Source organism: Girardinichthys multiradiatus, chromosome 6 (genome assembly GCF_021462225.1).
Source record: "Girardinichthys multiradiatus isolate DD_20200921_A chromosome 6, DD_fGirMul_XY1, whole genome shotgun sequence".
In the NCBI taxonomy this organism is placed as follows: Eukaryota; Metazoa; Chordata; class Actinopteri; order Cyprinodontiformes; family Goodeidae; genus Girardinichthys; species Girardinichthys multiradiatus.
In genome coordinates, this window is record NC_061799.1 from 12455786 (window position 1) to 13032501 (window position 576716).

General features: G+C 40.2%; 12 protein-coding genes across 23 annotated transcripts in view; 7 read left to right on the forward strand and 5 right to left on the reverse strand.

Moving 5' to 3' along the window:
• Positions 1 to 7273: 7273 nt before the first annotated feature.
• Positions 7274 to 13865, forward strand: dhrs1 (dehydrogenase/reductase (SDR family) member 1). The gene is made up of 9 exons (XM_047367261.1): positions 7274 to 7411; positions 10307 to 10456; positions 10583 to 10726; positions 10882 to 10961; positions 11152 to 11284; positions 11394 to 11537; positions 11610 to 11679; positions 12694 to 12774; positions 13010 to 13865. Exons 2-9 carry the CDS (start codon positions 10313 to 10315, stop codon positions 13144 to 13146), a joined length of 933 nt encoding a protein of 310 aa, XP_047223217.1. The 5' UTR covers positions 7274 to 7411; positions 10307 to 10312; the 3' UTR covers positions 13147 to 13865.
• Positions 13866 to 16132: 2267 nt separating this feature from the next.
• On the forward strand, positions 16133 to 21055 carry homeza (homeobox and leucine zipper encoding a). Of its 4 annotated transcripts, none has more exons than XM_047368930.1 (3): positions 16133 to 16412; positions 17350 to 17440; positions 17785 to 21055. In XM_047368930.1, the coding sequence occupies exon 3, from the start codon at positions 17785 to 17787 to the stop codon at positions 19774 to 19776; it is 1992 nt and encodes a 663-aa protein (XP_047224886.1). In that variant the 5' UTR covers positions 16133 to 16412; positions 17350 to 17440; the 3' UTR covers positions 19777 to 21055. The 4 variants fall into 4 exon arrangements, with proteins under 4 accessions (XP_047224886.1, XP_047224884.1, XP_047224887.1 ...); XM_047368927.1 differs by having other exon boundaries at positions 16134 to 16641; XM_047368928.1 differs by lacking the exon at positions 17350 to 17440 and having other exon boundaries at positions 16133 to 16641.
• On the reverse strand, positions 20669 to 31491 carry LOC124870317 (RING finger protein 212B-like). The gene is made up of 13 exons (XM_047368932.1): positions 31361 to 31491; positions 26965 to 27094; positions 26788 to 26840; positions 26626 to 26700; positions 26380 to 26486; positions 26142 to 26286; positions 26037 to 26065; positions 25916 to 25956; positions 25813 to 25837; positions 21793 to 21850; positions 21648 to 21699; positions 21508 to 21538; positions 20669 to 21395 (listed from the first exon to the last, which is right to left on the reverse strand). Exons 1-13 carry the CDS (start codon positions 31463 to 31465, stop codon positions 21329 to 21331), a joined length of 918 nt encoding a protein of 305 aa, XP_047224888.1. The 5' UTR covers positions 31466 to 31491; the 3' UTR covers positions 20669 to 21328.
• Positions 31492 to 32682: 1191 nt separating this feature from the next.
• LOC124869594 (zona pellucida sperm-binding protein 3-like) lies at positions 32683 to 34405 on the reverse strand. The gene is made up of 9 exons (XM_047367544.1): positions 34246 to 34405; positions 33998 to 34164; positions 33821 to 33924; positions 33657 to 33745; positions 33393 to 33573; positions 33208 to 33313; positions 33036 to 33121; positions 32866 to 32957; positions 32683 to 32805 (listed from the first exon to the last, which is right to left on the reverse strand). Exons 1-9 carry the CDS (start codon positions 34307 to 34309, stop codon positions 32744 to 32746), a joined length of 951 nt encoding a protein of 316 aa, XP_047223500.1. The 5' UTR covers positions 34310 to 34405; the 3' UTR covers positions 32683 to 32743.
• A 4266-nt stretch (positions 34406 to 38671) lies between these two features.
• zp3f.2 (zona pellucida glycoprotein 3f, tandem duplicate 2) lies at positions 38672 to 40678 on the reverse strand. The gene is made up of 10 exons (XM_047367543.1): positions 40520 to 40678; positions 40241 to 40425; positions 40062 to 40165; positions 39898 to 39989; positions 39636 to 39816; positions 39464 to 39569; positions 39317 to 39399; positions 39127 to 39218; positions 38905 to 39014; positions 38672 to 38825 (listed from the first exon to the last, which is right to left on the reverse strand). Exons 1-10 carry the CDS (start codon positions 40584 to 40586, stop codon positions 38805 to 38807), a joined length of 1041 nt encoding a protein of 346 aa, XP_047223499.1. The 5' UTR covers positions 40587 to 40678; the 3' UTR covers positions 38672 to 38804.
• A 769-nt stretch (positions 40679 to 41447) lies between these two features.
• nedd8l (NEDD8 ubiquitin like modifier, like) lies at positions 41448 to 43055 on the forward strand. The gene is made up of 4 exons (XM_047368375.1): positions 41448 to 41605; positions 42344 to 42391; positions 42509 to 42591; positions 42686 to 43055. Exons 1-4 carry the CDS (start codon positions 41588 to 41590, stop codon positions 42807 to 42809), a joined length of 273 nt encoding a protein of 90 aa, XP_047224331.1. The 5' UTR covers positions 41448 to 41587; the 3' UTR covers positions 42810 to 43055.
• Positions 43056 to 44368: 1313 nt separating this feature from the next.
• On the reverse strand, positions 44369 to 69963 carry ap1g2 (adaptor related protein complex 1 subunit gamma 2). Its single transcript, XM_047368373.1, has 22 exons — positions 69824 to 69963; positions 69108 to 69310; positions 67323 to 67447; positions 65754 to 65895; positions 63198 to 63294; positions 63026 to 63102; positions 62590 to 62685; positions 61715 to 61795; positions 61417 to 61515; positions 61267 to 61322; positions 60607 to 60720; positions 58153 to 58293; positions 57677 to 57731; positions 56531 to 56653; positions 56157 to 56246; positions 55700 to 55827; positions 55420 to 55524; positions 50090 to 50231; positions 49630 to 49792; positions 49240 to 49391; positions 46822 to 46920; positions 44369 to 44688 (listed from the first exon to the last, which is right to left on the reverse strand). Exons 2-22 carry the CDS (start codon positions 69306 to 69308, stop codon positions 44581 to 44583), a joined length of 2394 nt encoding a protein of 797 aa, XP_047224329.1. The 5' UTR covers positions 69309 to 69310; positions 69824 to 69963; the 3' UTR covers positions 44369 to 44580.
• Positions 69964 to 76453: 6490 nt separating this feature from the next.
• On the reverse strand, positions 76454 to 88806 carry prmt5 (protein arginine methyltransferase 5). 3 transcript variants are annotated; one of them, XM_047369463.1, is made up of 17 exons: positions 88659 to 88725; positions 88161 to 88238; positions 85488 to 85606; positions 84101 to 84186; positions 83821 to 83955; positions 83606 to 83718; positions 83458 to 83507; positions 83198 to 83361; positions 82953 to 83114; positions 82752 to 82829; positions 82245 to 82303; positions 78521 to 78643; positions 78267 to 78442; positions 77935 to 78138; positions 77460 to 77570; positions 77322 to 77386; positions 76454 to 77241 (listed from the first exon to the last, which is right to left on the reverse strand). In XM_047369463.1, the coding sequence occupies exons 3-17, from the start codon at positions 85588 to 85590 to the stop codon at positions 77089 to 77091; spliced, it is 1782 nt and encodes a 593-aa protein (XP_047225419.1). In that variant the 5' UTR covers positions 85591 to 85606; positions 88161 to 88238; positions 88659 to 88725; the 3' UTR covers positions 76454 to 77088. The 3 variants fall into 3 exon arrangements, with proteins under 3 accessions (XP_047225419.1, XP_047225418.1, XP_047225417.1); XM_047369462.1 differs by lacking the exon at positions 88161 to 88238 and having other exon boundaries at positions 88659 to 88806; XM_047369461.1 differs by lacking the exons at positions 88161 to 88238; positions 88659 to 88725 and adding an exon at positions 85910 to 86070.
• On the forward strand, positions 85975 to 88407 carry psmb11a (proteasome 20S subunit beta 11a). The gene is made up of 2 exons (XM_047369464.1): positions 85975 to 86102; positions 86607 to 88407. The coding sequence occupies exon 2, from the start codon at positions 87303 to 87305 to the stop codon at positions 88323 to 88325; it is 1023 nt and encodes a 340-aa protein (XP_047225420.1). The 5' UTR covers positions 85975 to 86102; positions 86607 to 87302; the 3' UTR covers positions 88326 to 88407.
• A 978-nt stretch (positions 88807 to 89784) lies between the features above and the next one.
• On the forward strand, positions 89785 to 96668 carry psmb5 (proteasome 20S subunit beta 5). Its single transcript, XM_047367228.1, has 3 exons — positions 89785 to 90084; positions 92113 to 92419; positions 96052 to 96668. The coding sequence occupies exons 1-3, from the start codon at positions 89800 to 89802 to the stop codon at positions 96345 to 96347; spliced, it is 888 nt and encodes a 295-aa protein (XP_047223184.1). The 5' UTR covers positions 89785 to 89799; the 3' UTR covers positions 96348 to 96668.
• Positions 96669 to 207618: 110950 nt separating this feature from the next.
• LOC124870076 lies at positions 207619 to 467939 on the forward strand. 3 transcript variants are annotated; one of them, XM_047368529.1, is made up of 16 exons: positions 207619 to 207918; positions 234909 to 234980; positions 237111 to 237162; positions 297849 to 299670; positions 349262 to 349556; positions 364505 to 364624; positions 373943 to 374110; positions 407801 to 407982; positions 433745 to 434001; positions 436483 to 436619; positions 440389 to 440510; positions 449186 to 449303; positions 454828 to 455148; positions 458841 to 459048; positions 460257 to 460746; positions 463526 to 467939. In XM_047368529.1, exons 4-16 carry the CDS (start codon positions 298156 to 298158, stop codon positions 464522 to 464524), a joined length of 4932 nt encoding a protein of 1643 aa, XP_047224485.1. In that variant the 5' UTR covers positions 207619 to 207918; positions 234909 to 234980; positions 237111 to 237162; positions 297849 to 298155; the 3' UTR covers positions 464525 to 467939. The 3 variants fall into 3 exon arrangements, with proteins under 3 accessions (XP_047224485.1, XP_047224484.1, XP_047224486.1); XM_047368528.1 differs by lacking the exon at positions 237111 to 237162; XM_047368530.1 differs by lacking the exon at positions 237111 to 237162 and having other exon boundaries at positions 458844 to 459048.
• A 46539-nt stretch (positions 467940 to 514478) lies between these two features.
• carmil3 (capping protein regulator and myosin 1 linker 3) overlaps positions 514479 to 576716 on the forward strand; it is a 150951-nt gene continuing 88713 nt past the window's right edge. For 2 of the 5 annotated variants that reach the window (XM_047368545.1, XM_047368546.1), the window contains exons 1-12: positions 514480 to 514788; positions 521207 to 521301; positions 540002 to 540052; positions 544674 to 544733; positions 544822 to 544943; positions 549637 to 549731; positions 550120 to 550190; positions 551356 to 551429; positions 560937 to 561012; positions 563123 to 563211; positions 566475 to 566569; positions 569678 to 569764. In XM_047368545.1, the coding sequence (XP_047224501.1) occupies positions 514731 to 514788; positions 521207 to 521301; positions 540002 to 540052; positions 544674 to 544733; positions 544822 to 544943; positions 549637 to 549731; positions 550120 to 550190; positions 551356 to 551429; positions 560937 to 561012; positions 563123 to 563211; positions 566475 to 566569; positions 569678 to 569764 (973 nt within the window). In that variant the 5' untranslated portion in view covers positions 514480 to 514730. Of the gene's footprint in view, positions 514789 to 521206; positions 521302 to 540001; positions 540053 to 544673; positions 544734 to 544821; positions 544944 to 549636; positions 549732 to 550119; positions 550191 to 551355; positions 551430 to 560936; positions 561013 to 563122; positions 563212 to 566474; positions 566570 to 569677; positions 569765 to 576716 lie in introns of all 5 variants that reach the window. The other 3 variants (XM_047368544.1, XM_047368547.1, XM_047368548.1) reach the window with 2 other exon arrangements.

Below are 576716 nucleotides of genomic sequence, written 5' to 3' on the forward strand. Positions count from 1 at the left end.
TTCTGGTAAGTCCATGCAAATGAGATGCAGTTTCATCACTGGGATGTTTACAGTCATGGCTGCAATGTTTGTTTCAAGCCAACATTGCAGTCATATCAGACATCAAATCAATTATGGTCAAAGTATGTGAAAGTAATTGCACATAGAAAGCAGTAAACACGTCACAATCTTCATTGGGACAATGTACAATAAGACATGTTTCTGTTTATGCTGCCATATCAGAGTCAATTAATTATTTATTTCAAGTCTTTACATGGAAGAAAGCTAAAAGAGTCACAAACTAAAATGAAGGACAGAACTGAGCTGCTCAATGATATATAAAAAAAAATCCTATCCACTATTATTCTGACTGAACAAAAAATGATTTATTAAATAGCAATATTTCATTAACTAGTCTACAATTGTTTAGGACATCGAAAATGTCCTAGACAATCTCACATGTCAACTTTTACAATGCACATTAAATGAAAGAGAATAGTTTGTCCATATATCAGCAGTACATACACCATATTGCCAAAAGTATTTGTCTATCTACTTTAACATATGCTATATTGACATTCTATTCTTATTCCATAAGGTCGAATTTGTTGATGGACCCACCATTGCCAGCAATACCAACTTTAACTATTCTTTAAACATCCTCCACAAGGTTTAGGAGTGTGTTCATAGTCAGATGAGAAAACTAGGATTGCAGCCTCCACTCTAATTCATCCCAAAGGTGTTCAAGAAGGTTGAGGTCAGGATTCTGTGCAGACCAGTGAAGTTTCTCCACACCAAACTTTATACATCTGCAGCCATGGAAATGATTGGAACAGAATTCATTGATTTGGTGGTGTGACCCAATATTTTTGGCAATAGAATTAGAAGGCATTAAAAGGGTTTTATGTGGCATGTAGTCAGAAAACTTCCCAGAATTGCAGAAGGACTGTCAACAAGGAGTGCATAAACAAACACGTGCCTGGAAAATAAAGATCCTAATCCATTAAATGTTTATTAAAAATAAAAACATGATGGTACACAAGAAAACAGCAAAGTGTTTTTTTAGCATGAGTACGATGGCTAATAGGATTTTTAAAGTAATCGAGTAAGCCTGCTCTTGCATAACTCAAAGGGCAAAAAGTCACTTACACTCATTATTTGCTGTGTTTGCGGTCATGATGGTTTGGCTGCCTAGGTGTAGCATTCTAGCTAAGCCATGTTGCTCAATGCAAGCAACCAGAAAAATAATGTTTTTGAAATTCATTAAGCAATGAAAGACTATAAAAAACAGAATGCACAGTTATTGTAAAAAGTAAAAAAAAACGTTATTGCTATTGCTGTCAGGATTTGTGGGTGTTTTGGGGTTCTTCTTATTCTTGATAGGTTTTGAATCATGCTTCTGATTATTATTTTCCTGGTCATGCTTTAGTTTTTGTCTTCTACATCATGTTCTGTCAAGTTAGGTTTTTGGATCTGGTTATGCTTTAATTTCATAGTTTACTAGTTGTATTTCTATTAGTTTGTATTCAAGTCTGTTCTTCTCCAGCCACGTTTTGTTCTCTCCTGTCTGTTTTCAATCATCTTCATTTGGTTCACCTGCACCTAGCATTCAGACTCTTCGTTTCACCTGGTTCTTGCTTCATATATACACAACTGTTCTGTTCATTCCTCGCGGAAACATTTTGGATCATACATCTCTATTCATGTCATGTCCTTTACTCATGCCAACCCTGTCTTGCCAGCCTGCCCATGTCTGTTTTGCCACTGAAGTAAGTTTTGTTTATTAAACCTTTACTGACCGTCATGCAGCCTGGTTGTCTGCCTTCTGGGGTCCTCCGCCATACCAGCCGTAACAATTGCTTGAATATATAGCTAGGCAAGTACAAAGTACAAGTACAAATTGAGTAAGATTACTCAATTTCATTACTTATTTAACAAAAATAAGCCAAGGTCTCAACTGCCTCAGTTTGAGGGTTAGAGAGCAAAGGTCTGACAAGACAACTTGAAATAGGCGCAAACAGTCGTCTGTCTTCAATCTAAAAGAATGTGGCTGCTCTTTTATTTTTTAAGTGTTTAATTTGAAATGGAAACAAAACGTCTGCAGTAATGTACTCCTTACAGATGTGGCAATAAAATGTAGCACTATGTTGAGTGAACACGTACACAATATATCTGAATAAACACCTTACTCCAACTGTCAAGCATGGGGGAAGAGCGCTAATGATTTGGGCTCAGGTGTATCTCAATTCAGCGACTGCATCCTTTGAAGAGCACATGACTCAATGGTTCAGAATCAGAATCAGAAAAGCTTTATTGCCAAGTACGTTTTTGGGCATACAAGGAATTTGTTTTGGCATAGTCGGTGCAATACAATACAAATTAAACAGTATAAACATATCTACAATATAATATAAATATATGTGCACAGTTTTAAGTGAGTGAGAGTAAATATAGAGCATTATTGGATGTCAGAGCAATACAACAGTGCAGGTGATCATTGTGCAAGTATGGCAGTGCAAGTAAAGCAAGAGTTCGAAGATATTACTGCCCCTGTCCCTGCACAGAGGCAGTAATATGTGTGAGTATGCTTTCAAATGTAAATATTTAGTTTAATAAAGTACCAAGGGATCTTAGCACTCAAGTCTGATAAAATAAATAACATTTGTTTTTATGAAAATAAAACAATTATAATAGTTATGTGATGTCACAGAGTTGATCTACTGTTTGCACTGCAGGTCAGTTACCAGCACACATATAAATTACATTAAATTCCAAAAAACGTTATTAATCCCGAAGGGAAATTAAATGTTGTTGTAGCTCATATCATGCAAGTTTCTTCAAAGAGCTGTTGTAGATGCGGATTGCTGTGGGCAGGAAGGATCCTGTAGTGGTCCGTCCCACAGCAGATCTGAAGAAGCCGTTGACTGAAGACACTCTGTCTTTGTACAACGTTTCATAAGGAGGATGCTCAGGGGTCTCCATAATGTTCATTTTATGAAGCATCCTTCTTTGCACAATGATCTCCAGAGGTTCAAGAGGAGTCCCCAGAACAGAGCCAGCCTTCCTTATTAGCTTGTTGAGCTTTTTTAAGTCCCTGGCTCTGATGCTGCTTCCCCAGCAGATGAAGGCAGAGGAGATCAAACTCTTCACAACAGGCTTATTGAAGATATGCAGCATCTTGCTGCAAACACTGAAGGACCTAAGCTTCCTCAAGAAGTACAGTCTGCTCTGTCCCTTCTTGTTGACTTCAAAGTTGCAAAGAGGTGTAAAGAGTGAAAGGGAATGGTGAGAGTACAGTCCCCTGTGGTGCTCCTGTGCTGCTGACTACCTGGTTAGACTCACAACCCTTCAGTCTCACAAACTGTGGTCTGTTTGTCAAGTAGTCTTTGATCCAGGAGATTGTTGAGGCCTCCACCTGAGTCTTCTGGAGTTTCTGACAAAGCAAATCAGGTTGGATTGTATTAAATGCACTGGAGAAATCAAAGACCACGATCCTCACAGTGCTGCTGGCTTTGTCCAGATGACAGTGAGTTTTTTGAAGCAGGATAAAATGAAGCATTAAAAGTCAAAACTATGGCCTTGGAGTTGCGATACATTTAAAAATAAATGTTTTGTTTTAAAAAGCTACTGTTGATATCATAAGCATAAATACAAAAATATTGTAGAAAAAAACATTTTCAGATATTTTATTAAATTGTATTGTCTATAAAGGTTCCTGTTTTGCTATGAACAGTATAAACTGTTTAAAAATCTTTATTTGTCTGATGTTTCTGTTTTTTTAGGGGGAAAAAATGACTGACTGCATAATATATACATTTGAGATGTAAAAATGTCATTGCCTTTGAATGTATAATTATATAACATTCAGTGGCTGGATTGTTTTCTTTTTTTATTATCATGTCTGTGTAAAGTTAGGCCAATACAATGTGAAAAAGGTCATGACTATTTGCAGAAACTTAGGAAGCTGCATCTGAACCTCGTTTCTAGTAAATGGTCTGGGAATGAAGCCAAGCCAACACTGAACTATGAACTAACAAAGGTCAGAGAAGAATGATAGTTGTGACAGCAGTAACATCAAAACTGTTGCAGGAGTGTACAGTATTGCCTGGACATGAAAGCAGACGTTAGGAGAAACTGCACGAAGAGTCAAATTTTTATCCTGGCAGAGTAGGTGAAAGTGTTAGAGAACCTACACATACTTGGATGTTCAGATGAAAAACCGACTGAGGATGAAATATTATAGCTGCAGAAAAAAAGAAAGAGCGGACATCAACAGAAACGTTGTCTTATAGCTGCAGAGATATTCTGCATTTCATTTAGGATTCTGTTGTAAAGATGCAAGTTTTCTTTGCAGCCCTAAACTTGGCCGGCCACCATCCTCTCTCTCCCTGGATGACCTTCACTTCCTCTGAAGTCCAACAGTGCAGCTGAGGTCTTGACTTTTCACAACTTCCCTACTTCTTCTTTGAGTCACTGGTATGTCTCAAGCTTCTGCTGCTCCTTCTTCTTGTTTTTTGCAAATGGTTGTTATTGCTACACGTATCAGTGCAAGCTCTTTAGCTACCAATACCGAATGTTTTTACAGCTTCCCATGTACGCTTTGTTTTCCTGCATTATAGATCCTTCTGTTATGTGGTATATATACAGTGGGGAGAACAAGCACTTGATCATACCTACTTTACAACTGTGAGTGACACAATCCAAAACAAAATCTAGAAAATCACATTGTATGATTTTTAAGTAATTAATTTGCATTTTAATGCATGATATAAGTATTTGATCACCTAACAACCAGTAAGAATCCCAGCCCTCACAGGCCTGTTAGTTAATCTTTAAGAAGCACTCCTGTTCTCCACTCATTACCTGTATTAACTGCACTTGTTTGAACTTGTTATCTGTATAAAAGACACCTGTCCACACACTCAATCAAACAAACTCCAACCTCTCCACCATTAGGAACAGATGATGCCACCATGGATTAAAATCCTGCAGTGCACGCAAGGTCCCCCTGCTAAAGCCAGCATATGTCCAGGCCCGTCTGAAGTTTGCCAATGACCATCTGGATGATCCAGAGGAGGAATGGGAGAAGGTCATGTGGTCTGATGAGACAAAAATAGAGCTTTTTGGTCTAAACTTCACTTGTTGTGTTTTGAGGAATAAGGAGGATGAGTACAACCCCAAGAACACCATCGCTACTGTGAAGGATGGAGGTGGAAACATCATTCTTTGGGGACGCTTTTCTGCAAAGGGGACAGGATGACTGCACCAAATTGAGGGGAGGATGGATGGATGGGGCCATGTATCGGGAGGTATTAGCCAACAGCCTCCTTCACTCAGTAAGGGCATTGGCTGTGTCTTCCAGCATGACAACGACCCGAAGCACACAGCCAGGGCAACTAAGGAGTGGCTCCTTGAGAAGCATCTGATGGTCCTGAAGTGGCCTAGCCAGTCTCCAGACCTGAACCCAATCAAAAATCTTTGGTTAATAAAGTGGGTAGACAGTTTAGAATAATAATAAAAAAAACAACTATAAATTTCTCCCCACCAGATCAGTTGTATACCAGTTTTACAGTTAATAGCTCTTTTGTTATCAATTTAGTTGCTCTAAATCAATATTAGTAAGTCTGAGCGTTTCTTAGTTGAAAAGTGGTTTATCAAAGACATTTATCTAAAAAAACTGCCTACAACCAAAAAAACAATAATTCATTTTAATTATTATCTAAATTTTATCCAACAAAAAAATTAATACATTCCACTGTTTACGTTTTCTGCCCAACACGGCCACAAAAATACTAACATATCCCACTGTCAATCCAGAGCGGTCAGAAAAAGTAAAGCGGTCAGACCGCTTTGTGGCATGGTGTGGAAACAATCATCTCATTTTGAACGTGACTAAAACAAAGGAGATGATTGTAGATTTTAAGAGAAACAGGAATAAGTCAAAAACTATTTATATCATGGGAGAAGAAGTGGAGGTGGTGGAGGAGTATAAATACCTCAGTGTTCACCTGGACAACAGACTAGAGTGGAGATGTAACTGTGAAGCCATCTACAAGAAGGGACAGAGCAGACTGTACTTCTTAAAGAAGCTTAGGTCCTTTGGTGTTTGCAGCAAGATGCTGCATATCTTCTATAAGTCTGTTGTGGAGAGTGTAATCTCTTCTACCATCATCTCCTGGGGAAGCAGCATCAGAGCCAGGGACTTAAAAAAGCTCAACAAGCTGATAAAAAAGGCTGGCTCTGTTCTGGGGACTCCTCTGGAACCTCTGGAGATCATTGTGGAAAGACGGATTCTTCATAAAATGAAGAACATTATGGAGAACCCTGAGCATCCTCTTCATGAGACTGTCCTACAACAACAGAGTGTCTTCAGTCAGAGGCTTCTTCAGATCTGCTGTAAGACGGAGCGCTACAGGAGATCCTTCCTGCCCACAGCCATCAGCATCTACAACGGCTCTTTGAAGAAACCTTCATAATGAGCTACAACAACATTTAATTTCCCTTTGGGATTAATAAAGTATTTTTGAATTGAATTGAATTTAATTTAATTGAAAAACCGGGCGTTTCGCTCCCTTCTCCATCACCTAGCAACAACGAACCTTCTTAAAGCTACAAGCTCTTGTTTTTACTTAGCCATTCAACATGAAATAAATGAAATAACATGACTGTGCAAATAATAACATTGCAAACACGAATCAGACTATAATTATGCAGAACATATAAATGCAATTAAATCATGAAAATGTTAATCACGTTTTATTAACTGAACTAAAATTACCATCAGTTACACAGCCTATCTTACAACACCTACACTAATATTAACAATAATATGATTAAACATAGCTAACTGAATTGTTTTCTGAAATAGTTACAATATTTATTTAATAGATCCCACCCTATGCTCGGATTTCGGTTGCTTACATTTGTTAAAAAAAACAGCACGCCAACTTTTGGTGTTGTTTCGAAAGTTACATCCATTCCGAACATTTAAAATATTTCACTTTTATTTAAAAGTTAATTATCTTAGTGAACTTTTTGTGAAAACCACAGCCCCTTGTACTTGGAAATAATATTAAATAAATGTTAAAATGCAGGTTAAAGAAGAATAATAAGACGCCAGACATGTCTGCTTTACGGTGTCATTCAAAATGAGCAAATGTTTGCCCAGCGTTATTATAAACTATGATTATCTATTAAATATAATACAAAAACACGTAAAAATAAACACGAAGTAAACAATTCCCGGTGCGTCTACATGATCTCGCGATATGTTCATGTTATTCAACCTTTCCTCGCGATATTTACAACAGTTGACTGTTTGGTAATCGCGTGCGGTGGAGCTTTGAACAAACTTGTTTAGGTTCTTCCTTTGGAGAGGCTGTTTAGGCCAACAGGGACTAGACAAACCAGATCCACCGCTCTGTCCCTCAAGGTAAGCCTTTGTTTTAATGCTAGTGAAACACAACAGCTTATTTAATATTTATTTTATATATGGTATACACGGGACTTGGCTATAAATATTATTTGCCTGTCAGCATAGTGAATTATATCGAAAATCACATTATGTCTATTAGATTTTAGTGTGCTGCAAAGTGAGCTGACTAGAGCGCCTGTCTACAACTAACATGGTTTATGTATGCGTTTTATAATCACTGTTAATAACCGTTTATCCCCAGCAGGAAAGTTATAAGGATCAAAATAAGTTAGTATCACAAAACTGTACACTGACTGTGGATTTCACTATGGGGAGAAAAACAGTTACCTAAAAATAAAACTGTATGATGATGGTCAAGAATTAAATGAGATAAAACAAATCCAAAATATAAAGTTTATTAAGTATACATTTCTTACATATTCACCACTACACTCCCCTTGACCTTGTTTACATGTGTCCTTATAATTAAAAATTGCTGACCTAATGGTGACTTGACATAAAGTTGTTTTGTAAGGCAGAAAACCACCTGTGCAGAATTCCAGTGAACTCTGGACAGTAAGCAGCAACAGGGAAATGTGGCTCTTATGCAACCATTTTCAGCTGCTTTCTATCCCTATCTGAACCCATTGGACCTTTATCTCATCTAATTTAACTTACAGCTTATTGTCACGGTTCTCAAACTGTCTTCAGTTGTAGAAAAAAAAGCATCAAGCTGAGTTGTAAGATAGAGCAAATGTGCACAAACAGCCTAAAACGTGATTTTTTTAAGCAGCTTGATCTTTGCTTAAATGAAAAACTACTAAGGTGGATAACTGAACCAGGAACCGGTGGGGTGTAACCCTACAGGTGCATCACAATAAATCTGAATATCGGAACTGAATTCATAAATGTATTTCTTACACACAATGGTACATTTCATGTTTTCTTCTGTTTGATTTGATGAATATGACTATTTAAAACCTAAATTCAGTCTCTTAGAAAATTACAATCTTAAATCAGACCAATAAAAAAAATGATTTTTAATACAGAAATCTCATGTTATGACCATCTTACAGTTATCCAGAGAAAGTCAATCAGTGTGAACCACGGAAGATCATTTCCAAACAAGCTGGCTTTTCATTGAGCGTATTAATGGAACGGTGAAGTGGAAGGAAAAGTCTTTTATACCTGGTCTAAGGAGAAAGGGGATTGAGCTGTTCTCCAGAGGTCCAATGTCCTCTTTTCTGAGGAGAGTAAACTTTGCATTTCATTTGGAAATCAATGTCCCAAACAATGGAGGAAGAGTGAAGAGGGACAGAAGCTTCTTGGGGTCCTGTGTGAACTTTCCATATCAGTGATGATTAGGGAAGCCATGTCATTTTCTGCTGTCCATCCACTCTGCGGTTTATACAGTCAACGCAGCCATCTACCAGGAAATCATAGAGCTCCTCATGCTTTATGGAGATGCTGATTTCATTTTTCCACAGGACTTGGCACCTGCCTACACTCCCAAATGTACCAGTACCTGCTTCAATGACCATGGCTATACTGTACTTGACCTGGCCTAAGTACATAGAGTATCTATGGGGTATAATCAAAAGGAACATGAGAGACAGCAGAGTCAACAATGTAGACAAGCTGAAGGTCGGTATTTAAGCAAACTGGGCTTCCTGAACACCTCAGCAGAGCAACATTTAAATTCCTTTGGGATTAATAAAGTATTTTTGAATTGAATTGAACAGACTGATAGCCTCCATGTCAAGTGGCATTGATACAGAAATTCATGCAAAAATGGCTCCCAGCAAGGATTGAGTGCAGATACTGTACAGTACATGGGCATACTTCTCAATAAGCTGACATTTCTGTATTGGTTGTATGTCATATTGTAATTTTGGGGTTTCACAAGCTATAAGCCATAATCAGTAAAATAAACAAAAATAAATACATGAAACATATCAATCTGGGTGAAATGAATCTATATATAGATTTCACTTTGAACGGAATTAATACAATTATTTATTTTTCACATTTTTTAAAATTGACAAAGAAATATAGTGGAAAGAGGTGGGAGGAATGCACTTAAAGTCAAAGGGCCAGGATTCAAACACGCGACAGCCTGTGCCGAGAACTAAGGCCTCCATACGTGGGTCGTGTGCTATACCCATGTGTCCCTAAAGACCTTTTAACCACACTCTTGTTTACCCTACACCCTATTTACATTTAACTTGGTTCGGATGCCTGTTTAAGCCAGATGGCTCTTATAATCTAAGAGTAATTAGGATCAAAATAACTCTAGGATACCTCCTGATAGTAAATATTCTCCTTAAAGTGGGCTACGGCTATATTATAAAACATTAATTAATTGTCTACCTCCTCAAAGGAGGTAGAAAACCGTCTATGAATTGGAACATGGCTGGTACGAAATCTTCTGTGGCAACAGCTCAATTTTAAACCCCTAATAGTCTGGTACTAAACGGCCAAAAGTGCAAAGGGATGAAATGCCCTGCACACTGTGTTACTCAGTGTTCAGGAAAACCACTATTAGCACTACAAACTTGTAACAATGTATTTTCCTGCATGTTATAAATCTAAATACTTTAGCAACGAGTTGATTATCACACAGGCTGGATCATAATGTGGCTGATTTCATGGAAACAAACTGATGGACGTGTATCGGCTATCACTATATGTTGGAAACAAGCAGCTGCCATGTTGGATTTTGAGGCTTAAAGCAAACATAAAGTGGCAAAGAATAGAAGTTTTTCTTTCTTTGGTTCTGAAAAAGTCCAAGTCATGTTGTACTGTTATTTTGAAATGCCCGTTACCACAGTGGTACCTTGTATTCACTGAGGTGGTACATGTCAGACAAGGTTTGAGAACCACTGGCTTATGATGTTGACCTACCTCCTTCAGGCCAAGATGTCCCTCTCCAGCTGGGTGTGTGTTGTTACTGGTGCCTCCAGGGGCATCGGCAGGGGAATAGCGCTCCAGCTGTCTGAGGCCGGAGCTACCGTTTACATCACAGGACGGCAGGAGAAGACCCTCAAACAAACTGCTGCAGAGGTGATATTTCAAGCCTTCTTTCTCTTAAATGAAATCAGAAGATAATTTAGCAAACCATGCTTTTGCACAAAACTTGATCTTTCAGTTTTGTCATGTCCTTGTCTGACGCCTTTATTTCCAATGTAGGTGACTGAGAGAGGTGGGAAGTGTGTTCCAGTGATCTGTGATTCCACGAAAGATGAAGACATTAAGACCCTTTTTGAAAGGATCAAACAAGAACAGGATGGCAGACTGGACATCTTGGTGAACAATGCCTACGCTGGAGTACAGGTTTGTATCAATAAAACACTCTATTCAAACAATTCTTGGTATATTACTGATTTGAAATGGTAAGTTATTTTAGTGTGCTTAATTAGAAGAAAAAACTCAGCATATAAAAAGAAACAGAGATTCAATTATGTCTTGACCTTAAATTGTCATTGCAGGATATCTTTGACAACATTGGCACGAAGTTCTGGGAAATGGATCCATCCATCTGGGATTCTATCAACAACGCAGGCCTGAGGTAATGTTAGCTTTTGAACTCTAAATCGTACTTTCCCAGAGTCTTGCAGCGCCTGATAACTATTTCGTTCTGATCATCGGTAACTTTAGTTGTTTTTGTTCATTTTGAGTCCACTTCCCCAGCCACCATGTGTTAATAAATATTACATCAATTAACAAAATGCACATGTATTATCGTTCTGTTTCTTTAGGGGGCACTACTTTTTCTCAGTTTATGGGTCCCGCTTGATGGTTGCCCAAGGCCGTGGGTTAATAGTGACCATTTCATCTATGGGCGGGCTGCATTACCTCTTCAGTGTTCCGTATGGTGTTGGTAAAGCTGCTGTACGTTGTTCCTCTCACTTTGGCATCCAGTTTGATATCAGTATCCGCAGTTGGTCTTATATCTTGTCAGTGTCATAGAAAAGCCTGTTTTGGCTTTTTGTGTTTCCAGTGTGACAGGCTAGCAGCCGACATGGCGGTTGAGCTGAAAAGCAGAGGAGTCACCTCCGTCAGCCTGTGGCCAGGACCGGTACAAACAGAACTTATATCGCAATTATTGATACAGAATGATGCATCACAGGGTTTCACTTCCAAGGTAAGCTACTTTTAAACAGCAAGTCTATCAATGCTAAATAGTATCCTAACTGCTGACTTTGTGTTTCCTCAGCATAAAGAAATATTTTCCAATGGGGAAACCACAGAACTAAGTGGGAAGTGCATTGTCAGCCTGGCTAATGGTAAATCATGCAGTTAGTGATGATGTGAACAATGTATTCACATTTTCTTTATCTATAAAAGTTGTTAACTCTATGGAAACTTAATTCTACAGAACCTGTAAACATTGGGAGTGTTTGCTACCCACAGTGGCTGTCAAATATTTTTACACTTAGCAGACTGTGATAAATCTTTTCCACCTTTTAATCTGAGATATATCCCGCACAGTTCAGCTGAAAACCTGCTAGAGTGAAATATGAAAAATAGTGAAGTTGCGGTTGCAGACGTGTACACAACATAACTAAAACAGTATGCATATTACAGGAGAAAATACCGGAGAACAGTGGCAGAATGTGTAATGGTCAGAAAGAACCAAACTGCAACTTTTTGGCCACGTTTCTAAAAAGTATGTTTGGCACAAAAATAGAACATCAATAAAAAAGAACACTTAGAAACATGGTGGTGGCAGTATTATGCTCTGTAGTCACCTTTCCTCAGATGGAACAGGTTTTTGGAGGAGATGGATACATCCATATCAACAGAAGAACGGCTTCTCTAGAAGAAAGGTAAATGTTTTGGAAAGGCCTAACCAAAGTCAAGAACTACACCTCGCCTGGAGGAGGCTGAGGGCAAGAGAGGTTCTCATAATCTGGTAGATTTTAAGAATTTTGCAACACAGACAGGGCAAATAATGCTAAGTTAGGTGTGATGCTGATACCCTCTTACCAAAACAGACTGGATGCTGCAATGAAATCAAAAGGTGTTTTAACAAGGTATTAGTTTAGGTGTGTTCACACTTAAGCAACCAGGTTACTCCCAGTTTTTATATATTCGACAAAACAGATTTCTTTCAATTGTACAGGACATATGTTACATTCAAGTTGGAAGAAAAGGTTGGAAATTATTTATCATGATCCAATTTTTAAGTCTTAAAATCTGAAATTTTACCAGGGGATTGTACCATCAGTAGATGAATATCTTAGAAAGATTAGTTTTTAAGCCTTTTATAACTTTAGTTTCTCCTTTTTGACTGATAGATAAAAATCTGATGTCATTGACTGGAAAGGTGCTCATGACCTGTGACCTGGCCAGACGCTATGGCATTACAGATGTTGATGGTAATACAGGGTTTCTTCTTCTTATTAACTCAGTAAAAATAAACAGATAAGCCATTCAGCCATAACTACCAGCCTAGAATTATACAGGTTGTTTTTTCAGGTTACATTAAAGATTACAGACAATATCTTGTAGATTAGATGCCATAAACCCAGATTGCAGGTCACATTGTTATTTCTCATCGTAGTCTGCAATAGTTAAAACAAAAATATTATGTTGTCTTTATTTTTTTTTCAGGGCGGGTTGTAACAGATTTCACTTCCCTAAAATTCCTCGTGACCCAGGTCCCGTACCTCTCCTGGCTTTCAGTAGTCGTCCCCTCATTTCTTCGCCTGCCTCGCTTCGTGCTCACGCTGGCTAACGGTCGCTTCTAATGATTTCCCACATCACTCAGAACAGTGCAATACTCTACAGTTATAAAATCTGTGTTTTGAGAAAGCAACCCTGACCAAAGAACATAAATTTGCTTTCTATTTTATACTTTCTATTTTTTGAAAAAAGTGGTCCTTATCCAATCAGATCACATATAAGGATAGTATTTAATGTTGCAGATGTGCTAGAGTTGCATCAAGGAAGGTCGACGTGAAGAATGTTTAAAATAAGCACTAATATTTGCCAAAAGTGAACTCTCACAATGTGTTTTTAACAAAAGTAAGCTGTTTTCTATGCTTCTGTACCCAACCCGCAGCTGAAAAACAGAAAGATTTTAGATTGATTATAAAGTTTTAGTGTGTTTTGTTTAGCTGGCACTGATCCATTTTTTCTGCTCTTATTGTTAAACCTTTTGTTTTTTCTTGGATGTGCATGCCATTGTTGCCAGTGATTGAGGTCCTGTTTTTCTGGCAGAATTTCCTTCATTTAATCAGCAATATTACCCCCTTAGAGGACCCTTCAGGTGGATCTCCAGCTGTAGATCAGCCAATAGGAACAGCCTCTCCCATTAAAGGTGACGGAGTGCCATCTTATGGCCTTTATGTCTTATAGGTTAAAAATGGGACCACCAGAAGAAACCAGTTAACATTCTGAAATTTCAGCTTGTTTTTGCTAATGTATTTGTCCAACAAAAAAATTCAATAAAAGATTGTCTGTTGCAGTTTACCTGTCCTAGTTATTTTTGCAAAGAACATATAGAGTTCATAAAGTGTAGTCCAGACTTTCAAGCTATAGATACTAACTAAAGCTAGTTGAATGTATAACAAATTCAGGACAAGAGGTTGGGATCGCTTACCGACACTAACAAAGCCTTTGAAACTAGAGACTGGTGTCAGAGACCTTGCTTTTTGTTAACTTAATTTGATAGACTGGTGCCATTCGATTTGCCACTGACCCGAATGGTACCCAGTTCACAGCTTTCGTTAATGGTACTGTGTTTTCTGCTGTGAAAACACCAATGGAATTTTCCACATCCACATATTAAATGTAAGATATTGGGAGTTAATTAATTTGGGGATTTAATCCCAGAAAAACTGGAATTTCAAGTAGGCCCAAAACAATCCAATTAATTGTGACTAATGAATTGTTCAAAACAATTGTCAACTATAATCATAACTGGAGTATAGAGATTCTAAAACATGCCATTTGCTGAAAGAACAACCCACTCAGAGCAGTAATTAAGCCTAAACTGTGCCAAAAATATATACATTTTGCATTTAAGATGAAAACCCTTTTTTATCTGTAAATATGCTCTATCCAGAACTCCTCAAGTGGCATAGTTTTAGCTTCACCTGGTTGAAATTCTGTAGAAAAAAAAACAAACATATGAAGCACCTTTTGTGCTCCAATTCTTTATCACCTGATCAATAGTGAAATAGTGAAAAGATTAGCAAAATAATGGTTAGTTGCAGCTCTAGGTGTATAAAGTTTGGTTAGGAGAACCTTGACTGACCTGCACAGACTCCTGACCTCAACCTTCTTGAACACCTTTGGGTTGAATTAGAGCGGAGGCTGCAGTTCTGGTTTTCTACCCAACTATGAACACACTCCTAAACCTTGTGGAGGATGTTTACAGAATAGTTAAAGTTGCTGCTGCTGTGGGTCCATCAACAAATTAGACCTCATAGATTGAGAATAGGATGTCATCAAAGTTCATGTAAAGGTAGACCAATACTTTTGGTAATATAGTGCAACTCTAAACCAGCTTATATGCAATGAAAGGAAACTATAAATTATAAATTGTTCAAATTACTATGATGTAACTAATAAAATATTGATGAATTCGCTAGCATTATACTTCTGTGTTTAGTAGAACCTAATGATGTAATTATAATAACTCCCCTTTCAAGCTATCTGTAAGTTATTTAAACATAAAGAAGCTGTGAGCTTAGATGAAACATTGTGTTTAGATTTGTAAGTCAAGACAAATATTAACAATGCTGTGCATACCAGGCAGAAACATGTGGAAGAACTGATGAGAAATTAAAGTAGCCATGTTCTCAAAGTAACCCTTAAAAGATGTACCAAAAACAAGGGTAGGCTGGGGAAGATCAGAGCCATTATGAACAATGCCTCTCGTCCCCTTTACACCACAGTAGATGGCCTACGGAGAAGCCACAGCCAAAGATTACTGCAGTCCCGATGTGTGAAGGAGTGCTACAATGCATCTTTTCTTCCTGAGGCAGCCACTTTTTGACCTACATGTAGCCTCCAGAACTGTGCGTCCTAGATAACTGCAATTTTATTTCTTTTATTGAGTGATGTGTGTTTCTCCTAGACTTTTATTAGTTTATATTGTTGTATTTTATGCTAGGACAAATGAATTGCAATAAAGTCAAAGTCAAGTTCTACAAATGTTAGTACTGACCAAAAAAACTAAAAAGATAAATATCACAGCTGAATCTATAAGTGTAGCCTGTTCTTTAAGGACATACACTAAAATATGTAGTTGACTATAAATAATCTTTACTACTACAGTAGAGACTAAAAAGCCCACTGACAACAGAAATTTCTCAAACTTTGCCTGTTTAAAATGTTAAAAATTGTTGATGTTTTAATATTGTACTACTGCACTTTATTTGCTAAATCACTCACACTTTTCCATATTTTTATTGTTTGTCTTGTTGTTGTTGTCTGCTTTGCGTTCCCTAATGTAGTGTTTGATATTTTTAAATCTGAATCACGTAACAAAAAGGCAAAGAAATGTGTAAGGAGAGGGGGTTCGGGGATTTACATCTCATAGCTCTGTTCAAGTCTGATTCAACCGCTAGGAGAGCTCTCCTAATAAATTTCAACACTGACTCGGAAAGAACGTGTTCAGTTCAAAAGACGACTCTTCGTGTCAGTCTGTCTCTTTGGTGCCACCATAGGGTGCAGCTGGGTAGTTAGCAATGGATTTGTGAAACGGATACATTAAACTGGCCTTCCCTCTCTCCAATCCACGGCCTGCTCACCCAGACTGACACACCCATCCAACCATCAGTGAGGGGAGAGTCATGTGGGCCTTCCGGGCTTCCTGGTCCTCAGCTCCGCCTCGCGTCGGTTTGGCCGGACAGGGGGAAACACTTCACAGTTAAAGAACAAAAGCAGCAACGGACAGACTGAGGGGGAGGAACAAACAGCGGCTCACATACAACCTTTTAATCTCACGAGTTGGATATTTGTGTTCCTGGCGAGAATAAACCAGCGATTGAACTCCTACGAATGGGTACAAACTTGGTTACGTCGTATCTTTGAATCCTGACCGTAATCCGTCGAGGTGCTTGGTAAAAATAAGACAAGGGTCAACTAAATAGATGGACCGCATTGTTTCCTCGCTCGGTGCCTTCAACTTCGGTTATATATATCTGAGTAGTACTGAAGAGTAGGCTGCGTTTCTCTGGTCTACGTGTCGTCAGAACGGACTCCGGGGATTAAGGGTTATTACGGCAATTTCGGTAAGTTTATTTTTATGTTTCACTGAAGCGTGTCTGACGACGAAGTGCGCCTGTGCGGTGTAAAGCGTTTTGTTAGTACGCCACAAAGAGGGGGAGGTGGGGGAGCAGACTGGACCGCTATTGTTACTGACCCAGTGGTCAACTTTCACAGCTATTTATCGAACCAAGTAAAACAAAGCATGAATTAACTCTATAAGTGTGTCACGGAAAGGAGTCGAAACTGAGGGGGGAACCCATGTCCTCACCCTGTAGGGTTTGAGTGTGTCACCAATGACTAACACGATGATTTGTGACCTAATGTTTGTCTCAATCAAAAACATTTCAGCCCAGTTTCCAGCTACTTCTGGTCAGTCGTGGCGCAACATTCTCACTAAATGTGCAATACTGTTATTTGTTCCGAATAATAAAACAAAAACTCAGATTAAATTAAAACTTAAGAGAAGTATTTCTGATCAACTTTTAATGTTAAACACCAGATTTATATATTTTCACTGACTATAGCGGTGCAAATTTATAAAATGCTGATTTAAAACTTTTATTTAACTAGGTCCTCCTAACAGTCACTGAAGTATGACCTAACACCTGTTGCTTGATGACAAAAAATGGATGCACACATTTTGTTCATACTAATTCTTGGATTCTATGAGTTTAAGCATCTGATGTACCCAGGCATAGGCATGAGTCTCACTAATCCTCCTCCTCCTGCAGGTTTCTGTTGCCATATCTTTCCCGTTGAGGAGGCCTCTCCCATCTCTCAGGACTGAGAACTTGGAAGTGAAACAAAGCCTGACCAGTCAGGGTGAGAAAGCAGACAGTGATAGATTCTTTGTAGGTTTTCATTCCCTGTGCTCCCACCCCTTTAGGAACAAACCCTCTCGGTTCACGCAAAACAAAAGTCATTCACCATGCTTTGGGGGGAGGGGAGAGTGTGCATGGACACGGTATACGACTAGTTTTATTGAGAGTTTAGAATAAGTAGGGAAAAGGGGGTGGTGTCAGATAATCGAAGTTGAGAATGAATGAAGAACAGTCTGTTTTCTTCAACAGGTTGTCCTTCTCTGCACTGTGATCTTATCTTTGCTTTTACAAGCTGTCATTTCAGAGAAAAAAACTAACTTCATCATCGTTTGTTTTCCTTTCTAGATGGCGGAGCATATTTTGATTGCCGACGTGACGTCATACGCTAAACATAACGGCAGAGATGGACCGCTTGTGGACCCAAATGAGCCTTTTGAAGTAGCTATAATGGAGTCAGACAGTAAAGAAAAGGCAGACACAAAACGCTCTTCAAAGAAATTGCGGCATTCTCCCAGCGCAGCAGAAAACAATGCCAGCAGCGTGCCTAGTTTCACCACCAACCATAACTCTGTTGTGTGCCTGCCTCTGGTCTCAGAGGGGCTCAAACTGGTATGGACCCAGTCTAATCAGACGCGAGAATTGGACTCGATCCCAGAACTTGTCCATGCCTTTAATTTATTTCCATACCCATCCTCCAAAGAGGTTAGCACACTGGCTCGGGTATGTGTATTACCACTGGACAAAGTTAAAGTGTGGTTCATGGTTCAGAGGATTAAATATGGTATTAGCTGGTCTTCAGAAGAAATTGAGGAGACAAGGAGGAAGTTGGCTGTGCCTGAGCTTTGTGAGGACTCAGCTGAAACAAATGAAGCTAATTTGAAAAGCAAGAGCAAAGAGCTAGATGAATTGGTAACTGAGGATAAGGACAGCGATGAGGAGTGTGATCTCATCAGTTTTATACCTGAAATAAAGAAGGCAAAGTGTGAGTCTCCAGATTCACATAAATCTACTGCTCCCTGTTTCAGATCCAGTCTCCCACCGCCTCAGGATTCATATTTCTACCGCTCACCAGCACACACCCCAGCGACCACAACAGCTGATGTCTCCCCTGACCCCTCGGAGTCCTCTTCTCAACAGTACCGACACGGGCGTTACAAAAAGTCAAAAGCTCAGCTTGCTGCCCTGCGCAAAAGCTTTCTGAGAGAGAACTGGCCTGCAGAGCCTGAGCTCAAGCGTTTGCAGGAAGAAACGGGTCTGAGCCGCAATGACATTCGCAAATGGTTCAGTGACAGTCGTTATCAATTAAGAGTTGGTCGGGGAAGCCTGGCAGCAGCCCAGACTTCTTCTCACCAAGCTGCTGTTGGGACTAAACATGAACCACAATCTCAAACTCAGCCTCTCCCACTCACCAATCAAAAATCTCGTCAGGTAAACGGGGTGAAAAGCCTTGAGGGAAGCCGAAACAACGGGATCCGAAATTCCCATTTCTTTCAGACTTTTTTGTCAAACAGCCTAGAAGCATTTGGTGAAAAGCTTAATGAGACACAAGCACATGATGTTATAGAAGAGCTTTCTGGGGATGGGGACACTTTCAAAGAGGAGGAACAAACTGAAGAAGAACCATTACAGTTGACCAAGACCTGCAAGACTGAGCCAGATGTTGTCATAGAGTTAAAATCTTCCCCTTGTCCTTCCCCCCCTCGCTCTCCACCACTTACCACCTCCTCTAATAAAACGTCTTCACACAGAATCCGCACATCAAAGAAGTCGGTGCATTCAACTAAAGCCAGTCCCTCCCAGACACCCACATGCTTCTCGGGCGCCTCCACATCTACACCCCCTGCACTCACTCCTGCAGGACGTCCTAGAAAGACGAAGGAGCAGTTGGATGTGTTAAAGCAGCACTTTTTGAAGTGCCAATGGCCCACGAGTGAGGAATACACTGAACTCGTCAAACTCACAGGTTTACCCAGGGCAGATGTTATTCAGTGGTTTGGCGACACACGCTATGCCGTCAAAAATGGCCAGTTGCGATGGGTGAAGGGTGTCCGCGAGCAGTTCTTGGCAGAACTTGCTACTCAGCAAAGCGGCAGTGGTTTGTCGAATGGAACTGGAGCCTCCACTCGTGGTGGGGGAGGGCGCAAACGAAAACTAAGCAGAGCAAGTACAGATTCTCCTGATATCCAGCCCCTGGTATCATATTACCTAACAACAGGGACACTAAATGAAAAAGACCTTGACCTACTATGCAAGAAATCAAGAATGAGCTACCAGCAAGTGCGAGACTGGTTTTCGGCTCAGGAGGTGGGAGAGACTGACGAACTTATTGTGGCTTAGGACCTTTTGTGAAACTTGATGTGTTCCTCCACACATCTTTAACACAACAGGTGTGATTACTGCTCTGGTGAGTGTTGCTTTAATTAAGGCAGGTTTGTCAAATCCAGTCTTCCCTGAACAAGCCCAATGTGAGGTTTGAGTATTTTTTTTTTTTATATAGATATGCTGCATTCCCTGGTTATTCTAATATATTTAGATCTGAATTATATTTCTACTGGCTCTGTTGCTGTAAATAGAACAGTAACCTGTACACTGGTTTGCTATATTTGTAAGCTCCTTTTTGGTTAGATACCACTACAATTGTATTTTTTTTATGTATTCTATTTGTAGCAGCATAACAAGGTTACTAGATGTAGATCCAGAAAAAATCTCTACACTGACAAACCTATTGACTGATCATTATAATCATTCTTTTTTTTTGCCATTTTGTTTTCATGAAAAGTACACTGGACTTGCTACTTTTAACGTCTTGCATTTTGGTTTTCCAACTTGCTGCCCCCATGTTAATGAAGTCCTAATATTTCACGATCTATACTCCTTATTACAGTGTCATGTTTTGCTCTTTGTTGTAGAACCTACCATGATTAAAATAACAACATAGTACATCACGTATGTAAAATGTAGTTCTGAAACACATTTCCTTAATTGCTCTTGTCACTCTGTTGAAATGTTTTGAATGCTCTGCTTGTCGTTTGCATTCCACAGCATCTTTCCAACAGTAAAGGTTGAGCCTAGTTGTAACAACTACATCATAATATAGACACCAGAATTAATAGGGCCTTAGTAGGCATAGGGTGTAATCTTACCATCTAAAATGTAGTCAGACTTCATGGGCAGAATGTGGGTGTTTGAAAGTTGTAAAAGCAAAAATGAACCAAAATCCAATGAATGGTAAGATTTTACCATCTTCATACAGAATGACAGAACAATTTAATTGAGTCATAAGTTCACTTACAGATGAATAAAAGTACTTCTGGTGGACTTTAGAAATTGATGTCAGCTTTAAACGGAGTTTAGCTCTCTGGAAATGTCCGACCAAAGGTCGAGCAATCGGAAACATGACGAAGCGGCGTGTACGACTGTTTTTCCTGTTGCTCATGAAAAGGTAATGCAGATATAAATCTATACATGTACAGTCTTCAGTTTTGTTTTCTGGTTTAAAGAGAAAATCCCGTTTGCACAATTGTCACTGGAAACTAGTAAATGTTTTGCCATTATAATCAAGTGTACACAGATTTATTTTTGTGTGTTATGAATACAGACACCTGTGTTAAGTTTTCTTCTGTGTAAATTTTATTCTGAAATTCTATAAAATGATTTTTATCATTAACTGATTTTAATATGCTTCAAGGAAACTACCATAAATCTAGGCAAGGCTTATATAGAGGTGTTCTGCCTGTGAACAATAAGGCATGGCCTTTCAACAAAGGAAAAAAAAACATTTTCTTTACAAATAGTGTTTTTCTGCGTAATCTATTGTTCTGGCTCAGATGAATAAATCACTAACTAATGGTGTCATGCACATCAAAGACGTTCCCAGTGGTGAATTTCATCATTGTCTGGGCGACTGAAGCGAGATTCCATTCATAAATGGGAACTGGAAAACAGGGGTCTGGGTTCTGGGGATGACAGAAATGCACGGACTCATTTCTATGTTGGAAAAATAATCAGTGATAATCACTTGTGATATGAGGCTTAAAGCCCAGAAGACCCAAAGTAGTTATTACTCACCTTGTAGGAGTGGCAAAAGATGGTGGCGTTCCTTAACAGGAGAAGATGGATAAGTACATTTTTTTTTTTAAATTAGCATTTATATTATCAAACCTGATTTAGCGGTCTTTGACAGATTAACTGTTTTCAGTCACACTCACTGAGTTCATGCAGGGAGCTATGACTGGACATAGAGGCTATGGATCCAGGAGTCTGATAAAAGGGAAACAGAACCAAAACCTTCCTTTATGCAGCAAAGATTACAATTTGAAGTCAAAGTAAACCTGTAAATAAATCCACACTTACTGTGAGAGAAATACCTCTATCTCTGACCCACCTCTGAGATTCTGCTGAGCCTACATGACTGAGGCAAATTGCATTTTAAAGTGTTATACAGGTGCATCTCAGGAAATCACAATATCAGGGAAAGTTTAGCTTCATTAAATAAAGCATCAAGATTAGATTTCTGACACATAGTTTTGGATTTTTCTTGTGAATGATTGTGGCTTACAGCTATACCTCAAATTCAGTTTTTCAGGCAATTTGAACATTAAATGCCCGCCTATTAAAATGTATTTTCATGTAACTGTCAAGTATAGTTGGTCTGGGCTCCTTTTGCATCAATGCAGTGTGGCATTGAGCTGACAAGCCTGTGGTTCTACTGAGGGGTTAGGAAAGCCCAGTTTACTTTAATAACAACCTTTAGCTCATTTGCATTGTTGGTTCTGGTTTTCTGGTTCTGGATTTTATGTTTCTCTACTCTTACTGCAGACTTTGGAACCCTGATTTTCTAAATGAAATGTAAAATGTACTTTAATCTCAAAAAAGGTCTTTGGACCACTGAGCAACAGTTCAATACTTTTTACCTAAGATTTTTCAGCTTGTCTGTGGTTTAACACAAGGACTGCCACAGTTCTAGCCCATGTCCTGTACACATCTGTATACGGTGGCTCTTAAAGCGCTGACTCTGGCCACAGTCCACATCTAGCGAGTCTCCTCCCTAAACTCTTGACTGGGGTTTGCTTCACAGTCCTCTCAAGGCTGCAGCAATCCCATTTGCTTGGTAAGGCACACTTTTTTACCACCCTTTTTCCTTCCACTCAACTTTTCATTAATACACTCGCATACAGCACTGCATGGGAAGCCAGTTTCTTTAGTAACAAGCTTTTATGGATTTCCTTCATTGTGAATGGTGTCAATGACTGTCTGGTGGACAACTGTCAAGGCAGCAGTCTTCCACATGAGTGTGAAGCCATAACATGATATTTCTGTTAGAAATTCTCTATTTGTCTACAAAATATTCTAATTTTCTGAGCAACTGAATTAGGTTTTTTTTCTCTGAAAGCCATAATCATCAAAATTATTTGAAATAAATATTTAAATTGTATTCAATTTAAATATACTTTATTAATCCCAAAGGGAAATTAATTGAATTACTCATATAAATTAAATTTTCTGTGATATTATGATCTATTGATATGAGGCTGTATGAAATTGAGAGTATAGGTACATCTCAAAATATTGGAACATCTTGAAAAAGGTCAATTTTTTGTCACTCATTTCAGAAAGTAAAACTCATACTTAGATTACATACATAGAGTGAAACAGTCAATCACAATATCCTTTTTAAAATGCTTAAACATGCTGTAGGGATCAAGGGAACAGCATTAAGCTGGTTTAAGTCTTATCTGTCTGACAGGTTCCAGATTGTTAATGTTAATGATTAATCCTTTCGACACTCCATGGTTACTTGTGGAGTACCACAGGGTTCAATGCTTGGGCCCGTTTTATGCTTCCTATTGGTAAAATTATCAGGCAGCATGGGATATGCTTCCACTGTTATGCTGATGATACTCAGCTTTACTTATCCATAAATCCTGATGAGCCCAACCAGTTAGATAGACAACATGCATGTCTTGAAGACATAAAAACCTGGATGACTTTAGATTTTCTGCTTCTAACTTCAAACAAGAGTCTCTGAAAAAGAAACTGCTTTGTCAAACACTAATCTGGACAGCATTAAATTGGTAATAGTAAATAAACTTGGTGTTATTTTTGACCAGGACATGTCATTTAAATCACATACTAAAAGGGTTTCTAGGATTTTCTTTTGTCACCTCTGGGAATTATTACAAAATTAGAAATATCCTGTTCAGGACTGATGCTTAAAAACTAGTCAAAACTAGAGTATGTGTTACTTCAAGGATGGACTATTGTAATTGTTTACTATCAGGATGTCCACAAAATGCAGTTAAAAGCCTTCAGCGGATTCAAAATGCTGCAGCAAGAGTTCTGATGAAAATTAAAAAAGAGAAATCCCATTTCTCCTATTTAAGCTTCCCTTGCACGGCTACCCCTTAAATCCAGAATAAAATTTTTTAATTCTCCTCACATATAAAGCCCTTAATGATTTAGCTCCATCATACATCAGATATCTGATTGGTCCATATGTTCCTAACAGAGCACTTCGTTCTCAGACTGCAGGTTTACTGGTGGTTCCTAGAGTCTGTAGAAGTACAATGGGAGGCAGATCCTTTAGTTATCAGGCTCCTCTCTTGTGGAACCAGCTCCCAGTTTTAGTCAGTGAGGCAGACACCCTGTCTACTTTTAAGGCTAGGCATAAAACTTTCCTTTTTGATAAACTTTATAGTTAGAGTGGCTTAGGTTATCCTGAGGTATCACTGTAGATCTGCTGCTAGAGGCTTAATGACCACTTTTCCTCTCTCAGCTACATTTTCCTAGTACTCTCCAATTTTGCATTAATGCAGTTTTATTAGGTTTTAACCTCATGTTCTCTTCCTGTTTTTTTTCTCTTCCTAGAAGCTAAACCTGGCATGGCTCTGTTCAGCTGTGACACCTTCCAGGATGGGGGCATCAGCTGAGCTTCTGCTGCCAACAACTTAATGTTGTTTTTCTTCAGATGATACACTTGCCCCTGTCTCTCCTAGAGAGCTATTGGCAGAGCATTTGGTGCAAATAACTGCATGTGCTCTCTTCATCCTATATACTTGAATTACCTGCTTAGGTGTGTTTCTCTCCTAGATGAAGCCACTAAAGGATTTACTACTACCATTCACTTTTTAATTTTCTTTCACATAGAAAGTACACTTGGATCAGTGATTCTGTGTTATTTTGGGTGTGCTTGGTCTCGTCAAATCCCCAGTCGGTCATGGCAGATGGCCGTTCAGACTGAGCATAGATCTGCTGGAGGTTTCTTCCTGTTAAAGGGGAGTTTTCCTTTCCACTGTTGTTACATGCATGCTCACTATGAGGGATTGCTGCGAAGTCAATGACACAATGCAAGCGACTGTCAACTGTCTACATGCTCATCCAGGAGAAGTGAATGCTGCAAGTCAGTGACTTTATGCAATCTGTTGGATTTCCATAGACAGAAAACGTTTTAACCAATTTGAATAATACACTCAATTTGACTAACAAGTATTGTGTGGCATGTATGTAATTAATTTGGAATCTGCATGATTTGGTTGAATTAACTTTTCTGTAAGTGATTTGAGACATGTTTTGTGAATTGGCCCTGTGTAAATAAACTGAATTGAATTTCTTCTAACTGATTATTATGGCTTACAGATAAAGAAAACCCATGATTGAGTGTCTCATAAAATTAGAATATTACATAAGATCAATAAAAATTGTATTTTAAACAGATATGTCAGCCTTCTGTAAAGCATGTTATTTATATGTACTCAATACTTGGTTGGTTTTCCTTTTGAGGAGGAACTGTTTGCTTTTTTGCATCTGTGCATTTTTGTGTATTTTTATTTCATTAGAGGTTTTGTTGTAAGTCTACATGTTTCTAGATTCCAGCTTTCTTTGGGGATGAAGAAAGTAAAAGAGAAATTTGGATCACTGAGCAAAAGTCCAGTTTTTTTCCTCAGCCCAGCAAAGACGCTTATAGCCCATGTGTAGGATTCGTCTGTGCATAGTGGCTGTTGATGCGCTGACTGCAGCCACAGTGCACAGCTTGTGACGTCTTTTTTGACATTTTTGAATCAATTTTGCTCGACAATCGGCTTTTCGTGTTGCTGGTGCACCCTATCCTACCATACTTTTTTCTTCCACTCAACTTTCTATGAATAGGCTTGGATGTAGCACCCTATAAACAACCAGCTCTTAAGAACCAAAAATTGCTCTTGAGAAATCTCTGTTTATTGTTGACCCTCTCCCCGACTCTTTGTAATAAATCTATAATATACAAGTTAACGTTTTTGAATTGAGTGATAAAATATACTGACCTTTTTCAGGAAGTTGTAGTTTTTTTGAGATGTACTTGTAAAATGAACAAGAATAAGATTTTACGAAGCCTACCTCACTGTTCTTGAACGAGGGGTAACTGTTAAAACAAACATCCGCCCATTTGAGCCATTTATCCTGAAACTGACAACAACACTAAAAAGGTCAGTGGGGTTACCTGGTGAGGTAACAGCAACAGGGAGGGAAACCCTCTGGGTTCTGTGGTTCAAAAAATATTACAGAATGAGTTGACGTCCGATGTTGTACAGTTTGTGATTGTAGATGAAAGAGACTTTTACCCATTAGTCTGAAACTGTCCGGGAGAAACCTGCAGCACAATAGGACTAAACATTGAATTCTGCATTAATATGTGAAAAAAAGTTTTCTGTTTGTTTTGAACTTGCCCTCCTTTGAGAGAGTGGCTTTTTCAGTTCTGCAGTTTCTCTTTGCAGCACCAACAGCTGCTTTTTCAACTCGCCGTTGTCTCTCTTCAGCTCCGACAGCTGCTTCTTCAACTCAGCGTTCTCTCTTTTCAGCTCTGACAGTTGCCTTGTGATAAGAAGGGTGGGATGGAGGTAACAGTCACACTCTCAGCTCTTTCTATTTTGCACAGTTGCTGCATAATAACAATATTAATATCACCTGTAACCCTGCTCAGAAACTTCCTTCAGACGCCTCTCCAGTTCAGAGGATTTGTTTTTAAAGTGGACTGTGACTCTCTCCATCTGCTTCTGCTGGAAAACGGCAATCTGTGGAGTGTGAAAACATTTCAGTGATAATGAAAGTGTCTCAAAAACATCAGATAATTGAAAGGTCATTTGGAAAATTTAAAACAAAGAAGTATATTTTATTTTTACAATAAGGAACAGAGGCACAGATGAAACAGACCTGGGATATGTTTGTCATCCTTGACTGAATGAGTTTCACAGGGTCCGTGAAAAACACCTTTTCCTGCGACTTCATCTGGAAAAAAGAAAAGAAAGTATCTTCTTGTGTGGGATGAGTGGGTGTCCAACTGTAACTCGCAATGAATTTGTCAAACACACCAACCTCATCAGTGATGGGCAGGTAACTGCAGCTTGCCCCACATACACTGCACTGCTCTGTGGGAAGGAAGAGCAAACACAGGGGACATCAAACCTCATGCAGTCCATCTGTTGAAACCTCTGGTTACCGGGTGGAAGAATTGACTTCAGATAGCAAAATAACTCAGTAAAACTGCCTCACTTGATTTAATGCAAGCGTCGCAGCAGATGTGGCCACAGCTCGACACAGCAAACTTCGACCCGCTTTTCTTGAAGCACTGGTTACAGTGGAACCAGTCCATCTTTAATTTTTGCAGTTTCCTGTCAGCGTCCTTTTGTAATAAATCAAGAACAGATATTATCGCCAGTCTAAAAAGTGCCTTCCAAATGTATTCCTACCCCTTTGAACTCGTTCACATTTTGTGACGTTAAAAACCATAAATTTCATTGTAATCTATTGGGTTTTATGTAATAAACATAACGTAGTGCGTAACTTTAAAGTAGAGGAAAGAGGGTACATCACTTTTCTTTTTTTTTCTGAAATGCAAAATTTTGTTGAACCACCTTTTGCTGCAACAAATCTTTTATTGTAGGTCTCTACTAGCTTTACACATCTACAGACAGAAATTGTTGTCCACTATTCTTTGCTAAATAAATCAAGCGCAGTCAGATTAGATGGAGCATGTCTGTGAACATTAGTTTTCAAGTCTTGCCACGATTTCTTAGTTGGATTCACATATGGAGTTTGGGCCATTGTAACGCATGAACATCAAAACCTACAGAGATCTACTTGCATGTTTAGGGTTATGTTGCTGGAAGGTTGACCTTTCGCCCCAAGTCTCAAGTTTGTTTGTAGCAACAGGTTTTCCTTCAGGACCGCCGTGTATTTGGCTTCCCATCAAACCTTACCAGCTTCCCTTAAAATCATGCTCATAGCATGAAGCTGCCACCATAATGTTTCACTGTGGGAGTGGTGCATTTATGAAGATGCCCAGTGTTTAATTTTCTACCAAGAAGACTGGAACACTTTCTTTTGTGTGTTCGCAGTTACCCCTACAAGGTTTTTTGCTTTATTTCAACAATGACTTTCTTCTTGCCACTCTTCCATAAAAGGACAGATTTGTGGGGGGCAGGAGAAATACAGGTCCTTCTCAAAATATTAGGATATTCTGATAAAGTTCATTATTTTCCATAATGTCATGATGAAAATTTAACATTCATATATTTTAGATTCATTGCACACTAACTGAAATATTTCAGGTCTTTTATTGTCTTAATACGGATGATTTTGGCATACAGCTCATGAAAACCCAAAATTCCTATCTCACAAAATTAGCATATTTCATCCGACCAATAAATGAAAAGTGTTTTTAATACAAAAAACGTCAACCTTCAAATAATCATGTACAGTTATGCACTCAATACTTGGTCGGGAATCCTTTTGCAGAAATGACTGCTTCAATGCGGCGTGGCATGGAGGCAATCAGCCTGTGGCACTGCTGAGGTCTTATGGAGGCCCAGGATGCTTCGATAGCGGCCTTTAGCTCATCCAGAGTGTTGGGTCTTGAGTCTCTCAACGTTCTCTTCACAATATCCCACAGATTCTCTATGGGGTTCAGGTCAGGAGAGTTGGCAGGCCAATTGAGCACAGTGATACCATGGTCAGTAAACCATTTACCAGTGGTTTTGGCACTGTGAGCAGGTGCCAGGTCGTGCTGAAAAATGAAATCTTCATCTCCATAAAGCTTTTCAGCAGATGGAAGCATGAAGTGCTCCAAAATCTCCTGATAGCTAGCTGCATTGACCCTGCCCTTGATAAAACACAGTGGACCAACACCAGCAGCTGACACGGCACCCCAGACCGTCACTGACTGTGGGTACTTGACACTGGACTTCTGGCATTTTGGCATTTCCTTCTACCCAGTCTTCCTCCAGACTCTGGCACCTTGATTTCTGAATGACATGCAGAATTTGCTTTCATCCGAAAAAAGTACTTTGGACCACTGAGCAACAGTCCAGTGCTGCTTCTCTGTAGCCCAGGTCAGGCGCTTCTGCCGCTGTTTCTGGTTCAAAAGTGGCTTGACCTGGGGAATGCGGCACCTGTAGCCCATTTCCTGCACACGCCTGTGCACGGTGGCTCTGGATGTTTCTACTCCAGACTCAGTCCACTGCTTTCGCAGGTCCCCCAAGGTCTAGAATCGGCCCTTCTCCACAATCTTCCTCAGGGTCCGGTCACCTCTTCTCGTTGTGCAGCGTTTTCTGCCACACTTTTTCCTTCCCACAGACTTCCCACTGAGGTGCCTTGATACAGCACTCTGGGAACAGCCTATTCGTTCAGAAATTTCTTTCTGTGTCTTACCCTCTTGCTTGAGGGTGTCAATAGTGGCTTCTGGACAGCAGTCAGGTCGGCAGTCTTACCCATGATTGGGGTTTTGAGTGATGAACCAGGCTGGGAGTTTTAAAGGCCTCAGGAATCTTTTGCAGGTGTTTAGAGTTAACTCGTTGATTCAGATGATTAGGTTCATAGCTCGTTTAGAGACCCTTTTAATGATATGCTAATTTTGTGAGATAGGAATTTTGGGTTTTCATGAGCTGTATGCCAAAATCATCCGTATTAAGACAATAAAAGACCTGAAATATTTCAGTTAGTGTGCAATGAATCTAAAATATATGAATGTTAAATTTTCATCATGACATTATGGAAAATAATTAACTTTATCACAATATGCTAATATTTTGAGAAGGACCTGTATGTGCTCTCTTTCAGACTAACCTTGAAAACTGGCTCAGAGTTTATCTGTTCTTTCTTTCTTGGTGAAATGACTAAAGGAGCTACATCCATTAACATTTACTTTTCCTTCCCATAGAAAGTACTCCTGGATCAGTGCTTCTTTGTTCTCTTTGTATCTCTGCTCTGTTCTCTCAAACCCCCAGTCGGTCGTGGCAGATGGCTGCTCACACTGAGCCTGGTTCTGCTGGAGGTTTCTTCCTGTTAAAAGGGAGTTTTTCCTCTCCATTGTCGCTACATGCATGCTCAGTATGAGGGATTTCTGCAAAGTCAACGCCAGTGACTGTCCACTGTCTCTACATGCTCATCCAGGAGGAGGGAATGCTGCAAGTCACTGATTGGATGCAATCTGCTGGGTTTTGTAGAGATATATTATGTGTGTGCATTATTATTATTATGTTCATAACCAGTGTGGGAAATAAAATGTATAACCTGTGTTAGTATAAGACATTGTGGCCTGCAGAATTGTTATTGCACAAACTTGGCCTTGAGTGTGATGAAGCAGAAAAATACTGAGAGCTGAAGGAGTGTGTGAAAAAGTAGAGACTGACTTACTCCCTGCTTATATCAGTAGATACGAGTGCAGGTGCTGGGAGACAGGAACATGTCCTAATATGGTAGGCAGGAAAAGTTTGTACGTGACTATATGTGAGAAAAAACTGTAAACAGGGCGCTGCCCATTTTCATGTGTGTTTTAATAAAAGCAATGAGCCCAGTGAGAAGCTCTGAAGTCGTCTCGGTGTGTGTCCTGATCACATGAGAGCTTCCCTGGTCCAGGTACTTTGAATAACATACAGCTGTCTCCGTGTGATTTATTCTAATGTGTGTAAATTCCTCCAGGTTATGGTGAATAAACGAACGCACAGAAGGCCTCTTTAAAGAGGTTCTTCAACAGTTTCCTTAGAAAAACATTTTATCCAGTTTGAATAAATAACTGACTGTGACTGCACTGTTCAATAGTTAGGATTAATTGGAATGTACAATATGTACCTGACTTTGTGAAGTGCCTTGAGATGAAATGTGTTGTGAATTGGTGCTATATAAATAAACTGAATTGAATATACCACTTGAGCTAAAGCAGATTTTTCTAAGCCACTAAACCCAACAAAGCAAGTCTGAAACAAATGTCAATTAAAAAGATTAGTAACGTGTTAAGAGCTGGTCTGTGGTATAGCCTACATTCTAAAAGCAACTTTAATTACCTTGTGGCTATACATTACTGGCCACCATTTCAGAGTTGTCTGAGTTTTCACATTTGTAAAAATGTGTTATTGCACCTCCATCTTCTGCCATCCATTACCTATACCATGGGCTGGGGGCTACCATGGCAACAAGTGGAGAGGCCCCAAGTTTTTTTTTTGTTTTTTTTTTAAGTAGAGAATTTTATATGATGAATACTTGGAAGTTTAAGTGACGTTTATAAATGTTTAGGATTATTCTGTATATAATCAGTACAAGTGTTTGAAATGTGGCCCCTCTGCACAAGCATATTCAGCCAGCCATTCCATACCCAGTTAAACATTTTGGAAGACAGGCACGCAAAGATTTCCCATGAATCTGTTTTAAATGTTAATTTGCACGAGTAAGCCGCCAGCTGAAAACATTCAAAACCGTCAGCCTAATTCAGAGGCGTGCTATTCCCGCATTACAGCGATTAGGTAGCTCAACCTGAGGACGTTACCAACCCCTAATAGGTAGTAAGCTAGTTAGCGTAAACGTGCCACGTTTTTAGAGGGGAAACTTATGGAGCACGACAACCGACTTAAGACAGCAGGTTCTGGTAGTTCAAGTATTTTACTTCCTACATTACCTGTTGTCTTGGAGAACGTTTCCCCTCAAAAAAAAAGAAAAAATTCAATTTTAAGAGTCCGCCTCGCAGATCCGGATCTGCGCTGTGATTGGTCAAGTGACGCATTACGTCGAGTTTACCCGAATGTAGGCATTGACCTGTAAACTTTTCATATTTATTGCTTTGAGTTTCTACTTATATAGTGTTAGGAATAACCTTTATTAATATGATCATAGCTGTTTCCCCCCCCCCCCCCCATCTATACTATAGTGAAAAAATATAAGTTTTGTTTCCCTTTTGTTACAATAGGATAAGAATATAAGAATAAGAATGCTCATAAACATACAAGGATAAATGGCCCAAGGATTGTCATAAATGACCTGAAGCTGGGGCACTGGGTTTGATAGTGGAGCAGCTGGTATAACTGGTTTGATTAGAAAGCTACAGCACACTTAGATTAAGGATGGACACCCACTACTACACAACCTAACAGATAGACACCACAATGGTGACACATAGTCTACTGATAATCACTGAGGGAGGGAACATCCATTGCATTGGAGTGCCAGATATAAAACTACATGTGACCTTCTATCGAGGCTCTTCGTCATCCTCTAACAGATTGCAACAGTCCGAGACGGGAGCCTCAGTGCTGATCTCTGTAATCATTCCTCTGCCTTAATTTAGATTAAAAGAGCTAAAAGTTAGAAACTGGTTGAGAGTCGTTCAAGAGTCAGTGTTAGATAAAGTGTGTGATTGCTTCTGGGGACCAAGTCCCAGAGGAGCTCCGAGGCGTCTGACCGCCAACAGGGTGCGGTAGCTTTGGACAATAGACTATTCAATTACACGGCTATAATGCACCAAATTTTACAGTAAGTTGAAAATGTAGCATTTTTGGGAAGAAATTTTTTGTTTATGCCATTCACGTCATGATTAGCACATAATTTTATGTTTTTCTAATTTTTTTTTTTTAGAGTAACCATCTACAAGATGTTGCTTCATGCATGAAGAAGCACATTTCCCCACCTCAATTGAGGCCAGATCATGGAAAATAAAAATCCAGGTTCCCCAATTGAGACGGTTCATTTCAACAGGAACCATGGCAAATTCTGTTGACCCCCCACCCAAAAGCTAGAGTTTAAGATTAAATTGTCATCCATTAAAGTGTTTAAATCAAATTGAAAGACAGTGTAATACCATTTTTCCTACTTACAGCCATAGTCTGACAAGAAGGTCTTCCCTTAGACTTTCCTCTTAAGGTTGCATTGCCTTAAACTGAACTCAAACTTTACACGTTCGTGTGGCACATAATTTCTTTGCAAAAAGACTGCAAGGACAAAGGCTTCCAGGTTAATCATTTTATTGATAAGGACTCTCCAGATGATCCAGTTCCATCCCAACATCTTAAGAAGCCAAATCAATAATGGTAAGTGGCCCAATAACTGCCTTCTGAACCAAACCATTCCCTAAAGAAACAGGGTCATTAGTACAAGAAAGTTACAGTTTCAAGGGTGTAAAGTTCATACCTGCTCCTGGACTTCTTGCTTTTCTGGCCTTGCAGGTAGAGTCACAGCAGTCACATAAACTGCTATACACAGGATTGTCCAGCAATTCCCAACTAAAACAAGCAGAATATTAGACCCGAGTGTCAAGTTATTTACAGATATTAAAAGGGGAATCTTTTTTTTTTTTTTACCCATGATCTTTCACATAATGGCAGGCCTTCTTAGTGTTGTCAAGACTATTAGGATCCCAAGCAGCCATGGTGCAGTGAATATATACCTTTTAAAAAAAAACCAAACAAAAAAAAACACATTTACAGTTAAGCCTTCCATTTTTCTTTATCAAACAAAATCCAGACACTTAACCTCTTGTGAAAGCCCAAATCTAAAGGCCTGCAGCAATAGCCGGAGCTCTGATACATTCTGCCTCTCTTCAAATTTTGAGCGGGAACTTTCACTGTCAACAAGACACCTATTGAGTAAGAACAGTTGTTAGACTCCTACAGTGGGGGGGCCAAAAATGCATATACACACACTGCTAACTGAAGTACCCCTTATTGGTGATTATGGTATACATGTCAGCAGCAATCTGGAGGTCTGGCGTGGTGGTAGCAACACATTCTTCAAGCAGCACCAGCAGGGGTTGATGGGTCACTTGCTCCACACTAGCCATGATAGGAATCATGGAACCCAGCGGAAAGGTGGTAGACTCAGCAGGCCCTGAGAAGTCATCTTTAAAAAACAACAAAAGGTGTTCTTTAGTTACAACCATGGAGAGTCCCTCGCAGTCATTACAGTGATAATTAGACACCTACCATTCATTAGGTTAATGTGGAATACCAATTCCTCTACCCCATATGTAGAGAACACCGGATCAGATCTCATTGGGTACCAGTTTTTGGGCCTAAATAAAGTTTAATTTAGCAAGTTTAGTACTAAAATACATTTAAGTCTAGCAATCTATTCACCTAACCCTTACCTTTGATATGAACAGACCACTGGCAGAGTGAAGGGAAGCACATAAGAGTCAGGAGACGAAGTGTAGAGCAGATCATTTGTGTAGTTCAACTCATTCCCAGAAACCTGTATGAGAAGTGAATGGAAGACAACTAAGAGGCTTAAATGTACTGCCTTTGGCCAGGTCTCTCCCACTCACCAGTCTCCTGAAGTTGCAGTCATCAAGTTCCACATTGAAAACCACATCTCTTGGCGTAAAGCTGGTGGGGAAGCAGCTACCAAGACGGAACAGCGACGGGTCAGCCTGGGATCTGCTGTCTGTCCAAACCAGAGTCATGTAGCCTGGCCCACAGTCCAGTTTCATATCTGAAAAATAATAAGACACTAGTCTAAACAAGCTGAAGAAAAAAAAAAAGTTTCCAAAAAAAACCAATGTGGAACCCTTACCTGCAGCAGCAAACCCAACTGCCACCAACCAGAAAAGGAGCACACAAGGCCAAAAGAAAGCCATCCTGACTGAATACTGAACAGTTGTCTCAGCAGGGGTTTTATTTTCTCTGACTGGTGAGGTTCAATCAAGGCAACGAGTTTCACCTGATGGCTGTCAGCAACAGTCACACGTCAGACCTTAATTGGTTTGATTGCAGCAAGGCTCCAATTCAAATCTCCCAAAAGATGTTTCATTTAATTATATAAATAGTAGTTTTATTATATAAAATAACTTTATAGTTCTACCCACCCCCTCAAATATGTACCTAACTATGCTGTGTTCACCATTGTTTTTATAACATATTCAATAAATCAAACTTGAAGCACACCAATGTCTTTTGTGTTGTTGCACAGTCATGTATGATATTATGACCTTCATAGATGCCTACTGTTGTTGCTGTAACCATTCTGCCGACACTAAAAGTCCAGTTTCAATGATATGAAGTCTCAAGTTTGACTAACTTCATACACCAAGTTTCTGTTTTATTTTGCTATTTTTATTGAGGAGATGAAAAATTGCCCACATGGTCATTTAGAAAACACACATGCCTAAAAAAATGGACAACTGGACTGGAAAATGTAACGGTCCAGGATTCTAAGAATCATTTTGACCACTTGGGATTTTTCGGAATGTGATTCCACTTGATCGAGCTCTTGTCCAAAAAACCTGAAACATGAACCGGAGGTGGAACAGTTGTTAATAGCCTATTGTTGCCTCACAGTTGGAAGGTCAGTATGGAGTTTTGCAACTTCTCTCCATGCATGCGTGGCTTCCTCCCACAGTCCGAAAACATAACCGTTAGGTCAACCGACCTCTCTAAATAGCTGTTAGGCGTGTGTATGTGTGTGGTTGTACCCTGCACTTGATTTTATTTTTCTAGAAAGTTAAACATATACGTCAGATTGCTCACACAAAGTAGCATCTCTTTAAATTGGATTTCTAACTATATTAAAATAGTATATCATGCTTCATTAAAACAAAAAAAATAAAGAGATCTAATTTGTTGAGGGAGCAACAATACATAATAAGTTGAAGTCTAGACATGGGCCTACCTTTGTTAAAAATAAAAGAGATTCTTGTTTGATTAGAGGCGGTAGTTTGGGAAGGAAGAGAGTTGCTGAATATTTGTCATTTTTGGTGGTTCAGCACTGCAGGTGTAAAATTACTGAACATCAGGGACGTGCACAGATAGACACGAGGTTATGCTAGAGCACCTGCCCTTTTATCCTATGGACAAAAAAGTGCCCTCCTGAAATCTTTTTATTTTTATTTACAGTGTATAGTGTGGGGCCCAAGGGAAAATTTCTGAATTTAAAGGCCTATAATACCAGTGCCCCACGTTTTGAAATGTTGATCGACAACATCAGATTGAGCCCTGTCCTGCCGACAGGCCGGCTAACCATCCAGGAAACAAACCAAACGAATATACTTGCTTCCTAAAGTTCAGATGAAAAAGTTAAAACTTCACCTGCCACCATTTTATCTAAACAGAACAGGCCAATCAATTTTAGACCTTTACCCGCTATGTCTTCTATGGCCGCCACCAGGCGCCGGGTGAATGTCTACGATTTAACTCTTAGATTACATTAGAATAAATAAATTAAAATCTATCTCATAGATGTCAGTATTACATTTGCTATAATGGTCCATGATGACTTCTGTTTGACTCATGTTTTTTTTTTCTTTATTGCAAATACGGCCAAATGAGCTGGTTAACATTACAATTCATACACTACTAAAATACCTTTAATAAAGTTCAGTAAATGTGGGGCATGTAGGCTAAGTTGTATTTTCTACTTCTGTGTGTGTAAAAATGATGATGTGATCAGAATATTTTATTTTCTAAATAACAGACATCTTATCAGTTCTCAGGACTTGTAATCTCATTCATTTTTATTCTCGAAGAATAATTTCTGTCATATATCACACTGGCTACATGCAGAAGTATAGATGATTCTTCTTATGATTATATTCTCTGCTGTTGGTTTCATTTTGACTATAAAGATTTTATAACTCATTTTCTGGATATAGTTGATTTACACTGTACAATGGTCACTGGTTACTCACATTTCTGAAGATAACTCATTTAGTGTGACCTACCTGGTAAATTTGGCAGTGTAACCTGCTTTGCTACAACATAAGGTTATTTGGTGCAGAAGACATTTTGTGATAAAAGTACAGAATGATATAGTCAAGACAAACACGTTGTGCTCAGTGTGTAAAAAGACAAAAAATGAAGCATAACGTAAGTTTCAAATTTGACTCAGGAAGTTCAGGTTGTGAATCAGTAATCTAACTTTAAATCAGTCTATAATAATTTTGTTGCCTTATTAATCTTAAGAATTTTGTCAAATGCATTCTTGTTTTGACTTTTTTTCCTGGGTGGTTACTTCCCTTCAACCCACAGGACAGTTTGTTTTGTGGGTGCTTAGTAATACATATAAATTATGTTCATGTTGTGCCTGTAATAAATCTCACACTACAAAGGCAACCGACAGCTCCATGTGCCGCACAAGGTGCCCTTTTTTTCCACTTGAGCACCTGCCCCCCAAAATGTATGTGCACGCCACTGCTGAACATCATTATCTAAACTAATGGGGAACCAGACTGCTTTGTTCCAAATGGAACCTCATTTAGTACAACAAATCAGTTTATTTAAACAATAACTGAATCCTCTGCATTAGCATTACTGCACAATTTAAAAATCACTTTTTTAATCTGCAAAAGTCTGACTTAGACTTTACAAGAGGAAACTACAGAGAATGTTTTATTGCTGAAATCTTAGCCCAATATTGGACTCCAAACATTCTACTAAAATCAAAGTTACACACTATGAGATGGACATTTTAGGCTTTAGGACATTAAACATTTTTGATAGTTGTTTTGAGACAGATTTTAATTGTGCTGCACAGCATCCGCTGTAAAGGCACCAGCATCCAGGTTCAGAGATGAACAACTCTTACGGCTTGTTTATTCAAACATGACAAATCATTATCTTCACCTCTTCAGACCAGCTTTTCTGCAGATAAAAAAATAAATAAATAAAAAAATCAATTTTTCCTTAAGCTTAAATATGTAAATTTTCTGAATTCATGTTTTTGTGTACCTTAATGGACACCATAATTTAACATAAAATGTAATGATCAATTAAGTAAAAACTAAATCCCATTTTTAAAGATAGGAGTCATGTTAATTCAGGCATGACCTAAACATCTGGAACTAGATATCCTTACACTCCAGCATCTGTTTCAAGTCAATTTTGCACAATTGAGCAAATTATTTCTACCAATGTGCGTCAGGATTGACGGCTTGGCAAAAACCAAACTCAAGATTCCTCCGACCCTAGATGATTAATTGAAACGGAGCAGTTCATATGCTTCCATGAACATATTTAAGATGGCTACTTACTCCTCCCCTGTGCAATTTTTAGTGGCCAGTGATTATTTTCAACTATAAATTCATGGCTCCCTTACCTCACCCAGTGCACCATTGTGTCCTGATGTCCATGGTCAATACAGAAGCAGTTCACATCACTTAGAACTTTGACATATACATCTCAAAAGCTTTAATTGTGAAAAAATTCAACTTGTCACTCATTTTAGATTAGAGTAAAATATTTTAGGCCCCTTTGAATTTTGATGGTTTAAAGTTAATAAAAACCCAAAAATTCAGTGTCTCAAAACTGGATTAGAGATCAATAAAGGACATTTCAAACAAATGTCAGGCTTCTGACATGTTAATTTCTCTGCACAAAACTTGGTTGGGCCTTCTTTTGCATGAATTACTACATCAAGGCATGGAGGTGATCACGATTTGGTTCTCCAGGTGTAATGGAAGACCAGGTTGCTTTGGTAGCTTTCAAGTCATCTGCATCATTTGGTCTGGCATCTTTTCTTCCTACAATACTCCATTATAATGGATATTGAGTTTACTGCATCAACTGGGCTTCAGAAAACAGCAGACCAACACCAGCAGATGTCATGACACCAACTGGAAACATTACACTTTAATCTGTTTGTCTCCACTCTTCCAGACTCAGACCTTGTTTTCAGATAAAATGCAAATAGTTCAATCTAATAACTTTGGCCCAGTGAGTAATAGTCCAGTTTTTTTCCTTAGCCCAGGAAAGATGCTTGTAACCCACGTGTAGGATCCATCTGTGCATTCTGGATGTTGATGCACCAACTCTAGTCCCAGTCCACTCCTTGACACCCACAAAGTTTTTTTTAATTTGCTTGGCAATCCTCAAGGCTCATCCCTGTTGCACCTTTTCCTTCAATGCAATTCAAGGATATACTTTGATGTAGCACAACAATTATGCCTATTGGTGCAACTCAGGTTTTAATTACATCTATTGAGCCATAGCCAACTCCAAAACAAATATTAGAATAAACTGGGTTTATTTAATATTGCACAAATATCCCACAAACATTCCTTTCCAAGTTCAGTCATGTCTACCAATAGCAGGTTCTGGTGTCCAAAGCCTTGTAAATCATGAGTGCCACAGGCTGTAGCTTCAAATTAGATCAACCCTTTTCTGCAAAAGGTAAAGACAAAGTTAGTTTAGCCACATGTATTGGTGCAATGATTAGACAAAAACTTGAGGCAGGCATCACCTTTGACTGAGCTGCACCAGTGTCCAGCAATGAGGCATTTGCCATAGAATCTGGCTGGTCCACTATGATGATGGGTCCCAACATAGAGTTGAAATGGCTGCTTAAAGACTCTTCAGAAGGAGAGAGCGATAAGATATATATATATAAAAAAATAAAAATAAAAAAAATCAGGAAAGTAAACTATGTAGTCCATGAAGGGGGACGAGAAATAAGTAGGAATACCCCAGTCAACTGCTCTTTTGGTGCGAGGATTGCAGGAGGTTTCACAGCAGTTGCAGAGGGAGTGTCGCATAGGGTCATCAAGTAGTTCCCATCTTACAAGCAGAACATTTTGTCACATCACACTCGGCTTTTTGTTGAGATTTGGCAGTTTTAAGTACTTAACATGAGATTTAGCTTAAAGCCAAGTTACCTCCCATCTTTCACATGGCAAGCCTTCCTGCGTTGATCAAGATAATCTCCATCCCATACAATCAGATTACAATGAATGTACACCTAACAAGCACATAGTTAGTTCACCACAAAGAAAAACAAAAGGTCACTTTAACTCCAGACCTACCTCTCCTCCCATCCCGAACTTGAATGACTGCAGGTAGAGAATTATGGCAGACGAGTGGTACCGAGGAAGGAACAGCGAGCTTCCCCTTTTACTTTCCAGAAGACACCTAGTAGTACCATACTCAAGTCAACAACAAGTCAAGGAACTAAATTTAACTGGATCTGACCCCTACCCATTATTGCCAACAATGGGATAAACTTGGCTCCCAGGGTGCAGCTCTGGTGTGGAGGCTGCTACACACTCATCCATTAGCAACACCAGCGGCTGATGGGACTTCTGCTCCACTGCCGCCCATATTGGCATGAATGAGCCGAGGGGAATCACATTTGTCTTTGAGACGCCTGTTAATTGCTCTTTGAGGAGAAAAGAAAAATGTAATAAGTCAGTTGTCCCAGAATCTATCCATTATTTTACCTGGCAGAACAAGAACTTACCATTAAGAAGTTCCATGTGGAAGACCAGCTTACTGTGTCCCTCAGAAACGCCAGATCCAGGATTCAGGAACTGGGGAACTTTTTCTTCAGCTCTGAAACAAAGTAAAACATTAGCAATATAGCTTGCATTTTAGCATAGTGAAATTAAAAACGTTCACCATTACAGTTTCTGGACACATTGGATGGGATAGGTGAAGATGGCTGACTTTGGTTTTGATTGCGGCCTAAAGGACAGCTGGTTCTGATAAATAATGTGTTTCCCTTTTAACTGCAGAGAAAGAACAGGTTAGTGGAGAACGTAAGGGACTGATTGACATATTGCATCACATTACAAGAACCTTACCTGTTTGGTAAACCTGCAATCAAAGAACTTATAGTTAAAACTTGCTTCTCCCTCTCCAGTTGGGAGGACTTTCCACGTCGACGGCATGCAGTTCCCAAGAAAGAATCGAGCTGCATAAGGCACAAACTGGGGAGCTACCCTCCATGTGACTCTCACAGAATCTTTTGCACAGACCACTTTGATATCTGCAGACATATTTCCATGATTATTTTAATGAACGCACAAGTTCTCAAAAGGACATCAAACAGCCAATTATCTTCACAGGTATGTGAGAAATACCTGGATCAGCAACAGCTGTGGCCAAGATAGCCAAAAGCACAACACCTAGACAGAAATGAGTTACCATGACTAAAGAATGTCAACGTAACCAAGCTGATGTTCTTTATACACCATTCAGTTAATCAGCTGAATGAACAACATCTGTGCGAAGGCAGGGCTTTGATCTGAGAGGTGCTGCGTTCACAGGCCCCAGGAAGAACTGAATATCGAATGAATGTGGAATGAATAAATAAATAATTTAGTAGACTATGTGCCCTGCGATGGACTGGCGACCTGTCTAGAGTGTACCCCGGCTCCTGCCCATAGACTGCTGGAGATAGTGGGTTGCAGGCACCAGCTTCCCCGCGACCCACTGTGGAAGAAGCTGTAGAAAATGACTGACTGACTAAATAAATAAATAAATGACATCAAGGATTTTTTTTTTTTTCATTTTTTGTAGCAACAAAAATGTGTTTGGAGGTTTGTTTTTACAGTTGTACTTTTCTAGACATGGACAATAATACATGTAAACTATTACTTTCAACTTATTATTACTATTTTAAACTTATTTACAAGCAAAGATTATATTGAAACAAAATATGATTATGGATTGTTTTACAAAGAGCTGTGAAAAGAGCTGATTTTATACTGAACACTGACGTAACCTTGAACCTTTATTCATTGACAAATAACTGCCACTCGACTCAATAAAGACATACCTAAAAAAATACACTTGAGCTGCATTTACAGTCCTCGTATTGGACTTAAAAATAAACAAATAGTCAAATAAATGAACTATCAAAGTTTACAAAAAAATGGATAAAAGCAACAAAAAATATTTGGCAATAACTTCCTTTGGTATTTTTATCTGAAATTCTTATTATTATTAGTAGTAGTGCTACAGTTCAAGCAGCGGAACTATTCCGCTGGTGTTTTGTGATAAGCCGTCCCAGTCAGGATGTTGGTCTGCTACACAGGAAGTAAGGTCAGGCTAGCTTGACGAGCACGTTGTAAGGCGTTAATTTTGCAATTGTTTTGTTCTGTTTAAGGTTAATTCTCTTTCCAGTAAACTTATAGAGTTCATTCATCATGCTGATCAAAGTTAAGGTAAAAAATGTTTTATTGAGGCTTAACTTCATTGCTGTTCGCTAACTGGTCCCGGTTTGTTATTTCTACTCAGGGAATGTGAACAATTCATTACTCGTGATTTTCTTTAGGGCGCCTCCCCAGAATAATGTTAAAGTATCTAGTAATAAGGTTATTACATCATTTTTAGTTAGGTAATTAACTGCTTCCGAACTTTTTCTTGCAATATAAATTGAACGCAGAAGGAAAACAAGTTGGCTTCGGAGTTCCTCTACAACCCATACTACATATTCATGGGTGTACATGTTAAACCCTACCAAATTTATGCTAAATGATTAAACGTACCGCACATTGATGGGATAGGCGACTTACAGACATGTGAAACAACTCCTGGGTGTTTATTATTTTTTGTAGACTTTTCCTACCTAAGGGTTTTGTATGAATTAATTATAGCAGTCTTGCTAAATGGATTCACACATGGACATTTTCACAGGGGTGTGAATACTTTACCAACGCCTTGTGTAGCAATCAGAAAATCACAAAACTACCGCTAAAGTTAAAATCTTGTCTGCATTTTTTTCAAATTTCATTCTAACTCTGGTTTATCTGTTAAGCCTTAAGAAAATCACAGGTGTAATATAGTTAGAAATCTCACCTTGATGTGGGTTTGAACAGCTTTCAGATGCCTTGTGATTAATGAGAAGCTTGTTTGTTAGAGATGTTAAATCTCACCCATGCTGTTAACGTTTTCATTTCTAGACCCTGACTGGAAAGGAAATAGAGATCGACATCGAGCCCACTGACAAGGTGACACTCTGAAATAAAGACTGTTTTGGGAATAAGATTAAGAAGCAGACTAGTTATTAAACCACTCATTCCGCCAGCTTCTAAGTGTTCTTGTTCTTTGTGTGCTCCTACATCAAGGTGGAGCGAATTAAGGAAAGGGTTGAGGAGAAGGAAGGGATCCCTCCGCAGCAACAGAGGCTCATCTACAGCGGAAAACAAATGTGAGCCATCTCACTTCATAGTCCTTTTCTGATCAGTCCTCAAGTGTTCTTTTTAAAACCACAGCTCCCCGTCCTCATGTCTTCCTGTCTTTAGGAATGATGAGAAGACGGCTGCAGACTACAAGATCCAGGGCGGCTCAGTGCTCCATCTTGTGTTGGCGTTAAGAGGAGGATCAGAACCCCACAATTGCAGCATACGCCTCTCCTCCTCATCATGAGGTGCTGACGTGAAGCCTGCTGAGTGCCAACACCACAGCATTCAAAACTATGTTGGAACTAATTAGGCAGATGAAAATAATTATAATAAAAAAACAGTAACCCTCCAAAAAAACAAACATGGACGCTCTAATACATGTGTAGATTGTTTTTCGTGTTAACCTAAGTTGTTTTATTTGAGTTTGTGCAGTCAAAGCACCGCAGTTTGAAGATTGCGATCTTTGCTTGTGAATAAAGGTGAAAGTTGACATCTAGTGTCGTCCTTCAATGAAGACAAAAAGCGTCAGACAACAGATGAAGTCACTCCTGAGAATTTATTTTATTAGAAAACAGCATAAGACTGAATATTCAAAGACAATATTCTCTCTGCCCTTTACAGCGGAATCATGTGTGATCTGATATCTAGAATGTTTTTCTGAAAGCAGAAAACATGAAATGAGTCGTTGTGCTTGAACATTATTATCCAAAATATACCTCTGGTAGGCAGCAATGTACGTAAATTTTATTCTTATTTTATTGTACATAGGCTTCGCAAATAAATCTGAACCATCTGTAAACAATAGTTTATAATATCCAGGAGAGGTGCTGCTTGTATGTAAAGTCTAACAAACTAAATCGTCTTGGTCTCTGAAGGAAATGTTTGAAAAACAAAGTGATAAAAGGCACAGGGGGATGGTCAGGAGTTAAAACACCTGGATAATTTAAGAACTCTCAGAGGTAAGTAAAGGCAACTCATATGGTGGGTTTAAAAGATACCCTTATTTTGCAAATGTTACTAAAATAAATAAAAACTGCAGTAGTGGTTTAATGCTCATCTGTTACTGTTTGCCTACTTGAAACAGTGCAAAGAGGACAAAAACAAAGATCTTCACATGTAGCAAAGACAAATAGTTGCCATAAAAAAGCCAGAATCTGTGGAGTGAAACACTGAATGCAGCAGCAGCCTTTCAATAAAAACCTGAGCTGGTTTAGTGGCTCTTTAAGGTTTGTGAACCCTCACATATGAGTCCTTAAATTAAATGTGAGGTTTTTACTAAAGTTCCAGAGGCAGATAAAGATGCCAGTTAAATAAAATTATATTTACCTTTTTATATTTCGTTTTTAAAACAGGTCCTTGTGGTTGGTCCTTTTGAACCAGATGCATCAAAACTGGCCCAAAGACATGATCTTGAGTACTAAATATTAAAATATGTTATTGGCCTAAATGACTTAATAAACAGCCAGATTCGTTTGTTTTAGTCAGGCTCTTATGGCTGCAGTGAAAAAGGAAAAGAAATGTTTTTTTGTATCATTTGTACAGAAATCTAGAAATATGATCTAAAGGGTTCACAAACGCTCAAATCTACAAGAGTGTTAGGGTCACTAATTTCTTTCTGCATTGATTTCAGTTCAACAATGAAGTCAAATTTTTGTTCAAGAATAAATCAAAAATGTTTAAGAAAAAAAGTTAAAATAATATCTTTACCAAACTATTTTGATTTAACTTTAGTTTCCCAACATTTCACCCTTTTCTCCGCATTCTCCAAGTGATCCGAACACTCTGCACAAACATTTATAGTGATAATTTCCTTTTAAATACCCCACCTTTTTACATAACACCTGCATCTCTGTAAGTATTCACCATTGTGATCTTATTTATCTGACAAGCAGCAAAAAAGTGACTCCTTCGGTGAGGCTGTGAATTCCTGTGAAATATCAGCGCTTCTCATGCATAAAAACCACCTAAACAGATTCAGAGACACGTCCTGATTCTGTTGGGCTGCCAGGCTGTGTTCAGAGTCCAGCTGCACTGAGTCCTGGGAAGGAGTCCACCTGAACTGTGTCCTGAATGACAGAGCCTTGGCTGGTGTAGGAGACACGGATCCTCATTTTCAGATTTACCTGAAATGTAAAGAAGCGATTTATCACACATTTTATTCTTCTTCTCTGATCATAGCAGACGAATACAATGCGGCTCCTGGGGCAATTCACTACTATGCACCCCCCAGTTCTAGGCTACGCACTTCAACCGCTGCTTATCAGTTAACTTATGGTAGTTTGAAGTATTTTCATGACTTCTAGAAAGGAACGATCATAAAAATGAACTACTCTTTATATAGATTAATGCAGACGTACATATTATTTCTTTAGGCTTTCTTTTTTAAACCATATTTCTGATGACTGTAGTTCAGATCAGTATTGACCAGCTGACTCCTGACTGGTTCAAAAACAACTCTGACTCTCAATTATGGAACTTAAAAAAAACAAATTTTCATACAGTAGACTACGATTAAATGAAAGAAAATTACTTGAAATTATTGGCAATACGAAACGCACCTTTGGGGGCGGATATGAAGTGTGAGCCTGTTTATGCCCAGTAGAAATCAGATAACAGCTTTATCAGACCTAATGTGTTTATATGCACTACAGAAATGTGATATTCAAGAAAAAAAAATCCTTGTCTACATGTTCCAGTCTGCTGTGGCATTTCATTACGAATGTAATGACATAAGGTGCGCACTTCCTGTTGTTTTCAAAACATGCGGTCATCCTGTGCTATTCTGGCAGGTTATTTTCCTGCATAACGTCTTCCTCGACGACTGGCTCTTTGACAGCGAGCACATGCCTTCAAGCCAAGACCGCGTAACCTCTGTTTCCTTTATCTTTGGACATGGGCAGAGATGAAACCAAAAGGAAATCTGAAAACGACATTTACGTGCAGAAGAAAATCACAGTACTGGGGAGAAATCTAGCTGTGATGATGCGATTTTGGGAAATCGTTCTCTGCTTATCATATTTTGCTGCGTACATGATCACTTGAGAAATCAGACAACCCCAGAAATTGGAGGACAATGGAATTTGTGTTCATGTAAACGGGCTGAAATGTCTAATGTAAGACGGCTCCTTTTTGGACCAGAAAACGTTGGGTATGAAACGACCAAAACTGCTAAAGTACAAAGTGAAAAGACCAGCATGATATTTACATACCATATAAAACACACAAACTTTTATTTTCACTGTCAGACACTAAAATCTGAATAAACCTGTTCTGTTTTAGGTCAGTTAGGAGTATTACATTTATTTCTATTTACTAAACACCAGAAAATGAGAGGGATTTTTTTACTGCTTTAACAATCTGGGAAAGCCCAGATGATGACGTCATAGCTTTGTCAACTTCTGATTCAAAACATCCAAGTTAAATGGAGACACACCTATAGATGTATTTTAAAGCCACCAAACTCGAACACCTTGCTTCATTGTTTGACACCATGGGAAAAATCAAAAGAAATCAGCCAAGATATCAGAAGAGAAAAGTCGGAAAAGTGGGTCAACCTTTCTAGATGCCTGGAGGTGCCATGTTCATCTCTTCAAGCATCGTAAAAAGACGGATTACAATTTGCAAATACAGTCAGGGAAAATTATCTTAATTATGGAGACATGTCCTGTGGTCTGATGAAACTAAATTCAAAGTGTTTGACCCTAATGACAATCATTACATTTTGAAGGAAAAAGAGGGAAGCCTGCAAGTTAGGGAATCCCATCTCCACTGTGAAGTACAGGGGTGGCAACATCACGTCGTATAAGTGTTTTGCTGTAGAAGGGACTAGTGAACCCGACTGTTGCACCAGTCCTGCTAGGATAAATGGGCCAACAGTCCAGCAAGCTATTGGTGTGGAATGACACCAAAACATGTGACCTGAATAATACAGTTTCCAGTATCTAAATACTAGGGAAATGTATGTAAACTTCTGAATTTAAAGAATCATTTTGGCAATTAAAACATTTTGCTAAACCATGCTAACTGACCTGAAACATAAAAATGTCTAGTATCATTTAATGTCAGTCAGTGAGAACAAGGGTTTTCTTTTCAAACAGTGAATGTAAAAATCTGATTTCAGCTGCAAATGTTGCTTTCATTTTGTCTAAAAACAACACCCTTAGAAACTCCCAAACACAGGAAGAACCTCTACCATGAATGGGAGAACCAGCTTGTCCATTATATTTTGCTTGTGTCTTTGCATTTTGCAGACCCACCTTGTTTGGGTTGTTGAGGACCACCAGCTGGGTCAGTTTAGCTGCACCCCTTGCAGGAAGAGAGTCCCTGCTGGGGGACCTCATTTGTAACTGCACACTCTGGAGGAAAGAAAACAAAGCTGTTACAGTTGAAGATTACAATACGCATGCTGTTTAGTTTCATTTGCTGCGCTAATGTCTACTAACAAGACCATGATGGACTCTGAATTTCACATCACCCGCAGACAGGACTGTGGTTAGTATTTTAGAAATGTGTTACCATGAAGCTGAGGCAGTATATTTTACATGTTGAAACGAGGATGTTATTGGTTCTATGTCTTTAACAGAGATAACATAAGGGTTGCTACCGGATTTCAGTAGTTGGTTTCACAACTCTGTAAACAGAAAAAAAACTGCAATGTTTTAGTATTTGTTTTCTTAAAGCTGCATCAAGCTTGATTTTTCTTTCCAAACGTCATTGAACTTGATGTTCAGCTGTGTGTGATTGAAACTTGGATCGAGGCATGAAGTCACATTTGAGTTGAGCGTGTTCTTGCTGAAAGTCAGAAATTCGGTGGAATATGTTCGTTGTTACGATAAGGCACCAGGCTTACAGTTCTGTTAGCACTCCAGGCCAACAATAATGTATATCTCTGCATTTTGAACACTAACTGACCATACTCACAAATACAGCTGGTACAGTAAGATTCAAACCTTCAGAAACCTTTTAGTTTCATTGTGTTTTCTAGGTGTGGAAGTCATTTTTAATATGGGGCTTCTTTTTACTGAAATATGAAAGTAATATTACCAAACAATTAAACTGAAGAAAAGCTATTTTAAAGTTTCCCAAATGGAGCATTTAAACAACTGCCAACATGCCCAGGTCTGCCCGTCCAAACAATTTCACATTGAAGGCAGACCGCAAGATGCTAAAAGAAGTCTAAGAAAAATATACAAATAGGGATGCCCAGCTCCAGTCCTGAAGAGCCACTGTCCTGCAACCTTTAGATGCCTCCCTCCTCAAACAGGTCTGAAACAAATCCCTGAATTCCCTTATCAGCATTCAGTCATTCCTCTCTGCAGAAGCCTGGTACGGAGCTATTCATTTCATTTAGGTGTGTTGGAAAAGGGATGCATCTAAAGGCTGCAGGACAGTAGCTTTGAGGATGAGTCTGGCACCCCTGTTTCTGAAATGTCATTGCATGACCTATAGCAGGCTGTTGCTACTGTTGATGTGACTGTGCATGGCTGCACAACCAGAAAGAGGCTGCTTAAGTTTCATTTTCGTAGTAGGTGTGTAACGGATAACAGAGGAAATGTTTGGCATTAACCAAATCCAGCATTTCAGGAAAAGAAACTCATACCAACTCAACTGTAAAGCATGGAGGTGGAAGTATAATGGTTTGGGAATGCTTTGCTGCAGAATGACCTGGCTAGCTCACCATCATATAATCCCCCATGAATTCTATTGTATAACAGAGGGGGCTTAAGGAAAAATGTGAGGCCATCTGTAAAAAAAAAAATCTTAAAGCTGAAACATATTTGGACCCTGAAATATGAAAAGGTCCCAAACCAATTAACAAAGGACAGGATTATTGTTTAGTCCTGGGCTGAGTCAAAGCCCACATCCTGATCACATTGGGATGCTGCTGGGTGACTTGAAAGAGGCTGAAAGCAACAACTGGAACTGGTGGGGGAATCCTTCCTCAGACTGATATCAGAAGGAGGTAGATGGCTAAAGGTAGCGTCTTGCTAAAGTTATTTTTACAAAAAAGTGGGTAACACTTGCTATTAGGGAGTAGGGTGTCCTAGCGTTTTCCTCAGGCAGAAAACACATTTTTGTTGACATTTTTTGGTTAATTTATAAAACAAGGTTAATTTTTGTTGCTTAACTGCAAATAAATCACCTTTTTCAAGAATGAATATAAAAAATTGGGGTTAGACATCAATATTGTTTATTTTTTTTTTGTTTCTAAGATTTGTTTGGCACTATTGGTCTTTATTCAACAGTAGTTTGAAAGAAAAGAGGATGGAAAAAGAATAGGAAGACATGCTGCAAATGTCGCAAGACTGGGAATCAGACCCAGGACAACCCCATAGACTCTTCACATGGTGTGCCTGCCAACAGATCCACCCAGCACACCAATATGTGGACATTTCTAAATGAAAACTTGAATATTTAATGGGGCATCGTACATTTTATCGCTTCATGTATTGTCCATTGTCACATGAAAACCAGTTCCACCCTGTCTCCAGTGTTATTCACTGGGATGTGGCAAATAAACATTTTCCTTAGGAATGCGATTGAGTTAGTCCCTCAATGTTCCGTTTACATAACTAAAAACCTACCGTTTGCTGTAGCTATATTCCTCACTTTATCATTCGATTATGCATCTATCACTAAAAGCAACGTTATCAGAACAAATGTTTGTTGCGAACCTTGGGCACTGCAGCTTGCAGGGTGAAGCCGCTGATGTCTGAGTCAGTGGAGTTGGAGGCTGTGAGCGTGATAGTCAGGCCTGAGTCTGACTGTTGTTCACAGCTTAGCGTCAAAGTCACACCATTTTTCTCATACACCGTCACAGTGGGAGCTGAGGCAAGTAGAGCATATAAAACGTGGTATTAATTCAGAAATTACATGAAGCAAAACAGCTTATCAGAACACAATCCACATGCCTTATCGTATTTACATGCACAGACATAATTATATTTTTATATTATATATATATTTATATATTATATATAATAATATTTTTTATAGCCAAAAATCCTACAGTTGTTGTGTTTTTGTCTCATCTGGAGAGCTGACTCTGCATGTGAATGACTGACCTGGTGTCAGCGGAGTGGGCTCCAGCCCACCCAATAGATCCAGGAGGTCTCCTCCAGCACTGGTGAGGGCAGTGGTGGGCTGAGTTAGTGCTGGGTCACCTAGTAATGAGCTGGGCTGCAAAAGTTCCTGAGAGCCACCCAGCAAGTCCAAGAGATCACAAACCTGAGGAAAAACAGAAAGAAAGAAAGCAGCAACAATTTCCCTCATTTCTGAAGCATCCATATGGAAAATAGCACAAAACCAAAATCTCCAAAAAGGCCTTGTGTAAAATAGGAATAAAATAAAATAAAATAGTTTTCCTTATATTTAAAAAATGTCATGTCTGTGAGAAAATTCAAGGCTGAACATGACTATGAATTATATCTCCACCATACACCTGGTGTCCATCAAAATAAAAACTGGAACACAATAAATAGAACTGCGAAATATTTTGGGAAGAACTGTTTATACGTATAATACCTGGCCAGCTGGTTGTTGTGGTGTCTCAACCTGTCTGACTTTGGCTAATTGGGGCTCCTTGATCGTCTCCTCGCTTACCTCTCCGTTGATTTGACCCAGAGAGTTTTTCTGAATCACAGGCATCCTCTCCAGCACAGCTGCTCTGTGGAAACAAGCATTAAGGCTCAGTCAAATTGAGCTAATAAATAACAACTGCCATCACGGTATATGGGAGGAAAAGTAAGGGATCTTTGCTTCACCAGCTTTATTTTTTTTTTATAAAAAGAGAAGTGCAAGGCAGACAGTGAACCAAGAAGCCAAAACCCAGAGTACTGGTGTGTTCCATTCACCTCTGAACGTAGGACTTCGATTTGGGTTTGACTATGTTCCAAGTTCAAAAACCAGCGTGATTAGCTAATTACCCAGGCTAACTCTTATTAGCAATACAACCTAGTATTATGTTACTCTGCATTTTCTACTTTATAACACTCAGACCACTAGACATAGTGCCTGTATCAAGGTATACAAAGGTTACCATTTCAAAACCAGTACATTTTTCCATTGTACTTGTAAAGGTGCTGGAAAGCATCTCCCCCACCTAGGTGAAGCATACACTGACGCGGGCTGACAGGAAGTTTGTTTGCAAGATTCATTGAGTGCACACATGATGACAACCTAATGACTTCACCTGGAGGGAATTCCTAATCATCCACCTCACTGGGGCAGAACATTTGGGCTAAAGATGAGGCTGGATATGGACTGAAGCTTCAGTTTGATTTAACTCAGTTTGATTTGTATATTATTCATTCGGTATTAGTTAGCAATCAGATGTATGGTGCATATATAAAGCAACTTTAGTAGCATATCGTATATCCTTATTTGTAAATGGCCTTTTCAGGAGAACCACCCTAAATTTGATCAGTGGTATTGTCTGTTAAACGTCTTCTGGAAAATTAATAGGAAAAACATTCAGAGCTCTAAAAACCAAACCTCAAAAGATGGATGTGGTGGAGGACTGTCTGCAAGAGGGTGCAGTTGGAGGAGTGGCCCCTGATCATAAAGCCTAGGGAGGAGCAGCTGCAGCCAGTGGCCACAGATTTGGATTCTGTTACTGGCTTTTGGCTACACTTCCAGTGTGACATGAGTGGAGAAAGAAACAGTAAGGCAAGATCCAACTCCAAATGAATAACCTAAGAGATGATTTGGAGCAGCAACTAAAGGCCAGAGATTTACCACCTCTGCAAAAACTGAAAGAGGAGATGGTGATCCGGCCTGTTGTTCAGAGTTGGCAGGGGCTGAGCGAAAGCAGTGGTTCCCAATCTGGAAGAAGGTGATGACATCAAGCAATACCTGATAACGTTTGAGAGGCTGGCAGTGTTATATCAGTGGCCTGAAGCTGATATGCCATATGTGGGTGGTGATGCTGATTCCATACCTGTCAGGAAGAGCTCCAGCAAACTATGTGGCCATGGCAGCAGAGGACACTGGGGACTATAAGAAAGTCAAGTAGGCCATTTTGGCCAAGTATGACATCAATGAAGAGGTCTACTGACAGCGGTTCCTGAAGCCTGACATCCACCCCAGTGAAAGCCCAAAAGAAGTGCCTGAAGGACTTGTACAGCAAATGGTTCCAACTAGAGAAAACAACCAAAGAGCAGGTTGGAGAAGAAATTATCCATCAGCAGTTGTATTGGTCTTTGACTCCAGAACTCCTAGTGTGGGTAAAAGAAAGGGGTCCAAAGTCAGCACAAGAAGCTGTTTAGCTAGGGGAAAAATTCCAAGCATTGAGGCGAGGATTCAGAAGCTACCCGTTTGAGCCTTCAAGGAAACCCTGCATGCAGTAAGCCATCTGGGGTTGGGGGTGGTCCTAGGGAGCTAGAATCATCAAAATCAGCGGAAAATATCTGTAAAGACAAACTGCTTGCTTCTGTTGTGCACAGAAAGGTCACATTAAGCCAGAGTGTCCAGTCAGAAAGGCTAAAGCAGCTTATGTCTGTACTCTTCCTAGGCCCTGCGAGGGTAAAACCTGGAAAAGGAAGAAACAAACTACTACAGTTAAGATAATTGGTAAAAACCCCAAGCTCTTCTAGACACAGGTAGAGTGCAATCACTAATACACTCATCTCTAGTCCAGAAAGACTTGCCTCTAGAAAAGCCTGTTCTAGATATTTTATGTGTATATGGTGACTGTAAGGCTTATCCAGTGACAGTAGTTTATCTAGAAGTTTCTGGGCAGATGTACCTTATCTCAGTTGGAGTAGCGGAAAGCTTGTCATATCCAGTAATCTTAGGGCAAGATGTTCCATTTCAGCAGGAGTTGATACAAACCTGTAAATATTGTTACAAGGTCACAGATGCAGAACCAAAGACTGGATGCGAATAAGGTCAGTGAACAGGTATCAGAAGCGGAAAGTGGTTGAAGTGAAGTTTTAAAACTAAATACTAAATAGTGTCTTACGTCTTCCGTGATGGAAGATGCTATTGAAGAGCATTTTGATGTTTTCTCCGAACTGCCATTTGATGGTGGAAGTTCTTCCAGAAAATACATTCAAAGCTAGGAAAAGTAAAAGGCAGAGAAGACAAGAGAAAATGGAAGGTACAGTCAGAAATACTGCTGAGCTCACGGTGCCAGAAATCTGTGAAACTGACCCAGGTGACTATTCACAGCTTCAGAAACAGGATTCGAAACCAAAACACTGTTTCGGAGGAGCCTGAGTACCTGGGTTACGTAATTGGAAGTGGGGTTTTTAAAGCCTGTCGGGAACAAGTGGAGGCAATCTGGATGAGGGCCACCCAAGACACAAGCAGGTAAAATCTTTCTTTGGCCAAGTGAGCCGGTATTGTCACTTTATTCTAAGCTTCTAGGACGGCCTCACCGTTGTGGGGGTATTATCAGCAAAACAAAAATGAAAGTGATGTGGGGAGAAGAGCAGGAGAAGGCATTCAAGACCTAAAGACCTTATGTTGTGAACTAGTGCTCAAGAGTCCCAACTTCGACTTCCCTTTCACCATTCAACTGATGCTTCTTGACGAGGGACAAACACAGTCCTTTTACAAGGAGAGGGAGATGACCAGAAACCAGTTGCATTTATTAGCAGAAAACGGTTTCAAAGGGAGAACCAGTATTCAGCGGTGGAGTTGGATTGTTTGGCTTTGAAGTGGGCCATTGATGCTCAGCAATATTATCTGCTCGAAAGAGACTGGGAACAAATCATAAGGCGCTGCAGTGGTTGGAGCAAATGAATATCTAATACAGACCTGGCAGGCAAAACAAAGTGGCTCACTTTCTTTCTCGCAATGTTGTTGGCAAAAGGAGAAATGTGAGGCTGCTGGAAAGCATCTCCCTCACTAAGGTGAAGCAAACACTGACACGGGCTGACGGGAAGTTTGTTTCTGTTTTGTAATGCTTTTATTTTGAAGAGCACTAACCTCTCTCTTTAAGGTCAACTTCCCAAAGACAAGAGTCATGAGTTCACACATGATGACAGCCTAATGACTTCACCTGGTGGGAATTCCCTAATCATCCACCTCACTGGGGCAGAGCAATGGGCTAAAGATGAGGCTGGAAGTAGAATAAAGCTCCAGTTTGATTTAACTCAGATGTATGTTGTGTGTATATAAAGTAACTTTAGCAGCATATTGTATATCTTTATTTGTAAATGTTGTGTTTTTTTTTATTGCTGCATTCCTGCCTAAATGCTGATGCTGTGACCTTGGTGCCAGAAACTGCAACTGGTGAGACCTGTTAAACATTTTCTGGAACATTAAAAGGAAAAGCATTCAGAAAAAAAAAAACTGCTGCAGCGCACTGTTGGTCTTCTTCATGACTGCAGGTTTTCATCCAGTTTGAGGGTTCAACAACAACCCTCTAAAGTACTGTTTGGATGAGTTTTCTCCAGCTGCACAGTGCAAAGAATAGCACAGTGATTCCCGTCCCCCAGGTATAGCTGTGCATTACCAGTCAGCTGGCTGAAAGAGGGCTCCCACACTTTTTTTGCCTCACTTACAGCAAAGACTGAAAAAATGTTACATCACAAAACACCCAGGCGTTCATGTCTACAGTAACGTAGGAAAATAAAAGGAACGCTACCCGTCACTGTTTTAAAACAAACATCTGGCTAGAAATGAGCAACATGTCTGTTCAGCAGCCGCCTGCAGGCTGGTGGGTGACACAAGCATAGCCTGACTAACAAACTAGTTAATATCAGTTTGTTAGACTCGTAGTGTTTTTAAAAAGAACAGAATGGCAATTAAAAATGTTCTATATTTTGTTTGAAACGTTTGTGGTAATACTGTAAAACTCAATAGTGTCATACTGGCTCATACCTAGTAGCAAGATGTTCACGGAGGTTGTCTATACTGTTAGGAAAAGATTCATAGGAATAAAAATATTTAAAAATACAGATAATCTGTTTATACTGTGTCTATCACTAACTTTAGTAATGGAGGCAGCCATATATACATCTGACCTTGGTTGAACTTTGGAAGGAAGACTTTCTGTTATTTTTTTGCTGTTAAAACCAAGAAATATCATCTACCAAGTAAATAAATGCCTAATTTAACTGTATTATTCGACCAACCAAGCAGTGCCCATGTATAATGCTTTTTCATCTCTTTTCCTCTTCTTTGGTTTCAGGACATGAAGGGTTCCGACACATTTTCTATGTCAAAGTTTCACACTTTCCATACTGCAGAATTCCCATGCCTTCTTAGTGCATTTTAAGAAGAAACACAAATGTTCACAATGACTTTCTGCCACATATTTCTACAGTGGTCAGACTTTAAATGGCAAACTGACCATTGGGAGAATGGACTGATGGATGGACAAACCAAAAAATGTATGGATGAATTGATGAACAGTTTGTTAAACCAACCAGTAGAGGGATTGATTGGCTGGGTTGTCTAATTTATGGATGGATGGGTAAATGAATAGATAGATGCAGGGATCCCACACATTCGTTCATGTCAAACTTTCACACATTTTCAGAGTTCTTAGTTTCTTTGTAGCTAATATATGAATTCTAAACATAAAAGTTTACCATGAATTTCTAACACTTTCGACAGTGATCAGGCTTTAATTATTATTTAAAATTAGCAAATTAAAATGTGCAAAAATGTAGGGATGGATGGAAGCACAATAATTTTTCCATAATCTATTTCCGTTTTCCATACTTCCAGACCTGGAAGATACTTAATTCAAATTCCATACTTGTCCAGACTGCTTAGGAAGTCTGAATGAAGTCCAAGCCTTAGAAAACAATATGTAAGGTGAAGGTACATGATCACCGCTGCCCTAGAACTTAAAACATAAATAAAGAAGAAAAATATGATGCTGATGTTTCCTTGCCTACCTCATGTGGTCGTATTTTTTGAAGAGTGCGTTGTATTCAACTGCCCTCTGCTGGAGCTCCACATCTATGCAGCTGCCGTAGATGCTGACGAGGCTTCTGATCCGACTGCAGCAGAAGAACGCATTCATGAGGAGAAAGAAAGAGAAGCGGTTGGCTTTGGCAGCTGAGAAATTACACCAGCTGTTTACAACCGGTGTTCTGTGCAGGTTGGTCTGTTAGTGCACTTTACATGACACTGTTCACGGTGCACCGTCAGGAACAAAAAGGTGGCTTTTCTTACTCCACATTGTCTGTGATGCGTGTGCTCAGTTTCATGGTGGCGGTGAGAGCGAAGCCTCTGGTCGTTGGAGTAGACATGTGCGACTGTAAAGCTATCTCTAAAACGTCCAGGACGTCATCCTCTGTTACCTGATGAAGAGGTGTGCAAAACAGAGTTTGAACAATGTTATTAACAACTTTTCTGTGATAATAAACATACAAAATGTGGTTTTAAATTCAGTTTTGAGCAAAAAAAAAAAAGGCTTTTTCATCGTTGTGTTTCTTTTAACATATGTGGAGTTAAGAACTGATTCTATGGATGAATCTACCTGACAATCTTTCAGTTGTTCCTAATTAGCTTTTAATAGGACTAAATATTTAAAATACATGACATTCAACTGTTTTTCAACAGATGCAAATACATAAGTGTCCTAATATCATGATCCCACAGTGAGTCCCATCATTTATCAGTAGATTACCTGCACAGCTTCTGTCTCCTGACACTCGCCTTTCAGCAGCAGGTCTCCATACTCTCCTATACACCAGCAAGCCACCTGGACCAGAGGTGGCTGGGCACACAAATGTTCCATTTATTTCCTGTACTTGCATATTAAACTTAGAAATACAGAGCAAAAGGCTGTTTGAAGCAACAATTCTTCCAAAATTCACTGAACGTTACTGTGGTAGAAGGACCTGATCCACTCTGCTGATCAACGCATGGCAGATCGTCTCACTGTTTTTCAAAAAGGATTCTGTTTCTATCTGACCGTTTCAAACTTAAATCTACAGTGAAACCAGACCAGCTTGATTTGGTTCAGAACTCTTGCAGAATAATATTATCTGACCCACAGACCTGAGAGATGTCAGTGAGCAGCGCCCGGTAGAGCTTGTGGACGGTGTAACAGTGCAGCTCTGAGGTGTTGGTGATAAGCTGAATTAGGTTAGGCACGGTCTCATCTCTGACATCGCCCCCAGCCTGTGAGGGTAGAAATTACACACATACGCTCACACAAATGCAGACACACCAGTAGATCCTTTGGCAATGCAACTGGTCAAGTGTTCAGGTCATCACACGTGGTTCTTCCAGACAAGAGGACGTCACATCAAACCATTAAGGGTATTTAGCAAAATGAATCAATCTTTATGTGGTGTTACATCCCCAAAATTAGTTTTTAGCCATTGTCATTTTTAAAATGCAAGACATGATGAATAGAAATAATTTAGTTAAACGGCTACTCTAAAACATGTTTATAACCCTAAACATTTTTATTAGATTTTGTTACATCACAACCGCAAACTTCAATAACTGTTCAATTCATCACTCGAAAACGAACAGAGTTTGGCAAACAAACCAAAACATGACCGCCCCACCTAAACTGACAAGTCAGAGCAAGGGACAGCGTCAACCAGGGAAGCAGCCAAGAGGCCCATAGTAACTTTGGAGGACCTGCAGAGATCTACAGCTCAGTGGGGTAACAATTAGTCATACACTCCACATATTTGTCCTTCCTGTTTAACAAACCCTGCCACAAACAATCCTGAATTGAAACAATTCCTAAAACAGGCAACACAAACCCAGTTAAACAAGATAGTTTGAAGAGACTGAAACATTAGTTTTAGACAGATGAATTCCAAGCATTAGTAAAACAGAAAACTAACACATCACCCTGATTACAGTACACAATCCTCACAGTGAAACACAGCAGTGGCAACATAATACTGTGGGAATGCCTTTCTTCTGCAGGGCCAGAGAAGCTAGCCGGTTAGAGGCTGAGACTAAGGTGGAGGGGGGAGAATGAGCTGTTGATGCATCCTGTACAATCCTAATTCAGTGAAGTTTGTGGTTGGAAAGTGACAACATCTCAGAAGGTTCAAGAGATATGAATTCTTTTTCAAGGCTCTGTAAGGTTTTTTTTTGGGATCCTACATCCAATTCTCCAATACAACCAGAGGAAACCTTATGAGACGCAGCAGGGAAATTAATGCAGTCTGCACTTACCGTGGTGAGAACATGCAGGATGGTGTCAATGTGCCAACGTTGGGAGGGTGCATACCTGACAGAGACACACACAGCCAACTGAGCAGTGCTCTGTGGTGAGACACACACTGAAGCTGTTTCTACATTGTGTATATGTCAACAAGCGTTGTGCAGTAAAGACACAGAAGGCCTTCACTGTTACAGTGTCCATCAGAGAGGAATATCACTGAGTGGATACAGAGCCGGGTTGAGCAGCGCGGACAGGCAGAGTATAAAGAAAGCACAGAGACCTTATTGTAACTACCTCGGCACAATAACTCTCACACTTTGTTCAAAAGACCACCTTGGAAAACAACACATTCAGTCTAATCACATGCATGATGTAACGTATCTGTGCTTGCGTGCATACAATATGTTAGCAAGAAATTAGTCATTTCAGAGCTCGCTTTATATTCACAATGGAATCTACTGTACATTCTTTGAGAATGGTCACCTACCTTTCAGCAGCGTTGAATATGCCACCGGCAGCTTGAGCCCTGAGTTCTGGGGGGCAGGAGGAGAGGAAGATGAGCAGTTCCTTCATCATGGAGCGGATGTTGGAGGCTGATACCAAAGCCAAGGATAGCTCCAAAGCCCGCCTACACGGATGGGAGAGTAGGATCAAAGGTACTAATTAATCCAGCTTTGCTGTGTTGACAGGGGTTCACAGCAGTCCCTGAAATAGAAGGAACATCTCTGAATATTTACATTAAAGGTTTATCTTCGAATGAGAACATTTCAGGACATCCTTTACAGGATTAAATTCTAATTCTATGAAAAAAACCTTTGGTATGAATGCAGTACCTTTCCCATTAGGTACCCAGTTTTTTTTGCTAGTGACATGACAGATGGACTCACAATATGTTTTTGCTGCCGTTTCTTCTTATAAATTTTCAATTCTCTGGGAGTGTCCGCTTGGGGTCAAAAAAGTATTAGCTGAATTAATCAAAAAGTAGGTCAAGATATACCACTCCAAGCTTTCAGCATGCCTAGGGGACTGAATCTTCCTCTTTGCGGACAGAGTGTCTGCATAGTGTAGCACGTGATTTAGAAAGCGTAGTGTTAAGTCTTTAATATTAGCCTCCATTACTTCTAGATTGGTCTACTGCAATTCTCTATATATTGGCTTTGAACAGTCATCACCTGCATTTATCCAATTTGTTGCAGCACGTCTTTTGAAAGGTATAAAAAGGCATAACCATATAACCCTAGTTTTTGCAGATTTGAACTGCCTGCCTGTGTGTTTTTGCATAAATTCAAAGATTTTTTTACCTACTTTTAAAATTTTTGTTGTCTACTTTTGTTGTCATGAGACTGTCCTACAACAACAGAGTGTCTTCAGTCAGAGGCTTCTTCAGATGTGCTGTAAGACAGACCGCTAAAGGTGATCCTTCCTGCCCACAGCCATCAGCATCTAAAACGGCTCTTTGAAAAAACGTACATAATGAGCTACAACAACATTTAATTTCCCTTTGGGATTAATAACGTTTTTTTTTTTTTTATTGAATTTGAATTGAAAATGTTAAAAGGGTTAGGCATCCAGTTACGTTACTAAACTGATCCGCCTACACAACCCCAGAAGAGCCCCGAAGTCATCCAGCCAAGTGTAAAAGGGAAGCAGTGGAACCTCCAAGATCCTGGAATAACCTGACCCTCTTATATCCATACTGAAGAGTCTTCTTTACAAGCAGGCTAAAAATAGTGAAATTGAAAGCAATCGTAGGCCACATAAATTAGATTTTTAAAATTCTAATAGTAATAGTATCTGGATGTTTGTTGTCCCATTAACGATTACATTAAAATGAAAGGCAAACATATGGTTATTTAAAGACAAGGACTTAGTGTTGTTCCAAACACTTTCTATCTTAAGAGGATTTAAATTTTACAGAGAAAATTTTGCTCTAAAAACTTGTAAAAAGTGCCGATCAGATCAACAGCTTGATCTTAGGGATCGTATTTGTGCCACCAGCAGCCACACAAAATCATTCAAAGGGCCTCAAATGACCCTCGGGCAACACTTTGGACACCTCTGGTCATTTGAATCCTGATTTAAAACTCACTTTTTTACATTGGCTTTGAATCTTTAAGTAATGGCGTCTCCTTGTTTTAGCCCGTTTATGTATGGGATTGTATTTTTTTGATTTTTTGTTTTTCTGCGTTTTATTTTATTGTACTTTATGTTCTTTTTTGCATGTTAATCTTGTAAAGCACTCAGGTAAACTTGATTGTTCCTAACTGTGCTGTAGACATAAAACTAACATGCACATTGACATTTGAGTAGCATTTGCATAACGTCCATAGCAGTGGTGCATAAGCATGTCTCAGATGTGCAGCCCTCATGCCATGGACGTTTTCATCATGTACAAAACAAAATTAACCTAAAACATATTTTACTATTTTACCTATTCCATTCACAAGGCATTCACAAATTGAATGTGTGCATACAGGTTTTTAATATGATTTCAAATACATGCAGCCTCTATTTGCAAGGGATGAGTTTGAAGCAGATATAAAACATAAATGAGGCTAACGAAGACAATATCTGACAACATTTGCATCCCACTTCTACCATGCACGTTAGATCAGCCTGAAGTAATGTTAGATTTATTTATACATAAAATCAAATGAAGTGATCAGAACAATTCCTGAGACATGGATTTATGAAGTAAAAAAAAATCAAATCACACAAAAGAAACTGACATTGTAAAATCATTGTTAAAAACCTGCCAAACATGCCTGTGTAGATTTAATCGGAGGCAACCGGTTTTCCTCAAGAAAAAAACAGCACATGGAGGAAAACAGCAGCTCCCAAGATTCAAAGTCCGGTTGCCTCTGGTTAAAGCCCGTTGTACCTGCCAAACATCTTTGCATTAACAGCTCAGCCCCACAAAACCCAAGGAGGTAAAGGTTACCGCTTGACAGATGCATCCTGGTCTTTTAAGCAATCTACTATAGTCCCACGGTGCCGCTGAACTGCATTATGGTCTGTCACAACGATCTTCTGAAGGGAGGTCATGGCGATATATCTGCATATTCACACAGGAGGGCCAAAAGTGAAAATCTGGCAAGTTTTACGCTTGATACCACATTCTGATTCAAAGAGATCTACTGCAATGTCAGCACATCAAGTGTTTATGTGTGGACATTAGTAAAACTGGTCTGACAGGAATCAAGCATTCCCATCACTGCCACCCAGCCACAGAGAGTCAGTGGTTTGGCTGGAGCAAACCAGACAGACCAGTTCGACCACAAGGCCTATGGGGAAAACACTAACATGCCCACAATAAAACAAAACCTCTAGGAGCCTTTTACAAGGTGTCCACATTCACGAAGCGATCTTAAACTGAGTGATCAGACTGAAGAGACAGAGAGAGGGCTCCTAGTGTGGCTCTAAAGGAGTCACAGAGGGAAACCAATTATTCAGCTCAGATGATAACACCCTGTTGGAGGAGAACAGTCAGTATGGCCTCTTGAAATAGAGAAGGCAAAAGGCTCCAGTGAGATCAAAGGAAATAGATGGTGAGAAGAGGCAATAGGAAAGAGAGAGAGAGCGATAATTAATTAGCACTGACCGAATGTTTCTGTCATTATTCAGGAGAAATCTTCCCAGGATGTTAACAGCCAAAACCTAAGGAGCAAATGAAGTTAAGCACATGAGTGTTTGATCACTAAATAAAGGTTCCTGGTGTAATAATGCAGTAAAATGTTTGAGTTTATCTCACTCTGAGGCCACTCTCTGACTTTATGTCTAATACAGTGAGAACCGTCTCGTAGAGCACGGCGTTGCCCACAGTCTTGGTACTGTCTGTGTTGGTCGCCACCTAGAACACAAATCACACCTCAGTGAACTGACATTGCTGGCAACAGACTGAAAGATCTGAGAGATCTTTTAGACTTAAAAACAATTTAGCATCCGCTATCAGACATGATTCAGTCTGTTACAGACTGTTCCCTGGAATAGAGCGAACCTTCCCTCATGATTCCCGTACTGGTGACTGGTTAGAAAAATGTGGGTAAAACCTGAGCTAGGAGGTCGTTCATGGCGTCACTAGCTGCTTCGTTGTTCCGGCCGAGGATTCTCAGCAACCTCAGGATGCGTACCTGAAGCAAAAGACGACAGAGAAACAACCTTGAGTCAGTAGTAACAAAAACACCGGAGAGAAGATACACCTGTGTATACTTACTTTAAGATATTCAGTGCCTTGCAAAAGTATTTACACCCCTTGATAGTTTTAACATTTTGTTACGTTGCATTACAGTGAAAGGTAGTGCATAATTGTAAAAGGGAAAGAAAATGACAGCAGCTTCTCAAAGTCTCTTACCAATAAATATCTGATGCGTAGCTAACCCCCTTAACTCTGATACCCCGTAATAAAATCCAGGGCCACCAACTGCATTGAGAAGTCACTTTATTATAAAATAGAGGCCACCTTTGTGTAATTTCATCTGAGTATAAATGCAGCTGTTCTGTGAAGACCTCAGAGGTTTGTCAGAGAGCATAACAGACGGGTCAGGGAGAAAGTTGTGGAGGTGTTTAAAGCATAGGTTATAAACCAATACCAATATGATATATTTTTGGACAGTGTGAAAAACCTGGAGAACCTGAGGAGCACCCATGCAGAAAGGCCCCCAGTCACATAAACTACACTGAAGTTTGTGATTGTAACGTGACATAAAGAGGAACAATGAAAGAGGTATGAAAAGTTTTGCAAAGCGCTGTGGCTTGTTCTAACATTTAACAACTAATGTCGGCGTGGATTTACAAAGTATGACAGAACACCAAGCCGGGTCTGCGTGCACATTTTCAGCGCAATGTCAAGAAAATAAGCAGTGAAATTAAACAGAATAATTGGACATCAACTACAAACTAAAGGTCATAAAAATGGATGGCTGACCTGTAGGAACGGATCACTGACTCCTGCCACATCGTGGTCCGGAGAATATCCTGAAATCACCAGGCCTTTCATGATCTGAACTAGATCTGGGACGGTCTGGAAGGTGTAACAAACATACCCGTTACAACACACAGTCATATTCAATAAGTTAGAATACGCGTTATGATAAGACTCGTTTGTCAAATTAAAGGTACCTTTTGGAAATAACAACCTTTAAGCAGGTATTAAACATACCTTTCATTAAGCTAAATAGATACCATAAAGGTAAATGTTTTTTATTGCTCAGATGTAATAATATTCTAATCTTAAATGTCAAGTTTTTTTATTAGCTGTAAGCAGAAAATCATCACAATTCATCTTCAATAATAATCAAATTTATATTTATATTTAATATGGCTGTATTACTGCAGAACCATCAGATCAGGACACCCCATACCTTCCTGAACCGTTCCAGAGCTTCTGGGCTCCGCTCACAAAGCTCAGTGATGAGCACAACAGTTCCATGCAACACACCTGCAGATAAAAGATAAACAAAAGTCATACATGAAGTGACTGGAAACAACGATTAGGAGATAGAGATGGTAGATGCGTGACTAAAATCTACTGACCGTGGTTCTTCTCAGAGAGGAGGGAGTGAGCAGAAGGGACAAATAGTTCTCCTAGATCCTGGACTTTCCTCACAATGTGAACGGCACACAAAGCAGCCTACAGGAGCAGTAAATCACACTCATACCAACGGTAGTAAAATTTACACAGAGGATGTATACACAACTCATAATTCAAAAGATAATTTTAGCCGTTATCTCCAGCAAAATATAGTTAAGTTAGGCTGTTACATCACCAATCTATTGTTGAACATTATGCTAAAGTCTGGTAATAATGAGACCACCAACTAAGTTATAACTAGGGTAAAGCAGAAGTTTGTTTTCTTCCAATGTGGGGTTATGTGAAGTACTGATTAGTAGTTATGGTGTTATAGCTTGGAGATTTAGTTAGAACTCCTTTCTTAACGAGAGCAAAAAGACTAAACAATATCCGACAATATACAGTTACAGAAACAATAAAAATCAATGACAAGTAGAGGAAACACTAAATCATAGGTTTTACACACCTCTTCTGCCTCAAAAACTTAGGTGTGTATTGCAAAATGTAAATCCTGCTACACAAAGACACAGCAAGCAGCGCATCGCGTTGCAACATGGACATTTTATGGCTGAGAAATCAAAGCAGTCACAATCTGAATCTGCTGTGAATCAGTAAAAACAATTAACAAAAAAACTACACTAGGAATAGATATGAACTTGGCCTCCTAATCAAGGTCATCGCTATCGGAGTCCCTGAGGAAACCAACCCTTGATATGTCATGCTGTGGGTTTGTGGTAGGACCAACGTGCAGTGCAAGGAGGCAGGAACCAGAGGAATGAAGGTAAGACGAGTCTTTAATTGTTCTCGTACGCAGACCAGGCAGGAAAACCAGAATCGGGCCGAAACAGATCCAGACCAGTACATGGAGTGACCAGACATGATGAGGGTAAGAGCAACATAAACATCACAAGGATCCAGCAGGGAACTAAGGCCACTAACGAACTTAAATACAAATAGGAAATGCAGTGAGAACCAATGAACAACAAGGTAATCAAGGAAAACACAGAACAGGTGTGGGTGACACTACTGGGAGACAGAGGGAGTGAAACCAATGAGCAAGACACAGAACTACGGGTAAACAGAGATCCAGACCGGGTAAAAAAAACAAAAACACAGTCACTGGCTGGGTATGACATGATATCTTTTGGTGTCCTGTCTGTGATTTTATCAGCTCCCTCCCCAGGATGATTTCTCCGAATCACAGCTTATTTTCAAGGGCACAGCTTGCAAAACTGCATTATGGGCCTAACATGTAATTTTGTTGATGTAACAAATCTGGCATTTCCTCAACAATCTCGATGATTTCACTCTCTACAGTGCTGTTCACAGTTAAAGAGAGATCTCTGTGGTGTCACTGTTCTGTAAGTTGCGCTCAGATATTCTTGGCAAGCTAAATGACTAAAAAGTCATATCAAAACATCGAGGAAACATGCTAGCGTTAGCTTATCACTTGGGCTCCTGCTCCGCACAACGACACAGCAGGAGTTTATTGAAGACTGTAGCTGAATGTGCTGAGTCAGATTTATGTTGCTATTGGGACAAAATATCTGTTTCTGCCAAGAACAACTGATAAGAGAGACAGCAGAGTCCTGAATGTCACTGGTGTGCAATTTAAATGCTACACAATCACAATAGTGTTTTAGATAATGTCGAGTGCTGACTATAGTGGTTAAAATACTGCACTCTACTGCATACTGGTTTAAATTTTTTGTTTGATTTGATTCACTTTTGCGATTAATGAAGTATTTTTTAAATGAATGTGGTATCAGCAGGCCAGCTGAGAGCCTCGCCTGGGCCCAGGACAAAATCACATCAGATGATTAGCCCCCACCCATGGACATTCTGTAACCAGTAACTAATTAATATTTATATTTAAAGACATGATGGGTACAGCATTCTGTCTACTTCTTTCTCCTTGCATCTCGTCTCTCTCCCTCCTATCTGCTCCATGGAACAGGTTCTACATGACGTTCCTGCTGTAGAAGCTAACACTGACACACATTTACGAAATGGGTGGGTCAGTTTATGTAAGTGTTTATCTCCACAGGCCTTTTTCTTGCAAAAGAAACTATATATATATATATATATTCCTGACCATATTTTGATGGTTGACGGGCCCTGTTCTGACCCCCCCTAATGTATACCACTCCAACAGTCCCTGATTTAAGGTGATTTAATCGCCTCCCTTTGGCTTTCTCCACTCTTCTAGATGTCTAGAGGTCATGTGTTGCCTCGCTTGTAAGGAGATAAACTACTGCCTTTTCAACAGAGATTACAGAGAGTTTTTCTTCTAAACTCTAGTTTAAAGTAAAGCACATGGTGATCTCTCTACCATACTTTCCTCAATATTTAAGCCCTGTTCCAAAGAGGTTCTTTCTGACATCCCAACCAAACTTTGTGGATTGATTACTTTTATATATTTACTGTAATACCAAAACGAATTTTACAAATACCTAAATTAGTACAGCCAGGTGCACTGGATGAATTAAAAATATATATATATCTATGCATGCTGTTACCTTTTTCTTTATGTAAGAGTTGGAGGAGCGCAGCAATCTGTTGATCTCTGGGGCCAGATCCCTGCACATCTCAGCTGAACCCATGCAGGCCAGTGTGCACAGAGCCAAAGATTGGACGTGCTGGTTGCTATGAGACAGGTCACTGAACAACACAAAGAAAAATGCATAAATCACATGACAGATTTTTGGTTACTGTAAAAGAATAACGTGACATATTGTTATTCTAATTGTATGCAAACCTTCATATTTTGTAACTTTTCTGATAACCTATTTTTTTCTACTAAGGTTTGTCTCTTCTTGAAAACATATTTTTGTCACACTTTAACGTTTCAGATCATAACAAATTTTTATACAAGGCAAAATTAATCTGAGAAAATACGAAATGCATTAAAATGATGTTTTAAGTTAAGGGAAAAAAAACTATGTAGAGAGTAGAGGCCCTCTTCTTTTTGGTTACATTTTATTAGCCATACCCAAACCTAATTACTAGCTAACCTGTAAATTCAATAACTAACCTAAAAAGAACCTGTTTGACATCATGGAGTTGGCAAAAAGATCTCCAAAAGCAACACCTCATGCCCTGATCTAAAGAAATTCAAGAACAGTTAAGAAACCAGGTCACTGAGATCTTTCAGTCTGGAAAGGGTCCCACACATTGGTGAACCTCCCCAGCTTCCAAGAGCACATCCACCACTCATCCAGGAGGTCACAAAAGAACAAAAACAAGACAGAAGTGGAACTTTTTGCAAGGTGAGAAAATCTTGTTATGTCTGGTATAAATTAAAACAGGATTTTACAAAAAAAAACATGAATCATGGTGGTGGTGGTGTGATGGTCTGAGGCTGCTTTTTTTATGACTTGCCGTAATTGATGGAATCAAGATTTCTCTAGCAGACAATCCTGAAGGAACATGTCCAATTGGGTTATGCAGCAGGACAATGTTCCCAAGCACACCAGAAATCCTACAACTCAATGGCTCAAAATGAAAATGAAAGTTTTGGAGTGGCCTGGTCAAAGTCAGGACTTTATTTCAATTGAAATGTTGTAGTGTGACTTTAAACAGGCCATTCATGCTTGAAAACCATCCAATCCTGAAAATCCTCGGTGATGTAAAAGACTGATTACACTTGAAGTAAGTCATCACTGGCGTGACGCGACAAGTTATCAGGTCTAGGACTCAATTACATTTCCACATAGGACCAGGTTGGTTTGGAAAGCTTTTTTTCCAGAAGAAATGAAATTGTCATTTGAAAACTGCATCTTGTATTTGCTCAGTTTATCTTTGAGCTTAAAATTAGTTGCAAAATTAGACCAAAAAGCAAAAAACAGACATAATGAGATAGCAAATACTCTCATACAGCACTATATGTGATTATGATTTTGTTGTTACAAGTATAACAAACACATTTATCGATATTTAGCAAAGAGGAAATACACTAACACAACAAGTATTTTTCTCCCAGGACCAATTTCAACACATCATGCATTTATAAGCTGTTTAGGAACACTTACATGCATACAAACACAATTCCTATTATAAATAATACAGTTATTAACAGTTGTCCTTACTTCTTTATGGAGTTGGTGATGAGCAAGCTCGCATCCTGCTTCTCATCCAGGAGCATCATTGCTCCCAGGTATCCCACGCGCTTCTCGCTGTAGCGCGAGCTGCCGATCATCCGGACACACTCCATCTACAGAAGAAAAAGGCAACAACTCTGTGAAATGTGGAGCTACTTGAAATACTGACACTTGCTGATGCCCAAAGGCAAAGTCTCTGCTCTTTCACCACTCTGAGCAGAGAAGACAGAGTCAGTGGCCTACTTACAGGAGATTGTTTTTTAGACAGGCTTTGCTTGCGGGAATTAAAGACAATTCACATTGTTCGGATAACAGGAAGGATATAAAAAGACAAAGACCTACCAATTTACGCAGTGTCTTTTGAAAGTCTTCAAAACTTTTTCACTCTTTTTTCATATTATTCGGATTTTATGTGACAGACCAACACAAAGTAGTGCATAAAGGTGAAATGCAAGAAAAGTTTTTCTAAACTTTTACAAAGAAAAGCAAAATGCCTTCAAAAGTCCACTTGTGTGAAGTTAAATCACTTGTATTATAAATCCAGCTGATCTGTGAAGGCATCAGAGGTTTATTAGAGAACATTAGTGAAAAAAGAGCAATGACCATGGGACACAGCAGACAGGTCAGGGGTAAAGTTTGAAGAATAAAGCAGTTTTCGGTAATAAAGTAATATCCCAGCCGTGTACAAATCCTGCCTTAATGGAAGCGTGGCAAGGAAATAGAAAACTATAAGATGTCCTGTTTAGAGCAACTTTTGCAACCTTTCGATGCAGCTCCGCTCCAACACGCCTGAATCAAATTTCTAATGTCATCAGTGTTCAATCATTCACCTCTGCAGAGGTCTAGTAACAGTCAGTCAGTCAGTCATTTTCTACCGCTTATTCCAAAGTGGGTCACGGGGAAGCTGGTGCCTATCTCCAGCAGTCTATGGGCGAGAGGCAGGGTACACCCTGGACACGTCGCCAGTCCATCACAGGGCAACACACATACAACCATGCACACACTCATTCATACACCTAAGGGCAATTTAGAGTTACCAATTAACATAACAGGCATGTCTTTGGACTTTGGGAGGAAGCCAGAGTACCTGGTGAGAACCCACACATGCACGGGGAGAACATGCAAACTCCATGCAGAAAGACCCTTGGCCAGGAATCAAACCCAGGACCTTCTTGCTGCAAGGCAACAGTGCTACCAACTGCGCCACCATGCAGCCCAGGTCTAGTAACAATCCATTCATTTTATTCAGTTGTGCTGGAAAAGGGACGCATCCAGAACCTGCCGGATAGTAGCTCTTATGGAATTACTGCTGATGTCCAGGACCTACCTTCAACCAATCTGACAGAGCGGGAGATATTTAGTAAAACTGGTACAGACACTTGTCAACAAACCTCCACCTGCAATTGCAGCAGAAAGTGGTTCTGCAAAGTGTCAACTCAGAGTGACACAGTTTTATTTGTAAAGGAACATTTACAGAAAACCCACATTCTTTTTTTTTCCCCCACATATAAAATCCCAAGAAAACCCATTGAAGTTTATGGTTGTATCATGACAACATGGTGAAGGGGCCTGAATACTTGTGCGAGGCACCCATTTCTCGTAAGCTTTTATCACACTTTATCACTCAAGCTTTTTCTAGACCTTTTCATAACACAAATCATGTCAGTCAGGGCTCACTTCTCTGGATGTATGAAGTGAAACCAGACACTTGATGGTCTCCCACACTCCAGCCAAGCCAAACCCATGACAGGAATTAGCCAAATCTCCACTCACCTGACCAAAGTGAGCAGGGTAGCCCAACATGTGCACGTAGAGCAGCTTGGCGAGGTTGTGCGACCGCCCCCCGTTGTCGGTTTGTCTGAACTGGGCCCGGATGGCGGCGCACTCCCTCTGGATGACCCCTCGTTCCTCACACTGAGTCCGGGCTGACCTGATGGCTCGGATCATCTCCTGCAGGGGGACTGATGGAGACATGGCTGTGGGTGTGCATGGATGATGTTTGGCAGAGAAAGAGAGACGCAGAGACAAAAATGGGTTATTGCGTCGTGTTTAGCTCCAGTTGGTGTTGCACTTCCTGTTTCAACACATCCAGCTTTGTGTAACCTTATGGCAGAGTTACTACAAAGTAATAAATTAAGCGTATATTGTAACACCAAGAGCAATAAAAATAAACATAACGCAAAAACATTTCAGCCCTCTTTAACGTCAGACATGTATTACATCCGGTGACACACAGAGTTAATAATACCGGCTGTTCCTTCCATTTTATCACGTTGACGTCAAACATTGACAAGTTAACAATTTATCCAAAACGCTAATTATCGCCACACTACCTCAGTCGATGCGGCAGCTTAGTAAACAGAGCCAGAGACTGACTGGACCGAGCTAACCTGCTGCTGGATGCTGACAAGGCTTTTAGGAGACAGCTGGGCTGAATAACAAGCTAACCCGCTGCGACATGATGTTCAAGTGACAAAACGATGACCTACCTCGATAAAAATGTCTGTAGTTTAAAAAAGTAAACCGTTTAACCGACCCCCTCCAGCACACGGCCGCATTCAGTTGGCTGGAAACCCAAATACTGTCTATCCATGCAGGGAACGTCAGAACAAACCCAGCATCACCCAACTTCCGGTGTCATTCTTCAAAATAAAACATTTTTATGTATTTTTGTTGGAAGTTCTAAAGCTACCATTTCTGTAAAATCAATCAATCTCTCTTTAAATATACTTTGTCACTTACAGACCCGGTCAGAGATCGATTTTCTATTAAAAAAAATATTTTTTCAAAATATCCTCAAGCTTGTGGGGGGCATCTCAAAAGGCTTAAGGCAACTTTAATTTGTATTTTAAATGTTGTTATTTTTTTCCTCTTTATTCCTTTATTTTTATTCAAATTCATCCTACGCGTGTGTTTACTTGTATTTTGAATGTCAGAACATGACATTTAATTCAGGAAAACAGTAAAACAGATTAAACCGGTGTGTGACAAGGATCAGGGCAGACTGAAAGGACCAGATTTTTTTTCAATTCATAATAAGCCTAATACTACCAGTCAGGCCAGAAAACGTGCACCTGCAGTACAACTGGTATTATTTCCTTCAACATAATTTGCATCCAGTGTAGGCATAGAGACACGGGGCCATGTTCGTACCTCCTGATATTGTTATGTTTAATGATATAAAACCATAAGGTGTGTGGTAAATATCCCCAAACACTGCTCTTTTTTAAGCTGACTGATAAACTCTGGACCATTTTATTTCTTTTTACTATACACTTATTAAAAACAGCATACCCAGATTAAAAAAAATGTGCAACTGAATAAGATGATTTCCAAAATGTACAAAACATGCATGTACATTTGTGCATACAAAACAACACATTATTTACAAGAAATAAAAAATAAAAACCTGTGCAAATAGCTGCAGGGATGTAAACACTTATTGAGTTTGTTTGGAGCAGTGTTGGTTGTAAAATCCAACAGTTACTGGGAGGAAGGACCAGCGATAACTCTCCTTTGTGAACCTAGGATGCAGCAGTCTGTTACAGAAGGAGCTCTCCAGTTCTGCATGTCTCTGGTGGGAGACATTGACCAAGATTGATGTTATTTTTGCTAGAGTCATTCTGTTTCCCACTATCTGTGCTGGGTCGAGGGGCCATCCTAGGACACCGCTGGCCTTCCGGATGAGCTTATCTAACCACCTCTTCTCAGCTGCTGCTCCAACATAAAACACCATAGAAGATGGCTGACGCCACCACAGAGTCAAAAAAGTTCTCTGGAGTGCCCTTGTCCTACAGAAGATCTCAGTCTCCTTAGCAAGTAGAGCCTGTTGTGACAAATCCTGTAAAATGATGTGACTCCAGTCCAGTTTATTGTTCAGGTAAACACCAAGAGGCTTATAAGTCTCCACTATCTCAATTTGAATTCCCTGGATGTTCACCAGTGTCGGCATGGAGGGTTTGCGCCTGTGGAAATCTGCCATCAGCTCTGTGTCCCCACATACTGCAGGCGGCCAGTGAGGCAGTCCACTATCCAATGGGACAGGTTGGTAGTCCACTCCTGACAGCTCCAGGTTTTTCCTCAGAAGTCCCAGCTGGATGGTATTAAAAGCGGTGGAGAAATCAAAGAACGTGATCCTGACCGTGTTTTCAGGCTTCTACAGGCAGGTCAGAGCTCGGTGCAGGAGGTAGATCATCCACCCCGATGACGGGTTGGTAGTCAAATCCAGTCGTTTTTAAACTAGTACTCTTTATGTAGGGCATGCTGCAAGTCTATTTGTTATTGGAAACAAACAAACAAAAAAAATACTATAGACCACTGACCATCATTCCAGTCAACACAAGATAGAAAAAGTAGGGAAAAAAAACTCCCATTCCTCAGCAGTCAGAAAGAGAGAAGTTGTTCAGGGTGGTTAAAGTTCAGACTACAGAAATTCCTCTGTACAGGCATTTAAGGTGATACAGGCAGAATGAGACATTTATTAATTTTATGAATGGTGAATATGCACAGAAACCAATCATACAGAAAGATTTGAACAAGTAATGGTTCAAAGGCTGACCATTGTCATTATCACTGTTTAATTCACCTTTTGCCCTTCTCAACAGTATTCAATAATGTATGTTATCTTGGGGTCATAAATAAAATTCAACCCATTTCAAAATTCTCAAATTTTGAAATGGTATGCAGCCTCATATCTGAACCATTTGAATACAAATCTATGTATACAACTAGTCTTTTAGGTTGTCAGTGGAGTAAAACAATGTGCATTAAAATATAAAATGCTACAAAATATTAACTAAGGAGGCAGTCGGTGCTTTGATCATTATACATTTCTTGTTATCTTGAACTTACAAAAAATGTTTGAAATTTAAGACACCTTCTTGAACAACAATAAGAAAAAGATATCAGAGTTATGGTGCTTCAGGTGTTTCTCATACAACAAAGCTTACATTAAAATGTGCAACTCCACAATGCATAAGCATTTGTTGTGAGGTTACAAAAAGGCAACAATGACTTTTGAAGATTAAAGATTTGGTAAAATGTTCAATATTGCACACATAATTAAATAAAGACTCATTTTATAAATTGTAAGATGTATTGAACATCTGTGTTACAAACCTTCGCCCCCTTCAGATTATGTGGATATATGGTTTTATGAGCTGTGATGCTGGATCAGGTAGGGATGACAGATCCCTATTTTTACAGATATACCCAACCATAAGCTGTAAAATTATTTCTGTTTTATATAATTCTGTAACACTTCTGTAATGACGAGTCCCAATATGCAGGCTTTTATTTTGAAGGTAAAAGCCATAGCTCTATTTTCTTGATAACAGCCGTCTTGACCCACCTCAGCTTATCATACCTGTGCACGACTTTCGCAATTTGATCACTTATTGTGGTCGAGTTCCACCCTCTGCTGCTCTGGCTCTGCAAACGGTTGATAAATCATTGAAGAGAGCAATGAGGGAGCCCAATTCCGGTTTTACTCAACTGCATGCAGGACAACACACAGACGCTTCATGAAGAAACCAGGGCAATCCACTCTAGTGGGGATGTTAACATATCAGAACTCAGGTAAATGACAATATGAAATACTAATCAGGCAGAAAATATTGAGGCGTAAGCATAACATTAGGTAGTTCATGTAGAGATTTTAGTGTTACTACTGGCACCATAAAAGGCATTTCTGATCATTTTTTTACATTTGCTTTTCAATATCGAGCTCACATTTGTTGTATTTGTTTGCATGTCTGCAATCAAATTATAAAAGTGTATAGATAGATAGATAGATAGATAGATAGATAGATAGATAGATAGATAGATAGATAGATAGATAGATAGATAGATAGATAGATAGATAGATAGATAGATAGATAGATAGATAGATATGAAGGAGCGGGTTATTCTCTTTGTGTGCACAGTGTATGGAGTGACTGAAGCAGAGCTCAGCTGGTGTGCTCACTAAATGTGTGCATTTCTGACTTAAATACATTATTTTTTACCTCCGTTTATCAATTTTCCACAACATGTTGGATTCATGTTAAAGTGTGTTTAGAGATAACTTTGACTTAAAAAGTCTAATTAATCAAAAATCTCACGACCTCCCTGCAGTATCTCCACGGACCCACTAGGAGTCGCAACCCCATTGTTGAAGACCTCTGCTCTGGACAAATATGTCAACATAATATTTCATATTCAGGAGCCATGCAGTGATTTTGCAAGTCTCACTTTTCTCCACATAACCAGTCTGTGTTTTTCTTGTGTGTTGAACCTATATTATAGCTACGTAGTTGTCATTGCATGGTCATTCTGCTCTGATGGGACTGCACAGGTAGGTACTTTGACCAGAAACAAGTTAACATGTTTTATTCTCAGTACGTGTTTCATACAGTAACATCATTGGTGGTGAACCACCTCCTACCGCTTTTTCCAGTGTTAATAATCGTTGGATCGTTCTGGAAATAACTGTCCAGTGCCAACGGGACAGTGGTTTAAAGGTTCATAAAGTATTAGTAATATTAGTAGTAGTAGTAGTTGTATAAACTGCTATCACCATGTATTTGGAACTGAGGTGGTTTTAAGTCAGTCTGCCTCAGTCATGTCCCCTGTTGGACTAATAGTTCCATGTCTAATCTCAATTTAAACAAAATGAAGGGTTAGGGTTAACACCAAAAGAGTAATATACTACAGGCAGAATATTTACTACTTGTAACCTAGAAATAGAAAATTAGGATTCTCTGAACATGAGGGAAAAATAGGTGCGAAGGTACAGAACAGCAGGTGGAGCGCTGGCAGTACTGGACTCTTCTGAAATATGAAAAACATTATTAACATCATACATGTCAACACAGTTCTGCAACTTAACGTTTAGTAGAAACATGCAAAGTTGTAAAACTAAAAACAGGTCCATTGTATCAGAAAATCATGTTTTTAAAGTATCACTCATTTCTCATGGAAAACAACCTATTAATCATGTTTTATTGCAAAAACACTGTTAAAGCAAAGTTACGTCTGCATGTTTATTTTTATTATTTAATACATTTTCTGATTTTGTTTCATTCTTGGCAAAAACTGCCTAAAGAGACCAACATTGTTTCTTTGGAACACACAGGATAGCAACACCACACAAATAAAGAGAAGCTGATTTTTTCAGACTGGTGTGCAATGTGCGACATGAATCACAGCCAAGCAGATGTGGTGTACTGTAAAAACAGCGCGAGAGGCAGCACCAAAAGCTTTTAAATAATGAGAGCGGAGCCAGATGGTGCTTGTGTTTTGAGTCCACTTAGCGTGGGGAAAGCACAAATACAAACAGCTGATTTGAACCTGAACCGAACTGAAACCCCTTTAACAAGACAAATGGATGTTAAATACACAAGGGTATATATTATACCCAGTCCTCTTCAAATGATTCTGCTGAAATCACGAGTATTTATGAGTTTTTGTGCCAATTAGTAATGATGTAACACCCAAAGGGCACGACTAATTTACAGTAGGTGACTCTGATCGGAGCCTTGAAACAGATCCCAAATTGAACATTGAGGTCCAGAAATTGATGGAGGCTGCCAAGCAGTGTATGAAGGGAGACTCAAAGAATTCAGTTTCTCTTTTTTCAAGCAGCTGAATCTGCAGTTTTAATTTCATACCTTTGAAAAGCCAAAATACAGGACATTTTGAATGCAATATGCAAGGTCTATTGCAAATGTAGTGTTGTAGCATACAACCATTTATGTTTTTGTCAGCAGTGGTTTTACCTGTTTCAATTCTTATGTGCAGCTCCTTCAGCACGGTGCTGCATTTCACATTTTTATCCTACGATCCTAAAGACAGAGGAGTTATTTTTTTGTTTTGACCTACCAGTTGTTGCATTCACTGCATAGGTTCATCATGATCGAGTGTCCTGATTGGTTAAGAGTTTAGACAATCATACTCCAAATAATTACTTCATCTCTCACTACTGTGTGTGGTTCAGGCATGAGTGGAAATGTGCAACTCCTCTGTAGCTGATGTAAATTTCAGAAAAATAAATACTTCCAAAAATCAAGGACAGAATTGCTTTGATATAAAATAAATAAGCCTAAAAATACATTAGTAAAGGTAACACATAAAGATTGATAGTCCCTTACACAAGGGGCGCATGGGAATCTAGTCTGGGCATCCATCTAATTCAGAAAGCTCTCAAAAAGAGGTATTTGCACCTCATATTGTGCTCCTAAATAAAAGTGTGTAAGTTTATGCAGTTTGAACACATTTAAGTGAGATATTGGGCTTGCATTTTTGGGGAAAAGCTGTTCATATTTATACAAAATTATGTATGTATTATGTATTAAAGCTAAGGTAAAAAGGGTCAATTTTTCAAAGACTGGTGCTCTTTGACACACACATTTAGTATAAAATATTTTGTATTAATTTTGATGCAGTAAAAGAAAAAACCATTCAGCAGTGTGTTTTTCAAAAAGAGGGCAGGAATGTCATAGCCACTACAGTTCATCCTCTCTTCCATTGATGCACATCTAAACTTTTTTACATGGGATTTCTGTAACCAACATGGCATTTACAAACTCTCCAGGTATTAAGGGTACACCAGAACAGCCCTAAGTGGAGGCAAATATAAAAAACAAGCAGTCATCATATTTTAATAAAATTTAATCATCAAAGCGTTTTTCTTTATAACACCAGGTTGCAACATTAGCCAAACAGAAATGGGTTTATAAGTTCCCCAGGCAAAGTTTTTTTTATATAACTCTCGACTGCTCAAGTTTCAATTTTACAAACGCCTTCAAGGTATTCCAGCTGCTGATCTGAAGACAGTTTTAATAGGAAAGATATAGCTAGCATGGGTCAGAGGTCATCAGCAACTCCAAAAATTGCAGAGGGTGGACATGTTTGCCGTTAGAGCGCCCTCTGTAGCTTGTACACGACCATCGTCACTATACTGGTTCATACATTTTCAAATTATTTTTCCAGACTTACCGAGTTCTTCACGTTCATTAAAAAATGTCACATACTACAGTTCACTGTGAAATCGGGCAGGTATTTCTACAGTAGTCAGGATTTAAATATGGCAACAAGAAAAACTGGTAGGTAGGAAAGAAAGATGCAGGGACACAACGAAGGAAGGAAGGATTAAGTAAAGCTTTATTCAACTCGAAATGGTATAAGGGAAGTAGGAAAAAGGGAACCAGGGAAAATAAAGTAGGACCCAAGAAATGAGGAAAGGAAGGTGTTCCCTTCTCATCTGCAGTGAAACAGGGACATATTTCTTTATCCACCATCAGTGTGAGCAGCAGTCTATATATAACCTTAGTGACAATACTTGACTTTAATAAAGAAAACCATCACACATACATTTATGTGCCGTACTGAAATAACCGCAAACTGAGAACATTACTATGTTTTATTGAAAATGTTCCAACAGGTTGTGTATGCCAAACATGACCTAAAAACAGTAGCTTTCCTCTGACACTAAAGGATGTATTGACGTTATGGATCATGTGGAATGTGTTTGATAAGGCATAGGTCCAGTCGGACTGAATGTAGATATCCACAGTAACTGTATGGAAGATAACCTCAACGGGTCAAACTAAAGAGGAGTGCTGATCTGAATGAGCAACAGGTTGTGTTTACAGCTCGACGACTCATTTCTCCTCAGCCAGACTTTAGGTTTTAACCCTGGATATATAAGCTCAAACAGCCAGCGTCTTTCTAAAAATACACATGAATGTCTGACAGGTGTGCCGATTCTTCATGTTTATAGGCCGATGGTGTAAGACCGGCCAGCTGGATTGTGGATGGCAGAGCAGGAGGGCTCAGTCACCGCCCATTCGTACCAAACCTTCTTCCCATTGTTGCAGCGCCAGAATCGCACGGTCACGTCATCGTCCCGAGATATGGAGATGGGTTGCTGTCAGAAAACAAACTATGTTTACTTTTTACATCATTTTATTTGTTATTATTTCAGCCTGTACAGAACTCTTGACTTACTTTGAGGGGGAACAGAATGGGAAACCAGGAGAACATTCCAGGTGAATGTGTATCTGGTTTTATACCTGCAACAAACAAGTTCATGAATTAATTCTTATGCATTACTTATTACTTCCTCTACACTCAGCCAAAACTTACTAAGTGTGACATCTTTGTACAGAGTGGTCTCAAAGTAGCCTGCAAAGCCATGGAGCACCGAGTTACAATCCACAGAGAACCGAAGACACTGGTACCGGTTATTGTTCATGTCTGAAAGAAGGAAAGGTGGTCAATACACGAACTTCATGTACAAGTGTATATGTTCATAGCTGGCCAGCGTGATTTGGTAGCACCACATAGTACAGCGTGTGCTTTCCCACAACTTGGACGTTACTTCCTGTAACTTACCAGCCAATTTGAAGAAGCTCCAAAAAGTAACCAGCAAGTTAGGGGTGGGCGATATGAAGATGTTTGATTGTGAGGGATTAGAAAATGTTGACAAACTGCCAAAGCAGAAAGACTATGAAATTGACTATAAAGGCACAAAATAAAGCAGCCTGCAAGTTAACCTCTTAGCTACTCTAAGAACCGGCTATATTATGTAGTGCCACCATGATGTTTCTTGAGTGTCTACCTTTTGTGGGGTGCGTAAAAGTGAAGCAGGGTTTAGGCTCAGCCAGCTGATGGAAGTTATGGAGTCGCACAACATATGGCGTCTCAAAATGGCACTCTGGGTCCTTGTCCCGTTCCCGGCACCCTCGAACTTCATTGTACAGCTTGGAGGAGGAGAGAGGAGCCAGGTAGGACGTGTAGGAACAGGGGATGCTGACTCCATCATCTGTATTGAAATGAAAAGAAAAAATGATACGTGATACAAGCAAGCGTTGAAGGTAATGGAGTAGAATAAATGCTTCTTGTATGTCCTGGTGAGACATGGAGCTTTGATGGAAGCTACAGTGTTCGTACCTTTGAGAAAGTGCTGCGCTCCGTCTAAGCACTCTGGGGAGAGCTCATTGTCCCCAAATGATCCAAGTAGCTCGCTGACAATGATATCAGCTTTCTCTGGTGCTTTCCACTCCCGCATGTCACATGACACCACTGTCACCTGGTCACCCCACTCCTCAAAGCGCCAGTTCTCTAATCTGAACAACAGAAGGCCCTAAATCAAACATTTATTTCCTTTATAGGCACGCTTACAGAAATTAAGAAGCTCTACTCACGTGATTACAGCATTGGGATTTTTCTCAACAGCATATACTCTCAGCTTCCGGTCTGCCTGTCTGGCAGCACGCAGAGATGCATTAACCAGAGGTCCCCTTCCTGCTCCCAACACCATTAACACCCTAAAACAACAAAATAAGACAAAAAAAGATCAAACACTATTGCTATGTGTGCTTTTTTAATAAGGGCCTTGCAAAAGTATTCAAACTTTTTTGAAAAGTCTGGAATGCATTTGTATAAACTGCTTTCATTGCCCTTACAGCTACGCGTCTTTAGGAGTACGTCTCCAGCTATGCAAATTTATAGACTGAAATATTTACCTCAAGCTCAGCCTGAACGCATGGAAAGCGTTAGTGAAAATTTCACTTACAAGAGCTGCCAGAGATTCTAAATTTGATTTAGGTCTGGACTTCCACAAATATGCTTAAAATCATTCCAATCTAGCTCTGCCTGGGTGTTGGTGGTCATTCTCCAGCTAGAAGGTCAACACCAGCCTGAATTAGTTTTCTTCCAGGACAGTCCTGTATTTAACACCATCTTGCCACCTACTCCGACCCTGATGAAAGAAAAATACCCCCAAAGCGTAATGCTGCCACCACGCCTCACGGTGGTTTGCAGTGGCATACTCAAAGATTACGGAGCTGTAACTGCAGCTGAACGTGGCTCTACAAAGTAGGACTCTCTAGGGGTGTAAACGTACAAAAAAAAAAAAAAAAACCAAACAGCTCAGTATGTATTCAGGTTTTACAGTCAAGGTTTGGTAAAAATAAAAAAACATATTGGATTTTTTTTCTTCAGTAAGCAGTAAAAGAATCTTTCAACTTCTGAAATTATATTTGATCATGTCTTAAAACTTGATAAGCGGAAAGTACAGAATTGAATGCAGAGCTGGTTTAAGTTTTTTTCAATGAATAATGCAGTATAAGCAGGCAGAGCCAAAGTCTGAATAGACAGATTGTACAACAATATAACCACTTGAAAACGGTCATCGTTGATCTTTTTAATGATGCTGTGCCCATCTTTCAGGATAAAACATGTTGTAAACCACTTTGGAAGGCTGAGGCGGAGGGCAAATGTGCGACCCATGTGCCTTAGTTCTCCATGCAGGCTGTCGAGGGTTCAGGTCCTGGCCTGTTGACGTTTACAGACAGGGCTGTACTGGATATTTTCAGTAAGGATACATGTGCCATTACACCCCTACTACTTTCTGTTAGGTGATGACATAAAATGTGAATTTAAAATGTCCTCCTCCTTTCTTTTAAACCAGAGGTATGATGGAAAATGATGGCGCCAGTGTACGCTGCCTGCCATCTTTGTGACCTCTGCTCATGTTTGTTGCCTGTATTCTACTTTTAACCATGAAAGTCAACTCTTTAATCGTGTATGATCGCCAAACGTTACTGGATCTTCTGCGAGTCATGACTTCACAAGATTTTGGCATGGTGGACCAAAAACACCTCCCCCAGTCCTGGATGTGATACCTCCCTGGGTTCCGACAGGCTCTGATTGTACCTGTACAGCGCAAACGTCACCATTGCTGTGGGAGACGTGACGGCATCCTGATGAAAACCAAGGCCAGGCTGTCCCATTTGACTGCGGTTTCTCGCAGTCTTAAACAGTCGTTCGTTCGTCGTCTTCCGCTTTATCCAGGACCGGGTCGCGGGGGCAGCAGACTCAGCAGAGACGCCCAGACGTCCCTCTCTCCAGACACCTCCTCCAGTTCCTCCAGGGGGAGCCCAAGGCGTTCCCAGGCCAGCCGAGAGACATAGTCCCTCCAGCGTGTCCTGGGTCGTCCCCTGGGCCTCCTCCCGGTGGGACGTGCCTGGAACACCTCCCGAGGAAGGCGTCCAGGAGGCATCCGGTATAGATGCCCGAGCCACCTCAACTGGCTCCTCTCGATGTGGAGGAGCAGCGGCTCTACTCCGAGCTCCTCACCCTATCTCTAAGGGAGTGCTCGGCCACCCTACAGAGGAAGCTCATTTCAGCCGCTTGTATCCGGGATCTCGTTCTTTCGGTCATGACCCAAAGTTCATGGCCATGGGTGAGGGTAGGAACGTACACAGACCAGTAAATTGAGAGCTTTGCTTTTCGGCTCAGCTCTCTCTTCACCACAACGGACCGGCACTGCGCCCCCATTACTGCAGCAGCCGCACCGATCCGTCTGTCGATCTCCTGCTCCATTCTTCCCTCACTCGTGAACAAGACCCCGAGATACTTAAACTCCTCCACTTGAAGCAGGAACTCCCCTCCAACCTGAAGAGGACAAGCCACCCTTTTCCGGTCGAGTACCATGGCCTCGGACTTGGAGGAGCTGATCCTCATCCCAGCCGCTTCACACTCGGCTGCGAACCGCCACAGCGCATGCTGTAGGTCTTGGCTAGAGGGGGCCAGCAGGACCACGTCATCTACAAAAAGAAGAGACGAAATCCACTGGTCCCCAAACCAGACCTCCTCTGGCCCTTGGCTGCGCCCAGAAATCCTGTCCATAAAAGTTATGAACAGGACCGGCGACAAAGGGCAGCCCTGCCAGAGTCCAATATGCACCGGGAACAGGTCCGACTTAGTGCGGACCAAACTCCTGCTCCGCTCGTACAGGGACCGGATGGCCCCTAATAAAGGGCCCCCGATTTCATACTCATGGAGCACCCCCCACAGGGCATCACGAGGGACACAGTCAAATGCCTTCTCCAGGTCCACAAAACACATGTGAACCGGTTGGGCAAACTCCCATGAACCCTCGAGCACCCTGTAGAGGGTATAGAGCTGGTCCAGTGTTCCACGCCTGGGACGAAAACCACACTGCTGCTCCTGAAGCCGAGGTTCGACTATCGGTCGGACTCTCCTCTCCAATACCCGGGCATAGGCCTTACCAGGGAGGCTGAGGAGTGTGATCCCCCTGTAGTTGGAACACACCCTCCGGTCCCCCTTCTTATAAAGGGGGACCACCACCCCAGTCTGCCAGTCCAGAGGCACTGTCCCCGACCGCCACGCAATGTTGAAGAGGTGTGTCAACCATGACAGCCCTAGAACATCCAGAGACTTGAGGTACTCAGGTTGGATCTCATCCACCCCTGAAGCCTTGCCACCGCGGAGCTTTTTAACCACCTCGGTGACTTCAGCCTGGGTGATGAAAGAGTCCAACCCCGAGTCCCCAGCCTCTGTTTCCACCACGGAATGCGTGATGGCAGGATTGAGGAGATCCTCGAAGTACTCCTTCCACCGCCCGATAATGTCCTCAGTCGAGGTCAGCAGTCTCCCGCCCCCACTATAAACAGTGTTGGCGAAGCACTGCTTCCCCCTCCTTAAACAGTCTTGCTTCTCCATACCCTTCTCAGCTGCTGCAGGCTTACACACCCTCCTGTTCTCTCAGATCTGCTTATCAGCTGATTCTGAATACCCCAGAACCAAGTTTATGCTCAGAGGAGATTGGGCTTTTGCTGTGTTGAGGCCCAAGTTATGGAATGACCTCCCATTACCTAGCAGACATGGTTTTCTGCATCTTTATTTTAATGGTTTGTTTTAATTGTTTATATTATTATATTTATGAGTGTTACTCCTATTTGAACTGTACAGACTTTTGTTCCCTTTGAGGGCTTTATAAATAAAACTGGATTTGATAATGAAGGGAGGGAGGATTATTGACTCTTCAACTACAAATCATTCCCCAGATCATTTCAAAGTCTTAATTGTAATTTTATACAAATATAAAAACATCTCACTTACTGAACATTAGTGTCTTTCTGCTCCTCTGGTACTCTGTCCAAAAGACATTTATATACAGCCTGAAAGAAAAGCGATGAGACCATTACGGACAAATTTGTTTTTTGTGCAAAAACGAAGCATTTAGATGTGAATTTATCCTATTCTTCATTAAATTACTGTCTGGACATCACAGAAATACTGGGCATGTGAGCAAAGCAGAGCAAAACACTAAAGTTATTTTCCATTCAGCTTTTAGGAGATTAGAAAAGCTCCTCCTAAAGCTGATGCCTACAAACATCCAGGAGAATTAATTTAGTTGCAAAACCTTCAAAAATGGAACACAAAGACCTTAGCGGCCTACACAAACTATCTATTCTCAAGGAGAAAATTCTAAAAAACTATAACTAACTTTATAACTTGATTACTGCTTTTTAGTAAAGCTGATATTTTTTGCTATTGGACGAAATCTGTTTGCCCCAATCCTCTGGGAAATATGACATCCACGTCCACCTGTGTCCCTGGCCTCACCTGTTGGTACTGAGAATATTTAATGGGATCCTTCTCGAACACTTCATATGTCTGAGACTCCAAGTTGTCCATGAGGGGCTAAATGAGGGACAGAGTAAAATAAATTCCCTCAGCAACTAATCAGAAAGTTGATGAACAAAAAAGAAAAAGAAAAGAAAAACAAACAGAAATGCGAGCAGTTATTAAATGTGAGTTATTGACCTGTAGAGGTGACTGCAGGTAGTCTTCATATCCTTTGGCAAAGAGCTCATAGGCATTAGGCGCAGGTCTGTTCTGGTTGAGGTATTCCAGGTATTGCAGGTAGGATCTGAAGTCCTTCTCAGTGTGTCGACTGGTGCCTGTGAAGATAAACTGAGCCTCCAACTGGAGGGACAAATTTGTTTTGTTAAAAGGACACTTTGAAATTAGGCTGCTCAACCAAACAACTGGCAGTTATCTTGTCAAACCTTGAAAAGCCGGAAGATTATCTTCTGATGGGCTTTAGACAAAACAGGGAATCCTTTCTTATTAGTTAGGAAGATGCTTGTGGGAAGTACCGCTGCTTTGATTGGCTCTCCGAGCCACTTATCAATCACAGCGTCTGATGGCATGTCTGCTCCCACTTCAATAGCTTCGGGAATAAAAAAAATGAGCACATTCTCAGTAGAAGGAAGGATCTGTATTACTTCCAGTGCTTTAATTTGCTGTTCACAGTATGTTTGCTCACCAAGACAGATCCTCTTGTTGTAATCACAGAGGGTTCTGAATGAGTGCCACCTAAAAAACAAAGATTGATAAAGAAAATGAGCTCCATTTTCCATGTGATTCAGAACGCAGTCTGCACTCAGCTGCTGAGGAAGTAGCAGAAAACAAACCAGCTCCAGGTTTTCTCATCTACACTCGTCTCATCAACACAAGTGGTCGGTTCATTCTCAATCAGATCTTCCCGCATGTCCTCCGGGGCCATCAACGGGACACGTATCCAGAACTAATGAACACAAAGATCAGCTGGGGTTACATCAGCACTGCAGCACAGATCCGTCAAATCCAATTACAGCTGTCCGCCGGCTTCACTGATGCTGTGTCTTACATTTGAGGTGTGGTGTCCAGTGTGGATGTGGTTCAGCAGCATTCGGGCTAGATTGGCATTATTGGGGCCCTTCAAAGGGATCATGAAGACAGGCAGACCCAGGTAGGCTGAAAAGTTCAGCTCCTGTGCAAGAGCCTAGTGAGAAACACCGAAAAAAACAACAACAAAAAGATGAAAGCCTGAAGTAAAGACCAGTAAAAGCTGTATGAGAAAAGAATAGTCGGCATCAGAGCTGCAAAGGAAGTGATTTTAAAGAACCCGTTCAGACTCAGGAACTTACATCTTCTGAGTTCCTGCGTTCTGTCTCGATTTCTGAATCTGCATCAATCCACTGGGAAAGCTTCCCAACAATGAGAGTATTCCAGTCTAAAAAGAGAACGACCATTGTTAAAAAAAAAAACAAAGCCATCTCTCCCACTTGCAATTCCCTTTAATCTCTAGATAAAAAGTGAAATAATGCCATTCCCTGTGATTTACTTCCCCATTAGACCAGTGCTTTTCAATCCTGGTCCTCAGGACCCAGTGTCCTTCATGTTTTAGATGTGTCCCGGCTCCAGCACGCCTGAATCAAACCACTGCATAACCTCAGCAGCCATCCAGTGCTGCAAAGGCCTGATAATCACCCATTTATTTAAGTCAGGTGTGTGAAGGCAGGGAAACACCTAAAAACATGCAGAACTGTGGGTCCTTGCATTAGACTGTAAAACATGTGAACTCTTATGAATTTGGCTTAAATTCATACATTCATGATGAACGCGATTACATGCTGTAAAGTTCGGAGCCAGATTATTCCAATTGTATCAGCTTTACCTCTTGTGTTTGTTCTCTGTTCAAACCATCGGTGGAGAACTCTCTGACACAATAAGTCAAGCTTTAGTGTCACCAACTGTGTCAAGGTGAAAGCACATAAAGGTAGCAAAGCAGCGCATATTATTTGCACCTTTAATTTGCACCACTGAAAACATGAGTGTTTATTTTTGACGTGAGTCTGACCCTTCGGATTTGGCCTTCATGATCAGTCGAAACACTGAAAAGTTCTGCATCCCCAATGTTGTGATTTTTCCCGTAACAACTTTCTGCTTTACGATCACATCAGTACTTACCAGCAGTAGTGCTTTTAGGTCTAAAGATCAGTGGAAAGGGATTCTTCCACAAAGTTATCTTCCATTAATTTGGATTATGGTCTGTTTCATATTAAAACTATTGAAGTGAAATTGAAAGCCATGCCAGTTCAATTAGTTGTGATTAGACAGCTCTTTACATTATCCTATTCATGTAAATATCCCAATTATTAACTTGATCAGCCAGTCAGGAACTAAAATATCAAAGCTCTTTTCCAATCAGTGACTGCACTAAATGTAAGCACTCATCATGAAAGTTGTTACTGCGTGACGACTCAACATTAGCCATTTCAGTCTTAGTGAGGGGTTTAAAAGTTTAAAACATAACTGCATTCCCCTCACTGCAATAAATTTGTATTGTAATGAACGAGATTGGACATTACTCAACTGGTAATTTGTATAAACCATGTGAGGTATTTCCAATGGTATTAAAATGACCAATAAGGTCACTAACTTTAATTTAGGAAAGAACAGTTTTTTTTATTTTTAGCTTTTGCTCCGAGTGGATATAGGAAAGGATGACCAGAAGTGGGTAGAAAGACTAACCTCTTCCACAAAGTAGCAGATCTGAACGGGTCTGGGCTCCAGGTCTGGATTTAGCGGGCTCCACCTCAGACTCTCTCCTGAACCTCGGGTGGAAAAGGGGCATGCACAGGAAATCAAACCTGCACACCAGAGGAGGAAAATGCACTTTAATAACACTGATGTGTTTAAAATACAAACCTGGAGCAAAACCCAATCGCATTTGCTCTATTATGTTTTAAACGGCCGAGGAAATATTAAACAGAACAAGCCGCATTGTTGTAATAAAACACTTCAGACGAAAATCAAGCATCGTTGTGATGAGGGCACGTGCTGAAAACTCGCCGGCTAGCTTAGCCAGCATCACGCGCTGACACAAAAACGAACAACCGCAAACTGACTTATTACATCTAAAATTGACACGCAGAGGCAAACAGTCTCCTCACCCGAGTTTGGCGACAGCGGCTAAAGTGTCAGCTATCTCTGGCACACAATTCAAATCTCTCCCGCAGGACACCCTACTTCCAGTACTAGCGGACGCCATGGCTTCTGTCCGACTAAACTAGGGCACCATCTTGCTCTGGCTTTCGAGGAAACTGACGCCATCTTGGATCCAAAAGGACGTGGGCCTAGTACTGCGTAAGCAGGCATTCAGAGCCAAAATGGCTTCACCAGGACGCTAGTCGCACATCTCGTAAACTACCGCGATAATTATCAATTGAGACAGTTGAAGAAATTTTCCTCTATACAATTCAGTGGCATAAATAACACATATGAAAAACCTTTACAAATGGAAAGGATAAAATATCCTAATAAATAACTAAATCCTATTATATAGGATGTGAATGTAAGAGCTAGTCTAAATACTATGTACAATAGTATTATAATAAAATGGCTTCATGGTCTATAGAAAATCCTTTCTGCCCATTGCCACAACCATAAATAAAGAGTTACAACAACATCTAATTTCCCTTTAGGATTAATAAAGTATTATTACATTTAATTGATGGATTGAGGGTTATTTACTGTGGTGAAAAAAGAGATGAGCCAAAAAAATGTAAGCTTTGATATTCTGATTGTTCCAACCCTCATCTATGGTCAGGCATCTAATCAGAATGACTCCAAGGTGTTTCCCTTCAAAAGTTTCTCCAGGCAGGTCAGACTTGGTGGGGACCCCAGAGCCAGAACAATTGGAGGGACTGTATAACCCTTTTGGCTTAGCCATGCCTTGGGATGCCCCAGACCGAGCTGGAGAGTGGCATCAGGAGCAGGAAAATTTGGGTTTCCCTGCAGGACCTATTTCCCCAAAGAAAGGATTTCAGGTAAGCACAAGACCATCCATGCATATTTCTATGCATGGATGGCTGAACTTAATTAAATTGAAATGTTCAGATGTTTAGAATCTGGTATAGCAAGCAAATGAAAGCAACATAAAAAAGTCTCTCTCACATCTATCAATGTAACCCACCCACCACACACTTTTACATACTCACACACTCTACTTAGAATGAAAGCTTTGCAGAAAGAGGCTTCACTGCATATCTAATTCACAGCATGAGTAAAATATCGCTTACAGATATGTTTGTGCATGCATGCATTTGTGCAAGCTTTCAGATATGTTAGAGCTATAAAAGGTAAAGGACACACTTAGGAACAGATGAGAAAGTAGACTTTGCAAGAATTATTTTTCATCAGAAACGTAGCTGTGGTTGGGAAATGTTTGACTTTGTCTGATTTTTGCCTCCTCTCAGTCTGTTTGTGGACCATCTTCTTTTTTAATTGAAAGGATCTACTGATTGTGTGATCAACCCAGCTATTTATAGCTTTATCAACAGTAATATGGCTCTGGAAGATATTTGTTGCTTCAAAGACAAGCCTGTGCAACAGTTGTTTCCTTTGTCAGCTTTGGAGACAGATAATCATGACGTTGAATTGAAAAGAGTGAAGACATCTCAGAGAAACTGTGGGATTCCACAGCACATTTTCATGCCACCGTTCCCTTGGGCCAACACGTTTATCAGCACTACTTGTTTTGGACTGCCAAACCATTCACCGACTGTGCAAAGGCCTTTCCCTCTGTCTCATGGAACAACAACCCTGGGTTTCGTTTTCCAAGGTGGGGTAATTGCAGCGGCAGACACACGTGCCAGCGCTGGGGGGCTTGTTGCTTGTCCAGCTGTTCACAAGATTACCCCAATTCACTCTCATTTAGTGGTCACCTCCTCAGGCAGCGGCGCCGACTGCATGCTTTGGGAACGAATTCTGATCAGAGAGATCAGACTGTACGAACTGCGACACAAGCGCCGACTCTCCATAAGAGGTTCTGCCAAACTTCTTTCCTTTATGTTGCATCCATTTAAAGGAACGGAAGTATGTGTGGCTCTCACTCTGTGTGGTTGGAATAAAGAAGGAGGGAGCACTGGCCTGAATCACAACTTGGACGATTCATCTTTTGTGACTGATGTAAGCTCTTCATGTGCTGTCAGGAACATTTCAGCAAAAGATCCGGTGTCTCCAAGTAGTGGCCCACAAGTAATCTATGTGTGCAGCGATGGTGCCCGACTGCAAGGAGATATCATCTCTGTTGGATCAGGGTCTCCTTATGCTTACGGAATCCTGGATGGGGGTCTGAGTTGGAGTTTGAGTAAAGAAGAAGCCATCTCCTTGGCAAGAGAAGCAGTATTCAGAGCCACTCACAGGGATGCCTACTCTGGAAACAATGTGGACCTTTTTCATATCACAGCCCAGGGATGGATCCAAAGACCAAGGGAGGATCTGAAAGAAGAATATTACAGAGACATGGAGAGGAGGTCCAACCATAGAAGGAAACAGACACAACGACATACAACAGAACGCAGTTAGATAAAAAAAATGTAACGGTCTTGGACTTTGAAGATGGAAAAAAGTAGCTTAAAAGATTGTTTAAGAATAATTTGAAATCGGGCTATACCTCATCTAGTTTAAAAGGTTACTTGATGAAATCTGTAGATAATATTTATGCAACTTTCATGGAATATTCCCTAAAATTAAATTCTCTAAATGTTACATGTCAGCTGACATTCAAGGAATTTTTATTGATCCCATTCCGAGGGTTTTCAATAGATAACATAATCAAATTTGTATATAACATCCCAGAAAGCTTTATACAACCTTCCCTGAAGATTTTTTTAGATGTTAATGGAAGTTCTATACCACCTTTAGTTGACTTTTGGGGATCGTTTCCTAAACATTCTCTAGCAGGGGAGTCAAACTCCAGTCCTCAAGGACTGGTGTTCTCAAACTTTTAGATGTGTCCCTGGTCCAACACACCTGAATCAAATGGCTGAATTACATCCTCAGTATGCAGTCAAATTCTCCAGAGTCCTGCTAATGACCTAATTATTAGATTCAGGTGTGTTAGAGCAGAGGGACATCTAAAGGTTACAGGACACTGACCCTCAAGGACTGGAGTTTGACACCTGTGTTCTACAGGGAACATTGTGAAAGTTGTATGTAACTTTAATGGAACCTTTAGGGACATTTCCCTAAAGAGCCTCTAAAGGTTACATAACTGTTCTATTTAATCTTTAGGGAAACAACATAAAGGTTGTGGATAACTTTCTTTGAACCTTTACAGAACTGTCTGTCAATTCCAAAAACATCACTGCCCCCACTTCTGGGGACATCCAGGTTCTCTAAAGACTAAAAAAATCTATAACCTTCTGGTTAACGAAGCCCAGAAACCACCCTGACACTCCCCCTTTCACCCACACCCCCCTTTTTTGCTGACAGGACACCTGTAACCTGTAACTCTATGCGTTACATTAACGTTCAGCATGGACTCCTGCTTTACTTGCACAATGATCACCTGCACTGTTGTATTGCTCTTGCATCTTATACTGCTCTACTTTTACTCTCACTCACTTAAAACTGTGCACATATATTTATATTATATTGTAGATATGTTTATACTGTTTAATTTGTATTGTATTGCACCGACTACGCCAAAACAAATTCCTTGTATGTCCAAAAACGTATTTGGCAATAAAGCTTTTCTGATTCTGATTCTGATTCTGATTCTGATTCAGGATGTTCCTTGAAGCTCCCTAAAGATTCAGTAACCTTCAAAAAAGTTTTAGGGAACCTTTCCCAAAAAGTTAGAACTTTTCAGGAACCTTGCCTGACAGTTCTGGTAAGGTTAGTGTTTGTTAAGTACTCACTACTTCATCCCATTAAATTCTTACAAAGTTAGTCTACATACAATAATGTTTATGGCCTAAATTCTTTTTAACGCATAAAATCTGATTGACTTTACCAGTCACTCACCACACGGAGGCGCTGTGTAACTTTTGCAACCATGAAGGATAAGTCTTCCTGCTCTAGGCGGAAGCTGCTTGCTCATTGCACTCTTTCAAAGATGGCTCTTGCTAGTGTGTTAAGCAGTGATTGTGCGGACTTTTCTTCTGATTACCGGCAGCCATTCGCTTTCGGCTGCGGTTCCGGACAAAACGAAGTAGAACACGAGGCCATACCGGAGGCCAACCTCAGTTTCTGTGTTAAAAACTCGCTGCTCGCTGGGGATGAAGATGGCGTTGAGAGGAAAATAGAGTTTCTGCACGGAACAACCACATTAGCGTTTAAGGTACGTTCAGTAAACCCTTGTTGTAGCTAGGCGTCTTCAGAAGAGTCATACTAATTGCAAATGTTTCCCACAAAACAATTATATTGTTTTTAAATCATATAGTTTACATCACACAATGAGCCAAACGTTAGCTTGCTACCGCTAGCTCGGCTAAAAACTGCTTTCTCATGGCTGAGAAACTCGCAGAGGGTTTACTGCTGTGAATTAAAAACATTAGACCGTTATTTATATGCATAGCTTTAACAGCTTTATTTTGTATGAAGTCTTTAATTTGTATCTAAACAGCACATTCTTGTTTTAAACTGCCCAGTTACTGTTTATGCCCGACAGTCTGTTTTCGAGCTCTACTGTAGCTAAAAATAACTGTAGCTAAAAATAACAAAAACAACCAAAAGCTAAATTATTTATTTTAGTAGTCATTTATTTAGACCATATAACTAACGTCCTACTCCTTTTAATATATCTAGAAATGAAATTAGCCAAATGTTTCCACTGGACGTTTTAGATGTGTCTAAGGTTTTCATTAATAAAGGCTGAGTTACAGATGCATTGGCTATATCAGTCTAGGATGCTTGATTTTCCCTGGGTTAAGTTACAATAATGTTATCAAATAAAGACAATAGTCTGTGTACCCTTTCATTCACACATTTTTAATATACTTACATTGCATCTTCAACTAAACCGGGGCTTTTAAAATATCACCGTTTGGTCCTGGGAACTGTTGTCATTTCTGGGAAGAAAAATCAGACATTGCCTGCCTCGGACCTTTAAACCAGTGTGTTTTTTATTTTTTACTTTATGATGATGATATGTTTTTTTTCTTCTTACCAAGTAATTGTATCACATGATGTACCGTCATGATAATTCTATATGAATGATCAAAAGGACCACGATCCAAATGATAAGTAACAGTTAATATGGATAAAAATAATATGCAATTAAAATTGTAATAGGTACAAAAAAAGTTAAATAAGGACACGTCAAAATAATTTGTTAAAATCACATAATTTTAATATTTTTTGCCTGGTCACATCAGTTTAAATGAAGAGTCAATACTGGGCTGACCTTTAAAGCCAAAACATAACATGAATTACCTCCTTGGGGAGATTTCTTCTAATTAAAAATATGAAAGAAATTGTGCTTTCCACTTTTTTTTTGGCATTTGTACCATGAAAGTACACAATGAATAACAATATATGTTGTAATTTTTTTCCCTGCTCCCTGAAAAGTAGAGATTAGCACTAACACAACTCTGAAAGATTTGACTAAAAACTACAGAAAAAAGACCATATTTTACATTCACCTAACAGATTGTCTTCATGATACCTGTCTAGACAATAATAACATGGCTATATTTGACTAGGGACTCTTGGGTTAGGGCAAAAACTAAGACATTTCTCACTACGAAGATCTATTCTGGTTTCTGTATTACAATACTTGATAAGTTAACAGATGGAGGCTTTTAGATGGAAGAGCAGAAATTTCACAAGTTATCTGGTAATTTTTTGTTGTTGGAGCTGTTAACCAATTTGGTTCAAGTCCGATTTATGCTACAGTGTTGATATTGGACAGTTCATGTTGGTGCATTTAATGACTTTTACTCATGGAGGAAACATATATAAACTATACTGAAACAAAAGCTGCATATATACTATAATATTGTATTTTTCTAATTTAAATAATGTTTTGTGTTTTAGCTACACACACTCATTGAAATTAAGCTAAATTAGTCATCAGAAGTTTTTTTTATTTTTTATTTTTTTTACACACATCAAGTCAGTCGACTTGAAATTTATGCAAAAGCTCAATATGTTGTAAATCCCCTGTGTAGGTCCACACAGAAGAGACCATACACTACATTTATATATTGAGCATGATTAAAATCACCGGAATACTTCAGCCCATGAATAAATAGTTTTCTTTATCTAATGCATTGATTTACCACGACGAAGGTTTAAATGTGTATATTAGTTTTTACTATAGCTACACTGACGTCTCGTACATATCTTTTTCCCTTTTGTCTTTCAGTTCCAGCATGGAGTTATTGTTGCGGTGGACTCACGCGCCACGGCGGGCTCCTACATCGCCTCGCAGACGGTGAAGAAGGTGATCGAGATCAACCCTTACCTCCTGGGTACCATGGCCGGAGGCGCTGCAGACTGCAGCTTCTGGGAGCGCCTGCTGGCCCGCCAGTGCCGCATCTACGAGCTGCGCAACAAAGAGCGCATCTCGGTGGCCGCCGCCTCTAAGCTGCTGGCCAACATGGTGTACCAGTACAAAGGCATGGGACTCAGCATGGGCACCATGGTGTGTGGCTGGGACAAGAGAGGCCCCGGTAAATGAAACGGTTGCATTCTTTATTCATATGGTCATCGAAAGATGTTAATGCAGTTTAGCAAAAGGAAGCAGAAGTGTTCAAATCTTTTTACACGTTACTCCCTCAAACTATATAAAACATATTTTATTGGATTTTATGTAATAAAACATAAAGGTGCTAATAATTATGAAGAGGAAGGGAAATATTACTTTTTCTTTTAGTATAAATCTGAAAAGTGTGTCATGTATATGTGTTTAGCCCCCTTTACCCCACTAAGTAAAGTTCTGCAGTTTAAAGCAATGTAAGGTTATAAAGAAAAAGGCCAAAGTTTGGAACATTTCATAGAGCACACTTCAATCTGAGAATTAAGATTATGGCGTAACTTCTAATTTAATAAAAGAAGAAGCCACGAGGCTCCTGCTTGATCTGGTGGAGCTGCAGTTATCCACAGCTCAGTTGGGACAATCTGTTTACAGGACCGTTATCAGGGCTATGGTCAGGTGAGACCAAAACTGAGCTGTTTGACCTTTTATATAAAATGCAATGTAGGACCAAAAACTAACACGCCATACCTCCCCGAAGACACCATCTCACCAAAGAAAAATGGGACGGGCTGCATCATCTTGTGTGGCTGTTTTTCTTCAGCAGTGACGGGTAAGCTGATGGGAAGATGATAGAGGGCATAAGATCCTGCTAAAGATTTTAGACTGGGCCAGATTTTCAACTTTCCAATTGAGAATTACAATGAACGCCCCCTACCAGCCTGACTGAGCTGGAGCTACGCTCCAAGATTGGGTAAAATTTCCAGAGTCACGGCCTGCAAAGTTTGGAAGAGACATTCCCCAAAATACTTGCAGTTGCAGAAAAAGCTGGTTTGGTGTAATATTGTTTTAGGAAGCTAAATACAAATGCACTTTTTAGTTTTTTATTTGTAAAATATTTAGAAAACTGCATCATTTCCTTTAGACTTCATAATTATACATTATTTTGTGTTGGCTCATCACAGATGATACTAAATTAATGTTTAGAATTTGTGGTTGTGACATTACAATGGTGAAAAAGTGCAAGGTGAATAATATCTTTGGCACGACGCAGTATGAAAACATATGAAGAGAATTTTATTTTTTATTACATTTTCTGAAAAGTGGGGTTTAATATTTTGTGTAGTTCCTTTAGTTAACCAGTAGATGGTACTGCAGCCTCTCTTTGTTTCACCTTGTTTATATGCCAAGCTGTACAGTTTGAATGCCACACAGTGTAAGGCTTTACATCAGAAGGTGTGTTTAAAGAGGCTGCCACGGTGACACAGTAATGGGAAATCAATGATCCTGGGACTGTGGGCTAGGGAAAGTGCAGCTGGATGATGGGCGGTGGGTCTCGACCCGGACAATTGGGCCACGTGTATAAATGCCATGGCGTCAAGCTGCAATCAATGCCAGCTTTATCTTGCAAGGTTAGAGGCCGGCGTCAGCAGCTTGCCGACAAATATGCGTGACATGCGCTAAATCTCTAGCAATCAATTGAGGAAATAATGATCTTGTTATGAGTTCAATAGGTCATGTAATGTAAATATGCCAATATTTCCCTGGCTCTCACCATGTTGGTGACTGAGTGGAGAGGTAAATGTCATGGAAATGAAATCAATCACTATAAGGCAGAAAGCTCATTAAGCCAACTATAACCATGTCAAGAGTACTTATTCCCCAGATGAAGTGTCTTAAGCTGCATGCAAAATAAATGGAATAAAAGCCACGATAAGGAGCCTGACAAATGTGGCTCCATGTAACAACATTACATATTATGACACTTGTAATCAGTGTACAGCTAATAGCTTTTATTTCAGCTGAGAAAAGTGACGACAGCGTAATGTTCAGACTCCTTTCAAGGGCAGGACAGGCTTGTAATAGGGTTGCATATGAATAATCAGGCCTCATTAGAGAAAAGAAGGGTGCTGTGCGATCTGAAGCCTCGTCAGAAGACCCATGTGGCAGATAGATTTACTGCCACTCCCAAGGGGGTGATGTAATGGCTTCTTTTTTTTTTTTCATTACAACCACTGCTCTTTTCTCACTTTAAAGCTGGTTGTGAATTCTAATGAGGGGCAGGGGGGACAGACAGACCGACCCACTTGATGGCAGCCATCCATGCACCACGCTGCGCTCTTCACCTATATCTGAATACTGTTATTCCAGCCAGCTGCACACACTACTGCTGTTTAAAGGAACTCCTTAAGCACCTGTCAGCTGATTGATGAAGGAGAGAAGAAGTCTCTGTCGGCCGGCCAGCTCTGCCGTCAGCTTCACCACCCGGACACAGATGCAGGTCTAATGTTGTCACTCATTAAAAGATGCATGCTCCTTCGTGATCACGCATGTCCGCCGCATCAGAGTTGGAGTGACATGAAGGCTCATGAAGCAAAGTCACACTGGCTCCACAAAGACCCCAGGTGTGCTCTCGTCTATTGCTTCTATACTTGGACCTCTTAAAGAGTCCTCAACTACCTCCGTCAACCACGCCACTCGACAAAAAGAGGGCCGTCTTTACAGCTCCCTCTCCCTCCCTATTATGTTTTTAACGAGTCCCTCACAGTTTCCAAGTGGAACAGGCAGGTCATGGAATGGCAAATTACCCCCATGCGTATGCAGGATGATTATCATGGCAAGCTAACGACAGGCTCAGGAAGCTGCAATTTGCCAGCTGAAACCAATACTAAGTATTTATTTTTTTTCTAACGCCCTGAAAGGCAAGTGGCTCTCGAGCTTTAATAGACTGTCACTAGTTAAGCTGGGAATCAGCGAGCGAGCGATGGAGCAGTTTGAGCTGCATGTGTTCCCGAATCGTTTTCACAGGTTTCTGCTTTGTGAAAATGTTCTGGGGGAAAAAAAACCCATGCCTTTTCGCTGGCTGGCTTCTTTTCACCGTCTGTGGGCGAGCTCGCAGGCTGGTGCTCGTCACTCTGGAGCCGGGCCTGTGGGAGCGTGTGTCACGGCTCAGAACAAAATGTTGTGCACGTGTCCGTGACGTGTGGTGTAGAGCAAACTGTCCCTCACATGTCCATCAGAGCATTGTAGGGTTGCGCCACTCACAAGGTTATGTTAGGGCGGCTTGACGACCGGAGTGAGCTCATGTTTGTGTGAACATGTAGAATTAAACTCTGTAGTGTGGCTGTGTTGCCGGGTACGAATGTGCTTGCGTGATATCCACAGGATGTGAGCACGCTGTAGTATTATTTTTATTTTCCCTTCCTCCCTGGTGGGTGTGAGGTGCAGTTACCTGTGCAGCTCAGGTTATGGGTCGATAGTTCATTTTTGGCCTGTTTGCAGGGAATCAATAAGATCCAGAGAGGGACCTCTGGGCGCGTGGCGATATGGCCTGCGCCTCGTCAGCAGGTTCCGTGGCTGGCTTCGTTTTACTTGAAGAGGATGCGTCTGTTCACATCTGCCAGCCCTTGCTTCACTTGGAGGGGTTGCAGCTGCTCCTATTTTCTCTCTGGAGAGAGTGTGTGTTTATGTGTGTGCGTGTGCTTTTACAGACTTTGTAGTACATCATTGCAGCCTTCCTGGCAGAGCTTCAAACCTGAATCAGGAAAAGTAACTCCTTCGACACTTTCCCGTCACCTTCTTAACCTACCTTTTGTCCTCTCTCTTTAGGGCTGTACTACGTTGACTCAGAGGGTAACCGGGTGTGTGGCGACCTGTTTGCGGTAGGCTCAGGCTCCATGTATGCCTACGGCGTGATGGACAGCGGCTTGCGGCATGACCTGACCGTGGAGGAGGCCTGCGAGCTGGGCCGTCGCGCCATCTACCAGGCGACATACCGTGACGCTTACAGTGGAGGGCAGGTCAACTTGTACCACGTCCACGACGAAGGCTGGACAAGGATCTCCCAGGATGACGTGCTGATGCTACACCAGCAGTACAAAGCAGGCGTAGCTGACGCGAGTTAGAGAGAAAAGTCCAATTTTTAAAATATTTGAAAGGTTAACACATAATGAAGGGGACTCATGTGCCCATCACCTTCCAGTTGCATCACTTCTGTTACTTGTTACTAGTTTAAAGCCTTATATCCTACGTGTTAACAATGCCAGTAAGCTCCATTCACCTTGTACAGAGTATAATCTGAGGGGCTGCATAGAGGCCACCGATGAATCATACTTGCTGAATGCATTGTGAGAGTAGGCTGGTGGTCACCCTGCGTACCATTTATTTCATATACTACCCTTGAAAGCTACAATATATTCTACAATAAAACCTGTGTTCTTTCTCAAGAGTGTTGCGTCGCTGTTTATGTTCAACCTTTGGGTGACGGTGTACAGTTTGGGAAAAAAAACTGAACTGTGTAGATCAGTGTTTTGGTACAATTTCTATTTAATTATTTAATGCTCAAAGCCCATTATGGAGGAACTCTCATCGACAAAATTTATTTAAATCACAAAGATTATTGATTTAAAAAACTGAGCCAGAGGACTCCATGTCTGTTGCAGAATATTCCAGTTGTGAAATGCATGGCAGCAAAAGGCAGATCTCCGCATGACTTTCTGGAGCTTGTAAGGTGAGCCATGATTGGAAACTGTTAAAACCACTACTCCAGGAATGCATCTGTGATTAATATAATGACAGGTTAAATAAGTGTTAATCTTTTATGCACAGAGCAGGTGAGCCAAAGTTGTTAATGTATATAGTGATATGTTTTTAGCTGTCTACAGTAATGAATTTAAGTTATATTCCTGCATGGCAAATTACTAGTAGATGCATTAGAAACCAACAGAACAAACAGTCACTGCATGCATGCTGCTGATTCTGTGTAATTAAATCATTAATTGAAAGGGGTGGGTTTGAAATATTAGCAGTGTGGAGCTCAATCAGTGAGGCCATTCATCCTGTGAATAAAACCGGTGTCAAACAGGTAGCTTTTATTTAAATATGAATGCAGTCACTATTATACATGCATGCTATAGCTGGTTCCCATCTGAAACTGAGTAGAATGGGTGGTTTGTAGAACAGCGCTCTTTCATTAAAGCTGATTGGACGGGGAAACATGCAGAAGTGCAGAAACTAATAGTCTGCTTTGCTTAAATCATTTCAGATGCCTTAACTTGGAGATCAAAACCAGAACAAAGCATGCCACAAACTACCATTTGAATTGATCGAGGATAAGCAAAAATGACTCCAGCCAATGATCAGCTCCAGGTTAATCAAAGAAGGTGTTTAGTTACCTGCCTGTGAGTAAGCTCACAAATAAATGAGATCAATGTCCAGACTTCAGATCAGTCCAAAGGCCAGGCTTTCAGCACGAAGTGCCACCAAAGTCCCACTGTAAAAATTCCCAAAATGGGCTGAAGACATTACAGTTTTTCAAAGAGCACATTGACTGACACTGACTTTGTCAGAAGGTCCACCATACACTAAAGTGAAGCCACGGGTACACCGTGAAGCGTGGCGGCACAGGTATCATGCTATGTGTGTGTTTCTCAATCCCTGGACCTTTATTCAGAAGCAGGATGATGTCAAACCTGCTGCTTCAGAGAAAAAAACCTAGAAATGCAGAGAAGCTGTTGAATGTAGTCCAGTGGTTCTGGGCTGGAAATCCCGTTCACAGGTTATGGACAAGTGGTTATACAAGTACATATTAGTCCAGTGATTCACAGGACACCTACAGTACACCTTTAAGAATTAACCTGTTCATTCATTAAAAGTTTGGGTTTGTCCAAATACTGCAGATACTGCTACTTTTATAAACAACCTAATACTCCCTTTTCCCTGCTTTCTGTAGAAAGACAACGAAATTGATATTCTATTGAAATTTTCCTCGAATACTGTGCAGTGTTCCCAGTTTTTAGTTTGAAAATAAAAGCTATCATGGATCAAGGTACTGATCTGAGTACTTTGCTGTATTTTGTAGAGGTGAAAAAATGCATGACAACACAGCAAAGTATCGCTATTTTTGTTTCAGCTTGGAAAATAAAAACATCTCAATGTCCCTGCGACCTTGCAAAGATAAGCAGGTACAGATGGTGGATAGATGGATCCTAATGTCAACACATCTTCTTTGTATAGCTTTGTGTACATGAATGCTGGGTTAGGTCTGAACCTCAACTAAAAGGATGTGGTGTCAGCACATTTGGATCTATAAGAATTTTCCTCCCTTTTATTAAACACTGCAATTTTAATACAGCTGTATGTTGAATTTGGGATGTTTTACCCTTCATGTACCTGGATAAAATCCTCACACCTAGCATAGGCATGAATGTCATTTTAATTTGGGGCTTATAATAATGCATTTGTCCAACTTTCAACCCATCCTGCTGCTGATATGAGGTGAAGTTGAAGAATTTGGGCTTAGTCCTCCTCTGTCATCATTGGTCTGAGTTGTTTAATACACAAGTATTACTGGCTGCTCTACGGCTCAAAAGCATGATACTGCCACCACCATGCTTAATACCTGATACAATAGTTGTAGGTTGAAAAGCCCCATCTTGACCTCTCCGCACATGGTTCTTTTCAGTGAGGCCAATCAGCTCACTTTTATCTTGTTTGACCATAAACGTTTTCTCCAGAAGTCATTTGGGATCCCGGTGTTGGATTAGTTTGGGCCAGATGCTTGAAACTTCAACACAACTGGATACTCCAACAGTAGCAAACACACATCAAAATTGGTTTTGAAATGGACAAAGCGGATTAACATTAAACATTATGGTTGACATGAATCTGACCTATAACATATAGAAAATTTAAGTACAATGCTCAAAAGCCAGATCTGTGCCAGCAAACCAGCCAATCCGACTGATTTCTATCAATTCTACAAAGAAAAGTGATCAAATGTCCACCTGGAATTACGCCGGAAGCTCATTGATGTGTCGTTGCTCTGAAAACCATCATCTATATGAGGTTTCATGTATTACTCTGTTCATGGGTGAGTTAGAGAAACACCAAAAAAAAAATGTTAAACTTCTGTTGTAGTTTTGGAAATTTATTGAAGTTGTTGTATACTCTTTCCGCCTTGGAATAAGAACGGTTCAAATTCATCTTTAAATACCCAAAGGTGATAGAAAACCCATAATCATTGTGTAGGTAAACGTTTCATCAGCATTGTGTTTGGTGCCCGTGCCTCCATCTTCCTTTTAATGAAGTTGTTTTTTTTTTAAACCATTTGTGTTTACATTTCCGTCATCTGTTCCCCCAGCTGTTGGGATTTGGAGGTACAGCCAAAGCCTGTTTTGTGTCCTGTATATGTTCTGCATGTATTAACAGGGAGTAGCTCTGTCTAAATAGCTGTATTTAATTGCACACCACCAGCCCAAGCAATTGTGCCTCCTGAGTTGTAACAATCTTTTCTTCCCTTCATTGATAACGTTTCCTGCCTCTGCTCACGTACCACAAATACGTCTTTTAATTGGAGGGGAGAGGGAATTTATTCTTTATTTCCCCCCTGACATACTTTAGCCCCCCCACGCACCCACGCAATGTTCTGCGCCACCCTGTCATGGTGTTTACAATAAAACGACCGGCACTCCAAGTGGGTGCCCCTCTGCTGGTTTTTATGCTTTGTAGTAAACACTAATAAAGGGAATTGGGTGGAGGGCTGAAGCAAGTGCACTTTGAAACCACTGTTATAAACTAGTTTCACAGGTGACTAGTTGGCAGATGGAAAAGAAATAGGATTCCGATAGATGGAAATGAGGAAGTCTCGTATAGGATTCTGCTCCAAGTAAATGAAGTGATGGGAGCTGCAGCATCAAGAGAAGCACATGCTGATGTTGACGTTGGGCCCCTGGGGGAAATGCTAAACAGCTGCAGTGTTGTATTTGAGCTTTTCAGGGATGCTTGTCCCTTAAATGTCGTCTATATTCATCCTAACAAGGTAAGACATGGGTTGAATATGATTCCACATCAACGTCACAAAATTTGCCAGCCCCATTCGATTTCCTGCCTGCGTGGATTTAAAAACAAGAGTCAGATTTGAGAGGTCCCAATTTAGCTTGAGTCACCAATTATACAGTATACAAGTATCTGGCTGATTACTAGCAAATAGCTTAGGTAAGTCCAAAACTGATATTTTGAAAATTGTTGAACCTCTTTTCCCAAAGTTACGTTTCTTTAAGTTGCAATAACAGTGCAGTCAGGAACTCATCCCAAGAATTTTGTGCATTTTTGAAAATCTTTAAGATACAGAAAAATGACCCGAATAACAGTTGATCAGTTGCAAACATTTATCATTTACACTCACTCACCCCCCCATTAGTTACACCTTCGTAGAACAGGATTGGATCCCATTCAGAACTGCATCATATCTTCCTGGCATACATTTAACAAGGTGTCAAAAACAATCCTGAGAGTTTTTGGTCCATATTCACATGATGGAATCACACAATTACCGGAAGATTTGTTGGCTGCAGATCCATGATGTAAATCTCTTGTTCTGCCACATCCCAAAGTTGCTTTATTGGATTGAGATCTGGTGGCTGTGGAGGCCATTTGAGTACAATCAATTCAATTCAAAGATACTTTATTGATCCCCGAGGGGAAATTAGAATTCCATTACAACCCATCCAAACATACATCATGACACAAGACAATGGGGGGACGGGTCACCGAGGCTTTGCTGCCCACTCACAGGTGCTGCCCTTGTTAGATGAGAAAAGAGGCCACATTAGGTAAGTAGAGGAAAAAAAAATCATATTTCACACTTTATCCTTAGCAGGATACAGTTTGAGATTGCAAAAAACCTCAGCACAAAGAAGCAACAAGTTTACAAAACAACATCATGCCGGGAACGGTGAAGGTGGTGTGAGGGGGTGCATATGTTTATCTTGAGCATATGTGTGTGTGCGAGTGAGTCTGTGCAAGTGAGTCCATGAAGCACTGTCACAGAGGCCATTGTCCTTGATGGTACGTTGGAATGTTCATCAACCGGCCACAAAGTTCTGAGCAGGTCCACAGATGTCCTCAGGGAAGGGAGGGGGCAGAGCGTCATGTTTACATAACTTCAAGGAGAAGTTGAAGATAGCCAGCCATCAAGGCCGTGCAGGGGAGCCAGATTCAGAAAAACAATAATTATTTGGGTTAGGCTGAATCTTAATATTCTGTCAGCCTTGAGAGTCTTGCTGGTACTTCTAAATGGTGAATCCAAACAGCCAAATTCCTGGTCTTTCGCCAGATCCGAGCGAACAACTTTCTCCAAGATTTATCCCATTTCACCCCTGAGTCCAGGAACCGCAATCTGCCTGCGATCCTGTGTAAGGATCCTGTGTAAGGAATGAACTCTTGGTCATGCTCAGAAATCAGTTTGAGATGATTTGAGTTTTTTCGACATGCTGCTTTATCCATTAGAGGATGGGTGCCCTGGGGTCATAAAAGGAATGGATGGGTGGTTAGTAGAGAATGACTACTTGTCTATCAGCTTTAGTTGGCCCACCTAAACCTCTTACAGAGTAAAAAGGTCAGTTTTTGCATCTGTTTGGACCCTGGACAGGTGGCCTTTTCATCATAGCAGTGCACATCCATGGACGCAAATGCCCAGACCAATCATAATTTAGAGAGGCCAGTCTGCCTAACATGCATGTTTCTAGACCATGGTGGGAAACCACACATGCATGGGGCAAAAATGATAACAACTTTTTTACTTTGCTGCCCTGGTTTGTTGGATGATTTGAAAGTGTGACCACAAGCATAAACAGAAGGAATGTGTAAGAGGATGAATACATTTCCAGAACAAGGTGGCATCAGATTAACTGGAGAGAGTCCGTGAACATAAAATTTCTAGCCTTGCAACCAATCCTCTATTGGTTTTAATTCTGGTCTTTGACTGGGCCATTATAACAACCAAATAATCTTTGGTTTAAAGCATTCCAAACCTCTGTCTGTATGTTTGGGGTCATTGTTCTGCTAGAAGGTGAGCCACCATCCTAGTCTAAGCCTTTTGCTGAGTTTTCTACCTGTATTTTCTGTATTTAGGTCCATCAGTCTTCCCATTAACTCTGATTAGCTTCCCTGTTGAACAAAAGCATACCCACAGCTTAATGCTATCACCACCATTTATTACTGATAGGGATGGTTAAAGGCAGTTAGGTTTCAGCCACATATATTAATTTGTATGTTGGCCAAAAAGTTCAGTTTTGGTCTCATCAGAGCACCTTCTTCTTCTGTTTGCTGTGCTTGATACATGACTTGTAAATGTCTTTAAACAGGACTTCTGATGGCGTTCATTTGTCACAGGTTCTCTTCTTGTCAGTCCTCAAGATTTGTGGAGTGCATGACATATAGTTGTCATGTCAATAAATTCTCCTACCTAAGCCATGGAATTCTGCAGCTCCTCTAGAGTCACCATGAGTCTCTTGGCTGCATCTCTGATGCTCTGTTTGCCCGGCCATTGTAGGCTGATGGTTACATATTGGTAGGTTTGTAATAGGTTTGCCATATTAATTTGCATTTTGAATGAGTCTGTTTTTGTAACTATCGTCACAAAAACACAATTTATTACAATTTCTAAAGATGAAAAACACAAAAGAAAGCAGTTTAACTTACATAAAATTGTATTTTTACAGAAACAATGTGCTTCTCAATGAGCTATTAGCTGGAAACTTTGCAGTAGATGATCAACTAAAGGATAAAGCAACCTTTAGGTCCTGGTTCAGTCTTTTATGGATTTGTTTTCCCGGTTCTTAAGGGAATGACTGTCAGATGCTGTTCAACTGGTGAAGACAGTTTTTTTGCCCTCAGGGTTTTCCATTTTTTCACTGATTCATCACTTTCTTCATTTTTGAAGTTCACACATCAGATCAGTTCAAGGGGAGAAACTGAATGGAAAAGCCAAAGTCCATAGGAAAGACAGCCAGGGTTAGAAAGTATTTCAGACAGGGTATTCAAAAGAAAACGGGGTGTTTTAAAACCTTTGAACAGTCCTGTTTCTTGCCTGAGTGTATGATCATGTTAACTAAAACATCATGAAAACAACCTATCTAAAATGCAGTTCTGTGTGCCCCATATTTATGTGAGTCACTGAGTCTGTCCATCTTTATAACAGTAAGCATTTTAACTTGTCTTTAAGTGAGGGATATGAAAGTGTCACCACATATGGCTCAGGTCCCTTAAAGTGTCCATAATCGCCAACCAGACTTTCATTTTTGCACCTTTGGTTCACAAACCTGTTAGTGTTGGAGTGCATGTTCTTGCCTGCCCTTTTGGCCTATCCTGTTGCGCATCAGGGAAACATTTCTCACCTGTACTTTTTGTCTCTGTGTTTGGACTTAGCCAGCCTTTCTGTGTTTATGTCTGACCTTGGCACCCGACCAGCAGACGCCTGTGCAGTGCCAGTGTAGGCACTGGACTGTGTCTGGCAGGTCTGTCGCCAGGTATTTTCAGAGCGGCTGCTGTTATCTGTGCCGGCTTTCAGAATAACCTGACACTTCAAGTCGGGGTAAGATGGTGATATGCTGGAGAGGCATGACAAAAATGAAGAAATCAGACACTTTTTTTAGCCCAAATTTGACTGAACGCAATGAAAAAGACCAGCTGGCGACATTAAAAGGTGCCAAGACTATGATTTTTCACACAGTCAGAAAATAACCCCTGCGCCCACATTATGCCATCTGTCAGGTGGTCATATACAATTTCACTCCAGAGCAACTAAACAAATGCGAACAGTCATGATGAAGCTCCGACACCCTCTTTTTGGATTCAGGGACACCTTGACTATGAGGTGTTATTTGCCATGATTTGATGCTTGGACTTTATAATTGGATCTTGAAAAGGAAAAGAAAAACAAATAGACCCACAGCAGGAGTGCGCGCGTCTGGTGATTGAAAACCTTACAGCTATTGTTTATTCCTGTTGATGCTTTATCCCCTCGGAAAAAAACAAACAAATGAGAAGTCTATTTGGCTTGGGTAATGACTCCCGGCTGGTGGCCCCTTGTCCAGACTGAGGGCTCTCCGGGTGTCATATAATCAGCACCCCCAAATCCTTAAATACGTGCCAATTTTGACAAAAAGCGAAGCTGGCATGAGGATAATTGTGTTTGTGGTCTCTATGCATCCCCTTCCTCAAAAGGCAGCTGCTGCCTCGCCTCGTTTGAGAGGTGCTGTTTTTTATCCTCATGATGACAGGCTCACTCTTGTCATTCCCCCTGCATGCCTGCCTTGGCGTTCTTTGCTCCAGACCCTGCTTTCTTCCCTTGCCTCCTCCTTCTGCAACAATGTTTCTGGTAACTGCTTTTTTTTTCATGTTTTTGACTTGATTAATTCAGTGACATGGAAGAATACCGGCCAGCAAAGTAAACATTGGAGCCCTTGACTTCTGTCCAAACTGAATCGGAGCTTGTCTGTTTCCCAGCAGGCACTTAAGAGCTTCTGCCAGCACCTCTATTGCTGCTCTTGATGATTATGATCATGAGGGAGATGGTGAGGATGAGGTGAGGATTACAGCCTCAAGGGGCCTGAAGCAGTCGGCTGTTTATCCCTTGTCATGACACCTGACGGTATAAATGGGGCCTGTCTGTTTGTTTTATTGTCAACGGTACCAGGCCTTGGCTCCCAGGCAAACAGAGACAGGGTCAGGGAGACTACAGCTAAAGACATGGCAGTAAGAGCAATGGTGGCTGCCATGGTGACTCCACTTTCTCCCATGTGGCTCTTGGCTTTTTATTATTCTTTCTTCTGTAGTGTAGTTCGTCCTTTAAAACACCAGGGACAAATCCCCCGGGGCAATAAAAAGTGAATTGCGGATTGTGTTATTTTCTGTGTATCAACAAGTTTTCCCCACAACTTCTTGCTGTTTTACTGGCAGTTCAGTTCTAATGATGGGAACACAAACATTTGTGTTGATGACTAGCATTGTATCCCAGTAAATTGTTCACATATTTACATGAGCAAATTTTATTTGTGAAAAAGATCCTTTTGTGTTTGAAAGCATACAAGGCAGAAACATGGATTCTCGTTAGCTTGTATTGCTAATAGTAATTTTGCTGGTCACTGAGAGAAACAACTGACGAATCCTGCTGGCAATGTGAAGTTTGATATTAAATGGAGAAAGTCCCCACATATGATATCCTCAGTATTTTATTGACAATGTTTAAAACTATAGAGTCAACATAATACTGTTAAGATCCAAGTGTGCAGGGATTTTTCCATTCAAAAGCCTGTTAACGCCCTACACCTAATCTTTTAATGTCTGCAAAAGTTTATGACATTATCAAATAGCTTTTATTACACACAAAAAATCAACAATTATTCCTACTCCTATGGAAAAAGTAACACTGGTTAGTACAGGGATAATGTTACCTGTAATATCAATAGTTGTTTAAATTTTCATACATAGAAATCAAAAATACAGAATAAAAACTAGTTTTCCAAAAACTTAAGCCCCTTTTCCATGGGCTCTACTTTAGTCGGCTCTACTCCACTCAGCCCGTTTTGCGACCGTTGCCATTACTGGTTTTTCCAGCCCAGTATTGGCTTTTTTGGTACCTGCCTGGCAGGGGCTGAGCAGGGCCGAAAAGTGACGTAACCAATTGCTATTCACTGATTGGCCATGCCCATGGTCAACCGTATGGGTCTCACTGCAATATTCAGCGGCAGCTCCATGGGGAGAAGAGAAATGCGAAGGTGTTCACCGAGGTATCGGAGAGTATTAAAAATATTAAGAACCACAATGGCTGGAGCGGGTCCAAGCGAAAGCCGTGGCGGTGGTATGAAATCATGGATGCCATTTAAGGCCATTGTCCTGTGAGTTGTGGGAAGGAGGGCGGACTGGACTCTGCAAACTCACTGTTGCAAGACATGATGTGTGACAGTGAATGCTTATTTTCCTTTGGACAGCACAACAAAAAGGTGACCATCAATGGAAACACAACAGGTTTTGTGCTGAGTAGAATGAGGTCCAGCAGATTGGAGCCGTACAAGCTGATATTAACTGGTTCATTAGTTGGGCTATTTGCTCAGTAAGCTACTTAACAGACAAGTTGGTAGTTTTAAAACAGCGTTACCTTCCATGAGTGAAGGGTGGAGTTCCTGTTTTTTCTGCATCATGATTGTCTTAGTTTTTCAGGTCTGGAAAGATTGCCAGACAGGTGTCTTTCTTGTACGCTAGGCAAGCCATCAAAGCTAGCTAAATGAAAGGCTACTTCTAACCAGCAGAGCAGAGAAACAGGTAGGAAGGGCAGCGGTTTCATACCCAATGTTCCATACCACCGGTAAAATCTCCAGTCACTCTTCAGGACATTGTCTTGCATTTTGTAAGGACCTAAAATAGTGGGGATGGTATGGCACTGAAATTTGGCAGAGTTTTGAAACTGCAACTTTGTAAAACCTTGGTATATCTTCAGTTTCTACTGCGGAGGTTCTTCACTGTACCTCCTTGTTAAGTAGTAACTGTTTGATGCAAGAATCAAGCTACGTAAACTACTTATTATTGAGCTCATTACCTTTACATTGTAAATAATTCACTTTATATTATCTTCTAAATAGTTATCAACAACATTTTTCTGAGTATTTCTAAAGATCGCCCGAGTACAACCAGTGGCAATAGACTTAACCACGCTTTGAATCTTAATAGTTAAACTTGAATAGTAATTTTTATTAATTACCAACCAATTGACAATCCCAGATAACTTTCATTCACAATCTCAAGGCAGCTTTACAAGGAAGAGGTCAAAAAAATGAAACAGTCCCCATCTCCCCTTCACTTTTCTCCTACTCTCCTTCACTTCTATGTTCACCATTCCCTATTTTCTATGCTACATCATGACTTCTGGGGCTTCCAGCCTCCAGCCTGCTTCCCTCAGGCCTGCTCCTGCTATAATCAGTGCCACCTTCGTTCTTTCAAATCAACATCAAAGGGGGGAAATAAAGGAATTAATTACCCACCCCAGAGCTCGTTACTCTGGCTCAGCCCTTTCAGCTTCCTGGCTCTCCATTGACTGCAATTGTAACTCAGCCTGGGGGCCTGGACATGAAGGTAATAACAGAGAGTGCCCGTCCAAAACGAAAGAGTGCCTACTGATGAATGATTTTGCTGGGACCGGATGTGACGAAACTTAAGTGAAGTGGCCTCTGACAGGCTTTGATGTGACTGATGCACAGCTTTGGCGGCTACGGAGAGATGTTTCATTCAAAATAAATAAATACTGCTATTGATAAATTATCAATAAATATTCCATGAAATAGATAGGCACCAGCTTCCCCGCCACCCACTATGGAATAAGCGGTAGAAAATGACTGACTGACTGACTGACTGACTATTCCATGAAATAAATAAATATCCCCATGAAATAAAACAAATATAAGTATGTTAAAATAAATTTTCATCTTGTTTTATTTAATTCATTTCAAGATTTATTTAATTTACTTAAAGATTTATTTATTTATTTCATAACGCAGTTTTATTTTGTGACACTTTTATTTTGTAAAGCTACTTTACGTATTTCAGTGACTTTTACTTTTTAACCCTGTTTTTCATTTTAAGCTCTTTTTATTTCATGCTCTTATATTCAAATGAGGGGGCGGAGTCAGCAGGGCCGAGCTCTATTCGTGGCTGTGGCTGGCAGCAGAGGCGGAGCTAGGGAGGGGGCCAGGGGGGCACTGGACCCCCCTGAAATCGGATTGGCCCCCCAGGTATCCCCCCAGATGATTCACATGTCACGACACCAGGTCATTCCTCTACAGTAGTAAGTGCCAAGTAACTTAACCCCATTTTCACTGTGTAACGAGGGGAAGGACCAGCTGGTGGCGGCAAGAGCCACGTTAAAGAAGATGAGACCTGCGAGGAGGAGATGCAGAGGATCACAGCGTAGAGGAACACTGTACAACCCATTTGACTCCAAGATTACAAACCAGATAAACAACATCCAAAGTATGTGTAACGATGGTTTCCTGATAAGGCAATGTTTAAAATAACTTCTTTGTTCACATAGGAGATAATTTTTGGTAGTTCAGCAACAACTACAAGTTGCGAACATCAAACTGACGTTACCCGTCGCTACAGACAACCGCTCCACATTTATGTCTTCATTTAATACGGGTTGTCACACATAAATGTGTTTCTCTAATGATTTAAGAGCAATAAAATTAGCAGACAATCAGCCTGAAAGTGAATTGTTGCTCTGATGGTTAGGTGAAATGTAACAGGATTATGCTACCCTGTCAAGAAACTGAAAGTTTTGTTCAAAGGCTCAAAACTTTCTAGGTATTCCATGCAAATAAACTTTACTTACTAACAGTTTGAGTACTCAATTTACAGCTATAATCTGTTTGCCATGACTTTTTGAGGTAATAAGAGGGGAATTGATAACATTGTGTTAGTAGTATTTGGAGTGATATGACTGATATGATTGATAATAAAAAGACAGGGAAACAGGATACATAACTTCTTATTTAAAAAGAAGCAAATCAGGCACAAATCAAATAGAGTTCTGCTCTGGTATCAGCAGCCCTGATGGCTCCCATCCTGGGACCAGTCAGGAGAGGGAATGTCAGACACAAGCCAGACCGTCACTTTGATGTTGGATTATCATCTATTTGAAAGCTGTTCAATAAATGGGAGCACCCCACAACTTATTTTCCAGTCTGGACATTGTTTGTAAGCACGTAGGAACCTGGATCCGCCCAAACCCAGACGCAACCAAAGAGATGGAACCTGATGGTTGCTACAAAATATATATATTGACCAATTAGGTTAATATGTTACAACTTATATATTTTCTTTCGATATTATTGATATCTTTACAAATAATATATTATACATTCTATTTACATACAAGCAACAATATTTCTACCAATAAAAGCAGGAACATCAACATTAATATTAACAATTACTGTAGTTTTAAGTGTGATATCAATTTCTAATCCTCCTTTTATACTTTTTAATGCTTGGACATTGCTTGAACTCCACATCTGGAATATTCCAAAGTTTCATCACAATGGTGTCAGTGTTGTAAAGTTGATGCCAAGTGTTGTTTTACATTTTGTTTATTTTTGCGTTACATTGTTAAACTGCAAATTATGTACACAAATTTCATCTCCTGTGTACTTAGTATGTATTTAAATATAGGTAACAGTTAGAAACTAATTGTTAGAGAGAATAATTCATTCTCATAGTCTGTGGACCCCCTGAGATAGCCCTATCCCCCCTCTGGGCCCCCCCAATGATAAAAGTCTAGTTCCGCCCCTGGCCGACAGAAGCATGCCACTGCCTGCCAGAAGACAGCATGCCGGAGGGAGCCAGCGGATTCTGCGAGGATGCCAGAAGGTGCCAGACCAGCTGTAGAAACCCGCCACGGTGGTTGCCGCTGTTTTTGTGGAAGCTGTTTGTGCAATAAGTCTTCGTCATCCTTTCAGCACGTCATACACACACATAGTGCTATTTATTTTCCATGTCAAGTAAATACAGCCACCTTATGTTATGGGTCTAACGCTGTTTATTAAATAATAACCAATAAAGACATCATCATTTGAAAGTAATTACTGACTAACAGGCAATAGTAACAATAATGACATCCCATCCGATAATCAGCATTGGCTTTCACAAAAACAGCGGGGTCTGCTGTGGCAGCACGTTAAAGGCTTTTACAGCCGGTCTGGCACCCCATGGCATGCACCCTGTGGCAGCCTTGTGGCCAGGGACTTCCACAGAGTGCCAGCGTGTTTATAAGCATTTATTTATAATTGTCTGTGAGTGACAATTCAGAATAGCTGCTCGTGCTCTATAATAAACCGACTGTTTGTTTGTTATTGTGTCTTTGTCATCCTCTCAGCACGTCATACACACAGATAGTGCTGTTTATTTCCCATCTCAAGTAAATACTGCCGCCTTATGTTATGGATCTAACGCTGTTTATTAAATAAAAATCAATAAAGACATCATCATTTAAAAGTAACAGGCTATTACAATAATGACATCCCGTTTTACGATAATCACCATTGGTTTCCACAAAAACAGCGGCAACCACTGTGGCTGGCTTCTACGGCCGGTGTGGCACCTTCTGGCATCATCGCAGAATCCCCAGGGTCCCTCCGGCATGCTGTCTTCTAGCAGGCAGCGGCATGCTTCTGCCGGCCTCAGCCACAAATTAAGCTCGGTCCTGCTGTCCCAGCGCCGCCCCACAGATAAAACCCTGCCCCCTCATTTGAATATAAAAACATGAAATAAAAAAAGCTTAAAATGAAAAACGGGGTTAAAAAGTAAAAGTCACTGAAATACGTAAAGTAGCTTTACAAAATAAAAGTGTCACAAAATAAAACTGCATTATGAAATAAATAAATAAATATATCTTTAAGTAAATTAAGTAAATCTTTAAGCAAATCAAATAAGTTTTGAAATGAATTAAAAAAAATAAGATGAAAATTTATTTTAACATAATTATTTTGTTTTATTTCATGGGGATATTTATTTATTTCATGGAATATTTATTAATAATTTATCAATAGCAGTATTTATTTATTTCATTTTGAATGAAACGACTCTCCATAGGTGGCGAGATTATTTGAAAGATAAATAATTTTATTATATTTTCTTCCTGAGCTTAGATTAATGCTAGAAATAAGTAAAGAACTCTAGAGGTTTCAGCTTCCCTGCTTGCAAACAATAGGCCAGGTTGTCACCGCTGTGAATATGACAGAATTGATGGCATAATGAGTCTGAGAAGCTAATGAAGTTAAAACACAGAAATTTAACTGAATATCAGGGCCCAACTTTGAACAACATTGTAACATTAAAGATGTCGTCTCTGGACAATGTGGCTCTCATGTGGCATACTGAAAAATTGAAGCTATTTTTAAACATAACTGCTCCTCACTCTCAATCCCCCACTGTCTTGTATTTCCTTCCTCACACTTCTCTTTTGTGCAGTAGTTTTTCTTTCGAGGCTAAGTGTTGAGCGCCCAGCAGTTGTCCCCCTTTTGTGATACTCTGCTCTCCTCTGATGTTCTTCTAAGGCAATGCCATGAAAAAATGCAAACATTTTTATTTACTCTGTCACACTCTTTTTATGCATCACCATTCTTTGCCATAACCCTAAACCCAATCACTCTCTTTGCCTCTATCAGTGATTTCTCCTTATCCTCTTATACCATTTCTTGCACCCTGCTTCCCTGCCATTTTCTTTTTTTCTGCCCCACTGCGTTCCACTATCCGCCCTCCCTCTTTCTCATTCTTTCTCAACTATCCCTGTCTCTTTTTTTTCTCCCACTTCCCCCTCCTAGGCGTTTTTGTTCACGATCATTCTGCTCTCATTACATTGATGGCCCTGATGATTCACTTGAATGGTGCACTTTCTCCTTCTGTGCCTCTCCAAGGCCCTTTTCTAGAAGCTCTCTCAGACAGAAGTGTTTTCTTTGTGGGCAACATGACTGTATGGCACCTGCTACTGGGTTGCGTGACTCGTCTATATCATATATAGGCCAGAGCAAGATACCCATACTGAAGTGTTCTTTATTTAACCTGGATTTCCCGGGAGTAAATGTTCCTGCTGTAACAAGTTTCAAATTATTGGTGTGTGAATGAGTTAAATACACACGTTTGACTATGTGGAAGAGACTAAAGTAAAATTTGTTTTATGTTGCTCAGTTTTGAGACTTACCTTTGATCTTTGAACCTGGCGCTGAGTACAAGCACAGGACTTCACCTGAACCACCATCCTCCTCATAGTGCAAATTTCCCACTTTGAGAATTACCTGCAGAGCAGCTGACTCCGGTTTAACTCCACTCCCACTCATCTGTTAGTCTCAGTTGTGCCAAAGTGCAAAGAGTGTGGGCTCAAATGTGTATTCAGAGGAATGTAATGTTTCCATTGACAAAAATAATGCTGACCATTTACCTTTCAGTTTCCCTCATGCAATTTCATGACTGCATTATTTCAACACTTAACCCAAACAGTTGTTTAAACTCCCGTTGAGTTGACCAACGTAGTGTACTCATACATAAAGCTTTTAAACATGTTCTACAGTTGGAAAACTTTATTAATATGCAGTAATTTCAGCCTGCAGTAATATATTTTTTTAATCCCGAAACCTTGCACTTACAGGTCCTTCTCAAAATATTAGCATATTGTGATAAAGTTCATTATTTTCCATAATGTCATGATGAAAATTTAACATTTATATATTTTAGATTCATTGCACACTAACTGAAATATTTCAGGTCTTTTATTGTCTTAATACGGATGATTTTGGCATACAGCTCATGAAAACCCAAAATTCCTATCTCACAAAATTAGCATATCATTAAAAGGGTCTCTAAACGAGCTATGAACCTAATCATCTGAATCAACGAGTTAACTCTAAACACCTGCAAAAGATTCCTGAGGCCTTTAAAACTCCCAGCCTGGTTCATCACTCAAAACCCCAATCATGGGTAAGACTGCCGACCTGACTGCTGTCCAGAAGGCCACTATTGACACCCTCAAGCAAGAGGGTAAGACACAGAAAGAAATTTCTGAACGAATAGGCTGTTCCCAGAGTGCTGTATCAAGGCACCTCAGTGGGAAGTCTGTGGGAAGGAAAAAGTGTGGCAGAAAATGCTGTACAACGAGAAGAGGTGACCGGACCCTGAGGAAGATTGTGGAGAAGGGCCAATTCCAGACCTTGGGGGACCTGCGGAAGCAGTGGACTGAGTCTGGAGTAGAAACATCCAGAGCCACCGTGCACAGGCGTGTGCAGGAAATGGGCTACAGGTGCCGCATTCCCCAGGTCAAGCCACTTTTGAACCAGAAACAGCGGCAGAAGCGCCTGACCTGGGCTACAAAGAAGCAGCACTGGACTGTTGCTCAGTGGTCCAAAGTACTTTTTTCGGATGAAAGCAAACTCTGCATGTCATTCGGAAATCAAGGTGCCAGAGTCTGGAGGAAGACTGGGGAGAAGGAAATGCCAAAATGCCAGAAGTCCAGTGTCAAGTACCCACAGTCAGTGATGGTCTGGGGTGCCGTGTCAGCTGCTGGTGTTGGTCCACTGTGTTTTATCAAGGGCAGGGTCAATGCAGCTAGCTATCAGGAGACTTTGGAGCACTTTATGCTTCCATCTGCTGAAAAGCTTATGGAGATGAAGATTTCATTTTTCAGCACGACCTGGCACCTGCTTACAGTGCCAAAACCACTGGTAAATGGTTTACTGACCATGGTATCATTGTGCTCAATTGGCCTGCCAACTCTCCTGACCTGGACCCCATAGAGAATCTGTGGGATATTGTGAAGAGAACGTTGAGAGACTCAAGACCCAACACTCTGGATGAGCTAAAGGCCGCTATCGAAGCATCCTGGGCCTCCATAAGACCTCAGCAGTGCCACAGGCTGATTGCCTCCATGCCACGCCGCATTGAAGCAGTCATTTCTGCCAAAGGATTCCCGACCAAGTATTGAGTGCATAACTGTACATGATTATTTGAAGGTTGACGTTTTTTGTATTAAAAAAACTTTTCTTTTATTGGTCAGATGAAATATGCTAATTTTGTGAGATAGGAATTTGGGGTTTTCTTGAGCTGTATGCCAAAATCATCTGTATTAAGACAATAAAAGACCTGAAATATTTCAGTTAGTGTGGAATGAATCTAAAATATATGAATGTTAAATTTTCATCATGACATTATGGAAAATAATGAACTTTATCACAATATGCTAATATTTTGAGCAGGACCTGTACATTACCCGAAGGACAGATTGACCATGAAGAGTTCAGTTATAGAGGAGCTGCCAGAGGACTCAGGCCTGAGTCAAAGACTTTAAAATCAATAAAAAAAAAACCAAAATAACAAAATAAAATAAAATGATGAAGAAAACTGGCAACTCAGTTTGGATTTCTTTTACTATTTAATTGAGACTTCATTGGGACATTAATCTTTTAATGTGAAGTACTGGTCAGAAAACTCACACGTCCTTTTGAAAAGTGCCAGAAGTGGGTTAATTAGCTGAGTTGATTTAATTCCTTTGATATTTTCCTTAAATTCTTTGCAGTCATAACATTCATGACAGCTAAAGCCCAATGATAAATTGTAAAGGTCAGGTGATAGGATTACTCTGTTGCTTGCCTATATCAAAATACGGCAAGATTTAAAAAAGTTACTATACGTATACCATTGCTATGGCTTAACATCCTTTTAACAAGACACCAGAGAAAGTGTCAGTGTGTGTTAGTTAGCTTAAAGAAGGCTATATTATATTTTTACGTTGCTTGCAAAAATGGCAAATTCAGCTGTTGGGCTTACATCCCGTCACTAAAAACATGTCTGGTCTTTCATTCATTCATTCATTTATTCATTCATCTATCTGTGTGTACATATTGTTTGTATGTTGTTTGCTGGTTTGTCTGGTTTTGTGGTGTCATCCACCCGACCTCCTTCTTCTCTCCCTTTTCTGGTATTTCATTTTTTCCCTCTAGTCATCCCAACATTACCACCTGGTTGCCTTAATAAGATGTGGGTTATTGTCATTTTATTTGAATAAAGTCAGTTGTGCAACAGGGGAAATATTCCTCTACCCTCCTCTTGTAGAGCAAATCTGACCTGACACGGTACAGGGAACCAGACCCACCTTTATGCCGGGGAACATAAAGGAAAAAAAATACATTGAATCATGTGTAAATGTGGTCTAAGGGTAGCCCCAACATAGAACAGCAAAAGACAGAATGTCCAGTGTAGATGCACATTTTAAATGTCACTTTGGCAACACTTGCTTTGGGTCAACGCATTTTGATCTTCTAGGATGAGATATAATCACATCACCAAACCTTCAAAGCCACCTATGATACTCGTAATACCCTTTGGTAAACAACAAGGTTTAAAATTTCATTATAATTAGTACTTGCCTCAAAGTTACTTACTGAGAACTTTCCAGTCTTGAAGGGCTTTCTTTTCAGTTGTGAGAGAGCTTCACCTGGCAGCTCCACACTGACAAAGAGCTTTGCAGCATCAAACCAGGTTGTTATACTTCTCACTCATGTTGCACCTTAAACATAACCCAGCTCATGAAAAGGTCAAAATACTGCCAATAATGCAACTCAGGCAACTGTCAAACACATTACTGTCTGAATATATAATGACATTGTTCAAATTAATAGGGTTTTGGTAACACACCATACCACTGTATAATTGTAACGCAGACTACGGCACGTAATGCAGCCTTTATGCATGTGTTGCACGACAGTGGGATAAGATAAGCGGTCCCAAGGTGGACTTGAAGATGTTGGCTGATAAAAAGAGGAGTTCTTTAGTCTCCATCAACCGTGACTTTCTTTGAGTGACATTGCTTGAGACTTGAAAGGCCCTTATTAAACTTGACATGGCTCCCTCTAGGGTTATAAAGAGCTTTAAAGAACTTCAATAGTGTTCTCAAACACCTCCTGAAACACATTGATATGCAGCATAGCCTGTTAGGTTAAAAATATAAACCCCTTTCATATCTGGCTCTAATTGATAGTACTTATATTTCTCAAATTTCCCTTTTTTGCTTATTTTCTGGGTATTGAAAAACAATATTACTTCAAAACCGATAACCTATTTTATGTAAGTGTAACCCACTCTATCCCTCTGTGCGTCCGTGGCTTGTGGAAGACACCCCGTGAACTCTGCGTTGTGTTTTGGATGTAGGTGAGGTGTGTTCCATGCGGAAACAGAGGCACCAGACACAGGATTCTGCATTGTGGCGAGACCTTGGAGCATTTATTCCATCCAGTTGCTCTTCTTACACCTTACAGGCAGTAAAAGCAAACTGTGTTCACATTCAGTGGTTTAGAACATAATAAAACAATAAAATAATGTAATTGTCTTCTTCAGTTCATCAGCATACAACAGACAATAGTATGCGCCCACATTGCACTATCTGTACTTTATAACAGTGGTTCTTCTAGCGACATCTTCACCATGTCAAATATAAAGCATAAACATTGCTCTAATATGCCTGTGTGATAACTTAAATCTTGTCAATACCACAGTAGTTTGGTAAACATACATTAACTCAGTTATTTAACACTTCTAACATGCTAAATAATTAGCTGCATGAACAATATTAGGCACCCATTGGTGTATATTGTATTGTAGTACACCGCAGATGCAGCTTACCTTATGGTGCGTTCACACCGAACGCAGATTCTGCGATAGGAGTGGCCGATTTACATGTTATCCCTATGTAGAGGCGCGTTCAGAAGCGGAGTGGCGTGAGGCGGTGCGAAGGAAACAAAGGACGCGGTGCGAAAGGCGTGCCGAGCGAAGCGAGAGTGGTGGACGAGTTAAAAAATCTGAACTTTTTTCTAAATTCGCGTTGCGTCAACCAATCAGGGACTGGATGTGGCTGTGACATACGGTGAAGGACCACAGCGGAGAAGAAGCGGTTGTCAGTGATGATGGAGGACCAGATCAAGCCTGAGTTGTATGACTCAACTAATTATTTTTACCGAGACAAGTACAGAAAGGACCGAGCTTGGAGAAGAGTCAGTGAGGAGACTGGAGTAGCAGGTAAAACTTTAAAATGGTGCCATTGTACTACTGTCTTATGTCTAATTTATATCGGCATGTCACTTGCTATATACAGGTCCTTCTCAAAATATTAGCATATTGTGATAAAGTTCATTATTTTCCATAATGTCATGATGAAAATTTAACATTCATATATTTTAGATTCATTGCACACTAACTGAAATATTTCAGGTCTTTTATTGTCTTAATACGGATGATTTTGGCATACAGCTCATGAAAACCCAAAATTCCTATCTCACAAAATTAGCATATTTCATCTGACCAATAAAAGAAAAGTGTTTTTAATACGAAAAACATCAACCTTCAAATAATCATGTACAGTTATGCACTCAATACTTGGTCGGGAATCCTTTGGCAGAAATGACTGCTTCAATGCGGCGTGGCATGGAGGCAATCAGCCTGTGGCACTGCTGAGGTCTTATGGAGGCCCAGGATGCTTCGATAGCGGCCTTTAGCTCATCCAGAGTGTTGGGTTTTGAGCCTCTCAACGTTCTCTTCACAATATCCCACAGATTAACTATGGGGTTCAGGTCAGGAGAGTTGGCAGGCCAATTGAGCACAGTGATACCATGGTCAGTAAACCATTTACCAGTGGTTTGCGCACTGTGAGCAGGTGCCAGGTCGTGCTGAAAAATGAAATCTTCATCTCCATAAAGCTTTTCAGCAGATGGAAGCATGAAGTGCTCCAAAATATCCTGATAGCTAGCTGCATTGACCCTGCCCTTGATAAAACACAGTGGACCAACACCAGCAGCTGACACGGCACCCCAGACCATCACTGACAGTGGGTACTTGACACTGGACTTCTGGCATTTTGGCATTTCCTTCTCCCCAGTCTTCCTCTAGACTCTGGCACCTTGATTTCCGAATGACATGCAGAATTTGCTTTCATCCGAAAAAAGTACTTTGGACCACTGAGCAACAGTCCAGTGCTGCTTCTCTGTAGCCCAGGTCAGGCGCTTCTGCCGCTGTTTCTGGTTCAAAAGTGGCTTGACCTGGGGAATGCGGCACCTGTAGCCCATTTCCTGCACACGCCTGTGCACAGTGGCTCTGGATATTTCTACTCCAGACTCAGTCCACTGCTTCCGCAGATCCCCCAAGGTCTGGAATTGGCCCTTCTCCACAATCTTCCTCAGGGTCCGGTCACCTCTTCTCGTTGTGCAGCGTTTTCTGCCACACTTTTTCCTTCCCACAGACTTCCCACTGAGGTGCCTTGATACAGCACTCTGGGAACAGCCTATTCGTTCAGAAATTTCTTTCTGTGTCTTACCCTCTTGCTTGAGGGTGTCAATAGTGGCCTTCTGGACAGCAGTCAGGTCGGCAGTCTTACCCATGATTGGGGTTTTGAGTGATGAACCAGGCTGGGAGTTTTAAAGGCCTCAGGAATCTTTTGCAGGTGTTTAGAGTTAACTCGTTGATTCAGATGATTAGGCTCATAGCTCGTTTAGAGACCCTTTTAATGATATGCTAATTTTGTGAGATAGGAATTTTGGGTTTTCATGAGCTGTATGCCAAAATCATCCGTATTAAGACAATAAAAGACCTGAAATATTTCAGTTAGTGTGCAATGAATCTAAAATATATGAATGTTAAATTTTCATCATGACATTATGGAAAATTAAGGAACTTTATCACAATATGCTAATATTTTGAGGACCTGTATATCTTATATTTAGGAGATGTGGACATTAAAAATCGGCTGTTTTTTTATTGAGTTGAGATTTATTTACTCACCGAAGACAGATGGACAGGTGTTTAGCAGCGGGGATACAGCGCCGGTAGTTGGTGTCCCGGAGGCCGATTCGTCTCCCAACGCGGGACAGCAGATCTTCGAACTGGGTCCTGGGTAGACGGAAGTACCGCTGAAATTGACCGTCATTCAGACACAGCTCCTGGAGTAGGCGGTGGTAATCTCCGAACTGTTCCATCCCTGAAGAATCTCATGAACCCAGGAACTGATAGAAGCTCCTCCAATTCGTCGCGTCATCAAATAGGAGGAGCTTCCATCTGCTGCTTGCTGGTTTCATCTGAACATGGCGGACATGGATTTCACTGACCTAATTTACGGTGTTTTACCTGTGGAGAGCCAAAAAACGCTGCTGATGTCCCTTGGTTCACCAGATTCTTCAGGGACGGGAACAGTTCGGAGAGTACCACCACCTACTTCAGGAGCTGCGTCTGGATGACGGTCGATTTCAGCGGTACTTCCATCTATCCAGGACCCACTGACAACCGCTTCTTCTCTGCTGTGGTCCTTCACCCTACGTCACAGCCACATCCAGTCCCTGATTGGTTGACGCGACGCGAATTTAGGAAAAAGTTCAGATTTTTCAACTCATCCATCGCTCCCCTCCTGCTTTGCTTGTTGCGCCTTCCGCACCGCGTCCTTCGTCTCCTTCGCACCGCCTTGCGCCGCTCCGCTCCTGAACCCGCCTCTACATAGGGATAACATGTAAATTGGCCGCTCCTATCGCAGAATCCGCATTCAGTGTGAACGCACCATTACAGGCAGTAAAAGCAAACTGTGTGGGATATGGCAGCTTTCGCAGCAAAACCTCAGAGCTACAGTGTCCCTATTAGGACAAATATCCCAGAACTGCTGCATTTCCAAAGAACACCCACCGAACAACAGCACCATCTGTTGGCATATTTATGTCACTATCTTACTTAAGCATTATATCAAAGAGTTTCTACTCATACCACATCATTGCCCAAAGCCTTATTGACAGCCAGAAAACCTTAATCTTATTTGTTATTAACCTGCTGCATATTGAAATATTCCCCACCAAAGACACACAACCGATTATCAGGTCTGCTATTTCTCCTGGTCAGCTTGGATAGAATATGGACCTCATTTCAGTTCTGAGAAGAGTCGTATAGGTTAAAAAGGCCTTTGTTTGAAAAGATTGTTCTTTGAGGAGAATCTTCTCTTCTCTTTTTTGCAGATTCTAGATCACCTTAAAGCCTGATTTTCTATCCCTCTGTTTGTTGTGGATTTTTGATTGACATTTTTATTTGAGTACATCTAATCCATTGCCCACTGCTTGTCATTCAGGCTTGTCATGTTATGAAAAAGACATAAATTTGATATGATTTGACACAGAGGAGGACAATCATTGATTGGTATGCCATTCTTATGTCAAGTACAATGTCAGGGTTTCCTAAGTTTTAAAATGCAGCTACTGCTAGAAATTTAGGGCCATTTTGAAAATTGCGGTGCCATGATAGTGGGTTAATTTACTCTGGCAAGTCCCAGTTTAATAGGTTCATTTAATTAATGAGTCATCTGAAAACTGTTGTTGAAAGGAACTGACACGGGAAAACGTGAACTTTGAAGATATTGTAATCAAGGTCAATGCTACTTCCACTATGACACAGCGCCCTTTTTAAATCTAATACACAAAAACACACAACTGATTCTACAATAGCATTCATAGAAACAAGATAAAGCCAAATAAAAGAGCTGTGTGTTAAATCTACACCTTATCATCACCGGCCACTTTATTAGGTACACCTGTCCAACTGCTCGTTGACGCAAATTTCTAATCAGTTAATCACATAGCAGCAACTCAATGCATTTAGGCATGTAGACATGGTCAAGACGATCTGCTGCAGTTCAAAATGAGCATCAGAATGGGGAAGAACGTAACTTTGAACGTGGCATGGTTGTTGGTGCCAGACGGGCTGGTCTGAATATTTCAGAAACTGCTGATCTACTGGGATTTTCACGCACTACCATCTCTAGGGTTTACAGAGAATGGTCCGATAAAGAGAAAATATCCAGTTCTGTGGGCGCAAATGCCTTGTTGATGCCAGAAGTCAGAGGAGAATGGCCAGACTGGTTCAAGTTGATAGAAAGGCAACAGTAAGTCAAATAACCACTCGTTACAACTAAGGCATGCAGAAGAGCATCTCTGAATGCACAACATGTCGAACCTTGAGGCGGATGGGCTACAACAGCAGAAGACCACACCGGGTGCCACTCCTGTCAGCTAAGAACAGGAAACTGAGGCTACAATTTGCACAGGCTCACCAAAATTGGACAATAGAAGATTGGAAAAACGTTGCCTGGTATGATAAGTCTCGATTTCTGCTGCGACATTCGGATGTAGGGTCAGAATTTGGTGTCAACAACATGAAAGCATGGATCCATCCTGCCTTGTATCAACGGTTCAGGCTGGTTTTGGTGCTGTAATGGTGTGGGGAATATTTTGTTGGCACACTTTGGGGCCCTTAGTACCAACTGAGCATCGTGTCAATGCCACAGCCTACCTGAGTATTGTTGCTGACCATGTCCATCCCTTTATGACCACAGTGTACCCATCTTCTGATGGTTTCTTCCAGCAGGATAACGCACCATGTCATAAAGCACAAATCATCTCAGAATGGTTTCTTGAACATGACAATGAGTTCAGTGCACTCAAATGGCCTCCACAGTCACCAGATCTCAATCCAATAGAGCACCTTTGAGATGTGGTGGAATGGGAGATTCGCATCATGGATGAACAGCCCACAAATCTGCTGCAATATGGACCAAACTCTGAGGAATGTTTCCAGTACCTTATTGAATCTATGCCACGAAGGACTAAGGCAGTTTTGAAGCCAAAAGGGGGTCCAACCCGGTACTAGCGAGGCGTATCTAATAAAGTGGCCGGTGAGTGTATAATTCAGCAGCTCGTGGAACAACTTTTGAAAGGAATAATTAGAAGTAGATTTTCTCCTGCAAAAGCATTTCAGTCAGGTTAAGGTCTGGACATTGACTTGGGTATTGGAACACCCTACATGTTTTCTTTTTCAGCAATTCTGTTGTAGAATAGTTGGGGTGGTTAGAGTTACTGTCTAGTATGTGATGTCAATTTAACTCTAGATTAATTTGGTATACAGAGGAGTTTATTATTGATTGAATGACTGCAAGGTCCACAGGTTCTGGGGCTGGAAAGCAAGCCTAAATCGTAACAATCCACTACTGCACTTGACAGTCGAGGCATTTGTGTTGATATACTACGCTTGGTCTTCACCAAACATTATGCAGTGTTCTGGTTAGGGCTGCAAAATATTAGGAAAAGCTTTAATTGTGATACTATAGTTGAATATTCCCATTGTGCTATTGAAGGGACGTTTTCCCAGTCATTTCTTTTGTTCATGTCAAATTTGTCACTATTCTATTCAAGCTTAAGGATCACAGAGACTAAAAACATCAAGTTTGGGAATCAAGAACAGTTACAATATGTTCAACTGGCCAACTCTGCCATCGGGATCCCCAGTTTGCCTACATCAAACATTAAAAATGTAACATCCTACCAACTTTTGCATGTCAACAGTCATTTGCAATTGCAATATTTTAAAAATGAAAATAAGTCGATTAGATATATTATGCCGCTCAAGTCAAATGTTTTTATTTTGGTTTTGTCAAAAAACATTGTGCCAGGAGTCTTGTCGGCCTATAGATGTATCTTACACATACTGTAGTCTGATCTTGTGGAAGTTAACTGGGAAGCTCACTGTGGAAGGAGATTGTCAACTTCCTTAAGAGTTTTCCAGTTGTGAAAAATCTTTTTAGCTGCACAATGATGGAGTTCAAATGGTGTGGAAATTACCTATAACCCCTCCAAGATTGACTGGATAGCAACACTTGCTTCTTTGTGGTCAATGCTATTGTCTTTCCTCTCTGGAATTGATAACGGACACATGTATATTGTAAACTAAGAAACTGCCCAAAGTCCTGCTTTAATAGTGGTGGTCACACTTGCTGATAAACCTATAAAGTGCATTTAATTAGCAGAATCTTGCTGCTCCTTCCCCTCCTAAATTCAATGGAAAGGTGTGTTAAGTTGCATGTAACAAATGTGCATGTGTGTATGGGGAAAAGGGGCAGGTGGGACAGTGAGGGACCTTCTTGTGGAGGGCTGTAAGCGGGTAGTTCTGGTTAATGGCGACGATTAAAAAGCTGAGTCTATCATCACCGGTTTGTTTATTGAGTTAACATTGGTAGCAGAGGATGGCCGCTGCTGGGAATTACAAAGTTCCTCCACTTTTTGATGAGAAGATGTCTTATGAAAGCTGGAAAAATGAGTTTGAAATCTGGAGACTCCTTACCGATTTGGACAAAAAGAAGCAGGCTCTGGCGGTTACTTTATCACTATCAGGAAGAGCGAGGGAAAGCGCGCTGGAAATCACCGCGGAGGACCACAACACCGATACGGGGATGGCCATCCTTTTGACCAAACTGGACTTGGGGTTTTTAAAAGAAGAAAAGGATTGACAGTACGAAGCTTACACTGACTTCGATTGGATCAGCAAACGGTGTGGTATGTCCATGACAGATTACATTATCGAATTTGAAAGACGATACAAGTTACGCAAGTTCAAAATGGAACTACCAGATGCAGTGTTGGCATTCAAGCTACTAGACACTGCGGGCTAAATGTTAAAGACAAACAGCTAGCACTTACCGCCTGTTCAGCCGTTTGTTTTGATAACACGAAATCAGCCTTGAAAATAATTTTTGGTGATAACGTCCATCCACCACAAGAGGGTGACTCTACGGTGGCCCAGAGGTGTCAGGTCAAATACAAAAGCCGCAACACAAATACAAGAGCCATAACACAAATACAAGAGCCACAACACAAATACAAGAGCCGCAACACAAATACAAGAGCCGCAACACAAATACAAGAGCCATAACACAAATACAAGAGCCACAACACAAATACAAGAGCCGCAACACAAATACAAGAGCCGCAACACAAATACAAAAGCCACAACACAAATACAAAAGCCACAACGGAAGTCACGCAACCTGCAACAGAAAAAACAGTGCCTGTTGAATGAAACAATGGGAAGAGAAGCTTTGCTTGCTAACAGCAGACAAATCTTGCCCGTTTAATAAGTGAAACGCTTTTGTTTGATAATCAGTCACACTGATTGGAACTATGAGTCTACAATGAGCTTTGACTTTGTTGCGTAAGTTAACTTACGCAGTTACAACTGCGGTCAAGTGAGCCAACAGTCAGAAATACGCGGTCACGCCAGCCGACACTAGCTCCCTCTTAAAGATTAGCTTTGCGCATACAAGGTGCATTACGGTAATGGAGCAGAAAGGACCTGATCCTGGCAACGGTTAAGAAAATAAGAGGAAAACAGGAAAGTAACCTTCAGAACATTTATATTAATGACATTTTTACAACTTTCACATAAATGTTTTATGTAAAAAAATAAATATTTAATAATTTTACTGTACATTTTTGGAGAAATAACGGTCAAAGTATTTACTAATGCTAAACCAGTAAATGCTTTTGTCGCTTTTAATTGTGGTTATAGTATAGATGACCCTTTACTATAATCTGAAGAGATTGTGTTGTCACCTTTCATGGTTTTGGAGAAATAAAATTCTGAAAGTAGGACAAAAGCAAAAGCATATACTGGTTGAGCATTAGTACATACCTTGACCGGTTATTTCTCCAAAGATGTACAGTAAAATTATTAAATATGAATTTTTACATAAAACATTTATGTGAAAGTTGTAAACATGTCATTAATATAAATGTTCTGAAGGTTACTTTCCTGTTTTCCTCTCATTTTCTTAACCGTTGCCAGGATCGGGTCCTTTCTGCTCCATTACCGTAATGCACCTTGTATGTGCGAAGCTAATGTTTAAGAGGGAGCTAGTGTCGGCTGGCGTGACCGCGTATTTCTGACTGTTGGCTCACTTGACCGCAGTGCAGTAACATATCTATAGGTTAACGCCATCTGTTCTCGGTTTTTGAAACAGAAAATCCAGTTTCTTATGCTTAAGATTTACCAAGTTTCCCTCATCCCACTTTCTGCTTACGCTTACTGGTAAGTCCATTGGTAAAATGGCAGAGTACACAGTGTATAAGAAGAAAATAAGGACACTAAATAATACTGCTGTTGAATGACTTCCGTAGTGGTTTTATATTTCCGTTGTGTCTTTTGTATTTGTGTTGTGGCTCTTGTATTTGTGTTGTGGCTTTTGTATTTGTGTTGCGGCTTTTGTATTTGACCTGACACCTCTGGGCCACCGTACGACTCTGCCTACTTTACCAAGTACACAGGCAAACATGAACGGAGTTCAGAGCAACCTCAAAGAATGGCTGCAGGGACTAATCCACTCGACAGATACGGCAGAAGAACGAAATGTGCAATATGCCAAAGCACTTACCACTGGGCAAAGGACTGTCGTATCAAAAGAGAACATGTAAAGCTAACTAATGTTGAGGGATCGAAAGATAATGTTGAACAATGTAATATTACTCGGTTGTCAAATGAATCTCCCTCTGATATGCAAATTTTTATGATGGAAGCTTTAGGATCTGCTGTGATCGACACCGCCTGTACAAGAACAGTATGTGGTGAGAAATGGCCTGCAGATTATGTTAGAGGGCTACCTCAGAGAGAGTTGCTAAAAATGAGAGATGAAAAGAGGGCAAAGCCTCTCCGTTTTGGTGATGGAAAAATTGTTCAGTCCACAAGAAAATGTATTATTCCGGCAAAAATGAAACAAGATGCAAAATAGAAACAGAAGTGGTTTCAGCAGATATACCGATGCTGTTGTGTCAAATGGCAGAACTGCTTAAAACTGTTAGTTTAATTATTCTAGATCCATTTTATTTACCTGGTTCAGACAGCAGGGGGCTGCACATGTGGCTTATGGCACTGATTGGGTTTTAAAAGCAGGGGTACATCCTTTGTTTGAATCAATGCTGGAGAGAAGTGTAGACATGCACCGGTGAGTAAGAACCTCAGTTCTAGCAAAGTAAATTTATTAAACTGCTTAGAACTTTGGTGTAGTTCTTTAAATTTAAGTTGGGTTTATGATCAGAGGTGTTTGTAGTGCACAATAGGCTGTGTGTAAGTTGTTTGTTTGGTTCATTCTAATAGTGATTTTGTTTCAATATATGGGTTAAATGGGTTAAAGCATTATTTTGCTGTATAAAATGTTAATGGGAGATTTAGCCGGCAGATAGTTCAGGTTTTGGTTTCATTGATTGTGATTACTATTTCTTCATTGAGATTAAATGTAGAACAAATTTTGCTTTGTTTGCTTGCAAAGTTTTCAACCTGCTGATGCTGCTGCTTATAAATCTGCTGTTGCATACCTCATCTTGAATTAAAGTAATAAAGGATGATAAGAAGAGTTGAACCCTGTCTACTTCCTTCTCGATCCCCTCAAGTCGGATCAGCATTGGTTTAAAAAGACTTGACAGATGCTTTTAAGCAAAACTTCACTGAAGAGAGCAAATGCAGTTTTGGACATTGCTCAAGACAAGGCAACAATGTTTGACCAACCTGTCAAACTCGAACAGACATCTTCTGGACATTATTGTGTAATCTGAGAGATGAAAGGAACTTAAAAAGAAAGCCAGCTAAAAGAAGGGGAGACACCAGATGATGAAGGTGAAATACTCATTGTGACAGAAAACATGATGGCAAAGGGAAAAAAGGCAGTCCTATTGAAGCTACATAAACAATTTGGGCATGCCACAGTTGAAAAACAGCAAAAACGTCTTTCTTGCTCAGGTAACAATGATAACGAGAGCATTGCAATCCTAAAGGATATTGTAAAAGACTGTGAAGCATGCATCCGTTACAGTAAACCGAAACATAAACCTGCAGTGGGTTTACCAATGGCTTCAACATATAATGAAACTGTTGCTGTGGACCTGCATGAGCTTGAGCCAGGACTGTGGTATCTACAGGGGTCGGACAATGAAACTGAAACACCTGTCATTTTAGTGTGGGAGGTTTCATGGCTAAATTGGACCAGCCTGGTAGCCAGTCTTCATTGATTGCACATTGCACCAGTAAGAGCAGACTGTGAAGGTTCAATTAGCAGGGTAAGAGCACAGTTTTGCTCAAAATATTGAAATGCACACAACATTATGGGTGACATACCAGAGTTCAAAAGAGGACAAATTGTTGGTGCACGTCTTGCTGGCGCATCTGTGACCAAGACAGCAAGTCTTTGTGATGTATCAAGAGCCACGGTATCCAGGGTAATATCAGCATACCACCAAGAAGGACGAACCACATCCAACAGGATTAACTGTGGACGCAAGAGGAAGCTGTCTGAAAGGGATGTTCGGGTGCTAACCCGGATTGTATCCAAAAAACATAAAACCAAGGTTGCCCAAATCACGGCAGAATTAAATGTGCACCTCAACTCTCCTGTTTCCACCAGAACTGTCCGTCAGGAGCTCCACAGGGTCGATATACACGGCCGGGCTGCTATAGCCAAACCTTTGGTCACTCATGCCAATGCCAAACGTCGGTTTCAGTGGTGCAAGGAGCACAAATCTTGGGCTGTGGACAATGTGAAACATGTATTGTTCTCTGATGAGTCCACCTTTACTGTTTTCCCCACATCCGGGAGAGTTACGGTGTGGAGAAGTCCCAAAGAAGCGTACCACCCAGACTGTTGCATGCCCAGAGTGAAGCATGGGGGTGGATCAGTGATGGTTTGGGCTGCCATATCATGGCATTCCCTTGGCCCAATACTTGTGCTAGATGGGCGTGTCACTGCCAAGGACTACCAAACCATTCTTGAGGACCATGCGCATCCAATGGTTCAAACATTGTATCCGGAAGGTGGTGCCGTGTATCAGGATGACAATGCACCAATACACACAGCAAGACTGGTGAAAGATTGGTTTGATGAACATGAAAGTGAAGTTGAACATCTCCCATGGCCTGCACAGTCACCAGATCTAAATATTATTGAGCCACTTTGGGGTGTTTTGGAGGAGCGAGTCAGGAAACGTTTTCCTCCACCAGTATCACGTAGTGACCTGGCCACTATCCTACAAGAAGAATAGCTTAAAATCCCTCTGACCACTGTGCAGGACTTGTATATGTCATTCTCAAGACGAATCGACGCTGTATTGGCCGCAAAAGGAGGCCCTACACCATACTAATAAATTATTGTGGTCTAAAACCAGGTGTTTCAGTTTCATTGTCCAACCCCTGTACATGTCACTGACCATTTCACAAGGTTTAGTGCAGGGAGTCTTATTACCACAAAAAGACCAAAAGAGATAGTGAAGCATTTTATCCACTGCTGGATAAGCATTCATTGTCTGGCACGCAGATTATTCTGTGATAATGGAGGTGAATTTATCAATGAAGAAATAAGAGACATGGCTGAACATTTTCACATCGAGGTCAAACCTACCACAGAATACAGTCCATGGAGCAATAGCCTTTTAGAAAGACACAATCAAATCTTCACTGAAATGTTACTTAAAGTAAAGCGAGACAACAAATGTGACTGGAAAATGGCTCTGGACTAGGCTTTGATGGCAAAGAAACACCTGGCAAAGAATTGCATGCACAATGTACAGTCCCTACCAACTTGTTTTTGGACAAAAGCCAAATCTGCCATCGACCCTCACTGACAGACAGTCAGTACATGGATTACTGAGCAAACGGCAACATTACATGACATGAGAAAAGCTTTTACTGAGGCTCGATGCTCTGAAAGGACCCGAAGAGCCCTTCATAAACAGTTGTGGCCAACTGATGACAAATATGAAACAGGAGACAAAGTCTATAATAAAAGAACTGATTGTCATGAGTGGAAAGGTCCAGGTGTGGTCATTGGCCAAGATGGTGTAATAATATTTGTCAGGTATGGAGGAACCTACGTCAGAGTGCACCAGTCTAGGCTAAGAAAAGTGAATTAACCACAAGAGAAAGTGGAAGAAATGGAAAAAGAAAATCCGATTGAAACAGATGAAAATCTTTTCAAGACTCCAGCAGCAACATTTGATGAGGAAGATGAGGAAAGGGTATCAACAAGTCATGAACCAGCTGTTGCTGCAGAAAACAGTGAGTCCTCCTGGGATTCTGTTCATCCTGAAGAGGATGATCTCTCCCTGGTACACTCAACAAGAGGCAGCGAAGAATCTGAAACTGAAACCTGGACAAATAGTTAAGTACACGGATAAAGAAACAGGTCAGAAATATACTGGAAAAATAACCAGCCGAGCAGGAAAGGCCAGTGGGAAACACAGAAACTGGTGCAACTTAGAATATCGTGAGCCAGAGGAAATGGCTGGATCCACAGGATCAGCTGATATGGGACAGGTAACCAACCTTGAAGTGACACCATCTGAAAATGATAAGTCATACGCTGACAACAACAGAGATGAAATAGTGGTGGAGGAGGACATTTTCTCACAAGCTAAACAAACAGAACTTGATAACTGGAAAAGAAACGATGTATTTGAAGAGGAGAAAGATGAAGGTCAGAAATGCATATCAACAAGGTGGGTGTGCACACTTAAGAAAACACAGATGGGCAGTGTGCTAGACTTGTTGCAAGAGGCTTTGAAGAAATGAACACTCAAGAACTTCCTAAAGACTCACCCACATGTTCTTCTGAATCCCTGAAGATGGTCATTCCAATCATGTCAAAATAAATGGGAAATGAACTCTATGGACATTAAAGCAGCATTTTTGCATGGAAAAAATGTAACCCAAGATGTATATATTCGTCCACCTCAAGAGGCAGTGAGTGAAGGAATTGTATGGAAATTAAAGAAATGTGTTTACGGCTTGGCAGATGCCTCATTGTTCTGGTACAAGGTGAAAGAAACTATGCAGAACTTGGGAGGCACAATGTCAAAGGTTGATCCAGCTGTCTTCTATTGGCTCGATGATCTCTCTAAGGTGACAAGAGTCCTTGCTTGCCATGTAGATGACTTTGTATGGGGTGGTTCAGAACAGTTCTCCTCAGCTGTTATCCCCAAACTGAAAGCTTTTCAAGTTGGACGAGAAGAACACAGCAGCTTCAACTACAGGGATGGAGGTTCACTCTCTGCAGAATGAAATAAAAGTACAACATCGTGCATACATAAAAAACCTACTGCCCATTTCAATAGATCCCAATAGAGCACCACAACGTGAAGCACATCTAACCGACAAAGAGATGGACATGTTAAAATCCTAGATTGGACAGATACTATGGGTAGCAAGACAAAGCAGACCTCATATCATGTGTGACGTATCAATCTTGGCATCTAACACAAAAAATGCCACAATCCAAACCTTGCACTGTGCAAACAAGCTGATCAGAAAACTTAAATCAGAGGACGTTACCTTGAGGTTTCAACACTTGGGAGACAAGCAACTCAAATTAGAGGTGTTCAGTGATTCCTCAATGGGAAACTTCTCAGATGGAGGCACACAAGGTGGACATTTATCATGCTAACAGGAGAAGGTGGAACATTGTCACCCATTTGTTGGCAGTCAAAACGAATCAGGAGAGTGGTGCGGAGTACGCTAGCTGGAGAGACATTGGCACTTGCAGATGGGATTGATAGTGCTGTTTTTCTAGCGACACTATTCAGAGCTCACCACTGGTGATGCACACAACATCCTGCCCGTTATCTGTGTAACAGACAACCATTCCCTTATCGATGCTGTCAAGTCCACAAAATCTGTAACTGAAAAAGGGCTTCGGCTGGAGATCAGCATCATCAAAGAACTGATGAACTCAGGGACTATTCAAGAAATTATATGGACATCTACCAATGAGCAGCTTGCCAACTGCTTAACCAAAGTGGGGAAATCAGCACTTGGACTGTTGAGAGCCCTTGGTGAAGGTGAATGGCAACTGAAAGTCTAAGTACAAAAAGGACATTAGTTCAATGTTCCTAACATGATGCTAAGTTGAAAAGTTGTTACAGATTGTTCTAATCTGTTTGGTGTTCTTTAAAGAAAGAGGGGAGATTGTTAAGTTGCATGTAACCAACTGCGCATATGTGTATGGGGAAAAGTGGCAGGCGGGACAGGAAGTGAGGGACCGTCTTGTGGAGGGCTGTAAGGGGGTAATTCTGGTTAATGGCGAGGATTAAAAAGCAGAGTCCATCATCACTGGTGTGATTATTGAGTTAACAAGGTGTACTTAGTTAATGAGACTTAGCTTTCCCATTTTGGCTAAATCTTGGTTTAATAAATAATGATATTGTGAAATATGTTGTGTGTTTTGGACACTTGATCTTGGATAACCATTTTTAGAACCTCATTAGGACCAGATCATTTTGAATGTATTATATGCATAGTGTAGTATAAAGAGGTCTCCAGTTCATTGTGGAAAAATGATCTAATAGTACATCATTACAATGAGAAATATTTCTAATGAAAGCAAGATTCTTATTTCTGGATGTATTATAAAAAGAATGGGAATTCAGAAACTACTGTGCTTGGTAAAGGTTGGACAGATGAACAAAAAAATTAGAGTGCAAGCTGCCCCATAAGGAACAAAAGCAACATCTTCAGTGTTTCTTTGGTAAGATGAAGATCTTATACTGAATAACAAAATCTCCCAGTAGCATAGCTGCAGCTAAGACAGAGTCTCATCTTTGGTCAGTCTCAAGCATGCAGCCTAATAGGAGCAACATTTTGTGCTGTGTTTTAAGTGAGAGACTGATGAATTTGGCACATGAATAAAGCTCCAATACAATAGTTTGAAACCTGGACTCACCCCTCATTTTATTAGACTTTTGCAAGCAGCCAGACTTTTTTATAATCTCAAAGTGGTCTGCTGCTGTTCACTAGGCTTTATCAGGGTCATCCTCTTTCAACTTTAGCTGCTTTTTTACTGTTTTAGTGCTTGTGTCTAACCACTTCAACAGTAATGTTTTTGATAAATCAAGCCGGTTTACACATTACAGATAACAAAGACTTTGGTTCTGCTTAAAAGAGTCTTATAAAATATTAATTATAACAGTTTCACAGTTTTAATTAGGCTGCAAGAGGTAGAGCAACACTTGAAGCAAATAAGAAGACTGAAAAAAGTGCCAAATAGTTAGTCAGCGTTGTTCTTTTTGAGCTTTCAGCCTCTGTCTGTAGTGAAAACATGATGATTTGGAAACACTGACAGGCTTTTTTGGAAATCCCAATTTTTCTTCTTAAAGATTCTGTTTGAGCCACGAGTGGCCTTTATTTTTGTTAGCTTCTTCAAAACTAAGCAGACAGGAAGAGAGAGGGAAGATATGCAGCCCAGTTTTTAGTGGGCAGGACTCGAACCCGCGACAGCTGTGTTGAGGAATGAAGCCTCCGTATATGGGTGTCTGCTGCTACGCTACGCGCCTTGTCTTGCCCGAGGAGATCTCAGAGTTAACGTAAGGATCTACATTCTCCTAAAAACAGACTGCTGTTTTTACTAATGTTAGCCATGCTTACAGTCGATGTGATGTTGCCTCTGCTGCTGAGATACAGTGTAAAAAAAAAAAAAAAAATTTGCAGCCTCCTTAAAGACTGTTTTCAGTGTTCATTATTCAACAATGAGAAAGAGCCTGGTCAAAAATGGCATTTATTGGAAGTGTACAAGATGAAAACCACTGCTGAACAAAAGAAAAAAACATAAGCCCATCTCACATTAATCTAAGGAATCTTGACGGTCCCCAAGAGTTTTGCAAAAATACTAGTTTAGTTCGATAATCTGAAATATTCACAGAAAAGCTAAATTCTATTGAGTGAAAGCATAATTCTTATCCTAATTAGTCCCCTAAACTCCGTCAAGTGCTGGTAATGTTTTCTAACAGGTCTGTATCTTGACTTTCACTCACAGTTTTGACTGAATGCCAGATGGTCTGGTAACACCAATCAGGTGTTACCTCCAGGTGACCTGTTCTAGTGGTAGCTCCATCCAAATCCAATCACTTACAAGCCCATCATTGGCCAAATTAGGTCCAAATCCAACCATTCTTTCTACGAGCTCAGTTAAGTGCTTAATTTTTTTTATCATTATGTGTTTGTGTTATAATTTGAAATGATTAAGAGTGATGATGTTTAAGAAAGATGGGTTCATAGTAAGCATAAAAAACAGGTAGGAGTGAAGTGAGGCAGGATTGATCAGCAAATTACAGAAATCATAAAAACTATTTTGTTTTCAATGAATTAATTTGACAGTACCATCTGTAGTTGTGTGCCACAGTCCGTAATCTCTGTGAAAATAAAATTCAGAAAAATAAAAGCAAGTGCTGTTAAATCTTCATCTGCTTCATGCTTTAGCCATTGTTTTTACTGTCATGGAGTGCTGCTTGTGCAGGTGGCCAAATAATACCCACTTACCAGTTTGTAGATGGGGCCACTCCAAACCGGAGTGTTTTGGAGATGAAGAAACAAATACGGGACAAAACATACAACAGAAGGATGCCACACAGTGAAACACACAATTAGCCAACCATACCAAAACGGAATAAAACCTAACATGCTGTTGCTTCCCATGCGATACAGGCCTGCTCACTGCTTTTGCAGCAGAACAGAAAAAAAACCAGACTGCTGCAATGATGGCTTGGAATGGGGCCATTTTTGCTGAATAATGTTAAACCTAATCATAGCTCAGGACAGATTGTTGTATTGCTAAACTTGAAATGCTGAAAAAAAAAAAATAAAATCCAGACAGATTAAATGCTAATTTAAAATATCTCCAAAAATATTCTAACCTTGTTCAAAGTTGCCAGGCAAACAAGTAATTTTTCAGTTACTCTTTATTTAAAAACTTTTTCTAGGAAAAAATTTAAAACAGTAGTTTTGACTCAGTTGTTTTGTGCTCTCTGCTGTGGGGCTTTCCCTAATTTTCTATCAGCCCAACTCCTTTAGAAGAATTTCTCCCTGATTCTGCAAACTGAAAGAAATTACTATGACTTCTGTCTACTACAGGTAGTACTCTATGTCAATGAAGAATGAAGAATCAAACATACAATATGATTGGCAGGATGCCTGTTAGAATCCATAACTTTATTTCACATAACTAAAACTTTTATATGAATCTTACCATGAAGAAATGAAGCACATTTCATGAAACATTAGGTCATTTTACGTGGCTAAATAATTATTAGCGATGATATTCAGAAAATAGGTTAAACTGCTCTCCTGTTGTACCCACTTTAGGTTTTTTCCTTGCGGAGGTGAGTCAATCTTCATCAGGTCAGACAGAGCGTCAACAAAAAGTAGCATGTGACATTTAAGTAGCACTCCCATAAGTTCTATATCCGTGGCACATATATGTGGTATCTGTGAAGTCACTAAGTTGCAATGGTAATGTCATGACATTTTTTTACATAAAAGGCCTAAAGGGCAGCACACATTGCCGTGTCAGAAAAGCGCATAATCAACACGCCCTTAATATTTTCCGTCCACCGACCCACACCGGCTGCCTTGATGCAGCACTCATTGATCCTTTTCAAACCTATTCTATTCAAAAGTGTTGATGCTTTAGGTAAAACTATCAGTACAGTAATTTGTTCTGTCTTGTGGCACTGCAGCATGAGGCGCCCAATGTGTGTCAAAGGTGTCATTTGATAGGAAAATTAGCCAACCAGGACAAACCATACCTGTGTTCCTATTAACTTAGCTGGCAATCACTATTACACAGACTGTTACATATATTACATAGAGATGGGATGCCTAAACGTTATTTACTTAAAGTTGCAGATCTTTGAACACCAAATACAGCAGCAAACACACTGGACTGTAACTGTAACTTGTGGACGCTGTTTAAAGTTTTTACACTGGCGGAGGTATTTTTAAAACTCTGCTAAGGTGTTCTTGAACAAATGAGGACAAAAGGAAATGTTTTTGTTGGAACTGAATCTGAAAGCAGACTGTTTGGTCACCAGAGACAAAAAGAGGTTTGCAAGCGTTAATATACAGGTCCTTCTCAAAATATTAGCATATTGTGATAAAGTTCATTATTTTCCATAATGTCATGATGAAAATGTAACATTCATATATTTTAGATTCATTGCACACTAACTGAAATATTTCAGGTCTTTTATTGTCTTAATACAGATGATTTTGGCATACAGCTCATGAAAACCCAAAATTCCTATCTCACAAAATTAGCATATCATTAAAAGGGTCTCTAAACGAGCTATGAACCTAATCATCTGAATCAACGAGTTAACTCTAAACACCTGCAAAAGATTCCTGAGGCCTTTAAAACTCCCAGCCTGGTTCATCACTCAAAACCCCAATCATGGGTAAGACTGCCGACCTGACTGCTGTCCAGAAGGCCACTATTGACACCCTCAAGCAAGAGGGTAAGACACAGAAAGAAATTTCTGAACGAATAGGCTGTTCCCAGAGTGCTGTATCAAGGCACCTCAGTGGGAAGTCTGTGGGAAGGAAAAAGTGTGGCAGAAAACGCCAGAAGGGCCAATTCCAGACCTTGGGGGACCTGCGGAAGCAGTGGACTGAGTCTGGAGTAGAAACATCCAGAGCCACCGTGCACAGGCGTGTGCAGGAAATGGGCTACAGGTGCCGCATTCCCCAGGTCAAGCCACTTTTGAACCAGAAACAGCGGCAGAAGCGCCTGACCTGGGCTACAGAGAAGCAGCACTGGACTGTTGCTCAGTGGTCCAAAGTACTTTTTTCGGATGAAAGCAAATTCTGCATGTCATTCGGAAATCAAGGTGCCAGAGTCTGGAGGAAGACTGGGGAGAAGGAAATGCCAAAATGCCAGAAGTCCAGTGTCAAGTACCCACAGTCAGTGATGGTCTGGGGTGCCGTGTCAGCTGCTGGTGTTGGTCCACTGTGTTTTATCAAGGGCAGGGTCAATGCAGCTAGCTATCAGGAGATTTTGGAGCACTTCATGCTTCCATCTGCTGAAAAGCTTTATGGAGATGAAGATTTCATTTTTCAGCACGACCTGGCACCTGCTCACAGTGCCAAAACCACTGGTAAATGGTTTACTGACCATGGTATCACTGTGCTCAATTGGCCTGCCAACTCTCCTGACCTGAACCCCATAGAGAATCTGTGGGATATTGTGAAGAGAACGTTGAGAGACTCAAGACCCAACACTCTGGATGAGCTAAATGCCGCTATCGAAGCATCCTGGGCCTCCATAAGACCTCAGCAGTGCCACAGGCTGATTGCCTCCATGCCACGCCGCATTGAAGCAGTCATTTCTGCCAAAGGATTCCCGACCAAGTATTGTACTGTAACTGTACATGATTATTTGAAGGTTGACGTTTTTTGTATTAAAAACACTTTTCTTTTTTTGGTCGGATGAAATATGCTAATTATGTGAGATAGGAATTTTGGGTTTTCATGAGCTGTATGCCAAAATCATCCGTATTAAGACAATAAAAGACCTGAAATATTTCAGTTAGTGTGCAATAAATCTAAAATATATGAATGTTAAATTTTCATCATTACATTATGGAAAATAATGAACTTTATTACAATATGCTAATATTTTGAGAAGGATCTGTATACCCTTTTGTAATCTTATGGCATAACTGATTCTTTCCATCTTAATAATATCATAAATGATGAACCATTCCTCCACTAAAGGTCTTTCTCGTTTCAACCATTTCCTCATTATGGCTTTCTTATAGGCAGCACTTAAAATCTGGAATAAATATTTATTACTGGAAGAGACATTTCTTGATGGTAGAGCTCCTAGATATAAAGATACAAATTCAAAATAAACACCCGTTTGGAATACGTTTTGCAGAATCTTGCAGACCTCTTTCCAGAAAGGGAGTAATATTGGACAAGACCAGAATATGTGAAAATGATTTGCCTTAAGACATCCACACTGTCTCCAACATATCGATGAACTGGTGTAGTGACCCTTTTGGCTGGATGAAATATCTAATTAGGGTTTTCCAACAAAACTCTCTCCATACTGTCGAGTTTGATGTTTTTCATTGAATCTCGCAAAGATCTTTCCAGTCTTTTAATACTAGATTTCCTTCCTTCTCCCATTTCTGTTTTACCTGCGTAGAACTCCCTTTCATTAGTTGAAAACCTCTACATTGCCTTGCAAAAAAACTTTTTCCTGGATTTGAAGCGTATGCATCCATAAATATTTTCAATATATCACTCCAAGTGTTCTTGTTTAATCTCTTTCCTGATCTGCTCGATATGGTAACGAACCTGTAAGAATGTATAGAAATCAGCATTAATTAAACCAAACTGTCCCTCAAGGCTTTGAAAACTGTTCCCTGACCCTGTGCACAAAAAAGTACAATATGCTGTTAAACTACAAGTTTTGCATCTTTTAAATCTTGCATCCATATTTTTAGGCATAATGTCTGGATCAAATAAGCACCATCTCAATAATTTTATCGCCTTTGTCAAATGATTTGTATTTATTACCCTTTTCCATGTCTTAATTGATAGACCAATCCATGGGTTCCCCAGACAAGTTAACTCATACATCATTCCCTTATCTCCTAATGCTGCTTGAATTGGAAACTCTGCCATTATGGCGCCCTCTATCTCCATCCATCTAGCCCTATACTCTGGATTGCACCAACACATTAATGGTCTGAGCTGTGCAACTGTACAGGTCCTTCTCAAAATATTAGCATATTGTGATAAAGTTCATTATTTTCCATAATGTCATGATGAAAATTTAACATTCATATATTGTAGAGTCATTGCACACTAACTGAAATATTTCAGGACTTTTATTGTCTTAATACAGATGATTTTGGCATACAGCTCATGAAAACCCAAAATTCCTATCTCACAAAATTAGCATATTTCATCCGACCAATAAAAGAAAAGTGTTTTTAATACAAAAAACGTCAACCTTCAAATAATCATGTACAGTTATGCACTCAATAGTTGGTCGGGAATCCTTTTGAAGAAATGACTGCTTCAATGCGGCGTGGCATGGAGGCAATCAGCCTGTGGCACTGCTGAGGTCTTATGGAGGCCCAGGATGCTTCAATAGCGGCCTTTAGCTCATCCAGAGTGTTGGGTCTTGAGTCTCTCAACGTTCTCTTCACAATATCCCACAGATTCTCTATGGGGTTCAGGTCAGGAGAGTTGGCAGGCCAATTGAGCACAGTGATACCATGGTCAGCAAACCATTTACCAGTGGTTTTGGCACTATGAGCAGGTGCCAGGTCGTGCTGAAAAATGAAATCTTCATCTCCATAAAGCTTTTCAGCAGATGGAAGCATGAAGTGCTCCAAAATCCCCTGATAGCTAGCTGCATTGACCCTGCCCTTGATAAAACACAGTGGACCAACACCAGCAGCTGACATGGCACCCCAGACCATCATTGACTGTGGGTACTTGACACTGGACTTCTGGCATTTTGGCATTTCCTTCTCCCCAGTCTTCCTCCAGACTCTGGCACCTTGATTTCCGAATGACATGCAGAGTTTGCTTTCATCCGAAAAAAGTACTTTGGACCACTGAGCAACAGTCCAGTGCTGCTTCTCTGTAGCCCAGGTCAGGCGCTTCTGCCGCTGTTTCTGGTTCAAAAGTGGCTTGACCTGGGGAATGCGGCACCTGTAGCCCATTTCCTGCACACGCCTGTGCACGGTGGCTCTGGATGTTTCTACTCCAGACTCAGTCCACTGCTTCTGCAGGTCCCCCAAGATCTGGAATTGGCCCTTCTCCACAATCTTCCTCAGGGTCCGGTCACCTCTTCTCATTGTGCAGCGTTTTCTGCCACACTTTTTCCTTCCCACAGACTTCCCACTGAGGTGCCTTGATACAGCACTCTGGGAACAGCCTATTCGTTCAGAAATGTCTTTCTGTGTCTTACCCTCTTGCTTGAGGGTGTCAATAGTGGCCTTCTGGACAGCAGTCAGGTCGGCAGTCTTACCCATGATTGGGGTTTTGAGTGATGAACCAGGCTGGGAGTTTTAAAGGCCTCAGGAATCTTTTTCAGGTGTTTAGAGTTAACTCGTTGATTCAGATGATTAGGTTCATAGCTCGTTTAGAGACCCTTTTAATGATATGCTAATTTTGTGAGATAGGAATTTTGGGTTTTCATGAGCTGTATGCCAAAATCATCTGTATTAAGACAATAAAAGACCTGAAATATTTCAGTTAATGTGCAATGAATCTAAAATATGTGAATGTTAAATTTTCATCATGACATTATGGAAAATAATGAACTTTATCACAATATGCTAATATTTTGAGAAGGACCTGTACAAGTCAGTATTTTGCCCAGTGCTGTTGTGTATGTTAATGCACATAGTCACAGATAAAGTTAATAATGATAGTCGGCACACATGCCTTTCTTTTCCATTGGCTGTCGGCAACACGCATTTGCAGCTGGGTCACTGATCAGTTCACACAACCCGACTGTGTCCAGATTCGCTTCAAAAAAATTCAAACATGTTTGTTTGAGTGTGACTGTTCAAATGAATAGGGTCAGTTCCCTTCTCGCACTTGCAGACTCTAGTCTTCCCCCCCGTGTCACACTAACAGAGAGTGGGCTGGCGCAGAGCTTCTTGATCGCCCTGGAATTGAACATGGCTTTTTGATCTATTGGAATTGTATGGAATGAATTGGAATTTTTATTCCCATAACTGTGGTTTTGGTTTAAATTTCAAAACATTTTTCTGCACTTCTTTATACATTTCCCTTCTCCAATTAACATTTTAGTCAAAGTACATCAAGAACATCATGAATAATCTTGCTGACTGAACTTCACAGTGCTATTATTTTGAACATGCCCCTTTCGATTAATGATGCAGAGGTACTGTGTGTAGCTGGTTCAGATCTTATTTGGCAGGTTGGGATTAGTTGGTGTAATTTGGTAATTATACCTCGGAACAAACAAAAATTGTATGTGGAGTTCCTCAAGGCTCTGATGTCGCTTCACTTACAGTTAAATGATCCCCCTAGCTCAGATTATGCAGTACTACTACATCTCTCACAGAATTCCTGTGTCACCACTCCACCATAGTCCACTACAGTTACTGAGTCAGCACGTTCAAAGTGGATGGGTCAGGATTTCCTCCACCATAAATTTGACACTCCTTTTTTCCCCATAATTAATAAACTCACTGATTGAAATCCTCACCGCCATTTTGATAACTCTATTACATCTGCCGCTAAATTATTTGCCATGTAGAAATATAATATCTACCAAAAACAGTGACTGATCTGGTTAGTGGACTGTTTTTTTTATCACAGCTGCAAGTATTGAGACCCAGAGATACCAATTACTCTACAATAATTGGGCTCAAAAGAGTAAAAATACAACCATACAGCAGGAAAGTATCTGAGTTTTAACTGCTTCTTTTGGTGTTTCTTGAAAACAAAACCCTTCACTTTTGAAACACTTCATTAATATGGATTATTCCCTAACACTACTTTTCAACTATATCTCTGAATTTCTAATGTAAGTCTGAAGAAAGTAAAGCCTTTTCCACATCTTATAATTTCTGCTGTGTCTGTCCACTGTTTCCTCTGCTTTCTTTCTTGTTCTTTCAAGGTAGCTCTGTTATTTATTCCCTCAATTTTTTCCTCATGTGAAAACATATCAGAGCAAGCTTTGCCTTTGCCTGTAATCCCATCAGAGCTTGTAAGTACAAGACCCGTCATCTAACTATTCACTTGTGCGGCTTGTTATTGCTTTGGAAGGGTTTTCCAGGGCCGCTGCTTGTTGTGGATATTTACCACCGCGCACTGCTTCTGTTGCGTATTGTTGTTCCACAAGACAACCTTGTAAAACTGTTCAGGTATATTTATATGGTGTATTCTCCACAGTCAGATGTGCTGCTGTTGTCCCAGACCATAAAACATTGAGGTGTTATTCTCACCTCTGGCAACATTACTTTTTGTAGACTGTCTTTTCTCTTCATAAATACATTTTTACAAGACTGACCTATTACCTGCTGCTATTTTCTTTTATAATCTCATTATTCACATAAAGCTTTTGCCAATTGCTGTATCTGTCCAATTCCTGGAGATGGATCTAAGCTCTTTATGGAGCTAAAGTAAGGAAATTATGGTAAACATTTGCACTATTACTCATTTTGTGACCCTCCTCTCCATATATAGCTTGTGAGTGAAACTTGTTTGCATGTGATGCTTCTCACCTGAGTCTCTCCTCTCCACCAGCAAGCTTGCGGCCTCGCTCCAGTGCATGCTTTCATCTTGCCTAATTGCTTCTGATGACCTATGGAGGGAATTTCAGCCGGAGAGAGGTTCAAAACTCCCTGAGAAGGAAATAATGAAGGGTTAAGCAGCCATCAAGAGAAGAGGGCAGGAGGTCTGGACTGCCGTTTGAAGCTACATAACTCAAGTGCCCCCTTTCTTTTCTTCTTTCTCCTCTTTCCCGCCATTGCCAAAACCCCAGGTGGCAGGCAAAACAAAGAGGTGTCGGTGGCAACTGCGGGGTGCTTTGTAAAACGGTACGATGCTTATTAACATGTGGGACGCATGCTGCTCACTTGTCTTCGCCTGTGATCAAATTTATTTGTATCTAGTCAATGTTGTGTGAATGTTTGTGCAGGGCAGCATCTGTGCATGCCGCTTCCATCCAAGTGGACAGCTTCATGGTTATTGTTTTCTTTCCATGTCGTTTCAGCTTGTCTGTCAGGGGACATGACACAGGTTGCAATGCACTTCTGCTCGAGTTAAAATGGCCTAGTATGCGTGGCCACCCTTGTGACGAAGTTAGGTTTTGGGTTACAGCACCTTAGAAGTATTTGTACCCCTTGAACTGTTTCATTTTTGTTAATATTTGATCGACCAACACAAAGTACATGGTTAACAAAAACATTTTAGAAAATAAAGGTGTAAAAGTGTAGCGTACATTTGTATTCAGCCCCCTATTCTCTGATACCCCTAAATAAAACCCAGTGCAGTAAATTACTTAATTGTCTAATTAGTAAATAGAATCCATCTGTCTATAATTAATTCTTAGTATAAATCCAGATGTTCTGTGAAGACTTCAGAGATGTGTTAGAGAACATCAGTTAATACAGCATCATGAGGACCAAATAACAGCAGACAGGTTTCGGAGAAAGTTAGAGGAAAGTTTGAAGTAGTCTTATGTTAAAAGAAATATCCCAAGCTCTGAACAACTCATCTAAAAATTGAACAAGTAAAGAACAGAGCTAGGAGGGAATGATTTATGTTAGAATTGCTCAATCAAAGTTCAGATCTAAATGCAATTGTTAATTATTGGTAAAGCTTGTAAAATGATGTTTATAGACATTCTCCATCCATCTCACTGAGCTTAAGCTATACTGACAAACATACTGGGGAAAAAAATCAGTCTCTAGAGGCAGGCCAGTAGAAATAAACCCCTATTTTTTACCACCAATGAAAAACCAAAAATAAGGTGACTCAATTAATTGAATGTCCACGATTTAACTAGAATTTTATATGCTTTCTTTAATTAGCAATGCTTATGCAGGGGTCAGTAACAGCTTCAATTCGGCAACACGTAATAATTTCAATAATAGAAATAAATCAATAAATTCAACCTGTCTTACCCTGATGCTGAAACTAGAGAGGCTTTGAAGACAGAGGCTCATCCATGCACCTGATGGAGATGTTTCTTCTGGTAACAACGAGTGGTTTCTTGAAGGGAATACGACTTAATCTTCAGTTTTCTTCCTTTAAGTGGCAGGTATTGATGCTCCAGGCTTCGATAGTTAAACAGGAACTTTGTTGTCATATGTCTCCGAAGACAGTAGTTTCCAGAGGCTGAAGAGTTGAAGGAAACCCGGAGACATAAATGAGGTTGATTCAGGACTTCCAGAAGCCTGAAACTTAGAGCAATCAGCTGTTCACCGATCAAGTTCACTTCTGTTGTCTGGATAAAAAGGCTTTAGATGAAATCAGATTCTTAATCTTGAGGCACAGTCCTTCTAAGGCAAACGGGTTTATCCTCTTTTTAATGCAGTCGATCAGCTGGGCTGTGTCTCTGGTCCTCTGATTCATCTGTAGCGTCTCTCCGATCTTGTTCGCTGATCTTCTGTGAGGAAACAACCAACTAGTTCCTCTATTCATGCCCATTTTATAGAGCATTTCCACCAAACTCTTTGTGCTCATTGGCCAGTGGTTGTTGCCATGGCTGTCCCATTTGTCATAAGGTGATCTTCTTTTTCTGGAATTTCCCGAGTCGTGTCCATATCAGACATGCCATCATCACCTCAGTCCTGAGCTGTCTGCTGGCCTCTTCTTTGACCTGTGCCCCCGCCTCAGTCATCAGCCTTGTGCTGTAAGCTGCAGCTCTCACTTCCCCAATTCCTGAACATCTGCTCTATTCCTGTCTCACTCAACATTACACTTCCTTTTAGTTACAGCGTTCACTTCATTTACAATTTAAAACCATTACTTAAACTTCATCCTTTTTATTCATGCTTCACAAATGATTAACGTTATATCTCTTTCATATATAGCTGACTGAGAATTTCTAAACCTTAATGATTTTTATTTTAATTATCAGTTCTCAATCATATTTCAATCATATATGTTTTAACTTGAAAATTAAAGATTATTTGTTTCATTTAATACTTGTTTAACTTGATAATCAAAGATTACTAATTTCATTTAATACTTGTAGAAAATGGAAAATCATCATACATTATTCCTTTGGTTACACTTCTTGGTTATACTTCTGCAAAAGATAAGACAGTTAATATGTGACGACACACAGGCCTCTCCAGTCTCTCAGTTCTAGAATATGAGAATATGCTTGTTTCACTCTCTACTGCTTCAACTATGTATTTTAATAAATGTTGCATGGATTACATGGAAAACTCTCACCTTATTTTGACAGATCCTATGGACATTTTTTTTCCATATGTGTGAATTACAATATATTTATAGTTAAATACACATTGGCATCATGGTGTTTTGGGCTTTTCTACATGTAAATGGACTTTTCCAAAATAATTCGAATTTGTCATTTATAAAATGTCTGTCGTAAACACTTTGGAAATGCCTTCAAACCATAAAAACACAGAAAATGACCAAAATTGTTATAGCAACTATGCCAGGTCTGTTTGTGATAATGAGTGGCTCTAGTGCACAGAATTATGATGGCGATAAGACTTTGTCCAGCTGTGGTTGGTGTCTGTCTGTTGATGGGGGTTAAATTGTGTGAAGGCTGTGGGCCTGGTGGGCAGCGGTTTCCCCCTTTGATGCGTGCTGTCTCTCAGGCCTGCATCCGTCCTGTGGTGCTGCGGTTATTCTCTGCATCAGACACTTTTAATATATGGCAGTTGTAAAACATCCATTCATAAAAATGGAAAATCCCTATTTATGGGGTCCACACAACCTTGCCGCTCTGGTCTACTATCCTGGTAATCCCTTGTTAAGCTCCAGGCCAACTTGTGACCCCTATCCCCCCATGTCCCTCTGTCCCCCTATCTTTTTTTGTCTTATCTTACAACACCTGAGGTCTCAGAGGCATGCTACTGCTGCCAGGTGTGTCCCTAATACCAACGGAGGCACACATTAATAAATAGCCTGCAAACCATGCTTACTCCACACAAATTCACGAGTCTTGAGTGTTTTCCTGTTCTTCAGCGCACATTGTTTTCTTCCCGTTATTTAATATTTCAACAAGCAGATCTGAGAGGGTGTCCTGTCACTGCAGTCTCTATTCCCACTGCTATCCATCAAACGGCTGTGATTCCATTTGTGACATAACTCCTCTATCTCCAAACCACATATCACTTTCTTCACATCTAAAGCAAACACACGTGCTGCTGAAGGTTATGTGGGTGTATGTGAAGTTTTCTTTCCTTTTAAAATGTCAAAATCCTGTTTGTTTTTCATTTTCAAGCCTTTCCGGCGCCTGTGCCTAAATATTTATATCAGGGCAAAGCTGCAGGGGCATCCAAAGCAAACATTAGTCAGTCTGCCTGTCATTTGCCCATCTGTGCTGCATCTGTGTGACAGTCACAGAACAGTCACACCACCCCCCCCACACACACATCATCTTTTAGTCTTCTTGTTGACTCTTGTCACATGTGTCATAAGTAATTAGTCACCTGCTCAGTTTTATACCATTATCTTGGTTTGTGCCTGATTCCACAGCTTCTCCGTGTGTGTGCTTCTGTGCTCTAAATGGTGGCAGAAAATCTGAGACTCATGGGGTTGAGATCAGGGCTTGTTGGGGGGTCGGGACTGCTCCGTCCTGGGGCGGCTTCGGTTGGCGGGTTGCTTTGGGTCATATGGACCCCTCTTTTGTACATAGCCCCCTCTCCGGAGGTGGATGGGGGTTGTTGGGGACTGGGTTCGGGGCAGGGGGGCGGGACCTGGGCCGGGGTCACCCGGGTCTGGGCAGTACCGGCGCTGTCTGCCTGCCTTTGCCCCAGGAGGGAAGGGGACTACCTCCTGGGTCCGGGGGCTGGTTGCCCTGAGGGGGTACAGGCGCCTGGACCTGGGAGTATAGAGTATGCATGGGGAGTGTGAGTGAGTGTACGTCCATTGTTGTTATCCTTATGTTGGGTGTGAGTGATTTTATGTGTATGCATGAGGGTGGAAGTGGGTGATTGTGACTGTGTGCCTGTTTTTTTTTTTTTTTTTTGCGACAGGTTGGGTCTTGAACTGCTCCCTCTCCTGGATCAGCTTCCTCCCCGCCACACCGCCTGCTGGTGGTTGGAGTCTCTGCCCACTGGTGTACTTGTGGTTCTCGGTGTCCGCGGCTGGGTGCTTTGGTGTGGGCTGGCTCACTCCCGGTGGCTGCTTGCCGGGGCCTAGCCCCCTGGGCTCTGTCGGGCCTCGGCTTGGGGGAGGTGTGTCCCGGGGTCTTGGGCCTTTGGGTCCATGGCTGGATCTGCTCGGGCGTGGACGGCTGCCGGCGGGGCCTGTGGACTCGTCGCTGCAGCTCCCTGGGGCTTCTGCACTGTCGCTGCTGGGTGGTTCCCCTGGGACTCTTCACTGCTCTTCTCTGGGGGGGTTGCGGTAGTCCCGGCGGTGGTTCTCCTGGGGTTCTTGTGCTTTGGGGGGCCTTTAGATGTCTGTGACTCAGTTCTCCTCAGTGTCCGTCCAGGGACCATGGGGCAGGCCTGTGGGTCCTCACACTCGCTATTGCATATTTTTGTGGAGAAACCTTGTATACAAAAGCACGTCCACACTCATACTCACAGGTGTTAAGCTTCAGGTGTTGACAGATACACAGATGTTCTATATTGGGCTGCACCTCTCACTAAGTACATTTTACATTCAGAATTACCATGTACTATTTTGTAAAAAAAAAAAAAAAAACAGCTCTAGGTGTATAAGCAAGCAGGGTGTAATCTTGTATTCTCTTTATCCTTCTTTCTCTCCTCCACTCTTTCCTCCTTTTCTCCCCTTTTTTCCCATCTCTCTCTTTTTTGAGCTTCATTTTTCCTTTTCATTTCAGTCTCCGTGTACGTAACAATTGAAATATTCCCAAAGAAGTTTATAATAAAGTTTCTTCTATAAATATCAAGCAGAGCTTTAAAGCATTAGCTGTGATGCTCTGCTTGTGAAAGTAAATCTGTTGGGCAATTTCTTGGCACTCAGACAACAATTCTGAGCGATACTCTGGACACGGTAAAAAAAAAAAAAAAGAAAATCTGTGTTTCGGCATGTTTACGCGTCAGTCTCGGTAGTGTTTGTGTAAGGCCTCCACGTACTCACCTGTCAGTCAATCTGCAGAGCGGTTTCTATCGGTTCAGACAAGGTCATGGTGACTCAGACAACGCGAGCAGGTAGAACTACTACAAAACCCTCAAGTCTGTAGAACAATCCTTTTTATTACTTATTCTCACAGAGGAATATTTAATAGGCAGCACAAGCAGTATGAAACTGGTTTGGAGCAAGCTTATACATTTGCTAAATGTATTTAAAAGGAAAAGAGGCCCACACTTCGAGCCCCTACAGTGTGTGTTGCAAGCATCCGTCTCGGTTCTCTGAAAAGCCCCTCTGACAGTGTTGTTTTTATATTTGTGTCCTTGCTTTTCCCCATATAGCAAAAGATTGCACCTGACATTTTGGCCACACTCATTTTTAGTTACCTGCACACGGGGTGGCTGAGTTGTTGGCTTAATCACACCTGCCAGACAGATGTAAACTGTGAACTTTGTGAGGACGGCTGTAATTGATGAAAAAACTGCAAAAACATTTTTGTACGGTTGAACAGACTTTCCCTTGCTACCCCGGAAACATTATCCCCTTTTGCAGTAGACCTGAATTCAATGTCAAGGCTTGAAGTAAGCCTCATTTGGCCATGAGTCAATGTTAAACTTATTCGTAAACTAGATTTAGATATAGATATTTTGACAGCGTTTAGACAACGTTCTGACTGAGCGGTTTGCCATTATATGTTTATTTATACATAGTGTATGTATTTTACCCAGCATGCTTTTGAACCAACACGCTGGAGTTAGTCATAACATATGGTTCTATGCTTCTGCATTATCGGTCATACATATCTATTCACCGCAGGGAATTCTTTTACTGAAACTGATTTTACTCGGCATGATGTCCCAACACAAACCATCAGGAAGAGCAATGTTAAACTTTCAGTTGCCGCAAGTTTCAGTGATGCTTTAAATAATACTTCATCATGCATCATACCTACTACTTGGGATTTTATTGTTAAGGATTTTAACAGTAAACTGAGGATGACTCTGGATTTAGTGACTTATTTAAAAGTAAAAAGGCCAAAACCACCATGGATAAATAATGAAATAAATATTTTGACACTGTAGAACAGCCAAGAGAAAATGAAGAAAGAAAAAATTTACCATAAATTATCAGATCTTTAAAGATCAACTACACTTTTACAACACGGCAATAAAACAGGCAATAAAACATTAATTCTTAAAACTCATAAATGATAACCATAATAAATATAAATACGGACCAATTTTAGGCTAGACATCTATGGACCGTCTTGATATTATTTGGATGGATTTTCAACAAGAAATACTCACTGGGTAGGTCTCCCCACAGAGTGCTTTTAATTTTTAGGTGCTGGTTTGTTAGGTGTCCATGGTCTCACATCACATTTCCTGACTTTTCCAGCTCTCACTGGTAAAAATAACCATGTAAATGCTCATCATTTGAGCTCACATTCCAACTGGACACAAAAAAGGAAGAAATTGATTGACACTCCTGGAATATGCACTTTCAGACAAGCAGTTTAGATTTTTTAGAAGTCACTGCGCGTCCACAGAGTCAAGCATGTCTCTGACTAAGTGGGAGCTTAAACACTACAAAGATGCAATCGCATGTACCCACTTTGACCACAAAATGTCAGTAAAAAGATTCCAATACAAATTTTTGTATGTGTAAAATATACATCAACAAGCATCTTGGCTGAATTAAAAAAGCAAAATACCCTACCTATCTATCAATCATACCTTGAGGTACATGTGCAGACTGAAGTCACATTACTTTGTGTGTCTGCTCATCAAACTGTCCTATCTGTGGAAGTTTGCTTTTTTCAAGAAGTGGTTTGATGCAAATTCATGACAATAGTCTATAATGTGTTAAGGTAAAGGACTATTAATAGGGTTATTCAGAAAAGGTAATGCACTGGATTGACCTATATGATCAGGAAAACACTATGCCTCGATGTTTCGGTCCATGCAAACTTTACAAACAATTTACAGAAAATGTGTTAATACTGCTGCATCTGGAATTGTTACCCCTGTAACGGAGAACATTAAGGGGTTGCCTGCTACTAGAGTGCCAACATAACGTTTGGTCAAATTCTATGATTTGACAGATTTCTTTGAGACTAAGTAGGTGTCAGAATTAGTCCTGTTTCCAGTTTTGGTGGTAAGCTAAGCTCTGCATCACAACTTGTTGCAAAAGTTGCATTTAAAAAAGTTACAATTCTCTCAGTATTCTATGTAGATGTAATTTCTTCTTTTTTTTTTTTCTTTTTTTTCTTTAAAACCTGCCTTTGAAGAAACGGTAAGTGCAGGCTATTTACCGTTTACCATTGTATGTGTTGTTTTTTCTTTAGTTATTTCAGTGATGATTAGCATGGAGGTATGTGCTTAAATTAATGTATCAATGTAGGGTGATATTTGATCCACAAAAAAAAAAAACATGTGGATACAAACACTTTGATGAAAAAAAAACCTACAAAGGCTGGGCGCTGCCAACAAGAAGCTCAAGTTCAAAAAGTAAAGTAATGAATTTTGCTCCTTTCTTTAACCCAAGCCTTGACAGCCAATAGGCAATTTGTTCATGATACAAATGTTGCTCTAAACGTGGTTACCACCTTGACATGCCACTAGCACAGGAAAAAGTTGCAACCTTTTAGCTTATTTAGGAATTGCCTCTTAAACTGTTCCTCAGGCAGATTGTCCCCCTTTTATTTGCTTGTATCAGCAACAACATGCTTTGGGGGTTTGTACAGTATCAAAATAGTTGCATACATCAGCAACGAAGACCCCAGATTGGATCATCAGATCTTACTTTTCCTTATTGCCAGTCCAGGTGAAATTGGGGCTAAATCTTAACCTTTAATAAGAATCTTTATTTTTACATCAGAGAAAAGAAATGCTCACTTTAAAACTAGATTGGAACATCTTTTTACTTACTTTAATCCTTTACCCAGTAGTTAACATGCATGCAGAGATCAACTAAAGGTGATTACTATCACATGCACAATTTGCACTGAAGCAAACCACTATTTAGTCTATAATCAGACCAACACCCTCTGAATGCAGATTTACTGTAGCAGATGGTGGATGTGCTGCATACACACACAAATTGACATGATTTGGCTACCTAAGCAGATGTGCGTGCTACAAAAAAAAAAGAAAACACACACACAAACAACTATAAGTCTGAAGAAGAACCATCGTCACAGATAACTTCAAAACGTGGGCACACACGCACAGAGACTGGCAAGCAAGCAGATGCTCGCAAACACATGCAATGATTGCAAGAGGGGAGCTAGTCACCCATGTGAGCACACGGCGTCGGATGGAGCTCAGGGTCCTGGGCGTACAGAACTTGGATCTCCACCACATCAAGCATGGAGTGCTTGGGGAGAAGAGGAGAGCGACGGAGGTGGAGAGTAAGGGAAAGGGAGCAGATGGGTCAGCCATCTGGTGGATGGAGCAAAAGTAAGGGAGATAAAAAGAAGAGGGAGTATGCACTGGAGAGGGAGCAGAAAAGATATGTGTGTCTGTGTGTTTTGGGGGGGGGTGAGGGGCATACATCCAAAATATATAAATGAGTGTGTGAATGAAGTGGGTGTATGTGTGTTAGGTTTGTGTGGGAAAGTGTGTGTGCAGCAGGGCTGTTCAGCTGAGGCTCAGGTGCCGTCGGACAATCCAGTTTAGTTACTTTAGCAGGCTGTTAAAAACATTCTCTTACCCCACAGACTCACACACATGTAGTGTAGTATGTTATTAAATTACATTAATTTTGTGGATGCTTTAAAACTGTAACAAATCGTTGATTTAATAAAGGATGCAGTACGTTCTACACTCTTCTTTTGTACCCAAGTCTGTTCAGAGAGGGGAGGACAAATCTGTGTAGGAACATCCTATACATGTGAGGTTGGACGCAGCATACAGTGATCACACCTTGATATATCCTTTGGAGGGTACCACTAACAAAATGTGTCTGTGTCACTGGCGGCTCCAGAGAAGTGGTGGGGGTGGAAATGTTGTGATAAGGACAAAAATTATGCGTTCAATCGGAACATTATTTATTGCTTTTTTTGGCAACTTGCATACTCCATATTGAGAGCTCCTTCATAAAACTATTTTGGCTATGCAGTGACTGATGAACTCAACAGTACCACCAACAGGACATGAGCTCAATTCAAATCAATAATACTTTATTAATCCCAGAAATTGATTACTCTCAAATACCAATAGACAACAAGAGCTGCTGCTTTATTGTTCTTAAAAAAGAAGTAAACATGTGACTTAAAACCACAATAATGCATCCACAGTTCTTACTTGTAAACAAGTTAAACAGTAATAGAACTAATTATCTGCTCATATTTATACTTATGTTTAATTGCATTTCAAACCAATTACGTTTCACAAGAAACTGTAAACTGCAACTATTTTTACACAAAGGCTATTTTTTCCTAATCATTTTAAGGGTTAACTGTAACTTTGTAAACTTACAGATCTTTATAAAAATAAACATACCAGAAATAGACATATGGCCTAAAAAACAACATCTGACTGAAAAAATAAAATAACCAAGAAAACGTTTTAACTTGTGCTTTGACCAGTCGCAGTTCCTATCTGATCTGCAGTTGAAGCGTAAAGACTAACAACATTGTCTGATATTATAAAAAGAGACAACAAGCTTATCTAATAATACACAAAAATAATGCTAAGAAAACATGGGACACTGCACATCTTTACATAGAAGTGAAACACATTCGTCGAGCAATCATCTTACGTGACCAATGAGCAACATGTGTAATTTAAACTATCTCTCTTGTACTGGAATTTTGCCCGTTTCTCTTTCCAAGCAGCAAAGCGATTACTGGCCTTCTTATTAAAGCCACAGGTGTTCTTGACTAGCTCCCTTTCTATTGAAAGTATGGCCAGTGAATTGAGAGGCTCCTGATTATGCATTTTGTCGGACTGTCTTGATTTTTTTAAGGTGAAGAAGCACCTCTCAGCTTCAGCTGTTGTCATAGAAGTGGTAAGGATGTTTAATAGAGTCACAGTCTCAGAAAATGTCTCCTGGAAATTGTATCCCTGGAGAACGATTCTCATAAATGAGGGACAGTTCTGTCTTGAGCTTAGTCTTCTTTAACACTGGATAAGCTCTCACAGTGGCATTTAGAGCCTCACCTGGAACTGTGTGTAAATGCTGTTTAAACAGGTCTGCTTAAAGAAGTGTGGCACTCATGATTGTATCAGTAAATGAAAACCTCTCTCTGGCTTTATTTATTTGGATTTATTTATGTTGCTGGTTACATATTTCAAACCCTTAGTGCTCAGTGAAAACCATGTACCCCCAAAATAATTATTTATGCTAATATGTGTGATAAACTGAAAGAATCTTCCTTTGAGGGTGACTTCTTAAGCCAAAACTCTTAAAAAAATAATCTTGGGCTGGCTGGAAAAAGCATCATGACAAGGCTGAAAAGAGGCTGCATGTCACAGGAAAGACTAGTGACGCTACAAATATATAACAACTGCTTAAACTGCTCAAAAGTAAATAAATTCATTTTAAATTAGCTCAACCTTAAACATATACAGCAGTAAATGATAACATGCATAAATGGAATGTTAATACAGAGCTCTAACACTGACAGGGATCATTTTAATACAGAGTGAGTAGTTGTCAATAACTTCCTTAAGTTATATAGTTCCTATTGTTTTGAACGCATGACTTAACACATTAAGGAGAGAAAACACCTGCCAAAATTATCTGTAAAACCTTTGGGTGATTTTAGAAAGAACCCCCAAAACCTGAAGTTTTCCTGGAAATTCAACATGAAAAAAAAAAAAACACCTAAATGATTGATTTCTCGTCTCTGTAGTAAATACAAACAAAATTCGAAGCTTACTCCAAAATGACCCGTACGTTTCCCATCTTCAATGGGATGAGAAATACTTGTCAATATAGAGGGAAAAATCTCCCATTCGACAGTTTCAATACTCACTAGTTGTTCATCTCCACACAACCGACCCTCTCCAACAGGTGTCGACGTCATCATTGCGCTTGCTGTTGCTGCTGCTAGCCAGCTCCGCAGTGAAGAAGGTACCTTTGGTAACTTTGAGAGGAATTTTCTGATTCTTCTCTTCTCTTCTCTTCTCTTCTCTTCTCTTCTCTTCTCTTCTCTTCTCTTCTCTTCTCTTCTCTTCTCTTCTCTTCTCTTCTCTTCTCTTCTCGCCATTTATTTTCATATGTTTTGCTGCTGTCTTCCTGTATCCTTTCTGTACATGCGCAGTAAGATGGATTGATCCAATGTAGTGGAGACTTTGGGGTCCCGAGACACGCATAATACAATAATCTTTTTGATAGGATTTTAGCGAAAGGATTTTAATTCAATTCAGTTTATTTATATAGCGCCAATTCACAACACATGTTGTCTCAAGGCACTTCACAACAGTCAGGCACATACACTCCAACCAATACCAACAACTGAACAGTGCAGTTGGAGTCAGGTTTTTATTCAAATTGGATAAAAAGTTTTTCTATCTAAGGAAACCCAGCAGATTTAATCCAGTCAGTGACTTGCAGCATTCCCTCCTCCCGGATGAGCATGTAGCGACAGTGGAGAGGAAAAACTCCCTTTTAACAGGAGAAACCTCCAGCAGAACCAAGCTCAGTGTGAGCTGCCATCTGCCACGACCGACTGGGGGTTTGAGAGAACAGAGCAGAGACACAAAAAGAACAAAGAAGTACTGATCCAGGAGTACTTTCTATGGGAAGGAAAAGTAAATGTTAATGGATGTAGCTCCTTTAGTCGTTTCACCTAGAAAGAAAGAACAGCTAAACTCTGAGCCAGTTTTCAAGGTTAGAGTCTGAAAGAGAGCACATAGAGTTTGTTACAGTTAAGCTCAGTCAATCCCCATGTCTAGGAGAGAGAAAGGGTTAAACACTAAAAGACAGGGCTATGTGGATCATTGGTAGAGGGTGAGCATTAAGTTGTTGCCAGCAGATGTTTGGACGATTCCCCTCTCCAGAAAGGTGTCACAGGTAGACACAGAGCCAGGCCAGGTGTAGCTTCTAGGAAGAGAATAGAGAGAACAAAGTTAAAAGCTGAAATAACAGCAAATAATGCAAAATTGGAGAGTAGTGTGAGAATGTAGCGAAGAGGGTGAAAGTGGTCATTATGTCCTCCAGCAGCCTAAGCCTATAGCAGAATAACTACACAGATAGTTTCAGTTCAGATTATTTAGTTAAACGGCGCTTATTTACAACAATGTCGTCCAAGGAACCCCACAAAGGGTCCCACTGATGGTCATTGTTATACTAAAAACCACAAGGATTGGGATACCTCCCTCTGTCAGACTGATCACAACCATCGAAAAAGAGAAGGGGTCATACAGGTAGCAGAAATGGAGGGTGTGTTTGCACCTCAACCATGACTGAGCCAGTTTACGCTAAACCTGACTCCCCTTACTCCATCCAACAGGGAGGGAGGAAGGTTCCCTCCCTGATAAACTAAGCCACTCTAACTATAAGCTTTATCAAAAAGGAAAGTTTTAAGCCTAGCCTTAAAAGTAGACAGGGTGTCTGCCTCACGGACTAAATCTGGGAGCTGGTTCCACAGGAGAGGAGCCTGATAACTAAAGGATCTGCCTCCCATTCTACTTCTAGAGACTCTAGGAACCACCAGTAAACCTGCAGTCTGAGAATGAAGTGCTCTGTTAGGAACATATGGAACAATCAGATCTCTAATGTATGATGGAGCTAGATCATTAAGGGCTTTATGTGTGAGGAGGAGAATTTTAAATTATATTCTAAATTTAACAGGGAGCCAATGAAGGGAAGCTAAAATAGGAGAAATATGATCTCTCTTTTTTATTTTCATCAGAACTCTTGCTGCAGCATTTTGAATCAGCTGAAGGCTTTTAACTGCATTTTGTGGACATCCTGATAGTAACAAATTACAATAGTCCAACCTTGAAGTAACAAATGCATGGACTAGCCTCCTATTAATGATTACCTTCTTTTTCAAGGGGGCTGCATTGTCTAATGCAACACGCAATGATGAAGAAACACTATGAACAAAATAATCAATTTGTGAAGGGGCAGAAACAGAATTGTTGCCCTCCATTGTGCTTTTCAGTGATAATGAGGACATTAAAAGTGGAACAGATTATTTAAAGGTTGTTACAGCATCGCCTGATAATGATCTACTATAATGACATTTTCTTTCAGGTGTGGAGTACTTGGTTAAATTAAACTCAAAGGTTATTAAGAAATGGTCAGACAGGACAGGGTTATGAGAGAATATTGTTATGTCTTTACACTCAATGCCATATGTCAGCACAAGGTCCAGAGAATGAAGACAAAGGTGAGTAGGTTTGTTAATGTTTTGAGCAAAGCCAATTGAGTCTAAGATAGCATTAATGGCTATATTTAGGCTATCACTTTCAGCATCAACATGAATGTTAAAATCCCCCACTATAATAACTTTATCTGTATTTAACACTAAATCAGATAAAAGGTCTGAAAACTGATCTACAAATTGAGAGTAAGGGCCTGGTGGACAGTACAAAACAACAAACAGAAGAGGTTTTAGTGCTTTGCAATTTGGATGAGGAAAACTAAGGATTAAATATTCAAAAGAGTTGTAGCTATCGATTGGTCTGGGACTAATCAATAAATCCGACTGAAAGATGGTTGCTACTCCTCCTCCTCGCCCAGTAATTCGAGGAATGTGAAAATGTAAATATTTAGTAGGAGTTGAGTCATTTATAGTAACATAATCCTCTTGCTGCAGCCAGGATTCTGTGAGGCAAAATAAATCAATCTGATTGTCACAAATCAGGTCAGTAACTAGCAATGTCTTTGAAGAGAGAGATCTTATGTTCAGTCACATTTAATTGTTTTATTTTTCTTTTCGGTCTGAGTTGTGTTTATTTTTATGAGATTTTCCTGATTTCCTCCTTTTAGATTATTTTTTAATCTATTCAATTTTGGCTGTGGGCGAGACACTGTCTTAATAGGGTAATGGCTGGGTAGCAATACAGAAGCTGCAGAGAGGAGTATTAATCTACGACCCTGCTTCCTGGTCTGAACCCTGGGTTGTCAGAGGTTTGGAGTGCTATGAATCAGAAAAAGGCACACCCAAGATTCAGCCAGACACAGTACTGAAAGTTTAAAAGGTTTATTCAGCCACAGGAAAACGTCACACAGGTAACACTCCTCACAGCTTCCAGGAATCACTGAGGCAGAAAGAGGGATTAGTGACTTGTAGTCTCTCCAGATTTTGCAGGGATCAGAAAAGTCACTAACCTGCTTTTGTCTTGAGTGGAACTTGAAACCCAGAGGGTGGGCGGCAGACGGTGATCTCCACAGCACAGGTAAGAAGTGAATCCAGACTGAATAATCCGAGGGCTAGGCTGGCTCAATAATCCAAGGACAGAAACAGGGTCAACGATCGGAACAAGAGGCGTCAGGCAAGGGGCGGGCAGAGGCATAGACCAGATGCAGGAAACAAGGTCGACAACCAAAATCCAAATAGTCCGACAGGGAGCAGGCAGAGGCATAAATCCAAAAGGCAAGGCAAGGTCAAGAACAATGATCAGACAGGAAGGAACGCTGGATATCTACTCACACGAATGGCTTTCAAAAATCTGGCACCGTCTGCTTGTCAGAGTCGGTATATATCAGGGAAGACACAGGTGCTTGGCATTCCACAGATTGCACTGCACTGCAGCAGCCACCAGGTGCATCTAATCTGCTGATTGCAGCCAGGGAGACAGGGTAGAGCAGACGTGCCAGAATCATAACATGGAGAACTAATAAATTCGGCCAGATTCCTAGAAAGAAGAGCTGCTCCATCCAAAGTGGGATGGGTGCCGTCTCTCTGGATCAGACCAGGTTTTCCCCAAAATGTTCGCCAGTTATCAATGTAACCCACATCGGTTTCTGGACACCACCTAGACAGCCAGCGGTTGAATGACAGCATGCGGCTAAACATGTCGTCACTGGTCAGATCAGGGAGGGGACCAGAGAAAATTACGGAGTCCGACATTGTTTTGGCAAATTTACACACCGAAGCAACTCTAACTTTGGTGACCTCCGATTGACGTAACCGGGTGTCATTACGGCCAGCGTGAATAACAATCTTACTGTATTTACGCTTATCCTTGGCCAGCAGTTTCAGGTAGGATTTGATGTCGCCCGTTCTGGCCCCTGGCAGACATTTGACTATGGTCGCTGGTGTCTCTAGTGCCACGTTTCTGACTCTGGAGCTGCCAATTACCAGAGTTGGCTTCTCAGCGGGTGTGTCACTGAGCGGGGAAAATCTGTTAGAAACGCGGACGGGTTGGTGGTGACCTGTGGGCTGGGATCTAGGACTATGTTTTCTACGTGCTGTCACCCAGCCGGCCTGAGGCCCCGGCTGCGCGGGCTCTGCTGGAGGACTGCTACGGGGAGCTACCCTCGGTGGCTCCGCGTTGGCTAAGGGGACTCGGCTATCTGCTGGTCAAAAACATAACTAATGTGTGCAAATAAGTAATGACTGTACTAACCATACGTGTATGAGGAGTTTTATGGGGCCCTCAGGAACTTGGGGCCCTAGGCAACAGGCTAGTTTTGCCTCATGGTAAGTCAGCCCCTGACTTTGAACACATATTTTAGGTTACCCCTGAACAAGAATTTAAAGTTAGGGCTCAATCTTTTAAATCAACACTTTGTTTTTTATTTTGCTTTTCCAATGATTTGCAGCAAACTTATTACATTTCTCGTGATAATTCTTTATACTCTGCCTTTCTCCCTCAGCTCAAAACCATCAGTCCTATTTGCACCTCTTTGGTTGCTGTCAAACGCCATTAAACCCTCTCTGTATGCCGTCCAAAAACAATTAAAATCACTTCAAAGAGGCACACTGTTGCATCTGGCAGTGTGCTCTTCACCTCCATAGCCATTTCACTTGTTGTGAGCCAACCCTGCATGCATCCTACTGTACTGCAGCCAGGAGCGATCACTGAGTGTGTATTCATACCTGAGAGACTGAAGCTCCCTCTGTATGCATTATTTACTTATGTTCATATGTTTACATTTTGGCTGCAAACAAAACCACAGATATTAAAAAGCCACCCACATAAGACCATGTTATGAGAAAGAAACAAAAGCTGTCTTTTCTTTCAAGCGTTTAGGTAGTCAGGCAATTATTCATAAAACTGGTAACTGCATTTGCAATTGTTTAATGTGGCTTTTTCCTAAGGAGGCTGTTTACATCAATGTTCACATTTGTCATAATGTTGAAATTAAGTGTTGATTATTACCAGAACTGAACCTGCAGCATGTTTGAGATATTGAGATGCAGCCAGGAGGATCGGACAACATGTCACTATCTTGTGAGCTTAATAACTTTGTCAATCCTTGTCATAGCCTAAAGTTGGTTGTTCTAAATTATTGGGACTCTTTTAGTTAGAATATTTTTATGCACAGCATATTTTTGCATGTTAATATCATTGAAATAATACACCTGAGCAAAAATAACTGTAAAGGCTTATGTTGTTGGATTGCTAGAACCCTTCTGATCAATTGAAATGAGTATTTCAGCACATGATGACTTGAATGAGATGAATTCAACAATGATTTGCATTAAAAAGGTTGAGATCTTTGCCTTTGTTTTTACCACTGGTGAAGACAAGATAACTTTCTAAGAGCATAATAAATTATAATAAGAAAACAATTCCAACAGCTACAAAACAGTAACCCAATTCTGACAGTTTGCAATGTTATTGTGAATTTTCTGTCTTTTAACAGTCTTTGGATATCTTCTGTAGCTTGGTAAAAAGGAAACCACTACTGTTTAAGAGTACTGCATCAGATGTACTGACCTTTATAAAGCTTTACTGCAATTATTTCAGATGAGTATGGATAATAATGTGAAAGGAAAGTAGCTTTCAAGAGCTTTTGATATCTGGAAACTTATTTAAGTACAGTGCCAATGATTCATTTAAACCGTTTTTTTTCAGGGTGGAATGATTATACAACATACAATAAAAAATAAGAAAAGGAATTATGGTCATGAGTTGGAATTTATTGTATATTTTCTGTAATTCACCCAAAATTACACTAAGAAGATTAATACCTAGAGCCCAACTAATATTTCATTATATTTACCCTAGCAAGTTGCAGAGAATGTACACACAATTTCCTGGTATTGTTGAAACTGGATGTTTGGTCAGAAATTGTGTAGTTTATTAAAACCGGTTGGTAGATCAATTTTAATAAACCCCCAATGTTTGGGGTTTATTCTATTTTAATTTACATGGCCCAAGTTGACAGCTTGTTGATGTAGCTCTCTTATGATGTATAGTTCCCTCTGGTATTGGATGCTATGCAGCTTGAACAATTTTTGCTGAAACCTTTCTACTTTTGGAGGTTTGTTATGATGCACAACCATAGCAACAAGGTGTTTTTTTAACAATTGGGAGCAGCTTATTAACATCTCAAAAGCTCAAATAACACCTCAACTACAACCCCAATGAGTCCCAGATGAGTTGAAAAGGAGGCACCATGAATGCAGAGCAGGAGAAAAGAGGAGAGAGAAGGCAGAGGCTTTTACCGATCTGCTGTTAGACAGACGGCTACAGGAGATCCTTCCTGCCCACAGCCATTAGCATAATTAAAGTCAGTTGAGGTCAAGACCAAACTGGACTTTATTCATTACAAAACCAGTTCTGATGTGTTTTTGAGACCATTTTTCCTGGTGGAACGCCTAGCTCTGTCCACCCAGGAACCTTATTATAAACTGGTAGATCCTAGAACACCAGTGTCTCTGTCCACATTCAATCAAGTTGAACCTCATCATGGGCTGAGAGCATGCCAAGCAAGCCCAACCAAGACCTTTAAAGGTTGATGTGAGTTTGTTGCTGCCTATGTGAACAAGCCAACTGATGCCTGGAAATTCTGGAGGTTTTACTGTCACAAAGCTCAAGATTTGGCCACAATGACAAGAAAAATGTTAGGAGTCAAAAGAAGGCTTACACACCTAACAACACTGTTCCAACTGTCGGGCAAAAGTACTGGTAGGATCATTCTGTGGGGCCGTTTCACAGCTATCATTACTGCTTCATTGCAAGTTAACTTAATAATAATGAAAGAAGGGCTACTTCCAAATTCTTGCCAATTTAAATAATCATAACTATTTCCAAAAAGAAAAGTGTTAAAACTTCCGGATTATGCCAACGCCTTCTTGAAAGCAATAAAAAATGTAGTTTAACTGTAGCTTGATGATATGAATCCAAATTCTTAACTGTGCACCCAATTTCTGTTTTATAAAATTCATATAAATCATTTGTTGTTTAAATAAATGCCACCAGTTCATTGTTAAAAGTCCAAATTTAATATTAAATTCATGGACATGGTAAGTGTATGTAAATGCTATGACCAGCACTGTATATTCTGAAAGCATTCCATGTTTTTGAGTCATGAAGCTGGTTGGGAGACTGTCAAGAGCACATAGACCTATATGGATATTTTTAGCCTGTAGAAAACTGTCAAGAGAACTGCAAAACAACCTGAATGCATACACTGGTGAATCCAAACATTTGACTGGTGCTGGATGTGAGAATAAATAAAAAAAAACAGCTCCTGTAAAGGCTTTTTTTCTTCTAATTACCACAAATAAAATCCATGTTTAAAGAAGCACAAGCCAACAAAAATATAACAAAAACATGGTCCTACTTAAGAAACACACAGAAATACATAGTGTTTTGTAAAAGATAGTTTTTTTTAATTTATTTTATAAATATAATAAAACTGCAAAGACAACCCCCTCCACCTTCCACAAATCATACTCTGGAGCCTGCCACATTGCATTACAATGCACACTTGCATAACTTGCTGCCTGGCTTTGCAAAACCAGGCAGCGAGTCACAGCAACATTGTTGGATAAGATTCAGTACCGCTTGCCAACCTCTCCCCTACTTCACACCTACTCACCAACTTAGCTCTGTAATTTCCTCCTTCAGCTTGTCACAGGCAGAACACCTGTAGGTCTACTTCATTTCTACCACACCTACTTGTTTTCAACCTGGTTACAACAAGTAAAGACTGCCATAACTGAAATGCCCAAATACAATGTCAAACATGACATATGGTAAGTTTGTGTAATAGTCACAATTTTTAGTAGTATCATACATTTTTCGCTAACCCATGTAGGGTAGACACTGACAAATATTATAAACCTGTTTTTCACTAAAAATGTTGTTAGCTCTATAGTAATCCCTAGAAACTTAAATAAGAAATATATTATTGAATACTGTGGTCATGTGTGCTAGGAAATCTAAAATAGCATTCAAATGGGTCTAAATGTGAAGAAATGAAACACATATTGTAAAACATTAAGTCCTGTCTCATCTCTAAACTAAATGTGTCATTTATGATTTGTTCCTATTTTCTACCTTAAGTGTGTGTTGATACAAAAGGTGTAACATTTAGTCTTCTACTGAGTCAGGACGAGGCGCCTTGCAATGAAGTCAGTGTCTTGTTTTATTTTTATAGTCGCCTTACCATCTGAAAGTTTAATGCTCCATAGACAGCCTAAGTGCGCTTAAGTGATCAAATAATTATTACTTGAATTAATCAGATAATGCATCAGTCAGCCCTAGTGTTGGAGCCACTTCAATCATTCTGTTTGAAGCAGGCATCCTGGACATGCCCTCGTTTGGCCATTCCACACATAACTATTTCCTTAAGGGCCATTCTGCAAAGAAACAACAACCAGAAATTATGTAACTTATTAGAAACATTTAGAACTAAATAAGGCTGTTTGGATATTAATGGCTCAAGACAGAGATGGAGAGCTATAAATTTCAACAATATTGACCAGTCTATTGTCATGGTTTGTGGAACTGGAACAAAGTCCAAACACGAGAAAGGCAGTCTTATGTTGGCTAGAATAATTGTTGAATGAAGACTTATAAAAATTGATTGAGAGAATCTGGAGAACATCTGACAGGAAACATAAAAACAACATTGACAGGACAGGCAATTGCAAAGGCACACAACTTACAATGGAAGGATCTGACAAGGAGGTAAAGAAACTGACTAGCTCCTGACTGCTGGGGAGGTGAGCAAGTGACATTAGAACCAGGCGAGACTAATCGATGTAATGCAGTGCAGCTTGGGGCGCCCCTGATCAGGGGAAATGAACTGAACAACTGAAGTTCAATTCAACTGAACACACAAATGAATACAGGGGGATTGGATTTAAAAGGACACAAAAGGATCTAACTAAACTAAAAACTAACACTACACTAAGAATCTAAACCAATACACAAAGAACAGAATGTCACGGAGTGACATTTTGGACTTTGTTTTATGGTTTTCTGTGATGGTTTATTTTGTCTAGATGTTTCTATTAAGTTTATTAGTTTGTTTTGCTCCCTCTACTGCCTCCAGGTGTTTTGTTGTTCTCCCTCATTAAGTTCTTTTATGGTTGTTTTCTTATTACTTGGTATGGTTTATTATTATTATTATTATTGTAATTATTATAGTTCTTGGTCTTCCCTGGATTCTCTAGTTTTATTTCTCTTTAGTATCTTTGTGTTTAATTGTGTTTTATTATTTGTTCCTTTGCACTCTTCTTGTTTACCAGTTTATTTTCTGTTTCCTTTCCAGTTAATTCAGTCAGTGTGGTTAGGTTTGTTTACTTCTGTATTCAGGTTTTCTTTATGGGTTCTTTGTTCTTAGGTTGTTATTGTTGTTCCTATGTTCCCTCTAGTTTCTCTGTTTACTTTAGTCATGATTATTCTAGTTTTCTTATTCCACATTTGATTATTTATCTTTGTCTATAGGTTTGCTTGGTCTGTGTTTGTGTTTATTGTTTAAGTTACTTTGCCCATCCTCAACCTTTGTATTTGTTTCACCTGTTCCTTCTGCTTCCCTGCCTCCTTGTCACACTTGTTCCCTGATCCGTTGATTATCTGCCTTTGTTATCTGTCAGTATATAAGTTGGTTTTGTGTCTTTGTTCGTGGATGGTTCCTTGTGTTCGTCACACCTCGTTCTCGTCCATGATTATACTTTGTTTTTTTGCCACGCCTTGCCTTGGGAAACCTGCAGTAATTTTGCTACGTTTTTGACCTTGTAAATAAATCTTTGAATTACAAAGATGATCCTGCCGAGCTCTTGTCTGCACTTTGGTCCGATTCAAAACCACATCATGACACAGAACACAGGAAAGAACTAAGAATCACAAAAAAGAGAAAAACAGGAAAGAATTAAAAATGTGATTTTATTTGCTGTCACAAAATAATAAAGGTCTCCTAATTGTGATTTAACAAATAGTTGTTTAATGTAGAATACTGTAGTTAAAGTTTAAAGAGTCTAAATATGTAAGATTCAGAAATAGACATGGTCAAAAGTGGTCAAGGTGAGAGAATCTTCATCAGTTCCGATGGAGTGTCTGCATAGTGCAGCATGAGGTTAAGCAACGCTAATGTCAGGTCGGTGCTGCAACATTTGAGTAGAACCTGTGTAAGATACTCTGCTGTGGTGTCTGTGTTGAAGAACATATTGCATCTTGGAATATAATAGATTGGAACAGAACACATTAGAATGGAATATTTGTTTTTTACCATAGTGGAAAATTGTCTTCAGCTCACCAACAAAGAAGACAAGGTAGATACACGATAGTGCGACAAGGGTTTTTCTGTCCTAAATATCAGAATTAGTTCACTCATCACTGCTAAAGTAAATAAAGTACAAATTAAATGAATAATAAAATAAACGACTTTGATTCAAACAGCTCTTTGCTTTTCGTTAGTTTATAAGTACAAGACATTGGTGTATTTAAAACTCCAATAGGTTTATACAGTCATCAGGAAACAAACGAGTAGTGAGTTTAATCCTTGATTACATTTTCCAAGATCTGGCTGATTCTGCATTATTTCATCCATGTATGTTCAGAAGAGCCAACCATCTGTAAAAACAGATTTGTGTGTTCCTTTATATTCTTATTTATATTTAGAAAATCTTTTGCAGTCTGAGTTACACACATATCTTAGAAAGTACACAGATATTTTAGTGTTTACTAAGATGCAGAAAAAGGCTTGACATTATATGTTATAGTTAATAAAAGCTGCACAGACAAAGAGTAAAAAGATGAAAGAACTGGATAAAAAAACAAACAATAAAGAAAATGTAACTGACAGACTCAGGGAAGAAAATAAGGGAGGCGGATGGCTCAGAAAACGAAAGACAGGACAAGAAGAAGTAAAGAAGGAAGCATACAAAGGAAGGACGTAAAATGGAATACCAGAACATTTCCTGTCAGGCTGAAAGGATCAAAGAAATCGTCAGCTTCCAAAAGCCTTGATGTTGGAGAATAGAGACCAATTTATTCTGGATGGCAGAAAGCCTGGCTTCACCTGTAAATTACACTCTGTCAGCCGGAGCAGAGCAGAAACAAAACCAGGTCTAATGAAAGGGAAAGTGAACATGATGGAAAATTACTTAACGTGTTGAAGCGACAAAGATTCAGGAATGGGCTTTGTATTTCGCTCACAATGTCCACTACAATCGGTGTATGTATAACATACACCAATAGTATGTATCGGTGTATATACACTACTATCAGTGTATATTTATGTATAAATATGCTTGTGCCAAATGACTCTGTTGAACTGTTAAAGTTTGTTAGATTGCTGACCAGTCACACTGGTTTCTTGGGCAAGTCCTCTAGCTGCTTTGAGTGTACTAATCCCTTCCCAAGTGCTGTTTAATCTCTAAACGTATGAAGGATGATTCAACTCCATAGATATTTCCTATTAAAGAAACCCAATACTGTTTTTTTGACATATATTTTTGACATATATTTTGAGATCATCAGACACATTTAAAAAAAAGAAAAAACAGAGCTGAGGAAATACAGTAATCAGTTTTTAGATGATGACTTTATTTATTCAGGATAAAAAAGCCATTCAAACCTACCATGTCCTATGTAGAAAAAGTAGTCAACCCAGATTATTGAGTTTAGTTTCACTAACTCTAACTAGGCCTACTTACCGCCAGACCTAAAGAATAAAGCAATCACTTTAATCAGACTTGTCCAACAACATGAAGTAGGCTTAACGCTCTCAATAAGCAGTACTCCCAATCTAAAGAGATTCAAGCAGAGATGAGAAACAAAGTCACTGAAAGATCTCTGGTAAGGGTTACAAAGTCATTTCTAAGATTTTTGGACTTTAGCAAACCACAGTGAAAGCCATTATCCACAGAATGAGACAACATGGAACATTGGTGACATTCTTTAAACTACTTTAGCGAAGCAACAATGACTGATCCTGGAGTACTTTGTAAAAATGGCATCCAAGAGTTGCAAGGTAAAAGCCTCAGGGGACCAAAAATAACACGTCCCATCTCACATTTTCCGAAAGTCTTCAGGAATTTTTTTTACTTTGGGAAAATATTCTGTGGACTGACAAGACAAAAATAGAGCTTTTTGGAAGAAGAAAGAAAAATAACATCATACCAACACAAACATGGTGGTAGTATGATAGTCTGGGGCTTCTACAATGCTTCAGCTCCAACAACTACAATGACGAAACTCCTGGCTAGCTATCAATTTTTGACCTTAAGATCAAGTTGACTTGTGTTACCCAACATGACAATGGGCCAAGGCACACCAGTAAGTCCACCTCTGAAACAACTCTAAAACTAAGGTTTTAGAGTACCTTGGTCAAAGTCTGGACTGAAATCCAATTGAGATGCTGTAGCATGAACTTAAGAAGGCTGTGAAGAAGAGTAGGACACATTTCCTCCTAAGAGATGTGAAAGCCATGTTTGAGTGATCAAAAATGCTTGATGGTAATTGTTGCAACCAGATTATTTAGAGCAAATAAGTGTAATCTACTATCATTAAGTAGTTGGTGACTAATAAGGATTTCAGAATTGCGTATTAAAGGGGCATGCACTGAAGGTTTTGTTCTTCCAAACAAGGTCAAGTCATGTGAAGAACATCAGAGAATCATTGTCCAGTGTAATTGCATACCCATGTAAACTAAAAAAGGAAAAAACAATATCTCCTTTGTTTAATTTTGTAAAAAGCTTCAAGGACTCTAGGAAAATATCAACACATAAAGACCAATGTCGGAGACCGCTTATGGGATGTGCCCTTAAAGTCCTTAGGTGCCACTACATGACAAGCCATGTCACTGTAATCAAAACACTCACAGTGTCACGATAGCTGATCGGAGTTGAACCCAGAATGCAGATGGACAGGCAGTGTAACGGTACGTAAAAAGGCTTTATTTTAAGCCAAAAAACAAAACTCACTCTCAGGAGGAGGCAGGAACAAACAAACAGGCAAAACAGGAACAGATGACAGGAGAGAAGTGGTAATGTTTCTGTGATGAGTGAACAGAATGATGGAGTATATATGGAGCATGGTGCAGGTGAAACGAGAAGACGGATTGCATAATGCAGGTGGACCGAATGAAGCTGATTACAGGTTGACAGAGACAGGGAGAACAAAATATGACTAAGCAAAACAGAAATCCAATAATACAAACTAATTGGGAAGACATAACATATAGAACATGAACTAGAAAACAATAATAAGAAACTAAAGCACAGCCAGGATAATAATAAACAGAAACAAGATCTAAAACGTAAACTGGAAATAAGAATACCTAAAACCCAATCAAAACCCCAAAAACACCGTCAAATCATGACACACAGAAGCTGAGAATCATCTTGGAAAACCAATGTTGAGCACCACTTTCTGATGGATCAGTAAATATGACCTGAGGGTGTACGATACAAAGAGGAAGACATGTCTTGCCTTGTGCAACGTTATCAGTTAAGTTCTTCAACTAATTAAGGCACAAAGTAATCTCAGACAGACAGCGGACATGTGTTCTGAGATCAGATGACTTCATGTTTCTTCTTTGTTTTAGGGAAAACCAAGAACAACAAAGTGCATGCGTTTCCATCCATCTAAAAATGAAAATAACATCCAGACTGCTGTCAACCAAAACTGCAACAGCGAGCATCTTAACAATGTATGCACAAGTACATTTGAAAATAATTAGTACAACCCTATCGGTTTAGTACACACATGTACCAAACAAATACAGGGTTGTTTTATACCTGAACACATGCAGAAAGTTTGTGTGTGTTACTAAGTGTGTAATGCAGTGCTTTGTTAAAAACGTTTAAAAAGTGACACCAAAACAAACCAAAATGACTCCTAGCTATCCCTAAGCTCTGCTGTTCTATTAAGGTTTCTTATGCAGCTACAGTGGAGAATGAAAGGTGCACCTAACCAGAACTTTTTGTCAGCTGATGCATTTTTCAACAGCAGTATGTATCTCGCTCTGCACTTAACTGAATTACTCACCTTAAGCATCATCAAGCTGGATGTAAACAGCACTGTTACTGGAGACAAATCAGCTGAAGTCCATATTTAGTAGCATTCAACCGGTCCAAAACACTGTGCAGGATATGAGAAACAAAAACACACTGGTTCTGTTATGATAATCCATCAGACCAGAGGGGATTGCACTACAGCCAAATATCACAACAACTACAGTATGATTTAAACCTTTTTTACTATCAAATGCTTGCACAGTATTATTTAAAAAATCCTATTTAAGTGGTTTTATTGTTGCATAATCCGTCCATCCAGTCAGTTCTATAGTGGCCACTTTTTATTTCTCTTAATTAAAGCAAACTGCAAACGTACCGAACCTTGACTTTGAAACTGAAGAATGTACTTAACTGTGATTTTTGTGTATCGTTATATCCCTAATGACCAATGATGAAGCATCTTTTCCTGGAAAACCATTATGACTTAATAGACACACAGTCTGTGTTCCTGTCTGCTTTTAGTCCAAATATGGCTTCTTTTAAAACACTCATAACCACACAACACATTTATTCTTCAAAGTCTCACTATCCTAATTTTCAAATCTTTTAACAAGGGAAAATTACAGTGCCTGACAAAAAATGTGGAGCTACTACACTTGGACAGTGTTTAGTCAGTTGTATCAAAAAAACAAAACACTGACAAAACAATTTCACTCAACAGCTGAATATTCTTGCTTTGGAAAACATTCCTCAAAAAACTAAATGTTTATCTATTTCAGAATCTTATGGAATCATCCTGTGATGTTACAGTTCTAAAACAAATACGTCCACAAATCAAATTATACAAATCAGCTTGCAGAAAATATAATCTTACTGCAGACTGACAGGAAATATGGCCCAACGAGGTAGAGTGAAAACTGGAAAGAAATCTAAAAATTCTTGAAAGTGAGTTGACATGGATTGCATGACAAGTTGTTGGTTGTTTCAAGTCCGCTGTGTCTAAAATTTGAAGACAGTGCAAAGAAAATGAGAATGTTGTAAAAGAAAGAAAATCCATGTCGACCAGCCATCTGCCAGTCCGTCCATCCGTCCACCATTCATCCATCCATCCATCCATCCATCCATCCATCCATCCATCCATCCAATTAATTAGTTAATATCAGGAACTACAGGGGTTGGACAATGAAACTGAAACACCTGTCATTTTAGTGTGGGAGGTTTCATGGCTAAATTGGACCAGCCTGGTAGCCAGTCTTCATTGATTGCACATTGCACCAGTAAGAGCAGAGTGTGAAGGTTCAATTAGCAGGGTAAGAGTAGATTTTTATGTGAGTCTGGTGGAACAGATAGGCTACATGTGCCAATCAGAGAGGCAATTGTATGAAACAGCATTTGGAGACAAAAATGAGGCTGCCATGGTGCGTGGTGTATGTTTACAGCATGAGCACCATTTACATGATTCCTTGAAATGTTCAGACTTTCCTGAGCCAGGAATTAGCCCACTACAAAGACTTATGTTTAAGGTGGAGGCAACGGATATTACAATCAAATCTGCTGTTGTCTTTAAAAAGGATAGCTCAGTTTAACCTGGGCTTTATGAACCCAGATCAGGTTTTATGAAACTAAATGAAAGTTACTGGACAGTTTAACACAAAAACAGAAAGAAGATGGAAGAGCTTTTGAGTGCATTATCTGCACAATCTGCTGAAAGATTTAACTTAGTGCTTGTACCTGCATTGATAAAATAAATATAACATGTATCAGCAATCTTATGTTTTCCTTTAAGTTCAACTGGACTTTTCTTTAAAACCTGAGATAAAGTAAAACGTGTTACTGTGCCTGTTAAGATTTAACCATCTTCCAGAATTTGTAGTCATTTACACTTTGATTTATTAAGTTAAGATAAGATTTGCTTTTTTGTGACATGATAAGAAAGAAACGAATGGAATACATGGATTAGTGGGTAAAAACCACATGGGTGAGGTATGCAGGACCATGTTTAGCAATACAGTAATAACAGCAGCACAAGCTACATAGTCATGTGAAAGACTCATGCCATTTCTGAGGTGAATATTTATTTTCTCTATGACAATGGAAGTCCAGCCTTCAGGTCTTGTCATCAGCCCTGTCCTCTACAAAGTCTTCACTTACTCACTGTGCCACCACATATTTATAAAACATCATCATGGAATATGCAGACACTACTAAAGTCCCTGGAATTGATGTCAAAGACTCAGCATTCAGGACTTTTACGTCCAACTATTGTTTTTATCTTATTGTTTCCTAAAGTAGTTTTTACTATTTTCATGGTGCTTCAGCATAAGTGAAAGCATGACTAAAGCAAATGTAGATCTAATTCAATTCAAGACAATTCAGGTTATTTATATAGTACCAATTCACAATATATGTAGGCACTTTACAAATAAATTATCTTACCGATTCCAAATCAAGTACATACATTCCAATTAATTCTGGTTGTAAAACAATGTACTCAAATTTAAAATCTTCAGAAACCCAGCAGATTACACAGCATTGCGTCGCTGACTTTGCAGCAATCCCTCATATTGAGCATGCATGTGGCGACAGCGGAAAGGAAAAATCCCCTTTAAGGAGAAGGAACCTCCAGCTGAACCAGAACCTAGCTCAGTGTAAGCGTCAATCATCCACAACCAACTGAGGGTTTGAGAAGACAGAGCATACAAAATAACACAAGCACTGATCCAGTTTCTATGGTAAAGAAAAGTAAAATGTTATTGGCAGTACTAGTTTCTTCAGTGGCTTCATCTATGAGAGCTGATAACACAGCTGATAAGCCCTTAGTCAGTTTTCAAGTCTATAGGCTATGACCAGAAGAGAGACAGGATTAAAACCCTGAAAGACAGCGCCTAGTGTATTATCAATAGAAGGAGAACATTAAGTTGTTGGCAGTAGTAGCTCTCCCTCCAGGAAGGTGTCACAGCTGAACAGAATGCCAGGCCAGATGTAACTTTTATGAAGAGAAAAAGCACAGAAAAAACATAAAGTAAAAAAAAAGGAGAGCAGTAGGAGAATGCAGCAGAGTGAGGAAAAGTGGCCATTATGTCTTCCAGCAGCCTAAGCCTATAGCAGCCTAACTGCAGAAATGTAGCTCTGGATAACCTGAGCCACTCTGACAAAAAGCTTTACCAAAAAGGAAGGTTTTAAGCCTAGACTTAAAAGTAGACAGGGTGTCTGCCTCACAGACTAAAAGTATGTAGGCAACTGGGAGTTGGTTCCATAGGAGAGGAGCCTGATAACTAAAAGATCTGCCTCACATTCTACTTTTAGAGACTCTAGGAACCACCAGCAAACCTGAGAGCAAAGTGCTTTGTTAGAAACATATGAAACAATTACATCTCTGATGTATGATGGAGCTTGATTATTAAGTGCTTTATATGTGAGAAGGAGAATTTAAAATCCTAATCTGGATTTAACAGGGAGCCAAGGAAGGGACGCTAAAATAGGAGAAATATGATTTGTCATTTTTAGTCAGAACTTTTGCTGTAGTGTTTTGGATCAGCTGAATGCTTTTAACTGGATTTTGTAGACTTCCTGATAGTAAATAATTACAACACTCCATCCTTGAAGTAACAAATGCATGGACTAAGATATTTCTAATTTTGGCAAAATTCTAGAGGAGAAAAAAGGAAATCCTAGAAACCTGTTTAATATGGGATTTTAATTACATATCCTGGTCAAAAATAACACCAAGGCTCTTTACTTTATTACTGGAGACCTATTGCCTACCATCCAGAAGTGACTGACTGAGTAGTTTCTTTTTCAAAGACTCCAAACCGACCACTTCAATTTACAAGCAGGCAAATTTAAGGTCTTTTGGTTTGTATGTCTTCGCGACATGCCTTTAGTCTGCTGATGTGATTAATCAGAATTTATGGATACATTAAGCTGAGTTTTATCAGCATAACACAGGAAATTTATCCCTTGTTGTATTTTAATTTTACCTATTGGAAGCATTTATAAAGTAAAGAGAATTGGCCCAATCACAGAGACACTTAAGTGCTGTTCCCCTGATCCCTACAACACGTTCTAGCCTTTCTGAGAAAATATTGTGATCGATTGTATGAAATGCAGCACTGAGATCTAATAGGACAAGTACAGACATGAGCTCATTATCTGAAGCCAGAGAAATATCATTAGTGACTTTCACGGGTGCTTTGTCAGTGCAACGATGAGCTCTGAATCCTGACTGAAACTCTTCATACAGCTCATTTCTTAATTAAAGGTTTAATTACAGAAACGTTAAAAGCCTGTGGTTTGTATTTTTTTACTAAGGATAGATTAATCATATCTACAATGGAGGCAGTTATCAAAGGGAACACATCCCTAACAAATTTGGTTGAAATTGGGTCTAACATACAAGTTGAAGATTTAGATTAAGGTAATAATTATGATAACTTTGAAAGCTGAATTGGATCAAAAACAGTCAAAACACTATATTCCTAACAATCTATAAACTTCCATGCATCTATAGGTGAGGGTTCTACACCTTTCCTATTAGTGCGAGATTTTAGTGAGAACACCATCAGTGATTTGATCAGTTTAGAAGACTAGGCACCTGAAAGGGTTACACAGTGCCACACAACTGTGCACAGCAGCAACAGTGCCAGAAGCATTATAATAAATTACTTGAAGTGCAACCAGCCAGGTCTGGACATGGTTTGGTTGGCATGAGGGCCTTCACACCCGACTACTGAGCTACTGTGAGAATAAGCACCAGCCGCTTGTGTGCAAATTAAGCATGGCTTACATTGCAGGATACTAATGAAGTGTCTTTTAATATTTTATAGCAAATGATGTTTAAAGTTAGATAAATAAGACAAAATTTCTTACATGTAAGAAGGTATAAAGCAACTCAAAGTAAAAAGAATATAGCTCATTATTTCATTTTCTATCAAATTTGTGACTGTGTCTCCTCAGGCTTTTAGACTCTTTGGAAAAGTAAACTTTATCTATTGTTTGGGTAGAAGTGTTCCCAGAGGTCTAAAGTTTATCTCACCATATAAATTGGTTTAAAGTTAGCAAGAAGCAAGGCACTAGAAGCTGCTGTAGCTGTCTGGACAGTTGCACAGATACTGGTCTGGAGCTTCTGGATGAAGCAGGACAGGAGGCCTTGGCAGCTGAGAAATGATGCTAGCTTCAGGCTTCAGTTAAGAACTGACAAAAGAGAACAGGTCCACAAGTATGTTTTTAGTCTCTGAGAATTCTGACATCATAATCCATGGAATACAAATATTTGTTTCAAGGGATAGAATCATTTCTTTTAAACCTTTTTAAACATATTGGCTGAAATTGAAGATCATATTGAATTCAACTAGGAGCTGACTGAAGAAAATATGGCAAAAGTGTCATTTCTTGAATTGTTTCACATTTTTTTCATGTTACAGCCACAAACCCAAATTTATTTTGGAGAGATTTTATGCAACCAATCAACACAGAGTGAATTTTAAAGTAAAAGAAAAATGATTCAAACTTTTTAATTTATTTTTTACAAAGATAAAATGGAAAAGTGTAGGCTGCAAATTTTCCGCCCTTTACCCTGGTACCCTAAAATAAAATAAAATGCTTTAAAAATCCCTCAGAAGTCATCTAATTACTAATAATATTACTAATTAATTAATTGACTATGTAACACATACAGGTCAAGGATACAGTTTAAAGCAGGTTATGATATCCTTTGAATGGAGCACTGTTTAATCAATTATCTAAAAATGTAAAGAGTCCGGCACAACTGCAAACCTACCCGGACATGATCTCACACCTAAATGAACAGGCGAGGCAAAAATAGCCAAGAAACCTATAACTCTGGAGGAGCTCCAGAGATCCTAAGCTCAGGTGAGAGTATCTATTGACTGGACAACTATTACTAAAATTACTAACTTGGCCTTTATGGAAGAGTGGCAATAACAAACCCATTGTTGAAAGAAAGCAAGAAGGGGTCCCTTTTTAAGCTTCACCACAAGCCATCTAGGGAACACTGCAAAGGCGTAAGAAGGTACATCTAATCTCATTGACCTTGAATTATTTTTCTAAATTAGAATGGGCAAATATTTCAGTCTTTAAATGTAGAAAGCTAGAACATATACCCCAAAAGACCTGCAGCTGTGATTGCAGTGAAACATTGTTGTTCAGGATGGCTAAATACAAAATCAAGGCCCACTTCTTGTAGAATATTATTTGTAAATATTTTTGAATACCATGTACAGGGGTTGGACAATGAAACTGAAACACCTGGTTTTAGACCACAATAATTTATTAGTATGGTGTAGGGCCTCCTTTTGCGGCCAATACAGTGTCAATTCGTCTTGAGAATGACATATACATGTCCTGCACAGTGGTCAGAGGGATTTTAAAACAATGTTTTTTGCAGAATAGTGGCCAGGTCACTACGTGATACTGGTGGAGGAAAACGTTTCCTGACTCGCTCCTCCAAAACACCCCAAAGTGGCTCATTAATATTTAGATCTGGTGACTGTGCAGGCCATGGGAGATGTTCAACTTCACTTTCATGTTCATCAAACCAATCTTTCACCAGTCTTGCTGTGTGTATTGGTGCATTGTCATCCTGATACACGGCACCGCCTTCAGGATACAATGTTTGAACCATTGGATGCACATGGTCCTCAAGAATAGTTTGGTAGTCCTTGGCAGTGATGTGCCCATCTAGCACAAGTATTGGGCCAAGGGAATGCCATGATATGGTAGCCCAAACCATCACTGATCCACCCCCATGCTTCACTCTGGGCATGCTACAGTCTGGGTGGTACGCTTCTTTGGGGCTTCTCCACACCGTAACTCTCCCGGATGTGGGGAAAACAGTAAAGGTGGACTCATCAGAGAACAATACATGTTTCACATTGTCCACAGCCCAAGATTTGCGCTCCTTGTACCATTGAAACCGACGTTTGGCATTGGCATGAGTGACCAAAGGTTTGGCTATAGCAGCCCGGCCGTGTAAATTGACCCCGTGGAGCTCCCGACGGACAGTTCTGGTGGAAACAGGAGAGTTGAGGTGCACATTTAATTCTGCCGTGATTTGGGCAGCCGTGGTTTTATGTTTTTTGGATACAATCCGGGTTAGCACCGAACATCCCTTTCAGACAGCTTCCTCTTGCGTCCACAGTTAATCCTGTTGGATGTGGTTTGTCCTTCTTGGTGGTATGCTGACATTACCTTGGATACCGTGGCTCTTGATACATCACAAAGACTTGCTGTCTTGGTCACAAATGCGCCAGCAAGACGTGCACCAACAATTTGTCCTCTTTTGAGCTCTGATATGTCACCCATAATGTTGTGTGCATTTCAATATTTTGAGAAAAACTGTGCTCTTACCCTGCTAATTGAACCTTCACACTCTGCTCTTACTGGTGCAATGTGCAATCAATGAAGACTGGCTACCAGGCTGGTCCAATTTAGCCATGAAACCTCCCACACTAAAATGACAGGTGTTTCAGTTTCATTGTCCAACCCCTGTATGTCTACTTTGAAAGGCATGGTACCTCCTGTCTTTAATTGTAATTAAAAGGTATGGCAATGCGATTGATTTCCTGAGATAAAAATTATTAGACATATTAATAGTTTAATAGTTTTGCAGTTGGGGAGGTCTTGCTCAAGTAATTATGATCTTTTTGCTGTTCGGTTCTGCCATACCACATACACTAATGCAAATAACACATTGGTCCTGGATGTAAATCTGGCTAAAATTTCATTACTAAATCAATTAATTTATTTTATTTTAAACCCTGTAACATGGCCAATAAAACAGCCTCATAATTACATGTTTGGTTGTTTTTGGGGCTCCATCTGTACTGTTGTTGCTGATGCTTGATCCTCTGCTGGTACTTGGATTTTTTTTGGTTATTTAGTAGCTTTCCAACTAGCGAACATCTGGGCACATGAGCAGATTTGCTCTCCAGCGTGCTCTTTGCAATTTAATATGCTCGCTGACATGGCTAATATTCATCATATTATTATAAGTGGAATACACTGGCCATGAAGCCAATTGTTGCCTCGCTTTAACATGCACCTAATCTTTAAAATAAAGCCACATATGTTTAATTATACTGCTGCTGACTCGGTAAAAGTTTGTTTCAGTGTCTGTGTGTGAGAGTGTGTGTGAGAGTGTTCTTTTATTTGAGGAGTACTATAATGTTCTGCAGTACAGGTTGGAGCTTAAAAGCAATAATTGCGAGGCATTATCATGATGGGGTGGAAAACTTTCTCATCATACTACACAATAATTGGCCCGCCTTCATGTAAGAAAATATAAGGTCAATTTATCTTCCCACAGGTTCCTACATAGCATCTAATACTGACATTTAATTACAATATTCTTCATCTTGGTATTTTACCATCAGCAGTACCGCTTCATTGTAAACTTAAAAAAGGGGACCAGTTGAATGGTTCTAAGAGATAAAAGAACTGAAATTTCCCTTCTTGTTGTAGTTTATTCATGACCTCCTTTTTATGCATGGAAATGGTCGACCCCTGCACTTTCTGTAAAGTGATTGTACTGCAGGATTTTTGGGATTTCACCTTTGTGTTCTAAGCTACCACGATCCAGTCCAATCAAGCTCTTGCTTATCCGATACATAAAATAATATCCCAGAACATTCAAAAATAAGTCGTTTTTTTTAATATATATTTTTGTGTGATAAAGTGCCTTGCAAAAGTATTCGCACCCCTTTCCCTTTTCTCACATGTTTTTGTGATGTTGCAACCATGACCATCAATATATTTTTAGGATTTTATGTCATAGAACAATACAAAGTAGTGCACACTTGTGAAGCAGAAGGAGAATGAAAGATGGTTTTCATTTGTTTTTTTTTCTTTATAAATAAAAATCTGAAAAGTGTGGTGTGCATGTCTATGCAACCCACTTCACTATGATCCACAAATAAATATCAAGGGCAACCAACAGCCCTTAAAAGTTATTTAATTATAAAATAGAGTCCATCTTGTGTTTAATTCAATCTCAGTAATAATCATCTCTTCTGTGACATCCTCAGATGTTTGTTAGAGAACATTAGAGAAAAAACAGCAAACAAACATCATGAAGACAGAGGATCAAACTTCACAGGTCAGGGATAAGGATGTGGAGAAGGTCAAAGCAGGGTTAGATTATAAAACATTACGCCAAGCTGAGGACATCCTACAGAGCACTTCAATCCATAATCTGCAAATAGAAATGGTATGGCACAACTGCAAATTTACCAAAAAATGGGAGTCCTTCTAAATTGACAGGCCTGGATAAGAGAGCATTAATCAGGGCCACAATCAAGAGGCACATGGTAACGCTGGAGGAGCTGCAGTGAATCCCACCTCAGGTGGGAGAATCTGTTGACAGGACAATAACTATTCGTACACTCCCCAAATCTGTGATTTGCCTAAAAAATACCATTGCTACAAGAAAATCAAGGGAAGTTTGCTGTTTTGGTATACAGCAAATGTTTGGACCAAGGTGCTCTGGTTAGATGAGACTGAAACATACGTTTTTGGCTTATATGCTAAATGCCCTGTTTGGAGAAAACACCCCGTATCACCCTGAACTCCCCATCTCAGAAGTGGAACTTGATGATGGCAGCAACATGCTGTGGAGAGTCCTTTTTTCATCAGTCAGGGAAACTAGTTAGATAGCAAGATGGGTGAAACTAAATAAATGGCAATAACGGAATAAAACATGTTTGAAGCTTCGAAAGACTGGAGCAGAGGTGCCCCTTAGAGAAGGACAACAGCCCTGAAGACAGCCAGAGCTATAACGACAATAACATGCTCTCTTTGCAGTTCCTACTATCTGTGTGTGGACAAAACTTGCCCACAGTGCTGTTTCCCTGCTACATAAACTCAGTGTTTCACATTGTAAATATTAATGAGTGGTGATATTATGGGCTGCGGTCAGGTCTTTCCCACGCGGGTGTCAGTCTGAAGGAGAGGGGACGCTCGGCTATGATGCAGGCAAGACACACTCCCTTTAACTGTTATTTTCAGTGTAAGGGTGCAATTATATGACATTTAGATATTGTTGGATGAAATGTACAAATAATCAAAATTCTACTGTATTCTAAATGTCAGATTCTCTGATTCCATTGGATATTCTTCCCTCTGGTCTGTGTTCAGAGTTACTTGCCATTGCCATTTGGTCCAGATCCAGACCAAATGGCAAGTAACTCTGAACCCAGACCAAATGGCCATTTGGTCTGGATCTGGACCAGATCCCACTATGACAAAGGGTTTTCTAGATGTACAAAGCTAGTAGAGACATGCCCCAACTGACTTGCTGCTGTATGTGCATTTGTGGTTTTACAATCTATTGACCCAATGGAGCTGATAACAGATTTGTTTACTTAGGCAAAACATATTTAAAAAATTATGTTTTTTCCTGCACTTTACACTTAGGCACCACTTTGTTCTGGTTTGTCACAAATAATCCCAATAAAATACTTTTGCAAGGCAGCGAATGATTGCACTGTTAGCATGCCAGTTCTAGACTACAGACTTAGCTTTACTGTACGATTTTAAGTCACCACTTTGCTAAATAAATGTACTTATAGTAGCCTACACATACACAAATTAGCATAAAACAATGACCCCAAAACAGAACCCTTTTAAATGAAGTTTCAAAAAGTTGAAGTGCTACTTACCAGCCGTTGGCTTTGTGGGTGGAGGATTGTTAGTGCAAGCATAACAACATAACAACAGCATATTACACCATAACAACAAATTCAACATTCCTACTGCACCAAGATTATTTTAAAAGCAACTTGTTTTATAGAGCACATTAAACTCTGTTGAGTGAATAGGTAGGAAGTGAAAGCAACATCTTAGAGGTGGAGTGCAAACACAAAGTATCACACCCCAACAAACTCTACAAAGAGGCATATTAGAGTAAAAATTTAAATAAAAGAACATAAATAGCAACGGGAGATCTAGCAGATTTCAAACATGTGAAGAAAAGATAATTTTTTATCATTCATGTAATTAATTTTTCTATACCCGCTTAATATTTATAGGGTTACGGCAGTCTACTGATGTACTTAACATGCTTGTTTGAAGACTGGTCTGAAGCTGCGGTATCAGTAGAAATTCTAAGCCAGCATAGGGAGCACATGCAACATACTGAGAGGCAACAGCACCAATTAAAACAAAACCTGTATCATGTCTGTATGGAAATAAACAGACAGGCTTGAATCAGAGTTTTCTATGTAGTAATTCAGAAAATCTGCCAGCTGTTTCTTGTTATTATGTTAGTGATGGTTGTAATAATCCAACTAAAAACTACATTTTTACTATACAGTACAGACCAAAGGTTTGGACACACCTTCTCATTCAAAGAGTTTTCTTTATTTTCATGGCTATGAATATTGTAGCTTCACACTGAAGGCATCAAAACTATGAATTAACACATGTGGAATTATATACTGAACAAAAAAGTGTGAAACAACTGAAAATATGTCTTATATTCTAGGTTCTTCAAAGTAGCCACCTTTTGCTTTGATTTCTGCTCCACACACTCTTGGCATTCTGTTCATGAGCTTCAAGAGGTAGTTACCTGAAATGGTTTTCCAACAGTCTTGAAGGAGATGCTTAGCACTTGTTGGTCCATTTTGCCTTCACTCTGCGGTCCAGCTCACCCCAAATCATCTCGATTGGGTTCAGGTCCGGTGACTGTGGAGGCCAGGTCATCTGGCGCAGCACCCCATCACTCTCCTTCTTGGTTAAATAGCCCTTACACAGCCTGGAGGTGTGTTTGGGGTCATTGTCCTGTTGAAAAATAAATGATGGTCCAACTAAACGCAAACCGGATGGAATAGCATGCCGCTGCAAGATGCTGTGGTAGCCATGCTGGTTCAGTATGCCTTAAATTTTGAATAAATCCCCAACAGTGTCACCAGCAAAGCACCCCCACACCATCACACCTCCTCCTCCATGCTTCACGGTGGGAACCAGGCATATAGAGTCCATCCGTTCACCTCTTCTGCGCCGCACAAAGACACGGTGGTTGGAACCAAAGATCTCAAACTTGGACTCATCAGACCAAAGCACAGATTTCCACTGGTCTAATGTCCATTCCTTGTGTTCTTTAGCCCAAACAAGTCTCTTCTGCTTGTTGCCTGTCCTCAGCAGTGGTTTCCTAGCAGCTATTTTACCATGAAGGCCTGATTCACACAGTCTCCTCTTAACAGTTGTTCTAGAGATGTGTCTGCTGCTAGGACTCTGTGTGGCATTGACCTGTTCTCTAATCTGAGCTGCTGTTAACCTGCGATTTCTGGGGCTGGTGACTCGGATGAACTTATCGTCCGCAGCAGAGGTGACTCTTGGTCTTCCTTTCCTGGGGCGGTCCTCATGTGAGCCAGTTTCTTTGTAGCGCTTGATGGTTTTTGCGACTGCACTTGGGGACACTTTCAAAGTTTTCCCAATTGTTCGGACTGACTGACCTTCATTTCTTAAAGTAATGATGGCCCCTCGTTTTTCTTTACTTAGCTGCTTTCTTCTAGCCATAATAAAAATTCTAACAGTCTCTTCAGTAGGACTATCAGCTGTGTACTATATCCACCTCCTGCACAACACAACTGATGGTCCCAACCCCATTTATAAGGCTTGAAATCCCACTTATTAAACCTGTCAGGGTACACCTGTAAAGTGAAAACCATTTCAGGTGACTACCTCTTGAAGCTCATCAACAGAATACCAAGAGTGTGTGGAGCAGTAATCAAAGCAAAAGGTGGCTACTTTGAAGAACCTAGAATATAAGACATATTTTCAGTTGTTTCACACTTTTTTGTTCAGTATATAATTCCACATGTGTTAATTCATAGCTTTGATGTCTTCAGTGTGAAGCTACAATATTGATAGTCATGACAATAAAGACAACTCTTTGAATGAGAAGGTGTGTCCAAACCTTTGGTCTGTACGGTATAAACAAATCTGTTCCATTTGGATTATTTAATTAGGACTACAAATGTACTCTCAAGAGCAACAGCTCCAGTTCATAGCCAGAAATATTGAATAAAATCAACCTAATTCAGTTCATTTATACAAACAGATTCAAGCTCCTTTACATGTATTCCAGTTATTTCTATATGCAGCTGCAACAGCTTTCAGTGTTCTAAGAAGGCTTTTCCACAGGAAAGGCTTTCCATTCTAATTCATCCTGCAGGTATTCTACTGTGTTGAGGTCAGGACTCTGTGCAGGTCAGTGAAGTTCTTGGACCACAAACTACTCACTCCTTTTGAAGGAGCACTTTTGAAAGTCCAGGGCGCATTTGGATAAGAATTTGCCTGTGTAATTTAACTTTGTTGGAGCTTTACTTTCACAGGTAAAAGGTCCTGGTCTGAGGAAGGACCTTGTTAAAGAGGCTGTGTTGTGTGAATCGGTTGCATTGGACTACTCAGCTGTAATGTACATTGTGAGAATTATATTTAAATATTTGTTTTAAATTGTTATTTATATATTGTTATATATGTTCGTACATTCCACCAAAATTTAGGAATCTTTCCTTAAATTATAACCCCCTTCTCTTTCACTGAATATGTTTTGATATTTTTCTGATTAAAAGCTGTTTTTTGTTCCTTAAAAAAGATTTTTGCTGTCCTTAATTTAATGGGATATTTAAGTTTTAATATAATTTCTGTTACCTCTATAACCTGCCTTGTGGTTGATTCTGGTTGCTTTATTTTGCACAATAAACAGTGCATAAATAATAAAGATGTAATTATTTCCCCTCACTTATGCACAGTAGCTTAAACTGGAAGAACAATAAATGATGTGTAACAATTTCTGATCTCATGCCTGCTTTCAAATTATTTGAAGTAAAGCAGGTACTCCTGTTAAAAACTATTATTTCCTAATATGTGATTTTCTTTTGCGCCTCAACAAAATTACTCAACTTAAAAGGTGAGTAAAAGTAAAAACGTCCAATGTCAGATTATGCTACTGGAACAAAAGTTACATTTTGAGTCTTTTTTCTTATCTTTACTGGGGTACCAATACATTTGTGCAGGTCTGCATATTTCAAACAGTTCAGGAGCATTGTCTATCCTGGAAGAGAAAACCTGTCTTTGATATGGACTTTGGGCTTTCTGAAACATTTAACAAGCACAGAGAGACTATATAAAATACTGCAGAGAATGGAAAATCCTACAAAAACATAATGGCCCCCTTTAAGATCTAGTAAAGACTGAAAGTGGACAAATAGACATTAACTCCACTCCTGGCTCATCATACAGAGGTCTGCCATTGTATACAATCTTGCATATGGCCCAGTCATTAGGATACACTGTATGAATATGAAACTTGCACTTCCCTCCACAATTTACATGATGCTCTGCCAAGCAGCACTGGCAGTCAGGGTAACAGAAAATACAGCTCTTGGAAAATATGCTGTTGTCGGAAATCAAGTGTTCATATGTTGCCATCCTTTCTGCAAAATAACACAGCATTTTTATAAAACTGAAAATGTTTTACATTGTCGGCTCGACCTATCACTGGAAGCTCCACAGTGTCTTGCACACTAAGTGTTTCATATAGAGGCATATATATATGTAGAGGCAACATTATCTCGCTTTCCTGAATCTATTGTGCTATTGCTGTCGCTGGATGAAATGGCTATTGTCTGCTGTGAGAGATCATGTCAGCTCTACTAAGTACAATTCTATATTTTCATGCATTCAAACACAATATTTTCTGGCATGTGAATTTTTGGCTCCATGCGGAGAAACACAATTACCAACTACAAATAGCAGGCCATTACCAGCTGCAACGCTAAAACCTGGTGAGAAGTTTACATACACTGATTATGAGTGTCATGATAATTTGGGACTTTTTACATTTTGGAATGATTATATTGGAATGACTACATCCAAATTCTTCAACTTCACTTCAAACCAATACTCTATTACACTGCTCGATTACACTAATGTTCTATTTTTCTGTCTGTATTTGTTTTCAGTAGGTCTTCACGAATCTGGATGTTGAGATTTTTATTTAAACAAAGCCGCCTCCTCTTCCTTTTTTTTTCCTCAACCCATATCTCTCTGTTCCTGACTGTCAGCCATTCACAGGCTGAAATAACATGTGGAAGGACTGAAGAGATGAATGACAGAAGAAATAAATGGGGAGACGAAAGCTAAATAACAATGCATTCATTTTCAGCCATTAGCATTCAAACAATCGTTCAGCCACAATCTGGCACAAAGCCCCTGTCACATTCTCACCTGGACACTTGCCACAAACAAACTCGCTGCTATACAGTCATCGCTGTACTTTCTGTCTGTAGCTTTATTTTGAGGACGTCGGCACTTAAATGCCACTCAGAAAAGGAATGGGAAAGGAGAGGGATGGAGGGGAGGATTGTGACAGAGCCTGAGGGAACAAACATCACCACCTGTCTGGCTCTCTGACAGCAAGGAGCAGAAAGGTGGAGAAAGGAGGACGACAAGCAGAGCACACAGTGTGTGTGTGTGTGTGTGGGTGTGTGTGTGTCTGTGTGTGTGTAGAGCTGAAGCATCTTTCCTGCTGAGAGATTGGCATCTGTCTCGATTTGATTCAGACTACACCGTGCAGCCTCTGTCCGTGACTGTCTGTGCACCGTGCTATTAGACGCTATACCTGGCCAGTTTCTCTGGAATACCTACATGCATCTGTCTGTCCGTCTGTTATCCTCATGCTGGCTGTCAATCTGCCTTCACTCATGTCCATCTCTGTAGCAAAGCTGCATGTTCTTATTGCGGCGGGAACACTTTGCATCTGTCTGCTCACCTCGGATTGCCTGTCACTCTACCGATTTCCATACACACTGTACAAACACCAGCATGTTTCTCTGTCTTTGTTCCCAAAGGAACCCATAAACTGATAGATGACTGGAATATATATACTGGGATCAAAGCTCTGCAGCTGCCACAGAACACAGCCTCCCCTCTCTCCATCCTCAAACTTCCTCCTGACAGTGGCCTTCAAAACATGCTCAAGCTGGCAGCTTCCTCACATAGCCGATAGAACACACAGTCGCTGTTTAAGTAAGGTGTGTGAAAGCTGTCATATAATTTAATGTGCACCTGATAAATCAAGTTCCCCTGTGCGTTTGAATGTCAGGAAAGGTGAAGGTCTGTCTGATTTTCACAGTTGATGCCAATGGGTTAAAGAGAAGCCTAGCATTAATCATTTGATGGAGAAATAAACGGCATATTACACCAGAGAAATGTTAATGTACCAGCCTATTTAATAGGCTGTGATTTAGAATTAAAATCACAAAACAATTACTTTTGACCCTGACACTTTATTACTCTATTAATGACAAACATCCCAGAGATTTGCCAAACTTGGTTTTAGAAGGTAGTTTTCCAAAAAACCTTAAGTATGATGAAGGAAGAGGAATGAAGGAACTCAGATCTAGTCACAATTAGATGGATGGATGGATGGATGGATGTATGGATGGATGTATGGATGGATGGACGAACAGATGAATGGATGATGGACGGACGGACTGATGGATGGATGGATGGATGGATGTATGGATGGATGGACGAACAGATGAATGGATGATGGACGGACTGATGGATGGATGGATGGATGTGTGGGTGGGTGGATGGTTCAATGTACGGTTGGATGGATGGATGGACGGACGGATTGGATGGATGGAAGGATGGATGGAAGGATGGATGGATGGATGGATGGATGGAAGGATGGATGGATGGATGGATGGATGGATGGTTGGATGGATGGACGGATTGGATGGATGGATGGATGGATGGACTGACTGTAAGGATTATGATTATTGATTAATTAATATTAATCAAGAATTATAATTTAAAATCATAATTTGAACAAAATTGAATTTCTTAACCAAAAATCGTTACTTACGAATAGAAATCAGAGATGTCCTCTGGTGTTGTGATTATGGGCTCAAAGCTCTTTAATAATTACAAATTATTAACCAAACCACAAACTGTCACTGTTTATTCAACCACTTCAACGAAGGTGGGGGAACTTCGACCTTGTTTTGACAGATAAATCACTCTTGCACAAAATAAACACAAACGCTTCTCTTAATTATATATACGAAGATTTATTGAAGCCGAATAATCCCGATATACCATTATTCTGGTCCAAAACCATCACCTAACTAACAAGCACCATTCTACACAAAGGGAATAAAAATGACTATTTAACAATAATAATAAAAGACCGCAGTTGCTTTGAATGAAAAACTTTTAAAAGTCCAACTTCTAACTCCTGGCTGATTTGAGATCAGCCGGACAAAACATTAACCGCGCACAATTCAGCAGCGCTTGCGCACCAAATCAAGACACCACTCAGTATAACATAATTCAATCAGTATTGCATGCAACAAGTTAATACCTGTGATTAACTACTGGTGATTCTAAATCACCTTAACTGCCTTATCCTGCCCAGACCTCCAAATGCACCTATCCGGTTTAATATGAAAAGAACGAAATTACTTTGAAGTTGATTTCTGCTCTCCAACGGTTGAGGAGGGATCAGGTCTAAAGAAAAAGGAGGGGAGGAGGATCACGCGTCCATGATCAAATTAAAGAAAAAAAAACCCGGTAATTTCTCATCCATCCAGGAGGGGAAAAGATGAACCGTTAGTCGACTGCATTACACAAGGAGGAAAACTCATCTCCTTGGACATAGAACCTCTGTGGGTTTCCACCTGCGCCGGGTGTGGGCGTGGTCTTCGATCGGTAAATAAATCTCCTGATCTTCTCGTATCAGACAGATTTCCAGCTTTCAAGCTCTTCCGGGAATGGCCGTGTGGAGCAAAAATTCGTCTGCGAGCTCTTGTCTCTCCAGATATGCGCCTCCATTGCGCTGTCCTTTGAGACAGGCGGAAAATGGCAACAAAACTTCATCTCCTCTGGGTTTTACACTCTTGGTGACGTCAGAGCTGCGACGTCTGTTCAGCTGCGTGTGTCGAAATGTGCGACCAAAATGGATGGCCCCAACATCTCCCCTAGGTTCGAAGGGTGTGATTAATCACAGTCTTTGAAGCTACCGGGTCCATCCATCATAGGAGTTGAAACTCAATGATCTATGATCCATGAAGAAGCAAAAATAAAAAACAAAAATACTGTCCCTGTGTTCCTCTTGGCAGGAACATGAGTTCACAGTTCAGTTTGTTTCTCAAAGGTCTATGACTGGGCAGGACAAGGTTAGCCTGGGCAGGACTAAACTCTGACTAACTCATACTTGTCTATGTCATTCAATGAGAAAAATGCAAAAACAATACATTCACATTATCATCACATTCTTTTGGTCATCAGCTCTGGTAACCCTGAGACAAAGTAAAAACAACAATAAAAAGAAAGAGAAAAAACAAGATAACCACATAATGGGGTCATAGCTTAGTCGTCCAATTCCAGTCAGGCACAGGTGTCAGCCTGTGGCATTGGCAAAGGTAGCGCTATGAACCATGGGTCAATAAATGTGAAGGAATCAATCCTGGTTTGTAACCAACTATGCAGTGTGCTATCTTAACAGAATCCAATGTTTACCATGGGTTTAGGTTTAAACAAATTAGCTCGTTCAAATGATGATGGGATCTAACATAACTCCTGTTTCTGAGACATTTTAGATCAGAAAAAGGAGAGGAAAGAAAAGTAATATAATAATAATGGAACTGCACTACTTAGGCTATCAGCCAGGTGTGTTTGTGGAGGTTGCAAGGTGTCTGCTGTGGTGGACTTTAGGATTTTCTCTACTAAATCCAGCAGAACTTGGGAACTAGGTATCCGTGCCTCGGTGAGACCGCCTACAGATGAACCAACCTCTCTTAATAAGACTTTGCATGAAATCTCTGGCAGCTTGTGTGTCCATTAGATAATTCTTAATCATTTCTGTGAGTGTCTTCAGTGCATGCAGAGGGTTAATGGAAAAATAGCGTGCAACTTGCAGTTTAACACTGTGTATACCTGACAGGTAGTTATATTTTTTAACAGTTCCTGTTGAAGAAAGTTGTTAGTGGTTAGTACATGTTAGTGTGAGTTTAGGAAACATGCACCTATTTAAACTGGTCCTATGCACTGGTCTCTCCTTTCCATGGAGACAAGCTCTGTTCTTGGGGAGGAGAGTTCAATGTAGAATTTCATCTGGTTCAGCAAAAGAGCAGCAGCTGGGATGATGGTGTCATTTGGTACTGACTTAATGAAGATGCATGTCTCAGTTATGAGGAATTTGTTACCTCCTGCTAATTTTGGAGCTGGTTCGACCCAGTTGGTCTGAAGGTGGAACCAAAGTAATGTAACCCCCCTTCGCTGAAGCGGGATGGTTGAAACTGGCAGCAGGTTAAGCATCCTTGGATGTAGACCTGAGTCTCGTGAGATGTTGGAGGCCAGTGCGCCATCTGTTGGAGGGTATGGAGTGTGGCTTTGCAGCTCCTATGACCCCCTACAGGAGAATAATGGGCATAGGCTAATGTGACCCCACTTTGGTCGGTTGCAGCCATGCTGAAAGCATGGGAGAGCTGTTTGATGCCAATCTGCACACTGGAGGTGCACACTCTGGCTGTCTTAAGGAGAGGGCAGAGACTGTCTGCTAAGAGGAGTGTGTGGCTGTGTTGTGCCTCAGTTAAAAGGAGATCTTCTTGGCACACGCGGTCATACAGCTCTCTACCAGTTGATAATTTCTCTAGCCAGAAAGCTAGAAGCACTTCTGGTACGAACATGGTTTCCAGGTGTACATCTTCCACCACTTTGAGGTTGTGAGGTTTCACACCTGGGTTCTTTAAAGAGTGAAGAAATGATGCATGACTGCATTTGGGAGGAGTTTTCTGGGTGGCTGGGTGCAGCTGTGTCCCAGAGGTGCCCATGACTGGCACTGACAAGGGCCTGAGAGGTTCTTTGGGCTCCTCAAAGCTGGCAACCTGGTTTGTCACCAAGGATGGTTTGCTGCTTGCACCCAGTGGTTTTTGCACCTCCGCCTGGACCCACAGTTGGTCCTAGTGGCAGTCAATGAGTGGGGCCAGCCTGTCCAGCAGGTCCTGGCCACCAAGGAAAAGCTCTGTGTTCAATGTGCACATATAGACGGGGTGCACCGGAGTCATGTCTTTGAGTGTGATGTCCTGTTCCACCCAACTAGTGATGCACGATTGGTCTTGGGTGTGGCTGGTGATGCTTACATCACAAGCTTCGGCCTGAAATGGTTTACTGAGAGAGAGCATGGCTCTACTCACCTCCTCGGACAAGACTGAGCTTGTCAGGTTGATATCTGATCCTGTTTTAAAATGGAAACTTAGTTTGACATGTCCTCCTATACTGGTGAGATAGTATAGGTAACCAGTATGTTCATTTTGGTTCGGTTTACTTAAGAACCGTGGAAAAGGGGTTTGTTGTGTTTCTCCTGGAGAGGTCCAAAGGGGTTCTTGGAGATTCCCAGGATTGTCTCCCCATCCGTGCAGGTATACTCCGTTGGCTGTGGAGACTGGGTCCACGCCTAGTTGTGCTGGCGGGTGTTTTGGATCCGGTTTCACCGGATGGTCAGCTGCCTCTAATGATGGTGGAGGTTGGGCGCATGCCTGGCGCACTGCTTCTGTCAGAATCTTGCGAAAGGCAACCTCCATCTCTCTCCTCGGGTTCTATCCTGCATGTTGACTCCAACCTTTACCATCAGGCTTACCTTTGGGCCTCACGTGATGGTCAGGTTGTCTATTCGACCGGAAGTGGTCCGGCAATTTTGACTGCGGCTGGTACTCAGTACCAGCCCCCCCGGTCCAGCTGACCAAACATACGTTGGTCCCTTAACCTGTTCTTAACATGGGTTCTGTTTGAAGGTGTTTCTCGGCCTTCTAACGCAAGACTGTCTTCTTCTGTGTGCACCTGTAAAACTCTAGCCTCACCTTCTGATCCATTAGTAGGGCTTGCATGTGTTTCCCACGCCATCTGAGCGTATTTACGGATCTCCTGCACGGTGAGGGTTTTTGTTTTACAGTACATAGTAACGTCGTATCGTACAGTTTTATGAAGGTTGTGGAGGAATAATGATTTAAAAGCATGTTCCTCCTCTATGCTGGGAGCAGTACCACCTTGGAAGTAAGCGGCTCTCAGGCGCTGGTAATACTCTCTGGGTGCTTCGTTTTTATTTTGCTGGATAGCCAAAGCACCAAGTATTGTGGAGGCCCGGTCCGTGTACACAGAATATTCTTCCCTTAAAGCTTCGCAGAGGGTTGAATAATGGTCTCGGACTGCAGGGGGGCAGGCTCTCCATGAAAAATATGGATTCTCCTGGATGTTGTCTTCCAGACGAGGTTCAGTTTTTCCTGTGCTGATGGGCCGCACAGGTCACAAAGGCAGCGTTCGACTTCCCTAAGATAATCATCAATGTTTGATTCCTCATTATTAGGGTCAAAACGCTCTATGCCTTGGGCAAGAGACTCAAGTTGGTGTGTGCATGATCCACTCTCAGGGATTGGTGCTGGCCCATCTGAGTCATCATCTGAAGGTTCACTCCCACTGCATCCCTTGTGTGTCAGGGCATCACGCTTCACCCTTGGGGGAGGCACTGGAGGCTGCTCATAGTACAATGGTGGGCCCTGTGCTCCCTGGACTCGAGTCCTGGGCAGCGGTTGAGGGCAATATGAGCCAACTGAGTCCCAGAGGCGGCTCTCCTGTCGCCTTGACGGAGATGAGGGATTGTAGAGCAGGGTCCTGCAAGTCAAGTGTGAAGGCTGCTCGCCCCTAAAACTTGAACCATTTACTTCTAGTGGGTCCACCGCCAGGTATTGTTCATGGCTGTCTACTCCAGTGGGGTGGGACACCGCACCACTGAATCTAATCTGCCTACTCATACCTGTTCTGGACTCTGTGGATGTGTGGGCAAAACCACAAGTTGGGAAGGCTGTCTGGAGAACAGCTTCTACGTTTTCCAGCTCTGAGTAGAAGGTTCTCTCAGGGTGTTGCACGTGTGGCTCAGCTTCAGAGGTTTCAACCTGTGAGACAGGATTTATCTCCACGCACCAGTCCTCTGGGGATGGGGGTGTGTCCTGGCTACGCTCAGCTACCTCCAACCTTCTGGCTGCTTCCAACCTATCTTCCACTTCTAACAGTTCACACCTAGTTGCCTCTGCTGTCTGCAAAGTATTATTCAGCATAAACTGTGGTTTAAAACGCTGGTCAACTTCCAACCTGACCCTTCAATGATATAAAAGAGTGAGCTGTCCTAACACATCGGCCACCTGTGTGTCTTTTAGTGGGTTCTTAATAACCTGGAGCAATTCCTGAATCCTTGCTTCACATTCCTCAATGCTATAATCATTAAGAGCTTTACGCTCCTCTGATGACAATAAAATCAAAGCTCCAATTGCTTCCTGTGCCTGCATTTCTGTGGGGCCCTTCTGACTCACATCTCCAGCTGCAGTCTCGGACGTTTTCTCCATCTTTGTCCAAAATGCACAACAACAAACAAAGCTGTTCAGCTATGAATGACCACTAAAATTACCAGTAGTAACAATTAGCAGTAACACGAACAGACTAAGCTGTTTAGTTTTGAATGATCGCTAAAATCAATTAGCAGCATCACAAACAGACTAAGCACTCAGCTAGCTGTGTGATTCATATATATCTTACAGGTGTATAGGTTTGCTTAAAATGGGCACACGGGTTTGATCGTTCAAACTATGGCTTATCCAATTCTATGCTTTAATGGAAATAAAAAGCAAAACACACAAAAAATGTTGTGAAACAAAACCCAAATTTTAAAATAAAATTTTAAAAGTAGGATAAATAAAACTAAAACATTCAACGCTATTCTTAATTTCAAATTAATATTAGTGATTCATACTATGGGTTATTTACTTTCTTGTAGGGCCAACCAAGTTAGACAACTAAAGTTAATTATGTGAGTCCGGTTAAAACATGCTTCACACACACAAGAAAACCCAGCAAAAATGCATAAATTCCAGGGCAGAAAGGGCAATGAATAATCAACAAAACTTGATTTTAGCTCAAGCTATGTCCTTTGATCATCGGTGATGGGATTATCTGCCTGTGTTAATAAAACTAATCAAATTAGTTAAATTCTGTGGCAGCAACTGGAATTCTCACTAGTGACCACAAGGTGGCACTAAACGCCTGTCTGCAACTGCAATTCACTCAATGGCCATCAGTACGGTGGCCGGGGGGTGCAAAACACTTTTACAAGTACCGAAACAAATTTACATTTCAGAAAACAAATTTACATTTCAGAAAACAAATTTACATTTCAGAAAACACTTTTACATTTCAGAAAACAAATTTACATTTCAGAAAACAATTTAACAAGATGCAAAACAAATTTACATTTCAGAAAACAAATTTACATTTCAGAAAACACTTTTACATTTCAGAAAACAAATTTACATTTCAGAAAACACTTTTACATTTCAGAAAACAAATTTACATTTCAGAAAACACTTTTACATTTCAGAAAACAAATTTACATTTCAGAAAACACTTTTACATTTCAGAAAATCAACCGGAAAGGGAATGTACCAACGCCGAGGCTGACCCGGAAGTCAGCCTCAGGGCTGCATCCTTCGAAGGCCGTATTCGTTGGCCGCTTACGTTACAGCGCGGCGACGAAGGCTGTCCCAATTCATGAATCATTCCGAGCAAATGCTACCGACAAATGTGTCCTTATTTTGCCCGATTTGAAGGATGCGTTGTGAGTATCCTTCGCGGCCCATCATTTCCCATCATTCATTGCGGGTCGAAGCGGATTGGTCAAGCAGGGGAAGCCATGGCGGACCATAGCAACAAAAGCTGTGAGTAAATTGTGGAAAATTACACTTTCTGTGACACAAATTAACTTCTACAATGTTTTTAGTGCGGGAATATAACTATGTAGACGTGGAATATCTGCTTGATTTATCTAGAAATCGCTTAATTTCAAATGTGCTCCGACATGTTCGGAGTTTTCCGTTCCCGGTGTAGTAACCGGCTCGCCTCGCCAGTCCTACCGGCGGTGAGGTGAGCTAGCCCGGTAGACATCTGACCGGACTATCGGCACTAAGCTCCCGCTGGCAGTCATCACAGTGAACGTTTAACACAAGTGATTTCTAACAGTTTATGCTATTATTTTAATTGTTACTGAAAATCGATTTAACATTTCAGGTGATATTAAGGTTAACCAGAATAAATGGACAGTTTTATGTAATCCAACTGTGTCGCTGGAGAGTGTGATTGAGAATAAATAAGCTTTTCAATATTAAGTTTTTAATGAAGAAATGTGCTATATGTTTTAAAAGTTTATTTATAATTCAGTTAGCATTATAATTTCTGATTCCAGGTAAACCCGACGAGGAATACACCTCCAAATGTAAGTGAATCTCAGTAAAGAAGTGAAAAGTTTGAAAGAGCTTGTTTTAGACATTTGCATAGAAATATTTTCTTCAAATTAAGACAAATGTGAAATTAAAAAAGGCTTTATTTTTGCTCTGATATTAAGCAAGATGTTTTTTTTTTTTTGGTATTTTCATATATTTTTTTTTAGGTACAAAGGAGCAGACGGGCCAGTTTATTAAGCTCAGGGGTGAGAACCACCACCTTTTTACTGGAGCTAAAAACTCAGCCACCGTGGCTTGGAGGTACAACAACAACATTCTTTGCAGTCAGTTTCTGTCCAGTTTTAATAACTCCTATCTTTCTAACTTTCATAAATATCCATCCAGTGATTAACAAACTTCTTTCGGTTTAGGACAATTCTGGAGAAGATGGACCAACAGGGGAAGGTCACCCCCTTTGCAGGCCAAAACAATGTGGGAGAATTTGAAAAAAAAAAAGAATTTAGATTATGTTCAGAAGTTCTCATGTCACACACAAATAAAAAAATATTTCTAAGAGTCTTGTTGGTTTCTCTGTTTAGTCAACTCTTTTTTTTTTCTTCCTTCTAACTTTAGGATTGTAAGTATCCAGGGTCAGGAGAGGGAGTCAGTGAAAAGCCCACTGCTGCTACTTGGCCCTGGTTTGTCCTTATGGATGAGGTGTTGGGACAGAGGTCTTCCACAACACCTTCTGTCCTAATTGCCTCCATCCCTGAGGACACTCCAGGGCCAAGCGGAGCGGTGGTCAACCAGATGGAGAAGGAAGACAGTGAGCCAGCAGGAAGGGGTCAGAAAAGAAAGAGGGACAGAGTTGATGGAGTTGATCAGGGAGGAGAAGAAGGCACAGAGAATGGACAGACTGTTTTCGAAAGAATGGCACCAAAATAAGGTGCTATAAAAGAAATAAGTAAATGTGTTTTGTTCAGATTGTTTCTTAAAGTTTTAAGGTGTTCTAATAAATTTCAAAATTGTTTTTGTCACTAGTTATTTCCATTTGATCTAACAATACATCAACTTCATTTAAAGTTATAAACAGAATTTATTATGAAAAATACAAACAGCACTTTAAACAGAATGGGGGAAGAAAACATTCAAACAGATCAAGATTACAAGACAAAAGGCAAAAAATAAAACTATGTACAAGTATTCACAACGGCGACAACAGGATCACCCTGAGTGACCGGTTCCTGGAAAAACTTCTTCAACAGAACAAAGAGGCAGATGTCTTTCTGAACAGAAAGTCTGGTGGTGTGGCTAAATCTTTCACAAGGTCAGAGACTTGGATGGGATGCTGCAACTGAGATCTGTGGTTTGTCTTTCTGGATGGTGAGCGAAGCATCACACAGGTGGTCTGCAGATGTTTGTGATGCTTCTCTCCGCCGTCCACGTCATCGTCCATCAAGTGGGTTTAAAGGGCTGGCTGAATTGACGGCTGCCACATCACTAAGAGGTAATCGGAAAAATGCAGAATTAGAAGATGGTGCTCACAAAATATTACAATTAGTTATACCCCTCAAAAATTAATCACATCTATAATATTATACTTGGCTGCACACAGTAGTCATGTTCTGGTGGTACCTCCTCCAGGGCGGACACTTCAGCTGAAAGCTGGTCCTGCCAGAGAGCAACGCTGACTGCCTCAGTCCCGACCTCACCCTCATCCTCTTCTACAGCCTCCTCTGGGTCATCCTCTGGGGCCATGACATCCCCAGCACCAAGGCAGATGTTGTGGAGGATGGCGCATGCTGTTATGACCTGAAAACAATTTAAAAGAGGGTGCATATGTGTGTATATATTATGTATAATGTATATATAAAATGGATCTAGGTCAAGACTTACGTGAGGTACAAAGGTGTCATGCACCTCCAGCGTTGCAGGAAGATGGCCCTGAATCTGGTTTTCATCATTCCAAAAACACGCTCTATTATAGAGCGTGTTTTTGGAATGATGGCTGTTAAAGCGCTGGGCTCCCACATCTTGTCTTGTCCTCTTGTAGGGAGTGATGAGGGGGAGTGGATATTGGAGGCATGGGTACCCTCCATCAGCAAGGATAAAATGCCCTGGAGGAGGATAAACTGTACAGTGGGCTGTGGCGGAGCACCCTAGAGTCATGCACTGACCCAGGCCAGCCCACATACGTGTCAATAAAATGGCTCTCAGAAACTGCCAGCAGGATTATGGAAGGGAAGAGTTTCCTGTTCCTGTAGCACTGACCAAGGCTGCTTGGACACCTGAAGTGGATATGGCAGCCGTCAATTGCACCCACAGCTTTAAGAAAAACTCTGGCGTGCCAGCCCTGCAAACTCACGGGACACTGCCTTAAGTCCTCAGGGGTCTTTAGAAGGTAGATGACCTGGTGACGAATAGCCACGATCTCCTCTGTAACTCTGTGGACGATGCGATGGACAGTAGAGCGAGGCATCCCAAACACTCTGCAGACCACTCTGTAGGATGTGCCATTTGCCACCAAGAAAAGAAAAACCAAGGTCTCAATAGTAGCACCCATCCATGTCACCTATCCTGGTGCAAAAGATTAAGCAGCACTGCCAGAGACTCCCTGCTCAGCTGAAAATCAGGCCTGGTGTCCTCCTGGTTGAAGAAGCGTTTCAGGACTGGGACACTCAGGTTGATCCTGCAGTAAAGGGGTCTGGTCTAGAAAAGGGAAGAATGGAGATGGAAAAACACATTATTTTTAAGGCATGCTTCTGGATATTTTAAGTGATCAAAGCAAGTAGATACTAATACACCAAAAACACTGCATTATTATATAATTATCTAAGAACAGCCAGAGGGGATCAAATACTTTATAATTCCCATCTATCTTAAAATTTAAAGTTGTTGTTTATAATATATATATATATATATAAAATATGTCAACATACATTAGCCATAAAGTTGCTATCTCTTTGTTTATTGGCTAGTTAAATCAAACATCTTTTTTACCTGAACATGATTGTCTCTGGATTGTACCTGGAATCAGAAATTATAATGCTAACTGAATTATAAATAAACTTTTAAAACATATAGCACATTTCTTCATTAAAAATTCATATTGTAAAGCTTATTTATTCTCAATCACACTCTCCAGCGATACAGTTGGATTACATAAAACTGTCCATTTATTCTGGTTAACCTTAATATCACCTGAAATGTTAAATCGATTTTCAGTAACAGTTAAAATAATAACATAAACTGTTAGAAATCACTTGTGTTAAACGTTCACTGTGATGACTGCCAGCGGGAGCTTAGTGCCGATAGTCCGGTCAGATGTCTACCGGGCTAGCTCACCTCACCGCCGGTAGGACTGGCGAGGCGAGCCGGTTACTACACCGGGAACGGAAAACTCCGAACACGTCGGAGCACATTTGAAATTAAGCGATGTCTAGATAAATCAAGCAGATATTTCACGTCTACATAGTTATATTACCGCATTAAAACATTGTAGAAGTTAATTTGTGTCACAGAAAGTGTAATTTTCCACAATTTACTCACAGCTTTTGTTGCTATGGTCCGCCATGGCTTCCCCTGCTTGACCAATCCGCATCGACCCGCAATGAATGATGGGAAATGATGGGCCGCGAAGGATACTCACAACCCATCCTTCAAATCGGGCAAAATAAGGACACATTTGTCGGCAGCATTTGCTCGGAATGATTCATGAATTGGGACAGCCTTCGTCGCCGCGCTGTAACGTAATCGGCCAACGAATACGGCCTTCGAAGGATGCAGCCCTGAGGCTGACTTCCGGGTCAGCCTCGGCGTTGGTACATTCCCTTTCCGGTTGATTTTCTGAAATTTAAGTGTTTTCTGAAATGTAAATTTGTTTTCTGAAATGTAAAAGTGTTTTCTGAAATGTAAAAGTGTTTTCTGAAATGTAAATTTGTTTCGGTACTTGTAAAAGTGTTTTGCACCCCACGGCCACCGTACATCAGACCGTAGTGTTGCTTCCTCCCTGACTGGGAGAGGATGCCTCCTACTGTGCCAGGAATTTTTGGTTGCTCTGGCAACAAGCTGACTGCGCTACAGCTCTAAGCCAGCAGGGGTTGCTTTGACAAGCTGGCAATTTACGTTGAATTTCACCATAAACTACACAAAACGTCCACCTTGCATCCATAAAAGCACCTTAGAAAAACTATTATTACTATTAGGAGTATATTATTAATTCTCTGCAGTAGAATCGAGCCAACATTAGTCAAGATACATCCTCCAGCTTACAACTACAAAATTTTAGCAAATCTCACAACAGAGCTTTCAGGATATCACAATTGTGTTACTTCATGCAATAGTGGTATCTGTCATTTCATGCCCACCCAGGGCCGCCATTTATGTAAGGATTATGATTATTGATTAATTAATATTAATCAGGAATTATAATTTAAAATCATAATTTGAAAAAATTTTAATTTCTTAACCAAAAATCATTACTTACGAATAGAAATCAGAGATGTCCTCTGGTGTTGTGATTATGGGCTCAAAGCTCTTTAATAATTACAAATTATTAACCAAACCACAAACTGTCACTGTTTATTCAACCACTTCAACGAAGGTGGGGGAACTTCGACCTTGTTTTGACAGATAAATCACTCTTGCACAAAATAAACACAAACGCTTCTCTTAATTATATATATGAAGATTTATTGAAGCCGAATAATCCTGATATACCATTATTCTGGTCCAAAACCATCACCTAACTAACAAGCACCATTCTACACAAAGGGAATAAAAATTACTACTTAACAATAATAATAAAAGACCGCAGTTGCTTTGAATGAAAATCTTTTAAAAGTCCAACTTCTAACTGCTGGCTGATTTGAGATCAGCCGGACAAAACATTAACCGCGCACAATTCAGCAGTGCTTGCACACCAAATCAAGACACCACTCACATAGAACCTCTGTGGGTTTCCACCTGCGCCGGGTGTGGGCGTGGTCTTCGATCGGTAAATAAATCTCCTGATCTTCTCATATCAGACAGATTTCCAGCTTTCAAGCTCTTCCGGGAATGGCCGTGTGGAGCAAAGGTTTGCCTGAGAGCTCTTGTCTCTCCAGATATGCGCCTCCATTGCGCTGTCCTTTGAGACAAGCGTGAAATGGCAACAAAACTTAATCTCCTCTGGGTTTTACACTCTTGGTGACGTCAGAGATGCAACATCTGTTCAGCTGCGTGTGTCGAAATGTGCGACTAAAATGGATGGCACCAACACTGACGGACAGACAGACAAGTGGGTGGTTGAATGGATGGATGGATGGATGGATGGACGGACAGACAGACGGACAGGTGGATGGATGGATAGGGATACATCTTAGCTATATCAAAAATAAATGTTTGACCTAAATGCAATTTAGATACATGGGGAAATTTACATTGACTCAATGTGTTATGGCCCACTACCAAAGAATCAAACCGAGCCCATGACAACCAAACGTCTATCTTTGTCGGTCTAAAAATAAGAAAACTTAAGTTTGCACCTTAGATGTCTACAATATTTATGTACCATTGGTGCAGCCTTCAGTGTTGCTCATTGACCATTTTAGGAGTGGATGAAAACCCCAGCAGCTTATCTCAACCATACCATTGTGTACCATTTGTTCCCAAGATCCTCTCAATTTAAAAATGTAAAATATTTAGTCCGGCCTGAACTGGACTCTTTTACACTGAACATACAGGGGTTGGACAATGAAACTGAAACATCTGGCTTTAGACCACAATAATTTATTAGTATGGTGTAGAGCCTCCTTTTGCGGCCAATACAGCGTCAATTCGTCTTGGGGATGACATATACAAGTCCTGCACAGTGGTCAGAGGGATTTTAAGCCATTCTTCTTGCAGGATAGGGGCCAGGTCACACCAGTCTTGCTGTGTGCATTGGTGCATTGTCATCCTGATACACGGCACCGTCTTCAGGATACAATGTTTAAACCATTGGATGCACATGGTCCTCAAGAATGGTTCGGTAGTCCTTGGCAGTGACGCTCCCATCTAGCACAAGTATTGGGCCAAGGGATGGCCATGATATGGTAGCCCAAACCATCACTGATCCACCCCCATGCTTCACTCTGGGCATGCAACAGTCTGGGTGGTACGCTTCTTTGGGGCTTCTCCACACCGTAACTCTCCTGGATGTGGGGAAAATAGTAAAGGTGGACTTATCAGAGAACAATACATGTTTCACATTGTCCACAGCCCAATATTTGCGCTCCTTGCACCATTGAAACCGACGTTTGGCATTGGCATGAGTGACCAAAGGTTTGGCTATAGCAGCCCGGCCGTGTATATTGACCCTGTGGAGCTCCTGACGGACAGTTCTGGTGGAAACAGGAGAGTTGAGGTGCACATTTAATTCTGAAGGAATTTCATCCCTTTCAGACAGCTTCCTCTTGCGTCCACAGTTAATCCTGTTGGATGTGGTTCGTCCTTCTTGGTGGTATGCTGACATTACCCTGGATACCGTGGCTCTTGATACATCACAAAAACTTGCGGTCTTGGTCACAGATGCGCCAGCAAGACGTGCACCAACAATTTGTCCTCTTTTGAACTCTGGTATGTCACCCATAATGCTGTGTGCATTTCAGTATTTTGAGCAAAACTGTGCTCTTACCCTGCTAATTGAACCTTCACACTCTGCTCTTACTGGTGCAATGTGCAATCAATGAAGACTGGCTACCAGGCTGGTCCAATTTATCCATGAAACCTCCCACACTAAAATGACAGGTGTTTCAGTTTCATTGTCCAACCCCTATATATTGGAGGTGTGTGGGTTTAGAAGGAGGGGCTCGCCCAGGGTGCCAGCCTTACTAAAACCATCTCTTCTCTCCTGGTCATATTGAATAATCATAATTAGTTAACAGTCCTGACATCTCTCAGGCTGTGACATTAAATATTTTATTTTTACATAGGTGGTATGACAGGGTGTCGCTAATGCTCACTTTGCCTTGCAAATGGGTGTTAATTGATATTAGTTGGGTGAGCATTGTGGGATGAAACTGATCCGTGAAAACTGCTAAAGCAGCTAATCTGCTCTTTACCAAAGCTCATAACAATGACCACTTACAATAAAAATGTACATGTTGGGGATAATTGGGGTTTGCTTTTTTTGTCCGAGGGCAGCAGTCCAGCTCAGAAATACGCTGAAAAGTGACAGAGGCTCCATTGGGACAATTGTTCCTTGGAAAACATTCTTTTTTAGAGATAAAAGATTGGCAGCGAGTGCGTAGAGGTGAAATGGTTACAGTACTTCCTTTCTTTAATTTATTTGATCCTCCTCAGCTGAGAACTATTTTGACTTGCAAGCTGAATTTGTTGCATCTGAATTTCAGATGAAGTACACCCACCGGTATTTTGTTGTGCAGGTTGTGTTTTTTGATTCTGGGAACAATCTATTCAGTCTGCTTCTGCGGCTCATCCAACTCATAGTGCTTGCCAAACACATGCATGGAAAAACTGGCTCTCCAAGCTGCAGAAAATCCAGGCAGATGTTTTCCTTGGCCTGAATGGGGAAGAATAAGATGCATTCAAAACCCTCACAAATAAACACAAATGCATATTTTTAATTCAATATCGTACTTCCCCACTCCATTTTCTTTCAATAATAGAGAGCAAAAAAAAAAAAAAAAAGGCAAGTACATGCAGATCTCTTCCTCTCTCTTTTGACAAACACACACAGACAGAATCTCTCTCCGGTGGATAAAACAGTCCTTTCATGCTCTGTCGTTTGGCTGGCCCTGTTATTCTCTGCTCCTATAACACAGCCAGAGCACTCTCTCTCTTTTACTTTTCTAACAGTCACACATGCGTCTCTTCCTGACCCCTCCGTTCTTCAAAGAACTTCTGCAAGAGTCAACCTACAAGTACAGCATCGACTGAAAATGTGGGATTTACATCATGTGTATTGACTGAGGAGGATGGATATGCTAAAAGAAATGTGTGTGCTCACAAGAGAGAGTTTGTGTGTAAAGACGACAAGGTTTAATTTGTTCCGTGGTGATAAAAAAGGAGATAATGACTCTCTGAAATAAAACCTTGACGGCGTTACAGATGGTGTGATTACCATAAATACAGAAGTGTTATTACTGGATTGTCAAATGATGATTACATTGGTCTGACTAATAAAGATTTTCTTAAAGGTAGAAGGTTTCTGCAATAGATCTCTGCAACTCCTCCAGAGTTACCATGAACCTCTTCACTGCTTCTCTCATTAGCCCTCAATTTACACAGCAGCCATCTACGCTCCCCTCCATGATGGTACGAACTCCACAGTAATTATGCACACGCAAAATAAGGGCAGTAACACTGCCTCCGCAGGGGAGGGTGGCGGTGTGCCCATGGCAAACTTTGACCCGATTCTATTGTTGCCAGATGCCGCAATCTACATATATATATATATATATGGGCTATACACATTAACTTAGGTAATCAACATTAAATGCACTCAAATAAGCAAAAAGATAACTTCGCTACTTAGTGTACTCACCCATTGCAGAACAAAACTTTTAATATATGGATGCAAAAAAGCAGTTTTAACTGTTTTAACTTCAACAGAATGAGTTGTTTTGGTCTGACTTACGCATTTCCGCACAGTGGAGTGGAACACTTCCTATGTAAAACAGGAGTGGAACGTATGGTGGAGAAGGGTGGAGCAGGATGCTGTGTAAATCCATGGTAATGCCCTCCTTACCCAGCCTGTCAGTTTAGGTGGACAGCCATGTCTTTGTAGGTTTGCAGTACTCCATTTACAGATATTGGATTGAACGGTGCTTTCTAAAATGTTCAAATATGTTGTTTTATAACTTAACTTTAATCTTCTCCACAACTTTCTCCCTGACCTGTCTGGTGCTTTCTATGATCTTCGTTGCTGTTTCTTCACTAATTTTGTCTCTGAGGCCAGAAGAGCTGGATTTATTCTGAGATTAAAATACACTGAGGTGGACTCAGTTTACGAACAGGATAACTTCTGAAGGCAACCGGTTGCTCTGGATTTTTTTCATGGGTTTCAGAGTTAAGGGGGCAGATTACAAATGCATGCCACACCTTTCAGATTTGTATTTCTAAAAACAATTGAAAACCGTGTTTTTTTTTCCTCACTTTAAAATCATCTGCTACTGTGTCTTGTGTTGGTGTGCCACATAATATCCCAATGAAATATGTTAATGTTTGTGGTCATAATGTAACGACATATAACTTTCCAAGATTCTTTGTTAGTTTCTGTTTGGATTCTCCACTTATCACATGACTGACATCACAGTTGTTATCACAGCAACAAAATGCACGGGTTAAAACGTCTGATCTGATCCCTTTCAGAACTGTCTTCACATATGTGTTGATAAGCAGCAGTTTTGGGCAATGAAGTGAACCACCCAGCCCAGCTCCAGCTGCTTTATATCTTCCGAGATGGTGATGCAACTTTAAGTTAAATCAAAAATATTCAAAGACATTTTTCTTAGAAACCCTTGAAGCACATTTTACTGTGTGAGAGCAGGCTGTGTTAGAGTTCACTTCACCAGATATCAAACGGAGAGAAAAACATTTTTTCATGTATGTAATTATTTTCTCTATTTTTCCTGATGTCGACAGTCGGTACTGACCCAGTTTTTTCTGAACACTTGCAGTCAATCAAATATTAAGTCTCCTCCACTGCATACAGACTCCATAAACCCATGTTTCATTGTTGATCCAGTATTTTACATTTTTGTTTAAGATTTTAGAAGCTGAAAGTAATAACTGCAGCTAAAATCCCTCCAATCTAATATTTTTTGTAAAAGACAACTTTGCCTTCAACTGAAACAACTTGAAGTTATGGTTAGAAAGTGAAGATATCTACTTGAAGGAATCTATTGACATCAGGATGTAGTTGAAAAATTGTTTATTAAATGGACTGCAGATGTCTTTTAGGCTAGATTTGGACAGGTTATACACTGGATCCTAAAAGGTGTATCCTGTATGATGCAACTGAAAAACAAGCAAATCTGTTGGAGGGGAAAATATTAGGACTAAAAAAAGCTGCATCTAATAGTAGTACTAATATTTAATACCTGTTGATAAATATGTCACATTATAATGTTTACAGGTCCTTCTCAAAATATTAGCATATTGTGATAAAGTTCATTATTTTCCATAATGTCATGATGAAAATTTAACATTCATATATTTTAGATTCATTGCACACTAACTGAAATATTTCAGGTGTTTTATTGTCTTAATACGGATGATTTTGGCATACAGCTCATGAAAACCCAATATTCCTATCTCACAAAATTAGCATATCATTAAAAGGGTCTCTAAACGAGCTATGAACCTAATCATCTGAATCAACGAGTTAACTCTAAACACCTGCAAAAGATTCCTGAGGCCTTTAAAACTCCCAGCCTGGTTCATCACTCAAAACCCCAATCATGGGTAAGACTGCCGACCTGACTGCTGTCCAGAAGGCCACTATTGACACCCTCAAGCAAGAGGGTAAGACACAGAAAGAAATTTCTGAACAAATAGGCTGTTCCCAGAGTGCTGTATCAAGGCACCTCAGTGGGAAGTCTGTGGGAAGGAAAAAGTGTGGCAGAAAACGCTGCACAGCGAGAAGAGGTGACCGGACCCTGAGGAAGATTGTGGAGAAGGGCCGATTCCAGACCTTGGGGGACCTGCGGAAGCAGTGGACTGAGTCTGGAGTAGAAACATCCAGAGCCACCGTGCACAGGCGTGTGCAGGAAATGGGCTACAGGTGCCGCATTCCCCAGACCTGGGCTACAGAGAAGCAGCGCTGGACTGTTGCTCAGTGGTCCAAAGTATTTTTTTCGGATGAAAGCAAATTCTGCATGTCATTCGGAAATCAAGGTGCCAGAGTCTGGAGGAAGACTGGGGAGAAGGAAATGCCAAAATGCCAGAAGTCCAGTGTCAAGTACCCACAGTCAGTGATGGTCTGGGGTGCCGTGTCAGCTGCTGGTGTTGGTCCACTGTGTTTTATCAAGGGCAGGGTCAATGCAGCTAGCTATCAGGAGATTTTGGAGCACTTCATGCTTCCATCTGCTGAAAAGCTTTATGGAGATGAAGATTTCATTTTTCAGCACGACCTGGCACCTGCTCACAGTGCCAGAACCACTGGTAAATGGTTTACTGACCATGGTATCACTGTGCTCAATTGGCCTGCCCAACTCTCCTGACCTGAACCCCATAGAGAATTTGTGGGATATTGTGAAGAGAACGTTGAGAGACTCAAGACCCAACACTCTGGATGAGCTAAAGGCTGCTATCGAAGCATCCTGGGCCTCCATAAGACCTCAGCAGTGCCACAGGCTGATTGCCTCCATGCCACGCCACATTGAAGCAGTCATTTCTGCAAAAGGATTCCCGACCAAGTATTGAGTGCATAACTGTACATGATTATTTGAAGGTTGACGTTTTTTGTATTAAAAACACTTTTCATTTATTGGTCGGATGAAATATGCTAATTTTGTGAGATAGGAATTTTGGGTTTTCATGAGCTGTATGCCAAAATCATCCGTATTAAGACAATAAAAGACCTGAAATATTTCAGTTAGTGTGCAATGAATCTAAAATATATGAATGTTAAATTTTCATCATGACATTATGGAAAATAATGAACTTTATCACAATATGCTAATATTTTGAGAAGGACCTGTATATACAATATACACATATACAAGATGGAATTGTGACATCTGTATGCTGTTGTTTTGTACTCTATTGAATGTTCAACAGAGAAACAGCCTGGGGGAAGAAACTGTCTCTGTGGCGGCTGGTTTTAGTGAACAGTGCTCTGTAGCTGCGGCCTGAAGGTAAAACTCTGAACAGTTTATGTGCAGGGTGTGTGGGGTCTCAAGAGATTTTAGCAGCTCTTTTTCTGACACTAGACTTGTATAAGTCCTGGATGGAGGGAAGGTCAGCCCTGATTATTCTCTCTGCAGTCCTGATTATTTGTTGCAGTCTGGACCTGTCCTGTTTTGTGGATGACCAAAACCACACTGAGATGGATGAAGACAGGACAGATTGAAAGATGGCAGTGTAGAAGATGACCAGCAGCTCCTGTGGAAAGTTGAACTTCTTTAGTTGCCTCAGGAAGTACAGTCTCTTCTGGGCCTTCTTCTGAACAGTGTCTATGTGTGAAGACCATCTCAGGTTCTCAGAGATGGTGGTTCCTAGGAACTTGAAGTGGTCCACAGCTGACACGGTGTTGTTGAGGATGGTGAGGGGGGGGTATGGGGGTGGTGTTCTCCGAACGTCAACCACCATTTCCACAGTCTTGAGTGGGTTGAGTTCCAGGTAGTTCTGACAACACCAGTGTACCAGCCGATCCACCTCCTGTCTGTATGCAGACTCATCACCGTCTTGGATCAGTCCAATGACAGTGGTGTTGTCTGCAAACTTCAGGAGTTTCACGGACAAGTCCGATGAGGTGCAGTCATTTGTGTACAGGGAAAATAGGGGTGGGGACAGAACACCCCCCTGGGGGGCACCAGTACTTATTGATCTGCTGTGGGAGAAGATGCTCCCCAGTCTCACCTGCTGCTGTAATTCTGTTTGTACCCATCTGCTGACTGATACCTTTGTACAATGAGATCATTTTGATCCTCTGCAAACATTGGCTTTAGCTAAAGGCTGCTAGGACAGCTGGATTTTATTTAAATTAATCAGATTTACTATGATTATGTTTGTCATCTACAGAAAAATAAAGGCTGAAATTTAATTAAAAGATCCAACAAAGTATAAGCTTAAGGGTGTGCACACCAGGTTATAAAAGCTTTGGTGTTTTTTGTTTTTTCACCTATTTTCATCTGAATTTGACAGTACATATGTGAGATTAAAAATGAAAAAAAAAGCTTTTAAATTATTTATCATGCTGGAATTTTTAGGTTACAAAAAACGTGGCTGACCTAAAATAGTTATAAAAAGATGTAAGCGGTTGTGCAGTGTTTCGACGGTTTATTCATAAAGTTTTAATTTTAATAGTGGGTTGCACTGAATTTTGTTTGACCCTTGGCTGTGCAGTCCTCTCTATTTCAATGTTTCTACCTAAGCATGTGTGGGTTTCTCCTGCCATTTTTCTGCCACAGTAGAAAACCATCCATGTAGGTTAATTGGTCATTGTAATTGGAGATTCTGGTTCTGTGCAAGTTTGTCCTGGAAGATTTGCACATGGACTGCAGGGATAGGCTCACCCTGTAACCATGAACAGGTCAAAGGAGGTGCAGAAAATTCCTGAATATGTTTTTTTATAATTTGTGCTTCAATGTTCGTTAATGGATGAGGAAGTTACAAATGACATCCATACTTCAAACTAGGGTGTGTTGGGGTTCTAGTCAGAATTTAAATTCTTTGGCAAATTAAAAGGAAAAATCGCTAATGAGACTTTGTTCTTATTACAAAAGCCCAAAGCAAGAGCTGGAGCTTTAAACTTCCTGTTGAAAGCAGCATAATTTTAAGATGAAGTAAATGAGCTGAGCCTGTGACATAACATTGCCTTTCAAATCTGAACGGCTCACTGACTGAGATATTTTCAAATGCAGGCAGCAGCCCCAAACAAACAACAGGATTGTGTAATATAAAAGTGTTTGTTTCACAGCCCCCCTAACAAATGCTCTGAAGCAATGAAAAGTGATTATATGTCATACATCTCCTCTAATCTCAAATTTCCTGAAACGGCAGGGAAAGGTCAGAGCAAGGGCAAGTGGCAATGACTTGCACTTTAGCACCAATAAATTTCCGAGACACTTTAAAAGAATTAGAACAGCCTTGACAGCTAACTCTTTCTAAAAGCCTTACACCAAATGTGAAACTGTATTAGTTTGTATTGAAGCTGCGTTGGAGGCTGTTCATCTGTTTTGCCATTAGCTAAATTGCACAAAATCAAATTAATGCACAATGTAAACTATGCGCAAGCTGAGTGTAAGTACCTCTTGTAAATCCCTTTGTCAGAACAGTGAGTGTTCTTAGTGCTCTGAAAATGAAGTGTCGTGCTTTAAATTGCCACATTGTTTATCAGTCATTGATCAAATAAGTAAGAACATTGGAAGCATAGGTTATTGGCTGGTGCATTTATGCTGCATTTCCAAATTAAGTTTAAATAAGGACTAATTGGTGCATTGAAGCTTAAATGCCCTCATGTGGAATCCTTGGAACAGTAAGTAGCATCATAAATATAACTGCACTTCAAACCCCACAAGAAAAGACCATGAAGTGACATACAGTGACTTGCTAAATTAATTAGGCCTTGACCTTTTTCACATTCGGTCAAATTACAACCATAAACATCAATGTAGACACATAAATAGACACAGTGAAAGACCAAAATCTGGATTTTCACAGACACTCTTAACCCAATCTGACTTTATTTTAAAAGAAGAATGGACAAAAAGTTTTAGTCCCTAGACGTGTAAACCTGGTAGATACACATGCCCTAAAACACCTTTAACTGCATTGAAGGTGGTGGGTATCCAATTCTGATTCCTTGTTTCAATTCTGGTTCCTATAGATTTTCGATTCTGAATCTTTAAAGAGACAGTAAATTAGCTTAGCCCTATTGCTGTTATTACTTAGCTAACCTAAATGTTATTGAGTCCATATCTGAAAAGGGATGCAACCTTGCTGTATATGCTGTAACCTTTCTGTGGCACTCTTCAATTTGTTGTACCGGCATCTTTCCCTTGGGCGGAGTACAGAGTAACACATTGCAGAGTCTGGTCAACTACATTAGCAATTTCTGGTAGTTTGTCTGTATGAAAAAATACACAGGTTTATGTTAGCTAGGCATTTGCATTTGAGTGTACCTACTGTTTAGGCTGAGTATAACTTGTAAGCTGCAACAGTGTTGGTATAAAATGTATTTTATTGTTTTACTTACCTGATTCTGACTGCACAACACTCTGTAAATGGTTGCGCACACACTTCCCGCGGATTCTTCTTCATTGTCGTTTGGAGGTTTCTTCTTCCGGTCGGCGGACAGGGTATTGAAACTAGGAATCGAGCGTTTTGAACAATCCCAGGAGAATCAGAATATGAATAGTTTTTAGAGACTCGATGCCCAACCCTGATGGTGGAGTGGGGGTTTTAGATGTTGAAAACCATGTGTCCTTAGCCCCTTTTCCATCAAAATCCCCTGGATTTAAAGCTTCAGGATTTGTTTACCCAGGCAATCATTCTTATTCCATTGCCATGTACCATTTATTTAAATCAGCCTAATGACGTATGGGGAAGTTGGAAGAAAATTGCACTACACCTTCATTCCAGCAATCATTATTTTACATTTAATTTTTACCTGCCTGCATCAGGCCAGAGCTGCTGCTCTGCAACTACCTGATTTATTTACAATCACTACTACACACTGACTAACACACTTATTTTTTCTTTTTTCATCAGATGAACTCATATAGATAACTACATAAAATGTTCTTAGTAAACATTTTATTTATTAGAATAAAATAACCAATAATCAGTTCTGAAGTACAGGGAATGGATAACTTGACTGTCTAATCATAAACAAATATTTGTATAATGTAGAAGATGCGTAGACATGACTCTTCATGTAAACAGGACATGAAGAGATTCACTGAGCTTCTGGGAAACTGCATCCAAACCTGGAACTGTGGTCTCTCTTCCTGTAGAGCTGTCTGCATAAAACTATGTAAAATACAAAATATTAGCTAAATAAATATATATAAGAGTGTAATAAATATAAGAGTTCATACTCCACTAATTTAGTTTTACATTAAAAGACTATCATATGTAGATGGAAAATTTAAAGTGCTCATTTAAACATTTGTCTTACAGAAGTGTGGTGAAACAGTTTATAAAATATTTTGTTTTCTGGTACCAGCGGTTATTCACCACATACCTACTAAAGGCTTTATACTCACTTTCAGCCGCCTTAAATGAATAACAGGTAGCGGGGAAATCACAGAGTGCAGCAGCCTGGTTAGCTCAGCAGCTAACTCTGCTCTGCTGCTCTGAAAACTCTGAAAAAACATTTCAAAGTAGGCTCATTCTTGATGAACTGACTGCACTGGTAAAGTTTTGATGTATACTTTCTAGTTTAAAACCATCTTAAAACTACTTGCTGTGACAAATTAATGGTATATAAAGGATTAATTTGTATACCAATCTCCCCATTACTGCAGCACAACCCTGCCCCTTTAACAATGCCGGGGAAATCTGTAAAGACCTACTTCAGGGTTGGAGCATTTACCTGTGAAAGTAAAGCCCCGGGAAACTTAAATTAGGGTAAATTTGTATCAAAACATGACCTGGGCTTTAAAAAGCCTGGGGCTTTCTACAAGCAATGGAAAAAAGGCTCTTTTCCCTCCACTTTACAGTATGGTACTTTATTCTAGATATGTTTGTATTTGTATTGTACGTAGGCATTGTTATATACTGCATTGTGAAGACCAGGACTTGGAGTGGACTTGTTAAGTAAGAACATGATTGAGACTCATTGAGCAACAAACGTTTCATAGGAGAAATTAAGGAACTACTCATTAGATTAAGGACTAATTATGGTTTGAAAATGCTTAAATGCACTGAAACAACTAACAGAGACAGAGGGAGGTTTTTCACAAAAAACATAGCCACATGGGATATAATTCAGCTTCAGAAACTACGCTGGTATTTGAATGATGATCCTATTGATCATCACGATGGTCACTGTACCATTTGTGGTAATGAGTCATGATGAACATAATAGGGCATCAGTGTTAATCACTTCCGAGAGGGAGATGAGACGGAGAGCTCAAAAGAGGACCAGGATACTAAATCGTGAAAAGCAGAGGTAGGCGCTCAGGAAAGGAGAAAAAAAAGAGGGGGGCTGGGATATTTTTTAGGCGTCCCGTCATTATTGGTAAGGCAGAGTTAGAGTCAGAGTGTGTGCGTGTGTGTGAGAGAGAGAGAAAGGGAGAGAAAGAGAGAGAGACGGCCGATGATGACAGCGGTCGTCCTTCTCTCGGACTCAGCTTTGTGACCGACTGACGGACAGCACCAGCAGCCGAAGAAGAAACTTAAGATACTCACAACGAGATTCGAGACGTGAAGGTAATTTCGATCTCTTTTATTCTAAACCATTATGAACATGCCTGCTTTATATTTGCACCTCGGTCAGGCTGAGTGGAGATGAGACCCAGTTTCTCCCACCATCGCTCGGGTATTTGGGAAGCCTCTCTCCCTGCCTCCTCTTTGCCAGCTGCTTGACACTCACTGGAAATCACGTTTAAATTCTACTTTTTTTATTCTTTCAAGTATGCTGTGGATCCGTGGATATTGTTTTATGTAAATTGAAGCTTTAATGGACCTACTCCGTGCGCATTTACGAGACGTGCCAGCCAGCCTTTATTGCAATAAAAGGAGAAAAATAATAATCGAATTTAACTGTTACATAATTGTATATTCCGGTTTTGCAAAATATGTAAGCGGTGCCAATTCTGCAATGGAAAATGATTGAAATAGGCAGGAGCCCCGTTTGGAAGTCCTTGCTCCAAGACTGTCAACCTGTCCCCTGACGCACACCAACACGCGTTTTGATGTGGGGGAATTTAACCGCCATGATTAGAAAAAAAATGTCCCAGTTGTACAGCGGACAACGATTATTGATCCGTTCGTCGTTTCCACCTGATTTGTACCCCGTTTAGGTTTTGCCCTCGACCACAAGGTGAAGGAGATGGCACTTTTTTCTCTCCCGAGCAAACTAGACAAGCACGATGTTTTTTACGCGTTCCTAGCAGACAGGCGCAAACAGCCCGGGGCGCAAAAATTTTACCTTCGCGCCGTTCGTTTATGCACAAATCTGTCTGCGGTCTACTTAATAACTCCGTGATAACAAATATGTCTCGTCATTAACCAGGTGCGCCTTCAGGTAGTCAGAAGTTGCAATGGCCTTCCCTTGCCAGACTGTCTCATAGCATAATATTTGTATGCATAAATTTAAGGTGCAAGCTTTGATGATTCGACAGTTCCATAGTATGATGCTTTTCATGCATTCATTTAAGATAGTAAAGGACATGTTTTGCTGAGTTGCAATGTTTATTTATTATTAATAGGCACATTTTTCCTCTTTTAAACATCTGTCTCTCATTCATGTCAAAATGTGGGAGAAAATTAGGCAAACCAAATGTTTTTTTGGGGGGGATGGTCAAAAAGACCAGATATATATCTAACATGTTAAATCAACTGATTAGCCTTTGGTATAAGTGTAACTGAAAACAGAAACATACAAGTGAAGCTCCATAAAGTTTCTGAAATTCTGCTTTGGTGGTCGGTTTCGGTGTGTCACCACAAGGTTATAAGAGCTCCACACCATCTGGCCATCCCTTTTACAAAATTTTCTTAAGGCCACTCTGCTAATTGCTTCCATTCATAACACAACCTTATATGTTAGTGATAAGTCTTTGGATTTATAACCACTTGTGCTGGCAATGTGCTTGTGTCTTTGCAGAAATTGTCTTTTTTCCCTGTGCACAAATGTAATAATGTGTGTGTGAGACTTTAAGCATTCACTGCCCCTCCTGAGAAATACATTTGCTTGGATTTATGACCTGCCTTCTCAGGTTATATCGATTATTACAGCCTGCTGTGTACCAGCTATATTTTTGTAAGAGAGAGAAAAGTGGGTCTACCATATCTATATATAAATTCTGGATGTTGTAGGTAGCATAGCAAGCGTTTGAAACAGTCATCTCTGCAGCTGAGGTCAATTCTCCAGTGAAACATCTTTGCTCTTATAGCCCCTTGTTGAACACATTAGGACTGATGTTATACATGAATGGCTTCTACACACACTCACATACACACTTATAATGGGCTTTAAGCAAGTATAATGGCTCCGATTGGTGTGAGAACTGCTTATGTATGTGGAAAGCTCATACAGTAAACATCCCTGGGTGAATACCACAGTTGCATTTGTTTCTGTATATAAGTGCATAATTTGCTTTTGAATGTGATGATCTATGCCTGTCAGTTTCTTTGATTGCATAAGCGCTTGTCTATAATCTTTTGCTTGACCAACCGGGACATTGCGGGAATTCAATTGGTACGAAATATAGAGAGGGAAGAATCTTATTTTTCCTTTCGAGAGTATATGTGCCAATCTGCATGTTAGAATTTATTATTACCTAGATGGGGCATGGAGAGCAAAACAGGTGATGCACAGAAAAGATGAGAAGGTAAAAAATGTGTTAAGGTATAGGAGGAATATTTTGAAAAAGGGAAGATGATTCAATGAAAGCTGGACAGGGGTAAGGTTAAAGAGATAAGAAGAAAGAAAAATGAGTAAAGAATGTGAGGAGGAAGAGGAATAGCAGGTGGATGCGGAAACAGGTTGGAGTCTCTGACTGATTTTGATGATGAAACTGCCCAAGGATTAGAAACTGGAAGGAAAGATGGAGCTGTTGTAGCATGGGAAAGACACACTTGGAATAGATTTTGCAGATCTTAAGGATGGACAGCAGGGTTGGGAAAGGATGACAGATGAAGCAACATAGAAAGAAGAATATGCCAAGAATGGACATACTGTATTAAATGTAATGTGAGTTCAGGGTCAAAAGGTTCTTTAACAAAACTATTCAAGCTGGAAATCCCTGTGGATTTTCTGGAGTAACCGAGATTGCAAAGAGGGTTGATGTCAACTCTAACCCAAACCACTGTTATGCCTGTTAGCTGACAAACAAAATAATCACATAGTCAAGCTTTATAACAGCTTACTGTTTTGCGGGTTGATGGAATGATGTAGCCATGACAGATGGTTTGTCTGACCCGCAGCGACAAATTCACGAAGTGCGCCAAGATGGAACGAACCACTGGACGTTACCCAAGAGAAGTTCTTTCAGTAGCATTGACACTAAAAAACAAAACTGATAAAGCATCATACTCCATCAATGTGAATGGAAGTTGTCTGACACTTTTTGTGTAGCACTCTATATAAACCCTGCTGAGTTCAACTACACACCTCCCTTGTTACCGCAATGCTGATTCCATTATTGAAAGCTCACATGTATGCGGGACATGGCTCACTTGACTGGCGAGGAAGAATGGTTAGAATCAGGTAAGAAAGGAGCTTGTCCTTATGATGGAACGATTTGGGCCAGTAAAGCTTACCATGTTTTTAGAAACTTACTGTCCCAGAACCATTAGCTCCATCATGCCACTTGCATGGTTTAAAGTCCTTTTGACAAGATGATAGAGAAAATGCCAGAGTGGCCAGAGTTTTCTCTGTTTGCTTGAAGCATAGGTCAGTTCAGTGCCACTTCCATGCCTGTAGCTGCACACTGCCAATTAGCTGGCACAATAAGTATGATAGAAGGCTCCTACATTTTTTCCTCACTTTCAAGAAAAACAAATTCAGCTGTTTGGAAATGTTTTCATACAAAACACAGACAGTCATAGTGTGTAATCACCACCAAATGGAATTAACTTGTAAATGAACTAAATTAACTCGAAAAACTGTAGTATTTTCACTCGAGATGATTTCACCATGAGAACCTCATGCGTACAGAAATGCTTTGTGAAAAAGACCAAAGACTGATAGGAAAACAAAATCTAAATATCTCAAACATGTTTCTTTCATTTTTAGCATTTTCTCCAATTCACTTATACACAAGCTTGTTGCTTCTCTTGCCTAAGGTAACGTGTGTTGCTTTGCCAGAGTGACAGATCACTTACTAATACTGTTGCAGAGACTACATTTGCTCTCTTTCCCTTATTGACTCCATCACAGTCTGTCAATGATCTTACAGATGTGGCCCAGCATGGTGATCTCTATTTTGTGAAGGCAAATGTAACATCATGCACATCCACACAGGGGACACGGTAAATTATTAGTAAGTCCCCTATTTCCTTTTGATTCCCTCCTAATGAGAATGAGAGAACCCCTGTGATGATCCCCCTTGGGGCTTTTCTCTTTAGTGGCAATGCTTGTGTGTGTGTTGTAGTCAACAGCAGCGTACCAGTCATTAGCTGTCAATTCAGTGAAATGAATCAGACAATATGGGCTCCCAGGGATCTGTGTGGAGAACAAGGAAATGGCTGCTTATTGCTCAACACATGAACATTCTCTTGGTCTCTCATGCACAGAGATAATGCGGTGGCTCAATTCCCTTTCCAAGCCTTACTAACAGAGAAGGAAATAGGAAGTTTCTGCTATCTAACGTCCCTTCAGATCCTTCTTGTGCTCGCCTCTGTGTGCTTTCCAGAGATGAGGAACACGGAGTGAGCTGTGCAGAGCTCTTTTCCCTCTGGTGTCGGACTTTGGAAACAAGAGCAATAAGGCCTGTGACTGTACAGTGACTTTGCTCAGAGCTGGATCTCAACTATATCAGCTCAAATTACCTACTCAAGGCAAGTGACTGATGAGCCATTTCTCACCCACGCGAGATGCTCCTTTTATACACCAGATAGATGTGTGTGTGTGTGTGTGTAGGGGTAATGTTCTATTCCTTCTTCTCAGTGCCCTTTCATGGTGATCTTGCATTAAAGAAGGGGAAGGCATATGATTGCTGATGCAGACTTTTCAAGAACGGGACATTTGCCAGCAGTTTCACAGCAGGCTTCTCTCAGGAGAAGTGTTGGAATTAGCCTGAACATCCTTCATGCCTTTTTCCCCCCCAACATTTCTCGAATATTGGGCTCTGCCTCCAGCATCCCCAGATGAAATTTAGGGCAACATACCATGTCTCAACATTGCTATGTTGAGACATGAGGCCACCATCTCCCTGGTGGTGAGGGGTCATTTAGAGAAAGTGGTTATGTCTGGTGGGTGCTGCAGTGTTCTTTTTTTTTCTGTGGAAGCCTGCGGGATTGTGTTTCAGACGATGTCACAGTCTGATTGTCACAGACTGAAAGCGTTGTTTACGTGCAGTCGTGCAGCAGTGCAGGTATGTGTGGCCTGCAAATATTCATGCACATACTCAATTGGAAGCTTTCAAACAAGCAAAATGCATTTGCACATACTTTCACATATGCTATTCCTCAGTTTTACTCCCCTTCCACCAGAACTGTAAATGCAAAGACACATTATCTTTCTGCAAACAGCAGGGCACTGTATTACTGCCTGGTTGGACTAGATCTTCTGAACTAGATTGGTGAACGCAAGTCCGAGCTCGATGGTGGATGGCTGTCAGGATGGGCAGAATAAAAGAGGACTCCAGTGAGAAAAACAATTGCACAAAATCTCGCTCCACTGGAGACAAAATACAGAAAAACAGGAGGCTGCCCCAGGCTGCGTGTGTTGGCATTTGTGTGTACATGGATGTTCTATGTATTAACATTTATACCCCACTGTGTAGAAATAAGATGGAAAGAGGGCCAGGGAGACACTGACAGAACGAGAACGAATATAACTGTTGACTGTGCGTGTAGATTTGTAGGTCCCTTGCTTTGCTCCCATCGGCTGTAGTATTAGAGCAGTGAGCTAAAAAGACCCTGTCTCTTACTAGTTTGGATAGAAAGAGTTTACGGCAGGAAATCCCTTTAAAAAGTGAGGCAGAATGTTTTCCTATAGTAGTTACAAAACACCATTGGAAAAATGCAAGTGTTTACTCACATTATTCCTGAGGACAGGACAGTGTTGTTGAGGTTCATCAGTCTGCGCAGGACAGACTTACATTGTTTGGCAGTGTAGTGATTATCTTTCTCTATAATGTTGAAGTGTTACAGTTACTTATTCAGGCAGCGCTCCATTACTGTGGCAGCTTGTCCCATGATAATAAGGCAGGTTCATATGTAATGAATGGATGGCTGAATATAATTTGTGATTGAATACACTTTAGGGCTGTCCTTTTTGTTTTAGTTTTCTTACATGAACTTTATTTACATATAAACATGAACTATAAAGTGATCCATTACCGTGGCACCAGGTTACAGATCTATGCACAGACCTGGCAATAACTTGCATCCTTGCTCATTCAGTTACCAGATTCATCCACCAAAATGGTTTGAGGGTAAAACCAGAGCTGAGGCCAAAGCATGTTCTTGTTGATTCTACAAAACAAACTAAGTAACTAATTAGGTTTTCTACAGCCAGAGAACCTTTCTTGGTCCCAAGTCCCTAAGTCTCTGAAAACATCTAGTTTAGTAAATGTTGGATCCTCCCTCTGTGGTATTCTGAATTTCTTTAAAGGAAGACAAATCACATCATCATTATTAGTATCCCTCCTAAAATATGTCTTAGGATTGCCCTTTTAATTTACAAATGCAGTTATAAACAATTAGAGTTTATGAATGTACCCCCTATCCACATTTCTGATCTCTGATCAGTAATTACATGCAAAACTAAAACTGAGAATTTATTACCACCAAATGGGGATTCTAAATGGCAGTGTTCATAAACATAGTCAGAAGCCCCTTTCAGATCAAAGTATTATTCTGTGATTTGCACACGTTTACTATGGCTTTACTTCTCTCTTCTGGTTCAGCAAAGAATTGATGCTGAGATAGACAGTTTAATGTATTCCATCACCAAACAATGTGGACAACTTTAAACATGGTTATTCACAAATGGCATTGACATAAAGCCTAAATGATCAGATCTCACTTACCCTTGCTATATGCAAATAAACATGTATCCATATCACGAAGTGGGCTGAGAGCTGAGCAACAAACCGGACTCTTGTTTCTTTCAAATTTCTCTGATGGTGGTCTGAGTGAAGTCCCTCTCCATCCATCTTGTTCAGACTTGTATGTGTTGCTGTCCACATGTGATCAAATCATACAGGACAGAGTATTAGGTCTGAACAGCGCCATACTCAATAAAATTTTACAAGCAAGTGGGCTCTGTGCTATGATAAATACATTAAATTGGCTAATGAAACTAAAAAGTAATTGCTGTAATTTCAGGATTGTCTAATATAAAAGTTGGAGCTTCAGCCCTTTAATGCCTTTGCATATTTTTATCACTGCTGGAGAGTAAGTTAAAATTTTGGGATTCAAGCTGCTTCTTCTTTTTTACCAGCACTGAGCAACAAATATATTCACACACTTATCTAATCACCACACAAATTAATCATAATGAAACTAAATTTGACCTTTTTCTTAAATCAAATTAAAAAGCACTAATGAAGACACCTATTAGCTGAAAACAAGTTTTCTCCTTGCAGATACAAAAACTAGTCAGAGACACGTTGATTTGCACTACTGCAGGGAGTGTGGAAGATATGTCGAAATGAGAACGAAGCGTATGGCCATAGCGTGATGTCAAACTTCACCATGCCGCCAAGACCACACCCTCCAGCAAAAAGTGTCTGTGTTTGAAACCAAGTAAGACCACTAGTTATATGTCTTCTGACACATTGTAGTGGATTGGGTCAACAGGGTCAGAGAGGGACCTTTCCAATTAAAAAAAGTGACTTCCTGTTCTCAGGGGTGGGGCATTGATTATGTCAGCGTATGACCACACAGGATCGTCGGGCACCCAATATGGATCACAGTGACTTTGCTATAATTAATTTCTGGCAAAAAGTCCAAGTTTGAGGCCTGGCCCCTTGACATGCTCAAAAAATTGCGATCTTGATAACTTTTAATTCCCCATGCCTTAAGGGGATACTGACCAAATTTGAAGCTGATTGCTCAAAATCCCAATGGGGAATTCGTCAAAGTTCGACATGTATAAAATGTGAAAAATGCAAAACAATTTCCCTTTGACCCAAAATGGCTGACTTCCTGTTAGTTTTAGGACATACCTGTAAGAGACCATTGTTCTTGTTTTGAGGAGTTCTACCTGTGTACCAGATTTCCCTTCTCTACGTTTTACTGGTTGGCATGTTTCAGTTTAGGGGCACTGTACAGTAGTTTGCCCACAAATACAAACATTTTACTAGGGGGACAATTTTTGGCCAAGATTTGGTGATTTCACTTCAGAAAGTGGCTTCATTTTGGAGAAGACTAATAAGAAACGGATGAATTCCAATAGGCCTTCGCAGTGCTTTCCCTGTTTGGCCTAATTAGAAAAACTCACATCAAAAATGTTTATAGCTGTATTGGCAGTAATTTCACTTGGGGCAAGTAAACCTCTCAGAATCATTGTTGTGAATTTAATTTCTTCTCCTTAAGCAGCAAATAAATACTCTTCCACAAGGGAAGCCCGTTTATTTGAAAGATGGAGCCTCTTAAAAGGTTTGCTTTGGAAGAGGCCAAAACACAACCCCCAACATTCCTATAAATCATGAGTCATTGTGGTGGAAGGACAAAGCTGTACAAGTGAGAAACAGACAAAAGAACAGGCATATCAGTCACTCTGCCCAGCTTACATTACTTCCATGTACAGAGATAATGAGGACAGAATCCATGAGGAGGGTCAAATCTCACTGAACGGCACAGAAATCAAGCAAGCTACAATTAAGACTTCAGCAGGTGGACCCTGGTATCATAACAATGAATAGATTAATCTAAAATAGATTCCTTCTGCTCAGACTCCACAATGGAAAAGCAGTTTTCAGTTTTATAGCTTCCTTTGTATTTTATTATATTTGTTCTTGAGCACATATGAAATTGGAGGGAGCAAGTGGAGCTACTATAATAATTTCCATATAGGCTTACACAGTTTACTGCTTTGCAACAAAAAGGTGCCTCTGACTGTGACCAAAACTAAGGAATTAACTTTATCATATTAAAAAAATTTGCTACTTTTCTCAACAATTAATTTTGAAAGCCACAGTGGCTTTTACACGGAATAACCCATTTTTAGGTGCTAAGGCCCTCAAACCATGGTACCACTGGCAGCTCAAGTACCACTGTTGTAGCCCAAATAAATAAGAAACACTATTTTCTATCAAATACTCAATCCTCTACCTGATCATCTATATGGTATATGGTATAAAACCATCTCGCTCAGACACACCCCAGTGGCGGGTAAAGAGTTGGAATTGTAAACATTGAGAGCGCCTTAAACTAGTGGTTCCAACTGTTGAGGCTGAACTCTGCTGGGCTCCACAATGCCTCCGTTGACCTCCAGTTACGAGGGGGGTGAAAAATCTTCCTCCTCAAAAGAGTGATCCATGGTGAAACTACCCTTGTCCTCCTGACCACAGCCCACATTAACCCCCTCCACTCATCCCCACATTGGCCATGCCCCTCTGTGTCTCTTGGTACTGCTCACTTTAGTGACACTTCATTATTTGTCAGGGGGCGGGGCTTTGGTCACATTTTTGTAATAACTGAGTTTAGTTTCGCTTGCCATATCCAGGCCTAGAATCAAGAATTCACTTCAGGAATTCACTAGAAACATTTCATAGAAAATGAAAAGACCTTGAAAAAAGCAACACATTATGCCCCTATCTAAAGATACACAAGAACAGATGAAAATTTAAGTGACCGACATCTATCAGTTTGGAAAAGGTTAAAAAGCAAATTCTAAGTGTTTGTGACATCTTGAGGGCTCATAGACTCTGAGAAAAATATTGTGTGGACTGAAGATAGAAGTTAAAGTTTTTGGAAGGTATTTGTCCTTTGATATCTAAAGTAAAACCAACATTTTAGAAAGAAATCATCTTATCAACAGTCAAACATGACTTGCCATAGTTGATGGAATCATTGATTCTGCTCTCCATCAGAAAACCCTGAAGGACGATGTCCGCCCATCAGTTCTTGACCTTAAGCCCTTGGCACTAGGGCTGAACAGCAGTAACCACAGTAGCAAAACTATGTATGAGCTATTTTCTCATTATTTCATACTTTCGAAAGCAACATATTTACAAAAAACGTTTTATAGTGGGGTGTACAAGAAATACGTATTCAGAAAGAAATAAGTTGTTTTTCTTTTACTATGTCTACTGCTTAGTTCTTTTTTTACTTAAGGCAGCCATATTGGATTTTTAGGCTGACTTTGAAATTCCAACTTCTAAGTATCTTTCTGTAAATTTTTTTAAATTTAGAAATGTCTTCCGAGTAAAAATGAAACACATATTAAAACTGCATTCTTTGATAAATCATGCAGCACGAGTAAATACCAATGTTTTTTTTCAATCTTACTGACAAAACATGTCCATGTCCTGTTACACATTTCAATAGTCTGTCCAGATGGTGTTTTTGAGAAACCCTGGGGTTTACCAGGAGAAAACAAATGTTTTCCCCTGTTTTAATGTTTTATTCAGTCAGTTTCTGTTTTACAGGCTAGAGTAAGTGTTTAGGTGTTTGCTGTGAGTTATAGCTCAGCCACAGATGTGTGGCTGTGGTTGTGGTGGGGGGCCTTGATGGAAGAATACCTACAGCATAAGCTGCCACCCCTGACACAGGAGTCCTCCAGGAATTTTGTAAATCCTATTGTAAATTTGCCTTCTGCATGAAGATAATTGGCTTATTCCTATGTTAAATAGCCAGTCCTGAAGGAAACTGACTGGGTTTAGCATACTCCATGTAGACAATGTTCTATTCCTCTGTGTCTGAGGGACTTACAGGCATATTACATTCTGACTTACTGGAAGAAAATGCAAAACTGAGAGCAGTGGTGCTCAGCATGGAGCTTCCTTGCTGAGGACTGACCTACTGAGGTGTCTCCAGGGGTATGGGTTTGATTCCCACTGGGGGCTCTCCTTTGAAACAAGCCAAAATGGCTCCCTCTGTTTGATGGTAGAGCAGTGGCAACACAGACAGGCTAGTTTAAGAACAATCTGCACTTCCAAGACTTCGGAGCTGCATTTTTCATGGCCACTAATGCCCTCGATTTCTGTTTTTATTTTCATGCTTGAGTCTACACCATAGTGAGGTTTCTATGTAGCATGAATGTGGAGAAAGTGTTGCCCCACCTAAACTATTACCCACACATCAAACACAATCTGGGTCTCTCTTAGAAGAACCCTTTCCTCAGCAGTCTTGCACCTGCAGGAGACACAACATGAAAAATGTGTGCGAACGCATGTGTGTGTGCCTATATACAGATGGACTTGCATGTGGTTGTTTTTACGCATATTTTAACCCCAAAGTAGCAACAGTGACAGCACTTACAGTGGATGGCTCTGTTTCTTGGCCTCTAGGCAACTGTTTAGTGATGAACCAGACATCAGCTGATCCAACAGCTTAGAGACAGAAAAAATCAACGCAACGCTCAAGCTAGAAAATGAGAGGGTTCGGAGATGGATGAATTGCCAGCGGATGTGCAGCTGTTCCTTTCCTCTTCGAGCCTATGTTAGAAGCCAGAAAGTTATCATGCACAATTCTGGGACATGACCGAAAACTGTCTAGTTAGAGAGCATCAGGAAATGGATGAAAGGGAGAAATCCCCACACGTGGAGGGAGGAATGAGACAGAGCTCGAAAAACACTTCTGTGTGTGTCCTGATGGCTGCTAAGTTGAACAAAGACAACAGAGAGACAGTTGCTGTGATGTAGTTTCAAACTGAGTGCTCTGTCAATGTGAAAACATGCTGGACCTACTGTGAAGTGAAATGGTTGAAAGCATCTTTTCAAAGCTTGACTGATGATATTGAGCAGATAAAATGGCAGCACCTCAGGGAGGGTTTTTGGAGCTAAAAATACAGAGACAAAAGTACTCATAATGCCAAATTACATTGATGAATAACATGTTTTTTTCACTTAATGTAATCTGTTTTGTCACGTGTCATGTTGGAGATGGGATCCTTTTTGAGACTTTGTAACAGATGTCACTGCTGCATGTGTTCAGGTGTGTGTGTGTGTTTTCCAGGCTTCCCTCTAATCACAAGGGGCAAGCCACAGAGCAGGAGGTTCATCACCAGTGTAATTAATGTAGTGTAGTTCAGCTGTCATGCATGATATTTCATGGGTGCGATTTACTTGAAAAGGCTTTTTGATGAATGGCCAATTAGAGGCAGACTCCTCATGCCTGGTGGCTGACTGATCTCTTTTTAATGGCACTCCTGTTTCTTTGATAAAACACAAAATGAATCATCAATACCCTGGCCTGGGGGGAGCGTTAAGCTCTGAATTTAATTGTAATTGGGTTTGCATCAGCAGCAGTAGTTGGGGGTCAGTAGCGGCAGTTTTGGGCTGTGGTTCTGTGGTGATGGTGGCCACCCTCAGTTGTACCCTGATTCACACGGCTGCCTCTCTGAAGTCAGTCAGTCAGTCATTTTCTACCGCTTATTCCATAGTGGGTCACGGGCAGTGTTGAGCATGTTACTTAAAAAACGTAATTAGTTAAAGTTACTAGTTACTTCTCCTAAGAAGTAACTGAGTTAGTAACTGAGTTACTCCACTAAAAACGTAGCTAGTTAACAGGGGAAGTAACTATTGCTAAAAAACTACAATGTTTTTTAAGTTTAAATATGTCTACAAATTTAGATTTTTTTCTAAGGTTTCACAAGCCAGTTGCATGAAGTGGAATTACATACATAAGCAGCCTACTGACACTGAACCTTAAATATTGACTTCACATGTACGTTCTTGCCTTTTACCTCAAGAAGAATTAAGTAGCGTCTGTACTTCCACTTTCAATACGTAATCTTTCCCTTCAGACCCGCCATTGTTGCAGCTTATATCTGCTAGTGTGCCTGAGCAGGGCTGCTGTGTGCGTTTGTGGTTTGTGTGTAAATTGAACATTGCCTCTGATTGGCTTACAATGAAAGCTTACTTTACCTTAGCCAATCATTATCACTTATGCGATTGTCTCGCTCCTCGCTACTCCCTTCACCAATGAAAAAAAGCTTAGCTCCTGTGACTGTGAGCCACGACAGATGACAAGAGCTTCAATGAGTAGCTTTAGTTTATAACACTTAATTGTTGGTAATGGCGTGGTAACGCTGAAAAAGTAATTCGTTTGATTACCCATTACTAAAAAAGTAATGAGTACACCGTTATTCGCAACACTGGTCGCGGGGGAGCTGGTGTCTATCACTAGCAGTCTATGGTACAGAGGCAGTGTACACCCTGGACAGGTCACCTGTCCATCCTGGAGCAACAGACAGGACAAACAACCATGCACACACCTGTTCACACCTAGGGGTTATTTAGAGAGACCTGTAACCTAACAGTCATGTTTTTGGACTGTGGGAGGAAGGCGGGGGGACCCGGAGAGAACCCACGAATGTATGGAGAGAACATGCAAACTCCATGGAGAAAGACCCCCTGCGGCGAGTTGAACCCAGGACCTTCTCGCTCCAAGGCAACAGTTCTACCAACTCCACCATCATGCAGCCCACAATTCAATTCAATGAAGTTTATTTATATAATACTAATTCACAAAAAGCACTTTACATGAAACAGATTGGAAGCATCTAGAAATACATTTTCAAATCTGTCTAATTTAGTCCAGTCTTCCAGACAGGTTTGACTTCAATTACATACATTCCAATTTGGTCCTAGGGTATAATACAGTGCAGTCAAATCCAGGTTAGTAATTAGCAGAATGTTAACATTGACTTTGCAGCAGCCCTTCCTCCTGAGCAAGCATGTGGTGACTGTAGAAATGAAAAGGAAATCTCTAGCAAAACCTGGCTTAGTATGAGCGGTCATCTACAGCAAATGACAGGGTTTTAGAGCACAGAATTACTCGTCTAGGACTATTTTCTAAGTTACAGAAAAAGTACACAGAGTTTATGACAGCAGTGGCCTTGTTAGATGATTCGTCTTGGAGAGAAACACAGCTGAACAGGTAGGTGCTGAGCCAGTCGCACCATTTATGTAACACACAGTGCACATTGTCACTGCACTGGATCCATTTCTAAAAGGATTGATATTAAAATTCTGCTATTGGTCTATAAAGCACTGACCGGTCTTTGCACTTATTATGAGTTGCTTGTCAAGTATGAACTGTGTAGACCTCTCAGGTCATCAGACACATAAACACTGTTTTACGTGGTATTTTATGCACCCAAACACCATTGAAACATCAAATTTTATAAATACTGAAAAGTAGTATGCGTACGACTGATTTCATTTTGCACAAAAAAATACACAGCTGCTAAAAAAAGTCACAGTAAGAAGGTTTTAATCTCTTAATGCAAGTAGCAGCCATCTTTGAATGGCAGTTTCCAACTAATTCCGACTTTGAGTGGCGTTCCAGTTTAAAGTTCCTACTCGGAAGTCGGAGTGTCCGACATTCCTCACATGTTGTAGCCATGTTGGATGCTAATCTTGTGGCTCCTTGGTGAGTTTCCGCATTCTGAGTGGGGGATTGGGGCTATGGGGGGTTTATTGTTGACATTCTGAGTAGGAATTTGGAAAATTTGACTTCCAAAGAGAAGAGCGAGAATGGGCCATCACACTGATGTTCACTGGAGATTTAACAAAAAAGGGAAAGATGTTATGTCTAAATTGGAGTCACTGATAGGTGGGACAAGTGTTAGAGCACTGATACTTGTGTGATATTTAAAGAACTGTGCTAATAGTTTTTTCTTGACACTTGACTTTTTGTTCTTTGTTCAAACCGTTCCTACTTAAACACAAACTTACATTTCTGAGCATATTTATTTCCCTTGGTAGTCAAAGCAAACATTAACAGGCCAACTTGGCTTGACTCTAGCTCTAGCTCCTAATGTTTTCCCTTTTTGCACAGTTATTTTAGATTCTTCAGTGTTTGGTAGATGTAAAAAAACGTTTTTTGATATAGATGAAGGATGTTCCCCTTGAAGTTTGATTGCAATGTATTGTTTTTTAATGTGTAATTCAGAAAGAATTTCTTTTTATATATGATTAATACAGATAAAAACAGCAGAGAGAAGAGGCGCTACTAAGGGTACAAAACTTTGCGAAATGTCTCATTTTCTCCATTATTTACCACTCCTCCTCTGGAGATGGCTAATACGTGTTTCCCTTTCCTCTAAAGAGATTGTTATGACAGAGGAGTTGAAGCTGTGAATCCACACTTTGTGATAATTTGAGCAAGCAGCCCACCAGGTGCTTTTGGCCCACCCAATGGGCAGTAACACCTTTTATTTTTGCATCAGTGTTCTGTAGCGGGCCTGCAGCCACTGGAGATTTCATTGCTTTCCTGAGCAGACAGAAGAGACTGAGATGGAGGCGATTAATGCTGTCAAAATGTCACTGCATCCACCTGCTGGCGTTGTAGGAGCTGGATGGTAATCTTATAATTCATCACTTTAGCCTGGAGGAGTGTGTCTCTTGTATGTGTCTGGCTGTAAATGGCACAGGAGTTTATGTATATGTCTCCCTGCCTCCCCTTCCTCCGCTCTGGCTCACAATGTGACACATCTCCCGTGCGGAAATTGCAGAACGGACCTTTCACATTTGGTCACAACAGAAGGAGGCTCGACAGGTGGGCTCTTGGGGAGGTACAGAGGGAATCTCTTGTTGTGGATTTCTACTTTATAAACATCATCATCTTCCCTTGATATGGGGTTGCTCCGCTGCTCAGTGTACACCTCAATATTTGTTTCCTACATGGGAACCTTGAATTGTGTGTGGTTTCTCGAGTGGAATTGGCAATTAAATCAACAAAAGACCGTTTCTTTTTTTTTTTTTCTCAGAGTTGAGTGTGAGGCGTGACTGCATGTGCATCTTCGTGCATGTGCTGACTCAGTAATCTTTTGCGCCTGGAACCGTCAGCATCTTTCCTCCAAATAAAGTTTCCCGACTGCCTCTGCCAGATTTGAACTGTGTAGAACATTAGTGTAACAGCCCACGCTCCTAGAACACAGATTTGTTCTTGAGTGCACGCCAAAAGGCCTCTATATTTTATGAGCCCTCTCTCTACCAACATAACATCTTGAGACTAATTATCATGGTCGCACTCAGACACAGAGCTCGTTTATTATTGCATTGACATCACATTTGTTTTGGCCTGGCCTACATGGCAGGGATTTCACAGCGCTCAGGAGCTGGAGCCACGCTTTGAACTTGACAGAGCACGATTCAAATGTAGAATTTGCTCTATTTGTTCTATGGTGTTATAGGCTAAAAGGTTGTTTTTTTTAAAAGAGTTGGTCATTTATCTCTTTTCAAGTGGACTTTAGGCTTTTATTTTTCCATCTTTTCCATGTGTCAGCTGCTCACTCGGGAGCCATGCTCAGTTCTCGAGAAGCAGTTTTCCTCATCGGTCCTGCCCTAGAAATGCCTTCATACTTTTTTTTTATCATACTACTTCCCCCCCTACCTTATTGTATCTGTTCTCTGATTTTAACTATTTTTTATACATGGTGCAAGACTATTTTTAAGAGCCTGAGAAATGTTGGTCTCATAAAATGGAAATGGAAATGCAGACAGGGTGACGGTGGCTCAGATGATAGGGGTTTGCTCTATGAATCCCTGCTCCGTCCGTCTCAGTCGTGTCCTTGGGCAAGACACTTCACCCGCCTTGCCTGCTGATGGTGGTCAGAGGGCTCGGTGGCCAATTGCATGGCAGCCCCACTTCTGCTAGTCTGCCCAATAGCAGCTGTGGCTACGGTGTAGCTTACCATTGTCACTGTGTGAATGTGTGTATGAATGGGTGGATGACTGATTGTTGTGTGAAGCGCTTTGGGTCCTCAGACTTGATAAAGTGCTATACAAGTGCAGGCCATTTACCATTTAGAACCAGTCACTGATTTATAAGAAGAGATCTACATTTTAATTCAGAAAATCTTTATCCAGGATTATATGAGCAATTGTTACATTGATTTATTAGGTTTTTGTGTCCTGGAAGGCTGGAAAGCAGGAGCTGTGGCACATACATGGACATATTGCAAGTTAATCAGAAGCTCCAATCATTTAACAATTAATTTTTTTTCCTGAACACCTTAGAAAAGTATTCACACTTCTTAAAATTTTTTATTACATTATCTTATATCTTATTGGGACTTTATGTGACAGACTATAACAAAGAAGCACATAATTGCAAAGTGGTGGGAAAATTATATGTTCCACATATGAGAAGTAGGCCGTATATTTCCAATAACCCCTGTCACAAATGTTAGTTTGGACCACATCATTTCCAGTCTAGTTCTTCATCCCCTTACAGCTACCAAAACTGAAAACAATTGCGTTGGAAACTAAAACCCGTGATTGAAACTATTCCTGGACGTGTCTCTGTCCGTGGAAGAAATATAATATTTTGTCTTATCTTACTTCTGTTTTAGAAGCAATTACAGCTTTTCTCTCACATCACTCAGCATTCCCCTGGCTCCTCTCTGTTTACCACAATGAATGGCACATAATTTAAAAGCTGTCACCTAACATAAATTCAAGTACGACATTGCGGGGAGACTGTTCCTTCAGCCGTTCCTTCTTATCCAGGAGTAAATAAAACAGAATTTTCAAACATGACTATTACATACTATAATGTGCCTGCAGATGTGCTTTCTGGTAGATTGAGAATGTTTTTTTTTTTTTTTTTTTACTTTTGGTGTAGTAGCATTTTCAAGTTTTTCTTTTCTCTGGACACATGCCGTGACGATGACTGCACTGTCGATGTTCAGCTCACTCCCACGATCTGACTCATAAATTTTAAGGCTATTTATGTTTAAAGCCTTTCAGTCTGAAATGTTTTTGTTCTTGGTTGGGCAGCTGAAATGCCTCGGAACACCTAATTAGAATTTCTCGGCCTGATATGACTGACGCCCCCCACATTTGATTCTGTCGAACTATTTCAGCTTGCCTCGTCTACCTCTAAACTGCGCTTTGTACTGCGAGGGTGTCAGGATCCTCTCAGAGGTTTGTCTCAACAACATATATACTAATATATTCTGCTTCACTTTTGTCACAATCCTTTTTGTATGCACACACACCAAATATGCTGTGACATGAAATACGATAAATGTCACCAGACACAAGGAGGAAAGGCGGGTGATCAGATATTCCTCTGATCCGTAGGTGCAAACACATATAGAATCAATCAGATGTCTGTAAGTGACGCTCTTTCTCTTTTTCTGCAATTACATGAGGTACAGCTGTAGATGAACCCAAAGCGTGTGGGTGTTATGACATGACACATCGGGGTAATTTGACGTGAGGAGGTCCTGATAGATTTGGGGTGAGCGGGAACTTGTTTCTGTTTTGCTCCATCAGGCGGAGGCTCCTTCCACTTGTCTGCCTGACGCTCCTGATAACTGTTACCTACCCTGTGCCTTCGTACCCACTCTACTACACTGTCTCTTTCTGCACTTCTCTCTGTTCCTGCACTATATTTCTACACTGCCACCTCTGACAGAACCTGACTAGTGGTCTTCCTTCTAAGTAGTTTATTGTTAGCTTTGACATGAACTCCATGGCTATATCCTTATTTATAAGTTCCTTTGGATGTATGCGTCTGCCGGATGCCTAAACATAAACTAAGACTTGGTTTTTAAGCAAAATTAATGCATTTTTAATGTGGCTGAGGTTCTAGTCGTTTGTTGTTGGCCTATTTCATCCTTTCCTAAACCAGTTTTGATGTGCAATTGGGATAATTGTTTTACAGGAGCACAAAACCGTGTCCAGGTTTAAAGAATCTATCTGCTAATCTACAGTGAAGTTAGAGAAATGTCCATCCACTTTTTGCAATGTCAGTGAAACAGATTCTCAGCATAATGCTGCTATCACCATGCTTCATAGTCAGTACAGTGTGCTTAGGCCTGAAAGCCTCATCATGACTCTTCAAAACACATCACTGTGTGGTGAAACTGTTCAACGTTTCTTTGGTCTGAACATGCGACTTTTCTCCAGAAGTCATTTAGCTTGTCTGTGTGGACAGCTGTAACTTTCAGTTGAGCTCGAATGTGTTGATATTAGAACAGATACTTCTTTCTTAGTCAGCACCCTCTCTGTACAATTTAATGTTAAACTTTCAGCTATTGACAGGAAAATTAATAAATCCAAAACATATTTCCAGAGCCCCAAATTAAGATGAGAATCATGTACATGATAAATGCATTTAAACTGATCGCCACTGCATGCATGCATGCAGACATGTGTTTCTCCACAGGCAGTGGGTCAAAATTCGAGGCATGAGTGCAGAGTGTACTCTGAACGTGTATGTGTGTGACAGGATTTGTGAATACGGTGAAAATGGAGGGTGTGAGATTAAAAGCACACAACACAAGGACGCGAGAAAAGACCTTCCTAACACCTTAGCATGTAAAATGGCAAAAAAGCCCTCAGTTGATGAATGAAAGCGTCAGTGGCAAAAATGCAGTATGACCATGAAGATGACAGTAAGAGAGTCATTGAGCCCAAACAATTTCCATTTTCTGTTGAATTTCATTTCTCTGTTTCTTTGGCCACGCCATGTTTCAAGGTCAGCTGCTAGGTAATGCTGCAGGTATGTGGTGTGTGGTGAAATCTGGGATGTTTAGTGCTTGTATAAGTGTGTGTGTGTGTGTGTGTGTGTGTGTGTGCGTATGTGGAGTAGTGGGGTGTTCCAGTGGGAATTGTATTTAGGTTGTTCGAGCCGACAAATAACAGCCCACCATGCTCGCCACATCAATTATTGAGGGGACGGAAAATTGATCGGCCCTAACAGTGAATGTTATCCTGTCTTGCTAGATTCCTCAGTTCCTGCTTCTCCTTCAACAAGCGGAGTGCCCCCTGCTTTATACATACTCCAGCCATCTCTTCTTTCTGTCAGACTCACCATTGCCTCTGTTTTCAGTCTTCCTATTTAGTTTCTCACCCTCTGTGCCTGCCCCACTTCCTCAAAAACTTTCTCTTCTATTTGAATGTTCAGTTTTTTTGTGTCCTCTTTGGTTGGTTTCTCTTGATATTTGTCTATATCCTACAGTTATGCTCCAGGATATAGACAACTATTCTGACTCAGTTTCTCAGTTACCCATGTAATTCAACTTATGGTTTTCTGGCAAACTCTGCTCTGTTGTGTGTCAACACACCCGGTTCTTGTTCTCTTGCAGTCTGTACAAGCCCTTTTCACCCTGCTTCATCCCTGCACCCTCTCCTCACTAGCTAAACATCTTTGATCCATCTCCCTTGGAGCTCTTGCTCACACACAGTCAAGTGTTTGGTCTTTGTTGGGTTGACAAAGCCACTCAGAGCCACGTGCTGCTAGCCAATGCAGATGTTTGCGTACCCGAGCACGCAGCACTGAAAAAAGAAGAAGGCCTAATTTGAGTTCAGTTCATCATAGCGAGATTGCCCCGCTTTTATTGATAATTGCTTTTTTCCGTTTAAAGGGATGGGCGCTTAAACCGTCAGCCGTGTAAACATGAGAGATGCAGCTGTTGCCGCAATTAGCGTCTCACTTTCCCCTAATGAAAGGATTAATCCGCCAGCAAATCTCTCGGCTTCTTTTCAAATGCCAAGCCCTCCATTCAGCTCGCTGCCAGTGGAAGAAAGGCGGCCCGTGTCGAACAAAATGGGACTATCTATAACCGGAGCCAAAAGTCGCATTCATCGGCTCAGCCTGGTGTCACATCATCTGGGTCCCTTTGCTCACTGCGGAACAAGAGAGACCCTTAACCAACTGCTGTTTGATGATTTCCTGAGTGCTGCCTTTGCAATCCTCTGTTCTCACAGCATGGCTCATCTGCAGAGCCACCTCCGTCACCACGCCTCCTCTCTTTCCCTCGACTGTCTTTTCTTCCTCAACCCATAGAAAGCTCAGATCTTTATGCTCCGGTTCTAAAAACACAACATTGCCTCTTGTCAAAATCCTTCGTAACGGAGTACTTTGCTTTCCACAGACAGCTGAGCGTCACTAAGTGAATAGCTGTCTCCTGCTGGAACCAGATGTGTCTGACCAACCAGCAGTGAATGACAGCCAATAAAGAATAGAGCAGAATTTAGGCTAGACCTTTGAAGCCATTGACTGGACACATTGATTGGTTTTCTTTCTCTGCAACATAGAGACAAAAGGCACAGGTGTGGAGATGACCGGCAAGATCAGCTCCATTAAGAATGCTTTTTTTTGTAAATCGTCTAGATCCATTGTTTACATCCAATCATTGGAGTCAGTCCAGTTTCAGAAGAGTCAGATTGCCTTGCAAAAGTATTCACACCTGTTCAATTTTCAAAAATTACAACAAAAAAATTCAATATATTTTGTTAGGACTTTATGGCTACGTTTCCACTGCAGATCTTAATACTCTAATCCGATTTTTTTAGGAATCGGATTTCTTTGTGTGGTATTTCCCATTACTTTGAAAATGGTGGGGCTCCAAACTCACCAGCATGCGCATAAGAACAATAAGTACGTCATAAAGCGCAGCACAACGGTAAACACAGAGAAATTGGTGTTATGGTAACACCATATAAGTGCACAACAGAAGCCATTTATATTCAGCGGCTCTGTGGGAAACACGTGAATAAAAGGAGAGTGAAACTCTTTGTTTTGTTTTAGGGAGATCTGACTGACAATTCAGCACAACAAACTGTTTGGATGCAGAGACACAGCCAGCAATGGTGGAGCAGGGATGTTAACTTTACAGAGACCCAGTTTATTCAGAATTTATCATGTCGAGGGCAACTTATAATCATATATGTCAGCGCCTCTCCTCTCAACTCCACAGGCAGAAAACTTGATGCAAACCAACATTTCAACTGCAGAAGGGGCAGACCATCCCATGCTCGATAATCTCGATAGCATTTTAAAGTCCTCTGTTTGAAGGGCTGTATACAAATTTTACAATAAATGGTAAATGGCCTGAATTTATATAGCACCTTTCCAGTCATACAGACTGCTCAAAGCACTTTACACTAGAGCCACATTCACCCAATTGCACTCACTAACACTCACACATTCATACACCAATACACAACTTGAGGTTAAGTGCCTTGCCCAGGGGCACAGCAGGAGGAAGCTGGAATCGAACCCACAACCTTCCGATTGCAAGACAACTATTCTTCCTACTGAGCCACAGTCACCTCTATAAATACAAACTATGTCCCACATCCAGATGGTTCCTATGAGCCTTTCAATTAGGCTGGAATAAAGTTTTATCTGTTTATTAATGAGCTCTAACATCTTTCTATCTCACAACTGTGCAGTACTATTCTAGCCCTCCATCTGTTTTGTAAACTGCTACCTGCTCCTGCTGGGCGTCGCAGAGTTGTGACGAATGCGATGGAAAGTGACGTTAAAGTCACAGCTAATTCAGGACCACATATAAATGTGGCTCAAATGTGACTTGAAAAAGTCAGATACGGGACAGATATGAGCGTGCCCACTTTCTTTAAACAACCTGACCTGACTTCACTTGACCCCAAAGAAATCAGATTTGGGCCACATTTTCCTGCAGCGTGAAAGGGTCCTATGTGCACAAAGTACTGCATGATTATCACCCTGAATGAAAATGAAACATAGTATTCAAATATTTCAAAAATAAAACCTAAATTTGCATTCACCCCAAAGTACTCTAAAACGCTTAAGTAAAATCTAGCAAAACTAATTACTTACAGAAGTCATCTGACTAGTAAGCACAGTCCACCAGTTTGTAATTTAGTATTATTGTAAGTCCAGCTTTACTATTAGGGCCTAATAGGTTTGTTAGAGGACATTTATAAACTAATAGGTTAGTAACTGATCATAATGAAGATCAAGGAACACAGCATATAGGTCAGGGAGAAGGTTGTGGAGAGGTTTAAAACAGTAATAGGCTCTAAAACAATATTACATGATTTAAGCATCTCACAGAGCTCTTTTCCTTCATCTGAAAATGGAAAGATAATGGCACAACTGCAAATCTAAGACATGGTGGTCACTCTAAAGTGAAGAAGAAAAAAGTCATTGTTGAAAGAATGCAGAAAACATGTGGGAGAAGATGATCTGGTCAGGTGAGACCAAAAGTTGACTTTATGGTGTTCAAGAAAAAATTTCATGCATGGTGGAAAACTAACATTGCACATTGCGCATTAACACACTATCTCCATGGTGAAACATGGTGGTGGCGGCTTCATGCTGTGGGGATTCTTTTCTTCAGTGGGGAAAAGGGAATCTCATCAGACTTGTAAAAATACAAGGGGAAAAAAACATCCAGTAGCTGCAAAAGAGTTAAGATTCGTTCCGAGGTTCAACTTATATAGAGGCAAATTATATAAAGTCCAAAAAAACTGAAACTTAGCAAATGTTGGGAAAATTGTCTAAGTTCTATGTGTTCAGGTGAACTATAGTTATGTTTATGTTTCCTGACCCCTGACCTGTTTAATAAACAAATGACCAGAATGGCAGGGGTTCAAGTGACAATAAGACACAAAGTGGCAGACCCAGTCTTCCTCTAGTCAAGCCCTTAATGTTGCATTTTGTGACAAGCCGTGAGTAATTCATTACAGGGATTGTCACTTGGGCTCAGGTCTTTCAGCCTAGCTCTTTGATTTTGTAGCCAGACTAGAGAGGCTAACACTTGGTAACTCACTCAAGTTAACACTGGATATTAATCAAGTGAGCAAACTGTCCACTCTCACAATCTTACAACAGTGCTGCACTAACAAAAAGTAAATAAAGCACAACACGGGCTAAACTGAAGTCAACAGGGATTCATGCACAAATCAGAATTTTCAAAATACTAGTAGTTGTAAAATGTTTGTCTCAATAAAAGAATAAATATTTTCACAATGTAGTCTAAACCTCTGGAATAACTGCCACGATGAGGCATAAAAAGAAAATAAAAAACATTGGACAGTGTTTCTTTTGTGGTGATGCCAGTTTTCACTATAAAGTAGTATATTAAATAAGTGGAGTGCAAGATTTAAAGGGTGAAATAAGTCATCCTATTAAGAAATTCGATGATCTATAGGTTTTACTTAATGCTATTTACCTAGGCATTCCTCCTTGAGAAAAGTGCATTTTCAAATCAGGGAAGCAAGCAGTAACAAAGGTCCAGTTAAAAGTGACACTTTGGTTTGAAACGGAATATTAAATGACATATAGGTCAATGCAAGTGGTGTAGTTTAGTCAGATTATTTTGAGGGTAACATAATTATTTTTTAATATGTCTTATTGCTTTAGCATGTAAAGGAATCATCATAATATCACTGTAATGACCAAATGTATTTATATATATTTGTTTGTTAATTGTTATGAATGTATATATATTTTCAGTTCTTGCTTTAGAGAATATTACCAGCATTGTGCATCTGCTGGATCTCAAATCAAACTTTTCTCCCAACCTGTGGATTTTAGTTTCTCTATAAAGTCTGACTGACACATGCAGGATGCATTGTTTTAGTAATAAACGTCTCCCTTCATAGCATTTATAGCAATGAAAGAAAACGGTTCTTTCTCCAGGTAAGAACTGTCTCTGGCATATCAAAACAGAGAGTAAAAATGCTAACATTAGCCTAGCGCTTCAGTAAAATGCTCTGCATGAATACATCGTCTGCAGGACCAATATTTGAGTTTATTAAATGCTGTCGTATTTTTTGGAGTCAGTTATACCTTTGGAAAGAAAAGGATGTCTTGTAGAAGCCCATGTTGGGACAAAATGTCTGTCAAAATTGAACAAAACCAACACTGCAACATCCAGGACATCACTAAGTGAATTAAGTGGGAAACAGTAACGATATATTGACCTTGTAGAGTGTTGTTCTGAAAACTACACAGTTTTCAAGCATATTAATGACATTGATTAGACTGGGACTTGGTATTGTCAAATCCAGATCAGAATTCAATATTTTTTAGATAACAATAGAATTACATGAAATTTAAATAATGTAACATAGTTTTATCTTGCAACACTACCCATCATCAAAAACAAACTGAGTACAGAATGGCCTGTTGTTTACCAGGACCCACAGGTAAATGGATCAGGGCTGTTTGTATCATATCATAAGGACTAGCTAAAACTCCCACACATTTAGCACTTTAAAAAGAGTCTGTTGTGAAAGATAGCCCTCCTGGCTCACACTAACCAAGTGCACTCATATGTGGCTGCAACCGACTCTATTTCGAACTGTACTTTGTTATTAGTCTATTGATTGTTTTGAAGAGCTCTGGATAAGCAGCCATTATTGGTCAGAATATAAAGCCCAGTTAAGCATCTGCTCTGTCTCTCTTTTTTTAAATTATTCTCTGTGTGCTGTAGGGGTTTGAGGAACGGCAGTTAATTGTATTATTTGAGGCAAAAAAGGTGTTTGTAATAACAGCCCTACAAATCAAGTTTTGTCTTTATTGCATTTATTATTTTTGGATGTATATAGGTGATAATACAACCGTTCTTAAATCAAATATATGCATCATGACAATCAGTGTTTAAAACAATCAACTGAAAAATGTCAATATTCTGAACTTTGTGGCCCCTGACTTCCACGTGTTCTAATGGCTCATCAGACTAAACATAAACTATGGAGAAATCATTATAAACATCTATCTGAACAATATTTGCACTGATTTTTCAAATGCGTATGAGGACTTGAGAATCTAATTTTCTCTTAAGAGAAATTATTCTACATTTCACAGTGAGCCATTAAAGGAAATTTTTCAGACTTAACAGTTAAGTTCTTCTCTCAGCATATAGAAGCTCTTGAGTAGGATAAATAAATTCCCAAGTAGAAGAAGCCAAAGCATACCAGCTGTACATGCTATTTACCTGTGATTTAATATTAATAGATCATTGATCCAATAATTGGAACCTGTGAGAGGCTGAACTTTATTACACACGTGAAATAAAATTACATTGCCTATTATACTCACATCAGCAAAAGGCGGTCGATAGGTGTCAGGTCAATACAAATTACATTTAAAAGAACGACAAATATTTTCTTTTTGAACTTAAAGTCAAAATAAAATAGTTTAAAAGCTTTCTGGCTAGATGTGCCAGCAAGGAGCTGGCACATCTAGAATGGGCAACAGAGGTATACATGGCAGCATCAAAAGCAAAGCAATATCACTATCAGGCACTATCAGACATCTAGCATTCAGTCAGTAAGCAAAGGCCACCACAGACCAAAGATTGCTTGTAGATATATTAGACATTAAAAGCTGCTAGCAGATGACATCCAGGATTACACGTTTGCCATTCCATGTGTTGGCTGCAAATAACATTCTTGCATATTTAAAGTGGTGATCGTAACCATGAGGAAGAGACAAATACTAAATAGCATCTGTCATGTTCACAGATTAATTTTACTTCTGTATTGCCTCAAATAACCACTGTATGTGCTTATGGCAGTCCCAAGTGCCAAACTTGTACTGCAGTGATGGGCAGTTCAGATTCTCAACAGCCAGCTGTTTCCCTGCCCCAACGATGGCTATTTGATGTGGGTTATTAGCAGGCTCCCGCAAAAGTTGGAGACAGTGTAAGGAGACAATTCAACCATTAGGGTCAGGTGTGCTGGAGCAAGGACACATCTAATACATACACAGCTCTTGCCCTCAACAACCAGAACAGCCCACCTCTATTGTAAAGAGACACAGCAAATGACTTGAGGTTACCGGTTGAAGTGATTTGGTGCCTATGTCATGGCATAACATGACACTATCATAGACATCCTGCTTGTCCCACCCTCCTGAGACATCACCCTGGAACAGTTTTTCAACAAGGCATCACATGTTGAAGTCTTTCCACGGGCAACCAGGTGATCTGATCTATCTCCACTTAAACATCTGTAGGAGCGACGCAGAAGTAAGCAAACCTAGTGGATATCCACAAAGCCCCGTTACAAAATTTGCTCGCCAACTCGACCAAGATACAGCTCCTTAACTCTGCTTTTCACTGAATTGCTGCTGGTATCTACTGTAGGTCCAAGAGGACCTACAACATGCTGCTGCAATCATAGCTCATCAGTTACATTAACCTTTCAACAGTTTAGTTTTTTTAAACCACTCCATGTGATTTTTATTCTTGATGAGTTAATGTTACCGGGGGCAGACTTTTCTTCAAGGGAACGTAGAAGAAAAAAACATAGCATATGGTTTCTTCTGATTTTCTGTATCATCAGACTCAAAAGGATGTATCTAGTCGTTCTTTAAACCAATATTATATGAAACAGGAAGCTGTTTTATTCATGGCTACCTCTACTCATATTCCCAAAAGCTGAAGAAAATAGATCCTTGAGGTTTTCTTTCCACTCATTATTTAGTTTTTCTCCTATTTCTGTTCACCTTCATTGTTGAGGTAACAACTGCACCAAATATTTTGTTTTAAGACTCTTGGTTGCATCTTCCTCACACATTTAGAATTTATTTCTCTCTTTTTGGCACAGTCTTTATGGAGGATACAATTGCTTTATCAGAGGCTATCTAACCAACTATCCTTATCTTCTGTTTTGCAGCTTTTGCCAGACTGATTGAACAGAAAACGAGAAAGGAACAAAACCACCTGGGGAAGATCTACAGACTATGAGGTAGGAATATGTGAGACTATTTGGTAGACAACAGCCAATTAGTAAAACCCAGTCTTCACCCTTGCAGATAAAGTCTATTTTGTCACATTAGCCTTTTTCCATCTGTCTGAGGGCCAAATGTTTCCACAAACTTGCCCACTTAGAACTTGCGGCTCTTTCATGTGTTTTTATTTCGTTCTACCTGAATACAGATAATTAATTATGCTTGTATAAAATCCACTTTTCCCGAAAGCTGTTATTCTACAGATCAATTAGTGAGGGTTAATGTCCAAAATAAACAATATAATATAAATATACAGAGTTTTTAAAAATTAATTATATATTTATATAATAATATATAATTTATATATATATATAAATATGTATGTATATAATTAATAAATAAAAAAACTCTGTATCATTTCCATTAAATTTCCCTGCAACATTTTTACAAACTGGATTCCAAAAAAGTTGGGACACTAAACAAATTGTGAATAAAAACTGCATGCAATAATGTGGAGGTGCCAACATCTAATATTTTATTCAGAATAGAACACAAATCACAGATCAAAAGTTTAAACTGAGAGAATGTATCATTTTAAGGGAAAAATATGTTGTTTCAAAATTACATGGCGTCAACAAATCCCAAAAAAGTTGAGACAAGGCCATTTTACCATTGTGTGGCATCCCCCTTTCTTCTTACAACACTCAACAGACGTCTGGGGACAGAGGAGACCAGTGTCTCAAGTTTAGAAATAGGAATGCTCTCCCAATCATGTCTAATACAGGCCTCTAACTGTTCAATCGTCTTGGGCCTTCTTTGTCGCACCTTCCTCTTTATGATGTGCCAAATGTTCTCTATAGGTAAAAGATCTGGACTGCAGGCTGGCCATTCCAGTACCCAGATTCTTCTCCTACATAGCCATGATGTTGTGATTGCTGCAGAATGTGGTCTGGCATTATCTTGTTGAAAAATGCAGGGTCTTCCCTGAAAGAGATGACGTCTAGATGGGATCATATGTTGTTCTAGAACCTGAACATAGTTCTCTGCATTAATGGTGCCTTTCCAGACATGCAACCTGCCCATGCCACAAGCACTCATGCAACCCCATACCATCAGTGATGCAGGCTTCTGAACGGAGCGTTGATAACAACTTGGGTTATCCTTGTCCTCTCTGGTCCGGATGACATGGCGTCCCAGTGTTCCATAAAGAACTTCAAATCGTGACTCATCTGACCACAGAACAGTCTTCCATTTTGCCACACTCCATTTTACAAGACCCCTGGCCCAGTGCAAACATCTGAGCTTGTGGAGCTTGCTTAGAAATGGCTTCCTCTTTGCACTGTAGAGTTTCAGCTGGCAACGGCGGATGGCACGGTGGATTCTGTTCACTGACAATGCTTTCTGGAAGTCTTCCTGAGCCCATTCTGTTAATTTCTTGACAGTGGCATTCCTGTTTGAGGTGCAGTGACGTTTAAGGGCCCGGAGATCACGAGCATCCAGTAGAGTTTTACGGCCTTGACCCTTACGCACAGCGATTGTTCCAGATTCTCTAAATCTTTTGATGATGTTATGCACGGTTGATGATGATAACTTGAAAGTCTTTGCTATTTTACGCTGGGTAACACCATTTTGATATTGCTGCACTATGTTTCTGCACAACAATGGTGGAATTGGTGATCCTCTTACCATCTTGGCTTCAGAGAGACACTGACACTCTGAGAAGCTCTTTTTATACCCAATCATGTTGTCAATTGACCTAATTAGTGTTCATTGATCTTCCAGCTGTTTCTTATATGCTCAATTTCCTTTTTCCAGCCACTTATTGCTACTTGTCCCAACTTTTTTGGGATTTGTTGACGCCATGTAATTTTGAAACAACATATTTTTCCCTTAAAATGATACATTCTCTCAGTTTAAACTTTTGATCTGTGATTTGTGTTCTATTCTGAATAACATATTTGATGTTGGCACCTCCACATCATTGCATTCAGTTTTTATTCACAATTTGTTTAGTGTCCCACCTTTTTTGGTATCCGGTTTGTATGTTTAGAGCTGAGATTGATTATATGCTGATTTTTAAACAAGCTTGTATTAGTTTCTTCTCAGAATTCATCATGCTTATGGTTTTCTCTGCTTAATCTAAACAGGGCATATTTGTGTGACGGACTAGACCTCAGCTGTCACACAGATACATGAACGGTAATTGTCCTGAGCCCTTGTTCGCACACATCTTTATCTCTGTCATTGTTAGTCTCATCGTAAGGCTACCTACTTCCCCACAATCCCTCCATCTATTCATCCACTGTAATTTTGAGCTTCTCCAATGACCTCGGCAGTAGCCGGCTCATCTTAAAGCCCAAGATTACACAACTGCCCTTCTCCGTATCTCTACCACTTCATCTCGTTCTCTCCGGCTCTCTCTTTGCTAATCCAAGTATATTATCTCTCAGCTTTAACTGTCTCCCAACTGTCTAATTCGCAACCCCCACCGTCTGTCCCTCCCACCCACCAAAGGAACCCCCCCCCTTCCCTTCCCTTTTTTGTCCTCCCTTCTTTCTTTGTACTTTGTTCTCATTTTTTGTATTCAGGGCTTTTAGATTGAGTTTATTGCTATGACAAGCAATCATCAGCAGAAGCTGCAGCGTTTAATGGGTGCAAGTATGCAGCCCCAACATGCACACTGTTTTGTGTAGTTCAGTGTGAAGCAGCACAGGCAGCAGGGTCAGCACACAAAAACACAGTCTCTTTCACAGCTGAGTGAGCATCCTGCTCCCTACGTGTTCCCTTTCTCCCTGGCTGTGAAGGAGCAGGGAGGGAGAAAAAAATGTCTGGCATGGACTTCAGCTGATAGTAACTAATGACTGTCTGATTAGTTCATTAGTCTGGCACTTCATTGCCTGGCTGCTGGAGTCATAGCAGTTTACTTTCTTACTGTAGAGCAACTTCATGTGCAAACGCCACCCACAATCCTCCAGCTCTTTTTCCCCTGCCTTTGTTTTTCTACATCATATGATGTTTTGTGCATAGCAAGATGATGCTGTCTTGGAGAACTTCCCAGCCTGGTTGTTAAATGTTCTCCTTTTGTGTTTACTCGTATCTCTGGTCTCAGCTGGCCAACTGCTGTGAACAGCTGAGCCTCACTTTCACTGCTCGACATTAAGACCCAGCAAGAACCAGATACGGCGAGATTCACTGTTTAGCAAGTGAAGTGAACAGGATTATCTGCTACACAGCTGGGTAAATGTTCAGATTTGAAACGCAAAAAAGGATTCACCACATTTTGGTGTCATCTACCAGTGAGGATTTTCAACCTCTTTGTCGGAGTTTGATAGAAACACTCACCTTAATCTCAGCCTCCTCTAGTTCTGTCTCTGATAACCAAGACTATTTTCTATCAAATCCTGACAATATGCCCATAAATGGAACCAAACTGTCAATAAAGTTAAAGCCAGAGTGAGAATGGGATTCTACAAGAAAACATATATATCACAAGTGAATGGGAAGCCTGAAGTCTGACATTTAAGATTTACCTCTGTCAATTATTCATTTACTGAAAGCCTTTTGATAAAAATCGTTTATCTCTTTCAGACAAAATGCACTTGCAGCCTAAATGATTATTATGAGATCATATTTTTCTGAATAAGTAAATGGTTATGCTGCAGAACAAATTGAATTACAAACATCATTATAGTATCAATGTTCTCAAATCTGTGATTGCAACGGGATGCAATAACACATCCTAGATCTGAATAAATTAAATATTCTCATTGAACTCTTTGTTCTGTATAAAGTTGAATGTGCTGACAACAAAATCACACAAAAATCATCAGTGGAAATCAAATTTATTAACCAATGGAGGCCTGGATTTGGAGTCACACACTAAATTAAAGTGGAAAAACATACTACAGGCTGATCCAACTTTGATGTAATGTCCTTAAAACAAGTCAAAATGAGGCTCAGTATTGTGTGTGACCTCCACGTGCCTGTATGACCTTCCTACAACGCCTGGGCATGCTCCTGATGAGACGGCGGATTGTCTCCTGAGGTATCTCCTCCCAGACCTGGACTAAAGCATCCGCCAACTCCCGGACAGTCTGTGGTGCAACATGACGTTGGTGGATGGAGTGAGACATGATGTCCCAGATGTGCTCAATCGGAATCAGGTCTGGGGAACGGGCGGGCCAGTCCATAGCGTCAATGTCTTCATCTTGCAGGAACTGCTGACACACTCCAGCCACATGAGGTCTAGCATTGTCCTGCATTAGGAGGAACCCAGGGCCAACAACACTAGCATATGGTCTCACAAGGGGTCTGAGGATCTCATCTCGGTACCTAATGGCAGTCATGCGGCCCTCCAAAGAAATGCCACCCCACACCATTACTGACCCACTGCCAAACCGGTCATGCTGAAGAATGTTGCAGGCAGCAGATCGCTCTCCACGGTGTCTCCAGACTCTGTCATGTCTGTCACATGTGCTCAGTGTGAACCTGCTTTCATCTGTGAAGAGCACAGGGCACCAGTGGTGAATTTGCCGATCCTGGTGTTCTCTGGCAAATGTCAAGCATCCTGCACGGTATTGGGTTGTGAGCACAACCCCCATTTGTGGACGTTGGGCCCTCATACCATCCCCATGGAGTCGGTTTCTAACTGTTTGTGCAGACACATGCAGATTTGTGGCCTGCTGGAGGTAATTTTGCAGGGCTCTGGCAGTGCTCCTCCTGTTCCTCCTTGCACAAAGGCGGAGGTAACGGTCCTGCTGCTGGGTTGTTTCCCTCCTATGGCCTCCTCCACGTCTCCTGCTGTACTGGCCTGTCTCCTGGTAGCGCCTCCAGGCTCTGGACACTACGCTGACAGACACAGCAAACCTTCTTGCCACAGATCACATTGATGTGCCATCCTGGATGAGCTGCACTACCTGAGCCACTTGTGTGGGTTGTAGAATCCGTCTCATGCTACCACGAGCGTGAAAGCACCACCAACATTCAAAAGTGACCAAAACATCAGCCAGAAAGCATAGATACTGAGAAGTGGTCTGTGGTCCCCACCTGCAGAACCACTCCTTTATTGCGTGTGTCTTGCTAATCGCCAAATATTTCCCCCTGTTGTCTATTCCATTTGCACAACATCATGTGAAATTGATTGTCAATCAGTGTTGCTTCCTAAGTGGAAAGATTGATTTCACATAAGTTTGATTTTCTTTGAGTTATATTGTGCTGTTTAGGTGTTCCCTTTATTTTTTTCAGCAGTGTATTTCTGGTGCCATCCAAAACAAATTGCCAATAATGTAATTGGCCACTTGGTGAGACTTTCACTGTTATTTATCCTCATACCTGATACAGATCTTAGTGACCAAGATCATAAAGTTACAGAAAAGACGGGTGTGGGGGGTATCGTGATGGAAAGAGTCATGCTGGACCTGGTAAACATGGGATAGTGAGGGGAGTGGGAAAGGTCATGACCTTCCTTGCCAGACATGGGCTGGCATGGGATTCTTGCCTCACCTTGAGTAAAAATAATATGGTTTCATGGTACCACAATTTTTACCAAAACAGATTAAACAAAATATATTACACAATACTATTGCTTTTATTTAAAACAGAAAAGCAAACATCAATGTCTACTGCTGTAAAATAATCTAAAATTGACTACCTTAATAATAATATTTATAGTGTTTTATGCGAAAAATTAAACAATAATGTATAATGTATAATTAACATCAACATTCATTTGCATATTATAACTTTTGTGATTCTGTACTGTATAGACTATCAATTATATAAAGTTAAAAGGAAAACTTTGTTTTGCAGTGGACCATCTGTTGGATTAGGATTATTGTTCACTTGGAGCAACATTGTTTGTCCAAGCTTTAACCTCCTGGCTGATGTCTTGAGATTTTTTTTCCACATATTGTTATGCCCTCAGGATGCCATCTGGTTTGTCAATCGCACCAGTCCACCCTGCTGCAAAACGCTCATAAAATATGATGCTGCCATCACCGTGCTTAACAGTTGGGTTGGTGTTCTCTGGTATGCAAGTTTCCCTTCTCTTGCTTAAAAATATATTAATAGTAATTACGGCCAAGCACTTCACTTTTAGTTTCTTCAGAGCATATGTCTCCAGAAATTAAGATATTTGGCCCTAAGTGCAATTGCATGCTTCTTCAATTCTGAGTGGCCTTTCAGCTGGACTCGTTTCACAGTAGATTATGATACTCTCCAACCATATTTTGCTTTCGTATTGATTCGTACAACATGTTTATCTCTTGGACACAGAATCCGTCTCCTTCATGAACATTATTAAAGCTAGTCATTGTCATGGTCTTTATACTTGGTTTGAACAGATGAACGTGGCACCTTCAGACATCTGGAAATTGTACCCAAGGATGAACCAGACATTTGGAGGGCCACGGTTCTCTTCCAGATTTCTTTGACTGATATCTATAGTTTTTTCCATGATATCATATAAGAAAGTACAGGTCCTTCTCAAAATATTAGCATATTGTGATAAAGTTCATTATTTTCCATAATGTCATGATGAAAATTTAACATTCATATATTTTAGATTCATTGCACACTAACTGAAATATTTCAGGTCTTTTATTGTCTTAATACGGATGATTTTGGCATACAGCTCATGAAAACCCAAAATTCCTATCTCACAAAATTAGCATATCATTAAAAGGGTCTCTAAACGAGCTATGAACCTAATCATCTTAATCAACGAGTTAACTCTAAACACCTACAAAAGATTCCTGAGGCCTTTAAAACTCCCAGCCTGGTTCATCACTCAAAACCCCAATCATGGGTAAGACTGCCGACCTGACTGCTGTCCAGAAGGCCACTATTGACACCCTCAAGCAAGAGGGTAAGACACAGAAAGAAATTTCTGAACAAATAGGCTGTTCCCAGAGTGCTGTATCAAGGCACCTCAGTGGGAAGTCTGTGGGAAGGAAAAAGTGTGGCAGAAAACGCTGCACAACGAGAAGAGGTGACCGGACCCTGAGGAAGATTGTGGAGAAGGACCGATTCCAGACCTTGGGGGACCTGCGGAAGCAGTGGACTGAGTCTGGAGTAGAAACATCCAGAGCCACCGTGCACAGGCGTGTGCAGGAAATGGGCTACAGGTGCCGCATTCCCCAGACCTGGGCTACAGAGAAGCAGTGCTGGACTGTTGCTCAGTGGTCCAAAGTACTTTTTTCGGATGAAAGCAAATTCTGCATGTCATTCGGAAATCAAGGTGCCAGAGTCTGGAGGAAGACTGGGGAGAAGGAAATGCCAAAATGCCAGAAGTCCAGTGTCAAGTACCCACAGTCAGTGATGGTCTGGGGTGCCGTGTCAGCTGCTGGTGTTGGTCCACTGTGTTTTATCAAGGGCAGGGTCAATGCAGCTAGCTATCAGGAGATTTTGGAGCACTTCATGCTTCCATCTGCTGAAAAGCTTTATGGAGATGAAGATTTCATTTTTCAGCACGACCTGGCACCTGCTCACAGTGCCAGAACCACTGGTAAATGGTTTACTGACCATGGTATCACTGTGCTCAATTGGCCTGCCCAACTCTCCTGACCTGAACCCCATAGAGAATTTGTGGGATATTGTGAAGAGAACGTTGAGAGACTCAAGACCCAACACTCTGGATGAGCTAAAGGCTGCTATCGAAGCATCCTGGGCCTCCATAAGACCTCAGCAGTGCCACAGGCTGATTGCCTCCATGCCACGCCGCATTGAAGCAGACATTTCTGCAAAAGGATTCCCGACCAAGTATTGAGTGCATAACTGTACATGATTATTTGAAGGTTGACGTTTTTTGTATTAAAAACACTTTTCTTTTATTGGTCGGATGAAATATGCTAATTTTGTGAGACAGGAATTTTGGGTTTTCATGAGCTGTATGCCAAAATCATCCGTATTAAGATAATAAAAGACCTGAAATATTTCAGTTAGTGTGCAATGAATCTAAAATATATGAATGTTAAATTTTCATCATTACATTATGGAAAATAATGAACTTTATCACAATATGCAAATATTTTGAGAAGGACCTGTAGATGTGTGAGGTGTTGCCTGAAAATACATCGTTTTCACTCAATGTTGTGAACGTTCAGAAGCTTACAAAGCCATAAACTTATTATTTGGGCTTCCCCTATGTGTGTAAAGGCTTAACAGTCATATTTTATGTAAACCTCTGAATTAGGAGAACACAATAAAATAGTCTCCCTAATTTTTTCAGCATATACTCGTACTTGTCGTCTTCTGCTTTATCCGGGACCGGGTCGCGGGGGCAGCAGACTCAGCAGAGACGCCCCGACGTCCCTCTCCCCAGACACCTCCTCCAGCTCCTCCGGGGGGAGCCCAAGGCGTTCCCAGGCCAGCCGAGAGACATAGTCCCTCCAGCGTGTCTTGGGCCGTGTCCTGGGCCTCCTCCCAGTGGGACGTGCCTGGAACACCTCCCGCCGCTTGTATCCGGGATCTCGTTCTTTCGGTCATGACCCAAAGTTCATGGCCATAGGTGAGGGTAGGAACGTAGACCGACCGGTAAATCGAGAGCTTCACTTTTCGGCTCAGCTCTCTCTTCACCACAACGGACCGGCACAGCGCCCCCATTACTGTGGCAGCCGCACCGATCTGTCTGTCAATCTCCCGCTCCATTCTTCACTCACTCGTGAACAAGACCCCGAGATACTTAAACTCCTCCACTTGAGGCAGGAACTCCACTCCAACCTGAAGAGGACAAGCCACCCTTTTCCGGGCAAGAACCATGGCCTCGGACTTGGAGGAGCTGATCTTCATCCCAGCCGCTTCACACTTGGCTGCGAACCGCCCCAGTGCATGCTGTAGGTCTTGTTTAGAGGGGGCCAGCAGGACCACGTCATCTGCAAAAAGAAGAGACGAAATCCTCTGGTCCCCAAACCAGACCCCCTCCGGCCCTTGGCTGTGCCTAGAAATCCTGTCCATAAAAGTTATGAACAGGACCGGTGACAAAGGGCAGCTCTGCCAGAGTCCAACATACACCGGGAACAGGTCCGACTTAGTGCCGGCAATGCGAACCAAACTCCTGCTCCGCTTGTACAGAGATCGGATGGCCCCTAGTAAAGGGCCCCCGATTCCATACTCCTGGAGCACCCCACACAGGGCATCACGAGGGACACAGTCAAATGCTTTCTCCAGGTCCACAAAACACACGTGGACCAATTGGGCAAACTCCCATGAACCCTCGAGTACCCCGTAGAGGGTATAGAGCTGGTCCAGTGTTCCACGGCCGGGACGAAAACCATACTGCTCCTCCTGAAGCCGGGGTTCGACTATCGGTCGGACTCTCCTCTCCAATACCCTGGCGTAGGCCTTACCAGGGAGGCTGAGGAGTGTGATCCCCCTGTAGTTGGAACACACCCTCCGGTCACCCTTCTTATGTAGGGGGACCACCACCCGAGTCTGCCAATCCAAAGGCACTGTCCCCATCCGCCACGCAATGTTGAAGAGGCGTGTCAACCATGACAGCCCCACAATATCCAAAGACTTGAGGTACTCAGGGCGGATCTCATCCAACCCCGAAGCCCTGCCACCACGGAGCTTTTTAACCACCTCGGTGACTTCAGCCTGGGTGATGAAAGAGTCCAACCCCGAGTCCCCAGCCTCTGTTTGCACCAGGGAATGCGTGATGGCAGGGTTGAGGAGATCCTCGAAGAATTCCTTCCACCGGCCGATAATGTCCCCTGTCGAGGTCAGCAGCTCCCCACCCCCACTGTAAACAGTGTTGGCGAAGCACTGCTTCCCCCTCCTGAGGCGCCGGACGGTTTGCCAGAATCGCTTCGGGGCCAACTGGTGGTCCTTCTCCATGGTCTCACCGAACTCCTCTCAGGTCTGAGTTTTTGCCTCTGCCACCGCCCGGGCCATGGCACGCTTGGACCCACGGTACCTGTCAGCCGCCTCGGGAGTTCCACGAGCCAACCACAGCCGATAGGACTTCTTGTGCTTGACAGCGTCCCTTACTGCCGGTGTCCACCACCGGGTTCGGGGATTGCCACCGCGACAGGCACCGCAGACCTTACGGCCGCAGCTACGGGCAGCAGCATCGAGCATCGACAATAGATGCGGAGAACATGGTCCACTCGGACTCTATGTCTCCAACATCCCTCGGAATCTGGTCAAAGCTCTCCTGGAAGTGAGAGTTGAATACATCCCTGGCCAAGGGGTCCGCCAGATGTTCCCAGCAGACACTCACTATGCGCTTGGGCCTGCCAAGTCTGTCCGGCTTTCTCCTCCCCCAGCGGATCCAACTCACCACCAGGTGGTGATCAGTGGACAGCTCAGCCCCTCTCTTCACCCGAGTGTCCAAAACATGCGGCCGAAGGTCTGATGATACGACAACAAAGTCGATCATTGACCTCCTGCCTAGGGTATCCTGGTGCCAAGTGCACTGATGGACACCCTTATGTTTGAACATGGTGTTCATTATGGACAATCCGTGACTACCACAGAAGTCCAATAACAAAACACCGCTCGGATTCAGATCGGGGAGGCCATTCCTCCCGATCACGCCTCTCCAAGTGTCACTGTCGTTTCCCACGTGGGCGTTGAAGTCCCCAGCAGAATAATGGAGTCCCCATGAGGGGCACTATCCAACACCCCTGACAGGGACGCCAAGAATGCTGGGTACTCCGCACTGCCACTCGGCCCGTAGGCTGAAATGATAGTCAGAGACATCTCCCCAACCCCAACACGAGACGGCTGAGCTGGGGGGCGACAAGCAAACCCACCCCAGCCCGCCGCCTCTCCCCGTGGGCCACTCCAGAGTAGAAGAGAGTCCAGCCCCTCTCGAGGAGATGGGTTCCAGAGCCCACGCTGTGCGTGGAGGCGAGCCCGACAATTTCTAGTCGATATCTCTCGACTTCCCGCACAAGCTCAGGCTCCTTCCCCTCCAGCGAGGTGACATTCCACGTCCCTAGAGCCAGCCTAAGCATCCGGGGATCGGGCCGCCGAGGTCTCCACCTTCGGCCGCCACCCAATCCTCTTTGCACCAGTCCCTCACGGTTCCCCCTGCAGGTGGTGGGCCCACTGGGGGATGGTCTCGCGTCTCTTGTTCGGGCTTGGCCCGGCCGGGTCCCGCGAGGAGCAACCCAGCCACCAGGCGCTCTCCGGCGAGTCCCGACCCCAGGCCTGGCTCCAGGGTAGGACCCCGGCTCTGCCGTACCGGGCGACATCACGTGCATCGATTTTGTAGTCGTCATGAGGGGTTCTTGAACCGCTCTTTGTCTGACCCGTCACCTAGAGCCTGTTTGCCATGGGAGACCCTACCAGGGGCATTTAAGCCCCAGACAACATAGCCTCTAGGATCATTCGAGCACTCAAACCCCTCCACCACATTAAGGTGGCGGTTCAAGTTGGGGGTTTTCAGCATGTAGCAAATAAAAATAAAATTGTTAACCCTAACTGACCTAAAACAGGAATTGTTTAGACTGATTTGATTCATCAGATAGATTTGATTCTACAGATAGAATCATGCGATGACACTTCTCCATGTGACCAAGGAGTTTGAAGAGTGAGCTGAAACAGAGAGTATCTGTCAAACTGCAAGGTTGGCTTGCTTTGTGCAGGAAAGCGAGCCGACTAAATGGATGTTAAAAGTCAAAGATGATTGAGAAGAGCAGTGGGAGATGAAGTGGAAGGCCTGATGAAGGATAGTGGAGAAGCGGTGGGGGAGGCTGTCCTAAATGAGAACAGTAACCTGTGGAGGGTGATAAGAGCTGGCAGATGGGTACAGCGATAAATAGGCAGATGGGTGGTTAGATAGATAAAGGGGGCTGATATGCTGAGATGGAGAGGTTGGAAGATGGGAAGATGGGGTAAAGAGATACAGCAGAAGACAAGCTAAACTTTCTTCTTGCGCAATCACTTTAGGGCTAACCGTTGTTTTTTTCTTGTTGGTTGCTCTTTCTATTCTCCCTTCTACTTTTGACCTTAGTTTCCTCCCCCTGTACTCTCCCCACATCCTCTCTCTCACTGTTTTCGCCTCAGCCATTGCTGCACTCATGGGATATTTTTAATAGAATTAGGCTGCTCTTGTTATCGGTGGAGCGGGTAGCCACAGAGTGAGGCGAGATTGAAACAGCGATTTCCAATTTGAGATTGTGTCACACACATCTACCCGTGCCCAGATATGATCAACGAATCACCGCCACCATCCCACTCCCTCTCTCTGTCCCATTTTTTGCCTCTCTCGCTTGTTCGTGCTATCACCCGGATATTTTAGCTGCGCTCGGGCCCCTTCCGCACATGCAGGGCTACAACTAAATGCAGCCGTGCTTGCTCTCTGTCGCACTGGATTCCCTGGCTCCTCTTGACAGTTTATCTCCCTGTCTCCCTCGCTCTCATCTGGGCCCCATGCAGAGCACATCCCTCTTTCATCTCCCAGGCCATCGCTCACTTAGTGCCTCCGAATACAACTTCTTCTATGTTTTTACACTTTGTGTTCATGTCTTTTCCCACTCCTCCCACACTTGCTTCCAACTCTCCATTTGCTTTTTCTCCTCTCCTGTTTTTCACCTCTCTCATCCCACACCACCTCCTCTTCTTCTGCCTTCTCTTCTTATTTCATCACATTCAATGTCGCCGTCGCCCCCCCCCATGATTATTTCCCTGCCTTTATCCTTCTTCCTCTTGCTCCCTCACCTCATCCTCTCTTCCACTCTGCCTCAAGGTGCTGGATTTCTTAGGATTGTCTTGTCAGGTCTCTGGATTTCTGTCGTATTTCTGGATATACATAATATTGCATGTTCATTGAGTTCAGTCTGAGTGAGTATGTGTAGTGTGGGTGTTTGTCAGGTCATTTACTGTTTTCTGTGGCTGGAGGGTCTTTTTTCTTCACCACAATGCCACAATTCCACCTTTTGAAATCATTCAATATAAATATTGGCAAATACGCTGTCCTTATTATAGTTTGCAGCATATCAGCATAGCAATCTGGTTGAAATTTCATCATGTAAGCTTTCCTCACAACAAATTAAATTCAGTATTCAGAATGGGATGAACTTCATGAAAGAATTTATTTAAAACTTATAAAATACAAAATACAAATGTAAATTATCCACTTTTTATTCAGATGTGATTTAGCCAAGATCTCAAAACAAAGCCTCTATCTGCTTTAAAAAAAAAAGAAACATCAACCGTAATGAACTTTGACAATTTACGCCATAAAGTGCAGCATTAAATGAACAGAATTTATTCTCCGTAAAAGTAGAGGCCCTGGACAGGCTTATTGAATTATTTGAGTTTTTAACAATGAGGTCAAAAGTTGAAAGATTAGTAGTACAAAACTAAAAGCTAACTTCCACAGGCAAACAAAAATGGAGATTAATTTTATTAGTGGAAACTGAACATCTTGCGACCCCCTTGAAGGTCTACTTAATTTTATTTTCTATATATCACCAATTTAAAAAAGAGATCATTCAAAGCAGGTTTTCTTATAGAAAATGTCTATAGCTTGTCCTTTTATTTACAAATAACCAATTAACCTAAGGTTACATATTTTATTCATGCCACATTTCTATCTCTTCATGATCGTGCCCTTACATATTTTGTCTATTCACCGTATTGCACACTGAATTCTAATACATGCATCACACTAGGTGTGGGTAGGTTAAGCAGTCTCATGGTTTAGCACCATTTTTAAAAGTTACAAAGCGACTACATTTTTCCGTTATACCATTTTTACAATTTAAAGTCTCTTAAATAACATGGCAGAGGACGTTTGGAATTAGAGCCTTCTATGTTTTGGTTTGTTTGTCTGTTTTGACATAATCTTGGTCATCCCTAGTCACTTCCCTTGTTAAAGAAAGATGCTTGGCTGCTTGGAAAGTTGTAGCCTGGAACCTAAAATAGCGCCTTCATTACTATGATTGAGGTAATGCTTTACTGACAGCACAGCTAGCCTGCAGTCTCCTTTGGTAAGCACTAGATTGCAGGCTAGCCAGCTAAACCAATAATTTGGATAGCTCACCAGCCAATATCAGCTCATTAGAGTCTTCATGTTACTCTATGCGGAGCTGAAAAACAAGAAGTGGTGATGTTATGTGCTGTAGGAATGTTTAGCTAAAAACTTCTAAATTCACAGTTTTTTTTCACATTTTGCTGCTGTCTTCTATTAATCTTTTAAAACTCCCCTCAGATTTAGCTTAAACCGACATTAAGTTGAAATGACTACTTGTGAATAAAGTGGAATTTAAAGGGCAAAAGGCTTTGAGGTCTGAGTGCCTCTGCAAGCAACTTCTAACCTAACGCTATAGAAAAATATATAATGGTTAAATGGTTGTTGCGTGCTGGGTCGGCAGGGCATGCAACATGGTGTGCTGGGAGAGGTGGGGCCATGCAGGAGCAGACTTGCTAGTTCAGGCTTGAAAACTGTTGATAACTGCACACAGTTCTAGTTTATTTTTTGTCTGTTTGAAATATCTGTTGCTCAACCAAACTGATTTGCAAATCATTGCCATGTATAGATAGAAACAGATGACTGATTTTTAAGGGTGATTGTCAACACTCACATGTTTTCTCACTTTCCGTGTGTGTCTATGTAATAAAATCAGAATACAATAAATAAATGCCAACATTTTTTTAACTGTAATAATCATCAGATTATATTTCTGTAGATGCAGCAATGCAATCTCTGTTTTTAATAAAATACATTTGTTTATGATATACAAGTTTTTTTTTTTTTTTCATTTTTAACATGATACAGTGGTTCATGTTTCCTTTGATCATAGGAATGCTCTGTCAGAAAAGAAGACTGCAGAGACAGGCGGTTGTGTGATGAAAGTAGACCTGGCTGTCCAGAACAGCGTGATTCCTTTAAGTGAAACACTGACTTTGATTTAACAAAAATCCTTAAGGCAAAACCTCTGCCTCAATGCTTTGCTTATTTCATAGAACTGCATGCTAATACTTGGTCATGTTTTTTAGGCGGTCAAGTGTTTCACATGGAGACAGTTATGGCAGTGTCACAACGTGGTTTTCTTGATATCAAGTGTAATGGAAGTAGATGGGGGATAATGAGAGAAAAATTAGAAGAAAAGACCCTGAATGTCAGAAGTTTGGCGCTTGTCAAACAAAAGAGAAGCAAACACACTCCACAGGTTAGCTGATCACAATAGTGCTACGTCAACAGTAACCTTCCAGATGGAAGCATTTTTCGTTCTTGAATAAGCACCACTCAGGGGATAATACATTTTAGCTAGTAGAGCAACAAGCAGATGTGGTGTCCTGAATCATTTTACAGAAACTGGAGAACAAATGTGAGTGGGAAAAACCAATAAAGATCGGTAATAATGCACACCACAGAAGGAACAGCCCAAACGATTGAAGTGTCTTCATACACAGAAATCACACATTTTTTAAATAAGAATCATGTGTTTGTTGACTATGTTTTTAGCTTAGATTATCTTTATAGGGTTTGTGTGCCACCAAATTGATTTGGTGTCAAATAAATATCTTCAAAAGAACACATACAAAACACTTTGGATCATCGATGAGTGTACTGTGTCGACCAGACAGGACCAACAGAGCTTTAGTTTATTCTCCTGTTGGAGACTAGCAGCTCGTGAGAATAAACAAAAATATGCTTTTGACATCCTGATAACTCATTATTAGGACAAAAAGTATTTAAGGTGAGGCTTTTTATAGAGAGATGCGGGTGCATGTGAGCAAATATTTGATAAAATACTCGATTACTAGAATATTCAATTACTGTAGCCGTGATTTCCCCTGTAGAACTTCCCAAAAAGAACTGTGTAAAAAAAAAAAAACTAATCATTTGGCTTTTTGTGCATTTTTCCGAATGAGATCACAAGAGGCACAATAATCGAGCTGAGTTGGGATTTATAAACATTATGGCAGATGAGTGATTTTTGACAGATTTTGACATGATCGATTTTTTAATCATTTAATTTGCGTTTGAGCCCTGTCCCACAAACTACTTCCATGTGTTTTATTGTTGCCAAATTATCCAGAAGAAGAATCCAAATGGAGGTGCTCAAAATAACCCATCTACTACCTTATGCCTTATGTGATGTCACCAAAGGCATGTGCATGTAGAAGGGTAGATTTTATCTTCATTTAATAAAGTCTTACAATAAAAAAGCAAAACATGTAGAAAAAATGACCATGGCATGTTTTTAATAGGTTATGAACTTCAGTATATCCGAAGACAGTTTGTATAATTTTTCAGAAAGGTCTTGCTAGTAACTTTAAAAGCACCTCAGTGTCAGTAAATGCTCCCTAAAGCTTGTCAGGGGATGAAAAGAAGTGGAAAGGGGTTTTTAAACACTGGTTTTCAAATGCCTAACTGGTAGAAGTGAATCAGAAGACTTCTAATCTTCCACTTTTTGCTTTCTAGTTTCTGATTCTACTGCTGAATTGCTTTAGCAAGAGAACAAGATGAAAAAAAATCTATTCTGTACTTAATTGCATTTGGATATCTGCTCGCTAAAGTAGCTTTTTACCCCCAGGATTGCTGGAGGCTTTTCTCAAAGTAGTGGTAGAGGCAAGAGGAGGCGCAATGAGGAGGAGTAGTGGGGGATGAAACCACAGACTGTGTGTCTTTGAAAGCTGCCCTTGTGTTTCTGACCATGTGTATGTAAAACAAGCCCTCTTTCAGACAGGAGACTTTTTCTGAAGAACTCCAATCCCTTCTTTGCATATTCAAAAATTCATTTTTTATATGACGTTAAAAGCCCAAGAGAAAGCCAGTAAGTGGAAATTATGTTTGAAAAAGAACATCTTTAGGAATGCTACTGTCAAGGACCGCTGAATATATTTACTTATTGAAGTTTTCAGTTAAATTGAACAGAAATACATTCAGGTTTAAATAAATATTTCTGATTTTAGCTGGAGTTTGCTTGAATAAACTCTTGCTTCCTATTGTCCAGTCTATATGTATAGTATATATAGCTAATTATATTGTTGTTCAGTTATAGTTACTGCAGTTAGGAGCTTTACAGTTGTATTACTGCTGTCTATAAAAATTTTTTGTTTTTGTTTTATTTCATACACAAAGCAAAAACATAGATAGCACTTGCTAAATGTAGTACTTGTTTCAAAGTTCTCATTGTACAGGAAATGACATCTCTTTGCCTTACTGCTCATTATATAGTAACACAAAGTGATATAAGCTGGTTAATTAGTCAGGCGGTCTGCTCAGGTTGAGTCTGCACTCAGCTTGTAGCCTCCCATGTGTAGTATTACAGCAGGGTTATGGGTGGGGCTCCAATATTTTTAATGTAGTAGTCTGCTTTTAGCCTGTTGACAGACGGCATGCAGCAACAGGTGGGGGGAGGGGCAACGCATTGAGTAATGCCCACATTACTCCACATGCTCCACACAGAAAGAAAAAAAAAACAACTGTGGGAGCAGTACAATGGAAATGTTTTATTGTTTTAAACCTGGAACATTTTGAAATTTTCAAAAGGATTTATGTTTTAATAAAGATAAAAAATCCCTGTCAAATACATCAGTGAATATCATACAAATAATCGTCATGGCTTCATAGACTCAATATCAATCATAGTTTAACGTTAAACATTAACTGTTTAGGGCTCCATACAATGAGCTAACATTGGCAGCAAGCAGTAATCAAACTTCTGATTGGGAAACCAACTGAGCAAATATCACACTGTTGCCTAAACTTTTTCACTTAGCTGACCAAAATTAAAACATGCTGCACTAAACAGCACAGGTTTCCTAATGCGATCAAATGCACACACACCCACACCACACTAATAACCCACAGAGTGAGCTGCTAAGCATCGAATGATGAGCTTCCGATGAGGGTGATTTGATTACATCGGCCGTTTGTCCACAGATATTTTACCCCGTACAACTCTCTTCTGTCTCTCTCGTCTTTCGCCTCCCACCATGGCAATCCATTTCCCTCTGAAAGTGACACTGTAAAGCTCTTTGGCTGAGGTTCAGGGCCTCAGATCGATGGCTGGCGGACCTCGGCGTCAAGGTGCAGCAAGGGACACAGAAGTTGTGGTGAACAGAGTAGACGGAGACTCTTCATGTTTTTTGTCACTGCACAATACTAATGCATATTGAGAAAATTGGCTGCAACATTTTAGCTTTTCTTGTCTGATGTTCTAAAAGTAAGTGAGGTTAAATGTTTTATTGGAGAAGAAGCTCCCATTGTGTGACACGTAACCATCGATGATCTACTGTGTAGATCAAAGCATTAGCATATCTTCATTTACTGAGTTATTCTTACCCTTCACACCTAAAGTTTGTCATTCCTCCTTTCTACATGCACAGGAAGTTACCATATTTGTTCACATAACCTGCGAATGTTAACTGTGCTTGGGGCTTGTACATTTGTGGGGAAAAAGTGTTCAAATATTCAGTCTCTCTTGGGAATCACCTCCAAAGTCAGCTGAATCTAAAGAAGCTCATCTAAATGACTCAACAAAATGCCCAAACATCTGGATATAAATTTTATGACAGATTATTGTGGTCATGATTTGGCCAGCCACTTATCATTGTAGTTTATGCTTATTGAACATTTGTGTTTTTTTTAATCAGTCATTGTCATGTTTGTGTTGTATTGTTATGCAGTTTTGAGCTGCTTTAATCTTAGAGATGCCAAAAATTGTTCAGTCAATAAACCCAGGGGCAAGCAGGAGGCAGGCAGGCAGGGTCCTGTAAGAAGTTATTTATTGTAAAGCCAACTTACAAAAATCTTGCCTAAACTAGCTTAAATACTGTCAGGGGTGTTTACTGGAGTAGGAACTGGTAGAAACTGATAAACTAAATATGGAACAGCTGTGTGTAAAAATAAATTGAAGGAGCTGGATGAAGAAATAACAAAATACAAAAGAATAAGAAAGGAAAGTTAACGAAATTCTGATTAGAATTTAGAGCTGTGGAAAAATAAAATGATGCTAACTGCACAGGAGAGCACTTCTGGTTAAAAAGGAAATCAAAATCCTCAAAATAACTTATTTTCAGTGAAGAAGCTCCCACCTTTCCCTAGTGTTGTTTCTTCTTGCTACAAGCATTGTCCCCTAAAACATTTGTTTGCATTCACGCGCACATCCAAGCTCCTATAATTACTCTACCTCTTCTGTTCGGCTCACTGGCTTCTGAACAGAGTGGCAGTGAAAATAGAATCCATTTTTACTTTCACAATGGGTGTCTCCATTTCGAATCCTACCGAGCCTCCCAGGGGAGGACCTTCAACCCAGATCAGCTGCTTTCCTCCCCAAAGCAGCCTTGGTGCTGCCGCTGTGTTTAGCCAGTTCGGCTCCTGGGGAGCCAGGAGCGGTGGAGTATGGATGGATAATTATTCAAGAGAAAGGCCCACCTTGAGATGCAATGTGTGGCATAGGGAGAGGGGTTGGTAGGAGGGAAAGAACAAGCTCCCGGCTGGGATGGAAAAGGGAGTGGAGCCAAAGCAGTCAGCCAAGCCTTTTTCCACACCATCTTCATGCACCCTAGGGCCTGTCACACAACCAAACTGTGGAATCAAGGACAAGAAATAGAGGAGAACCCCCACCCTCCTACACACATGTATTCCCAAAGGAAACACAATGCCCCAAGTCTGGAACTTTATCCACACATTTATATGTGAAGTATTTCAAGCGGTATAAATGGCCAAGCTGAGATCAGGCCATGCTCAAGTGTGAGCAGCATAAATATTCATCAGCAAGTGAACAGCAGTGTGTAGGAGAGATCTCAAAGGGATACTGAGATTTTCTTTTTTTACATTTGTGCTGCTGTGAATTGGACTATTACGACTATTACTGTGTCAGAACATTTGGTCCTCTGCAGTTGGAAATGTCATCCATGTAACTCAGAGTCAAATCTAAAAGCAACCATTGCCACAAGGACTCTTTGTCCTGGACATTCAAAGGCCAGATTAGCGGCTTTGTGAAGCTCTTTTTTTGTCTTGTTTCTTGCAGGCCCAGAGAGATAAAACACAGGCTTTTAGTCCACTTTCATACAGCCAGATGATACTTTGCTTCCTGCTGCTGACCCCCCATAGGCACTGGATTCTGACCCAGCATGCCGAGCCTCCGGGCCTCTCCTGTCCTCTCTAACGTCCTCAGAGCAAGCTTGTCTCATATCTCTCCATCTCCCCGAGTCCTTATCGCGAGACCACAGAGCACCATATTTTAATCATGCCCTCGAATAGAAGACACTTTTCCAATTAATGGAACTGCCGCTGCGATGCACTGTAACTCAGAAGCCGCAATGCGCAATCAGCACAATAAGCCGCCGACACCGTTTGATGTATAACTGCCTCATGAGTTTTGAATAGGAACAAGATGGTTTTTGAAACAGAATAATCTGCGGTGAATATGAAAGTGTGTTGGTGAGGCGGCAAAGTGGCGACAGTGAGAGAGTGATGCTCCACCGAAGTTGCTACTTGGCTGCCAGTGGACGTCTGTGGTCAGCTCTCCGGCATGAATATATGGAACTTTGAGAATGGGAAGAAAAAAAGAGCATGCAGACCAAGTGAAAAGCTGCCGGGGATAAATCAGAAAGGGTCAAAAGCTTTTGTGATCAAACTGTGCCAAGTAATATCAGAATCTATTGATAGGTCACACTGCAGACTGCCTACTGTTCTTCTTGGCATGCAGGAGCTCTTCTCAACAAAAAGGGATTTGAGTTCTTATGTCTAGCAACTTAAACAGCGAAAAGAGCTTCAGAAATAAATAAAAGCATTGCAGAATTTCTCCTGCTTTTACACTGGCACTTTATTTCTCGGATGCTGTGTATATCACGCTGTGCATTTATAACTCAAGTTCACTTCAGCTCAGATGGGGAACAATAACTTTTCTCCTAGGCAGAGTGGACAGAAAATACAGTGCCTTGCAAAGATTTCATACTCTGAAATTTCCCACATTGGTTTCATGTTACAACCACAATGTACATTGTTTTTTACTGGGGTTTTATGTAATAAACCAACATAAATAAGTGCATTGTTGTGAAATGGATGGAAAGTAATACATAATATTATTTTTTTAATGAATGCACTTCTGAGAGGCTTGGCATGCATTTCTATTCAGCCTCCCTATTCTGATACATCTTAATAAAATCCAGTGTACTTAATATCGTCAAAGGACAACATATTAGCAAACAGAATCTACCTGTGTCAGTATAAACCCAACTATTCTGTGAAGGCCTCAGATGTTTGTTCGAGAATATTAAAGAACAAACAGCATTATGAAAACAAAGGAACACAGCAGACAGGTCAGGGATAATGGTGTGGAGGACTTTAGAGCAAAGTTATGTAAAAAATAACAGTGTCTCACGCTTTGTATTTCTCATCGATGACCACCATCTGACAATAGAAAGAGCACTGAACATATGCAAATCTAACAGGACATGGGCGCCCAAGTCAGGCAGGGACAGGACCAATCAGAAAAGCAGTCAAGACGCTCATGATAACTGTAGAGGAGCTGCAGAGATCCACAGCTCAGGTGGAAGAATATCCTGACACAGCAATTTTATGAGGGAATTTACAAATCTGACCGTTATGGAAAGATGTCACAAGGGTCATTGTTGAAAGAAAGCCATAAGAATATCCTTTCACTGTTGTCTTGAACTCATTTAGGGGACACAGCCAACATGTGGCCAAAGGTGCTCTGGTCAGAAGAGACCAAAAATTAACTACATGCAAAACATTATCTGTAATATAAAAACGAACTACTCGCATCTCTCTAAGCACAGCATCCCCACAATAAATCATGGTGGTGGCATTCTCATGCTGTGGGAAGTCCTGTCTCAAAAGTTGATAGGGAGTTGGGTGGAGCTAAATAAAGAGCAATCCTGGAAGAATGGTTTAGATTAAAGCATATTTCTGTGTTATAATGACCCAGTCAGAGTCTATAACAAAATCCAGTTGAGAATCTGTGGTAAGATGCTTTCCATCCAATAAAACTTACCTCAAGTTGTTTTTGCAAAAATTAAAGAGCAAATATTTCAGTTTCTAAATGTGCAAAATACCCCAAAACACTTGTGTCTGGATTTGCAGCAAAAAGAATTGATTCAGGGTAGCTAAATATAAAATGGAAACCAGACTTTTTAAATTTCTGTTTGTAAAAAAAACTAGAAATCCATTCATCCATTTTTCTTCCATTTCACAATTATACAATGAATTGTGTTGGTCTATCACATAAATTCTCAAAAAGACATTTGCAGTTGTGGTTGTAACAAAATGTGGAAAATTTCAAGGGAACACTTATTCTAGCCACTGTGTATTTCACACTGTGCACTGTCTGACTTCAGCTTAGACAGGGACTAATAACTTTTCTCCTGTACGGAGGGGTGGGGAAATATAGAGTTATGTGTTTCATTATATTTTAGTGAAAAGGCATATTCTAAAAGTCGTTTGGGCTTGAATACAAATGTCTTTAGGTGCTATTGAAAATAGCGGCATTCAGTCACCTGAGTATGCACCCCTATAACACAAAAAGGTGTATTACTCCCTTCATACATGCAGCACTTTATGCAACCTGTGCACTTCACAGCGTTTGCTCCTTTGGCTCCACATATTAACTTGGCCTCCCACTTCATCAATCAGCCTGACACCAATCAGCGGGAATCTGCTGTGCGTAACATGTTTACGAAACCAAATAATTTTCCAGTGCCTCACCAGTCCCAGCAATATGTTGAGCATCGTACACCTGGCTCTCCTCTAAAGATGCACTCCTTTGAAATGAATTAGGAGGAAATTGTCTCTTCACCTGCTTTGACAGCAAAGGTTGAACAGGCGTATTAACCAGAGGTAATTGAATGTAGAAGCAACAGCGCACAGTTGAAGCGTTGGGATTAACCCCTGCACTGCTGCAATTTCAGCTGAGCTCTTGGAAACGAAACCAAGTAAGTTGTTTTTTGTCCTGGTGTGGAAGTACTTCGAATTTTGATCTTGTGAGATCATCTGAGTTCAGTACCGCTCATTGCTATTTATCATGATTGAGAGGCAGGGAGAAAAAACGTAAAAAAAAAATAACATCTTGTGTACAAGCAATGAAGCTGTCTTATTATCATAGTTAGAGAGCCAACAGTGTGCTTACTTATGTTCTTTTCTGAAAACAACACCTAAAAAAGGCAAGCAACTTATCTATTTTGTGTTTGTCACAAGTGTGGGGAGGTTTCATTCTTTTCTTAAAGGATTTGGACACAAGTGAGGCGAAAAACCTGCAGATGAAAGATTTAATTTCGACTTTTCCATGATAATCTGTTACGCTGACATTTGATGCAACAGGCTTAACTTGAGGCTTACATTTTTTTGACTGGATTTTTTTTTATAACATTGAAGGTTAAAATCCGTCAGAGGTTTAAATACACTCATGACATAGACATGAATGCTGTTGCAGTTGCATGCACCATTCAATAAAAATTTAAATATTTCATGCTTTAGGTTTTAAAAAAATAAAGATCCAGGGAATAATGATTAATCAAACCTTAAACTTTAGCTGACTTTTATTTTGTTGACTGTGACACTAGTGTTTATACTTAACTTCACCAATTGATTCTGTGGTTATCCACAAAAAGGTCGCAGAAGCCATTCTTACAGTGAGTGAGCTTGGGATGTCCTGATCTGACCCCAGATGTTGGTATAGTCAAGGCTTTTTTAAATTATTTGGATTGGAGTCACTGATGTTAGGATTACGAATCTGAGAATATTATTTAATTTTAATATTTTAATATTTTATCAAATAATATTTCGGTCTGTTAAGGGTTGTTCTGTGAATACCGACCCAGTAAGGCGATGGTATTAGGACAAAATAGAAAGGTGTGAGACGAGCTCTGACATTATTGAACAGCATAAACTCTGCACACACATGGAATGAATTCACACAATTTCTTAAAATACAAGAATTTATTAACAAAAATAAGTCAACTCAAAGTCAAACATATTTCAATCAACAAACTCTTTACTATGCTAAAACAATCCAACTAAACTACCAAGCAGAATTAAAGAATAACGAAGATTAATGGGCTATGTACAATATAAACAAGTTGATTAAAGATGGTTGAAACCATGACCAAAAGAGTGATGCAACATTACCATGCAATGTTATTTATGTTTGAGACCCAAGGATTATCTTGAAGAATCTGGAAGTGAAGTTAAGTTAGTCTTGGAACTAACTTAGACAACCATTCACAATGCAAGATCAGATAAAATATTATTTTAATAAAATAATGTTTTAAGAATGATCTGCTGAATAGAACCAACCTTCTGGATCACTAATTCTCAACGGTGTCTCATTAGCTGCCTTTATTTATTAAAACAATATTTAAAGAAATATTATTAAGAGAATGGTAAAACATTTAAGGATGTATTTTGGAAAAGAGCCAAATCTTTCTGGAGAAATGGGGCTTAATAGTGTTTACTTAGTTATCAAATTTAGTAAAATGATGTTAGGGACACATTATTTACTGGATTGAAAACTAACCTTTCTGGGTAAATATTATTTGGCAGCAAGCACATGTCCTCACCTGTTAGCAGTTGAGCTAACAAAGAAGCTGCTAGCTTAGCACCAGAATCAAACACACACCTTTAAAAATACCGTCAATAAAAGAGTTAAAATGCATAAGCGTTATGATCAATCTTCTGTTTAAAATCACACTTCAAGTAAAGTTTGTCTTAACTTTAAAAACATACAAACAAAGAACACACAACCAAACTTCATAAAATGAAAAAACGTTTAGATCATTTCAATCTAAATCACTTCTATGTTTTTCTGCCAAACACTTAACCTCATGAACTGTGGTGAGGAACGTTGTCCAAGGTTGAAGAAGTTTGAAGAAAGTTTGAAGAAACATCCATAGTCTTTAAACGGTTAGCTACAGCTAACCTTCTTAGCTGTGGGGAGTGGCGACTGTTCTGTCGGCCGGCCAAACTTCACGTTACCGTAACCACGGTGATGCGGCTCCTGTTGTCCTTCTCTCAGGCAGGGAAAACCGCTTCACTCGGCTTGTAGAGACAGCGTCTCTACTGGGGACTTCTCTGGGAGAGTTTGCTTCTAGAGGCCTCAGAGAGAAAGTAAAGCAATGCTTATACCTTAATTTACCCCTTTTTATGAATGAATACCGGATTCTTTCAACAGTAACTCATCAGTACTTAACTTGTGCATATGATCGCGGGATCGTATGACACCCTTGGATCCAGTTGAAGAGTTTATGTATTTTTGCCAGCAAAGAGACATTAGCGTGCTTGTTTTCTCCTATCCCGATGATCACCGGCGTGGAAGAGATCGGACCATTGGAAAGGGGGGTGCTTTTATACAGCCAGTGGCATCATGGGAAGTCCGCTGCTACCCCCCCTTCCTCAGTTGCTGGAATTTTTGACAGACAAACCTCTGAAATGCTGTGTGGCACCCATTTAAAAAAAGAACAAAAAATGTTTATTTCTACTACTATGTTGGGCCTCCTATTGCATGAATTAATGCGACATGGCATTCTGACCCAGACTAAAAGACTATTTAGTGGCTCAGGAAACCTTCGCATGTGTTTTGGGTTAATTAGCTGAGTATTTAATGTCCTATAAGCCATAAATATCAAAATTACAAGAAATAAAGCCTTAAAATATTTCACTTCATGTCTAATAAATCTGCCCTACGATGGACTGGTGACCTGTCCAGGGTGTACCCCGCCTCCTGCCCATAGACTGCTGGAGATAGGCACCAGCTTCCCCGAGACCCACTATGGAAGAAGCAGTATAGAAAATGACTGACTGACTGTAATAAACCTATAGAAAAAATTATCACTTTCTGAAATGAACTTTTTAACAGTAATCAGATTTTCTTAGATGTAGCTGTATGTGTCGAGTCAGAAACCTCCTCAGAAAAAATGATAAAGCTGTCTGAGTTTTAGTTCATCTGTTGTCAGAACATGTGGGCATTATTTAATGTCAAGGTTTCTTAACATAGTTAACCCTGAGCTTGAGCAGTATTTTAAAGCTGTCCTGTAGAAATTCCAATTGGGACAATGTATCTATTGCTGCAAGATGGATAAAAGAGACTGCAGCATTGGGAAAGTTTTGCTGAATGAATCAAGATCTACACAAACACAAAACTGATATGGGCCTTCTAAAACCGATTAAACAGTGTGTTAATTTTTATTGATTTTAATTATATAACAAACTCTGACTTTGAATCGGCAAAAGCTTATTCTTAAATGACCTAGATGGGGTGAAATAAATCCTTATCTGGACACCCTTTGTATACATCTGAATTCCTTGTCTCTATCAAGGTTTCTCAAATTTCCCCTTTATGGACTGTGTTAGACAGTGGTGTCAAACAAACTTTCTAAGTGTGCGCACAGAGACGCTTCTGACGTCAGGCTATCCTGAACACTAATGGAAATTCAGACTTTACAAGGTAAAAGACCAGATTACTGAAGAAATGCACGTTACCTTTTAAAAATAAATTATGTATGCTGTGGAATAAGGAAATGCTCAGAAGTTATATGACATTCATGCTCATGATGAGTTTTCTATTGTTAAATAGACGATGTGAGATCTGACATTTAACAATTGTGTAAACAGTAAGAGAGATAGGAACCAAAATAAATGAGAAGGATGGTGAATAAGAACAGAGAAAAGTACTCTAATTGTTCCAATGGGAATGTGACTTGTACACAGTATAGGTTCAGTGATACATCAGCAGGAGAAAAGAGAGGACAGAGCCAGAAAGTGGATGGAGAGTGATAGAGACAGACAAAGTCCAAGAGCCAGAGAAGCAGAGGTCCACTGTGTCTCCATTTCCACGGATACACAATCTGAGCTAGTTTCCACCAATTACATTCGTGTCAGTGTGTGTCCTGGATTCAAAATGCAACCACAGCCTCCGGGGGCCCTCAGTCTCCTTGTACCCGCTCAGCATCTCTCCCTGCCTGCCACTCTCTCTCTCTCACACACACACACACACACACACACACACACACACACACACACCATTTTTCCAACACATACTACGTTGTGAGGACCCACTGCTTCTTATGGGGCTCAAAGCCTGAGCCCCAAAAGAAGCATTGCTGTTTTTCGGTTAAGCGTTAGGTTTAGGACTAAGGTGTAAATTGAGTTTAGGTTAGGTTTAGGTTTAGGAATGTTCTGTATTGGTCAGGATTAGGAGTTAGGGTCAGGGTTAGGCCATAGAAATTAATGAAAAATGAATGGAAGTCAACGCAAAGTCCTTGTTAAGATAGAAAGACATACTTGGGGGGCCTTACACTGTAACAAATTCTAAAATACCCACCCACACATACACACACACACACACACACACCACACACACACACACACACACAACAAACACATACACATCAACCCACACATGCAAACTCTGTGTATGCATGCCTCACACTCAAGCACATACAATAATCTCATCACTCCCTCCAGCTTTGTCTGTTTTTGTCACCCACACACTCACACTCACGCATACACCTTCCAACCAGCCAAATGGTTTCTCACCCTGCATTCACAAACACTCATTTAGGCACACAAAAATCTTCTGTTGTTGCCTTCCACTGTCATTCAGTTTCTTCTTCTCACCCCCTTCTCCTGATGCTCATCATCCATCCATCTACCCATTCATCTAGCTACCCCCTAAATCGTTCATGCTCTCTCCACACACACACACACAACACGCACACACACATACACTTAAATAAACACACTCACCCAGCCTCCCCCCACCCTCGTAGATTTTTGATCGTGTCTTGATGTGTTCGTGTCCTCTTCTCCTTTCAGATGATATTTATAAGGATGTGGATTGCTGGCGATAGAGATGAGTTATGGCGGCTATTGATAATCGTGTCCGTGACATCGAGCCAGACATAGGGACCCTTTGTTATTAGCAGTAACAATAACGGCAACATTCTGGCTTTAATTGAATGAAAAAGGCTGGTGGCAGCCAGACTTGTGAGCAAGAGGTGGGTGAGAGTGTTGGGAAATAAAACAAAGATAGGACACGGGGATGGATTGATGGCAAAGTAGAGAGGCAGAAATACGATGCCTAGGAAGGAAGGGGAAAAATACAGTAAGTGAGAGAATAGAATAGAAAGGCAGAGGGAAAAAGAGCTAGATGAGGAATATAAAAGAGAGACATTAGGTGAAGTGGAAAGTGTGGCCCAGAGACTATTCTGAAAAGAGACATGATAAGGCATGTGGGAGAAGTGTGGACAATAAGGACATTTTTATTGAGTTAGTTGATGAATAAATAATTGAAATGCTACTGTTCTGGTGGGGAAGACTGGAAAAAGGTACAAGGGGCCATTTAGAAAAGGCTAAGAAGCACATAGAAAAAAATATATGGGCAAAGAGGAAATATTAACATATTTAATTATTTGATTTATTCAGATGAAACATATAAATGACTGCAGTGACTGACGTTAGGACGTTTTCTTCAAACTGCTAAGAGTAAGCTAGAAGTGAGCTTTTTATATTTTCAGGTGTTTTAGAAACTCCCACCTTAAATGTTATTATCTGATCTTTTTATGTTTATGCCCTGCAGAGGAAGTGAGTGGAGCTGAAAAGTTATTAGAGTGTTCCTACTAGGCGTGGGCTGGTATGTAATTTTCAAAGTATAATAAACTTTAAAAATCTGATGGCTTTCTTTAAGGACCTGGAATTATTAAAGTCACTCGAATCATTAAGAGATATTCCAGCAATGTTACTACAACCCTTCACAATTTTGCAGGTGATTCTTATTTTTGATGGAAAGTGACCCGTGCCAACAAATAAAAGCAACGATAAGAACTGATTCAGTAAAACAGGAATAAAACATCTTCAAAAAATTGAGCAGACATTCAAAGTACGAAGCTTACGATAAAAGTGCTGGTTTACTTTCTTTACCACACTATCTACCTGCAACCCAAAACTCATCAATGACTTCTCCTAGGTACTCATTGAGTCACACAAGTACAACAAAATGAAATTAGCTGGTTATTAAGTTATTAGGATGGGAATCAGACGTCTGTTGCAGCAGCAGTCACACTGCATGATTTTCCCAGGATATGTCCGATATGTGCTTCAAATTTGTCACGTTTTTGGTTGAGAGAGAACTAAATGGCTGTTGGTGCATAGGTAATGTTGAACATCCTCAAACTAGCAAGTCAAGCCTATGGCATGAGGTATTGTCACAATAAAAGATTTTGACTAAGACAACCTCCAATCGCATAGTGTGAATGAAATTAGAGGAATTACAATGTTGACTTAGTTCCATACATTGCATATTTTTACAACTACTGCACTCGAGAATTCATGTGTAGTAGCATTATGTTTGTCAAATCTTATGTTTATTAATTTAAAACTGGTGGAAGAAATATGCAATATTCTATTGTAGTTGTTACTGGTTAAGACCGGGTCTTTTTCACTTGTTTTTTGCAGTTGGCAAATAATTTGGTAGATTACCAAATATGGGAGGTATAAGGAGACATACAGGGTTCGGACAATGAAACTGAAACACCTGTCATTTTAGTGTGGGAGGTTTCATGGCTAAATTGGACCAGCCTGGTAGCCAGTCTTCATTGATTGCACATTGCACCAGTAAGACCAGAGTGTGAAGGTTCAATTAGCAGGGTAAGAGCACAGTTTTGCTCAAAATATTGAAATGCACACAACATTATGGGTGTCATACCAGAGTTCAAAAGAGGACAAATTGTTGGTGCACGTCTTGCTGGCGCATCTGTGACCAAGACAGCAAGTCTTTGTGATGTATCAAGAGCCACGGTATCCAGGGTAATGTCAGCATACAACCAAGAAGGACGAACCACATCCAACAGAATTAACTGTGGACGCAAGAGGAAGCTGTCTGAAAGAGATGTTCGGGTGCTAACCCGGATTGTATCCAAAAAACATAAAACCACGGCTGCCCACATCACGGCAGAATTAAATGTGCACCACAAGTCTCCTGTTTCCACCAGAACTGTCCGTCAGGAGCTCCACAGGGTCAATATACACGGCCGGGCTGCTACAGCCAAATTTTGGTCACTCATGCCAATGCCAAACGTCGGTTTCAATGGCGCAAGGAGCGCAGATCTTGGGCAGTGGACAATGTGAAACATGTATTGTTCTCTGATGAGTCCACCTTTAATGTTTTCCCCACATCCGTGAGAGTTACGGTGTGGAGAAGCCCCAAAGAAGCATACCACCCAGACTGTTGCATGCCCAGAGTGAAGCATGGGAGTGGATCAGTGATGGTTTGGGCTGCCATATCATGGCATTCCCTTGGCCCAATACTTGTGCTAGATGGGCGCGCCACTGCCAAGGACTACCGAACCATTCTTGAGGACCATGTGCATCCAATGGTTCAAACATTGTATCCTGAAGGCGGTGCCGTGTATCAGGATGACAATGCACCAATACACACAGCAAGACTGGTGAAAGATTGGTTTGATGAACATGAAAGTGAAGTTGAATATCTCCCATGGCCTGCACAGACACCAGATCTAAATATTATTGAGCCACTTTGGGGTGTTTTGAAGGAGCGAGTCAGGAAACGTTTTCCTCCACCAGTATCACGTAGTGACCTGGCCACTATCCTGCAAGAAGAATGGCTTAAAATCCCTCTGACCATTGTGCAGGACTTGTATATGTCATTTCCAAGACGAATTGACGCTGTATTGGCCGCAAAAGGAGGCCCTATACCATACTAATAACTTATTGTGGTCTAAAACCAGGTGTTTCAGTTTTATTGTCCAACCCCTGTACAAACAAAGGAGACAAGAAGACACAGGTGGAAAACATTAGGGTGTGGAAGACGGTAACAGGTGGGAAACTCAGTAAGTAAAATAAAACAGGAAGTAAAAAAAAAGCTATATGAGATTAAACTAGCCGGCTGTTAATGACAAAAACAGTGGAACGATTAATAAAGTAGGCTTTCTGGCATTTCTTTATTAAGGCCAAAAAACATCTTCACATGCCTGAGATTATGTGTCAAACAACAACAAAAATGTGTGCAATTTTTTTTTTTATCATGCAAATTACATACTGATTGTTCCAAATGCACCAAATGAAATCTGATTTTATTCATTATTTTTGCACTTTTTCAATACCCAGCCTACCCAAGTCTTTACTCTTAATAATTCACACATCAAACTGCCAACCAGTTCTAAATGTTTTCATATCAGCTCATCAAAAAGTGGTCTATATCTAAAAAATAGGAGCAAGGCTCTTGCATGATTCCTGTAAAACTCATTTGAGCCCTACTATCTTAAAAAAGGCAAAAAATATCAAGAGCTTGACTTGTATGTAGTTTACATTATGTTTTGATAAAGCAGCAAAGCAAGCAAAGCTTGTTTCCGCAAGTAGAATGTGAAAAAAGGCTAGGGTGAGGGTTAACATATCTGTCAGGGTAAGTTGTGTATGTTCCTGGATAAGTCTGCAGAAGTAAATCTGCCACTCTGTGGTAGTGATTTCTTTTTACTATGATTTTTTCTGCTGTTTCTTCTGTGTGAGTCAACATCAGAAGGCAGTCATTCTGTGCCCTGCCTTTATTGACAGCCTTGATTAAGCGGTGCAACAGCTCCACACCCAAAGCTGCTAATCAAATTGTCAAGGCGCACCACAAACATGCTAACTAAAATAGCAAGACAGGTCGAGGATCACTCTAATGACATCATCACTCATAATAAGACAGAATGATTTGCCTGATGCCCTTTCTCTCCTTTTCTGTTGCAGTAAAAAAACAATGCTCTGAAAGAGGAAAAGGATATCTGTGGAAGAAAATCAATGTCTGAATCTTCTCTTGTTTCTCACTCTTCGTGGGAAAGAAAATATATTTATAATCAGGGTCAAATCATGCTCTGGCTGGAGAAAAGGTAGTAAAATAGCTGAAAGCGAAAAGTGAAGGCATTAGATCTTTCACAGTGTAAAGATGGAAACGGACAGGAGAATAAGAAATGAGAAAAAAAGTAAAGAAAAAAAACAGGATGGCACAAAGACAGACAGGTGCATAGTGCTGCACCTGAGGTGTCTGAGGGATGCTCCTGGGTGGCGACAGCAGCAGCTGCCCTGAATTTTTTATAGCTGGCTTCACGGTGAGATGGCGAAGAGAGACACCATGATAAGTCTGAGGCGCACTCCTCTGAGAGCAGCCTTTCATTAGTCTTCTCCCGACCTGAGGTGAAGGCGGCGGGGAGACCAAGTCAGGAGGAAATAAAAGTCGAAATTGTTTTGAGAGAGAGGGCCGAAAGAAAGTTAATATAGTGAGGAAGTTGTGAGTGTATTTATGGTCCTCCGAAAAATAAAAGCATTCGGTCTCTGCTGTTGGGAGCTGTTATGATGGATTTTGGGTAATGGAGTTTTGATGGATGACCGGGGTCTGGGTGGAGAGAAAAGGTATTGCTGGCTGCACTGTACTGATATCTGACCGCAGGAAAATTACAGCATTTCTTCTCTCTGATTCTTCCAGCCTGCTTGTCTAATTTTCCTCACTAAACTGTTTTAAATATGTTAAACTGAGAATTTTCTAATGCTTTATAAAAACTGTAAGGAGACTGAAACCCCCACAGTCAAAACCACAGAGGAGCCTGTAAAATCCGCTTTTCCTGTGACCTCAAATATGCCAACTCCCTTTCAGCTGTACCTCTTTAAATGCTGCAATTACACGAGGTAAAGTGATAATGTTTTCGTCTCCAGCATCCCTTTGGTAAACATTGCCATTAGGATCAATTAACCAATGGCTAATGAGCAAAAGTGGGGGTGTGCCTCGCTATTGCACCATTGTTCATTGGCGATTTGTCATTAATGGATTTTAAAGTAAAAATTGCAAAAGTTTTAATTGTTTTTTTTTCTTTTTGTGTAGCAGTGATGGAGGGGGGTTAGGGGGGTAAGATCAGAGTGTTAATTATAAAGTAGGGGCTTTAAAGTAAGGAGGATTTAGACATTTAATTAAAGAGGAATTTGATGCGACCAACAGACTGGGTTAAATTGGCACACAATCCCCTGCCCATCATCTTCTGTCTCCTCTGTTCTGCAGCTTGCCATGTTCTGCCAGTCACCCTTGTGTGGTGTTGATGTCTGACTCGTTTCGGAGTGTTGCTATAAGAAGACGGATTAGGGATTGTGAGAGCACTGCTCTTAAAATGGTGAAGATGAGACCTGGGTCAAGATGAGCTGAAGGAGGAGGGCAATGCTAAGTTTGGGGGGAGTCGATGAAGAGGCTCAGTCACTCAGTCGGATTTAGAAGATTGAATTAAGTGAGCTTTAGACAAATCAAACTTGTTTTGGTCATATTTGTTATTGAGAAAGAGCTCATATCCAGCTCATGAAAGACGACGAGATGGGATTTTGCAATTTTTGCAAGAATACATTTGGTATTAACAAATTGTTTGAGTTTCACAAATAAAGGTTTCAAAAATCACAAAGTACTGTTTAAAAAAACATGTTTAATCTGTGTAAAATAATCTGGGTTTGAAAAGTTCAAATGTAGTGTTTTGTATTCAAGGATGGTTCTGTAGCTAAGTATGCACTGAGAGTGCTCCCTTTATGTGTGTTCATAAAAAGAATAAATGTTTTGATTTTGAAAATGTTTTTTAGTGTAGAATAATCTACTTCAGGTGTGACCAGTCCAGGTATTTCTGATTTCGAGCTAAAGGTGATCAAATGCGGCCCAGGCTCATTAAAAAACTGTAATAACTAATTGAGGCCCAAAAATAGAAGTCATTTTTAGTAAAAGTCAATGTCAACTTTTAAAAGCAATGGAATTGAACAAAGTTCTTTACAAAATTAAAGTCATTAGAGATAAAAATGTGAAATAAGATAGTATAATCAATAAAATTGAGAAAATGAAGTTAAATATCAAAAGCAGCAAATATCATTAGCGGAACGGTTAGCCAGTTGCTATATTATCACAGCTCCTACAAATGGTTGACATCTGGTTTCTCTAACACTTTTTTTAGCAAGTACCCAAAACACACTAGTGTTTTGTCCAAAAGGACGAAGACAGCAAAAATATATCTCTGGAGCAGCGTTGGTTAACCGGGTACAAGGAAGTTAGCGAGACCTGATGATGAGTCAGCTTCTTGAAGGACATTTTTCAGTGGAATTTTTCACATTTTTCAGTGGAATATTTGAACCACTATCCGAATTAAGCGTCAAGGATAGGAGGAGGGCTACAGGTTTGGGTAACCCCAGGGAATGGGTTTCAGCCTGGATGTCAAGCTTAAAGCGTTTATCTATATATCCAGGGCTTATAATTATAGCATATACTTCATCAGAAAAAGTCACATGATGTTTTATTTAAGGAGAAATATTGTAGCTTTTCACGTTTTTTTTTTTCAGCTCTCTCCACTGTTCCTTCTTCTCTTTCCACTTTCCCTCCTACAGCTTCACCTCTGCCTGTCTCAGTCTCGGCTCGTCCTCAGCTGGTCTCCCTCTACGGCGCTTGAGATTGTTTTCATAGCAATGATAAATTAGGCTGAAGTGATTAGCATGGTGTGAAACATGATTACATACTGTAGCTCTGCTGATTTGTCGAACAGATGCCCTCCACAAGCTACACTTTGGTAGGTTACGATGTTAAACTCAGTCTGGTCCACAGCTGGAGATCCCAGTAGATCTACGCAGGTTAATTGCCTTGATTAAGGATAAAGCTCCAGCATACCTTTCGGGAATTCAACTTAAGTTTCATTTGTAATTTTCCATGCAGCCAACAGCGGTGCATGGTGTTCACGCCTACTCACATGGACACGCTGGATAAGCCTGTTTGTAGTCCAGCACTTACTTCAAGTGAAGGCAGGATTGAAAAATAGTTGCAGCTGAGACGCAGCAATGACGTGTAATGTTGAGTCATGATGCTGTCAGTTGACTTCACGAATAGATGAAAAGGGTAAAATTAGAATCTAAGAACACATTTTGCCAGTCTCCAGGATTAATGGTTTGGCGGGCTAGCTTCCATCAGGAGCTGTGAAAATCTACTGCTATTTTGTAAGGAGTCACATCAACAGCGGCAGAATAACGCAGGCGGAATACCAACTAGATAAATGTTTGACCTCCTGTTGTCTTACCCCTTCCTCCCGTGTTGCAGTGATTACGCCAATCACTGTCATTAGCATTCCCTGCTATTAATGTGATTTCTCATGCTTTGTTGCATGCATGCTAATGACTTACACCCAGCTCCTTTTCTTTTTCCAGCTGCAGAAACTATCCACATCACCCTCTTGAAAACACTAAGCTGAATTACTGTGGCTCCTTGAGCTGCACTATATTAATAAGCAGCATGCAGCCCCACAAATCCACTCCTGATTAAGACAATAACCGGGCCCCTCGTTCATCTACTCTTCAATCAGACCTTATCAGTTTGAGCTCAGTGTGTTTCTCATCTCTCATCCATCCCCCACTTCGCCCTTAACTCATCTCGTTTGCCCCATTTCAAGGAGGAGCTGGGATTACCATACACCACTCTACCCCCCTGGTCCCTCTACCTTTTTAACTTTGTTGCCTCTCATCACGTGGACTCTCTCCTTATCTGTTTATCCCACTCTCACTAATCTTTTTTTTTTTTTTTTTACTCCTTTACACTTTGTTGCTCCCTGCATTAATGCCTGTTTGTTGCCTTTATGTGACTCATAGCATCTCTTATTTTCATGTGTTCCTCGGCTTTGCTTAAGGTTGCTCTTCAATTACACATTAAGCATGTTCCTTACACAACAGATCGAGTGCAGATGAGATGTATTTTGTCTTGTGGCTTGTGTAGCTTGAAGCATTAAGGTCTCTGGGGACATTTTGCTGCACAAACAGGATTTGTAATATTTATCTGAAGTAGAGGGACATGCAATAGTATTGTGAGGAGATTATTACTGTTATGTATTTGTTGAACAAACAGATTGAGTAGCCTGCTTGGCTACAGTTTAAACCTTTATGCACAGGTTGTGCATGAGACACATCAGCAGTGAAGCTCCTGCTTTGTTTGGAGTGAACCGTTCATACAGATCATGTAATCCTCATTCAGATGATAATAAATTTGCTGGCACAAATGGGTGAAGATATGTAAGAAACCGTACAATAAATTTACATTACATTACAATTATATTTTACCGTAGAGGCAAAATCTTGCTGACAAATAAAAAAAAAAACAACCTTTAATTTCAGTTATGATAAGAAATAATTGTTTGAAACAAAATTCCCTGTTGCCATATAATTGTGCCAACAGGACAGCATTTGGTATTGTCCTATAACATTTCAGAAGGATGGACCACATAAAGGGAGAGATCTATGACAATTTCTTTTCGTTCAGTCTCTCTGGATGGACGTCCTTTTTCAAATCGACATTGACATGGAAGAAAGTTGACTCTGTGTGTGGTGAAGCATGTCTGTGTTGATTTTTGTAAGGCATCATTGCCAAACAATGGGTAGGCGTATGAGTTGGTTGTGACGAAGACTTGGTGACCCCAAGATTTCCCTCTCAGCTGCAGTTCTTTAGCAGTGAGCCTCGGAGGTTTGGAGAGCTGGCCTTGCTCGGTCACAGAGTTGTTAGAGCTAAGTGCTTAAGCTGTCAGTGCTTCGTTTGGTTTGTGTGTACATGTTTTTTCTCGTCCGTGTTGTTTCTTGTGTTGTATATAACCTTTTGGATAAGCAATATCTGTAGCCACCATAGTCTCCTTAAGATGAGAGTTTGAAGGGAGTTGAGTGTTCCAACCGAGTTTCTCTGCTCATGCAAAATCCTGGTGGACATAGCAATAAGCCCTCAATCTCTGCTGTTCACCATCCGTGCGGGAAGGAGGTGAAGCTCTGAATACACGTGAAAGTAAGGCTGCAGGGCCTGCACTGCTCCCAAACATCAGATCTATTCCTAATAGGATGCATGGACCAAGACTACATATTTTAGCTTCATTCTGCTGATCAAAGAGATCAACATTTATCCATCACAGACTTTGCAACTGAACCGGCAAGCTAAACCCCACAGCCACAGGACAGGACATTAGACTCTGGCAAGAGCTAAGAAACGGGCCCCTACATGTACATCAATAAAAACTGGTGTATTAATAGTGACTGTAGACACTTGCTGCTCCCCAGACCCAAAGACTAGATGTAGGCCAATTTACCTCCAGAGACAGTTCGCTGCGGTAATCATCGTATTGCCTCAGATACTTATGCTAAATTGGTTATTGGACATTTACACGGTAGCATTAGCAGTCGACTAAGCACAAATCTTGACAATGTGCACATCATAACACATTGGCATTTCAATTTCATTATATAGGTTACAATGACAATAAGGATTGATTTGTATATATTCCTTACCGTCCTGCTGAGTGTGCATATTTGCAAGAATAAACATGGGTCCTCGTCCGACCTAATTGCCAGTGGCAGTGGAAGGGAATTAGGGCTCTGTGTCATGCCATATTTATACCCCATGAAATCAGAAAGCTAATGATAACTAATTAAATTACAATTATTTAAAACAGGTTTTTAGTGCTAACAATAACTGTTCCACCAGTGATCATTGAATTAACGAGCTCAAATTAGAGGTTGTGTTTTTCTACAATTTTCAGAGTGGATAATGCTGATACAGTAAAAGATTAATTTAGTTTAAGGCTTTTTACACACTTTTACCAGATGTTGTGTTTCATGCAGTAACATAATGACTCATCTCTACATTTTTCACCAGGTCAAACAGGCTCAAATTTATTTTGTCAACAGTGTGTTGACATTATCATCGTGAGTGCTCTCGCAGAGCCACTCCTATTTCTTTGGCATCTCGATCTAGCTGGAAAAACAAAAGCTGCCGCTTCAGCGTGGAACTCTCAGTGTAAATGTCAAAACTGTGAAGCAGGCGTTATTTTCTGCTCCTGTAGCATAGCGTTTCCAGCTTGAACCGCTGCTTTTGGTTTTTCTGAACCCAAAGGCTCACTCAGAGCAAGGTAGCGTTTATCATGATTATGCCTCCATGATAATGAGACGTGGTGGAATGAATATTCATTTGTTCCTCGCCTTCCGCTGGGACTCTAAAATGTAAATAGGTGCAGTCTGCTGTGACATGTTGGCTAATGTACAATATGTAAGTTTAATGAAATTAAAGAGAAAGTGTTTAGAGCTAATTTGGCCACTTAGTTCAGTCAAATTCAACTTTACCTTTCTTTGTTTTTGCTATTCGTCAGTTTGTTTTCCATTAGGCTTATGCTAAAACTAAAGAGTAGAATTACATAATATCTGCTAGAGCAGAGATGCTGTTCTGGGACAAAGCAAGAATGCATCCAATTTTGGATCCAGATCATTTTCTTTAAAACTGCTGGAATGATTGTTCACCTTGGCAGAGCGCTGCACTCTACCAATGACCTTCTAGGTATTTAACGTAATAGGATTGCTATCTAGAGGTCAAAAGCCTGCATTGCTGTAGAGACAACCGAGCAGTAGGGACATTTATTAAACAAGGATTTCTTTAAAGGGATGTCTTTATACTGATCCTAGTCTTAGGCGTTGGCCAATATCAGGTCACAATCTAATTCCGATCACTGCCATCTAGGCGTACTGCATTTCATCAGAATTACTTTGCTCTGCACTTACCAGAGATGTGCAGGATAAAATACCAGTGTTTCTTGACAGCAACAGATTTATTTGCATTGTCCAAACAACATTTTGTGAACAACTAAACACATAAAGCCACTTGTTATGGTAAACTCATGTGTTGTGCCTCCTGACGATGTTTCCATACAGGACAGTTTGCCAAAGGTGCGAAAGTGACATATTTTAGTTTGGTTCAATTTACAAAACTCACAAAAGTTGTTTTCCTGCATCTTAAAATTGACACATTTCTAATGTGACAATATTTAATAACTATTGCCTTGGCTGTTCTCTGCATACCTCTGCAGCGACTACTGGGTATATCTGGACATAGAGCAGAGCAGGTCACATGACAGTGACAGACACGAAGCTGGAGCAGCCAATAGTCTCTTTTATTAAAGTGAATAGCTTTGTAAATGACAAGAAAACATTGTTAAAGCTAAATAAACCCGAGATATGTTAGATTAACTAGATGTGCACTAACTATACTACAATTTTTCAAGCAACGCCCACAAAACTAGGCAAAGATTTGTTTCCCACAAACTGTGACGGCATGGCTTGCTGGGGTTTACATAAAACCACAGGCAGAATGACAACTGGTATCTGAATTTGGGATTAGTTAGAGATCCTAATGCCTATTTAAAAATATCTTGATAGGAACTCGGAGTTAATATGATGGATCTTATTAGTATCACTTATTATTCACATTCTGTTCTATGTGTCTAATTAAATGGGGGAATCAAAACATACTTTTTATGGCTCAACTTGCAGCAAAAGCAACATATGTATTTAGATTTTTAAAATGGAACCTAATTACATACCTTAGTGGTTTTCTCATATATTACATTTGGTGCTGTGCTTCTCCCAGGCTCAGCTGCTGCTTTTAACTAAAACATTCCACTGGGGATTTGAAGTTGAAAATAACATCAGGTGTGTTTTTGATGAAATGAATGTTTTCTCGCTCATGGTGCTTTGACTCAGAAAACCTGTGCATGGTGGAAAGTGAGAAAAGCATATGTAATTCTAAATGTACCATGGGTTCACAACATTCCACTTTCAGGCAAAAAGAAAAGGAAGTGGTGAAAATAAATATAGCTGGATTTTGGAAAAGATTTGCTGAAGGGGACTGTTTCTACTCCTGGCCTTTAACCTTTCAGTTTATTAATTCCTCTCTGTGGTGCTGTACTCCACATGGTTATGTGTGTTTTGATGGTTATGATATGTGCTTCCTGTGCTCTAAAGAGTTGCAGGGCAGTCTGGGTGGAATCCAGTGCACCTGGCAAAACTCATCACACTGCAGAAAGAAAGGCTGGCTTTATAAAATGCAACGGTGTAGATAAATGCATTGGATTTCTTCTGCTGATAGAATAAAGCATTTCACATAATTCCATTCATAAGTCTATACACCGCTTTTTATTCAGTTTTGTAGGTACAAAATCTGTTTGCAATCCGGTAAAATGTGTAAAAGATCATAAAAAATAAATTACTACTTAATAATTAGATTAGCAAATTTTGAAAAAATCTGTAATTTGATTTAAGCATATTTATTCAGTGTGGAAAATATTTCCACATTAGGAAACAATTATTTTCAAGAAAATCACTGGTGGTAACATTTCTAGTTTTAATTACTTTAAATTGAAACTAAATGACACATTTTATATTCATACCATTTTTTTCTAAAGCTGACCAGACTTTAAATTATGAATTTGTGACTTCCTTTTATTGCAGGGGGTGTAAATGGGACGTGACACAAAGGACCCATTTATTTCAGCCACTGGCCACTAGGCTGGACAAGGACCCAATTTAATCTTCTACCATTGCGTAGTGAGCAGGATGGTGAGGAAGCTGGAACTATAACAATTTGGTGGAGTTCAACCTAGTCTCGATGAAACAGTTCCTCATCTAAAGCCACGTGTCTCTTGGTAGTCTCCACGATGTCCATCTATTAGATACCATCTATGGTATAATTAATTGTTTGAGACGGCTCCAGATTAATATGCCCCTTCTCTAATATGTCCAATTTTTTACCTATGCATTGCCATTTTGCCTCTTCCTGTTCCCATTTTGTTCCTGAAAGGAAATATTGCACCCATCCATCCATCCATCCATTTTCTTGTATCCGTGATCTCGTTCTTTCTGTCACGATCCAAAGCTCATGACCATAGATGAGTGTAGGAACGTAGATTGACTGGAAATCGAGTGCTTCGCTTTTTGACTCAGCTCTCTCTTCACCACGACAGACAGGTACAGCGCCCTAATCACTACTGACGCAGCACCAGTCCATCTATCGATCTCCCGCTCCATTTTTCCCTCATTCGTAAACAAGACCCCAAGATACTTGACAAGCTTTGACATCGGTCATACAGGGACCTAACAGCCGTTATCAGGGGGACACGGTCGAATGCCTTCTCTAAGTCCACAAAGCACACGTAGACTGGTTGGGCAAACTCCCATGCCTCCGATGTCCACGCGATGCTGCAGAGTCGCGTTAGCCGACAGGACCCTACAACATCCAGCTTTGCATCACGGGAGATTCCGCTGGGCATTCCTAGCAGACCCTCAAGATTCGTTTAGGTCTGCCAGGTCTGACCGGCATCCTCCCCCACCATCGGAGCCAGCTCACCACCAGGTAGTGGTCAGTGGAAAGCTCCGCTCCCCTCTTCGCCCGAGTGTCCAAGACATGCGGCCGCAGATCACATGACATGACAATAAAGTTGATCATATCATAGAACTGCGGCCTAGGGTGTCCTGGTGCCAAGAGCACATATGGACACCCTTGTACTTGAACATGGTGTTAGTTATGGACAGTCCATGACGATCACAAAAGTCCAATAACAAAACACCACATGGATTCAGAACAAGAGGCCCATTCCTCTCTACCATACCCCTACAGGTCTCACTGTCATTGCCAACGTGAGCATTGAAGTCCCCCAGCAGAACAAGGAAGTCCCCCAGAGGGGCACTCACCAACACCCCCTCCAAGGACTTCAAAAAGGGTGGGTAGTCTGAACTGCTGCTTGGTGCATAAGCACAAAAAACAGACAGAACCGCCCCCCACCCGTAGGCGGAGGGAGGGTACCCTCTCGTTCACCGGGGTGAACCCCAATGTACAGGTGCCAAGATGGGTGGCAACAAGTATGCCCACCCCAGCTCGGCACCTCTCACCAGGGGCAACTCCAGAGTGCAAGAGTGTCCAACCCCTCTCAAGGAGACAGAGCCAGAGCAGTGTGTCGAGTAGAGGGTGACACGGGAGTGGATTTTCTCTCCTGTCCCATCCTGCTCCCACAGAAAAATGTCTTGTCCCATCCCAATCCCAGGCCAGCATAACGAAACAAATCCTGTCCCATCCCACTCCTGGTAAATTGACTCCCACTCCCATCCCGCTCCCATTCAGAACGACTCCCACTCCTGTGCCACTCCCATTTTTGTTTTCTTCATTTAGTCTTTTGGCAATTTCTTTGAAGGACCAGTTAGGTCCCTGTTTTTAGCTGTAGTAAAGGCCATTTAAAGTAAAAAGAATAATAATGAAGAAATAATAAAATATTAAACAAGGAAACAGACCATGCCTATCTTAGTTGAATAAACAAAATGTACATAGTTGTATTTTACTTATTTATTAAGTGACTGTTTCCTTTGAACAATGACATTACTTTTATGTTTCAAGTTGCTGAAACGAAAGAAAAATGCACCTAGCAAGAGAACTGTACTTGTTGAACAAAAGGCCAAAAAGGCATTACCTTCACAATTTAGAAACTGTACCTCAATGGTTCACAGCCCTGGTCCTCAGGGACCCCTTCTCTGCAAGTTTTAGATGTGTGTCTGATCCAGAACACCTGATTCAAATTCTGACATGACCTCCTATACAGGCATCAAGAATGGAGGGTCAAACTGGACAAAATTAATACAATAAAATCATCATTAAATAAATAAATGTTGTGAATGTCCCATAAGTGAAGTAAATGTAACATGAAAGAAATGTAACATTAAATGTGCCATTAAATTAAAGGTACCATTTATTTATTTAATACATCATTAGAAACAATAAATGTACCATTATATCATGAAATGGACTATAATGCAATTAAATATGCCACTGAATAATTAAGTATAATTTTAAAGACGACATGACGTAATTAGTGGTACACTTAATATTTAATGATGTATTAAATAAATTGTACATTTAATGGTACATTCAATTTTTTTCTATTTCACAACATATTTAATATCTTCCCTTGATGAAGCCTTTCTACGAGGTCCGCGATGGGACGTGGGGAATTTTTTCTTTTTTGTGTCCCCACGCAATAGTCTTTGCGTTATTTCGCAATACTTTGTGGGATAGTTTCCAAACCAGATAACTGCAAAATTGAAACAAACACTACACCCGTTTTGAGATTTATTGAGTTTTATTTTGAAATCAGCATTAAATAAAATTATCTTCAATCAGACTAAAAGACAGTTTTTATCCACAAGCTGTCAAACAAACTACTGAACTCTGGACCATAAAACTGCACGAAACCACATCTGTGACACTTTATTTCCTTATTACTGCTGCATGATGTGTACTTTTTTTTTGTACGCCATTAGTGTTTTTGTTTTTATCGTGATTTGAACGGTTCTTCTTATCCTAAGCATTTTATCGCATTGTTTACTGCGTGTTAACCTGCATATGACAAATAAACCATATCAATGACATATCAGTGTTTGTTTTATGAGCAGTTTATCATCTGTGCTGTTGCTCCAAAATGCCGAACGCAAAAGTATTGCGTGGAGACGCAAAAGTAATAAATTTCCCCATGTCCCCTCACGGGCTTCCATACCTTACCTCTTAAATCTTTAGAGCACATGCAGCAATTTTGTTGGTCAGATTAGACTTGACACATGTTGGTACTTTTGGTTTGATGAATAAAGAGATGCAGGGCTGATTTAATCCAGAATCTGTTTTACAAGTGTCCCTTAATCACTGGTGAACCTGATTACAACTAAATACATTTTACAAGCAGCAGACTGCGTGTTAACACCGCTACATTCAACTCTCCTGAAGTTCGGTCATATTTGCGACTTTCCTGTCAGCTCTATGAGTTTAATAGATAAGTCCTTATTTCTGACTTTACGTTACAAATCCAATTTTACCACGTCCAGTTCTCCACCTGCGTTTGTTCCCTCCATCCTGAACGCAGGTGGAAAACACCGAGCAGAAGCACTGTTGGCTTGTGGGTCGTGTAGTTCGTTTGACTCACATTATAGTATAGGCTTCTTGGAAAAAAACTACACAATGGCGGCGTCGATCCAAGTTTTTTTTTCTTAAAGTTTATAACAAAGTCTCAGTTTACATTTCCAAGGACAATTGATCCTAGTTTATTTTCCCTCCTATTAGTTAGCTCCCGCTCCCGTCTGCTCCCGTTCATTTTTTATCCTGTACCGTCCCAATCACGGGATCTTTACTGATGCTGTCTCCCGTCCCGTGGGTTTCCCGTGGGAATCCCGTGACCCGTGGGACTCCCGAAAAAATGTCAGCCTCTAGTGTCGAGGTGAGCCCGACTATTTCTAGCTGGAACCTCTCTACCTCACACACCAACTCAGGCTCTTTCCCCACCGGAGAGGTGACATTCCACGTCCCAAAAGCCAGCTTCTGCAGCCGAGGTTCAGACCGCCGAGGTCTGTGTCTTCGGCTGCCACCCATAACACATTGCACCTGACCCCTTTGGCCCCTTCAATGGGTAGTGAGCCCATCGGAAAGGGGGGCCCACGTTTCCTCTTTGGTCTGTCCCCGGCTGGGCTCCATGGATGAAAGCCCGGCCACCAGGTGCTTGCCAGCATGTCCCACCTCCAGGCCTGGCTCCAGAGTGGGGCCCCAGTGACCCGCATCGGGGCGAGGGAACACTATTTCCATTTGTGGCCATCATCATGTGGGCTGCGCTTTGTCTGATCCCTCACCTAGGACCTGCTTGCCTTGGGTGACCCTACCAGGAGCATTAAGTCCCTGACAACATAGCTCCTAGGATCATTGGGACACTCCAACCCCTCCACCACGGTAAGGTGGCAGCCCAGGGAGGGGGAAATAATATTGCACCAGTGTATTAAATTGTTGTGCATCAGTTAATTGTTCATTGTAGTTGAATAATTTCATGAGTTATAGTCATAAAAATACTCTTTATATGTAAAATCTTAAATTAAATGTATAATATTACCATAACTGTTTGAAAATTTAAATTACGCTCTGTTTATATTTATTTTGGTTAGTTTAAATAGATTATAGAAAGTTACTTTAAATCATCAGTTCTCAAAGCAGGTACAAAATGCCTGCCTGGCATGTAGTATGAACTGTCGCAGGGTTGGAATGAAGTGTCCCATGGTGGCTAGTTGGCACCACAAAAGTGGGGAGCAACTAGATCAAAACCACAAAGGTAGAAATTGGCAAAGGGGCAGAATAATTTTTTTCCCACCATTACAAACCTAAACATGTGGAGCTTACCAAGTACTTCTGGGACTTTTCCTGGTCAGATGACACTAAAAAAGAGTTTTTCGGTAACTAACACTGCAAGGGGATTTGGCATAAAGGCAGAACTCGTGTAAAAGCACCTTAAGGTCACTGTTGAGTTTAATGAAGGATCTGTGATGATGTGGGCCTGTTTCCCCTTACAAGGCCTTGGGAACCTTGAGTGCATTGGATCATAAACTCTGTACAAGAAGATTTTAATATATATGGTGGACTCTGGAAAAAAAACAGAAAATTGGTCATCAATGGGTCTGAAATAAAAAATATGGAAAAGTGGTTATCTAAACAAAAAATGAAGTGGATGGCTGAATCCAGACGTCCCGAGAGCCTATCGAAGAGGGAGTGAAAAAAATACGTCCAACGCAGAGGGTGAAAATGAAGGGAGAAGGTGATAGAGGACTGAGCAGAAATGACCTCTGCAGCTTTGTTGATGACATGAAGCAGAAGACGAGGTGGGGCGGGGGATAGAGGGGAGACTAACTGAGAAAGGAGGATTAGGAAAGCAGCTGGTGAAGATGATCCACCCAAGAGTCGGGAGGAAGGAGAGAAAGAGAGAAGAGGAAAAGAAGATGGTAGAAGAAAGTTGAAGAAGAGGAGGTGCAAGAGATTGATGAGGAAGAGTGAGAAACTAATTCTCACTTCACTCTGGGATGGAAGATTAAAGAAGATTAGAGAGATAGAGTGAGGCAGCGATAGAGTTTGGGTGATAACTTCTACCACGTGTCACAGAGAGATATCTGAATGGCTAATACTCATGGAGAGACATTGAATGACTGAGAGGGTGAGATTATGAAGCAGATTGGAAAAAAATGACATAAAGAGTGAATGATAAGAAAGGAGCAGAAAGAGTTTGAGATTAAGAGAGATAGGAGAATGAGTAGATAAGGAGGTATGTGCACAAATCAGGCTCCATGAGCATATAAATGTCCTTTAAAGCAAGGGCCATTTCTACCAGCATGCAGTAATCCTTGCCATGGGAGCGTAGATGCAAAATCCAGGTCATCTGTATATTTCTCCAGCTCTCGCTTTCTGAGACTTCCCACTGGGATTTACTCTCTTATGCTGCACAAGTCTTTGTGACGGTATCTTTTATAGTCTGTTATTTTTCACTTTGAAAAGAAGGGAGACCTATTTTTTTCTATTCCCCAACACTGACAACTATTTATTTTCCCCTTAAACTGCCCTGAAAATTTTCAGTAGATGCAGCTCTGGGCCTTTTGTACTTTTTCGGGTTGAAGGGGTGACGAAACAAATGTAAAAAGGTGAGCACAGCGGTACGAGTGCACATTATGCCAATGTATGCCAGGCCGAGTACTTTGTTTGACAAATGTATGTGTCTGCATGCTGGAGCACGCGCCTGCTGCCACAAAAGTTCCTGCCGAAATTGGAGAGGAAAGAAAAAAATGGGTGGAAAACGAGAGGGAGAGTGCTGCAGTGGCAGACTCAATCCGTCATGCAGGATTACAGTGTAAGCTTCTCCACAGCCATAGATGTGATTTTTATGAGAGAGACACAGGCTTTTCTGAAGGCAGGGGCTCATGCTATCCCAAATCCACATTAGAGACAAAAGCAAGGGGTGGACAAGGTGGGAGGGGATCCTTCCCTTGACATCTTTATCGTGATATAGTGTCTTGCAAAACTATTGATACTCTAACATTTTCACATTTTTACAATACAACGGCAGTTTTTGGTTGATTTCATTGGGATTTTATGCAACAGACACACACAAGGTGTGACATAATTGTGAAGTGGAGGGAATACACAACCCTAAAATTAGTATTCAGACACCTTTACTCTAATACCCCTAAATTACATGCAAACAGTTAATATCTCTGTATAAGTCCAGCTGTTCTGTGGAGGCCTCAGAGGTTTGTCAAACAACATTAGAGAACAGACAGCATCATGAAGACCAAGGAACTCAGCAGGCAGGTCACAGAGAAGGATGTGAAAAACTTTACAGGATTGGATTATAAAACAACACCCCAAGCTTTGAACATGTCATGTAGAACTGTTTAATCTGACATTTGAAAATGAAAAGATTGTGGCACAGCTGCAAACCTACTTTAAAATGGCCATCCACCTAAACTAGCAGGCTGGGCAAGGAGTGCATTAATCAGAGGAGCAGCCAAGAGATCCATGGTAACTCTGGAGAAGATGCAGAGATCCATAACTCAGGTGGGAGAAGTTGTTGACAGGATAAATATTCATTCTTTACTCCATAAGCTTGGCTGGTATGAAAAGGTGGCAAGAAACAAGCCACAAGCCATACAGTGTAGAGAATATCACAATATCACTATGTGTTGAGAGAAACTAAAACCGCACATCACCTTGAAAGCACGATCACAAAGATGGTGGTGGTGGCATAATACTGTGGGGATGTCTTCAGCAAGGACAGGAAAGCTGGACAGATTTGAGTTGGAGCTAAACACAAGGCAATGTTATAGGAAAACCAGTTAGAGGAAGTTGCAAAAGTCTTGAAACTACAGTTGAGGTTCACCTTCCAACAGGATAATGACCCTAAACATAGGGCGAGATCTACAATGTAAGGGTTTATATTCAAATCAAATTCATGTGTTTGAATGGCCCAGACTTGAATCCAACGGAGAATCTGTTGCAAGTCTTGAAAAAATGCTGTTTACAGATACTCTCCATCTCATCTTGAGTTATTTTACAAGATAAAAGGGAATATCTTGCTGTGCAAAACTGGTAGAGAATTGCAAATTATGAAACCCAAGTATCATTGTCCTTCCACTTTACAGTTGTCTGCTACTTTGTGTTAGCCTATCACAATAAATGCCAACAAAATACCCTGAAATTTGGAGCCGTAATTTGAAAACTGTAGAAAGGTCCATGAACGCTTTTTGAGGGACACTATTTAGCTACCTTGTCCACTTCTAAACAGAAAGACAGAAGTTCCTATGGGATGGGTTGAAGGAATAATTTGGGCTCCCAGCACCTTTGTGGTCTTATGTACTGGTAGTGGGTTCATTACTGCACCTTTGCTGATGCTGAAGTGACCTTGCAAAGTGAAAAGAACCTAAACGCTTCATTCCCGTTTGATTCCACGAGTGTTTTGAGGGAATTTTGTCAAGTGAAGTGTCTCTATGCAAATTTGTCTTTTTACCTTCTCTGAATGCATTTCCCCAGCGCTGTAGTGCAATTTGAACATCCAAAACAACCTAAAGCTTGAATGTGTCCCACAGAAAGCAAGAAGAAAGGAGGAAAAGAGAAAATCACCCTGAAAATACTGTCACAAACATTTGATTTTCTACGTCTCCTACACACACCTCAGAAGTGCAAACAAAGCTTTGGAAATTATTCCTCAGCCTTCGTGTGTTTTCTTTGAAGAAGGCTTCAGAAAAAAATAAAACTGCCACTGACATTGCCAGAAGGTTAAAAAAATTTAATACACTGACCTGCATGCTACGTGGCAGATGTTACCACATAAACTCATGATCATCCCCACTAAAAAGAAAATCTCTCCCGCATTGTTGATGTGTTACTGGATGTTGCACAACATGCATGAGGCGCTCAGTTTTAATTTCCACATCCTATATCCTATCATGAGCCAAGGTGGCCCCGCGCTGTAACCTGCCAAAGATAGCGACTTAAACTCGTTGCAATCAGCTCCGTCTCCCTGAGCCCCTGGAAAACAAACAGACCGGCAGACTGACCCAAATAGAGAGAGACAAAAGCGAAATGAATTTGAGACTCGGTCGACATCATTAGAATAACAACAATAAACTGTCTGTAACGGTGCAGGGGCAAGATAGGAGCTTGGGAGCGTGACAGTCATAAAAAGAAGGGAGGGAGATATATCCTAATAAGGCTGGGTCGAGATCAGAGGCTGTGACGGCACGAGCTTCCAGGCGGGTTCAGCAGCCAGAGAAAAGGTGTGATTCAGAAGGGTATAGGACACAACAACATCCTCAGGATAGATGATTCAGACTAAACACTGAATAAAAAGCAGCACCTTACCATTTATGCAAGGTAGGCACGGTGTTATCTGCCGATGAAGTAAAAAGGTGATTCTGATTCTTTAAACCAAGATATTTCAGAAGAAGTCCTGCGCTTATGTGTTTGTCAGTTTTTACAGCTTCTTCTGTAGTTTCAGGCAGGTGGTTTATGTGTTGTAACTTCTTTATTCGGTCACAGCCAATAAAGGTTTCAATCAAGTCTGGAGCCTACTCGGTTGTTCTCCATGTCACTTTTAGTATGACACAGTTTCAATAATGTTTTACAATGTCACAGTGTGTATTTACCAGTGTTGGATTTCAGTCTTGTGTTAACTATGGGAGAAAGATGAGTTTCAGCACATCCTAAAGTCTGCAGTGGCCTAAAGATGTGGGCTGTGTCTTGGCCAGTTGATTTGTTCAGAATAATGTCATATATTCCATTAACTGATCTTTGATTATCTGGGTCTTATCAATCCAGGCCCTGGGCAAAAAAATCGGGATCTTGCTGTTTGGTGTTTTTTATGATTAGTTTTTTTTTTCCACTTAGCTGCCACAAACAATTTAATTTGTCAGTTTACAGTTTTACCTTCCAGTTCAATAGGTGGCAAAAATTCTTCTTTATATCTGAATATGTGAAAACAAATACATTTAAGAGACTTCTTAACAGAATGGGATTGCATTCATGTCTTGTAGTTGCTTGGGTGATGAATTTTAGATGTATTCCTCAAAATACATCTAAAACAGTGAAACGGCTCTACTTGTGAACCTATTAGCTGTGTGTATCATTTCACCCCTAGCAACTATGTGTTGCAAGTCTCATAGGAAATTATTTAAACAAACTATTATCAGACAGTATTTTGGTTTTACATTCACATCTACACTAAAAACGTTGATTCTTAATGATTCCTGAGATTCTATAAAATGTAAAAAACAAATTCTGCCATATAATTCTGAATGTTACCTTGAACCCCAGAGGAGGATGCATCTAGAGAAAAATGTCAGGGCACAGTATTGGCATAATTGTATAAGAAAGCTGATCAACAGTCAACCTGCTGAACCTTCTCTGGTGTCACTCTGACCCTTCCTTGGTTGGAGATGATGGAGAAGTAAGATATCTAAAAATGTACCAAAGAGAGAATGGTGAGGGTTAAAGTAGAGTATCGATTGTCATTATTCACTCTCTTTATTGGCCAGTGGCCTTGATGGTGCTTTGAAATGTGCCATCTCGTGTCCCATTATCACAGGCAACCTTGGACACGGTGTGTTTATTCATCTCCAAAATGCATCCTGCCACCGCCCTCTCAGGCCGGGTGTCTCTTGAAAGGAACGCCCTTGAAATGTAAACAGCAGAGCAGGAGCAAAACTGAATTATATCCCAGGCAGCATGTGTGCTGTGCAGTAAAGCCCCTCTTCTTTCTTATAAAGAGTTACTCACTCAAGCTGACCTGGGGAGATTTGCGGCTCACTCAGATGACATGTAAAACTCTTGAGTTCTGCTGTCTTATAAAGTTTCTCCTTCAGCGTGTAAGAGATATTATGCCTTTTTTGTATTCACACACAAACACACATGCACACAAAACTTGAGCGAGACAAGGTCCATCTGCTATTTTGGAGGACTTCTGCTGAAATGTCAGTCAGCATGTTGAAAGGATCAGATAAGTTTTTGATGTTGCACAGTCGGTCAGGCGGAAGAGGAAGAGAGACAGTCTCGATAGGCATCAGGTGTAATTTCAGTAACTGCTTTGGCAGCTGATGACTCACAATTCAACCAGCGCGAGCTGAGCACCAACCTTGAGAGATACTGGCTTAGAGCGGACGAGCTGCCTGATATAAAAACATCCTCTGACCTTTGTGCATGAAGATCATTGAAGCTGATCAGCTCCTTCAGCTTCTCAGCAAAGAAACAGCACCAGGCCCTGAAGGTGGAGAGATGTCAGATGTTATTAAAGTTCAGACGCACAATAATAATCTGCCGTAGCCATGTGATAGAGACACAATCAGGGCTGCTCAACCTGAGGAAGGTGGTGGGTGGGCAGACAGGGTGCAAATCCATATTTGATGCAGTGTGAATTTCTGCCTTTTTATCAAATGCAAAATTAATAGCTTCAAAAGCCTTAAACTTGTAGAAATTTTCTTTGTATTTTTAGTGCGTTGGTGCTGCCACTGCTGGTATATTTTCACATCTACTACCTAGCACCTTACCCTCCGAGCAAACAAATCACATTCAGGACAACTTGAACCCATGCCAGAGCGGTAAAATATGGTCCACAAATGTTGTCCATGTTGTGACCTACTGACACGTCCCCTGGCTTTGTGATTCTCTGGACTGTCTCCTGTCAAGATTTATGTGATCTTTACAGCATCTCTCACAGTCTATATTTTGTAGTGTAAGATGAAGCAGCACATGTAGAGTTTATATTACACAGGAGACAGATGTTTGTGTATATGTTTAAATGGACAGTTTAACATTTTAAGATGAGGTTCTGTGTAAGTCAACAGGCTGACTCCTTTTGTTAAATTAATCAAACACTTTATATATGGTTTGTCACCGTAAATCTGTCTCAGAACAAGTTGCCGTGTCTTTGATGACAACACATAAGGCATTAAGGAGTTCTTTTGAGCAAATCGTCATGTATTAATCTTGGTTTTAACTCTCTATTCACATGTTTTTAGTCAAATTTGTCTTTGACTTCTACATCTTTCTATTAGATTCTGACTGGAAATGCTTTGTTCTGTTCTCAGTATGTGTTTCACACATTGCCTCCGCCCTCCATTTTTGTGAAAATAATCATTGTTTTTTCCATAAATAACCATATAATGGAAAGTGACAATGACTTAAAGCACAGGTGTCAAACAAATCAAGGGCCGGTGTCCTGCAACCTTTACACACCTCCATCACGTAACTAGGTCATTAGCAGGACTCTGTAGAACTTTAGTCCATGAGGAGTAATCAAGTCATTTGATTCAGATGTGTTGAACTTGGGACATAGCCAAAAGATGCAGGACACTGGCCCTCAAAGATTGGAGTTTGACACCCCTGAAAGGGTTATAAAATGGCACTTGAAGGAACTGCAATGATTTTTTTGAGATGGTAGTTGTTTTAGGACTCGCCTTTAGCTTCAATCTGTAGGTCCACCTAATCTGCATTTATAGTAAATGAAGACACACCGAAAGTTACCTACTGCAGATACGATACTAACTACTCAGAAGCTTTTGACATAAAACTCACTTTAAAAATTCTGAACTATTTAAGTTGATTTCAGTGTGTCAGGAGTCAGGTTAGTTTTGGATTCAGTCATATAATAGCTGTTGAAGATATGCTAAAAACAGCTATGTATGACTAAATCTATGGTGCTTTTTTGCCATATAACCGTATATATACGGTTATATATATAACAGCATTCTTTATTATTATTGCATCAGATTATGTTTTTGCACTTCATAATCAGAGCCATATCTGATTATCGACACTCCCCATCTTTGCAGCGTATCCCCTTTCCTGCACAGATGTGAAACAAAAACATTTTCCTTAGTTTGTTGTTTGGCACCAATTTGCATCTTTAAAATAATTTTTGTGATCTCAGAAAAAAAGTGCCTTGACAGAGCATTCCCAGGTTTTTAGCAACAGTGTTTCTCTTCTTTGTGAAGAAAGCAGTACAAAACTGAGAGTGATGGAGTCGAAAATCATGAAAAACAGCCCAGAAGATGCAAAACTTGACTGAGTTGGAGGGATAAATTTTATTTTATTTTTTTATTGCAAGAGGCAATAGTGGGGTAGCAAAGCTGGAAAGATATATATTTATGGGTGGATGGGTGGATTGGGGGCTGTTTTTACCTTTTACTTTATTCTTTTGTCTGATGTAAAAATAAACCTTTTTCTAGATCTACATTAGCTGAATAAGATCTTTAATTATAAATGTGTTTTTATAGTGGCTTTGGAGATGAGTACCTTCAAACTGTTAATTTCTTAGTGGAAATTTTTATATATTCATGTAATTGTTTGTTGAGGTGTAGCCATTACCAGTTTAATGAGATTTCCATTGAACAAAACGTTTCTGTCGTACCTGTTGTTGAAAATAATTTTAATAAGATGCTGGAGAAAATGGTGGAGATAAAAGAGTATATATAAGGAGTGCTGTCCCCTCCCCTACCTGTTGTTGCACACTAATTCCACTGTTTGGTAAAGATAAACGTTTCTGACATGGAAACAACAATATTTTTGTGCAATAAGCATGTTAATTTGAAAATCAAAACTGAACTTAGCAGCTGTTTATTATATATTTTGATAAAATTATTTTCTCTGTAATAATAATAATAATAATAATAATAATAATTTCTAGTAGTGGATTAATTGGTGCTTTTCTGTTTTAATGAAAAGCACTTAGATCAGACATTTGTATTTTAGTTTTGTGTTAATACCATGATGCTGTTGTATTATATATGGAATACAATTGTAAATAAATCCAGCAAAGTATCCAGAATATGCATTGCCTATCATATTCCACCCCCACTTGGTAATTCTACACTTGTAACCTAGTAGTAAGTCTTCTCAGTAGGGCATTAACTCTAAAATGCTTTTCTCTGCAAATAAAAATAATTATTTTATGTTTATCTGTCATTAGACGAGGAGGCGTTTGTGTGACGGCAGTACACTTGACCGGCCCACGAGCAATTATTGTTTCTCCATGAAGAAAACGTAACATAAGGTCGAGATAGCTAAAGAAAAAAAAAACATAGCTTGGTACAGAATAGAACTATTCAGTTTTGACAGCATATGGCATTGCCTGTACATTGCCTCACTTATTTCAGAAATTCTGTCATATTCCCATTCCCTACATGTCACCAGGGGCTGTCCCTTTTTACTCTTGCTGATGACTTACAGCACTATTCAGCTGAATCCAGCAAGAGAAATGAGGCTGATGATCGCCTTTAACATTCAATACCGAAGTGATTCAACAAAGTATAAGGTTATCATGTAATTTCAAGGTAATCTTTTTATATTGTCCCTAAAAGGACATTGTACCCAATTATTGCAGCTACAGACAGGGGGAGTAAAACTGGACTAAAATTGGATCTAAAACCTCTGCTATTTCAGTTAACCTCAGTTATACTTGCATATAAGTTGTTCAGTGGACTGTTCCTACTCCTGTACAAAGCTGTGGTGTCAAGAGTCGGCAGTTGAGATTCCTTAGCTGCTAAATGTTCCGCAGTGACCTGTTGGGCTGTGGTATCATGACACAGGGTTTAGGATTTACTCTAACTAGCCACTTGATGGTATGCCACGTAAAATCACAGAGCAGAAATGTTGATGCGCAGTTGTAGGTTGTGGCAATTCTTCCCCAGAATTAGTAGCAGACCTCCAAACTTTTAGACAATTTTAGGCTAACTTAGTTGGAACAGTTTGGAGCTGGGCCCATCCTGTTCCAACGTACCTGCTCCAGTGCACAAAGCAAGGTCCATAAAGACACAGACGAGCGAGTTTGGTGTAGGAGTACCTAACTGGTCTGCAGAGAGTCCCGACCTTAACCTGATAAAACAACTTTGGGATGAACTACAGCAAAGACTGCGAGCCAGGCGTTCTCGTCAAACATCAGTGTCTGACCTCACAAATGTGGTTCTGAACGAATTGTCATAAATTCCCACAAACACACTTATAAAACTTGTGGAAAGTCTTCATGGAAGAGTTAAAGCTTTTTGAGCTTAAGCCTATATAAAAACTGGGACATCACAGAGAAATACTATTGACAATGTAGTGTATGTCAAATGTTTAGTATGCATTCTCAGTATTCCAGTGGTCTTTAAAGTTTGTAAGTTTGCTAAACAGTTTTGGAATCTTGCGTTTTGGTTTTATTCACCCATTACTAGACCCATTACTCCAAATTGAAGAATTATGTTGACGGTTGATATTGACATGCCAAGATTTTGTGCCCATCCATCCATCCGTCCGTCCGTCCATCCAGTGGAAGTCAATATTTTTTCAGTCTAAAACCCAGCCAGCAGCAGCTTCTATCAAATGTCTTCAAAGCATGCCAAACCTTTCAGTTGACAGGTACTGCTATATATACTTTAAAACCCTGCTTTCTTAATTCAAGCTGTTTCATCATGTCATCCTTCTAGACAATGAAAAAAGCAAGATTAACATGTACGTAAATACTGATCAGCCAGCCAGATTCCCGATCTTGTTAGCTTACATCCTATAACAAAGCTGTTTTTCAGACTGTAATGCACAGAACAAATTAGACAGAAACAGCTCAGTGGAGTGGGAGATACAGTTCCTTTTCTTGTACCATCAATGAGACATTTCTGTCCATTTGGTCAAGATGAGGGTGTATTGGGTCATGTTTCCATTGTAAATGCACATCTTGTGTTTTAACAGAAGTGATGTTGCATGATATTCCCCAAGCCATGAATTTTGCTGTTTATTGTAACCCTCTGATCTATCTGGAAGCCAAGCAAATCCAAAGCCACCCTGTTGTTACAGTGGGTATTTTTTTTTAGAATTGATCTCTCCAACAGGCAAACAGCCACCTTTAAGTGAACTGAATTGTAGAGCCATCAGCATGCAAAACAGTAAATTTGGCCCACCATCTTCCACAATGCTTACCTCCTCATGTTTCCACCCATTATCCCCTGCACACCAACACTCAGTGGGGAGTCATCCAGTGTTCACTGGCTGCTGCTGTTAACCAGGAGAGGTTAGGACCTGCTGTCTGTATCTATGTGGGACAGAGAAGGAGACAGAGGTTGGACCACCAGTGAAAAAAGGCGTTTTATATATTTACTGATGAAAACCTGCTGCCACTCCTCGCCACCTGACACTGACAGGTCTGCTTTTTATCTGCCATGGTTCAAGGCGGGAATGGAACAGCTTCACGGTGCTTTGCACTTAAAACAACCAGGCTGGTCTCCCAAGGAGGACCAACCACTCATCCCCCCAACTGTTCCTCTGCGGTTCCTCTTGCAGCTGCCATCTTTTGCTGATGCACATGCTGATAAACTCAAAAAACATAGATGCATCCCCTCTTTTTTTCTAGCACTTTTTTTCTAGAACTTGTCTTTGTTCCTCCATACATAATTCTTTTGGGATGGATGTGTTTTCTTTTCCTCTGGTGTGAGAGAGTGTTGCCTTTCTTCTGTTTGACTTTCGTTACATACACAGAGTTCCCTGAGATTTCTTTATTTCTCTTACCATTGCACATTTAAGTGGCTATTCTGTGTGTGCTCAGGTTTTTGGTGCCTCTTTGACCTCATGAATGTGTTTTTCGGGAAAAAAGATGAATAAGCCTTTGTAACTCCAGGTATTTTTATGTTTGCATCTGTAAATAATTACATGTGGTTTTATGGTGAATATAATTTTCTGTGGAGCTAGAAGTCCATCAACATACAGTATGTGTGTATCTTTGAGGACAGATGCACACAGGAATGCTGTTTTGCTGTGGTGGGGCGTCTAGTGTTTGCATGATTAATGGATTGGCTATTCAAAGAGAGACAATTTAGACACCAAAGCAAAAACATGAATCGTGATTAAAATTTTCAGTCTCGTTAAGTTGTTGACAGCTCACAATCGATTGTGAGGATCTGCTTCCAATATCAACAAACCAAAGCTCAGAGCTGATGAGTTTTAGGAGGCATGGCAGAAGTAAGGGGAAAATAATTAAGTTATTCATTGCCCCAATTTATCAATTCACCGAGACATACGATGCACCCTCTTTCAATTATAAGTTTTCACATATCAGGACATAATAAAAAGTCTTCTGGCCCTCACCAGAGTCTAAAACTAGCAACACATCTTATGGCTCATTATTTAATTAATAAAACACCCCCAGAAGCAAATTAGAAAAATAAATTGGAGTTTATTATTTTAAAGTGGAAATGATTATTCACAAGTATAATACAGTCAAGTAAGTTTCTATAAATGGCCAGAGCAGTGAGTTTCAACAAGACTAGACTAGGCAATACTTAAGAAATTATGGTTGGTTCCAGAGGGTTGCTAGCAGAAAGCTTGTTTTCTCAAAACAAAACATGGCAGCATAGCTAAGGATTTTAAACAGCTGCATCTGAAGAAAACATGAAACAACATCCTTTTGAATGACTATGGTAAAAAAAAAACGTTTGATCATAGTGCATAGTGCACATTGTTTTGAAAAGACTAAACACAGTCTAGATACAAGCACTTCACACTGGTTGTCAAGCACGGTAGTGGAGGGCTTGTGATTTGGGCTTCTTCTTCATCTATAATACCTAAGTAGCTTGCATTAATTTAGTTGAATAATGTTTAATATACCAAGATACTCTAGGGTTAAATATGAGACTACCAGATAATTGAAGCTTGGCTGTACCTCAGCGGCTCTGCGAAAGATTAAAGACAGAAACAGCAAATTCCTGTCATGATCCAGACCTCGTGCTGTGACTGGACTTTAGAACAGCTGCTTTAAAGATTGGTTACAAACCTCAACTGAACCAATATAAAATGTCAAATGTCAGCTTTTTATAGTGCATGTGTTGCACAGGAATCAAACGTGTCAGAAATCTGTAGAAATAAATAAAACGGCAAAGTAAGTCAATTATTAACAAAATATGGTTATTGAGAAGAAAACTAAATAAATATAATAGTGATTTTTTTAAAAGGACCTTTAAAAAGTCATGAAACCCAACAATAAAATCTTAAAACTAATCCTGTTACTGACAGGAAGCCAGCATATGCCAAAACATAAATGAAACAAGATAGCAATGTCACAGCAAAAGTAAAGTCACATATCCTGACTAAGCCGAACACTGTGAAATCCACACCATTGATTCCGACACAAATGTGCTATTCAGAATGGGAATTCATCAAAAGTGACACACATACTACAGCTATGTAAATCAGCTTCATGTATTCACTTTTGCCCCAACATAACATGCATTTTCCAATACCCCAGCTTAAGAAGCAACAGTTCTAGAACAGTGTCTAGGTTGTGTATAACTTCTGACCTTCCAAAAAGGATGACTTCAAGGAAAGACTGATGTGGTCACACAAAAGATGGCTCACTCATGTCTGAAAATTACAAAATGTAATGCGAGGACATTCAAGGAACCAGAGGAAATTATGCCCAGCAACCAAAAAACCTTTGTATTAGAAAAGAGTGATTTTACTGTTCACTGTAACTTTACATTATGATGCATTACAGTTAGACTCATGATGGTGTACTCCCAGAAAAAAAGCTGAAACAGAATGTTTTCTAAAGCAATCATTGCCCATCGCACCACCGTATAAGCATTATTTACTCTTTAAAAAATCATTATACCTTAGTAAAGCCAAATGTGGAATCCCTGCCCCTATCCATTCTGTTTCCATAAGGACACAAACAACAGTTTCATCAAGTTATATTATAAAACTAATGAAAAAATATGACCAGCCTTTTGCTTCCAATTATGCTCTCTTGCACTGTGCAGTCTGATGCACCCAGCATAAAATCTGGCTAAAGGTGCCCAGCTCAATGTGAAACCCCACGATGTGGATCAGTACATCACAGATGTCTTGACTGTGTCCTGATTAATGTTTCTCCCAGAAATTGGTGTAAAAGACCAAAGATTCAAAGAATAAAAGGTTTATTTCTACTTTTCTTCCTTAAAGAAAAGTCACAGTCAGAACATCCCACGCAGAGATGTTAGAAATTTGTTCACTGTCGTCCCCAGCGCCATGTTGATATTCAGCCCTGCGTACGACCACCTGCCCGGGGCTTGTTAACAAGGTGCCCGTGGCAATGATTGCCTGGCCATCAAATTCCCAGCTGATAAGTTCTTTGGGGAGAGAGAGAGAGAAAGAGAGAGAGACCGAGGGAAGGAGAAAGGGAGACAGGGGATAGAGAAAGGACTCCAGTCATTGAATTCCCCGTGATCGGCAATGCTGTACATTGGAGATAACGCTTAGCAGATCCCACCCTCCTAACCTCTGTAAAAACCCCTGCCGCGTATATATATAACTTATTCTGTAAATTCTCCACAGTGATTTTCTGTGTGTCTCTTTCGCAGATCTTAGTTGTATCCTACGTTTTACTGCATGGTGTTTCAATTTATATGGACAATTATAGTGCTGTCACCTGTTGGCAATATGGTTGCCAACAAGACACCTGTCACTTCCAATGTTGCAAGGCCGGAGGACGGGTAGAGGGATGGTCGATTGATTGAGGATCGAGTGCACAGAGGGTGAGGGACATGGTGACAGGCCTGTGATTGACGCGGATGAGGGGGAAGGAAAGCGGAGGGAATCGAGCGGTGCTGAGGACAGAGAAAGCAAAACAGCAAGAGTAAGGAGAGGGGGGGGCAGAGAGAGATTTGCAAACATAGATCCAGTAGGCCAAAGAAAAAACAGGTGGTGAGTGGGAGAGGTGGGTAGTGAGAGCGCAGACAGGGGGAGGGGTGTTTTCTTCGCTGTTCCCCAAAAGACATTGCTTATACAGTGCCTGGCAAAGATCTTCAGGCTTCCTTTTTAAATTTAGTCACATCTACAAGCCTCAAGATAGCTTGCTAGATTTTAGGTGATAAATCAACACAGAAAGTGCATAATTATAAAGTGGAAGGACAGGATGCATGGATTTCAAGGGCTTTTCTAAACTCAGAATCTGAAAGGTGTGTCTCTGTGTTGCCCTGAGCAAGACTGGTGATATCTCCAGGGTGTACTCTGCTTTTTGCTCATTGACCACTGGAGATGGACATGTCAGAGGAAAGAGAACTGAATACAAATGCATGCAGCACCTTTTTTAAGATTTGTATTTATTAAAAAAAACAAATATAATTTCTTCTCCACTTTACATTCATGGCCTATTGTGGTTTGGTCAGTCATATAAAACACGTTAGTTTGTGGTTGCAACAAAACAAAATGTGAAAGACGTTGTTAGTTTGTGGTTGCAACAAAACAAAATGTGAAAGACGTTCAAGGAGCATGAATACGTTTTGCAAGGCACTGTAGAGGAAAAGGGGCTTGAAAGTAATGAAGCTGAGGAGAAAATGAGTAAAAAAAGGATAGAAAATATTCCAGGAGGGACCTTCAACTTCAGTCTTGCCCCAGTGAATGTGCTGACAGGGTCTGTCTGTGGCAAAGATGGGAGCAAGTGTCACACAGCCAGATAAAGTGAAACTGGCACTATGTAATCCATAACACTCAGGTTTTACGAACTACACAAACAATAAATTCAGTTTTACAAGCCATGCTAGCTTAAACACTGAGGATGTAGAATTTGCAGAGACACTTGTAGTCTTTAGATGACCTCTATGTTTTTAAACTTTAAAACAATTTGTATTGTGTCTATTTTGCTCCACACCAAATGAATACACATTAAAACAAGTTTTAAATGGTGGAGGCATTCCTCAGCCAGAGGAAGAGGTGTCTAATCAAAGATACTATTAAGCTGTTTTGCGGAAAAGATTTATCAGTCACTTCTGTCTCGGTTTTGACCTTTTGCTTTTAAAGGCAGGCTAATCCACAATTTTCACTTGCAGTTTGCAGATACAGCATTCAATCATGGCCCCTTCCTCCACCTCCTGAACACACACGAGTGAGGTGGAACAGTTGCAGGACTGAGCTGTAAATCAGAGCCAACAAAAGGCTAGTTATTGATTGTTTCTCAGTGCTAAAGCACAAATATAAAAACGTCCACACTTCCACACAGCTTCTGCCACATTATCAGATATTATGTGAAGCCCCTGGTTTAGTCTGAGTGCATGTCTTGGACAGATATGCACAGAGAACAGGAGAAAGGATGAAATATGAAAGAATAAACTGATTTTCGTTCCTTTTATGGTTCCATCATTGGCAAGTATTTACAGACTCTCTTTCCACAACTTGCAATATTTGTCTGCAGAAAGGTACACCAACACTCTTCTAGTGAATTATTACACAAAAAGTAGACATGTGTCAGTTACCAGCATCGATGTATACTGGTTTAAAAAAGCTGCAGTTTCAAAACTGTTCAAATTTAATGAGGTGGTCTGCATGGAAGTTTAATGACATGCAGAGAAGGTGTGATAGCGAAGAATTTCTTCAAAATGTATGAAGCAAGGAGTGATGAAGTACTCCCCTCCCTCACTTGTTGCTGCACATTGAGTATTTTAGGAAGTTTGCCCGGTTTTGAAAAACACACATAATGAATCGCTTTTTGCATCACAATATTGGCGTGTGCAATATTGTAATTGGGACTGCTTGGTTGCAATATTTGGATATAATATTTCAGGTGTTGTGTGTTCATGCTCTGCAAATCATTAACATATCTGGCCAGTTGAATGGACTGTAACTTCCCTTAGAGCCCACACCAGGTGAATTTCTTCAAGGCTAAGGCTCATGGAGGGTAGTGGGGGACATTATGCAGCCAATCATCGCAGTTTATAAAAATTGTTGTAATTTGATTGTAATTCATTATTTTGTAGCTTTACACAGGGCCACGCAGACAAATGATTCGGGTCGTTTTTGTACTAATATGTGTGTGTATGTGTAGTTTATTTAAGAGCAAAAATGCCACATCTCTTGTGAGTGCTTTACTAAATCTCTGACACTGAATTCTTATTTCTGTCCATTTCAAGTCCCAATCTGCTTCTACACATGTGGCAGCAAAGTAAAGCATATGTTAATGCAATCTGGCAAATAGTGACTATATTGGCTTGATTCTAAGTGTAGGCTGCCATTTTTGATACTTCACTGAAGGGCTGACTAGTCGTATCTGAAGACATGCACACTGACTGATATCTGACATTTTGATTCTCGTATGTGTCTGGAGTGCCTGGTGACACCCTGAAAGCATGACTGTGATAAACAAGATCCGGCAACCTTTTTGAGTCCCTTCAGGCTCTTTATGCAACAAAGTAAAGTTACATGTAGGGCTTCATCTAAATTGACATTTAACCAACGGATTAAAGGAGAGTATCCAACCAGCTAGCTAATCAGTCATCAAAGTGTTATGAACATCTCTTTCTGTCTGAGCTTGTCTCTTTTTTTGTGCTGATAGGAATTCCTGAACAGTATTACATTTTCTTAAAAGGTAATATTCTTCTTCTGTTTTACCCTAGATATAGTGCCTTGCAAAGGTTTTCATAGCCCAGTTTTCCCCACATTTTACATGTTAGAACCACAAACTTCAAAGTATTGTAATGTTGAAGAGAAACTATGCATGCTTCAAATTATTTGACAGATAAAAATCTGAAAGACATAGTGTGCTCTATAATGACCCAGCTTTAGTCAGTAAATTTACAGTCCCTGTAAGTTTAGCTGCAAATCTTTTGGGGCATTGCACATCTGCATACTGAAATTGTTGCCCATTCTTCCCATTTGTCAGAGTGGTTGGAGAGCATCTGTGAACATCAATTTTCAAGTCTTGCAACAAATTCCCTTTTTAGTTTAAGTCTGGTCTTTAACTGGGTCATTCTACGACATGATATGCTTTGACCTAAACTACTCCATTGTTGCTTTGTCTGTATATTCTGGGTCTTCCAGTGTTGTTCTGTATCTAACTCCATCAATCTTCTCATCAACTTTGTCCAGTTTTCCTATCCCTTCTCAAGTGAAGTGTCCTCTCAGCATGATTCTGCCACAACTGTTGAGGTTTCACCATGGGGATGTTGATTTGGATAACATGCAGTTTTAGCTTTCCAAGACACATAATAGTTTGCAAAGACCAGCACACCTTCTTTCACGTTTGCTGCCCTCTACATAGCTTGTGGCAGGTGTGATAATAAATTTGGGCCTCCCTAATAAAAGAAAAGAATTGTGTACATTATGAGGTTATAAATAGAAACATGTAAAGGGTTTAAAAACCCCATTATATTGGTGAAAATGTGATTGTTGCTGTGTTAAAAGGTCTCTCCCGCCTGCCTATGAATTCTCCTACCTGTCTATGTGGCTCTATTTTTAATTAACACAGGACAATGATTTAAGTTTTGGCTTAATTATCTTTATCTTTTCTCTCAGGGTGTTCAAGTCTCCATGGGAAACTGAATGAGACGCTTCACAAGGGAGGAACCAGGGGAAAAATAAAAACAGCTCAGGGAGGCTTTGTGAGATAGAGAGAGATATTGGACTCCATTGAAGAAAAAGGAGAAGGGAGTGATTGACACCTGCCCTCCAGCTCGGTGTGAAGGGCAAAGGATGGGAGAGTGAGAGGAGGGGAATGAAGTGAAAAGAAAACACAGGAGAGAATGAAGACAGCCAGAAAACAAGAGCTGCCTTATTACATTCCTTGCGCAAATTAGAACGTCTTTTGACAAGACAAGACAAGATGATTGCAAGAAATCTGCTACTGTTGGTTTTCTTGTCCCTTTGGGAGGCGCCATTGAGAGGAGCCTCAGCTAGTAAGATTGTACGCCGGAGAGGAGTGGCTGGATTACACATGGCAAGGCGAGCGGAGAGCAAATCTGTAGACCAATGGGATGAGAGCGAGGATTCAAATGCAATGCCCATGGTTACTCTGGGAAACCTGATAAGTCATGAGCAACTGAGCGACTCAGAATTCCCTTACTCCAAAGTTATGTTGAATAACAAGGAGAGGAAATCTATCAAGCCTAAGCGTGAGGTCGACTCGGTCAGTAAAAAAGAGGGAACATCAAATATGTTATCTGGTAACAAGGCAGTAAACCTGGATATGAGGAGAGTTAAAAACAATACAAAAGGTGCAGAGACTTCCAGTACGGGAAGGTTAGAGAAATCATTCATGATCCATCACAAGGTGGAACTACATTCCAATAAAACCAGGGTAAAATCCGGATCAAGGTCCAGGACCAGACCTGATTTGAGTGTTCACACTACAGGTATGCCTGGAAAAGGGTTCAGTGTAGATAGAAGCCGAAAGCTGAACCTCACTGGTAGTTATGGAGTACTAAAACTGCTGTCAAAAGAGAACTTAGTAAGGATTGTCAATTCCCAAATGCAGAAAGTTCCTGGTCTCGGCTTTCCGAGCAAGGGCAGCCGGAGCAGGAAGAGAGATTTGATTGACGTTAATCATGGACAATTAGAGACTCAGAAGGAGCAGAGACAAGATATGGCTGCCACTCAGCCTCACATTGAGTTTGATAATCAGACTGCATTTCCATATGCAAGCACAGTTACCAGCCCAGACCTTTACCTGCACCAGAACACTGCTACTCATATTAATATGCCAAGTGAGGCCAAGCCAGCTTTAAATAAAGGGCAAGATGGCTTGGGAATACAGAGCTCAGACGGTGGTGATAACAAGAGCAAACACCTCATTCGTTTCCTGTCAACACCTCGCAGCGAGGTCAGCTTTGGCCCTGAGAAAGACGCTTTGATGATGAGACAAACCGAACCACCATTTACATCGACAAAACATCTCCCTATGTATGTTCTTCCAGAAACAAATAATTCTCCTCCATCTGTGCTGACAATGCAACCCCTGGGAGCAAGAGGGGGGAACAGAGCAGCAGATTCCCGCAGAGACCCATTAACAGAGTCTGCTCACACTGCTAAAACGGATTCCGGCATGGCTAAGTTTCTTACAGATGAAGACCACAAACTTGTCAACAGCAGTCATGTCCTAAGGCTTCAACCTGCTCCCAAATGGAGCTACAGCACAAAGGAAGCTGAAATCCAAGCAGCTGACCCAGAAAATGGAAATGGCCTCGTGTTTGAAGAAGCATCGGAGTCAGACACAGAGAAGGAGGCGCGGGAGTCTTTGGAGGCGAAGCGGTCACGCTCTCGCAGCAGGAGAAGCTGGATCTGGAACCAGTTCTTTGTAATAGAAGAATATGCTGGACCAGAACCTGTGCTCATCGGACGGGTAAGTAAAATAAAGAACTTCACCCTTTTATGATACAGAAGCTTTGATTAATTTTATAAAAAATGTGTGAAATAAGGTTTCTTCAAGGATTGCCCTGTATTTAGCTTTATCTATCAGCAGCTTCGGCCAGCTTCCCTGTCCCTGCTGGAAAAAAAGAGCCCTCTACAGCATCACCATCTTGCACTGTGTAGATGTTGTTTTTAGGGTAATATACAGACCTTTTTCTTCCAGACACATAGCAGTTACATGTAGGACGCATTTGCTGTGAGCCCCACATGGCTTTTGTCCTGCTACTCTACCAAATATGCAATATTTTAATTACAGAAATTATAGTGGTTCTATCCATACATTTACCCACCTGAAAAATGAATCTCTACAGCTCTTCCAGAGTTAAAATCTTTTACTTCTCAAATTGATGCTCTGTCATTTAAGGCCTGGACTTTCTTACACATGAATATGGTTTGATCCAGACCATTCCATAGATTACTTGATCTTCATGATACGGGTCGTTGTGCGTTTGGAAGCCATACCACCACCCCAAACTTTTCCTCCTGGATTGCCCTCTCTTATCTCCATCTATTTTTCCATCAACTCTGACCCGCTTACCTGTACCTAGATCTGGCCTGGATCTCTGCAGAACCATCCAGAGTTTCCATTGGCCTGACTGTAGGTGAAGAGGCAGCACCAGTGGCACTCTTCCAGAAAGAGGAGTGGTATCTGAAACCAGCTCTTTGGCCTGAACAAGTGCTTAAGAAAAAAAAAAATCATTATTTACCTTTTATGGTTCAGATGCTGTGAACAATTTTATGAATATTTTATGAAAATTCCAGACACTCAAATATTTTACATGGCTTATTTTACCTCAGGTGATCAACTCTGTTACACATCTTATGCAAAAGGTGATTAGCATAATATAATCCCAGAGTCACGCTTCAAGTTCTCGTGCATCGCTATAACCCTGCAATTGGAATTGATTTACATTTCTCCACTGCGATGTGGTGCCTTCCAGGTAGTCGTAAAATTTTCTATGAATCAATACTACTGAGGCTCAGCAAAAGCCCCAGATCTCGTCTGCCCAAAAGGCTAGTCATGATCACTACCAATCTGCACACACCAATGGGAATTGACATATCCAGTTGAATTACTAGCTCAGCTTTTTTCTTCCACCATTGATCCTCTCTCTAAGGCAGAGAAGTTCCCTCATGTCCCTGTGGGTCAGACCTGTCAGTGCTCCTCCCTCTTGGTCTGTAAGGTTCTGCTTATAATGTTTTATTTAGATTGATTTGCACTCAGTATGACAGTATTTTACCACTGTGCTCTTCCTCTGCTCAACACGCACAGGGCCGTGGTCCTATGGCTCTGCAATTTATTACACTCATTGACCGGGCTTGTCCCACCGCTGGTCCCCAGCACACATTGTCTCCTCTTTCGAAAGAATTACGAGCTTGAGTGAGGTCACGTCGATTGGACAGAAGGTGTTTCGAAAGCCGGACACTGTAATGGCTTGGCTCCCAGTCCCAGACATGCACCAACTGTCTCAGAACCCAGCTGTGGTAGATGAGTTAATTTATAAGGCAGTGTGGCCAGTTTGCTCAGCAAATGAATAGTAATGATCCCTGTGTGGCTGCTCCAGGCTGTTGAAAGCCACAGAGAGTGAGAAGTGTGTTTGTGTAAGTGTTGGTACTCTACGTTGGGCTGCTGTTTATGAACTTTTCAGCTCAGTGGGACGTGTCTCGCACTTCATAGACAAAAAAGCACAAATTGCTCTTGTATTTTTAGGTCTTGGTTTCAAACATGGGCAAAACTTGAATTATCCAGCATCCCTGCTGTTTTGCTAACATTCAATTTGGCTTCTTTTGCACCTTGATGAATGAAGATCTGAGCTAATGGTGTAAAGACATATAGTGCCAAGAGGTCTCACAATATTAAAACAACAAAAATATTTTTCGTTATAGTAAATTCTGTGATGTGAAGTGCTTTCTCTCTGCTGTCAGTATGTGACTTTGTCAGTTTAAATAAGTCTAAGTTACTGTTAAGAGCCTTTGATATGAAGGCGTGTGCTTTAAGCTTGGCACCCTGTGTCTGTAAAAAAAGGAAGAGTTCTGGTTGGTATAACTGACAACACTTGTTTATAAAAGCGATAAACAGGGTTGAACCGCTTTTTTTTTATTCATGTAGCAACTAGGAATGTATAGATATATATTTAGCTCATGAGACGACATGATACAAAACATTATATAGGAAAAGACAAGAGTTTAGTAATATTTTGGGGACACCTAAAAAGAATCTCCAATTTCTTTGGTTTCACAAAAACAAATCACAAGCAAAGAGTATTGCAGTCCAAAGCAGTGCTCCAAGGAATGAATGACGTCCTGGGATGAGCTCTGGGAAGGGGAACACATTTTTTCTTTTCTGGCATACCGACTTAATTCTAAGGTAGTCATAATGATAGAAAATAAATAAAAAATTTCCTTTTTGTGTTTTACAAAATAGAATAAAGGCTTCATACATCTCAAACTGTGCTTTAATAGAGAAAATTCAACAAAGAATTACCTAGTTCAGCCTTAATCGAGTGTTTTAGACTTTGAGCTGCTGATGATTCAATAAATTCCAGATTGATTTAAACTGTGAAATAGAAATTTTGATTTGCACTAATTGGAAATTCAGAAGCAGATACAAAGTATGTTTTAACAGCAGTTAACGGTTGGTCAGTTGTGATACTCACAAAGTGCTTACAAATCCTTTGGCTCTTACTTGTCACACTGTCCTCCTGTATTTTTGACTGAGGACCCAAAATAGTGGCTGATAAAAGATTTAAAAACGGTGGAGGCTACTTTAATGCTTTCGTAACTGATTGATGTAGTCCAATCCCAGGTGTTAATCAATCCAAATACGTTATTATTAGCCTACTCAGTCAACACAACGCAATGTTGCACCTTTTAAAGTGTCAGGACTGCTTTCGATCAGCTATGGTCAGTCATTCAGTCTTTGACTACCGCTACTTCCATTGTGGGTCGCAGGGAAGCTCCAGCAGTCTATGGACCCTGGACAGGTCGCCAGTCCATTGCAGTGATCAGCTATGGTACAAAATCTAAAGTACTTCAACTCATCAAACCTTAACGGGAAAAAATTACATTCAACAAAGATGATTAATAACACAGTTTAAGATTAAAGAATGTTGTATTTTATTTGTGCAACACAAAAGGGGAGGATTTTAAAGTTTTTCTTTGGCAATAAGACCACCTCAGCAGAAAAACTACAATATACAGATTATTTAACCCTGGATTGGAATATTCTACACTGATTAAAGATTAACTGTGAAGCCTTGATTCGATCTGTGAAAACAAAATAATCATGACTATTCCCAAAACCATTTTTTCTCAACTCTGACCTTGTTTCATCTTCAGAACCCATCATTGCGTATTATACACTGCTAAAAAAATAAATAAATAAAGGGAACACTCATATAACACATTCTACATCTGAATGAATGAAATATTCTCATTGAATACTTTGTTCTGTACAAAGTTGAATGTGCTGACAACAAAATCACACTAAAATCACCAATGGGAATCCAATTTATTAAACCAGTGGAGGCCTGGATTTGGAGTCACACACAAAATTAAGGTGGAAAAACACACTACAGGCTGATCCAACTTTGATTTAATGTCCTTAAAACAAGTCAAAATGAGGCTCAGTATTGTGTGTGACCTCCACGTGCCTGTATGACCTCCCTACAACGCCTGGACATGCTCCTGATGAGACGGCGGATGGTCTCCTGAGGGATCTCCTCCCAGACCTGGACTAAAGCATCCGCCAACTCTTGGACAGTTTGTGGTGCAATGTGACGTTGGTGGATGGAGCGAGACATGATGTCCCAGATGTGCTCAATCAGATTCAGGTCTGGGGAACGGGCAGGCCAGTCCATAGCTTCAATGTCTTCATCTTGCAGGAACTGCTGACACACTCCAGCCACATGAGGTCTAGCATTGTCCTGCATTAGGAGGAACCCAGGGCCAACAACACCAGCATATGGTCTCACAAGGGGTCTGAGGATCTCATCTCGGTACCTAATGGCAGTCACGCTACCTCTGGTGAGAAATCCCACCCCACACCATTACTGAGCCACTGCCAAACCGGTCATGCTGAAGGATGTTGCAGGCAGCAGATCACTCTCCACTGCGTCTCCAGACTCTGTCATGTCTGTCACATGTGCTCAGCGTGAACCTGCTTTCATCTGTGAAGAGCACAGGGCGCTAGTGGCGAATTTTCCAATCCTGGTGTTCTCTGGCAAATGCCAAGCATCCTGCACGTTGTTGGGCTGTGAGCACAACCCCCATTTGTGGACGTCGGGCCTTCATACCATCCTCATGGAGTCCGTTTCTAACCGTTTGTGCAGACACATGCACATTTGTGGCTTTGGCAGTGCTCCTCCTGTTCCTCATTGTACAAAGGTGGAGGTAGCGGTCCTGCTGCTGGGTTGTTTCCCTCCTACGGCCTCCTCCACGTCTCCTGGTGTATTGGCCTGTCTCCTGGTAGCGCCTCCAGGCTCTGGACACTACGCTGACAGGCACAGCAAACCTTCTTGCCACAGCTCGCATTGATGTGCCATCCTGGATGAGCTGCACTACCTGAGCCACTTGTGTGGGTTGTAGAGTCCGTCTCATGCTACCACCAGTGTGAAAGCACCACCAACATTCAAATGTGAACAAAACATCAACCAGAAAGCATAGGTACTGAGATGTGGTCTGTGGTCCCCACCTGCAGAACCACTCCTTTATTGAGTGTGTCTTGCTAATCGCCAAATATTTCCCCCTGTTGTCTATTCCATTTGCACAACATCATGTGAAATTGATTGTCAATCAGTGTTGCTTCCTAAGTGGAAAGATTGATTTCACATAAGTTTGATTTTCTTGGAGTTATATTGTGTTGTTTAAGTGTTCCCTTTATTTTTTTGAGCAGTGTATATTATTCTTCCATTTCAACAGTAAATTGTAATGTGTGTAGCCTGAGCAAAATGCTGTGATGCAGTAGGCTTGGTGAAGACGTGGGAGCCAGCAGTCCAGCTTACAGATGGCATTGTGTGTAAAGCCATTAGTGCCAATCTGCTGTGTCAGGTATTCATGCCAGCACATTGTAGGGTACTCAAGTAGGGAACAATGCCAGGCCACACACGTGTGAGTATGATTGCGTCGACACTTGGATTGAACCCAGACCTGTTTTGTGACGATGTGTTTTTGTGCATGTTCTCAGCTAGAGATGTGCATGATTAGTACCTCGCTGTATGACACAGTGACAGCACACATAAATACATGTATAATGCTCTTATAGACCTTAATACGCTTATGAATTTTTAATCTTCAGCTCTGCTCTAGTGAAGGCTCTATAGGTAAAGAGATCAGTCCAGATAGACTGCCTTGTTTTTTTTCATTGTTGTGGCCCCTGTTGTGCTTTAATGAAGAGAGCTACAGTGATGGTATATGGATCCCAGCTAAGGTCAAAACAGCTCCACCTGGCCAGGTACAGAAACATTTTTCACCTGAAGTCAGCAGTCTGTTCTTGGACGTGCGTGGACACACAGTGTTAATTTTTTTTATTGGCATTATTCTGTTGCGTGTCTCAATCAGCCTTATTGTTTGTTTTCCAGTCTGAATAAATCTCTTCTAAAGCTGGAAACAACAGCCAAGGCTCTTATCTGTGATGTCAGGGGGAGACAAATAATCTTTTGTTAAACTGATAATGAATTATGGGTCAAATATGAGAAAAAGCAGCCTGTTAATTTTCCAGGGGTTATTTATAAGTGCGTGTTCTGTTCTACAAAAACGAGAGAAAAGAGTAAATCTAAAAAGAAACAGTCAATAAAGCAACAGAGGAACAAGCCCTTGAATTTTCTTCATTCTCTCTGAGATCTAAGTATTTTTTGTAAACGAGTTGTTAAGGATCACAGAAGTCACAAAAAAAAAAAAAACCTTTTAGCAATAAATTGTCTAACTGAGTTTTCCCCAAACTGTCAGCCCATCCCCTTTATCTCTTGCTTGCATACACACACACCGACACACACTCACACACACATGATGCTCCGCTACTATATTTTCTCATGCTGGATTGTCACTGCCCCATGATAATTGTGAATTTAATTGATGTTGTCACATGGTCTGTAATGGGGTTTAAAGTGATAGCACAGGCTCTGTAAAAGAAACAGATTTTTTGAGGAGAAAAGGCGCCTCAGCAGAGCAGGGATTAAATGAAAAAAAAGCCGACTGTTCTGATTAGCTTTTCTTCTCCCGTTACTCCCGTTCTCCTGAAATTTCAAACTCCCTAACAGCTCTTGTGGGGAGAAAACGTGACATGTAATGGTTTCTTCCTCTCATTTAGGAAACTCCATCTTGTCCTGGGTCACCTTAAAACACCTTTAGTGTATGAGCACTATGAGCAAATGTGCACATCTAATGGTAGCACAACAGGAAATAGAGTTAGGCTATTTTCATCATTAGCATATCATTACCAATGTGTATTGATAACTGAGAGTGTAATGAGTCGGCATTGTAATAACTATGACACAAAGAGGCACTGATATGAAAAAAAACTTTAGTAAAAGGTACCATGGTTTTACTGTATCGCGCTACTAACATTTTAAAATTAAAATATATAACTGTTTTGCCCTCTGTGAAATGGGTTTAATAAATAAGGTTAAAAAAGTTCATAAATAAGTAAAATATATTTCATGAGTAATTGTTTGCAATTCATAGGAAAAGTATCAGCTAAAAATGTTTGGGTACTTTCTGCATAGAAAAACCTCAGACAGGCTCCAAGAGTGTTATGCTACTTCAGAAATAGTTGAAAATGCCCTCTTCAAAAGACTAGACCCCTTCCCTCGCCTTACTAACAGAGACAATGTAAAACTCAGGGAGCTTGGTGATTTGTTTATGGAGCTGTTAATTGATAAAAGTTAGGGCTATCTTCCAGATATAGCTTACCTTGACACCCAGCATTAGGCCTATAGTTGAAGAACAGCCCCCAAGCCTACGAGAAAGGTGGGTCCATACAGGCTCAAAATACAAGCACAATTACGAAGTGACATTCCCTCCCTTCTCTTTCTTTGTAACATTTGTTCAAGAGCAGGCCAAAGCCAGAAATGACTCAAGTTTTGCCCTAACATACAGCAGCCAGTCATACAACAAAGGTGAGAGAACCCCATTCAAACAAAACAAAATGCCCATTTCTGTCCACAAGACTGACATTAACGCAACTGCCACAAGTAGCAAAGATGAAAATCTAACACGTTATTGCCCAGTTCACAAGAAAACGCACGCCTTAGCCAAATACAGAGCTTTTCGGATGAATCCACAACAAGAAAGACGTAACATTCTCAAAGAACATGAACGCTGCTTAAATGTTGCTCTCCTAATCACACTGTAAGAGACTGTCAAATAACACTGAAATGTGATGAGAGTCAAAGTGAAAAACACTGCTCTGTTGACATAGCTGACATCCTGACATAGCCCAACAACCTCAGTCACAAAACACACCTGAGCCAAAGACAGATCCACTAGACATCTCTCCTCCTGAGGTAACATCAAGGTGCACTGAGATTTGCGGTGAAGGCAGCCCTCCACGTTCCTGTTCCAAGGTATGCCTAGTCAAAGTCTTCCCCAAAGGCCAACCCAAACGCTCTGTTAAGATGTATGTGATCCTTGACGATCAGAGTAATTGCTCGTTAGCTTGCCAGGAATTCTTTGAGCTCTTTGGAATAAAAGGCAGCCTATTAGCATACAATATGAGAACGTGTGCCGGTCTAACAGAAATGCATGGCAGAAAGGCAGTGGGGTTCCAAATTGAGCCAATCAATGGAGGCTTATGTACCAACTCCTGAAGTTGCCCTCGCACATGCCCACTTAAAACATCTCGCTCCTCACATTCCCAAACATGACCCCGAAGCCCAGATAGGAGCCCTACTGGGTAGAGACATTATTCGAGTCCACAAAGTGTGGTAACAAGTCAACGGACCCCACAATGCTCCCTTTGCGCAGCGGTTAGACTTAGAGTGGGCAATCGTGGGCGAAGTGTGTCTCAATGCTCATAAGCCAACCGTCAATGTGTACAAAACTCACATGCTTCCCAATGGACGTCCGTCTCTCCTCACTCCTTGCTATAAAAGCATTAACGTCAAACAGAAACCATGCTACGGTGGGGAGCACAGGTTTAGCCTCTCTAAACACGTCTTAAAGCCTGCTAAAGCTGAAGATAAGCTTGGACACTGTCTTTGTATGTACAGAGAGCGATAACAAGTGTGGACATGTCCTTCGAGGACAAGACCTTTCTTAAAATAATGGAGAAAGAGGTCCATCAGGATGAAAACAGTAACTGGGTTGCGCCCTTGCCATTCAGGTCTCCTCCCTTGCCACTCCCAAACAACAGGGACCAAGCAGTGTCCAGACTCAGCACTCTTAGACGCAACCTAACAAAAAACCCTCAAATGCAACAACAGTTCTCAGAGTTTATGGAAAAGCTGTTCGAAAACAAGCATGCAGAAATCGCACTACCCATTAATGACAATACTGAATGCTGGTACCTGCCTATTTTCAGGGTACATCACCCACAGAAACCCAGTCAGATACGGGTCATCTTTGATTCAAGTGCTGAACAATTTGTTGTGTCCCTCAACTCAGGCTGCTAACAGGCCCAGACCTCAATAACACCTTGCTCGGCATACTCATCCTATTTAGAACCTGTCGCAGTCACTGCCGACATCAGCAAATGTTTTATGGATTCCTTGTCAGACCTGATCACAGAGACTATCTCTGGTTCTTATGACACAAAGACAATGACGTTTTCGGAAACAGCCCATCGCCAGTGGTAGCTATCTATTTCCTACGGAGAGCTATCCAGAAAAGCGAGCCAAAGTTTGGAACTGACACAAGGCACTTTGTCGAGAGACACTTCTGTGTGGAAGACGGGTTGATTTAGCTTCCCACAGAGTCTGCAGCAACAGACCTGCTCAAACGCACATGTGCATCACTTGCTGAGTCTAATGTCAAGCTCCACAAAATCGCTTCAAACAGCATTTCAGTCATGCAAGCCTTTGAGCCCAGCGATCTACCCACAGGTATCAAAGACCTAAGCCTAGACAATGACACTTTACCAGCACAAAGAAACCTAGGCCTATGCTGGGACATTAACGCGGACACTTTTACATTCAATGCAGCTGTTAGTGACAAACCCTACATGGCCACGGTGTACTCTCAGTGATCAACAGTATCTTTGACCCCTTAGGGTTAGCAGCACCAGTGACAATAAAAGGCAGACTGCTGCTACATGAACTTGCAAATGGAGTCCAAGAGTGGGACTCTCCTCTCCCAGAGGACAAAATGAATACATGGGAAACATGGAAAATGTCCAAGATCTAAGCAGTTTTAAAGTCCCACGCTGCTATGTGCCACCTTCCCTCTCAAAGTCCACTTACACCAAACTGTGTATCTTTTCCGATGCATCGAGCTGGGCCATTGCAGCAGTAGCATACTTAAGTTAACTGTCAATGAACGTGGAAACGTGAGGTCGGATTTGTACTCGGAAAAGCAAAATTGTTGCCACAACCAGAGCCCACAATACCTCGCCTCGAACTGTGTGGAGCTGTCCTAGCGGTCGAGAAGCCTGAGCTCATCCTGGATGAACTGGATCACAACCCGAAAGCTGTCAAGTTCTATTGTGATAGCAGGGTGGTCCTTGGATACATCTGCAATGACTCAAAACGCTTTTACGTGTACCTCCATAATTGTGTCCACCGTATACGTCACACCACAACCCCTGAACAGTGGCACTATGTCGTATCAGAGTAAAACCCTGCTGATCTAGCAACCAGATCTGTTCCTGCATCACAACTTATGGACAATATGTGCTTCAAAGGGCCTGACTTCCTCTACAAACCTCGAGAACCAGAGACATTTGAGCACTTTGATCTAATCCCCCCTGAAAGAGACATTGAAATTAGACAAGTCACTACTCTCGCAACAAACATTCAAAAAAGCGCATCACGTCAGAACTCTTCCACCGCTTTTCCACATGGAACTCGCTAGTATGTACTATCGCCTTCCTGATTCATCAAGCTCACTCTCACACAACTAACAACTCATCTCATCACTCGTGCAAAGGCTGGCATCAGTGTAACAAGCCACGCACACCCAAGGAACTGAAAGCAACCAAAAAGCTAATTCACCAGTCTGTTTAAAGAAATGCTTATCCTGAGGAGTACTTTGCTCTCCAAGCCAAGCAAGCCGTTCCTAGCTCAAGTACCATCTTACCTCTTGACCCCTACATGAGTGAAGGCCTCATCAGAGTCAGGGGCTGTCTTAGACACACTTCATTGGAGACAGAGGTAAAAAACCCTATTATTCTCCCAAATAAGCACCATGTAACTAAGCTTCTGGTAAAACACTATCACATAAAGGTAATACACCAAGGAAGGTAGTTCACAGAGGGAGCCATTAGGCAAGCAGGACTCTGGGCTGTAGCTGGTAAAAGGCTAGTCTCATCCATTATCCACCACTGTGTAACATCCTGAAAACTCAGGGGAAAAATACAAACTCAAAACACGGCAGATCTTCCCGCCGAGAGACTTAACACGTCCCCACCTTTCTCCTATGTCGGGCTGGACGTATTTGGCCCATGGACAGTAGTCACATAATGCACATGAGGTGGTGCAGCTGAAAGCAAAAAGTATATTTAGATTTAGATATAGATTTAACCTCCATTACCTTTGGGATTGCACTTTTATAGTTACCTTTAATGCATTATTTTGGCAGTGCTGTTTCCTGACGTATTTATTTTACTACTAGCAAACTGATTTATATTTTTTCTATTTCTATTTGTATATTTCAGTTTCAGCCACAATATCACATTGTAAGCTATCTTAAGAAGACTGTTAATAAAGGGAGCAAGACACAATGATTCTGGCTCATAAAAACGAGGTTTGGCTTGCTGTTCATCTGCGTTCACATACAGAGTATTAACACGTAGTGGTAACAGTACAATAACACAGGGGTGCAACAACATCTTGTAGGATGAGATCATTTTTTGCACCATTTTGGGTACTTTTTGCGTAGAAAAAAGAAACAATGGCAGACTAAATATGAATGATTTGTTAGCTAGCTGCTAACAACGCCAAAGGTATTCCCTGCTTCAAATCTATCTAAAACTAAAGAGGTATTTCACTGTTTTTTTTATGAGTTTGAACAGCATTTAATCATCTTCATTTAAAACATTGAAATACTTTAAGGGCAGAGCACATAGGCAAACTTATGTCAACTAAATATGCCCCTGTGGTTTACTATCAAAAGGCTCCAATCTGTTCTTTTCAGAAGCATCAAGACTTCAGAAGAAGGCTGGAGTCCAGTAATCTGACCTGTCTCTTCGCACTTTAGTGTGATGCATCTAATTTGTGTTAAAGCTGCCAGTTGATGCACATTATTGACGAGATGCACTACAGTGCTCTTTCTTGACTGGTGAAACCTGAAAAAGATAATACAACAACTATCCTTAACATGGTTTGATGTATTTTCTATTTATTACTTTTTTGAATAAGGCCTGCCTTAGAAATACGCAATCATAAAAAACATAATATATGGGCAGATCAAAGAAAGCTGTATTTATCCTCTACCATGGTTCTTTTAAAATCATTGTTTTGTGGATGCCTTAATCTATTTGCGAGTACAAAATATCTTACCACAGAATTGCTAAAATCACAACTAGTTTGTGTGAACTCCATATCATGTATTGTCTTGTTAGCTTGTTAGCATCTTGTTAGCTGCATGAATCCTCGCACCACTACTAGATGAGTGTTATAACATGATCTGATTGGATTTATTAAAAAATTAAATAGCAATAAGTATTTCTCCTGATGTTAAAATAATACAAACTAATACATACAACTAACGTTTTTGTATTATTACAAAATAGTTTGAAAAAGAAAAAATCCAATGCCACTGCATGACTTTGTTTGGCCCTGTCCAAAAAATCTCTCTGTGAAAGGAAACCAGGCCAACTGGTTGAGAATTTTCTCAATTTTCTCAATTTACCGATCCCTGGACTGGACCAGCATTGTGAATAAGGCCTATGTTCAATGGTAGTTAGCCTTCAGTCAGCTGTTTAACAGACATGCCACTTGATGCCAACTGTACTTTTGTAACACTGTTATCTTAGATTTTTGGCCATGGCTGTCTGTATTTGTGGCGACTAGAAATACAGCCAAAATGATTTGTCTTGTAAGCAATAAAATAGTGTAGCAAACCTCCTTCAAACAGGTACAGGGGGGGGGGGGGGGGGGGGGGGGGGCATCTCATCAAAAGGACTTACAATCGTAGTAATAGTGTGAAGAAAAATGTTTTTTTTAAATCTGTACCTTGATAACCCAGATAGTTATAGACTTGTAATATAATTGTAATCAGCTCATACCTAACCACAAATAAGATCCAGTAGTAATATATAGCATGTACAAACAGTTAAGGCTAATATTTACATCTGACACAAGATATGTATACCTAACCTTTGCATTATGCAAAAAATCGGCCCTACGAAAAACAGAGATTACTCCTTATGTCATGTGACATTGTGAAAACACTTGTAGAAAATCATTAGTAAGATGTAACAAGAGAGTGTTCCAGGAAGATAAAAGGTGTTGTCTGTCTAAAGCACTTTCCTTAGTGGGCAGGAACAAATGTTTAGCTACATTGTACAGCTGGACTTACTTTTTTGTGTTTGTTTTTTATGCTACCCATATGTTGGCACAAATATTTATGGCCGGCATTTATCGGCTATAGTTGTATGTATCCTTGTCTGTTTTTATGGCTTAAGTTTAACTGTAACTAATCTTACTGGATGGAAATTCCGTGTGCAAGATTAATACGAACATTCCCCTTGGCTAAAGTTTAGAGAACATACTGAAAAATATTTTGGAACCTTTATCAACATTTCTAAATGGAAATTGCCCATGTCACCTGTTGTACAGCAATTTGACACTTGACACTACTTTTTTATGCTCAGTGCAGGAAACTGAAATAATTTAAACCACTTTACATTTCATTTGGTATATTTAAAAAAAATATCTAACCAAATCTGTTTTTGCTCTACGTGGCATGTTTTATAATACATTCCATGCAGCAGGACAGTGTGTTCTGTAACAATGTTTCCCTTAGAAATGCTCGTACCCATGTGGCTGTATTGTTCACTGTGCCGTGGTCTCTCATGTATTTTCTCCTGAGGGCTGGAAGGTCACATGCATCAAACAGTAGCTTCTGCTGTTACCCTTTATACACCAATATTTCCCCTGACTCCCTGGATATTTTTATAAAACAGCTCACTGTAGATGTTAGACCTAAATTATTTGTAGTTTTCTTTTGAGAAGGTCTTTTTCATAAAGGGATGAAACTGGGCTAAGAGAGATGAATCACAATCAATCCTTTATGAAACAGTTAAGACTTTTATAGATGCTCTTTTTATATCTAATCCACCATCAGCAGACAGTCAATCTGCTCATTGTGCAATAGTTTGGAATACTAATGTAGAATATTATGTAGAACTGCACAATGTACTGAATCACAGCAATCAGAAAATAATAGTTGAGTTGGCTATAATATTTCTAAAGTTATACATTCAATTTCTGCATGCTAATAATATAGTTGAATAGTTGGATGGGCTGTCCTTTATGGCCACACCTGGTAAAGAATGTAATCGCTGAGATCGGAAAGCTCACAAAGAATAGTGGGGATCTTGTGATTATGGGAAGAAATGAGAAAATTGCTAGGTAAACCAGTATCATTTTTCCAATATTCAACAACAATATTTCAATTACATGCAGTCCTAACATCATGCAGCACTGTTTATAGTATTAAAATTTCATTTATGGGCTGAATGGTGGCGCAGTTGTTAATACTGTTGAATTGCAACAAGAAAATCCTGAGTCCCAATTATGGATACGGTCTTTCTGCATGGGGTTTCTATGTTCTCCCATGCGTGCACAGTTTATCTCTGGGTTCCCTGGCTTTTTCTCAAAGATCTAAAAAAAACATGAATATTAGGGTGCAATATACGATTGATGGGTTTTTATCTGTTGTTCCCCTTATTGGCTTAAGTTCAGATAAAATATAAAAAAAAATAATAGTAAAGTGACTCATGGAACAAACTAAACTTGCTTGATCTGGTACTTGGGTGAATTAAATAATTGCTGAAAGGACCTATCCATACATAACCTCTCTACCACTTATCCAGTATTGGGTTGCTGGGTTATCAAGTCCAGGAGAAAAGCGTAGACATCCCTCTGCTCAATGACACCCTTCAACACATTCTGTGGGATTCCAAGGCATCCTGATAGGATGCTCAGACCACCTCATCTGATGACTTTCAATGCGGAGGACCAGTAGTTCTACTTCGACGTCCCACAGATGGACCCCCAGAGATCTTTACCGTTTGATCATTATCCATGTCATAAACATAGTAATGGGCTGAACATGGGTGGACCATCAAAGTTCAGAGATTTGCTTTTTGTCCTAGCACTTCACCACAACAGTAATATACTGATTGTACACCATATTGCCAAAGGTATTGGGTCACCTGCCTTTAAAAACACATGAACTTTAATCACATTCCATTTCTAATATAGGGTGTATTCACACCTGCCACTTTAGGTCCGCTTTAAATGGATCAGAGTTCCTTTCCTCCGTTGGTCCGGACCTTTTGTGCTGGTGTGAATACACTCAAGGGAACCCTGTTCTGGACCAAACAACTGCAACAAGAAACTTTTTGAGGTAGACTCGGTCTGCTTCCAAACGGACTCCGAAGCAGTTCGCTTATGGTCTGAATATGAACCGGCCCCGATCTGAACCAACTACAGAAAAGATACGTCTCTTTGGACTTAACAAGCCACCATAGCCGGCAGTAAAGGTGTACGTTGTACTGAAATCATACCTGAAAAGCTCTATGTTGCTTAGCAACGCTACTGGCATGTTGTGGGACAGGGCACATACATCCTCCGGCGCCTTTACAAATTTAAAATTAGAACTTCGCAAAATCTGTGTTGAATGAGATGCTCTTGACTCTCACAATAATATTGCAGCTCTAATAACTGCACAAATATGCAGAACAAATTAATGATCGTCATTAATAGTGAATAGTAAAACTTCACTTGCAAAAGGTACAATGTGAAAGCAAACCACACCAAACAAAAAAACTAAAAGTCAGATTTTGGTCCGGACCAAACAAGCGGACTAAAGGACTCTCCTGGTGTGAATACACCCATAGAGACTTTAATGTGGGCCTCCTGTTTGTAGTGGCAACAGCTTCAACTCTTTGAGGTCATGCACTGATATTGATGATTCTGCACTTCATATAATAGATCTCCACAGCTCTACTGTGAAATCCAGTGGTGCTTTACACCACTGCATCCAACACCTTGAATTGCATTTGATGATGCAAGGCTTGAATGCAGCTGCTCAGTCATTGAAAACCCATTCTTTGAAACTCTGTTCATTTCTATTGTTGAGTTATGTGAAGTTTGGACATCTGTAGCTGTAACTGCTGAATGTTGGTGACTTTTGTGTACCATGTGCCTCAGCATCCGCTGACCCTACTTTGTTTTATTATCACTAACAGATGTCTGTTGAATATTTAGTGGCACAAAAATTTCACAAGTGAACACATTCCACAGGTGGTATACTGTCGGGGTACCATGCTGGAGTTGTCTGAGTTTCTGAGAACGACCTATTCTTTTATAAATGTTTGTAGAAGCAATCTACCTGCCTTTGTGATGGGTTTTATTGGAAGTGATTGGAACACCAGAATGCAATGATTTGGAGGGGTGAGTGAATTGTTTTGGAAATAAAGTGTGGAGTAGTAGTTGTGAAAGTTTTAATAAAAAAAATATTAATTCCTTTTTAATAAATATCCCTATCAAAAGTATAATTACAAATTTGGAATTTAAAATAAAAGGCTCCTCCACCTTTAGAATATTTTGTTTGTTTTTAGTGGAATTTGTGTCAAAAACATACACACATTTTGTGTTCAATTTACAATGACAATAAAAAAAAACATTTTTCTTGTTCTTTAATTATCTCTTCCTTAGACTTGTTCATTGTTTCTGCTTGTTCGAATTAATCAAAGCAGATTAAACTCCCTTTATCTTCACTAGATCTATGACCAAGCAGACGGCAGCTATGTTTCTCCTGTATTTACAGAGCCTTGCAAAATTATCCCCCCCTTAGCATTTCTCATGTTTTGTTGCTCCACAGCCTGGAATTTAAATAGATTTTTTGAGAGTTTTGCACCATTTCATTTACAGCACATACCTGCAACTTTGAAGATGTGTTTTTTATTTTATTTTTTATTGTGAAGCAAACAACAAATATGATCTTGCCACATCTTGCCACTTAGATTTTTGCCCATTCCTCAAAGCAAAACTGCTCCAGCTCCTTCATGATGGATGGTTTTTGCTTGTGAACAGTGATCTTCAAGTCTAGCCACAGATTCTCAATTGGATTAAGGCCTGGACTTTGACTAGGATATTCCAACACATTCAAATGTTTCCCCTTAAACCACTTAAGCGTTGATTTATCAGTATGCTTCGGGTCATTGCCTGGCTGAAAGGTTGAACTTCTGCCCCCGTCTCAAATCAGAGGTGGACTGACAGGTTTCGCTCAAGAATATTCCTTTGTTTAGTACCACCCACCTTTGCCTCGACTCGGACCAGTTTCTCAGTCCCTGCTGCTGGCAACAATAAGCCTTACACTCTATGGAGTGCACGTCTTATTGTAGTCTTATGGACAGATACTCCAGTCTCTGCTGTGGAACTCTGCGGCTCCTGTTGGGGTTACCTTTGGTTTCTCTGCTGCCTCTCTGATTGATGCCCTCCTTGCCAGGTCTGTCAGTTTTGGTAGGCAGGGCTCTCTTTGCAAGTTTGTTGTGGTACCAGGTGCTTTCCATTTCAACATGATGGATTTGATGGTGCTCCAGGGGAACATCAAAATTTACATATTTTGTATAACCCCTCTCTGACATGTACAGGGGTTGGACAATGAAACTGAAACACCTGTCAGTTTAGTGTGGGAGGTTTCATGGCTAAATTGGACCAGCCTGGTAACCGGTCTTCATTGATTGCACATTGCACCAGTAAGAGCAGAGTGTGAATGTTCAATTAGCAGGGTAAGGGTACAGTTTTGCTCAAAGTATTGAAATGCACACAACATTATGGGTGACATACCAGAGTTCAAAAGAGGACAAATTGTTGGTGCACGTCTTGCTTGCGCATCTGTGACCAAGACAGCAAGTCTTTGTGATGTATCAAGAGCCACGGTATCCAGGGTAATGTCAGCATACCACCAAGAAGGACGAACCACATCCAACAGGATTAACTGTGGACGCAAGAGGAAGCTGTCTGAAAGGGATGTTCGGGTGCTAACCCGGATTGTATCCAAAAAACATAAAACCACGGCTGCCCAAATCATGGCATAATTAAATGTGGACCTCAACTCTCCCGTTTCCACCAGAACGGTCCGTCGGGAGCTCGACGGGGTCAATATACATGGCCGGGCTGCTATAGCCAAACCTTTGGTCACTCATGCCAATGCCAAACGTCGGTTTCAATGGTGCAAGGAGCGCAAATCTTGGGCTGTGGACAATGTGAAACATGTATTGTTCTCTGATGAGTCCACCTTTACTGTTTTCCCCACATCCGGGAGAGTTACGGTGTGGAGAAGCCCCAAAGAAGCGTACCACCCAGACTGTTGCATGCCCAGAGTGAAGCATGGGGTGGATCAGTGATGGTTTGGGCTGCCATATCATGGCATTCCATTGGCCCAATACTTGTGCTAGATGGCGCATCACTGCCAAGGACTACCGAACCATTCCTGAGGACCATGTGCATCCAATGGTTCAAACAATGTATCCTGAAGGCGATGCCGTGTATCAGGATGACAATGCACCAATACACACAGCAAGACTGGTGAAAGATTGGTTTGATGAACATGAAAGTGAAGTTGAACATCTCCCATGGCCTGCACAGTCACCAGATCTAAATATTATTGAGCCACTTTGCGGTGGTTTGGAGGAGCGAGTCAGTAAACGTTTTCCACCACCAGTATCACGTAGTGACCTGGCCACTATCCTGCAAGAAGAATGGCTTAAAATCCCTCTGACCACTGTGCAGGACTTGTATATGTCATTCCCAAGATGAATTGACGCTGTATTGGCCGCAAAAGGAGGCCCTACACCATACTAATAAATTATTGTGGTCTAAAACCAGGTGTTTCAGTTTCATTGTCCAACCCCTGTACTTCTGAACAACTTTGTCCCTGACCTTTTTGGAGAGCTCCTTCGTTTTCATGGCGTGATGCCTCTTGCTTAGTGGTGTTGCAGCCTCGAGGGTCTTTCAGAAATTATGTGTTTAAACTGACAGATCATGTGACACTTAGATTGCACACAAGTCAGAATCAAAATTAGAATTAGCTATATTGCCAAGTTTGTACAGACAAACAAGGAATTTAACTCCACTACACATTGCTCTCAGTGAGATTTTTTTTTTTTGCATATATAACAGTGGAAAAAAAGAATATCTTTTTAAATGAACATATATACACAATTGACTTTACAATAGAATATAATATGAGATCAGTCCAAGTATGCATGGTGTTGTTCTGGACTGTCAAGGTTTCATCAGAGAAACAGGCTGGGGGTAGAAACTGTCTCTGTGGTGGCTGGGTTTAGCAGACAGCGCTCTGTAGGTAAAAGTCTAAACAATTTGTGTGCAGGGTGTGTGGGGTTTACAGAGATTTTAGCTGCCCTTTTCCTGACCCTAGACCTGTATAAATCCTGAAAAGGGGGAAGGTCAACCCTGATGATTCTCTCTGCACACCTGATTGTTCATTGGAGTCTGGACCTCTCCTGTTTTTTCAATGACCCAAACCACACTGAGATGAACGAAGAGAGGACAGACTGAATTATGGCAGTGTAGAAGATGATCAGCAGCTCCCGTTGAAGGTTGTATTTCTTGAGTTGCCTCTGGAAGTACAGTTTCTGCTGGGCCTTCTTGCAAACATTGTTTATGTGTGAAGACCATCTCAGTTTTCGAGAAATTGTGGTTCCTAGGAACCGGAAGTGGTCCCAGCAGACACAGTTTGTTGAGGATGGTGCTGGGGGTATTTGGGGGTGGTGTTCTCCGAAAGTCCACCATCATCAGTCTTGAGTGGGTTACATTCCAGGTGGTTCTGACAACACCAGTGTACCAGCCGATCCACCTCCTGTCTGTATGCAGACTCATCACTGTCCTGGATCAGATCAATGACAGTGGTGTCATCTGCAAACTTCAGGAGTTTCACAGACGGGTCCGCTGAGGTGCAGTGATTTGTGTAGAGGGAGAAGAGGAGTGGGGAGAGAACACACCCCTGTGGGGTGCCTGTGCTGATGGTTCTTGTGCGGGAGAATATACTCGCCAGCCTCACCTGCTACTGCCGCTCCTTCAGGAAGCTGGTGATTCACTGACGGGTGGAGACCGGGACTTTGAGCTGGATGAGCTTCAAGTGAAGGATGTCTGGGCTGATGGTCTTGAAGGCTGAGCTGAAGTTCACAAACAAGATCCTGGCGTACATCCCTGGGTGGTCAAGGGGTTGCAGGATGAAGGGTAGTCCCAAGCATCTGCCAGCCTGTTTGCCGCAGGGGGTCCAGCAGGGAGCCTGTGATGTCCTTCAGTCATTTAAGGATTTCATGACCACAGACGTCACGGCGACTGGCCTGTAGTTATTTAATCCTGTGATGGTGGGTTGCTGGGGTACTGGGATGTTTGTGGAGCGTTTGAAGCTGGAGGAAACCGCACACAGATCCAATGACTTATTGAAGATCTCAGTGAAGATGGGGGCCAGTTGGTTGGTGTAGGCTCTCAGGCATGATGGGGAAGGTGGAATTAATTTCACTAAATATGTAACGTTTTAAGATAATTGGTACCATCAGACCTTTTTGGGGCTTCATAGCAAACGGGTGGATACATATGTACATGCCGATTTTCAGTGTTACCTTCTTTTAAATAGATTTTTTATTTGTATTTGACTTCACCAACTTAGTCTATTTTGTACAAATCCATCACATATTTAAATTAGAGGTTGGAATGTAACAAATTGAGTAAAAAGACAATAATTTAACTAAATTTTGCTGCTAATAATTATAATAGCATTCTATGTATTTTATTGATGCTTTAAGCTAGACAAAGACTTATTAATGCTTGTGCATCTGCAAATTTCTGCTTTCCAATAACTTGAATGGAAGCTGTACTAACCATGCCAATAACTGAGTTTAAAGAACATATTTGCACCAAAAATACCAAAACACTGCACAGTGTCAAAACATAAGGGCATAAAAACACTGAAACCTTGTAAATATGGCTTCACAGTTAAAAATAACACTTTGCAGATAAAAGCTTAGCTTACGAAACTAGAAGAAAGAAAGATCTACAAAGACAAAGAATGAAAGAAAAAAGAAATCCCTGTGTGATGGTGCCGATAGGAGGGCCAAACTGACTTTAAACACACAACTCCTGATAAGCAGCTCATCAATAATAATAAAAAAGGAGAGTCGCTCTGCAAATATCTCTGTTTTCACGTGCTACTCCTCTCCTTGTAGAAAGCATTTAGCCTCTGGGTCCAAACACAGCAGGGGTGAGACAGCAGTTAGGAGCGACTGCAGCGCAGAGAGGAGGGAGGGCTGGGGGGCTGTGTTTGTAACAAGGTGGAAGGGAAACATTACTATACTGGATGAAGGAAGGATAATGGGCTGAAATAAGGTAAAATAAAAAAGAATAACAAGCTTAAAAAGACGGTGTTCTGAAAGTAGGGTTAATGATATACAATACTTTGCAAAAGTATTCATACCTCTTGAGCTCAATAAATTGTATTGGGATTTTATCTAACAGACCAAAAAACAGTATCAGAGGCAAGAGGCTAACAATTGCATAGAATCTGTGAACAACAATTTACAAATTTCATTACATTTTCTTCATTGGATTTAAATCTGGACTTTGACTGGACCATTTAAACACATGCATATGCTTTGATCCAAACCATTCCATTGTAGCTCTGGCTACAATGTCTGGCTCAGCTCTGGCTGAGTGTTTGGCATTGCTCTCCTGCTGGAAGGTGAATCTCCCGACCCCAGTCTCAAGTCCTTTGCATTTGTCTTTCAGGATTGGCCTATTAGCTCCATCCATCTTTCCATATACACTCTCTAACTTCCCAGTCTCTTTTAAAAACAAGCATACGTACAGCATGATACTGCCACCACCATGGCAATGGTGTGTTCTGTAATGTAGAGTGGACTGAGCTTTCACTGTGGCTGCCTCAAATTTGTGGAATAGCATACTTCTGCATATTAGCATTGATCGGGTCATTGAAGTATTCAAATATCTGTTAAAAACAGATCTCTTTCCTTTGGTCTGTAAATGAAACGAGTATGAGATGCTAAATGGTGTTCAGAAGTCTTACTTCTTTGCAAGGCATTTTAATTATTTTACTATATACTTATTACTGTTTTATTCAGTATTTATTTCATTGTGTGGTGAAATTGTGAAGCACTTTGGTCGGATTTTGCCATGTTAAAATAGGTCAAGTGAATCAATTTGACAATTAGGTCTAACAAACCTAAGGCCATTACCAAACAACTGTATTTAAACCAAGATTAAGTTAAACACAACCCAGAGTGCAGGGTTGGTTGGACTGGATTTTATTAGGGAGCAAAGGGTGTGAATACAAATGCATTGCAAACACATTTCTTTTGTAAAAAATGTTGAACCCAATGGATCCTTTTTGTCTCACAACAAAAACGTGCACAACATTGTGTTGAAAATCCCCAAAAATACTGGAAATAAGTTGTGACAAAAAAATGGAAAAGATTAAGGTATAAATACTTTTGAAAGACAATGTAAAGGTACAGTAAACAAAGGTGGGAGGACGAAAGAGAAGTAATAGTCATTTAAAGTATGTAAATGCTTATGTCTAACAGATGGCAGGAGGGAGGTTATTTTCTGACAGTAGGAGTCTGAATTTTCTTCAGCTGACCTCAAGGCTTGAAACAGGTTGTCAAAAAACCAACAAAGAAGAGGAAGAGCTTTGAAAAGTCCTAATGGAGAATCCAAGGCATCAACTTTGAGGCTTGAAGAGTTTGCACAGGATAAAGTACGAGCAGAATATATATAGGAAAGAGGGTGAAAGAACTGAGTAAGCAGTTAAATACCATTATACTGCAAGCCTCCATGGGGGTTTCAATATGCCTCTGTGCTGAGTAGGTGCAGAATCATGTAGAGGGAGTAATAGGCCGGATGACTTAAGGAACGAGGCTGCGTGGGTAAAGTAGGAGGAATAAAAGAGGGGCAACAGTAGAGTCTATTATAGATGGAATTCAAGGGAGACATAACATGCCATTACTCCTTTATCTCCCTTCTTTCTTTGCAGCCTGCGTTTCATCTCAGGATAATGTCAAACAAATTGGCAAAGCAGGCGCCCGTATTTAAAGGATTTTTCCGTTAGATATTAGAACGGCCGTTTTTCATCTCCGATAATGTGCATGCAGCTCAGAATACAGCTGCGCTTGTTTGAGCCTAATTTAAAAATGGATTCGTGAACAACCCCGGAAATGTAGATTGTGAAATGTAGTATGTGAAACCCTAACAAGGTGGTGTCATAATGTTACATAAAGCCCATATTGGTGTTGGAAGTGGTTCGTCGCTTCATGGTTTAACCCTTCAAGGTTAGCTGTGTCAGTGGTTGGGGAATGCACTGTTAAGTGTTTAGTCAGTTGGCAGAAATGCGACAGAGGGACCTTGTGAAGTAAGGAGACCAAGCAGGAGCTGGGTTCATGATTATGCATAGCCCTATGTGAGCTCTGTGACCGTGACCTTCAGCTAATATTTATGCTTTGGCCAGGACTGTGCGCTCCACTTCTCCCTGTGGCCCAGAAGGAGCCTGTGAGTCAGGGAGCTTTTCTGTCCACTCCCTGTCTTTCTTCAGCAAGGACAAGATGAGGGCAGAGGTGGTGGATAAAGATGAGAGGTCACAGTTAAAGTAAAAGAAATCATTAGAGATTGTAATAAGCAGCCAAAGAATCCTGAGCACTAGAACAGTATGTAATTGTATTTCACTGCAGTTGCAACCAGATATTTTTGTACACTGTGTAGAACAACATATAATTTTTTTTTTTTATTATTCTTTGTCATTAACTCAAATAAAACACTTAGGGTTCATAAAATCATTTAATTTTGCTGAATGCCAAATTTTGTTTTTTTTACAACCTTCCTCAAATTTATTAGTTTATATACATTGGCTTAGTATCTGGTAGAAATGGCTTCTCAACTGTATAATGTGGGCCAAGCGATTTGGGTGTTCTTTCTGAAACTCTTCACAGTAGTTTGCTGAAACTTTGATCCATTCCCCTCGACAGAACTGATCGCAGACACCGTTTCAGCCACACTCACAATTTATTTTTATGGACTGAGATCAGAGCTTTATTACTGAGACTGCAAAACATTGACTGTGTCAGTCATAACCTAATTTGGTGGTATGATTAGGTTCACTGTCTATGTGGAAGACCCATTTGTGTTCAAGCTCTAACCTGCGGGCTGAGGTCTTGAAATGTTGTAAAGATTCCATACAATATTCCTTCCTCATAATGCAATCTGATTACAAAGTGCGCCAGTTCCTCCTGCATCACAATACCTACACAACATGATGTTCCCAACCCTGTACTTCAGAGTTGGGACGGTCTTCATAAGTACAAAATTCTAAATGTAAGGATGTCATTATGGCCAAACAGCTCAACTGGAGTTTTATCACATGACAGGGCATGTCTCAAAATTAAGGTTTTTGCCCCTGAGTGAGTTTGCCAACTGTACTCCTGCTTTTTATGCTGCTTTTGTTGCATGGCTTATTCCTCTCTAAGTGGCCTTTCAACATGCCACTACACGACTCCTTTCACTGTGGGTAATGATACACTCTTCTTCTGTCAACATCTTTACAAGGTCCTTTGTTTTGAAAACAATTGACTTAACCCCTGATCAATGCGAAACAACTCTGCATTTCTTCCTGCGTCTAGATATTTTTAAAGGCACATGAACACATTTCCCTTATTATAGACCACAAATAAATGATGGAAAATTACTTTAAATCCTTGGTTGTAAAACCAGGCATGAAACGCCCCCCTTGCTGATAAGAATTAATGCATGGTAAGGATGAAATGTGCTGCAATGGATGACAGCAAAACTGGCATTGTACAAAATGATGAACGGGAGACATGGGCAGCACGTTTTATTTTATTGTCAAGGTTTTCATACAAGCAGCATCCGCAACACGACAACCTACTCTTTGCATAAAGTGTGCTCCGCAGATACTTGGGCACACAACAGGGAGATCAGTGTGAGCTCTGTGTAGCTGTGGAAATAAGAGAGACTGAAAGAGTTAGCCATGGAGTTCTCATCTAATCCAGCAGCAGAGTTCAGCTGCTTTTGTCTCAAAATTAAAAGGGATGGACCTTTATCCAGAAGGTCTGTGTGAAAAACAAATCCTAACTTTATGAGGTAGATGCACAAAGAAAACAGAAATAAAACTATATTGTGCTACGATTTGCAGAATTATTCACTTGACCACTCCTTCAATGCAGCAAGATGTTTTAGTAACCTTTGAAAGCAGTCTTGATCAGTAGCTTCCCAGGCTTTTTGACGGTGTTCTAACAATTTGTGTGTTATTTTAATTAGCAGCTTCAGCAGATGATCAGTATCTGGATCTCATGTCTTTAGAAATAAGGGGAAAAAAATCCAGCAGAGATCTGATGAATCACATGACAGAAACATCATCCTTTAATTGATCATTTTCTGTATGCTAGTTTTACAGCTAATGGATGTGAAGCTAAAATATTTAGTTCTGTTCATCAAAGTGTTACCTTTAATTTTTCTAAGAAGCTTATTTATTACCACAGATTTATCACTTTCTGTCTGTGTGATTCACAGGTCAGAGATACGCTTATAAAACAAACCAAACCAAAAAATAATTTATCTGAAAATGTTCAGACTAAAGAACAGTAAAACACAGCCAAACAGTCCAAGTCCAACTTTATGAAGCCTTTAGAAACTCAGTGAACTAATGATCAAGATCACTTTAAAATAAACTCCAGCCTTTACAAGGTGATTTTAAACCTTTGCAGTGGGATGTAGTTTGAAATATAATATGTACAGAGCTCAACAGACAGTAGAAGCATGACAAGGTTCACCTTTTTAACGCTAGAACAGAGGCATCGAACCCTTATCTTATTATTTTGCTTGCCCAATGGAAAATACAGATATTATACTCGTAGTCCAATAAAAACCATAAACTCCTTAACAAGTTAAACAAACCAGACTAGTGCAAAAAGCACAGACATCTTGAAAAAGCCTCTGTTGCATAGTTATAAGGTCCAAGGTGAGGCTGCATTAAACATTTGGAGCTCTTTGGTGGTTAAAATAGCTTTAGGTTTAGGTTAACCTAAAATAGCGTCAGGTTAAAATATTTTCACTTCCTCCTGCCTGTGTAAGGCACGGTGACGTGTAAGTTAGTACAGAACTATAGCTACAATGGACCAAAAAATCCTTTTCTATACAACAAACAAACTTGGAGATATATTTGAGTGACTTCACATATTAGAGCTGCCTACTTGACCATCAACTATAGTCTGTTGCTCTATGAAATCAATAACAGACTCGCTACCGTTTATAAATTGTACATTTATTGTTTTTTTTTATATTGTGTAGCTTTGCATTATCAAAGGAAATAATAGCTTGTTCACAAATCAGTAGGCTGGAAAAACTTACTGATTTCTCTTTAGTTTTTAAGAAGCTGTCACATCCATTTACCAAGAGGCACAAACCGCTGTTTTAACACATGTCAGGCGTCACACTCGATTGTTGATTCTCAAGCAAAGAAGGTTGATGTGGTATAAATGATATGTAATTAAGTTGGCATTTATCTGCTGTGTCATCTTTGCAGAACACAAGTGTGAAGCAGAGGTGGCCTTTAATAATAGGAGGTTGCCTGTATGACAGTTGGTCAAAACCCCATAGAAAGGAACAGTGGTGCTGTTGGTATGGCCTCATGTAAGATGTCCTTGATAAATCACCATTGAGTATCCATAATAAATGTCATCACTATCCAGACAGTTTTAGATATATTATCTTCCTGACTTTTAAACTAAAACATACAATATATTGCCAAAGGTATTGGGTCACACCACCAAATCAATGAATTCTGGTTTTAAATCACTTCCATGGCTCCAGGTGTATAACGTTTGGTGCAGAGAAACCTGCAGAGTCCTGACCTCAACCTTTTTGGAAACCTTTGGGATGAATAAGAGCGGAGTCTGCAATCCTGGTTTTCTAATCTAACTATGAACACACTCCTAAACTTGTGGGAGATTTACAGAATAGTTAAAGTTTCTATTGCTGAGGGTGGGTCCATTTTATGGGTCCAGATTTGACCTTATAGATTAAGAAAAGGATGTCATCAAAGTTCATGTACATGTAAAAGTACACTTTTGGCTGACATGACCCAAAAAACACAGATGAGTTATTTGGACAACCTAAAACTAAAATTGGATAGACGATACTAATAATACTAACAATTGTCTTAGAGTTCATTTTGTGTGTGCCACACTTAATGTGAGCATTGGAAACAGTGTGGAGATAAAAAAAAAGCCTGGATGCAGATGCTAGAGGGGTACATGGCTTGGGCATGTCACAAGAGAATCGCTATAACACGATGTGAAGAGCAGGGCCAGCGGAGAGGAGAGACTCCCGGTCAAAAGGTGGTGCCAGGTGGGAGGAGGTGACAGGCCTGAAGATGGAAGAGAAGGAATTTGGGAGGACAAGAGGGAACACCACTCAGGGAGAAAAGGGTATTTGACACATACAGACAGGCAGGTTAATATTCTTAAACAATCAGGGTATGGTTATATCTTCAGCATATTACTACAGCAAATGTATTTGGTAGGTTTGAAATATATTTACAGTTTTTGCCCTTTATTTTTAAAATGTTTTTAAGTAAATGTATTTTTAATAGAGATCTAATAGAGATTAGAAAGTTTAACAAAGTTACATTTAGGACTTTTTAAGACGTTTAGAGCATTAATATTTAAATTTACCAATTTACCAATGACAAGCATAAAAGTCAAGTCAAGTTTATTAATATAGCGCTTTTCAGCAACAAGGCACTCAAGGCGCTGTACACAAGGAAAAACATTACAATGATACAGAAAATCAAACAACAGAGGTAATAAAAAAAAAAAAAGTAAAATTAAAATAAAGAGAATAGAATGATGGATAAAACAAATCAAAGGAAAATTGGACTGAAAACCTAACTAATAATGTTTAGATGGCACAGTCAAAGGCAACTCTAAACAAATACGTTTTTAATCTTGATTTAAAGCAATTTATGATTTCGGCGCTTTTACAGTTTTCTGGTAGTTTTTTCCAGATTATTGGAGCATAAAAACTAAAAGCTGCTTCTCCATGTTTGGTTCTGGTTCTGGGTATGCAGAGTAGATTTGAGCCAGAAGACCTGAGAGGTCTGGGTGGTTGATACACTGACAACAAGTCTGTAATGTATTTTGGTGCTAAGACATTCAGTGATTTATAGACTAATAGAAGTATTTTAAAGTCTATTCTCTGAGCTACAGGGAGCCAGTGTAGGGACTTTAGAACCGGGGTGATGTGCTCCACTTTCTTAGTTCTAGTGAGGATGCGGGCAGCAGTGTTCTGGATCAACTGCAGCTGTCTGGTCAACTTTTTAGGCAGACCTGTGAAGACACTGTTGCAGTAATCAATTCTACTAAAGATGAACGCATGAATTAGTTTTTCAAGGTCCTGTTGAGACATTAGTCCTTTAATCTTGGAGATGTTCTTCAGGTGATAGAAGGCCGACCTTGTTACTGTCTTTATGTGCCTCTGAAGGTCCAGGTCTGAGTCCATCACTACACCCAGGTTTTGAGCCTGACTGGTGGTTTCTAGCTGTATTAACTGAAGCTGTGTGCTAACTTTTAAACGCTCTTCCTTTGGTCCAAAAATGATTAATTCAGTTTTGTTTTGATTTAGCTGAAGAAAATTTTGGCCCATCCATGCATTGATTTCTTCTAAGCATTTACCCAGCGCTAGAATGGGTTCATAGTCACCTGGTGACATCGTAACGTACAGGTGTGTGCCGTCTGCATAGTTATGACAACTTATGTTGTTGTTTATTAAAATCTGAGTTAGTTCTTTGTATGCTGAAAAGGCTCACAGACTTGCCCCCTCCCTTGCCTTTGTTGGGAGGTACTAGGTCTATGTGCTACTGGAGATTCCTTCCAGCACTACCCAGTCCCTGAATAGCCTAAGCAAGAGTTGTGTCTGGATTCTCTGCACAAATGGGAGCTTATTATCTGTGGGGGTTAACTCTCCCTGGGGTCCGCCTTGTGTATTAATGAACTGGAGAGAAGTTTGCTTTGGGAAGTTTTGTTTTGTGTTTGTCTGTTTGCAGATAATGTATTTTTTTGCAGATGATTTGGTTCTCCTGGTATCTTTAAGCCATGACCTTCAGCATAAATACGATTCACAACCATGACCGGAGCAGCTGAGATTGGAGTCCGCTCCTCCAATTCTAAGGCCATTATTCCTAAAAGGAAAAAGATGGAATAGTTGCTCCAGGTTGGGGTCACTCTCTGCCTCAAGCTGGGGAGTATGGTAGTAGATGGTTCAGAGTTCCACCTGCAGTAATGAGGGCATTGAACCAAACTGTATTAGTGAAGAAACAGCTGGCCTTAAAGCGAAGCTCTCAGTTCACCATGCCGTTTATGTTCCAAGCCTCACAGATGATCATGAGATGTGATCATTAGAGAAAGAACTAGATCCCAGGCAACTGAAATAAGCTTCCTCTGACATTTCAGTCACTAAATATTGTTATCAACCATCTCTGGGGCAGACGCCAGGCTCTGCCTTACAGATGGGTGAAGAGCTCGGTCATCCAGGGGAAGCATGGAGCCATTATCCTATAGATCAAAAACAGAAAACCTGTGTGGTTCATGCATCTGATTATAGTGCCCCATGCAAGTTCTTTTGAAAGTTTTCTAAGAAACTATATGTAGCATGAGGTTCCGGGGAAGATCCAGAAAAAAAAGAAGAAGCAAAAAGAGAAAAAAAAAAAGAAGAAAAAAAAAAATCTGAGTTAAGGGGAGAATGTAGATATTGAATAGGAGGGGCCCTAAGATGGACCCTTGGGGAACGCCACATGTGATTTTTGTGGTCTCTGATGTAAAGTTACCTACTAACACAAAAAAGTCTCTGTCCTTCAAGTAGGATTTAAACCAGTTGAGTGCTGTACCAGAAAGGCTGACCCAGTTTTCCAGGCACTCTAATAAAATGGGGTGATCAACAGTGTCGAATGCTGCACTAAGGTCCAATAATACCAGCACTGTGGTTCTTCCACAGTCTGCATTTATACAGATGTCATTGAACACCTTGACAAGAGCAATCTCTGTATTGTGGTGAGCAGGAAGCCTGACTGGAAGACATCGAAGTGGTTGGTCGTTGTTAGGAAGTTGTTTAACTGTTGAAGCACAGCTTTTTCAATAATCTTACTGATGAAGGGGAGGTTTGATATAGGCCTGTAGTTCTGTAGTAGCAGCTTGTCCAAGTTGCTCTTTTTCAATAGAGGTTTGATAATTGCTGTTTTCAGGGCCTGGGGGACACATGACAAAAGAGATGTGTTTATTATTGGTGTTAAATCAGATGTTATTACAGGCAAAGCTTTCTTAAGGAAAGCTGTGGGTAAAAGATCGAGACAGCAGGAAGAAGAGCGTTGCTGTACGATTTCTTCTAGATTTTTGTAGTTTATTTGTTGAAATTGGGACATTTTGTCAAAATCAGTTCTAGTTGGAGACAACATTGGTACTGGAGTTGATGTGGATGTGCTGACTGCCCCTCTGATCTTTTGGGTTTTTTCAGTAAAGAATTTAGCAAATTCATTGCAGGCCCTGGTAGAGTGGAGTTCAGATGCTACAATTACAGGAGGGTTTGTTAACCTGTCGACCGTGGCAAATAATGCACGAGCATTGTTAATGTTTTTGCTGATGATCTCAGAAAAGAAAGATTCCCTTGCATTTTGCAGTTGTAGGTTAGATCTGTATAGTCTCTCTTTATAGATAATATAGTGAACCTGGAGTCCAGTCTTTCGCCATCTGCGTTCAGCTTTTTGACACTCCTTTTTTTCACTTCTGACTGGTGGAGCACTTCTCCATGGAAACATTTTCTTCCCAGAAATGACTTTCACTTTAATTGGAGCAATTGAATCAATGATGTCTGAGATTTCAGAAGGAAAGTTATCAACCAGCTCACCTACAGTGTTACAGGGCAAAGTGGAGGTAGAAGAGCAAATCTGGTTAAAGGTTTCAGCAGCACCATCCTTAAAGATGCGTTTTCTTATCATGTCTATTTGGCAAACTGAACTATTGGATATGATGCTTTCAAAAATGACAGAAAAGTTGTCCGATAGGGCAACATCAGTTATAGACACCTTGGAAATGTTTAGACCCTTAGTGGTGATCAAGTCCAAAATATGTCCCTGTTTGTGCGTTTGCTGTTTAACATGTTGAGTCAAACCAACATTTCTAAGAGTGTCACATAGATCTATTGTACTTCTGTCTTCAGGATTGTCCAAGTGAATGTTGAAGTCTCCCACAATAATTAAACAGTAATAATCAACACATATCACAGATAAAAGCTCATTACAATCACTGAAAAAGTTTGTTTTGGACTTAGGAGGCCTGTAAATATTCAAGAACATGGTTTGGATCGGGCTCTTTATCCAGAGAGCCAAATATTGAAAAGAGTCAAATTTGCCCAGAAATATTTTTTTACACTTTAATGAATCTTTAAACAAAGTGGCCACCCCTCCACCTTTTCTTTGCTGTCTGCTCTCACAAAGAAAATTGTATTTCGGAGATGTTGACTCTATCAGAATGGGAGCTTCATTAAATTCATGTAACCATGTTTCTGTTAAAAACATAACATCAAGATCGTGGTCAGTAATGAAGTCATTGATTAAAAATGATTTTCCTGACACAGATCTAATGTTCAATAAAGCCAGTTTATATGACTTAGTTGCTGATATTAACTCTGTGTCTGGTTGTACCTGACAGTTTATGGCTTTTTTTGATTGTTTAATACTGTCTCTTATCCTTTTGGCTTTGTTCTTCTGTCACGTATAAGTTCAGAGATTTTACAACTTTCTCCTATTAGGGGCCCAAGTTTTTCCTGGACATGCTCATTTCTGATAGAGTTACCACTGGGGCCCAGACTGTATCACAGAGAATTGATTTGAAGGTCCTGATTAGGAGGAGATAGATTAGGAGGTGGTGGGGCTCTGCGGCATTTGGAAGATGTTAGTTTAGTAGCAGGGCCTCGGCCACGGGGGGTGTTGAATGGAGAAGATGTCAGAGCCATTTGGGTCCCGATTTTAAGAGCTCCTTTCATGTTATCAGAATCCAGTAAAGCAAAAAGCAAAAATATTCTGAGGTATCGGACACCATGTTACTGGTACCAATCATAACTTCTGTGTTTTTCTTGTTGCAGAAGTTTTTAATCCCATCCACAGCTGTGTTGCCCACTATTAGGGCTCTTGGTTCGGTGGAGCGCTTTTTCTCTGGCAATTTAGGAGAAGACTGTTTAGAATGAAGGTTGTTCTCAAACCTTTTATTGTTCTCAGAAGATGGATCATTTTCCTGGTTTTCGTTCTGTAGTGGAGCAAATCTGTTTTGGAGGGGAATTCCATTATTTCCAGCTGTCTCACTCCTATCAGTTGTTGTGACAGCAGCTCGCTGTCGAAGTCTCCTTTTCCCAGGGGAGATAGGGCCATTTCTCTGTATTTCTGGCCATTCTAGTTTATTTAATTGCTGAGATCTTCCAGTGAGTCGTCCACCTTGATTTTTTGGGCATGCGCCTAAAACATGCCAGGGGGGGTCTGCCGGTAGGTTTATTCTCAGTGTTCTGATTCCCGGCTGAGTTGTTGAGCTGACTGTCACTGTTTGGCATCACAGGCAGAGTTAAATCATCGTTGTACCCCATATTCACCTCCACATTCACTTCTAGTCGGTGGATTTTCATCTCCAAAACAGCCAATTTCTGTAAAAGTTTGTCGAAGTCCTCTGTGGTGAAGGGAGGCATTTTGTGCTGATTAGCTGCCGTCAGCTTGTCCTTCTTTCGAGTTCAATTATAAAAACATCAAAATCCTTTAGAAAAAAATAAATAAAATAAAAATAATAATAATCCTTGGAAGTTGCTGGTTAGAAGTAGTTTTAGTCCAATATTTCCGTAATTTTGGCTAAGAGATAAAAAGTTAAAAGTAAAAGAATGCAAGCAAGCAGGGAGCTTAGGAGAAAAGCGTCTGAGCAGGCAGAGAGGCAGAAAATAATTGTCCTGAGTGAGATCGCATTCAAATAACAATGGAGCCACGTCTCAGAGTGAACTGATAGTTTAGCAACATAGAGATCTATTGAGGTTTCTGTTACCTCAATACATACAGTCACCAGAACTAGATAATTTTTCGAACATCAACATGGCTAAGATTCATCTGAGTCACATTTTTATGGAGTTATGTCAGATAGAAAGTCATGTAACAGGACATTCCAACGACTGATAGATTTGTGGTTTGATGTCGAGTCACGTCATGTCGGTGTGTAGTCATTCAATGTTAACAAGGACCGACTACATTCAGACTGCCAAACTAATACAGATACAAGTGTCCAAGGCTACCTGTCAATATCGTTTGAAGAAATCCATCCTCATTGAGTCTTGTGTGTGTTTACACCTCTACTTGGATAAAATTTGTGATTTAGGATGCATCTTAGTGCCTTGGTGTGAATGTGGCCTAATGTTTCCAAAATGGTGCCAATGTCTCCAAATCCAGAAACTTCATCAAAGGCCTATAGGAGAATCGATGCAACTTACTTATGCAGAAAATCTTTACCAATTAGCATTATTAACTGAATTTGACTGCTTTGTATTTTAAATACATTGACCAGTTTGAGCTTCTGTGGCAGACTGTTCCTTTTTGAACCCAAAGAAGTTGGGTTGGAGTAAAATGACCAGCACCTTCCAGAGTCTAGATCCTTTAGTGCTAATGTATGGTGCTCCTAATGATCAGAAAAAGATCAGGGCCCGTATTCACAAAGATTCTCAGAGTCCGCTCAGAGAGCTCATATCTCAGAATAAAAAAAATCCTTGCAAGGACTTCTAGCTTAAGAAATGCTGGGAGCAACTCTGAGCAAGGAGACAACAGAGATTCCTATCTTAGTGAGGAGGTGTGGTTGACCCCGTCGGTACGTGCGGCGCTGTCTTCTAAGAGCTGTGATTGGTTATTAAAAGAAATAACAACCCAAAAAAAACAAAAACAAACAAATGCTTTCCCAATTATCAATGGAGAAATCAACCGACGATAGAATTTAGACTGGATGCTGAAATGTGTAAATTATGATGATAACACTTAGCAAGATTAAATGAATTGTCTCACAGCATCGACATGTTTGAATGTAGCTTATTTACATCCTCATCGTTTTTTTGATTTACTTATTATGTTTACCAGCCATGCTGGTTGTTTTCATACTGCATCTATTTCATATTAATTAATTTCATAATATTGTAATTCAGCATTGTACTGTGATCTCCTTCTTGTATAATAAGGTTTAGTTTGGTAAAACAACCAAAACCTAACAAAGAAGAGCAGCACTGGTACCTGCTGCGCTCAGAATCTAGAGAGGAGATAGCAGCACCTCAGAGAACTTCTCCACAGACGGGGAGCGTTGTAGATGACAATTTAGACTTAGGGTGCTGACATCATCATGTACAATACAGCAAATACATTTTCCTTCTATGTATATAGTGCTTAGATTTATTGTACTGTATCTTGTGTAAAGTTTGTATAAATTTTTCCGAATTAATTTTTTGAAAGTATTTTACAGTCTGTAAATATTTAAATAGTTTTGTAGTATATTGTTTGTAATTTTGTTAACTTTTTATTAATGGTTATTTATTATTGTTTACTAGAGCTGCACCTTTAATCTGTCCTGATGCAGAAACTCTTTAATTTCCACCTAAAGGGATAATAAAGTTAATCTAATCTGTATATTAATAATTGTATGATTGTTATAAAAATGTATGTGCTCATTTACTCTACTGTTTAGGGCGTAGATCCCTGTGCGATGAGGCCGGTAGAGTTTTATTAATTTGCTGTTATTCATTGTTTGGAGAATATCTCTTTTGTCTCTTGGTCTTTCCGCCATCTTTTCTCATTAAGACACTCTTAGGTTCACTAAAAGTCCTCCTCACTACTATTAACATTTCCTCTCTTAGCTCTCTTACGGCCTAAGGTGCTTCGTTATTAACTTTTATCTTACCGAGGGAAAAGTCTATGAAAGTTTTTCTTCAATGGCATCACTTGGAGCTGCTTTTAGTCTTAGGATTCTTTGTAAATACGGTCCAACATTTTTAAGGTTCTGACCAACCATTACAGGCTTACAAGATTCAAGATTCTTTATTGTCATTAGGTTTTTCAGGTTTTTGCAAAACTCCAAATGTAAGAAAAATTAAAATTTTCTTTTGGTGCTACACATTTTTCATCATTTACACACAAACATTCTGACTTCTGTATCCCAGTGACCAAAGATATTCCTCCCAGCAGTGGCATGCAGGGTACCATACATGTGGGCGATTTGCCCTTTAAATATACAGCAACGAGTTATGTCTCCAGTGGCCTTTTCTAAAGTTTGTCTCTCTCGGCTAAAAATATGACACAAAATAAATGCTGCTCAATTGGCGCTCTGAAGCAACAAAACCCAAACAATCATCTGACTAGCTGCCACACACATATACCGCTCATCGTACATCAGCTGATTATGATAATCAAATGGGAGATTTGCATACTCTGAGGCTAAATGCAGAATTTAGTTCTGAATAATGTATTGCGGAGGAAGAGAACAGTGGCAAGATGCAATGAACATCTTATGGCACTAAAGGAAAAGTCTAATATTAATGAATAATGAATGTTCTTTTAGGAAGTGTGAGAGTAAGAGGAAGTGCTTGAGTGCAACAGAGGATGTTTAATGAGTGAATGTGTGTGCGTTGATAGGAAGACCACGTCCTGCCCTCCAGAGACAATCTGAATTGGATCAGAACAGGCCAACATGTCCACACCAAAACTGAATTGAAGAGGGTGTTTTCGTTTTTCAAACAGCAATGCTAAATCAATGCTGGATCAATGGTAAACAATTAACTGGGGTTAAGACAAATGGACAGGAAGCAGGAGGACGGTGTTTTTAATAGTGTCTGACATGTCACCGTGAGACGACAACAAACAGAAATTTCCCCCTACATTTGTTCCAAAAATTGATTTAAAGTTCAGATGAAATTTAAAACTTACCTTTCTTCTGCAGTCACAAGTGGCCCTTATAGGCTGACAGTTTTCTGCTTCTGTGAGTATTTGATGTTTGATTGCCTCGGCAAAATTGCAAAGTGTTTTTGTTATGTGTACCCAGACTGATTAAAGAGGAGAGCAGGGCACCCTGATTAAAGCGTGCAAATTTGTTTTTGGACCGAAGTATATGTATGTGTGTATGTGTGACACACCTGGGTGACAAATATTTTTTATGGTTTTAGTTGTTTCACATTATGCTGATGACTGAGGAAGTTAAGTAAGTGGATTTTAAAATGCAAAATGCAATATAAATGCAATATCTACAGATATAGATAGAGAGATAGAGAGATAGAGAGATAGATAGATAGATAGATAGATAGATAGATAGATAGATAGATAGATAGATAGATAGATAGATAGATAGATAGATAGATAGATAGATAGATAGATAGATAGATAGATAGATAGATAGATAGATAGATAGATAGATAGATAGATAGATAGATAGATAGATAGATAGATAGATAGATAGATAGATAGATAGATAGATAGATCGATCGATCTCTGGCATCTCTGATCATGTACCAGTCTTATTTAAATTTATTCTCTTAACATCTTTGCTTGGCCAGGGCACCACTGCCTTGTCAACACACTGACAGCATCCCAGTTTTAGATGCTGTAAAGCATCCACTGAGCCGTGGCCCAACGGACACACTGGTGCCATAGACACACCTGCAGGAGTGCTGAGAGTAAGTGGAAGAAGGACAGGTCATATTTCTTTGGAGATGCTTCAAAACTTAGTATCAGGCTGCTGTTAGAAATGCTAAGGCTCATTTTATTTCTAATGTAGTGCCTCAAACCATCAGCAAGTCTTCTTTTTAATTCTCTGAACTGTCTTTTGAGTCCTTATTTTTTCCTCCTGCCCGATTTGTTACATTTTGTATTTATAAAATCCCCACTATCTGGTTTTTACCCTGACCTTTCACCCTTGACCCTGCTGTACCTTCTGTATCACCAGCTGTATCATCATTTTGAACCTATGTCCATCTTTCATATTTCAGAGATAGTCATAGGGCTGAGACCTTTATATTGTCCTGGTCTCAGTATTCCTCACAGATTGTTGAAAGAGGTTATGAGGACAATTTGCACCCTACTGTTCTCTCAAACTTTAGACTGATTTCTAAATTGCCCTTTCTTTCTAAACTTTTAGAGAAGGTGGTCTTTGATCAGCTAGAGCGGCTGCAGCTTCATGATATTCATGAGAAGTTTTAGGCCACCTTTACGTCTTGCCACAGCACTAAAACTACACTTCTCAGGGTGTGCACTGATCTTCTTTTCAGTGGCGATACTAGTGATTCAACTATTTTCATTTTTCTTGATCTTACTGCTGTATTTGACACAGTAGATCATGACATCTTACACAGAACTTTCTCAGCTGGAGCTTCTAGGCTCTGCAGAGTGTCGGCTGCTGGAAAATATTTTTGTTGGGGCTGATGTAACAATACATTTATCTACGTACTCAAATATATGAATTGGAATCAACAGTGAGACAACGAATACAATTGAACAGCATCCCTTTCATCATGCCCACACTATGCCAGTTCAAAAGCACCACAAAACTTAATACAGTCAATAGGTTTAGATAAAATATGATGATTCTTATCAACCTTTTCATTGTGCCTTCTTTTGTAAAAATATATGTTACCTTTCCCCCTCTTTTATCAGTGAGGGCGGCGCCCCAGCGCCCCCTATGGGCCGGCCACCACTGGCTCTGGAACAGTCTCCCGCTTTCTCTGAGGTCTACTGGAACTTTAAATGATTTTAAATCTGATTAAAAAACGTAAGTTTTTAAACTGGCTTTTAATTCCAGAAAGCACGAGCATTAGGGCAGTCTTTTACTGCTGATTTTATTGCTGATATTGCCAACCTGGTACTTTATTGTATATTACCTTAATTATCTTATTTATATCTTCTATCTTTTATCATATGGTATGTAAAAGCTCTTTAAAATGTATTTTCTTTTATTTAATTGTTGAAATAAAAAAAATCCAGCAATTCAAAGGCAAAATGTATTCGTCACACAGTGAAGGAGAAGCCCTGGCATCTTACTCAGTGATGTGGGAGGAGGCAGACAAATATTAGGCCTTTGGTGCATATAATGCAGTCATACATTAGTGGCAACATGACTCATTAAAACCAGCTTCATATTTAAGCCCCAGTGTTATCATGTAAGAGTGATTAGTAAACAAATACTTAGATTTGGCATTTCGTGTGCATTATTCCTTCAGACAGCACTTGCCGAGATGTGTACACAAATCCTTATGCAAGTTTAAATTATTGGGCAGGATGGCATGCTTTGCGGTGTACACAAACCCTCTTTACCTGCATGTAGAAGCACAGAGATATCTCATATTAACTTATTTCTATGCCTATTGCTAGAAAACTACCTAGTGCATCTGTGATAATCCAAAAAAAACTACTACCAAAGCCACATTAGTGTCACCATTGATTTTCAGATTTGCTACAGTGAAGGTCTGTTTGTTACTATTCTGGAGAAGCCTTAGTTTGATTTTGTTTGATGTAATAAAAGGCATACTAAATAACATGTTAAATGATGTCATCCTTTGTAGTTTCAGTGAAGCTTTCTTTAAAAAATGACCACCTCTTTAAAAGTGGAAATAATCAGCTAAAGTGGAAATAATATTTTCATTAGAATAATAATGTCAGCATAATAATGGGTAATTCTTCTAGATTTACACCTCTTGATAGTGTTAGAACAGGCACTGCATGCAAGAAAACCCTGAAGCATTATGCCAATGGGAAAACCTTCAATAAAAATGGTTCAGGAATGACGTGAAAACTTTTGAATCATGAGGAACATCCACAAAAATCAATTTAATATGAAAAAGATAATGGTAGCTTTTGGTTGTAAATTAATTATCTTGCATAGCGGGTGATTGAAAAAGTTGTTTCAGTCTCGCTTAGCTATATCAGCTTAATCTACAATCAAAGATCTGCATATTCATTGTAGTGTTTTACAATATATCTTGCACTTCTAAGACTCACATAGGTCCCATCACTTAGCTTTAACACATATACAGTCATGTGAAAAGATAAGGATAGCCCATTAAATATTAAGTGGTTTCTGAATAAATATTTTCATTCTTTATTTCTGTAAAATAAATTAATTAAACTGCATTAAACTACAAAGATTAACCATGTTTTACATGCTAAGCTAAATAATTAAAACAACAATGTGTTATCTAGGGGGGGGAAAAAGTTATGACACCCTGCCCCCTAAGTGTTACACCTTTCACTGAAATAACTTTTAATGAGGCACTTCTTGTAGCCATCTGCCAGTCTGTGACATGGATCTGAGAAATTTGGCCCGCGTCTTCCTTCAGCTGTGAGATGTTTCACCAGTTTCTTGTATGTACAGGCTTTTACTTGACCCAGTGCCCTGTCCAGTTCAGGGTCCAGTTCTAATTCAGCTCTAATTAAAAACATGGTTTTACATTCTTTACAAGCACTCTCTGATATATGGTAGAATTTGTGGTGAGCAGGCTATTTCTTGCTGCTGCAATTCCTCCATAATCCATGGCACAACCACTACCATGCTTTTGTGTTAGTATGAGGTTCTTTTCCTGAACTGCTGTATTTAGTTTATGCCAAACATGTCCTCTGGTGTGATGCCGAAATAATTCACTTTTAGTTTCATCTGTCTGAAGAGCATTATAGCAGATGTCCTGAGCTTTGTTTATACTCCTTGCTGGCAAAATGTAATCTGACCTCATGTTTTTCTTAGAGAGCGAAGCCTTCCTCTTTACACACCTCCCTTGGGTCTCTTTCTAATTGTACATGCTTGCCCTTTTACATCAACAGTAGTAAAAGCATGCTGTGGGTCATGTAATCAGATTTGTAGTGTTGTTGCAGACTTTTTTTATCATCTTGCGGTCTGCTTTCTTTGTGAATATTGTGGATGGCCTGACCCGGGGATTGTGTTAGAGGTTTTTATTGTGTTTGAATCTCACTGGCATTATCTGTCTGAATAAAATGATGAAAAATAATACTATTAATAACAATAACCATTATGATTAGAAAAATAATAGTAACACCCTTGACTGGTACTCACTGAGCAATGCTAATGTTTACTGGTTCCACTTAGTGCAATGACTTCAGCTTCTTCCAAAGAATGTTGCATATTCTCCACACATTTTAATAAAACCGTGATCAATTTGCAAACAAACTGATTCAATATTTTTTATTACATAATTTTTCTATCTTTATTTCTAGTTGCTGTGTAGTTGTCCATCTAAGCCTGTGCTTTATTAGCCAATTTCCCAACGTCTTGGCTCTGAACTTTCTGTAGGTTAGCTTCCTCGTCTCTAGGTCAGTTGCTGCTGATGCTCAGACACACACAAACCCACACACACAAACCCACCCACAAACACACAAATTCTTAGACACGCGTTGGCTGCTTGTCCACTCTCGGCTATAGCTCTGCCAAGTAGAGCCTTTGCCAAGCCAGAAGGAGAATCAGATTCATTACACTACTTTCTTGAAAGTTACACATAGCCCACACACACACCACCTCCACACACAAGCATTGTCACCTGTCAAGTCTTTTGCTAAAATTTCCAGCAACAATAAGACTCACTTTGACACAAATGTGGACATGGAATTTACACACACTCTTAAGCGAAACCGACTGATATGATAGAAGAAGGTAAGCTAGCCACAGGCCATGGTTTCATTTCAAGCTGGCTGTCAGAATATGGGCCCTGTCTCAAATAAAAATGTCTGTCGTTTTCCCTAAACAGTTTTTTTCTTCAGACGTCTTAGAATAGGTGGACCTGCTCAAATCGATTGCCCTGCTTGACAGGTCTTGGCCGATATGACTGAGCTGGCTAAGTCTCACATTACAGCTTTACACCCACCAAGCTTTAGTTGTGGTTGTCCCATAGGGTTCTGAACCTTTTAAACTTGCCAAAAGACTAGATGAAAAGGTTTTCCCCTCCTCCACAGGCTGTCCACGAGGTATCTGAGATACAAGATATCTGAGATATTTTCACACCTGCCTACATACCCTTGCAAACTTTCCCTGATGTGTCTGGGAAATATGAACCCTGCTGCTAATCACAGGGCACAGCGGTGCCCCACGTTGCTGCCGTTTGCCCCATTGGCATTTTCTGTGAGCTAACCCTAACCCAGACAATTTTCCACACAGTTACTTCTGCTTGTGTAACCTCATCTGTGTTTGAGCCTCATACATAAACAGCGCCCACACACAAACACATACTGAAATTGTGGGGGGAAAACATCCACATTCATTAGGCTAATGCACATCTGTGGGAAAAAAAGAAAACACATTTTCTTGGTGTTTTTATGATTTATTGTGCAGCATAAACATGAAATTGTGTTTACGGGATATTAGTTATTTAGGTGATTTAGAGGTTGGCAGAGAGTATTTTTCCTTCTCACTTTGTGATTTATAGTTATTACAAAAATGTGAAATTGAGTTTATGAGTATAAGCATATTACCTTATGATAATATAAATAATTGAGGGTATGTAGGATTCTGGGAACCCTGTGTGTTGCATACACAAAAGCGTAAGAGAAAATGGAAACAATAGATTATCAGGTTTAAATCATTCTCCAAGCGGAGGTGACAAACACCTAAATTTGGCTTTTGTGTCCAGTGGTTTCATATTGTTTGGCTCTTGATATATTTGATAGTATATCAAAGGGGATATGAAACGCAGGATTTATGAGACCTGGCATTTTTCACATTGAGAGCATGTGAAATATGGTGATGGCCAGTGAAAGATTCCACTTCTATAGCTATAAAATATCCATAGCCATTATATCTGCTTTACTGTGTCCCCTTATTATGATTTCCTATTAATCTTGGAGGAACAGATATGGGTGAGAGGTCAGTCTTAAATGGATTTGGTTTCCTTTGGCTGGGCTTTTTTGCTTCAGAATGACTCTTAGCTGTGTTTTCAATCAGCACTGCCACCACTCAGTGAGGTAATGATGGCCTGGGCTTCATTAAGAAGCTCGTTAAGTCTCCTCGTTAAGCTGCAGGGCCGTTAAGGCTTTGATTGTTAATGGCTCTTCGTTAAAGGAGGAAGAGAAAGCAAGCTCCTGTGGTGGTCCTGACTGGCCGGATGTTTTGGCCAATTGCCCCCAGATGGCCATCTCTGAAGATGAGAGGAAGCCATTACTTTATATTAGTCTGAGTCAAAAATGTAAAGCACTTTTTAAAGAGCAAAACAGAAACCTTAACATACAGCAAGTGGGAAGGTGATGGACCAAAACAAACGACTTGTAAAGAACAAAAAAGTAAATGATGTTGAAATAAGTCTATTTCTCAGACACATTGCAAAAGCTGTTGACTACACTCATGACCACTTTATTAGGAACACCTTGCTAGTACTGGATTAGCCCTCTTTTAGCACTTGAGAACTGCATTAATTCTTTGCAGTGTTGATTCAACAAGGTGGTGAAGGTATTCCTTAAAGATTTAGGTCTATATTGGCATGATGGCCTCATGCAGTTGCTGCAGATTTGTTGGCTACACATCCATGTTGAAAATTTCCAATTTCCCCACATTCTAAAAGGTGCTTTATTGTATTAAGATCCTATGACTGTGGAGGCCACTAAAGTACAGTGAACCAACTGTCCATATTGAAATAACTTGACTCAGCTTCGCAGCAGCAATTAGAACCTCTTTGTTGGTGTCATTTTTGGTATAGATCTGACCCACATACAGAGAACACTCAGAAGAGAAAGTTTTACGGATTTTATTGTCAGCAAAGTAATCTGGGATGAGGACTGGAAACACCAAGGAAGGAAGAAGAATGAGCTGGTGAACAAACGAATGATATGAAGTAACTGATTATTTAGATCTGAGAAATGGCTTACTAAATTGTTGTAGCTTGAACCACCAGGGGTAGAGAGATTCAGAGTCTTAACTTGCGAAGGAAGATTGTTCAGTTGTCTTCTTTGTTGTGATCTTGGTGCCAGCCAAATGGAGCTCAGGTGCCGATGTTTGAGATGGAGGAAGGGACAGGGGTATGCTGATGCCTGGTTCCTGGAGATGGAGGAAACGGGAAGCCACCAGCTTGGTCCGTGTCCTAAAGGTACAGACGGTAGTGAGAGAAATCCACAGGAAGATAGATCCTTAACTCAGTAGTTGATAATCTAGATGCTCAGAGAAACTCTGGAATGAAGTCAGAACTCAGCAAGGTAAACAAAGCCTCAGGTAAAAAATCTGCATGGGAACAAAATACAAAGTCACTTGAAGTTCAAAAACGAAGCAAAAGATCAGTAGAGGCTGAGTTACCACTAAGTGAGTTACCACTAAGGCAACACTCTAGCATCGAAGTACTCTTCCAAGCAATCAGCAGATAGGAGACACCTGTCATCCAGCACACCTGAGAGCTCCAGCACCAACTGTGAAACACTGAATGGTTATGTAGACAAGTACACCAAACACACACACACACACACACAAACTCAGACTCTGACAGTTGGTACTAAGGGGCCCAAAAATCTTTTCTCAATAAAAACAGTGAATCATCCCTTTAGGATGACATTAATACTATGTTCTGAAGCAGATGCCAACATTAGAACTGTTAGCAGCTAACAGTTTACCAGTGTCTTCTCTGTCACTTTAGTACTCAAAATGCCACACTGCCACACAGACAATTTTAAACTATTGGATGCTTCCTCGAGGCTTTTGTAGCAGGAACGACTTCATGTCTAACTTCAAAACAGGAGTCTTAAATATAAATCCAACGGTTTAAAGTAACAATCCCTCTCTTCATAATCGTTGACACACTTTCATTATTAGATGTCATCACGTGCTGACAGCAATGGAATAGTGCTTCTTGAGACTGACTTCAGTATGAAAAGAAATATCATGCTAAAATCTCAACCCAGCCCTCGTAATAAGTGGTTATTTAAGTTCAGTTGCCTTTTTTTATCATCTTGAACATATCTGCCCAGTTCCCGTTGACATCTGACATCATCAAGCTGTTTTCATCTTCACAACGGCAGCTTGTCTGATTTATTTATTTTTTTCTTTTTTGGACCAGTTTCTCTGTAAATCCAGAGTAAGAACCAAGTGAAAAGGAATGGTAAGAGTACAGTTCCCTGTGGAGCTCTTGTGCTACTCACCAATTGGTGAGACACACAATCTTTTAGCCTCAGAAACTATGGTCTGTCAGGCAGGTAGTCATTAATCCGAGCGGGTAGCTATTTATCCAGGCAGGTAGCTACTGATCCAGGCAATGACTACCTGGATCCAAGACATCAATGTGTGTTTTTGGTGCCAGATTAGCCCATCTGGATCTTTTCCATTCTGATGCTTGGTTTGAACTTCAGCAAGCTACCTTCACCACGTCTACATGCTTAAATGCACCAAGCTTCTATTTATGTCAACAAGTAATTAAACAGTGGTACTTATAAAGTAGCCGATGAGTTTATATCAGGATTTTGTTTTTGGCCTCACTGGTGCAGTTTTGTTTTTTGTGTTTTGAACCAGAGTGAAAATGAGGCATAGACCTCATTTCTGTCCTGAGCGATTGCAGCTACCGCTCAGTTAGGGCTGGTGTATTGAACCAGGCCTGCCCATAAAAACAAATGTACACGGAGAGACAATTCATCTGCTTTATTACTGTAAAAATATTAAGTCTTGTCTTTGTTGTTTGGTGTGGGCTCAAAGGCAGATGGATAGTCCACAACCACGTCCCCGAAGGGAAAGTAAAATCAATTCAGTTCAGCTCAATTCTCCTTTCTTAATATAGCACCAATTTATATAAAAAAAAGTGAGACCTAACGCAATACTCTTTGGAAAAAAAGAAAATCTAGCAGTATTTTCAGCATTGACATAAAGAAACCGGAACAGAACCAGACCCTGAAGGGTGACTATCTTCTTCACAGATTACACAATTTTGGCAGCAGACAGCAAGGTAGAAAAAGTGTAAATAATGACATTCATTATAGTTTTATTCTTTGTAGCTCTTTTATTTGCACAATGCTGATACAGTGCATGCAGGCAAACTATCCTGCTGTTAAACCTCAGCAGCACATGGGAATACAATGTCTTGAATGCAATGACATACCCCTGTGATTTTACCTATTGTCACAAGTCAATATGTTTGCTCTTTAACTGGACCAATGCTTTTTGTAGATGGTGAAAATGACAGAAAAGAACAAAAATAATATGAGAGAAATAATATAATGATAATGAAACTGTAACTTAAAATGTCAAAATGTATGAATGTTTTTAAAATATTATTTGCATCGTAATAACCTTATCTGCTAAATGCCAGCTTCATTGGGCAAAATCTTGTTCAACAATCTGAGAAAAGAAATACCGGTATTCCTCACTTTGAGAGATTAAATTATACACAGATGTGTCACCTTTAATAATTAGGGTTATTTTAATCCAAAGCATTTCACCTGATTGTATTTAGCGGTATCAGAGTTGAGGTTGAATAGAAATCCCTGCACATAATCTTGCAGATTTCTTTTTGTCAAATTATTTGGAAACCATGCATCCCTACTTCTGCTTGACAGTTACACACTACTCTGTGTTGGTCTGTCACATACAGGGGTTGAACAATGAAACTGAAACACCTGGTTTTAGACCACAATAATTTATTAGTATGGTGTAGGGCCTCCTTTTGTGGCCAATACAGCATCAATTTGTCATGGGAATGACATATACAAGTCCTGCACAGTGATCAGAGGGATTTTAAGCCATTCTTCTTGCAGGATAGTGGCCAGGTCACTATGTGATACTGGTGGAGGAAAACGTTTCCTGACTCGCTTCTCCAAAACACCCCAAAGTGGCTCAATAATATTTAGATCTGGTGACTGTGCAGGCCATGGGAGATGTTCAACTTCACTTTTATGTTCATCAAACCAATCTTTCACCAGTCTTGCTGTGTTTATTGGTGCAATGTCATCCTGATACACGGCACCGCCTTCAGGATACAATGTTTGAACCATTGGATGCACATGGTCCTCAAGAATGGTTCGGTAGTCCTTGGCAGTGACATCTAGCACAAGTATTGGGGCCAAGGGGATGCCATGATATGGCAGCCCAAACCATCACTGATCCACTCCATGCTTGCTTCTCTCTGGGCATGCAACAGTCTGGGTGGTACGCTTCTTTGGGGCTTCTCCACACCGTAACTCTCCCGGATGTGGGGAAAACAGTAAAGGTGGACTCATCAGAGAACAATACATGTTTCACATTGTCCACAGCCCAAGATTTGAGCTCCTTGCACCATTGAAACCGACATTTGGCATTGGCATGAGTGACCAAAGGTTTGGCTATAGCAGTCCGGCTGTGTATATTGACCCCGTGGAGCTCCCGACGGATCGTTCTGGTGGAAACGGGAGAGTTGAGGTCCACATTTAATTCTGCCATGATTTGGGCAGCCGTGGTTTTATGTTTTTTTGGATACAATCCGGGTTAGCACCCAAACATCTCTATCAGACAGCTTCCTTTTGCGTCCACAGTTAATCCTGTTGGATGTGGTTCATCCTTCTTGGTGGTATGCTGACATTACCCTGGATACCGTGGCTCTTGATACATCACAAAGACTTGCTGTCTTGGTCACAGATGCGCTAGCAAGACGTGCACCAACAATTTGTCCTCTTTTGAACTCTGGTATGTCACCCATAATGTTGTGTGCATTTCAATATTTTGAGCAAAACTGTGTTCTTACCCTGCTAATTGAACCTTCACACACTGCTCTTACTGGTGCAATGTGCAATCAATGAAGACTGGCTACCAGGCTGGTCCAATTTAGCCATGAAACCTCCCACACTAAAATGACAGGTGTTTCAGTTTCATTGTCCAACCCCTGTATATTCAATATAATGTATTGCAATAGAATGCAGTGAAGTTTGTAACATGACAAATTGAAAGGGTCATTTGCTCTAAATACTTTTGCAAGGAACTGCACGCATGCTATGCCTGTATAGTCCCTATTATTTTTCCTGGAAGCCCTTTTCTTGTGCCAACAATAAAAACTTTTTGTCAACCAGCACCACCTGCACTCTTTTGCACATACATGTTCCAATGCACACGAAAGCAATAACTGAGAAGTTGGGGACTTATTTCAGAGAAACCATTTCCAGAAAAGTGATCTTGCATACTTTTGTCCATAGTTGAGAAGTAAAGGTGTTTATGGCAGTCTGTTATAGCCTATTGAAGTCTCTAACAGGTATGGAAAGCTGAATAGGGGAGTACTGTGGAGTGAGAATCCAAAGCTTGTGCTTGAATTCTGTTGTAAATATTTATTGGACACTGAATCCTCACTGTAGGCGAACTTCTCATCATAGTAGATATTGTCTATGTACTCCATGCTAGAAATGCAGAAATCCAACAGCTTTCAGTTGTTTTTGTATTCCACTATATGCTCTTCTGTCATCTTCTATTGCAAGCATAGCCATGCTGTGGGACTGCATATACTGTCCTGGTGAAACTTACTACTAAGTAACACGCAGGTGCATGGATGAAATAAGGCAGCGATTAAGGCCCACATGTATAGCCAACCATTTAGTTTGTCATTATTGAAAGGTTTCTGTCTCTGTCAGTTGTTAGATGCCAAAATATAATTGTGCTTAAGCTGGTTTGGTTTTAAGCTAAGAAATATAAGTAAAGATGTGCGGATCAAACACTTTGTGGCTGATATACAGTAATTGATTTTGTACAGCTCTGGCCTGTCAATAAAGATTTTAACTCCTTCTGATTTCTCTTAAAGAACTATAAATAATAAATACTTTTTTCAACTTGGATAATGGATAAATTAACAATAAATAATCCTAACGATAAATGTTTATAGCAAAAAACAGCAATGATGCATTCAATGCATAACAAAGTAACAAATTCTACCTCAGCATCACTGAAAATCTAAAAACACAATAAAGTCTCCCAGATTTTGTTACGGAGGAACTAGTTTATAAAAGCCACCTAAAACAAATTGAAATATTTTGGATTTACTAATTTACAAACCAGATTAGATCTAACTACCTTTTTTCTTTTTCATGAAAATGAAAAAACACTCTTTCTTTTATTATAATGACACATGTGTTTAGGAGCTTTTCTGCAATCAGTCATTATTTGCTGGGAGGAGAGGAAACATCCCTTCATGTGTGAGACAGAAGTCGCTGTTAACACGGAACACAGATGACATTCTTACAAAGCTGCCGTTTTAAACTGCCTTTCACATCTCATATTAGTTTTTAGCATGGTTAGCATCACTAAGAAAACGCTCGAAGTGTGTTCCCTGTAGAGTCCGCAGACCCTCATCATAGCTGTTAGATTTTTAAAAGGCTGCCAATATTTACATGTTTAGCATGTCCCATACAATGCTCCCTTCAAAAGCACACAGCAGGGCAAGTAATACTACCAGTTATCTGTTGACCTCTAACTTCCTGTGGTAGCAGCCTAAATAAACAATCTACGTGCCTCTTTGGAAGATAAATTTCTTTCCTTTCTAAAAAGGTCTTACAGCTTTTTTTTTTTAATATTTAAAAATATTTTTAAATACTTAACTCATTCTAATAATAGCTAATTTTGAGTCCTCTCAAAACTGGCAGTGGCAGCTTCTGCACCGAAGAGTGTGGTTGACAGTGCTACTGATAAAGTGTGCATTCTCTGATTGGAAAAACGTTTTAGTTCATGATCAGCCAGTCATCAAATAGGGGCAGTAAAGCATTGGTTGATTATGATCACCAGTTCATTTCTCAGGGCGTCTTTAATTTGAATCTCTTAAAAATAGCTACCAGTCTGTATAATTTTGTGTTCACAGCTCACATTGCCTGATCTCACGTTGTTCTATAGGCTTATGACTAATGATGGCATTAAATATCTGACAAAAGTGTTCTATATCAAATTCATGCCTGATTATTCAACTTTTATTTGCTTTCGCTTAACATTCTGGACTTGAAGTCTCTCCTTTGACAAACAAGTCAACATCTGTACTCATCATTTCCCCCCCAGGAAGCTGGCAATGCCATGCCACTGCCCCCCCACATGAAAAATGGCAGTCCTCAAAGTAAATGAGCATTCACATTCACAGTATCCATTCTCATTTCATTTAGCAAATGTGCTTAGCTGTTGCCACGCAACAATGCTTTCACCCAGCTAAACCATCTTCCCGGCCCCAGCTGCCTCTTCCCTGTCTACTCTGCATCTGAAGTCACAGTGTCACACTTACTTGAGTGTGGGGCCTAATTTACCGCTCTCTTATTTTGGTCACAGTTGCTATTCGATCCACGTAGGAGCGGGAGTAATGAGATTGAATCTTGATGCGCTCTCCACATCCCGCTGACTTGTCTCTCTTGATATGGGACGGAGGACAGTCTGGAGCCTTCGGTGATATTACCTCTCCCTGCATGAGAGGTTGCTGGTCGCTTTGCTATCCCACCAGGCGCTGATCCAATAAAGCACAACACGGGCCGTGATCAATACCACACGTACCACTGCCATGCACCCCTCCAGTCTCACTCATAGACTACTATTAGGGAATAACTGATTGCCCTACTGTTCGTTATTCCTTTGATAGGTGTTTTCATTAAATCGCCAGAGCCCTGCTTGTGACCATACAGTTTTTCTGCCCACTGCTGCTGGGAACTGAAGAAGGGTTTAAAGTGTGACCAGTGGAGTTTGTGTACTGGATATCTTTAAGATTAAGGAGATCCAGGCCCACAGCTGCTCATACAGTACTGCAGAAATAGAAACATGAAGTACAGAATAATGACTGCAGGAAGGAATAAAAAAAAAGCCAGTGAGGGAACGAGGTATTGTCTACTTTTCTTTTCTTTTCGTTTCTTTTCTTTTCCCTGCTTCTGTTTAAATTCATTATATCCTGGAGGCATGCAGAGGATAATCTGCTTGTTTTCTCTTTACTGCCTGACTGTCTTGAAAAAACAGTCTTAATTTTTAACTAGTGTTTACTCTTGTCTTTCTTTACCACCCATTTCATTCTTATCTCTCCCTGCCTCTCATTTTCAATTTCTGCTCATTTCTATTCTCTCCTTTGCCTGCCATAAATCCCATTTTTTCCCTGTCACCTCTCCTCACCTAGCTCCACACTGACATGGACAGGAATGATGGCCGCACCAAGTATATCCTGCGAGGTGAGGGGGCGGGCTCGGTGTTCGTGATAGATGAGAAAACGGGTAACATTCACGTCACCAAGCCCCTGGACCGGGAAGAGAAGGATGAGTACCGTCTCGTCGCCACGGCCACCGACAAGCAGACTGAACGTCCCCTGGAACCGTCGTCACAGTTCATAATTCGGGTGCAAGACATCAATGACAACCCTCCAGTCTTTGATGAAGGCCCCTACAGCGCCACTGTCCCTGAGATGGCAAATATAGGTATTGAAATGGGTGATTTAGTGTGGAGTTGGGGTTTGTTAAGGGAGTGCATTGAAAAACAAATCCAGAAAAAATAGGGAATAATTATTAATCCCTTTTACTACTTTATCATTTATTGACAGACATACACATGCATAGCATTTCATGTTTTCATTGAAGATATTTCGACTTTAAGTAACTATAGAGCTATAGTCACATTTTAATACATTTTATATTCTGTGGTACTGGATCTATATTAAATCCAGAGTAAGTGCTGGGTACATGTGTTCACCAAGTGGACACATGTGCCCACTATATATACTCACTGCAACTTTATACACAGGAAACCATGAAAGCAGACAAGCCATGAGTTGTTATAATTATTTCGACATGTATGTACAGTATGTGTTGTATTTTAGGGTGTTAGATTGCTCAGCTGTGTGTGAAAATCCTATCAGAGAAACTGCAGATATGCCTCGCTAGAATGGTTGTCATCAGAGCCTAGTGCAACTGTAAAGAAGAAGCAAGGAGTGCAGATAAACAGTCATATTCAATTAATTAAATTATTGAAAAGTTCATATTTCAGTAACTCAATTCACTAAGTCAGACATAATATATAGATTAATCACAAATAGCCTTTTTTTCTATTAATTATGTTGATTTTCTGCTTACAGTTAAAGAAAACACATTTAAGATTAGACTATTACATCAAACCAATAAAAACCATTTATAATACAGAAATGTGGGTTTAATGAAAAATATGTTTAAGACCTTCTGAATCAGAATCAGAATCAGAGAAGCTTTATTGCCAAGTACGTTTTTGGACATACAAGGAATTTGTTTTGGCGTAGTCAGTGCAATACAATACAAATTAAACAGTATAAACATATCTACAATATAATATAAATATATGTGCACAGTTTTAAGTGAGTGAGAGTAAATATAGAGCAGTATTGGGTGCGAGAGCAGTACAACAGTGCAGGTGATCATTGTGCAAGTATGGCAGTGCAAGTAAAGCAGGAGTCCAAGCTGAGCGTTAATATAAGAGGTGGCACTGTTGCCTTGCAGCATGAAGGTCCTGGGTTTGACTCCCGGCCGGGGGTCTTTCTGCATGGAGAAATGAGTACCTAAAATGCTGCCAGAGAAACGATGTAAAGGGGGAAGGGGTTTTTACAGTCTTCCTGTAACTAAGAGTTGTCAACTAGCTAAACAAAGGCCAAAGATACACAATAGGTCTTACAGTTACTTTTCTTTCCAATAAAATAATTATATCGGATCCAACACATGTCAGCATGTGTGTATCTGTTTTGTAGTTGTACACTTGGAGCTGACATGATTTTGAGTAGCTCCATCAATAGTGTCTGACCATGCCTGTTTTGTCCATTGTTTACCTTTGGTCTCTCCTCATACTTTAATGATGTAAAAGTTGTATAAAATGCAGAATTAAAAAAGTTCAGTCTGCAAAGAAGTTTGACTCAGACCCCATTTTCCTGTGAGTGTGATTGTAGTCAAAAGTATTAATTTACTTTAAAACCATAACAAGGCAACTCCAGAACTACTTTCACTTGTCTCCTCAAAATAAGAGACTCAAACAAAGATACAGGGTTCTTAAGCTAAAACAAAAAGCTAAAGTTTACATCTGTGGGTCAAAATTAAAAGCTTTAAAGCTACTTTCACCAGATGAACTCATGCTGGCAGCAACTATATAATTCCTTGTGACAGAGACTTTGGCAAAAAATATTATACATGTTGTATGTTACGAAACCCCCTATAACAAGATCTTGATGCACTCCTAAATAAATAAAGCATTTGTAAATTGATCCATCTAGACCACAGTGAATACTTGATTTTAAATGAAAGAAAGAATATTGTATTTACTGCTTTGACTCCTTTAGGAATGGCAATTTATATTTAAAATGCTAATGTTTGTCGAAGAATTAATAATAATTAACCTAAACATCTTGCTAGAAATGATGACTCTCCATCTTACTCTGTTAGCCGACAGCCCGATTTGTCTTCTGGAATCTTTAAAGAGTGAAACCCTCATTTGTTGTTTAAACTTTCATGCCCTTTCGCCACTGTGACTGAGCATTGAGAGCAAAGATAAATGCTAAATAATCTCAGTGACAAGGATAAGAACTTAACCTGACACAGTGGGCTATTGAAGTTATATTCTGTATACAAAATAAGGCTGTAGCATTTTATTAGTTGACTGTTTAATCAAAATAAAGTACCAGCCAGTGACTGCTGTCAAGCGCCAACGTGATGGATGTTCCACTTGAGCACAGCTTGTCTAGCTGTATGTTTTATTATTTCTGTCTGAGAGGGCTCTCTTGTCTGACGAAATTTTGTTCAAAAGCTTTTTAGCCTCCACAAATATGTCTTCTGCAGTGAGAAAACTGTAAAGTATGGAAAACCACAAGTGGCTCCTACCGGCAGAAAATAAACCAATAATAAAGTCAGCATTGGAAATTTAAAAGCCTGTATTAGTTTAACTGTAATAGAAAGACCTATTATTAGAATCATTTAAGTAGGGACATTGACCAGTGCTTGCAACACAACATGGTACACATAAATGTCTTTAGTATGAAGTTTTGACAGGTACATTTACACAACCATTTTGTACAATGAAGCACTGCCATAATATTGTTCAATTTCCACTACATTTTCTACACATTTTAAGGTGGATCCCAATGAAGTTTAAAATGAATTCTAATGACCAAACCTCAAAACTAAAGAAAGAATCTCAGCTGTATCTGTTGTCAAACAACCTTTCAAGCAGCCTACAAATTATGTTTATTAATTCTTTTTACAAACAGACCTTCTACACTGGATGTAAACGGACTGACTTTCTAGATTATCTCAGTTTCCAGTTTCCAGGTCTGACCTGCTATTTCCAATTCTGAAAGAGACTAAATGTGGGGAAAAAGTGGAAAAAATCTATCCAAACCACAGTTTTTGTCACCAGCCACAACCAAGTCTGATGAATGCCTGACCTGTAGAATCAAAGGTCTAAAAAAATGAACAAATGACGAACAAACCTGTTGACATCTATTAGTCTGGAAAGGGTTTATGAAGCATTTTCTATGCATTTGGGACTGGATCAAACCACACTAAGAGCCATTATGCACAAATGGAAAAAATGTGAACAGTGGTGACCCTTCAAGGAGTAGCCGCACCTGAAAGAGACTTTACACTTGCCACTTTTGGTCCGCTTTAAACGGACCAGAGTTCGTTTTCCTCTTTGGTGCGGACCTTTTGTGCAGGTGTGAATACACTCAAGCGAACCCTGGTCCGGACCAAACAACCGGACCGAGACCCACTTTTTGAGATGGTCTCGGTCCGCTTCCACACGGACTCTGGTGCGGTTCGCTTATGGTCTGAACACAAACCGGCCCCGATCCGAACCAACTACAAAAAGCGTACATCTCTTTGGACATAAAAAGCCACTGTAGCCGGTAGCAAAGGTGTGTGTTGTAAGGTAATCATACCTGATAAGCTGTGTGTTGCTTAGCAACGCTACTGGCTTGTTGTGGGACACGTAGAGAACATCGGCGTTCAGCACGTATTCTCCGACGGGGTTCCAACATTATAAATGGAACATCTCAAAGTCTGTGTTGAATGAGCTGCTCTTCACCCTGACAATAATATTGCAGCTGTAATAACGGCACTAATACGCAGAACAGAGTTGCTGCACGCAGCACGTCTACAACTGTTTTCCTCAATTTATGGGTCTGTGCTCTGTCCCGCCCCCGTCATTTCTGTCCAATGGGAACAATGATCGTCTCTGTGTGCGTTGCTCCGCCAAAGTTTGGTTTTGTAGTGGTACCAACTAGAACTGAAAGTGGGGAAGTCCTAGTTGCCTTCTCCAGACTTCATCACTGCTGTACAACTTTAAAAAAGCTTTTAAAGTAGCCAAGAATTAAAAGCAACACACAAGCAGTTAATCTCCAACTATAAAACTTTTCACCAGTGCCCCACCTTGCCATAACAATTACTTAAACAGATGCTTAAAGATATACAGGTCCTTCTCAAAATATTAGCATATTGTGATAAAGTTCATTATTTTCCATAATGTCATGATGAAAATTTAACATTCATATATTTTAGATTCATTGCACACTAACTGAAATATTTCAGGTCTTTTATTGTCTTAATACGGATGATTTTGGCAGACAGCTCATGAAAACCCAAAATTCCTATCTCACAAAATTAGCATATTATTAAAAGGGTCTCTAAACGAGCTATGAACCTAATCATCTGAATCAACGAGTTAACTCTAAACACCTGCAAAAGATTCCTGAGGCCTTTAAAACTCCCAGCCTGGTTCATCACTCAAAACCCCAATCATGGGTAAGACTGCCGACCTGACTGCTGTCCAGAAGGCCACTATTGACATCCTCAAGCAAGAGGGTAAGACACAGAAAGACATTTCTGAACGAATAGGCTGTTCCCAGAGTGCCGTATCAAGGCACCTCAGTGGGAAGTCTGTGGGAAGGAAAAAGTGTGGCAGAAAACGCTGCACAACGAGAAGAGGTGACCGGACCCTGAGGAAGATTGTGGAGAAGGGCTGATTCCAGACCTTGGGGGACCTGCGGAAGCAGTGGACTGAGTCTGGAGTAGAAACATCCAGAGCCACCGTGCACAGGAGTGTGCAGGAAATGGGCTACAGGTGCCGCATTCCCCAGGTCAAGCCACGTTTGAACCAGAAACAGCGGCAGAAGCGCCTGACCTGGGCTACAGAGAAGCAGCACTGGACTGTTGCTCAGTGGTCCAAAGTACTTTTTTCGGATGAAAGCAAATTCTGCATGTCATTCGGAAATCAAGGTGCCAGAGTCTGGAGGAAGACTGGGGAGAAGGAAATGCCAGAAGTCCAGTGTCAAGTACCCACAGTCAATGATGGTCTGGGGTGCCGTGTCAGCTGCTGGTGTTGGTCCACTGTGTTTTATCAAGGGCAGGGTCAATGCAGCTAGCTATCAGGAGATTTTGGAGCACTTCATGCTTCCATCTGCTGAAAAGCTTTATGGAGATGAAGATTTCATTTTTCAGCACGACCTGGCACCTGCTCACAGTGCCAAAACCACTGGTAAATGGTTTACTGACCATGGTATCACTGTGCTCAATTGGCCTGCCAACTCTCCTGACCTGAACCCCATAGAGAATCTGTGGGATATTGTGAAGAGAACGTTGAGAGACTCAAGACCCAACACTCTGGATGAGCTAAAGGCCGCTATCGAAGCATCCTGGGCCTCCATAAGACCTCAGCAGTGCCACAGGCAGATTGCCTCCATGCCACGCCACATTGAAGCAGTCATTTCTGCAAAAGGATTCCCGACCAAGTATTGAGTGCATAACTGTACATGATTATTTGAAGGTTGACATTTTTTGTATTAAAAACACTTTTCTTTTATTGGTCGGATGAAATATGCTAATTTTGTGAGATAGGAATTTTGGGTTTTCATGAGCTGCATGCCAAAATCATCCGTATTAAGACAATAAAAGACCTGAAATATTTCAGTTAGTGTGCAATGAATCAAAAATATATGAATGTTAAATTTTCATCATTACATTATGGAAAATAATGAACTTTATCACAATATGCTAATATTTTGAGAAGGACCTGTACACAGTAGTGAAAATTCAATTTAAAAATACTTTATTAATCCCAAGGGACATTAAATGTTGTTATAGCTCATAATATGCAGGTTTCTTCAAAGAGCCGTTGTAGATGCTGATGGCTGTGGGCAGGAAGGATCTCCTGTAGCGGTCTGTCTTACAGCAGATCTGAAGAAGCCTCTGACTGATGACACTCTGTTGTTGTACAACACATTTATTTAATCCAAATGTAAATATTAGACAAGATAACACAAAAAACACAAAAATGCAGTGTTTAAATAAAGATGTTTATTATGAACAGGGGAAAATATTCCAAACCTGTAAAAAAGCAGCCGCCCCCCGTGTTGTAACACAAATTAAGAGTGGTCAAATCTTTGGAAAGCTGAGTTCAATTTCTCTAGCAACACCCATACCTAATTACTGCTGTACCATTTCTCACTATAAAATAACATTTAAATAGGACCTGCTTGACAAAATGGAGTAGACCAAAAGATCCTTAAAAGCCAGACATCATCCCAGGAAATTCAGAAATGAAAGAGAAATTATTTTTTTTCTGTTGGTCTGGGAAAGGTTATAAAGCCATTTAGGCAGCGAAGCTGAGGGACTCCAGTGAACCAGTGAAGAAAACATGAAACAGTGGTGAACCTTCCCAGGAATGGCCAACCAAAACTACCCAAGGTGCAGCTCATCTAAGAGTAGGACAACATCCAAATAACAGCAGGCCTCACTTGCCTCAGTTTATTCAGTGCTCATGATTCCATCATAAGAGACTGGTCAAAACTGGCCTGCATGAAAGAGTTCCAAGATGAAAACCACTGCTTAGCAAGAAAAACATAAAGGCTTGTTTCAGTTTTGCTAGAAGTCATCTTGATGGTCCCAAAGACTTTTAGGAAAGCACTCTGTGGACTGATGAGACAAAAAACAGAACTGCTGAGAGGCTGTTTTACTCCCCCAAACACTGGAAGACTGGCTGTGGTAAATAGAACAATGAATTCGGCTCTCTACCAAAACATCCTGAAGGAGAAGTTTCTGCCATTTGTTTGTGAACTCAAGCTGTGGCCTCTTTGGTTCTGAAGCAGGGTAATGATCCAAAATACACTAGCAAGTCCACCTCTGATTGGCAAAAAGAAGATTTTTGATTTTCGATTGGAATGCTGTGACATGACCTTATAAAGGTGGTAGAATTACAACATTTCTGCCCAGATGAGTGGGCCAAAATTCTTCCACAGCACACTAATGCAAACTACTGATTCCAAATGTTGCTGGTAAGTGTAGTCCAACCCGCAATTAGGTTTACGGTTCAACCACTTTTTCACACAGAACCATGCAGGTTTGAATTTTTTCCCCTTTATAATAAACACCTTAAATTAAACCACTGCATTTTGTTTGTACTTGTGTTTTTCACGTATAAAATTTTAAATTGTTTGATCTGAGACATTTACATGTGACAAAAGAAATGCAAACACATTTTCTCACCACTGCAGATGTTCTAGAGTTGACAAAGGTATCTAGTATGAAAGCAGATTATTTAAAATTGATAGGATTTCACAAAGCCTTTTTACATGTTTAATGAGTGGCTAAATAAACATGCTCTCAGCTAAGAGGTCAAATGGTGCAGTTTATTTCGTTCTCTTTCTGGCAAAAAACTGCCCCTCTGTTTGCCGCCTGCTCCTGCCAAGCAGAGAAAGTCATGGCTGGAGTTGTTTTTGGTAGATATGCTCAGACACACGGATCCTTCCAAAATTCTAGAATAAAATGCAAATAATAATCCAATTTAAATACAAGGCAGACAGAACCTGCAGTGAGTCAGATTAATATCTGATTGTTAATGGCATTGCCACCAACGCTGCTTTTAGGATGCATAGCACTCTTTCTTTTTCATTTCAGCAGAAGGCACATCACAGTACATATGCTGTATCTGCAGTTACTAATTTAAAAGATATGCAGCTTTTGATTATGCACAGGTCAAGCAGTGTAGGTCATAATAATATGGTTATTAATATTATGGGGAGCTCCCTTGTTATATAATCATCTAAATGGCCTTTAGAGTCTATTGTTTTTTATTTTTGTATTCACACTGTGTCTGTGTGCATATAAATGTATTTTAGGAGCGGGCGGTCTGATCACTGAGCTAAAATAATCAAAACAGAACTCAGAGAAATTCTCTCTCAAAACAGCCCTCACGGGAGGGAACTTTTATTCTTCAAAAAGCGCACAGAATAATCTTCATCAAAAATTCCAGAAGTCTCCCTCTTGTTCAGTCTTTACGGGGCGGTTTTTATACAGATACAAAGCATTGGTGTGTATTGTATTGCATCCTGACCAATTGACATCATCATACTCATTTACGTAACCTTCTTGGCACCTTCAACATTTCTTTTCTCTACTTTTTCCGGGAATACATCTGTGTCAAACATCTGGAAAATATCAAATTGGCGTACGTGACAGTTTTACACTAACAATTTAATCACTTATCAGGATGTAACCTCTCAGGTCAAATTGACCTGGCAGGGGCCAGCATATCACAAGATTTCTTGCAATAACAAGCCCATTAATCATTTCTCATGCCAAGAACTTTTCCCTAATGTAATCTATTATCAGAAGGCTTGCATGTTTACTCAGAGTGAACAATTCTTCACAGAATTCATCTTATAATGGTAAAAACAATAATGACTTACTTTTTAGTCTAATCAAACACAGCTTTAAGCTTCGACAGTATAACAAAATATATTAATCCCTACAAATAATTTAATTGCTTTCACCCACAAAAATATCATCACAAATCTACAAACAGACACACACACCTTTAAAAAAGCATTATGTGCCTCGTAGGGTTCCTGTCTGTTCATATTTGTGTAAGGTGTTCTCTGTTTCTGCTTTGAGGCGCCATTTAATAGCTGCCGGAATTTTCCACTGAGCTCATTTAGACGCTGATATCCTCTTTAGAACCATGTAGAGGAGCTGATGTTACTATGCATATCTGAAACCATTAGACCTCCAACTACAAATAATGTTTTCCGACTCCTAATGATCCCAGCATTCTGCTGCAACGTCTGCAACATGTTGGTCTGTAAGCTAAAACTGCAAGAATTAACTGGTCACAGCCATTTGTTTTTCTGCCTGAACTTGCACATGTTGACTGCTTTAAATAAAGTAGTTGTTTTTTCAAGCATACCGAGGGCAAAAGGGCCAATTCTTCAGAATAAATATAATTTATTAAGTATTGTTAGCACGTAAAGAAGTTTAGATGCTTTTCAATCCATTCAAACTCAAGATAAATTTTTTAGTTTCATGGTTCACAGATCCAGTAGCACCCCCAGAAATCCTTCACAGGGAGAGCAACATGGAGCCAATAAAAATCTCAGGGTGGCACACTTTCGGCTTATGATGATTCTCACTGCTTGTTCACACCTCTGCTTAACATTATACACAAAACCGGCAGCACCCCTAGTGACGAGCTCGAAAACTGCATCACAGTCCTGCCTTCAGAATGTAGCTTTATGCTGTCATAAAATGCAAAACAAAGGTGAATAAACCTGATAATGTGTGCCATGATTGTATTCCAAGTCATAAAACCAAACACTTTTATATAGAATAACATAAAAAGTTCCTTACACTAAACTTAATAACAATATAAAACATGACATAATTCGCCGCACAACGTCTGCAAACATGTCAACAGTGGGTCTCTCACAGGTGGAATGCAACTAGCTGGAGTCAGCATGAGAGCTAAAATACCACATGGATGCAAGGTGTTGATATACAAATAGGCGGTTTGCATCTGTTTCAAAGCAAACATGTTATACACAGCAACAAAACTGACAGAGAATATCAGACTTTCAAAAAGACAAGGCAAAACAAAATACTTCTACTCAAAAGCTGGATACCCCCCTCTCGGCGATGTCACTGCTCGGATGGTGATACAAGCAAAGATGTTGATTAGAGTCTGAGACTTAAGCTGCATTCAATTTGTCTTTGGCAATGAAGCGGTGAATGGCATTATGGGATTTCTATTTGCAAGATGGCAAATCCAAGTGTAGTCCGGGACAGACTACACTAATTGCTGTGATGTCAACCACTATAAGCAATAAAAGCAGATAATGTTTGTTTTTTTCTTTTGATGCTTTAAAAACACTGAAGACAAATGTTCACAAAAACATTTACAGCACTTTGTGTGCTACTGGTTTAAAGGTATTCAAACTGGCACAGATGGTAATCAATAGTTGATATTTTTACTACATTCAATATACACGGCAGCCATGTTGGATTCTGGCTTCTGGGTAGAAAGAGAGCACATTATTAGACTGCAGTTGCACTTTAGTCTCTAAAACAAATACTTCAGAATTGGCTTATACTTGTAGTCAGGGACTTGTGTCTCAAGGACCATCTGCATATCATTATCAGGGGGTGAAAGTAAACTGCTACATGATCTACAGGCTGCAGCTCTCACAGAGATGTCAATACTTTGTAAAAGCTTTTTTTTTTTTTTTGCCAGAAATGGTTTTGGGCTATAGGATATTAATGGCTCATAACATTTTGTTCATGCTAGCTGTAGCTTCATAATAAGGACCTCATGGATTTCTCTTAAACTGATCTATGTATTAAATTTAATTTTTAGAACAAAATGCATTTATTTATTTCCAACATCTAAATTTCTCACTGTTAAGCAAGCATTATTGTATTCAGTCACTGTAAAACCACTTTATTTTCTCTTTCACTTACATACTTTACACTTTATTCTGTTGTTTATAATGTACCTTGCAACATGTTTACTGTTTAGATCTGACAAGCGTTTAAAATTAAGTTAAAAAAAAATGGCTTCCTTTGTAAGAAGATCAACAGAAAAACCTGCAAACCCTTTCTAGTGCACTGTATAAGAAAGTGGTGAACAATGTGAGCATAGGTGTTTACTACGCCATTACAAGGGCATTTGTGGTTCTTCAAAATAAAAGCACTTCCTGGTTATTCCTTCACAGATTAGACATTAAACAAACAAACTAAAACAAACAAAAAAATTCCAACTGCTGTTGCAGTAACGTTTTACAATGTCTGTCAAGATGGTGGTAGTAGTGGTAGTGAGGTGGTACTTGCCATAAAACATTTGAAAACCAGTGACTTGAGGCTTGATGTTTAATCTGAGGATACAAATGTGAAATCCCTGCAAATAACGAACAAGCACCATGTTAGAGAATAGACATAATCAACCAATCTTCTTACATGAGACTGAAACCATTGTACAAAAACAGAGAAACCAACTCATAATTTGAAATATTAATAAATGCAAATAAGGGAAATATTAAAGAAGTGATCAGGGATTCTTTACTTCTTTGCACTATAAGTATTTTCACCTGAAGACAGCAGCATAATGCACATCCCAGCCAGAGTGACTGGATAATGAATGTGCGACTGCAGAAAAAAAAAAACCTGCACAATCTGATAGCAACTCTTGCAATGGGGATGAAATCAGAGGGAAAGGCAGAAATGGTGGATTCTTGCACCCGTGTTGTAGCGTGAATTTAGTTGATGTCTGAGATTGTAATTCAAATGTTTGCGCAGTGCCTGTACAAAAAGGCTTATATGTACAAAAAATACTCTAATCTCCATTTAAACTCGGCTCAGCGCCCTGAAATGGGCTCTACTCTCAGGAGCACTTTTGCCTTTAATGCCAGCAGAATTGCTTTTAGGAAAACTTTTGAATTTGCTACAAAAACAGGCATTATTCCATATAATTTACCCCTAAAGTAGTTAGCTCAGAGAAATTTGGCGCAAGGTCTTCACCATCTGCCTCTAAAAAGTTTTTTTATCCTCTAAACATCATGGTCCCTCTTGTGCTGAATTGTTTAATTGAGATTAGAATAATGACCCTGCCAGCATGCTGGTGGGGCTGGGTCCAGGGAGAAGGTGTGATGCAGACGAGCAGTATTTAGTAATCCCATCAGCTGATTTATGAGCGTCTGCTCCTTGCAGAAACTCAGTCTTCAGATTGAGTTGTACAGTCAATCATGGATTCAATATTTACTCAGCAATTCAATATTTACCAAGGCACTTTCCAGGAAGCATGGCTGAGGAGATAGTGCTGTGTTGAGGATCCTATCAAAGACGTGTTACATGAGATTTTCATGGGGAAGGCTGGGGTGAAGAGCCTTATATGACAATATATGCAAGCGTCACTGGAACAGAGCCAGTTTCCCCGCTTGCCTGTTCAGGTTTTTGTGTTGTTTTCACCCGACTGGTTGTAAACGCCTCTCTAGATGTGCATCTGCATTCTGGAAGAATGACTCACATTTAAAGTTTAACCTTGACAATAAACTCCCAAGATTGTCATACATATAAACTAGGGATTCCTAGATTCCAAGTCTTTGTCCTCAGAGGATAGATGTCTTAAAGTAAGAACAGGCGTTCCAGTAGGAAGAGTGGCAGCGTGAATATTTGATCCTTGTGAAGTGTGACTGGCTGTGAAGCATGGTTGACGGGATGCATGCCAATAAGTTTGCCTCTGCTTTGTACTTGTTGCATCAACCCCAGCATCATCCTGTCTGAATCCAAAGATTGACTTTTTTGGGCTGTCAGAGACATTCATGTCCACTTACTGATATATTGATGAATTCTACATGAAAATTGTCTGAAATATGACTAGAAACAAAGACAGAATCGTTATAGTCTGTGAACAAAACTAGTGCAGGTAAAGAATCATGTGACAAAGAATATACACCTCGTAGTGTTGTCAAGTAAATGGAAGAATTAGAGAAATCACACCCAGCAATGGTTTAGAAAGATGAATGTACTAATATATTAAAATTGTGTACATTTCCTTTTTTTGTCCCATTGTAAACTGAAAATCTGAACCAGTTTCCACAATCAAATGATTTTTAGCTTGACAATGTCTGACTGGATGTGTCATTGCTTACACTAAGAGGTCACGTTAACCACAACATGGTTCAGTGCGTAAGTTGTTACTGAGTAAAGATGACTTAAAGATGGACATTTTGAGAATCAGTAAACATGTAATCTCATTGATAGAAAATCAAAACAGGATTTGACCTTAAGCTTCTAATCCCAATGTTCTTTTATTATTGAAACTTTTGTCAAACTGTTTTAGAGCTATTTGTTTATTTTTCTGCAGCTATTGTTTTTACAACTTCATAATTTCCTCTGAATTATTCAATGCATAGTCACAGCATGTTTAACAGTACACATACACACAATTTGTTAGGACACACAATAAACTATAGGTATAATTCAGGTTTATTACAACTCTTTTTTTCCACAGCCATTGCTTTTAGGTGATTTTTTTAGGTGAGCACAAACCTATCTGTCCAAATCAGAGGTGAAGAAAATTCGATGTCAGTAATCATTTTGCTATAAATGTGCAGCACAGATGTCAGAATATCTCACTTTTATACAGTTGTACAGTTTCCCAAAAATAATATTTAGAGCTGTCTGCTAATATTTTAATCCTGTAAGACTCACAATGAAAAGGAACATTGGTGGCAATTAGAGAAGTTTATTTACAAATATTTCTTTGGCGCTCGGACCCCGGAGGAAGACACGAACACTGAGAATGACGTGAGCTTGAATGAACAACTTATGAATAGATTTAGAGAGGTCTTCCCCCTGGGATCCGACTGGTGGTGGAGTGGAGGTCTGAGGAGGTAGGGAACTCAGGAGGAGCTAGGAAGCGAGATGGTGGAGGTGGGGAGGAGGAGGGTCGATGGCTTTAAGTAATGTAAATCTCATTAAATTAATTTACCTCTCAAACTGTTGCATATGCATCGTTTGTTTTATTGGCATAAATAAATAGCTTTAAGTAAATATCTTTCAAGCATCACCTTTATATCCATCTTTCAATGTGTTACAGCTAAGGTGATCTTTGTCTAAGCCAGGTTACCACAGGTTTATTGTACATCATGAAAAGTTCAGTGAATACAAAAATATTGGACATGTGCCCCACTGCTATGGAATTTACTGAAATACTACAAATATTTTGTAGCAATGGCTCAATATTGCTATTTAATCTCATGTTCATCTATCTAGACTGAGGTAGATGCATTCCCCTCAGTATGCTAAAGCGGCAGGGCGGTCTAACCTGTATTTATTTCAGTTAACAAGTATTGGACCACTTGGGAACACTATTACGTGGCATATAGAGCCTTGAACTATCATCTCCAGATGGTGATTGCCATCATTAGAAATAAAAAAAAAAGAGATGAGGATGTTACTTCAAAAGTAACTTACTCTAGCTTTAAGTAGTAGCACACTGTAAACCTTTAACCGTTTGTCCGACTACACACACACTATACAAATTTGGGGGACATCGTAAATACCACAAATGCTGTACTTAGCAAATATGGTGTAATCAAGCACACAAGAATGCTCTTTATGTAGTGAAAGGCTGTCAGTTCAGTATTGCATATCGGAGTGACTCAATCTCACAGAGAAAAATGAGTGAGCAATTGAAGCTTTTATTTTACAATGTTTGGTGTAAAATGCATATTGCTAATCCACAAGTCGGCCACCATTTGCCAAAATTCAAACAACGTCCTCAGAAAAGTACAGTACACATCTGCTCTAATAGTTAAAGACAATAAAGATGAACAATCCTACTGCGAATTGGACTAGTAATGAGCACATCTTATAGTCCTGATTCCACCGTGAACACATTTAGCTTATAGAAATACACTCCTGATTGATTCCGCTGTGGCTTTGTCTGGGTTTTGATCAGAAATAAACCACCAGCTGCCACCATCATTCCCTCCTTGACTTGAGTTTCCCATGAAAATAATTATTCTGGTTACCCTTTTTCTAGATGCGCAGACCTATACAAATAGACAACAAATTGTCTTTGGTTACTTTCATTCATATATTCATATATTTTTATTTTTGCTTACAATTTTAAAAAAAGATATCCTGCCAAATTGACAGTCCGTGATCCGTGGAAAGAAGATTTAAGGGAATGAGAGGGAGGCCAGTTGAAGAGACAGACGGTCTGATTGAGAGAGGGAGCAAGAGGGAATTGGAGACGGAGATGAAGAGAAATGAAGGGAGACAGAGAGAATGGAGGGGTTGGGAGGGGGAGGTAGGTGACTGGCAGGAGAGAGGAGGGTGATGACGAGGATATGTGTGGCGAGGCAAATGAACTATTTGTCACACGGCTGCTGGAAAGAGATTGAAAAAAGGAGCGGAGAGAAAACTGGAGGTAATTCTCACATCAAGCTTTGTATGGTATTAAAGTGCTGTTGTAGTTGGGTCTCTGTTTTGTTTTCTTCCCCGCTGCTTATTTGTTATTTTTTACCCTTTCATCACATTTCCTTTCTTTGTCTCCTCTGTCTCTCCTTGTCTGTCCTCCCCTGCAGGCACGTCCATAATCCAGGTGACAGCGGCAGATGCTGATGACCCGACATACGGGAACAGCGCCAAGCTTGTGTACACACTGGTGCAGGGCCAGCAGTACTTCTCCGTCGATCCCCAGACAGGTGAGTGTGCGTGCTGGCATTGCAACACACACAGGTGGTGCAGAGAAACCTGAAAGGATGGACAGATGTCGAAAAGCAAACACTCCTGCACACGCTGCGGAAAATCAAACATGCCCAAGTTGTTGAGGAGCAAACAAATGAATTCAGTCTTGACTGATGATCAGTGCACAGAGGCAGCTCAGAGAATATTCCTTTGTGGACAGATAGGGCCTGGAGGACTCGCGCTCGTGCACTTGTGTGTGCAAGGGTTCAAACACAGGTGGGTTTCTCACTGGCACTTTCAATCTAATGCATTTCACACCCCTGTGTCCCGCGCTCTCTTGTCACACTTATTCGTCTGTTCTGCTTCTTGTTTCCCTCTTGTGCTCCTTCAAACACACAGGGAGCATCAAATAGTGCTATCTCCTTTATATGAGCTGTATTGCACATAGTATTTGCTATATTTCTGCATGAGATTAACAAAGCAGATTGCACTAAATACATGCAAATGCAAACATGACCATCAAGTCCAGCAGATGGATTTGCACTTATTTTTACGTAAGGACACTGTTCTTTAGTCACAAACACAACAATGAAGTGAAGTGAAAAAAGATTGAGCAAAATGTTGCGACACTGCGAAGTCTTACAACAATGTTGGGATTACATACTTCTATTTTCTACAGAACATAGTTTTTGGAATTTCTATATTCAGAGGTGTTTAATCCCCCCACAGATTGGAAACACTATTTTCAAATCTATCAGACACCTCAATCAAAAAAAGGATAAATTCCATTTTTTAAGCAACTCCACAACGAGGGCTTTTTGTTTGTTTCTGCAACAGATTTACCACCAGTTTTCAGCAGATGGTATTTTTTTCACCATCTACGCAACTTTAACAGCTTTTGTCTTAAGAATTTACATGAATATATACAGCCTTTACCCAAAATACATCAATATCTTATTTAAATGTCAGCAAACTGCATCATTGGAGAGAAACATTATTTTCATAGTAAAACTATTAAAGAGAAAATTTTGTTTCAGAATTTGAAGGGCACTCAAGCTTAGGTTTCCACATGCTTAGCACCTGCAAATTCATTACTGAACCCCCAACACCATCACTCTAAACACACTCGCATTCACCTCTCTCCTTGTGCTACTCCTTCTTTTCAATGGGTTTGCATGAATATGTTAACGCTGCCCCGGTGCGCAAAAGCTCAACAACTCACAGCTTCAGTCTAATGTTGTTATTTCTGAATCATGAAAATAAAAAAGTGACATTTTATGACAGGCTTCAGAAAAGATTTGTGTGCTATAATGCGAAGAGCTTGCAAGAGAGACAAGGAATCTGTCTGTTGTGTCACCTAAGGGCACGCGTGCCACCTAAGGGCAAACAATTTTATAGTTCTGCAGAGGATGCATTTTTTCTATATTTTTTTTATTTTTGCTTTTGAGCTCAATATGCCGGAGTGGAGTCATAGCCCAGTTGACTCAAAGATGAAGTTCTGTGTGATGCTTCAAATGTTGTTTTAATCAACAGCCTGCAAGGAAGCACATAGCATTTAGTTCAAAGTGAAATTTCGGATGTTTTTTGTTTTCCTGTAATGTGCGTTTAAGTTTGCCCTCCTGGATCACAGGTGGGCAGTACTCTTGTTTTTGTTTAGTAACATGTTTATCCAGTAATTGGTTGCCTTGACATATGGGAGTTAGGCCTCTTTTTGAAATGCTAATGTAGACTTTAAGCCTAAAGCCACACAGTGTGCATTAGCCATGACAGTGTGATGTTAGACATGCTGAAGTATTCTGAACACATCTGCCATCTTCTTCCCTTTTTTAGCTGCCATTTTCTTTCTCACTGCATCTCTTTGGTTCTAGAGCTGTTTTTAAATGTGCAAATTTGCTCGTGTTTTCTTGTTTAGTTCGCAAATACAGATCATGAACTTAAAAACGTTCATCTTTGTTCATCAATCCGTTTCTTAGCATTCAACAATAGACTGCATTGAATGTAATTTACCTTGAGCTGCAGAGTCATATGAGCAGCAAGGAGCCAGTGCATAATGTGCAACATCCAATCATATGTAGCAGAATGAGGTCATTTACAGAGAGGAGGTGATCGATGTTGAACAATGTGTCTTGACATGCTGTTAAACAGTGTGGAGCACAAAATGAAACTTGACCTCTATCAGCATCTCTGGCTTTTGTCATGTAGTGATTTATTATTTTCTTCTATTTGAACATTTTCTTATATCTGTGCTTACAGTTCCAATGAAATGTTTACATGAACTTTAAATCCTGGGATGGACCAGGACTTTAAGAAATAGTCCATAACTTTTTAATAGGGTTTGGAAAGGCGCATGTCAAGCATCTGTTGGAGCCTTCCAGAAACACTAGGTTTGCATTTCATCATTAAAAAGCAAATAAAGTGACTTTAAACGCAGATTAGAAACATAATTTCCAAATCTATCAGGCACCTTTCACTCAAAGGATAAATTCCTGTTTTTTTTTTATAAAGCCAACTCCACAGTGAGGGCTTGTTTTGCTTTTCTGCACCAATTTTACCACGTGTTTTCAGCAGAAGTTTTTGATATTAAGAAATAGTCCATAACTTTTTAATAGGGTTTGAAAAGGCCCTTATAGAAGCATAAATTGTCAATTCCAAATTCAGTTTTGATGTGTGTTTGGGATCATTAACCTTTTGGAACAACAACTGTTATCTAAATTTCAACCATCTGACCTAGTCACCCTCGGATGAAAGGGTACTGGTTCAGATGTTACACTGGTGTAGATTATCAGTCATCCAGAACATGATATTCCTAAGTGCTTATAAAGAAGGCAACTGAATTTCTTCTCTATTTCTTGAAGGAATTTCAGCCCTCATCCAATTGGCTTCTTATGTTTGGATCATGGATTGGGAGTTCCTTTCTTATAAGACATAGGTGGAACGATCACATTATTAGGGCTGTTAGGTCACATGACTGTGTATCTCATGAGTCCTTTGGATCATGGTCATTTTTGGAGTACTTTGTAAAAAACAAGTATGTGAATTGTTTAATTCACATGTTTCAAAGTTTGAATGGTTATAAGCCTATAAAACAATTCACAAATTGCCCTAGTTAGGTAGCATTTGAAAAGTGACTGTGACCCAAATAATTAATTGGAAATATAGATGGATGGGTGACATTCTAACCCATTTATAGGACCATTCAATTCCAGCTACGACTACAATAAGCCAGGAACCCATGATAACCGAAGAAGTCTTCTTGATGAGAGCCAAAACATATTTGAGAAGCAAGAGAAGAGGTTCAGTTGCATTTTATTTAGGGACTAATGATGTTCCTGACATGAACTGGAAGCTGCTGGACAGACCAGTGTCACTCTTCACAGTTGGGTGAGATTTACATCACTATGGACTGAGACAGTGCCCACTGTAAAATTGCCTCGTTTCTAAATAGACGCTTATAAGTTCAGATAATTAGTTCAGCTTCTCATATAAAAGTGAAAAAAGACAAAACAAACATTGAACCGTTTGGCAACAGTGGTAAGAAGAATTTTGCAGGAGTCAGGGTGATGCTTTTAGACCTAAAAATCACTGTACCATCTGTCAAGGGTGGTGGTGGTACCATTATGTTATGGGGCTGATTTAAGGATGTCCTTTAAACTCTTTAACGTTCCAACAATTTAACAGCTAGATGGTTGAAAACTGAGAGGGTAAACGAGCTAACATTAAGCTTCTGTAGTAGCCATCCCAAAACCCTGGCCTGAACCCATTTAGAAATTTGTGGACAGTACTTAATAAGCAGGATACCAACCAGTTTTAATGAACTCGATCAATTCTGCCAAGAAAAGTGGCATATTCAGCCAGAATTACGCCAGAAGCTTTCTGGTGGCTACAACAAGTGTGCACCTAAGATGTGGTTTACTAAAGGACATCTAGTGAAGTAACAGTGGGGGTGCCTGTTTATTGACCCTCTGGACTAAAGAACTCAAATCCACACACCCAACATTTTTTTTATTAAATGTTATTAAAAGTTATTAAAGCTGTTTGTTGTATGTTCATTTCATCCTGAAAAAAGAACAGTTGGAATAAATCGCTAAAAGGACAGAATGTATGACATTAATGCCCACAGCGAGTGAATGTAAACTTATCATGAGAACTGTATTTGTGTTTGTGTGTCCGAACGCTATGAGCCATCAACAAGACATGAAGTTGTATATTGTTGCTGTCAAATGGAACTGAGGGTCTCCGAAATGTCAAAAAAGCTGTCAACATGTCAGGAAAAGCTGCCATGTCTCCAGCCTGATGACGGTGCTTTTTGACACTGTGCCAAAGGTTTCGGAAGAGCATCAAAAAATGCCAAAGTGAACCCTTAAGTGGAACTTTGTCTGTCAAATAGAATAAAAACACTTCAATTACTGTGCAAGTACTTTATGATTCTATTACCTTCGGTAATGATCAGATAACAGCTAAGAACACAGCCAGTTTTCTGGCTCAGCTCAGTGGCCAGTTGTGATTGCATGAATTAGGAGCCCAAACAAAATCACGCTCCTGTTCTCTCTGTAAGTATAACTGCATTATCTAGTAGTGGTATATCTCTCTAATGAGGTACTAACACACATAGGTTTTATTAGCTGTAACTAATGGATTCAGTTATGAACCTGTTTGTAAAGCTGCAGACATACATTGGCTCTCAGAAGTTTACGTCCACACATCACGGACATGAAAGTGCTTTTAATCATTTCTTTGAACTGTTATTTTTTTTGGGTGGAGTTATTTTACTACAGACAACTTAATGAGTTTTAAAAAGCAGAATTAGGTTTTAATTTGTTGTGGGTCTAATCTAATCCACAACCACTCAAATTTGTAGATAGAGACTTAAATATAGACATATATTCCAATGCTTCTTTTGATAATGTCCCTTAAGTATCTGTAGAGAAACCAAATAAATATTTTGTATCAGCAACATGTTGTCTAATTTTGTTTAGATATATGAACACATAAAATTGTCAGAGGTCATTTCGCCTGTTGTCACACACCCCTCTTTCAAGCATTGGCCATAAATTGTAATGGGGTTAAGGTTGGGACTATTCCAAAAACTTAATGTTCACCTACCTTTTCCATTCCCAAAACATTTTGATATGTGTTTTGGAAACTTCTTATTGGAGCATCCAATATTGTTCATGTTTCAATTGAATAGCTATTGATTTAAAGAAAGCTGCAACAATTCACTGCCACCCCTTTGTATAATGTACACAGATGCTCACCATGATGCTGCCACCACCATGCTTGATAGTTGGTATAGTAATCTTTAGTTTGAGAGGCCTACCTTGACTCCTCCAAAGTTCTTTTTGCCATTGTGGTCAAATAGTTCTTTGAGATGTTTATCTTCTCTCAATATACAGCTAATATCCAAAAGGGTATTAGACTTGTCAATGCTTTACATTATGGTCTAACTGGAAGGTGCCACTTTTAAAACGTGCACCTAAACTCCCGTCACTCTGTCCAGTGACATTGGTCATCCACCGTTTTCCAATTGATGATCAGCTTGAGCCATGGTGGTTCTTGGGTTGCTCCAAGACATCCTAATTTCTTCCTGTTTAAACAAGAGCATTTAAGTCAGATCATTGAAATGTATACATAATGATGTTTTCCAAGTGGACAGTGTTCCCAAACACATCAAAGCAGATTTTAGAAGGTTAAATTTAAGCTTCCTGAATAGCCTCCCAAAAGTCCTGACCTTAACCCTATTTAAAATTGACGGATTATGCTTGAAAGCTGGGTCTTTCCCATGAAACCAATTATTTGAAATTAATCCATTCTTCCAAGAAAAGTCAGAAAAATACCAGAAGCTTGTTACTGGCTACAAAGACATGCAATCAAGGTGGAACTTTCTTGGTGAAAATTTATTCAGCCATACACAGTGGGTGTATGTGTGTATTTCAGTCTGTATCTATAAATTTGACTTTATTCAAGAAAACCCAGAAAAAACCTAAGCATCCAGGGGTTGTTTTTTTAAATTGTTTTTTTGGACATCAATTGAACTTGTTTGTTGAATCGTTTTTTTACACTGAAAACAGTTTAAATAAATTACTAAATGCCCCAGTTTAATAAGACTTACATTCCCATGGTGAACAGAATTGTATCCACTGGGAGATCAAGCATAAACTAGAGATACATGTAAAATAACTATAAGCTAATGCATAGCTTTAATGAACTTACTAGTTAGATGATATATCTAATAATTTTAGAACAGTTCATAAAGTTTATAAAAACAAGCTGCAGGGCATCGGAACTCCACCCCTTTAGAAAACATTATTAGCATTTATAGCTGTAGGCAACATGGTGTGAAAATCAAACAGATGCACAACATTTTATTAATGAGTTACAAACACGTGTAAATGGAGCCTTGATGAAGTCTTAAACAAAGGGGCCATGACACTCTCAGTTCATAATGGGCTGTCAAATGTGCTGTTATAAATGTTAATAAGTCATTAATAAAAGGTCAAGCTGTCCGTTAGAATTTTCTCTCCAAAACACGTAATGTGACACGCTGCCTTAGCCAGCTGCATTTGCTGTTTTATGCTTATAGAGAATATTCTTTAGTTTACAGTATCTCACTCATTAATGCAAACCTACTACATTACATTAATCCATCAAGCCTGATCACAACATCTGGTAATAGTATTTCTAATGGCATGATGCTGATCCATGAAAAAATAAATGAGTGGTTTTTAATCATTACCATGGTAATTAGCCTGGGCCTCTGTCTGACAAAGTGATAAACTTGCGGTACAAAAGGTGTAAAAACACATTGTAGTGTAAATTAGGTTGAATGAAATCTCACTACAGATAATGAGGGCAAATATAATTACATTTCAGAGCCATAAAAACTTTTAATATTGAAAGTGTGAATGACAAAACAATTCTAATCAGCTTTCTATTGTTTGCAACGTAGGTTTGCCATTTTAAAAGCACTTTTTGACAACAGAAAAGCATTTGTAGACACTTCTTTCCTATTAACTGGGAGCAAGGATCATATAAGGATGATGCTATGTCATTTAGATTCATTGTGTCTGATGAACTGTTGTTGTACATGCTACATGGACTCTTGTCTTCATTAAAAAGTACCTTTTTAAAATAAAAATGTTCAATGGCTGTGTCCCAGCAGTAAAACAGTAAATGTATGAAGTGCTCAACGCTGGCACAAATAAATCATCAATGCAAGAAACATGGCTGAGGGATAGCTGAAGGATAGCTAACTGAGTACAGAGCAGTGGCAATTGCTCTAAGACTGCAAGGGAAGCTCAGCTTCCCCTAAAATGTCAAAAAATAAGTGATCAAATATATACTGTTGTGTACATGTCATTGACTAAATATGCGCTACAACACGCTCAACTTTTGTTCAGAATCAGCTTCTTATCGCTGGTAACGACACGGCTTTCCTCTCCCTCATTCCTGCAGCTTCACAGTGCTTTAAACAGTGAGTTCAACAGCGAAGCAAAAATGCTGGGCTTTGTCCCGCCCATCGGATGCTCAGCGTCTCTGGGGGTCTATGGGGCAATGGGCTGGCCTCGGCTGGCCCGGATGCTCAGCTTCTGCATGATGATTGGATGATCTGTCTGAAGCTGAATCCCTTTTTGATTGACAGCGAAATCAGTGAATCAGCATTCTTGAAATTGAGCTTCCCCTCCTTGAAAGACCAGCATCCGCCACTGGTACAGAGTAAACAGCCAGACCACTGAGGCTTTTGCTTTGCTTCAGCTTAGGTTTTTTTTTCTGTGTCTGAGCCAGATGAAGCATAGTGTTTGACTGCATCTGAAGCGTGATTGTAGGTTAGTATTTTAACTAAACCTGACAGTTCCATCCACCTCATCTTACGTTTTCTGACTCTTAGGGGGCAAGCATGTTATCTTTAAACTAATCATGGAGGGGCTGATGGGGTTTGAGTAGAATAATGCTTTGACAGCTACAGGGGTTGGACAATGAAACTGAAACACCTGTCATTTTAGTGTGGGAGGTTTCATGGCTAAATTGGACCAGCCTGGTAGCCAGTCTTCATTGATTGCACATTGCACCAGTAAGAACAGAGTGTGAAGGTTCAATTAACAGGGTAAGAGCACAGTTTTGCTCAAAATATTGAAATGCACACAACATTATGGGTGACATACCAGAGTTCAAAAGAGGACAAATTGTTGGTGCACGTCTTGCTGGCGCATCTGTAACCAAGACAGCAAGTCTTTGTGATGTATCAAGAGCCACGGTATCCAGGGTAATGTCAGCATACCACCAAGAAGGACGAACCACATCCAACAGGATTAACTGTGGACGCAAGAGGAAGCTGTCTGAAAGGGATGTTCGGGTGCTAACCCGGATTGTATCCAAAAAACATAAAACCACGGCTGCCCAAATTACGGCAGAATTAAATGTGCACCTCAACTCTCCTGTTTCCACCAGAACTGTCCGTCGGGAGCTCCACAGGGTCAATATACACGGCCGGGCTGCTATTGCCCTACACCATACTAATAAATTATTGTGGTCTAAAACCAGGTGTTTCAGTTTCATTGTCCAACCCCTGTATATCACTGTACCATAAACACTTAAAGTCAAAACATGGAATCATGATGTTTTGTGAAGAACAGTGAGACTTGCACAATCACTCAATGCTTACTAATATCATGCTCTGTTGTGATGACAAAGTTGTTGGGAGGATTGTACTGAAATTTGTGTTCACGTCAGAGTAATAATGCTAATCTGAATCAGAGCAGAGAATGCTGCCAGAGTTATAGTGTTTCAAATTGCGTTTTCTTTTTTCACAAGCAGTCATTTGCCAATGCCATGAATTAGAGACGTACTTAGCACTTTTAGGTTGCCAGTGTGTAAGGTTTCCAAAAAGCTGCACTTAGACTATCTTTCTCCTTTAGCTGGAGACTTTGCTATTACTTATTTTTATTTTATGTGGATGTTGCTTTATGTGCTCATGCATTCCAAATTTCAATCTTTGTCTACTTTTAGATGCATTCTCAGCTGCCTAGTGCACTTTTTTTCTATTAACTCTTTGTTGCATATTTCATGGAAATGAATAAAACTATCCTGAGCTACAGGCCTGAACACACTTATAAAAAGACATTTGTGAATATAACAATTATATGCCATTTAAAAAGATAAAAAATACATCTTGAGAGCTGGAGGTTCAGTTTTGGGTAATCACTTATGGATATTTAACACAAAAAGGCTTTTAGCCTCTCAGGGATAAGCCTTGGCCATTTTTGTTTTGTTTTCAATCTTGTCATAAAAACTTCCTGTTGGCCCTTAATCTTTTGTGTGTTTCCATGTATTTTTTCCAGGGATTTTACGCACAGCGGTCCCTGACATGGACAGGGAGACCCAGGACCAGTTCTTAGTGGTCCTTCAGGCCAAAGACATGGGGGGGCACCTGGGAGGATTATCCGGGACCACCACTGTTACTGTTAAGCTCACGGATGTCAACGACAACCCTCCTCGTTTCACCCAGAGTGAGTAATTCAGCGGCTCAAACAGCCACCACAGAATCAAACACTTACCAGAAACAGACAGACAGCACAGCATAACACATGGAAACGCCTGCTTTTGGACGTACTGTGCTCTTTGCGAGGATGCACATGGGCAGTAATTGTTGCACCTCCACAAATTCACTAAGTGTCTTACATTTTGTTCACACACTTTGTGGGAATAATTCATCATGGTCTAGAGAAACAAACTAGTTGGGCATCATCTCATTAAAACAAACAGAACCAAGTGAGCTGTCAGTCACTGTGAACTTACTTTGTTATGCCTGGGCTAACTCTTTTGTTCCTGTTATCAGAAAATGCAAGTAGAAAACAAACACAGGGCTGTTTTCTCTTTGCAGCAGGAATGGAGGAGTTTTCAGAACTTTTTGACCCATAGGTCTTGTCAGGATTTTCACAGCTGCAGCCAGGCACAGGAAAATCCTGCAGGGCAGGAAAGCATCTCATCAAACATTCAGGCATAGATTTAACTTGCCTCTGCTATCATAAATCAGCTATTTCCATCTGCAGCTGTACTGTCAGATTACATCACATATTCTGACAGAGCCTTGACATGAGCTGGCCTAATTGCCTTTCTATTAACAGTGCAATCAAATTATATATATAAAAAAAAGAAATCAATTCTGTCTTCTTCTTTTCACATGTTAAACAGGCAGATAATTTATTAAACTGTATCCCCAAAAGACTGTGGAATGGACCGGTTGGGAAGTATACTGTCTTAAAGTCGATCAGTACTGTTCAAAGTAATGGATTAAGTAACTCTAAATGTTTAATTGAGAAACTTTAAATATACGTTGGCTATCATGTCATTGTGCTCAGATCTGACTGAAGATCAGTGCCAGGAATAAGCATTACAACTAACACAAGCTGCCAAGAAACAATAATGATAAGAGGTATCCTGGGGGTACTGTTGCCACAAAACAAGAGGAGTTCTGATAAGAACGTCAGCAGGGGTCTTTTTGTGTGCCGTTTGTGTGTTCTTACTGTGCACAACTTTCTACATGCTTCAGTCCAAAACCTTTCCTGAACACCTGAACTCCTGTTGCTTTTTTTAGCCTGCTGCACCCAGGACCTTAATTTATCAACCTATTGTTTTGCATTGTTTGTTTGAACATACGTACAAAACACCTAAGTAAATAAATCAAATTCACGAATGCTTTCTTTGGCATTTTTCTTTTATATTTTGATATGACACAACAAGACAAATAAGTAAAGACAAATGAAACCAAGAGATAAAAAAAAATTCTAAATTCTAATTAGCATCTTTAAAGATCTGATAAAATATGTATTAGAACTAACAGTAATATTTGAGTAAGAGTTTCACTAAACCCTGTTTTAAGGTTACCACAGACTTCAGTATGTCTCAGCAATAAACTTACATGGATGTTTTACCTGTCTGTAGTGGTGAAGAACAAGAGAACTGAGCCAAAAAGTGAAGCTCATAATTTTCTGGCCCATCTGCATTCCGAGCTCCCCTGTTGTAATGAGATATACAATAGATTTTTACTGAAAGCAGCTGGACCCAGCAATAGAAATAAGACTAGGGGTTCCTTTATCTGAGGGGGGATCAAAGTAGAGTTGCTGCTTCTCTGCTTCGAAAAGAGTCAGTTAAGGTGACTTCGGCATTTGATCAGGATGCCTCCTGGGCATCTCTCTAGCATGTTTCACTAGAAGGAGGGATTGGAGTAGAACAGGGAGCTTCTGGTGTGACTATGGTCTTTCTATCCAGGGAACACTTTGAGATGTCCCAGATTATTGCTTGGGTTCAACTCTTGGACCTTCAACCCTGTGACCCGATCTAATATAATTGGATTATATTTGGATGGATTAATGAAAATGTAAACAAATTTTGTATATTGATTGTTAAAATACAGCTTTAGACAATAAATCCATCTTGGTTACTCAATGACACCTAAGTATTCTACAGTCAAATGTGAGATGATATGTCTGACTAAAGCTAAAGCCTATCCAAAACTGGGTCCTGCAACAAAAGCATTAAAATGTGGCAGTGGCCCAGTCCAAATCAAGACCTCAACCTGACTGAAATGCTGAGGTGGGACCTTAAGGTACCTGGGAAAAAAAAACAAATGCCCACACACTATAATGAGCCTAATCAATGTTGTATAAACAAGGATGGGTCAAAATTCCTCTACAATAATGTGAGACACACATAAAGTCACTCACAGAAAAACTACTTCAAAATGTTGCTGTAAAAGGTGCTTCTAAAACCAAGTGAATCATGACTTTTTTCCTAAAACATGTTTTCACTTCATCTTTGTTCAGTAAATCATGGCAGCGGTCAAAGTGTTGTGTAGACCTGAGGTTATATTGTGGTAAAATCTTCTTTAGGTCCTGATTCATAAAAGTATATATTTGAAAAGGGTATATCGTTTTATGATATGCATATGCATTCTATTAATAACAATTTTAATATCAACGTTTAGTCTAGAAGAAAGTAGGAAGAAATAAAAATGTATATTATCCTACCACATCTTATAATACCTATAACCTTTTAGTCTTTTGCTCACAAAAATCCATTTATAAGCATTAGCACATACCCAAACAAATAAACTACATATATATACCTGCATGCATGGAGCTCAGACTCATACACCGTCCAATAATCCAGGATGGTCTGATGTTGTAGAAACTCTGTCACATTAACATTTCATATATAGTCCAACTACCTGCCAGGTACAGCAGGAGGTAAACATCACTGTTGCCATGAAGACTGCAGGTGCAGGCAAGAAAATAACTCTCAGGAGTTGAACAGGCTTATGATAAAGGTTTCTTGTCCAACACATCACTGACTTCAATGCCAAAATTGAACTAATGGTGTCCTGGGGCGGAGGCTTTGTTGGAAGACTTGATTCTCCATCAAATATGGTGTTTTGGACTGAGCTGCTTTGATGACCGCAGGGCTTCTTTGAGGAAAATACCCAAATTTGTTTTGTTCTGTCTGAGTGACGGTGAGTCTGACACCGCCAGTGGCTACTTTAAAGCCTCCCAGTCCACCAGATTCTTTGCAACGTTTTCTCTGACGCTGTGCAACACGCAGCTCATTAACTCCCTATGCCTGGATTTTCTTAGTGTGTTAACAGCCCACATATTCCTTCATTCTTCCATGTAAGATCCCTGGTCTTCTGCTAGCACTTTCCCCCGTGTTCCCTCACACTCTGCACACTATTGTGCCTTCAAAGACACAATCAAAGCCAGCCACCTTGCCGCTTTACTCAATTATGCCGGCGGGCTTTTAAAAAGACACCCTCAAATCCTGCCCCTGTTGTCTCCCAAGGTCAGCACTGCTTATTCCGTGTGGCATTTAGCAGAAAGAGAGGATTACATTGTAATGTGCAAAACAGGTATTGGCTACACACAGCATCAGCAGGACAAAAATAACCTTCCTCTTCTGCTTATATTTACACTGCACCATGGAATTTTTTTCTCTCCTTCCAAGACATGATTTTAGGAATTAAGTGAATTTGTTGTGTGCACAGTTTTAAACGTTGTTAAGGGATTTCTTTATGCCTGGAGGAAGGAGCATAGCGGAGGAAAAGTAGGCTACCATGCAGATTGTATTTGCTGTTTTGAATGAATGTGGGATATTTTCAGTTGCCTTGTTGGCAAACATGACAATTTAAACACACTCTTCTTTGGGGATTATTTTAAAATGGTATAAAGCAAGCTCCCAATTTATTGAAATAACTGCTTGTTTGATCATATTGCTCTGCAGTCCCCTGCACAAGGAATGTTCTTGTACATGTCAAATAAACTTTTCAAATAAGAATGTCTTTTTACATACTTTGTTACAAGCACCTCTATGTAAGGGACACAATCTCGAAAAAAAACATCAATGAAGCTGTTTTTGATGTAAAAGTTGTTCTTCAGGGGAGTTTGCCTTGCCTTCTCATTTGAACTCATTCTTTGATGAATCTGTTAATTATAGTTGTGCAGTGTGGAATATGATAAATGTCTAAGAGTGTTCCAGAGTGCTTGGTATCAACCACCACAGCCCTCAGGACAGATTCAGTGGATTTCTTTCTCCTTATCTACTAATCTGAAGCATAATTTAAAGTTTTAAATGGCTACTGAGGCCAAGCTGTTGTGCCAAGCTGTTGTTTTAGAATAAAAATCAGAAACGTGTGGCGTGCATTTGTTTTCAGCCCCCCTGACTCAATACTTCCATCATCTTTTTTGCTGCGATTAGCCTCCTGGAGTATGTTTTTTGCACATTTAAAGACTGAGAGTTTTGCTCATTGAGATTGGATTGCGAGTGTCTGTGAACTACAGCTGCATGATCTTAGGAAAACATGCGATATGCATTAATGTTGGTGAATGTTAGCACTAAGGATGTGACTGCGATAGATAATCGAATTAACATTGTTAAAGTCCTTCTTCATTGGGTGTATTACAAAATATATATAGCAATCAGTTTCTTAATGACTTTATCACCAATAAACAAAAAGCGTCACCAAATATATTACTAGCACAGAGAGCCTAAATGTGTGACACCTAAATATTTAGCAAATATTTATTGCAGTTATTTGCAATATGTATATAGTTGGTACACAATGCAGCTCTACTATGAACATAATTTGTTCACAGTAAAGTTCTGCCACAGATTCTAGATGAGAAGTAGGTTCCTACCCCCACAAAAAAGCTCACAGCTGTACAGCTTGCATATGCATGTTCTTGTGCCTTTGCTTACATACAGTATGTGGGCAGTCATGTATGCACAAATATGTATGAAATGCAAAAAAAGAAATCCAAGCTATTTAAATATTTCTTTAATGTTTCTCCAAACTTTTGATCATAATTTAGTGTGATATCACAGTCTTTATATATGACTTTTAAACACCTCATCTGCTAGAGAAATGTGTTTTCTTACATGTCTAACACCTTCTTATGTGACCTTTAGCTGCACAGTTGTCTTAACCTTTGTCATGGACACACAATCTCAGGTTGCTGCATGGGACTTGCCTTGTTGTTGCAAAAGTACCTTTTGAAACCTGTTGAACTGTCAGATAGAACATTTACTCTCGGCTTCGTTTTTGTAAATCAGGAAATGAGATCAAATGTGTTTTCTTGTGACACTAAGAGCAAAGAACTAGAAGATTCCATTGAAAATTGGTTCTTTCCTAAGGTGTCTGTTTTACAAATTGGTACAAAACTGACTCAGTAGCTGAATATAGATGGGTTTTTAGATGTTTTTGCACATGAATGATTCATAGGTCAGTGGCTTAGCAAACAAAAAACATTTGTCTAAAAAGAGTTTAAATAAAGAATAAAAACTGTAAAAAGAACCAAGAGAAACTGAAGAAAATTTAGCTAAAGATCCACAAGTAGATTAAAAGAAATCCTTGCTTTTGGAAGCAAACTATAAAGAAATGAGGGTTAGGTCAATAGTTTTGCATGTACTGGGTATACATACTTCTGCACAAAAATAATTTCATCGTTTTTGTCCTTCTATGTATAAAACTGTCACTAGTTAAGTTATAAATTGCCAAGTCCACATGGCAGATGTCACATTTCTCTGCATAGTGGCAAATAATCTCAGCCTAGGGTCTCAAATGTTTCAAAGATCTTCTATCTTTTGGTATTCCCTTATGTTTCAGTTTGGATGTAGTCCTTGGTCATGGAAAAAGTGATTTAATTCTGGGAAGAAAATCAGTGTCCATTTCCAAGGTTTTTTTGAGAGTTCAACCACTCAATATGCTCTTACTCTTCAACTAACAACTACTTTTATCACAGAGAATTACAGTGGAGGCTACAGATCTTCCACATGAACAGAATCAGTGTCTGAGGAAATTGATTAAAGTGGGAGAATATTCAAGCCAGACTTATATAGGTATAAAACATCACTGGCAACCTCTTTACAGAAATGTCTAATCTCACACGATCCTAAAATACAAGTTGTGCTGTAGGAATCAATTTGCTCAATTTGCTTGAGCTTTTTGGCAGAACCTGTTTTACTAATACCAGTTTATACCACTCATCAAAGTGACGTTAGTCTCACCAACTCTCTTGCAATGTGACTCGCCACCCAGGGCAGCATGACCTTGGGGGATAGCACCAACACTTGACAAAAAAAAAAATATTTTAGTTCCACCCAGAACAAGTTTTTATTGATCTTTTCCTGTCCACTCACAGAAAAGTGAATGCCTGCAGACAGATTAACAATCTAATAAAATGTGGCTATTAAAACATGTCTGGCAAACAAAACAGGTTTCTGTCTGATTGGGAGCTTCCAATGCACAGCTGATTCAAAAGGCTATTAAACAGGTAATCTGGACAGCTAATAAAATAAAGCAGTTCAAAATTTAAAATGGTGAGACTGGTTAAACCTGGACTGGATTATTCTTTGCTGAACAGAGAGATTTAAGACATCTTTATTTGTGAAATTAAGGGATACTTAGTTTCCTCAACAATATTGTTTAGAAATGTCACCAGTCCTTAGAAATCACTCCACATCTTTCTTTCTAGATTTCTAGATCTATTTGTCATATGCTCATTAGATTTAACATTGATTAACTAAATATATATATATATATATTTATGTAAATGTTATAAGTTGCATAATAAAAGGCTTATGTGTTTTAGCAGAATGGGCTTTATTGATGGACTAAGTATGTGTGTCTGTGTTTGATTGTGTGTCAGGGGCAAGCAGTTGCACAGAAGAAGGAACTTGCCAAGGGTGCCATTCATGCTAGAACCGCTGCTGTTTAAGACTCTTATTTTGAAATGGAAAAGGAAGTACTTCTTCACTTGCACTGTTGTGTGGATAGAATCGAAAAACAAATCATTGTATTAGACGATACACACAGATAGAAGAAGCATCCACCTCTATTAATTTATCTAAAAAATCTTGAATCTGCAGCCATATTAGCTATATGGATTGATTATTGATTCTTTTTGGAATATTTTTAAGCCATTTTTAGTGAAAACAAATAGCTTAAAACACACAAGAAGCTCATACACAGTTCAGAAAATGGCAGAGGCAAACAAAGCAGGGATACTGAAGCAAACAGGCCGGGGATAATCATCAATGTTTTTAGTCCACTTTCCTGCATGTTTTTCGAGACTTCAACACACTGGATCTAACTCACAGTCACTAGCAGTCTTCGGTTAACCTAGATGACTTTTGAAACAATTATTTAAAATGTCTGAACCATGTCTGTTGCAGCAAGAAACATAAAAAATCCACACAGGGCAGAAGGAGAGATGAACTGGGTTGGCGCTCTTCATGCTACTGTACAATTATTATTTTTCTTTTTACCATGTCCTGTCTTGCAGAATAGTGCTGAAAATTGTTGTCTGAGTGCCAATAAAAAGCCCAACAGATTTACTTCACAAGTGGAACATTACAGCTAACACTTTAAAGCTCTGCTTGATATTTATAAAGAGAAACTATTAGTAACTGCTTTGGGATTATTTCAGTTGTTACGGACACGGAGACAGAAATGAAAAGGAAAAAAAAAAGAAGCACGAAAGAGAGAAAGGGAGGACAAAAAAAGGGGAGAGAAGGAGAATAGAATGGAGGAAAGAAAGAAGGATGAAGAGAATACAAGATAACGCCCTGCTTGACTCCACACCTGCCGAAATGTTCATATTACCATCTTTTTTGCCAAAAAGTGCATGGTACTTATGAATGCAAGATGTATTTAGAGGTAAATGCGGCTCAACATAGAACATCTGTGTATCTGTTAACACCTGAATCTAAACACCTGTTGGTCTGAGTGTGAGCGCGCTTGTGTATACAAGGTTTCTCCATAAAAATATGCAATAGTGAGTTTGAGGAGCCACAGACCCAACACCCTGGATCCGGGACAGATGCAGAGGAGATCCGAGCCACAGAGAACCCAGTTTGAAGTCTATGAATAAAAAACACAATGAAAATAAACATTTAGAGGCCTTTTAAAACAAGAAAGTTTTTGAGTACTTTTTATAGTACTCAAGAGTCGATTTTTTGAAAACACAAAAGGGACTATTTCCACCTTTTAGAGAAGCATAAAAATGGCAATGAATGGATTATTCAAACTTGGACTGGACTATTTTACACTGACAACAGACAAACACAGTTTGTGATTTATAAAAACCTTTATTTGTGAAAACCAAAAAAATGAGATTTTTTAAAAATAAAAACTATCTAATAATAAATACTAATAAATACTACAAAAACACAAGCACTCCAACCACAGGTTTTTATTAAACTATCTAGATTAAAACTTGTTATAAAAGAAATGATTCACAACCACTTTATTCTTTTTAAAAAGTTTTAAAAACTTGAAATGCCACTGTGTGTCATGAGGTGCCAAGAACCTAGAGATCAGTCTACCTGCTCTACCCTATCCAGTAAATCTGTAGCTTCCCAAAGGGCAAAATGTTGATTCAGTGCCTGGTGACGCTCATTGCAGCATTTTCCACACACACTGAAACTCCCAGATGTTCCTGGAGACTCATAACTTGTGCTTGAAAAACTTTCTGTGTGAAAGAACCGTTTGAAAAGCTACAACTTTCCTCAGTGACAAGTCCGCAGACAGAGGCGCAGGTGCCACTTCCCGTTTTTTTATGTGGCTCCCAAACAACCTTGGTTCGCCAGCGGTGTCACATAAAACACTGAGGGAGCCATCACTCTAGCAGCGGTTTGATGGATGGAATGATAGATGGGCTGACAGATGACTACATAGGTAGCGCCGATAAGATCAGTGTCATTTTATGCACCAGGGAAATGAGACAAGAGAGAGGGAACGATTGAGAGAGTAGCTCAGAGTGGGCTTCATCATAAATATTACTAATTCATTCCCCCGGAGAGGGAGGCTATAACAGAGAGTGTGTGAATGGGATGAGAAATTTACCAAGGAGGAGGGAGACGGTGCAAGTTAAGGTACATCATTGTATGTTTATGTTTGAGTAGGAACATTCTTTTCTCTAAAAGAGAGAAAGATGGAGTCACTATAAAGGATATGATGAAGTTGTTAAGGAAGTAAGACAATGAGGGAGTGGGTGAGGAATGGCTCCTGGGATGTAAGGAAAGCCACAGAGCGAATGAAGAGACAAGGAGCCAAACACTTTAGCACAAATGAGCAGGGGAGTGAATAAAGCGGGTGGAATGGAGAGGGGATGAAGAAGGAATTATGCCATTAAGCAGGAATAAGACGTAAAAAAAATCAGAAAAAGAGATGTACAGACGTACATACAGTCGGATGAGAGGGAGAGCCAGAAGTGTACAACCAGGATTGACATAACCCTGGTTTTTGTCCAAAGCTTCTCTGCATCCAGGGAAGTCCACCTTGCTTTACCTGCAAATGTACTCAGGAACATCCTCACACATAGGTACACACATCTACGTACGCTTGCATGAGCATTCAGAGGTGAAGGGACAGGGTTGCACACACACTCACACAAATACACACAAATAATACAATCTTCTTCACACTCTGTGGATCCCGGTGTCCCTTGTCACACTGTCTCCCATCTGTTCCTGTTTAAAACACCCTTAGAACACAATCATCTTCAGTCAGTGTGGCAGAAATTGACTACACTGAGAAGTCTCTCGTTCATTCACTTTCACAGTCCCACCATTAACCAGTGCAGACACTGTTATTGAATGCTTCTACTTCCTGCCAAGCATAAAACTCATCACCTGGGATTAATATTAACGATAAAGTCCAATTAAAAACAAATAGTGAATATGAATTTCAGTTTATATAATATTGTCCCTTAGAAATGTGCTTGGTACCAGTATCGAGGCTTTAAAGAGTTAAGATTTCAAAACCAAAAAAATTATTCATGATACAGTTCGTATAGTTTAAAATCCTTTGCACAAAATACCAGAGAAAGTGCCTGTGAGTGACTGTGCTTTACAGAGCATAAAATAATGCAACTTTACAACCTGTTGCTTTGCACTGCTGGTCAGCTGACTGAACAATCCTACTACATTTTTCCCTTTTTATTAAGCTAACACTGGTTTAAAACTACAGTTCACAAGCTCTAAGCAGCTTGTCTTCATGCTGCTGACTATGTGCATCTGATTATATTATAAGATGGGGCACAAATTTTGAAAAGTAGAACTTCGTGACTCATTTAAGAAAGTGAAATTCATATATTATGTAGAATTAATAAACATAGAGTGAAATGTTTCAAGCCTTTATTTCTAGTCATTTTGATGATTATGACTTACAGATAATGAAAACCCAAAACTCAAGTGATCAGCCTGTGGTTCTGCTGAGGTGTAATGGAAGCCCAGGTTGCTGTGTAAGTGGCCTTCAGTTCATCTGCAGTGTTGCGTCTGGTGTCTCTCATCTTCCTCTTGACAATACTCCATAGATTCTCTATGGAGTTCAGGTCAGGTCAGTTTGCAGAACAATCAAGCACAGTAACACCATGGTCTTTGAACCAGCTGTTGGTATCTTTGGTAATGTGGGCAGGGACCAAATATTGCTGGAAAATGAAATCAGCCTCTCCATAAAGCCTCTCAGTGGAAAGAAGGATGAGGTGCTCTAAGATTTCTTCAATAGGGCATCGATAATGAATTTAGTTAAATGCCTTGACTAATGTGCATTCGTGGACTCATAATGGGCTCACTGGAGTTGGGGGATGTGAGTGTGGGCACATCCGAGCCAACTCGGTTGCCCACGTCTCGCCGTCCCGTCCAATGATCACCACCCACAGGCCACTGTGTCTCCCGTTGTTTGGACCGGTGTGATAAACTCCTTAAAATGCATGAAGGCAAGTCCCGGGGGCAAGTTCAACAAAGCGTGAAGGATGGAGGAGGGAGGGAGATGACAGAATGGAGGGATTGAACGCAGGGTAGACTTGGAGGTGGTAGTGGGGAAGAAGGGAGAGGAGCAAAAGCAAATGGCTTTTCGGCACAGTGATAATCAGGCTAACTAAAAATCACTTCATGTCATGGAGAGCTGATGTGGCACTGATGGCACGCTGGGAAATGGAATGAAGCAAATTTTTAGTGTTTAGATGCCGAGAAGCAGACAGATGTGATTCTGTTTGTGTGCCTACTGTCAAAGACGCACTGGAAAATCAGCATAAGGCTGGTGTAGAAATTATTATTTACACATGCTGCTGATTACATATGTCTTAAGAGTTACTTCAAAAATGCAAATACTCAGACTCCATCACTAATTCATCTCACATGCGTGCATGTATGCAGAATACTGAATTATTGCAGCCAATGCGAGTACTGGGGCATGAAAAGCTTTTTTTGTGAAATGACTCCCTCACATCACAACGCACAATTAGGCCTGCCATTGCAGTGCCCCGCAGTCAGTGGTGGCACAGTTCAGAGCTCTGCTTGTATAGGTTCCTTTAGGCTTTCACCCTGTTTGGGTCTGAAAGCTGCAGCAGCCTGCTAACTGCACTGTGTGTCTCATATCTAGCACTTACTCCATTATTAAAAAAGCAGGGTCAGGCAGCCCTGTGGGTAGAAGCTTTTTATTATCTTTTCTCTTTTGCACTCTCTACATATGCTGTTCATGTGCAACAAATGAGGCTTCCCTCCTAACATGAGCCCCATCAAATTGGCAGCTCCTTTGAGGAAAGAGCTTCCCCCAATGAGCTTTTCTGCTACAATCTAGTGCAGCCAAAGGCTGCGAGCAGAGCTTCATCATGCACTAATCGTCCTATGCAACACAAGCTATCCAAAAGACCTACAAGCAGACAATCCTGGCTTATGAGGACCTGAAAAGGTTTTAAATTCTCCACACTTAAAATGTTTTTCTAGTTGCAACTTTTTGTGTAATAAAGCAGGGAAAATTCAAAACTTCAGTAAGGCCCCTAGAGATAACCATTTTTGTCCCTAATTTATTTCTTTTTGTTTGATTCAACGTGTATCAACCATGGCTTCTGTGAAATTTGGACATATCCCTCATGCTTTCTCCAGTATGGTTTGGGCTCTTTGCTAGCTGAGAATGCACGAGAATCACAGTGAGACAATGCTCCAAAGAGACTGCCTTGTCTATATTTTATTTCCTTATTTTGTGTTTCTTTTTCATCTGACCTGGCTTTGTGCCCCCTCACACAGAATAATTGAAGCTAAAACCATTATTTTTTTGCCAAGCCATCAGTGAGCCATGGAGTGCTGGAGAAAGTGATTTCCATGTTAATGGGAAGCTTCCCGGCAGCATCTAAGCCTTCTTTCGCTTTCCCTTCTTTCTCCAGCGTCATCGCCTATCCTCTCCTCTTATTTTGTTGTTACCTTCCTTTACCTGCCGTCATCCCCAAGGACTCAATCCTTCTGCTATTGTCTTGCAACATTACCTTTCACCTCTTAGCCTCTGTTTACCTTCTTCTCTTTTTCCTCTCTGGTGCTGCTTTTGTCTCTGTCGAGCTTGATAAATGGAGTCGCTGGACTGTGAGCGGCACATCCTCACTAGGGTGTGGCGAGCCATCGCAAGCTGTCTGTCATCATTGTGTGTGTGTTTATTTATTTATTTTCCTGTTTTCTATTTCGTTTAGCCTTTCTCCTTTGGCACAAATTGGAAAATACTCCCTCAAACTCCGACCTCTCCTAATGGATTCATGGGGAAAAATTTAGATGGACAGGAGAACACTTTGAGAGTCTCTGACAATCTTCCATTTGATGTGCTGAGGAGGAACGCTGATCTCCACATGGCACAGCATACCATATGCAATACACACCTAATGCTCTGAGGGTCCCTGAAGCCTACTCCTTGAGTTTGTTTTCTTTACCTCCCATCCTCACCACATCTTTGACTCCGTGTTCACTGGGCTTCTCAAACCACAGCAGGAAATGGACCAAGACGTCTCCCTCGAGGTATTCTTGGTAGCTCCATCCATCTTAGGAACTCTGCTAGGGAAACAGCAGTGTGTAAGCTTTAAAGGGAATCAGCTAGACCATGCACACTCATTTGTTGTACAACACCCTCTATACATATTGGCACCAGTGTGATGTATTAAATACATGTGTAAGCCCTAAAATAAATTCATCTTTTACTGCAGGAACAAAATCGCATACTGAAAATTTTAGTTTGACTGCGTTTATTCAGTGAAGAAAAACATTTCACATTACAAATTGCTAGTACTAGTAGAACCCCCATTTGCCAGCCAAACTGCTTTCATTCTTTGTGACATAAAGTATAAAAAGTAAGTAAATTCATCCTAAAGGAATTTTTTATTTATTGTAACAATACGTCTTCATAATAAATCTTATTGCATTGAAAAGGCTCTTTATTTCCCTTTAAATGGTGAAACATTTCTAAGTGAAATGCCTTTGTGGGTTGAGCAGCAGAGTTTGGTATGTTGGTTGCTCCCATGAGATACCTGCCAAATCCTCTGTCAATGCCAAAGAGCCTATTATGCTATGCTATTAACTCATGTTTGTTGTTGTTTATTAGATCTGATTGAGATTTGAAGGAACAAGACATGATGGCAATTTAACTACTTATTCATTTAGATGAAATATTAAAGACAACAAGTAAAGTAAAGAGGACAAACAATGGCCCCAGTAGTGCCTTGAAGAAAAGTAAACAACTACAACGGCCTGGCACCTCCTCCTCCTGGTCACCAGCTGGGTCTCACACTGCTGTGGCATAGCATCTCATTCTTCAACCAGCAGTTCTTGCAAGTCAGCCACTGTGGTTGTGTTGGTCACTGTGGCAAGAACATCTGATTCCACAGGTGTTCGGTGTGGTGGAGGTCAGCACTGCAGGCAAACCATTCTGTCTTCTCTACTCCAAAATTACGGAAGTAGCCTTTGATAAACTCTGCTCTTTGGGGGTGAGCATTGACATCTTTGAAGATACAGATCCGTTCCCCAAAAGTGGAGATATAGGATTGCCCCAAGTCTCTGTATTAAGAATGCCTTAAATTATGACAAACCTTGTTTTTTCCAGTAAGGGAGATGCAGTCACACACCATGACACTGCCTCCGCCATAATCACTTTATTATTGGCAGAGAGGTTTTGGCAAACTTGTCAATGGGGAAACCCACATACTCAACTCTGCTGCTCAACCCACCAATGTATTTTCCTAACAAATGAGGCACCATTTAATGGGGAATAAACAGTGTCTTCTGCTGTGGGTCAGAGGCGGATGGACATGTACTCATTTCATTCAGTTTCATTATTCCTTCTCTCTTCCCCTTTGAGTATTTTTCATGTTGTATAACTGAGTGACAAAGGCAGTCTTGGCAGACATTGTGCAGTGCAACGTACTAGAGCAGAAAACAGCGCTCTTCAGATGTTCATTGAATGATTATTGGATGTAATCATAAAATAATCTATGCTTTACCTACCAGTGATCTTACCAATGTATTTCAAGGATTGTTTAACAAACAAAAACATAATATACAAGCATAAAATCTGACTAAGAGAGGAAATTCTGAAAATGTATAGAATGAACATTCAGATTATTATTAGCTGAATAATGATTTTAATTTATTAAGAAGGCTGCTATTCTGTCTCTCTCTCTTTCTCTGAATAATAACCTGAAAGTGTTCACTTAAAATATGGCTTCTAAAAAAACTGTCTTAACTTCAGAGACAGTTTGAGAAGGAATGATGAATCCAACAAATGAAGGCCTTGAGGTCCAACAGGTCCTGATGCCAGAAAACAGCCCAATCAGAGGACAGTGGTGTAAGATTTATTGCTAATAAGCCTTATAACAGGAAATAGAAAACTGACCAAACAGAAATGCCCTTACTGTTAAGTAAGTATAGATTGAACACGGTAGATTTTGGCCCTTAATAGCATGATAGCATCACACAGATTTGCGGCAGATTTATTGGCTACACGTTGGTGATGAGGAATTCCATTCCATCACAACCCAAAGATGCTTTATTAGATGGATATCTGGTGACTTTGGATGGCATTGGAGAACAGTTTGAAATGATTTGAGCTTTTTGACATGAGGTGTCATGATTCATTATCCCGTTGGAAATAGCAATAAGAAGATTGGTACTTTTTGGTCATGAAATGACTGAAATGGTTAGTAACAATACTCAAGTAGACTCTGGTGGTTAAACAATACTGCTGTTAGCATAAAGGGGTCCAAACTGTGCCAAGAAAAATCCCCAACACCATTACACCAATACCAGCCCAAACTGTTTATCCAAGGCAGGACGGATCCATGCTTTTATGTTGTTTACACCAAATTACAATCCTACCATCTAAATGTCGCACCTGAAATTAAAACTCATTGTTTCCAATGTGTTTATTGTCCAATTTTGCTGAGTCTGTCCGAATTGCATTCTTTCTTGTTCTGAGGTGACAGAAGAGGCACTTGGTGCATTCTTCTGCTCCAGGAGCCCACACGTTTTATGGTTCACAATGTGTTCAGATGTGATTTTCAGCACACCTTGATGTTAATGGGTGGTTATTTGAGCTACTGTTGCCTTTTTGTTACCTGAACCACTCCATTCACTTTCCTCTCAACAAGACATATTTATAAACACAATTGCTGCTCACCAAGTGTTTTCTCCTTTTCAGACAACTCTATGTTGGGCTGATAAATGATTGTGTATAAAAATCTAGTAGTTTAACAGTTTCTGAAATACTCAGACCATCCAATCTGGCACCAACAGCTTTTCCATTTAAAAAATAACCGAAATCACCCTTATTTCCAATTTAATTCTGGGCTTGAACTCCAGCTAGTTGACTTCCCTACATCTAGAGGTCTAAATGCATTAAATTGCTGCCATGTGTTTGGCTGATTTGCTTTTTGGTGTGGACAAGCAATTCAGCCACTGATAAAGTGGCCAGTGAATGCATTTTCTGTGGTACAACTGTATGCATTCATTTATTCATAAAGTGGGCCATGTTTAATAAATGGAAAATCATTTAGTCAGAAAAAGGTATAAAACAAGAAACAGGAAGAAGGATGTAAAGCCAAGATGGATCCTGCCGAGACTCCTGGGTACCTGTAGCTTTCAATAGTTTAAATCTTATACAATCAATACAAGCCAGTTGTTTGGTTTATGTGGCTGAAGAAAAGGTATTTTATAATAATTGCAACAGGAAGTATTACTGAAAGGAATAATTCATGTGGCTTGCCCTGAGAGGTAAGGAGACTATTTTCACAGCCCCGGACAATCCACTCTGCTGACTTGAATCAATTAAAAAAAAACAACAAAAAAAACATCCTCACTCTATCAAATAAAAATGTCTTGCTGCATACTTTCTGAAAGTCATGTTTTTCTTTCTGGTAATTTCGTCGAGGCGGAGCACCTGCACAGTCGTTTTTCAGAAATGTACGGAGGCTCCCGTGTGGTTTACCATGTTATAACGACTGCACTTGCAATTATGAGTTCAGTTCTCACCAGGCTCATTCTGCCGTGGTGCATGGATACAGAGTAAAATGCTATGCATAAAAAACACTAAACAGCTCCTTCAGTTTTCTCCATGTAACCTGTTAGAAAAATATATTTGTCTTTCTTAAAGTGAATCAAATGTATTTATTCCCCAATATGTAAACTCATAATCATTGTTGTTGCAATTTCCAATTATCAACACTTGCATTTGTTTGTATAAGACTGTATTGATTGCAGTTTAAAATGCTGCTGTTTTTTCATCCTAGGCACATTTTCTTCCTTCAACTACCTCTCCTGTGCAGAGGTGGTAGGTTGTACACACAGATGGAGATATCGAGATGAACGGCATTTTGCAATTTTACTGAGATTCAATGGACGATGCATCTGCAGAAAGTCACTTTGCTGAACATCGGCAAAAAATGTAGACTCTGCATGATCATGACAGCGTAAAAGGCAGCTGGGCAATGCTACATACGGCACTGTTTTGCTGAAAGAAAAGGCTCTGAACAGCTCAGATAGAACATGATATGAAACGTTTTCTCTGTGGCCCCATTCAAAGTCATGGCAAAGCAAAAAATGCATGCTCCCAGTGTGACATAGCGGAAATAAATCATCTGAAAGGGCACATAAGAGGATCACTGACTGCCCAGTCGTGCACAGTAAGAGCTAGATTTGGCTCTAATATTGACCTTATGGAACAATAAAGAAAGGTCAGCCAGCTAAGTCAGATTGGGTTTTAAAAGAAGTGCCCATACTTTGGATCATCTCTTTAGGACTTTCAGGTAGGTGTAAATACGTACGAGTGTAATGAGCTGTCAGCTGGGTTTTTTCTAGTTTCTTTTTTAGCCAGACTAGCAATGTGTCTGCCGCTTATCATCTCATACAGATCATAAATGTTAGAACTCATTTAACTGGATTTTTTTGCTTGCACATATAAAACCTATATTGTCATCACTTTAAGCAGAAGCTTAGGAAAATAGTGTTTATTTTTTGCAAAAAATCTGCACAAGCTGTTCCTGACTTCTCTCTCATTTACTGTTTGGTGAAAAGCTTATGGCTAGATATTATTATTATTACTTTATTTAACCAGGAGACCAACTTGGAGATTGAAAATCTTATTTACAAGGATGACCTCGAGAAAATCAGCACTAAAAGACATCACGCATAACATTTTACAAAACAAACATCAGAGTTCACCAAAATATAAATAAAAGCAAAAAGTCCAAAAACATATTCAACAGTGTAGTCAAATTATTTATCAATCAAAGCATTTGCATTCAGATCTTTGACTATTTAAAATATTAAGCCTTTGTTTAAACTCACTCAGAAAAAAAAGGTTCCTTTAAATGTAGCTCATTCTGGAGCTGATTCAATGCAAAAAGACTGAATGCTTTCTTCGTTAAGAGGAACAGATTTTGAGTGAATGTAAGATCTTACACTTTTCTTGATAATGTAAGATGTTAGATATACAGGGGAGAATGCCAAGGATAACCTTATGAATAAGGATATGCCAATGGTTTAATCTTCGCACCGACATTGCAGACCATCCACAAGTAGAGTACAACAAACTGATGAGGTTTGTGGTGTATCTCAAGGCTCTGTTATAGACTGTGTCAACCGAATTTATGAAGTTTGATAAAGCATTCATATAAATTAAATTTCTGTGGTCAAGCAAAGACATAAAAGTGGCAGACACAAATTTTTTCCTAAATGTATAAGAAAGACGAGACTTCATTCGAAAGAAAAATATGAGTTTCAGCTTCGGCATTGTTTTTTTTTTACCATCTGTTTAATATGAGAGTTAATCATCAATCAAGATTCCAAGGTATTTGTACTCAAACACTAAGTTAATCTTTAAACCATGAAGAGTTCTGATAGATGGGACATTTAAAGAATATAATCTAGAGTTGGGAAAACAATATCTATTTAGTTGTTTTGTTTAACAGTGAGATTTAATTTAGAACTGCACATTCTGCAGTATTAAAGGATTGTTGAGCTGATGATGTGCCTGCTTAGGTGTGGATCCAACAGAATACATCAGTGTCATCAGCATAAAGTGCCACCTTGTTGATGGCTACAAAAACTGTGTTGTTTCTGAATACCTGGTTAAGGAGCATTTAAATATTATTGCAGGTTGCATCTATTTGAGCCTGCATGTATATTTTTTTAACCTATATGGATTAGAGAAAATGTTTGCTGTATAATCATTCCACCATTAAAGAACAGTACGGTTCAAATACATCTTGAAACCCCCAAATATATAAATGTCTGTGATGAGCATATATAAACTTTTCACTATGTCTTCAGAATTACTTACAGTATGACTCACAGAAGTGATCCTCAGATCCTTGGTAAATACTGTATATTCCCCTGAGGCTACTGCATGCAATGACTGTAAATTACTTTGCACAAACAAGTGTGTCGTGTCTTCAGTTTAGGTGATGTAGAAATCTGATTCTTTATGCTCTCTCAAAACTAACAAATTGCTGTTTTTTTGTCTGAATGCCATCTTTCTCATTTAGGTGTATCTATGTCCACGTACGGCTAGCCTTCAGGCTTGGACAACGCTCTGTGTTAATTAAACCTGAGTGCTGGATTTGCCAGCTTTGCACTGACACATTCCAGGAGGGAAAAAAAAAACAAATCAAGTCTTTTGATTTCAAAAACTGACTAATTTAATCTAGTGTTAATGCTTGGCTGAGGTACTAGAGAGTAATAATGATTACTGTGATAACCCAAACAATTAGGTAACAGGCAATAATTTCCAGTAATTGGTATTCCCTAATTAAGTTTTACATCTGCAGAATCCAAATAGGAGATAGAGAAAATGGAAATGAAAGGAGAAACTAATTACAATGGAGGTGCCTAATACCAGTGTGCTTTTTATCCATTTATTTTCTCTATCCCTCTGTTTCTCCTGCTCTGAATTAATATTTCATCTAAAGTTCAGTGCTTTCTGCTTCAGTAGACAGTAAAATCACTGCTGAAAACAACATAGCTTTTGGTCACATCTCACTCTCTCTCCCTTTCCCTCTCTCGCTGTCTATTCCATCTTCTAAAGTCCCCTTCTACTCGCTTTCAGTCTCGCTTCACATTTTCTTCACTTTTTATTAATGTTTAGTGCTTGTTGTACGTTTCTGTGGTTCTTCTCGTCCCACTGCCTTGCAGGTGGAGGCAGAAGTCAACCATGAGTCTGGCTGGTTTCAACCAGTTGCAAACTTTTACCTTTTTCTCTCCCACATCAGTCAGTCATTTAGCCTACCGGCCTACCGCAGCTTAATTTTGTCATTTTATCAGAGCGCTCTAAAGCCCGTCACTTTATAGTCTTTTTGCCCCTAGGCATTGAGGGTGGGCTGGAGCCTACATTTATCGCCTCCTAATAACATAACAGCCGAAATATGTTTAAATTGACAAAGCAATATATGACTTGTATAAAACATCAAATTGGATGTAGAAAGCTCAGTCCCTATTAAATGCAATACAGGTGCATTTCTGTTTCACACCCTAGAGAAAGAGCTTTAGCAACATTTGACTTAATGAACCAATTGTGCAGCCTTGATTTAACATGATGTCCATAATCTGGAAACTTTGCATGTTGCTTGGAACTTTAATTAAACTAGTAAAGAAGAAAATTACTTCGTTACTGGACAGTAAAACTCTGAGGTACCTACAGATCAGTAATTGTACAGTAGTTGTCTGAGATCATTTGAACATATTGACACTACCTTGCTTTGATTGGCTTCGCAGACATCAGTTAGGTGATACATTTGCTATCTTAAGTACTTGTTGTACTCGTCGTCTTCCGCTTATCCGGGACCAGGTCGTGGGAGCAGCAGTCTAAGCAGAGACGCAAACACTTCTTTCTTCCTAGACACCTCCTTGGATATGTGTACATTCAAATTAGAGACTAATAAAACAATCAGATTAGTTAAGGGTGCCTTCAGATTGTAGGAGGTTCCCACCACTCTCTCTATGTCCTAATTGGCTTATTATAGTTGGATCTCCAGTATAAAGTTGACTTCAGCATCAAGGTGATGATGACTCAGCCAAGGTCCTAGTACTCACCATATAGGTTTTTCCCTGCTATTTTCACATGCCGGAGATACTTTCCTCTACCTCCAATGTACAGTGTAAACTTGCTTTTACCATGAAGGTGGTCTTAGCTGAGGAAAGTGGGGACAACCATGTCATAAGTTCTTGATGAGCAAGTTACGCCATGTGTAAAGTGGCGCTGCAGGTACCACACTCCTGCTTACTTGACCTAGGGCTCTACCACCATGATAATAATTCTGAGCATACTCAAAACCCTCTGGGAACTTTTCCAATCTATATTGGGGAGTCCACTGCTTCTTAACATGCCCCAGAAGACCTTTTTAAAGAACCTCTACAGTCTGGCTGATATTTGACATCTTTATTATGTCTTCATCAAGTGTGAAGGAAACCATCAGACAATTATGAACAGATAATTCCGACATTGCGTAGATGATTTGACACAGAAAATCGATGTAAATACTTGATACCTTATTATATATTTTCTATACAATTTCAGGGGTTGATTTAAACATTGATGGAGGATATTTTTCGTTTCAATCCTTAACTGAGGAAAAGAAAAATAACCCATATCAGACCGAACATGCTGGAACGTTTACAGTTCTATTTAGGACACTAAAAGGCAGTGGTTGAAATTAAAAATAAACCAGTGTACAATCGCTTGATTTTTTTTTTTTTTTTTAGGGCCAAACTATTTAGAGATAAATGGCCATTGAAATATGTATAATATATAGTGTTTTTCCCCATGGATCTGTTAAAAAAAATCTATAACATCTAAACAAGGCTGGATCATTTTAACCATGATATGGTGCATAACAATTTTTTTAAGGCACATTTTTTTTTTATAGCATTTTTATTGAAAGAATTGAAAAGCAAAGCATTTTAGCAGTAGTCCAACCAGATCAGGCACTGTTATGAACCAATTCCAACTTGATCAGGAATGTTTCTTTACTCTGTGTCTCTTTTGCCTCCGGCAGTTCTTGTGGGCCCTTAAAGTCAGATGCAGGCCGCAAAAAGACACTAGATAGGGTCTGCGTTGGAACATGGGTGCTCCCATGCCTGCATGCTTTAGGGCGTCCTTTCACGCAGTAATGGATTACCGGACACACACAAACACTCAGGCACACCTCACATTTTACTCCGACTCCAGAAGGAGTGTGAACTGAGCTCAGTAATGGCTAATGGCCTACCCCTGTACACGGCAAGTTAAACAGCGGCAAGCGGCACTGCAAGGCTTGCCCTGGAGCTGGGAAAGAATGAAATCCTTTCTATTTTCTCATTAACCCCATGAGTACTGAGATAGAAGGCATCACTTACGCTTTCGCTGCATTCCGTTTAATTTAGCCCCCACTGTGGCTTTAGAAGGGTAAAAACCTCTAGAAGGCAGATGCAGGTCTCTTTTTTCATCTCTCTTTCCCTCTTTTATCTGTCTCTCTTTGTGATGTCTAAATCACACTGTGCTTGTCTTGATCATCCCCTCTCTGAGTCTCTCTGGCCTTTTCCTTTAAACCCTCTTGGGTATAAATGCTTCTGTGATGGACTCCCCCCTAAACGGATGCACATTTTATTCAGGCTATTTACAAAACCACTGCATATGCTTTAGCCAGCTAGACATTTTTTTAATGACTTCCCTAACTCAAAGCCTTCAGCTGCCAGCAGCATCACAAGAAACATGCCTCCTTTGCTTCTGATAAGATGTGGTGGAGCATATCCTCTTATTATTTTTTTTCATATTTCCACTTAACCCCCTCTGCTTCTCATCTACAAGTGCTTTTACAGCAGTGTCCCTTGTCCACACTTGTCTTCAAAATGTGTGGTTTCTCACCCTTCTCTTCAAGTGCCTTTCACATGGCAGCTTTCATTTCACATTTATGAAATTTTATGAACAACCCCTTTACTCACTGCCTTTATCCAGCAGTTTGTCAATTTTAGGTCTTTATCTACACTTTTAAACCTTTTTTAAACTACAGCCACTCCAATTAACGCCCAGCACCTGTCATTTTGCTCCACTTCCAGCTTATGCAGTTGCCAGCATGGCTCCAATTCATTAACTCACCTGCAAAAACTCAGCCAATTCACATGCCCCTTGCAGCAATTTATAAGGTTACAATTTTTTTATGGAATGAATTTAAGAAATCTATCAAAACTATTAATCTGAAGCAGTACATTCATTTCCTTAATTGGGGATCCATCTAATTGCTAATTTTACAGAAATAAGTTATATTTATATGTTATAAAAATATATTTATTTTGAATATCACATATTTTAGTTGAAATTTAATGAATATATGGGAACTTGTTACTATTAGAACCAATAACGGTATTAGTAGCTTCACTAATATAGTTTAGTGATTAAGTGAAGAAACAAAACAACATTAACTAAAAGCTACTTGACCTGAGAATAAACATTGAGAGGATCATCAGTTGATTAGAGGTCTTTTTTAAAAGTTCTATTAATATCTCCCTGTCTCAATGAAATTCTGTTCAAGGTTTTGTGCTTACTTTGGAGTTCTAAGTACCTGACCTAAATCTAAGGGAAAAGTTTAGTGAGGAAAAGGAGCATTTCTACCCCGACAGGATTCCCTACTTGGATTGAAACCAAATTTCGACCAAAGCAGGTTCAGTTGCCACAGGCTGCTGAAGGGCAATTTATGAACACAGTTGTTGTCCAGCTGACGGTTCCTCTCATGGCAATGGCTTCTGAATGTCTTGGTGCATTTTTACTAAGACTTTTAAACTGAATCGTAAACTGTAGACAACTGTAGTAATCTTAACAGATAACTTCTGCATCCAAGGCAAAACAAATTGAAGCTTTATAGAGCTTTGAAGATTAGTCGGTGATAAATGCAGGTGGGCTTCTTTTCTTTCTGTGGTCTAGTAGTTTAGTTTTGTGCTTCTGGCTTGCCATAGAGAACTCACAAACATCACCCCACTATGATGTAATCAGATGCTAATAACAAAAACATGTATTTGTGGCATATTATACATTCTACTTATTTCTATCCCCTTTATTTAATTTCTCAGGGAGAGACAGTTCTTAAACACTGCATAACATCATCTACAGTATATGCCTGGAAGCAGAATTCGAGCAAGAATTCAGCTTAATTCAAGGTTACCAACATGCAATCCATCGGAGAAGAAACAGGCAAGAATGAATTAAGTTATACCACACACTATCTAAAGATTAGAAGTATTTCAGAATATATAGTGAGTATTTTCTAAAGGTTATTAAGTTAATTACTAGCAGAAAAGACCACTTGCTTTAAGACATTTTTTGACATGTATTTAAATAAACGGTTTCTGTTTATGAATGATACATGTTTGGCAACGCAGAAACACAATCTGTGGAATGAAAGATTATTTCAACTCAATCTTTACATAATAAATGACTTCTGCAGGGTCTCAGTCAGAGAGCATGAAATACGCAAAAAATCAGACCTTAGTGTCTCGTGTTGCTACACGCTTTCGTAAACCCCAAGTTTGTGACACTCACAAGGGAATCGGTGCAGGCGAGTTGGTACAGCGACACAAAGAGAGTGCCTTTTTCTGTGGGTATGTTCTCATGCATGGGACAGGAGTGCTCACCATGCTTCTGTGGGACAATTATTGTCAGCTCAGCTACATTAGTGAGATATTATGAATGTGGCTGACATGGCCATGCCGTCTTTCACAGCTCGCTCTAATGGCTTTACCCGTGTGAACAAAAGCAGAAGACGGGCCACCCACGGTCTATTTTAAACCCAAGGTGTGGTTTTTATCATAGGTCAAGCTTGGCTGCTTTTTGAGCTTCTTGATTTGTTCGCATAACACTCACTCTTTCCTCTGTCCTCTATACCCATTTCCCCATCTGAATCTCAGTCCCCACCTTCACCCCACCCAACCCCTGCTGGTCTACCTCCGAGTCCATCACAGGTGGAAATGATGTATGGCTTCGGTTGCCAGCTGCTCTCTAGTGTGAACAGAAAGCTGATAATGACTAGGGCTAGCCTACTTTACCATCATCACACCCCCTTTGTCGGTATTCTCCTGAGCACTCCCCATGTGTGACAAGTGCGCATTAGATAGAACAAGGCTGGAAATGTTCACTGTCTTGGTGTGTACGTGCGAAAAACCAGAGCATATTGTGGCCTATTTTACCACACAATTCTCCAGATCAATAAGAACCGCACGCTCTGATTTGTAAATAACTTTGTCAATTTGCTATTTCATTAGCAACAGGCCTGTTTATGTTCAAATTGCCTCTGCTGCAGCCTTCTGGTATTATGTCAGTCCCAGATGGTAGGCTTGGTAGTCATGCCACATAAACTGGCATTTAGCATTGAGTTATTGGCACTTTCTACCCCTTTTTAGTGGGCAGAACCCTGCACGGCCATGTGGGCATTGACAAACTCTGTCAGCACTAAAATATTTTTTCCTGAAAAACTTGTCCTCTCTTGACTGCTTTCATATGGTTTATAATGTAATAGTAAATGGTTTACAGTAACATGTCAAAGCATAACGATTCAAACTTGTAACAGGTGGTACCTTAAAATTACACTGTCAAAAACAGTTAAAACACCAAGATAGGTAACCGGGTGGAGTGGTCTGGTTTGGACTTAAAACTGTTCATCATGCCCTCTGCAAACAGGATTTATTTATGGAAGAATGGCAAGAAGAAAGCCATCGTTGAAAGAAAGAGTTCTGCATTATGATGCACATTCATGTTAGAATTCTTAAATACAAATTATATTAAAATCTGTCAAATACCTGGATACCTCTGTCCTCTGATGGCGTTCCAGACATGCCAGGTTTTTGCATAAAATCATCAAATCAAATTCTGTACATCTTGCATTTGTCCCTCTACAGATTTCTTTATTTTTTTAAACTTTTGTCTTTTATTCAGATCACCAAAAAACTTTATATCAGACCCAAAGTTTAAAAATAGTGATTTTATTTATGAAGCATTTGTAAGAACTGGCAGTAAGTTTTTGCAGTGCTGTTGAGGAATTTCGGCTCTGTCTCTTGTTGCAGAATTATTTAAATTCAGCCATATTGCAAAGTTTTCCGTATGGTGGCGCAGCTGGTAGCACTGCTGTAGCAAGAAGGCCTTCGTTTCGACTTCCGGCCGGGGTTCTTTCTGCATGGAGTTTGCATGTTTTCCCCGTGCATGCATGGGTTTTCTCTGGGTACTCCGGCTTCCTCCCACAGTCCAAAGACATGACTGTTAGGTTAATTGGTCTCTTTACATTGCCCTTAGGTGTGACCCACTATGGAACAAGTGGTAGAAAATGACTGACTGACTGACTTTTCTAGGTTACCCCAAAACCTTAGTTTTTTTTGTGCACCTTTCAGAGGTGGACTTGCTGGTCTCATTGTCCTGCTGCATAACCCAAGTGTGTTTAAGCTAAAGATCATAAACTGATCTTTAGGGTTTTCTTGTAAAGAGCAGAATTCATGGTTCCATAAATTTTAGCTGTCCAAGTCTTGAGCAGGAAATGTCTTAGGAATCCTCAGGACCTGTAAATGTGAGCTGGGCCTTTGTGTTCTTTTTGGTCAGCAGCAGTTTTGGTATTTAAACTTTACCTTGGATCCCAGGTTTTCTTTCAGTTTAATCATTAACACTGTCCTGAATAGAGTAATTGTAGGTCTGCAGGGCTATAGATATTGTTCTGTGTTCTTTTGTGACCTCCTGGATGAGTCATGGATGCTCTCTCTAAGTAATTTTGTTAGGGCATCCACTTCTGGAAAGGTTAACGTCTGTTTCTTGTTTTCTGGATTTGTCAATAATAGAAGTCTCAAAGCTTTAGGAATTGCTTCATATTCCTTTCTAGTGTAATAGCTGTCAATGACTTTGCTTCTCATCTGTTTTTAGATTTCTTGATAATGTGCTACCTTTTGAGATCCTTTAGCTTATTTCATGTAGTCGGACAGGTTCTTTTTAGTGGTTTCTTATCTTTAATGGTCTGGCAGTAATCAGGCCCAGGTGTGGTAAGTAAAAATTAACTCAGCTTTTCTACAACTGATTAGTTGCAGCTTATTCATGACTTAACAAAGGGGGCAATTACTTTCCGTATAGGTCCAGGTTGGTTTAGGTACCCTTTTTCCTCAGTGACAAAAAACTGCTTTTTGTATTTACTCAGGGTTGTCTGATATTCAGATTTGTGATGATCTGTGATGATCTGAAACATTTTGTTGAGATGACAAATTATAAACAGAATAAGTCTGTGAAGGGGCCAAATACTTTTCCTAGCTGTTTCTGATGTGCATCACTACCAAATTATGTCCAAATCCGACCATTTGTTTTTGCAGTTGTGACTAATAATTTGCAGTGAGCAACTGTGGAACAGCTATAAAATAATTTTATTGAACTGTTTATAATGTGAACATCTGTGTCATGCCTCCAGTACATGTTAACTCCCTATTATATTGTATGAATTCCAAACTACGAGATTTCCTTTATCTTCACTGAGCAGTTTGTACCCAAACAATAACCACAAAATCAATGACATGCAACAGAGATTTTTTTTTGTCAATCAAATAAAATTGCAAGTTAACAGTTGTTCTGCAGATTTCCTTTGGTAATATATTTTTACTTTTTATATGTGTTGGATGCACATTTGTGATTTTTATGAAATATTTGGGGCAAGAATAATAAATATACTTACAGAGTGCAGACGTCTATTATTATCCTTTTAACTTTGCATAAATAATGGTAAATGATCTCCTGTTCTTTGTTTTTCTGTGTTTTTGGACTCCAAAATCCTATAGGAACACATGCATGTAAATCACCTAATCCTCTTTATTTTAATTTTTTCAAACTAGCTATTCGATGCAAAGGTATTAAAAAGAGGCATTATGCATTTGACATTGCAGTTTGAAGAGTGGAAAGAAGTCCTTGACTGCATCTTGTGGGGCACCTTGATTAAATTGCAGAAAACAGAGCGGAGTCTGTAGACGCTGAAGAGAAATAGAAAATCAAGGAAAGAAATAAGTGGCCTAAAGAGCTGACTAGAAGGCAACGAACAGTTATAGGGCCAGCTCATGGTCTCAGGGAACTTTAAGACCAACAATTGCTTTATTAGTTTTGTCACAGTTACTGCTCAAAATGTGTGTAGAGGAGAGAATGTGGTACTAGCAAGCGGAACCAGTTAAACATGTTAACAATAAGAAACAAATCCCTCTGAAAGCGTTTGCAATGCCCTGAAACATAAAGCCAACTCTACACGATATTCAATGATTTTAACTATAGTGTAAGGAAATCATTGAGAAAATTACAACTTTTCTTTTAATGATGAGATCTCTGTTTGGTTTAAGTCTTATCTCATGTAATGTTGTGTTTATATTCAGAGTAATACTGATAACTAGGCAAATAGATGCTTTCATGCTGGTAGGTCATGGACGTCCAGCTCTTGCACGAGCACACCTATTATCCTCGTCTTGTCACAGCTGCTTTTAAAACCATGATGAAGATCATAATGTCTTCAAAACCACAAATAAGACATGGACATTATTGTGTAATCCTGTTTCCTGTGTAGAATTTGAGTCTTCTCTAAAATTCTAGGGCAGACATTGGAGAATGAAAGCACAGATACACAGATACAAGTGGATTTTGTTTTGAACCCTTAACAATACTTTAGGTGGATATGCTGATTATATCTTGGATGTAGTATTACTGTGAAAGAAAACTTAATGAAAGGCTAAAACAGTTTAAGTCATCCTAATAAGGAATGATTTTTTTTCCAGTCCTGATAATTATATCATCTCTGCAGATGTTTGGACGTTTTCTGTTTCATGTCACCAGACAAAGCACATGTTGATCTTAGTTGTGGTGAAGAAAGAGCTGAGCCAAAAAGTAAAGCTCCCGGTAAACCCGGTCCGTCTACATTCCAACACTCAACTATGGTTCATGAAATATGGATCACGACCGAAGGAACTAGGAAGCGGCTGAAATGACCTTTTCTGTAGGGTGGCTGATCTCAGCCTTAGAGCTACCGTGAAAAATAGAGCAACTCCTCCTGTCCCTTAAAAAGAGACATTTAATGTAGTTTGGGCATCTGAGCAGGGCAACACCCTTTGAAGGTTTTGACCCCAGGGCAGACCCAGAACACACTGGAGGGGTTTTGTCCTTCTGACCAGGTCACGCCTTGGAATCCCTGAGAATGAGCTGTTGGGTGTCGCTTTAGAGAGGATTGCCTGGGTTTTCCTTCCGGTCCTGCTACCTCCATGACACAATCTCGGATAAGTCAAAGACAATGGACGATGGAAAGATCCTTTATCATTCTCTGGAAATTCATGAAATATAGCAGTACAGAGGTGTTCACACCAAAGATGTGAACAACCTATCATATTTCATAAACCTTCATGTAAGGAAAATGATTCCTCCAGCAACAGATATATAAAGTCTTGATATTTAATTCAAATGTTCATGCTTGGAAAACTTTCTACAATACCTATGGTTCAAGAGAAGCCTTTGTGACACCAGATGAGAAAAGGTAGTTTGAGAGAAAGAAAAAAATGGTTTTAAGTTCAGCTGTGTCATATTCTGGTTAAGAAGGGAAATAAGATTTTGATAATAATAACTACTAATAAGCCAGCCTCCACAGGTTGGACCTCAACAAACATCCTGAGGGAGGAATCTCCCTGCCAATAAACACTTTGACATCTGAAGTGAAAACCCGATCTGCAAACTTAAACAACCTCCCTCTTTCTTCTGTTGTGATGTTGTCACATTTGCAGAATTCATCTGGCTGCCTTTTGGCACTGATACTGCCGTGATGAAGCACTATCTTTTATCCTGTCAACCCTACCTGTTTGTTGAGACGTTGTTTTCTCTGGTGCTTACAAGTCTGATCTGATTCCTTTAGCTTTAGCTGGAGAGATAACAGTCGCTGTTCGATGTGTGCAAGCCTAGCCCGTTTCCTCGATTTCTACATTTCCCATAGACCGTGTTCTTGCCCATGGCAGCTCTGTGTGTGTTAAGATGGAATGAGATGTCTGGATAGTGTGAATTCACAATGGCGTGGGAATGTGTAGTTATTAAGTCTAAAAAGTTGCCTTTTACCTTGTATTTTCATCACTAATCAGATGTAAACTGCAAAGCCAGCAGAAGGATTTATGAAGTTCTGCTTTAATATGCACAGCACCGGAAAAATGCATCTTTTAACATAATGGCAGCGGGCAGGAAAAGCCCCTGTTATCTTAATGAATGCTTCGTAGCTGGAGGAAGAAATGGACAACTCAGGGACTAAAAAGCAGATGATTGTAATGAGTAGGTGGCTCAGTTCATCAAGTTTAAATAGGAGGTAGTCTGAGAAACTCCCTCACTGCAGTTTATTCTTTTGCTTTATCGCCTCTTTACTGTCTTCTAATCCCAGTGTCCTTTAATTTAGTTATTTTTCCAGCAGGTTTTTTGTCTTTTAATAATATCAGAGCAGTGAGTGCTCCAACATAACGCTCTGCTTTATCTCTCACCTTCCTCCGCTGTACTCATTTAAATTAATAGCTGCCTTATCTGAATGAAATGTTGTAAATATTGGCTCAACACAGGTGCGGAAATTGTTCCGAGGACATAACGAAGCGTTTAGGTGACAAATGAATTGTGTTAGGGCTAATGGCGTGACGCAGGTTGGCTGAGATTGTTACATTCCAAGCAAGAAACTAACGGAAGTCTGTAAGGGCCCGACCTGTTTGGGAAGCAGCCAAGTGCCAAATTACACGGCATTGCTGGTAAAACAATTCATACCTAATATTTAAAGTGCTAGAACTGAAAGAAAGAATTTTAAGCAACAAACTAATTTGTGCTGAAGGCAGTGGTATTAGATAATGTTTAGATATTAAATTTCAACATATACATAATTAACATCTGAGATTGAATAAAGCATGGTGTTAAAACACATTTTGGCTCGAGTGCTTTTAAAAGCATGTGAAGTGCTTAAATTCCCCTCATTCTGTAATTATATATAATTATAATTATATAAGGTACAGACCAAAAGTTTGGACACACCTTCTCATTCAAAGAGTTTTCTTTATTTTCATGACTATGAATATTGTAGCTTCACACTGAAGGCATCAAAACTGTGAATTAACACATGTGGAATTATATACTGAACAAAAAAGTGTGAAACAACTGAAAATATGTCTTATATTCTAGGTTCTTCAAAGTAGCCACCTTTTGCTTTGATTACTGCTCCACACACTCTTGGCATTATGTTGATGAGCTTCAAGAGGTAGTCACCTGAAATGGTTTTCCAACAGTCTTGAAGGAGTTGTCCTGTTGAAAAATAAATGATGGTCCAACTAAACGCAAACCGGATGCAATAGCATGCCGCTGCAAGATGCTGTGGTAGCCATGCTGGTTAAGAATGCCTTCAATTTTGAATAAATCCCCAAAAGTGTCACCAGCAAAGCACCCCCACACCATCACACCTCCTCCTCCATGCTTCACTGTGGGAACCAGGCATGTAGAGTCCATCCGTTCACCTATTCTGCGCCGCACAAAGAGACGGTGGTTGGAACCAAAGATCTCAAACTTGGACTCATCAGACCAAAGCACAGATTTTCACTGGTCTAATGTCCATTCCTTTTGTTCTTTAGCCCAAACAAGTCTCTTCTGCTTGTTGCCTGTCCTCAGCAGTGGTTTCCTAGCAGCTATTTTACCATGAAGGCCTGATTCACACAATCTCCTCTTAACAGTTGTTCTAGAGATGTGTCTGCTGCTAGAACTCTGTGTGGCATTGACCTGTTCTCTAATCTGAGCTGCTGTTAACCTGCGATTTCTGAGGCTGGTGACTCGGATGAACTTATCGTCCACAGCAGAGGTGACTCTTGGTCTTCCTTTCCTGGGGCGGTCCTCATGTGAGCCAGTTTCTTTGTAGCGCTTGATGGTTTTTGCGACTGCACTTGGGGACAGTAATGATGGCCACTCGTTTTTGTTTACTTAGCTGCTTTTTTCTTGCCATAATACAAATTCTAACAGTCTATTCAGTAGGACTATCAGCTGTGTACTGTATCCACCTCCTGCACAACACAACTGATGGTCCCAACCCCATTTATAAGGCTTGAAATCCCACTTATTAAACCTGACAGGGCACACCTGTGAAGTGAAAACCATTTCAGGTGACTACCTCTTGAAGCTCATCAACATAATGCCAAGAGTGTGCGAAGCAGTAATCAAAGCAAAAGGTGGCTACTTTGAAGAACCTAGAATATAAGACATATTTTCAGTTGTTTCACACTTTTTTGTTTAGTATATAATTCCACATGTGTTAATTCATAGTTTTGATGCCTTCAGTGTGAAGCTACAATATTCATAGTCATGAAAATAAAAAAAACTCTTTGAATGAGAAGGTGTGTCCAAACTTTTGGTCTGTACTGTATATATATCTTCATTCACAGATTTACCCAGTTTAACAGTATTGCCTTCTAATATTTCAGTACCAATAAAAAAATAATAAAATAAAATGCTATTTTACAGATTTACCTAGAAACTAATATTTCATTCATTCATTCATTAAATGTTACCACATTAAGTTCCATCACTGTTAATAAATACCTGGTTTCATAAAATTGTTGAAAGCTACTAAATAAGCCAGTTCATACCTTGTATTGTATAAAAAAAAATGTTTCAAGGAGAACATTATGGAATGCTTTACACCATGGCTCCCTAATGTCTATGCACCCCTGTTATAATGCTGGGCTTTGTGATATAAAAAATATAGACCATTTTAAAATGTTTCAGAACCTTTTTTCACCTGAGTCAGACATTAATCCAGTACAACTGAACTTAGAAACTCACTTCTTAGGGGGTAAAAAAAGAAATTAAAGAAGGACAATAGCCTAACTTTCGATTCAGTTTTAGCCTTCTTTAGTTGGAGTCTCTCAGCATCCCACACCTTGACTTCGCGTTGCTTGCTCAACCTACCAGCTAAGGTTTTCTAAATCTGTGACTCTGGGGTGAGAGCTTTGGGGTCATAATTGAAGGCTGTTCGGAACAGTTTACATTTTTTATTAACCTTGGCAAAAATTCCAGTTATATCAGATGAAAAGTAACCCCAGATCACCATGCTGCCACCAACATGTTTTACCATAGGTGAAACATGCCTGGCTTGTAATGTGTAGTGTGGTGTGTATCTGGTTTCACCAGACAGTAAAACTTTCCCCCACAAAATATGGGGAGATTTTAACCAGGGCAAGATGTTTTTTATGGAAGAAAAGTCGTTTGTGTCAGAGCCAAGCGCCTTAGTCCAGACAGAAGGAAAATGCAAGAGGTTGTTATCATGTGTAGAATACAACCAGTACTAACCAGAAATTCTCCTTCTGTGTTTCTTTTAGACTCTTGGTAACGTCCCTGTTTTACATCTTGTAGCGATGTGCTGGTTGCGAACCAAACGGCTCTTAGAGCCGGCTCCTGATTGGAGTGAACGACATGAGACATCTCAATCTCTCTCTCTATCTCTTTCACTTTATTTTCTTCGGAACGCACGTGATTGGTCAATATGGAGGGTTGTCACATCTGACTATTTGGCAATGGTTGTGGCTAGTGCTGCAACACCATGAGCAAGGCTGCTGTTATAATTAATGGAATCTGTTTAATGTTGGGGCTTAGGGTGGTGTTCAATGATCATTGTGATTAGTGATCATTTTGATCCCTTGTAATCTCTTTGTTCAAGTAGGACAGCTGAACTTAATTTTAGGTTAATTAGATTAACTGTAGATAATGTAAGGTGTTTATCAAGGAAATAATGCTGTAAATCAGTCGGAAGGGCCCTCAACCAAGTATTACCTTATGCACACTTATAAAACAAGGCCCTTGCAGCTGTTTTAATTTTTAAATTTTTCTTTTTCACAGATTTGTCTGTTTGCCGGTTGAGCAGTGCAGCATAAGCTTACATTAAAATCAATACATTTTGGAAATAATTTCTCATGATCTAGTTTTTGTACATCACATATAATATCACATACAATATCAAATTCTAACAAGGGTAAGTTTTTAGTCACTGTAGGTAAATGTTCAAACTTGTGTATGTTACATCTACATTTCAGCCACATATGAAACCTTGTGTAATTAATAAGAAAACACTAGAAATTCAAATGCTCAGGGAAGGCTACAAGGAAATGGTAGTTTCAAATACAAAGTATTTTACTCAATAACTAGCGCTTAAGAACTCAAGAAAAACAATTCTTGCTTTGTCTGAAGCATAGCCGAAATTATGTTGTAATCAAGATTGCTCAAGAATATGGGACAGAGTGCAGAATTGATCAGTCATATATTGGACAATTTCATATTTTATGGGTGGTGGTGCAACCCTTAGCTTGGCTAATGTATACCATCATGCCTCTGCTCCCAGGCATGTGGTCCTTCTCGGTTTCCGAACTTGCCATCCCAGGCGCAGAGATTGGACGCATCTCCGCAACCGACGCAGACCTCGGTGAGAACGCCAAGTTGGAATACACCATCCTGGAGGGGGAGACGGGGGACACCTTCAACATCACCGGAGTGAACCAGGAGGCAGTCATCAGCCTGAACAAGGTGAGAGATGGAGAGCAGAAGCAGATGCTGGGTTAGGATGCAGGAGAGGTTGAGGGAAAGGTTGATTGCGTGTATGAAAAAGAAAAGTAGCCCAGCTGGAGGGGAGATGGTTTAGAGAGAATAAGGCAAAATGCAGAAGGGGAACAGATGATGAGCGGATGACACAGGTAACATAGGAAGGTCTTTAGAAAAAAGCTGTTTTGAGTCAAAGCATTACTAACAACATGTTGTGTAAGCCCATTAAAGTAGAATTACCTGGAAATAAACAGAAAACATTGCAAGCCTGTATGATTTTACACAGTTCATCAATTAACAGCCTCTTCGTTCGTTTTTTTTTTTTTATACCAGCTAATCTGTATTCATCCTACCTTTTCTCAGTTTCCCTCTTCCATCGGATTGGAGCCTTTTGATGGCTTTCTGACAACAGCAAGCTCAATTTCTTGCTCGATTCATTCGCAATGAACTAGACTCCCTTTTCTTAATCAATATCTCCATCTGTTTACACCAAACACAATGAAACATCTGCATGAAAATCAATTAAAGCCCCAAACATCTAAATGCAAATGACTCTGCTTTTTTGAACTGAGTGCAGACTACTGCAAAAAAGAGTTTTGACCACCGCTGAGGTGTTTTGACGGTTGCATTTCAGCAGTAGGGATGGATTGCTGAGGCTTTGCATTCCCATTCTTAGTACAACTGCCTAATAGATCCCTTCAGTGTAACACTGGATTATTTCAATTTCAAAGCTACTTGCCATCTTCAGTTATCATGTTCCTATGAAAATATGTGGGCATGGTGGGGCTGATGAGAGCTGACATTCTCATGTAACCAGTTTTAATCGGACATATGTGCCTGTTCAGGGAGGGTCACCCCCTTCGCGTGCTCGTGATATAGAGGAGAGGCACTCGTGGGAACCAGTCTAAGACCTGAGCTCTTCAGAAGCTCTTCAGAAGTATCCCTGGAGCTTTACAAAAAACACACAAAATTCCCTTTTTTATGATGTCAGAACTGTCTCTGATCTGTGGGGTGTCAGTCACCAAGGGTTATCATGCCACTCAGCATGTGCTAAGTGCACTAATAATTATTGTTAAGGCAAATGTGTGTGCATGATTTTATTTAGGATATAACAGGATTTACAGTGTCTTACAAAAGTATTTATACCTTTAACATAATATGACATTTTGTCACATTATGACCAAACATTTCTAGTTTATTGAGGATTTTATGTCAATTAGCAGCATAACATAATTCATAATTATGAAGTAGAAGTGTTAATAACTTTTTTAAATTAAAAAGAGTGCTGAGTTTGTATTCAGCCACCTGAGTCAACACTCTGTAGAACATTTTGCTTCAATTAAAACTGTGAGTATGTCTCAACAGGCTTTTCACATCCAGACACTGAAATGTAGGCCATTCTTCTTTACAATAGATGAAGCTCAGTTAGATTGGATAGAGGGTGCTCAAATTTTCAAGTCTTGCCACAGATGTTGAATAGAGTCTAGGTCCGGACTTTAACTAGGCTTTTTTTATACACAGTTATTCTTTGTTGTAGTCCATTACATCGTAGCTCAGGCTGCGGGATTAGGATCATTATTCTCTGAATTGTATTTAGGTATCAGATTCAGTTTCTTAGACTTCACATTTACATGCTTCTTTGTGTTGGTCTAGCTCATAAAATCACCAGTATCATTTATAGATGTTTGTGGTTGCAATGGGACAAAATGGGTAGAGGAAAGAGTATCAATACTTTAGAGAAGCAATGCATGTGTGAAGGAAAGACCACAGAGCTCAACAGTAAAATGCACAAAGAGCTCAGAAAGCACACATTCAGGCAGGCTTTAACTAAGACAGCAAATGAGATAATTTTCACACGGTAAAATCTGAAATCTACCTATTGTAATATCTCTAAATTTAGTCATGTTACCTGATTTCACCCTAACAACAACCACCTGGAGGAATAAAGTCAGGAGAGCTTAGTAATCAAATACTTTCAACCTCTTTCAACTCCTAGGCATCTCCAAACCTGTGGAACCTGCAATCCACGGCCAAACTGTAGATCAAGCAGCTTATTCTAGAACATACTTTTTTTATAGTGTTTTTATGCAACACTAGTGACCTTTTTTTTTGTGTTATTTTTAAAAGTAAGCAGACATGAACCGGGGTGGAGAAAGAGAACATGCAGCACAGGTCTGAGGGGCCGGAACTCGAACAGCTGCATCAAGGACTAAAGCCTCCATATATGGGTCGTGTGCTCTACTGCTACGCAACTCGCCACACACAGATCCTCCTTTAATCCATGTTACCGGGATGTTCTGTTGTGGAATAGAGCCATCAAAGTCAATGAATGGCCAATACATCTGATTTATTTTAGAAGGTAGTCACAGAGCCATATTGATCATGACATGGAAGACAAAGACAGGATTACATAGTGAACATGCTGATACAATACAACGTTAAAACGCCAATAGCAAATACGTCAAAGAAAGAATGAAAGAAGACTGCTGCAACTAGTGTGTAGTCTTACAGTTTCTGTCTAATCTAAGACATGTTATTCAGCGGAACATGATGCAGATAATGACATGTTAAGAATAGTGCAAAATAACTGCTTGTTATTGAAGCACTGAATACATTTGTACAGACTCTTTGAGGATCGACTCAGACCCTCTTAAAATACAGGGTGATATTCTGACACACATCATATGCATTTTGCTCAGGTAAATGCTGCTGAACTTATATGCCCCACCTCCTTGGTTCTGTCATCCTAGCTGCATGCTTTGAAAGCATACATGGCCCGTGATCCCGCCTGATCGACTTGTATGATATAAATGATAAAATGATTTAAAAAGTGACTGTGTGTTATGATACTGTGATCTGAAAAGGTAGCTGGTTCAAATAGACACCTGCACTGAAAACAAGCTATGTTTCAAATTAAATTTACAGTTCATAAAAGCTTTCTTATTAACAATTAAAATACGTGAAAAACCTACTGTAAAAAAAAAATGTCTGCCCCTTTTTTGTTTAATTTCTCTTAATCAATTTACTATGAAAAAACTATTCATCTGTCAGTCTGGAATGGGTTAAATGAAACAGTTGAGAACCTTCCCAGGCCATGCTTCCGAAATTTCTCCAAGAGTGAATCAGCGATCACTCAGGAGAATCCAAAAAACAAATCTAAAGCTCTGCAGGCCTCACTTGCCTCAGTTAAGGTCAGTGCTCATAATTTAACAATATGAAAGAGACTGGGATAAAATGGCATCCATTGGAGAGTTTAAAGTTAAAACCACTGCTGACCAAAATGAACACAAACTATTGTCTCACATTTGCCATACAAATATTGATGATCTCTAAGACTTTGAACAAAATCTACTGTGGACTGACTAAACAAAGGTGGGGCATTTTGGGATAGTGTGTTACATTTGGAATAAAACTAACACAGTACTTCAGTAAAAGAACATCATACCTAGTGTCAAACATGGTTGTGGTAGAGTGCTGGTCCACAGCTGCTTTGCTGCTTCAGGCTCTGCATGACTTGCTGTGATTGCTGGAAGCATGAATTCTGCTTACAGGGAAAACTCTGAAGGAGAATGTTCAACCATCAGTTTGTTACCTAAAGGACAGTGATCCTAAGGAAACCAGCAAGTCCACCTCTGAATGGCTCAAAAAAAAAGTTAAGGCTTGCCAACGGCCTACTTCAACTCCGGACTTAAATTCGATTGAGATCTGGTGGTATGACCTTAAAACAGGCTGTTCAGGGTTTTGAATTATCTTCTAGTGCCCAAATTAAAACATGTTGCCCAAAATTTCTCAACGGTGATGTAAAAGACTCAATGCCAGTTATCACAAACACTTTATGACAGTTGTTGTTGCCAAGGTTTACACAACCAGGTGTTACGTTCAGGGTGCAAAGTAGTCTTCACAGATGGTCAGATTGGTTTGAATAGCTTATTTGCCCTAAATAAAATCATAATTTAAATACTTATTTTTTTGATTTTTCAGGTTATCTTTGATATTAAAATTTGTTTGATGATCTGAAACATTTAAGTGTAACAGAAAACAAAAACAGAAGAAGTCTGAATGTGGGTAAATACTTTTTTTAGGCACTATGCCTTGTTTTTAGAGGCAAATATAAAAATAATGCCAGTATACATTTTACATTATCTTTAGTCTAATTTCTTGTTTGTAAGCTTGTTAAAATACAGACTGATGTGTGTGGATGAAGAGAACCATTATGAATTTAACAGGTGGTCAGTTCTTATCCTCTGGGGATTCATTAAAAACAATCTGGGTCTTGAGGTGATATGTAGTGCAGGGACCCCAGACCCGGTTAAAGCTTCTTTGAAGAGAAGCAAGGGGAGTAGCGCGAGGGGCTATAAGATGCAAGAGGAAAGAAATGGAAGGTAAGGACAACAGAATGATGAGGGAAGGAGAAACATGGGGAGGTAGAAATGGGAGAAGTGAGGGGAGAGTGTTTAAATGAGGTCCTGCGAGGCAGTGACAGGAGAGAGTGCACTATGACAAGGGAATAAGAGGCAGAGGGAACTAGAGAGAGATGTGCAAATAGACAGGGAGAGAGATGCAGAGACAGCAAGAGCTGAGAAATCAGTGACAGCCTCACACAGAAAAATAAGCACTGCTCGAGAGTAAGAAGCACAGGGAAGAAGGAATCATTATCCAGGTAGACAAGCAGGCTAAAATAGAAAAAAACTGAGTTAGAATGAATTTAACACAGAAAAAAACTTACACTGAGAGTGGAGGACATTGGGGCAAAAGAAATGATAAGATAAGAGTGAGACCGCAAAGGAGGTGTTTAAGAGGAAAATCAATAATGTGCTTGAAGACTGTAAAACAGGCAGGGAAAAATAGACAATTACAGCAAACAACAATCTCACATCCACGATGCTATGCCAGATTTCTTATTATAATATAAATTGATACTTCTCGAACTTTTTCACATTTTGTTACATTACAACAAAAAATGTTGTGTATTTTATTAGAATTTTATGAGACTGACCCACAAAAACGCACAGTGCAAAACGTAATTGAGAAGACATGAAAATGACAACATTGCCTCTCATATAATGGGCTAAAACCATCAAATGTTAAACACTTTTTTGGGGGGGTAAATACAGGCAAGGTCTGGCTGAATTTAAAAGCTATTAAAATGATGTCCATTAGCATCCAGTGTTTGGAGGTAATTGCTGCATAATTGTGAAGTGAAAAGAAATAAGACATGTTTTCCATTTTTTTGTTTTAGAGATGAAAATCTGAAAAGTGTGCCTGAAACCAATTTTTCCCACTCTTTTAAAATAAATTAATATGAGTCAGATTGGATGGAGAGAGTCTGTGACCATCCCTCTTCAAGTCTGGTCAAAGATCTTTCAACAGGGTTTTGATCTAGAATTTGCCCGGGCCATTCTAACACATAACCTCTGATCCCAACCACCTGCTCCCCAATAACATGTAGTTAGGAGTGAACCAAGAGTTAGGAAAGTAGAAAAAAAACAATACTCTCAAATAATTAAATATTGGATGTTAATGTGGCTAGTATTGTCATAGTGCTCTTGTTTAATTGATTTAGTAGAAATGCTTGTATATTTAACCAATAATTTGGAGTAATGAATAATTTCCGTTATTTTGTTGGATGGAAGATCAAACATTTGGGAACCACTTCTCTACATCATTCCATTCTAGCTCTGGCTGTATGTTTAGGGTCGTCTAACCCAATGTTTTTCAACCCTGGTCCTCAAGGCACACTGCCCTCCATGTTTTAGATGTTTCCCTGCTTTAACACACCTGATTCACATGATTGCAGTTCAGCAAAAGCCTGTTAGTTTGCCATGAATTGAAATTCGATTTGCTGAAGCAGGGAAGCTTCTAAAACATGGAGGGCAGTGTGCCTTGAGGACCAGGGTTGAAAAACACTGCTCTAACCACAGTCTCGAAGTCTTTAACATCCTCTTGACAGGTTTTTCTCCAATATTGCCCTGTATTTAGCTCCATCCATCTTTCCATTAGGTTTGATCAGCTTCTCTGTCTCTCTTGAAGAAAAATATCTCACAGTATGATACTGCCACCACCACCATGTTTCGCGATAGGGACAGTATGTTCAGAGGGATGTGCATTGTTAGTTTTCCGCCACACATAGCATTTCCCATGTAGGCCAAAATCGAAATCCAGTGGACTGGACAGTGCTCTATGTTAATTTAATGAGTAAAATAAGGATTTCATACAGTGAAAATTTTTAAGTGGTGAAAACAGATGATGTGTTGTGCCTTCAGGGATGAAAGGGATTCCGAGCAGAACAATTTGTGTTACCAGAGAGCGGGCCTTGACCTCAATGCCTGACATGCTGCTGTGGGCTGAATCTCTCTGGCCACTCACCTACAAGAAAAATTATCTCGTGTTCAGAGGCCGCGATGGGTAGGAACATGGACGTTCACTTACACATTGAGCTTAAACTACAGAGAAAGATGTATATACAGAAACTTGCATCGATAATGCACGCTTGACCTCGCTGCTCCCGGTGTTTAAACCGCTGAGAACAAAGGAAGAGAGCTAAGAAAGGGGGGTGCAAAGCGGCGTTCACCTTTGCCTCAGAACGATGTGTCAGATGGGAGGCGGGTGGGAGCTGCAGGAAGGTTAACAGCAAATTACGGAATAGCAGAGTCAAGAGAGAGAGAGAAGGAACTGGAGCAAGGATTTTGGAGACAGTTAGAAGAAGGCTGCAAGAGAGAGGAGAATGTGTGATGACAAAATGGGGAAAAGGAAGAAGAAAGAGAGAGGAATTTGGAGAAATGAAGCCCGAGACAAAAGGAGAATGGTGCGTGGCATCACGAGGGACGGGTGAAACTGGGGTAGCGACTTGCGACAGAAGCTGGGTTATTAACAGCCTGCGAGTTGGGGTCCCGACTGAAGCCGCCTCCTGCTTATCACTGCTTATTTCCCATCAGCACTGCAGAGACCCCCGGCAATAAAATGGAATTCTCCCACTTTCTTCTATCTCCACCCCTGCCATTACCCCTCTCCAAGCCCTCTCATCATCAGCTGCTGCCTCTTTGTATTCTATTCTCACTCTGCCTGAGCACCTTACACGTCAAAGAAATACAGAAAAGGGAGGGAGACACATGAGCAAAAATGCAAGTAAACACGCTAACCTGGCATCTTTCTGGCTGCTTCACCTCATCCTCCCTCCATGTTCTGTCTGGAGGCCATGTCTGGCTGTGTGCAAAGCATGACTTAGAATGACTCAGTCCAGGTCTGCCTTGTTCACATCCACACGAGCTTAACATCATACAGACAGCCACAGACAGCCACATACTCTAATGTTCAGCTGTTCATTTGTTTAGAGCTAATTTCCACTTTTTGTCTATATTCTTTTGCATTGTTAATTCTCAGTTTGTTTAAATCCCTTTATTTACCTTTTAGAAATGCTTCTAACATGAATGCACAAATGCACCAATTACGTAGCTGAAGAATTAGCATAACAGATTTAGTAGCTTTGGCACCTATTGGTCAAAGGGTGAAGTTTTGATGTCAGGTTCTGTTCTCAGCAGAGAAGCCGAGACGTCCCGCTCCCCAGTCACCTCCTCCAGCTCCTCCGGGGGGAGCCCAAGGCGTTCCCAGGCCAGTCGAGAGACACAGTCCCTCCAGTGTGTCCTGGGCCGTCCCCTGGAACACCTCCCGAGGAAGGCGTCCAGGAGGCATCCGTATAGGTATCCGAGCCACCTCAACTGGCTCCTCTCGATGTGGAGGAGCAGCGGCTCTACTCCGAGGCCCTCCTGGATGGCTGAGCTCCTCACCCCATCTCTGAGGGAGTGCCCGGCCACCCTAGGGGTGGAGGAAGCTCATTTCAGCCGCTTGTATCCGGGATCTCATTATTTCGGTCATCACCCAAAGTTCATAGCCATGGGTGAGGGTAGGAACGTAGACCGACCGGTAAATCGAGAGCATCGCTTTTCAGCTCAGCTCTCTCTTCACCAAAACGGACCGGCACAGCGCACACTTGGCTGCGAACCGCCACAGTGCATGCTGTAGGTCTTGGCTAGAGGGGGCCAGCAGGACCACATCATCTGTAAAAAGAAGAGACGAAATCCTCTGGTCCCAAACCAGACCCCTCCGGCCCTTAGCTCCGCCTAGAAATCCTATCCATAAAAGTTATGAACAAGACCGGTGACAAAGGGCAGCCCTGCCGGAGTCCAACATACACCGGGAACAGGTCCGACTTAGTGCCGGCAATGCGAACCAAACTCCTGCTCTGCTTGTACAGAGACCGGATGGCCCCTAGTAAAGGGCCCCCGATTCCATACTCCTGGAGCACCCCCCACAAGGCATCACGAGGGACACAGTCGAATGCTTTCTCCAGGTCCACAAAACACATGTGGACCGGTTGGGCAAACTCCCATGAACCCTTGAGTACCCTGTAGAGTGTATAGAGCTGGTCCAGAATCACTTCGGGGCCAACCGGTAGTCCTTCTCCATGGCATCACCGAACTCCTCCCAGGTCCGAGTTTTTGCCTCTGCCAACGCCCGGGCCGCGGCACGCTTGGCCCCATGGTACCCATCAGCCGCCTCAGGAGTCCCACAAGCAAACCACAGCCGATAGGACTCCTTCTTCAGCTTGACAGCGTCCCTTACTGCCGGTGTCCACCACCAGGTTCGGGGATTGCCGCCGCGACAGGCACCGCAGACCTTACGGCCGCAGCTAGTGGCGGCAGCATCGACAATAGATGCGGAGAACCTGGTCCACTCGGAGTCTATGTCTCCAACATCCCTCGGAATCTGGTCAAAGCTCTCCCGGAGGTGAGAGTTGAATACATCCCTAGCCAAGGGGTCCGCCAGACGTTCCCAGCAGACCCTCACTATGCGCTTGGGCCTGCCAAGTCTGTCCGGCTTTCTCCTCCCCCAGTGGATCCAACTCACCACCAGGTGGTGATCAGTGGACAGCTCAGCCCCTCTCTTCACCCGAGTGTCCAAAACATGCACTCGAAGGTCTGATGATACGACAACAAAGTTGATCATTGACCTCCTGCCTAGGGTGTCCTGGTGCCAAGTGCACTGATGGACACCCTTATGTTATATATATATATATGTGTGTGTGTGTGTGTTATGTTAACTTTTATTTATGCACTCATACTAACCGTAATCGGAATTTGAAATTTAAATGTCATGAAACCTTAAATTTTACTTTATTTTGAAAAACCAACACCGTCGACTCCTTCCTTACAGTTTTCATTTACTGCCATGTCAAGGCCAGCGGGTTCTGGGACAGAGCAGTAGTCATGGTCCAAAGTAGAACTGCAGTCCACAGGCTGCTCTTCTGCTGGGTTATCTGGCTCAGGTCTCCTCACTCGGTCCCAGACACTCTTGGAGGCTGTATAGAGTAATCATTCCATTTAAACAATAACAGGACAGCTCCTTTATTTACCTTCTTCCCCCAGCAGTTTTAGTCTGGATGATCTATTCTTGAGTGAAGTGTAGACTGCAGACCTTGCTGTATGGTGTTAAACTAAACATGTCGCTACGAATACTCACTAACCGCGTCTTCTTAATTCAGCATCGCTTGGAAAGTCGTGGAAACTTGAAAGTTTGTTATATTTTGAACATGCTATTCACTTAGGGACACAGCAATGTTCATAATATTGTTTTACTTGGCTCTGAAACACAAGTATGTCTGTCCTTGCAGTCATAGTTCCTCAAAGCGGAAGAAAGTGAGGCGCATTTCGCTCATGCAGATGTGACATCAGTGTTGTACGTGCAAAGAGCCTATTACCGGACAACTCTAATTTTCTGTTCCATTCCGGTCCGTCTTGCTCCGGCCGGGTCAACCAATGTACCTCTCGCGCATGCTTTCTTTTGCTTCAAGGAACTTGGAGCGGACATATGTTGCATTTGAATGACAGTTATGTAGTTAATATAACTTTTAGTTAATATAACTTTTACCTTAATGTATAATGTTTCAGATATGTTTTGAACAGCAGCTCCTACATCCAAAACCCACATAATTGTATACAGGTCCTTCTCAAAATATTAGCATATTGTGATAAAGTTAATTATTTTCCATAATGTCATGATGAAAATTTAACATTCATATATTTTAGATTTATTGCACACTAACTGAAATATTTCAGGTCTTTTATTGTCTTAATACGGATGATTTTGGCATACAGCTCATGAAAACCCAAAATTCCTATCTCACAAAATTAGCATATCATTAAAAGGGTCTCTAAACGAGCTATGAACCTAATAATCTGAATCAACGAGTTAACTCTAAACACCTGCAAAAGATTCCTGAGGCCTTTAAAACTCCCAGCCTGGTTCATCACTCAAAACCCCAATCATGGGTAAGACTGCCGACCTGACTGCTGTCCAGAAGGCCACTATTGACACCCTCAAGCAAGAGGGTAAGACACAGAAATAAATTTCTGAACGAATAGGCTGTTCCCAGAGTGCTGTATCAAGGCACCTCAGTGGGAAGTCTGTGGGAAGGAAAAAGTGTGGCAGAAAACGCTGCACAACGAGAAGAGGTGACCGGACCCTGAGGAAGATTGTGGAGAAGGGCCGATTCTAGACCTTGGGGGACCTGCGGAAGCAGTGGACTGAGTCTGGAGTAGAAACATCCAGAGCCACCGTGCACAGGCGTGTGCAGGAAATGGGCTACAGGTGCCGCATTCCCCAGGTCAAGCCACTTTTGAACCAGAAACAGCGGCAGAAGCGCCTGACCTGGGCTACAGAGAAGCAGCACTGGACTGTTGCTCAGTGGTCCAAAGTACTTTTTTCGGATGAAAGCAAATTCTGCATGTCGTTCGGAAATCAAGGTGCCAGAGTCTGGAGGAAGACTGGGGAGAAGGAAATGGCAGAAGTCCAGTGTCAAGTACCCACAGTCAGTGATGGTCTGGGGTGCCGTGTCAGCTGCTGGTGTTGGTCCACTGTGTTTTATCAAGGGCAGGGTCAATGCAGCTAGCTATCAGGAGATTTTGGAGCATGAAGCTTCCATCTGCTGAAAAGCTTTATGGAGATGAAGATTTCATTTTTCAGCACGACCTGGCACCTGTTCACAGTGCCAAAACCACTGGTAAATGGTTTACTGACCATGGTATCACTGTGCTCAATTGGCCTGCCAACTCTCCTGACCTGAACCCCATAGAGAATCTGTGGGATATTGTGAAGAGAACGTTGAGAGACTCAAGACCCAACACTCTGGATGAGCTAAAGGCCGCTATCGAAGCATCCTGGGCCTCCATAAGACCTCAGCAGTGCCACAGGCTGATTGCCTCCATGCCACGCCGCATTGAAGCAGTCATTTCTGCAAAAGGATAAAAGACCTGAAATATTTCAGTTAGTGTGCAATGAATCTAAAATATATGAATGTTAAATTTTAATCATGACATTATGGAAAATAATAAACTTTATCACAATATGCTAATATTTTGAGAAGGACCTGTATGTTAACACATGCTTTTTAACTCCTGCTAAATTTTCACCATAATTTTTAAATACTCTCCCTGTCTAGTTTATACGTGAATAAGTGATTCTTTTATACTTTAAACTTTTAATTTAGGTTAAATGGAATAAATTATTTGTTTTGACCTAAACTCTTTTGAAGGTTTTATTAACTTCGGTCATTTTTTTATGTTTCTCCCCTATGATATGAGGAATGGGAAGTTGCCGTACGTGGTTCTTTGATGGACAAACAATGAAAAGCATATTTACATAACTATAACTAAATAAATAAAGGCAGGGTGCTACCAATAATCTGTGTACAACATGTACTGAGAATTAAACATATAAAACATTTCCAGTTGGAGCTGTCTGAGATAAAAGTAGAAATGCGGTAAAGAAATGTGAAAAGCAAAAATAATAAACTGATTATGTTTCCTTATTTTTGTTTTAAGCACTTTCTCTGACCGAAAAGGCTTTGCATGTTCTGTTCTTAGTACATGTTTCCCACAAAAGAGCATTTGAGTAGCACTTTCTTCTACTTAATTTTCTTGTGTAAATAATCATTGGCTCCTGTGTAAATAACCTGCCCAATATGGTTCATAAAACAGGGTTCGCAAAAACCTCTACAACGTTTTTTTATTATTATTATTTTAGCTGTTTTTACACCAGTAGACGTTTGCTCTGGTCTCGCCCCTCCCTGACTAGCCTCAGCCTTTCTGACCAGCTAACCTGGATTTTCACGAAATAAAGAGGGTTAAATAACTACAGTCAAGATATTCACTTAATTGGAAAAAGGCACAATATTGTATGTCAAAGTGAAGTCTGTCTTGCAAACTGCTATAGCTACTATTTTACTTCAAGCTATTATGAGCTCCAGATATAAAGATGAGTCCATGTTTGAGATTACTTTTAAAAAAAGAAGGAAGTAGTTATTAAGTTGTTTAATGAGTCACATAAAGATGCTGAACAAAATAGTTGCAAAAGCCAACTTTAAATCATTTATCCAGCAGCATTTTGGAGAACCCAGAACAAAATGGAAACAGGATGACATACAAGACATAAATGATGTGTTAGCCTGTTGTTGTATTTTACAATGCTAACAGTTATGATGCTGAAGTTTGTATCTGCATTTCATCCTCTCTAATTCAAAATCTAAAATATTTAGAGATGTCAAACTTATATTTGTACACAAAATTGTGTAGAGCAAAGGATATTTTTGAAGCCTTTGTTGTATTTATGACAACTCAAAAGAAGGATTTTCAATTATATTTGGCACATCCCAAAACCCACCATATGGACTAGTGAAACTGGAATGCTCTGTGATATTAAAAATTCTTCAAAACAGATTGTGTGATTTGTGAAACATTTATTTTGTTTGTGGACACAAAAAAATGGATTCTGTTTTCCCCAAAAATATCAATTAATTTTTTTGCTTTGCAGGGCTGCCTAACTCCAGTCATCAAGGGCCGGTTTTGCATGTTTTTGATGGTTCTCTAGCAGCACACACCTGAATGCAATGAGCTCGATGTATTGTCACAAACCTTACACTTTTTTTAACAGAACCTCACATGAAAAATCGGAACAATCTTTCCAACAGGTGTCTGCAGGTAAAAGGTTTCACAGAAACTAATCCATTGTGGATCAGTTAAAGTCTAACAGAGGTTGGTATCTTAAAAATAGTTGTTTGCAACAGATGGGTTGTTAAACATTTGCAGCTGCATTTATAATCTCTGTTGCACCAAAAGCTAAATGATTTAAGGGAAAATAAGCAACTGTGGGATAAAGCTCTGATTTTAAAACACCTCATTACACATGTACACTGCCTTAATAGCATTTCATATTACAAAGTAGGATCACTAGATACCACACCAGGCATATCAGAATAGCATTAACGTGAAATATGTCGTTATCCTGATCCACAAGGTTTTACATTTCAGGTATGCTTGTGGGGGGCTGTGAGCTGTGTAAGCTTGCTGTTTGTGTGCCTTTCATTCTTCTTACCTGGGGGACAAAGTAGCTGATGCGTGCGTCAGGTTGCTGTTATTATTTCCATATGCTCTCACTTAAAATGCTGGCTAATCCTCGGTCACACGCCAGCAGCTCGCTCAGGATTATCTGTGTTTGTTTTCTCACACTGAGGAGAGATTGCATTAATCTCCTCAGAGGGAAAAATAGAGAGATGGAGCAAATTAGAAAAAAAAAAGAATGACGGTCAGATCGATGTCTTGCCCATAGGTTTAAAGAAATAAAAGAACATTTCAGAAGCAAGATGGGTGGGGCAAGACAGAGACAGAAGGCAGGGGACAAGTGACAGAGGGGAAGGGAAGATGGCAGGCAAAGTCAAAAGGGAGATTTAGCAGGCTCTTTGTTCTCTCAGCTCTGCAGCTGTGCTTTTTGGCAGAAATGTCCAAAGCTGCATTTGTCATCAGACAAATGTGATGTATGATCTTGATTTAGAATACAGGAAATCAGAAAAGGAGCGCAAGCTGCCAAGGACAGCAGGGCGCAGAACATACACAAAGCACGCACAGCTGTAAGTGCACACCGTGATGTACACACGAGGAGCTAAGGGAAAAAATATGCAAAATACATCTTCATTTGTATTCGTGCAAAATTGTATTTTTTCACTCAGGTATAGTAGAGTTAGAGAGAGTCATCACCTTGCTAATTCGAGGCCCCACCTTATAGTTATGCATGTCGACTGTTCGTGTAGTACGTGCACACACACATGCACGCCAACAAGCACTTAGTAGGAATCCATGCGTGGCCGTGAGTAGGCCTCTTCGAGGAGAGAGGTATTATGTTCAGCCAGTCTAGCATGCAGGTCAGCTAATTAATTTCTGCTTACTGTGAGGCAAATTTAAAAGGGAAATTGAATAGAAATTAGAATTTCAAAAAAGGACTGTTCGAGTACGACATCACAGGACACAAGAAGGTTACACTTGTGGAGGATGTGAGTGTGAAACACGAGGGCAGTTTGAAGAGACGAGATGCTTCTCTGTGCTTGTACGAGGGCTACAGCAGTGGCGCCGGAATAGGGGGAGCCAGGGGCCATCGCCCCCCCCACACACACACTTTACGGCCTTGGCGGTCGTGATCTGGTCCCAACAAAAATTCACGTAGGCTTGACCCAATTGTGCTGAGAAGCTGTGACGGATCTCTCTCTCTCCCTCCGCATTACATGCGCATTGAAATCGGACGCGCAAAAAACACCCCTCTCCAGTTGCCTCAATGAATGTGCAATACTGGACGTTTCAGCACAAAGTTCTCAAATTCTGGGAAGAATTGATGCCAATATGTTTCTATAACACCCATAGTATTAGTATCTCACTAAAACTGCAAATAACTGCATTAATTATTAGTCTGTCATCCATGCGTGTCCCAAAGGCAGCTGCCATTTGCAACGGCACCGCACAGTGCTCACCAATGGCAGGTGGCTATGTGGAGAAAATGCAGGCAGATGAAAAGAACAGCAATGACTTTCTCTGTTTGTGTGAACATCTTTGAAATAATAGAAGAATACAATAATCAGGACATGTGGCAGCCTGTCAGGGTCATTGTTTCGTTTTCTGAATGCAATGCCAGTCAGAAACGGCCGTCACATAATCTCTCCAGACACCAGGACGCACGAAACCGTTTTTGATGAATGAAGAAACTCTTTTTAACTTTTTCTTTTATTAAAGACAATTTGTTAATATGAAAAAAGGAAAAAAACAGTTGTTTTGTCAGCAGAAGTTCTGCAAAACTGTTCAACAACATAACGGCAAAACAGAAGACAATGTTTCATTTTATTTTTTAATTTTCTTTATTTGAATAAGAAAATATTACATCTGACAAATCAGATTTACGATGAAAACACCCCTATTTATCATTATTCTACCGGTTCGTGTATCAATATAGGCCTAATGATTGTTCTTAATAAATTGTTGCTGGGATTATTTGTGATATAATAATAGCCTATAACATGAACATATTTGGTATTTCCCGGGCTATATTTGATCTCATTTCAGTGACGTGCGGTGAGGTCCATGACTGGTGAAGCCCTTAGAGTTGGATGTACAAATATATGTACCCAATATAGAAACTCATATTTAATTGTTTGTAACTCAGTTAAAACTTAGTTGTTTTAAAAGCTTTTAATTATGCTTTAATTAATTCTATACTGTTCAACAGTACGACAGCAAGAAAAACGAAATATTTATTATAATGTCAAATTTGATTATCAATATTATTTTTTATTTTCCGCCGATCCTACAGCTCCTCCATGGGTTGCAGGAGGAACTGTGACCCGATCCGGAGGCAGCGGGTTCAGCAGAACTGGAGCAAAACCACAAAGTAGCGTCTTCGGTCATGGACTGTGAGGGAAGTCGTCCACTCCTAATGGTGGATCCTCCTGTGGACTCAGTGAGAACCACAGCTGGCCTGGCAGTGCGCGTTTTCCCATTTAGCGGACAGATGCCCTCTGATATCCGCTTGAAGCGTGCAGGAGGTTGTTGCGCTGCATCATTATGAATGATCCTGCTGCTGAAGTTTTTCCTTCTGTTATATTTTGCTCCTGCTTTTATGGACTGTTACAGTTGGTCATCACTGTCCACAGCAGCAGATTTGTCATGTCAGCCTCCGCAATGATGAGATTATTTATCCGTCCTGTTCATTTGTGCAGGGCCCCTCTGTCTGGGTATTTACGCACCCGAAGCCTTTATGCTTCTCTCTTACAAATCTGGGCTTACATAACCCTAGATTCTATGAGAATAGGCACATCCCTTTAAGAGCAGAAAGGACCCGATCCTGGCAACGGTTGAGAAAATAAGAGGAAAACAGAAAAGTAACCTACAGAACATTTATATTAATTACATTTTTACAACTTTCACATTCATGTTTTATGTAAAATAATAAATATTTAATAATTTTACTGTAGAGTTTTGGAGAAACTAAAGTACCTACTAATGTTCATCCAGTATATGCTTTTCTCCCACTTTCAGCAATTTATTTCTCCAAAACCATGGGAGTTGACAACACACGCTCTTCAGATTATATGAAAGGGTCATCTATACTATAACCAGAATAAATATTTTATAATTTTACTGTAGAGTTTTGGAGAAATAACGGGTCATACATAGAGAAGAGCATGATCAGTCATCATGGACCTCCAGTAATCCACTGACCACCACTGTCAGATGTTGGATACTGGATGAGCATTTTGAGGTACTTTGACCTGTTATTTCTCCAAAACTCTACAGTAAAATTATGAAATATTAATTCTGGTTATAGTGTAGATGAAATTTTAATATAATCTGAAGAGACTGTGTTGTCACCTCTCATGAGTTTGGAGAAATACATTCCTGAAAGTGACACAATATACTGGTGAGCATTAGTAGGTATTATTTCCTGTTTTCCTCTTATTTTCTCAACCGTTGCCAGGATCGGCTTCCTTTCTGCTCCATTACCGTAATGCACCTTGTATTCGCCAAGCTAATCGTTTTTTTTTTTTTTTTTTAAAGATATGTTTTCGCCACTAGTGGCCTTTATTTTTATTCATTTTTTGACAGTAGGCAGACTGGAAAGATGGGTAAAGATAGGGAGAGACATTCGGCAAATGTCGCCAGGTCCGAGACTCGTACCCGGGACAGCCACTTCGAGGACTGCAGCCTCTGCACATGGTCGCACGCTTAACCCCTACACCATCAGCGCTGCGCCCCGAAGCTAATCTTTAAGAGAGAGCTAGCGTCGGCTGGCATGACCGCGTATTTCTGACTGTTGGTTCACTTGACCGTGGTAGCAGGTAGCAGGAGGAATAAACGTAGTGGTTAAAATACATAAACAGAGACTGTAAAGGGCAACTTTTAAAGAGAGAACAGGAGGAAGGAGGGTTGGGCTAAAGCACCCAATATATCAAGACCCTTAAAAACGCCCCTTAAGTACGCACCAACATTATAGTGTGAAAACATTGAGTATGTGCGACACAACACCCTCACGGCCGCCCCACCGCTAAATGAATCCGGCGCCGCTGGGCTACAGGCCAATTATTTTTTCAATGTCAATCTGTTGAAGGCTTTTTTGCCTAAGTAGATGGTTGTCTGTAAATGTTCGCAAAATAGCGATGAAGATACGCTCTTCAGTTTGCTTGTTTTGATTAAATAATGGCTCTGAGTGTAATGATCTTCTTGTTAAAAATCTTTAAATCAGCTATTTCAGGGTAAATGGAAACAGTGAAAGTTATCTGCTTCTGCACGGTAAACTGGTTAAATCTTTTAATTATCATTGTTATTAATTAATTTTCCACTCAATGATCAAACAAATGCAATTGAAGCACTTGAATGAAGGTATTACATGCTTGTATGGTACGGGATGGAAGTTTATCACAAGATAAGAAAGTAACTAAACTCTAAATGCATCTTTTTAAAGTTGTATTTTTTACATAGAGTTTACTTCTTGTATCTAACTTTTCATTCTAGCTTCATTGTTGCTGTAAAAACATCTGAGGCAATGTCACATTCAGCAAGAAAATCAGCAATAGTGAGCAAAGTCGTTAACACGTCATATAATGACAGCATCACTAATAAAATGTTTAGATAGTTGTCATTTTATAATAAATAAAACCAAAACAAATTCTTAAATTAAACAACAGTATACATTTTGATTTACAGTTGCATCAATCACCTTATTGTATTTATGAAATGAACTTCGCTTAAAATAGTTTTATAGAATAATTTGACAAACAATTTTATATTTTTAAATTAATTTTTAGATTCAAACATTTTGCTGCAGTGTTCTAATGAGCTCAAGGTGGCTAAACAGAAGAATAACCGGACAGGATTTCTTTTAAGTAAAACTATTAATGTTGCTTTCAGACCAAACCTTAGAAATGATTTTTACCATGCCAGAGTTGGGTTTCTGAGTGGATCATGCCGGTGTGAAGCCATCCTGGACCCTGAAACGGTCCAGAGAACCATACACTGGCACAGTCACAACTGCCGGTCTCGGCACAGTATATCTAGACCCTGAAATTGTTCGCTTGTATTGTTAATGTGTGCTGTTCCCAGTGTACAATATGATGTGACGTTAGAGCAGAGCATTTGAAAAGTAGAAGAAGAAAAATAAAGTAAGAGCGCACATCCAAAGATGACACCAAAGTAGGAACTGAAACCCTGATGAGATGGACTTTCTTCTTTGTGTGTTTATCTTCTCGATCAGTGCAATACTGGAGCAATACCTACCCTAAAACAACTGTTACAACTGCATGACATTTCTTGGTCTTATCTAAAATGGCCTTTTGTGACAGGATGGATCCATGTTTTAATGTTGCTTTTGCTAAATTCAGTGCCTGCAACCTTAATGTCAAACCTAAAATTGAGAGTCATCAGACTAGGCAATTTTTATCCCAGCAGGTTATTCCATTTTGTTGGACCTGCTTGAAAAACAGCTTCAGTTTCCTTTTCTTAGCTGACAGGAGTAGCAACAGGCATGTTCTTCTGCTGCTGTAGACCATCTGTTTCATGGTTCAGTGCTGTGCCTTCAGAGTTAGTAGTCTCCATGCATTGATTGTTGCAAGTGGTTATCTGGGCTACTGATGTCTTTCTATTATCTCTAAACCAGCCTGCTCATTCTCCTCTGACATCAAAGCTTTACAAAACATTTTCATCCTAACAACTACCACTTGCTGGATATTTCCTCTTTTTCAGACCATTCCCATTAAATTCCACAGATATTTTGATGTGAAAATTCTAGTCAATGAGCAGCTTCTGAAATAGTCAGACCAGCCAACAATGAGAAATTGATGGATTTGAACTTTTATTTCAGTGCAATAACAAAAATCAAATATGTTCACTAATTCATTTAATACCATACTGTCGTTCCTTTCCTATCATGTTATTGTCAATATTTGTGCCAAATCTGTTTGATGAATGAGTTGAAGAATCAGGAAGGTCTGAACTGTTCTGGTCAGTGTTCATGATTTTCAACAGTTTGAGAGGTCTATCTACCGAGCTGCTTGGTAAAGCTGAAATTAGTTAAAGGCTAGAAGATGACATCAAAGTTGTTTCTGAAAGCACCCTAAAGAAAACCTGGCAGTGACTTTTTGTAAACAGTTATAGTCTGCATGAAATGTGACCAAAGCTTAGACACAAGCAGCAGGCATATTTACATTAGTGGCATTAAATCGAGACTCAGTTATCTATCATAAGCATCTAACTATGTGAACAGGGAGTTGCTTAATTAGTTTATGGCTCTGGTCTCTTTTGATGCTAAGTTATGCAAAATCCAACAACATTATTCAAATACCATTCTTGAGTTTGTGGTTCCTGCTGAACTTCCATTTCAGCCAACATTTAGTCTCACTGGAGCAAAAGAAGTTCAAAATAATATTGTTTAAACAACGTAACAACGTAACATAACAGCTTTTAGTCTGGTCTAGAGAGTTATTAACTTGCTTTAGCTTTACCTAATAGGAAAAAAAAATTACAAATGCCCTCACTTAGTAGCTTCAAACCGTAAAAGAATCTAGCGGGCTAAATACTGATTTATTATTTTTGCTTTATAGCGGGCACAGGAAGCAACGACTGCAGAGAAGAAGTCTTGACACAAATGTTGTGTTTCATTTATACTCAGAGTTACTGAGATCTACTTTAAACATCCCTCAAAAACCCGGACCTCAAAATCCAATATGGCTGCCGTATGTATAATAACTACTGCTAGCTGCAGCAATAAACTGTTTATTTGCACTTTTGACTGATTGTATTTCAATAAAGTCAGTTTTCAGTGACAATGATGTACAATCTTTGGCAGTAAACATATTGAGAGATATTATCTTGTATTGCTCAGTGTTGTTAGATTTGTCACTGAGCACAACAATTAGTAAATCCAAATGGTTTTCAGTGTGGAACTAGAACACAAATAAGTACGGAAAAACAGCTAGATTTGAGTTCCTACTTTTAAGGTAAATGGAATAATGCATTTTTTAGGTGTGGAGTCATTCATCGATTTAGGTAGAATGTGGCATATACTGGTAGACTTTACATAAATATTTAAAATTGGGTCACACCATTTACTGGTGAAAAATGCATTTTCACCAGTAAATGGTGTCCTTACTATTTTTTCCTTACTTTAAAAGTGTGTCCTAATTATACTTTTGTGTCTGGGGCTTAAAAACAGTGTGCCAAAAGCAGCTGAATACTGCAGTTAGAACTGCTATGTTTAGCAGCTGAGGGTCAGTAATATATAGTAGCAGTCAGTGTGAAAGTGTGTTTTGGACACTTTTGAGTGACTGAAAGCTTTCTTGTTGTTTGAGTTTTCTCTTAATGTCTAAAGTGAGGGTCTTGGAATTGAACAGGGTACAGTTAAAAATGCCTGGTTCTTTCGTTCTTTTTGGGACTAAAGTGGAGTGTTTGTCACAATTAAAACAAGGAATTGTACTTCAGCTGCCATGATGCTGCATCTGGAAACATGGTTTTGCAGACTAGTGGAATCTAATTTTGCTATAAGAAGCTAATAGGTATAAAATAATGATGAAATAATGTTTTCCTTTTCCTGATTCCTCACTACTGGCTCTCCTCATTTACTCCCTAACCAGCTCTGCCTCGGCAGCTTAAGGAGCACTCTTATTTGCTCCCCTGCTGGTTGAATCAGGCAAAAATAGCATAGTTACAATGTTGTGTTTACCAATTTTAACAACCCCTGCTGTTTTTTCTGAAGGTTCGTTAGCTGATAAAGAATGCTTGTTGGTATATACAGATTGTGCTTAAATCATTGGCAAGAAAACTGATCAGAAATGACAAAAATCAGCTTTTGTTTATTTTTTCCAACAGTCCCTTCTGTGGAAAGTTCTTACCATCAAAGCTTTTTACCTACTTAAATAAATAGATGCTTCTCTGCTTTCCCATTCTCCACTACCCCTACCACATTTGTGTTAAATTAATATTAAGAAGTTAATATTAATTCTAAATCACTGTCTTAGCCATGGATGAAGGTGGAGATCTGTGGGTTATTGAAGTCTGCTTTGCTGCTGTCAATTTCAGGTTGTAAGAGAGACATCTCTACCCGCAGTCACAGGCATCCTCTAGTGTGGATCTAACTTGGCTTTCATGTGTGTGTTTTGCTCTTATAGCATGAAATCCTGAAAAGATCCTAGCTTACCAGGACTTGTTGAACAGTGCGTTGCAAAGGTTTTCATGCTTCTTGAACTTCTTCACATTTAGTCTCTTCACAGCCTCAAACTTTAGTTTATTTCTATTGAGATATTATCTGATAGACCAACACAATGTAATTGTGACCAACACAATGTAATTGTGAAGTGAAAAATTGCACATGGTTTTCAATTGTTTTATCAACCTGTATATTCAGCGCCCTTTTCTCTGATACCCCTTAATAAAATCCAGTACAACTAACCGCCTTCAAATGTCCCCTGTTTAATAATTAGAAGACAGCTGTGTCGAGTTTAATCTGAGAATTTAAACCATTCCATTGCTCAGAATTCATCTACTTAGCCATCTTTCTCTCCTAGATTAAGCTGCTAAAGGAGCTATAACCATTAATGTTTTACTCCTCTTTCCCATAGAAAGTACTCCTGGATCAGTGCTTCTGTGTTCTCTTTGTGTCTCTGCTCTGTTCTCTTAAACCCCGTCAGTCGTGTCAGATGGCCGCTCACACTGAGCCTGGTTCTTCTGGAGGTTTCTTCCTGTTAAAAGGGAGTTTTCCTCTCCACTGTCGCTACAGGCATGATTAGTATGAGGGTTTGCTGCAAAGTCAACGCCAGTGACTGTCCACTGTTGCTACATGCTCATCCAGGAGGATGAATGCTACAAGTCACTGACTCGATGCAATCTGCTGGGTTTCCTTAGATAGAAAACATTTCAACCAATTTGAATATAAAATTAAATCCGACTGCACTGTTCAATAGTTAGTATTAATTGGAATGTATGAACCTAGCTTGAAATCTGCATGATTTGACTGAACTGACTTTGTAAAGTGCCTTGAGATGACTTGTTGTGAATTTGCACTATATAAATAAAACTGAACTGTGGTATAAAATTACATAGAGGATAATTCTATCATATTGTATTCTAAGATTTGAAAATATTGATGTTGAGGTTTGTAGTTGTAACATAATAAAATGTAAAAAGGTTCAAGGAGTATGTATACTTTTTCGAGGCATAATAAACCTGAGAACCATTAGGATCAGGGTTAGATTTAGGGTGATGTTTAGGTTTTGCAAAAGACTTAACAGAGAATGTAGTGTTCAAGAGTGTAGCTATTGGGATATTGAATCAGACATGTGGTTGGATGGATGTAAACACCACATGGGCCAGCAGTGGATAAACCAATAAATTCCCAGCACAACAGAATTACTGTTGCAGCACCTGCATGATAACTGATTCACGTTGGGGCTCATGAGGGAGGAGAATGTGTGTGCTGCGGTGTGACACACACACACACAGTCTACAGGGAAAGAAAAAAAAGATTACAGTGGGTTGATCAGGGAATAGGTGAGGGAGTGTGCGAGGTGGTGACGGAGGGGTCGCGGAGTGATGGAGCAGGATGCAGGGAGGGAGTTGATGAGTGTGCGCTCACAGTGTAAGTGACACCTCTCCTGCTCAGACAGATTGTCTCGTTCTCCCTGTAATGTGGGCCCTGTTAGACTACATTTTCCCTCCATCTACCCTCCTTCCGAACATGCACTCCATCATGATCTCAGTCTCTCTGTCTTCCATGGCAGCTCTTTTTGTTTGTTTTTTGCCTCAGAGAAGCTCTGCAGATTGCCTGCATACCAATGTCTTTCCACTTGATCTCTTTTTTCTGCATAATTTTTAATCAATCCTGATATCTGTCTAAAACTGCTGATGTTCTGCAAAGACGTTTACAGTTCTTTACAGCTCAGATGGCAAAAAGACAGAACAGAAGAGAACATCAATACTTATTCTTCTGATGGTGTCATGTGAAGTATATTTTTCTTCTCCAGACAGCAGAAATTCCACCAGAAGTCCCGTTTATCCTTCATCCAACATGTTTTTTTTTCCCTGAACCAACTTAACCAAGATGAATCACATACATGCATGACTTTAGACACATTTTTACAAAAGATGTGAGGAGAGACAGGCTTAAAAGAACCACTTGTACATGGCCTCACAAGCACACACACCCACTCGTACCTCAAACAGATATTCTGAAACAGACTCAAACATGTTTCTTTTCTGAAATTTAATCATCAGCAGGTGCATGACAGTGGGAGACAGTAGATGTATGTGATTACTCGTGTGTGCCTGTCCCCTCGCTAACAATCATCTTGACGAACCAGATCAGAGGCTATCTCTTTGCTTCAGAGCTGCTGTGCTGGCAGGTGAGCGGCGCACAATCACACGGAGACCTAAGAAAAAACAGGCTTCATAACTTTGGTGCTCGAGCCTCTATCCCAAATGAAATCTCTTAGGCCTGCGTAGATGCAAGTATACAAGGGAATTTGTAATGCTCCTTATATCCAGGTACAAGTCTCCATGGTGATAGTGGAGTCTCCATGGAGATGGAGATTGTCTTCTAAGCCTGGGAAGTGTTTTTTGTGGAAAAATAGGAGAATACTTTCGTTTTGCTTTCATCATCGGAAGCTCTAATGTTTATGAAAATTATCTGCCGACATAACAAACTGTACATTGCAGCAGACGCTTTAGAGTTCTACTAAAAATGCAGCTTAACGCTCAACTTCCACAAGCTCTGAAACAAGTCCTACCAGCAGTTTTCCAAATTTTTTTTTTAATGCAACATGACTCAGAGTTTTGGCCAGTACTGCAGAAGCAAACAATGCTAAAAGTTAAAAAAGAAAAAAATATATATGTATATATGGTCCCGCAGTACTGCAAATAACAACAGATAAGTCCAAAACACCCACACATAAACTGAAAGTGACACCAAAACATAGTCAGTGACGGAGAATCGAAGAAGCTCTTTGATTTCATGTTCTTCTGCTGAAAGGTTAACCTTCACCCCAATCTCTACTCATTCACAACTTTTAACATGTCTTCTATTGTGATTGCTCTTTATTTAGCTCCTTCCATTTTCCTTATCCATTTTACCAGCTTTACTATCCCTGGGGAAGAAAAGTATTGCCACAGCATGATGCTGCCACCGCCACGTTTCACCGTGGGGGTGGTGTGTTCAGCTGGATGCGCAGCTTTAGTTTTCCACCAAACATGAAATATTGCAAGTAAGCTAAAAAGTTAGATTTTAGTGTCAACTGAACAAAGGACGTTTTCCCACATGTTTGCTGTGTCCTCTACATGGCTTGAGGTAGAGTGCACACTGGACTTCTGGCTTCTCTTTCAATGATTGCACTCTTCTTGTCACTAGACTTGTGGAGTGCATAACTAATAGTTGTCCTGTGCTGTGGATCTCTGCAGCTCCTCCACAGTCACTATCAGTCTCTTTCCTGCTTCTCTGATTAATGCTCACCTTGCCCGTCAAGTCGGTTTAGGAGGACAGTCAAAAAATGGATTGCATTTGTGCCACACTCTTTAGATTTTAAGATGATGGATTGAAGATTGTTTTGCTGGAAATCGTGTATAAGCTAATCTTTCAAGATACACACCAATATATATTCCAGAGTTTTTGTCAGCACATTTAAAACAATGCTAAAGCTAAAAAAAGAGAAAAAATATGATTGGTTACTCAGTTTAGCACATACTACATTTTGCCTTTGCTGCATGTAGATTGCAATTCTAATCTCACAAATACATACAGATTCTTGGCAGAATATTTTTCAGCTATACATTCTCTAGTCTCAGCATGTCAAAAATAACTAAACATCAACTCGGAGCAACACGCAAACGTGTAGTCACATTAGTGACTGACTTCTGAAGAAGCTTTTTAAGTTTGCGAGTGTCAGGAATCTCATTGGCAATGCTGTAACATCACCACCTCATGAATGCATTTCCTCGCTTCACACAAAACCCACCATCTGAGCAGCCATCCGCCCACAACAACCTTCAAAGAAATCTCTTTAGAAATCCAAATGTCACAACATGGAAGGTAACCGTGATATTATTTCCTCCAAATTGTTTTGAGCCGATTTTGAATGTGACCACTCTCTCTCTGATATGCTGATATCATTCATTATGTGCCGTCTCACAGCTTTTGATAAGTAATTTAGCAGTCATCCGCACATAATTTGGTGTGAGAATTAGTTCAAATAAAAGAACCGACACAGACTGTTGGAGCTGATGTTTAAAACATTGGTATTTGCGTTATTCCTTGCTGGTAAAAAGTGGCATTTCAAAGCATGCAAATGTTTAAACCTTTTGTTGTGGCAAAACTTGACAAACTTGCTTTCTGCTCTCTCTAGCCTGTGGACTATGAGAGTCGGAGTTCCTATTCCTTCTCTGTGGAGGTTCTCAACCCCATAGTGGACCCACGTTTTCTACGCCGAGGCCCCTTCAAAGACAGGGCTTCAATCCGAGTAGCCGTGCTGGATGCTGATGAGCCTCCAAGATTCTCTCGATCCAGATACCACATGGATGTTTCTGAGAACTGCCCACCAGCCTGCACTGTGGGCCGGGTCAGCGCCGTAGACCCGGATACCGGTCTTACTAATAATATCAGGTAAAACATAAATAAACATAAAAGCTTTACATAACATGTGCCACTTTAGTAGGTTGGACTTCTTAGGCTAAAAAAAAGCTAAAATGGATAAAACGGGTTTACAATGTTTTTAAATTTAGGACTAGGAAAATTTGGTTTAGCTTTATGTTTTAGAAACAAAATTAGACACAGGTTTTTTTTTCTAGTTTGACTTGAAAACACTTGAAATCTTACAACAGAATGTGTTACAGTGGAGCCAAATTTGGCACACAATCCATCCTGCTGCGCACCCCTGACCATTTGCCAATATTTTCTACTCTTTCCCCCTCCCGTCTGCAACATGCACATTGCATCTACTGTGCTGTTTATCTGGTTTTCTTCTGCATCCTGTGATGGAAGCAAAGAAGGTGGTGGTGATAGAAATGTGCTCCGTTACAGTGCTATCTTAACTGCAAGACTGGAGATATTTACAGTGACATGCGTGCTGCAAGTGGGTTTACTGACCCTGTACGGGATGCCAGAGCTGCCACAAATGTGTGAGCTTTGTGTTGGGTGATCGCAAAATGCTCTAAGAAAGAGAGCACCCACTTCAGGAAGTCATAATAACAGTAGTTTTTCCTAAAATAAATAAATAAAGTCAAAAATATTTATGATTTAATGTCCCAACTCTCCATCATTTCAAACTGGTGGGTCACAAACATAGAATGCAATGTTTTCTTTATTATTTAAGTTTAATTGATATTTCATAAACACAGTGTTTCTACGAATGTTTTTGGGAGTTTGGGGCAAATAATATAATACAAGAGATTCTTTCCACATGTAAATTTGTGGGATACAAACTGCTTGTTTAAATGAAATACCTTTTTATTCATAGTTGCCACTGTATTTTGCATTTATTTTAATTAAAGTTCACTTTATTAGTTCAAAGCCAGTTTATGGTAACTTTTCACAATCCCCAGATCTAACACAGCAGAGAAACATAAGACATATATAACTTAAGGAAAAATTACAAACTAATTAGAAATTAATCTACAACTACAAATTAATTATAATAATTCAAATGAATTTGTAAATGCCAAAATATGTATTATTACACTTTGATTACATGACATATTTGGTCAAATGACTTATCTAAGACTCAATATTTAAAGTTTAGGACTTGGACCTCAACCAGGACTTTCATGTCATGATTTTAGACTTGACTAGACAAAGCAATTAATTGCTCCTCTGATAAGATCCAGTTCTGGCTAAATTGTTTTCAAATATATCCAATTCAATAGAATACTGTACAATCAAATAATCAGATTCATATCATAATCGATCAAAATTAATCCACATATAATACAATAAAGGCATATTCAGTTGATCATAAAATGGCAAGTGTTGAAAAGTTGTCTATCTGTAAAAGCCAACCTGATTACATCTAGTTTTCAGTCTTCCACCAATTTATTTTCCTGAGCAAGCATGTTGGGACAGTGGAGAGGGCCCATTTCCTTATTAACAGAAAAAGACCTCCAGCAGAACCATGCTCAATATAAGTGACCATCTGCTGCAGCGGACTAGGGCTTGAGAAGACAGGAAGGTGTCACCCCCCACAAAAACACTGATTGGGGGGTATTTCCTATGGATAAGAACAACAAGGAGAGTATACAAACTTAATGGCATCCACAGTTCTGTCAGGGGTTCTGTCTAAAGCAGAGACAGCTAAAAATAGAAGCACCAGGCCAGGGCTACTTTTAAAAAGAAAGAAGAACATGGAGAATACTTCAAGTTAATAGCATCAGTGGTCCATCAAGAATAGAGAAATAGCTGAACATTAAACTACTAGGTCAGAGGTACTTTCCACAGAAAGAAAGACAAGGAGAGTACTTAAACGTAATCACAACAGTGGCTCAATCAATAGCTTCATCCACCAGTTAGACATGGCTAAAAACAGAAGAACAGGGCCAGGAGTACTTGCTATAAGAAAGAAAATAAGGACGGCACTTAAAGGTAATGGCATCAATAGTTTAGTCAATACATTAATCCAGAAAACAAAACAGGTAATCACAGAAGAACACACAAATAACTACAATGTGTGAAAAGGTTTTGTACTTTAACGCCTGTTTGTGGTAGATCCTGACTTAAAAAGTTCAAGGAGGTAAAAAAAAAGTGAAACAACTCCAAAAAGCCATGTCCCAATTAAATGCAAAAGCACTAGGAATAAGAATGTGGGGAAGAATGATAGCTGGTATATTGCTGGAGATATTTTGATAATCCTTTTCACTTCAAAAGAGCTCATATCTGCTATGATAATCTCTTCACATTAATTCTATGGCCATTTGAATACCGTCCCCTTATCACTCCTTCACACACTTGCCTCAACTGCTTCTTTTGCTCCGCACCCCGCCGCCATCTCTGCTTGCTTCCTTCCTTTGCAGCTACACTTTCTTCCTGTCTTTCATCACTTTCCTCACCTTCCTTAAGTCAACTACAAAGTATGTTTTCCTTTCTCTGCTTCAGATTCTCCATCGACCCACAGTCAGATCCGGAGGCCCTGTTTCGCATCAGCTCAGAAACCGGCCTCATCACCACGGCTATGGAGCTGGACCGGGAGCGGGAGCACTGGCACAACATCACTGTCATCGCCACCCAGAGGGGTCAGAGGTCCCTCTTTTTGCACCATTTTGTGTTGTGCCATCATTAGAGCTTTTATTTTTTTATGCTATTTCTTCTATTAGAGCAGCTTTCATTTAAACGAGCATTTCTAACGCTGACACCTGCACCCACTGATGAGTAAGAGGTTTAACAGAGTTACCTCTGTGTTGTCCAATGTCTGAAAAACTCAGTATTCAGTGTGTGATGCAGCTCACTAAACGGCTTAGCTGTCAAGTCATCAAGCCATAAGGGTGATGCTGTTTGGCTGCTAGGACGATTTGTTGCAGCGTGCCTGAAAATCATTTGATCTATACTGTGTTGGTTATTCGATGCTGCAACAGATCCTTCCCCATAAGAGTACGACCTAATTCAGAGCATTAAAGCAACAAATTAAAGACAAGCATTGCTTTCCTGGCACACTGTGATTGCAAAAGGGGAATGATAAACACCTGCAGAGTCTAAGTAAGTTATAGCAAAGGCACCAGCACTTCATAGATTGTATTTTAGTTAAGAAAAGCATCCGAAGTTGATGTTGTGGAGCTTACAGTCATGCATAAAAGGTAATTTTGTAAATAGATGTTTTAAAGTGATTTGTTTCAACAAACCATAACTGCCAACATAAGCCTTGTTAAGTCATTTGTGTTGTGCTGCCCTGTGCCAATATACAAATTCCCTAAATGCCTAACATTAATATGCATTAATATACTACTGCAAGACCATACATGCTGTTTGGGTTCTATATGCAAAGCCATAAAGAATGCAAAGTTGAATTAAAAAGTAAACGGCAGTGCCCTACAAAAGTATTCACACCCCTTGAATCTTTCACATTTTATCATGTTGTAATCACAAACCTCATTGTTATACCATTGCAACTTTCTGTGATATTCAAACACAAAGTAGTGTATACCTGTGAAATGGAAGGAAAGTAATTTCAAAATTCTTTACATATAAACTCTAAAACATGTGGCCTGCATTGTGTTTATCCCCCCCAGTCAATACTTTGTAGAATGATTTGAGCTATATCTCTACCAGCTTTGCATTTAGTAACTGAGATTTCTGCCTTTTGCAGCCTCCAACTTTCTCACAGAATTGCCTTCTATGAAGCTATATCCATCTTCCAATCAACTCTGACTATTGTCTCTGTCCCTGCTGAAAAAAGGCATGCTCACAGTATGATGCTGCTATCACCTTGTCTCACTGCAGGGATAGTCTGTTCAGGATGATGTGTAGCATTAGTTTCCTGCCTCACCAAGCATTTTGCATGCATGCCAGAAAATTAAACTTCAATTTTGTCTGACCTTCTTTTATATGTTAGCATTTGGGACAAACCTGTAAACATGAGTTCTTATGGCTCTCTTTGAGCAACGATTTTCTTCCTGAGGCTAGATTTAACTGTCCACACATTCTCCTGCCTAAGCTGTGTATCTCTGCACCTCCTCCAGAGTTCCTATTTTTTTGCATCACTAGTGGCCTTTATTTATTTTTTTGAGTAGGTAGACAGGAATTTGGGGGAAGACATGGAGCACTGGTCGCCGGGGTTGGGATTCAAACCAGGGACAGCTGCGTCATGTAGTAAAGCCTCCACACATGGGTTGCACGCTCTCCCGCTGTGCCACGTGCCGCGCCCTCTCCAGAGTTACTCTTGACTAGTTCTTTAAATAATGCTGTCCTTTCCTGAACTGTCAGTTTACTCTTGGTTTGCAGTTGTACCACACTCTTTTTATTTTCACATAATGGATTTAGCAGTGCTGTGCGAGATCTTCAAATCGTTGTTTGTTTTCTAACCTAAATCTGCTTTAAACCTCTCTATATCCTTGTATGACCTGTTCATTAGTCTTCATCATACCTTTTGTTTACTAATGTTCTCTAACATGAGTTATATCACAATTATTACTAGTAAATTTGTGTTTGCAACATATTAAAATGTAGAAAAGTTAAAGGACAAAAAAGCATATAGACGATACAGTTGAATTAAAAAAGAAAAGCTCAATATTCCTCTATAGCAACAGCTCATTATCCAGTGAGAAAATAGACCAACTGGTGGAGATACTGTTTTACATTTACAGTGGTAGATTTTAAGGGAATGTGTGTCTGTTAGGTGTTTCAAGCCATAGTGAAGGTCTGACAGCAACAGTGCATCAAGATCATTAGCTGGCAAGGAAAACTATGGCTGCTAGTTCAAATAAACACTCTTTCTGTTTTAGCTCACCTTACCTTGTTGGCTTTTTGGGTTGTCTCTGTGAAATATAACTGGCAAAAAAAAAGTATTACTCTAAGTAGCGAAAATGGGAGCAATGAAGTGAGATAATAGCACCTCATTTTAACGTTAAAGACAACTCTTCTAAACCAATCATTTTTATGCCTTATCAAATCCAAACTTTCTCTCATCTGCCAACACTGTGGCAGATCACAAAAACAGTTAGATGAATCATCTTATTAGTCACTCAGTTTTTCTGTAGCGCTGACAATCATCTTTGCTGATGCCAGGTTCCAGCTCAGACTCACAGAGTGCATGTACCGAATGGGTTTTTTAACAGAATGTGATTATCTATTTTCTGCTTTGTTCTTTGGTATTATTAGAATTAACACCAGCTTGGTGGTAAATCCTGGCTCAGCTCCAGTAGCATTTTTTTGCTGGTTGCAATTCATTAAGGTCCCAATAACACAATACATTTACAATTAGTGTTTTTTTGTACAAGCGAGATCATTGTTAAATAATGCCACCCACTGTGAGCAATGAAAGAAAGTTGTTTTCCTGCCAAGTCTTGTCCTGGACAAAGTTAATGTTTGCTTAAGATCTACTCAGGGCTGCTTGTGGCAGGAGAGCGCCTGAACAGATGAGGCGGCTGCACAGCGAGCTCCTATCTTGAATAATGAGCTCTATCTAATAAACAGACTGTTGTTGGCTGTGTTGACACAAACACAGTGGGAGACCTGCCATGGCCACAGGCAGGCCTGCTCACCCAGTGGCATTACAGCAAGAGCTCATTTTCAGCTTCTCAGTGACGGGGACCAGTTGCTACCATCCGTGACGCGTTGTTATTTCTCCGCGTTGAGGAATGTGGTGTGGGAAGTGTATGTACATGTGTGTATCTCAGTTTATAGAAAGCTTGGTGGGCTGTTTAGTTGGATTGGCTGCCCAGACAAATGATGAGTACCACTGAGCTTGGAGTTTTTTATAGCAGCATACTGAGGAGACTCAGACTTTATGCATTTAACACTCTGCCATGAGAACTTTATGGCCAAGTATGAATACGGCCAAGTGATTGTAGAGTGGAAAAGCTAAAGCCAATCCATTTAAACTGCACCCTTGTGTAACTGCATGCACATTGACTGCTCTCTACATTTATTTCTGCTTGATGTCTCTCTTTCTTTAAAAACACACATGCACACTCGACACTCTGAGAAGCTTTGGCAGCAACTTGAACACTTTCATGTAAAGAAATCTTGACTGCTATAGAAGCATCCAGCTGGGATCCAGGGAGCTGTAATATGAGCCAAATGACACCAAGTGTACCATAGCTCCTTTAGCCAAATGAGTGCTGGCTAACGGGATCTTAGAATTGTTGAGGCTTTTTGGACTAAGACTAAAATGTTTGATCGTTCCTATGAGGACAACTGCATGGAATTAATCAAGCGCAAACCTGCATCCAAGTGTGTGGTGTTTTTTTATTTTTTTTATGTTCAGATCATTCTCAGAATGCAGATAAATGTTCAGATGTTTTTCTTGGCAACGTTATGATGTATGTCCCTGCTCTTTGCCTTTTCCAGACAATCCCAGCCAGGTGTCCAGAGTTCTGGTTGCAATAGAGACATTAGACCTCAACGACAATGCACCCGAGCTCGACAGGCAATACACAACAGCCTTGTGTGACTCATCCAATGCTGGACAGGTCAGTATTGGCTGAACATTAAAATATTTGTTCTAAAACTGTGTTGCATGTTTCTCATAAGTCTATGTGTGATAATCTCCAGACAGACAGAAAAAGGGGTAAGTTTGCCCACCGTATGGTTAGAGGTGCTTACCAAAGTTCGGCTTTAGAGTAAATATTCATTGGTTTTTTTTTCAGCTTTTGTTAAACAAAACCCATTCTGCACATTTAGAAGGAAGGAATGATGTTGTTATTATAGTAGAATTATCTGCTTCCTGCATGCTAAACAACTTAAATTCATCCGTTCATCTATTTGTTTTATTGACTCTTGTATCTTGTTCAGGCTCTGAGAAGGGCTGGGACCTAGACTAGCTATCTTGGTCTCAGCAGGCAACCATTGGGGTTCAACCTGTGCAAACCACCGATCCACAGGACAAAAGAATACAAAAAATCAAACAACTTTGTGCACACACTTACAGCTTATCAGCATAAAAATGAGAATAAACTGAAAATGCAACATTTCAGACCATAAAGGGAATCTGCAAACCAGTTCAATTCATCCTCCATACTTTGTTTATTTCTTTGTTTTGTTTGTTCTGATTTGTTGCCTTCAATCACTTCGCCTTGTCGCCAAAAATATACATTTTGGTCTCATTTGACCAACTGACAATTTTTAAGGGGTCATTTGGTTGCCTAAAATGTTAGTCTTCCAACTCTGTGCAACGCACATCCTGTCTGTATTTTTTCCAATCATTTCTCATTATGGCCAAACAAAATCCACATTTTGGTTTCATCTGTCTTACAGATAATATAAAAGACAACACTTAACAGTGTTGCATTTTTTTCCCCATATACTGCATTTTGCCCACAACTCTACATTTTTGCCTGATCTGGTAAAACAGTATTGTATTAGAGGGCTTTTAGTTTGTTTGGATTTACATTACTTAAACAAAAGGTGCATCAACATTATTTTCATGGGAAAGAGAAACCTGATCCATAATTTTGTTTTTGCTGGTTATCATTTTGATAACTTCCTTTTAAACAGTTAATCCCTGTAGAAACAGAGAAGGTGAGGTCAGCTTTTAACATGGTTTTATTATTTTTTATTTTATGTAATGTCATAAATAATGAAATACAGTACTGAAAAATGCAGCAGGTTTCTGTTAAATAAATTTATCTATCTTAGGTATGCTTACCTTTTACAATGTTTTTTTTTTATTCAAATCATTCATAGGAACACCAAATTGAAGATCTTTTCTGCATCCTGATTGCATTTTATGTAATTTAGAGAACAAACATATCTGTGTAAGGTGTCATTAATGGGGTTGAACGTTTAAAGACATCAAAACCTTAAAGTTTAAAGACTCGTCTGTAGATCACTAAGGAAAGATTGTGTCAAGAAAGCAAAAATGTGAAGTACAACAGGACAGAAGCCAGCTAAGCTGATGTACAAAGGGCTGGGGTCAGACTAACTAAATGATCAGTGTGACTTAGATTAACAGTTTCTTTGTGCGGATGAAATCACAGTACAACAATCAAAGGGAAAAGCCACTAATCAAGGCCTTTAGGTCGAGTGGGTTCTCAACAGCATTCCTCTCTAAACTGTATGAGTGCCTGCTGCAAGTTTGCCCAAATTCTGCTAAATAACTCCACAAGAAGCACATTTTCTCTGATCTGACAAAGCAGAGATCCACTTTGATCACAATTCCCCAATATCTGTCTGGATGGAGGAAACTGGACCTTGAGTTTCTTCTAATTAAATCCATCCAACAGTCAAGTGTATCCATTGCAGACTTATTCTGTGATGATCATATTCTGCTTCAGGATGTAGAGGACTGCTTAAACAGAGAAGAATATGCTGGTACATATGCAGTGATCAGTAAATCCTTTGCAGATGATTTCACATTCCCTAGTTATATCTTGCTTGTTAACTTAAATATTTTCATTTGGAACTGTCTTCTTAACAAAAAACTAAAAAGCTAACTTGATACATTTTGATGCATAAATGTAAGAAAGTTACGGTCTTTCTTCTGGCTAGAGCCAGTGTGTCACCATGATCCTGGGCTGAAGGGAGCAGGTAACCATAGAAAGATTAAAATTTTCAAGGCTAAAGCAAGACATGATGATCTCAATATAACGACAAGGGACAGCACTGGATGCTTACATTAGCATTTAGCTTCCTCACACTGTACCAAAAACAGCAGGTAAAGGGTTATGGGACAGTTTTAGGACAGTAACCCTATTCAGAGTGTAACAGTAGGCAGGTTTAGGTTGTTTCATGCAGGTTGAATATTTAATAAGAGGTCTCAAGTTTCTCTACATGAATTCTTATAATAAATGGAGAATACACCTTTATTTGATTGTAAGGTTAAAAAAACTCAACTAGGTTGGTCGCTCAGGCATTTTGAAAGTTGGAGGAAAAGGACTGAAGGACATCTCTAAACAGTTTCTAAGAGTAACATTTGAGAATGGGGTGCTTGTAGAGAGCTGCTTGCAGGATGCTGGTTTGTTCCGTAAAACATCTTTAAAGACACAAACTGCTCTATACCAAACCAAGTTTTATGCTCTTGGGATTATGACCACTAGTTTAAGGAAAGGAAAAGTACAACTTAGTGTTTCAGTTCACCTTTTCTTTGGGATTTCCAATATGCTAAGGGACACTTGCCTTTTCAAATGTAAAATGAGATTATGGAATCTAAGGTGGTAAAGAAGAATTAAGATATAAAAACAGGTAATGACTGAAATAAATATAAAAACATGGGAATTTTGTTTCTGGAATAATGCAGCCCAACATAGTTTTCTATAAGGAGGACCACTGTTTAAGGTCTGCTGTAGGGCTACACAACTTATTGCAACATCACTATATGCATTATTCATATCATAAAGAACTGCCTGAACTATGGTTAATGTAAGCTAATTTTCTGAGGACCATGCATTAATTCTCTCTGTTTTTGAAATTATTTGGAGACATATGTTGTGTTATGCAGCATAAGCATTTTTAGGTAAATAGGTTGAAAACGCAATAAGAAATAAAAGCTAACTTGTTTCTTTTCTAAAACAACAGACATCACCCAGAAGCAACTTTTTCTATAAAACCTAGAAAAATAAAGATATATATTTTTTTCTACTATCTAGATAGACTACTTATTATTTGGGGTATGTGTTTGCTATAAACCCAAAGCAGAAGGACATTAACAGAATTCAATTATTTGTTTCTTTAGTGTAGACCATATTGCTATCACAACATCCACCAACATTGTCGCATGTTTCCCAATATTGTGCAGCCCTAATTTGGTTGACATTGTTTAACCATTTAAAAAGGTCTGCCTTAAAACAAAAACTTGTACTTTGTGTTATTGTGATTCCTATATTGGTGAGCTATTCTTTGGCTGTTTTCATCTACAGAAAAACTTCTATGCAAATTCAATTTAAAATGGTAAATGGCCTCAACTTGTATAGCGCATTATTTAAGTCCCCAGAGACCCTAAACCGCTTTGTGCTACAATCACTCATTCACTCATTCATACACACATTCAAAAACTGACAGTGGTGAGCTACATTGTAGCCACAGATACCCTGAGGCACATTGACAGAAGTGAGGCTGCCACATACAGGTGCCACAGAGCCCTTTGACCACCATCAGCAGGGAAGTCGGGTGAAGTGTCTTGCCCAAGGACACAACGACTGAGGTGGACAGAGCAGGGGTTCGAACCAGCAACCCATCAGTTTCAGGACGAAACCGGTGGGAAAAAATATGGGGACTTGAAATAAAAAGTAACACATCATCAGCATAAAGTGATATGTTGCGTTCTGAAACCTCTCTAAATACCCTCAATATGTTCACAGCATTGAAAGGAACATTGCCACGGATTATGATAACTAAATACAACTCTAGGAATGAGGTGGCAACACTTTCATGTGCCTCATTTAGATGGGAAGCTTTACACTCACATTCTACAAAACCAATGATAATGTTTTTGAGTAAGATGATACGCTCACAGTGCTGCTGCTTGCAACTTATTTTCCACTACATAACAAGCATATTTTGAAATGTCACCGGTTGTACCATGTGTTCCCACCGTGGGGACAACTTCGCAAACCAATACTCCTATACTTTTTCATTGCTCAGTTCTCAGCTCAGCTACTTTTTAAGGTTGCCAGCTGTGCTAAAGATTGCAATTTGTCAAAAAGCTGTGAGACAAATTTATGCTTTTATAGTGGCAGAACTGCTCCTGCTGTAGGTGTTATTGGCTACATACATTGCTCTATAGGCACATTACTGACTGTGGACCAGCAGCAGAAGCAGCCGATGGACTCAGTAGAAAATCATTGTAATAAACATTTAGAATAAGAAAAACTGTTTTGCTGTCAAGGAATGTGGTGAAAAAGGCAAGCTGGTATCACAGTGTGATAAATAAACATAGAACTTTATATTCTCTGCCAGATTTAATTTTATTAATCACTAAAATCCCTGTAATTTCTGAGATTGCCATGAAGTAATAACCTTAAGATAAAGGATTTTTAAATGATACAACATGATGCAAATGCTTTTATTTAAAACAGACAAACAACAGTTAATCCTCCTTTGCACCATAATATAACACACTGAATGCTGCAGTTATAATAATGTTATCTACAACATAGATATTAGTTATTTTAATACTTATAAGTATACAAAAGCAAAACTATAGAATAACACCAATACCTTTCATAGTATTTTTTAATGTAAATGTGCCTGTTGCTCAGAATATTATGCCTCTTTGCTGTTATGCTGTCATTTCAAAACACGTTGCCTTTATAATGGGTGGTGCTTCTTTAGCTTCAAAGTCATGATTGTTCATGTTCTTATAATGCCAATTATAAGAAAAAAAAGGTAAAAAAAAACTCTTTAGGCCAGGGGCCTGCGGTTTGCATAAAACAAGTGGGGGAGGGTATTGTTATTTTATTTTATGCTCCATACAGTTAGAGAAATCTCTGAAGCTACTGCGGGAATAGCAAGACATACAGTGTGTGTGGTTTTAATACCATACATTTTAAAAACCTTGGTATATTTCAAACCATTAGCCTGTGCTGGGTTTCAGTACAGACAAAAGTATTATTGAAGCTTTACTTGTGTTCCTGCATGTAAAAAATATTGTACATAAAGCCGTTACCCAATCATGTCAATATAATGGTCAAAGTTGGATAAGGGATTGGGAAATCTTTGTAGACATGTTAGTATTTTAGGAAAACTGTGTTTAGTTTAAAGCCATTCCATTGAAATTCTGATTTATTAAGCCAGACAAATTGGCTTATAATCACAAATCGCAAGGGTCACAAATCATTGTCCAGTTCCATTGTAAGTAATGTTTATAGATGTTTATAGATGTGCATTTGCAGGTTCTTCTACATTGGGTACAAACCTGCTTACCTGTTAAGCTGCCAAAGAAATTTTGAGCCGAGTTATTAAACCAGGCGTGAAAGACTGTTTAACTGCCTGCTGTTTCAACACAATGGACAACCCATGAGTGACTATTAAGTCATTAAAGTCTATCATGCAGCAATAACAACTTGAACTTGATTATAAACCTGCTGAGGGCAACAGCTGTTGTGAGTGTTCCCCTTTTGATAATCAATCAGGGTTATTTTTAGAGCAAATCACCTTTTTAATGTTACGTAACTGCAATTACATAATTAAATGTTTTTATTATCTTCATTTTTGGGTGTAAAAGATATAGAATAGCCTTGGAAATGCCTGATGCCTTTGGGGTCTGTTTTTTAGTAAATGCAAGTTGCAACTTTTTAATACAAAAATTGCAACAAACACTAGTAGTTGCTGGCATAAAGCAACATAAACAAAATACAGAAATCCCACCAAGGATTGGTTGAATTATACAATGAATACATCAGATATATTTTCCAAATATCACACTGTATTTGCATTTAGAACAAGTTATGAAACTCATGCCGAAACAAGCAATTTGTAAGCACATTATTCATTAATTGAAAAGGGAATTAGATGAAAGCGTCTTGATCTTGTTTGGAGTGTTTTTAATTTTTACTTAAAAAATGAAGTATGTCAAAACAGCTTTCTATCAAATATGGAAGTGTGCTATACTCGTGTATATAGGAGCATAAAGGGTTTCATGATACAAAGCTAAAACTTGTGGTTGAAAATAAAAAAATTGGCACAAAAAGATGTCCAAATAAGGACATTGTATACTGATCTCTAAATATGGTTAAAGGTGGTTATTTTCACAAAATGTTCTTTCCTTCCCTCATGAATGCACCAATTGCGTAAATTCTTCAGCCCCTTCTGCAGAGATACACTACCACGACATGATTCAGACAGCACCATAGTTCCTAGTTTTTTTTCCCAGAATTGTTTCTGGCTCTCAAGCTTCCCTTATTTTTTCTCCAAATGTAATGATGGCCACCAATACAACATATTTGCGTGGCCAAAGACTTTAATTTTAGTTTCAGCAGACTGAGGAACATGTTTCCAGATAGTAATCTGGATATTAATATATAACATAATCTGGAAGTCCTTGTCCCTGCGTGGATATGCAAAATGTAATCTGGTTTTTGATGTTGCTTTTGAAGTAATGACTATTGTAAACAAACGTTTCAACTGCATAAACCGGTCCTGCTTCTGTGCAATGTTCTCATGCATTGCAGTTTGCTGAGGTGCAAGTTTAATGCTAGCATGTTGTACGCTCTGTTTTGATATTACTAATTACTAATTTGGCTCACAGCACCCTTTTAATGCTTCTTCATTTGATTGTTTTCCTGTTTTGTAAAGTTAAAGCTTTGCTTTGATTATCGTATCTTTTACCCTCTAAACACTGGACATTCGTGGACATCTTCTAATGGCTATTTAAGATAGACTTTTTTAGCTCCTGATTTTGTCCATATTTAGCCTAGTGAAACAACATCTCAAGAGAGCAAAGTGTACTGGAGTCAAATTCCTTGTTTGTCTGTACAAACCTGGCAAAAAAGGTGATTCTGATTCTGAAGACACTAGTCAGGACTTTGGGTCTTCAAGGGAGACAATGACCATATTCGTACGATGAAAATGGTTACACAGTGGCTTCACGACAAGATGGTCAGTGCTTTGGATTAGCCATCATAAATCATTGATCTTAATCCCATTTTAAATTTGTGGACAGAGATGAAAAGGTGTTTGTGAGAAAGGCGACCTACAGACCAAACTCTGTTACAGCAGTTCTGTCAGCAGAAATGGACCAATTTTCCTGCAAAGTACTCTATCTTAAGAAGCTTGTGGAAGGATACCCAAAATGTGTGGTCCTAGTCATACATCTTAAAACCCAAATCTACCAAACACTAAGGAGATATATACAGTATATCAATTTCTGAGTTTGAAGAAAGCAACTGAAAATTATACCTCACTGTTCTGGCAGTTACCAAAAAAAATGTATTTTGGAAATTCTAACTGATCTAAAACAGAAAATGTTTTGTCTGATTTCATGTCAGACAGTTAGAAAACAAATGTTGTGGGTCTTTTTATACAGTCTATGTACACATTGGATTTCAACTGAAAAAAATAATAAAAGTATACAAAGTTTGGCAAAACAAAGTTGTTTGTAGAGGAAGGTAAGTCCTCCTTGGCCGGTTATCAAAATGCAGCAGCTATTCCTGGTGTAATTAAACTCCTTCTCTTAGACCGTCTACCTTCTTTCCACTTTCCTTCATGCTTTATTCGTATTCTTGTCTATTTTTCTGCACCATGGTTTCCTTACTTGATCCCATCTCAATTATAGAAATCTTGTCTTCCCTCCTCAGTCTCGCCACAGAAGCCAGCCTTTTGCTCTTGCTGTTTTTATGTTCTTCCCTCCATCTTCTGTATTTCACGCTGGCTATAATTTGGTGTCTTGGCCCATCTGTTGTTTTGGCTGCTGTTTTCATTGCTCTGCTTGAGTCTTTGTTGTTTCGCCACTAAATCTTTCATTCTGTGGCAACGGCGTTGATTTATGTGCGATGCTCGTGTTTGTGTCTGTGTATATTGTTATTTGAGCGAGTGGGAAGCAATTCAAAAAGATTATGATGTCTTTCACTCTGTTAAAGTTGCGTGTTCACGTCTTGGCTTGACAAGTCATTAGACAAAACGCCTTTGAATATTCACACCAGAAGCCGATAACGTAGTGGGACTGAACACAGCAATTCTTCTGAAGGCCTTTAGACGCTGACTAACTCAGAGAGCATGCAGCTCCATTCATCCCTGCATTCCTGGCTTGTAACTAGCACTCGAAAGCATTCCTGAAAAAAACATATTGCATAATGACAAGCAGAGTTTTTCATTAAAAAGAAATTACCCGTCACACGCGGGCTGCGGGAGATTTCTTTTAGATTAATTTTGTTACCATTTCCAGTGAAGATGCTCTTACTAAATTGAAAGCCACACTTCACTGTATTTGTGAAAGCTGATTCACATCAAATGCAGTTGTTTATTTGGTGTAGCAGACACTGCTCACTTGTGTCTTTGTACTAATTGGCTTGTTATGATTCCTGCCGACATGAGCTAATGGTTCATTGCTAAAAGCACGCTCTGTGAAGTGTTTTCCCATTGCTTTTCGTTTTTTCTTCCCCTCCTCTCTACATGCATCCCCTCTTTACACCACAAACCACACTCATACACACACACTGATTCATACCAGCCCCTAACACAGTCGCTTACGCTCTCTATCGCTTTGTTTCAGGTGGTGCAGGTGTTGCGCGCGATTGATAGAGATGAGGGAGGGAACGACAGCACTGTGTATTTCAGCATCCCTTCAGAATCCGGTGTTGCCCTCAACTTCAGCATCAGAGACAGTGGTGGTAGGTATTCATTCTTTACTTCCCAGGTGTCCTCTTCTTATTTCTTTCTTTTTCTATTTTTCTGGCAGACTGACAGCTTTTCTGCACTTTGTCAGACTCTAAATCCCACCTGTTTTTTACAGACATTCTCTATCCCATTGCTGCTTATTCACGTATTCTTCCTTCTTGCACTTTCAACTCAAGTTCTGTTTCGCTCTAACTCCCTCTTCTTGTTTTCTGTCACTGACTCTTCATTAATCCATCAACCAACACTGGCTGTCCCTTTGTTCTGCATTATTATCCTTCTTTCTTTTTAGTTTAGTCCCCTAGTTTGATTTTGCTATTCCTGCTGCATTCATCTTTTCACCACTGTAATGTTCACATACTGTTTTCTCACAACGCTGTAAAAAAATGTCCAAACAGCTTCATTTGATTTTGTTCTTCAAAATAGAATTTAGAAATATTTTCTTTTTATTAGTTTTTCTTAGTCTTATGCCTTTCTGTTTGTGTAGCTGCTGGTTAGTTTCTCCACTGCAGAGGTCTAAACCTTTCTTGCTGCACTGGACAGCATATACCATACCACTGACCTTGTGTTTTATTCTTGGGATGAGCCAGTTTCTGCCTGAAAGTGTTGTTTGGTTTAAAATGCACCAGAATATGATGCTTGAAAATATCCTAGTTTCTTGGATACTCTGGCCACAGATGGAATGACGATGTGCTTCTGCTTCTTCTTCTTTTCTCCTTAAGTGAACTGAATTCAGTGTTTTGTCAAAATTCTGGATGAATTAACATTGGCACAGTAAGGGTATCTACAGGTGGTATCTGGATGTGCTTGTGTTCCTTTTCCTTTGCTTTGGTTCTTATAGGGACCTGTTCTACTGTATGCTGCAGAGTTCCAAATAGTTCATGTTCCAGTTGTTGGTAAGATTCAAACGTAAGTACTGGTCCCTGTGTTCGGGTTTCCCTATAGACTTCAGTGGTAAGACTTTCATATCTCGCAGACTGTCTAAAAATATTAGCTTGTTATCTTTGGCACTCTCTCTAATGAACCTGATGTTGTTCTCCACTGAGTGTATTCAGTAAATGCTTCCACTTCTTTGACTTGAATTATGAACCCTGTGTCATCCACATATATAAACACTTGGCTAAGTGTTGTTCCTTTGTGGAAGTTCACTGGTCTGCTTTCCACTTTCTGCATAGAAAAGATCCCATGGCACATCCATGCTTCAGTTTGTAGTAGTCGCCCTTGTAGTTAAAACTTGTGGTGGAGAGTAAGACATCCAACTGGGTGCAAATCTGGTCTGGGGTGGTTGGTCCCGTCTTATAGCTCGATAGCAGCTTACATCCATGTTTGCATCAATTTATAATCACTTTGGAAAATCCAAAGATTGTTTTATAGGAACTTGCATTTTCATTCACAAGAGTACATTTTTCAGCTACACAGTGTAGCAGTTCTTAGGACTGCTACTTTGCAACAAGCTGGTCCTCAGTCTAAAGTTCAGTCATGTCTTTATGCACGTCCCATGCATACCTAAGTTCTCTCTGGATACTGCCGCTTCTACCTACCATCCAACAACATGGATGTTAAGTTAATCGGCCACTCTAAATTGCCATTGGTTTTGTATGCATGGCTGTCTTTCTTATCTCTCAGTGTGTTGCCCTGGGGTGCACCAGACCCCTTGAAAGTCTGGATGGAAGTGTCCATTTTAGCCACACAAGCAAATAAATCTAATATCATCACAATTTTGAATTTTTTTTCAGATAATACAATATATAAACTAGGTTTATATCTGAAGTTCTATAGCTTAAACCTAAGTCTTGTTGGCATATTGAGGCATCTGGGTCTTTGCAATACAAAGCTTGAAACTTTTTTTGAACAGCTATTTGTCCCTTGATTAGAACACAGTGATGGATCATGGATCAGGAGGATAAATCCACTGACGCGTGGTTTCAAAGTCCTCTTTGAAGTGTCATCCAACAGCAGAACAGAGGAACAATAAGATCATATTCTGTTCACATAAGGACAGCTTGTCACAAAAAATATGCCTCATTATTTGCTTTGTTAGAGAAGAGAATGATCTGATCTGTGATTTCAATCACAAGGAAGACTGGGGATAATCACTATTGTCATGTTGGTGCAACTCTGAAGTACTATTCATGTTGATAAAGAATGCTGTTGATATTTTCCAGCATTGTTTTTTTTTTAGGCCTCCACAATTTGATATGGAATTTTTTAAAAACATCTTCCATGTATACAGGTCCTTCTCAAAAAATTTGCATATTGTGATAAAGTTCATTATTTTCCATAATGTCATGATGAAAATTTAACATTCATATATTTTAGATTCATTGCACACTAACTGAAATATTTCAGGTCTTTTATTGTCTTAATACGGATGATTTTGGCAGACAGCTCATAAAAACCCAAAATTCCTATCTCACAAAATTAGCATATCATTAAAAGGGTCTCTAAACGAGCTATGAACCTAATCATCTGAATCAACGAGTTAACTCTAAACACCTGCAAAAGATTCCTGAGGCCTTTAAAACTCCCAGCCTGGTTCATCACTCAAAACCCCAATCATGGGTAAGACTGCCGACCTGACTGCTGTCCAGAAGGCCACTATTGACACCCTCAAGCAAGAGGGTAAGACACAGAAAGACATTTCTGAACGAATAGGCTGTTCCCAGAGTGCTGTATCAAGGCACCTCAGTGGGAAGTCTGTGGGAAGGAAAAAGTGTGGCAGAAAACGCTGCACAACGAGAAGAGGTGACCGGACCCTGAGGAAGATTGTGGAGAAGGGCCGATTCTAGACCTTGGGTGACCTGCGGAAGCAGTGGACTGAGTCTGGAGTAGAAACATCCAGAGCCACCGTGCACAGGCGTGTGCAGGAAATGGGCTACAGGTGCCGCATTCCCCAGGTCAAGCCACTTTTGAACCAGAAACAGCGGCAGAAGCGCCTGACCTGGGCTACAGAGAAGCAGCACTGGACTGTTGCTCAGTGGTCCAAAGTACTTTTTTCGGATGAAAGCAAATTCTGCATGTCATTCGGAAATCAAGGTGCCAGAGTCTGGAGGAAGACTGGGGAGAAGGAAATGCCAAAATGCCAGAAGTCCAGTGTCAAGTACCCACAGTCAGTGATGGTCTGGGGTGCCGTGTCAGCTGCTGGTGTTGGTCCACTGTGTTTTATCAAGGACAGGGTCAATGCAGCTAGCTATCAGGAGATTTTGGAGCACTTCATGCTTCCATCTGCTGAAAAGCTTTATGGAGATGAAGATTTCATTTTTCAGCACGACCTGGCACCTGCTCACAGTGCCAAAACCACTGGTAAATGGTTTACTGACCATGGTATCACTGTGCTCAATTGGCCCGCCAACTCTCCTGACCTGAACCCCATAGAGAATCTGTGGGATATTGTGAAGAGAACGTTGAGAGACTCAAGACCCAACACTCTGGATGAGCTAAAGGCCGCTATCGAAGCATCCTGGGCCTCCATAAGACCTCAGCAGTGCCACAGGCTGATTGCCTCCATGCCACGCCGAATTGAAGCAGTCATTTCTGCCAAAGGATTCCCGACCAACTATTGAGTGCATAACTGTACATGATTATTTGAAGGTTGACGTTTTTTGTATTAAAAACACTTTTCTTTTATTGGTCGGATGAAATATGCTAATTTTGTGAGATAGGAATTTTGGGTTTTTATGAGCTGTATGCCAAAATCATCCGTATTAAGACAATAAAAGACTTGAAATATTTCAGTTAGTGTGCAATGAATCTAAAATATATGAATGTTAAATTTTCATCATGACATTATGGAAAATAATGAACTTTATCACAATATGCTAATTTTTTTAGAAGGACCTGTAGATTCAACAAGGTACTGGAAACATTCCTCAAAGAGTTTGGTCCATATTGACATATATCATCTCTCAGATGGTGCAGACTTGTCGGCTGCACATCCATGATATAAATCTCCCGTTCCCCCACATCCCAAAGGTGCTCTATTGGATTGAGATCTGGTGACTGTGGAGGCCATCTGAGTACAGTGAACTCATTGTCATGTTTCAAGAAACCAGTCTGAGATGATTCGTGCTTTATGACATGGCGCGTTATCTTGCTGGAAGTAACCATCAGAAAATGGGTACACTGCTGTCATAAAGGGATGGACATGGTCAGCAGCAATACTCAGGTAGGCTGTGGTGTTGAGATGATGCTCAATTGGTACTAAGGGGCCCAAAGTGTGCCAAGAAAATATCCCCCACACCATTACACCACCTCCACCTCTGGCATCAACAAGGCATTTGCGCCCACAGAACTGCTGCTCACTGGATATTTTCTCTTTTTTGGACCATTCTCTGTAAACCCTAGAGATGGTAGTGCGTGAAAATCCCAGTAGATCAGCAGTTTCTGAAATATTCAGACCAGCCCGCCTGGCACCAACAACCATGCCACGTTCAAAGTCACTTAAATCACCTTTCTTCCCCATTCCGATGCTCGGTTTGAACTGCAGCATTTCGTCTTGACCATGTCTACATGCTTAAATGCATTGAGTTGCTGCCATGTGATTGGCTGATTAGAAATTTGCGTTAACGAGCAGTTGGACAGGTGTACCTGATAAAGTGGGCAGTGAGAGAAGATGTTCTGGTCACATGAGATCAAACCCACAACACTATTTTTTGGCAAAAACTAAAACTGTACATCACATGGATCACACCATTATTGTTATTATTATTATTTTATTTTTTTGGGCAGAAAAAGAGAAACTGTTCAGAGTAGATGGTAGAAGACATCTGCAGCCAGGGGTGGAGGTCCAACAGGAAAACATACACCCAGAGCTATAATAGAACAATTTGCATATACTTTTGTGAAAAACGGTTTGTGTGTGTGGCAATCTGTCCTGATTGATGCTGATTGTTTCTGCCTTAGGGATTGGGGTCAAGAATGATGCTATATTTGGTGACTGACAAATCTAATAAATGGGACAAGCTGCCTTCCATAGGGTCAAATAATATATTGGTGAATATAAGGCTTTGGATAGTCTCATTCTGCCCAAACATTTAGTCATTTACCACAGAATGAGCATCTGTATTGAAAGGCACCCAGGTTAGATTAATTACGTATTTTGACATGTTCTCATTTCTATAACACCTTAGCCTGTTGTGAATTTTGAAAAGGCCTTGAGCACAAGAGATACTTTAGTGCCATATCATTAACTTAAATAGCATAGTCATTCTTGATACAAATAGTTTAGTTTGTCACCAAAAGTTTGTAAGTTAATATAAAATGTTATGCAAAATGTTGAAAAAGTGGGCTGATGTAAGCAGTTAGTTTGAAATTCTCATCAGCTTAATTCCTGCGAGTGGTATAAATCAATCAGCAGCTGACAAGGATCACAGATTTGCAAACATGGGAGATGTGATTCTGGGGTATTATTTTTAGATTGTAACTTTCTGCCTTGATTTAGCACATAAAATGGAAAATCATAACAGGCAGTTTACAGCTGATTAATAATATGTCTTCCTTTTTGTACTATATCCCCTACAGGCCCCACAGCCAGCCTGGTGCTTCTGTCCCAGCTCCAGCCGTTAGCTCGCTCCCCGTCCTCCACCTTGACGCTGTACGTTCCGCTCGTCCTCAGGGACGGGACGTCAGGGCTCACCAGCACGGGGACGGTCACAGTGTCTGTCTGTCCCTGTCTGAGGGGAGGGGCCCGCGCCGAGGAGAAAGAGAAGGATAAGCAGACGGAGGCAGACTGGGACTGGGAAAGAGAAGCAGTGTGTCTGCCTCAGCAGTCCATGCTGCCCTCCCCAGGGCTCAGCACTGCTGCACTGCTGGCTATCCTAGCTTGTGTTGCTACACTACTGGGTAAGTATTTTGTAGAAAAAAATATTTATATACAACTGAAATTAGGTAATTACAAACACTGCATAAAAAAACACAAAACCCCTTTTTTCCTCACGGTTTGACATTGAAGTGGACTAAACTGTTAAAGATATTTCTATTTGCTAAAGAAGTCTTTACTTAATTTTGAGAATTGTTGCCTCAAAACTGTATGTCTTGGCTCAGATGATTGTTGGATCCTTCCACAAGCATTTTATAAAGGATTGCTGGTAGTTTGTTCCATTTCTCTTGACAGAGCCAGTGTAAGTGAATCAGGTTTGTCGGCCACCTTGCTCACACGCATCATTTTAGCTCTGCCCACAAATTTTCCATGGGAAGATAGGACTTTGTGTTGACCACTCCAAAACACAGACTTTGTTGTTCATAAGCCACTTAGAGGCTAATCTGGTGGTATGCTTAGGGTCATTATTCATTTGCGTCCAACCTGTAACATGCTGGATGGTGTCTTGTGATGTTGCTTCAATATTTCTAAATAATGTTCTTTCCTTATAATGCCTTTATTTTTTATAAAGTGCACCCCCACACCATGATCAACAAAATTGAGTATATTTAATGTCAGACGGTAGGAAAAAAGCTCATATGTCCTTTTATACAGTAAATGTAAATATCTGGTTTTGAGCATACTGATGCGCTGTACATTTCATCTCTTAGATTAGAATAGCAGCAATGCTGTATGCTAAGTAGAAAATCTTTAATCATTTTCCTGTAAAAAGCCTTTTCTTACATAACCTCATTAATGGTTGCACTTCAGCACTCATGTTTTATATATATACGGTACAGGGATATCATTTTCCTTTTAATGCAAATCTCTTAATAAAAAGCTGAGAAACTCTTGTTTAGTGCTGTATTTGTACCACTACATCAACTCCCAGGATGCCTAATCTGCATATGGAAACAATAAAAGCAGCAGTGTAAATATTTCTCTGAGTCACAACAACTCAACAGCTTGGTTTGTTTTTCTTTCAGATTTAGCCCACTTATTTCCTTTGGCAAGGTCAGCTCTAATCAGCACTAACATAACATTACCAAGTGATTATCTGGCTTCCCTGGATTTTTGTAGCAGCATAATCAAATGTCACTGCTCAGTCTCATAATGCTGAGCCTCAGAGAAGGCCTTGGCTCGTGGCCAGCATCATTGTTACTTCTATTCAGCCGGCTAGATCGCTACTCATGTTGTTTGATGGAGTCATTATCATTCTGAGAGAGGCCGGTTCAATCAAAGCACAAATGTAACATGGAATGAAGGTGATCATGCAAGGTGGCTTTGAAGGAGTTAACAATGAACTACTATAAGTTTGAACTATATCATAAAATAGGAAATTTTTTGCTGTACAACAAAGCTTTAAAACATTGAAACCAGACCTTGCACAAAACGCCAAATGTTCTCACAGAGGCTTTGACAATGGATTCATGAGGATCCTGTCTGGTCATTAAAATGATGCTCAACTTGCATCAACAACCTTTGATGTGTGGAAGCTCATTTCCAGTATGAACCTTTGTACAGTATGGTGTGAAAATGATCCCACATAATATCATGGATGGTTGGAATATTTTTGAACATGGATCATTGGATTTTATCCATAGAAATTAAATAAAGCAACTTCTGACAATATCATGGCACCAGATTAATTTAATACAGCAGCTTAACCGCCTACAAGACACCCACAAGGAGATGTGTGTATGGACACACAATGATATAATAATTCTCTTCTTGTTAAACCCCTTCCCCAAGCTTTTGTTGTCTAATTACTTGAGAACAAGTCACAAAACACAAGAGATTAATGTTTTAACCATGTAAAAATACGTACTCTCAAGTACACTCAAGTTTATGTCAGTGTGGACAGTGTGGAAATAAAGCTGCGCTGGGTTATTGGTCTATACCAGAGTTATTGGTCTATACCAGAGTTATTGGTCTATACCAGAGTGTTAATTATACCAGGACACCTGGAGGGAGTATACCTTATTTGTTTCCAGAATGTGGGAGCAGACATTTACAATACAGGCTCATATTTCTCTAACTGATGTCTTGTAGTTTTCCAGAAGTGAACTTGTTTAGACTTGATGTTTTCATTAAATTGGCTTAAAGATTACCTATATAGACTCTGTATGACAACATGAAGTTGGGTGAAAGATCTCTAAAAGCAACCCACGCCTGACAATAAAAGCAAACACAGTACAAATCTGTAAGAGGGGAAATATATATTTTACTATTGCATTGTTGATAAGAGAACAGATGGTTCTAGAAACAGCAAACCAATATATTTAGAAATAATTAAAAGAAATTACTGGACAGCAGTGACTGAGGATTTCTGTTGGCTGTTATACCTTAAACATTGCAGCTGTATAAACTGTGTGCAATTAATTGTTGATCAGTTGCATAAAACATGAACCTCCACCAGATTTACTGAGAAGGTGCTTGACATCTTTTTGGCTGGTGCAGTTCTGCACAACATTGCACAGGAGGATGACATTTACTTTGATGCTCTGCAGATTGATGAACCTATATGGTCTGAAGGTTATCAAACTGCAGGACTTCGTCCAGCTCTTCTATAATGTGACTTTAAAATACTTAAACATGGCTAGTATGCTGTTAAAATATTACATTGTGGCTAAATCGATGCCAGTTGTTGAGAAGTGGGTTCCAGAGTGTTTATTAGTTTGCAGAAAAAATTCAGATTTTGGATTAGGAGTGTTTTTAAATGAATTGATATACATTATGTCGCGGTTAGGGAAATTAGCTCCATGTTCAGATTCAATCTAAAAATGAGTAGTGTATACATCCTATGTATTAAAATACACTGGATTGTATTATCCTGCTGCACATCTTGCATTAATGGGAGAGGCCCTCCTTTACCAACCCCTTCCTAATCAGTTACAATGCAAGAAGTTATCTGTGATTCAGGGGTAGAAAAAAAAAAAATACATGTCCTTGTTATTAAAGTTAAAGAGGTTTTAATAAATAAATAATAAATTAGTTTTCACACCACTAATGCAATTCCGCATTAGATTTGAGGCAGGCTAAACTCAAGCTAAACATAGTTTGAACTATCAGGCTGAAACTTTTTTATTTCATTTGGAAGGAGGGTTTTTTCATCCCTTTCATACCAAAACACATTGAAAATGTTCATTGTTGTTTTATTCAATTAGATTGTTGCCCGACAGTTGCATATAGTAACATTTCCCCAGTTACAACGGTAATTATAATTCCATTGTAAATTATAAACCACACACAATGGTTAAATGTGGCCACAGGTATCCCTGCTGAACACGTGTTAATGAGCTTCCATAGCTTGGCTCATTGCCACAGCTCAGGGTCAAATACAGCTCTTTGCTTAAAGAATTTTGAATAAGAGTCATGGCATCATGAGAGAATTAGGTATCCATTTGCCCAGTTGGAGCTCAAAGTCAATTACAGAGAAGAGTCATGCAGTCTGCTGATATGATATACCAGTCCTCTACCCTAAGGCCGCTTCTGTATTCTCTTTGTCTTTGAGAGTTTCCCTTCTTTGTCCGCATGAATTTTTCTCACTCACTCCGTCCTCCACCTGCTTTCCTTTATTTCCCTTGTGATTTTTTTCTCCATTCTCCATCATCTCTCTTTTTTTCTCTATTTTTTCCCTGCACTTGAATGTCATTCATTTCTGTTCCCTCTGCAGCAGTGAGCGCCCTGTCGCTGTCACTGCGCCGTCAGAAGAGGGACTCCCTATCGCCTCTGGAGGAGGACGACGTGCGCGAGAACATCATAACGTACGATGACGAGGGCGGAGGGGAGGCCGACACGGCCGCTTTTGATATCGCCGCGCTCCAGAGCGCTCCACACACCTCCCGCTCTCGAGGCTATCGCACCCTAGACAGCAGGAATGTGTAAGCAGGCTGAGGTTGTTAACATATACTTATACACGTTCATTTTCATCAAACCCAAAGCTGTTCTCTTATTACGCACGAAAAGGAACACAGGAGGTAAGAGAAAAGTCTTCCAATGCACTCAGAACTAAACCGATCCACTTAAGCAACCGATTGAGCCACTGCTCCCAGGTCATAATCAATCGCTGATCAAAATGCTGAAACAGAAGGCTATCAAGCGTAGCAGTCCCAGGAGACCTCTTTGTTCTGTCCATTTTGTTAAAGCTCGTTTATGTTCTCCTACATCAGAGGGCTGTTTGCACCCACTTTGATGCTTCTGTGAAACATTGTTATTGCCTTTGGACTAATAATTAGCTCCCAAATTTCTGCAGGTCATATGGAGAGGCCATAAACCACTACAAAGAGTGCATGCGGTCTATCCAAAATTGCTTCTTTCAATTTATGGATGTTGACACAACATTTAGGAAATAAAAACCCATTCAAAATTTAATGCAACACAGGTTTTTTTGTTGTTGATGCAGTATGCCTGAAAAATTATTCAACCGAGCTTCATGGTAACTGTGAATCTGCCCTTTTTTCCTCAGTTTTAATTAACAAATAATGTTTGCTGTTGGTTCTACCTCATTTGTATTTTAATTCATTTTTCATCATAATGTCTGGTCTTGGTTGGGTTCTTATGTTGGTTTTGGATAATTTTATGTAAGACAGGTAATTTAGGAACAGCACACTTACTAAGGTCAAAAAATGTTAGTTTAAGTTTAGTCAGTCAGTAATTTTCTACCGCTTATTCCATAGTGGGTCGTGGGGGAGCTGGTGCCTATCTCCAGCAGTCTATGGGCAAGAGGTAGGGTACACCCTGGACAGGTCGCCAGTCCATCGCAGGGTAACACACAAACAACCATACACCTAAGGGCAATTTAGATTAACCAATTAACATAACAGGCATGTCTTTGAACTGTGGGAGGAAGCCGGAGTACCCGGTGAGAACCCACACATGCATGGGGAGAACATGCAAACTCCATGCAGAAAGACCCACGTCAGGGAATCGAACCCAGGACCTTCTTGCTGCAAGGCAACAGTGCTACCAACTGCGCTACCGTGCAGCCCAGTTTGAGTTTAATTTTAGTTTTTAGTTTAAGTCAGAAAACGCATTCTCCAGAAAAGCCATAAAAAAATATCTAAATGTGAATATTTTGGTTGTTTTCCAGACGTTACTCCCAGCATGCTCCAGACAAAGGTCGCAACTACGGCTGGCCCCAAAATCCAGGTGTGGACCACAGCTACTCGGCACCAGGAGGACCCCTTTATGGTCGTCTCTGCTACAGCAGCCACACCCTGCCGGTTCTCCGTCGTGCACCAGGCGGAACCTTTGATCCAGGCCTGGCAGAGCTGTCGTACTGCATTCCTGGAGGCCAGCCGGAACACTCCCTGGTCATCCAGAACCAAGCGGCCATGGTTGGGCCAATGGAGTCGGGGGCAGTATACATAGCTCCTACAGACCTCAGCACAGGAAGCCGAACGGGCAGTCGAACTGGGAGCCGTGATGGAACAGCGCCCCAGAGTGGAGTGAGCACATCAGACGGAGGAACTCCGAGGACTAGCAACAGTCAGGAAAGAGGAGGCGGGACTGGTCCTGGCAGCAGTTCTATGGACGGAAGTAATGAGGATAAAAACAATCACAATCAGGAAATGGACTGGGTATGGAACATATTGCCAGTTTTATACTAAAAACATACTTTGAAAAATGTTAATTGCCTTACTGAAATATTTACAACCTTTAAACTTTATCACATTACAAACTCAAACATCAATGTGTTGTGTTTTTCTTGTATTTTGTGATAAACCAGCACAACCAAGTGGTACACTGTTGTGAAGTGAAATAAAAGCGATATATAGTTTTCATCCTGTATCATTTTAAGTGGTTTTCACCCTTTATTCTAACACCCCTAAATAAAATTCAGCACATCCAATTGCTCAACTAGCAAATAATGGCCACCTGTGTTTTATTTCATCTCAGTATGAATCCATCTGCTCTGTGAAAGCCTCCGAGGTTTGTTAGAGAACATTGGCACACCAACAGCACCCTGGAGAACAACGAACACAGCGTACAGGTCATAAATAACCTCTAATAGACTCTCAAACTGTATTATAAGTTGGAACCCAAATTGGAACAAAAGTGGTACGGCTGCAGACCTTTCAATTAACAAAGCTATTGTTGAAAAAAACCCCATAAAAAGTCCAGTTTTTAGGTTTGGCACAAGTCATGTGGGGAACACAGCATAAAAGGGGATCTGATCGGATAAGACCAAATTAGATTTGTGACCATTCACATCGTGGAACAGCAGTGGCAGCATCACGCTGTAGGTAATGAAGATGCTTGTTAGAGTTGATCTGAAGATAGAGCTAAAAACATGAAATGTATGGCTATGTAGGAAAGAAAGAAAACAAGATGGAGGGTGCAAAAGACTTGAGACTGGGATGGACATTCAGCTTTTAGTAGGACAACAACCCTAAACATACAGCCGAAGCCATAACAGAATGGTTTTCAAAGCATATTCATGTGTATATTCGTAGCTCAGTCAAAGTCCAGACCTAAATTGAACAATACACTTCACAGTAATGCACTACCTTGTTCAAGATTCAAGATTATTTATTTTCATTATGTCACCATAATAATAAAGACCCGACTTAAAAGATACATGTGTAGGTTATAGACAATTACAATATTTTACAAAATTTAAAAGCCCCTATAGAAAAAGAGAACATATGTACATGGAATGTGGCATGTAGTATTTAGTATTTACATAAAGTGCAGCTTGTGCTGAAACAGTCTATGGGATGGGCTGGTGGTTTGTTTGATTGTCAGCAGGGATGTTTAGTGGCTGCCTGTGGGTGGACAATTGCCTTCACTGTTTTAGGAAAGAAACTGTTTCTGAGTCTATTTGTGTTTTTATGTGATGTTCCTAAATCGTTTTCCTGACGGAAGTTGGACAAACAGAGCATTGCATTGGTTGGGGTCTGTAACAATATGTCTGGCCCTTTTCTTGACTTGTGTTGCATAAATCGAGTCCAGATCTAGAAGACGACATCCCACAATCCCCTGTGCCTTCCTCACCCCCCGTGCTAAGTTATTTTTTTTCCTATGCCGTGCAGCTCCCATACCACACGGTCTTACTGAGGCACAGGATGCTTTCAATTGTGGCCCTGTAAAAGGTTTGTGACAAGCTGAGTAGAAAGTCCTGTCTGTTTCAGCTTATGTTGACCTATCAACTGAAATCTCAATAAAATACATTGAAGTTTGTGCCTGCATGTAAAAACGTTCAGTGGCAGGATGGATACTTTTGCAGGGCACTGCCGCTCAGCTGATATATCTTGATCCTTAACACAGAGACCTGTGAGCTGAGAGCTGTCCAATGGCTCGGAAGTTATTCAATGCATTTTAGGTTTTAGGTAAATGTTTGGATCCTTTTTAATTGGTTTTTGATTAAACTGAATTAGATCTCAGTTTAAAAAAAGCATATTTTGGTACTGGTTTTGAGGATGTACTGCAGTGCTTTATCTAATTATTCTCCAGTGTTCATTGTGCAAATCATGCATGCTTGATCATTTGGTGTGAAACTGGCATTCTGCACTGCAAAACAGTGAAATATGTGAACAGATGGGGGGCTACATATTATGAGAAGAAAAAAACAGGTAGATGGTGCGTTGAATCATAAAATAAATTTAAATAATTTCCTTGACTAATGATAGATGGCTGCATTAGAATTGTAATTAAAGTTGAATGAGTGACTTAATTATGCTATTGTATGAGCAAATAATATGTTAGAAAGTAATTAAGCAAATATAAAGGAATTGTTAAGTTTCCATTCGACTTAATAAGCTAGATAATTGCAGTTCTCCCAAATTAAGGCTTTTTAGTGTCTGTAAATCAGCAGAACTGAGCCGGACAATGGTAGGAGACGTCGATGGTTCAGATATATCAGCACATTTATACCCCATTGTTCATCTCTGTGTCTTCTTTTATTTATTAAGTCATAGCGCGGCTCTCTGGTCCTTGCTTTATTTAATTTTTAAATAGTCTTCCTCTCTGTCACTTCCCTCTCATCTCCCTTTCAAAGTGCAGTGTTAGCTCATTCCAGTGTTCAATTAATGTCTATGACTTCGTCCAGCTCCTCCTGTCCTCTCTTCAGTTTAGTTCAGTCTGTCTTTCTATCGTCTCAGTCATTTTCAAAAATACTTTTCTCGAGCTTTTCCGCAGGGTTCCTACACAGTGAGGAAAAATCTGAAAGACGATAAAATTTGACTTATGATTTTTCTAACTCTGAATGAGTTTGGCAAAAAAATTAAAATGTGTTCCCATCAATGCATTAATAATCCTTTGGTTAATTGTCTCATTGTCTTGTGAGTATAACCACATTCTCACACTAGACCCCAGACCAGAACTGAGACAACTCATTCTCACCTATGTTCCCCCCAGGTGCAGTCGGAGACGTTGCCCAGAGAGCACAGCCTTGTCATGACCCGCTCCGGCTCCCTGATGGGCCAGGGTCACAGCATGGGAGGATGGGTTTGTGACCCGGCTACCCTCCCCTTGGCCGGACGTAAGGCTTCCCGGTCTGCCCTGTCCCCGAAACGTATTGGCTCCGGCCTACCTGAACATGACCCCAGCGGGGAAGGAGGAGGAAGTGAAGGCGTGGGGGAAGAGGGAAGAGGAATCGGGAATGGCGTGGCTTCCAGAGATGCACAATCAGTTAGTGGACGCAACTACGCCACTGTCCTCCAGGGGGAGGTATCTGGACAGAGGGACTACACCAGCAGCCTGGGGAGAGGGGGACTGGAGATGGGAAGCAGCTTTGTTGTGGCGAGACCGGACAGGGAGAATGGAGGAATCCCACTGACTGGAACGCCATCTGTCTTCCCAGAGGCAGCTGGATTTATTGGGGATTGGCGGGAGCAAATGGGTTTGGGGGGGTATGTTTTGGGCAGGAGGGACATGAGCCCTCAGCTTTTACCTTTCCCAGGGCAGCAGAGGGGAACGTTTGGTGGAGTGATGGGTTATGGGCCCGGCTGGGTTCCTGGAATGGAAGCAACAAGAGGGCCGCAGGGGCCCGGCGGTCCCTCCTTGGCACTGAGAGTGGGTGAGTTCCTACGGCTGCGTCTCGCCCAAGTCACTTTTGACCCTTCCCAGCCTCCGTACGACTCTGTGCAGGTGTACGGCCTGGAGGGGACAGGATCCAGAGCTGGGTCCCTCAGCTCTCTGGAAAGTGATGGAGAGAAGGAGGATTGGGGCGTGGGGCTTGAAGACTGGGGGCCTCAGTTCCAGAAACTAGCTCAGCTCTTTAAAAACAGAGAAAAAGCTAGAGAAGATAATGAAAAAGTTGAACAAGTTGCCAAAAAGGAGAGGGATCAGAAAGAAGAATTGGAAAAGAAAGAGAAAAGGGAGGTGGAGGAGGTCAGCAATGAGGGGAAAGACTGAAGAGAGCAAAAAGGGAAATCAGTGGGGGTTAAAGGAGGCAGTGGGGAAGGGAAGGACCTGGAAGGTGATGAAAAGGCAACTAGAGGTAGAATAATGTGAAGAGAAGTTAAAGGAGAGAAAGATGAAGAGGCAAAGTAATAAAAACAGACAGAGAAAAATGAGCCAAGGGAGGATGGGGAATGTGAGGGCAGGAGAGGGAGTGATTGATGTGATTTAAAGCAATAAGTGTTGAAACGCTGATATGGTTGAGCACAGATACTGAGACAATGCGGAGGCAACATTGGCTCGGGGCAGCAACAATTTGTTAAACGCTCTGGACAAACAAAAACAATTCAAACATCCCAGACTCGATTTAATTCAGCCAGCACGTATGGAATGAGAATTAGCAGGAAAACAAGGACAGAGATGCTACTTGTTGTGGTGTATGTGTGTGTGTGTGTGTGTGTGTTTCTGTGTTTGTGTGTCTGGGAGTGAGAAAGTATGGCTATGTAGTGCATTATTCAGACACACCAGTCTGCGTAAGTGTGAGGAAATAAACAAAGATTAATAAAGAGATGTGGAGTAGAAATCAAAATACCCAGGGACAATTTAAAGAGGGGAATAGCAAGTGGTGCTACACAGGCGCCGTTTTTGGTATTTGAAATGATCCACGGAGTCAGAAACTAGAAAACACAAAAAGTGGTAGGAAGGATACTGGGATACAGAGGGAATGGGAAGGCAGGAATGTAAAGCATCAGAAATGATCTTATAAGTGAAGTGATTGTACAGAAAACTATTACATTTTATACCATCTGCTGGGGCAGAAAAGTGAATAATTCAGCTTGATAATCCATTCCAAATGAAAATCATGAATCATTTAAATCCCACAAAAGATTCCAACCTTCCTTTTAGCTCACAAGGAAAACAGACATTGTGAAAAAATTTAATGATTTAGGGATGTTATTCCCCACCCTCCCAACACCCTCACCCGTCTCGTTTTGTAGTTGAGTGTTGATATGTTTACAGAGATTTTACACTCTAACACCTCCAAACAAAAAGGACTGAATAAAGTTAAACATTGATTGTATTAAAGCAAACATATTCTACAGCACCTCGAAAAGTTTTCATTCCCCTTGAACCTTTTACATTTTTGTAATGGCTTACAGCAACACAAAGTAGTGCATATATGTGAAGTGGAAGGAAAATAAAACATGGTTTTAACAATGTTTTTGCAAAGGAAAATCTGAAAAGTGTGGTGTGTATTTATATTTAGCCTCACTGATTCTATATTTTGTAGACCCACTTTCTGCTGCAATCACAGCTGCAAGTCTCTTGTAGAATGTCTCCACCAGCTTCGCACATTTCCTGACTGAAATTTTTGCCTGTTCTTCTTTGCAAAGTGTATCAAGCTGTTGGTTGGAAAGCATCTGTGAAGAGATATTTTCAGGTCTTCAAATGGGACTGCTATTTTCATCAATGGCTTTTTTGCCACTACTTCACAATAAAGGCCAGATTTGCAGTGTAGGACCAATAGTTGGTCTGTTGACAACTTCTCCCACCTGAGCTGTGGATCTCTGCAGCTCCTCCAGAGTTTTCCTGGGCCTCCTCACTCGTTCTCTGTACTATGTTCTCCTTGCCCGGCCTGTCAGTTTAGATGAATAGTGATATTGACACGGGGAATAAAAGTTAACCGTCAGTTGTGTCCTGGACAGGTTTTCTGTTGGTTATTGTCCGGAAAAGTAAATTGATATTTAGTCCCCCCCCCCCCCCTCCCTCCCTCTGTTGTGCAGTATAAACACTCTAAGATTTGTGTAAAACATTGCCAGCTCTGGGTGGCTAACGACACTGAAGCTGGTGTCTGACATAAAGCTTACAATTTGATCTCAAACTAAAGTACTATTTCACATTAGGACTGCATTCAATCTCCACTTTATTCAAAATGTAAAATCATTTAGAGATGGCAAACCTGAATTGTCTACACTGAATACTTCCTCTTGCCAAATGGGCTTCATCAAGGAAGTGGATGTGTATTTGGTTGTGTGTGGAGGTTGGCGGGCAGGATGGAAATGGAGGGGGTCCCACAGAACGTCCTTCATGCTACAATCATCACTGATGGGGTGGAGTTAAACAGCTGCATTTCTGCTGGGATTAAATTTCACACAGGGGGAATTTGTTGGCTAATTAGGTGACTTTTAAAGCCAATCCACTGGATTGTATTTAGGGGTGTCCGAGCATAAAGGGTAAAATGCAGATGTACGCCAAACTGTTGAGATTGTCTTTTGGAAAAAATAGGAACCATGTATCCTATTGCTTCAGCTTTAGAACTATGCACTACTTTCTGATGGCTAATTGTATACAATCCAAGTAAAAAGCGTTGACGTTTGTGGTTGCAACGTAACAAAATATGAAAAGGTTCCAGAGTTAGAAATACTTTTGCAAAGTACTGTACAAGCATTCAGCTCACTTTTTAAAGCATCAAACATTCAGTTATAAAACAGCTTTTATCTGTTAAATCTGCTGTTTTTCTTTCTCTTTTTATGTGTACCTGCGTGGCACCCTACTGTAGTCTCACTGTACGCACCTTGAGGACATAATATGCATGATTTCTGAAAACAAGTGGGGGTATTCAGTGCCGATTACTTACTTGTTTGAACACTTGTACTGCCGAACTGAAATTTCCCATGGATTTCTTAGTTAAATAGTAGGGGTGCACCGCCACAGAGACTCCCACCACAGGCTGTTGTGTTGTTGTCAAAGGTCATAATGCAAATGAGTTTGAGTTTTCAGCTGGAATGCACTTTTATACTGTGTGATGTTCAGTAACAGATCATGAACAATGTCAAAGATAACACTTGTTTTATAAGATGTCGATGAAAAGATACATTGTTTGACTGTATGTAAAATCATTTTAAATGTACATACCACTGAATAATACTGCTGAAAGATACTCTATAAGATTTTAAAAAATGAGTTTGAAAAAAATTATTTAAGTGTTCAAATGGAGCACTGTTGGGACTATCTGTATGTATTGTAGATTAGAAATCGATCGACTGAGCTGGAATAAAAGCAGCACCCTGTATTCAACATTTGTAAATGGGTTCATCATGTTGTAGCCCTTCTCTTGAAAATGGACAAGCCAACCATTTAATTATACATGTGGCCTCTGGCAGACGCTTGTTGTGCAAAACAGTGGTGTAGTTACAGAAAACCTGTTGGAAAGCCTGTCCCACTAAACAACTCATTTGAAAGAAATTGTGTGAATTAATACACACACATACACACGCTTACATACACACACATGCACAAAAATCTGTATTTCATTTCTATTATGCACTAAAATGGAATATGTCAGTACTTGGTTCTGCCTGAGAGAGATGGAGGTTTTATAGATACTTATCTCTCTTTGGGAATTTAATAAACTGTGAATTAAGGGAAAGTGGCTTTTTTCATCTTTTATGTATTTCTGCCTGTGCAGCTTAAGTACGAAATTAATTTTACATTTCGCTTTACCTAAGGAACTTCTCAAATTCTCTTTAGAAGTTGCTAAAACCTCACATAAGAATTTTTGTTTAGAGAGGGATTAACTTATGGTCATGTAAAAAACCAAACTTTTTATTAAGTACTGTTCACATGCCAATGTGTCATCTTTTTTATTAATCTAACTGAAAGATATTTAGATATCAAAGGAAAAATATTTAGTTACAAGTAAACACCAAGATGAACCTTGTAATGTTGAATCTAACTTTAAGAAGTTAGGACAGCCTAACCACTAATGACTAGTTCCTTTGGCTGATATGACTTGAGTGGGACACTTCATGTAGCCACCTACCAGTCTCTGACATCGAGCTGAGGAAAGTTTGTCCCACTGTCCACTTCTGCTTTAAGATGCGGGAGGGCTTCTTGCATGTTAGGCCTGTTTTAGGTCACCTCACGGCATCTCAATCAGATCAGGATATGGGCTTTGACTCTGTTCCACCACTTTCCATTTGTTAATTCTCATCAAGTCATTATGTTTTGGGTCATTTTTATGTTGCAGGATCCAGTTCTGCCTCAGATTTTCTTTTCAAAAATTTTTAATGTTACTTAACTATCCTCTGATAAACAGTAGAATTCATGGTAGATCCTATGATAGTGAGCATGCCTGGTCCTGCTGCAGTAAAGTTTTCCCAAGCCATCATGCTTCCATCTCCATAAATTACAGTTGGTATGAGGTTCTTTCCCCTGAAGTCTGTATTGGGTTTATACTAAACATGTCCCCTGTTTTGGAGTCCAAATAATTAAATTTTAGACCCTTTTTTCCACAGAACACTTTTACAGATGCCCTGGTCTTTGTCTATGTTCTGCAATTTTTAATTTGAGCTTCATGTTTTCATTAGAAAACAAAGGTTTCCTTCTTGCACAACTCCCAGTAAAGTTAAACCTGTGCAGTCTCTTCCTGATTCTACAGCCATACACATTGACATCAACAGTAGTAAGAGCCTGCTGTAAGTCCTGTGAGGACATCTACGGGGTTTTTGAAGACTTCTTTTAGCATCTTGTGGTGTGCTTTCAGGGTGAAAGCAGTGCTTGGATGGCCAGACATGGACATGGCTAGACCCCTGTAGACTATTGTCCGTACACTGGATTGGCTGATTTCAATTCCATTTGTGTTCTCTATAAATGCCTTACAGAACTCGTGAGCTCTTTCATTTGTCTTTCTGAAGGCTTCAGACAGCTCGTTTGGTCCCACCAGGGTGTTTACACTGAAACAGTCAGGAGCACAGCATACTAAGAGTCTGAGGTGTAAACAGGACAAACCTCCTTCAAAATGACTTGTAACAATGTCGTAATCATGTATCTGATGTGAAATGCCTGTGTGTAATTTTAATAGTAATAGAGGACGTCTTAAATTATTCCTCTCCAAAAAATGTATTTTAAATCAACTTTTTATGGAACATTTGAAAAAATATTTTCCTCAGCTTTTATAGATAATTTATACAAATTGGATTTTACTGTATTTTCTTCTGCTAATAAAGTTTTGCAACTGCTACAGTCATGATAAGATGAAAGTATACCTCCTTTAACTTACAATGTTTTACATGTTTTGTCCATTTTTAGGGTTTCTTTTGGGGGGTTAAAAACATTTGGTCTCATCTTTGTTTAATTATCTTAAGTTTGGAATAAAATACCTAAGGTTAAATAACCTGATTGACCAGATTATGTATGCCACATACAGTTAAATCCAAATTACTCATAGCTCTGCAGATAGGACTGAAAAATCATTTCCTATAGCAAATCCGTAAGCACTTATTTGCAATCATGTCTGTTAACTTAGTTGACCTAGTTGATCCTATCTGTTGATGTACAGATTTGGTAATAGCATTTGTTTCATAATTTGGGTTGTGTGAAGTTAGAAAGTTGGACAAATTAAATGTCCTTATTTTTTTTTTCAAGATCACTAACTTGCAAACAAACCACCAGAAGAAAAGTACACCAAATGGCACGCCTTTATTTTATTATGGAACCATGACACAGGGGTAGGATTTCTAATTTAACCACTGAAACAACATTAAATGATAATAAATGTCCAATTTATAAACATCTGATGTCATTTTGGTGACACCACAGAGAAAAAGTTTAATGTTTCTAAATGTTAAAGGTAGATGGTGTGATTCGGAGCTCGTCCTTAAACCCTGTTTAAAGGACAGTGTGATGCTTTACCACAGAGTATAACCACCAATTGTGCCAAGCCACCACCCAAAACAGAGAAAGATGGTGGGTCGAAGTGGCTGTGATCAACCTTCGATAAACTCTCATGTGTTAATATGCCAGCATTTTGAACCAAAGGAGGAGCGATTAAGAGCTGGCATACAGTGTCAGTTGCTGCAGCTAGAAACCACAGATCAGGCACGAAATCTGGGTGTAGTGATGGACTTAGACCTGAACCTTCGAATGACTGTCGACTTAAAGACAGTCATTAAGTCGACATTCTATCACCTGACAAACATTTCCAGGATTAAAGGACTAATGTCCCAACAGGATCTTGAAAAGCTCATCCGTGTGTTTATCTTTAGTTGAATTTATCACTGCAAATGTGTCTTCACAGGTCTACCTAATAGGTCAATCAGACAGCTGCAGCAGATCCAGAACGCTGCTGCCTGCGTCCTCACTACAACTAAGAAAGTAGAGCCCATCACCCCAGTTCTCACACTGGCTCCCTGTATCTCAGAAAATAGACTTTAAAATACTTCTGTTACTTTATAAATCAATGAATGACTTAGCACCAAAATACATTAAAGATATTTTGTTGTTGTACCAACCTTCCAGAAAACTCAGGTCTTCTGGTTCAAGTCAACTGTGCACCCCCAGAACCAGAACCAAACATGAAGAAGCAGCAATCGGTTCTTGAGCTTCACTAATCTGAACCAAACATCTAGAAAAGTGCAAAAATGCTCAATTGCTGAATTATTTTAAATCAAGGTTAAAAACCCATTTGCTTAGAGTTATTTTTGATTCTTTTATTTAAACTATTACCTGAAACATCATTATTTCCAGCATGTAGTCCAACCTTTTTTTACTTTTCTTTTCTTTATCATGCCACTGCAAAGTACTGATGTTTTTTTGTCACTGCAATGTACTTTTTTCATCACTTTGCATTGTCTTGTTGCTAAAATGTGCTATACAAATAAACTTGCCTTGCCTTACTTGCCATTCAAAATGAAAAAGCTACGATTATTCTGTTGCAGCTGCTAAAATCATAAATTGAATCTTATGGCTGTAATTATGTTTTTTCATTGTTATTTTGACTTTGATGTAGACACGTACAGGACAGCAAGAGAACACAGGTGTGTTGACAGTCACTGAAATGATAATAATTAATGATTTGAAATTATTTTCTTCAGCTAAAAGTACTTAATTAGCTTAACCAAGAATTACATTAAGAATTATTTACTAGTAGAGATTTATATGTAAAGTCAGTGATAGCTAAAACAGTAGGTTGTCAATTTTACAGGATTTCTGACTTCTGACTGATTTCTGATGCTGTCTATAGTGTAGTCAGATCTTGCTTTTTCACTTTGCAGTGAGAAGTTTTCATGGAGGGCATGGAGGGTTAAAATCTAAGAAAATGGTGAATTTAACAGGCTGTGGCGAATTTAACAGGCTGTAACTTTAAATATGCAATATTTTTAAAGAAAATAAAGTATCCCTTTTTTTCACACACAGTGTGTAAGTTTCACATCTCACAAAGGCTAAGGGTTAGCTAGTCATTCTCACAGAGCTTTAAAAATTATTCATATGTTGTCACCATATTTTTTTCCACCAAATATCTAAAATGCTGCCTCACAACTAGTGTTAGCTTCTTCAATGCTTTTGTAGTGATCTAATGTCAGCCAGTCCAAAAAGGAAAATATTTAAATCTGTCAAAACAACATGGCAATTCAACAACTACTTCCTTTCTTACTTCAAATTAAGAGTCTCTAACTTAAATTCAGAGTATCAAACTTAAATCGCTCACCTTCTTAGTTTTCAGTATTAGTATTTTACACCTTCATAGTAAAAGCTTAGGTTGTTTCACTCTATGAAGTTATACAGTGGCAGCAATAGGATAGTACATTGCAACAAAATATCCTGGCTTTTTAATATTGAAAGATATCATACTATCGGACCTTGTTATAAACCTAGCTATAAGATTATATGTAAAAAATGTAGTTGTTTGAGTAAGACAAAATATTGGAGTATGTCCATGGGGATACATTCACTTTTAAATCTGAAATGTCTGAGCTGTCTTCATATAACTTTTTATGAAATGTTCCAACTTTTTGTCTCACACACTGCTTAAAAAACTGCATCACCAGTTCTTGGGCAGGCATTGCAAAATACATTAGCATGCCATACCAACAAGTGACCTTTCTCCCCTCTCCAATTATGCTGGTTTGTTCCACTGGCTTGATTGGCTCCAGGTGTCTCATTGGCAGCTGATTCAAAACTCCGCTCGACTGATTGGTCAAAATCAAAAGTGATGATTCTCTTGATTTGTCTTATTTCTGAGTTCTGGAGTGATGCGCTGACTAAACCACTAGAAAAACCTGATTACCGCACTCGCTGAGCCTCCCAAATTGGTTCAATCAAAGCCTGATTAGTTGAATCATTGTTTTAAAGGGAATAAAGGCCTGCAGAATCTATAGTACTCCACAACTCATTTTTAAAAGTCTGTTAGCTTCCTTAAATACTCCAGCAAGAGGCAGGTTGACTTGTTGGGCCATTTGTTAAGTCTCATTGAAGTAACAGGGACAGAATATGTTTGTACAGTTGTTGCATGCATAGTATTCATTCTACTTTTTCAACAGATTTGTCACGAATTTCAGTGTATTTTATTGAGGTTTTAATGACAGACCAACACAAACAAGTGCGTAATTGTGAAGTGGAAAGAAAAGTATATATGGTTTTCAAACTTTTCTCAAAAGTAAAATCTAAAAAAAGGGGTATGCATTGGTATTCAGACCCCCTGAGTCAATGATTTTTGACTGCAATTACAGCCTCGATACCAGTCTCAGGTCTTTTGCAGTAACTTGTTTATTCTGGGACTGTCTTGTATTTAGCTTCACCCATTTTCCAATCAACTTTGACCAGGCTCTATGCAGAGGAAAAGCAGCACCACAGTATAATACTGCCACCAATTTGTCCCCAGTGGCAATAGAGTGCTCAAGTGTTTTCTGCAACACATAGGATTTTGTCTGTTGGCCTAAAACGTCCTGATAGGAGGATCTTCATCCACATGTCTGCTGTATTGTTTGCATGGCTTGTTGCAAACTCCAAATGGGACTTCTTATGATTAATTCAACAATGACTGTCTTCTTTCTAGACCTTTCTAGCAACCAGATTTTTGAGTGCAAAAATAAAAGTCGTCCTGTCGACAGATTCTCCTACCTGAGCTGTAGATCTCTGCAAGTCTTCCAAAGTTACAATTAATGCTATACTTGCCAGTTTAGGTAGACAGCCATGGCTTAGTAGTTTTTTAGTTGTGCCATTTTCGGCTGATGGATTGAAAAGTGCCCAACGTTTCTGATTTTAATGTGACACATTGTGAAATAGTCAAAAGGACATGAATGCTTTTTGCCAGGCCCTAGTAGTTTCAGACAGTGGGCCTGATCTAAAGATCCCACTTCACTTCTTCTGCATGATATTGTTTATAAGGTTCCCCAAAGCTTCACTGAAGACAGTGTATTTATGATTTTTGTTGGGCTTTTTCTTTTCATACATTTAAAAAAAAGAAAGGAACTATTTAAAAAATACAAGTCCAGCATGCCTTCTGCCTTCTCTGCACTCTCCCAAATTTCCAAATAATCAGCCCTTTTGTTGTTTGTCTGTGCCTGCTTTTGTGTGCATATGAAATGTCTCTGTTTGTCTGAGAGAAGACTAGAGAGAGATGATCTGTGCCAACCCACAGTGCATACAAATGTGAGAGCACCTTGTTTAGCATGTGTCCCGTCGCGAGACGATGGATGTGCTTTGTCAAATTGGCCTTTTGAAACTTCCAAACCAAAGGCAGATTGTGTGAGCATGTGCGCTGGTGTGCAGGATGAAAGAACACCTTGTCTGGTCTGATTTCCTCTGACAGGGGGATGTGAGGTCAGTAATAGAGGACAGGCAGAGAGTTCTGCGGAGTAATCATGCTTTCAGACAGAGGGAGTATACTATGTTTGTGCACAGTTAAAAAGAAAGACAAAAAACTGCATTTCAAACTCCAAAGCAGAAGCAAATAGAGCAAACCCGACAGTTGCTAGCAAAATATATGAGGCCCCTTCAAAAACCTTTGCGGCTCGTCTGATTACTGCAGCGTTGGTCCTGCTGGATGATGGATTGGGGAGATGTGCACCATTGCTGTGTGACAGAGTAGCTAGTTAAAAAGATTTATTACAATAATCAAATATGAAGGAGGGGATTATTACTACATGATGGTTTGGAGAATAATTGTGTTAGCTGGGTCTTCGCTTGATTACAATGATAATACCCGCCTCAAGTCAGTGAAAAGAAAGAGGCAAAGAGAGAGAGAGAGAGAAAGAAGGGATAGAGGAGCATATTAGCAGTTAATATGCAAGTCTGTTGCATTACAGAAAATCATATTTGTGAAGGGTTAGAGTTGATTCTGCAGACTGCGAGAGACAGAGCCTTTGCCATCTCTGTCACAGGCTATACCTTCCTATAATTATGAGGTGCTAGAGGCTGAACTGCCCCCCTCACGGAAGCAGCACCTTGTAAAGAGGATGGAAAATCAGTTGGAGTCAAAATAGAGGATTAACTTGCATTAGTCACCACAAAAACTGATAAGGCAGCAGTGCAGCCTTATCAATTTCTAGCTCCTGCATTTACGTCCTATCTGTCTCCTTCAAGTGTCAGCACTGCAATGCAGTAAACTAGGTGAGGTGCACTGTCACGGCTCTGTCAATAATTACAGCATGCATAATTGATCATAGTTTTAATGGCGTAGCTGGAGATAAAATGGGTTCTTATAGCGCTACACACCTGGGAGTGCCTAACTACGCACAGAGCTAGAGAGCTGCACACAGTCAGTTTTGCAGGAATGCACACACGAGTGTGTGGATGGGGGGGAGGTGGGTGGTTGAAGTACAGGGAAATTCCTCATTCTGTTTGAACCTTGCTGACATACTCTATCCCTCTGGCTACTCAGCACTGTGAGAATTCTCGTGTGCTTCGTTCTGCACTGCACTCATGATTGCGCATCTCCGAATTCCAAGTATGGGGCTCTAAAAGCATCTTGCAAAGCACATATAACTTGTGAGGAACTGCAGTTGATCTCAACAGACCTGCATTTCAAGTTTAGCATAACTTTTCAGACATGACAGCATATATTTGTAGTGAGATCTTTCACAGTTTCTTAGCGAGCTCCTAACTTCATCTGTGCCTGAAGTAGTTTTCACAATAGCCTCTTTCACTTCTACTACTACTTCTACTTGCCTATACAGTCTTTCTCCATCTTTTTTTTTCTTCTCTTACTCTCTCTCACTCATGCGTTTTGTTGCAGATGCTCTCGAAGTTCACTGGTCTCTTTAAAGTGGAAAATTAAATCTTCATTAAGAATCTTAATTAGAGTTCGATCTGCCCCGGAGCAAGTTGACAGGGAATCCATAGGGTAACGGGGGGAGACCTGAAGCAGGAGCTTGGTTTTTGGTGAGGTGTTGTTGGTGGGGAGGGAGGAGGATTAGAGGGGGTAATTAGTGAAGAGGAACTTGGGTGTAAATTACACAGGAGGTATTTACACTTTAGGCACAAGAGAACAGATAGAAAAAGCGGTTAATTAGAGCCACCTCCAAATGGACAAAGGGGCAGTAGCTACTGGGGATGAGCCAGTATGAGATTCTCACAATGTAACACGTACACACACACACACACACACACACACACACACACACACACACATATATATACTGTATATATGCAGGGGTTGGACAATAAAACTGAAACAACGGGTTTTAGACCACAATAATTTATTAGTATGGTGTAAGGCCTCCTTTTGCGGCCAATACAGCGTCAATTCATCTTGGGAATGACATATACAAGTCCTGCACAGTGGTCAGAGGGATTTTAAGCCATTCTTCTTGCAGGATAGTGGCCAGGTCACTACATGATACTGGTGGAGGAAAACGTTTCCTGACTCGCTCCTCCAAAACACCCCAAAGTGGCTCAATAATATTTAGATCTGGTGACTGTGCAGGCCATGGGAGATGTTCAACTTCACTTTCATGTTCATCAAACCAATCTTTTACCAGTCTTGCTGTGTGTATTGGTGCATTGTCATCCTGATACACGGCACCGCCTTCAGGATACAATGTTTGAACCATTGGATGCACATGGTCCTCAAGAATGGTTCGGTAGTCCTTGGCAGTGACGCGCCCATCTAGCACAAGTATTGGGCCAAGGGAATGCCATGATATGGCAGCCCAAACCATCACTGATCCACCCCTATGCTTCACTCTGGGCATGCAACAGTCTGGGTGGTACGCTTCTTTGGGGCTTCTCCATACCGTAACTCTCCCGGATGTGGGGAAAACAGTAAAGGTGGACTCATCAGAGAACAATACATGTTTCACATTGTCCACAGCCCAAGATTTGCGCTCCTTGCACCATTGAAATCGACGTTCGGCATTGGCATGAGTGACCAAAGGTTTGGCTATACCAGCCCGGCCGTGTATATTGACCCTGTGGAGCTCCAGACGGACAGTTCTGGTGGAAACAGGAGAGTTGAGGTGCACATTTAATTCTGCCGTGATTTTGTCAGCCGTGGTTTTATGTTTTTTGGATACAATCCGGGTTAGCACCCAAACATCCCTTTCAGGCAACTTCCTCTTGCGTCCACAGTTAATCCTGTTAGATGTGGTTCGTCCTTCTTGGTGGTATGCTGACATTACCCTAGATACCGTGGCTCTTGATACATCACAAAGACTTGCTGTCTTGGTCACAGATGCACCAGCAAGACGTGCACCAACAATTTGTCCTCTTTTGAACTCTGGTATGTCACCCATAATGTTGTGTGCACTTCAATATTTTGAGCAAAACTGTGCTCTTACCCTGCTAATTGAACCTTCACACTCTGCTCTTACTGGAGCAATGTGCAATCAATGAAGATTGGCTACCAGGCTGGTCCAATTTAGCCATGAAACCTCCCACACTAAAATGACAGGTGTTTCAGTTTCATTGTCCAACCCCTGTATAATATTTATATATATATATATATATATATTATACATATAGATACATTCTTAATAAAGGGTTTTTCATTGATTGTCAAGAGGATATGAAATGAAGGATCAAAAAATATGCCCCTTGTACATTTGTTTTTTTTTTCTTGCAGGTGATGCCTATGATATTTCCAATCAGAAACAATGTCTTTGTTAAATATAAATAGCTTTAAATCTGACCTTTGGGTTGTCTCTTGCAGCTTTACACATCAACAGACTTGTCCACATTCTTCCTTGCAGAATTATTCAAGCTTGGTGAGAATGCATGAAAGTTTGGTAAATATCTTTCAAGTCTTGCCACACATTCTCAGTCTTGTTTAGGTCTGGATTTTGAATAATGCAGGTTTAGGGTCTTTGTCTATTAGGAAAGTGAATCTCTGCCACAGGCTTAAGACATTGCAGCTTTTAATAGGGTTAATAGGGCCATATGAATAACTCTGACTAGCTTTCCTGTCCATGCTACAGAAAACCATCCCAACAACATAATGCTTTGACCACCATGTTTCTTCATGGGGATATTGTGTTTTTTGTGTTAGAGTCCCGGGACACACATCGTTTTGCATTTACTCCAAGTAAAGTTCATTTTTGGTCTCATCTGATGCACGTTTGCATTGTTTTGTGTCCCCCATTTTAAAGTACTATTTCCCAACATCTAAATTTGTCAGTACTCTGTCAGCCAACTGATTAGCAATTCATGGCAACATGTTGGGAAGAAGCAGCGCTATGCTTCATACAGCTGGATAAAACTCCCAGCATTTCCTCTGGCATCTCATTAAGAGGACATTAAACAGTGAAGACAACTGAGCAAGTTTGAAACTGGTAACTGTGACTTTTTAAAATCTTAACTGGACCATGTTTAATAGTTGCATTGATGTAGTGCAGAGAGCTCTTATTGTTGTCAAACTGTGTTCAACTGAGAGCCATTTGGGTTAAAAGCATGACATTATTGGTCAGAAATCTTCTTTAGGATTGCCTCTTGTCATGTTTTTTGCTATGATATTACTTCAGATGACAAAATCCCTTATCATGCCTCCATAGAGCTTTTGCCTAATACCAGCCACTAATCAAGACACTGCTAAGCATGCAGCCCAACGCTTGCTCTCTTATCCACATTTACATGCAACAGTACTCTGAAACATAGGGATCTGCTTGGAAATTAAACAATTATGTTGCCAAATAAGAATGTGCATAATGTTGTTAAAAGCATAAACAGGAGCCTTGCTTCTTGTCAGTCTAATTCAGTAAATGATATCTGTACTCACAGCTTCATAGTTAGCTATATTATCAAAGAGCATCATAATCCCCCCCCTGCAGCCCTCTTTGTGGCTGCAATAAGCTGAGAAGGATACTTTTTTCTGTCTTTCTACCAAGAAAGGACAAGAAGACCCTCGAATGCAGCCCAGCACCCAAAACCTGAGCCAGACGCCAGACACTAGATGCTTTTAGATTATTTGTTTAGCAGTACAGGTGCCTCTTTTCTTTCTGACCCAAATAGCAGCAGAATATTTCCAAACAGTGGGGGCAGCAGATAGCGTCTGGACCTTGGTTTTGTTTATCTGCTAGGAGCGATTCCCAGGGAGCTGCGCTGGTTCACTGCTCCGAGCCAGGTGATCATATCTTCACTAATGTCTTCTTGGCAGCTGAAGACTCAGAAGACTATCCTTGTGTGACTATCCTTGCGTGTGTGTGTGTGTGTGTGTGTGTGTGTGTGTGTGTGTGTGTGTGTGTGTGTGTGTGTGTTGGGCAGTGACAGACTCTATTTACACAGCTGTTCATTAGAGACAAAAAGAGACAGAGAACATTCAGATGTACCCCTTTTCCACCAGTGTTTGGTAAACTGGTTACCCTCCAAGCACCAGCTCACTTATGATGAGTGGGCTACTATCAAATCTTTCCCTTTATATCTCAGAATCAGAATCAGAATCAGAATCAGAAAAGCTTTATTGCCAAGTACGTTTTTGGACATACAAGGAATTTGTTTTGGCGTAGTCGGTGCAATACAGTACAAATTAAACAGTACAAACATATCTACAATATAATATAAATATAAGTGCACAGTTTTAAGTGAGTGAGAGTAAATATAGAGCAGTATAAGATGCAAGAGCAATACAACAGTGCAGATGATCATTGTGCAAGTAAAGCAGGAGTCCAAGCTGAGCGTTAATGTAACGCATAGAGTTACAGGTTACAGGTGTCCTGTCAGCAAAAAAAGGGGGGGTGTGGGGGAAAGGGGGAATGTCAGGGTGGTTTCCGGGCTTTGTTAACCAGGCTGGTGGCAGATGGGAAAAAACTGTTCTTGTGGCGTGAGGTTTTGGTCCGGATGGACCGCAGCCTCCTGCCAGAGGGGAGAGTCTCAAAGAGTCTGTGACCGGGGTGGGAGGGATCAGCCAGAATCTTCCCTGCCCGCTTCAGGGTCCTGGAGGTGTACAGTTCCTGGAGCGACAGTAGACTGCAGCCAATCACCTTCTCAGCAGACCGAATGACACGCTGCAGCCTGCCCTTATCCTTGGCTGTAGCAGCGGCGTACCAGATGGTGATGGAGGAGGTGAGGATGGACTCAATGATGGCTGTGTAGAAGTGCACCATCATAGTCTTTGGCAGGTTGAATTTCTTCAGCTGCCGCAGGAAGAACATCCTCTGCTGGGCTTTCTTGATGAGGGAGCTGATGTTTGGCTCCCACTTGAGATCCTGGGAGATGATGGTTCCCAGGAAGCGGAAAGATTCCACAGTGTCAATTGTGGAGTCACAGAGGGTGATGGGGGCAGGTGGGGCTGGGTTCTGCCTGAAGTTCACAACCATCTCCACTGTCTTTAGAGCGTTGAGCTCAAGGTTGTTCTGGCTGCACCAGTCCAACAGATGGTCCACTTCCCATCTGTACGCGGACTCGTCACCATCAGAGATGAGTCCGATCAGGGTGGTGTCGTCCGCAAACTTCAGAAGCTTGACAGACTGGTGACTGGAGGTGCAGCTGTTGGTGTACAGGGAGAAGAGCAGAGGAGAGAGAACACAGCCTTGGGGGGAACCGGTGCTGATGGTCAGGGAGTCAGAGACGTGCTTCCCCAGCCTCACGCGCTGCTTCCTGTCAGACAGGAAGTCAGTGATCCACCTGCAGGTGGAGTCGGGCACACTCAGCTGGGAGAGCTTCTCCTGGAGCAGAGCTGGGACGATGGTGTTGAAGGCAGAGCTGAAATCCACAAACAGGATCCTGGCATAGGTTCCTGTGGAGTCCAGGTGCCGGAGGATGAAGTGAAGGGCTAGGTTGACTGCATCATCTACAGACCTGTTGGCTCTGTAGGCAAACTGCAGGGGGTCAAGGAGGGGGTCGGTGATGTCTTTGAGGTGTGAGAGCACAAGGCGCTCAAAGGACTTCATCACCACAGAGGTCAGGGCGACGGGTCTGAAGTCATTAAGCCCTGTGGTCCTTGGCTTCTTGGGAACAGGGACGATGGTGGAGGACTTGAAGCAGGCTGGCACATGACATGTCTCCAGTGAGGTGTTAAAAATGTCTGTGAAGACTGGAGACAGCTGATCAGCGCAGTGCTTCAGGCTGGCTGGTGAGACAGAATCCGGACCAGCAGCTTTCCGGGGGTTCTGTCTCCTGAAGAGTTTGTTGACGTCCCTCTCCTGGATGGAAAGAGCCGTCCTCGGCGTGGGTAGGGGGCTGGTGGGGGTTGGAGGTGCCAAGGCCCCTCTTGAGGTTGGGGAGGTGGGGGTGGTGGATTGTGGCTGCAGCTGTTGGGGGGCGTCGTGGGAGATGGTTGCAGGACTGTCCCTTTGTCTTTCAAAGCGGCAGTAGAACTCGTTCAGGTCGTTGGCGAGGCGTCGGTCGTTGATGGAGTGGGGGGCTTTCGGCTTGTAGTTGGTGATTTGCTTGAGCCCTTTCCAGACAGACGCAGAGTCGTTGGCTGAGAACTGGATTTGGAGCTTCTCAGAGTACAGTCGTTTGGCCTCTTTCACTGCCTTGCCAAACTTGTACTTGGCCTCTCTGTATATGTATCTGATAAATTATTTTCTGTGCACCCAAATAAAAATATCCACCCATGTTCATTGCCCTGCAGAAGTATTCATAGCCCTGCTTAATTGATGTCTAATCTGACACCTTCTTCCACGCGTTTGCTGTGTTCCCTACATGGTTTGATTTATGATCGGGCTATTGACTTCCTGCTTACATCTGCTCAAAACACACCATTTAGGAATAGGATATTACATCAGACCAGTAAAAAACATTTCTAATACAGAAATGTGGACTTAATAAAAGGTATGTTTAATACCTGCTTAAATGTTGTTATTTTCAAAAGGTATTTTTAATCTGACAAATGAGCCTCATCACAAGGCATATTCTAATTTACTGAATATGAATGTACATTAAATATGGGTGCCTTCTCTTGACAAATTAGGTGACTTCTTAAGGTAATTTGTTATGTTTTATTTTGTCAGGGTGTCAGAGTAAAGGGGGTAAAAAATGCAGGCCACACATTGTTTTATTTTTGTTAATAAAATGCTTACAAAATATATCCTTAGCCTTCTAATTAGCAATTCTGAGTGACCTTGTGTTGTTCTTTCACATAAAATTGCAAATGATTTTGCCATCTTTCTTTACTAATTTTGTACCCTTTAGTTTCAAGTTTGTGCATATTTCACCAATTTCATTTCTGATACTACATTACTTTAGATATGCTTCTTCCAATACTCGCTATCACAGGTATTTTTATTTTTGCTTAGTTCTCCTTCTCCTGTGAGACCCTCTATAGTCGACCACCTCGTTATGTTATGTGATGTTTTAAATAAATACTGCATCTTCACATTCATATTTAATGGAATGTGATCAAAAAATCCTTTTGGTTAGAAACTGAGCTGCAAAAGTTTAAGCCCTTTCCTTTGTAGCCTTTCAGATCAGCCTTTTCTCTGTTCGCCTCTTCAAGCTGCTATACACTTGTTCAAATCAATAAATTCAACTTTGAATCAGTTTTACATATTGTGTTATCAGCTTTTTCAGTAATAGACTTTATGATTGAGTTATTTACTCCTCCGTGATTGTTTTGCCTGCAGCATTTATCAGATGGAAATATTGAATGTGTTTAGCGATCGCAGATAGAATTTTAATTTACAGCCACCTACTGAAACAAAAGCAATGCTGATGAAAAGTTCTATAACGAAACAGTTTGTCTGCATTTTGTTTTGGTTAACACCAGTCTTAGAACAGATTCAATTCTTCTTCTTTTATCAGTCTTAGTCATAAGGCTTAACAATGATAAACAGGGGTACAATGATAAATAGTTTTTTTTTTTTTTATTATAAATAGATGAAAGAAACTTAATTTATAGAAGTATTCGGAGATTTTGTTACAGAAACTTATCAAGTTCTGATTTGAATTTGGGTGAAGTTAAACCTAACTACACTAATTTGACATAGATACAGAGACACAGCAGCCACAACAAAAAAAAAAGCTGTTTTGTGATGGTGTTAGAAAGTTAAAATCTTCAAGTTCAAGTCAACAAGTCAAAAACATACATCCAATCATCTTTTCTAAACTACTTATTTCTGAAAATATGCTTAAGGAAAGGAAAGGGAATAAGGGACAACGATGGCAAAATGAGAATCATTCTCTCTGAAAACCATGACGTTTAGTGAAAGGATGCAAATGTGGACAAGTTTGGAAAATCCAAAAAGGACAGTCAAATGTTAGCTATAACTGAATCAGAAAGATTTTCAGGGACGTATAATTAAGGGTACTCACGCAACAACATTTTTACATCTTTTTTTATTTTCATTGTACCCTCCAACAGATGTGTTTGTTTAATTATACAGTACAAAAATCAAGCCAATGATGTCATAAAGCCTTTTAACTTAAAAATATATTTTTGCAATTAAAAAAAGGCTTTACATTATTGGCTGGTATGAGCAAAGTCATCATCACATCTAGTCACATGACTACTCTTGCTGAATTTAACCACATTCTACTAAATTAACAAACCACCAAATGCAGTTTGGTGGTTTGAACCGCCTCCTTGAACCGCCACCTTAACGTGGTGGAGGGGTTTGAGTGCTCAAATGATACTAGAGGCTATGTTGTCTGGGGCTTAAATGCCCCTGGTAGGGTCTCCCATGGCAAACAGACTCTAGGTGACGGGTCAGACAAAGAGCGGTTCAAGAACCCCTCATGACGACTACAAAATCGAGGCACGTGACGTAGCCCAGTACGGCGGAGCCGGGGTCCCACCCTGGAGCCAGGCCTGGGGTCAGGACTCGAACGAGAGACGCAAGACCATCCTCGAGTGGGCCAACCACCTGCAGGGGGAACCATGAGGGACCGGTGCAAAGAGGATTGAGTGGTGGATGACGGTGGAGACCTCGGCGGCCCGATCCCCAGATGCTTAGGCTGGCTCTAGGGACGTGGAATGTCACCTCGCTGGAGGGGAAGGAGCCTGAGCTTGTGCGGGAGGTCGAGAGATATCGACTAGAAATAGTCGGGCTCGCCTCCACGCACAGCATGGGCTCTGGAACCCATCCCCTTGAGAGGGGCTGGACTCTCTTCTACTCTGGAGTGGCCCACGGGGAGAGGCGGCGGGCTGGGGTGGGTTTGCTTGTCGCCTCCCAGCTCAGCCGTCTCTTGTTGGGGTTTACCCCATTGGATGAGAGGGTCGTATCCCTGCGCCTTCGGGTTGGGGAGAGGTCTCTGACTATCATTTCAGCCTAAGGGCCAAGTGGTAGTGCGGAGTATCCGGCCTTCTTGGCGTCCCTGTCGGGGTACTGGACAGTGCCCCTCCTGGGGACTCCATTATTCTGCTGGGGGACTTCAATGCCCACGTGGGGAACGACAGTGACACCTGGAGAGGCGTGATCGGGAGGAATGGCCTCCCCGATCTGAATCCAAGCGGTGTTTTGTTGTTGGGCTTCTGTGCTAGTCACGGATTGTCCATAATGAACACCATGTTCAAACATAAGGGTGTCCATCAGTCCACTTGGCACCAGGATACACTAGGCAGGAGGTAAATGATCAACTTTGTTGTCGTATCATCAGACCTTCAGCCGCATGTTTTGGACACTCGGGTGAAGAGAGGGGCTGAGCTGTCCACTGATCACCACCTGGTGGTGAGTTGGATCTGCTGGGGGAGGAGAAAGACTTGGCAGGCCCAAGCGCATAGTGAGGATCTGCTGGGAACGTCTGGCGGACCCCTTGGCCAGGGATGTATTCAACTCTCACCTCCGGGAGAGCTTTGACCAAATTCTGAGGGATGTTGGAGACATAGAGTCCGAGTGGACCATGTTCTCCACATCTATTGTCGATGCTGCTGCCCGTAGCTGCGGCCGTAAGGTCTGCGGTGCCTGTCGCGGCGGCAATCCCCGATTGGACACCGGCAGTAAGGGACGCTGACAAGCTGAAGAAGGAGTCCTATCGGCTGTGGTTGGCTTGTGGGACTCTGAGGTGGTTAAAAAGCTCCGCGGTGGCAGGGCTTCGGGGTTGGATGACATCCGCCCTGAGTACCTCAAGTCTTTGGATGTTGTGGGGCTGTCATGGTTGACACGCCTCTTCAACATTGCGTGGCGGGCGGGGACAGTGCCTTTGGATTGGCAGAGTGGGGTGGTGGTCCCCCTACATAAGAAGGGTGGCCAGAGGGTGTGTTCCAACTACAGGGGGATCACACTCCTCAGCCTCCCTGGTAAGGCCTACACCAAAGTATTGGAGAGGAGAGTCTGGCCGATAGTCAAACCCCGGCTTCAGGAAGAGCAGTGTGGTTTTTGTCCCGGCCGTGGAACACTGGACCAGCTCTATACCCTCTACAGGGTACTCGAGGGTTCACGGGAGTTTGCCCAACCGGTCCACATGTGTTTTGTGGACCCGGAGAAAGCATTCGACTGTGTCCCTCATGATGCCCTGTGGGGGGTGCTCCAGGAGATCGGGGGCCCTTTACTAGGGGCCATCCGGTCTCTGTAGAAGCGGAGCAGGAGTTTGGTTCGCAATGCCGGCACTAAGTCGGACCTGTTCCCGGTGCATGTTGGGAACGCCTTGGGCTCCCCCAGGAGGAGCTGGAGGAGGTGTCTGGGGAGAGGGACGTCTGGGCGTCTGTGCTGAGTCTGCTGCCCCTGCGACCCGGTCCCAGATAAAGCGGAAGACGACGAGTACGAGTACGAGTACGAGTACGAGCTTTACATTATTGGCTGGTATGAGCAAAGTCATCATCACATCTAGTCACATGACAACTCTTGCTGAAGTTAACCACATTCTACTAAATTAACAAACCACCAAATGCAGTTTGCCATGAATAACTGTATAATATTGCTCCATTTGTGAAACTTAACCTTTAGATTAAGAATCAGCTGCCTAGTGTGTATCCTTAATGAATCCAAATGTTGACTCTCACATGCTGATTTGGATGAGCAAAACTGCTGAAGAATCATTTTATTTCCAAGAAATTCAGCTTTTTGTATGTATTATTATGTTACCAGCTGCTGTTATTGCATTTTTAAAGGATTTTAACATAAATTCTTGTTAAAAGGGTTCTTGGTTTTAGCCTTTAAAAACACCAACGCATTATTGGCAAGTTATTACATTGCTGGATTTATTACATTTAAAATAGCCAAAATGATTGCATTACTGACAGGTATTTGGTTATTGGCCATTCATACATTAGTTGATACCTGCCACCTTGGCATTGTGGTTATTTGAGACACTTTTACGACAATACCCCACAGGTGGAAAATACTCAACCCTACTTTAAAATACAGTAGTGGTGGGATAATACTTTAGGGAAGTACACAAACAATTATCTAGCAATACTGACTGAGAACTCTTTCCTAAAACATTAATGCTGTAGCATTAAAATAGACAATAAATTATAAGCAAACACCTATGCTATGGACTTTAAAACTAGAACATTGATCTAAGCAGAGATACCTAAATATGTTTGTGCATTTTAAACAAAACATTGTGAAACACTGTAAACATAAATCCCCAAGAAATCTCGATGATGCCAATGACACTAAAGGTGCTCCCACAAATTGTAACCAAAGAAGCAGTGGGTCTGAATCATTCTGTAAGAAATAAATCAGTCTTTTCATTGTATTATGAAGCCTAACAAAAATATACACATGCTTGGTGTGATGGCGAATTTCTTAAGACTCATTAAAAGTTTAATTAAGATTTAAGATGTGTTTGACAAAGATAACAAAATGGGAAAAACTTGAATCAGCTCGGCCAATTTGTGAAACATGAAACAGGTTGCGAAGGTTAATAAGGTCTGGAAAATACTGCTATAGTTATAGGATTTCAAATGTGGATGACTAAAGACCCGCAACATGATAAAATATCAATGGAGTAGCTTAACAGAAACTATGAGAAATATTTAAACAGATGTAAGAGGAATAAGAAATGTGTTCAAAAATCTTCATTTAGAATTCATTTCAGTCTAAATGTCTCATTTAACTGCAGCCGGGCACTCTGGGGTGCCCCAGTAGACATCAGCATCACACTTGGGTGTGATTAAAGAAGCTGCTTGTCAACCTGCTAACACCCCTCTATGAAACGTGCTTGTGTGCATGTTTGTGGATGAGTGCCTCCTCTTTTAAACTTGCAAGACATCTCACTGATCCTAAAAAATTCCAGACACTTACTGATGGCTCATATCTCCCACGAAGTCACGAATTTAGCACGGCTTGTTAGCGCTTAAAACACAACATGTCCAACCACACTGACATGACAAACCCCTGCTGGCTACACACAGCATACATAATGGAAACAGTTCATTGATTTGTGTCTGCTGCCACCTGCTGGAATAATAAAAACCACCAAAGCCCAAACTTGCCTCCCTGCTTATTCATTCTAGAAGGGTTTGGAGCCCATTCAAGCGTGGCCAAGGGAACACCCTTCACAGATCATCAGCTCATTACAGAGTTAACTTACTGCTTCAAATTATCACTCATATTCCCACCTATGGTCACTTAGAACTCTCCCATAAGCCTCACCAGCATAGGTGTGGAATTTAAAAGAAAAAATGTATATAATGCCTCTCAGAAATATTCAAATTCCTTAAACATTTTCCGGTGAACAAACAGCATCATGTAGACCAAGGAACATAGACAGCAGAGAGTTAGGTTATAAAACAGTATCACAGGCTCAGAACATCTCAGAACTTACCTAAGACATGGTCGTCCACATTAACTGAAAAGAAAAAATTATCAGTGAGGCAGCCAAGACGTTTAGTATAGTAGCTTCACAGATCCAGATATCAGATGGTAATATCTGCTGATAGTGTTATGATTTGGGGTTGTTTAGTTTTTGGTTTCTGGGTTCTTGTTGGTCTTATTCACAGTTCAGGTCTTGAATTATGTTTCTGTTTATTATTTTCCTGTTTATGTTTTTGTTTCATGTTTTTCTAGTTATATTTCTATTAGTTTGTTTCCTTGGATTTGCGTTCTGTTCAAGCCATGTTTTGCTCCTGTCACGTTGTGTTCTCTGTCAATTAAGTTTATTCGGTTCACCTGTCCAAATTAATCTGTCTCCTTGCTCCACCTGATTTTCACGCCATATATACACACCTGATCTGTTAGTCGTTCTGTCACGACGCCAACCACGGACCCCGCGGAAACATCTTTTCAAATCATGCTCAAGTCTTGCGTTTTCATCATGCCAAGCCTGTCTTGCCAACCTGCCCATGTATGTTTTTGCGGTCACCATCTGTGAGTGAGTTTTTGTTTTTTATTAAATTGTTTTTCACCTACCGTCATGCTGCCTGCTAGTCTGCATTCTGGGTTCGTCCGTTGTTCACGTCTTGACAGAACGACTACTAGATCAGGTGTGTATATATGGCGTGAAAATCAGGTGGAGCAAGGAGACAGATTAATTTGGACAGGTGAACCGAATAAACTTAATTGACAGAGAACACAACGTGACAGGAGCAAAACATGGCTTGAACAGAACGCAAATCCAAGGAAACAAACTAATAGAAATATAACTAGAAAAACATGGAACAAAAGCATAAACAGGAAAATAATAAACAGAAGCATGATTCAAGACCTGAACTGTGAATAAGACCAACAAGAACCCAGAAACCAAAAACCAAACAACCCCAAATCATAACAGATAGAGGAACTATTAGTTATGAACCGCACAAATCTGAGCTTTACTAAAAGAAGACATTCTTGAACGATATGTGTAAAGGGAAATAAGAGTCCAGATTTCTCTAAACACACCAGTCCAACAGTGAAACATGGTGGTGACAGCATCATGCTGTGGGAATGCTTTTCTTCAACAGTTGCAGGTAGCTGGTCAGAATGAATGGGTGGTTGGATGGGGGTAAACACAGGGCAATGCAGGAAGAAAACCAATTAGAGACCACAAAAAACTTGAGAGTGTGGTGGGGGTTGCCCTTCCACCAGGACAACAACCTGAAACATACAACCAGAGAGCTACTATGAAATGTTTTAGAACAAAGCATATTCATGTTTTGAAATGGCCCACACAAAGGGCAAACCTAAATCCAGCTGACAGTCCACCTGTCATGGCTGTTGTTGTGTTTTGGTTGCTGTAATTATGATCTCTCTTGGCTTCCCCCTCAGGTGTCTCCCTGATCCTGCCATGATGTGTTTCACCTGATTTTGTAAACACCTGTTCCCTATTTAAGCGCCCATCTTTCCTCCCATCTTTGCTAGTTTGTTTTGACTTCTGTCAGCATTCTAGCATTTTTTGTCTTGTCTTGAACCTTGGATTTTTGACCTTTGCCTCATTTTCTGAACAATCCTTTCTGGATCACAAACTATTATTGTGGACTCCAGTAATAAAGGCCGGAAACCGTACATTAGATTCTTTTCTGTGTCCTTGTCACTGTCCTGGAAGCCTTGAAAATTATCCACCATCCAATCTGACTGAGCCTAAAACATGATCCAAAGAATATGCAGAGATTTTCACTGTATAGGTGTGCAAGCCTGGTAGAGCTGGTAATAACTCAGTGGGGCTTAATATAAGGGGATAGCACACTTTTCAGACTTCTTTGTTGTAAAAAAGCCATAATTTTGGTTCCACTTGCCATTTTGTTTCGGTCTAATAAAATACCTTGGCAGTTCTGGTTGTAACATGAAAATTTTCAAATTTCAAGGGTTATGAATGCATTACAAAGGCACCGAATATCTCACAGGAAAGAAAATTCACAAAGTGAAAGCCTGGAAGGGAGAATTAAACCTTCACATCAGGAGATTATCACAGCAGGGGCTCCAGCGCTGCAGCACTTTGCCCAAATGATGCCCTGAATTTGAATGTTGGTTGGTTGTTTTAGTGTTTTATTGCATTAACCATATCAAATGTGAGGTATGTGATTAAACCCACAAGATCTTCTAAAAAATGTAATAATGTTATAGTATATATAGTATTTTTGTAGTTTTTGTCTTTTGTAATTCAATTTGTTGTTTCTGTGTGGTGTCGTAAGACCTTTCATTTCTATTTGTATTTATATAATCACATCTGCGGCAAAGTGCTGCTATAGCTGGAAAATAATATTCTTGAAAGTTGCCCAGAATCTCTTCAGAAATCCTCCCATCTTGGGTTGGGTGAGATGAAAGGGGAGAAACTGTGATCCTGCTGCTGCTTATTGACTGTACAATAAACTGACCCCAGGTGTCATTTATTTGTTATAAAGTCTCTAATGAGCTCAAGGGGCATCGAAAAAGAAACATCTATAGATAGGAAATATCTTTTACTGAGGGCATGAGAAGGCATTGGATGTGTTGAGTTTTTTTACTACCTTTGGATCCTTTGGGATCATTATGCTTTGAGTTGATGTAGAAAAACAATGTGTTTTTTATGTAGATAAATACAATATTAATTGACCACATTATTAGAAAAGTGTTGCAGGTATATAGAATTAAATTACTGAGTCATTTATTAATTAAGCAGTGTTAACATTTGCTTGTCTTGTCTTGCCTCCTCCTTGAACCGCCACCTTAACGTGGTGGAGGGGTTTGAGTGCTCGAATGATACTAGAGGCTATGTTGTCTGGGGCTTAAATGCCCCTGGTAGGGTCTCCCATGGCAAACAGGCTCTGGGTGACGGATCAGACAAAGAGCGGTTCAAGAACCCCTCATGACGACTACAAAATCGAGGCACGTGACGTCGCCCGGTACGGCGGAGCCGGGGTCCCAACCTGGAGCCAGGCCTGGGGTCGGGACTCGTCGGAGAGCGCCTGGTGGCTGGGTTGCTCCTTGCGGGACCAGGCCAGGCCAAGCCCGAACGAGAGACGCAAGACCATCCCCGAGTGGGCCAACCACCTAAAGGGGGAACCGTGAGGGACCGGTGCAAAGAGGATTGAGTGGTGGATGACGGTGGAGACCTCGGCGGCCCGATCCCCGGATGCTTAGGCTGGCTCTAGGGACGTGGAATGTCACCTCGCTGGGGGGAAGGAGCCTGAGCTTGTGCGGGAGGTCAAGAGATATTGACTAGAAATAGTCGGGCTCGCCTCCACACACAGCCCAGTTTTTAAATATAGATGTAATATCCAATGCAGGTTTGAAAATGTTGTCAGGTTTTTCATGGAATAATTGCATTGAATTTGCAAAACAGAATTAAACTAGAAGTACTAGTCATATTTTTTTAGATCTATTTTTGTTATTAGGTTGGAAACTATCTGCTTTTTCATTTACATAATTTTCCACAAATATCAACATTGAGTTAGGAGAAAGGGATACAGCCTCTTTTTGCAAATGTTTGATTTAAAACCTAAAAATAGAAATAGAATTGCAAATTATAAGTTGTGTTTACGTTTTAAATGGCTGTCTGGGTTGTACAAGATGCAGACCCATGTGCTATGCTAATGCTAACACCAGCATGTACCCTCCCTGTTTTGATATAACGTATTGGTAATTCGGCTCACAAGATTTGTCTTGTGGTTGTAGTTAATTTTGTGGACACAAAAATGCAGGAAAGTTGTTTATCTGTTTCACACATTTTGCAGTTTGCTTTGAATAACATAAAAAGTAATAACTGGTGTTTCAGCTGCTCTCTGCTCAGCTCTTACACCTGGAAAGTTGTTAGGGAATGTCTAAGTATGTCTACATTTTTTAATTCTATGTTTAATGCTGTATGTGGACTACAGTTTATGAAATAAAAGCAGAAAATAATCATTATAAATGATGTAGGACTTAAACCTTATAAGAACAAGTCACAGTTGAACATCAGTGCTTGTTTGTTTCATTTTGACAAAAAACCACCAGCAACCAACAAGAATGTTAACAGGCAAAGCATGTAATATCACTGGTCTTAATAGAAAAAAGACTTATTATTTTAAACATTAGGACATCTGATATAAGTAAAGAATACAGTTCTTTACATATATGGAGGATTTTAGCATATGTTTTAGTTTTTGATTATCAGCACACACATTCATCTGCCATACCCCAAGTAGAGAAATAAGACACAGCAAACAAACACAGTGGTTTTATTACTCACCTGCCCAACAGAAAAAAGGTTTAGTCAGCTCCCTTCTACCATCCTTCTTTCTTCTACAGACTCATTCCAGCAAATAAAATCCTTTTCAGAGTTTAGTCCCTTCTGGTCAATTGTCAGTTCACTTTCTTTATTTCTTTTCCTGGCTTACTCTTATAGTGTTTTCATCTCTTCACAATGTCTGCCATGGTGTGTGCCTGTCCGCCAAAATCAATTTCAGTTGGATTTTTTATTTATTTATTAATTTACAGGTACTGGAATACATAAGAATATCAAGAAGATAAATCTAAGCTAAACAGAGTTAAATACAGAGTTTTGGGTTTATGATTCTATTTAAGAAAGCAAGCATTTTGAATATTTTTTATATTTTCTCTGTGTTTTACTTTTCCTTTGTATTTTTTTTTACTCTATTTATTTCTTCAATGCTATTTATTTATGCCTGTGCTTTTTACATTTCCGAATGCATTTCTGCCTCATTACGCAAATGAGGAGGGGCTGTGTCTCCAGGCGTCAACCTCTGCTACTTGGCTGGGTAGCTTTAGCCTGCATGGCTTAACTTTCCCCAACAAAAAGCATTTAGCAATGGCAAACTCAGCAAACAGAAGTTTGGTGTCCAACCTCTTGACAGTGTTCTAATTCCTTCAGTCTATTAGCAGCTTCCCTTAAGAGTTCTGAAGCTCTATACCGTGAACCAAGCACACAGCCCCGCACCAAGCACCCATGCCACATCCTGTCCCCCACCATGCCACGACCCCAAGGCAACATCCTCAGCTTCCCAGTGTCCTGTCCAAGACCTCTGACGGCGTCAGACCTCTTAAGGGAAGCTGCTTATAGACTGGAGGAGAGACTGGCGGGGGGTGAAACCCAGGACCTTCTTGCTGCAAGGCAACAGTGCTACCAACTGTGCCACTGTGCAGCCAAGATAGGAAACTTGTTGTTGCCTTTTTAACCTAAGCAAAGATTGGCTGATGGTGGCCAAGGCCACCCCTGGCCACCCTCTGGCTCTGCCCTTGCTCATAACAGAGTGACAGGTAATGGGTAAATGCATCATTATGTGAACATTTACCGAATTTTTTACTCCTTTTTACCTCATTCACTACAAACAACTCAGTCACACTTTCGTCTCCAATATTTTGCCATTAACACCTGTGAAAAGAAAGGAGGTGCTAACTTTCCTAAACCTGCAGTTTGAGATCAATCACAAATGTTTTGGACAATCCTCCCACTTTTCTGCTTATGCTTACATATTATTATGATAAGTAAAAGAAAAGATGTGTTTAAAGTTTTATTTCAATCTTGCCAAATACATATCATCAGTGGCGCCCCCACATATTTTTCACCGTGTGGTGGGGCACATGGGGCAACTAAAACCTGGGTGTATTATGTAGTGTTCAGCTATATGATAGACATAACCTACAGAAAAGGTAAATGGCTTGTTTTGAATGCTGTTCCATTAAACCCACAAGTGTTTCTTTATCACTACTACTTTATATGTAAGTTCTACATAATTTCATGCAGCATAATGTGTTTACTTGCAGTTTTGCACATCATGATTTTTTTTTATTATTCAAGTCTAACCTCAGAAGCTTCAGAGTCAGTGGCAATTCTCTTTCATCCATGTCCACCAATCTGCTCTGCTTGCCTGCCTTCCACGATGTGGCCCCCGGTGGAAAAGCTTCTTGCAGTGTTGATGTTTTCAGTTTGTACAATGTTTTTCAATATGCATGATGTCAATACACAAGATGCCACACAAAGAAATTGAATTATTGACTGTTTTCTTCAAAATGTATTAGTTAAAAACACAGAGCAAACTATTTTCATTTAGCTGTTTGTATGCCTCTTTTTTTCTCCAGCCTTAAGCTTCAATTACAGCATTTTCATATGTTCAAGTATTAGTCTCAAATCCCCTTTGAGTAGTAGTTACAGGAGCTCATACTGAACTCAGTAAGCAGTTTCAGGACAGAAAAACTCAGAATTAAGACTTTAGGGACAATAACTCCCTCAGTCTCAAGTCAACAATTTCATGGTTGCAGACTTTCAGACTTGTAGACTCAGTAGATTTTTTAACCGAAAGAGGAGCAAATACAGCTGTTACCAAAGTTGTAGACAGTAAATCATAAATGGGCACTAAAATCAGAATAAATCAAGATGGAGCTATTATTTTTGGAGCCAGAGTAGATCTTTCAAAGTGGGCACCTGTTAAAGTTTCAATTAGAGGAAAACCTGTCAATAATATTGAAAGATTTAAAATCTTTGACATAAATCTTTGCTAACAAATAGCTCTAAATAACCCTATATCACAATTTGAATCTGTACAAATGCTGCTCCATGTGTTGAATGACCTCTGAATGGGTCTGCAAATGACACCATCTATTACAGTGTTGCTGTTGCCTGAAGCTTTAACACTGCTGCAGCTGCTTCTCTCTTTTGCTTGTCAAGTATTTATTTTTCACACAGAAAAAAATAAAAAAGGATGTAGTAAAACACTTGCAAAATGTTTATGCTCCTTGAAATGTTTCACATTTTGTCAAATCACAGTCACAAAATGCAATGTTTTTTTCCTTGGGATTTTATGTGATAAGCCAATGCAAAGTAGTGCATTGCTGGAAATTTCAACACAGCAATTTTGAAAGCTGTGAAAAGGATACACAGCTTTCAAAATTTGTTCACAGTGGAACGTGAAAGTTTGCTGTGCACTTCTATTCTGCCCTCTTTACACTAATAACCCTAAATTAGATCCAGCACCACTAATTGTGCTCAGAATTTATCTAATTAGTAAGAAAAATACCCCTCAATGCATGACTGTCCACCTGAACTAAAAGCTGGACAAAAAGAGCATTAATCAGAAAAGCAGCCAAGAGGTCCATGGTAAATCTGGAGGAGGTGCGGAGATACAAAACTCAAGTAGGAGACTCCATTACCAGGACAACTATTAGTTGTAAAATCCACAGATGTGAGGCATAAAGCCTGTCAGAGGCTGTATAAGACTTAAAATAGAAGTGGATATTCTCTTTGTAGCAGGGCAGTCACTCTAACCATACAGACAGAGCTACAATAAAATGTCTAAGATCAAACCTATTCATGTATTAAAATGACCCAGTCCAGTTTAAAATCTGTCGCAAGCAGTTCCTGCATCAAGAGTGCCCTGGGCAAGCATTTCTTTCTGTACCCATATCAAAATGAGGCAAGACTAGGTTTTAACATTTTCAAAAAAACATTTTCTTTTTACAAACACTTTTTAATGTTTAATTTATTCCATATTTGACCATTTGAAATATAGAGGTTTTCACACTGGTCTGAAATTAGTCAGGGCCCTAATGCCAATACAGTATTAAAAATACTTTTTGTGTAAAAAAATCGAATGCTTGCCAGGTTCCTGTAAAAAGTAAAAATAGCCCTGTAGGCAAATCAGATGCCAACTTTAACCTACTTAATCAGTTGTAATGTACTGCCATATTTTGTAACAGTGATTACAGCTTGCACATTACCGAGAATCCACACTCGCCCTTGGCTGGACATGCAAATACGCAAAACAACCCCAAAAAACTTGTTCAGGGCAAAGCTGATAGTAATGGAATCAGAGAGGGAGGGGGAGACATGGAAAATGTTGCCCAGGCCTGGACGTGAACCCTGGACCGCCGTGTGAAGGGCTGTAGCCTCTGTATATGGATTGCGTGCTTAACCCCCCTCCACCACCAGCACCAAGCCCTCCTTTTGATTTTAACATGGTTTTGTGCCCCAATGTGTATGTGTGGCCTATTTACTATGAAAAAATACTTTTTGCTATTAGAAATATTTTAAGATATTTTCTTTGCTTTTACTTTCTTGATGTGTTACTTTGCAGTTTCTTATGTCCTTTAATTTCACAACTGAGGGACACAATATACATGTACCGCACATAGACCACTGGGATGGAATTTAGGCAACTAAAATTAAAATGCAGAGAATGTTACCTTATTTCCTTGTTTGCTATGCAGACCTTCTGTCTGCACCGATGAAAGGTTCCCTCACCTCTGCATGTCGCATGCTTGGAGTGCCAGGGGAGTTGGAACTATTTTCTGTTTACCTCAGTTAATGTTTATTTCACCACTAGGGTGTAGATTTGAATAAAAACAAACAAATGTAGTATAAACACTACACTAACCATGTGAGCATGTTGAGATTTGAGATCCAATGAGATTTGGAAAGACATGGCTAAGTACACATAAAGGCAAGTTATCAAAATGTCAGCAGCCAAAGAAAATACTGTTTGTCCATAATTAGTCCCCTTGACATTCAGGTGGTAACTAGGTAAGCAAAAGGTAAAAGCACAAAAAAAAAATACTACGCAGTGACTCTAATGCAGCAGCAACTTACACCATTCTTATGAGGTAAGGACCGCAAACTTTGTACATTTTACACCCCTCATCCCAACACGTACGCAATATACAAAACATCATGCATCATGAACGAGGCACATACTTTTTATATGTGGCAGGACCTTCACAAAGCATAGTTAATTTCTTAATGTTTGGTCCTGAATGAAAAGTGTTTTAGATATATCAACATACACAGCAAAATACGACACAGTGTAACAGCAGCTTAGTAAATGATATGACAGGGATAAATAAACTGTCCCATTATCTGCTAACAAGAGCAAAAATATTTATTAAACAATCTAAACTTCTGCATGCTGCAATGTTTACCAGCATGACATGCAGATTTTTAAACTGCAACTTTGATTCAGAAAACATTATGTTCAATATGTCATCAAGACAGACCAGAACCCCTTTTTAAAAGAAGCAAACAAATAAGCTACATATCATTCTCTGAACCAACCTCCCAGACCCATTTCTTATTTTCCAGCAAAGACAATAATATCTCATTAATTTAGCTACCACTGCCAAAAATAAACACATTTAAGATTTAAAGGATTATATCTGTATAACCCTAAATACATCATTGCTAATCCTGTATCACCATCCACAATTTACCAAAAGCCTTTTTGATCAGCAAATGATGATGCCTTTCCTCCCTTGAGCTTTTTAATGATTGCTGAGGTATAAAATAACACATATATAGTGCTGTTAACATTTATTAGACCTATTGACAAACATGTACTACAAACATTTGTAAAAGAATGGGTCACTCCCAGGTGCTCAATGAATTCCTGGGTGCTACCATGATAAGATGCCAGCTGTGCAATAAGTCCAGTTGTGAAATCTCCTCACCGCTAAATATTGCACAGTCACTGTTAGTGGTATTAAAACAAAATGGAAGTCATCAGGAACGTCATCAACTCAGCAGATGCAAGTTGCAGGGGTCGTCATCTTTCTGTAGAATAAGTAGTTAGAGACCTCTGAACTTCATGTTGCCATCAGATTATCTTAAGACCAGTGTGCAGAGAGGTTCATGGAATGAGTGGAATGACCAAGCAGCTGCATCCAGGCCTTACATCACAGAGTGCAATGAAAAGTGTTGAATGCACTGGTGTAAATCACACCGCCACTAGAGTGTAGAGAGGCTGAGATGTGTTCTCTGGAGTGACATATTATGCCTCTCTATTCAGCAATTTAATGGATGATTATGGGTTTGTCAGTTGCCAGGGGAATAGCACTTGCCTGACTGCATTGTGTCAAGCGTAACGTTTGGTGGAGGGAGGATTCTGGTGCAGTGCTTTTTCAGGAGTTGACAGTTGGCAATAAATATACTGAGAGCCAGGCCTTCCTGTCAAACATCAGTGTTTGACCTCAGAAATGCACATGTTGAGGAATGGGCCAAAACTCCCATGAACACACTTGTAAACCTTATGGAAACCCTTCCACAGGGAGTTGAAGCTATTATAGCTGTAAAGGGTGTGGTGACAACAAATTAAATCTTATGGATTAAAAATGGGTGTGAATACTGTCAAGGGAATACTTTTGGCAATATAATATAATATGCAGGATATTGTAGGGTCTACTAATAGGCAGCATTTAACTCTTCATTATAATTCTCATTATGACAAGGACAATAAAAATGAAACACAATCTCTAAACAGAATTCAGCTTTAGCAAGCAGCAGCTCTTATCCACATTTAAGGACACTGACTTGAACTCCTTGAGTCTAGTTATTTTTTTTTCCTTTGTTATTTTCAGAAAATGCAGCACTTGGCCAGTTATGACTTGAATTAATTAGAGAGGTTTGATATACACACAAAATAACAAATACAAATCCATGCAAGATTCATTTTACTTCTGGATTTTTTATGTGAGTTCCAAGGATTCAAGTACTTATACTGGATCTCCTCCTGAAACACCCCTTTTCTGAGAAAACATGCTGACAGAAGGTGCCTAAATAAAGGGATGGTACGAAGCGAGTCCTTGAGAAAGACAATCTTTGAAGAACTTTAAAAAAGGAGCTTATTCAGAACTTGATACCGTCTCCTTTGCTATCATTGCAACAATGCATCAGTTTTTCTCCCACATGTGGGTTCGTCTCTTCCCTCTGTTTCTAAATATAAAAGCCTGAAATAAAACAGCAAGGTCATCTGATGCTTGTAAAAAAAGGTAGGAATTACTTCTTGGTGTGTTTTGTTGCTTGTTGGTTATTGAACTGTAATTTGATTTGGAGTCTTTGATTGATCGTTGACTTACTCTGTACTCTGTTGCGAGAAAATAAACTACGGCTGTTTTCAAATAAGCTCAGACAGAGAATGAAGCTCAATGACTAATCCACAAACACCAAAACATCAGCAATTGATCACCTATCAGACTACAAATGTTTCTTGTATCATTTGTTTTCTTTGATGCTCAAAGTAGCAGCAGCTGTGCTGCATATAAACCATTACCTTCACAAATCATTTACCTGCACAAAGCCTGAAACTCTTCAGAGCAATATGTGGAAACAATCTCCTTAGAGTTTATGAGCTTGTTTTAAAGCAGTTTTTTTCAACCTGAGTGCAGTCATTTTGAGGTAGACGGGTGGAGATTGTGTGATGAGCGCTGTGTAAACCGTTTATCACTTGGTTTGACAATTGTGAAAGTTATGAAATGATATTTGTCTGAATCACAGAAAAGGAGACAGTTCTGTATTAGACTGACTGGTCTATTAGACTGTCTTACCCGTTCTCTTTAAGCTTGACCAGCCTGTTGACACCAGTACGTATTGGGCTCTGTGTGAACAATGGAAGAGCCTGAAGGTAACATCGGCAAAATGCCCCTCAGCAAAATATCCTCAGAAGAATCCCCCAAAGGAACCTAAATAAGGTTTGCTGAAAGTAAATGTTGGTCATATATATTCTCACCTGAACATTTCTCATCCTTATTGAATCTCTTGTCCTGTTGGTGTTGACTTTAGTAATAAAGTTGTGATGAGCTGCTGATCTTCTAACATAATGATTTACAGGTCAGGTTTGTTACTTTTCATTGCTTATTAGATTGAAAAAAAAACACAGGATGAGTCATCAGTTTACTGGGCCTTGAAACGTTTTCAAACCCATACATTTTCTTGCGTTACAACTATGAACTTTAAAGTATTTTACTGAGATTTTATATGAAAGACCAACACAAATTAGTGGACATTTGTGAAGGGAAAGGAACAGGATGTATGGCTTTGAATTTTTTTAATAAACCTTTGAAAAGCATATCATGAATTTGTCTTTAGACTCTCTACTCTGATCCACTGAAGTGAATTTCAGTCCAACCAGAAGAGGTTACCTAGTAGGTAAATACGGTCCATCTGTGTGTGTAATTTAACATTATGATAAATCCAGCTGTTCTGTGAAGGTCACCTAGTGTGTGGCTTTCTACTTAAAATTGGCAGGAGAGCATTAATCTGACTAGCCGTCAAAGGGCCCATAGTAACTTTGGAGGAGCTGCAGAGAAACCAAAGCTCAGGTGTTGGAATCTGTTGACATAACAATTGTTTGACATGCCCTCACAAATCTAGCCTTTATAGAAAAGTGGAACAGAATGGACCTTTCTGGCTGAACACTTACAGTGCACAGCACCCTCAACACTATGGTAACACATGGTGGTGGCAACATCATGGTGTGGACATGCCTTTATTTAGAAGGGACAGGGAAGTTAGTCAGAGTTGATGCCTTTCAGAGACTTGAAAATGAGCCAAGGGTTCCATGACTCTAAACATGCAGCTAGAGTTACAGTGAACTGGTTTAGATTAAAGCATTTCGTGTGTTAGGATGGCACATACCAGACGTAAATCGAATTGAAATTCTATGGAAAGACTTCAGACTTGATGGCCACAGATGTTCTCTATCCAATCTGACTGAACTTGAGCTATTTTAAAAAGTAGAATCTCTCTAGATGTGCAAAGTGTAGAGGCATGACCCAAACTGTATATTGTTTCAGTTGCAGCACAACGGGCCTCTACAAAGTATTGTCAGGTGGGCTGGATACAGATGTATACCACACTTTTTATATTGTGTTGTTCTTGTTGAATGAAAATCCTATTGACAATGACAGCAATGCATAAGAAACATTGGGCTTGGTGAAGTTAGCAGCCCCAACTCACAAATGATTTGTGCATTTTTGTCATAGTTTTATATTTTACTGCTGTAAACTGTTGAATATTTCTATAATTGTGAGGTTAGGTCTGCTCAGACAATCCAACTGTTATTTTTGTTCTTGGATAAAGACAAAATAATTTATTAATTTGTGTCTTGTAAAATTTATGGATCTTTTCTCTGCAAGAGGTGTCACAGCTGTGTCAAAGCTGGTAAAGGTCTTCTGTGAAGATCCATTTTTATTCCCACTGTTGAAAATGAAAACAAAGGGTCACTTGGCTCACCTTGGAAATGTCAAGTGAGAAACTCTACAAAAACATCACATCCACAAACACTCACATGCTTCAGTGTAAATCTTCTTAAATAAAGCTATTCCTATTTTCTGATTTGCATTAAACACAGAATCATAAATATTTTGGATGTTGAAGCGGAAAAAAAAAACATTGTTCTGACTTTAAATATGAAAGGAATAAGAATGTTGAGAAAAATGATTGGAATCATTAACTAAACATAACATTAATAGCAACAATAACTGCAAATATGGTAGAGTAAGGATTGCAAGGACAACAGAGTGGGAGAAGACGGTCCTCTCAGCAGCCTAATCCTACAACAGCTCAGTGTAACCTAAGCCACGTTAACTAGAAAACAAGAAAAAGTAAGAAATATATAAACACAATTTATTCATTGCCACTCTGTCTTCCTGTGAACTTCCTCTCACTGTAAATGACAAAGAGTTCCAAACATCACATCATCAAAGAAAACTCTAATCGAGATCAGGAGTCTTTTTTTTTTTATTTAGAAGACAAACAAGACCTGCTCTGTTTAATGAAATGTCATCAGTTGTTTTGGTTTTTGCATGCCCGCATTAATTTAACTTTTCATTTCTGTACTCATTAATGTTCCTGCTCAGAATGCACAGTCAGGTCCCCGGAGAATCAAACCACATTAACTATGCTTATTGCCTGACACAATAGGGCTGCCGCTTGTTGCTGTGAATGAGTACCACATTACTTATTCTTATTTTCCCTCATATCATTTTCAGCCAAACATTACTCATTTTTCTAGTCATGCTTTGCTCCAAGTGCGTGGGTGGGGGAGGGCTCTGGCCTCGATGTTTCATAGAGGGACCAGATGGGCAAAGCAAATTAATGTCTGAATGAACAAGGACCTGCAGGTACTGTTAAACTGCTCACTGAGCAGAGTTTCTGCAGAAATTATTTTCATACAATTTAGTCTATTGTCCAATATCATCTGCACGGTATTGTTTAAATTCCAACTCCCAACGATGTCATACACTGGGATCGAAAGTACTTGTTCGCAGTAACGACTGCAGGCCAAATGCTGCATGGATAAAGGATTTATATAGGAGTTACATCATCTGACGATTAAATTCGGCTGTGAGGTGGATCTACCACAGTCATAACTCCCATCTGTTTGTGATCGCGCTGCCACGGATTTAAACTCTCCAACATTTGCCCACTCTTCCACTTCAGGTAGTTCAAAGCGATGCTGTTGAATTAAATGGAGTGTGCTTAACTATGCAGCCTTTTAACTCTAATTCCAACTAATGCATGAATGTGAACATCGCAGTTCCATCTCACTTGCAAATAACTGATGCTTGAATTCACCGACTGACTTTTAAAACTGTTACCATCACTCAGTCAGGGCCTTTTCATCTAGTACCTGGCCAAAGTATTTACTCCTCTTCAACTTTTTTACTTTTTTCTTTCATGTTAAAACCGCAACTTTTAGTACATTTCTTGGAGGTTTTATGTGACAAATGTGCATTGTGTAGTGTAAACAAAATAATGTATATGGTTTTTCTTAACAAGTGTCAATACTTTGTAGAATCAGTCACTTTGTAGAATCAACTTTTGCAGATATAAGTCCCTTTGGGGTTTGTCTTTACCAGTTTTGCACATCTAGAAATTATTTTTTTCCTCCCACACAAAGAAAAGATTTGGTCTTATCTGACCAGAGCATATTTTTCCACTTTTTTTCTTCCCTAAATAGCTTGTTTCAAATCTTAAACAACCTTAAATATGTCTTTCTTTGAACAGCAGCTTTCTTCTTGCCATTTTTCAATAAAAGCCATATTTGAGATGTGCATGACTAATAGCTGTCCTGCTGACAGATTCTCCCACCTGAGCTGTTTATTTCTGCAGTTCCTCCTTGCTTTTCTGATTAATGCTGTTGCTGTCCTTGTGTGTTAGGTTGATGGCCAGGCCTTTGCTTAGCAACAAACTGGCAGCTGAGATAAAGAGCTGGGATTGCAGATTTACTCGGATGTATTATTGACTCTCTTCAGAGAGAAACCAGTTAATGTTTGTCTAACAATCAATAGATTTGTCATTAGGCTCCTGTTCTGAAATAAAGACTCAGAGAGAGTTTTGCTGCTGCAAGTAAAGGCTAATGTTTGCTGGGTTTAGAAGCACTGGAGCTGTTGATAGGATTTTGAGCAATACTTGACCCAGAGATTATAAATACAGCACAGTTAAAACTAGATATCTACACACATTGTCTAAAGACATAAAATATATGTTTTCATCTTACTGTCTGACATAAAAAAAGATAAAACCTTTCCTGATTGCTCTGGATTTACCATTTATTTTCCCATCACCTCTGGCTGGCCTCCCGTCCTTATTGAGGAAAATCATCCCCACAGTATGACCCTGCCTCCGCCATTTGCAAATTGCTGTATGAAGTAATCTATTTCAATTCAATTAAAATCAAAAATACTTTATAAATCCCAAAGGGAAATTAAATGTTGTTGTATTTAATATTATACAGGTGTACAACAGGGCTACTCCAACCTGCTGCCACCTTGAGCGGTGCAAAATTAGCTAAAGAAATAGTTACATTTTATCATCATTTTCAACAATATGTAGGAGGGGGATTACAAAGACAAATCATTGACGACAGAATTGCCACGCTTCAACAATTAAATGACAGAAAAGAGCCAACCGAACAATACAAACAAAAACAAAACTAGTAAATGAAATAGAAACAACACAGTTATTATGGAACAGAGTGCTGACAGAGAATCCAAGTTTATTTCAAAACATATTAATAATAATATTAAAATCATCATTTATGTATAGAATAATAATACACTTAATAAATGTAAATAAATCGATTAACAAAGGCTAATACCACTGTGGCCTCTACCCCCACCAATAATAATAATAATAATATTAAGAGCTAGAATTTAAATCCACCTCACACCTACTCACAGCACTCTATATAGTGTCCCAGTACAATAAAATAATGCAATGTTTATTATATTTCTGTGATTTCTTCTTCCAGCTGACACATGCTGTACCTATGATACTGAAAATGGACATTTTAATGTACGATTTAATATTAACTGCCGGTGTTTGCAGCTTCACTGCTGCTTGAGGCTCCTCTATCTCTCCAGTGTTGTGCTGAACTGGCATTTTTGATTCGAATCATTTCAGGATGTTTTGTCTTCACATTTTTAAATTCACCTGTTTAGGCTGGCAGGCTCAGCCAGAGGAACTCTAAAATAAATGATTACATTTTCATATTTGCAGCTGTCTTTTTCAGGACAGGAGACATCAAATTAAAAAAAGATGGTTTCAGAAAATGGTTTGACAGAAGCCTATTCAATTGAAGGTCTTATCTCCTCTGACATCATGGTGTGAAAATGTGTCAAAATAAAAAGACATATTAGTGTCAAATCTGAACTGTTATCTTAATGTTTAAGGTCTTATAGATCTTTTGAAAAAGGACAGGGAAGCCTTAGTGTCCAATCAGTGCTCTTTTCAGGCTTTCGGCGTATGACATTAACGGATCAGTGGAGCCATGAAATAGAAAGCAGAGGAGTCCATCTCATGCTGTTATCCACTCTCCAGTATTAAAAGTGATCCCCCTGTGTTACTTCAAATAATTCACCAACTTACTGGCCATGCTTTTTCTCTTGAGGCAAACTTGTAAGAAAGAGATGGATCAGAGGATGCGAAGTATTGAAACAGCAGGGATCCAGACAAAGTGGAGTGTACAGCCTCTGGTGGAGAGTTGAACATGCAGGCAGTCAAGCTGCCTCCTTGTAGCTAGCTGTTTCACACTTGCTACTAATCTGCATACAGGCTCATTAAGCAACTGGCCACTGTGATTTAGTTTTCTAAAGCAGGGTCATTGCAGCAAAAGGCCAAGGAATATGTATGCCCCTGAGGACAAACTCTGCGGCACATCTGGTAAGATGTTAGTGTGGCAAGAAAAAATGCAGTTATAGAAACATGGAACATTTATACTGCACCGTATTTTAATAATGAGGCAGTTTACTCAAAGCTATCTTCCTCTGGTCCAGCACCTCTAATGGACAATGTGGGCTGCTTGATAAACCAAAACTGTAGGTCTTTATTCATCCAATGGCATAACAATTTTCCACTTCACCTCAGCCTATCCTAAATTAGCTCAGGCTCTGGGAGAGGGGTGTTATTTCACATTTTACTTAATTGTGTTTTAGGGAGTCGATTATTGTTTTATGATTGATATGATAAACAGTGTTCCCTTACATTACTGTTTCTGAGACTTTTTCTCACAGATCCTCTTTTTGACATTTCACTATGCATGGGTTTGAAGAAAACAACCACTTCATTGACAAGATTCTTGCTCTGGCATGTAACGTACAGTAATCCAATGAAACACATTAATTACACCACCTTGCAATATTATTCCTGTCCCTAGAACCTTTCTTAACTTATTGTCATGTTACAACCACACACTTCATATGTGGCAAGCCAACACAAAGTTAGAAAGCAGAAAACGTAATTATGAAGAAACAACAAAAGAGGCCCATTGTACCTTTGGGGGAGCTGTAGAGATTCACAGCTTATGTGGGAGAATCTGTAAACAGACAGAATATTAATAGCCATGCACTCTCCAAGTCTGACATTCATGGACGAGTGGGAAGAAGAAAGTAACCCCCAAAAAAGTTTTTCTTTCCTGTGTCTTTACATGCATTCTAAGATTGATGCATAGTTAACAACTCCCTGCAATCATCTGTCATCTGTCCAGTGTCACAATGTGCTCATTCAGTTGGAGAGACTGGTGCACTGTCAGTCGGTCAATGCAATCACCTGGGTTTTCTTAGGTAGAAAAGTCAACTCAACTCAATTTGGAATGTATCTGATCTTGAAAATTTGGAATTTGAATCTGCCTGTATGATCGGATTGAACTGATTATATATTATAAATTGGATTTGTTATATCTGAAAAAAAAAAGAAAGCCTTTAGATAATGTTGTTTAACATCAACTGAATTGAACTTCATCAAAACCTTAATGGATCACACAGCAAAAGAGGAATAGGGTGCTCCGGTCAGATGAAATCACACTTCTGCACCTTATGTGCCAGAAAACTGACACTGCTTGTCACCCTGAACACAGCATGCCCACCTTGAAACATGGTTGTGGCAGCTTCATGCTGTGGGAATACTTTTCTTCAGCAAGAGGAAGAAGGAAAAGGAAGCTGGTGTTAGTTAATAGCAAGATGGATGGTGCGAAACATACCCTGTATGATTTTTTTTTTTGCAGAGAGTTTTGCAGAAAGCTTCTTTCATCTCCACTTTCATATTGCTGACCTACTTTCAGTTTACCTAACAAGCAGTGAGATACCAATAGATAATCTAGTCTGTTTTTGGGTTAATGCCCCCCATCAACAAATATAAAAATGTAGGATTAAACAGCATCATATTTACATTTAACTTTGTTTTAAAAACCTGGTAAAAACTAACACATCAACAAGGAGAATAAGTAAATCCCACTTGGTCAACTTTAAACTAAGGTCCTACTAGCTATGATACACTTTGGTGATATTGTTCCTGTCTTTTTAAATCATAGTAGATGTGTGCAATGTTCGGCCAGATGAGGGCAGTGTAATACAGCTTTAGGATTCTTCTTCTTTTCTATGAAGCTTTTTTTCCACTGTGGCACAATATTCAGATACAGAGGACAACCCCGTCTGAGGTGAATATAGCAATCAGATGGAAAGGCTGCATTTAAAATCAAATTCCAAATATCCAATTGCATCAGAAAAAGCAGTGAGATGAATACAGTTGGTACCCTCTGAATCCTACAGCTTGGACCAGTCTCCTGTGATGTTACCCAGTAGATTTATTATTCTTTACCGGGGAAGGTGGCCTTATGGGAGCGCTGCAACACCACCAACCAACAGTCAGATTCATAGAGGTAGGAGTGCTTTTTAATAATCCTGCTTCTCAAATCAACCAGTGCTCTTTGGTTTCTTTCTCTTTCCATCACTGAGTCTTTATGAGCTAAGATGTAATATCTCTCCACCAAAGAAGAATGATCTGCAGTAAAACCAAAAGAGTATCAATGAATGAATGTGTTTCTCCTTTTTTTTGGTCAGCTCTGAACCCATTTCTCCCTGGAGAAACATTGTTTATGTAAATCTTTTCATGCAACCACTGCTGCAGGCTCATATACATACAGTAGATAGAAAAGTAACTGAGAGTTTATGATCATCCCGACTCCTACGTATCTATGAGATGCAGCACTGATGAATAAATAATGGCTGTTCCTTTCAAGTGCACCTTTGAACAGAGATAAAGTTTTAACCCGATGAAACCTGGAGACAGTTAAAGCCCCCCAGACTATAAACCTCTTATTCAAGCCTCCTACACTTTGCCTTCTCTTTCATCGCCCCCACCCCAATTTCTTTCTGCCATAATGCCCCCCTCTGGCTTTTCTTTCATCAGCATTAACTCTCAGTGAGATACAAACACAAAGATCTCTCATACACAGATCCACATATAAAGAGAGGCACACACGGATGTGGCAGACCCCCACACTTTTGTAGAACAGCTTAGAAGCCCTGGAGGGACAATTTTTTGGAAAGCCGGAGACAGCCGCACCTGCTTCAACTCATTAATTTGTGTCCTCCTGAACCGATTTGTCAGATTAGAAAGTGATGTATGGCACTAAAAGAGTTAAACAGCCTGGTCTAATTTCGGCTGCATCTAATAAAAACAGCTGAACTGTGTTGCACAAGCACTGACATTGACAAGTAGCAGCCATTCAGATGAGTGGGTGAATCATATATCAGCGTAACTTCCAGCTTGAGCTTCAACCTGGCCTCCCAATTCTCCATCGCAAATCCTATCACAGCCATGAGGAGAAGGCCTCTGAGTGAAAAGGGTTTGATGTATGGCTCCATTTCCCTGCATCTTCTCACATTTTTACAGAAAAATAAGTTTGAAAACGTATTTATTTTTAAAAACCTTTTGATGGGGGATTATGTTTAAACATTCTTCAGGTACATCATAATTTATTTTCTTTTTAAAAATGGTAGAAAATAGTGTTTAATTCTTTTTTTTTTATTTGAAGTGTTTCTGTCTATAATTAATTTTTTTCAGTTACAAGTTAGATTTTTATTGTTTTTGTTTACTCTGATTGTTTTGATGTTTTTCTGTTGATTTTATCTTTTTATTTGAGGGTTTTATTTTTGTCCTTTGTAAAGGTTGTTTAAACAGGTCACACTGCATCAGCTTGTAATGATACCATCTTGATACTAACTCCTGCCACACTTTACAAGATTTTCCTGTGACAGAATGTCTAATAAGAAGGGTGACCGGAGGGTGTGTTCCAACTACAGGGGGATCACACTCCTCAGCCTCCCTGGTAAGGCCTATGCCAGGGTATTGGAGAGGAGAGTCCGGCCAATAGTCGAACCTCGGCTTCAGGAGGAGCATTGTGGTCTTCGTCCCGGCCGTGGAACACTGGAAAAGCTCTATACCCTCTATAGGGTACTCGAGGGTTCATGGGAGTTTGCCCAACCGGTCCACATCTGTTTTGTGGACCTGGAGAAAATATTTGACTGTGTCCCTCATGATGCCCTGTGGGGGGTGCTCCAGGAGTATGGAATCGGGGGCCCTTTATTAGGGGCCATCCGGTCCCTGTACAAGCGGAGCAGGAGTTTGGTCCGCATTGCCATCACTAAGTTGGACCTGTTCCCGGTGCATGTTGGACTCCGGCAGGGCTGCCCTTTGTCACCGGTCCTGTTCATAAATTTTTTGGACGGGATTTCTAGGCACAGCCAAGGGCAGGAGGGGGTCTGGTTTGGGGACCAGAGGATTTCGTCTCTTCTTTTTGCAGATGATGTGGTCCTGCTGGCCCCCTCTAGCCAAGACCTACAGCATGCACTGGGGCGGTTCGCAGCCGAGTGTGAAGTGGCTGGGATGAAGAACAGCTCCTCCAAGTCCGAGGCCATGGTTCTCGACCGGAAAAAGGTGGGTGGTCCTCTTCAGGTTGGAGGGGAGTTCCTGCCTCAAGTGGAGGATTTCAAGTATCTCGGGATCTTGTTTACGAGTGAGGGAAGAATGGAGCGGGAGATCGACAGACCGTTGTGGTGAAGAGAGAGCTGAGCCGAAAGGCGAAGCTCTCGATTTACCGGTCGGTCTACGTTCCTACCCTCACCTATGGCCACGAACTTCGGGCCATGACCAAAAGAACGAGATCCCGATTACAAGCGGCTGAAATTAGCTTCCTCCGTAGGTTGGCCGGGCACTCCCTTAGAGATAGGGTGAGGAACTCGGCCATCCGGGAGGGGCTCGGAGTAGAGCCGCTGCTCCTCCACATCAATAGGAGCCATTTGAGGTGGCTCAGGCATCTACACCGGATGCCTCCTGGACGTCTCCCTCGGGAGGTGTTCCAGGCATGTCCCACCGGGAGGAGGCCCAGGGGACGGCCCAGGACACGCTGGAGGGACTATGTCTCTTGGCTGGCCTGGGAACGCCTTGGGCAGCCTTGAACAATCATAAAAAGAAAAGATTTTCTCATGATGTTTTTGACAATGAAAGATTTTGTCTAAGATGGCTGACATGCCATCTTAGACAAAAGGTTTGTGAACCCAGCTGAGTGTCTTAGAGCAGAACACTCTGGACCCTGAAGACCAGAATGGCCCATCTCTGTTTTTAGATTTAGTCTCTTATGTGAGTACCTTCATGATGCTTCAAATGGTGATCAGTATGACAGTTGTCCACTACAGGCAAGACACTTATTGCATTCAGCTAACTGCACAACCCTTTCAAGAAAGTAGACAATCCCTTTAATTACAAAGATTTCAACAAGTAAGACATCATGCACTGATCTCAATACATTTAAGAACAGATGTGAAACAAAGTCATTGACATCTATTAGTCTGGAAATGGTTGCAAATATTTCCTAGGCTTTGGAACCATTGAAAGAACTGTTATCCACTATTATAGAAAACAAGGAACAGTAGTAAACTTCCCTACGAGTGGCCGGCCTACAAAATTACTCTAAAAGTTCATAAATGACTCGTCATGGATGTAACAAAAGAACCCTAAACAAGATCTAAATCACTGCAGGCCTAACATGACTCCGTTAGGGTTTGCGTTCACGGTTCAACAATAGCAGAGAAGACTCCAAGGTGAAAACCACTGCTAGGCACAAAGAACCCAAAGACTCATTTCAGATTTTATAAAAAAGCATTTTAATGATCTACAGGACTTTTGGGCAAATATTCGGTTAGCCAAATTGACAAACGAAGAACTTTTTGGAAGTTTTGGTTCCATTTACATTTGGCGTAAAACAACACAGAATTTCAGAAAAGAACAATATACCTACAGTCAAACATGGTGGTGGTAGTGTGATGGTATGGTCTTTGCAGCTTAAGTACTTGGACACCTTTGATTGACAGCTTTAACTTGGATAGCTTTGATTGATGGAACCATGAAAGCATCAGGATAATTAAGGAAAATGTCTGGCTATCAGTTCACAACCATAAACTGAGATTATTGGGTTATGCAGCAGTAAACTGATTTGAAGCACAATAGCAAGTACACCCCTAAATGGGCCAACAATAATGAAGTGACATAGTCAAAGTGTGGACTAAAACAAGACTCAGATACTGTGGCTAATCAGGGACAATCAGTGTGTGTAATCAGTACATTTGTTTGTTAAAAAATAAACCTTTTGCTTACTTCAACTGGGTCTTTAAGCATAAACATGTCAATATCATCATAGGTCGGTTGTCATGATCCATTGATGTTGCGTTTTCTTTGAATGGCTCAAAAACAAAAGAGTGACCTAGTCAAAGTGTGGACTAAACTCCACTCAGATACTGTGACGTGATCTTAATCACATGTGACTGATTTTAAACAATTCTGCAAAGAAAAGTGGCCCAGAATTCCACCACAGTGACCTAAATTATCACAAATGCTTGATGGCAGTCATTGGCATGAAGGGTGGCACAACCAATTATTAGTGGGCAATAACTTTCACATTACGTAAGGCAAGAATATTTTTTATGAACATTTTATTTTGTATTTATATAGTTTCTTTGTTTTTTTTATGCTTATGAAACATTTTATTGTTATATAAAAAGCAAAAACAATAAAAATCTATAAGACATCTATAAGGGGGTACTTTTCATTGCTCAATCTGTGTTTAATAAGTAGCAAGGTTTGTTGTCATTTCAAACTATGCTGGGATGTCAAACTCCAGTCCTTCAGAGCTACTGTCCTGCAACCTTTAGATGCATACCTTCTCCAGCACACCTGAATGAAAGGAATGGCTCATTAGCAGGTCTCAGAAGAACTGAATGACTGAATGCTGATGAGGGAATTCAGAGGTTTGATTTAGGTATGCTGGAGCAGGGATGTATCTAAGGAACATTTTCCACTGCCTCTTTTTGGCCTCGCGGCTCTACTCCACCCGGTCCCCTTCCACTCCGTAGGGAACCTGTTGTGTTTCCATTGACCTGCTGATGACTGGAGTTAATAGCTTGAAGCCCCACTTCCAGCCGTCAATGTAGTGCGCTATTAATGTTACTGTGTGACATTATCTCATTGAAGTAATCAGTGTGAAACTACAAAAAATAAATAAATAGAAAATAAAAACATAAACAAAATACATTTTTTTTCACATGTAAAATAATGCACTCGGATAATTATCGGGAACACAGCCCAGCCAGAACTTATGAAATAAGGCACAGGGGTTTGATGTGAGGGATGGTGTGGAGAAGCGGAAAGGAGAGATGCCACGGTCAGCACTGGTGATGCTGTCAGGGCTTGTATGGCAGAAGACCCCGGAATGCAGACGGACAGGCGACTGTGGCTCAGTAGGAAGAGTAGTTGTCTTGCAGTCAGAAGGTTGTGGGTTCGATTCCAGCTTCCTCCTGCCATATGTCGATGTGCCCCTGGGCAAGGCACTTAACCTCATTCATACACTGATCTGCGTATCGGTGTATGAATGTGTGAGCGTTAGTGAGTGCGATTGGGTGAATGTGGTGCTAGTGTAAAGCGCTTTGAGCGGTCTGTATGACTGGAAAAGCGCTATATAAGTTCAGTCCATTTACCATTTACAGGAAGCATTGTTGGTGAGAAATATGATTTAATAAATAAACTAACAATGGAAGGTGATGGCAAAAACAGGCATGGACAGGCTTAGCATGAATAAAAAAAAACTGGCAGAAAATGAGGTGATATGATCTGAAATGTTTCCGCGAGGAATGAACAGAACAGATGTGTTTATATGGAGCAAGAACCAGGTGAAACGAGGAGACTGAATGCTAGATGCAGGTGAACCGAATAAAGACAATTGAAAACAGACAGGAGAGAATAAAACATAGCTGGAGCATAACAGAGACTCTTGAATACAAACTAATAAAGACACAACTAGTAAACCATGAAATTAAAGCATCACCAGAAACAATATCCAAAAAGTTAACTATACAAAACATGAACTAGAAGACAAAAACTAAAACATGACCAGGAAAATAACAGAAGCAAGGTTCAAAACCTATCAATAATAATAATAATAATGAGAAGAACCCAAAAACACCCACAAATCATGACAGATGCTTCAAAGATTGCCTGAAGAAGTTACAATTTGGGCTTCATGAGGAAGACTTTGTCTCAGCAATGGTAATAACAAGAACAAGGATAAGGATTTTGAAGCGCAAAACCACGGATCTTTGACCGCGGTGAAGTTTTAGGTTGGATATTGGATGTTCATGCTCCGTGGATTCAGTGGGGTCTTCCTCCCATTTCATCTGATGCAGGCCGTCTGATTACTGGCAGCTGCTCTCTGTCTGCTCCCTGCTCCTGCTGACGCTGGTTCGCTTAAGGACTGTCAATACATTTCTGAACCAAACATGCAGTTTCATGATGGAAGTGTTTTGTTTGTTTTGGGGGAAATGCTTGTGCGTCAAACAGCTGATTTTATGTGTGATTAGCCGGTTTAGGATGTTATTAATTACACCGCCCCACCTGCATGTAATTCAGAAAGCTCATGTGCTTTTCTTTCAGACTTTAGGCATAGTTTATGATTTGTAAATAGTAAAATTGTATTTTGATTTTACCTGCTCTGGCCATTGTGGTGCTTAATATTACTGTAGTTTTATTAACTTATTTCTCCTGGTCTCATGGCCGATCAGTGAACAGCAGTCTGTTCACGTCACATGTAGTCCCTACTCAGGAGCAGCAACAAAAAAAACAGTTACCAGTAAGGAAAAAACAGTTATAGAAAGGCTCGAAAAGCAGGCCAAGTGGAGTGGAGCCGGGTTAAATAGAACTAGTGGAAAAAGGGGATAAACGTTTAGGGTAGTAGGTTTTGAGGATTGGAGTTAACTTTCCCTGTATTTATCATTCTCTCTTCCTCCATAGGTCACTTCCTGATCCACCTTGAAGGTCCCTGCCTGTAATCCGTGAAACATTTGTTTGTTAAATAAACTTTTCACTTGCTTTTCACCTTGCTCCCACAAAGTTGACACGGCTGACGTCCAAGTGTACTCAAAGCAGACATCAGCTGGACACATCCACGCAAAGCTTAATTTTTACAACCGTGTCACACAATAAAATGCTGGGGCGGAAAAAGTCTCGACATCAAACTTTACATGTGACACACTGCTCTGAGCAACCACTCGCAAGGACACGCCATGTCATTGACACTATCTAGGTCGCAATGACAGGTGTATTCACCTTCTTCATCCCTAGTCTGTTTTATGGCCTCATACCACTTTCTTTTCTTTTTGTTTTTCCAAAACTACAAGGCAAATTTGCTCTTCCCCGTCGTCTGAGGACGCCATGGCAGAAAGTGTGGATAAACGTATTTCTCACCAGGAATGTAAGAAAATGGTACGCTCAACTATGAAACCTTAAATCTCTGTGGACAGTGTGCATGGAGTCTGTGCTGTTCATAGTACACCCGACTATGTGGGAGCCTTAGGTTTCTGCGTTTGAGTCTTTGTTCAAGCCTAAACATGACAATATCATTACAAGTTGACTGTCATGATCAATACGTGTTTGTGTTTTGGTTTTCTTTTGTGTTTCTGTTCTGATCATTTCTGAGCTGTTCTTATTGTTTAGGGGTTTCCATTCCTTAGTTAATTTCTGTGTTGCTCATTATTTCATTGCTAAAAGTGTCCACAGACTGCTCTATCCAAGCATATAATGAAAAGTTGAGTGGAAGGAAAAAGTGTGCTAGGAAAAAGGGCACACGGAGCAGGGATGGCAGCAGTGGGAGGGTTGTGAAGAAAATCCCATTCAAGACTTTGGAAGAGATTCACAAGCTGTGGACGTTTTAAGAGCCACCCCATACAGATATATCCATGGCATGGGCTAAAACTGATGTATTTCCTGTGTTAAGCCACTCCTAAAATATAGACATCAGAAGCGTTTAACCGGGGGAAAAGGACTTGACTGTTTGTGAAGCAATGTATGCTGTGATGACTATGAAAACTCAGTGCATAACTGGGCAGCAAATTCGCCTGACTTTAATAAACCCCATAGATAATTTGTGATTGTCAAGAGGCAGATGAGACACCACAACTAACAATACAGATGAGCTGAAGGACATTATTAGAGCAGCCTAGGCTTTCTTAAGTCCATTGGCTGATCACCTCACTCATTCATGCAAAAGGAGCCTTGACCAAGTACTGAGTGCATTTACTGGACAGTACATGGGCATACCTTTCAGGAGGCTGAGTTCTAAAAATGATATTTAAATTTTCTGAGAAACATGACCATAAATAAATACTTGGAATATATCGCCCTGAGTTTAAAGAGTCCATATAATATGTAAATTAAATAAATGAACTCTTTGATAATTTTCTAAATTATATAGATGCAGCTTTATATTAGGACCCCTCATTCTATTTCCCTCAACTCCTGTCATCTCGGTTAACTGGTGGGACCCGCTTCTTTTAGGCCCTGCAGAATTTCGCCTCAAAGCTCTTCTAAAATTAAGCTTAAAGCAGATGAACTGAAACCCTCACAGGCACCTACCACCACCCCCACCAGTCTCGCTTTCTCTCCTCTCTGTGTATGCCTCCCTCTCTCCCTCCGTCTTTTCCTCTTTCTGCTCTCTGCCTGGGTGCTGAAGTAGAGATTGCCAGTGCGCACCGCGGCAGCGCTCATCGCCTCACTTTACGGACTTTTGCTACGCCGAGGATATACAGGAGGTGAAAACAGGAGGGGGGAAGAAGTGGCCAGCGCCGGTCCGACTGGACATTTGAGAAGTGGAGAGGAAGAAGAAGCGGCCGGAAGGGCGGACGGGGCGCAGCGCACCATGGCCTCAAAAGAGAACTCAGCGGTCGGTTTTGTCAACGTGAGCAGGGAAATCACAGGTAAGTTTACCAGGAGAGTGCGTCGAGACTTGTTTAAAAAAAAAAAAAAAAAAAAGAGGATGCACAGGGGACAGATCTTGTGGCCATTTTTTTCTTCTGAGCCGCTTTCCTCTGAATTTCATTTAAAACGAGTTTAACACCACATGAGACCGATGGAAATGGCTCCCAGGGCAAAACAAACAAAAATAAATAGCCATGCCTGCGTGAACTGTAATCTCATCGATCTCTGTGCATGAATGCTCACTTCTGCGCGGATTTGTCCATGAAACCAAATCTGCCATGTAACTGGAAGTGCGCATTGGGTCCAGTTCATCCGTGAGTTATTTTTGAGCCTGAAGTGCGTGTGAGCGTCTCGCTGCGCTTCATGGATTCATTATGAGTTTCTTTTTTGTATCTGCGCACGTGTGCGTGGGAGTTAAGATGTGACTGGGAGCTGTTCGCGTGCATAAGGCGGCAATAGCACTGTATGTGTGTGTGTGTGTGTGTGTGTGTGTTGGGAGGGGGGGTGCTTTCGGGCAGTGCACCGCTTAAAGCGCATCAACATGTTTAGACGATGGGGTGTCAGAGAAGGTGCGTCTCTCACTGTTGATTATCCTGATTCGGCGAGTTAAGTCCCGCCGTTTGCCAGATCAACCTTGTCAGGTCCCTTCTGTCTCAGCACCAGGCGGCATTATGGTCATTAACACACCTTCCAGAAGAGGACAAGGTGGAGCAGAAGGGGTGTTGATAGGGAGGCGTTACGTGCTCTGAGAAAACAGTTAGATGTTATAAGAAATCTTGAGAAGTCCTGTTTGCAGTTAGGTAAAAGCCATGTAGGGGACACAGCATGTGGAGGAACATTTTCAGGTCGAATTAGATCAAAACTGATCTTTGAACTTGCATTCGAAACATTAAGTGTGGGGAAAAAAAGTGATGGGGTGACAGCACCATGCTGCGTGGGATGTCTTTCTTCAGAAGGGACATACAAGATCAAAATTAAACTTTTTAGCCTACATACAAATTACTGTATTTGATGGAACACCAGCACCTCTCACACCATCCCTATAGTGAAACATGGTGGCAGGAGCATCATGCTGTTTGGATGCTTTTCTTCCGAAGGGAAATGGAAACTGGCCAGAGTTGATAGGAAGATGAATGTAGCTTAATGGAGGAAAATCCTGGAACAAACCCTTGTGAGCAATCCTTACATCGCCAAAAACCTTTTTTGCGTTCACTCCTACAAACTACAATTTTTGCAGAGCTGGAAATCCTGCATGACCATTAAAAGAAAGGTAACCCTTTAGGTCTGGTGAATTATAACCTGCCTTTATTGAGGAGTTAGGAACAAATATTGTTTTTCTTTTTTACAGACAACTTTAACAATCACATGGGAACAAGTGCTGTATTTTTGACACCCATTAAGTCCTTTTAACTGAATAAATAAAAATATATAAATAAAGCACATTGTTCTTTTGCCAAAAACATTTGTCTTTTTTGTGGAAATTCTATGCAGATAATGCATGAAAAAATGTATATTTCAGCTTAAATGAAATTATTGGTCATTTATATAACTTCTGACCCAAGAGCCACTGTGATAGGCCCAAAAAGTCAGATAGGGCATTGTAATGCAGGTTGCAGACATCTGAGTTGGAGGGCTGCAAAAGACATAAGACTATGACGTTCACCTTTCAGCAGATCGATCAGTACCACACCCATTGATTAAGAAGAATGCAGTTTCTCACCTGCGGTTGTTGGTTCACACAAATAAGTTTTAGATTTACACAATTAAAAACATTTTAATTATATTTTAAGAACTTGTTAAAACACAAAATGTTACTGAATTATTAATACATGTTTAGAATATATTCCAGAAAGTGTCATTTAAACCTTTTTTGTTAGCAAAAAGGGCCTCTGGATTACGAAACTTGGCTTACTAGCATATTTGACTTTATCATTAGTGCTATCACTAAGCTAGTTACAACATAAGGTGTTACGATAACTTTAAACATCTAATTTAGTAAGAGGTAAACACTTAAACCATCCCTTGATAATGACACCTAAAATGTGTCTTATATTACCAACTGTTGCTTGGAAAACTCAGCTTTGTTTTGCATTGGCTCTGTCACTAAACTAGCTAAAACTAGAGGCAAATTTAAATTCATGCTCCAACACAGAATAATGACATTCTCTGCATAGTATTTGGTACCATTATTGCATTTATATGAAATATGCATAAATATTACTTAAACAATTTTAAAGGCTAGTATTTGTTACCCTCAAAAGTTTAATTTTACATCAAGCAGTCAAAACGTCAGTGAAGATTTGAGCAGGGGAATCAAATGGGCAGACTATGTTTGTTTTTTCCCCTCCTGCTCCTACTCCCCCTCTTTACACCTTTGGGAGCAGATGCTGAGGTCACCCTGGTATAGGCCACAAGGTGCTGCATAGTAAGTTAAATGGTTTAAGTGATTGGGTCTTACCCAACCTAATGCCAATAACTTCATGTTTGCCTTCAGCTGATCCCTCTTTCAATCCACCAGCGAGCTCCCTATACCCACCCCATCCCTGCCTCACCCTCCAGCATCTGCCTCTGCCCGATCAAGCGTGACATCCAGCTTCCACTGCTGTTGGCGGATGGGGAGAATTGCAATCTGGTGGGAGAGTCTGGGAGACTTTGACACAATGGAGTGTCGTGACACAGCATGACTCGCTGCATCTCCATCTGCTGAGCTCCATGAGTGCACATTTGGAGTGGTGGGCTTAGTTTAAATGTGGGCTGCGAATATATCTCACAGCTTGTAGGCATATGTTGCCTGTTTGCCGTCAGAGGATATAGGTTGACATTATGTTTGTGTAATAGCAGAACGTATTATGCTGAATGTAGAATGGAAATGGAGGAAGCCTCTAGTGCAGTTCAGTGAGTTACAGCAGGGTTGGCCAGCTAGGTGTAGTATGACTCTCTTATAGGTTGTACAGTGCCTTTCAAAGAACTTTTTTACATTTTGTCACTTTACAGCTGTAGACTTCAATGTATAAAGTAAAGTAGCACAGTAGCATGAAGTAAAGTAGTATGACATAAGGTTTAGGTTATAAAACAATATCCCCTGCTTTGAACATCTCACAGAGCTCTGTTCAATACATCATCTGAAAACATAAATAGTCTGGCAGAGCTGCAAGACAAGACATTCAACCTAAAACCAAGAGGCAGAGCAAGGAAAGCATTAATCAAAGAAGCAGTCAAGAGGCCCACAGTAACTTTGGAGGAGCTGCAGAGAGACCAGGGCTAAGGTGTTGGAATGTATTCACAGAACAATTCCTTGTCGGGCATTGTACAAATCTGGCACAATTACCATCCATTTGAACTCACAGGAAAGGAAAGGAGAGCATTGATCACAGAAGCAGCCAACAGGGCCATGATCATTTTGAAGGAGATGCAGAGATCTAGAGCTCAGGTGGAAGAATCTATGGGCAGGACAGGTCTATCTGTGAACCACCAATATATCTTTTTAAAGTGTGGCCAGAAAAAAGTCATTTTTGAAAAAAAGATATAGTAACTCCTGGTTGCAGTAAGCCACTTAGGGGATCCATTTAGGGGACACAGCGAACATGTGGAAGAAGGTGCTCTGGCCTAATGAGTAAATGCTAAACACTATGTGATAGATGGCGCTAAAAGCAGAAAACCTGTTTGTGGCCACATAGACTTGACACCCTCTATCCAATCTGGCTGAGGTCGAACTATTTTGCAAGGAAGAATGAACAGAAAGTTATGTCTAGAAGTGCAAAGTTGGTAGAGACCGCTCAAAACTTGCAGATGTAATTGCAGCAGATTGTGGTTTTACAAAGCATTATTTCAGGGCTGATTACAAATATACGCCATGCTTCTCAAATTTATATCAGTAAAAATGTAGAAAACAATGCATTCTTTTCTCACAATTAAGCCCTACTTCATGGCACATAAAATCCCAATAAAACATGCAGAAATGTGTACTAAGGTTTAAGAGGTATGAATACGTTTACAACGCACTATAGCTCTGAAATAGTTCTGTTGATATGAACCAGCAGTGTACTTCTTTCATTCTCTAAAACATTGTTAGTTTTGCATGTGACAGTTCTCACTATAGGCTCTTTTCTCATTTTCCTTGTCACCGACTGTATATTCCTGTGTGGTTTTCTTCAAACCAACAATCTACCCATTTTAACCTAAGATCAACATACGGGAGACAATGTTTAGTTTTTTGATTCACATCTGCAGTAAAACATGAAATCTTTCTAAGAAAAGTTCAATGACCGTAGAGTCGCTGATCAACAAATTGTCTGCTGGTCCTAAATCCAAGCTTTACTATTCAGATTTTCAGAACAAGGTTTAAAATAAAAAAGAGAAACCGAGTTGTTTGCTTTGTCAACAGTCATTTTTCATCTGCCCTGCTGATTATATGTTATGCTCACACATTCAAACTTAACATGCAGAGCATTTAATAAGGCGACAAGAAAGCTGGAATAACCTGAACGTAGCAACGACTTGTGCGGAATTCCTTTTTGTTAAATCTTCTTTCCCTCTTCTATCAAGCCATTCTCAGTACAGAAAGCATCCCATAGTTGATCATTTTTGAGCTGTTAACTGTGAAGCTCACAGCAGATGATTTACAAATATTTCATTTAGAGGTGAAGACCCAATGTGCTGAATCTGCATGTGCGCTGATACTGACTTCATAATGCTGGTGTTGTATTGGCAGTGAATCAACCATATTAAATAGTGCTTCTCTTTCAGCATTTATCTTCATAATGTTTATCTATTTAAATAGCTACACTGGTTGGTGCAAAAGGTGGGATCAGAATTTGCATGAGAAATTAGCTTTTTCACTCACTGCATTAGACTGATTTAACTTTAGCAGTAGGCTGACAGAAAATCTAGGATAACAGCAACCCCTTTAGCACAGTATTGTTACAATCAATACTTACTAGGCCACACACTCTAAATATATAAGCCCCATTGCAACCGAGGCATCCCTGTTTTTTTGTTCTATTCAATAGCTATTGTCATAGCAGTTAAAACAACTGAACATTATAGCTTCTTAATATGCAGTTCTGCTCAGAGGTTTACATACAACCAACACTGGCACAAATATAATTCATTTTGGGCTGCTTCAATGTTGTACAACCGTTATATAATTTTTGTAGAAACAAAAATCAGGTGAACAGGTTAAAATTCATTGTGGAGTTTCTCTAAGCCACACCGGGTCAAATAAATATTTGATATCACACATTTGTAGCTTCTGGTATAATATTTGAGCACTCTTCCTAGCAGAATTTATGAATTCATTTAAATTTGCTTGTAAGTATGCTCACTAAATTACTCACTAAGGTTGGCACTACTAGAAGGCCATTCCAGAAGTTTAATTTTATCCTGCTTTACCAGTTTGAAGTATGTTTGTGATCATTGGCCTGTTGGAACACCCAATTGTGTCTAAGTTTCAATCATCATCTATTTTTTGACTTGAGGTAAGGTTGAAGAATTTGGCAGCAGTCATTAATCTTGTTATGTCCAGTTAGTGAAGTGTACTAGTACCACAAGCAGTGAAACAGCCGGACAGCATGATGCTGCCATCACCATGCTTGACAGTTGTTGGTGTTCTTTGGTTTGAAAGCCTCAATTTTACTCTTTTAAACATCCTGCTTGTTATTATTGAAAAATAGCTACATATTTGTCTTCTCCGACCATAACACCTTTTATTTGCCGTGTCCATGTGAGCAGCTATAAATATTTGTCGAGCTCAAAGGTGTCTTGGAGTATGGGCTTTTCTCCTGGTTAGCACTTTCTCAGTCCATATTGACAGTAACACTGGTGTTCCAGCTGTTTCCAGTTTATTGGACGCTTGAGTGTTAGCGGTTTCTGAGTTACTACTGAATATGCTAAACATTTTCCTTTCTTCTGGGGTGACAGTTTAGGTACAATGGTTTAAACTTCGATGCAGCTGGGTTTTCTGAAAAGAAAATCGCCCCAGACATACATGGAAACTAGTTTTGGAATGGAAAAACAGACATCAAGCTTTGGGAATCATCCTGGACTATTGTGGAATTAAACTGATCTAATGAATCATTAAAATGCCCAAATAACTGTCATTCATGCCCATGAAAACTACATTTAAACTTGTCAGAAGAACTGTTAAAGTGATGTGTGATATCCCAACTCTACATGTATGGGAAATAAGGCAATAGCAATATTTTGGTAAACAGAGGTTTGACTTCTGCCAGTATTAAACATCCTTAACGATTGTCCTTATTTATACATGTTGTTACACTAATTTATCCCCCAGCTGTATAATTAGATGTATAGATTTCCTTTGTAAAACCTTTTAGTTGTCTTTAAGTTCATCTATTAGAGCTGTTTTTTTCCCATTTAATCTTTTTTTTTTTTTTTTTCTTTCTAATTTCCTCCTAGAGTGCATCAGGAAGGTGCTGGACAAACAACCCATTAAGTTTGTGCGAGCCATCAAGCAGGAGACGAGAGGTGGCAAATCAGAGGACAGAGTTCTGGTGAGAGTTGCCATTATCTTCCACCTACAGGGATCCCCAAACCCCACCTAAATATTTTTGTGGCGCACCAGGGAGAGCAATGGTAGTTAATCTGAAACACCGGTTCAATATTTAAAGCGACTCTTTTTTGAGGCACTGCAGTCAGACCAAACCGAAGGAGTCATAAGTCCAACAGACGCGTTGAAAATCAGGTTTAGGACACATGCGGATAAGCAGAGCAGAGTGGACACTGCGCCATGGCCTACTGAGTCCTTCCTGAGAGTTTATTAGATGTGGCAGGATGGCCTTAATGCCACAAGCTGTAGTGGTGTGTGTGTGTGTGTCTCAGTGTGTAAGCCCAGACGCCATGTGCAAGTGTGGCATTTATTTTCTTTGTTTGAAAGTAAGAAAAATGCTTATGTCTGCGAGTGGATGCCAGAGGGCATGTGGGCAGCCTGCGACGTGCTGAAAGAACTTGTTGGAGTCAAGGCCATCACTGTTTGTGAGAAAGGGACAATTAGTCAGCCACATTACTGACCGATCACTTACTCACTTGGTGTCGTTATGCACAGGAGTGAGCGCATTACCTCCCCCTGAAGACAACAAGACATACATGCTGATAAGTGAATCAGTTCTTCTCCCAGTTTTTCATCTCTGCTATTATTGGTCCTCCAATTTGACATATATTTTTATTGCTCTAAACTCCTCTCCCACCCTATTTTTGTCATCTAGTTGCTTCTCCCTCCCTCCTTATCTGTCTATCTCGATTATTCTCCTCCCTGTCACATCCCCCCTACCGCCACCATGCTGGTTCCCTCCTATTTTCTCTATCTCTGCTTCTTATGTCCTTCCCCTCCTTCCCCCAATCCTCCCTCAAACCTGTTAAAGGGTATTGAGCTCCTCTTACCATCCAAAGCAATTCAATTAGGTCTTTGCCTTACAAGATTTTTTTTATTATCCAAATAAACTCTGCCTGCTTCTACTGCGACAGATGCTTTAAAGGGAAAGGAGGAGGGAAAGCACAAAGATCTCTGCATTACTCCTAGCTCGTTCTCAAGGTCTATTTTATTCTTAAAGGTAATCTTTTCACTTTAATGAATGCATTTTTCAGGATGTGTGAAGGTTGAATAAACGGGCATGGAAATGGACTGGTTCACTCAATCTGGGCTGGGCACCAAATATGCAAAGTCTTGAAAATCACACATGGAGAAAAGAAAGTGTGTTTAACAGATAGTGGAACGAAGAAAGCAATTGTTGAAAGAAATTCAGGAGAAGTTCCTGTCGGAGTTTACCACAAGAACAGTAGGGGACACGGTATCAGAGATGGTACTCTCGTCAGATGAGACCAAAATTGAACTTTTGGCGTAAATGCAAAACGGTATGTCTGGGGAAAAACTAACACTGCACATAACTCTGAACTCACCATAACCACAATAAACCATAGTGGTAGCAGCATCATGGTGGGGGATGCTTCCTTTAAGCAGGAACTGAGAAGGTAGTCAGAGCTGATGGGAAGGTGAATGGAGCTAAATCCAGGATGCAGCAAAAGACTATCGACTGGGGCAGAGGTTCACCTTCCACCAAAGCAACGACTCAATCATTCATTCATTGAGATGATTTAGATCAAGAAATATTCATGTGTTAGAATGGCCTAATCAAAGTGCAGACCTAAGTCAATTTGAGAATATATTGCAAAGCTTGTCAGTTAATGTTCTAAGACACCCTTTATCAGATCTGACAAAGTTTAACCTGTTTTGCAAAAAAGAATGAGCCAAAACATCTGTCTCTAGCTGTGCAGATATGATAGAAGCACACCCTAAAAGACTTGGGTTCTGTATAATATTAACCAGTGAAGCTAAATTCATATAGACATTACATTTTTTGCATTTTTGTCTATTAAAAACTTTAAAAACCATGCACTGTTTTCCTTCTGTGCAACGTTGTTGGTCAATCATATGACAATCCCAATAAATACATTAAAGTTTATGGTTTTAATGAATCAAAATGTAAAAAGGGGTATACATGTAAGGGGTATTTTTATTTTCTATAAGCCTGCATGAAAAGGCAGAGCTAACTCCTACCTTCTTTGCATTTAGAAATGCGTTGAGATGATCAGTCGAGTACAAGATCATAGCTTTCATTCTGATATCTTTTAGTTTTGGTTTTTTTAGAAGGTGGAAAAAATTGATTCAAGCTCTACGCATCTGGTTTATGTTTACCATTAGGTCTTTGTTCTAAATTTTGCTCCTTTTTTCTGCCCCCTTTTCCCTCTGGAAATTTGTTCATATCCAACTGTCAGTGTGTGTCGACTGTACCAGCCATCATTCTGTGACACACAACCCCACCGACCCACCCCCACCCACCCGCCCATCCACCCACCACCCCTACCCACCCACTTCAGATAGACACTGGGAGGGCACAGCATGACATCCAAATAGCACCCAGGGCAAAGTGTTGGGGAGTGTCAACATGAATGCATCTATCACATCCAAACACACACATGCGTACAGATTGGCATGTGCAGGAGGCTTAAACATAGACGCGCACAAAGCTCAGAGTATCAGAACTTGCTTGCACACAAGCTCTTGCGGCCATTATTAGATCACCTTATTTAAAGATTAGAGGCAAGTCAGAAAACAAAGCATCTTCAAAGGCAAAGAGGGAGAGAGAGAGAGAGAGATGAGGGGTGAATATTATGGAGGAAAAGGGGAGGGCATACCACTGGAGGAGCGTGAATGAAGGATGGAGTGAGCCGAGAGAGGGGGGGTGGGGAAACCTCTTATGTGTTGTGATGCCCCACTTGCCGATTTGGCTTTTCCACCACTTATTCATCCTGATTGGTTGCTCCATTTCATCCTCTGACTTTGCATTTTCTGTGCTCTCACTAATAATAGGCCAATTACTTGCTGAGAGAGTCATGTTTGACCATCCTGGACACACGTGGTTGCTCATTCATGCTTAGGTTCTACAGTTAACGTGGAGAAGCTGCTCATGAAAAGTCATTGTAAAGAGCCGACTAAGTGCTGCTTCCACATCTGAAGGTTTAGTTGTGCTTGGATGCTTAGTGACTGTGTAGATGTGTGGGGTTTGGGGGGGTTGGGTTACAGCAGGGCTGTAAATTAGGAAACTTGTGGTGTGTGTGTAATATGTAATGATGATTAATGCCTTTGAATTGCCTTTTAAAGCCCCCTGTTGCATATAAATCATTCAGAAGTCAAAGTAGCTCCCCGTTTTCTGGACTCTACAAGCTCAAACCAATTAAAATGAGATATTTACAATGAAAGTGAACTTTCATCATATTAGGTGAAAGATCTTTTAGAGGATGATGCAATGCTGCTTTCATTTTTTAGCACCTTTAGTTAAGCTGTGGAGAAAGCCCAAAAATAAATCCCACTTTTATTGCCGAAGCAGAACATTTTAGAATGCAACCTTTGATTTGGAAATATCTCATTCTAATAAATTATTGGCTTTAATAAAATGCCTGGTAGCACAATTTGTATTGTCCCTGTTGTTGGTATATTGTGCAACCCCCTTTGCCAATAGAAAAATCTTTTAGTCTTTTCCTATGCAGTTTCACAAGGTTGGAGCATACAGAGAGATGGACTTGCAGATCATCCAGAGTGCTGAGACTTTTGTTTTTGCTGTACTCTTCAGCTCATCCCACAGCCTTTCTGGGATTTAGGTCTGAGATGTTCATGGAAGAAATGTGATTTAACATTGGATGAACTGTTTCTGTTTTTATTTTTATTTTTATCACACTTAAATATTTCATTAAAAACATTTCAATGTCAAACAAAAATATCCCTAGTGAATACAACATGCAGTTTCCAATGATGATCCCATTGTAAAATAAATCACCTCCCTTGTTAAATAATGAATCACTTGAAATATTGAGATCAGTTTCACTAGACACACTCAGCCTTTGTTACTCCCCAACATATATCATCAAGCATTGTTGTCTGACAGCTTGAAGTAGGTGAAATGTCTGGGGCATGATGTGTTACTTTTTCAATATAAAGAAACTCAAGAATGGATGACAAATATATTGACTTTAAAAAATAATGGGTAAAAATGGCTACCAGGATTGCCAACCAAACAAAACAAAAAGGCCAACTCGGATTTGCCAACTAACATCGTGACATTCCCAAAGGCTTTGAAGAAAATATTCTGTTGAACCGGAACAGTTTAAAGGGTCTGATTCTGGTTACATCTGGGCTAACACCACATTTCAGAAAAGGAAATCAATCCAACGGTTAAACATGGTGGTAGTGTGATTTCCTGGGCTGCTTTACTGTTTTAGGACCTGGATGACTTAGGACTGCAATTGATGGAAACAATGCTCTCTACCAGTACCCCTGACACAAATGTCTGTATATCAGTTTATGACCTTATACTCAAGCTACTTTGGGTTATAAAAAACAAATTCTATGCAGCAATTTCCCCTCTGAATAAAGGTTTTCTTTGAGGTCTGACTTGTAATCTGATTGAGCTGCTGAGGAATTACCTTATAGGCAGGTTATACTTGCAAACTCTTTCATGTTGCTAAATTATAACAGTTCTGCATAGAAGAATGGGACAAAATTTCTTCACATCAATGTAGAAGGTTCATTCCCAGTGGCTGCTAATGCTTGAAGGCAGTTGTCACTGCCATATATATATATATATATATATATATATATATATATATATATATGTGTGTGTGTGTGTGTGTATACACTGCTCAAAAAAATAAAGGGAACACTCAAATAACACATCCTAGATCTGAATGAATGAAATATTCTCACTGAATACTTTGTTCTGTACAAAGTTGAATGTGCTGACAACAAAATCACGCAAAAATCATCAATGGAAATCATATTTATTAACCAATGGAGGCCTGGATTTGGAGTCACACACAAAAGTGGAAAAACATACTACAGGCTGATCCAACTTTGATGTAACGTCCTTAAAACAAGTCAAAATGAGGCTCAGTATTGTGTGTGGCCTCCATGTGTCTGTATGACCTCCCTACAACGCCTGGAAATGCTCCTGATGAGACGGTGGATGGTCTCCTGAGGGATCTCCTCCCAGACCTGGACTAAAGCATCCACCAACTCTTGGACAGTCTGTGGTGCAACATGACGTTGGTGGATGGAGCGAGACATGATGTCCCAGATGTGCTCAATCGGATTCAGGTCTGGGGAACGGGTGGGCCAGTCCATAGCTTCAATGTCTTCATCTTGCAGGAACTGCTGACACACTCTAGCCACATGAGGTCTAGCAATGTCCTGCATTAGGAGGAACCCAGGGCCAACCGCACCAGCATATGGTCTCACAAGGGGTCTGAGGATCTCATCTCGGTACCTAATGGCAGTCAGGCTACCTCTGGCGAGCACATGGAGGGCCCTGCAGTCCTCCAAAGAAATGCCACCCCACACCATTACTGACCCACTGCCAAACCGGTCATGCTGAAGGATGTTGCAGGGAGCAGATCGCTCTCCACAGTGTTTCCAGACTCTGTCACGTCTGTCACATGTGCTCAGTGTGAACCTGTTTTCATCTGTGAAGAGCACAGGGCGCCAGTGGCAAATTTACCAATCCTGGTGTTCTCTGGCAAATGCCAAGCGTCCTGCACGGTGTTGGGCTGTGAGCACAACCACCATTTGTGGACGTCGGGCCCTCATGCCATCCTCATGGAGTCGGTTTCTAACCATTTGTGCAGACACATGCACATTTGTGGCCTGCTGGAGGTCATTTTGCAGGGCTCTGGCAGTGCTCCTCCTGTTTCTCCTTGCACAAAGGCGGAGGTAGCGGTCCTGCTGCTGGGTTGTTGACCTCCTACGGCCTCCTCCACGTCTCCTGGTGTACTGGCCTGTCTCCTGGTAGTGCCTCCAGGGTCTGGACACTACACTGACAGACACAGCAAACCTTCTTGCCACAGTTCGCATTGATGTGCCATCCTGGATGAGCTGCACAAAAGTGACCAAAACATCAGCCAGAAAGCATAGGTACTGAGAAGTGGTCTGTGGTCCCCACCTGCAGAACCACTCCTTTATTGAGTGTCTTGCTAATCGCCAAAGATTTTCCCCTGTTGTCTATTCTATTTGAACAACAGCTGTGAAATTGATTGTCAATCAGTGTTGCTTCCTAAGTGGACAGTTTGATTTCACAGAAGTTTGATTTTCTTGGAGTTATATTGTGTGGTTAAAGTGTTCCCTCTATTTTTTTTATTTATATATATATATATATATATATATATATATATGCCTATATATATATATATATATATATATATATATATATATATATATATATATATATATATATAGAGCATCATGAAGACCAAGGAACACACCAGGCAGGTCCGAGATACTGTTGTGGAGAAGTTTAAAGCTGGATTTGGATACGAAAAGATTTGCCAAGCTTTAAACATCCCAAGGAGCAATGTGCAAGCAATCATATTGAAATGGAAGGAGTATCAGACCACTGCAAATCTACCAAGACCCGGCCGTCTCTCTAAACTTTAATCTCGAACAAGGAGAAGACTGATCAGAGATGCAGCCAAGAGGCCCATGATCACTCTGGATGAACTGCAGAGATCTACAGCTGAGGTGGGAGAGTCTGTCCATAGGACAACAATCAGTCGTACACTGCACAAATCTGGCCTTTATGGAAGAGTGGCAAGAAGAAAGCCATTTCTCAAAGATGTCTATAAAAAGTCTCGTTTAAAGTTTGCCACAAGCCACCTGGGAGACACACCAAACATGTGGAAGAAGGTGCTCTGGTCAGATGAAACCAAAATCAAACTGTTTGACCACAATGCAAAGCGATATGTTTGGCGTAAAAGCAACACAGCTCATCACCCTGAACACACCATCCCCACTGTCAAACATGGTGGTGGCAGCATCATGGTTTGGGCCTGCTTTTCGTCAGCAGGGACAAGGAAGGTGGTCAAAATTGATGGGAAGATGGATGGGCCCAAATACAGGACCATTCTGGAAGAAAACCTGTTGGAGTCTGAAAGAGACCTGAGACTGGGACAGAGATTTATCTTCCAACAAGACAATGATCCAAAACATAAAGCCAAATCTACAATGGAATGGTTCATAAATAAACATATCCAGGTGTTGGAATGGCCAAGTCAAAGTCCAGACCTGAATCCAATCGAGAATCTGTGGAAAGAGCTGAAGACTGCTGTTCATGAACGCTCTCCATCCAACCTCACTGAGCTCGAGCTGTTTTGCAAGGAAGAATGGGCAAGAATTTCAGTTTCTCGATGTGCAAAACTGATAGAGACATACCCCAAGCGACTTGCAGCTGTAATTGCAGCAAAGGGTGGCACTACAAAGTATTAACGCAAAGGGGCCAAATAATATTGCACGCCCCACTTTTCAGTTTTTTATTTGTTAAAAGAGTTTGATACATCCAATAAATTTAATTCCACTTCACGATTGTGTCCCACTTGTTGTTGATTCTTCACAAAAAATTAGAATTTTATATCTTTATGTTTGAAGCCTGAAATGGCTGCATGGTGGCGCAGTTGGTAGCACTGTTGCCTTACAGCAAGAAGGTCCTGGGTTCAATTCCCAGCCTGGGGTCTTTCTGTATGGAGTTTGCATGTTCTCCCCGTGCATGTGTGTGTTCTCACTGGGTACTCCAGCTTCCTCCCACAGTCCAAAAACAAGCCTGTTAGGTTAATTGGTAACTCTAAATTGCCCTTAGGTGTATGAATGAGCCCTGTGATGGATTGGCAACCTGTCCAGGGTGTACCCTGCCTTTTGCCCATAGACTGCTGGAGATAGGCACCAGCTCCCCCGTGACCCACTATGGAATAAGTGGTAGAAAATGACTGACTGACTATTTTTCTAATGATTATATTAAAAAAAAAAATCTTTCCAAACCAACCTGGCTCTATGTGAAAAAGGCATGGCAGCAACAACCTCCAACAAGTGTTTGTGATGAGTAGCAATGCGTTTTTACATCACTGCGAAAAACCTTTTGGGCCACTTTGAATTGCAGAATTGTTTAAATTTAACCACGTTGAAAGGTTATGTAGCACAAATGGCGTCTTTAAGATCATGCAACTTAATTGGACTAAAGTTTAAACATTGACCTGACCCTAAAACCTTTTTTTTCTTTTTCCCTTTTGAGCCAAACAAGGGGTAGAACTGCTTATGTGCTTTACATCATTGTCTTGTTGCAAGATGGTTAACTAGTCAGGCTATCTGCTCAGGTAGAGCAGTTGTCTGATAAACATAACAAAAAGGGTAGTATCCTTATTTCAGCCAGCTGTGCAGTGCACAGAATGTGTTGGGGAGGTGTAACACTCCAGCTTAATGTTTCGAAGAACTGGAAAAAAACCCGTTTGGTTTTCTCCAGCACATCTTTGACATCCTATTTAAAACACTTTGAACGGTAAAACATGTTTGGTGGAAAACTTCATCGGTTTAAAAAATATAACATTTTTAAACCACAGTATACATTGAGACTGGCAAGTGAACTAAGAATTGATACATTAACAAATGAATTACATGATAGCAAAATATAATGTAAGCGCAAGGAACAAAAGTCTCTCATTGGGAAGTTGTGATTTAGTTTATGCTGTCTGAATAATGTGTTGCAGTTTGTTGAAGGAGAGGAAATTAAATAAAACAGACATGTTTAATGGTATATGAAAGTGCTGTTTCCAGTGCTACTCTGCAAAGTTGTTCCAAGACACCTGATCGGACTGATAGGCAAGAGTGGCCCCTAATGCTGCATCAGCATTTGGTATTTTACCTCTGAATAAAAAAAAAAACGCAAGCAACTTTAGCATGCAGCTACCTGTGGCCTTCCTGATTCTTGTGGGGAAAATGCACTGAATGTAATCTCAATCCTCTTAATTTTTATGCCCTGTTGTCTGCACATGACTCATGCATCTTTGATGTTTTCAGATCACTAAAGCTCATGGGGTTTTTTGAACATTTCTTTTAAAAAAATGTGCGAGAGAACTGGAAGTTCTCTTGAGTCATGTTCGTGTCTATTGCTGTTGGAAAATGCTTGTTCATGCATCATCCATAGACTGATGTCCTTTTTAGCCTCACCCAAATGCCACATGGGACACCCCTTATTGGTCTTTCTCTGATACATTTATGAGAACATCAGAAATAAATTGTAAGTAACATTGACTGAAAAACTGATAATATTTTCTGGACTGTTTTCAAATGATTTGCCTGGAGTTAAGTAACAGTGCCTCATTTGCTTATTGAATTTATCCTCTCAACTTGAGCTCATTATTTAAATTAGCATAATTGAATTGAATTTGTAAAACGTTTAGGAGTAACATTTTAGAAGTTAGAGGGCAATGCGTGTACTGAAAATTGCTTAGTTCTCCTACAAACCTCCTTGCTTCACCCCAATGACACCTGGTGCTGCATTGTCAGCATTAAGTCTTTGGCTGCCAATAAGAATAAGTTGCCTTGTGAGTGTGAAATTTAATGTTGTCTGTAACTTGGTCTCCAGCTGGAAGTTGGCCAACACATTTCGCACATGCAGTGACTTTTAGGAAGCATTCATACTCCTTGAACATTTTCACGTTTCGTTACATTACAACCACAAACTTCTATGTATTTTATTGGGATTTTACGTTCAATACATAGTAATGTACAAATGTGAAGGGCAAGGGAAATGATGCATTGTTTTTTTTTTTTGTGTTGCACGAACAAAAATCTGAGATCTGGGATGGAGCATATCTTTGAACAGCAATTCCCAGGTTATGCATGGATTCTCAAGTGGATTTAGATCAGGGCTTTTGCTGGACCATTATATCACAGGTACACATTTGTTTTAAACTATTGCACTGTGAATCTGGCTTCACGTTTAGTGTTGTCATTTTGTTAGGTGAACATCCACTCCTGTCTCAAGTGTTTTGAAACCACCATTGTCTGCTGTGCTAACAAAAAGCATCCCACAACATGATGCTCCCACCATCCTGTGAGGATTGTTTGTTCAGAGTAAAAGGTAGTGTAAATTTTCTACCACGAATAGTGTTCCAAATGCTCGGCAAAACAAAGATAATTTATGTCCAGCTTCTCTGTCCCTGCTGAAGAAAAGAATCATGGTTGTGGCAGCAAGCTGAACCAAAAAGTCTGTCCTCGTAATCCCCAACCTCCCGTTACTGGGTGAGAAATAACTTTTTATTTTGTACTTTCATTACTTTAGGTCCTATTCACACTGCAGGCAAATGTGGCCCGTTTTTTTTTTTTTTTTTGGTGTCAAGTGATCAGGTCAGGCTGTTTAAGGCAAGTGGGAACGCTCAGATCTGGCCTGTATCTGACTTTTTCAAGTCACATTTGAGGCAGCTGAACAGATCTTTTGGAATGTGACTCCAATGGGAACGACCAAGGCGGATTAGATGTCCATCGCATTCATCACAAATTTATACCGCACAGCAGGAAGAGGAAGCAGTTAGCAAACAGACGGGGGGCTAAAATAGTACTGCACAGTTGAGAGATGGAAAGATCATAGAGCTCGTATATAAACAGATAATACTTTATTCCAGCCTAATTGAAAGGCTCATAGGAACCGTCTGGATGTGGGATGTAGTTTGAATTGTTAAATTTGTATACAGCCCTTCAAACAGAGGACTTTAAAATGCTATCGAGGTTACCGAGCCTGTGGTGGTCTGCCCCTGCTGCAGTCCGATATGCTAGATTGCATCAAGTCTTCTGCCTGTGGAGTTGAGAGGAGAGGCGCTGACATATATGATTATAAGTTGACCTCGATATGACAAAGTTCTGAATAAACTGGGTCTCTGTAAAGTTGTTAACATCCCTGCTCCACCATTGCTGGCTGTGTCTCTGCATCTAAACAGTTAGTTGTGCTGAATTGTCAGTCAGATCTCCCTAAAATGGAACAATAAAGAGTTTCACTCTCCTGTTTCCCACACAGCAGCCGCTGACAATAAATGGCTTCTGTTGTGCACTTAAACCATAACACCAGTTTCTCTGTGTTTACCGTTGTGCTGTGCTTGATGACACACTTATTGTTCTTATGCGCATGCGGGTGAGTTTGGAGCCGCAACATTTTCAAAGTAATGTGAACGAACACACACAAAAAAATCAGATTTCTAAATAAATCGTATTTGAGCATTAAGATCTGCAGTGGGAACGTAGCCTATGTTGCCTTAGTTAAACAAAGACATACGTGGTATGTACAGACACATCAGAATCTTGGCTAAATGCTGATATAAACCATTTCTAAAATCACCAAACACAGTTAAAACATCACGCGGTCTTTACACACTCAACCTGCATGTCTGCTGAAAGCAGTGATTTTACATTAAAATATTATTTTTGTCACAATTCACCCAGAATTTACTCAACCAGCAGCAAATTCTGCTCATGGGTTTGCTTGTGGCAAACTTTATATGGGACTTATTTTATTTCAGCTGCAGATTTCTTCTTGCCACTCTTCCATGGGGCCAGACTGGTTGAGCACACCAATCATAGTCGTCCTGAGATTCTCCCACCTGATCTGTGGATTTCCTTTGCTCGTTTTGTGTTACCATGGGCCTTTTGGCTGCTTCTCTGATTAATTCTCTCCTAGCCTGGGTTTTCGCAATGTCTGAGTACATTTCAAGTTCTGACAACCTCTTTCCATTTTCAGAAGGTGGATCCAACAGTGCTAAGTTAGATGTTTAAAGATTCTTTCAAAACCTCGCCCCCCTAAATTCTGCATTCAGTGTTGTGTTATGTAGGTAAATGAACAATGCTTTTCTAATTTGATAGGTTTTCTCCTTGTTCCCTTTAGTTCCCAACTTTCCTTCTAAACTCCATTCTTCTCCTGACTCTTACTGTTTCCCGCCATTTTTCTCTTTCAGTTGTAAACACTTCACAGTGCAACAATATATATTCTACATTTTCTTTTTCTCCAGATCCTTCAAATGACATGCTGTAAGTAATTAGGAACAAACAATAATAAATGTGGACAGGTATGACCCATCTTCAGTGTCATCATTATCACTTCTTCTCTTCTGCTTTTCTCTCCATAGTTCTTAGTTGGTCAATGTTTTTGTATTTTGTATACATTTCTTTCTTATGTATCTTTAATCCACCTTTTTCCATATATCAATTTCTTTTATTTTGATTAGATTTACCTTCTCCTTACCGAAAAGAGATTGTAACTTATTGCCCTCCGAAATAGCCCTTTTAGCTAATTTGTCTGTTGTTTCATTGCCTTTTACCCCCTCATGTGCTGGTACCCAACAAAACTGTACATCTATACCACCCCTATGCAATTTAACTAAACTGTGATGAGTTTCTAACACTAAGTTCTTTACTTTTTATGCCTGTGTTTGAATCTGTGCGCCACCATATCTGGTCTAACCTCCTCTACCCACTGCAAGCTTATTACCATCTCTGCTGTAAAACAGATAGGTGATTGGACAAGCGTTTGCATATGCATATTTTCCCTGACATGCTTTGTTCTTTGACTTTATTGTTATTTCTCAAAAATGTTGTGGTAATGTGGAAAATTGTGAAAAAGTTCAAGTAGGTATCAATATTTTTGCTAGGTACTATGCCACATGTAGTTAATTTAGTTAAAACAAACCAGGGAGTGTTTCCCTGATCAGCACAACTCATTTGAGCAGGTTTGAGAGTTTGTGCGTGTCAGACATATAGTTTCTGTTCCAGAAACTCACACATCTGTGGTGTAATGGACTCAAGCAAAACTCTAAAGAAAAACAACAAATCATCAGCCTGGCGGTCTTTTCTCATGAATGCTTTCAGTCCTGTAAATTCAAAGACCTGTGTCTGATACACCACACGATTGCTCAAATAGTAAATAAACCCTAAAGCACTCTGTATGAATTACATAATCTAAGATGGTGAAAGTTAGCCTGCTAGATGACTCAGTGTCCCAGAGAATCCCAGCTGTGTCTTGGGCTCTGAAGAAAGGCACAGTACAAAGCTGTAAAGCAGAGATGGGCCGTGCTTGCGGCTGAATCCTCCATTTTGGCAACTCCTCTTTGAGCTATAAGATGCTTGTGTAAAGCAAAAATTTGCATGAATTTCTTTTTATGTCTCTTCCTTGTAAGATGGCCTTCACAAGCCATTTTCTCTGCAAGCATCTAGATTTACCATCTTATGGTGCGTGGCAAGCTCTCAGCACTGTAATTAAGACTGAAATTTCCTTTGATTATCTTAGCACATGTTGGGTAGCCTGTGGCAGAGTGGCTGTGAAGTGTGACTGCTGACCTTCTCTCTTCCCTTGTGATAGAAAAAGTGTGTATGAGTATAAGCATGCATTATCAGCACGTAAAGGCAAGTCGGAGTGTTTCTGTCACTCTCCATCTTATTTATTTCCTGTCTCTCTTCTCAATCCAGACACTTGTTCTTCTTTCCTTCTTGTCTGTCTGCAACCATTTAACCCGCTACTCACTGCATTTCTTTAGCTTGCACCAGGTTCACATATTGTCATATCTTGGCTTTATCACTGTGCCTTCTGCCAGGAGTTTGATTTTAAAAATATTTGTATGGAATCTCTTCATTACGTTTCTGCATTTCTGAATAAATCTAGAGTACTGTTTTATGTTTAAGCTTTGCATTTTTTATTTTTCTCATTAGTTTAATCTCTTTCTCATACAGCAGAGTCAGGGATATCCCCATTTTCACTATTATGAACAGATTAATGGAGGCAGGTTTGTGCTTTTTTTTTTTTTTTTTTAATGATTTAACTTCCGAAGTGCATGTGACAGACATGTGAGCGTAGTCCAGTGTTGTCTTACTTGTATGCTATATTGTGCAGTTTATTTACAGTGGCTTGTGAAAGTCTCCATTTCTCTGTTACTCATAAATACAATCCATTGCGACAAAGGTCTTTCAGAAGTCACCTAGTTAGTAAAGTCCACCTCTGTCCACATGCGTGTAAATTAATTTTAGTATTTACTGATCTGGGTGAGTGGTAACTTTGGAGGAACTGCAGAGATCCACAGCTCTGGACTTAATTGTCAACACAATAATGACAGTTAAGCCCAAAATTAAGAGATAAATCATCAAAATACTCGTAAAAACATGCTAATTGCTGGTCAGCAATTAGAAGATGGGTTTAACTGTTATGATAACCGATAAAGATTTTTCCATTAATTATTGTATAAATCTTTTTTGAAACACAATTTTTTGGACAAAATGTTAATAAGAGCAGATGTTCTTATTTCATAATTGATACTCCTTTTACATTAGTTTATTATCTTTTTATCCCTGTCTCATATCAGAAAATAATTTTCTAGTTAAAAAAAAAAAAAACTAAATTATGATCACACAAAATATTGACACTATGGGCACAATTCAGATATCTTCACTTACGGGTGTACTCACTTTTGTTGCCAGCGGCTTAGACATTGACTTTGTTGAGTTTTTTTGAGGGGACAGCAAATGTACACTGTTATAACAACTGGGTACAGACTACATTGTGTACCAAAGTGCCATATCTTCAGTGATGTCCCATGAAAAGATATAATAAAATATTTATAAACATGTGAGGGGTGTACTGACTTTTGTGAAATACTGTAAAATCCCACTAAAACATCAAAGACTGTGGTTGTAACGTGATATATTGTGAAAAACTCCAAGGGGTATGAATGCTTGAATGACATGTTAGCACATGTTCATTTTGATTTAAGTAGATGGGGGGCTTTTCTCTGTGCTTGTTTTGAGATGCCCTTGTAGCGGGCCAAAAATACCGCTGGTGACCAAATCTGGCACTGACCTCCTGCTTGTTTCCTCAGAGGCTACGGTGCTGCACACGGGCATGTGCACAATCACACACGATCCCGAGAAATGCTTTGATTTTCGTTTGATGTGCAAGACCCAGAGCCTGACAGCTTAAGATATATATAAGCCTCTACCCTCTGCCCTCCCTCATGTACATGTGTGTGAGCAGAGAGAGACAAAGTTGTTCTCTTTGTGCATAGAGTGCACAGACACCTGAATGATGCGCAAGTCTCATCATGCTCTTGCAGCGTTGCTCCTGGGTCCGGCTCGCTGGCTGGCTGGTTCTTTGAACTGGAGCTTCTGACACTGTGCCATCACAGCAAGGGCACCTCTGTACCTCTCATCTTGTCATCTTTACATTCCAGTCCTTTATCTTGCCACTTCCTCATCAGCTTTTTCAGACTGTCGCCTGATGGGTGCTTGGCTGACCACACCAGAGAAACTAACCATCTCATATCGAACAATTCCTCGGGCATAAGAGCAATCTTTGAGCAGCTTTTAGGCTATTGGAATGAGCTCTCGAGGATATGTGTTGGCAGACAGAATGCAAAAAGAAGGCCAAATAGTCTAAATATCACTGGTGGGGTTTGTCATAAGCTCTGGCTGGCTGTGCTAATTAATATTAAATAGCTGGAAATTCTTGTGGCTTAATACATTTTTGAGACAACTCATTTAGCTGAAGACAAGTGGGTACTCTCGGTTCACTGCTCAATCCAAGGACATAATTTGTGTGCATAAATGGAACAATAATCTTGTAAAACCCCAATGAAAGTATACAGTGCCTTGCAAATGTATTCACCTCGCTTGGATTTTTACCTATTTTGTTACATTCCAACCTGTAAATTAAATGGCTTATTCTATGTGATGGAGCTGTGATGGATTACTTTTTCCTTTAAGATTATGCAAAAGAATCAGCTAGGATCACCTTGTCAACATTCAGATCACAGAGGTGCGACTGTGGAATCCAAGGGATGTGGCTTGCAACTCATAGCTATCACCTGCAGGGAAACCGCTCCGTGTCTCGATCCTCCTGCGTGCTGTCCAAATGCATTCAGTGCATTAAATACATGCAGATTTGTTGCATACCATCCTTAGCATGTCTTTATCTTCATCAGATTTGAAAGATTAAGGTATTTTTCAGATCAGATAGACAGTGAAAGATCATGTGTCTCCCTTCTGCATACACTGATGGACTAAACAACTGCCGCTGGAGTCTTTGCTTGGTACTATATCACACTCATTTTGTAATCATAGTTCATAGTGGTTATGGGTTTCTTACAGCCTCCCCTGATCAATCAGGGGTGCAATATTGGTAGGTCGACTTCTTCCCGCGATTATATGTGAGGACCTTCAAAACAGAAGTAATGAAAGTGTAGATAATGGAACCAAAAAAGATGATTTAAAGTGGACTTAAGGAAAGCAGAATCAAAGTTAACAATTTTTCAGAATCAGACTTAATTTTTCAAAGAGTTAAGTCCGAGGACACACGATAACAGAGCCATATCATACATGTCGGCAGTTCATTCATGACAGCGAGAGAGAACAAGACTTTCTGCAGATAACAGGAAGGCTTAATAGAGTACAGCAAATATGCTTTTTTATCTGCAGCCTTTTGGAAATCAAAGCCACACCAATAGTTAATATATACTGCCATAATTTTATTTTTAATCCATTGCCAATCAGAACCCAAAAACACTCAACCTAACCATTTATGGAAACTGCTGTAATGTTATAGACCTGTTAAGCCTGACTGTTAGATTGTTGAGTCACTGCTTTATTGTCTGCACCTCAGATGCAGAATCGACCATTGGTTCACTTTTGATTACAGGCAATTTTCATATGAGTTTTATCATTACTTTATTTAACAGAAAACCATGCTCTGGCTTTTTGACAAGTGTCATATTGATGTTCCACAGCCAAAGATGGCATGTATATTTGCAAGGTAGCATGTTGGTGGGATCTGGGCTTTGATGGCAAGTATTTGAAAATGACCTGTGAAATTCAGTGTTGATCCCGGTCATCCTTTGTTTTAGAATCCTTTTACAATTTCAGCTCCTTTCATCTGGCAAATGAAATGGGATGCCAAGATGTAGAACAAATATATGTAGGGATTCTTTTATTCTGGCTGCTTCCTTTTACTCACATGGCTATTACTTTATGCTTTGATAATGTTGTTATAATGGGAATATTAATATTGCATTATTTTATTATATCGTTATTTTGCTATTCATTTGTTATTTTGTGAGGTGCTGTATGTAAATGCATGTTTATTCTCCTGCCTGCGCCATATTTGTTCAACAGAGACATAAAGAATTTATTGGCTGGTTTGACCTGTACTTCTTTGTTAGAGGTTACTCAAAGTTTGGCAGAAATACAGTATATAGGAGGTAAATTGCAGCTTTTGTTGCTTGCTTTTGCTGTTCAGCTAAATTAACACCATTGATGTTTATCAATTTAATGCGACAGCACTAAATTGATAAAGTAAAGATAATTTTACTTGGAGTGTTTGTCCTAATGATGCCTAAATATACAATGAACGAAACTTTATAAAGACGGGGGACAGTCTTTAGAACAAGCTTGCTTCAGAGGATCCATCTCGCCCTTTGGCAAGCTTGCATTATTGATGTCTTTGTTTACATGAAGAGACCCTTTGTCAGGTTGCAGGCCTTTTGAAGGCTTGTATTAGTCACTTTATAATTAGCCGTTAATGTCTCAGCTCGTCTCCGTCTGTAAGGGCCCTGCTCATCTCTGGATTTATAGCTGCTTAAAGACTTGGGCTTAAGATTTAGACTTTAAATCTCCAGACAAAGTACATCCATTGTTTTGATATAATTTATTATTCTATCTCCTTTTTGTTTTGTCTCCAAGTTGTGTAGGGGTCCGTTATTCATGTGTGTGTATTTAACACACCAGGGCTGACGTGTGAGGCCGGCTTTGCTGGGAGAGGGTGCGATATAGTTGAGAAGAATTTGAGGTGTCCATTATCAGGGAAAAAAATCAAGTGTCTCTGTGTTTCTATCCACCCTTCCCCTCTTCTTTCTTTCTTTTGTATGTTTTATTTTCTTTCTTTCTCTCTCCCCCTCTCTGCAGGGTGCCATTAGCCATTCAGCACAGAAAGGCCTTGAGGAATCTAAAGCGACAGAGCAGAAAAAGAATAGAAAAAAAAAACTAAATCATGAAGGGAGAAGAGAGTCTGCAAGGAGGGAGTAAGGGGCCAAGGGCACAAAGGGATGGAGTGAGGTGTTTAGGTTATAGACACAAACCAGACAGAGAGAACATACAGTGTGACACATGGAGATGGGAGGGATTAGGGATGGGCCAAGACGATGAAGAAAACCCAGAGGAATGACACAAAACAGAGGAGAGAATTAGAACTCAGACAGAAAGGGATCTAAGAGCTAGACTGGAAACGAGTACAGAGAAGGTGCGACTAATAGACGGAGAGAGGGTTGGTATGGAGAAGAGATGCACTGTACATACATGGGGTATGCTAATTGTGGATTTCTGAATTATAAATGAGATTAATAGGATGAGCAGAATATTAATATATTTTCGTTTGCTTCTCCTGTTTTACCCAGACACTTTAAAATGGTAATGCCTTTTTTGTTTTCCAACAAATGCAACTCTCATTTTGCGCGTCATCTTCTTTGTCTTCCATCTCCCTCTTGTTTTACCAATGATGTTCCCTCTCACACAAGAAGGCATCTGTTGAATAATTGCTACTTAGTTCCATCAACACAACTTACTGAAATAAATGATTGTCACATGACTCGCAGGCTCATCATTATATTTCTTTCACATTCTGCCTAACCCACCGCCATTAGCGGGCTAATGTTTAGAGTGCTTCGTTTTACTTGCAAGGCATTTGGATGAACTGTGGAGATTATTTCCTCTCTTTGTGTTATGTTTTGTGCTGTGCTATTTTTGTTGTGATTTGCATCTTGCATTTCCGGCTCAGTGACAGAAACATAAATGTGTTCTCCCCTCAGGTCCTGGCAACATGGAGACTGTATCTCTTCACTGTCAAAGTGCCCACCAAGGTAAATGTTCCTCGCTCTCAGTGGAATTTAATGACTTTTACTTGCCAGATGTGAGCTCATGGTAATGCAGAGGCAAAAGAAAAGAGATTGTGAGAGTAGAAAGGAGAAATCATATTTACAACTGTGGTTATGCTATGTAATGATGCTGACAGTAATAATGACATGTCTAAGGGAACAGAAAGCTGTCTGAAATACTAAATGCAGAAAAAGAAGCATTCTTGAGGTGAATCCTACTTTGATTTCCCAACAAAACCAGAGTGTCCACCAAGTGAGCCAGAAAAGATTTAAATTAACCTTTACTTAAGAAACCTTCGCTTGATCGAGATGACTTGAAAAATTACAGACCTATATCCAATCTTCCATTCTTATCTAAACGTTTTTAGAGAATAGTTGCTAATCAAATGTGTGAGCATTTATACAGCAATGACCTGTTTGAAGAGTTTCAGTCAGGTTTTAGAGCTCATCATAGCACTGAAACAGCTCTGCTGAAAGTCACTAATGATATTCTTATAGCCTCAGATAATGGACTTGTGTCTGTACTTGTCCCCATAGATCTCAGTGCTGCATTTGATACAGTCATTCATAATATTCTCTTAGAAAGGCTGGAATATGCTGTAGGGATCAGGGGAACAGCGCTAGGCTGGTTTAAATCTTATCTGTCTGACAGATTCCAGTTTGTTCATGTAAATGATAAATCATCTTTAAACTCCAGGGTTAATTGTGGAATACAACAGGGTTCAGTGCTTGGACCAATTCTCTTTACTATTGTTTTTCCGTCTGGTGTTGTAAATCATCCAAGCTCCCTTGTGGCATCTATACCATGGCCAAAAGTTGACATTTATTGCTTTATTGTCCCTACAGCCAGCTTTTACTGCTTGCAGCTGTTGAGAACTTCCTAACTTCTGCTTCACCCTTGTGCCATCCTGACCCCTGCTGTGATCTGTGCTCTCTCCTCAAGGCTCACTCGTGTTAAATCTCAGTTTAATGTTCTCACATGCAAACTAAACTAATAGTATGAAATTACATGATTTTAATTCTCAACACTATATATATGCTTCCAATAGGTCAAATTATCAGGCAGCATAGGATACATTTTCACTGTTACGCTGATGATACTCAGCTTTACTCATCCATAAATCATAATGAGCCCAACCAGATAGATAGATTACAAGCTTGTCTTGAAGACATAAAAACGTGGATGACTTTACATTTTTTGCCTCTAAATTCAGACAAGACAGAAGGTGTTGTCTTTGGACCGGAGTCTTTAAAAAAGAAACTGCTTAGTCAATCACTTAACCTGGATGGCATTAAATTGACCTCTGGTAATAAAGTAAAAAACCTTGGTGTTACTTTTGACCAGGACATGTCATTTAAATTCCATATTAAACAGGTTTCTAGAATTTCCTTCTTTCACCTCCGGAACATTGCCAAAATTAGAAACATCCTGTCCAGGAGTGACGCTGAAAAACTAGTCCATGCATTTGTTACTTCAAGGCTGGACTATTGTAATTCTTTACTATCAGGATGTCCACAAAATGCAGTTAAAAGCCTTCAGCTGATTCAGAATGCTGCAGTAAGAGTTCTGATGAAAATTAAAAAGATAAATCACATTTCTCCTATTTTAGCTTCCCTTCATTGGCTCCCTGTTAAATCCAGAATAGAATTTAAAATTCTCCTCCTCACATATAAAGCCCTTAATGATCTAGCTCCATCATACATCAGAGATCTGATTGTTCCATATGTTCCTAACAGAGCACTTCGTTCTCAGACTGCAGGTTTACTGGTGGTTCCTAGAGTCTCTAGAAGTAGAATGGGAGGCAGATATTTTAGTTATCAGGCTCCTCTCCTGTGGAACCAGCTCCCAGTTTTAGTCCGTGAGGCAGACACCCTGTCTACTTTTAAGGCTAGGCTTAAAACTTTCCTATTTTATAAAGCTTATAGTTAGAGTGGCTTAGGCTATCTTCCTTATTTTTTACCTCCACCTTCTTCCCTCCCTGTTGGATGGAGTAAGGGGGAGTCAGGTTTAGCCTAAACCGGCTCAGTTATCGTTGAGGTGCGAACACACCCTCCATTTCTGCTACCTGAATGACTCCTTCTCTTTTCCAATGGTTATAATCAGTCTGACAGAGAGAGGTATCCCAATCATTGTGGTTTTTAGTATAACAGTGACCATCAGTGGGCTCTAGATGGACAAACTTTATCAGTTTATTATTTTACTTAGTGACCTTACAGGTGGCCCGTTCTGGGGAGGCCGGGCTCTGGCACTCGGTGGTTTGGTCTGGCCTCCCCGGCGGCCCCGTGCCGTGGGGTGCCTTGAGATGACATTTTTTTAAATAAACTGAAACTATCTGTGTAGATATGCTGCTATAGGCTTAGGCTGCTGGAGGACATAATGATCACTTTCACCCTCTTCACCACATTCTCACACTACTCTCCAATTTTGCATTATTTGATGTTATTTCAGTTTTTAACTTTATGTTCTCTCTCTTTTCTCTTCCTAGAAGCTACACCTGGCCTGACTCTGTGTCTACCTGCGACACCTTTCTGGAGAGGGGCATTGTCCAAGCTTCTGCTGGCAACAACTTAATGCTCACCTTTTACAGATGATCCACTTGGCCCTGTCTTTCAGTGTTTAACCCTTTCTTTCTCCTAGATATAGCAATTGACTGAGCTTTACTGTGACTAACTCTATGTGCTCTCTTTCAGACTCTATCCTTGAAAACTGGCTCAAAGTTTATCTGTTCTTTCTTTCTGGATGAAATGACTAAAGGAGCTACATCCACTAACATTTACTTTTCCCTCCCATAGAAAGTACTCTGGATCAGTGCTTCTTTGTTCTCTTTGTGTCTTTGCTCTGTTCTCTCAAACCCCCAGTCGGTCGTGGCAGATGGACGCTCATACTGAGCCTGGTTCTGCTGGAGGTTTTTTCCTGTTAAAAGGGATTTTTCCTCTCCACTGTCGCTACATGCATGCTCAGTATGAGGGATTGCTGCAAAGTCAACGCCAGTGACTGTCCACTGTCGCTACATACTGTCATAACTGTATTTTGTGGTGGACCAGAGGCAGACAAGCACGGAGAAAAGCAGAGTGGGATCAAAACTCCAACTTTAATTTAAAGAGTTCACTCACATGAAGGCGAGGTGCAGGGTGACAAGATAATCCAGTTGACAGGGTATTTGAAAACAGAACTTAACAGAATCCAGTGCAAGGACAAAAATCCAAAAGAGACATCTGCACGAGGACACAGAAGAGACATAACGACACCGCGTGGAACAAAGGACGAAGGCAAACTTAAATACAGACAAAGGTGGACATGAAACAATAGGGCAGGTAATCAGAGGAACAGGGAACAGGTGACACAAGGAGGCTGGGAGGCAGAGGGAGCAGGTGAACCTAATAAAACCAAAGCATGAGGAAAGGGACTAAAGACAAGACAGTAAGCAGACCTAAATGAAACTATAAACCAAGATAAAAATAAAGCATAAGAATCAGGGATAAACATGAACTGAAGGAAACTGAGAAACTGAAGGGAACACAACAACCTAAGCACTTAACAGAATAGGAACCAAAAGAGAACCCTGACTAAAAAGTATTCAAAACCATTCAAAGAACAAGAGAGCAACGCCAAGGGAACAAAGGGTGAGAGAACACATTGGGGGGCAGAAGAAAACTAGAACTGTAGGAAAAAACAGAAAACACAAATACAAAACCATAAACAAGAAACCTCTAGTAAACAGTAAACAAAACAAAACACAAAGTTCAAAACCTCACATCCTGACACATGCTCATCCAAGAGGAGTGAATGCTACAAATCTCTGACTCGATGCAATCTGCTGGGTTTCCTTAGATAGAAAAACTTTTTATCCAATTTGAATAAATAACTGAATCTGACTGCACTGTTCAATGGTTAGGATTAATTGGAATGTATGTACCTGACTTTTGTGAAGTGCCTTGAGACAACATGTGTTATGAATTGGCGCTATATAAATAAACTGAATTGAATTGAAAATATCTGATGACTGGCAAGGCACATGTGTTGATGGATTGGACTGTTATCATTCAGCTGGATTTCAGGACCCACCTTACTTGCTGTAGGTACTTGGTAATGATGATTTTACCTGATCATTTGATCTGAATCTTACTGTATTCTTGGCTTGTACTGAGATGAATTTGAACAATCTGAAATGACTTTAGACCTAATTGGCTTCCATCTAGCAATATTTGAATTGGACTTGTTTGACTTACAAATAGCCTCAAGATGACCTTTGTTGTAAATAGGGCATAAATAAATAAACTGAATTAAATTGTGTGGTTCTTTTTATTTGTGTAAACAATTATATAAAAAAGGTGCTCTAAAAAGTTCTACAGATAATAATGAGGTGTAAATTTAGCCATAGATATTTGGGGCTGATGATTGAAGGTGGACTAAGCCTAAATTGTTGAGGTCAGTAATAGATATACTGATTGCATTAATTTTCTCTAGGGTTCAGGAAGTCATGACATGTTTTGAACTCCAAGGTCTAATTAATACTAAGGCATAGCCATCGAGTTAAAAAAAAAAATGGAACATGTAATACGGATCATTTAAAACCAAAGTGATACTTTGTTTCTGTTTTATCAGGTGGAGGTCACTTTCAACTTTTTGGAGATCAGAGCAATGAACACCTACCCAGACTACCAGGTCCGAAGCATGCTTTATCCATGTGTGGATCATCTAATCAGTGTAAACTGTTACAGCAGAATAAAACTGATCTCATGTCCCTGTACAGGTGGTCATCGATACAGACAAGACCACCTACTCGCTAAGACTTCAGACCCAGGACCAGCTGGATCACATGGTCAACCACATCAACTACGCACTCTCCCGGGTCTTCAACAACTCAATTTATGCGTAAGCCTTAGGGGAGAAACAGGTTTTTGTTATTTTGTCTTTTGTTTTCTGAGCTTGTCTTTTGTTTGCAAGCTGGCAAGGTTTAGGTTTTTTTTCTTCACAAATAATCTCTGCTGTAATTTGCATTAGCTTTATTTCTACCTCAGTACATGTTAGAACTTGGCAGCACCAGAGGGCACTTAGGAAACAGTAAAGAAAAGCTTGTATTGTCTTTTGTTCAAATCAGATTGTTTTACATGTCTGCATGAGCATGCAACCAGTAAGGAGAAGATTTTCAGTCTTTGATTTTCTCAAAATCTTCCAAAAGCTAGGGATTGACTTCATTTGTTGACCTGCACAAGCTTGCATTGCTATCTCCATCCTTTTCCCTCCACTTAAATGACTGTTTTTAATTCAGGTCCCAGCAGATGGTTGCTTCCAGTGAGCACATTTAAAGACACTAAAGAGCAGAGCGAACAGAGGGAGAGATAATAATTTGGGTTTGATTGCACAGCCGTGGAACTGATTGGTTCTGTTGTGCTGAAGTGAAAAATGCAGGTGGTGTAAAAATAGCTCACACCTGATGATTGTGGTGATAAGGTAAGGATTAAGGTCATGAATGTGGCTGGGTGTGCGTGGTTTGTTGACAAACAGGATTAAGCATGGTGTGTGCTGAAAACACAGCATGATGTTGTAATCCTTTAAAAAAAAAATAAACCAGGTACAACTTGACATTAGCTGCATACAGTAAAGTATTCTTACCCCTTTATTTTTTTACAATATGTGATGTTATGATCATAAACTCTAAAGTATTTTGTTGATATTTTAAACGAAGTAGTGCAATTTGCTATCGTGACGCAAAAGGCAAATTATGTTCACATGTGAAACACTATACAGGTGCTGGTCATAAAACTAGAATATCATGAAAAAATTGATTTATTTCTGTAATTCCATTCAAGTGAAACTTGTATATTATATTCATTCATTACACACAGACTGATATATTTCACATGTTTATTTCTTTTAATTTTGATGATTATAACTGACAACTAATAAAAAACCCATATTCAGTATCTCACAAAATTTGAATTTTACATAAGACCAATACAGAAAATGATTTTTAGAAATGTTGGCCAACTGAAAACTATGAACATGAAAAGTATGAGCACTAAATACTTAGTTGGGGCTCTTTCTGCCTGGATTACTGCAGCAATGCGGCGTGGCATGGAGTCGATCAGTCTGTGGCTCTGCTCGGGTGTTATGAAAGCCCAGGTTGCTCTGATAGTGGCCTTCAGCTCTTCTGAATTGTTGGCTCTGGCGTATTGCATCTTCCTCTTCACAATACCCCATAGATTTTCTATGGGGTTAAGGTCAGGCGAGTTTGCTGGCCAATTAAAAGCATGGATACCATGGTCCTTAAACCTATGAAACCTACCATGGTCCTTCCTATGAAATTAAAAAGAAAGCAAAAAAATTGTTTGAAACAGCTTTTTCAATTTAGAGAAGATTTTAATTTGTTTGTAAAAATACAAAAGGTCTTCATCTGCATCGACTGCTTTGTACAGTTCTTGGCCGTAAAACAAAATCAGATGTCCCAGGGCTGTACATTTAACACACCTGGTTTAGATAAAGCATATTCAATATGTTACAATGGTACCATCATAGTTCACACCTACATGCATCCAGAAAATCTCTGGTAAGACTTGAAAACGGATGATCACAGACGCTCTTCATCCAAACTTGACAGAGGTTGAGCTATTTTGGAAAGAAGTCTTACTCTGCCAAAGACTTGCTGCTGTAAATGTTGTTCTACACAGCATTTACTCAAGGAAACCGAATACAAATACACACCACACTTTTCAGATTTTTATCTGTAAAAACATTTAAAAACCACTTGTCTTGTTCTTTCTGAACTAGGCATTACCTTTTTTTGGTCAGTCACACAAAATTCCAAAACAAAACTTTGAAGATTGTGTCTGAAATGTGACATAATGTGAAAAGATTATAGGGGTATGAATAGTTTTGCAACGCAATGGACTTTTAAGTTTCCCTAGAATCCCACTCATGCTCTCTGTTGTACTGAAACAAAGTCATGTTCCTTTCAGTGCAGCATTATGTGTGTGATGTTTTTATAGTCCCTGTCCTTATACATTTCTACATAATAGGTACCAGTTTTCAGAAAAGAACCAATAGTAGTAGAAGCATTTGCTTTTAAGTTGCCAGCCAGCATATCAGGGATCCAATTCTGTTTTATACTATTTATTTATTAATGACCAAAGCAATGTCATAAGCAGCTTCCGCTTTGTAGATGCTCAGACGCATCTTGGCTCGGTCTAAAGTAGCTATAATGAACAAAAGAGAGCATGCTGCAAAGAAGCATCGTTCCCAGCAAAAATAGGACAGTATAATAATCTTAAATACATTATGGAGCCTAGCTGTGTTGTTTTGTACATAAGCCCATGTTAGTTAAAATGGTCTTTTGGTGTGCTTATGTAACTCAGCCATAAAAGAGAATGCATTATTGGTGTTATTACTAATAGCAGAAGCCTGCCCAGCAATAAATGGGCAGGTTGCTCTAAAGCTTAAGAGCTGCCTTATGCCAGATCTTTGAGCACAGCTTTGAAAAGAAATGGGGGTCATTTACAGAACATTCTGTTCATTTTGGCCAACTTGCAACTAAATCTACATGACTTTCATTCATAGGTCCTCTTGGAAATGACCTGTGTGAGTGTCCTAGCACTGCGGGTTTTAAAATAAATGCTATATAGACTACTGGAGGGATTACCATTAAATCTCATTTTTGTGGTTGAATAATTTGATCTGGAGGCTACACTGACAGAGCAACTTTGTTGTAATGTGTCCAGCCTTCCTGTTGTCTGCTGAAGTCTCACTTCCTGTTTAAAAGCAGCAGCCTAAATGTACAGCAGACATATTTTTCTTTTACATAGCATTTGTGCTTTTTCTGACCTTATTTTTAAATACCTCATTGACTGAAATTAGACAATTTTAAAGGCGGTTTTAGGTCTTTCTCCCTCAATACCGACTTCAACTCTGATTGCTGTGGATTTAGCACTCTGGTGTGGTTCCTTCGCTGACCGCAAATATGATTTTTGAGTTTCCTGCTGGCTGATTAATGGTTATGGCTGCTCAGCATGAAAATATACAGATTCCAGTCATCTGCTGATATCTTGGTGCATTTCTATAAGTACGTGATCCTAGCTAACATGTAAAATTGAGTATTTATAAGACAACAGTTTTAGCAGCTGTGGTATGAATCCATTCCAATATTGACTTTTGGTGAAAGACACATGACTCATTCAATCCCCCTTTGCCTATCAGTTTACAATGACTTGATGCCAGAAGAGTTATGAGCATATTTCTTCAATGCATTGTGTACATTCACAATCAGACGCAGTGGTTTACAGCTGACTTAATCTGCTAAATGTACAGTGCCATTAAACAAATTACTGCTCCCTTGCAGATTTCTTCTATTTTTGCTGGACCTACCCTTGGTCCTATCTGAAGACATAATATTAACTTTGATTAACCACATTTTTGGGTTCAGTTTCATTCAACATGCCCTGGCCTGATTACTGAACCTGCTTGACAATATGAAGCGGGGGCAGAAATCCCTTTTTAATTTGTGGGGGACCATAAACAGGAAAATCTTTGAGAGTAATTCCTGCAGGGGGACATAAAAAAAAAAGCTTTCTCCCTCGCTTTCCTGCTCCTTACGACTTTCCTTGTAGGGTTGAGCCCTCAGCATGTTAAATAATGTTATTAAAAGTTATAATAGTAGTTATAGCACTGCTGTTTACTGATCTGATTGGCTGACTGAACAATCTTTCACTTTAAAAGAAACTAGAAATCTGTCAAACTGAACATCAAAGTCTGGGGATAACTACTAGCCTACAAAAAATAATCAAAACTCAAACTTAAATGAAAAATACCAATATATATTTTAAAATCTGCATATCTCTCCAGAAACAAATTTTCCAGTTTCCGGCTATGATATGAAGTAGGCTAAAATATATTGAAAATCAACACATGCGCTGATCTATTGTCAAAGTCATTGACATTCATCAGTCAGGAAAAGGATTACAAAGTCATTTCTTAGGCTTTGGTACTCCTTATGAACTTTCTCAAGAGTGGTCAGCCTACCAAAATTACTCCAAGAGTGCACTGACAACACATTCAGGAGATCACAAAAAATCCAGAAGAACATCTAAAGCCCTGGAGACTTCACCTGCCTCAGTTGGCAGTGTTCATGATTTAACCAAAAACAAAGAGACTCGGAGAAAATGGCATGCAAGGGAGGCTCCAAGGCAAAAACCATTGTTGCCCAAAATCTGAAGTATTCAAGTGTGACAAAAAAAGCAAAAAGATAAGAAATCTGTAAGGGGGCAAATACATTTTCATGGCACTATAAATAATTAGATGGATCTTATGCAAGTCCAACCTTTGGACACACTCACCTAATAACATCAGGTGATCCTTACCTATTTATGTAATTTCTTAGACATCAAAAACTAATCTTTTCTGCTTTTGTAATGATCACATTTTTATATAGTAACGCATGGCTATATGACAGAAAAGAAGGTAAACATGCACCTACCTAACACCCGCTGTTGGTTTTATCACTGAGAGCTTAGCTCAACATGATCTTCTAGTAGATTAGTGCACAGCTGAACAACTTCTTTCTCTTTCTTTTCAGTCCTCCTATTTGTCGAGCAGAAGGAGACCTGCCTGATGGCAGCCATAAGTTTTCACCCAACTCTGAATCATCCTTAGAGCCTCCTAAAACCTGTGGTTAGTCCTCTATCCTTCTCTCACACATATGCACACAGTTAGAGATCAAGAATTTCAGCACTTGAGAGTCCATTTCCCCACACTGACACAGACACTATAAGAAAAACTTTTTTTGGGGACTTTTCCTTAAGTGGGTCAGAGGCCAAAAGTTGCTCTTCTTGCTTTTTTTGGCTTGTAATCCTCCTAATCTTCATGAAGAGCTCTTTGAAGATGTTGTTCTGGGCTTTCATCTCACCTCGGTGCAGCCCATCTCAGTCTCACACACTCCCAGATTTGTTTTTATCTTTCTCCAAACTATTTGTATTGCACCTTGGCTGTTTCTGATTTGCTGAGATTTTTATGTAGCTTTTTTTTAAGCGGACGTTGATTTATCTCCTCATCATTTCAGGTGGTTTTTCTGAGACATATGCTGCCCTTTGTGACTACAATGGAATCGGCTGCAAAGAAGAAGTGCAGTGGGTGAGCAGACCATATTGGTTCTACTTTAGATACTTGCTTGTTGTCCTATATGAGCAACACTGATGAAGTACATTGTAATGCATCTCAAAAAATTTGAATATCATCAAAAAGTAAAATTATTTCAGTAGTTGGTCAGTCGGTGAAATGCTGAAACTCATTTAGGTTTGTTAGAGTTTTACATTTTGAGAGATGATGTTTGATTCTCAGAAAATTTGATTACATAAAACCAAGGAGGATTTCTAACCCAGAAATCTTATGTTATAAACAGTCATGAAGAAGACTGCTAACTTGATATTCTGTGAGGAGAGTAAGCCACTAAAGTTCACTGCTAAAGAAGGTGGGCGTTCAGAGTGCTGAATCCAAGAAAATTAATAGAAAGTTGAGTGAAAGGAAAAATGTTGCTAGAAAAAAGTGCACAAGCAGGGATAATAACAGTGTTGAGAGGAAAGGGAAGCAAAGCCGAATCAACAGTTTGTGGGAGATTTATAAGTTGTGCAATACAGCTGGAGTCAGGGCTTCAAGAGCCACCACACACAAACATATCCAGGACAACCGACCCATTCTCTGTGTAAATTTACTCCCAAAGCAGAGACAAAGAAGTGTCAGAAGCATCTTACTTTGGATAAAGAGAAAAGAGCCTGGACTGTTGGTCAGTGGGCCAAAGTCCTTTTTTTAGATTAAAGTAAATTTTGCATTTCATTTGTGCTCCAGAGTCTGGAGGGAGAGTGGAGAGGGACATAATCCATGCTGCTTGAGGTCCAGTTTGAAGTTTACACAGTCTATAATGATTTGAGGAGCCATGCCATCTGCTACTGTTGGTCAACCGTGTTTGTTTTAAGGTCAAATTCAGTGCAGCTGTCTACCAGGACATTTTTGAGAACTTCCTGGTTCTCTCAACTAACCAGCTTTATGGAGAGACTAAATTCATTTTCCAGTAGGACTTGCCACCTGCCCACCCTGCCAAATGTATCAATGTCTGATTTAATGACCATGGTAATACTGTGCTTCATAGGCCAGAAAACTGGTCTGGCCAGTCAGGAGGAAGATGAGAGAACAATGCAAACAAGCTGAAAGCTGCTATTAAGGCAACTGAGGACGAATAATAATAATATTAATAATATTAGAATTTCTTGAGATTCACATGTTTCTTTTTCTGTTGTTTTAGGACGTTGACACAATCTATCACTCTCAGGACAACCGGGAGTTCAACCTACTGGACTTCAGCCATCTTGACAGCAGGTGACACACTTGCCTAAACTTTTAGCAACAGCCCACTCATCAGAGCTCACTGGGTTCTACTGTTTCAAAGAACAACATTACCTTGAGCCAAACTTTGACAACGGCACCACATTTCTCCAGCCCATTGAGTCTGACATGTTGCACAGAAAATCAGGCCAAAGTGATGAATAAATGCAGGTTGTTTACAACTCCACCAAGGGCCATTTAGTAATAGAATAAGATAACAAACACATTTGATACTTGTCAGTTCTATATAGCAGTGGATGTCTGGCTTTCTGTGGGTTGCACACTGTCAGATTGCAAAATAAACCTCAGCCTAGTTTTCTTTTTCGTCCTCACAGTACATGCACGTACTTAAACATATCTCAGTCACTCAAGAGTTGCAGCTGAAGGACACAGTGTAGAAGTGATTAACCATCAAGGTCATGAATGGTTTGAGATTTGCAAATATCTTTTTAACTGCCTCAAAATGTTTAATTAATTCCTCAAGTGATCCTCTAAAAGTCTTTTATCATTGCAGTGCATTTGCTTACATTATACACTGGGTCCGGACAAAGAAAACATTAAATGTTGTGAACAGTAATTGCTTACCAAAATATTAAAGATTTAGAAATAAAATTGTGTTTAGTGGCTGATTTAGGCTACTCTTCATTGCAGTTACAGCTGCAGGTCTTCTCAGGTACGTGTCAACCAGGTCTAGATGGACAGCGTATGGGATCATACATTTTCAGGTCTTGCCACAAATTCTCATTTGGATTTTGGGCTGGACTGGACTATTCTAACACATGAATTTGCTTTGATCTAAACCCTTGTACCTCTGGTTTAGAGACGCTGTCCTGCTAGAAGATGAACCTTCGCTCCAGTCTCAGGCCTTTTGTAGCCTCTAGTAGGTTTTCTTCCAGGATTGCCCTGTTTTTAGCTCCATCCATCCTCCCATCAACTCGGATCAGCTTTTCTGTATCTGGTGATAAAAAAAAAATAATAATTTTACAGCATTATGCTACCACCTCTATGTTTCACAGAGTTGATGTTGTGTTCAGAGTAAAATGCAGTGTTAGTTCTCTGACACATAGTGTTTTACATGTCGGACAAAAAAGTTCACCTTGTGGCCCATCTAACCAGAACACCTTCAGGCCACATGTTGCATCCCCATAGCATGATGCTGCGACTACCTGGTTTAAAAAAAAAAAGCAGGATTGAAATCTATGTCTGGTTTTTTGTACTTTTACTCGTAAAGCATAAGAGATACTGTCTGTACTCACGACACGACTTTCAGTCATGATATTTACCTGAATAGCTCAATATAGAACTCAATAACCATCAGGGTCATGAATGATTTGAGATTTACACATTTCTACCTCATATCTACCTCAAAATGTCAAATTTATTCTTTGAGTAATGTAGAATGTGTCAGAAATATTATACATACGCTTTGTTTATTTGTAATTCTACTGTAACGTTAGTCTTTAAAAACAAACCTTTCTACTGTTTGCCCTGTTAGTAAGGTGGTCTGATATCTGTCAGTCAGTGTCCTCAGCAGACACCGCCCCTGCATTTTCAAACAGAGATCACTACTCGTTTGTTTTGTTTGAAACCCAACCAAATGTGCCTAGCAATCATGTTAATTAATTACGTTTGTCTCAGTGGTTAATAATGAACTTTCCTGTGATGTGACTAACTCTGGACACTTTATTTTGTTACACATAAGAAACACATAAGCGAGTATAGATTGTAGGCAAAAATATTTCCAAACAAAGTGAACTGGGACTGAAAATCTCTTGTACCCGCAACACAATAAATTTCAGTTATTGTTTTATATCAAATCTGTTACTCAGGATTACAGACCTAAAAGTATTAGAATGCAATTTTGCTCTAATACTTTGACTGAACTTTTGTTTTGCAAAACTACTCCTTTGTCATTGTGCATCATGGCTTTGGAACACAAGTATTTCCCAGATGGTACACAGCATCTCATCAGCTGTCACTTCACATGACAGAAGAGTATTTTTAATCTAATCCTAGAACACAGAAGGGGAATGATATGCTTGTCAGAGGCAGAATCAAGGGCTCCAACTTCTGCAAGATGACATGTGCTCACTTCCTTCCTGCCTTTTTAAGTATCTTGTTTCTTAACTCAGATATTGGAGAGAATGTACATTTTCATGAGTCTTGTTGATCCTGAAATGATTTGACAACTGATATGCATTTGACAAATTTAGACTTCCTCATTGATCTTTTGTTTTCTAAAGGTTTTGTTCTGAAAAGTTCACTCAGGCTCGTTTTTGTTTTTTCAGCAACGCTCCCAATATTCTATAGTACAGTACAGTATTCTATAGAAATTGCATGTAGTAGACTGATGCAAAGCACACAGAATTGTAAGGTGGAAATTAAAGGTTACATGGTTTTCAAAATGTTTTATACAGTAAAATCTAAAAGGTGTGTCGCTCATTTCAGGCCCCCCTGAGTACTTTAAAGGCCGCCTTTAGCTCCCAGCTTTGCAAATCTAGGGACAGAGAAATGTGGCCATTCTTCTTTAGAAATCAGCTCAAGCAACATTTATTTTTAAGTCTTGCTACAGATTCTCCATTTGGTTTAGGCCAGGACTTTGACTAGGCCATTGCAACACATTAATGCTTTGATCTAAACCATTCCATTACAGCTCAGACTGTATGTTTAAGGTCGTTGTCCTGCTGGAAGATGACCTTGTGCCCCAGTCTTTTTTTTTTGTGCATTTTGTGCAGCCTCTAACAGGTTTTCTTCTAGCAATACCAGTATTTACATCTCTGTATCTTACCTGACCAGATTCATCATCACTGCAGAAGAAAAGCCTCCCCACAGCATCATGGTGCCATCACAATGGGGATAGTATGTCCAGGGTGATGTGCACAGTTTGTTTTCATCGTAGCATTTTTCATGTAAGCCAGAAAGTTTAGTTTTGGTCTAATCTGACCAGAGCACCCTTTTCAACGGATTCTCCTGTGTGAGCTATGAATTTCTGCTGCTTTTCCAGTTACCTTGGTCCTATTAGCTTCTTCTGTTATTAAAGTTTTCCTTGTCTGTCCTTTCAGTTTAGATAGAAGGAATTTCTTACAGTTGTACAATATTTTTGCCATTTTCTGATGAATAGATGAACAGTGATCCATGAGATGTTCAAGCCTTGGGATATTGTTTTGTAACCTAACCCTGCTTTAAAGGTCTCCACAACCTCATCCCTGACATACAGTACAGACCAAAAGTTTGGACACACCTTCTCATTCAAAGAGTTGTCTTTATTTTCATGACTATGAATATTGTAGCTTCACACTGAAGGTATCAAAACTATGAATTAACACATGTGGAATTATATACTGAACAAAAAAGTGTGAAACAACTGAAAATATGTCTTATATTCTAGGTTCTTCAAAGTAGCCACCTTTTGCTTTGATTACTGGCCACTCGTTTTCTTTACTTAGCTGCTTTTTTCTTGCCATAATACAAATTCTAACAGTCTATTCAGTAGGACTATCAGCTGTGTACTGTATCCACCTCCTGCACAACACAACTGATGGTCCCAACCCCATTTATAAGGCTTGAAATCCCACTTATTAAACCTGACGGCACACCTGTGAAGTGAAAACCATTTCAGGTGACTACCTCCTGAAGCTCATCAACAGAATGCCAAGAGTGTGTGGAGCAGTAATCAAAGCAAAAGGTGGCTACTTTGAAGAACCTAGAATATAAGACATATTTTCAGTTGTTTCACACTTTTTTGTTCAGTATATAATTCCACACAAAACTATGTGTTAATTCATAGTTTTGATGCCTTCAGTGTGAAGCTACAATATTCATAGTCATGAAAATAAAGAAAACTCTTTGAAAGAGAAGTTGTGTCCAAACCTTTGGTCTGTATTGTATCTGCTGTGTTTTTTTATCTTTATTATCCTGTTTGCTCACTAATGTTCTCTAACAATCCTCTGAGGCCTTCACAGAACAGCCAAATGCATACTTCGATTAAATTACACACAGGTGGACTCTAGTAAGTAACTAACGTCTGATTTTAACTATGGCTATCAGAGTGAAAGTGGCTGAATACCTTTCCATGCAACACTTTTCTATATTAAATGTAAAACTGTCATGTACCATGCCAGTTTATAATTATGTAACTACCTTGTGTTGGTTTATGCCATGAAATCCCTGTAAAACACCATCAGGTTTGTGATTAGAATATGACATTTGAAAAAGATTAATAGGTTTGAATTTCGTTTAAAGATACTGTAAGCTGATAAATGATAAAGCCGGATATAGAAATATGGTTCAGCAGTGAGTCATGATTCTTTTGGTCTTCATACTAGCAGCCAAAACCTCCGCTTACTTTTGGTCTTTCTTACATCTGTCCCATTTTCACATTTTAGTTGATCCTTATTAGTGAGATGAAGATGTCTGCATCAGATTTTCTGTGGTAATTCACAAAAACTATACATGTCACTATGTGTTGCATCAGTGTGTACAAAACAAGTGGTCATGACAGTCAGCCAGGCGCGTAGTTAGACCTGGGCTTCTGGGGCGGAAGCCCCAGATGTTTTCTGAATGGCCCCGGACTTCTTGATAGAAGAAATTTAGAAGTATTAAAAAGATGCAGCCACAAAATGGCATTGGACTTCACATTTTTTATTTAAAAACAATCAGATTTTTTCAATTGTGTTCCATATAATCACATCCCGCTCCACCTAACCTGACAACGAGTTAAAAGAAGAAGACAAAAAATACTTATGTGCACACTCGCAGCACCACAAATTCGCAACTACCCACACAGCTAGAGACGAACTCCATTCTGGAGAAGTCCAGAAGAGCAGTTTCCTCCAGGTCGACCTGCCTCCTTCATTACCTGAAAAGTTACACTGAGCGGCTCAAAGAGGGCTCATTTCAGAGCCACCGCGGAGCCAACCGGAGAGAGGAAGCCTGGTGTGTGTGTGTGTGTGTGTTCAGGAACAGGTGGAAGCAGAGCGGTACAACCCAAGCTGAAGGTAGCGGTAAAACCTAAATGCTGACTCAGAATGGGCTAATTGTAAGTTACAGCTAATCACTGATTCACCCAGCAAGACATGAGGTGGAGGTTCACTCTAATGCGCATCATCAGGGTCATGATGAGGGACTTTCACCTGAGCTACAAGTGAAGTTAAATGATGTGGCTGTGATAGAAAACAGTAGCAACCTTCTCTGTGAGCTTCTAGCGGGATTTGCATCATAATGTGAAAATATCTGGTCCTTTACTTCAGTCAAAATAAAAGCATTTAATCCTAACGCAGCTGAACACATTAAAAGGTCCTTCAGATCATCACATTGCATCTCATTTCTGCAGCCAGTCTTATAGTCCAGTTCTACATGTAGACAGAAAAAAGTGTTGCTCAATAAACCAGGAAAATATCTCCTGGTTCCAGTAAGACGTAGTAGAAAGTACAAAAGTAAGCCTCCATGTTCTCTTTCACATCTCCTGTGTTGATTCTAGACATACAGCTCTGAAATATGCAGTATAGTTAAGAAATAAATCATAGCAATTAATCACAGGTGGACCATTGATTAGTTAACTATTTTATTTTTCTGAATTACACATGTAATATTATATAAACTAAACTAATTTAACAAGGATACAGTTTTACTGAAGGTGAGACATACTTACCATATGTATACGGTTATTAATAACTGTAATATTAGTACTGATGAGGTCCAGGATGAGGCTCTATGTTATATTTTATACACCACAACTTAACACCATTTCCTCTCAAAGTGTTAAATAGTAAGAACTGCTCTAAGGTCTCACATGTTCAGTGCAGAACAAAAGACTGTTGTAAAATGTTTCTTTTATTATTTTGGTGGTAAAATAGAACAAGTTCATAAAAGAAGGAACAATTTTAATAAAATGTTTCAAAAGCTCTTGCCATAATAAAATAAATGTGTTTTAGGATTTTACCATATGACTAAGATTGAGGAAAATCAACGTTATCCCATTTTCCGTTTTTGAAATACAGAAATAAAGACAATGGAGCCTCAGGAGTGGAACACTTTGATTAGAATGTAATGTTTAAAAAAGGTGATTATGTAGATGAGAAAAGAAGCACATTTATCTGGCCCATAGTAAACATCTCTGAGTTTAAGAAAAACTTTTTGTCAGCAAAAATTCAGATTCATTTATTTTCCTAAATACCTCAAAATGTGTCATTATTTGCTTCAGCAAAATGGTTTTTCTTCAGGCCTAAACTCAGTTTTTCCTTGTCCTTCATTCAGCGTCTAACAAACATGAAAAGTAAAATTATTGCAATACTTTTTTGTTTGATTGACAATTATTTACATTCGGAAAACCAGCCGAGACAGAGAACTGGTACAATATGTCCTACATTATTTTAATTGTAAATTACCTATAAATTGTCTTATTGAAATCTAAATATTTTGGATTTGGGCTGAAGCCCCCAATGTTATGAGACCCTAAAAACCCCCCTGCAGTCAGCTAAGATAACTTCAGAGATACGCTCCAGTTCTGCTCTGAGGCCGCTGCTTGGCAGATGAAATCCTAACTCCTCCTATTCCACCTCTTCTCTCACTTCACTCATAACATTGAGGGAAAACAAAACCACATCAGGGCTATCTTGAGAGCTTTGCATGCAAACTGAATACTGAATGTCTTCCTTTAACGCATTGGTTCCTTAAACTCAGTGCTGCTTCTCCAAATTGCCAGAGCAAACTGTTAGGAAAGAATCAATTGTCCAAAAAGCGATACTTCAGAGCACCTCTGTCCATACCAGAGCCTATTTGTGGTGCACTACTCTCCTTTCACCTTCCTTGTCTTTGCACATTTTCATTCCATCAATCCTCCTCCTGTCTGAGCTCGACTCACGTTGCCATGAGTGATAGGGTGATGCTTTTTTTTTCTTCTTTTGACAACCGTCCAAACATCTTCTTTGGTTATTGCTGTTGACTGAAAGGGGACAGCTATTTCAACCTCCCCATCTCTGTTTGTTATCCATTTCCTAAATTTACTTTTGACCTATTTTTCTCAGTTAAGTCAGTCACAGACCCTACCTGTCACTGTTCTGTGTGGCCTTTGTGGCTTGACAGCTCATTGCAGAGCTGGGAACACTGCGATTTCGAGTCAAATTTGTGTTTTCATACATTAATATGGTCTGTGTGTGTTTGTGAAAATGGTTATGCCTATCTGCTTCAAGAACTCTTGGCATGTTAATCAGTCCTCATGCTTATTGTGTGCATGCACACGTACTAACAGATGCAGGTTTCTAGATTGTCATGGTTTGTATGTACAGAACTTCAACTGGACAACACTGTAACAGAGGCCTAATTTTGTCACCACTGCTGTCAAAGAGACGTGTTTAAAGTTTTGGAGTTTTGCATTGATTTATAGCAAAATTAAAGCATATCCATGGGTTATCATATTGGCCATTTCCAGTAAATCCTACTGATTGTTTTATTTATCACTACAAATGTATACCTACAGATGCACAGTCTAGACATTTGCCAAAGGTTTGCTGCTCAACAAAAAAGAAAGCATGTGGAATGCACTCAGTTGTAATTAATTATCTCAGCTCATTGCCATAAAAGGTTGCAAGCACTTTAATACTGCAGGGAATCTTTGATTCCAACAAGCCTGAGCATCTTATCTCCAAAGTCACATCAGAACTGATAAAAAAAAAAAGTTAAGCTGCTGCCACAGTGTTTCTTATCTTGTCATGTTGGCATATCTAAAATGGGAAGAAATTAAGCAAATTTCATGAAAACACATCTATAAAGTATGTGTCTTGCAAAATTGTTCTGTGCTACTGTGTCAAGTTGCTTTTTGGGTTGACACCACCCTCTCATTTATTTAGCTTTTCTAAATTTAACCATTGCTTATCCATCTTGAGATGCAAATTCAGTGCTCCATACAAGGTGTATAAGATGAGTGCCCTCAAGGGATTAAATAAAAATCACCTGAGGAAAAATGGGTCCAATTACCCTGCCATGACAGCCACTCAAAGCCAATGTGATTTACGATGATTTGTTTTCATTTTTTAAAGTACGTAAAGCTAACAGGTTTCTAAATGGGGCATCAAAGTACCATTGCCAGTCTTGTCATATGACTTTCCATTGGAAAGTTCATAGGTTATTGTAAAAATATTAGATCATTACATTAAGCTACACAAGTTAGAGACCCTTCATTACCCTGACCAAGATGTTTGGCATTTAGAGAAGACAACTGCAAAAGAATGAAATATAATGAGTGGAGGTGATGGAGAATTTTGTCCAACGTTAAGCATGGTGCCTGTTCACCTATCTTTTTCATTTGAAAGTTAACAAATATAGGTTTATAAAGGCAACGAGATAACTACTGAGCTCCCTTAGGCCAGTATCACAGCTTTTAGCCTCTTGGTAAAGCTGACAAAGGGTTTCACTTCTTGCTTGGGAGCATTTTGTGCATCATTTCCAACCTCTGCCTTTCAGTGCAGTGAGCTTATAGGCTGTCTGCTATTTACTGTTCTTCTGAATCTCTGTCCATTTTGAAAGGGATCTTTGTGAGCCATTGGAAAAACTTTATTTTTACTTCTTCCTTTGCTTAATTTAATTAATTAATTTAAAGAAAACAATCTCTGTTGATGGGCTCATATCTGTGAACATGTAGAGTACAAGTTGACCAGCTGTTTCAACCTTGGGCTTAGTAAGACCGAGGTAAAGTACATGTCATGCTGTCAGTATGATTCAGTGTTGATGATGGACCTTGACATGTGCTCCATCTGTTTGGGCAGAATCATGGACTCAGGTGTATGTCACAATGGACTGGTCTGGTGGTTGAGTTTGGTAATGGAATAGGAACACAGCCGGGAGCTGTTTTATTCAAGAGCAGCAGGAATATCTGAAATTTGTGTGTGGTTACTGGACCCTTTGTGACTAAATTAACCTTTTCTTGCCCTCTATAATTCTTTTATTCTTTTCTCCCTATCTCTGCATCTTTCTTCTCCAAGTTTCTGTGCTTCTTTTTGTGCCCCTATATGTTGCTACTTGTTTGTCAGATGATGTATAGCAGGTGCAGAGGCAGTACAGCTCTAGTTGGACCTTGGAGGATTCAACGACTCTCCCTCCCCATTCCTTTATCACAAACACGCAGATCTGTGTGCTCAGTCCGTGTCCAAAACAGTGGATATAGCAGTGTTTGGGGTCTGCAGCCGGATTCAAAGTGTGGTTTTATTAAATAATCCACTGACCCATCCATCCATCCCCACATCTCCTTTTTTTCCTTGTCCACTCCACAGTTCAGCTGCAGCATCACTCATCTTTAAGAAAGCAACCCTGGCCATTGTGTTTTCCCTGTCACAATGACAAACTGCTTTTTTACAAAACGGCGAGCAAAGTAAAAGTTTGACCCAACATAATGTGAATTTACAGATGGGTGACATCAAATGTTTTTGAGCAGATGGTGTTTGTGAATTTAAACATTTGAATTTTGTTTCTAATTTGTGTGTGTGTTTTTGTGTGTGTTTCTTCCAGGGACTTGGCAGTGATTGTTGCATCCATTGCCTACAACACCTGGTTCACCAAGCTGTACTGCAAAGACATGCGCATAGTAATATATTTATTTTTTCATATCTTTATCCATTACTTACTTTCTTACCAGATGCTGTAATTATATTCTTACAGACCATGTCTAAAGTTTATATACTGTATGCTTATCATGGGCATAACTAATAAAATAATAAACATTAATAAAGAAATAAATAAATTGTGTTCTTTAATGATTAATTTGATCCATAAACAAATATGCAAATACAATTATTTCTAAAAACTAGAATTGGGTAAAGCAAATTAAATTTATCATGGGTTTTCTCTTATCTACACAAGACCAAAATTATACTGTACTTAAGTCTAAATATGTACATGCATCCTACTAATATTTGGGTAGAAACCTCCCTGCATGTTGCATCTCGACTACATCTTGGCATATTTTTAGCTAATTATACAACCGCTCTTCTTAGCAATGTTGGAAAAGACCATTTAAATTGGTTGGATTGTTGTGGTAGATCTGGCTACTAACAGTGGTCCATAGGTTTTTAACAGTGTTGTGGTGGTGGGTTTCAGAAGCTTCAAGCTAGCTTCTGCATCCATTCCAACAGTTTTGATGTGTATGTTAACACCCAACTGTGTCCAGGTTTATCTACATAGCTGTTGATTTAAAGTGATTGTTGAAGAATGTGGAGGTAGTCCTTCTTTTTTGTTATTCCATCCACTTTGCTAATGCAAAAGCTGGCAGCGAAACAGACCCATAGCATGGTGTTGTCATTACCGTGTTGGTTAATTGGTTCATTTTTTGAAAGCCTCACCATGACTTTACAGTTTCTTCTTGTAATTGTTACCAAATAGCTCAACTTTTGTCTTGTCTGACCATGCTGACCAGGTGCTGTAAAAACCTTACATATGGACTTTAGAGCAGTGGAAACATGTTCTATGGAGGCATGAATTACACCTTTCTGTCTGGCAATCTAACACATCAGATTTTGGGTTTGCCAGTTGCCGTGAGCTGCATTGTGTCATATGTAACACTTGGTGCAGAGAAAGTTATGGTGTAGGGTTATTTCTCAGAAGTAGGGCTTGGCCTCTTGTGCACCAGTGCATAAAACAAGGTCCAGAATGACATGGATGATCAAGTTAGGTGTGAAAGAACTTAAGTGGTCTGCACAGAGTCATGAAGTCAACACTATAGAACACATTTTGGATAAATTAGAGTTGAGAGTGCAAGCCAGGCCTTCGCGTCCAACATCAGTGTCTGACCTCACACATACGGTTACGGAAGACTAGTAAAAAAATTCCCATTAACACACTTAACACCTTAACTTCCAAATTAATGATATTCATGCTCATGATGACTGCATGTAAAATTCTGATCTGAACTGAATGTCCTCTTTTTGCCAATGTAGCATCAGATTGTATATCTGCTTAGTTGGGTGACCCAAATCTAAATGTTTGCACAAAAATATGAATTATATCTCATTGATGCTTTCCTGATTAATACACATTCCAAAATAAGCCCCTAATTAAGATTTTTTTACACTTGTATCACACCTCATGCTGATAGTTGGAGCCTTCATTGTATTACATAACTCTGATTTACACATCAAAGTTGAGGCATTGCATTGAGCTATTTTAGTAGGAAGCTTAAACTCTACATTTTGCATCCTTTGAATTTTTTTAAGGTACTTGATTTCAGTAAGAGTGAATTGGTTACAATGTATCATGTTAGAGAAAGCATCCAAGCGTGACAGCTGATTATTAAGACCATACAAGCAAAGAAAATCCAAGTCGAAAAGCAAATGTTGAAGAGGATAGTATGTCAACTTTCAGCCTACGCATTACATCTTTATTATGAATTGTGGAAAACTTTAAATTCATCTGCTCACCATAAACGTTTTACTGATGTAATTTGGAGTTAGTTTCGTTTTCACCAACCTCTTTTCTGAAACTAACATTTTAAATGCCAAAACGTTCTGCTTTCACAAAAAAGCAGTAGAAAAGATAACTTTTTCAGTTTCATTATTGCTTAAATAACAATACATTCTAGAGATAAATTACTACCTTTGCTCTAGTTCTTATACAGTATATGCATTCAGCCTGTCTAGTTTTTGTCTTTTCTTCCACTAGAAAAAACTCCAGCCTCGGATTTTGTTTGCATTTTTCATCAGGGGTCAGAGGTGCTGGACCAGATTCTGCACACAGTCAGCAAGTCCAACAGTCTGGAGGAGCTCACACTGGACAATGCTGGACTTAAAGCGTAGGTTTCCACTTTCCTGAAAAATGACCAGCCTAGTCTGTCGCCTCTTTTAGTTGAATCTAATTTTGTCTTTTCTGTTTCCTCTAGAACACTCCTTCACCCCTTCTTTTCTGTCCTTTTGCTCTGTTCTTTTCCCTCTCCTTTTATCTTATCAGTTCCCCTCGTGTCTCACCTCACTCTCCCACTCTTCTCCCTTGCTTCATTGGCCTGACCTTTCCAGTCTGGTCTCTTCTCCCTCTTTTCCATTTCTTACCTCTGTTTAGCCCCAGTCTTTCATCAGTAAAGCTCCAATAAAGCCTCCCTCCTGTCGTTTGATGGCAAATGTGGTGTTTATCAGCTGAAATAGTTTAGAAATTCTGAGCAATACCTGACAGGACTGTCCCCCTGCAGGAAATGGCTGCTATTACTTAGCGGGTTATTTTTCTCATTTAGTGTTAATTGAGATGAATTTGCTGCTTCAGGCAAACAATTTACAGCCTCATGAAGGTGCAGGTTTTACATTTTTGTGTTAGTGATGCTCTTCAAGTGGAAAAGACAATAGTGTCTGAAGTAGCAGTGCACCAAAAACACTCCCAGTTCTCCAAAAATAAAAAGGTGCTCTACAATACAATGTTTTCAATAGAATAGTAAACTATGTCACTTGTAAAGGCAACCACTAGCACCCTAAAATGAATTACAGTTATATATGCTAGCTAAAAGGGTTGTTGAATAACAAATACAGCACAAGCACTGCTAATAGTTTATTTTTATTTCTGCGTTTTTTGCCTTAGAAATGCCAGGCATTTGCCTCAGCTAAATAAATCCAAACACAGTCATGCCATATGAACAATTAGCGAACATGCAATTGTGTTCAAAGTAATAGCAGTGCATTTAAAAAGGGAGCAAACTCAAAATCTTTTCTAGATTTTACTTCTTAAATATTAATGCATTGGGACCAATGCACATATTATAATAATAGTCTACACAAAAAATTGGTCTGCATTTTTCTTTAAAATTCAGACATTTACTGTACAAATAAAAACATGCTTGAAGATTTAGGTTTTCTTTAAATCACCAAATTAATATTGTTGTTAAACCAATGTTTCTGGCAACGCCTTCATATCTGTGTTGCATGGAGTTGAGTAACGTCTGACACCTTTGAACAGGTATTCCATCCCAGGATGACTGGACTTTCCACAGTTCCTCTGTTTCCAAGATATCCCTCAGAAACAGCATGTTTGATGTCATCCCAGCTAGTTTTCTATTGCATTAAAATCCAGGCTTGCCACTCCATAACGTTAACTTTGATTTAAACCAATGATTCTCCTCACTTACTGGTGAGTTTGAGGTCATTGTCCTGTTCAGACACCCATTTCAAGGGCATTTCCTCTTGAAAATAAGACACATGACTTCTTTTTGATGACTTCAAACTGATCCATGATCCCTGATGTGCAATGCATAGGCCCAACACTATAGTATGAGAAACATCCCCATAGCATAAAGCCCAGGCTTCACATTGTACTGTGGCTTGAATTGAGTTTCTTGGAGGTTGTCTGACAAACATTCTGTTGCCCTGATTGAATTGTCATTAGCACAGACAACCATGTGCATAGTGTAGCATGAGATTAAATAAAGTTATTGGATCATTGCAGCCACATTTGCAAAGCACTTGAATACATTTCATAGCAGTGGTGCCTATGTGCAACATAAATGACACATTTAAGTTGCAATACTTGTGTCTCAAAATATGTGTCAAAAAAGCAAAAAACAGTGGCAGTCTGACTTTGCTGGAAATCAAATTACCGTACCTACACCAAAGGCCAGTGGTTTGGAAGCAACATTAAACTTATTTAAAAAGAAATGTTTGATATGTTTACTTTGCCACAATGCAAACATAATTGATGTAGAATACATATTACAATAGTTATATGGGATTTGAATTTTTCTTGCTTAAACTTAGCTTTTTCTTGGAAGTAACCTCTTCTGGCTTAGACAAAAAAAAACTTAATTTATTTTTTATTTTTTTTGCTTTTGCACTTAAATTGTAGAAACTACAAATTTTCTCAAACCTAAAACTAAGCACCTCTTTTCCTGTTGTCAACATCATTTGCATTCTGGCAACATCATTGTGTGCCAAAAGGTACATTGAAGAAATTATGTTTGTTAATGAGAGCAAAGTCTGATCATGCAGTAATAAATGCATCCCAAAATCCACAAAACTGATGCTGGATTTTAAGAAAGGTATGGTGAACAGGAACTGAAAGTTGCTTCCAGACCTGTGTGGTTTTAATTCCTGCTACAGTATTGGATGTGGATGAAGGCAATGATGGAGGTTTTTTTTTTTACTTATCTTTCTATATGAAGATATCCCATAGTGGTGCAGATTTGCACAAGTGTGAATCAGGTATAACAGTGGAAAAACTGTGAACCTGTTTATCTGCATTAAAGCTTTGTTCTGCAGCTGAGCATGTGATGCACATAAGGTGCAAGAGCAAGGATTATTTCCTATTTTTTCTATTAAAAAATATTTAGTCCTAATGACCTTTCTGAGAAAGGTTGTTGACACTTTTCTTTGCTTGACCTTCTCTGTCCAGAGGGATGTATGTCCAGAGTCTGATACAAGAAGACCATAAGATAACACAACACAGAAGCCTTTAGATGCACTGCAAAAAAAAAAAAAAAACCATTGTGTAATTGATTTGTAATGGCACTTGGGGATGACCGATCTATACAAAAGTGTTGGCAAACAGCAGCCATGGACGAGCATTAGTATTCCTTCTGAGTTAAGTCTTTAGCCGTAGACAAATATAACTTACAGTGACGTGCCTACTTTAAGCTCTGTGAGAAATGTTTGATCCTTAAGATGCTGTGCTTTCACTGTTTCAAAGTTTAAACCTAATTCCTATTTTGGCTTTAATTAAGTTTGTTTGTGCTTACTGAAATAATAGAAACTGAAACCAAATCCCTCTGCAGGTGGGTCAATATGAGAAATGCAAAGCGAAAATTGCTTAGAAATAAATTTGTTGCAAAAGGTCTTTAAAATAAAATGCAAGGACAGATGCCAGTTAAAATGCTTCTTTTTACTGTATTCTTCAATTTTAAAAAAGAAAAATGCATTTAAAACTACTTCAGTGTTACAACAGCTTTATTAAAATAGTTTGGACCTTGTACATGAAAAAAGGTGATCTCAGAAGTCGTGACAGATTAATTCAGTCGCTGAAAGCAGTATGGAACCTACAGTTTTTCCAGGGAATCCAATTTCCTCTATCCCCTGTTCTCTCCAGGGATTTTCCACAGAAGATGGCGTCGGCTTTATCAGAGAACCCAGCCTCCGTGATTCACTCCCTCAGTCTGGCTCATAACACACTTGACAACCAAGGTAGCGACTCGATGAACTTATTCTCCCTCCCACTGACTCCTCTCTGTGGGAACATCCTATTGTTGTTTAGCTATTACTTGAGCAAAGCTTTTGTTTGCTTTCAAAGAATTCAGAATCAATTTCTGTCCTTGCGGCTCCTGCTCTCTCAATGTTTCTTTCATCCATCTTTCATGGTATTTGATTGGTAGTGGTTCTCATGATAAAAGGCTCTTTCTTTTTTATTTTGTCATCACAACCTGAAGTTCTTGTTTCTTTCTGTGCGAGGACAGGGGTGGGCCATATGGCTGAATTTTTCTACTGTGCTATTGTAAGGATGATGATTTGTTTCCTGATTTATCAATAAAAAAACACAACTCTTGAATAAAAACATAAACAATATAGGCCATAGAAAACTTCTTAAAATATTGTTTTGCATTTCTGCCATTTTGCCAACTTGTTTAAAGCACAATTGACATTTATTAATTAGGTATGGGCGACCATGAGATTCTAAATATATAATAGTCAATTAGTTATATTAGTGATATTTATACACATACATGCATTTACGTATATTTGCTGTAATTACAATTCTGAAACAACGGCACAAGTGAGAGAACACAGATGGATGAACAGTCACTCTTTAAAATTTGTCCCGTGTTTCATAAACTCATGACAGTGACTTACTAAAATCTGTTTTATTTCAGATATTGCAAAATCAAAGTCACAAATTAAAATTTGAAGTCAGTGTCTGACTTTTTTCTTTTTGATAATTCTGTGTTTTGTTTTGTTTTAAACTGACATATGCCATGGAAACACCTAAAAGTTTTCTCACGGCTATTATTTTAGCACACTTTTTAAAAAAATCAATTTTGACAAAAGAATTTATGCCAAAACGAAACTGATTTTGAGCCGGATGGTGAAAACACTCATCCCTACTGAGTTTGCAAAATGACATTGTGAGATGTAAAACATTTACCTTCCATGTTCACCAAGTAGGAAGGGAAGAAGGGGTGAGCTCACACAGAGATGCAGTATGAGGAAAAAACAGCGATTTAGTTGTTCTGAGCTCTAACATGCATCTAGCTAATGGCTAGCAAATATTTTTTGTAATCCAAATAAGAATAATACAAAATAGGTTTGGTCACCCAAACTGGCATCAGAAGGGAAAAGTTTAGTTGGATTAAATGTCAGATACATTGGGAAACTGGTTATGTGTCTTATGGTACTTACAAATTATACAGGCAGTACATCAGCTGTTAACATCAGCTGTTAATGTTGTCTGTATTGTCATTGTAGCCTGTTTAATTGACTCAAATGGAATGCTTGGGTCCTCAACCAATAGCTGCATTCACAAGCCTTTTCTAATATTATTTTGTGGGACAAAGTTTCCCTCACAATCTAATATCCTTATGTTGCTTATCCCTATAGGAAACGGTGTTAGGCTTTGTCTATGGCAGAGTCAGGCTTTTGCACGCACGCCGCCACCCCTCATTAGCTAATTTATGCCCCACACCCTACCCTCTCCCCCCGTCTGACACTTGTCACTTCCACTTGCCTCAGTGGATTCCTTGTGCTCACATTTATCGCTCCCTGGTGTGTCAGCATGTGTTTGAGTATTGACAGCATGGAGGCTTTTTATTGTGATTACAAACACAAAAGAGCAGCAATCACTCAATAACATGTATGATCTGAAAACTGAGAATGATAAAAGATCCCGAAATAAAATTAGACACATTTTTAATAAAGAAGGGGCCATTATGGTTATGTCATGATAGCAGTAGGTTAAAAAAAAAACTCAATTAAAACTTTGCGTTGCATAAATTGGCTTGGCACATGATCTTCATCTGGGTTCATCCACCCAGCCAGACATGTTGGATGGTGTTCGAGTCTGAATGGTGTGTTGAAGGTTATACTACACTATCTGAATTGGATTTACTCTCTCCAAAACTTAATTTTCTGGGTTTTTGGGTGATCATAATCCTGTGGCATAACAAGAGTGTGATTGGGCTCCTGTAATGATGGCTGGATATTTTCATGCTGGATGTTTTGGTAGAAGCATTAAAGCAGATCCAAACCCTCACTCTACCACCACCATGGTTGCCTGTCAGTATGATGGTCTGTTTCTGAAATGCTGTTTCAGTCTTAGGTAAGATGTCTTAGGGATCATCAAGAAGTTGTTGGAAGGTTCACCACTACTGTACTTGTGGATTATGGTTCCCACTTTGATTTGCTAGAGTCCCAAAGCCTTACGCTGTTCAGGCATTCATACCTTGCCTTTTTTAAGCACTCTGAGCATATGGCTTAGAAATGTTCTCCAAGCCAAACCTGAGGCCTCAACATCTTATGTATTATCATACACTACATCGAGAAATGGCTTTGTAACACTTTTCAACCTGATAGATGTCATTGATGTTGTTCTACTGTTTGATTTTTTTTTTAGATGATGTTTTGCTTTTTGATGTCTGTCAGGCATCAGAGAGGTTCTATTTAAAGTATTCATTATAGGCTTTGTGGAGATCAGGTAATTCTCAGAGCTAGGTTTGAAATTGGGCTCATCTTTTTAATTAATGTAAGTTAATCACACTTAAATCATGATTTAAAAAGGGGTCAATTTTTTACATGGGGCCAGGCTGGTTTGGATAGCTTCTTTCCCTAAATGAATAGAATCATCATTTGAAAACTGATTTTTATATTTAATTTTGTTCAATGATCTGAAACAGTTAAGTGTGACAAAAAAGCAAAAACAAGAGAAATCCATAAAGGGAGCAAATACTTTTTCACAGCTATACATTTCTTTTTTAAAAACATGCGTTTACCCGATTATAACTCAAATTTTTCTTTATTAATCTTGAGAATTTTTTGCTACGTTGAATATTTCACCATTTATTTTTAAGGATTTAATACATTTTTTAATTTATTTAATTTTTAACAGATTTTTGCCAAGGTTTGCAGAGCCCACTTTTTAGCATTCTTTCATTTAGAAGGAAAAAAATGGTCCACACTGTTTGAAACTTTTAAGACAAAAGCAAATATTTCAATTTAATAAGTTTGCCTTCTCTGTGTGTATTATTGGTCATCTTTTTATTAACTGAAGGCCCTGTCTCAACTCTTCTCCTTGTCTTCATCCAGGAGTCTCCAACCTAATTCAACAAGTCTGTCGGCTCAACAAAGGCCTACGCCTCCTCAATCTCTCCAAGACTTCTCTCTCCTCCAAGGGTAGGAACAGCAGGGCCTCTAGCCTAACCTTGTTCACAAGGACATAGCTGAATTTTCGTAAATGTTATGACATCTAGCACAAAGTGGAGAAAAAAACATTTGTTGCTGTTCTGTACCAATGTCCCAAACACTTTTGGTCTGCCTCTTTCTGCACAGATAAACAGACCCGTAAATGTATGCTTCATCTTCAAAATGATATTCAGGTCAGAATTATAAGCAGTGTATTTTTGTTTTCCTTTTTTTTGCTCTAATGCCTACGTGGGATTTCAGGCAGTGTCCCAGTTGCTTTTATCCCTAACAATGCAACCATCTACAAACAAAATTGTTGATTCAAAAGGATTATATGTGTACAAAAGTAAATCCACATCAATTCCTGTTAATAGTCCCTTTTTCAGACCGTTATTTTTCAAGGCATTTTTTTATTTTCTGTAGAATTTATAGATCTTTATTTAATCTGTCATATTTTTACTAAACAGTATTAAATAATTGCTACCCAGCTGGTATGAATTAGAACACTGTGTATTTTTGCTCTCATTTACAGTTAAAACCAGGTTTTAGCAGCTTGTTATCATATTTCTCTTTGAGTCTTCTACAGATTTGTATGTTAATATTATCACTGTATACATAGATTATATGCAGTTCCCTGATCTACTGTAGATGCCTGTGTATACTAGAGATTAGCCAGTGTGAGATTCTCATGGTATAACCTTGAGTAAAAATACAAACACATGATTTCATGTTATTTACAAAAAGATTTCAAACAAAAATGAATGACTATATATAGATGATCTAATTGCTTCCATTTAAAGCAGAAAAACAACAGATTTGGAAGACAAAATCAATAAAACAAAACAAAAAAGGCAATTTATTAGTTACTTGTTGAAATTTTACAGGTCAGGGAGAAAAAATAAAGGTGAATAAGGGAGAAATATATATATATATATATATATATATATATATATATATATTGTCATAATGTTTCGAACAGATTTGACCCACATGCAGAAAGCAATTCAGGAGACAGAGTTTTAACGGTAAGAAGTTTATTAATCAATAACCAAGATGACGCCGCAGATGGTCGCCTCGGCGTGTTGGTGCGCATTGTTTTGTTTTGTTTTTTGCTTTAAAACGGTCTTCTGTGATGGTACCCGGAGCTCTCTCACCAGAGAAGAACTCATGAACATCAGGGCTACTACACCAGAGGAGTTATTTCCCACTTTTCTGCCTACTGCTCTGGAATTTTTGGACATTCTGGTCAAAGGTTCCGCTCACCTTTGTTCACGCGGTGAAACGCCGGAAGAGAGGGAAACGGGCTGGGGTGCTGGTACGTCTTCGCCAGCGTGGACTACGAACACCGTTACCTGGAATATTTCTCTCTAACGTGCGCTCACTTCCCAACAAAATTGACGAACTACAACTGCTGTTGGGGAAAAACAGGGACTTTTATTCATCGGCAGTTTTGTGCTTCACGGAAACGTGGCGGTGTGGATTAATACCGGACTCTGCGCTGCAGCTGGCAGGATTCCAGCTCTACAGAGCGGGCAGAGACATGGAACTCTCCGGCAAAGCGAAAGGTGGAGGAATCTGTTTTTACCTCAACAGTGGTTGGTGCAACGACGTGACAGTGATTCAGCAGCACTGTTCTCCAGACCTGGAAGCCTTCATCATAAACTGTAAGCCTTTCTATTCCCCCCGTGAGTTCGCTTCGTTCATCCTGGTCGGTGTTTACATCCCGCCGCAAGCTAACGTGCAGGTCGCACAGCGCATGCTCGCCGACCAGATACTGAGTGTGGAGCGGACCAACCCGGACTCCTTAGTAATCGTCGTTGGTGACTTTAACAAAGGTAATCTGACCCACGAACTGCCCAAATATAAACAGTTTATAAAATGTCCGACCAGAGAGGACAACATTCTGGATCACTGTTACACTACCATCAGAGACGCTTATCACGCCGTCCCACGTGCTGCACTGGGCCAATCCGACCACATCATGGTCCACCTGATTCCTGCATACAGGCAGAAACTAAAGCTCTGCAAACCTGTTGTGAGGACGACAAGGAAGTGGAGCAGTGAGGCTGTGGAGAATCTCCAGGCGTGTTTAGGCTGTACAGACTGGGATGTGTTCAGGACTACTACCAACAGTCTGGACGAGTACACAGAGGCTGTGACTTCCTACATCAGCTTCTGTGACGACAGCTGTGTACCATCATGCACCAGGGTGAGTTACAACAACGACAAACCCTGGTTCACAGCTAAACTCAGAAGGTTAAGACTGGATAAGGAAGAGGCCTTCAGGAGTGGGGACAAAGACATATACAGAGAGGCAAAGTACAAGTTTGGCAAGGCAGTGAAAGAGGCCAAACGACTGTACTCTGAGAAGCTCCAAAACCAGTTCTCAGCCAACAACTCTGCGTCTGTCTGGAAAGGGCTCAAGCAAATCACCAACTACAAGCCGAAAGCCCCCCACTCCATCAACGACTGACGCCTCGCCAACGACCTGAACGAGTTCTACTGCCGCTTTGAAAGACAAAGGGACAGTCCTGCAACCATCCCCCACGACGCCCCCCAACAGCTGCAGCCACAATCCTCCACCCCCACCTCCCCAACCTCAAGAGGGGCCTTGGCACCTTCAACCCCCACCCTGAAGTTCCCCCCCACCAGCCCCCTACCCACGCCGTGGACGGCTCTTTCCATCCAGGAGAGGGACGTAAACAAACTCTTCAGGAGACAGAACCCCCGGAAAGCTGCTGGTCCGGATTCTGTCTCATCAGCCAGCCTGAAGCACTGCGCTGATCAGCTGTCTCCAGTCTTCACAGATATTTTTAACACCTCACTGGAGACATGTCATGTGCCAGCCTGCTTCAAGTCCTCCACCATCGTCCCTGTTCCCAAGAAGCCAAGGACCACAGGGCTTAATGACTTCAGACCCGTCGCCCTGACCTCTGTGGTGATGAAGTCCTTTGAGCGCCTTGTGCTCTCACACCTAAAAGACATCACCAACTCCCTCCTGGAACCCCTGCAGTTTGCCTACAGAGCCAACAGGTCTGTAGATGATGCAGTCAACCTAGCCCTTCACTTCATCCTCCGGCACCTGGACTCCACAGGAACCTATGCCAGGATCCTGTTTGTGGATTTCAGCTCTGCCTTCAACACCATCGTCCCAGTTCTGCTACCGGAGAAGCTCTCCCAGCTGAGTGTGCCCGACTCCACCTGCAGGTGGATCACTGACTTCTTGTCTGACAGGAAGCAGCGCGTGAGGCTGGGGAAGCTGCACCTCCAGTCACCAGTCTGTCAAGCTTCTGAAGTTTGCGGACGACACCACCCTGATCGGACTCATCTCTGATGGTGACGAGTCCGCGTACAGATGGGAGGTGGACCATCTGTTGGACTGGTGCAGCCAGAACAACCTTGAGCTCAACGCTCTAAAGACAGTGGAGATGGTTGTGGACCTCAGGCAGAACGCAGCCCCACCTGCCCCCATCACCCTCGGTGACTCCACAATTGACACTGTCAATTGTCAATTGATTCATCTGCGGGAAACAGAGGAGGTTGGTAACCTATGGATACCTCAAAGGGTGAGAGACCAGTAGCTGACGAGATTTGGGAATTGATAGCGTATTCCACCCAGGGGAGATAAATACACCAGTCCAAAGGTTCTGTAGCGGTCATGCATCTGAGTATAGACTCCATCTGTAGGTTCATGCGTTCGGTCTGACCATTAGATTGGGGGTGGTAACCAGACGTCAAAGAGGTTTTGGCTCCAAGCGCCAAACAAAACTGTTTCCAAACGCGAGATATGAATTGGGGACCACGATCTGACAGAATGTCCTGAGGTATGCTATGGAGGCGAAAAACATGCTGATCTAACAGCTGGGCCGTTTGGAAGGCAGATGGAAGTTTCTTTAAAGGAACAAGGTGGCAAGACTTAGAAAAACGGTCTACTATCATGAGAATGACCGTATTTCCCTTTGATATGGGTAACCCAGTTACAAAATCTAAAGCAATGTGAGACCAAGGGCGTTTGGGAGTGCTGAGAGGCTGGAGTAACCCATAAGAAGACTGGTTGCTCGATTTTTGCCTGGCACAGATTGAGCAAGCCTGCACATACTCTTTAACATCCCTGTGAAGGGATGGCCACCAAAATCGCCTGGAGATGAGTGAGATGGTTCTGCTAACCCCTGGGTGACCTGAGAATTTCGCTGTATGGAACCAACGGATTAAGCTAAACCTAACAGATGTGGGAACATAAATCCTGTTGGTAGGGCCAGTGCCTGGGTCTGGTTCGTTACATTGGGCTTGGTTTACCAGGTCCTCCACCTCCCAAACTACGGCTCCAAAAATCCAGTGGGATGGTAAGATGGGTTCTGCCTCTTTCTCGGTGGTGTCAGGTGAGTAAAGCCGGGAAAGAGCGTCTGGTTTGAGGTTCTTGGAGCCAGGTCTGTAAGAGATGGTGAGATCAAAACGAGAGAAAAGCAGTGACCAACGTGATTGGCGTGAGTTAAGTCTCTTGGCTAATTGCAAGTAAGCCAGATTCTTATGATCGGTCCATACTAAGATGGGGTGTTTTGCACCCTCTAGCCAATGTCTCCATTCTTCGAGAGCTAACTTGATTGCAAGTAGCTCTCTATCTCCCACATCGTAATTCTGCTCAGTGTTTGTTAGGCGACGAGAAAAGAAGGCACATGGGTGGAGTTTTCCATCAGAGGAAGAGTGCTGAGAAAGTACAGCTCCAACCCCTGTATCTGAGGCGTCAAGCTCCAAAATAACCTGTCTGGAGGAGTCGGGGTGAACCAGTATGGGAGCCTCAGAAAACCTCTCTTTTAAGGTCCGAAAAGCCTTATCCGCCTCGGGTGTCCAGGAAAATACTACTTTAGTGGAGGTTAATGCAGTGAGAGGGGCAGCAGTTAAGCTGAAGTTCTTGATGAACCTTCTATAAAAGTTTGCAAATCCATGACACCATTGTAACTGTTTGCGGGAGTCCGGGACTGGCCACTCCAGTACTGCCTTGATCTTCTCGGGGTCCGAGCGAACCTGTCCACCCTCCAGGATTTCAGCTTTCACAAACAGTCTATTTTCCAAAGGTCTCTGGAGGACTAGACGGATGTGAGGAATGTGTTCTTTAATGTCTTTAGAATAAATCAGGATGTCATCAAGATAGACAAAAACGTTAAAAAAGTCTCTAAGGACATCATTAATTAGTGACTGAAACACTGCGGGTGCATTACACAATCCAAAAGGCATAACCAAGTATTCAAAATTTCCCAACGGGGTCTTGAAGGCGATCTTCCATTCGTCCCCCTGGCAGATCCTAACTAAGTGATAGGCATTACGGAGATCTAACTTAGAAAAGATGGTAGAGCCATGAACTGGTTCAAAAGCTGAGGAAAGGAGTGGGAGAGGGTACTTATTTTTTACAGTAATTTGATTTAATCCCCTATAGTCGATGCATGGGCGGAGTCATGCTTCTTTCCTACAAAGAAAAACCCTGCTCTGAGTGGAGAAGAGGAGGGGCGAATTAACCCCGTTACCAGTGACTCATTAATGTAATCCTCCATAACCTTTCTCTCAGGTCCTGAGATATTATAAAGCCTACTGGAAAGCAGGGGGGCTCCTGGAAGCAAGTCTATGGCACAGTCATATGGTCGATGCGGAGGCAATGATAAAGCCTTAGATTTGCTAAACACTAACCTCAGATCATGGTACTCAGGAGGAACATTTGAGAGATCGGAAATCTCATTTACTGCAGGAGCTGAATCAGAGGGAAGTGAGGCGACTGCTGACTGTAGGCAAGAGGAATGACAGTTAGTGGACCAGGATTCAATTCGGTTTTCTGCCCAGTTAATGTGCGGATTGTGTTTTTTGAGCCAAGGAAAACCTAAAACAACGGAATTTAAGGCAATGGAAAACACACAAAAATAAATCTCCTCCCTATGATTTCCAGAAAGGATTAAGGTCAAAGGTTTTGTACGATGAGTGATTTGTGGTAAATTTTGTCCATCTAATGAGGACACTAACTGGGGTGCAGGAAGTGGTTCAGTCTCGATTTGTGCTTCATTAACTAACCTCTGCTCAATAAGGTTCTGATCACTACCAGAGTCAATAAGGGCAGATAGGTTCTGAAAAGGGCGGTGTGAAATTATTGTGGCAGGTAAGCAGAGTCTAGGGGTAAGTGGACGGTCCATCAGTCTCCCCTTACTTACTGACGGACGTGGCCTTTTGGTCCCGTGGGACGCATAGAGCAGTCAGCCAGGAGATGCTTAGATGAGCCACAGTAGAAACACTGATTAGTCTGGCGGCGTCTCAATCTTTCCTCTGGGGAAAGCCGAGTCCGTCCAATCTGCATGGGTTCTATTTCTGTAATGTGTGAAACTGAGGTGGGGCGAGACGTTTCAGTGATTTGGCTAGGAGGACGGATCCTAACGGTGCTCTGTTCAAGTCGGGACCTTTTCCTCTCTCTCATTCGGTTATCGAGTCTGACGGCTAAATTGATTAGCCCATTCAAAGTCCTGGGCTCGTCGATTAATGCTAACTCATCCTTTAACGGATCGCTTAAAGACTGGAAGAAGGCTGCTCTGAGTGCGCAGTCATTCCAACCAGAGGCTGCTGCGAGGGTGCGAAAATCAATGGAGAACTCTGCCACTGACTGGTTTCTCTGTCTAATCGACCATAATCTTCGTGCAGTGGCAGTTAATTCAGTCTCACAGGAAAAAACCTGTCAAACCTCCTCATCAAAGTCAGAGAATCTAGACAGTTAGAAAAACGCGCCTCCGCCAATCTCAGGGCTTTACCGGTGAGTAATCCCAGAAGATAAGAAATCTTTACTGAGTCAAAAGGAAAAGACTGTGGGGAGCGATTAAAGGCAAGAGTACGTTGGAGGAGGAAACCCTTACAATCACCTTTCTCCCAGGAGAATTTCTCTGGATTTGGAGAAATTACATCACGTAAGTGCGGA

Bases quoted from the DNA above. Each gene is read 5' to 3' on its own strand.
- dhrs1 (XM_047367261.1), top strand. From the start codon at position 10,313: ATGTCCCTCTCCAGCTGGGTGTGTGTTGTTACTGGTGCCTCCAGGGGC. The intron at 11,680-12,693 runs GTAAATCATGCA...TTTGACTGATAG, and splicing joins CATTGTCAGCCTGGCTAATG to ATAAAAATCTGATGTCATTG. The intron at 12,775-13,009 runs GTAATACAGGGT...TTTTTTTTTCAG, and splicing joins TGGCATTACAGATGTTGATG to GGCGGGTTGTAACAGATTTC.
- psmb5 (XM_047367228.1), top strand. From the start codon at position 89,800: ATGAAGGATAAGTCTTCCTGCTCTAGGCGGAAGCTGCTTGCTCATTGC. The intron at 90,085-92,112 runs GTACGTTCAGTA...TTTGTCTTTCAG, and splicing joins CAACCACATTAGCGTTTAAG to TTCCAGCATGGAGTTATTGT. The intron at 92,420-96,051 runs GTAAATGAAACG...CTCTCTCTTTAG, and splicing joins CTGGGACAAGAGAGGCCCCG to GGCTGTACTACGTTGACTCA.
- zp3f.2 (XM_047367543.1), bottom strand. From the start codon at position 40,586: ATGGTAACTCATTTCTGTCTAGGTGTTGTGCTTTTGGCTATCTTGGCC. The intron at 40,166-40,240 runs GTAAGGTTCTTG...CTTTCTCTGCAG, and splicing joins ATTGCAGGTTTACCAAACAG to TTAAAAGGGAAACACATTAT. The intron at 38,826-38,904 runs GTGATGCCTGCC...TACCTTTTGCAG, and splicing joins CTGGTGCAGCTCAGTCAAAG to AAAAGGGTTGATCTAATTTG.
- psmb11a (XM_047369464.1), top strand. From the start codon at position 87,303: ATGGCTCTGGAAGATATTTGTTGCTTCAAAGACAAGCCTGTGCAACAG.
- prmt5 (XM_047369461.1), bottom strand. From the start codon at position 86,007: ATGGCGTCCGCTAGTACTGGAAGTAGGGTGTCCTGCGGGAGAGATTTG. The intron at 83,719-83,820 runs GTAAGACACAGC...TGTGTTCATTAG, and splicing joins CTGGACACCACACCTCAAAT to TTCTGGATACGTGTCCCGTT. The intron at 78,443-78,520 runs GTGAGTAGAGCT...TCTGTTGTTCAG, and splicing joins AATCCCAATGCTGTAATCAC to ATTAGAGAACTGGCGCTTTG.
- homeza (XM_047368928.1), top strand. From the start codon at position 17,785: ATGGCGGAGCATATTTTGATTGCCGACGTGACGTCATACGCTAAACAT.
- LOC124869594 (XM_047367544.1), bottom strand. From the start codon at position 34,309: ATGGCTTTCTTTTGGCCTTGTGTGCTCCTTTTCTGGTTGGTGGCAGTT. The intron at 33,925-33,997 runs GTGAGTGGGAGA...CTTCTCATACAG, and splicing joins ACTGCAACTTCAGGAGACTG to GTTTCTGGGAATGAGTTGAA. The intron at 32,958-33,035 runs GTAAAAAAAAAA...TGCTTGTTTTAG, and splicing joins CATTATGTGAAAGATCATGG to TTGGGAATTGCTGGACAATC.
- LOC124870317 (XM_047368932.1), bottom strand. From the start codon at position 31,465: ATGCGTCACTTGACCAATCACAGCGCAGATCCGGATCTGCGAGGCGGA. The intron at 26,066-26,141 runs GCAAGTTCAAAA...ATTGTGCTGCAG, and splicing joins AGCCACTCTCTCAAAGGAGG to GTTTCTCCCGGACAGTTTCA. The intron at 25,957-26,036 runs GTAAAAGTCTCT...TTTGAACCACAG, and splicing joins GGACAGTTTCAGACTAATGG to AACCCAGAGGGTTTCCCTCC.
- ap1g2 (XM_047368373.1), bottom strand. From the start codon at position 69,308: ATGTCTCCATCAGTCCCCCTGCAGGAGATGATCCGAGCCATCAGGTCA. The intron at 67,448-69,107 runs GTGAGTGGAGAT...TTTCTTCTGTAG, and splicing joins ACCCTGCTCACTTTGGTCAG to ATGGAGTGTGTCCGGATGAT. The intron at 49,392-49,629 runs GTCAGTCATTCA...TACTTGCCTCAG, and splicing joins GCCCACTCCGCTGACACCAG to CTCCCACTGTGACGGTGTAT.
- LOC124870076 (XM_047368529.1), top strand. From the start codon at position 298,156: ATGATTGCAAGAAATCTGCTACTGTTGGTTTTCTTGTCCCTTTGGGAG. The intron at 440,511-449,185 runs GTCAGTATTGGC...GCTTTGTTTCAG, and splicing joins ACTCATCCAATGCTGGACAG to GTGGTGCAGGTGTTGCGCGC. The intron at 459,049-460,256 runs GTAAGCAGGCTG...GTTGTTTTCCAG, and splicing joins ACCCTAGACAGCAGGAATGT to ACGTTACTCCCAGCATGCTC.
- nedd8l (XM_047368375.1), top strand. The intron at 42,392-42,508 runs GTGACACTCTGA...TCCTACATCAAG, and splicing joins ACATCGAGCCCACTGACAAG to GTGGAGCGAATTAAGGAAAG. The intron at 42,592-42,685 runs GTGAGCCATCTC...TCCTGTCTTTAG, and splicing joins ATCTACAGCGGAAAACAAAT to GAATGATGAGAAGACGGCTG.